At 41.5% G+C, this 576,716-nt stretch overlaps 2 protein-coding genes across 2 annotated transcripts; both read left to right on the top strand.

Annotated features, from left to right (window-relative positions):
* Positions 1-158,672: 158,672 nt before the first annotated feature.
* Positions 158,673-199,134, top strand: LOC118883371 (signal peptidase complex subunit 2-like). The gene is given in 2 exon segments (XM_036830089.1): positions 158,673-159,405; positions 198,872-199,134. Coding segments are annotated over 2 exon segments (996 nt in total).
* Positions 199,135-202,696: 3,562 nt separating this feature from the next.
* XKR4 (XK related 4) lies at positions 202,697-552,810 on the top strand. The gene is made up of 3 exons (XM_036830896.1): positions 202,697-203,526; positions 424,702-424,901; positions 551,864-552,810. Exons 1-3 carry the CDS (start codon positions 202,697-202,699, stop codon positions 552,808-552,810), a joined length of 1,977 nt encoding a protein of 658 aa, XP_036686791.1.
* Positions 552,811-576,716: the final 23,906 nt, after the last annotated feature.

The following is a 576,716-nucleotide window of genomic DNA, read 5'->3' as shown; positions in this document are numbered from 1 at the left end:
TTCTAATTCTAATAAATTTTCTCAAGATACTTTTGAATGATTTGGAAAAACAGCCGTATCACATGTGAATAATCAGGCACCTTTCCTTGTCCTAAGATGCTGTCTAGGTCCCTGGTACAATGTGCAGAAGCAGTAATGGGAACATTAGTAGTGAACACATACAGGACTTGCTATGTCGGTGCTGAGTGTTTTAGATATATTCACTTATGTAATCCTCACAATAACCCTTGAGGTAGATAGTATCACTGCTCCATTTTACAGGTGATGAAACTAAAGGACAGAGAAGTTTTTTTGTTTGTTTGTTTGACTTTTTTAGCTTGCCTGAAGTCACACAGGTGGCAAATAGCAGATTTAGAATCTGAATCCAGACGGTTTGACTCCATAGTCTGTACTGTTCTTGCTTTAAAGGAACGCCTTCTAACTTCCCCCAGACATTAAGAATGTGTGGGTTTATGTGTGTGTATATATCATCTCTAGCTTTGGATTTACTTTGTTGTGTTATTTTTCTAACTTATTAGGCCATATTTTTGGATCTTTAGCTTTCAACCTCATTCCGGGCCCAAGTGAAAGGCTGTTTTTAACTGTCAGGGGAGATTATTATCGTATTGTTATTATCCTTATGAATCTCTTTTCCACCTAGAACCTTTGTGGAGACAAATTGCGTTTCTGCTAAACTCCCCTTGCTGACAGGTATTGCCTGGCCCACCTCTCACCAAGGCTGCAGCCCCTTTGGGCTCACTTCCGAAGTTGCCGGGCCGGCCAGCTCCCACCTGCTCGGGAGCCCAGCCCGGGGCCTCGGCACCACCACAACAGCTCAGCCGGATTGTTTTGTTTTCTTTTTTAAATTTTTATTTATTTTATTATTTATTTGGTTGTGCCGGCTCCTTAGTTGCGGCATGTGGGCTCCTTAGTTGCGGCCGGCAGCCTCCTTAGTTGTGTCACGCGAACTCTTAGTTGCGGCATGCATGTGGGATCTAGTTCCCTGGCCAGGGATCGAACCCGGGCCCCCTGCACTGGGAGCGCGGAGTCTTACCCACTGCGCCACCAGGGAAGTCCCTAGCCGTCTTGATTTCGACTGTGCTCACGCCTTGGTTTCTGCCGACGGCCCCTTTTATTGTTATTGTTATTTGGCGTTGGGGATTTTTCTTAACTTCCTTGGGAATGAAACAATGAACAAAAAAGTTTGGGGTTTTGAGTTTTTTTCTGTGTTTGTTTTTGTTTTTGCAATTTATTTGGAATCTAATGGTGTTATAGTGCAGGGAGTTGGGGGGGTAAAAATCCCATCCCAGGAAACTGGCTCAGAAGCATTAGAAACTGGTCTTAAGTCAAGAAGTTAGTGAAAGAAAGAACTCAGCGCTTAACCATTATACAAAACTGCTTCACTCTAAATGACTCTGCTTCCTACACACCCTCAAGGGTTTCTGACTTGAGGGGCTGTAACATTCTTGGAGCGCTTACTCACTTGTTTACAGGCAATGCCAACTCTTTGTAGCATGATTATTAGCAACTTGGTGGATTATCTGTGGTAAATATGTTAAAATATTTCCTCTCTTCTTGATTCTATTTTCCATATATGCTCACTGGCCTCACAACCCACCTGGCATCTGCTCTGGGGAAGAAACTGAAAGTTAATTATTAGCCTCAGCTAAACACAATTAAGAGCATAAACTATCCTATGAAATCCTCCTGCATCCCGAATTTAATGTCGACGGCTTGGGATTGCCCCCTGCTCCCATCACTTATGGCACAGTTTTCAGTGGCTGTGTGGACAGTAACGAGCTCCTGCGTCAGAACCTTCTGCCCGTGTCAGTCTGGCTTCCTGGAGAGGAGGACACGCCGAGGGTGCCTGGGAACGGGGCGGGGGAGGGTGGGTTAGGGGCCAGCGTCGCAGAGAAGTGCCCGCAGTGTGTGCAGCGGACGTGCCAGCGAAGCCGCCTCTGGGCTTGCCTCACCGGCCCTGACACACACAGCCTGCACCCGGGTCATCAGACTCCAGGGACTAATGGGCAGGAGGGGGCCGTGTGTGAACAGGTGTGGAACCCGAGGAGGAAGGTGAGCCTAGCGCGCTCTCCTCAGCAGAGGCCAGATGTTTGCTGGGACTTGCTGTTCGGTGCCCGGCACCTTCGGCGTGGGTCTAAGGAAGAGCTAAGTGAGCAGCCAGGAAGAGGGCACGGGGCTTCCCGGGCCCCTGCTTGGCTTTCGCCTCATTTTCTCCTGCCGTTAAATAGCCAGCGTTTGGCTAGGCATTCATGTGCCGTTGATTCTGGAGTATTGGTCCGCGCCTTTCCCTGACTGAGACAAAAAACCCATAATTCAACACAGTGATTGAATGGAATGGGTTTGGCGTTAACACAGAAATACTGTGATCTCAGCATCTTCAGAATATCCAACAGCTACGCAGACACATTGCCCCAGGGAGTCTACTTTCAACCAGTTTGCGTTTAGAGATAATTCACAGATAGCATAGTACGGTTTGGGGTGAAATAAATTAATCAAGTGGTCCTTACTTAATCTGAGGCAAGGTTTCTCAACGCTGAGACTGTTGACATGTGGGGCTGGGTGATTCTTTGTTGTGGAGACTGTCAAGTATATCATAGGATGTGTAGCAGCATTCCTGGCCTCTACCCACTCCATGCTAGTAACGTTCAACCCCGGTTGTGGCCATAAAAAATGTCTCCAGGCATCACCAGATGTCCCCTGGAAGCAAAATCAGCCCCCTGTTGGGATCCACTGAACTAGAGAATAGTGGTTCTGTTGGAAAAGGGGACTGAGGAGTGTCGGGAGGGGGCAGACTGCATCTGCTACAAATGTTTGCAGTATAACATTTCCTGTCCCATATACTCTTCCAGAACCTTGCCAATTCCTCATCAGAAGGTGGAGTCACCTGGGCAGACTTTTAAGACTCCCTCAGCTAAGCGTGTGTGGCGGAAGTTGCGCTATGTGACATTTCTGCTGTGCACTGCGGGTCCTGAAAGGCGATGTTGCTTCTGCCTGGCTTTGCCTCTCTCGCTGGGGATGTTTGGAACGCAGCCCCCATGCTACGGGGAGGCCTAGACCACATGGAGAGGTCTGCTTGCAGAGACACAGAGGCTGTCGCCCTGGGCCCTGGCGGAGCTTCCAGTCGTGTAAGAGCCATCCTGGAAGCAGATCCCCCCGCCCGCAATGGAACCACCCCAGCTGACAGCGTGTGGAGCAGAGAAGAGCCTTCGCTGCCAAGCCTGCCCCAAACTGCCGACGCATTGGCAAAAGCAGCAAGCGTTGTTGTCTTACGGCATTAAGTTTAGGGTGGCTTGCTGCACAGCAATCGATGACCACAGCAGCAGAACTGGTAGAGGGTAGCTCACGTAGACGTGCATACCTCAGTCAAGACTTGACTTCCACGTAAAATGAAGGTCATGGGTTGCTGCTCTAGTGACTGGCGTACAGCGATGTGCTTCTGAAGGTAGATTTGGACCTAGTAAGTTGCTCGGCGATCAGAACACAAAGCACTTGAGAATTGTTAGCGAATACCCACAGGGAGGCCGCTAGGTCAGCCAAAGTGAGGTGGTGGTGAGCAGGGGCGGAGGGGCACGGGGAGGTTAGCAGCGAGTGTAAGTCTGAGGGGATTTGGGGTAGGACGAGGCAGAAACGCCTCTGATGGGAAGCTGGATCCAGGCTGAGGCTGATCACAGGGAACCTGGGCACCTGACAGGAACTTGCCGTTTAGCTGTGATGCCGTCTTCCCTGCCAAGGATCGAGGTTTGAAGTGGAGCTGAATATCCTACCCAGAGGGGCAGGGGATTGGTGGTAAGCTGCCCTAGAGAACAGTCGTTCTTCCTGAACAGTGACGTGTAACAGGTTCCAGCATGCGGAGAGGCTACTGAGCATCCTGGTTAATAGTGTGGGTTCTAAATCTTGATGGCACCACTTCCTCCCTGCATGGCTTGGGGAAATCACTGTGTTTCCCTGTGTCTCAGTTCCTTCGTATAAAACGAAGACAATAACAGAAACGACCAGGGTGCTGTGAGGATTAGGTACAATTATATCTATAAAGCGCTTACACAGACCCTGGTGCATCTTCTGTATGCAGTAGATGCTCATTTTTAAACTCCTTTCCCTGGTGATGAGATGTATCACGGGTCTTGAGCATCTGGCAGCAGCCCCACTGCACCAGCATCTGGGCTGGAGCGGGCGGGGTGGGGGGCAGGCTGCACCGCTGTCCGCAGTCTCTGGTGCTGCTTCTCCATTTAGAACCGGGGTGTCCTTCCCCACAGCAATACATAGTGAACAGAACCAGAGGAACGACGAAAGGTTCACCCTAATCCAATATCAATATGAAATATATAATAGATCCATTGCTGATAGTGTTCTATGGTTGTTTTCTGGAGTTAAAGTGGAGAATATTAAGCATTGCTTGAAACCATTTTATTCTAGGAAGCATAACTGTTTCTAATTCAGAATCAAATTTTTCCCAACTCCTGTGGTAGTCAGCATGTAATTTCTCTATTGCTTTACATGTATAATAGGATTAGTAATATTTGTCTCTTGGAAGAATAAAAATATTTGTAAAGTACTTAAAAATTTCAAAAAAATCTCATGATCCTCTTATGAGGTTGTATTTTGAAGGACTTGTGAGTTTATATACATAGAATTGTTTGGAGATAAAATTATCAAAATTAGAATAACAATTTGTCTTATTTACAATATCTTTGCCAATCTTATTGAAATGTATTTACTTACCCTTCAAAATTTGGGTCCTACGAGGTCAATATTGTTTCTATTATCTTTGTGCTAATAACAAGACCAATTATGAGGTAAATAACAATGTCCTTGTCCTTTGTACAAAAAACAACACTAATGACATATCATCAGAAAGACTTGTTGCTTGTTAATTGAGAAATATTTTTATATTGTGCTGAAACATTCCTAATAATACCTTGAATGCCCTTCCTCACCCATGAGGTCTTTACTTTTCAAAATACTTCTTAACAGATCCCCAAATGTTGTATGCATCTTTCACTCGTTCTTTGTCTGAGAGGCTACCGTGTGCTGATGTTGTGCTAGGCGTTGGGGACACAGGGACATTTAAGATAGAAACGTGCCCTTCAGGGGGTGGGAGGCGTGGAGAGGTGGCATTAATTTACATGTCTAAGGACTGAAGTGTGCCCCAGTCCAGGAGAGCAGGGGCAGGCTTCATTCTCGTGACTGTGAAGGGCGTCTGGAAACTCTCCTTAGAGGGGGCGACCTTGAGCTGAGCCCGGGGTCAAAGGTGTTCACGGGGGGTGGTGGGGTGGGGAGGAGAAGAGGTGGGGGAGGAACATCCTGGCTGAGCCTGGAGGTGGGAAGGGGCCCTCTGGATGGCTGGAGGGTGGAGCAAAGCAAAGCCGTCCTGTGAGAGGGGCCTCGGGGGTCGAGGCTGCTTTCGGGGGTGCTGCGGCTCGGCGGGTATCAGTATCACCAGCAGAGTTGAGTTAAGCATATGACAGGCTTGCCGATCTGTGAGTAAAATACTGCTGTGGAAGTAAAGATGGGGAAAGACCCCTCTCAAGGAGCCAAGGGACGGTGGGTGGAAGGAATTCTTGGATTCACCACCTGGCGTCTGGGGGACCCTCCCCTGGGGGCTTCGGGGTGGAGGCGGATCTGTTTAACATTAGGGCCCGCAGTTCTCTTTCTCTTCCATCTCCCCTGCGCCGACGCTCCCCTCCACCTAGCAGGCGCTGCGCAAGCATCTCTGCGGCCGTGTGGTACCTGTCTTCATAGGCTGACCCCACCTTCCCTCCCCGTAACCAGGCCCGCGGAGGTGCATCTGCACAGGTGCACTGGGTTTTGTTACCTTCACTGCATCTCCCTGTGATGCTTGGGTTCGTGTCAGGGGCATGTGCTGCTGTGTGTGTGTCATCAAGCAAAGTGTGCCAGTGCCATAGTTTTTACTGTGCTTTGTGTGACTTCATGGCAGGCAGCTTGAAGACTTTTCCCTCAGTATGTGAACAAGCAAGTACATGGTAAGAGCTTAATTTACATGCATCCTCCCTACATTTCTTTGAGTATTCATTCAGTGGAGAGTTGCCAAGTAACTGAAACTGCGTCTAGACACAGAAGTTTCTATATTCAACCACAGGGGCAATTTTCTGAGCCACAAAGTCAAGTCCATGAACCCCTGTAACAGAATGCACAGAAGAAGATAAAGACGAAATGCTCAGCTCTAAGAAAGGGCTTTGAACTCCACCAGCTACAGGGACTTTGTTCACCAAAATAACTCGCTCATGCCTTCCTGAAGATAAACCTCCAATTAGTAAGAAAATTTGGAGAGGAAAAAGTTAACAGCAGGCCTGCAATCTATTTTTTTTCCCCCCCTTTACCTGGGAAATGAAAGGGATGCCTCAGTCAAATCCCTTGCATACATGCTAACAATCAGACCTCCTGGAAAAAACACAAACGGTATCTGTAAGTAAAAAGATAATTGAGAGCTCCTGTCTGTGAAATGGTCTCAACAGCTGCTCCAGTTTTCTCTGCACAAGAAAAAACCCCAAAACTTAGTGGCTCGAAACAGTGATTTATCGTTATCTTTCAGTAGATTGATGTGGCTCAGCTAAGTGGGTTTGCCTAGGTGAATCTCCTGTGATTTCAGTCCGATCGCTCTGCAGCGTGCTTATCTGAAGGGGTGGCGAGCTGGACTCTCCTGCAGCTCACTCGTGCGGCCGCAGGTGCTCACCTGGAGTTACCTACCTGCCTGAAGCCTCGCTGTGTGCCTCCGGGGGCCGCGAGAGAGTGTTCTGACAGACCCAGGCTGACTTCGACTCGCAAGTCCCAGAATGTCACTTCTGCTGCGTTGTATTGGCCAAGGGCAGCGCAGACTCGCGGGGAGGGAAATAGACTCCACCTCTTTACAGAGCAGTAGGGTGGTCACGTGGCAGAAGGACAAGTGGGTTGGGAGTTATCAGCGAGGACTTCTGTAAATCATGCAGCATGACACAGCAGGATACGCCTGGTTTGTCCAGGCTGCCTGTTGTAAATAAACCTGGTGTTTGTGGATTGGGGCATGCTTGGAAACTGTTACGTGAGCTGGGAAATCAATGGGGCGTGATTGCTCTGCATGCCTTGTTTATATCCCACATGTTCAATCTGAACCAGCACATGTTCTAATGCAGGCTGGAGAGGACCTTTTTGAGTTGTATTGGTCATCTAGGGCAGGCATCAACAAACTTTTATGATAAAGAGCCGATTAACATGCATCTTAGGCTTTGCAAGACGTGTGGTCTCTGTGGCAGCTACTCAACCCTGCCATGTAGCACAAGAGCTCCCACGGACAATCCATAAACAAACGAGGGTGCTGGTTCCAGTGGCACTTTAATTACAAAAACAGGCGGCAGGTTGGATTTGGCCAGTGGGCCATAATTTGCCAACCCTGGTCTATGAACTTTCCAAAGGAAGAACGCTTAGCTTGTGGTTTGCTGGTGAATCACCGGTAAGCTTGGTATTAGGTGAGATCTATAAACTCTGTTGAGTCGGAGTTCCTAATTTGACTCATGTGGTCCCTTAGAGCCTCTTGAATGCCCATCACAAGGCTTGTACGTAATATGGACACTTAATATCTGTAAACCAGCTGGTTAGCAAGTATTATGGAATTCCAATTGTTGGCATAGCTTTGTGTCCTGAAGTTCAGGATTTTCTAGTTCAATTGTATATATACTTATTGCCCTTAGGTGCATAGGAATGTCAAACGACAGAGCCTATACTTTTCATTTTTAAAGTGAAAGTTCCTGTTAAACCTTACTTCCTTATTGACAAGAAATCCAAACTGTTACGGGCTATTTAGAGATCATAAAGTATATCTAGACTTCTTTAAAAATATTTTTGACACAAGAGAAAAATAAGCCTACTAGGACGAAGTCTCCAAGAAAATTTTTCTTTTTTCTGTAGCAGGATTTAGTATCTTCCCAAATTTAAGGTCAAAAGCCAACAAAAAGAGAATAAAATGGGACAGTCTGAGGTAGATTATCAACAATGGTATTTTTTAAGCCTTTCAAAACACTGGTAAACATAGAAATATTTAGACTTCAATTACATGAAATTCTGTTTCTTCCTTTGGGAGTTTTGAGTTAATAGAAATGATTTCTAAAGGGGTTAACAGATGATAGTATTTTTGGGTATGATTCCTTGGTTGAATAGATAGCAGCTACAAGGAAAGAAAAAAAAAAGAAAAACTTGTATAGACAGAATATCCGAACTCATGTTCTTTTGATTTTTTTGGTGAAAAAAGTTTCACAAATTACAGAAAAAAACTCGTAAACGTGGCACATATTATAAGCAATACAAAAATTATGAACCTATTTTTAACTCTGATAAAAATAAACTGTTTCTTAGGACAGTAGAACTTTTAAATATAGACTCAAGAGTGTTCCTCTATGTTATTTTCTACAAATGTTTCTATTTTGTATTTTAGATACTGAGACATTCGTAGAGAAGTTAAGCGATCATGTTTTAAAAGTATACTATAGAAATATTGGAAAACACTTATTTTTGTCCAGCGGTAGAAAAGAAAATTATGCCCAGGAAAAGTTGAAAATCAACAAAAATCATCACATTAGAAATTTCATTAGTAACTCCACCTTTGAAGCTCATGTCCTGGTGACGTGCTCATTCCAGAAGGGAAGAACACGAGAGTATTATATAAATCCATGGGTCATTGTTGTTTGTCTGTATTTTAGTAAACAAGACATCCAAGCTGATGTGCAAACTCATTCCTGACCTTCTCCCCATGAGAGCACGATGCCAGGTCCCAGGGCAGGCTCAGGTGGCAGGGAAGGAGACGAGGACGAGATGGGAAAGATCTAAAAAAAAAGGAAAGAGATTCTTTAACTTCTTGAATTGTTCATCAAAGCCCAGGTGGAAAGCTTTCTATAAGAATCGATACCGTGATAGGATTCTCAGTGGAATTATAGTTTGAAATTTGCACGTTTCCTATTTTCCTACATGAATAGCAGTTCCTCAAAGCATACTTGCCACAGGGTAGAAGGGGCGGAGGGGTCCTCTCTCAGGTCTGTACTCCTGGGCCATCTTGGCAGCAAGCCTTAAGCTCCGCCTTCATTATCAAATCTAACATTACACAAAATTTACTTGACCCAAGTTGTGTTAAAGCAATCAGATATATGAGGGATCTTTGTGGACACACTGGGGAGGGGAGAATAGCATTATGTAGTGAAAGGAAGATAACGTCTCGGTGGAGACGTTGCTGAGAACTCAGGTGTCCGGGTTGGTGGTGGGTCTTAATCACATTTTGAAAATGTAAAAAATACGCACAAGGTGGCGTGTGTTCATGGAGCCTTTGGAAATAACAAGAGAGACGTCTTTAAATTGTCCCTGTAATCCAGGGGTGACCCGTGATGAACAGACTGTGTGCCCTGCATAGATTTCCAGCAGAGAGGACCTCATCCTCTGTTACGCTTGACTGCCTGGCGTGCCTCAGCGTCAGAGGGTTTACTGCTGCCGGGTTGATGGTATGGTTTTCCAGAGTGCACAAAATGATCAAATAAATACCATCTCAATTTGTCTTTCCAACTAAACAATCATAGAACAAGCTGCAGATCTTTAAAAAGATGTTTTCCGTCATGCTCTGCTCGCTCAGCCTTCCTGTGTTCCCAGCGCCACCGGGGCAGGGAGCTCAGGCATCCATTCTGCTTACATGATATGTTGTCTCTCTTTATTTCAAATACCTCTTCTCTTCATCCTCCCTCTCCCAAACCCAGCTTCCTTTGCTAGGTCCTACATACAACATTCCAACCCCTAAGGGACTCCAGTATTTTTCCTTGAAAAAAGTTTTAGCTCTTTTTGCTTTGTTTTTAGGTCTTCCGCATCCTCACCATGATTCTGCTCTGATCTCTAAACTGTGTCACTAGCCCCGGCTTGTGAAAGGGTGACTCCTAGTGCAGATAATGCCTTCATGTTAGGCTGTCACATGTCTGTCACCCATTCCCACCCACAGATCTGACAGTGATGCCTAAATAGACTCCTAAATCTGCCAGCCAAACACCTAGTGCTAAATTCCCCCAAAGTATCTGTTGTCATGAAAAGCCCACTGCTTATTTGCTCTGTAATTAAAATGCTATCATATTGCCAAAACTTTTCTACATGCTACCTTCCAAAAGGGAGTCCACGATTAGCAATGATTTTAATACTTCTTAACTTCACAAATTATTCATTTCATAACTAAGTAGATTACGTAGAATTCCTCATTTCCTAATATCAATATGGTTTTCCTCCGCAATTTCACATTGATTTCCTTTTTCCTTTGCAGAAGGAGATTGGAAGGTGACTGTTGTCACTGGGGATCTTGAGAATGCCGGCACCGCGGCAACAGTATCCCTTTATGTCTATGGAGAAACGAGATGTTCAGGTCCTATTATTTTGGGATCTGGGAAACACCAGCTGTTTAACCCCAACCATGCAGATATATTCAAGGTAAAATTGATATAACTTTCTTACTAAGACATATTACAAGACACATTCTCTAAGATGGAATAGAGAGAAGTTTTGTTTGTTTGCTTTGGTATTGCATTTGCATTACATTTTCTCGGTAAACATGAAATCTTTTATTCTGAGGGAGCTGGGAAACAAAATAATGACAGGAATACAAGACTTTTGTTTCTGCCCCGCTTTTTATTTGTATAAAGCCAACAAAGTATATGAACTTTAGAAAGTTAAAGAGTTAGAGTGAAAACATGTACTCCTAACCTTGCCATCAAGTCAGATATTTCCATGTGGAATATCTTTTTTGGTCTTTGTCCGTATCCATGGAGCACAATGCTTTGCTGGAAAGGTGGTCCAGCCTCCACCAAAGGTGGTCCAGGCTAAAGCACGGTCTGAGGCGTCAGATGGCCAAGATTCAAATGCTGACCCTACCTCTTACTGGCATGCTGACCTCTGCAAGTTACTTAACTGCTGTGCGCCTGAATATCACTGACCTCAGAGGGTTACCGTGAGGATGAAATGAATTAATCCGTGGAAAGTGTTCAGAGCAGTACCTGAAATGCTCAATAAGTGTTTGCTATTAATATTGTAGCACATAAGCAAATTTGTAGCCCCTGATTTAAACAAGGAACTAGTCTTCCCAGTTATAATTTTTATGGATTAAATATTATGTATATGAAATTTACCACTGCATTTACCAAAGGTAGATGAGCACTCCGCTATTGTTGGACATTTAAATGGCTTCTAGGTTTTAGCTGTTATAAATAATGCTGTAACAAAGGCATTTTTTACCGTAGTTTCTTCCTTTTTCTAACCAAAGCTGTCTTATTTCCTTATGACGCTTTCTGAGAAATGGGATTCTCTTGATCTATTCTGACAAAGGACTTTGTAAAAGTGTCTAATTTATAGCACAGTGCCCAGCAAGACATAGTAATTGGTAAATTTTAATTGTTATTAAATCATTACTACACACCCCAAATCATGGTGTTTATTTCTGCCATATGTAGTGTTTAATATCTTTCTTTTTTTTGCCCTGCAGTAAAACTGATGATATATTAAAAAAATTTTTTTAACTTTTTATTTTATATTGGATTATAGTTGATTAACAATGTTGTGTTAGTTTCAGGTGTACAGCAAAGTGATTCAGTTATACATATACCTGTATCTATTCTTTTTCAAATTCTTTTCCCATTTAGGTTGTTACATAATATTGAGCAGAGTTCCCTCGGCTGTACAATAGGTCCTTGTTGGTTATCCATTTTAAATATAGCAGTGTGTACATGTCAACCCCAAACTCCCTAAGTATCCCTCCCTCCACCCTTCCTCCCAGTAACCATAATTTCATTTCCTAAGTCTGTGAATCTTTTAATTAAAATTTCTCAGCACCTTGTTGCAAGCTACCGTATGTGACTGTGGATCTATGTAAGTTATCTTCACTTCTTACCATTTTGTTAAAAGAGCTTTATGAAGATGAATTCACATACCATAACATTCACTTGTTTAAAGTGTACAATTTTTGGTGTTTAATATATTCTCAAAGTTGTACAACCATCACCACGCTCTAATTTGAGAACATTTTCATAACCCTCCCCCCAAAATCCATATGCAATAGCAGTAACTCTCCAACCCCCTATTCTCCAGCCTTTGGAAATCAGTAATTTACTTTCTATCTCCACAGATTGGCCTGTTCTAGATAATTCACATAAATGGAACCATACAACATGGAGTCTTTTGTGTATAGCTTTCTAAAATTTAGCATAATGTTTTAAGGTTAATCCATGTTGTAGCAAGTATCAGTATTTCATATTTTATGGTTAATATTTAATTGTATGGGTAGACCACATTTTATATAGCCATTTATCAATTGATAGGCATTTGGGTTGTTTCTGTTTTTCAGCTATGAATAGGAATAATTATTCGGTATAATGCTGCTATGAACATCCACGCTTTTGTGTGTTATCATTTCTCTTGGGTAGACACCTAGGAGTAGAATTACTGGATCACATAGTAACTCTATGTTTAACATTTTGAGGAACTGCCAAATTGTTTTCCGAAGTGGCTGAAACATTTTTACATTTTCACCAGCAATGTCTGAGGGCTCTTATTTCTCTGCCTTCTCACGGAAATTTATTATTGTCTGTTTTTTGATCGTGGTGGTCCTAGTGGGTGTGACATGATGTCTCATTGTGGTTTTGAGATGCGTTTCCCTAATGACTAATAATGTTGAGCATCTTTTCATGTGCTGGTTGGACATTTGTATATCTTCACTGGAGAAATGTCTATTCAAATGCTTTGCTCATTTTTAATTGGATTATTTATCTTTTTACTAAAGAATTTGAGTTCTTTATATATTCTGGATATGAGTCTCTTATCACATATGTGACTTATAAATGTTTTTTCCCATTTTGTGAGTTGTCTTTTAACTTTCTCAATGGTATGTGTTTGAATTACTTCTGTTGTCCTTTCAATTCAACCTAAAGGATTCCCTTTAGTTTCTATTGTAAGGCTGTTCTGCTACTGATGAATTCTCGGAATGTCTTAATTAGCATGTAGAATTCCTAGTTGACAATTTTTCTTTTGTCTTTTGAAGATGTCATCCTACGGCTCTCTGATGTTTTCTAAGTCAGATGTTAATTTTATTGAGGATCCCTTGTATGTGATGAGTCATTTTCTTTTACTGCTTCCGATGTTCTCCCCTTATTTTTGGTTTTCAGTAGTTTGACCGTGTTGTGCCTGGAAGTACACAGGCTTCCTGTTGGTTTTCACAGCCACTGTGGTTGCAAGGTTGTTGATTTTTAAGGATATTGTGGAACTGGTGAGAGAAAAATGGAAGTAGATCAAGTTACAGTACACAAACCCTTCTGTTCTTACCAAGGTTTAGAGTTTTCATTGAATAAGTACTCCTCAGATTGTTGCGAGCCTTTGGTTAATTTCCAGAGTTCTTAAAATTTTGATTTCAATCATTTTTGCTATTGCATTTTTGGAGGAGTGGATACATGGAGGGACTCAATATGTCATTCCAGAAGTCATGCTCTACCCTTTATCATATTTTGTTCTATCCTATTAAACTTATATTCCTCTATGAAATCTTCTATTTATGGCTGTGATTTCTGTAATCTGCTGAAGACAAATAAGAACTGACCCAATGTAAATGTGACTTTGTGCCTATAATATGTCATGTGACTGAATCCATGAAATTTAAGAGCTACCAGCCAAGTAGTGTTGAAACACTGACTATCTCATTACTGTCAGAACAGTGAAAATTTCCCTTTTGTATAACTGGTTCATGTTGTATGTGGCAGTGGGGCAACTGTAATGTTCTCCTGACCCAGTCATAGGTCTTGAAGGGAACCTTGATTGTAGGATGGTATAGAGAGTGGAGAAAGATTCTTCCTTCAAAAAAAGGCTTGCAAAATAATGTCAGGCTTTGCAGCAGTTTTGACAGCTACCCTCCGTAGACTACAGAGTCAACCCTATAGGAGCGCCTGAAATGTCACTGAGAGACAGGCTGGAAAAAATGAGACATCTTTAGAAAAATGACCAAGACAAAATCAGAGCAAGAGTCCATTAGAGCAGAAAGTTTAAAGAGAGCAGGCAGAGAAGAGCTCCTAGACTGTAGGGGCTGGACCTCGTTCAGTTGCTAACTCCTGAATCTTATCCATTGACTGACATAGACGAGACACTCCTGAATATTCATGTTGAAAGCATGAAAGTTTAATGACAATGACTTGGCTGAAATCTGTTGAATATTTGCTCATTTCCCTTGGGGCACTCATTGTTAAATTTCCCTTGCGATCTTTCTCACTTGGAGGGCATCATAAAGGAATCCCATGTATCTTATATGGTTATTATTTGCTTATAAACCTGCCCGGAGATTCAGCTGAGCTTTTCATTGCATTTTTGCAAATTGAAACACTAAATAGTACTCTCTCTCTGTTGCTTGGGAAAAGTTAGTGGCTAAGCCCTTCACTCCTAGAAGGCAGTTTCCTGCTTCTGGTTTACTACTGTATGAAGGCAATTAATTTTGTAGATGAATAGGTTTAATATTTATTAAGAGCTCACAGGGCACTTGCACAATCATTTGAATATCGCTTATGTTCCTAGAATAGAGTGCATCATACATTTTTGCCTTTTAAAGAACAGTTTATACCAGCAGGAATTAGAAGACCTCTATTTGAGTTCCAACTCTGACCTTTACTATCTAGGAAGTGTGGACAAACCACTTAATGTTTCTAAGCTTTAATTTCCTCCTTTGTAAAATGGGTACAATAATACCTTATAATGCTACTGTACAGATTGAAAGAGTTCACAATTAAAGCACTTTATATAAAGCATAAAACATTCTTGTCTTTATATTCCTGAGGCTGATTCTTAAAATCCTGCCCACAGACTGGGGTCGTCTTCCTGATGGGGCGGGATTTAAGATAATTCTTCCGATGAATGAGGGCAGGAAGGCAGCTTGGCAGATGGCTGGTGGGTGGCTATTGCTGGGATGGGGGTCTGTGCAGAAACACGAGTGGAGGCTACAGGCAGGAGGAAGTGCACAGGGAGCCCAGACTAGGTTGGCGACCTGGAGGACGGCAGTGAGTGTGCACGTAAGAGCAGGAGCGCTCCTCTTGGGCCTTTTCACTGTTTACAGGTTACATGTCTATGCGGATCTACAGCTTATTAGCCATTAGCTAAATGGGAGCCAGCATGTCATTTTGATTTTGGCAAAACTCTGTGTGACTTTCTTCTTTATACTTTTCTTTTCTGTTCTCTCCTCTTCCCCTCCATCCTCCTCCTTCTTCGTCTCCTTCTTCTCCTTTTATTTATTTATGTGTTTGTTTATTTATCTTTTGGTGGACCTGAAGCTTGGAATTTGGTGATATTTCACACTGACTGCATCGGGCACGTAGGAATTGCAGCACTAAGCAGTGCCCCGCTGACACGACTGACTCTCCTGTGTTTGCCAGACCCTAGGGACAATTTACCTTGATTTTTTTCCTGAGTCACAGAAGTTGAAGTATTTTTGAATGACATCTACATCTCGACCACCAAATTTTCACATGTGAATTGTTACCGAGAAAAGCTGGTGGAGTTGCTCTGCTTAAATACAGAATAAACTTTAGAAACCGAAATCCCAACACAGAATAAATTACAAAAAGAAGGTAACCACTTTTCAGAGGGAATACATTTTCTCATTCAATGGCTACATATTAAACAAAAAGATTATGGGCCGCAGAGAGTAATCAGGTTTTATTTGTTGGAGGAATGCCAGCAAAGAGTGGCTTGACCCTCTCCTTAATTAAGCCAAAAACCTTTGTGAGGAGACGAGAAAAAGGGCGTTTAATGAAGTCTGCTCTGAGACAGATGTTAGATGTTGGGTAAAGCTGAGACATGAGAGAAAAAAACTTCTTTCTCTAACCCCTCTCTGGGGACCTGGTGAAATGGTGCCTTTTCAATGACCAGCACCTCGATGTGTGGTCTTCATCACATCCTCTTCTGCCTTGCAGGATGGTGTTCCATCAGCCGTCCTTATTCTTCTCGCCTTTTCAGGATGCTTCTGTTTAACCTCTGCTTTCATTCTACCAACATGCTTATGCCCCCGTGTTCTCAAAATGACCCTTGTTCTGCTCTGAAACGACTGACCGTTCTCCTCCCCTTCTTTGCAAAACCTTTTGAAATACTAATCTACCCTTCTTGCCTTGTCTCTTTCTCTTCCCATTCTCTCCTAAATCTTTGCTGTTTGGGATTTTCTCCCATCATTCTATTTCGGCCATGTTTTCTAAGATCAGCTGTGAAGCACTAATTTTCCCAGCAGTTGTGATCCTGGGTTGCTGATCAAAGAATTGTGATAGGTGTGGGTGTCAGGATCAGATCTCCTAGATTCACATTTGAGCCACTTGACCAGCTGTGTATTTGTGAGCAGCTATTTAAAATTGTATCCTCTGTAAAATGGGCAAAAATAACTGCACCTATCTAAGAGTTGTGAGGATTGTGTGGAATATATAAAACCCATGTAAGATGTTTAGCACAGAGTAAACATTCAGAAATTTTAAAATATTTTTATTGCATTTGGAAAGCAAATGAACAAAAGAGTTTCAAGAAAGAAGAGGTGACCGTTATGGGCATATCCCCCCAAAAGATGTTGAAATCTTAACACTTGGTATCTGTGAATGTGACCTTATTTGGAAATAGGGTCTTTGCAGATGTGATTGAGATGTAAATTCACAAGAGGTCATACTGGAAATAAGGCAGGCCCTTGATCCAATACGACTGGTGTCCTAATAAGAGAGAAGAGTGACACACAGGGAGACGCCTGTGAGGACAGAGACAGAGATTGGAAGACACCTGCTGTGAGCCAAGGGTGATGGCCACGACCAGCAGCTAGGAAGAGGCAGGAAGGACTCCGTCCAGAGTCTCAGACGGAGCACGGCCTTGCCGACAACTGCATTCAGACTTCCGGCCTCCACGACGGTGAGAGAACACGTTTCTATTGTTTTAAGCCGCCCAGCCTGGGGTGCTTTGCTATGGCAGCCCCAGGAAAGTAAAACAGTGACCAGCGACCAGATGCTCTGCAGGAAATGGAAAGGAAAAGGAGGAACTTGCCAACAAGGAGGCTATTACTGAGGGAGCTGATAGGGAAGTAAAGAGTCTGTCATGGTGTGAAGAGAAATGGTGTCTGTAGATGTGGGGCCTTTCCCCTCATGCTTATTGGTTGAAGAGAATCAGGAGATTAGACAGAGGCACGACAGGGTAAAGAGTAGGACTTTGACAGGAAAAGGAGGTTGTCCACTTTTCAGTGGGAGGAGAAGGTGTCAGGGGAGAGACGTTTTTTTACATCGAATTGCTGAAGAGAGCTGCCGCAAGTCTTAGAGCTAGACCCCTTGAAGGACAGAGTGACCCACCGATTTAACTGCCACCAAAAGCACAGCTGGAAGAATAGGTTTCATAAACGGGGAGGGCACCTCTTTAGAAGCATTGAGACTAGAAATTAGGAGAAGAAGTAGATGTAATGACAAATGTTAAGGTGGAAATAAAGTGTGATTAGTTAGGCCATAACACTTGTTCTGAAAATGTGAATTTGTTCCAATATGATTGATATATTAAGGAACAATTTGAGCATAACTAGAATTTCACATGTGCTCATTATGCATAAGATATCCACAAGGAACACAGAAAACTCCACCCAACTGAACCAGGTCACAAAGGAGTATAGAAACTACACACACACACACACACACACACACACACACACATCTCAGGCATCTACCGCTATCTCAGTTCACTGTCTGTCATATCTGTCCATATCTGGTGTTAAAAATTTCCTTCCAATTTCTGATAACACTCCTTCCACCACTTGACTATAACTCACAAGCTGCATTTCTTTCCACACACCTTCCACGAGTAAATTTCATGTTTTTTTCAGGGTAAAGTGCAACATCTATTGCAGTCCTTACATAGTTCTTAACCATTAACATGTATGAGACTGACTACCACTTTGATTAGGTATCTATCCTTTTTTTATGTCACTGATGGAGTTTTTGAGTGTTGTTCCCCAACCGCACGTTTTCCCAGAAATATTGTGATTTTTACCGTACAATTTTGTGGTGTGGTGATTTTTTGGTGGAAACTGAAATCCTTGCATTGCTGTAAGACTGGCTCATCCTCCCAGCCAGCACCAGGAGGAAATCTTTCTTAGTGTTCTCCTCAGTCTTCCCTGCAAATGCCTGATGGGTCTCCTGGAGCAAACGCCTGCGAGGAGGTGAAACTCTTGAGACAGTTCCCACCTAGCTTTTAGCATTTGTTCCAAATTCCTAGGGGAATTACTTTACTGACTTATATGACACCTGTTGGCATCGGCTCCACATAAGGAAATATTTAGGTCCTGTCTCTCTATGCAGAAACCTGTCTCTCCCTAGATTTTGGGTTAGTTTTTTGGGTGAGTTCTCAAGAAAAGTTATTAATTTACAGTTTGTCTAGGCTTTTATTTCTTGTAAAGATGAGAGTGACACTCCTTCCAACTCTCTACATCTCTGAGCTCATATATATGTGTAGGTAGATTTATTTATTTCTGTTTTGTTAGTTCTTTTAGGACTACAGTCACTAAAGAGCTAAAGATAAAATTTTAATTTTCCAGTGAGGAAAATAAGATGTTCTAACAAACATAATGTTCCATTTTCTCTGAGAAGAGAATAAATATATTGTAACGAGAAATTAAAGTCATGTTCAAAAAAGAACTTCTAAATAATAAAGGTAAAATAGCCTTGGAATGATATTTGTTTTCTTCTTCTTTGACAATATTAAACAATAGCTGGGGCATTTTTAATACGTCTTGATTTAGATGAAACCAACCTTTAAGTAATATCGTTTACTTTTAAACTTATAAATAGACCATTTAAACATAATATTCAATAGAAAGTATTAGACATTTAAGAATATAGACTTTTTTGGGGGGACCTTCAAGATGGCAGAGGAGTAAGACATGGAGATCACCTTCCTCCCCACAAATACATCAGAAATACATCTACGTGTGGAACAACTCCTACAGAACACCTACTGAATGTTGGCAGAAGACCTCAGACTTCCCAAAAGGAAAGAAACTCCCCGCGTACCTGGGTAAGGCAAAAGAAAAAAGAAAAAACAGAGACAAAAGAATAGGGACGGAACCTGCACATCTGGGAGGGAGCTGTGAAGGAGGGAAAGTTTCCACACACTAGAAGCCCCTTCGTGGGCGGAGACGGGGGTGGGGGGTGGCAGCGGGGGAAGCTTCGGAGCCACGGAGGAGAGCGCAGCCACAGGGGTGCAGAGGGCAAAGCGGAGAGAGTCCCGCACAGAGATTGTTGCCAACCAGCACTCACCAGCCTGAGAGGCTTGTCTGCTCACCTGCCAGGGCAGGTCGGGGCTGGGAGTTGAGGCTCAGGCTTTGGAGGTCAGACCCCAGGGAGAGGACTGGGGTTGGCGGCGTGAACACAGCCTGAAGGGGCTAGTGTGCCACAGCTAGCCGGAAGGGAGTCTAGGAAAAGGTCTGGACCTGCCTAAGAGGCAAGAGACCATTGTTTCGGGGTGCGCGAGGAGAGGGGATTCAGAGCACCGCCTAAACAAGCTCCAGAGACAGGCGTGAGCTTCGGCTATTAGCGCGGACACCAGAGATGGGCATGAAATGCTAAGGCTGCTGCTGCAGCCACCAAGAAGCCTGTGAGCGAGCACAGGTCACTCTCCACACCTCCCCTCCTGGGAGCCTGTGCAGCCCGCCACTGATATTTATAGGACATTCCATCCAAAACAACAGAATACACTTTCTTCTCAAGTGCTCATGGAACATCCTCCAGGATAGATCACATTTGGGTCACAAGTCAATCCTTGGTAAATTTAAGAAAATTGAAATCATTTCAAGTATCTTTTCCGACCACAATGCTGTAAGACTAGATATCAATTACAGGAAAAAACTGTAAAAAATACAGACACATGGAGGCTAAACAATACACGACTAAATAACCGAGAGATCACTGAAGAAATCAGAGAGGAAATCAAAAAATACCTAGAAACAAATGGTAATGAAAACACGACGACCCAAAACCTATGGGATGCAGCAAAAGCAGTTTTAAGAGGGAAGTTTATAGCAATACAATCCTAACTAAAGAAACCAGAAACATCTCAAATAAACAACCAAACTTTACACCTAAAGCAATCAGAGAAAGAAGAACAAAAAAACCCCAAAGTTAGCAGAAGGAAAGAAATCATAAAGATCAGATCAGAAATAAATGAAAAACAAATGAAGGAAACAGTAGCAAAGATCAATAAAACTAAACCCTGGTTCTTTGAGAAGATAAACAAAATTGATAAACCATTAGCCAGACTCATCAAGAAAAAAAGGGAGAGGACTCAAATCAATAGAATTAGAAATGAAAAGGGAGAAGTAACAACTGACACTGAAGAAATACAAAGGATCATGAGAGATTACTACAAGCAACTCTATGCCAATAAAATGGACAACCTGGAAGAAATGGACAAATTCCATTGTTTCTAATGAAACATAAAAGCTTTTGCACAGCAAAGGAAACCTTAAACAAGACGAAAAGACAACCCTCAGAATGGGAGAAAATATTTGCAAACGAAGCAACTGGCAAAGGATTAATCTCCAAAATTTACAAGCAGTTCATGCAGCTCAATATCAAAAACACAAACAACCCAATCCAAAAATGGGCCGAAGACCTAAATAGACATTTCTCCAAAGAAGATATACAGATTGCCAACAAACACATGAAAGGATGTTCAACATCACTAATCATTAGAGAAATGGAAATCAAAACTACAATGAGGTATTACCTCACGCTGGTCAGAATGGCCATCATCAAAAAATCTACAAACAATAAATGCCAGAGAGGGTGTGGAGAAAAGGGAACCCTCCTGCACTCTTGGTGGGAATGTAAATTGATACAGCTACTATGGAGAACAGTATAGAGATTCCTTAAAAAACTAAAAATAGAACTACCATATGATCCAGCAATCCCACTACTGGGCATATACCCTGAGAAAACCATAATTCAAAAAGAAGCATGTACCACAATGTTCATTGCAGCACTATTTACAATAGCCAGGACATGGAAGCAACCTAAGTGTCCATCGACAGATAAATGGATAAAGAAGATGTGACACATATATACAATGGAATATTATTCAGCCATAAAAAGAAATGAAATTGAGTTATTTTTAGTGAGGTGAATGGACCTAGATTCCCTCATACAGAGTGAAGTAAGTCAGAAAGAGAAAAACAAATACCGCATGCTAACACATATATATGGAATCTAAAAAATAAAAGGTTCTGAAGAATCTAGGGGCAGGATGGGAATAAAGATACAGTCCATTCTCTAATGGACTTCAGGACATGGGGAGGGGGAAGTGTAAGCTGGGACGGAGTGAGAGAGTGGCATGGACATATATACACTACCAAATATAAAATAGATAGCTAGTGAGAAGCAACTGCATAGCACAGGGAGATCAGCTTGGTGCTTTGTGACCACCTGGAAGGGTGAGATAGGGAGTGTGGGAGGGAGACACAAGAGGGAGGGGGTATGGGGATGTATGTATACGTATAGCTGATTCACTTTGTTATAAAGCAGAAACTAACGCACCATTTTAAAGCAATTATACTCCAATAAAGATGTTAAAAAAAAGAAAAAAATGAGAAAGAAGCTTGAAAGGCATGAAATTCACATGGATAATATGAAATCATAAGTAATTATGCAATTATAATTATGTCTAATAATTACAGAGCATTTACTGTGTACCATGCACTATTGTAAGGGCTTTATATATATTGTCTTTTAATTTTTACTATAGTCTTGTGAGGTAGGTGCCATTAGTAACCTCATTTTATAGAGGCAGAGAATGAGGCATAGACCAGTTAAATTGCTTGTCCAAGGTCACTAACCTAGTAAATAGCAGAGCTGGGTTTCAAGAGCGTTTGTAATCTTAACCTCTATGCTTATGGCCTCTGGAGACCCTGAGATTTAACATTTCTGTCCTCCCTGGACAATGTGGAAAAACTAGCTCGGTCAATTATGCAACACTCAGGGACGTTTCTTAGAAATTAACTCAACCTCTGGTTTAGGTATTAATCATAGCAATATTCTATAAGTTAGTTGCTTTAACATGTGTTAATTAATGATCCCACACTCTTCACAATAGAATCTTTTAAATAAACAAACATCTTGCAATTTATAAATAGGGAAAGATTACCTAAAGCAGAGACCATTAAACAATTGTGAATATAGAGTACTGGTTCTCTCCATTAATGGATGGCATTAAGTTAGAGTCCAACAAGCAACCTGGACATGGCAGATTAACTTTAAAAAACATAATCATTATAAAAGAATTTCAATAATATAGACAGAATAAAATATGTATCAAGATTTTCTAATTACAAAAAGTAGAAAAAATAAACTCATAGAGATGAAGTATTAATTTTTTGTAATTAATTTTTTGTAAGTTTTTGTAACCAGTAATTGCTTTCTTACTGGTTAAAGTTTAATAAAAGCAGAAGTACAATTATATATAAAAAAAAGAATATAGGCTTTTTAATGAGAAAAAGAAACAAAATGAGAAATACCTTCAAATATAAATTTGGAGTAGGGAGACCAGAAAATCCCTGTCAAACTTGAGAAAGGTAGGATAAAACCCAAACAAAATATTTCATTCAGCTTTTCAATAAGCATTTTCGGAAGACCAAATTTTTTCTTCTTTTTAAAGATAGGGTCTTCAAAGGATATTATTTATGTAAATGTAGTTCAGCAAGTGCTTATAGAGTGCTTATAGAGTTATTATATATTATATATATATATATACCATATACATAACTTATAAAATACTCTATTATATACAGAATATTTTTGATCCTGTGCTAAGACCTCTGAAAGTTACAGAACTGTGAAATAAGGAACTATCACATTGAAGAGAAAGGACATTTACACATGAAACAGATAAGAAGACAGAAATTTTATGAGTTAGTACCCCATTGAACAGTAAAGATAAAAAATGCTATAGGTGCTCAGAGAGAGGATGTACAGTTCTCTCTTGGGACTGTCCTTGGAATACTAGCCATCATAGATGCTTAAGGAAGGGCTCATGTATTCCCCCTCCATTTCCTTTCCTGTATTTCTACTAAAAATGTTCCTTGTTTTTAAAAAATTGTTGCCAGTAATGGATGAGGAAGACCATTTAGTATCTCAAGGGGAGATGGCTAGTTCTTGCTCTCAGACAACACTGTTGTTAAGGTTACTGAATGCTGTGTGGAACCCAAAATAAACTGGGGCACATCAATTTGTTACCTTTGTCTTTAAAGTCTGATTTGCCACAAAATTAGGTTTTTGAGAGAAAACTAATCCAAACAAGCAGATTCTCAGGGGCAGAGATGTCTCATTCTTGTCTGCCTGATAGAGTATCGAAATTAATATTTATGGACCACCCGCAAAGGGCCAGGTTTGTGTGGAATATTCTACGTACGACATTTAATTAAATTTTCTCCACCTGCCAGGATGCAGGCTACAAAATAACAGATAACTAGAAAAGAGCAATGGGCACAGACTTTTGTGAGTCTAGGTATGCAAAGTATATCAGCCTTTCATTATATCACGTTGTCCATACGTTTAGAGACTGAGGTACTCTTAACAGATTTCAAAGAACAGGGCAGGGGGTATCACTCATCCTTCAAAGAGAAAACTCTTCTAAACTGGGAATAATATTTTCCTCTTTTTAGTCGGAAGTAATCATGGTAGTTACTGGTTAGAGACGTCCCTCGCTAAAATGTGCCACAACCTAGGCCATCATATCACTAATCCATTCACTCCTTCGACTGAACGGGTATAAATTATGACGTATTGGATATGTTTTAAATCATGGGGATGTGATGTACAGCAGGGCGACTATACTTAATAATACTGTATTGTATATTTCAAAGTTGCTAAGGGAATAAATCTTAAAATTTTTCAACACAAGAAAAAATCCATAATTATGTATGGTGACAAATAACTAGACTTATTGTGTTGATCATTTTGCAATATATACAAATATCAAATCATTATGTTGTACACCTGAAACTCATATAATGTTATATGTCAGTTATACCTCAATTAAAAACAGTTAACCATCATAGCCATGAAACTTCATCAACCAAATGAAGAGGAGGTTATGGGATGCGGAGTTCACTGAGGTACAATAAAGCTCTCGCTTGTCCCAGAATCAGGAGTAGCGAAATGTCTGCCACTTGGTGATCCCTCAGTAAGTGCATGGAGGTTTGCGCCATCCCAGTAACCAGGCTGCCCTCCCCACACAGCTGTCCACAAGGTGGTCTTAGGATGCCTGGTGCGAATGGTCAGAGATGGCCTTGCTTCTAGGTCTTGTCCAGCATCCCTCGGCCGTCAGTAGTGTGAAGGTGGACATATCTGCATCCCCTCACATCCTGCACAGATTTGCCATCAGCCTAAGCTTTGGATGGCTTTGATTTAATACTGAGGTTCGTAACTTGTGGGAGGGTCATAGTCCTGATCTTCTGAGGTCACTTGATTATATCACGGATTAAGACACCTGGTTGGTCATTACAGATCATGCTTGCAGCTTTCTTAAATCGTTTCAATGAATCAAGGAGATGTGAGCAAGGCTCTCTTTCCTATTCTTTACTTTTCATTTGTATTCATTCTTTTACCATTTCTTTCTTAAGACTCTTACAAGGGTCTGGTGCACAGTTGTTGACGTACATTTGTTGAGCTCTCTGAAAAGTCAGTCATTGTGTTACCAGGAGACCCTTGATGACCACGCTCCATTCAACCTAGATCAACTTCACAGAGTCCAGCAAAGCTTCAAGTTCCTTCTGTGCCAACATTATCTGTCCCATTGCATAAATAAGATGGCCACGCTCCATTCAACCTAGGTCAACTTCACAGAGTCCAGCAAAGCTTCAAGTTCCTTCTCTGCCAACATTATCTGTCCCATTGCATAAATAAGATGGCCACGCTCCATTCAACCTAGGTCAACTTCACAGAGTCCAGCAAAGCTTCAAGTTCCTTCTCTGCCAACATTATCTGTCCCATTGCATAAATAATTAATAAATCTCATTTTATAATGCTAATGAAGAATATGAGCTCTCCAGGAAGCTAAAAGCTTGAGTTCTAGCAAATATTTGAATAGCTTTTAATTTATCCAAGTGATTTCGCTCTGTCCTTCAACCTTTGTTACTTAAGACTTTACCCACATCTTCCCGTCTTTATTTCTAAACTCTGGGCAATGACATTTGCTTCCTTCACTGCCTTTCCCAGGAAAGAATGTGGGTCTATACAAGATCAAATGTGCTCTTATTAACTTGGAGATAGTTCTGAAGTTTAGAAGTACGTACGGCTGGTTAACACCTTATGCGGTCGTAAATAAGCAGCTCATCTGCTTTCTCATACCTTCTCTGTCTTCATTCTGCAGTGCAAACCTTGGATCAGGATCAGTGGGAGTTATGTTTCTGCTTCCAAAAGAGGCCTAATTCTCACAGGACATCAAAATAGCCTGCTGAGATAGTATTAGCGACAGGGATTCAGGGGAAGAGATGGAGTCTGCAGCTGGCATTTGAAAGATGTAAAAGACAGATTCATGCAGTATGTAAGTAGTTGGTGACTGTGTTGTTCAGAAAAGCCTTAAATTCAAACATATTCTCTGTATTTATTTCAACCTTATGCCAGGAAGACAGGCTGTATATAAAGATGACTGTTTCTTTTACAGCCATTGTACTGTAAAAGAAATAAAAATCTATTCTGTTTGGTGACTTTGCTAAGGGGAAAAAAAACAGCACTCTCTCCTAGAGCAAATTGTGCAATCTACTTTGATACTGAGAACTGCACGCCTGACATTTGCAGTGACATTTGCCATCGTTAGGTGGATGCTGGAAATTAAGTAGCAACTTCAGCTGTATTACTTCAGGTGGGATTAAGACCGTCACTTGTGATGCAGTGTGAGAGTGAGAGCATTTTCCCCTGAATTGCAGCGTGAACAAGGGTGCTGAAACACGCTTGACAGTGTTCTAGTTGGCAAACGCTAGCATTTTAATAAGTCAGTACTGCCGGGAGTTCGATGTAAGAGCTCATCTGAAAGTGAAATAAACTGACGAAAACTCAGACCAGTGGACACTGTCACCATCCTCGACAAAGTGTACATGCGAGTCTGGAGCTCATATATGAGTAACCTTTCAAAATAATGCACACGTCTGATCACATGCTCTAGTGAACGCCATGAAAATCCCTGCCATGGTTTTCGGAGAGGAATAAACATAATTTATATTTGGCATCAGCATGAACTGGTAATTATCTTGGGATAAAAAATACTAAGCAATATTTTAAAATCACTTGCGTGCTGGAGAGCTCTGCTTCCCATAAAACAATCAGTGAGAGGAGATGGAAACTAAGGTGATTATTTAGATCTCAGCATAAGATTTTTAGGAGAGGTGTTTTCTGAACATTTGAAATACTTAGTCCTGTTTGGGGGCAATTGTTTCCTTACAACTAGTCGCTGATCACTTTTTAAATAGATTTTTAAAAGCTCTGCGATTCTATTTTTTGCCTTTGGCCATTATTTATTATTATTATTATTAAATCTGATTGTCCAAGTGTTGTTCCTGGAGAATATTCAAATCCCCTTCAAAGGCATGGAGCCTCTGGGGCTTCCCTGGTGGCGCAGTGGTTGAGAATCTGCCTGCCAATGCAGGGGACACGGGTTCGAGCCCTGGTCTGGGAAGATCCCACATGCCGCAGAGCAACTAAGCCCGTGAGCCACAACTACTGAGCCCGTGCGTCTGGAGCCTGTGCTCGGCAACAAGAGAGGCCGCGATGGTGAGAGGCCCACGCACCGCGATGAAGAGTGGTCCCCACTTGCCGCAACTAGAGAAAGCCCTCGCACAGAAACGAAGACTCAACACAGTCATAAATAAATAAATAAATAAATAAATAAAAGAACGTGAATTTCTTAAAAAAAAAAAAAAGGCATGGAGCCTCTTAAAACTAACCATATATTGAATTATTTTTTCCCTTCTGTTGGAAAACAGTTGGAAATAAGTTGACTGTTAACTATTGCTCCCAAGTAAGTCCCACCAAGATCCCTGTGTTCCTTTCTCAGAGAGATAAACTTCACATTATTGCAACACATGACACAGGTAATGCTTGCACAGTTCCTGTGGAGAATCCCTGTTCAAACGCTGTGCTGGTTACTGTTTTATGTTGCTTCTGGAGAGGAAAGAAGGGCCTGCCCAGCATGACGTAGAAGATTCACACTGCATGTCACCACTGCCCATCACAGAGAAGGGCGTGGAAGGTGGCACCAACCCCCTCCCCAGCTTTAAAGCAGGACCTGTTATCTGGCCAAATCTTTATTTCTGCCACTCCCAATGGTAAGAGGTTCAAATCTGTGCAAATGCATTGGAAAAAAGGATGCAAAACACATGAGGAGAGCCAAATCCAGGGTGGTTCTCTTTGTCCGTTTGGGCTGTTATAGCAAAGAATGGTCTCTAGGTCCCTTGCTACCATGAGATGCCCTCCTCCTTGCTTATTCTGAAAGAGCCAAAGTAAGTCCAGGCTTAGAGCAGGAGAAGCCCCTCATTTTGACAAGCACGTCGTGTGAGGGTCCATCCATTTTGCTTTGTGTGACCTGCATTGTGCAGCTTTCCTTGTAATTGTTGCTACTTCCACCTAAGCCAGACTTGTCCTTATTATAGGGCCCCCTGCCAGGATCACCCCCAAACCTACCTTCAGCATATTCTCATCAGCGCTATTTGCAATTTTAAAAATAAAACATGACATTCCTTGAACCCTAGATGCGCTTAAGTCAACATTTTGTGTTTCTCCACAGCCCTTCCTGCAGCATCACCTCCTGCCAGACACGGGCCCTCAAATATCTGTGAAGTGGGTAAACTTGAGACTGCTAGTGAGTTTAAACACATATTTCAAAATTTAGATGTCCTTATGGGTGGAATCCACAGATTCAAAAGGTTGTGGTAGGGAACCCTAAAGTTTCCAGGTTTTAATTGATTCCAGTTTAGGGCTTGATCTTGATGGTTTTCATGGAATCCAGGATTGTACAGATAAGTCCAAATGGGTTGCCCACTGACAATGTGCTTCCTCTCTTCCTGGTACCCAACGAGGTTGGGGACAGAGCTCAGTCATAATCGAATCAAAGCATTTTATAGAAAAAAGTACTTGTGGAGTCAGTTTTAGGAACAGTCTGTATCCTGTTCTCTAAAACTGGTCTGTAAATTACAGAGTGGCACAACTGTGTGATAGTGAGACCAAGAGAGAAACTCACAGAAGTCATCAACACCACAAGAAATATGGACATTTATAAGATTTTTGTTTTCTTATAAAGTGCACATGTTGGCTCCAATCATATGATAATACACAGATTAATGTTCAAAACATCTCATCAGGACTTCCCTGGTGGCGCAGTGGTTAAGAATCCGCCTGCCAGTGCAGGGGACACGGGTTCGAGCCTTGTTCTGGGAAGATCCCACAGGCCTCGGAGCAACTAAGCCCGTGTGCCACAACTACTGAGCGCACGTGCCACAACTACTGAGCCCACATGCTGCAACTACTGAAGCCCACTTGCCTAGAGCCCGAGCTCCACAACAAGAGAAGCCACCGCAATAAGAAGCCCGCGCACTGCAACGAAGAGTAGCCCCCGCTCACCACAACTAGAGAAAGCCCACGCACAGCAACGAAGACCCAACGCAGCCAAAAATAAATAAATAAATTTCGAAAACAAACAAGCAAACAAAAAAAATCTCATCCTCAGGACTGGCTTCTCAATAATCAACCTTAGAAACATCTATAAGGTTATTAGGTCTTCAGTTCCATTTGTTTTCCTTTGTCTCATAAATACGTGTTAATTTTTGTCTCAAGCATAAAAGTAGATTGTAGACTCTTTTACATGACTCCAATTCTCTCTCTCTTCCTCCCTCCCTCTCTTTTTTATATCTACCTATCTATCTATCTATCCATCTATCCAGCGTTTTTCTATTGAATTAGAAAGTAAGGGATGTAGGGATGATATTCTCGATAATCCTCCAAAGAGTCAAGCTATAGTTATTTCAGTTTCTTAAATGCCTGTGGTAACTCATTCTTACTAATCCATCTGGCCACCAGATTTCATTGGTGTCAACACTTCTGTGCCACAGTCAAAATTTAGTTTTAGCTCTTGTTTTCTGTGAGAATCATTTTGTGGGTAATGGTGAGGGGGTGTTAAGGGGAAACCCAGTCCAACTTGATAGCTTGCGGGCCAGGAAAATGAGTCACGTTTTCAAGCATGAAAGCGAAGCCTTAGGCACTGAACTCTAGTTACTCCTGAATTGTCTCTAGCAGTGCCCCGAGTCTACTAACAGGAGGCATCAAACAAATACCTACGTGGTTCCCCTGGAATATTTTTCATCCTCCTTTAGCCGGACGCAGAGACTGAGTTCACTGACAGCAGCCTGCAGACCCGAGGGCTGTCAGGCCGCTTGAGGGTCTGAGTTTCGTGAACAGCCCTCCCGGGCCCCCCGGGGTGCGTCCGCCCAGCGCTACCCTGCGCCCTTTACTCTGCGGCCTTCTCTGCCTTCGGCACCCCGGCGAGCTGACAGGCGGCTTCTGCTGCCCTAGTTCAGTCAGTTCCGCATGTCCCCACGCCCGTGCTTTGCTATTTAACTGCGCCTCAGTGTAGTGTCAGCATTTGCAGAAATGGCTAGCCTTTGCCCCGAATGGGAATAGAAGTCAGGTGCGCCGTAAGCCAGGCCTCTACCCGCAGAGCCCAGGAGCGGCGGACGGATGCTGTCAGCCCGCTTACACTTAGAGCAAGATGGAGACCTTCCCCACGCAGCAGACGCAGAGGACATTTAAACTGAATCGGCCTTAATATCGTTTGAGCGTTTGCTCTTGCAAACGAAATATTACGTAATTCCCTGGAGAATACTGTCGAAAACTCTCTTCTTGAACTTTTATTAAATGAAATAAAGTTATAACATAGTGACCATTACTTAATATTTGTGCTAACTCAAGGAAAAGGTGCAGTTTTAATATTCTAGCCTATGAGTACATCCAATACTGATTTTTTATATTCCAGACAATGTAGTTTGATAATAATATTCCTAACATGAGATGTGAATACTGAGGTAGATTACCAAGGAAGTCTAGGATTTTCTTCATGGTCTGGGGTGGCTCATTTGTAGCTCAGACAGATGGGTTACATAGCATTGTAAACTGCTTTCCAGCTCTTTAATTCTTGGAGCACTTTTATGACAACAAAATTATGTGTGTGTGTGTGTGTGTGTGTGAAAGAGAGAGAGAGAGAATGAAGAAGACCAGGTCTAATATTGTAAATTTTAAAAATAGATGCCTGCCTTGAAGTTCTGTTTGCGAATGTTAATAATTTTCAGAAAGATAGTTCGTATTTGGTTCAGTTATAGCTAATTTTTAAAATGGGGATTAACTTATGTCTAGACATGAACATTTTGCCTTTGCTTCTAGTGATGTTATTTCTTCAGAAATTTTAATACAACTTGAATATAAACCTGTAGCATACTCATATATCCCAATGTGACCATAACACTATCTGGGCGTTACAGATCTCTTGTCTACCAGCTCTGTCATGACTGCTGGGTCTCAACTCTGTCTTTCACAAATGTAAATGTGAATCTTTGGGAGATTTGGCTTATAAGGAAAGGTAGATTCTTAAAAATAAAAACCTTACTCTCTAATTATAAACAATCCCAATGAGAGAAGGGGGGAAATTATTTAATAAAGTGACTACATAGAGATTTCTTTGATGAACTAAAATTTTGAAAGCTATGTTCTAAAATGCATATAGGGACAAAATTAAGAACACATTAAAAACAAATGGCAGGAGCTTTCATAAAAGATCTCTGTAAGGTAAAGCTTTGTGCACCTGGAGATGTGGAAAAGGCCAGTGGTCATTTAAAGCGAATAAGAAGGGAAGAGGGATGTGAAATGGCAAATGTGAACGAAAGCCAGGGAAAAAGTAGAATTACTGAACTCTGACAGGACTTCAGTGAGGAAAATTTCTAACCTGGAAATATAAGGCCAATTAGGTGGAATTTCAGCCCAAGAAATTGAGGGTGTAGTCAGATAAAATACGTTGCATAGATGTACTTCCAAATATATTCGGAATCCTTCTTCTTCCCTCCGCGCCCATTTCCAACATCCTAGTCAAGGTCACCATGTTCTCCACGCGGATTCACACCCTAGTCTCTTCTTTAGTCCCCCCACCCGGCTTTCACTTTACTGCCCTGCAATCCTTGTTTTGCAGAGCAGTCAGGGGAACCTTTTAAAGACATAAACCAGATCACATCATCTCCTGCCTACAGTCCCATCCCTGATGGACACTACATGTCCACCTCACTGCCCTCCACCCATTCTGACTTCTCCTGGCCGAACAGCCCAGGGAACTTCCTTTTGCTCCACACTTGAACCAACCAAACTCATTCCCATGTTCGTGCTTTTCAAAGATCATGGTAGCTGTTCCCTCTGCTGGCAGGGCTCTCTCCGTTAATATCCACCCGCTGAATAGCTTTTTGTCATTCAGATCTCGGCCTGAACGTCACCTCCTCCGAGAGGCCCTCCCTGGACATCCCATGTAGAATGGCAGCCCATTCAGTCTCTGTAGAGAACTGAGCACGTCATTGCTTTTCTCCCATGTGTGTTTATTCTCTCTCTCACCCCATTAGGAGGTATGCGCCAGGAGAGTAAGTACCCTGTCTACCTGATTCCTTGCTATCTGTCCCCAGTGCCTAGAATGGTGCCTGGTATATAATGGCTCTCAATAAAAGTTTTTGCATGAGTGACAGAATGCATGAATGATTAAGAGCTGAGGGAATTCAAAGACCAAGGACATCAATGCAGGTTAGGATTGGTGTCTTGGGGATGGTTTTGGAAGAGGTGGAATTGGGCTGGAACTTTGTCTGGGGCCTGGAAAGGTGGAGGAAAGGCCTGGGCACACACTGTGGGTGGGGAGATTAGTAGGAGGGAAGATATTAATGGGGAAGGCCCACAGCCTTCAGGAGCTGGTGAGGAACTTGCGTGGTGGGAATGGCAGAGAATGAGACTGAACAGAGTGGGATCTGAGTAAAGGCAGGGGTATTTGAAAACTACAGAGCAGCTTGGTGACTTGGTGGAAACTAGAATGTGTGTTTTTATGTGTGCAAAATAAAACTATGTTTAATACACAGGAAATTATGTCACAATTCATTTTCTAAACAATTTCTTCACTTATACACAAAATAATTTTTGTTAAATGACTCTAGAACACCTCATTACTCTGTTAATTCTACTGATGTTCACACAGACATAAAGTAAAACATTTTTCTTTAAAAATAATATGCGCTCTTCATTTTAATTTATTAGACTTGGCTTGTAGCTTTACAAAATCCCACTTACAGAGAAAGTCATAATTAATATATGGCCTATTTCATTTTATTTTCAGAAAAGAACAATGTAAGCCATTTCATAATTGGGAAATGTGACATTTCCTAATAGAGCTTATTTTTCCTATTATAAAACTTGAACCACTTAAATGCTCACAACCAGAGTTTGTCTATGAAATAAGAAAAAACCAAAAACATACAAAAAAACCTCTCAATCCTTTTTAACACTGCAAAGATGGGCTGTGTTAACAGCAACCACTGAACTCATTTTCTCACACCAAGGTCACCTTCAGCTGCCTTGGTTAAGAATAAACTTGACTGACAGTTTTGAACCAAATGTGCTGGAGGCCTGCGTTGTGAGTTTGCGTGCTTCCTGTATAACCTTGGACTAGCTACTTTAGCTCAATTTTCTCAACTGTGAGATGGATTCAATGAACAGTGTATTTGCAAAGATGCAAACTGTGGCTGAAATCAGCCTTATGCTAATGATGGCCTGTCCTGACAGATTTCCTGTCCTCTAACTTCCACCAGCCCTAAGAAATGCTATTTTGTAAAAATTCATCAGATTTACTTAGGTTGAGACTTTTTGTTCAGAACAGCATCGATCTCCCAATGAACACATGAAGATGGAGTAACGGTGAAAATCTCAACATGGAAAACTAAGGCTAACAACAGCCGTCTTGATGCAGAAGGACATCTAAGTGGCACGGAGGCAGGAAGTGGGGCTCAGCTTTACGTAAGGAGGGCACCTGCCTCAAGAAAGGTGGTGAGATGTGTGCCGGGGGCATCCCCGCCTGGTCCTCTGAACTCCTCCGGGCCTACGCCTGCTGGAGAGGCCGGCCACCTGTCCTTGCCCTGTGGAACTACTGTGAGAGGCGGATTACTATTGGCTCTGCTTTTTCTTCAAGCAGGAGGACCCTTACTGCCAGGATCTCTGAACAAGGCAGATACTTCAAATCTCAGAAACCAGGGACCAAAAAGTGGGAGGAAATTGGTGGTGACAGAGTGCATTTGTAAAGTGGTGTCTTCAGGAGCGAAGCCCTGGAGACGGGGTAGAAGGGACTCGGGGAGCAGTATTATTACAGTGTATGACAGAGAGGGGGCAGGGCGAGGGCGTGAGGATGGGGAGAGGTGAGACCACCGCGGGGCCCGGACACGTTTAGGACAGCGGTGTCCTAACCAGAGAGCAAGAAGCCTTGGTCCCCAGGACCCCACAAAGAGGACCCATGAGGAGAGAGTGTCCTGAGACAAGTAGCAAGCTGAGGGGTAAAGCTGGAAGTGGCTTAGAAACAAAAAGGCAACAGCAGAATGAAAATTCATGCTTAAATCTGAGAGTGAGAAATAACAGGGCCAGGGTTGAATCAGCGATGTAGGCCGTGCCAGAAACGATCTCCCGGGAGAAAAAGAGAGAGAGAGAGACATAAAGTAAGGCACGGTGGGGAACAAAAAGTAAATCAAGGTGTTTTGGAAAAAGAAACAAAAAAATATAATGATAGCCGTAAAAAATAGAGTGGAACACAACTTCTAGAGTTATAGAAAGACTATCACATATCAACGAAAGGGCCCATCAAGTTCTACACAAAACTGGTGGAAAGAGGCCCATGTCCAGATACACAGTGGCAGCTTTGGGGAGTGCTAAGGATAATCCAATAGGTGTTTGTTAAAAACAAAAAAAAAGGATCCTGCTAAACCATATGAATAATTCACATTAACACATTTACACAAATTTCAATAGGCTTATATTGTCTGAAAGAAATGATCATACTTACGGTTTTGAGTCCATGTTCTGCTTTTCTGGGCAATGATGGCCAATTCAGTACTTTCTAAAACTCTGCCTTCTGATCTGTAGAAAGAGGTACAAATATAATCCCTTATATTGGTTGTGAACATCAAACTATCAGTATAGGTAGCTTCAGTGGTTGATGCAATCTCATATACTACGAAAAGTAGAGAGAGCAACTTAATGTGATAAACTGGAAAAATTAGTGTAAACTCATGACCTTAAAAAGGTGCAGATTTTTTCAATCTGTCACCAGTAATTGTCCCAACAGCAGCAGCACTTTCACCCACCCACTCTCATGTGTCCCTAGTGCCCACGTTTTGTACCTAATGTTGCAGACCACGAAAAAGAATCAGGATACCTGGGTGGGAAATTGATTCCGTGTCTCCCAGTGGGAAAAACAGAATTGGTCTGGAATATCATTTTGTTGTCTGGAATCAGTAATAGCTTCAAAAATGTCAAGGGCAGTGCTGAAGTACAGAAGGAGAAATTTAAAGGGGTTTGCATTCGCTAAGCTGGAAGCGTTATCTTCGTAATAGTGGTGATAATCATATTAGTTAATTGAAATAAGTGGAGACTGTGAAAAGCCATGAATTAGTAATTGCATTCAAAAGAGAAAAGTGAATATAAAACGTACAAAATGTAGTTGTAATACAAAGAAGGGTATATATAATAGTATATGTTTAATTATTTATTGATTTTAATAAATAAAGGAGTGTTAATAAATGGGATTCCTGTAAAGCCCTGTGCCATTTGAAATTTTAATAAATTCACTTCTATAAAAGATGTAAACAATCTGCAAAATGCAATGGAAAAAACTACCCACAGAGTAGAATATTTGATTGTAGAAATCTTATCTTTCAACCTATCCACCGTGATTTTGGATAATTTTGATGTCATTCAGCATAGCATAGTTTTTATTACCTGTAATATAAAAGAAAGAAATTAGAAAAAATGAATCATTAGCAATTTAATTTAAATGATGAGTAAATTCCATCTCTCCTACATTGTGCAAATTGTTTATATCTTCCATAAATGCAAATGTATTAAAATTAAAAACTGCACATTTACTTTATGGATAGCTTGAATATATGAGTATTTTGTTTCTTATTTTAATTATGTATTCAAATATCTTGAAAGTACCATTGTAATAATGTGTCTGCTTCAAAATATTTGTGTTTATCAGACTTTAAGTAGTGAGAAAATAAGTGTCTTTCCAAAATGCTTACTGACAACCTACAGCAAGTTTTAGATGAGAACAGCTGAGCTCAGATAAGTTTAAAAAACAAGCAAGCTTTCCTTAATGCTTAGCCTTTATCCCAATACCCGTATTCAAGGGGAAAATGTGGGCTTCAGAGAGAGACGGATCCTTTCATTGGGGAGACAGCTGAAGCTCAGAGAAGCAGAGTCTGGCCTCAAATCCTGGTCTCAATCTGGGGCAGATTACACAGGTTTTCTGAGTCTCAGTTACTTTGTCTGTGAAATGGGGCTATGATACCTATACTAGAGTGATCTCTATGACATTGGCCATCCCCCCCAGGGCACATTTGTGAGAGAAGAAGGGCTCCATTAATCATTACACCCAGCCAACAGATGTCAGTTGGGACCATTCCAGACAAACCGGGGAGTGGTCACTGCGTGGGGCTTCCATCAGGAGGAGTGAGAGGGCGTGACCGCAGTGCTGTCACCTGGGTGGCACTCAGCACTGAATTGATTCCTTGGTCCTCTGCCTGAGACTTGTCTCTCCGTCCTGCTTCCTTCCTACTGCCTGGCTGGTGTCATTTCTATGTGTGTGGGAAGGAAAGAAAAAAACACAGAGAATTGTGAGTTATTTAAGTAATCCAGGAAAAAGTAGGTATTACACCAAGGCTATATACCAAGGCAAGGAAGGATGACTTGGCCCTGGACACCCCCAACAGTCGACTTAAGGGGGGGGTCACGATCTGCTCTAAGATGGTGAATTAGCTAGACGCCCAGATGAGAGCTAACTATGCAAACAAAAATCTCTCATCTCCTTGGAGAGGAGACCTCTCGATGGTCTTCCTAATCATAACGAAATGCTGGTAAGTACATGTTTCTAAAAAAAAAAACTGTTATTTTTAAATAATTATAGATTCACAGGAAGTTGCAAAGGTAGTAGAGATCCGATATACCCTCCACCCAGTTTCCTCCAATGGGTTCATCTTACATAGTCAGAGTTCAGTATCAAATCAAGACTTTGACATTGGTAGGTATCGTTACATGTCATTCTATCAGGTGCATAGGTTCATGTAACCACCACCACAAACAAGATATAGAGCTATTTCACCCCGCAAAGATCGCCCTTGAGCTATCCATTCAAGGTCACAGCCCCACGCCCACTCACGCACCACCACCATCCCCCGCCAACACTATTCTGTTTTAAATCTCTATAATTTTGTCGTTTGAGAATGTTACATAATTGGAATTATACAGCATGTGAATTATGAGATTAGCTTTTTTTTCCATTTATTATAAGCCCCTGAGATCTATCCAAATTGTTGCATGTATTAATAGTTTATTCCTTTTTATGGCTGAGTTGTGGTCCGTGGTATGGACATACCATATTCACTCACTGAGGGACATTTTGGTTGTTACCACTTTGGAACTCTGATAAATAAAGATGTTAGACCATTTTGTACAGGTTTTTGTGTGGACATAAGTTTTCATGCATCTGGGATAAATGCCAGGAGTGCAGTTGCTAAGTGGTATGGTAGTATGTTTAGCTTTTTAAAGGAAGTGCCAAACTATTTTCTAGATTGACTACCATTTTACACTCCCACCAACAATGTATGAAATGTATGAGATCCAGTTTTTTTGCATCCTTGCAAGCATTTGGTATTGTCATTAATTTTTATTTTAGCTGTCCTAGTAAGTGTATAGTGGTATCTCATTGTGTCCTTAATTTGTATTTCTTTAATACAAAACATATTTTCATGTGCTTATTTGCCATTAATATATCCCCTTTGGTAAAATGTTTCTTCATATCATTTGCCCATTTCGAATTGAAGTGTTTGTTTTTTTAATGTGTTTTGAGAAGTTTGTTTTTTATATATATGTGTTTATATCTATAGGTCCTCATTTTTTTCCTTATTGCAGTCATTCTTTATAGATTGGCAACTCTGTAAGACATTAAGGGCCTGGGTATTGAAGGTTGAACATTAAATATGTATTGTATATGGGTATGAGTCCTCTATCAGATATGCGGTTTGCAAATATTTTCTATCAGTTTGTAGCTTGCCTTTTCATCTTTTAAAAGGGTTTTTACAGAGCCAAAATGTTTAATTTTGAGGAAATCCAACTTATCATTTTTTCTTTTGTGGATTGTATTGTTTGAGTCATGTCTAAGAGTTTGGATCTGTATGCATTTTATTTACTTTTCTTGTGTTATTGCACTGGTTAGAACTTTCAGCACTACATAGTAAAAGAACATAGAAAACATTTGCTGTGTTCCCTTCTTAGGGGAAAAGCATTCAGTCTTTACCACTGAGTATAGCATTAGCTGCAGGATTTGTTTGTTTGTTTTGTAAATGCTCTTCCTATTTTTCTGAGAGTTTTTATCATGAGTGAGTGTTGAGTCATATGGTAATGGTTTGCTTAAATTCATGAGGAACTGCCAACTTTTCCACAGTGGCTGCACCTTATTGTTATTTTAACAATTTAAAAATATATTCTGTATACTACAATCTTGTCAGATATACGATTTGCAAGTATTACTTTATTCCTCTTTCCTACATTCTTTGGGAGTTAAACAAATTTTTTAACTATTCAGTTCATCTTCTCTTTTGGTGTTTTACTTATGCCTCTTGCCTCTTTTTATTCTTTGATGGTTTATGTATGCATTATAATATATGTTCTTAACATATACATGTCATATACTAAGCTTTAAAAAGTACCATTCCAGGGAATTCCTGGTCCAGTGGTTAGGACTCCACGCTTTCATGCCGAGTGCACAGGTTCAACCCCTGGTCAGGGAACTAAGGTCCCACAAGCCATGTGGTGCAGCCAAAAAAAAAAGAAAAAAGAAAAGAAAAGAAAAGAGGAAAAACAAGTACCATTCCATTTATGCCCCTTCCATTCTTTGTACAATTATTGTCATATATCTTATTTCTATATACGTTATAAACCCCCCAAAACATTGTTATATTTGCTTTAAACAGTCATCTTATTTGTATAAAATTTAATAAAATAGAAAAAATTATCTTTTATATATACTTGCATATTTACTAATTCCATGCTATTCCTTTCTTACTGTAAATTTACATGTTCATCTAATATCATTCCTCTTAAGCCCAGAGAATTTCCCTTTGCATTTCTTATAGTACAGATTGGCTGGCTATGAATTTTATTAGCTTTTGTCTGAATGAAAATATATTCATATGTCTTAATTTTTACTAGATACAAAATTCTAGGTTGACAGCTTTTAATTTTACTTAGCCATTAATACACATTTAAATACATTGTTCCATTGTATTTCTGAAGAGAAGTTAGCCATCACCCTTATTTTTATTGCCCTATATATAGTGTCTTTTTTTAAATCTGCATTTAAGAATTTTTCTTTCCTTTTCATCAGTTGGAATATGATTTGCTTAGGTGTAGATTTCTTTATGTATATCTTGCTTGAGGTGCACTATGATTTCTGAATCAATGGGGTTTTGATCAAATTTGGAAAAATTTTAATAAATATTTCTTTAAATATTTTTCCTGCCCCATTCTCTCTCCTTTCCTTCCAGAACTCCAGTTACATATATGCTACTTTACTTGACAGTGTCTCACAGGTGACTGAGGCTTTGCTAAAATTTTTTATTCAGTTTTTTCCTATTGTGTACTTCAGTGTGGATAAATTCTATTAATTTGTCTTCAGTTTTATTGATTCTTTTTTTGTATCTAAACTGTTATTAATCCCATTCAATTAATTTTTATTTCATTTGCATTTTTTAGACTTGAGATTTCCATTTTTTTTCCATGTTTCCAGCTATCTCCTGAAAATTCCTATCTCTTTACCCATTATGTTTACATTTTCCTGTAGATTCTTTGGTGTATTTATTACAGCCGTTTTAAAGTTCTTGTCTCCTAATATCAACCTCTGGGTTGTTTGTGGGTCTATTTTTATTAACTGATTTTTCTGTTGACTAGGCTCACATTTTACAGTTTCTTCACGTCTGTTGAGTTTTGATTGCATACTAGAACTTGAGGATAATAGTGTAGAGACTCTGGATTCTGTTATATACCTCTGAAGAATGTTGAGTTTTGTTAAATTACTGGTGGATCGCCTTGAGCTTGTGGAGGTTTGTTTTTATGCCTTGTTTGAGCAGGTATATCTCAGTTTTATCCTTAGCCTCTGGAGAACCTCTCTAGTAAAGAGATGTAGTCTTCATTTCTAATGCATGTTACTTTCGGGGATTCACTGGAAAGCCCTAGGTGTTCACCATGCCCTTATAACTTGCTGGGACTCAGACTCTAAAGTCTCTCCCTGTGGCCAGCAGCAGCTGAAATTGCCACTCTTCTTTCAGCTTTCTGACTGTTATTTTCTCTCCAAGCTCCTTGGAGCCTTAGCTGCACATGCATAGTGCAGTTCTTGGTCTAGAATTTGTTTGGAATTTATATGCATATTTGAGAATCGCCTATTTTTGTTTCCACCCTACTAGGACTTCCCCTCCCAATTTCCAGCTACACTGGCAGTCCCAAATTCAATCTTCTCGCTCTTCAACAGATTATTCTATGGCTTTCTCCTTGAGTTCTACCCTCTTTATGCCTTACAGACTTGGAAATGACCTCAGGGGAAAAGCCATGCTAATATAGATTTTGCCCATTTTCAAGGGTAAGGTCTTTTTTTTGCCATGATTTCAAGGTCAAATCCCCTCTTTTTCTGGCTACTTTGGTTGTTTTCCAGGGCTTTTAGACAGTTATTTTATCCAGAGTTTGTCATGGTTATTGCTAGAGGACTAGGTCAATACAAGCTACCCTGTCATTAATTAAACTGGAATTGGAATTGATCACAATCTGTTTATATTTGTCCCAGATGTATCAAGATTTATGAGAAAATCTGGAAAAAATACCTCTGCTATGTTGGAATAAATCAAAGATTCATACTATGGGATGTTGGTTTTATCCTTTATCATACCACTCCTTATAAAGATATCAGGTTTTGTTTCCCAGTGCGTTTGCTATCAAAAATTTAGATGACATAATATGGTAAAAGCCATGTTTTCATTCATTTGGACAGCATTAGTTGGATTACAAATTATTACTGAGTTTAATAAAAAGCAACAAACATGTCAAAGTATGACTAAGAATTTTCTCCTGGTTACTGGGGCTCAGATACCTACCACAGGTACGTCATAACAAGTCATTATAACTTTCCATATTATCATCAAATTTTTTCATCCACTAAAATATTTATAGAAATCAAAGAGAATGAAGGAAACACATGAAAATAAAAAATAATTAAATTATGTATTCAGAAAATGTTTATAACCACCCATGCCAAATGCTGTGTAAATACTAAGGATACAGAAAAGAAGACAGAACTCAGGTCCTCAAAGAGTTCAGAGTCCAGTGGGGGAGATAGCAAAGTAAGTCAACAACCAGAAGAGACCAAAGATTGAAGTTTATCAAGGTTTATGAAGAAATTGAGAGTACGGTGTGTAATGTACCCAGAATTAGTTTAGGGCTAGTGGCTCCCAAATCTTTAGAGACATATCACTGGGTAATCAGGTGTGTGAGAAGCTGTTCTCTCTGAAAGTTAAGATCAGACTCAGGGACTGGGGACTGGGAATGGGGGGAAACCTAGTAGAATCTGAGATCACTAGGTTCCTTAAGCTTTTAAGATTGGTGAGAGAAGAGCTTTTGAACTTAACTTAGAATAATACATAAGGCATTCTTCAATTCAGAGACTCCTGTCTAGTTTCAGAAGGAGGTCTGAACATTCTAGGACCTAAATGTTTCCCCTTTAAAATCTAAATATCACTTATTAAGCTGGGAAAAGTTTCTTTTCCAGTTCTTTGAAGAGGAATGACATGGTTGGTGGATTGAAAAGGCCAGGGGGGCAGGGCCCCTAGGAAAGTGCATGCCAATGGCAGCCTATGAAAAATGAGGAAGGAGTATCTTGCTTCCTGTCCTTTGAAGGGTACCCTGGAGCTGATCAAGAATGTTTACCCAGCATGTGTGTAGGAGAAAAGCATCTTGTTTTCATTTTCATGTTGTATGATATAACAAAGTGTCTATGCTTATAGTTGCTCTGTGGATTTTGCGAGGGCTTTTTTGGAGGTGTTGCTTCCTCTAAAAAATTTACCCTAATACTTTTAAGTGTTTCTAACGTATTAGAACTCAAGTTTCCAGTCTACACGTCCACATTCCTGTCCTGAGCTTTCAAGACATAATATTCATTTGAAGGGCAATAAATATGTAAAATGAGCCATCCTGTATGAATTGAGAAATTGAGTTAAGGTGAAACACCCCAGATGGGATTTTAGTGATCACAAAGTTAATTTATGTTCCAGTATGTTTTTCCAAAACGTGAAAGCCTTCTTAAACAAGAATACAGGCTTTGCACAACATGAAATTGGCTTCTAGAATAGATTTTAAGTTTTAAAAAATAACTTATTTACTGTTTATTGAGAAAATACTGAAGTTCTGCATGAAGAGATTTAGTGTCTCCAAATTAGAAAAATCCAAGTGAGCATTACGTGTGCAAAAATGGCTGGATTAAGAGCTACATCTGAAAGTTGATACCTGAAGAGGGAATATTTTTTCCATAAACTTTTTGTGCGACTATTCCTGGATCCACTAGGCATGTTGTTTTCCTTGAAAATATAGGCTATTCCTTCATAATTCTGAATCTGACCATTCTCTCATATGCTATGCAACTTTTAGTGTAAAAAGGCCTCCTCTTTGAAAATGTAAGATATGCATTGTATTATGGAAATTGAAAAAGGAATGTATTTTATTCAAGTTGATTTTTCAACTTTGAGAATCTTTTCTGCTATCTTTGGCATGGACATTTCCATTTTTGTTCACAAATGAAAATATCCTTTCTTGTGATAATCCTGAGATTCTTTCTTGAGTAACCCTCAAATTATTGCCTAATTTTCCCAGCTTTTTCAATCCCATGAGCTCCAAGAATAGGATCATGGTGGTCCGAACCCAAGGTGTCAGTTCAAACCCTCCTGCTTATTCTTTAGAGACCTCTTCAAACCTCTCTACCCTGCTCTCTGTCCCTAGACCTGTATGGGTTGACACTCTACGAACTACAAAGCATTTTCACAAGATTATCTATTTTGGTCCTTTTTACAAATGAGAACTTGATGGGCAGGGATGTTGGTGGCATGAGAAGACTCAGCCTCCACCCTGGTTTCCACTGACAAGCTCCGTGCTTCTCCTCTCGGGCTCTGCTTCCCAGGACTGGACTCTGATCCCACACGGCAGAGACCACCCTCCTTGGAGCCCCTGGTGATGCTGCTGGCCGGCAAGGACACCGGATGGACAGGACTGATCTCCTTTGGTTTATCTCCTCCTCCCATCTGAATGCCCAGCGCAGGGCTGGAGGGTCAAAGGCACTGGAAAAAGTGCCTGTAGAATTAAAGCAAATGGTGTTTAGTTTTCTTCCCCCCATTGTATTCATCACTGAATTCCTTCTAATCCCCCTTTACTACTACTACTAATTATTATTTTCCTTAGACCACCAGTGTTCATTGAAGATGTAATATGTGTTAATTTGTCCGGTTTTTGCTCATTAATCTGTCACTTACCCTCCTAACCTCCCAGAAAAGTGATTCTTAATACCCCATTTTGTAGATGAGGAAACTGAGGTTTAGAGAGAAGACCTAGCTTGCCCCCAAATCCCAGTGTCAGAAGGTCGTACTGCCTGCTTTGCACATGGTGCGTCTGATCCAGAGCCGGTGCTCTCAGGTCTCATGCTGGACGCTGCCCCGGCCCCCCGCCCCCTCCCCCAAGTAGAGGCCACCATGCCTGCTCCAGGTTCATTTCTCAGCAGCAGCACCTACCTTTGTGAAGTACCTGTTCGTACCTGAAAGCATACTAGATTCTGTTCAAATAGAATACAACTTAGAATTTTAAAATTTCAGGAACGATGACCATTTCCACCCTGCTTGGTTTTGCTTGTGCGTTTCCTGTCTCCTGCCCTCCTTCATGGACTTGCTTGTTCCTCAAAGTCCAGGGCCCTCCCTGCCTGCCCCCCGTGCACTGAATCACCCCATCACGCTCTTCCTGTGCCTCTGCTTTGCTTACGTCTCTCTTTGAATGTAGTGAATTAGTGTCTCACATCTCTGTCCTCGTACGTGGATTGTGAGAGCCCTGGTTTTTTTCATGTTTATATGCTTGCTTAGGGCAGTGTTTGGATGTAATAAGAACTTCTTAAATGTTTAAATGGTTTAATCTACTTGGTGCACATTTAAAATATTCTTGGAGTAGTGTATATAATAAACAGAATTACCAAAAAATGTGGATATACAGAGTGCTTTAGTTTTGTCCTTAAATTCAGTGTATACTTAACCCTTTTTTTTTCTTTAACATCTTTATTGGAGTGTAATTGCTTTACAATGGTGTGTTAGTTTCTGCTGTATAACAAAGTGAATCAGCTATACGTATACATACATCCCCATATCTCCTCCCTCTTGCGTCTCCCTCCCACCCTCCCCATCCCACCCCTCTAGCTGGTCACAAAGCACCGAGCTGATCTCCCTGTGCTATGCGGCTGCTTCCCACTAGCTATCTATTTTACATTTGGCATCCTTTTTTTGTTAATAATTCCAAGTACCCAAATCAGACATTATCAGACAGCAATTTTAAAAAATCTTCATGTTCTGGCTGTGTAGTGGGAGTTTACTGATATTATTGCAATTTTCAAAATGTGACATTAGAGCGATGGGAATGGACTATATGTGCACTTCTCTTCTGCCTTTCTCTCTCTGACCCCGTATCCCAGTCCCGAAAACCGTTTTATTTTCATCTGGGACTATCTTATTATTTTATTAGATTATTTTATTCTTCAGATCTAACTACTGAAATAACTAGTGTGTATCAATAATTTCAAAAAAACATTTACTTTGCAAAATAGTAATTGCTAAAAAATGATATAATGAAAGCTAGTTGGATTTAATCTGTTGGTTTGTTTGTGGTCAATGGATTCTTGTTTCACCATATGAAACAGTATTTCATGGTGTCACAAGTTACTAGTTGTCACGGAAATCAGTAAGGAGTATGTGGGGCAAAAGTAGCCACTGAGTTCGAAATCGGATATGAATTTGCAATTTGAAAAATCAAATTGGAGATGTAGGGAGTTTCATTTACTTTTTTTCTTTTGTGCTGCAGATTAATCTTAAAGATAATGGTGACATGTATTAAACACATATTGGACATGACAACAGCAGAAAGGATCCCAGGTGGTACCTGGAAGAAATTAAACTTGAAAATATAGAGCTGTTTTGTCTACCTGTTGATTCCTGGATAGCTGAGAATGAAAATGGTGCAATACATGGAAGGAAATGCCCATTGTGAGAACTAACAAAGCACCCTTGCCAGGTACAGAATTTCATTTCCTTTGTGATGTGTATTAAAATTTTAAATAATTGAGATTAGTTGGGACACAGGTCAGCAATCTTCTTCTGTAGCTGGCCAAACACTAAATATTATGCTTCGGGGGCCATGAAGTCTCTCAAAACTACTCAACTTTGCCAGTTAGTGAGACACTGCTATAGATAATACATAAACTAATGGAATGGCTGTGTTCCAACAAAGCTTAATTTGTGGACACTGAATTTGGAATTTTATATAATACTATTTGTCAAGGAATAGTATTCTGCTTTTGATTTTTTTGTTTTTTTTTCTTGACCACTGAGGAACAGTAACAAGCATTTCTATCTCCTGGACTCTGTGGACGCAGGTGCTGGCAGATTTGGCCCAGAGGCCGTAGTTTGCCTCTGCCTGACTTAGAGCACTGGGGCTTCGGGACTGACACTTGTCTGGTTGCTCAGAAGGGAAAATGTCCACAGAAAGAGGTATGCATGTCGTCAGCTCATCTTTCTGTGAACTCTTTTGCTAGCCATTTAAATGTGACTTTCTTCTTGGCTATACCATGTTAACAAATGTTAGCAATCATGAACTTCGAAGCACCTGAATTCATTTACTAAGTTTTTGTTTTAACTTTTGCCCAAAAGTGAACTCATACATGGCCTTACTTTTCTCTCTATCCATTTCCTGTGTCTCTGATAACCACCCTGTTATTGCTGCCACCACTGTAGTAAAATTGTTCTCTCAATGGATACCCATGGCCTCTTTGTTTAAATGCCCCTGTGTGTGCGTGTTTGCGTGCATGCACACGTTTTCTCCGTGTCCCAGACCCCTCGTGTGAAGAGGCAGAGATTTCTGGAGCCTCTGGAAGCAGACACACTGGGTGAGTCTGGGCGTGGCCATGTGTTTATAGCCTCGTCACCCTGGGCAACCTTCTTAGCCTTCCTTGGCCAACATTGCCTTATCTATAAAACGGGGATAAAGGTAGTGCCTGTGTCATAGGATTGCTTTGAGTCTGAGCTAATGCACTTAGTCTTTAGGATAATGTACTTCGGGTACTTAGCTCCTGGCACATCGTAATCATGCAGTAAACACTAGCTATTACCGTCACTACCATTAAATCTCTGTCCAGCCCTGACTTGCATCATGTGATACCAACCTAGTTCTGTTTCCTCTGATTTTTTCCTGTTTTTATCACTGGCTCCACCTGGTCCTTGTCCCTTGAACATGCGGGTTGAAATGCTGGATTCCTCCGTGCCTGTTGAGCCTCTCCCCAACTTCTGAGGTTCACTCTGCACAGAGGAAAACCAGCCTTCACCCTGGGCCCTGTCCTCTTGCCTGCCCAGAGCCCCAGTATCCCACTAAGCGACTCAATGTCTCATCATTTTTAATACCCACTCGCGGTCTATTCATTCAACCATTCCACACGCAAAGCTAAACACATGTGTGCCAACAGGTATTAGGCGCCTAGTGTGCCAGGAATAGTGAGCACCGTGCAGACAGGGCTCCTGATCCCACAGTTGTTCAGTTTTCACGGCTCTCGTTAGCATCTTCAGTCTAACGACCCCCCTCTTCTCCCTTCCCGTCAGTTGCTTGTTTTCTGCTTCCCTCGGAAGGCTTGGCTCCGAGGATCACGGGTGCTTGGAAGCCATCACATCCCCCTCCGCCTCAGCCTGTTTCCTCTACATGTACGTGGGGAGTCTACCCTCCCCATGGGCTTCCTGTGAGGTAGCCGCATCTCCCCGCGGGACCTCTACATGATAGAATGACGCATGCGCCGTGTGCCATAGAAATGCTTGGTTAATTCAGACATGGTGAGAAAGATTTAGGATAAGACCAGGTTAATGAATGGAGAAATGTTTTATAATAGTAATTCTTTTTGTATATATTTTGACAGTTTGCAAAAGTGCTTTTTCATATAAAATCTCATTCAGTACATACGGCTCCAGGTCCTAATGGTTTTAGTTGTTCTACAGTCATGTGAGGATGGCAGTGGTGTTCAGGGATGTCCAGAAGACTGAAGTGGAAAAGACAGAAGGATCCTAAGAAATGCAGAATCCTGGTTTTCACCCTTCATCACCCTAGGCCCTATCTAAACTATTCACCCAGTTGCTAACATTTGTCAAGAATCCATTCTGCTTTTTAAAAACGATGTATAGAAGAATTTTGAAATCCATAGTACCAATAAGAAAGAGAAGAAATCTTAGTGGTTTGTTTTATTTCTCAATCTGCAGTGTTTTAAAAGGCTGCATTATTTTAAAATGAACTTTATTTAAACTCTATTAGGCAACTATTTTGTATTTTTTCCAGTTGCCTCCTGGTTGACATATTTGCACAATTTTTTTACATGTAGAAAAATGTGGAGGGCAGTTGTATGGGTTTTTAAAAAAATCCAGGATACAAAAGAAACTTCATTGTGCTTTACGTGAACTATTGATTTTGGGTTCATTTAACTCGAGCAGCAATAAAAGCTCAGCAGGCCTCCCCTGCATCTTTCTGTTCATCCTTTCCCCAGACTAGCTAATGAAACTTTTCCATTAGCATTTCCCATTTAGAGGGGTAATTTCTTAGCTGAAACACACCAACCATTTCTTAAGACATTTTCTCCTACAAAATAATATAAGGTAATACATGATGCCTCGCTCTAATCTCAGCCAGACTTCTCATTTTTCTCCGGTTCTGACAAATTAGGCCAGGTGCCCCTTTCCCAGACTGAGTATTTGCTCATTTAGGAGAAAATCATTAAAATAAGAAAGTGAAAAAATAATGACACCTCAATGTTGGGGCATGTCCTAGTGAGCACGGAGCAGTCTGGGGTGCTGAGTCTCCCCTTTGGAAAGTCACGTTGGTGCCACAGAGAGGTTCATTTACTCTTCCTGTGACATCACGGGAAGCCACAGCAGATCCAAAGCACTGGATCGATGCTTCTCTGGCTTGGATTTGGAAGGAGGGGTAAGGAGGGGTTGACCTTCAATATTTTAAAATTGTTTGTCTGTCAAAACATTTTGAAGCCGGCTTAGGGAAGAACACAAAGAGGGACGTGGAGGAATTTTTTTTTCAATTACGCTATTAATATGTTGGGTTGCCAGACTGCATAGGGTCCTAGGGACCCACTGGAGGTTAATACATATTTTTAATTTGGTAGCACAAAATAGTGCTTTTCCTTGCAGCTGGCCCTTACACTCCGAGCCAATTAATATTGTGGCTTTGCCTCTTCTTTTCAAAAGATTGCTGGAGTGTTTTCAAAAGAAAAGGATTCTGAGACGATTAGACTCTAAGTCATCACCCTTTGGGGGCCTGAGCGAGGTTGCTGATGGGATCAGAGTGATCTCCTCCTGGACGTGAGCCCTGGCAAGTGGAGCTCCGTCACGCACGCGGCTTCCACACCTTCCTGCTAGGTGTTCTCGTCTGCCGTTCGTGGGGAAAGGCCCTGGGAGCTGCTGTTGGCCCTCGGTTGGTTGTCCTGCAGGATCTGTAGTCGATGGCCTGGCAGGGATGCCCAGAGCTGATAAGAATGCCGGCTCAGCTCTCAACAGCCTCCTCACATTCTGGCTCCAGGCTTTCTTCTCGAGAGATGGATGGTAGCGGGAGATGAGGTCTGGGACCACATCTGGGGGTGAATAAATGTTTGATGCTAGGTTTTGGCAAGTGCACACGAGGTGTGCTTAGTGGTTTCCTTCAAATCAAGAAACAACTGTGAGAGAATATAAGAAAGTACCATCGTAATAATATGTCTGCTTCAAAATATTTGTGTTTATCAGACTTTAAGTAGTAAGAAAATAAGTCTTTCCAAAATGCTTACTGACAACCTACAGCAAGTTTTAGATGAGAACAGCTGAGCTAAGATAAGTTTAAAAAACAAGAAAGCTTTCCTTAATGCTTTAGCCTTTATCCCAATACCCGTATTCAAGGGGAAAATGTGGGCTTCAGAGAGAGACAGATCCTTTCATCGGGGAGACAGCTGAAGCTCAGAGAAGCAGAGTCTGGCCTCAAATCCTGGTCTCAGTCTGGGGCAGATTACACAGGTTTTCTGAGTCTCAGTTACTTTGTCTGTGAAATGGGGCTATGATACCTATACTAGAGTGATCTCTATGACATTGGCCATCCCCCCCCAGGGCACATTTGTGAGAGAAGAAGGGCTCCATTAATCATTACGCCCAGACAACAGATGTCAGTTGGGACCATTCCAGACAAACCGGGGAGTGGTCACTGCGTGGGGCTTCCATCAGGAAGAGTGAGAGGGTGTGACCGCAGTGCTGTCACCTGGGTGGCACTCAGCACTGAATTGATTCCTTGGTCCTCTGCCTGAGACTTGTCTCTCCATCCTGCTTCCTTCCTACTGCTTGACTGGTGTCATGATGGAGGAAGAAACACAAAGAACAGCTTGGGTAGAGGACAGGCTCTTTTCAGCCCCACAGCCAGAGGGACCCTCTGAAAATGTCAATCAGATTCTGTCACTCTTTTGCTTACTACGCCCCAAAGGTTTCCCAACTTGCTAAGAGTAAAAGCCCAAGTCATCACCACCTCATACCAGTCCTTCCCTGGCGCCCCCAGCTCCAGCCTCAGCGCTTCCCGATGTCGCAGGCAAGCTGTCCCTCTGTCCCCAGGCCTCAGCCCTTCTGCTCCATCCGCTGTCCCCTACCTCCCCGGCCTCTGCACGGCCAGTTCCTTCACCCTCCATCAGGTCTCTGGTCCAGGGGCCTTCTCAGCTAGAAATTCCATCCCTCCCTTACCCTGGCATTTCTTTTCTTTCTACAGCTCAAAGGTACTTCTTTTTCAGCAGTAAGATAAATAATTTCAACCATGGGGATTCAGCCCCGAACTGCCAATGTATATGGTCTCGGACCACAAACCTTCAGTGCAGATGGAGGTGTCTGCACGTGCTTGATGCTGAATCTCATTTACCATCTGTGTCTGAGCTCTGATTCTTTTGGGCAGTTTGTATCAACACGATCACACCACGATGAGTGCTGAGAAAGCTTAATTCTTGGTGACCTGCAAGAAAGCACTGAAACAGTCCATTAATTATATCCAGTTAGAGATTGAGCCGAGGGGCTCGTCTTAGTGACGCTGAGTTGTGCTGCCTGCGTAGGCTTCCTGGTGCTGGGGGTTACACTCCCCAGGCGGTGCCAGCAGGCTCAGGGCTCACCGGGCCCCCTCCCCCCAGCACCCCTCCCCATGCCCATGTGCAGAGGGGCGGGCCCCACACGACCCTGGCGGGGCAACGTTACGCAGTGTTACCTGGGGATATGTGAGCATTGTGGCTGAAAAGACGGTACTGGGGAAGTTCCCCAGACATAAACAGCTACACCTCTTTTCCCGGATTGAGAAAGTGTTCAGACAAAAAACCCCCAAAGCTGACATTTGCTAAACACATTGTGAGCACTTTGATCTGTAAGGTTCATGGCCCTTCAGCCTTTTCCTTAGGCTCTGGGATTTCTTGTTTATGTCACCCAAGGTTGGTAGGGCCTGCAATGTGTCAAGAGTTTGTCTCCCAGGATGGAGGAAAGGGCACTGAGAGGTCATGTCCCCAGGTCACCTGCCGGCTGGAGAGATTTGGGAGACGGGCTGGCCCAGAGACCCTTTGGTACCCCATCTCTAAATTGGGAAGCTAAGTATTTAGAAGGGCCTGGGTGGAGAATCTTTCAGTTAGGGCCCTACTTAGGATTTAAGGTCCCATGAGTTTCACTGGAGTATCAATGTGTTTGCCCCCAACTCAGGGCATGTGTGTGTGTGTGTGTGTGTGTGTGTTTGTGTGTGTCTGCCCACAGACATTTGCACAGAGGCACGTCTCTCTAGGGGAGGTCCCATAGGTCATTTCCCAATGAAAATTTGAACAATATACCCCCGGTGGAGAATGGAAATCTACAACATTAAGGACAAGCAGGAAGAATGATATTTTTATGTGACTCTATCATTTATTTGATAAATGGAGAATTTTGTTGCAGCGGATTGAGAACTCTTGGAGTTTTAGACCAACAGGGAATGAGTTACACCACTGGGCCATCTCCATAAAGAAGATGAGGAGGCCTTGGCCATGCGCTCGCTCGGGAGGAGCGTGAGGGGTTTGACTAATGCCAGGTCTCTGCCCCCCTTTGTTCTTCAGTCACTGGGGGTGCGGGTGCTCCTGGGAGAGGGTCAGAGTCTGGGAAACCAAACTCTATTGTCCACTCCTTCTGGCACATATAGATCTAAGATTAGGAGGCAAAGCCAAAGGGCCCAAAGCCAGGTGGACCCTGAAATAAACTGGGAATAGGAGCAAAGTTGAGAGCAAAAGGAGCCTGGGAAGGTAGGCGCTGTTTAAGGCACAGATCTGCGCGAAGAGCAGCCACGGCACTTTCTAGATGATTCACACTTGAACGGTGCTTTGGGCAGCCAGCAGGAGCAGGACACAACACTTACTGATGGATGGATGGATGGATGGATGGATGGATGGATGGATGGATGGATGGATGGATGGATTACTAGGCGTTCATTTATTCAGTAGTATTCAGTATTTACATGTGCCGGGAGCTAGGGGTTCAAAGCTAAGAAAGACGTGAGCCCTGCACTTACGACACGTGGTTTAGGGGAGTAAGCCAGCCGCCTGCTCCTTTCCGTATTGACTTCTGGGGCTGACTTTATTTGGCCATCGGTACTTCTTTAGAGTTGTTCAGTCTTGACATCTTGGATGGGTGAGAGGTGGTCCTTTCCTCCTGAAACATACAATGGCCCTTAATGATCCTGAATGAGCCTGATGGCAAAGGACTCAATTCAGTTCCACAAATAAACTCCTGGTGTCTAGATATTTAAAACCCTCCATTCCAGATAGATTTGTGAAGAGGCTGCCCCTCGTCACCACATAGCTGATACCTTGGGTGATCAAGGGATTGCCACCAAGGGAATGAAAAACTTCTTGGCATGATAGGATATTAAGAGGTGATCCTTCAAATGGAATTGAGATTAAAATCACAGAACATCACCAAATGTAATATATTTTATATATTATATGTAATATATTTTTATATAAAATATATTATATTTTTATATAAAATATAATATATTTATATATAAAATATATATTTTATATAAAATATAATATATTAATATATAAAATATAATATATTTATATATTATATATAAAATATAATATATTTTATGAACAGTTAATTGGATTCAATGCCCTTATATGCTCATTCAAAAATCAGGCAGGTATCATGTCTGAGACGATATTTCTAGATACCATCCTGGCTATTACTATATCTGCATTGTGTTTATCATCATGTGATGGCTTTGAGTCTTCACAATCATAACTTTGAGGACTGCAAAAACATAATCTTTTTTGTTCTCTATAACCGATTAAAATCACACCGCTCATGAGGAAACTTTTTAAGGTGATGGAAATGTTCTCTGTCTTGATTATGGTGATAATTAAAGGACTTGTGCATATTTGTCAAAACTCATCAAACCATATACCTTAAAAGAGTGAATTTTACTACATGTGAATAATATTTCTGGACTTAAAAATATTCCAAGCCCCTATTTTCACTGATGATGGAAATCTTAATCCTTTTAATTCAAAATAAACTCCATAAATTCCAACATAGAGCTTAGTTTCTCTTGGGTGAAAACTGGTCAGTTTAGGCTTCTTCTCATTCTCCTCCCTCTCTTACTCCAAGTGGACATGTCAGTTCCGGGAACTCACCTTCAGATGTGGCCAGGACCCCTGTGTGTGCACCACCCTCTGTTCTTGGCCATCCCTGAGGTGTCTCTTTCTACTTCCTCTTTGGGTAATGCTTCCTCCCTCTTAACTTGTGCTGAAGGGAACATGTCCCATCGTGCCTTTGGTTTCCCTCTTGTAAACATCCAGTGAAAAATCATATTATAGCTTTCTCCCCAGCCATGTGACATTTTTAATATATCCTTGTGACTAAAGAATTATATATGTCCCCATGAAGAGCTAATATATGTAATGTAAATATAAATATACATAGACAGATGGAATTTTAACTCTTTGTATGCAGTAAGCAGAAGCAGAAGAATCCAAGATTCCTTGTAAGGAAAATCATAAGGATACTATTGACAGCGATATTAAGGCTTGGAGTTGAGTCTGATAAGTCATCATTAACAAACGCTTGGCACAGGTTCTGCCCTAAAATGATGTTTGAAAAAAAAAAACTGTGGGGGAAATTTGAAAGATTTTTGTGTCCCTCATGAGATGGTGTTAAATCTTATTATGTAGGCCAAAGGTTTATAAAGCCCAAAGAATGCTGAGCTTTGCAATGATACATATAGTGTGCATTCCTTGAGAGATGGGGACATTGTTGAAATGACAATAAATACGGTAAATATAAGGACGAGAGTGTTGAAGATGGTGACATTACAAACACAGGTGAAAGAATGCCCCCCAAACAGTGAAAACAGGCAGCTATTAAAGGAAGTGGTTGACAATTGCGGCAAATAGGATACAAGAATTTTCTTCTGTGCTGATGGCGAATGGGAAAGGCTTTCCGAACAGCTGAAGCTACTGACTAATTGTCGGAAAGAAAAAGTCAACATCAGCTACGGTGAAAAGAACTTTTAAAAAATATTGGCAGAAATGCCCAACATTTACGGGTAACCTAAATCAGCAAGTTAACTTTTTCAAATACTTTTAGCTAAGAGGGTGATAGATACAACTACTTAAGATAACTACTTAAAATCCAGTGCTTCAAGAATGGTTATTTGTAGTCAGAATGATTGGTTAGTAATACCTGCCTTTGAATATGTTCAGGTAAAATGGTCTTTTCCATTCTGTATAACATTGACACCTGGAGACCCATCCTTATAGTTTTCAAGTATTCGAGCTAATTGCAGGTTCTCTTCTAACTCACATTTTGGACTTATCACTGGGATCCCTCAGGAGTTCACCCTTGTGTGTGGGGTGTCCCTCTCCTAAAGATAATTTGCCGGCCTCTACATTTTTACAACAGAATGCGTGTCGTTAAGCTAGAACATACAGCCCTGCCGTTAAACCAACAACATCGAGCCCTGACTTTCATGCCCAAGGACAGACAGTGAACAAAGGATTCTTGATCTTCACTTGCTGTTTTAGCACATGGTATTTTAAGGTGTGTCTAAGCAACGTGGTAACTTTAAAAGTTCCCTTTGCGTTGTTAGATAAGGAAGAATTTTATATTGCCTTAAGGATCATGAAAAAGTCTGGAGTTTTTAGAATCTATTGTGATGCATTTAACATTTTTAAAAAGAATCTCCATGCTTTCACTGCAGAAGCAAATGCTTCGTGAATCATGTTAAAGGAGAGTTACTGTTACAGATTCCAGCAAAATGTCTGTTTCTCCTAGCGGGATCATATGTTTCCTTTCAACCTACAATTTAAACTATGTGACTCTTCTTGATGTAATTTGAGAATAAAATTTAGTGCTCATCTATGATAATCACTTTGTTCTAAAATTTCTAGTACATTTATTTCTGTTTCTTTGAATTTAGACGACAAGTTAAGTTTTTTTTTTTCCGGTGCGTGTATATTAAACTTAATTGATAGCATCTTCTGGAAGCACAGAGTTGAGAAGTATTGAAGGTGCATGCAGGTAGCAGTCAAGGTACAGGATGTGGTCATTGCCGTGTACAATGATTAAGGGATGGCTGAGCATTGTTTGTGCTGCAAATATATGTCTCGGTTCTAAATAGTTTTTGATATATACGTTTTAAACCTTTAACTATTCACTCATTTTTGTCATATGTATTTTAATTTTTTAAAGGTCTTTATTATTTTTAAAATTTTTTACTGAGGTATAGTTGATTTACAATGTTGTGTTAGTTTCAGGTGTACAGCAAAGTGAATCAGTTATACATATACGTATATTCACTCTTTTTAAGATTCTTTTCCCATATAGTTTATTACAGAGTACTGAGTAGAGTTCCCTGTGCTATACAGTAGGTCCTTATTAGTTATCTATTTTATATATAGTATCTTTATTTTTTTTTTAAGTTGTAAACAAGTTCACTCTTTGCCTGAAATGAAAATATTCTGGGTAAACAGAAACAGTGTTTCTCTATAAAGACTTCTGTTCATGCTCGTCCACACACTTGTCTTCATGAAGAATTCTACCATAAGTTTTAGCTTAATTCAGTTCATGCAGCTACACAGGTTGTAAGACCAGATCATCTTAATAGGTAGCTTTTAAGATTTCTGTGATTGTCCTAAATTCATCAGCATTCTAATATTCTGCTTAAGCTCAGCTGGGTTTCACTCTGGGGCATTTTAGAATATGTAAGACGGCACAAAGAAACTGATTTATCTTCTCTGCTTACACCATTTCCCAGTATACCACGTTTGTCTTTTTAAAGGTCAGGTGTGATGGAAGCAGACAATGTTTCTCGCTTACTTTGTTTTCTTACTTGTTGGACTTTCATGTCTGAGTTCTTTGGAAAATGTTAATGTGAATTTCTATAAATGCAACTGTTCAATTGCACAGAGGATGGTTTAGAAAGAGTTCTAGGATCCTGGAATAAAAAGTACTCATTGTATCCAAGATATTATTCATATTAGTAGTATCAGCAAGAGCAATCTCTTTCCTAATTAGTGACTTCTGCCAGTGTCTCAAAAATTGCTTTAATTGTAAGGTCAAATATAGTGGATCATAATTTGCTGGTACCTCACTGAGCTCTTTTTTAAAAATCATATTTAAATTTGCATCTCTCTAGGATCTTTGTATTTTTTCACTCTCAAGAGGGCTATTAAAAATCTCCATTATTGGAATAGTGATCTCCATGAAGTAGCAGCATGAGTGACCAGCTGTGATTAGAACAGCCAAACTTCAGGGGAAAAAATTGCCACTTTTGTCTAATTAAGAGAGAGAAGAGTTTTTTTTTAATACAATTTCTCATAATAACTGTGAAAGTGTAGTGGTTAATGAAAGTGCGTAATTGCTAACAATAATTATTTTGAAACAGTAGTTCTGGGAATAGCTGAGAGTCTGTATGAATGGGTTAAACATGAAATAGCCAAGAGTGTGTTTGAATAGGGGTGCACATAAGAAAAAGGGCCAAGGCCAAGTACCATGGAAAAACTCACATCAAGTAGATTAAAGAATGTTCTGATTCCCTTCCAGCGTATCTAACTACATTCAAAGAGAAAATAAATATGAGAAAGATAATACCAGATTTCTGACATTTCAGTGGTGGTTTATGATATCTACGTGTACACTGGCAGGAGGCCAGGTGCCGAGACAGAGTCTAACGTGTTCATCAACCTCATCGGCACCAGAGGAGATTCAGGGAATCAAAGCATTCATCAATCCAAAAATAACAAAGTCAAGTTTCGGCTTGGACAGGTAGTAAAAAGATCCTTCTAAATTCGTGCCCACAGTTTTTCCTCTGATTTCTCTAACTAAAAAGACACTCAAACAGGAAATTCCTGAGATGCTCATTTGATACCAGCTGGGAAGTACAGTAGGTGTGGTCATTTCTTGGTGTGCATCTTGTCCTCAAGTTGAGTTGAGGTGGGACTTAGCCAAGGACAATGCCACCATGAGTAAGTCCCAGTTTCCACTTCTTTTAAAAACAAGTACCCTCACCCCCCGCCGAAAAAAAAAACACCCCAAAACCAAGATTCTACCTCCAGATAGGACGGACAGTATAGCTTGTCACAAAATGACCATCCTGCTGACAACTAGAAATGTTTGTCTTTTTAAATTGGTTTTGAAGGCACTGAAGAGCTGCCAAGGCAGTTAGGGCTTGAGGGTCCACGATCTTGGATAGGAAGGAAGTTCAGAGGAGAACCTGATACTCAGCAGAGCTTTCTGTTCGGTCGTTCGTTAAGTGGAAGCTTAGATCAGAAAGTGGCATCAGAGAGCCTGAGAGGCTGTGCAGAGATTTCGGAGGCTCCTGGGGCGGGGATGCAGCCCAGCAGTGGAGACAGACCCTCATAAAGCCCCACCTGAAAAGAGGGAACTTTGTGTGGGTTCTCCCCGGGGCAGGTCCTGCAGGTCGTTAAAGGGGGAAGTGACCCCAGGAAGCAGCAGTGAAGGAAGGTGGAAGAGAGAAAGAGAGAGGCAGAGCTGATCTGAATGTGTATCCCAGAGGTCACTGCTGTAGGCAGCAGGCACTGGATCCCTGTGACCTCAGCTGGCAGCCTGGGCACCCACAGCCCTGGTGCCAAAGCAGCCTTAGGGGAGGGAGCCCAGGTCCTCGGGCCACGCACAGACAACTCTATCCCTGCCACCATGCTCACTCCACCCATGAGCCCATTTCACACAGGAACTTTGGGGCCACAGCGAGGCTCTACATGGAAAACTACAAAATATTATTGGAAAAATGTAAAAAAGACACAAATTAATAGAGATATAGGGACTTCCCTGGTGGTCCAGTGGTTAAGAATCCAATGCAGGGGACTCAGGTTTGATCCCTGGTCAGGGAACTAAGATCCCACATGCCGCGGGGCAACCAAGCCCACGCACCACAGCTACTGAGCTCACGTGCTCTGGAGCCCATGTGCCACAACTAGAGAAGCCCAGGCACTGCAACTAAAAAAAAAAAAAAGATATACTATGTTCCTGGATTGGAGGACTCAATATTATAAAGTTCTCACTTCTCTCCTAATTGATCTGCAGTTTCATTGCAATATCAATCAAAATTCCAGAAGTATTTTTTAATGGAAATTGGCACTCTCATTCTAAAATGTATGTGGAAATGCAAAGAGTCAAACACACCACAAATAATCTTGAAGATTATTAATCTTGAGAAAAACAAAACCAGAGAACTCACACTGTCACATATCAAGATTTATTTTAAAGTTAATACAATTAAAACAGCACTAATTGGTACAAGACAAATAGAGCAGAAAAACAGGCAAAGACCAGAAGAATATATAAATATCCTTCTGTCCAGCATCAAGGAAACAATAGTCTTTTAATGAATTCAGAGAGTAAACTGGGTATCATTATAGAAAAACAAAATCATGAGCCCTATTTTATACTAACCCTAAAAACCAGTTCCATACAAATTTAGGTCTAAGTGTGAAAGATAAATCAATAAAATATCTAGAACATAGGGGAAAATCTTCATGACCTTGGGAATAGATTAGGATTTAAAATTTTTTTAATTGGGCTAAAGTATACATAACATGAATTTTACCATTTTAACCATTTTAAAATGTACAATTCAGTGACATTAAGTACATTCACACTGTTGTGCAACCATCACCACCATCCATCTCCAGAACTCTTTCCTCTTGCAAAACTGAAACTCTGGAGCCATTAAATAAAGATGTCCATTCTCCTCTCTTTGTTCCCTAACCCCAGACCCTGGCTACACCTCTCCACTTTCTCTCTCTATGAATTAGAGTCCCTTAGGCACCTCATCTAAGTGGAATCATACAGCATGCGTTTTTTTGTGACTGGCTCATTTCACTTTGAACAGTATCTTCAACATTCCTCTGTGTTGTAGCAGGTGTCAGAATTTACTTTTTTTTTTTTTTTTTAAGGCTGACTAGTATTCCATTGTACATAAATACATCTTGTTTACCCATTCACCCATCAATGAATTAATGCACCTTTTGGGCACTGTAAATAATGCTATGAACATGGGTGTACAAATACAGACTAAGATTTTAAAGACAAAACAGAGAAAGCACTACAAATAAAGGGGGAAATGTAAATTACACCATTTTAATATTAAAGACTTTTGTTCCTCAAGACGCCATTAAGACAAGTCAGAAAGTGTGAGAAGATATTGTAAAATAAATACAGGCTAAGGACTTGTTTCCAGACCATATATAGAATGCCCCCAAATCAACAAGAAAACGACAGAGAACCCAGTTTAAAAGATAAGCATGACACTTGAACATGTCCTTTGTAAAAGAGGTTGTCCAAATAGCCAGTAAATGTGAAAAATATATCCAACTTTGTTAGTAACCATGAAAATACAATGGAAACCACGGTGAAGTGTCTGTGCACTATCACACAGCTTAAACTCAAAAAGAATCACGACATCAAGTATTGATGAGCCGCTGGAGCACCGAGGCCTCTCACACAGACACTGAGCCCACAGGGCATGCGTCAGTGTCAGCAGTTTGGAAAACTGAGACTATCCACCAAAGCTCTATAACCCAGCAGTTCCCCAACAGCAACGTACACGCGTGTGCGTGAAAAGACGTGTGCAAGAGCCTTCTGAGCAGGGGGTTATTTGTAATACCCCAAACCTAGAAACTATTGTCCACAAGTAATATAGATAAATAATTCGGAATAATCTTCAGCAATGAAAATGAACAAAATGCTGTTAAACAAAACAATATGGATGAATTTCCCAAAGGCTGAGAGAGACCAGCCAAGCAGAAAGCGAACACACTGTATGCTTCTGCTTGTGGTCGGTCCCAGACCTGGCAAAACGGATTAAAAGCATAAAAAGTCAGGTTACCGGTTCCACTTGGGGAGCTAATGACTGGATGGGCCATCGTGGTGGGTGAGTCTTGGGTGAGGCTGACGTTTTATTATCTGCGTGGACGTGTGTGCGTTGAGTGTGTTGTGCACTTAGAATGTGTGCACTTTATATCTAGTTAACAAATAGTCTGTTTAAAAACTTTATATGTATATATACATACACATATTTCAGTACATAGTTCATTTGGAACTGAACCACCGAGAGGCAAACAGCAGTGGTGGAAAAGCAGACCGCTGGGGTCTGAGTCCTGGCTCGGTCAGCTACTAGATGGTGTCCTTGGGCGAGGAATTTAATTCTGTGCGTCTCATTCCCTTCAACTGTAAAATGAGAAAATAAGTAGTGCTTACCTCATGGCTTATTCTAAGAATTAAATGAGTTAATATATTAAAAACCCTTAGAAGGGTTTGTACCTTGTAAGGACCGTAAGAACTATTATTACCACTAGCAGTAGTAGACAAAACAAACGCTATGATTAAAATTTATAAACCTTTTTTTTGGTAGACCGTATGATTGAGGAGGGCAAGAATTACATGTTACATGTTTGTGCGTGTCCCACAAGGCATAGGATAGGACGTTGAACGTAAAATAGTAAGTGGGTAATTTTTATGGTAATAGTAATAATATAGTAGTAATATACAGCAATATAGTAATGTACTAATATAATACTAATAGCAATGCTATTTTTTTCTAGAGAAAGGAAATGTCCTAATGGTCACTGAGTTTACTTTTTATCGTACACATTGATATTTTTTCCATTGAGGCAGTGTCTCTTGGAAAATTGAAGAAAGTTCTGATTAGTCATGATGGGACAGGTCCAGGTAAGATTTGCTTAGTAAGAAGTTTGTTCTTCAGATTAATTAAAAGTAGCATAAAAGGTGGGTGAAAGGAAAGATGAATGTATAACTCATGGAAAATTGAGATGAGAAAATAATTTTCTTTTAAGAAGTTATGGCTAGATGAAGTTGTGTAGGATTAGACTTATTACATGACTTTAAAAGCTCACTGCTATGTTATTATGAGGGACATTTCCTAGGAATATAGAAGCTTTATTTGTGTGTGTGTGTGTGTGTGTGTGTGTGTGTGTGTGTGTGTGTTTAAAATCTCCAGACCCACTAGGCAGTATTCAAAATTGCATCTATCATGTTTCCCTGCAGATGTGGTTCCCCTGGCTCCTGTCCTCCACACCCTGCAACAAACTAGAAACTTAGGAATCATCCTTGATTATCCCGTTAACTCCCTGTCTTCTACCCATTCCACAACTGTTAACTAGGTCTTGTCAACTCTACCTCATTAACATCTTCTTTATCTTTATCTTTATTAATATCGTCTTTACCTCCCTTAGAGCTATTGAATTCAAACTTAAATTTATTTGACTCTGGAATCTGCATTATTTATTGCTAAAATGCAACTACATATTTTAATTCATATCATGGTACCTAAACCATTTATTACATTTATTTCCAGACGCCTTTTCTCCTTCTACTAGATTTTGAATTTTTTGAGGTCTGGTATTATATATTATTCATCTCTATTCTCCCAGTGCCTAATTTAGTGCTTAATAGTGTAGAAATTTAATGAATGACAATGTATTGAATGAATGGATTTAAATCAGTGAAATAATTTTGAGTACAGCTCTTCAAAAGGAACGAGGAGAGCTTAAAATGACTTTCGCAAGAAAGAAGTGTGTGTATTTTGGGCCAAACCGAGGAGAAAGGAAGAAGAAAAGGGAAGGACGAGTGTATAGAAAGAAAACAGACACATGATAAAGGAGATGAGGATCACATGGAGGAAATTATTAGAAAGAAGCAGAAATAAGGAATTGAACAGAGGGAAGAAAGACACGCTATGCCGCCCCCCACACCTGGCGTCCCTGCAGAGAGGCGTGGCCTCTGCCTTATCTCCACGAGGGATGGAAACTTCCACCATTTCCTGCTTTTATCCTAAGTCCCCCGGCAAACAGGGCCTGGATTTGCAGAGCGGCTGTAGGTGGGTCAGAACAGGGCCGTTAGCAGAAATTCCTGGCTTAACCAGGCTCTAGGTTTTAGAAATTATTTTGAGACTCCTCTTGGTGATGAGGGAAGCCAACAGTGGTGGAAGATCTAACCCCAGAGACTGCGGGAGGTACCGTGGAGATGCTGTGAGAACAGGACCTTTTCCGGATGAAAGGAAGAAGAGGGAAGTTACACGAAGGGGCAGGTTTTTGAAGGGTCAGGTGTTACTACCACGGTTGGTTGATACAAAGAATAAAAATGGCCAAGGGAAAATTAAAGGAACATTGTGATTTTAAATATATTTAAGGAGCTAAATTACTCATACAGAAAAAGCTTTAGATGGAGGAACCAACAAACTTCTAAATATTGATTTTTCTTTCCAGTGGAACACTGATTAACAAAACCTGTGCAGGTATGGAAAGACTTCAGCTAAACTCTCAAGACCCTGTTTTAACTGCCCATTTTAAAAGGAGAAGCTGCTAACAACATTATTCTCTTAGCTTGGATACAGTTGTATCTGTGGGTGTCTCACCTCAAATAGAATAAATAGAAAACTGCAGTAAAGAGCCCTGTGTTTACAGCATACCTTGTAAACCTTCAGAATAGGAATTATTTGGGTACCTTAAAACAAACAAACTAGACTCCTGGGCCCACCCCAGAGATTCTGATTTAGTAGGGATTGAGTCATCAGAAATAAGATTTTTTTTTTCTTTTTGCAAGCATCTTAAGGGATTCTGAGTCATGTGGTCTCAGACCATTTGTTAAAAAAGCTCTGCTTTCTGATGTAAGAGTTCTTTGTTGAGCTCCTACTTTGTTCCTGGCACTTGTCCGAGGCTGGGCGTTCAAATATGAACAGGGTGCATGTGGCCTCTGCCCTCACAGTCCGGGCTGGGCCGGGGCAGACACATAAGAAATAAGCAGGTAAAGTATGGCACCTCGTCTGAAAGGGATCCTTAGAGTGGCCAGGGGACCTAGCCTTGTCCAGAAGAACACGAAGATTCCCCAGGAAAAGATGAAAAATGACAGGTAGGCCAGGAGTGAGGGCTGGCTTTGGTGAGACACTTGGGGATTTTTATGGGCTCTTCTGACTGATGGGCTTGGGGTACTTGACACTCAGGTAAGGAAAGTTGAAAGCAATTACTATAACATGATTTTAAAATTCTTTGACTAAACTATCCTTCCTACATTCTGCACACTCTTTTCACTAAAAGAAAAAAAAATTACCATGATAGAATATCTAGGCTATGTTTTTCTTTCTTTTCCTTTTCAAAATTTGTATTATATATAAAGTCTGAGATAAACCGTCACCCAGTCTGAGCCTAGAACATTGCTGTACCTGTACTCACCTCTCCTATTCTCTCCCCCAAAGCCGTCATCCTGAATTTTCTTTTATCATTTCTTGATTTTTTTAATCCTTGCTTTAAAAAAAAGAAGTCTTTACTAATTATGTAGGTATCCTTAAAAATACTTCTGATAGTTTTTGTGCTTTGTAAAAATTGTGAATTGTGAAAAATTATTGTACATAATTAATTTATCCATCTCTTGTTAATGGATAATCGTGCTGTCTCCAGTTGAACTGTTACATACACACTGAAGTGAATATTCTCGTGTGTGTCCCCAAGTGCATAGACTCCAGAGTTCCCTAGGGAGGTGGTTCCCAAATGGGGGTGATGTGGCATCCCCCGGGGACACTTGGCAATGTCTGAAGGTTGTTTTTGCTTGTCACACTGGGGACGGAGTGCTACCAGCATCCGGTGGGCAGAGGCCTGGGACGCTGCTAAACCTCCTACAATGCACAGGACGGTCCCACAGCCAAGAATTATCAGGCCCCAGATGTCAGTAGTGCTGAGGCTGAGACACCCTGCTCTAGGGTAAATCCATAGAAGCCGATTGCAGGATCAAAGAATAGGATCATGTTCAGCTATATAAGATAACCTAGTTTTTTCAAAAGCGATTGTACTGTTTTACTGTTACCTAGAGTGTATATGAATTTATATGACATCATATTCTCATACACACCTAGTACACTTAATTTTTGCCTTTATTAGATGGGTCTGAAATGGTATCCCATCGTGGTCTTACTTTGCATTTCCCTGATTTCTAAGAAGAGCGAGCATTCTTTCATTTTTTTGTCTGTTGAATTTCGTCTTCGGTGGAAATGCATGTTCTTGTCTATAAGATTTAGGGTAAAGACAAAGGTCATGTGAGAAAAAGTACTCAGAAAGGGGTTTTAAAAAGATAGAAGTTTATTTCACATGCAGATAACAGTCCCAACGTGAGCAGCTGTGAGGACTCTGCCTCCGTGCCAGCCCTCGGGGGCCCGGGGCCTCTCGTCTTGTCAGTGTACCGCCAGCTCCACATCAGCCTCCTCTGAGCGGTCAGAGCTGGCCGCAGCACGTGGGAAGGAGGGCAAGGCCCTGGCAACAATGTCTTTTAGGCAGGTGAGGTGGAAACTGCCCACACTACTTCTGGTCACATGGCATTACTGAGAAATTAGTCATCCTGTTATCTATAGCTGCAAAGACTCCTGGGAAATGTGGGCTGGAGCCTCGCAGGGGTTGAAGAAGGCGTGGCGGCACAACTAGCAATTACCCCCGCAGTATCTTGTCTGGTTGGTGGTATATTTGGATGAACTGAAATTCTTAATTTTAATGTGGTTGAATTTAACAGTATGGTATTTTTTTCTAATAATCAGCACATTTCATATCTTAAGGAAGTCCTTTCTCTACCCCTAAGATATTCCATATAGATAGATAGGTAGATAGATAGATAGATAGATAGATAGATAGATAGATAGATGGATGTAGATATGGGTAGATAGATACTCATATAAGTATGTTCATACACACACATTTATTTTTATATATATACATATATAAAGCCTTGTCTCTCTAAGATTTAGATATCTACTCCAACTGTAGTTGATTTCTGTGTCTGACAGGAGACTAGAATCCACTTTCCCTCTTTTCCGTGTGTATAGCCAGTGGTACCCACTACTTATCACAGGTTCCATCTTTTCCTGAGGGCTCGACAAAGTTGGCCCACCTCCATCACATACAGGCAGTCTTTGCTTTGCATGGCTTCTGTCTGCACTAATTCCAGTTACAATGATTTAGTTAAATAATAGAAATCCCCCGACAACATGGTTCAAACTTCAGTTACCACGGTTTGATCATGGTAACTGCATAAAGTCCAAATTTCACTGCTAGCTCTTCAGCCCACGAACCACCACCTAAGTCCCAGATGCACATCCTGAGCAGTGACGAATCACTGCGTTTCTCTCGGAGTCTGACAGTGACGCGTCACTGCCCATCTGTCACTTGGTTCATGCACAGACAGCAAAGCATGTAGTTGTAATTGTAGCTGTATTGACTCCTACTCAACTGACACTTTACAAAAATGTGTAATTCAAAGATGAAAGCACATCAAAGAGACCAAAAGGGGTAATGCTGGAAGTGAAGTTCAAATCAAACATAAATGGAGTTATAGGAGCAACATCCGACTCTGGGAATGTTGACACTGTCACCATTTGCGAGACTTTAGATAATAGCCAGCAGAATGTAGTGAAAGGAACTTGTGACCATAAATGAGCAAAGTGGTTGTGACAGAAGGATGAACACGTCCCAGAGAAAGTGATGTTGGTAAAAACGTCACATTAAAGGAACTCTCGGCGATATTTTATGGGATGAAAATCACAGAGGATGAAATGAAGCTGCGGGAACCTCAGAAAGCAGGAGGCCAATTTGCTAAGGCAGAAACATGATGCCTACTGTTTACAGTGACTTGTATGCTGAGAAGGCAGCACCATTCACATTACTCTTGATAAGGTTTTGTTTTTTAAACAAAGAAGTACACCTTTTAATTCTCAATGTTTCTAATGTATTAAATTACACTGTATTAAATTACAGTGTTCTAAATATGGTGTTGATTTTTTTCATCTTATACATTTATAACAGTAAGAGAGTTTTGTTTTGTTTTGTTTTTTAATTTATTTTTATTGTTTATTTACTTTTTTTTATTTATGGCTGCGTTGGGTCTTCGTTTCTGTGCGAGGGCTTTCTCTAGTTGCGGCAAGCGGGGGCCACTCTTCATCGCGGTGCGCGGGCCTCTCACTATCGCGGCCTCTCTTGTTGCGGAGCACAGGCTCCAGACGCACAGGCTCAGTAATTGTGACTCACGGGCCCAGTTGCTCCGCGGCATGTGGGATCTTCCCAGACCAGGGCTCGAACCCGTGTCCCCTGCATTGGCAGGCAGATTCTCAACCACTGCGCCACGAGGGAAGCCCCAGTAATAGAGTTTTTGATGTCTTGATATCATGCATGGTCTCAGCATGTGGTCTTTTCATGGTTCTGCCCTATTGCTCAGAGCAAGTTGTGTAAACGTGTAGGTCAATTCCAAGTCCTTTTTTCTATTCCGTCAGTCAGTTTATCTATGCCAGCACCAATTCTGTGTTGTCTTACTTAGTATAGATTTATAATACATTTTGATACCTGGTAGGCTGACTCTCCTACCTTACTGTAGTCCTGGAGTGCCTGAGACAGTCCTGGGCTGTGCTCGTCCACATACATCTTACCATGCACTGGTCAACTTTCTTGTAAAACCCTATGGTGAATTTGATTTAATTACATTGAAGTTTTGGACCTGACATCTCTATAATTTCTTTATACTCACGAGTATAGGCTCACTCTCTATTTGTTTATGTCTTCTTTACTGTCACTCCTGAAATTTAGGTAATCTTTCTACAAATTATACTACATCTGTTTTTTGATTTACCCTACATTCTTAAGTATTTATAGCAATTCAACATTGTAACTTTCATCGACTTACGCTTCTTAACTGTTCCTTTCTGGTCAATAGAAATGTCATGGGTTTTTATATATTTATTATATATCTAAGCATTTTCCTCATCTCTCTTGATTCCACTATTTTCTGTAACTTCTTGGGGTTTTAAATTTAGAAAGTCACATTATCCATGATTAATGACCGTTCTGTTTCTTCTTTTCCAACAAATTACTTTTCATTCTCCTTTCTTCCCTCCTTCTTTCCTTCCTTTTCTCTTTTTTCCCCTTTATTTAATTGCATTGACAAATTCAATAATCAGTGATAACTTCTAAATTTTTACCATTAAGAATGATGATTGTGACTTTACATTATTATTTAAACATATCAGTCTTCTATAAATAACGTACTGAAATGCATTTATGTGAGTTTATTTTGCTGTGTTTGGCTTTTAAATACTTTTTAAAGAATTTAACAGAGAGTTTGTGCCCCTGACAGAGAACCCTCTCTCTTCTTCTGCTTCCCCTGCTCTGAGTAATCAGGTAGCTCACTGAGGCTTGCATTTCTCTGCTGGTATAACTTGGATGTGCATAGTTTTGTACACAAATTGCCTGGCAAGTGTATTTTAACAGGAAATTAGGAGATTCTATGAATAAAATCACAATACTAGTATAGTTTATGCTAAGAGTCAAAGCGATCTCCTTTGTCAGTTTACACAGGTAAGCGGTTGGTTTCTTGAGAGGATTGTTGTTAAATCTGAAAAGGAAGATGGCAATGCAGAAGTGCTGTTCCCGTGCAACAGGTGTGCCGTCACTGTCCATTTCTTCCAGCTGTGTCACCAGCCTGCCCCCTCCATCCGTCTGGCCACCTCCCCCCCTCCTTTAAAACCAGAGCTGAAGGCCTTCTCTCCCCAGGAAGCCGTTCTTTATCCACACTAGTAATTACTAAATGTTGTAACATTTAGTATTTTTCTCTTCTGGAATAAGCATGCTGAAATGGAAAGGATGCTGAATTAGGACTTAGAAAACAGGTTTTTGATTCTGTTTCTCAAACAGCTGCTCTGTTTTCCGCCAGTTCTGCAAACGTGAGTATTGCTGTCCATGTCTCTGAGGTTCAGTTTCCTCATATGTAAAGTGGGAATAATACCTGTTCCTCCCGGTTCATCTGAATCATTTAAAATCAAATGAAGGTATATGTATGAACTGTGAACTCTAAAGCATTATTCTAATATGGTGTAGATATAATATAAATTAAGAGAATTAAGTTGCAAGGGCAGCTCTGGAATTCATTGACCATTCATAGGAGTATCACTTAAACTCTCTGGTCCTCAGTTTCAGACTCTTTATGCTAAGAATGATTAAATGAGACCTACCTACTTTATAGGGTTGTTATGAACAACATCTTAAAACAAAGTGTGCTATAAATAGAAATCATATAACTAATTTCCTGTTGTTATTAATCTGTAGAATATGTTGGTTCATTCATTCGGTCACGGTACAAATAGTAATTTACCATGACCCATAGTAGAAAGTGGAGTAGATAAGGAGATTCAGGGATAAAGTAATATGGTCCCTGCCTGCAAGGACTCAGTAGACGCCCACGTGAAAACAAATGTTCACGACCTAAGGGCCATGATAGAGACATGTGTGAGAGCCCAAGTGCCAAGGTGGATGTCTAGGTGATTGCATGTTCCCTGAATCTAGAGAACACATGCATTGCGTTGTGTTTATTCATTTATTCATCTGTTGACTCAAGCACAAGCTGCATGCCTCCTAGGTGTCAGGCACCATACCAAGTCCTGGATATCTAGGGATAAAAAATGAAGCGCCCCTGTCTTCAAGGAGCTCCCACTTGGTGATGAGGTAGGGGAGGAGGGATGCGTGCTCTGAGTTCAGCAGGTGTTTGGTCATTGCTGACTCCTGAAGAGGACACTCTTTCGGACACGTGGGGAAGCACTTCGGTTGACTGAGTGGGTTTTACCTCACAATAGTTCCGATTCTAGGAAATATCCATACTTTTGAAACTTTATAAGGAGTTGCCTTCTTATTTGTATGAACAAGATGAATAACACTCCTCTGATCTTCTGTTTGTTTTCTTACTACACATCCACTTGAAACGCATGTGCGTCGTAGGAGTTACTGCCATTTTATACCTTCAAGCTCTAGGAAGAGACCTTATATTTTTAGTTTTTGCAAGGACTCTTTATTTCTTAATGGGGAAAGATTGAAGTTTTTCAGAACTGGCCTTGAATTACAGCTCTTTCATGGACTAGCTCTGGGAGCCTCTGTTTATTCTTATGTAAAATAGCAATAAGGACACCTATTTTGCAAATTGTTTGAGGATTTCACACAATATACATAAATTACCTGAAAAAAGTCTTGCAGTGATTAGAAGCTCCACAATGACAAATGTTATTGCAATAGAAGCAATTTTAGATTAAATAAATCTTTAGATACAATGCCATACATGCAAAAGAGGTAGAAACTTTTATTTCTAGATTATATGTCAAGGATTTAGAACTCTCCAAATAATTAACCTTCATTTTTAAAAATCTAGATGTGTACAGTCCAATACAGTAGCAATTGCTACATGTGACTAATACATGTAAATTGATGAAAATAAAATAAAATAAAAATTCAGTTCCTGGGTAGAACAAGATACAGTTCCAGGGCTCAATAGCTGCAGATGGTTAGTAGCTACTGTATCGGGCAGCTTATACACAACATTTGGTTCTATATCACATCTAGATATTTGGTATCATATGAAGCTATGCTTAATATTATCCAACATATTTTTATTGCTTTTAGTACAGTGGTAACCATGGAATAACCTAAAGAGTAAATAAAAGATTATTACTCTTATAAATGTGTCACATTTAAAAGATCAAGAATCATCCAGAGCAGGTGATAATAGTCATATTCTCTTCAGAGCTAAAATCAATTTTATTGGCAATGCAAAAGAGTAGAAGTCAAGATGGAAGTGACTTATTTCTCCAGGGTCTGTCAACATTTTGGAATAACTACAAACAAGGAAATTGTATTTGTAAAGAACAGAATGATACAAATGAAAATGGTCTAGTGTTTTACTGTGTTATACTAGATCATATGAAATACTACACACGGCATATCATTGCACTGTTATCATTAACTGAACTCTAGCAGTATTGGCAGACTTTGCCTAGCTCATTCTCCTTGAAGACCCGGGGTTACATAAGTAAGAAAAGGGGAATTTTCTTGCTACCTCATTAGAGGTGGAAGAACCGTATTTAACATTTAGTCTCCTGCCTTGCTTGACAGATGAGAAAACTGACACCTAAGGAGATTAAATACCCTGCACAAATCACAGACGAGTCAGTCAGTGCAGGGCCTCCTGGTCCCTTGGGCACTCTATGGAATTTTGATTTAGTGTCTATCAACCTACTGTTTGCATTTTATCACCATGATTTTGTGAATTATCCACTAAGGAAGATCCCTGCAAAAATTACTGAGTTCAGTAATTTGATTACTGATTTGTCAGAAAATTCTACTGAGATTGTGGAAAGTTTAGAAGACAGGTTTTGGGAATTCCCTGGTGGTCCAGTGGTTAGGATTCAGAGCTTTCACTGCCAGAGCCCCGGTTTCAATCCCTGGTCTGGGAACTAAGATCCCGCAAGCCACGCAGCGCAGCCAAAAAAAAAAAATAGAAGACAGTTTTCACTTGTTTCCCCAGCAAAACTTAGCCATTTAAACTCAAGTCCCCTTCTACTAATAAGAAAAAAAAAAAGTACCTGAGAAAGAAGTTATTTAGAACTTTATTGTAGAGTTAAAATAAGAGGGAGTCTACTCTGCCGTTGGACCTCCTAAGATTTGTTTACGCCTCTCCTTCTGTGTGGTTGGGAGAAAATCAGAGGCGTGTCCCCAGTTGGCGCATACTGCTCTCTGACCCTGGAATAGGCTCCCCGGTGAAGCAAGACTTCACACAATCTCATCTGATCCTCACAGACGACCTCTGCACAGGCTCTGTGATAACCGTATTCCACAGATGAGGCAGCTGAGACACAGAGGTCAAGTTTCTTACTTAAATATGATTGGTTGAGTCAGGGTTCTGGTCAAGATACATCTAAATCTAGAATTGCACTGTCCCACATGGGAGCTAGGTGTCTGTTGAACTCTTGAGCTGTGCCTATTCAAAATCAAGGTGTGATGTAGGTGTAAGGTCCATACCAGCTGTCAAAGATGTAGAATAAATAAGAATGTAATTGTATAAAGCCATTCAGGCTGCTGTAACAAAACACTATAGTCTAGTGGCTTATAAACAACGGAAATTTATTTCTAACAATTCTGGAGGCTGGAAGTCCAAGATCAGGGTGCCAGCATTGTCAGGTTCTGATGAAGGCCTCCTTCCAAACTGTGCTGCAAACTGCCAACTTCTTGCTGTGTCCTCCCAGAGGAGGGAGAAGGGAGCTCTCTGGAGCCTTGCTCAAAGGCACTAATCCCATCCAGAAGGGCTCCACCCTCCAGACTTTAAACACCTCCCAAAGGATTACAACATAAAAATTGGGGGGAGACACAAATATTCAGACCATCACAATAATATATCTTAGTAATTTTTATATTGATTACATGTTGAAATGATCTTCTGAATTTATTAAAATGAAAATATTAAAATTAATTTCACCTTTTTCCTTTTATTACATACATGACTCTTGTTATATTTCTCTTGAAGAGTCCTGTTCTAGAGTCTGAGGGTTTAGCCACTGTATACACCTACCAATCATGTGAAAGGAGGGAAACAAAGGCTTGCACCGTGGAAACTGCAAATGAGAAAGTTTTACTGACTTTAAGATATATTAGAATATTTATAATGTTACCATAGGATGTTTCTGAAAACTGACACGAAAGGACGACTCAGTGGAACCTTCAGCTTGAGTGCAGGACGGTTTCACTGCAGGTGCCCTGCTAGAGAACGTTTGGTGTGGCTTGAAATCTTAAATGCTCTTAAAAATGTCTGAGCTTCTCCCGGAAGGCCTCCTTAAACCGCTTCTGTATTTTATTTTCCGTTCTGAGCCATGTGCCTTCTTTACATCCTCTCTCGTGTTACTTACCTTCCCCCTCCCCTGGCAAGTGGTTGTACCAGTACCAGGATGACGGCAGGGCCGGGCGGGAGCTGCTCGCGGGAGGCAGCGGCGGGGCAGGAGGGAGTGGCTCTCCGGCCTCCTGAGAGGGCCCACCTGGGTCTTTGGCTGTGCCTTCAACAGGCTATTTACCTGATGGTCACAGTGTGTCTGCCCTTTCCTCGTGCTGGGGCAACTCCCCGGCGGCGTCGCTTGTGTCGGACACATTCGTTGCTTTTGGGAGAAGCACCAGCCAATGATGGACGGAGATCAGCCCGCGATAACCAGGTACACAAATGGTTTCCTCTTCTTCCCGCTTCCTCTTCCAGAAAACCTGACACCTGCTGGGTTCACTGGAATGTTCAGGTGGCCTTAGTGGAAAGTAACTGAAGAGGTACATAATGCTTGATGACGGTAAGATGCTTTTACACAAGCTATGTTAATTTTAAAGTGGAAGTCGTATTCTTGGAGAACAGTCCGTCTCTCTTAGTGTTGGTGGTGATGTACAGAATAAAAGGTGAAAAGAAAACAGTTGATTGGTTACATTGCATTCCCTCTGCACTTCGCACCCACCCTCGTCCACTCGGTCTCTAGGGAGCTGGTCACTGCGGCTGCCGCGGTGAGCAGCTGGGCCTCCTGCAGGGCACATGTCTTCCATCCGCTGGTCAGTTTTCTCAACCAGCCTCGCATACTTGTAAGCTCGGTGCTTCTTCCAACCCTTCCACTGGCACAGCGAGGAGCGCCGTGGCTTTGACATCAGAGACCCGGGTTGGAATCTCGATGCTGCCACCGCGAGGTGGACGCTCTCATCCTCCACGTTTGGCCGGTGCGGAAGCAGAGACTGGGAGAGGCTTGCCCGCGCTCATCAGGGGAAATAAATAGGAGAGCGGAATCTGAACCCGGCCGTTCCGCTCCAGAGCCCGCATCGCTCCGTGTGTTTTCAGGTGTCCCAGGAGGTCACCCAGCTGATCCTGCAAATCACCTTCCTGCTCTTGTCACATGCAGGTACCACCTGGACCATTTATACGCAACATTTTCTTTTCTTTAAACTATCTTTAAATTAGGTTATTTGAGGGTGGAGGGAGCTTTGCCTCATTTTAAACCATATTCATAATATCCATGCAATCACTCATGTCATTACATTTTTTTCCTAAAACATATTAAATGAATCTATGTGTAACAAAAATCGTAGTTTAGATATATGCTGCCTACAATTATCTTATAGCAGCCGGTGGGTCTGACATTCAGTGACCCATAGGTAGTGTTTCAACAGATAGAAGCTGTTGTTACCACAGTTTACCTTTCACTACTGCATGACTAAGGCCCAGCCTAGTCCTTAGAGATGGTACATTTTACAGCTGAGTTTGAACACACATCAACAGTAGAGCCTCAGTGATTTGAAGTTTAAAACGGTTTTTTTCCCCTAAAGTGGCCAGCAGACTGTGTTAAGGGTTAGCACAACCAATATGTTTCACGCTGGCTGTCGGAGAGCCTGGTGGACCGCCTCTAGCCTCGGCTGTTGCTGCTGCATGGTGCCCGGCACAAGGCAGGTACTGAGGAAACACACCCGTGTATTAAGCAGAAGTTTAAGTGTCTCCTGTGTCCCAGACAACAAGAGTCAGGCACCGGGGTAAAGGGCAAAGCGCTCAGTGGTTCTCCCTGCCCGCCGAGGGACTTCTGTGCTAGTGGGGGACCCAGTGAGTAAACCGTTGCTGTGCACAGGTGGGCACCCCTCCTGCTAGATCCTGAGCCCTTTGGAGTCGGGACCCTTTTATGCTCCTCGGCATGTTTTGTCCTGGCACGCGGCCTGACTCATAGTAAGCACTCTGAGTCTATTAAATGCACGAATCATCCCTGCCCTACAATTCAGCACACCTTTTAAGAGATTAGAATATTAAATTATACCTGATTCAGCGCGTATATTTATGGAATTAGTACTCACAAATAATCACACTCAATTCCTCTGTTTGTACAAACTTTCCTACAACAATATATTTCAATTCTGAATGTAATCCTGCCCCTTTACTCCCACCACACAGATGGGAGCAGGATCCTTACCAGTTCTATCCAGCGGCATATTTACAATCCTCTCCTGGGGGAGGAGGCAGTGTAAACACTGATTTTACCCATTTTGTGTTGATTCCTTTTTATTTATTGTAGCAGATTCTGGCACTATCTATCTCAGTCTAACCCCCATATATATCGACTATACCCTGAAAACTGGATAAAGGGCAGAGAAGCCATACTTATTTCTGGGTTTTCTGAGAAGGCAAAAATGAACAGAGTATGCGGTACAAAGAAGGCAAATAGATTCTTTTTTTTTTTTATAAATTTATTTTATTTAGTTAGTTTTGGCTGTGTTGGTCTTCGTTGCTGAGCACGGGCTTTCTCTAGTTGCAGCGAGCGGGGGCTACTCTTCGCTGCGGTGCGCGGGCTTCTCATCGCGATGGCTTCTCTTGTGTAGCACGGGCTCTAGGTGCGCGGGCTTCAGTAGTTGTGGCTCACGGCTCAGTAGTTGTGGCTCGCGGGCTCTAGAGCGCAGGCTCAGTAGTTGTGGCGCACGGGCTTAGTTGCTCCGCGGCATGTGGGATCTTCCTGGACCAGGGCTCGAACCCGTGTTCCCTGCATTGGCAGGTGGATTCTTAACCACTGTGCCACCAGGGAAGCCCAGAAGGCAAATAGATTCTTTTTTTTTTTAAGATGCATATTTTCATTTTAATTAATAAAACAAAAATGAAACAATGAAGACATATATTGGGACTTCACTCATTCACCAATTATGCAAGAAAAGTTTTGGTTAAATAAGATAATAATTTTTGAATCCAGAAAAAATATTTCCTCAAGTTCTGGTGCTATTCACATTGTAATGGCTATAGACACAGCACACTTTTAAGTTTGGTCACCATTATTAACATTTTCTACTTCACTTTATGTCTAGACAATCAACAAAACAATAAATCAAGACCTGATTTGCATTTGCCGAATTCTGCGGTGGAAATACTCCCACTGTGGTTGATTTCAATCTCACTGTTGGAAAGAGATGCACGTCATTACAGTTGTCTCCCAGTATCCCCTGGGGATGGGATCCAGGACCCCCTGCAGAAACCAAAAATCCATGGATGCTCAAGTTCCTTACATAGAATGATGTTGTATTTGCATATAACCTACCCACATCCCCCCATATACTTTAGTTTTTTAAACATCTTTATTGGAGTATAATTGCTTTACATTGTTGTGTTAGTTTCTGCTGTATAAGGTCAAGTGGAAAGAAGTGTCCTTCTCTTGTGGAGAGAATCACGTAAACTCCTAATCCAGAAACTTGCCGTGTGTGTCCCTGGGAAACGCTGTGGCTGGGAGACAAGTGCAAAAACAAGGGCTAAAAACAAAATGTGGCTTGTTTCACGGAGTGCCATGATTGCCTAGCACAGCCCTGGCGGCTTCTCCTGTTTGCTTGTGTCTGGGGCAAAGTCAAGAGGGTGTGAAGGGCACTTTCATCTGAGGAGCTGAATCCTCTGTTTTAACCAGCAAACTACAGTCATGGTGCAGTGACGGTGCTGGTGTCCTTCCGGTTCTGCAGGGTTCTCATACACACACTGCTCAGGCAGGCGGGGTAAATACTGGCAGTGCATTTGCTGTACCAAAGGATGATGCAACTTCTTCGTGGCTTTAGGCAATGCAGTGTCTTGGAGAGCTAAGCTGATTGCGCTTTAATAGGGAGGAGGGGCTTTCTAGAAAGCCGACCAGAGTTAGGTTTACCCTACAGTTATGAGGGCTTGTAATACTTCTGAATAGTTCACATTTCCAATTACTTTCAGAGGCAAAGAACCTCTGCAAAGTAGACCCTCCTCATGCTGATGTTTTGGAAAATGGAGGTTCATTTCAATTCCTTCAGGCAGTGGAATAGAATATACTAAACAAAGGCTCTCAAGTTCAGAAATTAATCTTGATTCTCTACCACAAAAGGTCTGAAGTTCTGGGAAGGTAACATCAGCTTCCTTGGGCTGTTTCCATGCCTCCGTGACAGCAACTGGAGAGAACCAATTAAACTGGTTACTAAGTTTATAAATATGCAAAATTGTGATTATAAGGTCAACATAGTCTTTGCAAGCTCAGCCATGCCAATGGATTGGAATGTTGCAAACACACCATTTTCTAGCTCTGTCCCCGTGTGGTTTTGTGTGCCTGGAAGGTCCTTCCCTCGTTGCCTGGAAAATGGGCTTTCATGTTCTGAGACCAAGCTTGAAGTGCTCAGCGCCAGTCAGAGTTATGTCACCCCATCCTCTGTGTTTCCACATCACTGTGCTTCCTCTCTAGTGGTAACTGTCATTTCCACAGCGGGCGTGTATCTTAGTTTATATACTCAGAAGTGTGGCAGATATTACACTTTTTATTTTCTATACTCCGACTTAATGTCTGGCTCTAAGTCTCCATCCCGCAGCCTGGTAGACAATTTCTTCTTAAGCATAGTCGTGGCACGTCCTCTTTCCCAAGGAGAATCTGACAGGCTGACGCTCTGTTTGGAAAGGAAGGAAGACGCTCCTCCTCTCCCGTCTCTCATTGTCTCTGCTGAAGCAGGTTCTCTCTGCTTCCAGGCCACGCTCAAAATGCCAGGAGTTTTGGCAAGGCTGGAACCCTGAGTGCCTTGGACCCCTCCTTTCCAGGCTGCTATGCAGCCTCTCCTGGGAAGTTTGCCCCTCCTCGGGGTCTCTCCTTACACGAAGATGACAAATCCAGTAGGGATCCCACTGCTCTGGGGACTGCAGACCTCTTTCCTCCTGGCAGAGAAAAATCTCTTCTCCTTACCCTGTTGCTTCTCAAAAACCCTCTCCCTTCTCCTCCATCAGCACAAACCCTTATACGTTTTGGCTTTCATGGATGACAGACAGGACTTTGTTCCCAATATGAACATGATGATGGCAGAGAAAAGAATCTTTCCCCTCTGTTCTTACTCAAATTAACAAAGGGGCTGAAATGTACAATCTCAATTTCAGTGACTGCGTGAGGCAGTGGGAATCTGCAGACTCCCAGATACATGACATGGTCTGTCAGAAACAGCTGGAACAGACACTTGAGGGACCAAGCAGTGGCAGATCTTAGAAAGTGCCAACGTAAGCCCACTTCCAGAGGGTACATACCCTCCCGGGAAGTAAAGAAGCTGTATTTTGTATTCCTAACCGCTGGGGCAGGCATCTGTGTGGAGCCTAGTGAGGGAGGGGAGGACCGAGATCAGGCAGAAGCTGTGCAGAGGAGGGTTGGGTAGGGAACGCTCCCCTCATTAAGCCTCAAGGGATCCCCACAAATAATTTGCTAAGGAAAATGGACGGTGCCCAGTAAAATCAAAGCTCAGCTCTGAATAAAAGGAAAGAAGCACTTAAGAGTATTAGGAGACATAGAACTACAAAGCCTTCGGATGTTAGAATTGTCCACAGAGTATAAAAACATCTATAGTACATTTTTTTTAAAAAAAGCAACTGGTGTGAAAATATCTGTTTAAGTAGAAAACTATAAAATTAATCTAGCATACTGAAAAAACCAACTAAATAGTATTTGTAGAAATTTTAAAATGGAATACTTACAATTTAAATCTAGGTGTGTGGGTTTAACAGCAAATGAAGCTCAGTTAAAAAGAGAATTTGCTAATGGAAGTTAACAAGAATTTTCGAGAATGTAGCAGAGAAAGACTGAAGGGAAGATATGTGTGAATGAGAGGTGAAGAGACTTTGAGAATAAAATGGTAAGTTCTATTACGTCTAATCAAATTCCTAGAGAAAACACAAAGAATGTTAGAGGACAATATTTGAAGAGATAATGGTGGGGAAGTTTCCAGAAAAGTTGAAAGATACCATTTCCAACAGGCCAATGAATCTTAAACAGGATATGTGAAAGGAAACCCACATCTTAGCGCCAACGCGGTATATACTGCCTGATACCCAAACCGTGCAGAACAATGAACAAGCAGCCTGAGAGGAAAGTTACTTTACTTTCAAAGAAACAGGACGTAAAGTCGCAGACGGTGTTTCAGGAGCAACAAAGCAGCCAGAGAATGGAGGGACAGCTTGGGAATTCTGAAAGGTTGTGAGGAGGATCTAGAATTCTCCAGCCAGGGGGAGTGAGGCCAAAATGAAGATATTCTCTAACACAAAAGATACATGCACAAAAATTCTAAGAGTTTGCCACTAGACCTTCACTAAGGGAAGTTCTAAAGCAGGTGCTTCAGGCAGAAAGAAGGTGATTCCAGATGGAAAGACTGAGACTTCAGAGGAATGGTGATCAGAGAAAGTGGCAAATAAGTAAGAAGACCTAAAATAACATCGACTGCAGGCATGTGATAGTACTGGGTTAAAATAAAATGAGATAGAATTAAAATAGGAAACAAGAAATACCATGTAAGTCTGTAAGTTGGGAGGGGGAAGTAAAGCACTCTTTTCAAAGCCCTTGCTTTATCTAGAAGGAGGATAAAGGTATTAGATTAAATACGTGTGTTTGAATTTCTAGTGTAACCACCGAAAGGAAAAAAACAGGATAAAATTTGCAAACACGTGTATGTGAGATTAAAAGGTTTAATATACCAGGAAGATGATATAATTTTAAATTAATATGTCACTAATAATATAGCAAAAGTAAACATAAGCACAAATAAAAGTAGATGGATATATAATAACATTGGGAGATTTTAACACATACTTATTCTCTTGGTAATTGAGAGAATAAATAGCAAAAAGAAAAAAAAAAAGACATTGAAGATTTAAATAACATGATTAACAAAGGACCTAATAGACAAATATAAAACACTGCATCCAACACATGCCAAATGCACACTTTCTTCAGATATCCATGGACCATCACAAATATGGAGCATGGGTTGGGCCATAAGGTAGCAACAAAAATGAATGAACTACAGACACATCGATGACATGGATGAATTTCATAAACACGATGTTGGGCAAAATAAGAAAGAAATACAAATATACGAATATAACTCTATATAAATTCCAAAAGCAGGTAAAACATTTTGTATGTAATGTTTAATTCTATATATGGGTTGAACTGTTTTGGGTTTTTTTTTTAATTTAATTTTATTTATTTTCTTATACAGCAGGTCTTTATTAGTCATCCATTTTATACACATCAGTGTATACATGTCAATCCCAATCTCCTAATTCATCCCACCACCACCACCACCCCCCCAACTTTCCCCCCTTGGTGTCCATATATTTGTTCTCTACATCTGTGTCTCTATTTCTGCCCTGCAAACTGGTCCATCTGTACCGTTTTTCTAGATTCCACATATATGCGTTAATATACAATATTTGTTTTTCTCTTTCTGACTTACTTCACTCTGTATGACAGTCTCTAGATCTATCCACGTCTCTACAAATAACCCAATTTCGTTCCTTTTTATGGCTGAGTAATATTCCATTGTATATATGTACCACATCTTCTTTATCCATTCGTCTGTCAGTGGACACTTAGGTTCCTTCCATGAGCTGGCTATTGTAAATAGTGCTGCAATGAACATTGGGGTGCATGTGTCTTTTTGAATTATGGTTTCCTCTGGGTATATGCCCAGTAGTGGGATTGCTGGGTCATATGGTAATTCCATTTTTAGTTTTTTAAGGAACCTCCATACTGTTCTCCATAGTGGCTGTGTCAATTTCCATTCCCACCAAGAGTGCAAGAGGGTTCCCTTTTCTCCACACCCTCTCCAGCATTTGTTGCTTGTAGATTTTCTGATGATGCCCATTCTAACTGGTGTCAGGTGATACCATTTTTAGGTGTACGACTCCATGGTGTTAAGAACATTCACAATGTTGTCCAACCATCACCACTATCCATTTCCAGAACTTTTTCATCATTCCAAACAGAAACTCTGTACCCATTAAATAATTATCTCCCCATCTCCCTCTCCCCCGAGCTCCTGGTAATCTCTGCCCTGTTTCCAGTCTCTATGAATTTGCTTCTTCCAGACATCCAAGAGATTAGTTAAAAGTTTTAAAAAAAGGTTACCAGTGGCAGGGCAGAGATGGGGATGTGGAATGTGGAAGATGGAGGTGGAAATGAGTCTTTTCATGCCACTTGTTTTGAATCACTGAATTTGTAGTCTGTTGAAAAAATTAAGAATAGATGAATAATTGAATGATTGAAAGTAAATGGGGGTTATCTTAGGTACCAACATACGTAAGGAATACATTCCTGGAGGAGCCCCAGTCTTTCTCCCCAGGATTCTAGGGTCAGAGATTTGCCTTCCCTGACTCCTGCTTGGGAGGGGGAAGGGAGAAGAGTGAAGGAGAGAAGTCAGGAACGACCACTTCGGACACAGCAGTCCGCTGCCCCCCCTGGACACTGAACTCCTGGAGAGCAGGAATTTCCATCTTATTTATCTTGTATCCTCCACCTGGATCAGTGCAGACACAAAAGACTGTTATGTTTCCCTAATGGAAATTAAATATATACTTAGGAATAATGGGGATAGTTGGGAGGCTGAGAAAATGGAAATAATTTAAGAAATTCATCTTGGTTTTTTTTTCCCCAACAGTTATTGTGATTCTGTTTTCGCCCAGTAAGATCTCCTTAGAAAAAGAGATCTGAGAAGTCTCTTGTTTTGCCCAATGTCATTGTCAGTTAGTGCAACTAAAAATGTATCCTGAAGTGACAATCCCAGAAGTTGTGGGTCAGAGTGCACAGTGATTTCCTCAGAATGTTCGGAAATGCTTTAAAATTGGTGATGAAGCTTAATGTGCTATCTTTCCTGAGGCATTTGGCTAATAGAATCCATGAAAATGCAATCTCACTCCTTGAAATTACACTCGTGTTAGTAATATTACAGGGAATACCCTGTGGAGAAAAAAAGACTCAAGGTGAGCTCAAACGGGTTTATTTTTGTAAATTTTCTGGCCCCAAAGTTATTTTACCACCAATCCGCCCATTGTCATAACTTTTGTGACTCTCTAGTTTATTTCACTGCTAATCTGCTTAATGATTACTGGCTTCTTTAATTTTAACAATAAAGCTGGTGGTTGTTGAGGAGAGGTCAAAGTGAAGCATGACATAGTGGCCTGAAGGTTTCAGACACACTGAAATTGTCAGTAGATTGCCCAGCACGTAAAAATGTCCCTCCCCCACCCCCTTTTTTTGGAGTTTAGCAGACTGAAGGGAGACGTGTTAAGTTAAATTCCAGGAGTCCTTCCTTAGTACTTACTGTGTTTTGGCCGCCCGGCACCCGTCTTCCATTTCTAAGAACACCCCACTTTCCTTTTGAGAAATCAGCTTTTCCTAAGGACTGTGTTCCTTGTTCCTCTGTCCTTTCCTCCGCTAGAGAGGGGCTTGTGACCCAAGCAAAGCTAATACTCGGACTTTGAGTTGTGAATGGCAGAGACCAAAAAATGTTGGCATTTCATCCCCAGCCGGCAAGGGGCCCCGGGACTTCTGCCCTTGGTCCAGGGAGCTGCCTGGGTCCCTCCCTCGGCCCCCAGGCTGGTTCCCCACCCAGGAGCTGAAGCTGAATCTGGCCTCTGTACCCTGACACTGAATTAAATCTTGGAGACAGAGTTTTGGGTGAAGTAGAAAAGAATAGCTTTATTGTCTTGCCAGGTAAAGGGGGCCACAGCGGGCTAGTGCCCTCAAGACTGTGTCTCCCAACCTGGAGTGGGTAGTGAGGACTTTTATAGGAATGGGTCAAAGAGGGCGTGGTCAGCTCGTGGACGTTCTTCTGATTGGTTGGTGGTGAGGTAAGTGGGCGTCGGCATCATCAACCTTCTGGTTCCAGCCAGTCGGGGATCTACGTGCTTGTGAGCAGCACACAGCTAACTTCTCCCACCTGGTGTGGGTTTCAGGACCTTCAGAACAGCTCAAAGATACTGTGATGTGTATTCCTCGAGGGGGGACCGGGCCCCTGGCCCCAGGCTGCGCTATTGTTTCCTGACGACCCCTCCCTTGTCTCCGCATCCCCTCCCTTCCCTGATTAGCATCTATTTGAACCTCCTCCTTGGACCTCAGGGAAGGTCATGGAGGCTGAACGAAGCCTATTTCCTGTAATCGAGAAACGGGGGACACGGAAAGGCTTTTGTGCCCAGGAGCCCCACAGGGTCCTGCTCAGTATCAGAGCCGGTCCTTCAAATGCACTCCCATAACCACTGAAGTCATCAGCATCAGTCCATCTCGTCTGCAACCCAAGCGTTCTAGCAAATTCAAGCTCTTTCCTCAGGCAGCTTTCATCCGCCCTTCCTGACCTGTCTGCCTGGAGATCTTTCCTGCTTCCAGCTCCTCTCTCACAACCGGACAATTGCTCCGCCACTCCCACCCCAGCCCCTACTTCTTTAACTTCAGGCTGTAGTGAGTAGCCGCTGGCAGAGACGTCCCTGTGGAACGGAGCTCTTGAACAGTAGGAGTAATGGGTTTTGCTTGTTATTTTATGTTACTTTGATGGTGATGTGCACATAAACAGAGACCATCCTAATGAGAAACGCAAAGGCTGTTTGCTCAGAGCTTGCTGTAGCAAGAAGGTCCACCACCCTCACTTGCCCTGGGCAGAGACTCAAGGGCCTGATGGGAAATGGAAAGCTTGAGAGTGGAAGGAAGGGAAGGTTTCAGGTGGCCCCGACTGGAGGCTGCTGAAGGGCCTGGGTGGAAGCCGCATTCCCTGGCAGTGCTTGGGGTGTACATTTGGCTTTTGCTGGTGGATCCTAAGTTGCAAAAAGGGACAGAAGTCAGGGAAGCTGGCAGTTATTGATCAAGCCCTGGCCATCTGGGCCATTGCTACTGACTTGTGGTTTGGCTTCCAGGGCTGGTGGCTGCAGAACTGTGAGTTCTTATGTCATTGTCAGTCTGCCTGCTGTCTGCTTATTCAGTCTCTCAATTAGCACTTGAGTTTGTGGTGTAGGTTTTATTTAGGTTTCAGACACATTCTCTTTGCTTTTATTTCCATTGCAATGCAAAGGAAAGGAAATGCTAAGGAATAAAATTCTCTGCCCGAAGCCACCTCTTGAAACCCAGAAGTTCTGGTTTCTAACCACAGGGTATTTTTTGTTTTGATTTAATACATTTAATACATGAAGATTATCTTTTAGTTTCTCTTTGTAGTTTCTAAGTGCAGGTGGTCAGGGCCTGCTTGTGAAGAGATTTTAAAATGCATTTTCAATCACATCTTCTGTCCCTGAATACATTTTTTAAAAGTCTGCAAGAAAGCCCAAGTAAGAGTTTTCTTCCATCTGACTCTGTTCAGGGTATTATTCCCAAATGTCATTGTACATCAGAACAAGCTGGGGACATTATTTAAAATGCAGACCCCTGGGCCCCCCGCAGGCTTCATGCACCGGACTTTCGGGAGGGCGGTCCAGGGCATTTTTTATTGGTTCACTTGTTTGAGTACAAGAAGAGCCCAGAGTGACTCTCATGCCATCTGGTGGATGCTGGTCCTTGTGTTGGCATTTGGCAACTTTTTTTTTTTTTTGGCCATGACATGCAGCTTGCGGGATCTTAGTTCCCCTACCAGGGCTTGAACCTGGGCCCTGGGCAGTGAAAGCGCCGAATCCTAACCACTGGACCGCTCGGGAATCCCCTTGGCAACTGTTGAATTAGGAATTCCACTGCTTCATGGTGGTGAGACTGAGGCTGTCCCATCATTTATCCTTTTCATAAATCTTGCCTTTGGCAACATATCCACATTTACATTTGTGTTTCTGAGGTTTGGAAATTGTGCAGCCTGGGGAATTTCTGATTTACCACTGTTGTATCTTTTTCACTACGCAGGCAGTGGGGACCGTCAAGGCAGGCCATGTTGGGCGGACGGGATCCCTTTTGGCTTTAAACGCCCTGCCAAATTTCCTGAACGCAGAACAGTTGTGAAGAGCCAGTCTTCCCAGCGGTACAAAGTTCAGGAAATAGCAGAGTTGCGGAACCTAAGCGGGAATGTATGTAACATTTCACGGGTAGTTTAAGGAAAGGAGCAGCCCTCTCAATTTAACCAAAGTGCCTAAAATAGCTTTTGCTCTCAATTCTTTGAAGCCTGGCCGTTCAAAGAGACAGAAAAAGCTCCACCTTGTGTCAGAGGCTGAGCTCTCAGGAGGCGACGCCCAGGCAGGCAGAGCTCTGATTACAGGGCTTGGGGTTGAGCAGCCCTTTCTAGAGATGCAGGATTCTCAGCCAGAAGTGACATAGGCTCCGTCAGCCTGAACTTTTTATTAATCATAGACTCAAATAACAGACGTGGAAGTGGTCACTTGTTCTTTATAAATTGGGGTGGACTCAGTCACTTCTTGGCATTTAAGTTATTATTCACCAGGCCCTGTATTCCCTGAATTGTCTCAGTTAGTACATAATCCTAGAGACATGTACTGATGCCCACAGGAAAGACCTGGGCACTGAGGTGGAGAGAGGAAGTACCACCTCGGGCAGTCACAGACCTGAGCCTCAAAGCCAGGCCTTTGCCTCCGGGGCCCGAGCTCTTGACCACTCCACTCCCCAGAGGCACGTGGCATCCCGTGGGACACAGACCCAATCGCCTAATCTTTTATTGGAGTGTCTACAGAAAAAAACCCGCACAGCATGGGAGCTGTGAGTTTCAGGTTTATTTGGGGATTTACTGAGGACTGCAGCCGGGAGATACCCTCTTAGATAGCGCTGAGCAGCTGCTCCGAAAAGGTGGGAGCGTGGGCGAGGTCAGTATGTCTGTGATTTTGGTCAAAGTGCACATGCCTCTCAGTAGAAGGTTGCTGCTAGTCAGAGGGAACAGATAGCTTAATTAATGGTTTTAGCGCTTTTCTAAGTATGGGAAGATGCAAGAATCTAGGTTCATAAAAAATTTCTTCTGAAATATTTCTAACTATCTAAGGACCTGTTTTGTCTGTTTTCCCAGAGCACAAGGTACCTCATCCTGATCTTCACCCTGAATTCCTTTCAGGGTGTGTTGAGGGTCACTGACTGCACTGGCTAATGACTTGATTCTTGTGGAACTGGACGGTGGGCAACATTCTTTATTTTGCAGGATTGATTTGTTTTCAGTTTGAGACTATTATTAATAAAGCTGCTATTAACATGTGTGCACAGGTCTTTGGACATCTGCTTTCATTTCTCTTGGCTATGTCTAGGGGTGGGACTGCTTGGTCATATGATAAATGTATGTTTAACTTACGAGAAACTGTCAAACACATGTACCACAATGTTCATTGCAGCTCTATTTACAATAGTCAGGACGTGGAAGCAACCTAAGTGTCCATCGACAGATGAATGGATAAAGAAGATGTGGCACATATATACAATGGAATATTACTCAGCCATAAAAAGAAACGAAATTGAGTTATTTGTAGTGAGGTGGATGGATCTAGAGACTGTCATACAGAGTGAAGTAAGTCAGAAAGAGAAAAACAAATACCGTATGCTAACACATATATATGGAATCTAAAAAAAAAGGTTCTGAAGAACCTAGGAGCAGGACAGGAATAAAGATGCAGACATGCAGACATAGAGAATGGACTTGAGGACACGGGGAGGGGGAAGGGTAAGCTGGGACGAAGTGAGAGAGTGGCATGGACATATATACACTACCAAATGTAAAATAGATAGCTAGTGGGAAGCAACCGCATAGCACAGGGAGATCAGCTCGGTGCTTTGTGACCACCTAGAGGGGTGGGATAGGGAGGGTGGGAGGGAGACGCAAGAGGGAGGAGATATGGGGATAGATGTATATGTATAGCTGATTCACTTTGTTATACAGCAGAAGCTAATGCACCATTACAAAGCAATTATACTCCAATAAAGACGTTAAAAAAAAAAAAGCACCTGTCGAACAGTTTCCGAATGTGGCTGTTCCATTTTGCACTCCCACCATCCGTGAACAAGGGTTCAAACTGCTCCACCTTCTCGTCAACACATTGTGCGGTCAGTTTTAAAATTTTAGCTATTCTAGTATCTAATCAGGTTTTAATTTGCATTTTCCTAATGGTTGATAATATTAAACATCTCTTCAGGTGTTTATTTTTCACCAAGTCTCCTCTTTGGTAGGGAGTCTGCTCAAATATTTCCATTTTTTCATTGGGTTAAGAGTCATTTAAAACACCTTTCCTCATTTTCCCAAAATTGATGAAGAACAGGTTGTACTTATCTATCTCCAGGAGATTTTTTGTGAGCTTAAAATGAGAAATACTCTTCTCTCCGTCCACCCTCATCTGTTTTATAAAAATCAAGATAAGAGAAAAAGGACTTGTTAGTAATGAGTTGTCAGTGCGAGGAACCATATTCCTAGTTCTTTAAGTGTCCATGTGGCCACTTTTGAATCCTCCAGTTTTACTTAGTCCTTGCCAGTGAGTAGCGTTGATACACCCACTGGTGGGTAATATGGTGAGAGAATGACATTCCCTGCTCCCTCCTTGCCAGTGAGTAGCGTTGATACACCCACTGGTGGGTAATATGGTGAGAGAATGACATTCCCTGCTCCCTCTCAGGCAGGTCTGGCCCAAACATTGGCTAAATTCTTTCGCTGCCCTTCCATGTAGGGTAGAAAATAGGGATGCGTCGTAGAGCCTGCCTTATGGGAACAGCTCTACCCTTCCGTTTGTCAGTCTCCGCTCTCATGGCTCAGCAGGGAGACAGGCAGTGATGGGTTATTTACACAGCAAGCTCAGGAAGGGCTGCACTGGACCAGTGGCCCACGGTGAGTCTTAGGATTATACCTCCTGCTGGCCAAAGGCAAAGTCATGTCTGCCATCCAGTCTCACCAAGTGTGAAGTTCGTATTTTGACGCCCATCTGATGCCTGTCTTCTTCTCCATTTATTTGGAACCCACTGGGGTGAGGGTGTACTGGATCCTGATAATCTCAATACACATTTTGGAACACATGTACTCTTAATGGAGTGTCTGCCTCACTCTGTCCCTTCAATTCCGTTAATATTTACCAAGTACTTACCATGCTCCAGGTATTGAGGCTTTAGAGATTTCTAAGTTTATTAAGCCTGACCTTGGAAGAGTGAAGTATACTCATATGGGGAAAAGGAAGGAAATACCTGTATTACTATTTCTTCAGAGCATCTTTATCTGTGTCACATCTATTTCCCTTACTCTGCCTGTGAGTAAAAAGAGATTTTCAACCTTTCATCTCTTTAATGTTTTGTCTTTGCTACTTTTCAAAATGTACCCTTCACAAAAAGCAACCAGAAATATTGAACGTAGGAATAATTTTATCCAGAATATTTTACCTGCGATACAGGCTCATGTTTGCAAACATTATCACCATTAGGTTTTAAGGTCTTACAGAAGCCACGATTTTCTACTTAGTTGGCAGTAGCTAGCTCCTTACTGGCACTGAGGTAATGCATGCTTTGTAAACAAATGAGTTTTGAAATATCTTCCACAATTAGAAGTTAAAAAGCTTATAAATTAAATACTTAAAAGATTACATTTTGAACTTAAAAAGGTAACTTGAAGTCCATTGAAATTTTTGGTGTGATATTTCTCAGCTTCAAATTTTTTTTCAAGTTCATAAGCCCTCTTAAAGATTAGAAGGATGATAAATCATTAAACCTTAAAGCCCTTGATGTTGACAAATATTCCACAACATTTATACCTGTTGGGCAGAGATGGATGGTAGGAGTTAAGACAGTTGAAAACTCTGCAGAAGCTCAGGATGGGAAGAGCACACAGGTGGTTAATGGTTCAAGAGGAAGAAGCCATAACCTCCCCCTTTTCACCAGTCACCCCAGGACAAAGTGTTCTTTCTGCAGCTACCAGTGAATCCCTCGGAAGTCACTGAGAGATGCGCTTTGTATACTAAGTTGTGGAAATCCAACAGAAAGACAGAGACCGTCTGTCAAAAAGGATTTGCTGTGCCTTGGGTGCAGGCAGTTGGTGGGTCTAATGTGGGTTTTAAAACTAAAACTTATCAGGATTGTGCACGTGCGTGTGTTTTAACTCCCAGCACATTTGATGGGCTATTTGTAGAGCAGATGGTCAGCACCACAGCACTTAGTGGTCCCTGCTCTGGGATCATCCACTTGGAACTGTACTCATGGACCGTCCCAGAGCAGCCTCTTCTCTCTCATCAGGTCTCAGCTCTGGTGTCACCAGCACACGTGGCATTGCTGGCCACTTCCAGGTGCCCCGTTCCTCCCATGCCCCACTCACGGGCACTTCTTATCCCATTTCCCCCCCGTATGTCTTTGTAGAACGTCACAGCCTCCAAGAGAGCACATATTGATGGTCTATTTGTTTATCGGCTCTCTCCCACTGTAGCATGGGCTCTTAGAAGAGCAGCCCTTTTGTTCTCTTGATCGCAGAATCCTGGGGGCCTGTGGTGTCTGGCACACAGTAGGATCCCACAAATCTTTGATGAAGGATCGAATACTAGATTACTAGCCCTAAGAACTAATCAGACCAGATAGCTGCCCCTTTTCCAACTAGGATATCTTTATCTTTAAATGTGGCTATCTTTAAACTGAGCCTAAGATTTTATGAAAAAAGAAGGATGAGGCTAAACCTTTGCATGGTCACAAGTATAAAGTAACAGATTCTGGTAGAGCCGTCATCCTAAAACCTCTGCCAGCTCACGCCTGCCATGGCTGACCACCAGTTCTTGGTGAAACAGAGGACCAATGACAGAACTGTCTCTGCATGTAGAACCTGGGTCTCTTCCATCATGGCCAGAGAAGGCTTTCCTCTTGTAAGGTGAATGTCCATGGCTGACAGTGAGGGATGGCTCCAGGCAGGTGGCCTGAGCCCAGGGTGGTATATCAGAGAGAAGCCACTCTTGTGCAGCTGTTACGGGCACCCCACCCCTGCCTCCCCCCTCGACCATTCAGACCCCAGAGAGTAACTGGGGGAACAGCTCAAGTTCCTCCCTCAGGGTGCTGAAATCTCCTAAATGCCTGTGGGTTATTTCATGGTCTGTTTGTCATATAAAAATATGAAGTCTGAGAGTTTCATGAAACAGAATGGACAGAAAACATGATTAGATCCCCCCAGCCTCACAGCTTCCTGATCAGAAGTGTCTATTTCAGTTCATACCCCTGAGGTATCCTTCAGGGAGACAGTTCTGCAAACTGTGACCATTTATTTTACTTTCGGTTTCATGGGGGTGTATTTACTTCACATTTGTACTTGGGTAGGTAACTCACTGGCCACTTGGAAATAGAATTCCATACTTCTCGTTGGTCAAGATCCATGGGGAGAAGATACATTTCATCCTTGTTTACACATGATCTTGCTGGAACATTAGTATTCTCGAAGAGATTATTCTTTTTTAAATTTGAAGTGTTACTCTCTGAATGGATTGTGACGTTTTATCAATTTTTAAATACTAGACAATAATCGGAGCAGCAGGGTGTAACGTTAGAAAGTTGATGTTTCATGGAAAACATCCTAGTTAGAAAGAATTGACTGCATAGGCTACATTGTCGCTAGTCTTTTTTGCTGCCTTTGTCAGTAAAGACTTTATGGGAATTAGAACGTTCATTACTTAAGAAAACTGGCAGCATTCCGCGTATCATGGTTTTTAATTGGGGGAGGGTAACTAGGTAATGATCAACTCAGTTGGGTAGTAAATCAAATCGTTGGCACGATAAAATAGAATATAACCCTAAGACAGTAGAGATTGGAAGAAGGGGTAAATTGGATAGAATTTCTGGAAGCTCAATAGTGAAATAAAAGTTTGATGTGTTCTGAGTGGTAGGAAGAATGTAGCAAAGTAATGAAATAGCAACTAGGTAGAGGCCAACATTCTGATGAATTTAACTAAAATAGTCAAGCATTTAAAAAATCTGTTTCTTGAAGAACATCTTAAAATTAGTGAGTAGGAGGGAAGTTTGGTTGCAAATGTATCTCCGTTGTGTATGGATGCAGTGAAAATCACCAAGTAAGTGAAAATCACCATGACTTTGAGAAGCGGAGTTTTAAAAAAAAGTCTTTTTGACAGCAATCCAAACCATCGACTACAACAAAATATTGTTTTAAATGGCTTCCAGATATTTTCCTATGTTTGTGTAAATGCACGTGGGAAAAATATACCTATGAAGACATTGCTGTTCTAAGTCCCTTTTGCTAGTAAGAACCGGAAGCCAGGGGATGTTTGTTAGGGTGCAAGATGTTCTCCCCAATGATAGGCTGATTTGCAAGATTCTTTATCTTCCCAAACCAAGAGATTTCAAATACATTTTTTTCTAAAAGATCCAGTGTTATATTGAGACTTAGATTGAGAGATGAATCTAATGCTGTGAAAAGCATGGACTTTAATGGTTCTGTGGAGGGGATCCTGTTAACTCAGGGGAAGAATGTATGGTTCCCGTGAAGCCATGTTTGCCTTTAATTAAGAACCAAGGTCATGGTAGAGAAGACAGCGTTCACTCTTCGAAAATCTTCCCAGTCGGCATTACTCCATTTATACTTCTGTACAAGTTTGCAAAGTCACCTTTTCTATTCGCAGTCTATGTTAGAAAAGCTACTTTGTCATTTTTATATGCTCTCCTTAAATTTCCAAAACACTTTGAAGGTTTTTGAGTGATGGAATCCCTATTAACAAAGCATATAATCTCCAATCACAGAAAAGTGATCAGATGTCTAGTTAGAATTCCCCTCACGCTGCATGAACTCCAGAAATCCTCTCTCAATACACACCGGTCCAGCCTTCTTGGTACCCAGGGCAGGTTGGCCAGGCAGAGTGAAGCCGTGCACAAACCTGCCGCATTCTTTCTTAGGGAATTATCATTCTTCCAAAAACTTACAAAGATGGCGATAAGAAAAACGACCTTCTGATTTCAGCTCTTAACTTGTTGGCCAAGTGTGTTGGGTAAGCCATTTTACCAAGACTGCTATTTTCCGCTATAAAATGTGAATAATACTGTCCACCTCTCTGGACTTATGGCAAGGATGAAATGAGGTAACGGATGTAAAATTGCTCTAAAATTATGAAAATCATGATCATGAGAGTAACTATAACATGGTTCATTACAGTTCTTGATCTTGCCATGCGAACAGGTGCATCTCCCCCTGGGCGGAACTAATGATGCCTTGGCTGACAAATGGAGGCTTCAGGAACTGTTTCCCTTTTGAGTGCAAACTATTCGCATTTGTTTGTCTTTCGGCTTTACTCTTGATTGCAAACCCTTTTGTAACATCAGAGAGTAGGGATGCACCCTGGGTAGCCTAATTTGAAGTGGTTTATGGGGATGGGAACTCTGAGAACAAATTTTCTAAAGACTTATGATCAGTATGATGTTATGTTACAACCACAATGGGGTCACCATGGGCAAGATGGAGTAAGATGAAGCTCTCTGTGTCCTAGGGATGCCCAAGCTTTTATTTTTGTAAAATAATGAGCTAAAAGGGAGACATCCAACTGTATATATAATACATATAAATGTTTAATTGATCATAATGCTATGATTAACAGTAGGCTGTTAATTATTCAATATATGGATTTAGGCAAAAGTATAAAAGCAGACACTAAAGTGTTCAATAAATTTTTTTAGCAGGATAACCCTAAAGTAGTCCTGGAAACTTCAGCGACAGAATCTCTGGTCTTGAAATTGCAGGGGTTAGGCAGGGTTTTAGAGTGTATTTCACATGTGATTCCAAACTTACATCACAGACGACCAATTCAAGAGAAGATAACTCTTTACTGGAGGTAGTTGTTACTAAAACAGTCCAGTCGTAGCCACGTTGCGAGATCCCTAGGAGACATGTGGCTGGAGACCCTTTGTCTTCCCGGTGAACATTGCTGACACTGAACCACAAGCAGGGTAAATAATGATAGTTCAGAGACATTTGGAGTCTGTGCTCCAGAGGCAGTGAAAGTAATCAAACCACTTACAAAAATCTGTGCCCCTTCCTGGAAGTTGTGATGTCACCCCTGCTGAGCAGCTCTGCAATTTCTTGAAATCCACGACAGCGTCAGGGCATACCTGTAAAGGGGACCTCAGGCAGCGTGTAGTGGCTTTGTGCTCAGTGCGTGTGTCCAGCTGGAGTCTGAAGCCCTGGACTGTCTTTGAGACCAGTTCAGCCCCGCCTTGCTTTCTTTGCTGCACGATAGGATTCAAGGCCCAGATGGCGAGAAACTAAATCTTGTGAACCACTTAATGTCTGACAAATTGGCGTTCTCCGAGTTTTAATTAAAAAAAGAAAAGTCCTTAATTGGATAAAATAGTTGAATACATCTCTTCAACCAGTTTCCACAGTCTGTCTAAAACAACAACCACGTCAGCGACAATGCCAACCACCCCGGGGGAAACCGCCGACCCCTGTGTGACTTCTTTCAAGTGTCACATAAACCAACACTAGTTAATGACACAAAGACAAAGCAAAGGACTCGATGGCTGTATTTTAGCGTCGTGCAGACAGGCAGAGGCCCGGCCCAGCTCCTAATGGTCAGCTCCATGGAAACCAGACACATGATCTTCTCTTTGACTTGAAATCATTCGCCGACCTTATCCTGTTTAGTTTTTCATTGCTGGTGTCCTGGGGCAGGTGGACATTTTGGGGTGAGTCATCTTTTATAATGCCCCAGATTTTACGGAACATTTTTAGTGGAATTTAGTTGAAACGGTTCAAAATAACGTTATCTGGTTATACTCGTCCTCACAAATATTAACTAATCTAAGCCCTGTCGTTTGACAGCTCGCAGCTGGGAGTTTTCTCATAGTAGTTAGTGGTGCTGTGTTGTCTCATCCATCTTCACCGCAAATGCTCCACACGGCACTCAGACGCAAGCTGCCCGCCTTCAGATCATCCTGCGCGCAAAAGCACGTACCACGCAGACCTTCTTTGCCCTCTTGTCTTGTTAGCCTAACACATGTTTTTTAAGGCTAGCTAGACACTAACTCAGTGAAGAGAGGAATTACGTGAAAATAACTCTAATCAGATTCGATCAACTACTGATATGAACTCTATAAAGGCTGCAACTGACAGGTTGACTCACTGGTGGTCTGGGGGGCCAGACAGACCAGGTGCAAATATTAATTCTCCTACTTATAAGTGAGCCCCAATTTCCTCATTTGGAAGATGCGCTTAATAATACCTAGTTTACAGGGCGATTGTGAGGACCCAGTGAGGGCTGCTTGTTCCTATTTAGCACAATGTCTGTTACACGGGATGGTCTTCCCAAAGCTGAAGCTGTTCATATAAAGTCTCTGCAGCACCATTAATGTGTCTGCTTTCTTTCACACTCTGTCGCAGACTGCATCCTGCATGCGGTACACCTGCACGGGTTCGGGTCAGCTGTGAGGTCTCACCAGCCCTCCCATTCTTTTCAAATAGAAAAGGAACATACAAATCACGAGGTGAACTTAGACTGTGGCTGCTGGTTCTCTCTTAAGAGAAAGACAGGCAACCGGTCAAAGAATTCTCTGCAGAGAGAAAGGACCAAAACATTTTTATCAGGTAAAAATAATGGCGAAGACAGAACAGTGTCAACTAGGCTTTGAGAACAAGCCAACGGAGCTTCACATTTTATTACTTTTCCCTCCTCTTGATAACTGCTTATGTGATGTTTTCATAATCACTTTGAACATGTGGCACTTTTAACATGTGTGTTTGTGTGATTGAGGCGCACAGAGTGTAGGGTGCCCATGGGTCACTTGGGGGTGGTTGATAAGAGAGACATCCCTGATGGAGTCTGCAAAGCCCTTAGTAGGATCCAATCCATTTGATGATTTCTGAGCCCTGGATGCTGTGTTCCCAGCCTCTCCCCACCCCTCCATCATGCAGACCACCTCAGTATTCTGGATGGGATGAGAAAGCAGTGGACCTCTTCAACAGCATCATGCATGGCCAGAGAAGTCTGGCACTCACCTCACTCGCATGCCCTTACTTTCCCCCGTGAGAAAATTTGCAGGCTGGGTCGGGGGGTGTCTCTTGGCACTGAACTGACTGCCTTGGGGAAGGGGTGATGCAGGTAGAGTGAAACGGTTGCTCTTACCCTCTTCAATGCATCCAATGTCAGATTTTTTTTTTTTTAATTTCAGTGATGTACTAGAAATTCGCTGGACTCCCTGACTCACACAGTTACTCTCATCTGTGAGTGATAGTCAAAATTGGTGTTCTTTGGAGGGAAGACAGTGAAAACTATTTACCATCTTGCTGACATCCCTCCTGGGTTTTGCGTAGGTCTTGACAGTTGAATGTTAGCACAATCTCTCACTCTCTCTCTCTCTCTTTCTGCTCCCTATAAATGGGATACTATTTGCATAAAAATCAGGGCTTTCTACCTGCTCTGTATATATCCAGACCTGGGCTTTCCAATATAGCAGCTACTAGCCATATGTGGCTCTTTACATTTAAATGAACTAGGCTTAAAAATTCAGTTCTTCATTGCACTGGCCACAGTTCCAGCGCTCAATAGCCACCTAGCACAGATATATAACATTTCTATCACTGCAGAAAGTTCTATTGGGGGTACTGCTCTAGAGTCATACTTAATTCTTTGGATGAACAAATGCTTGACATGTGAGAGAACGCAGAGAATGAGAGCCCTCTCAAACTGGCTGGGAAGAGTCCGTTGGTAAATGCCCAGGAATTTTGCAAGCCAGTTGATAAACTATTGGTATCTTGAAATTGGCCATAGTGGAAGCATTACACCATGGAAAAAGTCTCAAATCAGGGCTTTCTTTTCTTCCCTTTTCTCTTTTCTCCTCTTTTCTTCTCCTCTCCTCTCTTCCCTCCCTTCCTTGCTTCCTTTCCTCCCTCCCTCCCTTCTTCCTTTCTCTCTTTCTGTCTTTCTTTCCTTCCTTCCTTCCTTCCTTCCAGCTAGTTTACTAGCAACCTACTGCCTGACATTGCTTGCGTCAGGTATTTACTAGAGAGGAGAGACCCAGATAGTTGATCCCCTCACTACGGAGCTGCTTAGGCGATGCCATTATCACACCAGAAGCCCCAGCCACTGTGGACTCTTCTCTCCTGCCACATGCGATCTGCAGTTATTCTGCCTCTACGATGTCTTTCCAGTATCCCACCCCCTGCTGCCACCTTGGAGCGGACTGGCCCACCACTCACCCAAACTGCCCTGGTGGTTCCCAGCTAGCCATGCTCTCTCTCCATTTGATCCCTTTCCTTCCTTGGCTGCAAGATTCTGTTCTAAATGTCATCACTGATCATGTGGCTTCCCATTAGGTAGAAAACAAGATCGAACTTCATGTGACTTTCCAGGCTCTCATTTTCCTGCCATCTCATTCCTATGACACACCTCACCCACTCCTCCCCGCTCTGACAGACTTTCTTCCTCTGTCTCAGCACCCTCACTTCACATTCAGGATGCGTTCAACTGATTCACATTTTCTCATTTCTGTGTTTTTAATCGTTTAGTCCCCAACTCCCAATATTCCCATCACTACTCAAATTCTGTTTCTTCCCTTTGTGGCTCTGCTCAGAATGTGCTCTCCATATAGATTCATTTTCGTCCTTCTTTCCCGACCCCATGTCACATTTTTTGCACTCAGCTCAAGCACCTTCTCTTTAGAAAGCCATCACTAACAGCCCTTCCATGGGACTGGGTAAGGTGAGTCTCAGGTGGCTGCCAAAACCTACCTGCAAGTATCTGTATCACGTCCCTTCCCAAACGGCGTGGTCACAGTTACTACGTGTCTGTCTCCTCACCCCACCCCTGACAGCAGGCTGAGTCCTGACATGCCGTAGACAATCAGCGCATACTTGGTGCATGAATCAGGGAGCAGAGGACAGGTCCTTTGGAAAGCTTAGCCAGATTTTCCCAGGCAGATCTGATGCCCCCTCTGTCCTGACCTATCAAATCTTGCCCTGCAGTATACGTCCTGCACTCTGTGAGGACAGGGATCCTTCTGTAATTGGAGCCTCAGCTTCAGTCTGCAGTCATTTGAAAGTTTTAAAAAGAAACACATTTGGTCACTTCTACTGATATGCATAAAATAGGGTTGGTGGAAAGGAATATTTCATGATCACTAAGGTTATTCAGTTTTAGTTCTGCCCATAATGACCCCATGCCTGGACACAGCTGGCCACTCTGGGGGCTCCCACGTCACCAAGGATGCATTGGAAAAAGACCGTTTCTAATCAGCCAGTCATTTCCCTCCTTCCGACTCCAAATTACTTCTCCTCTATCAAGTCCTAGCCCTGTGCCTCGCTCTTGAGTTGTTCTGAAAAAAAAAAAATGTTTTCAAACCAATATAATTTTTTGCTTATATACATTCCTCACAAAGGAAATCTCATGTATTGAACAGGCTGCCTCCTGAGAAACCCAAGAATGAGACATCCAGTGCCCCCTCTTAGGCACTCATGGGGGGATTTCTGGAGCTCACAGGCCCCTTCAGCCAGGTCCACAACTCTGGAAAACTTGGTATAAAAGAACCTGGGGTCCTGAACCCAGCCTGCCGAGGTACCCTGCTGACCACTGTTCCCCTGTCTACCTGACAGATCACAAGTCACACAAGGTGTTGAACCTAACAGATACCAGAAGAAACTAACCAACTTAAGGGAGAGACATTTCACTCAGTTCAAAAGCTACATATAGTACAAGTTATATATATAGTCTTCTACTCAGAAAATCTCTAAGTACCTTTAATTGTTGACTATAGCCCTAAAAATGTACGGGTTGGTGCTTTTTAATGTTCTGTTAATAGTTTCAGCTAATGGCATGTTTAATAGCATATTACTAATGTTTGTACCTACTCTTGTACCAAAGCTAGAAAAATGAAGTTTGCTATTAACACTGAAGATTTTTCTTCCCTTTTATGGGTTTTGTTCACTTTACAACTTATAGAAAATCAAAACATTATTTTTCTTGTATAGATGTACATCCTTCTTGGTACCACGCCTCTTCAGTAGGTGTGTTAATCCCCAGATTTCACCTGCCCTCCTGCTAGGGATTATCCTTTTTATCCTAACTTTGTCAAAACTATGCAAAATTGCCTTTTATCTCATTAGCATTATTCTCCTTTTGGCATTTTGGAAGTGTTTTAAATAATGACTGTGTAAAATGTCACAATATTTGGAATTGAGCCCTTTCATTATATCATTCAGTATGAAAAGCTGATGAACAGGGCAGCAAGAAGACATCTAAAAATATCTTGGAGACATTTCTCCTGTCACCTGGTGGTCTTAGCTCCTCCCCCCCATCAGGCTGACTGCCCCAACAAGCCATCTCTCACAGCCAATTTCACACTTGTTTTGTCTTAAACCTTTGTTTTGACTGCTTTGATTAAAAATCACTTTGTGATCTTTACTAATCTAAGAAGGAGACGATGCAGTGCCGTGAATTAGGCACACGGTTGCATGATTCAAAAAGCTTTCTCTTAAAGTACCAGATGATGGCCAGAAACAGACCTGCCACAGAAAACAGGCTTGCCACTGTTTTTTTCAACAGTGAATTACCACTGTTTTTTTCCTTCAAAATTGTCCCCAGAGAGGAAAATGACTGAATGTACTGTTCCAGAGCAATAGAGTCACCTCAAGGCAGAGAAAACAACAGTGTTTTTTCCCACAGGCACCCCTCAATCTGCTGCTTTTTCTAGTTATGAAGGCAGTGGCAACTTTGAAGAGAAACAAAATAACATTTGTAGCGTCCACAGCATTGGCATCTAATCATCACCTCCGATATTTATTAACCAGATATTTATTAAGATGCTTCTGAGGTAAATAGAAATAAAACGCATGGCTCCTGTTTTCTGTGTGGGTTCAATCTTCTGGGGAACAGAAGACATGGCTCCTTTGCGAACCAATATTACAATTTAAAAAACAGTAATTTCACAGTAAAAATATCTCCATGTACTTTTGATCTATATATTGTATTATCAGTGAGATTGAGCACGTTTTCTTTCTTTCTTTTTTTTTTTTTAATTGGGGTATAGGCATTTTACAAAGTTGTGTTAGTTTCTACTGTACAGCAAAGTGAAGTAGAGTTCCCTGTGCTATAAAGCAGGTTCTCATTAGTTATCTATTTTATACATATTAGTGTATATATGTCAATCCCAATCTCCCAATTCATCCTACCCCACTTCCCCCCTTTCTGTCCATACATTTCTTCTCTACGTCTGTGTCTCTATTTCATATGACCCAGCAATCCCACTACTGGGCATATACCCTGAGAAAACCATAATTTAAAGAGTCATGCACCACGATGTTCATTGCAGCTGTATTTACAATAGCCAGGACATGGAAGCAACCTAAGTGTCCATCAACAGATGAATGGATAAAGAAGATGTGGGACATATATACAATGGAATATTACTCAACCATAAAAGAAACCAATTGAATTATTTGTAGTGAGGTGGATGGACCTAGAGTCTGTCATACAGACTGAAGTAAGTCAGAAAGAGAAAAACAAATACCGTATGCTAACACACATATATGGAATCTAAAAAAAAAAAAAAAATGGTTCTGAAGAAACTAGATGCAGGACAGGAATAAAGATGCAGACATAGAGAATGGACTTGAGGACACGGGGAGGGGGAAGGGTAAGCTGGGACGAAGTGAGAGAGTGGCTTGGACACATACACACTACCAAATGTAAAATAGATAGCTAGTGGGAAGCAGCCGCATAGCACAGGGAGATCAGCTCTGTGCTTTGTGACCACCTAGAGAGATGGGATAGGGAGGGTGGGAGGGAGACGCAAGAGGGAGGGGATATGGGGATATATGTATATGTATAGCTGATTCACTTTGTTATAAAGCAGGAACTAACACACCATTGTAAAGCAATTATACTCCAATAAAGATGTTAAAAACAAAAAATTTCTCCTCACAAGAAAAAAACTTTCGTAACTATGTGAGGCAATTGATGTTAACTAAAGTTACTGTGATCATTTCACAATGTATACAAATAGCAAAGCATTATGTTGTACACCTGAAACTAACGCAATGTCATGCGCCACTTACAATAAAACTGGGGAAAAACAGCAACAACAGCAAGTATTGTCTGAGCTGTTGCTTTGCATGCAGAACTCTGATTATTCTTGATTTTTAAACAACATTTCGGGACTTAGGTTCCTGAAAATACAGAGGCTTGTTCTTTGTCTTCCGTGCTAATGTTTCTTTTACATTAAACTTCAAAAACTAAAAAATAAAAAATAAAATCCGGCCTCAACCTAAATGATTCCAAAAATATGCGATGCGCTGTCCTTAAACTTTGCTGCCGTGACAGCAGAGCCCTTGAAGCCATGGCTGCGGGAGGGCTCCGGTGAGCGCACAGCTTGGGGTGTGGAGTGGGCTGAAGGGGGCCTGCGGGAGGTCGGCTGGGAGCAAGTCTACTCCTTCTGAGGGCGCAGGAAGCTCCGTGCCAGCCGTGGCGGTCCCCTGGCTGGACATGGGCTGCACTCGGGGCCCCACTACCCGTTGGGGGGCATCACACAAGCTGGATCACTGCTTCATCAGGAAAGAAGCAGCTTATTGGTTATTGCAAAGCTGCCTGGAGAGGGGGGCTGTTGATGGAGGAGCTCTGGGAGCCAACATTGAAGTGACATCCATCAGGGATGTGCCTGAGGCCCAGTTGTGGTCTTCATAGATGTGTCGCCTTAGGAAGTCACCTCACATCACGAAATCTGATTTCTTTTTAATCTACGAAATGGGATAATACTCTTTGCCATGTCATTTGGCAGGACCACTGCTGTCAAGCAAGGTGACGAGTTGAAAACCCCACGTGGAATGTAAGTTGGTGCAGCCACTGTGGAAAACCGGATGGAGGTTCCTCAGGAATCTTAAAAATAGAGCTACCATATGATCCAGCAATCCCACTCCTGGGCATATATCTGGACAAAACTATAATTCAAAAAGGTACGTGCACTGCTATGTTCATAGCACTATTCACAACAGCCAAGACATTGAAGCAACCTAAATGGCCATCAACATTTAGGTTGGATAAAGAAGATGTGGTATATATATACAATGGAATACTACTCAGCCATAAAAAAGAACGAAATAATGCCATTTGCAGTAACATGGATGCAACTAGAGATTATCATACTAGGTGAAGTAAGTCAGACACAGAAAAAGAGAAATATCATATGATATCACTTATATGTGGAATCTAAAATATGACACAAATTAACCTATCTGTGAAACAGAAACAGAATCACGGACATAGAGAACAGACTGGTGGTTGCCAAGGGGGAGGTGGGTGGGAGAGGTTAGGAGTGGGAGTTTGGGATTAGCAGATGCAAACTGGTATATATATGGAATGGATAAACACCAAGATCCTACTTTATAGCACACGGAACTATATTCAGTACCTTGTGATAAACCATAATGGAAAAGAATATGAAAAAGAATGTATGTGTATGTATACCTGAGTCACTTTGCTGTACAGCAGAGATTGGTGCAACATTGTAATTCAACTATACTTCAATAAAAAATAAACTTAAAATTTTTAAATAAATAAAACACACACACACACACAAAAGAAAAGCCCGGGGACCCAGGCGCCTCCTCCCCCATGTGAAATCCACCCTCTCCCCAGAGCATTTGGTGACACCAAGGAAATTAGGCAGCCGTGCTCCCTACTTCATGGCCCAGCTGCCCTCTGGCCTGGCTGGAATCCCGGGGCTGCCTCGTGTTACTAAAGAAAATGCTTCACCTGTAAACTAAAGTTTCAGAAGAAAATGATGAAATCAGGATAGTCTCCTATTTCTGTTCAAACAAGCCTCAGTTGGGTTGCTAGCTAAGCATTTTGTGGTTTGAAGTCCTACAATTCTGAAGTCATCCTTGGAAATCGGCATAAGATCCAAGGCCAAATTTTGACCTGCAAAGGGAGAGAAGCCGAATGTTCAGATCCAAGAGGGATGACTTGACTTTATAATACATGTCTTTTCTGATGAGAACTTACTGGCTGGAAATGGACACAGTTAAAGCAAAGCAGACAGCCTGTGGTGATGAGAAACAGGGCCATTCTGGTCTGTGTCTGAACTGTTTTTCCGGGTTGCCTCTTAGATGTGGGAAGTTACTAATTTTAAAAGAAGAAAAATTAAATACTACTACTAGAGATTGAGAAGAATTATAACTCCTATCAGGCCTATCAAACAAATGTGACACCAGAACTCAGAGGAAAGCTGGGTCTGATTCATTAAATTCCCACTGGCCTTAAAACACATTACATGAATTAAAAACTGTCTGTGATATTTATTCCAATTAAAACAGCAGAGGCTTAAAAATAGCTCATAAAACAAATATTTATCCAAAATTTCGAGGTTTCTCCCCATAAAGGTATCCCAATTTTATTAGCTACAAAGATAAGCATGATAATCTATGTAGTGATAGTTTTCTAACTATTTCTAGTAGGAATTGTCATTTGTCTTGTTTGGGCAGAATAAATAAGACAAAATCTACCAAAAAGCCTATAATATTTCTTAAAATTAAAAACTTAATCTTCTTAAATAGGGGAGACCATTTATTGGATCTCAAATGTCATTCTTAAGTCAAATTCCCAGGCTTTTTGGACCTGAGTTTCTGACACTTGTTCCATGTTTGGATTTCAGTAATGGCCCCTTGGACTTGCGCTTTTGCATACATGACTAGTTGATGAATTTAACAACCCCCAGTACCGGTTCTGCCCTCAATCAGATAAGAAAGGGACAGTATATGCAAATGCATAGAGGCAGGATGTAACATTGCATTTTCAAGAAACTAGGAGTATTGTGGAATTCCTGGAGTTTTAAAGAAAGGGACAATGACACAGGAGAGAATAAAGGTGGAGGGCTGGTCAAAGGAGCCTCTTCAGTCTTGTTAAGGCACTTGAACTTTATCCTGGGTGATGAGTCCTTGAGGCAGGGAAGTTGCGTGTTGGATTTGAGTAATTCTTCCTCGGGCAGTGTGGAGTCTTGTCTGCAGGGAAAGGAAAGAGGGGGACCTGCTGGAGACTACAGCAGAGAAGACCAAGTAGGTTAAGTACTTGTACCTCGACAGGAAAGAGTGGGGAGGAAACAGAAGATGACGCCAGAGCAGGGCACCTCCTCAGCAGGCAGAGTGTCTTATTGTAAAATGGGGGCAACTCGAGGTTAGGGAAAGAAACCAGAGGAGGAGTTGGGAGAACTTTCAGTCATGCAATGAGACTGCTGAGCTGATGCCCCTTCCTCAGTTACACACGCGGCCTCTTTGCAGGGGACGCTGGGCACGGCGCCAAGACGGGCACTGGGACAGGGGACTGGCCGGGGACCACAGGAGAGGGGCAGGCCCGTGGCGTTGCCTGGAGCGGGAAGGGCCATCCTCTCTACACATCCTGCCTGTTGGCCTAGGAAGTGGCACCAGAAAAGAAAAAGAAAAATCTGTCTTTGCTTGGGTCTCTTGGGGGCAGATAAATGAAAAAACAAATCTGCACAGGTACCTGTGGGGTCTGTTTCCTCTCCCTGTCTCTGTCTCTCTCTGTCTTTCTGGGATAAGCACGCTGAGCCAAAGAGTTAATCTGAAAACAGATTCCCATCAGGTTTCCGGAGAGAATGCAGTGCTAAGTCCCTAGACAAAACGGTATTCACAGCTTTGGGTGCAGGATTTCCCAGAGTCCAGCATGCTGGATTCCACAGGGGAACACAGCCGAGGTGAAGATGAACCCCCTTCTACACCACAGAAAGGAAGTGGGTCACGACAGGAGGGGGCATCTCTCATAAACACCGGAACCACCTCTCCTGGAAACTAACACTCTGACATTATAGAATAATTGTACTTGAAGTGATTATAAAAGGAAGAAAAAATACCTCAATGAATAAATTGGGCACTATCTTGAAAATAGGCAGATTTGAAATAAGACTAAACAGAATTCCAAGACATAAAAATATACTTACTGAATTTTAAATAATGTTCCTTGAAGACAGAGCTGAGGAAATTATGAGAATGCGGCAGAATGCTGAACACGCTCTCTTACCAAAATGCAATAAAATTAACAATCAAAAGCCAGACAAAAACGAAAATAAAAAGAGACTAGTTCTAAACCTAATGTACGGCTATTTAATAGTATGCATACATAAGTCATGGATCCACAAGATAATGTAAATTATGAAGTATTAAGAACCAAAAACAAAAAACACTACATATATCAAATCTTTTTAGATGCAGCAAAATTTCCTTTGAAGGAAATAAATTGTCCTCAGCATACATATTCAAAAAGGAGAATGATTAAAAATAAATAGCCTCATCATTCAATTCAAGAAGGTAGAAAAAAAAACAACATTGTAAACTTGAAGAAAAGCGAAGGGAGGAAATAATAGGGAAAAAAGCAGGAAATAATTTTTTAAACCTCAGAAATAATAAATAGCATCAATTAAACCAAAAGCTAGTTCTGTGAAGGAGTAAATAAAATAGCCGTGCCTCGGGTAAGAAAATAAATGGGAGAAACTATATTAATTCATATAAAGCGTATGTATAAAAACTCTAACTAATGTACATACATCATATATATTTATATATCTCTACATGTGTATGCACGTATGTATGTATAAAACATACAGAAATTCATATAAACCTGAGTGCAAAATCCTAAATTAAATATTTACCACCTGGGTTTAGTAATGGTGCCAGTAATATGTTACGAATAAGTTGGCTCTACTCCAGGAGTCCTGGGTGGTTTAACGTTAGGAAAACCTGTTGCAGATATTATAGGGCTACATGAAAGGTCATCTCCTTATACCTGCAGGACCAGAACATGCTGATGAGAGAACCAACACTTCTGGGCCACACTCTAGATGACTACTCACCTCTGTCCCAATTTCCAAATTCCTCTGTTGAGAAGGAAAAATGAATGGATTTCATGATATCCTTTGGGGGTTATTTGACAAAAGGGAAAACTTGCATTTTAGGACAATCCTTTGTTGGCTCCTGAATCTTCCACATCCTGCAAGAGGGAGCCGAGGAGCTCCAAGTGCAGCCTCCTGTGTGGGTGTTTGGAGAGCTATTGAATCTGTCTCCCACCATGAGTAGGTCATTGTGGTGTAGGACCCAGTGTTGACATCACTAGGGTTTAGAACAATTCTGTCTCATTTGGTTCACAAGGAGGGCAGCTGAGGTTTTTGAGTTGGTAGAAAACCAGTGTCAAACACAGCCTTCTCCATCCTTCCAAAACCATCTCAAAAGGTACTATAACAGGTTCAATAAAATTAAGCATCTACTAATGTTAAAAAAAAAAAAAAAAACTTAGAAAACTGGGAACAGAAGGGAACTTTCTCACTTTGATAAAGGTATCTACCAAAAATCTATAGTAAACAATAACAGAAGAAAAGAAAAATTAAAAGAATGTGCATCAGAATAGAAGTAAAAACTATCTTTACTCGTGGACAATATGATTCTCTACATAGAAAGTCCAAGGGAATTATATACAAACAAGTAAGAAGGTTTAGATATCATGTTGGATTTAAGATCAACTACATTCCTATATGCCAGCCAGAAGAAAACATCATAAGGTTATAGGGGTAAATCCAACAAAAGATGTGGTGAAGAAAATAAAGCTACTGAAAAATGCAAAATTTGCTTAAATATATGGAGAGCAATATTGTTCATGGATGAGAAAACTTCAGTCATGTTAATCTAAATAATTCATTTTTGTTTTAGTAAAATACCAACAAATCTATAAATCTTTCACTCTTTTCCTCTTTCTCTCTCTCTTTCCTTCCTTCTCTCCTTCCTTCCTTCCTCTTTCTTTTCATGAAATTTGGTCAGCTAATTCTAGAATTCATGCAAAATAATAGACGATCAAGAATAGCCAGTGTTGGAGAGCATCTGGGAACAGCCCTCCTAGATATCTTTATTCATTACAAAGCTTAGTAATTAAAATCACGTAGTATAGACACAGTCTTAATCAAACAGAACAAGGCAAAATAAAGAACCCAGAAATAAACCTGGGAATATGACAGGGTGGCATCACAAATCAGTGGTTGTGGATGAACTTTCAAAGAGTGGGGTAATTGATTACCAACACTGAAGAAGATTAACTCTGATCTTTACCTAACATCATACGCGAAAATAAATTCCAGTTCTGTGAAACTCCAAAATGTGAAAAATCAAACTTTAAAGTGTTAGAAGAAAACACAAGTGAATACCTTCATTTTATTGTAAAGAAATTTGATCAAGACAAAGATTTTAAAATTCGACCATATTAAAATTTTAAATTTCTGTAACATAAAATACACTATATTTGAATTAAAATATAAGCCCTGAGAGAACGTGCTTGCAATTTGTCCAAATAAAATATTAATATGAAGATTAAACTTATGCAATTCATATGACAAATAAGATTTTAGCATCCAGATAAGAAAGCCATCCCCACCCCCATAGGTAAATGGCTAAAGGGCATGAAGAGGTAATTCAAAAACAAGCAAACAAAAACAAAAAAACAAAAGAAAGCCAACTGGAGGCACAGAGAAATTATGTTTTAGTTTTATAGGGAATTGAGAAAATAGGAGGTGCAGAAGAAAAATGAGAGAGGGAAATGAGGGTGATGGGAGAGAAATACTCAAGTAACTGCTGTTACGAACTAGGTCACTGAGGAGAGGAAGTGAGACCAGCGAAACTGGCTAATGGTTAATTGGGGGGGAAGATCAAGGAGATTAGTGGTGTGAATGAGCAGATGCATTGGGAAGAAGGGAGTACCTAGCCCTCAGGGAGAGAGTGAACTCTTATGTGTATATGTATAACTGATTCACTTTGTTATAAAGCAGAAACTAACACACCATTGTAAAGCAATTATACTCCAAAAAAGACGTTAAAAAAAAAAAAAAAAGATTGCAGAGGTTTTAAAACTCTGATGATGACTGAGCCCAGAGTTTGTCTACGTCGGTGGTTAAGTAGAGGGGAGTGAGGACCCTCGGGGTTGAGAAGGTCAAGGGGTGGTGGGTGGATCTACCGAATACTGAAATTGCTAGAACGAGAGACAGATTTGGTATAGACGGTATTACTTAAAATTTTCCATCTCATTTAATCCTGAACGGCGCGATTAGACTGATAGGTATAAAAACCTATGAATTAGTCATGGAAACATAAGAATGTAATATCTCTTCCTTTTGCAGATCAAACTTAACAAGTAGATTTTTTTCCCTCGTGTATTGACCTCTAAGTTAATGTAACTAGGAAATTGAATTGAGACAAATTATTATTCTACTTGCTGTGAGAATGGGGAAAAATATAAAAATATCAGCTTATTGGAATGAGATAGAATATTGGTAGTAATTCAGCAGCTCTCCCCCTAAGATTAGCGGGTCTCACACATTTTCTCTTCATCCTCTGCAAAGCGCTTGGTTACTAACTGATCTGCTCTTTTCCAGTTCGGGTGCTTGTGAAGAAAAATACCTCCAAGAAAAGAACATCACTTTTCTTCCCCTGTCATATATCCTCCTCGTGATAAGATCATGTGGTTTCTCAAGTTTTGGTTTCCTTCCGTACCCTTTGCATGCTTGTTCTCAGCTACTGGGACTTAAAATCAATTCTAAATCATTCTCCGTGGCTCTGTGAGCTCATGCAGGCTGAATGCAGAGTATTTAGAAGCTGTCATCACTGGTAGGGCTTCTGGTTCTCCTGTAAGATACACTGTCTTCCTCTACAAGTGATCCTGTGTCATCCTACTTGGTTATGTATGTCCCAACAGCTGACAAGCAATGATATGCTTAGTGGAACCTTAAGCTGGGCATGGAAGCTTCTGAAAACACTGTGTATCATTGACAGTGGCAATGCTTAAAATTCCCAAGACCTTGTCGTAGCAGAGGAGGTGAGAGTCCCCACCCCAGACTCAGGCTCCCTGAGTTCCAACCCTGGTTTGCCTGCATACAGCTCTGCACCCCAGGGCAACTTACTCGAGTCCCCAGGCTTTAGTTTCTTCCTCTCTGAAAGATTCTTAAAGGCCTCAAACGTAATAGGGTTATTTGAACTATGCCGACATTGCATTTTTAAGAAGTTAAGGAAATCAGTACAAGTTAAATGCACACAAAAATATTCGCAGGCTGCCAAAAAGAGGAGTGAAAGACGTGTTTTAAATCAATTGATGCCCTGCAGCGTCACATCTTCCCTTCAACATCCCCAATTCGCTTAATTACAGGTGGATGTTTTCGCCCTGGGGGCAGTGCACCCTGGCAGCCTGGAGCAGGTGACGTTGAATTCCAGAGTTTGTAAAAAGCTACAGTGTTTGGCAATGTAAAATAATTACCTCTAGGTTGACCATACCACTTTGTCATATGTTAAATATATTTAGAGACATTTACTGCGGAATTACTATTTTAACTCCCTTCGTTATTTTAGATTAATTCCATATTGTTCTCAAGTAATAGGCATGTGATAATTTTTAAAGCAGAATTTAATTTTTCTCTCTCTAAAATAATGAAATAGAAACAACGTATTAAAATAGAACTGCATTCATTGCTATAATTTTTTTTTAATTAATTAATTAATTTAATTTATTTTGGCTGCGTTGGGTCTTCGTTGCTGTGCGCGGGCTGCTCATTGCGGTGGCTTCTCTTGTTGCGGAGCACGGGCTCTAGGCGCGTGGGCTTCAGTAGTTGCAGCACCTGGGCTCAGTAGTTGTGGCTCGCGGGCTCTAGAGCGCAGGCTCAGTAGTTGTGGCGCACAGGCTTAGCTGCTCCGCAGCATGTGGGATCCTCCCGGACCAGGGCTCGAACCCGTGCCCCCTGCATTGTCAGGCAGATTCTTAACCACTGGGCCACCAGGGAAGCCCCATTGCTATCATTTAATGTGTCTAATTATTATTATTATTAGTTTTCATTAAGCACTCTTAGTCCCTTCCCTTTTGAGAAAACCAAAAAAGGAGTAGGGTTTTATGTAGTATTGTTTCAGCTTATTACAATAAAGCTCTGTTTCTCAAAGCAAGCTGGGGGGATGGATTCACAAAAAGTGCATAGATTTCAGGGATCATATAATTTAGGAGATTTGGGATATACTCTTAGTTAGTTAGATAGATTCCCAAACATGGGAATTCTCAATGTCCTTTATCAGAAAGTATCAGTGTTCACTGAAGAAAGAATAGCAGACATTCTTTGAATTCACTTTATTCAAATCAGGAAGGGAGAAACACGGAGAAAATGGCTGTATTTTCAAACTGTTTGTTATACTTTGTAGAATCTTGTGCCTGAGACTTGCCTGCATTCAAAATTTTGAGATGTGAAAGAATGAAGCCCCGAAGAAACATTTTTTTGCATGCATTTGCTTTTATTTCAATTTAGAAGTGGCTTAGAGAACTGAGATTGGAGTCCGGACGTGGACTGACTTATGACCTCAGCATATGCCATTCATTTTGTGTAACTTCGAGATACACTGCTGGCCTCATCCTGCTTGAATATTATAAAACATAAATCAAAATACTTTTTGAACCTACTTAATAGTATTTAGCAAAAATTCCAATTTATCTAGAATCCAAATCTCAACAGTGAATTAAATACTAATGTTTGAAAAAAAATAGAAGGCTGAGAAATTGAGTTCGTTTTCCACGTTGTTTTTTCAGATGTGATATTCTAAAATGCATAGAAACCCTTGAAGTACCTAGTTCATTAGAATATTAAGTCAAAATATAGTGAAAATATTTAAGAATGACAAATTAAAAAATATCAAACAGTGATAGGAACACACCATGAGTGAGAAGCATACATTGTATCCATCTACTCAGCGCTCAAGAAGTTTGTCCTATGAATGAATCTTCACCTGCTATTTCATTATGCATCCACAGGTGAGGAATTCAGAAGAAACAGATTCTCATTTCCCTGGAGAATTACCTTTTGATCACCTCATATATAAAAGCCAAATGAATAGCTAGCTGGGAGTTTTTTGTTGTTGTGACATGTGACTCTCTCCTCTCCTCCCCTGTAGCTATCTCCAGTGCAGAGTTCCTTCGCTTTAAGTCTGGTTTGCATATTAGGTATTAATGTAAGAAGGTGTTTGGACAAAAGATTGATTCAATAGTTAGAAGAACTCTGAGACATTACCGTATTGATGCAAACATCCAGGAACACGGAAGAGGAAAGTGGTATGTGGGTAGAGATTAGCAAATGATGCTTCTTTTGTAATCCAAGCGCACCTTTTACGATGTTCATCACATCGGAGAATTTTGGTCAATTTCTCCTGAGTGTGATTTCTTGCCAGTTAAACAATAAACAGAAAGTCTGTTTGTATACGTATCACATGAATCCAGGCTGAAGTACTGAGAAGATCATGCTTCTCTGCTTTTGGAACCTGGCTTTATATTGCAGGTGCTCTGTGTGGCTCTTGACTTCAAAAACACAGTCATGCTGCTGGGGATCACAAAAAGTAAGGGTTTATCACAAGCATTTTTCAAATATGTGATTAATTTCAAAACTTGTACATTTATTTTTGCTAGCACATTTTTGACTCATCCAGTTCTTGGCATTCACCTCCAGGATTTCGGCAGATAATGTTATTTTCTATCAAAAGAAGAGCTATTTCCTTTTTCTGGCCATCCATATTTTGAAAATAAAAGGTCTAATTGTTTACCATCTAATGTAAAGAATCTCTTTCCCTGTTAGGATTTCCAGGGAATGGGGATAGTGATGGACATTAGCTCTGGTAAACCGCATAGAATTTTTAGTAAAGCTACATAAAACCTGGCTTCTTATATGTTTTCATTTTTACAAGCTGTGTTTCTTTTGTCTGGCTTCTCGCAAATATGTCACAAAGTATATATTTGTCATGTAACATAATCTTATATTAAAAACATGAAAAGGCTTTAGAGTCATGCTTTTTAGCTTTTAATTTTCCTATTTGCTGTATTTTCTAAATGTAGCAATGCATCCCATGTTGATAGCAGAATTGATTCTGACTTAACCGAAAGAGGGGGTCCTTTTTCGCTCACAAAGAGTCAGAGCCAAGTTGGGTGACACAAGGACGGTGTAGTGGCCCCACGGTGTTGCTGGAAAAAGGTGTCAAGCTCTTTCTCGGATGCACCACCTTCAGGGTGGGAGCCACAGCTTCACAGTCTGAAGAAAAAGGCTGGTGCTGGGCCACCTCCTGTTTGAAGCAGGAAGAAGGGAACAGGGAAAGGGAAAGAAGGTGGTTTATGCCGGCTAGGCGGCTCCTGTTCAAAGCTTACCTCGTGGTGACGCCCTCCCTCCCCTCCTGGCTTGCATCTCTTTAGCCAGAACTGTGTCCCACAGCCCCCAAATTGTAAAGGAGGCCAGGGAATGCAAATATTTAGCTGGGCTTGCTGCTGCCACTACAACATCAGGGACCTTGAGGAGAATTATATCAGGCAAGTAGCAGTCTCTGACACGTCCAGAAACACCGAATAACTTTAGAATTAGCAATCAATAGAGAACATCGGTGGATGCATCTTCTCATATCTTTTCTCTTTTGGAATAAAGAAGATCTAGGTAAATAAAGGGTGATGACAACTGCACCGCAGCCGTATAATACACCTTTGGTTGACTAAGAAATTAAATGTCCAATGGAGAAATATGCCAGCGTGCCTCTGGTCACATCCCCGAGTCTGCGCCCTGGTGCCCTCCAATCAGCAGTGCTCAGGTGCACACCTCGTGATGTGGTCAAAGCAACCAATGGAAATGTGACAGTCACAGGTTATATAGACCAACGCTGCTGACAGTTTCATCAAACTAAACTGCCTGCATTTTTGGAAGAGTTTGTTGTTCATTTGTTTTGATTCTTTTTTAACTTGTGAGACTCATTTCTATTAGAATGTTACAGGTGTATTTTACACATTTACCATCATAATGTTTTGAGGAAGTAAACACACCCTCTTTCTTGTGTTTCAGCCAGAAAATGAGTTAGATTGTTATAAAGGAAGGACACACCTGTACCTTCTCTCATATATTTACTTATAACTGGACAAGCAAGCACTCAAAGAGAGATTTCCCTGAGGTCATAATCCCACTGAAAGAAATATCAATCTTGTTATTTAGATCTCAATATTTCTTTGATTTAGCTAGGAACAAAACTATAGTTTCCATTATAAAAGCAAATTTCCAGTTACAGCCTAAATTTCCCTAACTGTCCAGGACTACCAAAAGCTTTCAAAACATATTCTATAATGCCCATAAATAAAAATTGTATGTGATTCTTCTCCAAATCAGTGTGTTGGATATTCACACAAGTTAGTTTAAACCTATTTCATCAAATTGTTTTATGAGATGTTAATTTTTATTGTAGATACTTCATCTTATAAAATGTTTAAAATTTTCTACCTCCTAATGAAAATGAACTTATTTATATTATGCTTAAGATGGAAAACAAATTTCCATGTGTGAGATAAGACATTTTTAGAATTGTTTTAGGGAATGGAGCAAAACGAGTGAACGGTGTGATGCCAGGTTCACTCCTTCTCTGCCCCAGTTTCTTCCACCATCACGCCTCCCTTGCAGGGTGGAGTGAGAGGAAGGGAGACCTAGCATGCTCAGCAGGGGACCGGCACACGGAAAGAACCCGCTGGGCCTTACCCCCCTTATCTGTCCTACACAGCCCCCCAGTTTGCCCACGTTTTTGATCCCACCCACACTTCCTTCCTCACCCAACTCTTCACTCCAACCCAGCAGCTTCCGGACGCCTTCTTGAGATACCACGGTCATTGTCGGTGTGTAACCGAGCAGGACCCTATGAGGCCTTCCCAGGACAGACCCCTTCTGCTGTTGCCTCCTCTCTGAAGTACCTGGATAACAGTATGCGATGCACATTTCCTGAGTTCTTTACAGATGTGAAAACCCCCCAGCAAATGGAAGAGGTTAACTACTTGAGGACCATGAGCACACAGCCCCCAGGCCTCCTGGAGCCTAAGGACTGATAATGTTAAAGCCTGTGACATCACCCTGTGACCTCACCATCAGCCAGTCAGAGAGCTGTGCACAAACTGATCTCGTACCCGGCGACCCCCTCCTCCCTCACCTGGCTTTTAAAAGTGCTTTGCCGAAACCCTTCAGGGAGCTCGGGGCTTTTTAGGGCATGAGCCACCCATCTCCCTGCATGGGCTTGCAGTAAACCTTTCTCTGCTCCCAGCTCCGACGTTCCGGTTTGTTTGGCCTCGCCGTGCATCAGGCACACGGGCTTGCGCTCACAAGTGCTACTCCCATCTCTCCAGTGTCCGTTCTCCTCTCGGCTGTCCAGAATGCATCCATCCCTCCCGGCTCCTACAAGCCCCACTCCCTCTACAAGCCCCTGCAATGCCCATTCCATGCTTCCCTGAGCTCCAATAACACAAAGTGTCTTCACCACTCATTTTGACACTTGAATTTTGTAGTGAGTTACAAGGTCCTTTGAGCCCGGCAAATATTCTATGATGCAATATGGGGGGAAAAATCTTTTCCACAACAACATTTCCTACGCATTGTCTACGATAAGCAACATTTATACATGTGAATAATGATTATTTCAAAGCTTAGGAGTAAATAGTCCTCCAGCTTTGAATAATGGAGAGAAAACAGCAAGCGGGGTCTAAACATCCCTCTGCAGAGGATGCGTGACTATGTTGGAATGAGAGGAAAACCTGCTGCACAGGAAGTTAAAAATCTGAAAAATGACCCAGGGAATTCCAGTTTCTGGTTCCACATGTCAGCAGCCTGGAAGTCATCATTCTGTCTTAACAAGTAAAAGTTGAACAAACTGAAAAATAAATAACAGTTCTTAGATCTGTAAGAGAAGTGAAGCCACAGGCAAATGGCTGTTTCCCTAATTAAAGAGACCAACAAGCAAAAACAGAGAATTGCAGTTTACCAACGCAGCAACACAGGAGCTGAAACTCCACGAAAACCAGCGCTGAGTAGGAAAAGCTAAACTATAATCGATGGATTGCTGGCAGCTCAGAGTGGACAATTCCACTGGAAATCTGGAGTGGAGTCTTGGGGGGGGGGTCCCACAGTTTTGTGAGTTTTACCTCCAGGAATTTAACCAAATTCCCACAGAAGATATCAGGGGGAAATCCCCTTGTATTTCCCGCACAGAAAAGGGAAAAGGAATTATTTTGAAACACACCAGAGCACTTAAGAAGATCAACCCTCAGGAAAAACTATTTCACCAGAGCCTGCATGTGCGGCTTTTATCAGAGCCTACCTAACTGACATGACAGAAGGGAAAGGACCAACTCCAGCCAGCTCTAGCCGTCCTGTCCCATTTAAGAGAAGTGAGGCAACAACTAAGAAACACTTGTGAAGTTCACCCAATAAAAACTGGTTCAAAGGAGTTCCCAAGATGGTGAAGTAGAAAGACCCTGAGCTATTTGAGACAACATGGGACCGCTACTATAGCCAATATTTTATAGTAACCATAGATGGAGTATAGTCTAGAAAAATTTTGAATCACTGTTGTACACCTGAAACTAAAACAACATTGTAAATCAACTATACCAGAATAAAAAAAAAAATGGGCCCAGACCTTAACAGACACTTCACCAAAGAAGATAGATGGTAAGTAAGCATCCGGAAAGATGATGCCTATCATAGGTCCTCAGGAAATGCAAATTAAAATAACAACGAGATACCACTACGTACCTATTAGAATGATCAAAATGCAAAATGCTGACAACATCGGATACAGGGGAGGAGGTGAAACAACAAGAACTCTCATACGTTGCTGGTGGGAGGGCTAAATGGTACAGCCACTCTGGAAGACAGCTTGACAGCTTCTTATAAAACCAAACATACTTTTACCATGCTATCCAGCTATGGTGCTCTTTAATATCTAATCAAAGGATTTGAAAACTTATAGCCACACAGATACCTACGCATGAGTGTTTATACCATTTGTAATCGCCAAAACTTGGAAGCAACCAAGATGTCTACCAGTTGGTGAACTAATAAATAAACGAGTACATCCAGACAATGGCATATTAGTTAGCGCCCAAAAAAAGAACTATCAAGCCATAAAAAGACATGGAGGAAACTTAAATGTTACTAAGTGAAAGCCTTATTGCTAATCTATAATTCATATTATTAATCTGAAAGGCTGCCTACTGTATGATTCCAGCTATATGACATTTTGGAAAAGGCAAATAGAAACATTAAAAAGATAAGTGTTTGCAGGGCATAAGTGGGGAGGAAGGCAGAACACAGAGAATTTTCAGGGCAGTGAAATTACTATGTATTTTACTATATTGTTGGAAACAAGTCATTATACATTTGTCCAAACTCATAAAATGTACAACACCAAGGGTGAACCCTATGTGAATGATGAACTTTGTGTCAATGGAGCTCATCAGTTGTAGCAAATATACCATCTGGTAGGAGTTGTTAATGATGGGAAAGGGTCTGCATGTGTAGGGATAGGGGTTATATGGGAAATCTCTGTACCTTCCCCTGAGTTTTTCCAAGAACCTAAAACCGATATTAAAAAAATCAAGTTGCTTAAGAAATGACCCATATTTGGTAGGTTTACTTTTTAAAGTATTAATTTTAATCGCGTTAGCTTTTTAAAGAAAATATGAAAGAGTTGACTGAAACAGAATAAGGAAGCATGACATTAGATCTCATCCCAAGCTTGCCTGATTTGCTGTTCTAACCCAGGCAGATGAAAAAGTAACATAATCAAGAGATGTGGAGGGAAGTCTGCGGTCAGAGGAACATTTGAAATTACTTCTCAGGAACTTGGGTATGTAGCAAAACCCAGAATTGTCTAAGCCAATTTATTTTGCCACATCCTGCCAAATCCCAAATGCCAGAGAATCTTGGCAGACTCCTTGATAATTCAGTCTAGCTGCTCTAAATCATTTTCCAGAGACTGGGCTTTGTGATGTTACTTGCAACAGTACGAAGGGAAGCAAAACTGCTCACATACCAACCTATTTTAGAAAAATGCCAACAACTGAATATGCTTTAAATCCTACTATGGAAGGTTTCTTGCTCATGATGCTGTTCTATTGGATTTCTTTTTCTTTTCTTTTTTTCCCCGTCATTTTACAGGTGCATGTTGAGGGCATAGTGCTATAATTAAAGTTTCTTGTGTATTACCTGGCCTATGTTTCAAGAGAGGAATTAAGCTATACAGGCACTGTTTAGTATTGCATATTAATTTGTTACACTTAAATGTATAACATAACTAACAGTGTAACATGTAACTAACAGATCAAAGTTTCTGAGTAGTGCCGTGCACTTCACTCTTTATGATATTTCTTATAGACAATGAAATGAAGATAATTTCTCTAGTCCACGTAACAGATCTTCATGTAGATGAAACATTATTTTTATAGGTAAGAGGTTAAAAATAAATAATGTAGAAAGTTGCAATTTTTATATTGGAACAAAATCTTTAAAAGATATGATGTAGTAATTTTAGAGTTAATTTGGAAATGTCATGTGAACTTGGGAACTAATATTTGCATTTTTTTTCTGAAAAAAATTTATTGTCCTCAGTTAAGTGGCTTAATTTACTGCCAGTCAGCAGAACTCAGGTGAAACCACCAATATACACCTTCGTTTAGACTATTTTCTAGAGAAAGGAACGTGGACCCCTTTGAGAGTAGCCCATTCCATTTTGAGGACCAGGAACAAATCCAGAGGATCAGGGGATATTTTATTTTTGCAAGTAAGCAAAGATACTTTAAGAAATTGTCTAGGATAATGTTGAAAGGACAAAGAGTCATCTTAAAGCTGCTACTAATAGCTAAGTTGTGAATACTTGAACATCAGTAAGAGGAAGTTATTATCATTATATAAGAAGTTGAGTCTGTGCCTGTGAATGATATTCAAAGAGAGAAAAGTTAAAAATAAAGTATATAAAGGCTACTTTTACTACAACTAAAGGACATATCATAGGACATTTATTTTAATGAACTTTGAGAGAGTACTGATGCATCTGAGTATTTGAATTTTTTTCTATCAAGTATATATTGACTTATAAAGTATTGATATGTGTTCTTCTTTCTTTGTAAGAAGAGATGGTATGATATTGGAAATTTTGAGTAAGCTGACTAGTTCTAGGAAAAGCAGGGATTGTCCTGAGAATGAAAGAACGAATGAGCACTGCTGGTCATTAGCATTGCAGGGTGGAAGGGGTCCCCCTGGGAGTGGGGAACTGATAGATTAGCCACATGTTGATATAAGAAACTAAACAAATAATTCACTGTAGAAATACTCTCTTTCTCTCTGTCATCTCCTGGGAGATAAAATCTCAGAATAACACCACTAATTATAACAAAATACTTAGTAGACATATATATAATTTTGCAGAATTGCTAACAGATCAGGTCAATATAAGATATTGATGTGGCAATGGATTATAAAACCTGAAAGCACATCATTTTGGAGAAAGGCTGCATTTAACAGAAACTAAAACCTGTTGGAAGACATGGGCTTTAAAAATTCCATGGAGGTAACCACTGAAGCTTATCTGTGAAATGGGGATCCAGCTTGAAGACCTGAAAGAAGGCAGAGAACTTGCAAACTCAGCTTGACTGGTAAGATTACTGAAAACTGAGGAAGGTCCAGAAACTTTACAGTCCTGAGACGGCACAGGAATAGCGAGGGGCAGGATATTGTAGCAGACCCTGCAAGGAATACAGCATCACGATTCCAAGCCTGAAGTGAGTCAGCCGGTCGTTCCAGCCCGTCGTTCACGTCACCTCCAGGAGTCCCTGGTCCCCTCTCTTGTGTCCTTTGATCAGAAGCCTGTCTGAGTTCTTCAGGAGACATGGGTTTTCCAGCTGCTACTCCCCAGACAGACCTCTTGTAGAACAGCTATCTTAGACAATTTTGGAATTTAGGGAAACAGGCAAAACGGGGTTCCTTGCGTCTGGAGAAATCCTGAGCCATGTGTCATAGCTTCCCACCTCCTAACCCAGCGGGCTTGTACCCCTTCCAGAAAGATAAGTGTGGAAGGGCAATGGACTGTAAAATTAGAGGACCCGTTAGGGCAGTGGGGTACCATCTCCACCACTTCTGTTGGCACTGACCATGCCTCGGAGGCTGACTTTCCTCATTGGCAAAATGGGTCTGCTTACATTTTACAGGAATATTGTAAGATTAAGGAGGGCTCCCTGGCATTCTAGAAGTGGTGGTAGAATCAGAACAGGTTCTCAGCACTCTGCAGTGGGTGGTCCCGGGAACAGCCCTGGGAGGGGCCTGGCTCAGGAGGTTGGGATGAGAAGCCACGCCAACTGCTCTGTCTTCTCCCATCCTTCCTCTGGTCCCAAATTCTTACCACTGTTCTTTTAAAAAAATTTTCCCCATAGTTACCATTTCTGGCTTCTCTTTACCCACCCATATTTCCTATTAGAAAGTTAGGCAGGGACTTCCCTGGTGGTGCAGTAGTTAAGAATCCGCCTGCCAATGCAGGGGACACGGGTTCGAGCCCTGGTCCGGGAAGATCCCACATGCCGCAGAGCAACTAAGCCCGTGTGCCGCAACTACTGAGCCTGCGCGCCACAACTACTGAGCCTGAGCTCTAGAGCCCGTGAGCTACCACTACTGAGTCGACATGCCACAACTACTGAAGCCCACGCGCCTACAGCCCGTGCTCTGCAACAAGAGAAGCCACCGCAATGAGAAGGCCATGCACCGCAACGAAGAGTAGCCCCCGCTCGCTGCAACTAGAGAAAGCCCACGTGCAGCAACAAAGACCCAACACAGCCAAAAATAAATAAATAAATACATTTATAAAAAAAAGAAAGTTAGGCATATTACTATTATAATACTACTACCAGTGATGATTATCATTTATTTATTGAGTACTTACTTTGTGCCAGGAATGGTGTTAGATGCATACAAATGTTATTTTATTTCATTCAAAATTATCACAAGATAAGTAGGATTCTTCTCATTTTATACATGAGGCAAGTGAGAGAAGGGACACTGAATAAGTTTTAAAGTGTCAAAAGGCTGTGTAACGAGCAAACTGAGTTTCTAACCCCAGTCTGACTCCAAAACACTTGCTTTTGCTGCTGTAACTACAGTTTCCCCCCAAGGACCGAGGTGTGCAGACATGGCAACAGTCTTTTTCAAACTGTAGGTCAAAGCCACTGTAGTGAAATAAAATAATAAACTTGTTACAGTGCATCGCACATAGTGTAATAATATTGTATAAAAATTATATTCATTCATAGCGTGTGAGTACGAGTAGGGCCACAATATAAAACATATTCTCATTGTTGTCATATCAGAAAGTGTTTGAAAGTCCCTGTTGTTGTATTTACCAGCAATACCAGTGAGTCCCCAAAGAAGAATATATACAACCAAAGGGGTGTAACATGATCCAATGGGTTATTTAGGAAGGAAACATTAGAATCTCTATTTTTTTCTATTTGTTTTTAGTGTAAAAAAATAAGAAAAGAAATGGTGTGTTTTGGCCATGTTACAGGTAAAAATAAATGGAAAGTTGACAAGAAGTCATGAAAAAAAAAACCCAAAAACTCAATTATCAAGAAGACTGTTCAGAATATGGATTTACACTCACTGTCTTTAACATAAAATTTTTCTTAAAGTCTCTGTGGTACCTTTAGATATGAGCAAAAAGTAGAATGAAGCCGTGGCACAAAGATGTGCAAGGCATCTAAAAACTGAACAAATAGATTATAAAAAAAAATGTCTACCTATTTTTACCAAGTATAAATTATTTAACACACAATCCGTATTTTATAAAACTTCACCAAACCTTATGCTAAAGGTTTAAAAGTTTGAGATTTTCTTCTTTTTAACTAATAGCTGAAGACAAAAAGCAACACAATGTTGGAGAAACATTTGTTCTTCCTATTGTAGCAATAAAAGTGGCTAAAGTAACAAATGGATAACAACATGAAAACTAAGTATTCCTTTGTGAGCAAATACTCATATAACTGGAAGACACAGAAAATATTGCTTTAAAGTTGAAAAAGTGTGTACTAGAATAAATTATGCAGTTTTGCACAAGTGCTAGCTATACAGTTAGTTGGAAGTAAACATGCTTCTAATGTGTTATAGTTGTGATGTTCAATGAAGCAACTATGGAATGCAAATCCACTTTTTTCTGGATCACTAAAGGAAAGAGGTACCAGAGAAGATATAAGAAGTGAATGATATTTTTAATAAAATTATATTTTGTGGAAAAGATGTATGAGTGTAATCATTAATGAAGTGATTGCTCTGACTGGAATAATAGAGGATCTCAGGATAAGGTTACAGAGCTAAAGCCTCTATATTTATTCACTAACTTTTTCATAGACAGGTTATTGTAGCAAAGAAGCTGAAAGCAGGAATGTACAAAGTTCTACAGGACAACATCCATATCTGTATAAACTTTAAAACCTTTAAAAATACTTACAATATTTTGTAATGAAATAGAGAGTGATCGCTAAATATTTTTAACACATGACTCATTATTTCATGAAGTACTTAAAAGAGTTATTGAACTTAAAAATGTTAACCTTATTCTTTTATTTTAAAAATGGGGGGCTTCCCTGGTGGTGCAGTGGTTAAGAACCTGCCTGCCAATGCAGGGGACATGGGTTCGAGCCCTGGTCCGGGAAGATCCCACATGCCGCGGAGCAACTAAGCCCATGTGCCACAACTACTGAGCCCGCGAGCCACACCTACTGAAACCCACGTGCCTAGAGCCCGTGCTCTGCAACAAAGGAAGCTACTGCAGTGAGAAGCCTGCGCACTGCAACGAAGAGCAGCCCCTGCTCGCTGCAACTAGAGAAAGCCCGCGCACGGCAACGAAGACCCAACACAGCCAAAATAAATAAATAAATTTTTGAAAATGGCATTGCAAACTTGCAGACATTTTCTATGTTGTTATTGACTAGTATTATGCTACCAAGCACAAATTTTTAAAAAATGCATTTAATCACTCTCTAAAGATTAAAGTGACTTTAAAAAAAGAGTATAAATTTTCACTAATTTTCAAAAGAAACCCATGCCATAGACAGAGAATTTTGAAAGCAGCTATCTGGAAATATTTCCTCCATTATAATACTAGTTGCTGGAAACAACATATGTGCTACCTATAAAAATATTTGTGAATATAAACTTTAAAAATTTGGAAACATTTTTCTAATCTCTATAAAAACTCCAAATGAATAGTTTTAATGCATATTCATTCTATTTGTTAAAATACAAACCGAACACCTTCCCTATTTGTTTTCAAGAACAACTTATTGACATAATTATAAACTGAATTACAACAACAGCAGTGAAAAACAAACCTTTGCAGTGAATGAATGGCACTGAAAAATCAGTAGCAAAATCCAGTTAGCTCAAATAACGATGCACTTTCCCACTTTGGATGTCTATGTAATTTTATGAAGTATCTTCCTCAGCTATCATGGCCATTAAACCTGAGTATCCAAATAAATCCAAATGAAAACCAGCACTTCAAAATGATGTAAAAACAAGTGTTGAACTAAGTACATTATTTAGAGTAATTCTAGTTGCAATTTCAAATAGACCAAAAATGTCAGAGTCTTAACAGCGTAGGGGTTTATTGGTTGTGCATTGTCCCAGAGCAGAGGTCCTGTGTCACAGGTGACCTTCCTCCATGTTGTGACTTAAAGAGCCCAGCCTTCTTCGGTCCTTTGGCTCCACCACCCCCTATGGTTCTGCATCACCTGGACCCAGCCAGTGGAAACAGAAAAAGAGTAAGGAAAACATTGGTTTCTTAAAAGCTTCCCCCAAGAAGCAGCACATCCATTGGATGAAAAGTTGTTGAGGAACAAGATACTCATGTTTTTCCAAAGCATCATCCCACAATTTAGTTATTAATTGAAATGCTTTACAAAGGAGACGTCAGGTAGACTCACTTTAACCAAAGGGTCTAAGTTGACGTTACCAATTGTAGGGCAAATGACAAATGTGCCTCCTGATGGGATGCCATGGAAAACACATATCACCTCTACGGTACTCTTGTCAAAAATTCTAACCTGAATCTAATCGTGAGTGAAAAAAGTCAGACAAATCCAGATTGTGGGATATTCTACAAATCAACTAGTCTGGACTCCAAAGAAGTAAAATACAATGAAAGACAGAAAATGGTGGAGAGGACAATTTTAGATAAAAATAGACAAAAGCAACATGGCAGCCAAATGTAGCACATGGTTTTTGATTGAACACTGGATTTTAAAAAACAAAGAATTGTAAAGGATATTTTAGGGTAATTGCAAAAATTTAAGTATTCACTCTATATTAGATAATATTACTGTATCAATACCAAATGTCTTGCATATGAAAATGGTATTGTTCATGTAGGGAAATGGTAGAAGATATATACTTAAACATTCAGAGGTGAAGTGTAGTGATGTCTACAACTTATTTTTAAATGGTTACAAAAAAGGTATGTATGTTTGCAAGTGTGTACATACGTATGTATATATACCTATGTATCTGTGTAATTATCTATGTGGAGAGAAAGATAAAGCAAATGTTGCAAAATGTTACAATTGGTGAATCTACATAAAATGTACACAGTTGTTCACTGTGTAGTGGTCCTACTGTAGTCATCTTTGCTTTTTCTATAGATTTGAAATTTTTCAAAATAAAATTTGAAAGAAGAAAATGTAACTTGCTTGACTCAATTACATAATGGTTAATTTCATTATTCCCATTGGCCTTCATAAAATGCAAAGGTATACTTGCCCTTACAGCTAAACCTTCTGTTTACATACATAAATTAATTTAAAAGGCCTTACGCAAGGAAGTTGTCATATTAGACAGAGAGAGAGACAGAAAGAAAGAGAGATAAATTTTAGTTAAACCAGTATCTTCCAGATAGATATAAAAATATATGAAAGTGAACAAAATATAACTAATATAAAATAACATTTCTATGGTGTTTCAAATCTTGACATTCAGTAGATTGGCTGTGATTTCAAATCACATTTTTTTTGACTGAGGACTGAAGAAAGCTTCCCCCAAAGCAAACAGTATGCCACGTGAACCAGACCACCTAAGAAAAGCCGGGCACACACCATCTAGTGTTGATAGGGAAAAAAATCCTTTCTAATTACCAAAAATGATAGGAAAGGAGTTATCATTATTTTATTTTATTTATTTTATTTTATCTTATTTTATTTTATCTTATTATTTCATTTCATTTCATTTCATTTTTATTTCATTTAAAATGAGTTTGCATATAGGCTTTCTTTTTCTTGTAGCTTTGGCTCAAAGACACAGACACGGAAGAGCTAACCTTTCTAGCGGCAGGCCCGATGAGGGGAAGTGCAGTGGGGTGCCCCGCCATCTGCCAGCTGAGGCTCTCCTGAGGGAGGGGTGTGCTCCTGAGGCTGTGATAAGCCCCTAAGTCTCTCCCCAGTTCTTTCTTATGTCACGGACCTCATGCCAGGCTAAGCAGTCAGGCTAAGGAAACCCTTCCTGCAGAAGCCTCCCCAGGACACTAGATTTCGGCCGTACTTCGTCATATCTCTATTTTGAAGATTACACGTTTCAATTTTATTTCTCTGTTTACTATTTTAGACAAATAGTATTTTTTATAAACCTAATTTAAATGTGTGTAAGTTTTTTCACCACACATGTCTATTATTTAATGATTGTTTTTAAAATTCAAAGTCCCCCCAAACAAAGAAAAAGAAAAAAAAAAAGAGCTGTTGAGGACAGTTCTAGGTACTTTCATCATAAGTCTCTTTGCCACAAGCTGCGTGACTAATTGGCTGTCAGGCAATTTTGCCACAAAAGATAACTGGTTGACAGTTTGGTTTCCACTGGTTGAAATGTGTTAGCATTTCTTCAGTCGGTGAAGTTATTGACGACTTTGTCAAACTGACAGATAACGATGATTGGCCCCAAGAGCTGGTTTCTTGCTTTGAAACACATCTCATTGGAGGAGAAAGAGGCCGAGGGCCTGGAGGGAGCAGAGTGGAAACCACATCTCCCATAGAACTTTGGACCATCTATCAAGGGACACCGACAGTACTCCAAGAACAAACAACAGCTTAGAGGTTTCACAATACAAGACAAAGTTCAGTTACAAATATGCATCCCGGTGTTTGGAAACTGAACCTTCACTTGATGAAAGAAGAAATTTTAGTGAAAAAGAAAAAGTGTGATGCCAAACAAGGAGATAAATCAGCAAGCAAAAAACAGAAGAAAGAATGTATAAATGTATAAAATACTATGAAGGAAAGAAAGACTTGGAAGACAATGGTTTAGGACCAACCCACCAACAAAGATCAGTTATTTGTGCAGTACTGCCATGTATCTACACACATTTTAAAGTATTCAAATACATTGTATTTCACAATAAAGTCTTCAATTTTATTCAATTATTCATTCAATTATTCATTCCTCGAGTTTCATTATGTCTTTTTTTAATGTCCCTCTTTTATTTTCTGTTATTTTGATCTTTTATGGCAAAGTTGCCTTATGGTCAATTAGTTACACAGAGAAAATGTCTACAGCAAAGATACTTAAGGGGAAAATACTGAACACAGTTTAGAACAAATGAAAGAGATTTTGACCACGTAATTTGCAGCACGGCAGGTGAGACCATCTGTATACACACCAGTTTGTGCAGTGTAGTCACAAAGGAGTCTTTGTGGTCCGTGGAGAATCTGCTTTTGAGTGTCCAACTGGGAGAATGTTGATCACTAATCCTACCTTAGTGTATTGACCCACATGCCATGCTGACCCGTGTGCTGGCCCACGTGCTTCAGATTCAGGATATTAGTGACATTGCACAGTGAGGGGATTCAAGGCATTTAATTCTACAAAAAGTTTATGCAATCCCTTGTTCAAATACTCTAACAGGCTGCCTAAGGATGATGTTCTAATTATCTATATGTTGTCTTCTGGAAAACATGCTAAATGGTCATTACTATCCTGCATGAAAAGTGTTAATGCGCCCTGATGGGAGGGTGGAACCCCTTCCCAGCCCACATTAGTTGGAGGTGACAGGGATGAGCTTCCTGACCACCCATGCTTACTGCTCATCTGGAAGAGAGGGGAGAAGTTCTCCATGGTGAATCTTCCTCTTTTCATGCATAAAGTTCTAGAGCAGGTAAGTACAACTAGCCAGGCCAAGGGGTGTTGCTTGCTTTAAACAGGAACCTGATTTAGAATATTAATATTCTAATTTGAGTCTTGGGAAGGATCTGAGAATGGATAGTATATGGTGTCACAAAAGAGCACTTGATAGAGTAACTCAGTCTATAAATCCTGTCAGTAAAGATTCTAACCTCTGGGTGCAGGTTTGGGGGGAAGCAAATGCGATTGACTCATGATTGTATTTGAAGGGAAAATAATCTTAACAAAGTATTTCTCAGTATTAATTCTGGATCAGGGAAATAATACACATCTGTTTATAAGGTTTCATTCTTGGTGTTTGCATTAGTAAAGACCTTAAGGTTGTTTCTCATTCAGTTTAGTCCACTAAGTTCTTTTATGACAGATGTGCTTTCCTTGGCCAGTATCCGTATGAAGGTGCAGTCTGCATCTGGAACAGAGAAAGATATCTTCACTGTTTATTTCAGGAAAATGATCATCCCTGTAAAATAAAACTCAGTTATTCCAGCGTAATGGCATGTTGTGAGAAGGGAGAGCTTAGTAAAAGACAGTTATTGTTAAGTGTATTGTAAGTGTATATTCTCATGTCCCAGCCTACTTAGTGTGTAATTTCTCTAAAAAAGGTAATTGAAATAATTTACTTGAAGTCATATTTTAATATGTGCACAAGAGTGATTTTTAAAAAATATTTTGTGAGTGATATTTTAAGTGAAGATTTTAAAAATTGGTAAGGTTTTTCTTTTTTTCATTTCTTTGCTGATGGTTCCTAGATATTGATGTTTGGACTGACATTGTAGTCAACCTTGTAAAGTGTTTGTTGTTTTATGAAAACATCAGATCTTGAAAAACTACAATCTGCATAAAGTACCTGTGAAGACACAACAATTTCTCTTTGAACAATTAAATAGACAGCTTAAAATAGCATAGACACTATATTCACAGTGGGAAAAGGAGTTAAAACAAATAGGTCTGCTGACATAAAAGTAAACCTTTTAAGTTCTTTAAAAAGCATATGTATCCCTCTAAGTAAAGGGATACAGGAGACCTTGCATTGTCTGACCAGATGGTTATTTCCTACTTCTGCTCCATAATGTGCAAAATTCAGTCAGTCATTAAGAGGAATATATATGGACTCACTTAATATTGGTTAAAATAGTATGTAAAGTATTACTGATACCATAGGAATGCAGACAATGTTGGTTAAACATCAGTTTAGTATCTATAATTTAATAGTAAAAAATAAATTTAAATATAATAACTTTTATGACAATAACAAATGGAATGAACTATATTTTTTGGAGTTTCTTAATAGCTACCTCTTTTGAAAATTACAACTCACTGCTCCTAACTCAAAATATTGTTCGATTGAAACAATGACTTTGTCACAGGTGAGTAATTTATTCTGCTTTCATGGTTAATTTCAGAAATTGCAGAGTTTCATACTTACTGTGAATTTAATATGAGTGTAGGTTTAATTGTTCTTAAACTTTGACCTATGTTCTTGGATTACTGTGAATGAGAATTCCAGTATTTATTTGGTAATGTTTCATTTAAGTTAACCATTTTAAGACTATTCAGATTTGAAATTTTTTATATTATCAACAATTATACTGTAGAAATCAATCCCTGCATACTGAGAAATATTTAAAAACCAAGAAGGTAAGCATGATGTATAAAACATTGCTTTAATAATAAAGTTATAATGGAAAATATGATGAGAATTTACTCAAAACAGTGACTGATTGTGTCTATTTGTGTCTAATTATTATCCCCAAATCTGGGGATAATGATGAGCTTCCATTTGAATTATGCTGTAGGGAAAAATGTGAACAAAATTCACATATGCTAGATTGTCTAAGTGAAGCATTATTAAGACTGAAAAATCAGTTGTTTTTTATTGGTTTAAAAAAGAGAAACACAGCTTTAGGAGCACAAATGAGGTTATTTATACAACTCTATTATCTCTCTCTTTGAGGCTCGCTTGGAGAAGCTGAAGTTATGCAGAAGAATTGACCATGGTTGAATGTCCTCTCTTCATTCTACAACCCCTCCTTCCATGGGCTCTGTGAGTAGCAAACTCCATCCTGGACAGCAGATCTGGGTGGTGAGAGAGGCTGGACAAGGTGCCGTTTCCATCCGTGTCCCTGTGGTCCTTGGTGGTCCTGGGATGGTGCAGTGCTTGGTAATCAAAGGTTGAACCTCCTGTTTCTCCCTTCCACCCGGTCTCTTCACATCACCCACACATTCATCCATGTGTCCACCAGCACATGTGCAAGGGGGATGGACACTTAGAATGATTATCTGAATAAATTAGCTTAAAAACACTACTCTAAAACATCCAATTTTAATTGGAAACTTAAAAAAGAAATAGATTTTAAAAAGGTAAAATAAGAATCTAATATACGACGAACATTTTCTTTCAGAATTTAAAATTGTTTCGATAGGACCACGGCAGAATAAACCCAAGATTAAGAGATGGATCCTCCGTATCATTTTACAGTTACTGCGTAAGAATTACGTTCAGGTTTTCCACACTATTTGTGGAGTCTGACGAATCAGATTCAACTAATCCAATAATTGTTATTAAACATCCCACATCTCCTCTCCGCCTTAAAGATCATCTGTTTTATTACCTCTGCTATTCTTCTTATGTCCTGAATAGGAGGGACTTATATCACATTTCTCACCAAATCTGATTTAACTTTCTGCTCCTTCAGTGCCTCCTTACTGGTGTCAATTTTTGTGCTGAAAATGGTCACAGGATGCTGAGCTATGATCCCCTCGGCGTCAAGGTGGCATGGGGCCAAAGTCTCTGGGTTGGTGCTGTGCAGGTATGAGCAGTGATGTGCATTTGTTCCCATGTGCTGCCGCACAAATTATGACGTGCTCTATCTGGGAAAGATGCGGAGAATCTTTGTCCTAGGCACCCTCCGGCCCCACCGCTCTGGAACTCAGTCCGTTGGATTCTCACTCCATCTCAGGTGCTCAGTGTCTGCACTGCATTCTCCCCCTCCCATCACAGCACGGTCAGGATTTCTCAGTCTAGCACCCCACACGTGGATGCCGCTACCTCTTTCTAACTTCATAAATTACTAACAACAACAAGGAGAGAGAAGAACAGAATGAAAACCCCCATCTTCAGTTAAATTGGGAGATTCTGTAAATTCAAACCACATGAATTGAGGAAGGTTGACCATAAGTAGAAAGGGAGACCAGCAGAGGTTGTGAGAGAAGACGCTCGAGGCTGGGGATCTCGGACAGAATTCCCTGAGCACTGTTTTCCACCTGGTTTTCCAAAGCAGGTGTCATATTCTAAAAGAAAAAAAAAAAACAGCTAAAACCAAATATATCTGATGTTCAAGGCAGTAGGAACATGGGGCTGAACAGGCTGTGGGATCTTTCTGGGATTTGTTTTGGCACGCGGGATTGAAGGAGACTGAGGCAGATGCACCATGTTTGTAGGAAGCAGTCTGCTGTTGAGGCAGAGCACAGGAGAGGCTGCGAGGGGAGGAGCAATGCCACGGCCGGTCTTGCTGGCCAGGATTCCTCACCCACTCAGGGAGGTCTGTGTCTTGAGGAACATCATTGGGTACCAAGATTTCCTGAGAGACTTAAAATTAAGAGCCTTAAAAGCCTTTCCTCATGGACCTTCTTGCTACTGGCCCAGGAAAAACTCCGCTTCAAAATTCTTCCACTCTGAATAGAATGCACCAAAAGATATTGTTTTTTAAAGGAAGAGAAGAGAAATAGGCAAAACAAACTGAAGGTGAAGAACACTTAGAAAAACGTTGGAAGAGACAGTGAAAATTTAGCCCAGATGTATTTTTATGAATTCAAAAACTTGATGAAGCAAATCTGTTATAAAACGGACTTCAAAGCAAAGATGTATTACAGCACGTTACATGGCTTCTGAAGGAAAGGAACTGCTGTTCTTCTATGACCAGGAAGCCATCCAAGCCAAGCTGCTGCTCCCGGGTCCAGATCTAGGCCTGCGCTGTGGTCCCCACCAGCAGAACAGATACCCTGTCCTTTTCAATACTCACGGCGCTGTTCACTGGACCTGGAGCTGCTGCAGAAAATCCACACGCTAGTACCGCGCTTGCCAGCAGAAACAGCAAAGTGAACTTTCCATCTGACCTCTGCCTCCGAGAGCTCATCTGGTTTGTCAAATTTGAGTCACATCTGGAGCCCCGGCTACAAAGAAGTCTGCAAAATAGAGCCTTCAGCGTTTGAGTCTCTGCCACACAGGGAAACAGCCACTGGGAGAGCAGGTGTGGCCAGCCTACCACACCCATCAGAAAACACTTAGCGGGAACACTAGGTAAATCATGAAATACATCAGGAAATATAATCGATGAGACAGGGGTGGTGCAAGAGAGGAGGAAGTTGATATCATTACATACTATGATTTCATCTTTGCGCACATTAGGTCATGGAAATCTAACACAGTGCTTTTTCACATGGGGGGCCACATAGAAAACAATATTTACATACCAAGTGCAGAGTACAGGTGAACCCCTCCCTTCCACACCATTACTGATGACACACCTGTAAGCCACCATATAACATGCTGTGAAATTCCCGTTGAGAAGCTCTGGTCTGCAGAATACGAGAATTAAGTGGGAAGTGCTCTTTGTGAATTTTCATCAAACTTATAAGTCAAAACACCCTAGGTATTTATTTTATACCTACACTTTCATGTGTGTAAGGTGACGTATGTATACACATATTCACTAAGTATTACTTGCAATGGCAAAAGCTTGGAACCAATTTTTATTTATCTAGTAAATATGTAACCAGTACATATATAAATATACATTTATATAATTTATATAGTAAATATTTAATTATGTAGTTAATATAGAAATATAAAAACCAATAAAATAAGTTATGATATATCCATAATATAGATAATAACATGCAGTAATTAAAAGTAAGAAACAGCTTTCTGTGTACCGATACAGAATGGTCTCCGAGATACACACTAAGTAAAAGCAGCAATGAAATTAATTTGTGTAAAAAAAAAAAAGACTTATCAGTGCGTACGGGTGTTTGTGTATGTTTGGAGTCTGCGCTGGTGATCTTCCGTCGGCCTCTGCAGATCTGCTCTCCACCCTCCTCTGCCCTGTGGTCTGTTCTGCGGGCTTGACTGTGTCATCAGTGAGCTCTCCTGCCCTGTGGCCTCCTCTTGGCCCCCTCAAATAGAGAGCACTGAGCAGAGATTGGAGGCAAGGAGGAGAGGGAACCCAGGGTCTTTCCTACCCCACCTGGGGATAACAGTGGATTGGTTGTGGGGATTTATGGCTGCTTATTTAACTCACAGATCTGAGCCAGCTCTTGGAGATGAAGCCTTTGGATCAGAGGTCCAGCTGAGCTAGGGCTCTGTATATGGTGATTCTTCCCCCAAGCTTTCTCTAGAGGGACCTTGGCCATTTATCAGGGTGACTGTCCCAGGAAGTAGAAAATATGCACATTTTCTAGGGATTATTATTACTGGATTTAAATTGTTGCTATTACCCAGAAACTAAAAGTACCCCTGTAGTACGATGGTCAAAATTGCAGCGTATGGAAGTTGAGTGACGGAGGGAGTGCCGGCTGAATCATTCTCAGAGAGAGTCCAGCAGGAGGGTGGACCCATCCTGTGGCTACTTCCCCAGCCCCCCGAATGTATAACGGGAATAGATGTACTTAGCAACAACATAGTTTACAAAATAGTAAACCAAAGGCAATACCACATTCCTAGGGAAATGACAGAGTTTTTGCTGCCATCAACAAACTGAGAGGTGCAGGAATAGTTATTCCTTCCGCATCTCCATTTAATTTGTTTTTTCAGATCATAAAAAGCCACATGGATGGCAGAAAGCATCTATATTGCTGCCAACCTAATCAGGTGATGATGCAATCCCATCTGTGGTTCCAGGTGTTGTATCTTTATTGCAGAAATAGATACAGCCCCTGACACCTATTTACTATCAAACACTGTGTTTTCCCCCTGATATCAGCATAGATAACCGGAAACAGTTTGTCTTCACGTGCAAAGATAAGAGGGAGGACTTCATCAACCCCTCTGCTTGCTCTGTCACAACCCAGCCTAAAGCCGTGCTGGCCGGTTTGGTAGCTACCAGCCACATGTGGAGACTGACCACTAGTCCCGCCGCTGGTACAGAGATGTTCCATGAGAACAAAATCTATACCAGATTGTCAAGACTTAGTATAAAAAATGTAAAATATGTTGTGCTGATTGCATGTTGAAATAATATTGATATTTTTAATGCATTGGGCTAAAAATACACCATTAAAGTAATTTTATCGATTTCATTTTACTCTTTAATGTGGGTACTAGAAAATTTAAAATGGCACAGGTGGCTTGCATTTACAATTCACATTACACTTCTGTTGGACATTGGTCTAACGGAAACTAGATTGTACTGATAACCAACAGAACATAATAGAGGTCCATTAAGTTGATGAAATTAAAATAACTGGATCCAGTAAGAAGGAAGTAGGGCACATCCTAGCTGCCTTAGTGAGTTTATGTATGCCAAAGAGTAAACAATTCAGGGACCTGCCACACCAGTGGAGATTCTAGGCTTCCAGGGATCTTTGATATGTTGCAATATCTCTTCTAAAGTGAGAGATATATTGCTTTGCTGCACCTTGTATTTCACACTATATAGAGAGAAATACAATATTTGGTGACCCTGTTTGGATTTTCGAGGCAACATATCCTGAAGAAATGATTTCTACGTGTCACGGTGTGTTCTTTGCCTTTAAAATATTTGCTAACCAGCAGACTCGCTCCTTTAATGCCAGCAATTTCCTAAACAAAAACAACTTTTTATTCACCTGCATGAAATACTAGGTTTTTGGGAACAACAGGAGAAAAACCCAAAGCCACCACAGTAGTTTCAAAGGCATCATTTGTAATGTTCCCTCAAATTACCTTGTCAGGCTCTTAGACTGATCTGCCTTTGAAATAACAGAAGTAAATACTTAGTACGGATGGAAATGGAAACAACCATAATTTCTCGCTTCTTTGTATTTGGTGACTGTGTATAGTATTCTACTGCAAAACACAAGTCAAATGCTTGCAATAAAATATTACGTTTGTCTCGTACAGAGCAGCAAGCTAAAGGCGAACAGTCACCAAGGTTGGATCCTTGAGCTGTCAATTGAGGAGCTAAGATCGCCCCTCCCAAAGGGTCTGCAGAGCCTGGATCTACTTGCCTCCTATGGAGTGGGTCGTGCACAGCACAGGTGCCAGGAGATCTCCTTTCCGGCTTTGCTACTGAACACACGTGTGAGCTTGGGCAGGTCAATCAACCACACTGAACTTGACATTCTTTACCTGTGGCGTAAGAGGTAAAAATAGGTACCTGCCTTACAGGCATGTGAATGATCACGTTAGGGAACTGCAAATAACTCGGTGTGACTAGATCATCTGTGGGATATGGGGAGTGGGGAGCAAGGAATCCGGAACGGAAGACAGAGTCCAGCTGACAGAAGGCACAGAAAGCACGCTAGGAACCCACGCCTTTATCCTGCAGGGTTTGCATTAGTCAGACATTTGTAATTGAACTCTATATTTTTGTTTTCATACCTCATTCTCAACTGATCTTTTTTTTTTTTTTTTTTTTTTTTTTAAACGTTTTTTGGGTTTATTTATTTATTTTTGGCTGTGTTGGGTCTTCGTTTCTGTGCGAGGGCTTTCTCTAGTTGCGGCGAGCGGGGGCCACTCCTCATCGCGGTGCGCGGGCCTCTCACTATCGCGGCCTCTCATGTTGCGGAGCACAGGCTCCAGAAGCGCAGGCTCAGTAATTGTGGCTCACGGGCCCAGCCGCTCCGCGGCATGTGGGATCCTCCCGGACCAGGGCTCGAACCCGTGTCCCCTACATTGGCAGGCTGATTCTCAACCACTGCGCCACCAGGGAAGCCCTCAACTGATCTTTTGATTTCTTTATTACATCCCCAAGCAGGCAGCATCTTTAGGTATCCTCAAGGAAAGTCACACCCTTTATTTCAAAGGGCCCGTTTCAATTAGCATATGTCACCTCTTAAGAAGGCACCCCTGGATAACATTACAACCAAGGAAAGAAACCATGAAGAAGCAAAATTTAAACAAATTGTAGTCAAAAATAAAAATAGGAACTCTGGGGTGAATAATGCCTAAAAGACATCTGATCAAATTCATCACATGAATCACCAGAAGTCCAAAATTGATATTTTGCCATCTAGACCTGCCCTGTAGCATATAATGGCCTCTAGTCACGCGCGACTATTGCCCACTTGCTGTGTGGCTAGTCCGGATTGAGTTGTGCTGGAAGTAGAAAGTATACCGCAGATCTCAAACACTTCATGTGAAAAAAGTGTAAAATCCTTAAGTAATATTTTTATACTGATTATAAGTTGAATAATATTTTAGAACAGTGTTAAATTAAATGCATTATTAGAATTAATCTCACTGTTTTTCTCTTCCTTTTTTAACGAGGCTACTGGAAAATATATAACTGCAAATGTGGCACACATCCATTCCATTTCCATCGGAAAGCGCTATTCTAGATCATTCTAGAGCAGGACCAGAAGCAGAGGCAGCCTCTCAGTACTGTTATTTTCTTAGGTACTTCTGGAGAATGACTAAAGCTACTTGAATACAGAGGTTATGTTTTTTTTCTGTTTTTTGTTTGTTTGTTTTTAAGTAAGCGGTACCTTATTTAATTTAATTAATTAATTAATTTATTTTTGGCTGTGTTGGGTCTTCGTTTCTGTGTGAGGGCTTTCTCTAGTTGCGGCGAGCGGGGGCCACTCTTCATCGCGGTGCGCGGGCCTCTCACTATCGTGGCCTCTCTTGCTGCGGAGCACAGGCTCCAGACGCGCAGGCTCAGTAGTTGTGGCTCACGGGCCCAGTTGCTCCGCGGCATGTGGGACCCTCCCAGACCAGGGCTCGAACCCGTGTCCCCTGCATCGGCAGGCAGACTCTCAACCACTGCGCCACCAGGGAAGCCCCAGGGGTTATGTTTATCTTTATAATTCCTGGAGCGACTGCAGTGCATCTCGAAGACCATGCATATACCTTTTTGTGTTTGTGCTTAAAAAATAGTAAAAAGTTGGGAAATCACTGTGGAGGCTAGTGACATTCCTGCAGACGCTTGCCCCCTGAGACGACCTTTGTCATTTGCTGTGACCAGTCTTGGGGCTCCGATGTTGTTCCCCAAAACCTCTCAGGGAGCACAGTATACGAGGTAACAGTGCAAAGAGCTGGGCGTTATGGGGCCATGAAGAAAGTGGACCTCACGTCACAGATGCCCCACATGGAGAAATCCACCACTGCCATCAAGAAAGGAATTAAATCATGTGCATTCCCTTTCTTGGGTTTTTGTTTTGCCTTTACTTGTATATTCCTAGAGGGCAGGAAGTATAGACGGGCCCAGCCTCGTGTTACACACGGGCAGGAATTTGGCAGGTCCTTTTCGATAATAAAACTCGTAGCATGATTTGACTGGCTCTGTTACAATTGTGCTGATGACGTGGGCTATCACATCAGGTTCTTATTTTTAAAAAATATTTTAGCTGCTAAGTTTCAGTGTTAAAGATTCTACATGTGATGGAAACATACCTCTTGTGTATTTTTATTAGATGATCTATGAATTACAAAATTATTTCTAGCTGGAGGAGAGCAGGAGGTGGTTGCCTGTCCCAGTTCAATCCATTTTCACTTTTGTGAGCACGCAAGAGATTATTACCATAATTCCAAATTGGCTGTTATACGTTCCGGACTTATAATCCCAAAGAGGTCATAAACTGAGCTTCTGGAAATGCCTTTGACAAAAATATCTGCCACTTTGGTTGATGTGCTAAAAATGAAATGAATAGTTTAAAGGTCTGCAATGCTGAAGATAATCCTCTGATCCCATCACAATCGCTGTGCCAAAACACCACAATCGTAAGCAGATTAGATACTGATACATTTGTCTTGGCCGTAAAGAAAAAAGAGCAAGGATGAAAACTCTCCTTGGAAGGTTTACAAGCGTGTATCTAAGAATAGCTTGTTGTTTTTCTTTGTGAGAATAGAAAGAGAACCTCTTTATCAGTCGTTAAGCATGGAAACCAGTAGCATGATGAAACACACAGCAGACATTCATTTGCGGGCCCACCTGCCAAAGACACCTCCCTCCTCCTGTGAAAGATGCACATGTCAGGCCAGTTGGCAAATTTCAAAGTGATTTTCAAGACTGCGCCCACCGGCTGGGCATCTCAGTAACAGGCTCAGACTCAGGCTGGAACTTTGTAATTAACTGCTGGCACAGCACCCTCAGCCAAAGCCGGTGATGATTCAAGCCACGTTAACACAAGAGCGGCTGGAATAATAATAACGATAATTCAATCCCGAAGGTTTTCACAGCTGGCGTGTCAATTCGGCATTGCTGTTCACTTGAGCTGTTAAGTATGCCAGATTTTCTTGTGACAAACACGGGGTGCAGGGGTGTGGGTCTCTCTACACAGCATGTTCAAGTCTGAAGAGCTTAATGATAATCACACCCGTTGGGTTCCGGGCCTGCCTGGCAGGAGCTCTTAGCTAACTGTCCGGAAAGCCCTTTGTGATGAATACGCTCAGGGTCATACAGGCTTCAATTAGATGGAATGTCAGGAATATTCAATATCAACCTCAAAATTCCAGGCATAAAATAATGTACGTTTGTGCGTTATGCATTTAGACGCATGAACATCCTTCACACTCACAAAAGTAGGGTTTTTTTCCAAGCTTTATTTCTCCTCCCCTAATTTACACAAGGGGCGCTTATCTTCCAGACGTCACTACTGTTGTAATGTTGCCTTTTACACCAAAAATACAGTTTTTCTCAGTCTTTACTGTTTGAATATTTACTTGCTGACTTGATCTTCCCCTGACGTTAAAAAACGGGTCATCTAGGTGGGGCGTGGAGTATATGTCCAACCCTACGCGGCCGGGGGGCTGTGCAAGGCGTTTGCAAAGGGAGGTCCTGACCCGCGGTCTGGTGTGCATCTCACGGGGCAGTAGAGACGCAGTGAAAATGAAACAAGCACAGGACAGGACACAACCTCCTAGAGCACCAGTTTCCACATCTGTGAATTAGAGCTGTTTCACAGGGTTGCTGCAGGATTATGTGAGCCAAGACGTGTAAACATGCCTTGTAAACCAGCAGACACCTCTCCAATACTCTCTACCACCAATTCCTACTATCCCGAATCCAGAAATTATAGGACCAATGAGTGGGGAAGGCTATAATTGATAAGGTCCAAACGTGGAAGGAGATCCTGTACACGGTGGACTCATGACCTGTTGATACAGACTCGCAAAGTTGATTGCTGAGGATGTTTCCAGTTCTCTGGCACAGGATACCAAGGAAAAAATATTTTTTAATAATTTGATTTTTTTCAGTAAAGCTTTTTGATACATTTAAACTTCTTAATGGGACATGGAATATTACTCAGCCATAAAAAAAAGAAATAATGTCACTTGCACCAACATGGATGGACCTATTGTCATACTGAGTGAAGTAAGTCAGACAGAGAAAGACAAATATCATATGATATTGCTTATCTGTGGACTCTAAAAAAATGGTACAAATGAACTTATTTACGAAACAGAAATCAAGTCACAGATGTAGAAAACAAACTTACGGTTACCAAGGAGGAAAGAGGGGAGGGATAAATTGGGAGATTGGGATTAACATATACACACTACTATATATAAAATAGAGAACTAATAAGGACCTACTGCATAGCACAGGGAACTCTATACTCAATACTCTGTAATGACCTATATGGGAAAAGAATCTAAAAAAGAGTGGATATATGTATATGTATAACTGATTCACTTTGCTGTACAGAAGAAACTAACACAACATTGTAAATCAACTATTCTCCAATAAAAATAAATTTTAAAAAAAGGGACAAGTGATTCAGTCCCCTGAAATGGAGGTAGATAGTTTTTTCTTGAATTTAATAGGCATTTTGATATTAGAGGCAAAGCCACCTCTATCTCTGGTCTCCAGTATGAGAATTTGTGACTCTGTTTTGATGTTTGTTTTCACTCTACACATCATTGAAAGCATAATCTCTGTGTTCTTTGAATTTTTTCCAATCACATATGTGATCAATGTCATGGGCTTATTTAGCTGCATGTTAAGTGGTTTACTAGTCTGTCTGCGTTCCAGTATGTACAGCTCAGGATCTGGGACACTAAGCTGCATAGAAAAGTTACTCACCTCGCTTGCATCACTGTGGTAACTACATAATGAACCTTTGTGTCTGGGTTCTTTTACTTAGCACTATGCTTTCAAGGTTCATCTGTGTTGTAGCTACTTCAATTAGAGTTGCAGCACTGTGTTAATACTTCATTTTCACTGTATGGTTTATACATTTTACTTATCCATTCATCAGTTGATTGACATTTAGGTTGTTTCTACTTTTTTGACTATTATGAACAATTCTGCTATGAATTACTTATGTACAAGTTTTTGTGTGAACATATGTTTTCAATTCTCTTGGGTGTGTACCTAGGAGAAGACTTGCCAGGTCAAAGAGTAATTCTACACGTAACCTTGTGAGTGGCCATAGTGGCTGCACCATTTTACATTCTCTGCAAGTGTACAAGGGTCCCAATCTCCCCACATCCTCACCAACACTCGTCATTATCTGTCCTTTTAATTTTACCCATCCTAGTGGGTGTGAAGTGGTACCTCAATGTAGTTTTGAGTTACGTTGATGGCTAATGATGTTGAACACGTTTTCATGTGCATATTGGCCATTTGTATATCTTCTTTGGAGAAATGCCTATTCAGTTCATTTGCCCATTTGTAAGTTGAGGTTTTTTGTTTTTGTTTGTTTTTTAATTAACTTGGAAGATTTCTTGTATGTTCTAGATATAAGTCCCTTCTCAGATATATGACTTGCAAATATTTCCTCCTATTCTATGGGTTACCATTTCACATTCTGGATGGTTTCATTTACAGCACAATTTAAAATTTTTTGATAGTATCCAATTTATTAGTTTTTGCTTTTGTATCTTGTGCTTTTGGTGTCATATCTAACAAACAGTTGCCTAATTGAAAGTCATGGAGATTTATACCTTTGTTTTCTTTTAAGAGCTTTTATAGTTTTAGTTCTTACATTTAGGTCTTTGATCCATTTCAATTAATTTTTAATAATTATATATGGCATGAAGTAAAGGTCCAGCTTTATTATTTTGCATGTTGATATCCAATTTCCCCAGCACCATTTGTTGCAAAGACTTTTTTCATTGAATTGTCTTGCCCTGTTGATTATCAGTTGATTGTAAATGTGAGGATTTATGTCCAGACTCTTAATTCTATTCCATTGATCTATATGTCTATCCTTATTCCAGTGTCATGCTGTTTTGGTTACTGTAACTTTGTAGTAAGTTTTGAATTTAGGAAGTTTGAGTCCTCTAACTTTGTTCTTCTTCAAGATTGATTTAGCTACTCTGGGTCCCTTGAATTTGTATAAGAATTTTAAGATCTGCTTGTCAGTTTTTGCAAAGAAGCCATCTGGGATTTTGCTAGAGATTGTGTTGAATTTTAGATCAGTTCGGGGAGTACTGCCATCTTAACAGTATTAGGTTTTCTGATTCATGGACATGGTTGTCCTTTCATTTACTTAGATCTTCTTTAATTTTTTCAACAAAGTTTTCTACTTTCAAAGTATGTTTCACGCTTTTTTGTTAAATTTATTCCTAAGTGTTTTGTAATTTTTGATGCTGTAGTAATATGAACTGTTTTCTTAATTTAATTTTGGATTATTCATTACTAGTGTATACAAATACAATTGATTTTATATTGATATTGGATCCTGCAACCTTGCTGAAGTTATTAGTTCTAATAGTTTTTTACTGAGATGAAGTTTACATGGGATTAACCACTGTAAAGTGTACAGTTCAATGGCATTTTGTACATTCACACTGTTGTGCAACCACTACCTCTTCTAGTTCCAAAATACTTTCTTTCACCACAAACTAAACCCTCTGTCCCATAAGCAGCTGCTCCCTTATTCCCATATACCCACAGTACCTGGCAACCACAAGTCAGCTTTCTGTTTCTATGGATTTATCTATTCTGGATATTTTTTGATGTTTCTGTGAAGAGATGGGCCTTTGAGCTATCTACTCTGCCATTTTCCCTGACATTACTCCTTTAAGTGTTCTTTAAGTTTGAATTGTTATAATTCTCTATATAAATTCATGTCATATGCAAAAAGAGATTTTTACTTCTTCCTTTCCAACCTGGATGACATTTTTCTCCTTGTCATATTGCCCTAGCTAAACCCCCAACACGATATTGACTAGAACTGGTGAGATTAGACATCCTTGTTCTGTTCCCACTCTTAGGCGAAAGCTTTTGGTCTCCCTATTAGTTATGCTGCTTGCTATGGGTTTTTCATAGATGTCTTTTATCAGGTTGAGGAAGTTCGTTAAGTTTTTGTTTTTTGTTTTGTTTTAATCCAGAAAGAGTGTTGAATTTTGTCATGTGCCTTTTTTTTGTATATTGAGATGATCATGTGGTTTTGTCCTTTATTCTATTGAAATGGTGTATTACATTAATTGATTTTCAAACGTTAAATCAAGTTTGCATTCATTCCTGTGATAAATCCCATTTGGCCACGCTATATAGCTTTACTTACATATTTCTGGATCTGGTTAGTATATTTTGACAATTTTACACCTATATTTATAAGGGAAATGGTTCTGTAGTTTTAATTTCTTGAGGTATCTTTGTCTGGTTTTGGTATCAGGGTAATACTGGCCTTATAGATTGGGTTGGGAAGTTTTTTCTTCTTTTCTTATTTTTTTAAAGAGTTTGTGAAGTATAGGTGGTAATTCTTCTTTAAATGTTTGGTAGAACTCATCAGTGAAGCCATCTGGACCTGGAATTTTCTTTGTGGGTAGTTTTTTTTTTAATGGCTAATTTAATCTCTACTTATAAGTCTGTTCAGATTTTCTATTTCTTCTTGAGTCTTCTTGATAGTTGATGTCTTTCTAGAAATTTGTCCAATCTGTTGGCATACAGTTATTCATAGTAACCCCTTATAACCCTTTTTATTTCTGTAAAGTCATTTCTTTTTTATTTCTGATTTTTGTAATTTGAGTGTTTTGTCTTCTTTGCTTGGTGTATTAGTCTGCTCAGGCTGCTATAGGAAAACACCACTGACTGAGTACCTTAAATAGCAGAAACTTATTTTCTCATAGTTCTGGAGGCTGGAAGTCCAAGTCCAAGGTGCTGGCTGATTCAGTTCCTGGTGAGAACTTTCCTCCTGACTTGTAGATGGTTGTATTCTTGCTGTGTGCTCATATGGCCTTTCCTCACTGTGTGCATGAGAGAGAGCGGAAGCAAGCTCTCTGAGGTCATCTCTTATAAAGACACTAATCCTATTGGGTCAAGGACCCAGCCTTATGTACTCATTTGACCTTCGTTACTTCCTATAAGCCAGAAGGAGAGTACTCACCAGAAACCAAGTTGGCTGGAATCTTGATCTTGGACTTCCAGGCTGCAGAGCTGTGAGAAATAAGTATCTGTTGTTTGCCCCACCCATTTAATCTTGCTAAAGTTTTGTCAATTTTGTTTACCTTTTCAAAGAACCAGCTGTTGGTATTGTTGCTTTTCTGTATTGTTCTGACCCATTTACCCTTACACTCATTTATTCCACATACATTTTTGAGTGCCAACCACTATGCTAAGGTTCTGGTAATATAGATGAAGTCATCTTTCTTGCCCTCATGGAGGGCATTGTCCGCCACATTATTCTCAAACTTTAATGTGAAAAACTATTTTCCTAAATATTCAAAAGTAAATATTGCTAGATCGCATAGAGAGAGAGATTATATTTCATTATATCTAGGCTAGAACCTAAGATAATTAGGTGATTGTGATGCACTCATTCATGAACCATACGCTGAGATTTATAACTCTGGTGAGTGAACCAGACTGATTCAGTAAAAAGGAGCTCAGAGAGAAGTGTTCAGAGGCAGCTGGGAATTACAGAGACACCAAGAGGAATCAATAGGACTTAGAGGTAAAGCTGGGGGTGAACAGGGAAAGCTATCAGAAGGAAATAGTAACTGAGTTAAATTTTAAAAGTATAAGTTAAGAAGATTAGGAAAGGAAAGACTATCCCAGCGAGAGGTGGGAGGTAGGGACAGGGGGAGGGGGCCAGGATGAGGAAAGTCAAGGTGGGGGAAATTAACATCCTCCATGCAGGCAGGGAATTGCAGACAGTCTGATATTGCTGGAAAGTAAAGTGGCATCTCTGTATGAAACACTTGCTTAATTATATCTTTTTTCCCTTTTCCCCTTTTACAAATCCTGATCCAGGCTTAGTTGGGCTGTCATTCCTTGAAGAAAGACTGTGTGGATTTAGGTTTTAAGTTTGCCTTTTTTTATTAAGTCATAATACCATCATCCAGGCACTGTCATTCTGGTACAGTTTACTTATCAAGGGACCCAATTGGTTCATTAGCTCAGTGGACTTGGCCCATCAGTGAACTGGTTTTCAAGGTATGTGGGCAGCCATGTGGTGGTGATTATATTAAACTTGATATCTATGCCAGTCAATTAATTAATGGCAAAAGTGAAAACAAGTGCTTTGAGATAAGGGACAATATATTTTCTGTCCTCTTAACCAGAAGAATATCGTATGTCATATGGACAGCAAACAGGAAATAGTGGAATTGACAACCCGTATATAAAACCAAAAATAAAACAAAATATGAAAGATTCCATAATCCTTGGTTTGTGTATCAAAGAAAGAAAGAAAGAAATTTCTCATGTGTGTAAAATATTTTTTCTAAAAATGTCTGTATTTTATACATCTATATTTATAGAAGAAATATTTTTAATCCAGATCTACTTGCTTTAGTATCCATCTTCTTGATTGCTCACTTAAAATTATCCTGCTTTTCCAGTCATGGCATCTCTTCTCCGAAATTTTTGTTAGGCCTGTAGAATTCATGTGGAAAAAGCCAGAATTATTAATTCAGCAAAATTTCCTATTATGTTTTCAGATCTCCAAGGAGACTTAAAATTCTTCCCTCCACGGGGTATGAAGTTTGTTCTTAAGAGGAAAAGGTGGGCCAGGGAAAAGTTAGTAGAAAGTCATTAGAAAAGTTATTAGAAAAAAATGGTGTTGCAAAGCCAGGTTAAGCCCAGGGCTAAATGTTCTTTTCCTCTTGAGCCATGGCACGCATGATCTCTCCATGGAATAGACTTTATTCCTGAAATCTCAGTGGTAGAGAAAATTCTTAGATGCCTTGTCAACCGGAGTATTTTTACTTGATTCTTGCTTTAATCTGAAAATAATGTAATGTTTGAGTAGCATATAACTACTTGCTACTAGGGTAGCATGTAACCAGTGTCACTGCTTGTGATAAAAACTATTACTCTCCATCTGGTGTACTTGGGTAATCTCAAACACAGGGCAAATCAAGGGCACCTAGGATTCTCTGTCCTGAAGCTCTTCACAAAAACAGAAGATACACAGTGGCTGAGGATGCAGTTCTATGGTAAGCTATTCCTCTTAATCACATTTGTCCTGCTTTTGAGAAAAAACACCGAAAGGTCAAACAATGTTTTTGCATGATGATATTTTAAATTACATAAAATAGCTACCTGTCACCCAGTGAGCTCTTGCTTAGGAATGTACTGTTACCACTTTTGGTACTTTTTCTTAAGCACAAAATGCAAAGTCTGTACTTCTGTGCCGCTAGGCTTCCCCTTCACTCCCCTGGAGTACAGACCGCACGGGTTCTCAGGGGCGTGGAGGGGAAGCCGACCAGAGTCTTTTGGGCAGCAAAGTGGTGATCTCAGCTCAGTCACGCCTAGGTTTACTCTTTACAGAAGTGCAAAGTAAACACCAGAGGCCCTTGGAAAGGCTATTGTCTTTGTGATGAACAAAGTTTGCTTCTTATTGAAAATGACCCAAATTTCCCTTCCCAGGTTTTATTGACTATGCTTGCTCTTCTCAGAAGGACCACTAGTTCTTTCCTTTACCTTCTCTGACCACATGTGGTCCATCATGCCCGCCTACGGGAAATCCCACCCGTATCCCCTCTGGTAGTCGCACACTCACGCCCAGGCAGGCACACCCCTCACCCTCATACACGGTCAGGGACCCTCACGGAGGCATCAATGCCAGATACGCAGCTGGCAACACGGACAATGGCATCCTTTCACCATGGATCATTTCCACTTATAGTATCGTAACTCACACAGGTGCTTTAATCTTCGGTCAGCTTTAACCCCAAAGTTGTAGACCAAGAGTCTGATGTGTCATCAAATCATATGGTAAAATTGATGATGGCGTAAAGGTCCTGGATTTGCTGTAGCTCAGTCTCTCACCGAAAATGGAAATGAACCAGGTTAAGTTAGGTGTGTATTAATTAACCATGTGTTTATGACAACTACTGCATTCTGCTTCAGAGACAGAAGCCACTCCTTCCATCCCCACCAGACAGCCCCCGGGGTCAGGCAGTGTGGCTGAACCATGTGTCACCCTTCAGGGTCCTCAACAGTCCCTGGAGGGAGACTTGGCAAGATGAAAAGTGGGTGATACTTTTTCAGATCTCCTGACTTCCGCTTGTAGTTCCTTTCTTCTGAATTGTTGTCATTTTTTGGAATGAATATTTAAATGTATTATGTTAGGCAACTTATTTCTTCAAGGAATCAGATCATTTTTCTGCTCTTGATAATTTTTTCAGCATATACCTTTTATTCCTTGGTGGCTGTAACATGGAAAGGTGACCAGGTATCTGGCCTTAGGAGGACCGTGCTCTCAGCATCTCCCCACAGATGCTTATTCTTCTTGGCTGAAATCATCAACCCTCCCCTCGCCCTCCCACCCATCTGCCTTCTCCTCATATTTCTCTCCTCCTCTCTCCCTGTTCGTTCACTTACTCAAGGTCATTTCTGTCTCTAGTCTCGATTCAAATCCCAGCCCCCCACATAAAACCACTATGTGCCACATTTCTTTTCAAGTTTATAAAACACAGATGAAAATAGCACGAATGTCCTAGAGCTTTTGTGAAGACGAACCCTGTAAAGCCCTCAGGACAGCACCCAGCATCACCCAGGGGTCACTCACGTTTATTGTCATTGTCACTTCATGCAGCCACACCTGCGCCCAGCATCGGTCAGAGACACGGGCAAGGTCCTGAACACCTATGCGGAATCAGTGCAATTTGGTGCCTCGTTTTCCCCGTTTGAAAAATAAGGCTGATAAATGCCATCTCCACGAGGAGCCGTTTTGACTGCTTGAGCTGCAACAATTTACTTTACCTTCACCTCCTGAAGGTGAATGAGTTTTTCAAAATTGTTGCCCCTTTTCTTTAGGAAATAGTTCACTGCTCCAGCAACCAAAATAGAATTCCATTGGCCTAAATGAGACCACAACCCTTCAAAAGTAAGTGTCTTCCTCCCTGATTCCTGGGGGGATATTTGAAAATGACCTTGGACTTCTTAGAAGGCTGTCAGAGTCCCAAAGGGACGCTTCTCCTTAAGTAGCCAACTTGTCTTGTGGGCTCTTGGTACCTCTAAATTCAAAAAGGAATATCCCTCTTGAAGGTAATATGCTGCTCCCGAGAAGGATAGTTTGCACACCTGAGCACAGGTCATTTCCTGGATGCAGTGACTGATTAGAATTAGGGGCAGCTAAGGGTGCACGGTGAGTAACAGACTGACCACCTTTTGCCAACTTATTGGACAAAACTGCATAGGACACAAATATTGTTTTCTTCCCCTTTTCCTATCTTGACAGACATTTCTGTCTCCCTCCCGGGAAGTGCCTTAGTTTATTTCAGGGGTCTTGGCCCCAGCTTGAGAACGACAGATGTCGATAATAAATGCGAGTCATCCCAAACCTTAAGAGGTTAATTCAAACGACAGCTGCAAGACCCAGGGGGTACTGAACCTCCAGCCAGGAAAGTTACAACAGGAATAGTCCTATGGTCTTTCTTTCCTCCCTCCCTCTGCCCGTCCTTCCTTTCTTCCTTCCTCCTTCCCTCCCTCCCTCCCTCCCTTCCTTCCTTTTCTTTTGGTGTGTGTCTAACTTTGGATTTCTCTGGGCTCTTTGGCTGGCGTAGATGGTAACCAGTGTAAAGATACTGACTCTCGGCTTCTTACCTTTAACGACATCATTAGGCGGTTGGGGCTGTGGTACCTGTGGATGTCTTTCCAAACCCCTGTTCCATCAGATAATGCCCACCTGGCTGGTGGTTCCTGATGAAAGACATGAGTGGAATTTGAAGACAGGTTTTTAGTTTGAAACCTGTGTCCTAGGGAGCGAGGGAGCCCAGAAGACCTTGGCTTCCCAGCTGTCTGAGCCCCTGGGCTGTACATTGCTACTTGATGGGTTTAAATCATAATCCCCTGCTTCTGGCCTCCTGGGTAAGCGGCTCCTCACCTGTCCTTCTCAGTCATTACAAAGACTTCAAAACAAGCCTTTATCTTAAAGCAGTACTGACTAGTCCTAGCATTGTCACTGGATTTATATTTGACAGAAATAAGACTAATTGTACTGAGTTCTTCCTTTGTGCCGGCTACTCTTCTAAGTACTTTGGATGTATTAAGCTTTTAACCTGTAAAACAATTACATAATCCAAGCACTATTAATATTCCCTTTATGTGATGTGGAAACTCATGTATAATTAAGTTAAATACCTTGCTCTTGATGATAAAATACAGCTAGAAGGTAAACAAGCCGAAGTTTGAATTCTGACACTAAATCTAACCCTAATCCAACCCTAACCCTAAACCTAAATCTAAACAAGACTTTAACCCTAACCCTAACCCACTGTCTTCAGAAACTTCACTCTTAGACACTATGCTATAGTGAACTATTATTTGGGCACTAGTGAAATCACTCCATACCAAAAAAAAAAAAAAAAAAAAAAGCATGGGGATTACTATCTGGTGAAAATGATAATATAATTTATTAAATACAGTGATGGTTTCATGAGTAACTAAATGTTATGGCTTTGGGCTAGTGACTTGAAGAAAATATTTAAAAGGTGTATTTGTCATTTATGCCTATGTTCCTCATAGTTTTCAGGTAGAAAATGCTCCATTATGACTAAAAGGTGATGCATGTGCAAGAGTAACAGAAATGGGATTTTCATTTTTAAGGTTGCATTACCATTCTCCAAAAAAAAGTTCTCTTTTCTTGTAAGACTTGATCTTGCTTCAAAGATGCTAGTAAGCAGTAACTATATTTTATCATTGAAATAAAGTGCTGTCAAAATATTAAATTAGTTACATAGCAAGCCAGCTACTGAGCACGCAAATATTAGGTCTGTTTCACCCCAAAGATTGGCAAGGTGCAAAGGAGAGTGGAAAACATCAACATTCAAATGGATTTGCCATGAACTGAAAGCTCATTTAGAAAATGATAGATTCTTTCCCCTTGTGAGCCAAACACCAGCTGTAGGGTCAATAGAAATTAAATTTCACATTCAGTTTTATATTCAAACACAGTAAGAATGAAAATCAAATTCAGGAGCCATAAATAGGCCAGGTAAATAAGGCAAAGAATACATTTCAGTGACGCTGTCCATCCCCAGGCTTTTTGCCCCAAGAATGATGAGAAGAGGTCATTGCACATCAAATATGTGCTTAGTATCTGCTTGTTGACTGAGTGAAGGAAATAAGTCATCACAGCTGATCTGCACGTTTGAATAGGTTGAGAGAGAGAGCCTTCAAGATACTGATGAACCATATCATAGAATTTTAGCTAAGCTGTGTCTTCCAAGAGCATATAGCAAGGATAATATACTTTTAATGTATTTGGGGTCCTTTTCCTCAACCAACAGAGACATAAATTTGCTTCATCTCGTTAAAGAGCCTAAACATGTTAAAAAAAATCACTCTTTGATAACAAATTCTCTCCAAAGTAAGATTTATTTAGGAATAGGGATTGGACTCTACATTTGGTAACTGTGGTCATCTATGTAAGTTGATCAGCTTGTTTAAGTTGATAAAACTTCCCGTGGAAAGGGAGAAAGAGTGCCAACAGCACACTGTAACCTTTCCAGCCTTTGCTCCCTATAATAGTAGAGGGTTACCACTGAGCGTGTCTACCTACAGCAATTAGGGGCTAACTCAATCCAATTGCTGTTACTTGTTTCTTCTTTCACATGGACTGAATAATAAACTTACTGGGTGTTGAAGTTGGGCTGGGTGCCTTCATACACATATGTGACAGAATATACAACTGTTCATGTTACTCTCTTGCTTAAACCCTTTCATTGGACCGAAACTGAGAGGCAGGTCCCCTCTTGGGGCTCACGATGACATTCCAGGCCTGAGAGCTGACACTAAACTAGAGAGAAAGTGACCAAGCTAAGATAAATTTTGAAGGAAAAAAAGAATTTTTACCTGTAAATTAAAAATGGTGGTGTGATAGGATAGGACCATTGATAAAAATGGTGGTATTGGGATGGGGGAGATTTATGCGCAAGGATTACAAGTTAGATTTTATGTTCACTTGAGTTGAAGGTGAAGGTAAAACAGACAAGTTGAAACTAAGTAAGGCCTTAAAAATGTGAGGCTAGAGTATATTGGACAGGCCAGGGCTGAAGTTATCACGTGAGAACGCTGGACAAGAAAATAAGTTCAGGTGCGAAAAAGGCAGCAAGAATAGATTTGGCAGAAGGATTCATAAGAAAATTCATAGGAAAATCAAAGGGGTCCAGTTGATGTTATTAATGATGCAGTAAATCATAAATCACAGGAAAAGAATATGCAGTCAAAGAGGGTGATTTTTGAGACATCCTAGAAAGTTTATTTTCAGTCTTAACCAAGTTCAGTGGCTTTATCCTGTTCTCTGATATGTCTTGCCTCTGGCTGGAGTTGGTATGACTTCACTCAACCTTATCCCTGCATTAGAATGTGTGGATAGTTTGAGAAACAGCTAGAGTGGGAATTAGCAATTTAAGTCTTGGATTAAATATTATCCTATTTCTTTATTTATCTTTTCAAAAGTAAATGGGACTTCCCTGGTGGTCTAGTGGTTAAGACTCCACGCTTCCATTGCAGGGGACAGGGGTTCGATCCCTGGTCGGGGAACTGAGATCCTGCATGCCACTCAGCACAGCCAAAAAAAATATTTTTAATTAAATAAAAATTTAAAAAAAGTAAATCCTCCTAGATGTTGAAATCTACTAGGTGATTAACATTTTAGTGGAAATTAATTTTTCAGACTTCTTTTTTTGATGGTAGAAAGAAACGTTGGTGCAGACGAGGGTGCTGAAATGGAGGCGACCCCACGGAGTCTGGAGTGGATGACAAACGTGGGCCCCGTGTAAGCACTGTGCCCGCCAGCTCCCACCCCGCCGAGGCGGCCGCTTTGATGGGAGGCTGTGTAGGGCACCTGCAGGGTGGCCTTTCAGCACCTCCTCGGGGCTCCTTTCACACCTGCCCTGGGGGTGGACACTGCTCCCAGCCCCATTCCCTACCTCTGACCTTTCAATTCCACGCCTTTGGAGTTGGGTTGCCCAGGGCTTGCAGCCTAAGTAAACTCTCCCCTGCAGGCAGGGGAGCAGGGACGGCGCTGAGATAGTCTTGGTCAAACCCCACTTGCCTGTCGGGACACTAGCCTCAGAGGGATCTCCGTCCAGATCATCACACGACACTTGACTCTAGAGGCCCTTCCCTGTGCCAGCCTGGGGGTGAACGACTGCGCAGGCAGACCCCACTTCGGCAGCCAGCTGCCCTCAGGGTTCTGACTCCAAGCCCCAGCTCCCGTGGAAACCAAGTCTCGGGAAAGGACTCTCTCCAGACAAAGGGGTAACTTGGTTGGCATGCTGTTCAAAGGGGCTGGTTTTAAAATAAGTTAATCTGCTTTCCATGAACAAAAAAGTACCAGGGCCAAACTGGTCCTTTTATGACTTAATCCACTACCTTTTCTTTCTGACTGCTTCACATTTTGTGAGTTCTCTCAGAGTTCAAGTTGCTGTTCAGTATTCTGGAAAAGGGAAGGAGTATGCCTTATATAGTATTCAAGAGTCTTTTGATGAATATGGCCATTGTAAAGCATTATCATCTTGGCTGCTCCTGACTGAATTGTCCTGCGACACATGGAGAGTTGTTCCATGCTATGGTTCAACACAACGTCCTTTCTCTCCGGGTTATGACTTCGGATGACAAATCCTCCCCCCACCTCCCCCTTAATATGTATTTTCTCCCTTCATCCTAAAATGTTTTGAGCTATCGCAGGGTGTTTCTCCTGAGTTATTTCCATGTATGTCATACCTACTTGAGAGTTACTAAAATAGCCATTCTAAAACATAATTGTTTGTTTATCCCCCCAAACTCCAAAAAAGCTTATGATCTTAAAAAAAAAAAAACCAAAAACCTTAATACAGCATCAGTATGATCATGCAACAAATAACCTCTTAAATATACATAAAAACTATAAATCACTCTTTTCCTTACATCTGAAAAATAATAGATTAAAAATGTATTCTTCTCCCTCAAAAAAAACCTAATGACACAGGAACATTTATTTTTCTTTGCTCCTCAAATTTGTCTTTTAGTAGCTGAGAGCAGATGAAATCTTTTATCACTATATTTAGACGTCAACCAGGCAGGTTGGTGCCATGGCAACAGCTGCACAAAGAAATGTTAGCAGGAGAGACTCTGGCGGGCTGGGAGAGGTGCTTACTTAGTGCTGCTCGAGTGGATTAAAGATACGGCTTGGCCAAGGCCACGTGCCTGGCTTCTCTTGTGTCCCTGAAACAAGGGAGGCACATGAGTGCCACTGTCACCTGGTATCACTGAAGTCCAAGAAACAGCTGAAGCGTGGATGCAAACAAGCCTCTGTGCTTTAGTCCCCTCACCTGGATCCAGGCTCCTCGGATGCCCAGTAATGCTGCCTTGGCCTCAAAAAATCCTATTAGCCTTGAGTCCCAGGATTGTTCTAGATGATCACTTTATAATAAGATGCGGATAAAATAAGTTCATTCCCCTGCATTTGTATTCCATGTGATTCCCGCATACTGATCTGAAAGAAGAAATCACCCAGTCAACAGTTCTTATTGGGAGCTTGCCTTTGGCCCGATACCGTTTCAGGCGCTAGAGATGGAGAAATGAAGAAGACAAGCAGGGTACGCGTCTTTTCCAGCTTCAATTCACTGGGAGAGAGACGGATGATAATATACGACAGCAAATAACAATAGTAAATAGATAGTAGACATACATTTTAAAATGCCATATGCGCAAGTGATGTGAAAACTACCGGCAAGGCAGTTTTCACATGACGGGGCTGGGATTGTGGGTGGAGGAAAGACTGCCACTTGAGTTGAGACTTGAGTAACGGGAAGACGGACCACTCAGGACGCAGAGGATGTCTTTCCAGACAGGACAGCAGGGCAAAAGCCATGTTCCAGGAGCAAATACAGGTCCAGTGTTGTTGCAGCAAGAGAGCAGCAAGCGCCAGGCCTGTGCCAAACCAGCTCGTCTAGGCCGTCCCCGGCGCCCTCTTCAGAAGCTCTCACGTCTTCGAGCACCCCTCAAACAGGCCCAGGAGCCCCCAGGAAGTGGTCTCCCCTGAGATCTAAAAGGAAGCGTGCGTGTCTACCAGCAAACAAAACGGCCTGTCTACCATTTCCTTCTTTCTAGAGAGCTCTCAGCTCACTGCAGCTGGACTAAAGCCCCAAAAGGCACCTACACCCTCAGTGACCATCCAAGATGCAGCTCAAGTGTCGCAGCTCCTGCTGGGTGACAAGAGGTGCTGCTATAGATGGAAGACCCTCCTCTGGCTTTGTAGCCCCTCCCATGACTGCTGCTGCTTCCTCCGGGCCTTTATCTTGTGCTCACAGGCACCCAGACGGCCACAGGCCTCGGCGTTGGGTTGTCACAGTGACAGCTACACCAAAGCCAGGGTGACTATGGAAAAGCTCTTCCTTCATTCTTGGATGGCGCTCTTCTTCCCCAGGCCTTGGTCAGAGCACTTGGCCAGCACCTGGAGACAAACTGAGCACCTGGAAGATAGATACCCACCCTACACTCATCCTTCACCCTCGAGGACCCTCAGCATCAAGCACCTCAACTTTGTCTTCCTTCGAGGTGAGTTCTTTCTTTCCTTTCCAGGAGGCTTTCTAGTTTCTCATGTGATGGTACCGCTATCGGTCTTCCACAGGTGCAGACAGGCCCACGTTTGGGAATGAACGCAGATTGGCTTCAAGGTGGTTCTTTATTTAGGAATATTTAAGTGTTGATCTGTCTTGGACAACTCTCTTCCCAGCACTACTCAGAAATGCGCATTATATGGGTGAGCTACGTGGACTGAGCCACAGAATTCCATAATGCTTCTCAGAAACGAATAGAAAGTCACTGGGTGTGAGGGCTTTCTCTTCTTGTTTGATTACAGTGGGATTTACGATGGTCTGAAGGCTCCACTTCATCTCTCTCTCTAGCTTTATTAAGAGGAATTCAAAAAATCTTAGAAGATCCGGTTTTTCTGGCAAAAGAAAGGGTCTCTTTTGACCCTTGATCTAATTTCTAGCTAATCTGGTCACAAATGTTTGAGGGGGAAAGAATACAGAAGGCATAGGAATACGGGAAATGGGACCAAAGACAAGCATTTCCTTAGACCAGCCATGCTGCCATATTCTCCATGTCTTAGTGAGGAATGTGAATTAAACACCAAAGAATTAATTCTCTTTAAAAAGAGGATGGAACATGTAGGCAGGACACATATGGGGCTACAGTTTGGAAATATATTTTTCAGGTTAAAATATAATGTGTTTTGTTTCATATAAACTTGCTGTTAAAAGGGAGGAAATGGATCTTCTCTTTGAGATACTGACCCTTAAAATAGTGAGAAAATGTACTTTTTCTCACATTTAATAGCAACTGCAGAGAGTCAGGACATTTGGCAACCAGCTCGAGAAGTATTATGGGATGCCTACTAAGGGGGAAACACTGTGCTAAGACTTTGCAGTGGTTGAGTCCAACCAAGGGCAGAGGACCATCACTTGTTCATCCACTCAAGGGACATTTATTGACCTTCACTGGGTAGATTACTTCTGAGAGCTGGTATCCAGTTTACCGCAGTGTTAATAACACTTTCCGCAGGGCTTCTTGTGAGAAATAAATGAGGTAAAGTTGCTTAAAAGTACTTGTTAACTTGTTAAATGGTAGGGGATTGGTAATAATTATTTTCCTGTCTTTTCCACCTTTTTCAGGATAAAATACTGACTTGGTGTTTATGACTCTTAAAAAACAAAACAAAACTCCCAAACACTGGTTTAGTCTTACTTCCTATGACTTTCAAAACTGGACCTCTATTACACAAATGGTGTGTTAGTTTGCTGGGGCTGCCATTAAAAAGTACCACAAACTGGGTGGCTTAAACAACAAAAGTTTATTGTCTCACAGTTCAAGAGGTTGGATGTCCCAGATCAAGGTGTCGGCAGGGTCGGTCTCTTCTAAGAGGGAAGGACTGTTCCAGTCCTCTGTCCTTGGCTTGCGAATGGCTGTCTTCATGTTCACAGGGCATTCTCCTCGCATCTCTGTGTCCAAATTCCCCTTTTTATAAGGATACACCATGTTGACGGGGGCCCACCCTAATGAATTCATCTCAAGTAATTACATCCGCATCGACACAAATTCCAAATGAGGTCACATTCTAAGATGCTGGGGTTAGGACTTCAGCAGGTGAATTTGTCAAGGGTGGGAGGGGTGTAGAGGATAAGGAAGGGGACAATTCAACTTACAACAAGTGGTATTGTTTTACTTGCAGTGTTTGAACACAGGCTGCTTGTTTCGACTCTCTTGCTCTCTCTGTTCTCCTAAAATCTCTTCCTATTGAAATCGTTCTCATCCTTCAAGTCTGATCCAGTGCATACTATCTCCATGTCACTTTTCCTGATTTCTCTAACAGGAGTTGACAATTTTTTTGAATCTTAAATGCACTTACTTTACTTTATTTTTAAAATAATTTTACATATTCTAGTGCTTATTTTCTATATCATTTAGCACATAGTACAATTCAATCAATAAATACTTTGAATGAACGAAGGTATTTGTGAAGATGTTTTTTCTTCCTAAGTAGGCTGTAGACTCTCAGAATAAAGGAACATGTTTATACTTATTTTTATAACAAATGTTTTTAACACAGATCTTTGTATGTAGGGTGGATGGACGAAGAAAATACTCAAGAGGGAAAGAGGAGGCTCATTTGAGAAGAATCCCATTCAGACAGGACCCCAAAAGATGACATTTCCTTAGTAGCTTTTCACAGTACAGGAGCTAGTTCTTAACCTTGTTAGCTTTGAAAACTGATTACAACAACAAATGGAGAGTGGTTTCATCTTTAAAATAAACACATGCATGAGGTCAATGGATAAAATCAGAAGATCGATTTATTAATTCACAGTGAGAAATGAACTGTCATAAAAGCTGAAGGGCAATGTCTCTTGCTTAGACCTATGTGGGAAGCCCGATATAATCAGAAGTTTGCTGGGTGAGCATGGAGCCAGATCAAGGGAAAATCAATAAGTGATTTAAATATTTAATGACATCAGACTAAGACAGTTTGGTGCGTTTATCTCCATAGTCATGATTATCCTGCCAGTGGAATAACATCCCCGAGTCTGTTGGCTAAATGAACAGTCGCTACCAGTGTTTGAATCTTGGGCTATTCTTTCTCTGTGTGAACTCGTTATCTTGTTTTATAATCTTCTGGGATCATACCTTCCTTTTAATATCCAAATAAAATTCTTTATGGCTCCCATATAGTGTGACTATACAGAATGCAGTCATTTCTCAAATATTGCTGAGAATTTCTTGCCCTCGTTTCCTAGTTGTTGTTCATTATCTCTCACTCCAAACTACTGCTCCTAGGACCCCCTCCCCATCACTTCTTGGCATCTTACTACTCTCTCTGTACGTTGTTCAATCTCTCACTGGTCTACTTAGTCCCAGCACCTGCATATAATCTTCTCTTTATTCCCCAGAGGAACACTTGACTGTACTGGTTAACTAATTTGCTACATTTTTTTCTGCTACTTTTTAAAATGTTCTCCATTTGGGTGTTTGAAATTAATATGAAGAGACCCCTTGGCTCAGGGGACAGCAGCGTCTGGGCAACCACAGACAAGCCCCTTGGGATAGAAGCTTCTCACTGACCCAACTTATTTTGAAATTCTTTAAATGAAGTGTCAAATCATCACAGTAAAAATGTTTCAAATGGACAAAGTATCTTTGAGCTTCCTGCCTAATGCCTTCAGAAGGTAATCAATAGTCCTAGCTTTCCTTTTCATTAGCCATCAGGCTTATGTTCTTCATTTGGTTTCATGGATAATGACACACTTTAACAAAATTTTTCAACGTGATTTTTTGCAAGGTGTTCTAAAGTTTAGAAGAAACCTCAGCTTTTTTTTTTCTCAAGAGAGTGGTCAATTTATTACAGAATGCTAGGGTTGTTACACACTTTATATTGTAGAGTGAAATCAGTCATAAATGGGCACAACAGTGACTTTGCTTCACTAGTTATTATAAATAGCCTTTAAAAATTTGGGAGGTCTTAGTTTTATTACTAAATCAACTTTTATAATTTTGTAGATGAAAAAATCTGGCCTGTCAAGACTAGGATAGACCGGAGCTCAGGCTCAACTGCTCCAAACCTGCATCTCCATCCTCTTCCCAGAATGGTACACGTCATACCCAGACTCCCATTTCTCCCCCTTATATTTTAACATAGATGATGTGTGGCTTTCAAATTGAGCTGGTTCACAGAGCTCAAGATTTCTGCATTTGACATTTTGCTGTTGGGAGGCGCTGTGCTGTTATGACAGTCGTGTGACTTGAAGTCACACAGACAGAAAGCAGTGGGACCTGGTGGGATAATAATGAGTTGGGGCCAGGCAGAGCATCTCTTAGAGTCCTGACTTGGCAGCCATGGGACACTGGGCAAGTCTCTTAACCGCCCTGAGGCTTAACTTACTTACCTGTCCGATGAGAAATAACACAACTTACAGGGTTATGTAAGCAGTAAAAGTACAGCGTCTAGCATAGTAATAGATGCTTAATAATTAGAAGCCCTTAGTGTTGTTTTTCTATTTTATGTGTCACTTATCACATTTGTGAATTTGGGAAAATTATTTAACTTCTCTGAGTCTCTTTATGCCCAATGGCAAAAGGGAGAAAAGAATATCAACCTCACAGGAATGTTATGAGGATTAAATGATAAAACTATGTACAGTGACATTCAATACATATCTATTCATTTTTCTCTCCCTCTTTTCTCCTGTCAGTAATTTGTTCTGGTTCCTCTGAACCAGTGAACAGTTTAGATTGAACTTTTGATTGGAAGAACTTCATGCTAAGGGTGTTTGTGTCTTCATTTTAGGTGGCATGTCATCTGCCCGTACACTCCAGAAGTGAAAACAACTAATGTATTGAGTTGTGGTTTTCTCGATTTTGAAAGCACCTCTTCCTTTCTGATGAGAGGTCCTGGCATTTAGAACCTTGCATCATAGCAACTCTCACTCTGGGCAGAGTTGGTCAAGGATGCCCCTCTTGGAAAGGCCTACAAGCTCTCAAGTTTCTTTCACAAAGAGAGGGGGTTGGAGCTTATGACTCAACTTCACGCAAAGTCAGCTCTTTTTCTTAGAATGAAAATTTTGTTGTGCTTCTCCCAGGGTACAGATGAGGATTCCATCCTTGCTAACCATGCTGGAACCTCCCGCAGGTGGATGTGTTCCGGGTGGAAGCAGTTGTCTCTGTTCTTTTGCAAACATTGGATGTAGAAAGCAGGCAGGGCTTTGGCATTTGAAAAAGGTGCTGTGAGGGAGACACCCACGAATGCAAGGGAACTGCTATCTGTGGCTCAGACCTGCTCAGGAGCAGGACACACTACTCACCAACCACACTAAAAACCACAGGTGGTTTGTTTTTCCTTTTATTAAAATAAAAGTACTCTTATAATAATTATCAATGTGTTAATAATTTTCTAAAACAGTTTTGGGAGAGGAGTGACATAGCCGAGCATCTTTGTTGCTTTTGCTGTCAGAGAGCGTCGTAACTGTTTCCAGTTTACGGCCAACATAGACTCAGCATAACAGGCAGAGCTGGAATCAGCAGAGCTTGATTTTATTTCCAATTCTGGAGTTTACTTATTGGAAGAATGTGAAAAAAGGTAATAATACGTACACTCCAACAATAACAAGACTTAGATTCTCAGAGCCGTGGTCACTGAGAGGGAACGTGAGGTTCAGCCGGATGATGTGTGCACGTAAAACTCATCACAAGACCCAGGAGCATTCACACAGCAGACCATGCTTGCATCTCATCTTGTTTAATTAGGAAATGCAACTGGAAGTTGAAGTCTGGGAATTTATTAGATCCATTTCACACTGCTCTCAAAAGGTCCCAGGGTGATCTAGTTGCAAACAGCAAAATGCTTTACCTCCTACAGACCTTATGATTTATTTATAAGAAAACAAAATTAAATATTTTGATACTTACTCTGTGTTATTTCCACAGGTGGTAAGGTGGTCTGCTAGTGTTTGTTAGTATGTGCATTATTGTCTGATTTTTAATTATCTAGCCTTAATTTTATTACTTTTTTGAAAGGAAGTGAATCATTGTCATCTGCTTATAGCAAATTAAGTTATAGACAATGTGCTATTAAAAATCTTGAATAAGTTTAACAAGTAATTCTTAAGGAGGACAGATACTGAAAATTTGGTCTGAATTATTTTGTGACCTACCAGAACAAAAAAGGGCTTTTACTGACTTGACCACCAACTCATAGAAGAAAAAGTTGTCTTTTATTGTATACAACTGTATCTTGTTATGATTTAAGTAATTTGTTTGGTATTAGAAGTATCTGATTAATTCAGATACATCCAAACCAGTGGGAGCAATAATTATGTAAAAGAAGCATGAATAATTAAAAATGAAAAATTGTGAGTATCTAGTTCTAAAGCTTTTCAAAGTATTTGTTCTAGAACCAGCTAGTTGTGCAGAGCAGTGACTAGGAGGGAAAAGTTAAGTAGAAAATCACCTTGTAGACTTCTCAGTTTAATCTTAATCCAAATGATGCTCAATTGCCTAAACACAAATGAATACATACGCTCATTATCATGTAGATACGGTTTTGCCAAAACATTCATTTGGATTTCAATCTCCTTTTCAATTAGAAATCCAGGAAAGCAGAAATGTAGATGCCTTGCCACTAAGACACTGATACTGGCAATCAAGTGAGACTTGTACCACTGTCACGGGTATTGCGCCAGTCAGTTTCAATCTGGTCACATGTTAGCTGTTGTTATGTGAGAACTGTCCTTTGCAGGAAAGTCTCTTTACGTTTTCCTTATGCTACTCAAAAATGGCGATATATTTAGACTATATTATCCAGTCAAAATACACATTTTTATTTATTAGAGCAATTTCTTTTGGGTCTTTAAGTTACTGTCTGGTATAAGTTTGGCCCCCAAAAGAAACATAAATTTTCTAAAACAGCTCATTTCTCCTACATGCCTGTCCTTCTGATTTAAATTGGAGCAATATAAGCAATGGAAAGAACACTTTCCACTGGGGGTTCTGCTGCCTATAGAGATGCTTGATTGAAACAAAGTAAAATATATTTCCTTCTCCTGAATTTTTTTTTTTTTTTTGGTTATCACAGTTTTCATAATGAAAACAATTTTCTCTTACACTTATTATATCCTGATATAATTTGGTCAGAAAGCACATGGAAAATATGCCTAAAGGTTCAAGAAGAAATCAGTTCAAGAATGTGAAACATTTTGGCTAAATACATCTGATTTGAGGGGATGTCTGCTTCCAGATAGATGGAGTAGAAATACATTTCTATATTCCTGCCACTAAATACAACTAAAAACCCTGGACATAACATGTATAACAAATATAAGAAGACTCTGAAAGGTGAGAGAAGAAGTCAGGCTGATTGGGACCATCAGGAGCCAAAGAACAATGCAGAGGTGGAGCCTCTTGGCTTTTCTTTTTGCCTCTTGTGCCGAAGACAGAATGCGGGAGAAGCTAGCAGCCTGGAAATGCCGATGGGCGCAGACCAAAAAAAAAAAAGTCCCAATAAAAGTCCTGCTCTCTGGGCTTCCCTGGTGGCGCAGTGGTTGAGAATCTGCCTGTCAATGCAGGGGACACGGGTTTGAGCCCTGGTCCGGGAAGATCCCACATGCCGCGGAGCAACTAGGCCTGTGAGCCACAACTACTGAGCCTGTGCGTCTGGAGCCTGTGCTCCACAACAAGAGAGGCCACGATAGTGAGAGGCCCGCGCACTGCGATGAAGAGTGGCCCCCGCTCGCCGCAACTAGAGAAAGCCCTCGCACAGAAATGAAGACCCAACACAGCCAAAAATAAATTAAAAAAAAAAAAAAATCCTGCTCTCTCTCTCTCTCTCTAGCCAAATGACCAGAAAAGGAGAAGTCTAGAAAGACAGAAAATCTTTTAGGCAATAACCACTCTCCTCTGGCCAAACCCCACAGAATGAAGTGCAGCTGCTTCTCCACCACTGCTGTGTCGCAGAGGAGACATTCTCTGGGCTGTAGTAAGATGCCCAATCCCCTGGACCGGATGATATCTGACCGTGATGGAATCAAACTAGAAATCAAAAGCAGAAAGCAGGAGGAAAATCTTCAAACTTTTAGAATCCAAGCAACACACTTCTAACTCAGCCATGGGTCAACCAGGAAGTCTGAGGGAAAAACTAACATTACATTTAAGTGAACAAAAATAAAAACACAGAATAGCAGCAAACTTTGTGGAACACAGGTAAAACAGTTGCTGAGAGGGAATTTGATAGCATTAAATACCTATATTAGAAATGAGGAAAAGTCCTAAATCAATCATCTAAGCTTTTACCTAAAGAATCTAGAAATAGAAAATCAAAATGCACCCAAGCAAGCAGAAGGAAAGAAATAATAAAAAGCACAAATCGAGGAAGTTGAAAATAGAAAAAAATATATAGAAAATCAATGAAACAAAAACCTGTTTGAGAAGTCAATAAAATTATCAAATAAGAGTGATAAAGAACAAAAAGATAGAAGACACAAATTAATAATGCCAGGAGTGAAGCACAGAGTATCACTACAGACCCGACTTCAAAAATGTAATAAGAAAACACTGTACACAACCATAAATACACACATTTGACAACTCAGATGAAATGGACCTATTCCTCCAAAGCATGAACTACTACAACTTACCCAATGTGAACTAGATAATTTGAATAGCTCTGCCACTATTAAGGAAATTGTATGTGTAATTAAAAACCTTCCAAAAAAGGTATCTCCAGACCAGATGTTTTCACTAGAGAAGTCTATGAAACATTTAAAGGAAAATTAGCTCCAATACTACATAATATCTTCTAGAAAATAAGAGAGGAAACACTTGCGAATTCATTTTATGAAGCTAGTGTTATCCTGATACCAAAATCAAAGACAGTACAAAACAAAACAAAACAAAACAAAAAGCATTATAGACCAATAGCACTCATGAATATAGGCAAAAAATCCCTAATAAAACTTTAGTAAATATAATTCAGCAATATATAGAAAGAATTTTATATCTTGGTCAAATGAGATTTATTCCAGGAATGCTAGGCTGATTCAATATTTAGAAGGCAATAAGGCAGTCCACCAATATTAACACAAAAATCATGTAATCCTAGCAATTGATGCAGGAAAATCATTTGACAAAATTCAACACTAATTCATGATTGAAATCTCAGAAAACTAGGAACAGATGGTAAATTCTTCAGCTTGACAAAGAACAGCTACAAAAAACCTGCAACTAACATGATATTTATTGGCAAAAATTTGAATGCTTTCTTCCTAAGGTCAGGAAAAAACAAGGATGACCGTTCCCATCACTGTTATCAAACGTAATATTAGAAGTTCTAATCACTTCATAAGGCAAGAAAGAGAAATATAGATGTACAAATTGGAAAGGAAATGGGTAAAACCCTCCTTATTCATGGATGGCATGATTTTATATGCAGAAAACCCCAAGGAATCTACAGAAAAAATTTTAGAACTAATAATTGAATTCAGCAAGGTCACAGGATACAAGATCAACAGATGAAAAACAATTGTATTCTATATGCTAGCAATGAACATGTGCAGGCTGAAATTAAAAATATAATACCATTTGCAATACCTCCCAAAACAGTGGGAACATATATACGTGTAAACCTAACAAAACATGAATAAGACTTACTTGCTGTAAGCTACAAAACACTGATGAAAGAAAAAGCAAAGAACATATAAATAAATGGGGAGAAATATCTGTTCATACACTGGAAGACTCTACATAATAAAGAAATCAATTCTCCCTAAACTGATATACTGGTTTAGTGCAATTCCTATCAAATTCAGAGCCAGATTTTTTTGTAGATATAGAAAATATTATTCCAAAATAGTATATGGAAAGGCAAAGGAACTATGGTAGTTAAAACAATTTTGAAAAAGAAGGAGAAGGTGGGAAGAATCAGTCTACCCAGTTTTAAGACTTATTATGTAGTTACAGTAATCAAGACTGAATAGTTTCAGTGAAGGACAAACACATAGTCAGTGGAAGAGATTAGAGGATGAAGTAATAGCCCCACACAAAGACACCCAACTGATTTTTAGTAAGGGTGCAAAAGTGATGCAGTGAAGGAAGGAAAGCCTTTTCAACCAATGGCATTGTAGCAGTTGGACACCCAGAAGCAAAAACTTCATGATCCAGAGTTGCGCTAAGAGTTCTCACATGTGAAAAACGTGATCCATAAAAGAAAAAAGAAAGGTAAATCAAAGTTTAAACTTTTTGCTTTGCAGAAGACCCTGTTAAGACGATGAAAAGGGGACAAGTAGGAGGGGAGGGAGACGCAGAGGCAAGCAAGATGGCAGCGGCAGCTGCTCAGGGCGGGAGAAGCGGTGGTGGCAGTAGTAGGGCTGGTGGTGGCCACAGCAGCTTGCTGGACAAGTGGAAGATTGACGATAAGCCTGTAAAAACTGACAAATGGGATGGATCAGCTGTGAAAGATTCTTTGGATGATTCTGCCAAAAAGGTACTTCTGGAAAAGTACAGGTATGTGGAGAATTTTGGTCTAATTGACCGTCGCCTCACCATCTGTACCATCTCCTGTTTCTTTGCCATAGTGGCTTTGATTTGGGATTATATGCACCCCTTTCCAGCGTCCAAACCTGTTTTGGCTTTGTGCGTTATGTCCTATTTTGTGATGATGGGGATCCTGGCCATTTAAACCTCATATAAGGAGAAGAGCATCTTTCTCGTGGCCCAAAGGAAAGATCCCACAGGGATGGAACCTGATGACATTTGGCAACTGTTGTCCAGTCTCAAAAGGTTCAATGAGAAATACACTCTGAAGCTGACCTTCATCAGTGGAAGAACAAAGCAGCAACGGGAAGCCAAGTTCACCAAGTCCATTGCTAAGTTTTTTGACCACAGCGGGACACTGGTCATGGATGTGTATGAGCCTGAAATATCCAGGCTTCGTGACAGTCATGCCACTGTAAGAAAAATAAAACAGCCACTTCTAAAAGCAGCCATCTTTTGGCTGGATCATGCTGAATTAAGGGGTGAGGGAGAAAGAAACAGAGAACTTCATATGGGTAAAGTAAGAAATGTAAAAAATGTCCATTTTGTCTTGAAATTTTAGTCCATTCTGGATAAATACAATTTTCTAGCTCAGTTATGAGAAGTTGTAGCTCTGATATCTAGCTATAGCCTCTTTGGTCTGCTGATTGCATTGTTTTGATTTGCTTTTCTGGAAAAGCATTTTTGCTAAAAGCTGTACAGACTTTCTCCTCCATACCTAGCAGTACTTTATATGGTATAGCTTTGTGCCATGCAGCATTTGAAGACTCAGTTTTTAAAACTGTTAACCTGTTGCTGACTTTATTGTGTTAATTCCCATTTCAACAGCTGTTTCCCTTAATTCAGGATACAACTTCTTGTGTATGACAGTTTTCTTTCACACACCATTTTTGTGGGTGTGTATATATCTGACTTGGGGAGAATTGGGGGAAAAAAACCATAGCTTTTTAATTTGTTTAAAAGAGACTTTCTGCCTGCTACATTTTGTGCTCTTAAAAAATTAAAGAAGCCAATGGCATTTTTAGTTTTATCTTGCCTATGCTTTCCACTAGTATATCCCTGTTGATTTGTTTGTGCCCTTTATTAACTGCCATTTTCTAAAATTTTTTTCAATAAAATGAAAGAAGATGTGAAAAAAAAAAGACAATGAAAAGATAAGCTACAGACTGAAAAGATACTTGCAAACCGTATATCTGTTAAAGGACTAAAATCTAGACTCTATAGAGAACTCTCAAACTCAACAGTAAAAAACAAACAAAAAATCCAAATAGAAAATGCAAATCACATAAAGAGACATTTTATTGAAGACAATATATATGGAGAGCAAGTAGGGACATAAAAGGTGTTCAACATCACTAGCCATTAAGACTACAATGAAATATCACTGCACAGTTGTTAGAATAATTAAAATTAAAAAAGTGACAATACCAAATGCTGGTGAGGACACAGAGAAACTGGATCTCTCTTACATTGCTGGTGGGAATGTAAAATGGTCCAGTCATGCTGGAAATCAGTTTGACAGTTTGCTAAAAAAAAACCCAAAAACTAGACATGCACTTCCCATATGACCCAGCAATTGCCCTTCTGGACATTTATTTATGAGAAATTAAAACTATGTCCACACAAAAACCCATATATTCTTGTTCATAGCAGCTTTATTTGAAATAGCTCCAAACTGGAAACAACAAAAATGTCCTAAACTAGGTGAAGAGTTAAACAAACCCGTTCCATGGAATACCAACCTGCAATACAAAAGAATGCACACAAATAAAAAGAAATGGAACAACTTGGAGACATCTCAAGGACATTATGCCAAGTGAGTAAAATCCAGTATAAAAAAGCCACTGTGTCATTTCCTGTATGATTCCATCTGTATAACGTTCTCACAGTGACAAAACTATGGAGTTGGAGAACAAATTAATGCCGGGGCTTAGGGGTGCTGGGGAGGAGGGAGATGAGCGTGACCACAAAGGGTGCCACACGGGAGAACTCTGTGGGTAGATTAGTTGCATGTGTTGATTGTGGTGGTGATGACATGAATCTACACATGCAATAATGGGACAGGACCGTCCCCACACTTCACACCAATGTCAGCTTCCTAGTTTTGATATCATGCTCTACGCAAGAGGTAACCAGTGGTGGGGGGCAATGAGTGAAGGTACACAGGTCCTCTCTGTGCTAGCTTTGCAATTTCTTACAAATCTATAAATATTTCAAAACAAAAAGTTTTAAAAAAATCCTAATCTGGCTCCAATGTTCTAAGGAAGTCGCTGTATATTTGACACCCTGTGTCACAGAATCAAGGAGCCCTTTAAGTACATGTGATCTTTTTACTGAGAAGCCGGTCCCATCAGGTGGTAATTTAGATCACTGCCTTCTAGGTTCTGATACCCTTGACGTACGAATGATCAATAAAGTCCGACTTGTGCTGAAGAGTTTGGGAACCTCTGTTTCTTCATCATTTTAAAATGCAGAAGAAAGCAACAATGGATACTTTTAGTCTTCTATAAATAAAACACTTCCTCTTTCTTTTAATGAAGACAGGTGGATTGAGTCCCTGCTGAATGGCCATTAAGGGAAGCTCTGTCTGGTATATCTCTAGAGGCTCAGAAGATGATAAATGATTCTGGAGCTAATACCATCTAGTAGACATTTTTCTCAAAGCACTCCATTTTTTTATGTTTAAAAATTCCTGAAAAGCCATGCATTAATCCCAGATTTAATAGTAATTAAACTGAAATTCATTTAGCTTTTGTTTTAGGATTAGTATAACTAAAGGAAGCTTATTTTTTACACACTTCAAGCTTTTCTTATGATGCATAGCTAAATGGTATTTGGCAAGTCGCTCTGTTTCACATCCTTCAATATCCATTGGTGCTACTTTCCGGTGCCGGTGGAGGAGGCAGCCCAAATTATAAACCTGAAGAAGACCTTACACATCACCCGGCCCAGACGGCTTGAAACGACGGCCAACAAGTGTTCACTCTTGGAACATGACTCTTTTTTATTGGAGTTCGAATGTCTTTTGACTGAGCACAAGATATCCCGTCGGCCACAGCCCAAACCAGGCTCTCTCGGTCACCTCCATTTTCCCAGGATACATCCCCTGCTGGGAATTTGCATGTGAGACTCTTCTTCCTTGTGTATCACTCACATAGGTGAAGAAATAGAGAAGAGAGGCCAGAGGATTTACTTTATCAAGGTCACAAAGCTAATTCACTGCATAGCTGGACCTTGCCTCAGTCTTTCCAATCCTCAGGTACTCCACTGTCCTGTACACCCCGCAGGCATTTAAAAAAAAAAACAGGTCCTGGGGAGAGAGCCAGAGACCCCAAAGGTACAGAAGAATTTCTCTGTGTGTTCAGCGACGCTCAAAGCGGCACCCCAGCAGGAATCCAGGCCAAGTTCAAAGTGATCTCCTGTGGCATAACGTGGATCAGACTCTACTGCTAGAAACGGCCCGCATCTCTGTCCTCTCTCTCCCCGCCCCACTCCCAGTCCAAATTGATTTTGTGCTTCCTGTTTTTCTGTGCTTGACAAAGAAAGCAGAAGTAACATGCTGTCAGTGGAGAGTTGCCAAAACAGCCAAGTGGCCTTTAAAAAAAATCACTTGCTTCAAATTTCCAACAGCAATTCAAAGTCTCCTTTCAAGTAGACACTGCATTATGCTAATAATATGCTAAATCATTAAGGTCTTCCGATTTGTCTGTTGATTGTTTAAGTAGAACGTCACGGCAGAGAGGTATTGATGCTAGAAGCATCAACCCACCCTCGGTGTGTTCTTCAGCAGGCAACTCTGGTCTACACGTTACACTAACTCTGAGGTATTGTATGTCATAAGCCATTTCATCATACACCGAGATGGTCTTTTGGGAACACTGACATTCTAGAAAAATTGAGAAAATATAGGCCACATCAAAAATAATATTAATAATTATTTATCATCTATTGAGTGGTTTCCCTGAGCTAGAAACAGTGCTGGGAATTTTACCTGTATCATTGCTAAGATGTCAAAGCTATCCATAGGGATTATTTTCTCCTTTGTACATTTGGTGGAATTGAGACTTAGAAAGGTAAAGTCGCTCTGCTAAACTCCCTCAGTTGGTCATGGCCATTATCAGGATCTGGACCAGACCCCAGCTGAGGGGAAGTCCGTGTCTACCTTAGGAATAACTCAGATTTCCCCAGATCAGCTCTCTCTCTCTCTTTGACCTTTGGGGTATGGAGACAAGGAGTTACCAGTCTGGGGTCTTCAACTTCTAGTAAAGCGAGTTGTCCTCCAATTGGTGACCAGGTAAGGGAACATTGGAGGCAGAGTGGGAGTGGGTGCAGCACCACGGGGCCCCCCGTGAAGTGGTAACAAACATGTAATTCAGACACACACCCGGCACCACCCAGAGCCTTGTGCACACTTATTGGAGATGCGGGCACACCTACCTCTAGTGCAAGTCTCCTGGGAGCTGGCAGAGGGGAGGTGTGTGTGCGGGGGACGGAAAAAACTGGGATTGGCAGTGTGTACATGTCATTCCGAACTCCCTAACTACCCCTTCCTCCCACCCTTCCCCCCGGTAACCATAAGTTCCTTCTCTAAGTCTGTGAGTCTGTTTCTGTTTTGTAAATAAGTTGATTTGTATCCTTTTTTTTAGATTCTGCATATAAGTGGTATCATATGATATTTGTCTTTCTCTGTCTGACTTACTTCGCTCAGTATGATAATCTCTAGGTCCATCCTTACTTCGCTCAGTATGATAATCTCTAGGTCCATCCATGTTGCTGCAAATGGCATTATTTCATTCTTTTTAATGGCTGAGTAATATTCCATTGTATATATGTACATCACACTGCTATATTTAAAATGGGTAACCAACAAGGACCTACTGTATAGCACAGGGAACTCTGCTCAGTATTATGTAACAATCTAAATGGGAAAATTAACTTGAAAAATGATACCTGTAAATGTATGACGGAATCACTTTGCTGTACCTGAAACTAAAACAACATTGTTAGTCAACTATACTCCAATATAAAATAAAAAGTTAAAAAAAAAACACTGGGATTAGGAGGCTTACTTGGACACCTAGTAAATGGAATTTCCAAAACCATAGATCATTTTTAAAAGGCTACATAAATTACAGAGTGGTTTTCAAGTTGAGATCCATGGCGATGTCTTAACAGACAGGAGGCTGAAGAAAGGGGTCAGGTTGGAGACTGGACTTGAAACAGACCCATGCTGGGTCCCCAACCTCTACAAGCAGAGCAGTGCTGGTGGCTCTTTGCAGATGGAGACAAAGTGCAAGCTTTGTCCTTTAAAGGGAGTGCTCCTTGGGGGACAAGCTCTGAAATAGGAGTTGGAATTGGATTTGGAAACAAATCACAGATTAAGTAAAGACACATTCAGAATTTTCCCATTTATTTGTACTCTTGAACCACTCAGATCCCTTTCTGTCTTTCTCTGTCTTTGTCTCTCTCTCCTATTAATGTGATCCTACCACTCCCCCCCGGCTCCGAACCTCCTTCTACATTTCGCCTTCTTCGCAGAGCACAGCACACTGGAACCATTACTCCATCTCCAGTCACACATCTCATGGATCAGTTTTCTGTCAGACAAAGGGGCGACCTTTGTATTCCACCCAGTAATTAAGAGCGACGTTCTTTCAGTCATCAGGGACTAAGAGTTTTCTTACTGCCTTTTCTAGAATATTATGCTCTGAGCTTCAAAGAGCCTCTCTCATTTTTATGGTATTTTTCATCTTTAATACCTCTTTCTCATCCAGGTCTTCACCCATGAATCCTTCTTATGCAAGGCTCGTTCTTTCTGCGTGTAAGTCCGCTCTCTCTCCTGCTTCTACCCCAAACTGTTCTGTTACTATGCTCTGAGCTCTGTTCAAAGTCTTTCTAAAATATCGGTTTCCTCTTCTTTCCTTTTTTCTTTCCTCCTAACACGATTTACCTAAAGCATTTAGAAATAAAATTTCAAGATTTCCCCCCAGAATTGACTCCCATGAGCTATTTTCCCTAGAGAAGAACAAGGTACCATCAAAATTAGATAGAAAAATCTAGCGTTGTTTTTCCTTCAGTTCAAGAAACCTGTGGTTGTGTGCCTGCTACTTGCTAAGTCACGTGCGGGACACACAGAGCCGCACAACGCAATTAATCTCTCAGCGCCAGAGACTGTCCCGTCACACCTCTTCAGGCTCCCTCTCCACAACCTTCCTCCTGGCCCCCCTCCCCCCTCAGCACAGAAACTTCCTCTCTCTCTTTAAAAGAAAAACAAACCAACAAATACATCCTGAACCACACCCATCCCCAGAGACCGCTGATGGCTCAGCTTCACAGCCAACCTTTAGAAAATGATACATTGCCTTTCCTGTCTCCGCCCCTCCATCCCTTATTCAATGTCCTAATCTATTGCAACCTCGCCCATCTGTTGCAGGACCACCCATTCTGCTCGTACTTTTAAAAATACAGAACCTACCATTAAAAATCCACTCTAATTTTTCACTCTGCACGTGCACCTGTTTATAAGGCTGTTTTCCTTACCAGACTGCGCCCCATGAGAACAAGGATTATGTTTTACTTATTAAGTTAAATCATGTTAAATTGCTATCTAAATTGCCATTAACTGTTTTTAACTTACAAAAACAGCAATTAGGGTTCAATCTATTAATACTATCTCTGTATCCTCAGCACCAAATATAGTATGTGGTGCAAAGTTTAGGTTCAATAAATACTCAATAACTGAATTAATACATAAAATGTCCATGCTTTATGGACTTATTGAACTGTTTTGCAAACTTTTAACTGACATTGATCTCTCAGAATTTATCTGCTCTTAAATGATTTGTTCTCTAAAGCTTCAAGAATCAAAACATATTTTACTGAGAGAAAAAAGTTGTCTATATACTTACAGACTCTAATATATTATAAATATAATACACATATATTCATAGACATATACTGAAAGTGTATATGAAGCCATGTTATAGATCTCTGAAATAAAACATGTAATTTGTAACTGCTACTATATTACAATCATTAAAGTTGTAGTAAAAATTTGTAACTCATGCTACTTCTTTGTGAAAATTGTTTCAACTTTCATTTGGGTGTGTACCTTTAAATAAACAAGATGATGCCATCTTTTAGAAGTCGATTCCTGAGATATAATTAGAGCAATAGCCTATTTTTGTTTTGTTTTTGTTTTCTTATCACTTAACAATGTTTAAGTCAGGTGACACTGATTTCTAGCCATTTTCCTGACTTGGGGAATTGAACTTCACCTTAAAAATTCATCTTCAGAAGCAGTAGTAGACACAGAAAACTTTCTCTCTATCAGAAACAGATCCTGAAAAAGACAGGAGGTAGTCTACTTTTCATTCTCTCTAGGAATGCATTTCATTTTTCCTTTGTCTTTGAATTAATAACATTTACCCAGTTCTTTTTCCAATGGCTTGATCACCATCTGGAAGCTTTTGTTGTTGTTATTCTTGTGATTTTTGTCCTTAGGCTGTTGAACTGGGAACACTGCATCACATTACCTTGCATAGTAGCATATCAAATGTATCCTTTAAGTAAGCAGGAATTGTTGAAGGAAAAGTATCCAGCACAGATCTCTGGAGACACCGCAGGCTTTATGCAGGTGGGAAAACCATTGCCCAGGCAAGGAAGCAAGTCTCCTCGTGGGATTCCACTCCTGCTTACCCCAGAAGCTCCAAAAGTGTAATAGAATGAACCCTCACTGCTGTGCATCCCTGAGGCAGGAAGCACAGACCCAGTGGATTTGTTTGTCCATCTGTGAAAGGTGTGTGAGAAGCATAGTCTCCTAGCAAAAAGACTTCGGATAAGGGGGAAGGAAACTAAGCATTGTTACACAGATACTGCGTCTCATACACCTGTACATATCCACTGTATATAATGTTGGTGAAATGAGCTAACCCAGGTTCGAAGTTCGGATTTGGCAAGAACGAAGCCCAAATGGCCAGGCTAACGCTTGAAAAATGCTTATAATCATGCAAATTTCACATTCACAAAAGGTACGATGATTCTGATTCATTTCAAAGGAAAGAAAGAACCCAGCTTCCTAAAGGGTAAAATGTTTATGGAAAGCTATATGATGGAAAAATTAAAGAGTTTGAAGCCAGATGAGGTGGATTAGAGTTGAATGCAGTGACTTTGGGCTGATGGCCTGAGTCCTGGGCTGTGGCTTCCTCAGATGGAAACAGAAATAAGAATTCTTGCTTCTCAGGGTTATTGAGAGCATTGAAAGCATTGAACATGTGAAAGTGTTCTGTTAATGTAAAATGTGAAACAAATGCTAACTATCTTAACTTCTCCTTCCGCGGGAAGGTGTTAGCAGTCTTTGCATAGGTGCCTGCCTCTTAGCACCCTGAAAGCTGTCTGTTATCTTCTCCCCGGACCTTGAAAGAAAGGGAGGCAAAACACACAAAGAGTGGGGCTGGAGAGTCAGAAAGCCCTTAGTTCAAATCACGGCTCCATCACTAAGGAGCAGGTGCATCTTTGGGAAGTTACCTACTGGGGGGCTGCAAGACAGCGTGTGTAGGGTTTAGGTGACCTGGCTCTGTATTTTCAGTTTCATCTCTATTTCATCTCTATCACGTAGCAGTCTTGTGATCTTGGGGAAGTCGTCCAATCTCAATTGATACTTCTATCAAATGGGGATAGAGAAGAATATTTCTCATAGTATTGAGAGGAATGATAATAAAGGCTAATATTTATCAGTTCGTGTTTTGGGAGTGTGAAATAGAATACGGACAGGCAGACCCTTGCGTTACGCTGAGATGGCCTGAGAACACTGCCCACCTAAAGCCAGCACACAGAGGAGGAACTTGGACAAGCTACCTAAGTAAATGCTCCTTCCCTTGTGTTGCCTGTGAGTTAGTTATTAAAACACTACCCCTGAAGGAGATGCGTAGGAGAGAGCTCATTTATGCTTCTGAAGTGAATAAATACGTTTGATCCTTAAAGCTCACCAGACAATCTGGTGTGTAGGGAGCTTGGGAGGACTTTCAGCAAATACGCAAACTTCCCCATCTCCCCCATCTGTGAGAAAAACAGTCACATGAAGGGTCAGACGTTTCCAGAAAGCTCACCAGGCTAATTCCCACACTACATGGGCTACCTACAAAATGGGCATAGAGAGGAATAAGGCTTTTAAAGATACTCACCTCTAGACGCCTAAACGTGAGCTGTATTCAATGACCCCTGTGACTGCCTTCATAGATCACATTACGTTGTCAGGACACTAGACAGAAGTTCCAGTGATTGTAAACCCTGCAGATCCTTCTCAGTCTCCAGGAAAAAGGCAGGAGATGAGGTCTTATTCTCCAACAATGGGATAGAAAGCCAATTACCATCATGGAGCTCAATTCTGCTATTTGGGACCCACAGGGATGGTTTTATGTCATTCATGAAGGAGAGATGGTATCATCCCTCAGACCAGGAAGGGTCCCCCAGTGACAGGCGGCAACATCCTGCTCTGTTCAGGGAGGAGGGCGAAGCCCGAGAAAGAACATGGCTTGTGGTAAAAAGAACTGGAACAGCAGGCCATCTCCTGCCTGGAGGTTCAGCTCTGCTTTTCCATGTCATCCAAGGCCAGGGGATGAAATTAAGCCATGTGTGCTGGACTTTAACACTGTCCATACATAGAATAATGTCAATATAAGTTTAAATTTGCATCATCTGATCAGTTTTTAGTCGTACTGGTTAATTCTTTGACTCCCTCTGAGGACTGTAGAGAAATGAATGTTACAAGACACATACAAAGCTTGTCCCCTCTCAGACTGTCCTTTTGCTCAGCCCTGGCTGCTGGGTCCCCTCTAAGGCCTGGGGTGATCTGGGGTCTCTGTCTCAGTAGCTGAGCATCAGCTCCCACTGGAATCAGGCCAGTTCTCGTGGTGGATTTCGGCCACCACCTCATTTCTACAAGATGTTAAAAGTGCCAAAGCCCAGCGTCTAACGGACCTCTGCAGCAGCCGACACCCCATGTGCATCAAAGAACCTCGTATAGTAGTGTCTCCCCAGCTAAGGGGCTCTTCCCAGGAGCCCACCTATGCCGCCTTCCAGAGCTGCTGCCCTTGTCAGCTGGACACAGAGACAGTGCCAGAGGAGGTGGACATAGAGACAGTGCCGGAGGAGGAAGGACAAGATAGAGAAAAGGGAAGAGAGAAAAGGAGAGATGCATTTTAGTCTCTGTCTATACCAGTTATCAAGATTCGATCATCAGTGAATTTTATGTTATTATTTTACTCTATTCTATTCTATTCCATTTTTTTCCTGGGAGAAGTTCTTTTGTAAATTTTACCCATCATATTCTTTAGTAAAATTTACGCTATTCTTTTTTTACTTAAAAATTTTTTTATTGAAGTATAGTTGTTTCACAATATTGTGTTAGTTTCAGGTGTACTGCAAAGTGATTCGGTTGTGTATATATTCTTTTTTTTATTCTTTTCCATTATAGGTGATTACAAGATACTGAATATAGTTCCCTGAGTTATTCAGTAAATCCCTGTTGTTTGTCTATTTTATATATAGTAGTGTGTATCTATTAATCCCATACTCCTAATTCATCCCTCCCCCCGTCCCCTTTGGTGACCATAAGTTTGTTTTCTATGTCTGTGAGTCTGTTTCTGTTTTGTAAATTAGTTCATTTTAAGTGCATTTGGGAGACGTTTCCCCCAAATAGGTTAACTGCAGAAATATTGCCACGACTAGGCAGACTGCCTTCTGTGAGGAGAGAGTCTTCAGAAACACTGTTTTTCTGACTAACCTGAGAAACTTTAAATGCAGGCAGCGCTAGCCCTGGGGTCTCCCCCAGGACCTTTTTATCCTCTTTAGCATCTTAATAAATATTTAAAGAACACTTCTTTAACCTTTCTCTTTGGCTTCTGCACTCCTGATACCCTAATCCTGAACTGAGAGAGGCCTCTGGTCCAGGACAAGCTTTCTGCCTGGCTGCATTTGGAACAGAAAGTTCTCCAAGCTGTGCCCATGGATCTGCATGTCCTGGGAAAGGAGGGAGGAAGGATGGAAGAGAAGCGAACGTGCTTTTTCCTTCACCGTGTCCCACCCGAGACTTGCAGGCCTGCGTGGTCCCAGGGAGACCCTCCTCTAACCAGATGGGATGCACTGCTCCCACAGTCCACCAGCCTGCAGCTGCTTTTGCAGCCTGAGGTCCCTAAACGGGCTGCTTTGTCCCACCTGTGAACCAGCCTTCTCACCAAAGCGATCGTCTCCTGAATAAAGGTGTGTCAGTGGGTCGGGAAGTTGCCTGGGTCTCCTGAGGGACCCTGCCTCCTGGGAACACGTTGAGCCGAGGTTTGCAGAGCAAAGCCAGATTGTTCATTCTGAGGGAGAGGGGCTTGGGCAGGATCCCAAATCCTTGATGGGGTGGGCTGACAAAGCCACAGCCCAGTAAACTCCTGGGAAAAAATTAATGCAAGAAGACACTAAAGGCAAAAGTGTATTTTATATTATTAAATAGCTACAGCTTTAGCCTCGAGTTTCTATCTGGACTCATCCTCATGAACCTGCGTGGTATGAGCTAGGCCAGGGAGGGTAATTTCATAGCCTGCATCCCAACAAGACACCCACAAGACACCGAGAGTCCATCAGGACCCAGAGAAGGCCTCAGAATCCTTCTCTCTGGCACGTGAGAGGACACCTGCTTACAATCTTGCACTAGGTTAAGAACAGACCTAAGAAGCCTGTTCCTTGGGCTCTTTTTCCTCGTCTTTGCTCCTTCTTGTTCTAAGGTGGGCAGGGGTCATAATAAAGGAGATCTCTCCTTTCCTAATGACAGGCATGCTAAGCCCCTTTACAAACTTGGAAGAGAATTATTAATTTTTTTAAATAGGAATACAAAAGGTCTAAGAGCCACCAAACAATGTTTCAAGTAGAAACAAGACTTTTAAACATTTTATCCCAAACTGTGACCTCATAGGTCTGTATCCATATTGGGGTGGAATTGAGGGGTAGGATTGTGGTGAGAGAGGGCCAGGAATTAGAGCTTCCATTCACATTCGAATGTGTAACTAATAGTATGTATTTGTGTTGTCATCATTACCTTAAAAATTATGATTATCATCTTCTTTTTTATAGATTAGGAAACCTAGGCTGAGAGACACAAAATTGCCATGTTGAGGTCACAGGGCCGGTGAGAGTCAGAGCTGATCTGGAAGGTGCCCATGGCACCAGTCCCTTGCTTCGCCCCATTCCTAGATAATCCCCTGGACAAAATGACTGCGAGTCAGCAGTTTGTGCCTCCTGGTAGGGCTGGGCTTTATAGTAGACCCAGGTGGTACGGTTTAGGAGCTAACGGGAAACCCCACTTTTTCACCACCCCACTCAACCCCAATACCCAGGGGCCTGGGACTCTACAATAAAAGATTTATAGTTTTGGAGCAATCATTACTTTCACTGGGCATTTTTAAAAAATCAAAACACCCCTGAAAAGAACAAGCCTCTTCCATCACTCCTTCAGGAGATGGCTTTCCTCTGGCACAACTGACCCCAGCTTTATAAAAACACAAGCCACTTGCTTGGAAAGGAAAGAGCGTGTCTCCTGAAAAGGCAGAAAGGAGGTATAGGCTTTACAGCTGGGAGGAAAGAGCTTCCCCTTCACCCCCTGTGCTGAGAGACTGCTCTTGCCTTGTGTGAGGGTGAGCACAGGCCAAAGATGATTCGTGGGTCCTACTGAGTCCAGAAGCCTAGGTTTGAGCTCTTCTTCCCCATGGTGGGGAGTGGGCAGTCCTCCCAGAAAAAACGAGTGACCTTCAGAAGGCAGATTTCCAAGTTTACTGAGTGAGTTTAACTTGTTTTTCTGGTGCCTCACAGTTAAAGTGTTAACAAATCTTATTTTTATATTGATTATCTTGGCAGAAGGTTCATTATGAACACTGATAAGCTTGAAATTCAAGAAAAAAAAACAACAACTCAGTATCTTCCATTATTTATAGAAAGGAAGGACGGAAGGGAGTGAGAAACCAGAACTGACTCTGGTGCTGAAATCATCTTAATTCCCAGGAGGCAAAAGGCCTGGCTGCAGTATAACTGGCTATCCAGTTAAGGTGTATACAGGTGATGCTAAAGATACAGGTAACGATGCTGATGTCCACCAGACTACCTGGAAAAGAAAACTCATCTAAACCTCTGCTACTCCCCAGTCTGAGGACCATTCAGACCCTTTGAAAGAGGAAAGGTGTTTTGATAAGTCTGTCATATTAAATTAGTAAGCGTTACTCAGACACATCATTCTCTTCATTTTCTGATATAAAGGAAATCTTTGTAATACTTGATATTTATGTCAGTTACATTTTTCCCGCTTGAAGACTCAGGGCATTGGCTGCTGAATTACCTACTGGAGTGTAGGTAAAGGAGCAGCCTGGGTAAAAAGCGTGAGGCTCTGGTGCTGAGTTAGGGTAACTGTGGTGGTTGGTGAGTGTTCACCCCGTTCCTCAGGATTAGACTTTCCCATCTTTTAATACCTGTTCTAGTTGCACCGGAACTGATCTGTCCTTACTTCTTGTGCTCTTCTCTGATAGTCACTCGGGTCTGCGAGGGTTTTCTTTTCTCCCTCCCACCTTGTATTGCTAGTCAGTTCCAAAATCCTTCAAGATTTTCTCTTCTAACAAGAAATGTTTGCTTTGACAACCACATTTGCAGACTATATCTCCCAAAATAGATTTATGAAGAAGGAGGAAAGAGAGACAAAGGCTAGTGAAGGGTTCCTTACCCTCCTAAAGATATTTTGAAATGTCAAAACCCCAGTGGACCAACTCCGGAAGGAAGGAAGGAACACAGGGAACATGAGGGGCTCCGATGGAGGCCGTGGGAGAGCACAGGTGATGGGACAGGGCCAGGGTCTTATACCCGAAGGAGAAACTTGAGCTTCCCATTCTGACAGTAAAGACAACAGTCACCTGCCCTGCTTTCGTCAGAATGTCTTGCATTAGTTGTCATCACGGAAACAGCCTTTGGAGCCATGCTTCTTTTTCTTGTCTGTATATTTATAATGCTCTAGAACAAAGATTTTAATTTGAAATTTATTGCCATCTTTTTCCTAACGGATTCTGAGAAATCATCTTACGTTTTCAAAGTAAAAAGAGGGGGGAGCCTTAGCAGCATGACAAAATCCCAAGCACTCATCTTACTTTACGCTTTTCTACTACTGGGCAACAATAACAAACAGCGAAATATCTGAATGTGTTGAACACCTTCTTAAACTGCAGTTCCAACCATGCCACTCTCCTGCCCCAAACCCTTCAAACCGAAATTCAAATCCCTTCATACAGGGCTCAGCCTTCCTTTTTGGCTTCTTCTTTCATATCCGAACTAGATGACTTTACAGTTTCTCAGGTTCACTCCTCCCCTCCCCCTCGCCGCCAAAAAATAAAATAAAATCTTCGTCTGTCAAAATTCTGCTAATAAGGAGGTTGGGATTAATGTATACACAACTACTATATATAACATAGATAACCAACAAGGACTTACTGTATAGCAGAGGGAACTATACTCAATATTTTGTAATAAGCTATAAGGGAAGAGAATCTGAAGAATATATATATATATGTAAAATTGAATCACTGTACTGTACATCTGAAACTAACATGATATTGTAAATCAACTATACTTCATTTAAAAAAAAATCCTACTAATTCTTGAAGGTCCATCTCCAAATCACTTCTTGATTCCTTCTCCTTGATGCAAACTCTCCCTCCTTCTAACCCCTCCTCACATTTATGTGTGTGTGTGTGTGTGTGTGTGTGTGTGTGTGTGTGTACTCCATGCATTCTGCCCTGTGTTATGAACCGCATCACTTGGTGTCCTCTGCAGTCTCTAGTGCTGTAATGTAGCGTCACACAGCTTCGGTGACACTACATGACTGTTTGCTGAGTCCTTTTGTCAAATTATAACTGGGTGGTGACCTCGTCCCTCTTCAAAGTGAAGAATTATCCATTGACAACTTGGAAAGTACACTGCTCATATTTAAAGAAGAGATTCTTAACTCCAAGCGCATACGGAAAGTATCCTCCATCCATCTCTTTGGTGCAGTCACAAACCTGAACCAGCCAAGATCTCAATTTTTAATGTTCTGACTTCTCCATGTTTTAATAGCCCCGTCTCTTTCTATTTTAAAGGCTGAGACATTCCATATTAAAACAAAGAATCTGGGACAGCTAGAGAGAATTGAATTGGGGCATAATGGGAAAGGACTTGGTAAGTTCTCCTCAAGGAAAATTTAACTGAATTGGAGTCACCCCAGATATCTATCAGTGTCTTTTATAGCCAAAGAGACTGCCCCTGCCTGTGTTGCTAAATGTGTGCGGAGGACAGCTGAAAAGACCAGTATGACCAGCTGTCCCTTCTGCAGTGCATTTGAATGAAGCCTGTTCTTTCTTACTTAGCAGCTGTAGATGCTGTTTGCCGAGCGTGTTGCTATTTTTGATTCTGCCTTCTTCATAAAGAGGAAAAAGAAGAGAAAGAGAGAAGTCAGGCCATCTCCGGTGGCTCCCATGTCCAGCTGCTCTCTGCCCACCTTGCCTAGCTTGAGATGGTTGAACAGCACATATTCACATCTTCTGTTCCCCATTTTGGTTCACTTTATTGCATCCGTTATTTACTGAATCCACAGTCACACATTAGCCTCACCTCTGGAGCCGCAGAGAAGTCGCAAGGAACGTTTCAGTACAGCCAGTTCGCTGGTTGCATTCCAAGGTTTCATTTCTTTTTTTTTTTTTTTTTGCTCCCATCTAGAGGTTTATTGATGGGTGTCGGCTCCCGGGTAGCACTGGTTAACACGCCCAGAACGATGCACTTGAACGGTGAGGTAAACCCAAACCTCCCCTGTTGCATGGCTGTGACCCAGCAACCCTCTGCCACTCAGACCCGCAGCCTGACACTCCTTTCTCCCCAGCCCAGCCCCACCAGGGACACGGTGCCTTCTTGATCAGCGTGCCGGGATCTGCCCATTGGACATCTTGCCCCTGAGCAGAGTGTGGTGACTACTACAGGTCTTAATTGGTGAAGGGAACCTCTGGTTTTATGCAGATGGATACATAACATCCATTTCCCACGGGCCTACTCTCCCTCACTGTGTGACTGGCCACCTGAACACAATTTCTTGCATAATCCTCCAGGCTCTAGACTTTTATGCCTCTGGCCTACATTCACTGACATTAAAGACCATAGCGCCTACCTGCCAGGGTCCTCCTGTGTTGCTAGAAGACTTTGTTCCTTTGTGTCCACTCTCTTTTAGCTAGACCGCTTTAATGTCCCCTGCTGTGACCTCCACATACAGCTTCAACATTTTCTCATCTTTCAGGGATGTCCTAGGAGCAAACAAGGACTTGTTAGTATTTCCCGCTAAACAACGTTCAGTGGAAACCATACTAAAATATACATGCAACTTATAAACCTCACATGGTCTAACTGGTGTAAACACACAAGATCCTCCAAAGTCAATCCTAGTTCCTCTCCTCTTCCTGGTGAGAGGCACTGTGGCGTTAGGGTCACAAGTGTGATGCTGGAGACTTGTGACCCAAGTTCATCATTGGGCTCTGTCCCTTGTGAGCTCATGTCCTTTGGAAGCCAGTCACTGTCTCTCTCCTTCAGTTAAACTACCTGTACAAGGAGAGTTATAGTAGTATCTACATTATAGTGTTGCTATGTACAAATTACACAAATATATATAAATAAAGCTATGAAAAATTCTCATTCATGTAAACAATGTTGTATATAGCTTATAACAGTCTACAAAACCTATGAAATCCAAGTTTCAGAGTATTTTAACTGGCCAGGATCTTGCCAACAATGGAGATTTGACTGATGAATTCCTGAGATCAGGTTTTGATGATCCGTCTTCCCCTTCGTGGTTGTGAGCATAGGATTTGAAATCTTATCTTCCTTCAGCAGCTTAAAGGTCATGGAAAAAATATGTAGATTATTTAGGCGTCCCCTTCTACCCATAAAAGATTAGAAGCTACTCTTAAAAGATTAGAAGTTGACTAACTTTGGGAACCAATTTCTATGTATACAATAGCCTTTCCTAGAATATTAGCATGCAGAAAGCCATGCATTTCCATCAAATTTCAGTGACCATTTATAAATACACTTAAATATTCTTGAGTCTACTGTTTCCTTCATGTGTTTTGTCATAAGTCAAAGCAATGAATTACATGTCAGCATTTCTCCTTGGAATGGTAGTAGAAAAGTATATTTCTTATATTTTATGAACACAAATCAACTAGACTGTCAGGACCACTTAGGCCAAGAAAACAACCATTCATGTTTATTAAATAACAGAACTATGCTTAAATGTTAATGTAGAATGAGCTGATTCTGTACAAGTGAGAGAAATACACAACACTATTCGTTGGGATTAGTATTGGTACTTGTGTTAGTAGAAAATCACAGTTTAGTGGGTCTTATAAAAGACTTACAACAGTCATAATTTTATCAATGAAGTAACTGCAGCTCCAAGAGGTTAAGATCACAAAGCTAGTTATCTTTTCACCAAGTCCATTGACCTTCCTCCTGCACTGCCTTAATCAGCGAAGTAGCCCTTGAACAGAAAATACAGCTGCTTTGAAGGGTTCAGTATGGAAATCTGGAATTGTGCGCTTACCAAAATCTGTAATATACTAGGTGAGTAAATGTAGTCCGAAGCCTGGAGGTGATGAAGGTCTGTTCTTTAAGTCTGATCCACTCAGAAATCTCTCTTTTTCTTGGGAAAAATTTAAAATCTCCCATGACTGGCTGTCTTACCTGGCAAGGGCATCAGGATCTACATCATTAGGCTCTAGCAGCATTCTTTAACAGTGTTTCACAGTGGGAGAAGAAGCAAAATTAAAATGTAGAAATTGGTCTTGTTAATTTGAGCTGATTCACTAAGCTGCTGTTTGGGCTGTACTTTAAATGAGATCAAAACTCACCTTCAGAGTTTTGAGAATTGTCCTCATAATCCCTGCCATATCCACTAACTAACTTTCTTAGATGATCTGAAAGCTTTATATTTTAGCTTTCAGTGTGGGGTATGGTGATAATAATAAATACCTCTCAGGCAGTATTTCTCTACAAGCCTCAGGCTCACAGTAAGAATAAAAACACAGCGAATCTTTATCTCTAGCTGAATGTTTAGCATATTAAAATATTTTGTCACTTGAGTATTCTTCCCCTATAGCTTATGATTATTTTCTTTTTTAAGGTAGAAAATACAGAAATGTTCAGGAAGAAAAGACAGTTCCTTTTTTGCAATAGGTCTGTACACACACTTGTGTTTTGTCTTCGAGTGGAACCGTCTTATAATTGTATATTCTTAATCTAGTGATATACCTCCATCTCTGTCTCTAGGTTTTCTATCTCTTTTCACTATGTTAAATTATCTGGATCAAGAATCTTTTGATTACAAAAGATAGAGTCTTGACTCAAATGAGCCCAACCGGCAAAAAGGAAATTTGTTGGGGTTCTTAGGAAGCTCAGAAGTGGATCTTGGCCTCAGGCAAGGCTGAATCTAGAAACAAATAACACTGTCAGCATTTCTCTCTTGCTTGCTCTCTCTCCTCTGTTCCATAATTTCTTCTGATTCTCTCTTACTGAAGATGTGCTTACTCTGTTTGGGGCAAGTAGAAGGCAAGACAGAACCTCAGATTCACAACTTTCCAACGTCTCCACTTAGCGTTATTTGTATAAAGAGACTTCCTCTCCTCCCAGGCCAAATGACATTCCAGGGAGTGGACTCTGAGGTCAGGTCCCCAAGCACGGATGAATCACTGTCGCCAAAGGGATGGGTTACTGTCACAGGTCCAGCCCTGGTCACATGCCCGCCCTTCAGGTAGAGGTTGAGACTGGGACCCTGAATCAGAGCCCTGAGGAATGAGAAGGGGTTCTGGAAACGGAAGGGGTTATAATCAGAAGGAAGAGGGGAGAATCGGCTAGGCAGACCAAAAATGGCAGCTACCACAGTTTGGAGAACGTGGCTTCAGCTATTTCAGCAGGGAGAGCCTGAAAGCAGCTCCCAGGACTCACACAGGCACGATTTGCTGCTGCTGCTGACTAACCCCACTGAGGAGACACCAGCACCGCTGCTTCAACACCAAGGATGCTCTGCAATCATCGTCCCTGATATGAGTCTCCCTCCCTCCCCTCTGCCACCGGTGAGGGTGAGCTCTGCTTTCCTGCCAAAGCACAGAAGTAGATCTCTGAGGTGCCGACGGGAGAGAACGGAGTGGCTGTCCGGAAACAGGTGACATAGTTATTAGAGCACAGGCTTTGGTATCAGAGACGACACATGTTCAAATCTCAGCTTGACGTTGCAGTGACTTTGTGACCCTAACTTCTCTGAGCCTCAGTTTCTACCTCATAGGTTTTTTGTTTTTTGTTTTTTTACATGTTTCAGTTAAGATACCTCATTGGGTTCTTGTGAGGATTTATTGAAATAATATATGTAAAGCATATGGCATAACATGGCAACAAGTAAGTTCTTAATAAGCAATAGTTGCCATTATGAAGAATATTATGTTAGTATTTCGTCTCTCTGCTTCTCAAGCTGGGGATAAAGAGTAGCAATCTGGGATGGTAGAACCCTCTTGAATTAAGAGTCCGATGTTACCATGATATACACGTTGTTACATCTGTGCACAAAGCTCTCTCATACCATAGCTGTGTATTCTCTCATTTAGTCTTCAAAGCAGCCACTGAGTTGGATGTCACTAATATCCAGTTTTCAGGTGAGAAAGATGGAACTCAGTGGGCCTGTGATTTTACCAGGTTACATAACTGGAAAGTCACAGAGACAGGATCCAACATAGGTTTTCTCACTCCAGATTCTGTTCTCTCTTAATTATACCACACTGTACAGACCTATTTTTCTGGGAGCCCAGCATGTGCCTGAAGATAGCCTTGTTAATCAGATGGCATAAAGGGGACTAACAATGGCCTGAGAAGACCCTGACAATTCTCATTAGGTCACCAAGGTTTTGAACATTTTTACCAGGAATTGTCTCCAAAGGTGATAATAGCGGACAAGCTGTGGCCTGTTTGAGAGAAGAGAGGAGAGAAAAGCTAAGAAGAAGGAAGAGAGCCGAGTGCAAGAAAGAAAAGATGAAGGTTGGGGTGAGGAATATTAAAGTCTGCCTTTTTAGAACTAGTAGGAAGCCAAAGGTATCTTTTAAACTTATTGCACTTTTTGATAAAAGAAAACAAAGACAGCAATGATTAGTTAGAGAGTCTAGGAAAGGAGAAAAAGAAACAATAATGCCCATTTTAAGAATAAATTGAGTTATGTTATTCTCTCTCTGAATCTTTAAAAATTTTTAACCTTTACAAAGTGATATCCTTAGGAATTTCTGTTTAAATGTAAACTTATTTTGCTTATTTATCTTATTATTATTTAGTTTATCCCCCTTCCCATACAAAGTCCCCAATTTTTTACTTAGATATCCTATTACTCAAACTATCACCCTATAAAATACTCTTTAACCAATCTTGACACAGGGATTTGATTTTAAATTATTACTCTAAACCCAAGTTTCAGCTTCCTTCAGTTTTCTCTGATATTCCCCCCTTCTTTTAGGAAAGAGTCTTGAATATCTTTTGAAGAGAGCAGCAAACACATGTAGGTGAGACATGTCATACACACTTGAGTTTTGCAAAATGTCAGAAGATGCATCCATGAGATGAAATTACACATCTAGGGACTTCCCTGGTGGTGCAGTGGTTAAGAATCCGCCTGCCAATGCAGGGGACACAGGTTCGAGCCCTGATCCGGGAAGATCCCACATGCCGCGGAGCAACTAAGCCCATGCGCCACAACTACTGAAGCCCACATGCCTAGAGACAGGGCTCCGCAACCAGAGAAGCCGCCACAATGAGAAGCCCGCGCACCGCAATGAAGAGTAGCTCCCGCTTGTCTCAACTAGAGAAAGCCCGCGTGCAGCAACGAAGACCCAATGCAGCCAAAAATAAATAAAATAAATACATTTATTTTAAAAAAAGAAATTACACATCTATCATCTGGACTCTTTATTTTTATTTCTTTATTTTTTTTTATCTTTTGATTATGCCATTCTTTTCCTTACATACACAGGCAAAAGTCAGAGAATATAAATTATCAAAAATAGAAATGTTCTTAGACTTCAGTCATTCTTTCCATTAAACAATATTGTGCCAAGAAAAGGAATCAAGGCTGATATATACAATCTCCAGAATAGGGCAATTCTACTCTAAAATGGGAGGAGAGGTATTGGGTTACACAATTTTAAAGCAAATAGAAACTTTAAAATAAACGTCAGGTTTTGTTATCAAGGTAATACTGACCTCAAAGAATAAGTTAGGAATCGTTCTCCTTATTTTTTGCAAGAATGTGAGATGTATTAGTGTTAATTTCTTCTTTCAATGTTTGATGGAATTCACCTGTGAAGCCCTCAAGTCTGGGCTTCTTTCTTTGAATTTTTCTTTTTTGTTGATTACTGATTCAGTCTCTTTACTGTCCATTTCATGGCTTTCCCATCCACACAACAAAACAAAGCTGAATGGACTGGAAATCAAGTACTTTCCTCAGATCCACCAGAGAACTGAGATTGCAGGGCAAACCGCTGCTCCCAGGATTGGAGAGACAGGCAGATACAGAGAATCATGACTTAGGGAGCAGGTGCTCAGGGCAGAAACCTAAGGGAGCCTAAGCTGTTGGGGTTTTATCAGCGCTTAACCAACCTGGGGGGTGGGAAATACCCCGCTGCAGTCCCATCCAGCCTTCCTGTCTCATCCAAAGGGAGAAAAACAAACACGACTGAGCAGTACTTACGAAGACCACACCCCCGGGGGTACGGGCTCACTAACAGACCGAGACCTAATCATAGACTATAGAAACTGAAAAACGCTAGAAGACACAGATGTTTCCATAAATGTTTCTTTTGTTTCAAGGATCTAAAATCTATTAAAACCTTCTCAAATAAAACAGGAATGTCCTCTTCTTTTGAAGGAGACAGATCTTCTAAGAACCCAGGGGAAAAAAATAAAAAACAAAAACAAAAAAACTCTGAAGCTACAGGAAGGCGTTACCAACAGACCCTACACGGCCTGTCACCTGTCTCTGCACTCTCTGACTCTGGCCCTCCCATGTCCCCTACTCCCTTCATCCCTGCCTCGTTGGCCCCCTGGCCCCCTGGCCCCTGGCTGTGATGCCAGTGTGCTAGGAGCCCTCCTGCCTTGGAGCAGGAATGCTCTACCCCAGATATTAGCATAACTGCTGCTTCTCCATCAGGCCTTAGCTCAGTGTCACCCGCCAGAGAGGTCCTCCTTGAAGACCTGATGTAAAATGACACATGTCCTGTTCCTTGTTTTTAATCCTCCTTACTCTCCATTATCTTTCCTCTGAGCACTTATCAGCACCTCAGCTTGTATGTGCCTTTGTGTTCATTTGTTATCTCTTTTCCCCTTAGACTGGCCCACGGTGGGCTCTTAGTAAATATTTGGGGAATAATTGGATAAATAAATGGATGAGTGAAGAACAGATACCCAGTTGGCTTTAGGGACCACCTCTGTCTCACCTTCTGCTTCCTGTTCTCTGCTTCTCTCTATGTGTTTGCTTCAATCCTCTGTTTTTCCAACTAGATTCTGACACTCTGTTCCCGTATGACACAGGGGGACACATAACCTAATGACATGTACCCATGCCTGCTCTGCTGACAGCTCCACTCGAGTGTTTGTCTCCAACTTCTACTCCCCTCTCTGGCTGTTAGTTCAGAGACTCTATCTGTCCAGCAGGAATTTTCCTTGTTTATTCCGTCTTTCTAGGTCTTTGGGTAGAGGAGGGGGAGTTAGGTATCACAGACACGGCTACGTGCTCCTTCTAGGTTGGTAGACCTGCTCAGCGCAGGGTTGCCACAAACCTTCAATCTGTAAACAGCAAAGCACAAGAAAGTGAAGCGCAATGAAACAAGGAGGTGTTTCCCGTAGCACCTTCTGTGTGTTCAGACCTGACGTGTTCCTCCTCAGCTGTTCTCCTCGCTGATTCTATGTGCCCTTCAGATCCTCACTGATCGCCCCTCCTGACTGTCATCCGTGAGATTTACGAACCAGGAAGAGAGCCTATAGCTCACGGAGAATCTCATTTGCAGGAGACCTAAAGCAGGGATTTTCTCTTGTCCTGAAATATCCAAATAATCCATCCACAAAAAATGAAACAGTGCATGTCTCACCTGGGCTCTTTGCTTTGCTTTTATCTTCAGCTTTAGTTCTCAGTCAACTCATCCTGGGACAACTAGCTCAAAATCAGAAAAGAACCTGTGTTTCGATGAAATACAGGAGGGAAGGGAAGGGAACCAGGGTTTTCCAAACACCCTTCCACCAGATATGGCATCAGACACTTTATACGTATTGTCATTTAAAAACTACAAAGACCCTGTAGAGAGTCTATTAATAGCTTTACTGTACAAATGAGGAAACTGAGGCTCAGGGAGATTCAATTATTTGTGTGAATTCTCTCACTGGTGAGTCAAGGAGCGAGACGAGGAACCAGGGGCTCACAATGTCAGCAGGCTGCTCCTCGTAAATCTGTATCACTGAAATCTGCAGGATTTTAGTCATTTAAAATAGCTGAAATCTCTTAACAAGCCTTAGAAAGGCTCTAAAATTCCTCCTAGGTTGGAACGGCGTAACACTGCTTATTAAATCTCCCTCCCGAGGGGTGGAGCGAGATGGTTATAGAGCTCCGCCAGGACACCACTCAGACTCTAGGTACCATCAAGGTGTCCCCAGCACTCACGAGCACGTGTGGCTCCTCGAGGGACCCTGAAGTTCTCCAGCTAAGAGCCACTTTCCCTCTCCTTGGCAGGATGCTTCTGCGTGTGCGCCTGGCATTCTGCCGTCAAGCAGCACAAGCCTCGGCTCCTGGTCTCACTCTTTCTGAGCCACATTTCCAAAGGAAGGTATTTATTGTCCCTGGATTTTTAACAGCTGTTTCCATATCCCTCAAGTCAGTACCTGCCGTTCACCTACATAATGAGCCCAAGTGATATCTTAAAAGAGCCAGATATTTATTCCTGCAGCAGAATATTATACCAAACAAATAATACTTGTAAAAAATATAAAAATTCTTCCCAAGAACGCCAAATCTTTCCCTTCTATTTTCTCATGGCACCTAAATAAAACTGGAAGCAAAAAGTCGGCTTTCAATAGGTACCTACTGCACACGTGTGTTTTGGGAAAAGCCTTCAATGGCAATCAATTCTTTTTTCCAACGTGGGGGATGGAAACTCGAAACAGCAATTTGGTACATGTTCAGGGCGTGAGCAGGTGGGCTGGGTTTCAGATGAAGTGGGGTTAGTCCTTACAATCAGTGAGCGTATTTGCTAACTGCCTCTTGGACTTACATTGGGCTTGTGTTACTAATGCAGACGTGTTTTCCTTCTTGCTGCACGCAGGCGGTTGGTGAAGGGCGATAACAATAGACTCCTTGTTACAAAGCTCTACCAGTGAATCTGCTTTTATTTTTTTCCAGCATTTATTCTCCATGTACTTCTTTTTATTCAAATAAATGTATTTGATTTCCCAGATTTCTTCAGGTGAAATTACAAGGGTACCACAATTATTTATGAAGAATGTCAAAATAATACATTAAAGACTTTGTAGAGTTTAAAACTCTTTAATGCATAATCCATTCACAGTGATACTAAGTACTTTGCTAGAACCATGTGTCGATAAAGAACCAATGACTTGAGTGGCGATCATGTAATCTCTGTGTATTTTCGATATGCTCCTGCTATCTCATGTGTCACCCTTTGAACTAAGACCTATCCTTCCACCTGGTAGCTGATTGTTCACATGGCTTTTCACGAGATGACACGAGAGAGTAATGATCACATGTGGACACATTTTTTTTCTCCGAAGAATTTTTTACTAAGTTTATTGGAGAATTGCAGCAATGCGTTAAATTAATAACAGTAATAGCTGGCATGGACATTTATTGGAAAGCCTTTCCTCCTTCCCTTTCCATAAATTCCCACTTGTGTGCTTTGAGTGGGATTGCCCTCGTGCCCCATTGAAAAGTGAGCTCTGACTTAGCTCAGACTCTGGGTCTCTGGGTCCCATCCCTCTGGGATTTGCTATTAATGAACACATGTTGCAATTTGGGCCAGTGAGACTGAGACGCTTACTGAGGGACCTCTGGGGAAGAAGTTGCCTCTTTTTTCTTTCGGTGCTACCAGAAGGCAGATCGTTTCTTTCCCTGGATCGTGTATTATGGATTGGAGGTCTGAACTGCTACAGCCAGGCTGCCTCCGGGAGGGGAGTGAGTAGGCCTAGAGATCATGACCACACACAGAGGAAGCCACAGCTGAACGACCTGGAAACCCCTGGACTAAGCCTCTCCTGAAGTCAGATCTACTATCAATATTTACATGAATCAATATATTACCAGTTTTGCTCAAACTAGTTTGTATCATGCCTTCTATTTCCTGCAACCAAAGCACGCCAACGAATGCAACCTTCCAGATATGTAAGAAAGAGCCACACAACTATTCCTATTGGTGGTAGTCTTCCTAGGGCCCTCACTCTTTCTCTTTGGAACTTTCTATGTCAGAAAGGCCTGAACTCTTTATTCAAAATTTCAGAAGTAACTTAACCAAGTGCTTTGTGGAGTTCGTCTGCCTCTTGAAGGGGTCTGAGAATCAGTCAACAAGGATTTATTGAACACATACTATGTGACCACTGCCCTCTCTTCTAAAAGAGCACCTCCATTTTTTATGTCTTTATTATTTGATGTCCACAATATATTTATTTTGAAGAAACTATTACACAGTTAAATATAGGAACTACTGACATAGTCTGACTTCCTCATCTTAAAGATTACAAAATTGAGCCTAAAGGAAGTTAGGTGATTTGTCCAAGGTCTCATGGTCAATTTCAGAGTTAGAAAAAGAATTCCTGGTTTCCTGATGCATGGTGCAGTGCTCTTTTATTACACTCCATTGTCTCCTCATGTAGGTTGTCACTACCTTTGGTAATAATTATGATTTTATTGTTTCTTCCAGGCTTGAATTATCCAAGTCAGTTTGGTCTGTAAAAATTGAATCAGAAAGCTAACAAGAAGTGACTTTCCTATGAAATTTCTAGCACTTCCTATTTTCAGACAGGCTAGAAATACCCTGTGAACAGCCTTTCTCATAAGATTTGGCATCTGCCTCTTGCTATGATCAGAAATAAAAAGTGTAGGGGTTGGAGAAAATTAACTAGAAAAATATACCTGAACTTTCAAATATCAGACGCAGACTCTGCAACTGCCTAAGCTCTCTTGATTTTTCCCTATAGACCAAACGTTTGTCCTGACCTGTCCTGTTTTCACAGCAGTCATTTGCTTAATATAAAGTCTATATGTTGTAATAACACTAATTTCAAATTTGAGATGAAAACTTTTTGTTCTGAAAAATCAGATTCAGGAGTGATTATTGACTGACCATCTTCCATAGGCTGAAAGCTTTCTCTCAACAGAAAACCACAGGGTCTTCCTGGAAGTTGATCTTTGTTTCTCTGTGTCCTAATAAGTAATAATTCAAGTGATTTCTGAGAGGATCCAAGCAGACAAATAATGACATAATAATAGTTCTTCAGAAATAGAATTTCCTTTTGTACTGCTGCAGTAGGGCCGGGAATGGATTTTAACTCCAACCCCGAGAGTATAATCTGGTTACTTAGCATCAGTATTCATTATACTAAACCTCTTCGTTGTCACCAGCTATGTGCTCTGCTTAATTACTGTGCCTTTCATTAATTGTGGGTCATATTAATTCTCTTCCATATCGTATTTGATTTTCATGTGTAAATAAGCCCTGCCTAATCTATTTGTTTTCTGTTACTAATAAAGAATACTTTCCATTAGTGGCTGTGTTGCTTCTTTGACACACCTGTCTATTTGATCAGTGTGCCCATCCATTATGGATTGACAACGTGGGAAATGTGTTTTCACCTTAAAACTCACTCAAATACGATCAAGTAGTGAGGGTAGCAACATTACTCTCTGATTTTAGAGATTGTCCTTGGGGATTATAGTTCCAGCCTTTCAAAATGGAGAGTAACTTCCAAGTTGCTCATATGAATGAAGTGTTGGGGAAATCAACTGAGTAAATAACTAGAAAGGACGTATTTGAAAAGAGAACAGGAAGCACACACTGAAGAATGAGGTATTTTAACAAAGAAAAGGGATATTTCTCTTTTTGTTTTCTCAACTTTCTAACACTTCATATAGACATTTAATATGGGTAGGTAGGTAGGTAGATAGATAGGCACAGACGTGTGTATATGTTTAACGACAAAACATTATTAGGAAATAAATCAGTCCAAAAAGTTCATCTAAGTCAGGAAACAAGTAGGACAATTTAAAATTCCTTAGGGTAAACAGATCTATAGAAGAATTAAAAAGTTTTTTTATACCAACAAGTATTTATTGAGTTAATTCTAATAACTTTGACCTTGTCTCCTTTGGCCATCATTTCTCTATAAGAAAGTTATTGCCACTACTGTCTATAACATTTAGATGATGCGTAGGATGCCGTAAAACATGGAGTTTTGTTCAGTTGAGTTTTCTCCAACAATACACACTTGAATACATCCACTTTGGATGTATTACAGTTGTTACTGATATAATAAAAAGTGAACACTACTCAAGGTTTCTGAATGGTAAAATTATGTCAATAATTGTTTGTATGGCGTGGGTGCCTTTAGTTATTGCTTAGTGTGCTTTCTGTACAACAAGCTAAGTTGTGCATCTGAGTTTTTTGTTTTTAAATCCTTACAAGTTCTTTTCACTCATTGGTTTCACCTGAATAGTTTACTTATTTGAAAAGCATGACCATAGCTAAATCATATTCTAAGAGCTGACATGCCCTTTCATTGGTGGCCAAGCGTGAGAAATTCTCTCTGGTACCCCCAGGGGACTCTGATTAACAGCTAGCTGCGTGGTCATTGATCCATTGTTTCTGAGTTAAGATCATGGTCCTTTTTTCTACATTCCTCATCTCTTACAGGTCTTTATACCTATTTTTCAACACACTTGGAACTATAACTATCCCCAAGGATGATTTGGCAAGAACACTTTGGTACAACCAGGTAGCTCTAGGGCTTCAGCTAATTTTGATTATCAACAGGGTTATTTTCAGGGTTCAAGTGCAACACAAGATTGAGGAGTCTAGAGCTTATCTCTGTTTCTTTGATCCTAATACCATAGCAGTGACAAGTCTCGACTTCCTTCACCTCCACCCTGGCCAGATCCTCTTCCTCACCATAAAGTATCTCTTGTACCTATACTTGTCACCTAGGAAAAAGTTGTAGACTCCCCCTTTTCTTGATTCAGAGAAGTCAGTTGACTTCCCCAAGTTCTGAAAAGCAGGAAACCTAATCTTACCTTTTGAAGAGCAAAGTCGGACTGACCTTCATGCCCTTGGACTCAGTGACACCAGGGCTCAACAAGAACCAGACCATCTGTGAATGAAACACATGGTGTGGTTTATAACTTGCCTATTCAGAAACATACTTGAGTTGAATACATGATGTGACATTTGTTCAGTCATCATCCCCAAGGCTTTCAAGTTCTTGGGAGGCTGTAAAGGTTGGGCATTCCACACGGCCTCCATCATGTATCCCTAGCAAGTTTACCTGAACCACATTTCTCATTGGAATCTGCCTCCTGAGAGTTATTTTAGGGGAGACCACAATTCTCTTTGTTCTTGTTCCTATATGAATCAGAATGAGATCTAACCTTTGTAAATTTAGAAAATAAAAGCTGCATTTGAGTAGAGAAATTATTTTACTAGGCTTTTTATGCTATTTAATTTAATTATTCACATTAATCCTTTGTACATTTCTAATATATCTATGTAAGTCCTTGGCATTTCCCCATTGTTCAAGATAATATCTGTATATTTCGGTGGATGTTTTACTAACAAATGTCTGCTTATTATCACCTTTTAAAAAGTGTCGTGATTCAATTTAATTCAACTGAATTCAAATTCTCCTGAGATTGTTTATTAAAAGATTATCACACCTTCATTCTTCCTGACAGGTGGTTTATTATATTTCCACAATTTATCTGTAACATACGCTAGAGCATTTTGGAAGCAGCAGAAACATTAAATACCTATTATAATCCTGGCTGAGTGTGGCTGGGTGGTTTTGTTTATTTGTTTGTTTGGTTTGATTTGGTTTTTGTTTGGAAAGTACAGTGTGAGAGAAAAGAGAATTACTCCAGCATTGCCCATTTTAATTTTTATGTTTAGTCATATCTTTTTTATCAGAATCATTAAAAACAATTTAAATCTACATCTAATTTATGAAGAAGTTAAGTTGAAATGTAAGGCCACTGGGTTTTGCAATTACTTCCAGTTTTATTAGACAAACAATGGGGAGTTTCTGTTTCCACCGCCTTCCCACCTTCGCATTTTCTGAGGCATGCATGACTCACCTCGGATTGCTGTAATGCTCTTCCTCAAGGAACTTGGAAACATAATTAGGAAAAAGGAGATGGGCAGCAGCTGGAACAGTACCCAGTCCTCTCTCAAACTTCAGAAGGAGCTCCCAGTGCAGAAGGATTCAGGAGGAGGAGAGGGGAGGGGAGCACAGAGTCTCTGGGCACTATGGGATCTGCTGTCTCTGCTCCCTGTGAACGATGGAAGCCCAGGGATCCAATCCAGAGGAGGATTAAGGGTAGCAGAGGTCAGGTGCTGTGGGATAGAATCTGCTCATAACAATACCAGAAACATTTATATTGCAACAATTCAGATTTCTGTGGATCCATTTTTCACCAGCCATCTTGGGTATATTCCATCTGGACTCATGGTTTTGAAAATTCTCCTGTCCCTAGGTACCCATGTGCCTCCTTGTGAAATATTATCACATATAGTTCAGTAAACATGCCTCTTTATTCTCAAATGCTTCTTACTCTGCATGGAATACATTCCCCACTCTGCTTGCCTGAGGAATTCCTACTAATTCTTTAGGGATCCTCATCAAACATCATCTTCTCTGCAAAACCATCCTGACTCCAGAGGGTTAATTATACACAACTTTGAATCCTTATTCTATTGTGTACGTGTTGCTAATATACTTTTCATACAATATTACTAGTATTTGTGTCGGTTTGCCACACTGGACTTTTTGAAGGTATGACATCTTCACATCTTCTCTACGAGGTGCTGGGTTTATTGTCTATAAATATATATATCAAAGTACTGTCCAAAATTGTTGATATTTTCTCTAATTTTTACAGCAGTTTCACAGCCATCACATGAATAATATATAATATCTCCAGTTTCTTTTCAGGTGAGGAAACTGAAGCTCAGAGAATGTTGTTCCGAGAAGCAGCATTCCCAAGGGTAAACACCATGAATTCCAGCCCAGCATGAAGTCACGGCCAGTTGGACCCCAAAGTGGAGACTCACTTAAGGCACCACTGTGCTCACTTCCTGCAGACCGATACGCAGATCACCACTTGAGACACTTAGACAGTGTTCTACCAAGGTTTCTTGAATTAGTGAAGTAATCGATTTTAAAAGTTCACACCAACCTTGGTCCTTGTGATCTGCTCATGGTCAGTCAAGAAAGATGCCCGTCTCTAGAAATAATAGAGCCTAGAAGGCAGAGCTGCTGCACCTAATCCCCTGGAGTGGGTGCTGCATGAATAGGAAGCATGGGGTCCACAGAACATGGAGTGTACCTTCATGTGGTCACATAAACGAAGACCCACAGGGCTAGAGGGCATGTCCAAGTTAACCAGCTAACAAGTGACAGAGAGGGGACTAGTAAAGAGAGAGCTTCGATCTGGACCTTATGGCTTGGCTTTGTGATGTGGCGCTCACAGATGCTTTGGTTACTACTTATTCCCTCGGCTCTTTATCACTGGGCACCAGCTAGCCTTTCATTTTCCTGTATTTCCTTCTTTATGAAGTAGGACCAACTGTTGATAACCTGTATCGCCCTTTGTTGTAAGTCGCAAGAAGGCACAAGTCTTTGCTTTTACACGTTTGGGTTTTGTACGACTTTTTGATGCTGAGTATGGGATCAAGGGGTGAGACGTCTAAGGGAACTTCTCTTGGTTCCAAAGTGTGCAATAAACCCAGATCCACTGGCAACATCGCCGTGCTCTGGGCATGTGGTGATAAGAACTCAGGAGAATATGGGATGAAACTCCAAAGCAGACTTGGCAGTAAAAGCTACACTTGGGATTTCTCCTAACAGTGTCCTAGCTGCTGGTTCTGGGGTGTGGTGATGGGAGACCACCGCAGGGAGGGCAAAGAAAGAGGAAACCGAGGAAAGGATTTGGAAATACTGTGAGGGGAGAAGGTCTTTCTGGCATATAAGCTTTGGCCAAAATACTGACTTGAGTGAGGTTGAAGACTCAAAACCTTGTCCCTGTGATGTTGGCTAGAAGAATCACATCGCAATACTCTCCTATGGTTCCGTGACCCAAAACCGGTATCCGTTTCACTCTCTATTGACCAGGAGCCTCAAATGCCACAGAAAAGAGGATCCTGGCATATACGGCATGTAACACCCAGCTTTCCTGTCTCCTGGTACAGACACTTCAGTCTCACCACACTGCCTCTTGATTAGGAAACTTAAGCTTCTGCATGTTCAGAACAATGCAGAGCAGTGACAGACCTCAAAAAGCAGAAAAAAGAATTTTAAGGAGATTATCTTGTTGAATTTGCATTCAATTGATCTGTGTTTTTGTTTAATCATAAATGAGAGTTAGAGTCAACCTACTGGCTTATTTCAAAATCAGTATCCTTTTAAAAAACCATTGATGTCGCTTCTTCATCAAAATTACATTTTTGGAGTCATGTACCACAATGTTCATTGCAGCACTATTTACAATAGTCAGGACATGGAAGCAACCTAAGTGTCCATCGACAGATGAATGGATAAAGAAGATGTGGCACATATATACAATGGAATATTACTCAGCTATAAAAAGAAACAAAATTGAGTTATTTGTAGTGAGGTGGATGGACCTAGAGTCTGTCATACAGAGTGAAGTAAGTCAGAAAGAGAAAAGCAAATACTGTAGGCTAACACACATATATGGAATCTAAAAAAAAAAAAAAAGGTTGTGAAGAACCTAGGGGCAGGACAGGAATAAAGACGCAGACGTAGAGGAAGGACTTGAGGATATGGGGAGGGGGAAGGGTAAGCTGGGACGAAGTGAGAGAGTAGCATGGACATATATACACTACCAAATGTAAAATAGATAGCTAGTGGGAAGCAGCCTTATAGCACAGGGAGATCAGCTCGGTGCTTTGTGACCACCTGGGGGGGTGGGATAGGGAGGGTGGCAGGGAGACGCAAGAGGGAGGAGATGTATGTATATGTATAGCTGATTCACTTTGTTATAAAGCAGAAACTAACACACCATTGTAAAGCAATTATACTCCTATAAAGGTGTTAAAAAAAATTACACTTTCGTATTTCTATTTAAAATGCTCTTATTTATTTTAACAATAATGTTATTAATTTCTTATTTCTTTTGTATTTTAATAACTTCTCTATAAAAGAAATTATTGTTGGAGTTCAGAGATAATTTTACTTGGTATCCAGGACAATTAGAAGACAAAACTTCACTTTTTTTTTCTTTTTACCACATGGCATGTGGGATCTTAGTTCCCCAACCTGAGCCCCCTGCATTGGAAGTGCAGGAGTCTTAACCACTGGACTGCCAGGGAAGACAAAACTTTTTTGTCCTCTGGGAGACAAAACTTCAAAACAAAGTATTACTCCCACTGATCCAGGTGAACAGCACTGCAGATAACTTCACTGGATTTTCTGAAGGTGCAAAAAGAGAAAAACAGAAAGGCAAAGAGAGAGGGAGAAGGACAGGGAAAGGTACATTAAAAACATATGAACAAAGTCTATAAATGTATTAAAGAAGGACCATAATGCTTCTCTTTAGTTGATCATCAAATTCTATCATACATGTTACTTTTTTATACAAAATTACTTCCAATAAGAATGTGACTTCTGGGCTTCCCTGGTGGCGCAGTGGTTAAGAATCAGCCTGCCAATGCAGGGGACACGGGTTCGAGCCCTGGTCTGGGAAGATCCCACATGCCACGGAGCAACTAAGCCCGTGTGCCACAACTACTGAGCCTGCACTCTAGAGCCCATGAGCCACAACTACTGAGCCCATGTGCCACAACTACTGAAGCCCGCGCGTCTAGAGCCCATGCTGTGCAACAAGAGAAGCCACCTCAATGAGAAGCCCGCACACCGCAACGAAGAGTAGCCCCCGCTCGCCACAACTAGAGAAAAGCCTGTGAGCAGCAACGAAGACCCAATGCAGCCCAAAGTAAATAAATTAAATAAATAAATTTTAAAAAAAAAGAATGTGACTTCTTACCATTTCTATAAAACGTAAGTAGGAATTACTTCATATAAAAATTTATAAAAATTTTCCTAACATTAAAAGACCTGGAAAAAAGATTGGAAAGGCTTATTACTAGATAAAATAAAGATACTATATTACTAATATGGTTGGCTCTGAAAGTGTATCTTTCATCTATAAACCTGTGTAACAAGGAAGTCAATTTATTTCCAGTTTGTTTGTATGACCTACGATTTGGGTACAGTGATATCAGAATGCAACATACACATGCAGACACACACCCACTCCCTCCTTTTATTAAAATAATAGTTTTCTTTTGATTTTTACTCTATTTCTTCCTTCTTTTTCCAGCTTGGCTTTCCCTTTCCTTTGCAAACATGCCAAAACATGTCTGGTCAAAAGTACGTCAGAGAAACAATGGTGTGGGGCAATAAATGCGAGAGGTTAAAAGAGGATTCCAGTTTCTGACACGTCACCAAAATGGTGGACTGGAAACAAATCCACAAGAGCTCAAATGGGCAGGTAGTCATAAAATTACATCGTTATGACCTCCTCCTTGTGTATTTTTGGTAGATGTGTGTATTGCTTCTCTAGAGCTTCTGTAACAATTTACCACAAACTGGGTGGCTTAAAATAATAGAAAATTAACTCTCTTATAGTTCTGGAGGACAGAAGTCTGAAATCAAGGTGTTGGCAGGGCTCTGCCCCCTCAGAAGACTTAGGGGAGCTCCTTTTCTTGCCTCTTCCAGCTTCTGGTGGCTCCTGGTGATCCTTGGCTTGTGGCCACGTTACTCTAACCTCTGCTTTTGCCTTCACATTACCTTTTCCTCTGTGCCTCCTTTTCTGTCTCTTATAGGGATACTCTCATTGGATTGAGGGCCCACCTTACTCCAGGATGATTTAATCCCAATCTTAATTGCATCTACAAAGACCCTATTTCCAAATAAGGTCATATTCTGAGGTTCCAAGTGGATGTGAATTTTGAGGGGACACTATTCAAGCCACTACAATATGGGGGGAAAAATTGTCTCTAAAGGCATGGCTTACGATGGATCCTGCCCACACAGGTGGCGTGGTGCCCACCACTGCTCCTTCGGCCCCAGCCTCCCAGCCTTCCCATTGGGCTTCCCCTCCTCAGGTGGGGTCAGTCACCTGGCAACCTGCGCTTGGCTCTATTCCTCACCATTGTCTCCTGCCATGGTCCATCCTTTGTCTGCCCTCCGGGCACATGTGCACACCTGGAATAATGGACTCCTGACTGGTACCATGCTCTCATCTTGCAAAGGAGCATCCATCCAGGAGCAGAGAGGTGAAGCCTTTGCCTAAGGTTACGTCCTGTCTGGCGCATCCTCTGCACCCAAGCTTATCCTGGACTGGCTGTGTCATGGTGTATTGACTCCTTTTTGCCTCATTTTGTGCAATCTTTTTTTTTTTTGGTGGGGAAGGGACACACTGTGCAGCTTGTGGGACCTCAGTTCCCCGACCAGGGATTAAACCCAGGCCACAGCAGTGAAAGTCTGGAATCCTAACCACTAGGCCACCAGGGAATTTTGTCCCCCATTTTGTGCAATCTTGCAAGTTCATCTCGTTATTAGGACATTTTTGTTCTTTCTATTTCTCCTCGCAATCCTCTTCCAAATTCCAACTGATCTCTCACAAAACGTCTGCCTCCCTTCTTCCTGATTTCCTCTCCCTTGTCTCACACGAATTGTCTTTATTACCCTCTACATCCCCAAAGCCCTAAAGTTAAAAATGCTAGTGATGTATCTGCATCAAAGGGAAGGAAGACTCTAAGTCTTGAGATAAATTTAGAATAAAGAACCCTTGCCATCAGCTTCTAATGTGCTTGAAAGTGGGAGGGCCTCCTTCAATATCTTTATAAAGCTCTCATTTGTTCTTCTAAGTTGTTAAATTTATTGGCCTAAAGTTGTTCATATCACCCCTTACTATCTGTGTGCATGTGTTCAGTCCTGGTTGGTTTATCACCTGTGTAGGTTCATGTAGTCACCACCTTGGTCAAGATACAGAACAGTTCCATCACCAGAGGCTCTTTATATAGCCATCATCTCCATCCTTAACCCCTGGCAACCACTCTTCTTTCCTCCATTTCTAAATTTCGTCATTTGAAGAATGTTATATAAAGGGAATCCCATAGCATGCATTCTCTTGGGACTGGCTTTTTTCACTCAGCATAATTCTCTGGAGATTTACCCAAGTTGTTGCCCATATTACCAGTTTGTGTCTTTTAACTGCTGAGTGGTATTCCATGATGTGGATATGCCCTGATTTGTTTAGCCATTTACCCATTGAAAGATGTCTGGATTGTTTCCATTTTGGGGCTATTATGAATAAAGCTTCCAGGAAGATTCCTTTTTGTGTGAACATAAATTTTCACTTCTCTGGGATAAATGCCCAGGACTACAATTGCTAGGCCATATGGTAGTTACATGTCTTATTATCCTTTTAATGTCTAGACTTTGAAGTGATGTTCCCTCTTTCACACCTGATATTGGTACTTTTTTGTTTTCTCTTTTTATTGACCATTCTTGCCTTTAACTTTACCCATTTTCTTAACCTTTTCAAAGTACTGATTTTTTTCAATAAACTTAATTTTAGAATAGTTTCAAATTTACAGAAAAGTTACAAAGATGGCCCTGAGAGTTCCTATACGTACAGAGGTGAGACACTGTTTTCCTTCTTATTAACATCTTACATTAGTGTGTTTACATTTGTTGCAACTAAAAAACCATCATTGATTCATTACTATTAACCAAACTCTGGATTTTATTCTAATTACACTGGTGCATCCCTAATGTCTATTCCAGGATCCCATCCAGGATTCCACATCACATTTATTTATTTTTATGGGAAACATATTATTTTATTTTACTTTTTTAATTGAAGTATAGTTGATTTACAATGTTGGATTAGTTTCTGGTGTATAGCAAAGTGACTCAGTTATACACATATTCTTTTTCATATTGTCTTCCATTATGGCTTATCACCAGATATTGAATATAATTCTCTGTGCTATGCAGCAGGACCTTGTTGTTTATCCATTCTATATGTAATAGTTTTCTACATCACATTTAGTCATCATGTCTCCTTAGGCTCCTCTTGGCTGTGCAGTTTTTCACTTTCCTTGTTTTTGATGACCTTGATGGTTTAGGAGAGAACTGGTCAGGTATTTTGTAGAATGCCTCTCAGTTGGGATTTGCCTGATTTTTTCCATATAGGAAACCTTGTAGGTTTTGGGGAAGAAGACCACAGAGAAGAAGTGTCCTCCTCTCATCTTATCAGGAGTCTCTGCTGTGGCCATGACTTATCTCAGCTGATGTTGACCTAGATCACCCGGCCAACAGGATGTTCCCAGACTTCTCCACTACAAAATTACTCCCCTTCTCTTCCTGGTCTCTATTATTTGACAGCAAGTCACTAAGTGCCGGTTATATTCAGGGAGAAGGGTGGGGGGAGGAGTTTAGCTCCTTCTTCTGAAGGGGTGCCTATACTTTCAAATTCTCCTGTTTTCCTCTCAAGCACCAGTATCTAATACAAATAAAACTCTTTCTTATTCAATAGTATAGTATTTTGAAAATTTTGTCTAAGTGCTTGTATGGAAATGATGTATTTTCTGCTTTTTTATTGCAAATGTACATTTCAGCTATGTCAGAGTTAAGTAGGTTTTTATTGGCTGGCTTGGGAACTTAATCACCATTTACCATTTTGTGCTTATGGGCAAATGCGTTTTAAGACCTAAATGACTACTAACATACTTCAGAAACAAAACACACTTCCCAGTCAGAGGCTATTATAAAATATAGAAAGAAACCCAGGGCCCCCTCTTTCTTTCTGCATCAAATCTAAGCTTGTGTTCCCAGCTTTGGAGACACTTCATTCCAGACCCTAAATTGCATCCCATTCTATTTCTTTTACTCAGCTCGGGTTGCCATGCCAATTTGGAAATTAAAATATTTAGGCAATTCAACCCTCTAAATTCCTCTCACCATTTTTGGTAATTGTATCCCTCAGCACTCATCTGCTCTTTCTCCAACTGCCTTCTAATATTTACATTCCTTAGCTTTGCTCTAAATTTTGTTTAAAAGCCCATTTTTTGTTGATTCTTTTAGCATTTCAGAAGTCTCTATGGTTTTGCAGCTCTGCCCTTTTGAAAGCCACGGTTGTAGTTCTAATGTCATCAGAAGAGGCATAGACTGTTTGTCTGGAAAACCTGTTCCAGAATATTTATCAAATGCCTGCTAATGTGTCAGACACGGCATTCGGCTCTGGGCACAGAGTGGACGTGGAGGGCTGGTGGACCATCACAAACCACCAAGGGTCTTGCACAAGGTCCCTTACTTCTCCACTCTGCTACCAGAATGGTCACTCTAAAATGGAAAACGAGTCGTGTTTCTGTTGTATTTTAAATGCTTCAAGAGTCTTTATAGTTTTGGAGAAAAAACACACTACTCTATAAACTAGATAACTAATAAGGACCTACTGTAGAGCACAGGGAACTCTACTAAATACTCTGTAATGACCTATATGGGAAAAGCATCTAAAAAGGAGTGGATACAGTATATGTATAACTGATTCACTTTGCTGTACACAGAAACTAACACAACATTGTAAATCAACTCTACTCCAGTGAAAATTAATCTAAAAAAAAAAACCACAACACTGCATTTCATGAGCGAAGTCTGATGGGACCACGGAGCGTGTGCCAGGGGCTTGGAGCCTCAGCTCACAAGGGGTCCCGCCTCCCTAGGATGCTTCTCAACTCCCCGCCCAACACCTCCTCATCCTCCAGCCCTGCCTGGCCTCCCCTCTGTGCCCTCACCCCTGTCCCTTTATCACTGCTGTCCTCCATCCCCAGACACCCGGGCTTAGAAGTGGGGAGTGCAGGGCTCAGGGGTGTGTCCCATGGCATTTCAGGGTGAGGCAAGGCCATGCCCCCCCTCCTTGGGTAGCAGCACCAGGTGCATTCATTGGGGCCTCTCACCCCCCACGCCCCCCAGGATCCACGGAGTAAGAGGGCTGTGATCTCTTGGGAACTGCTTGTCTGCTCTGGGCGGGGGCAGAAGCCCGTGGGAGGGGAGACTGACTCCCCTGCCCGCAGCTGGGGTCCTGCAGCATCATTTTGCACTGGGCCCCCCAAGTACGTAGCCAATTCCGATGCGAGTAGATGAGCAGTGTAATCTGGCTTGCTGTTCAAAAGGAGCTTTCTGACCGCTGTGCTGACTGTAGAAGTGGAAGGGTGAAAAGAGGAAGACCAGTAAGGAGGCAAAAACTCCAGGGGGCAGGTAACTGGGAATCAAATCACAGTGGCATCAGAGAAGATGGTAAGAACTGATCAAATAAAAATAGATTCTGAAGGTAGAGCCAAAAGTATTCATTGGCAGATTAGATATGGGGTCTAAGAGAAAGACGTGGTCAAGGATGACTCCGTCATTTTGTCTTGAGAAACTAAAAGGACAGAGTTGTCATTAACTGAAAAGAGGAAAGAGGAACAGATTTGGGGGGAAGATCTGAAGTTCAGGTTCAGACTACTTAAATTTGAGATATCTATTAGGCATCCAAGTACAGATGTTGAGAAAGCAGTTGGGTGTATTCTGCAAGTTAAGGGGACATATCCAGGCTGGAGAAATAAATATGGGAGCCATCAGCATATGGGTGGCATTTTAAAACATAAGATTTCATGAAATTATCAAGAGAGCAAGGGTACATAGAGGAAGATTTGAGAACTGAGCCTATTTAAAGACAGAGGAAACGAGAGAGAATTAGCAAAGGCCCAGAATTAGCCAAGAAGCAGGCTCTGAGAGAGGGAAAAAAACAAGAGTGTGTGGTATAGTGAAAGCCAAGCGAAGGAAATATTTCAATGAGCAGGGAGTGATCAACTAGGTCAAATGCTGCTGAAGGGTTCACATGAGATGAGGGCTGAGATGTTTAGTAAAGTGGAAAGAGATGGACTCGGACTTGGTGAGAGCAGTTTTAGTGGAGTGCTTGTTGGTTTAGTCAAGTGCGTTCAAGAGGACAGGTGAACGGGAATTGAAGAAAGCCAGGTTAGGCAACTCTAGAAGAAGTTTGTTGTAAAAGGTTTCAGAGAATTGCAGTGGTAGCTAGAAAGGAAATTGGAATCAAAAGGAAGTTTTTTTTGTTCAGTTTTAGTTTTTTTGGTTAGGTTGGTTTTTAAATTTGTACGGGACGAGGGTAATCCAGCAAGAGGGGAAATTGATGGTCGTGGAAATTGGCGTTGAATTGCGCTCTCGAGCAGTGAGGGGATGGGAGCTGGTAAGCAAGTGGAGGGGTCCCCTTGTCGAGGAGGGGCACATGTGTACAGATGCTGGTCGGTGGGCAGGGGAGGTGCCGAGAGCTTCGTGTGTGGGCTCTGTTCGCTTGTGGTTGCTTCATTTTTCTCGGTGAGATGGGAAGCCGAGTCATCAGCTGAAAGCAAGGAAGCAGAAGGAGGTGTGAAAAGTTTGAGGAGGGAAAAGAAGAAAAGAAATAATAATGGAAAAGAGTAGGACAGCAAGAGGACTGGGAGGGCGCGGTGTGATCGCCGAGCAGGCCCAGGCTCCCCTTCGGGTTTGTGCTCACGCATCCAGGGGAGCCGGTCAGCAAGGCTGCCGTTTCTCCAGACACAGCCGGTGGCACAGGCTCAGGCCTGAAGTCGCTGGAGAGAAGGCTTGAAGCAGCGTCGGTGTTTGGTCAAGTAAGAGGGACAGCAGAAATGAAGATGGGTTCCAGGGAGTGCGGATGGGGGTTGACCACGGGATTTAAGCTGGGCGAGGAGAAAGGTCAGGGTGTGAAGGGGTTCAGGGACGTGAAAGCCTGGCAGAATCGAGGCCAAGGGAACCTGAGGGACTGAGCTGACCGCTTATGAGAGATTAGTCAGAAAGCGGGATGCTTGAACTTGAGATTACGAAGCTGTTGAGTGACGACATGGTTTAAGTTACGACAATGGGAAAGGATCTCTTAGATAGGATGGAAGACAAGATCACTGAAGGAAAGGCGATCACAGTACTGATAGGCCAGGAATCTGTATTAAAAACCATCTGATTCTGTGCTCTGAGGAAATCTTATTTTAGGGAGAGTTGACCAGCTAAACAGAAAGTTTTAAAGTTAAACCAGAAAACATGAAGGGGTGGAAGAAACATGAACAATATGAACAGAAAGTTGTGTATCGAGTGTGCAGGACGCGGTGTCAAACAGTTTACATGCATCATTCTATTTATTCCTGGCGAGAACACTGGATGCTAGAGACTGTTAACATCCCTATTTTCCAAATGATGAACGTGAGGGCCATGGAGGTTGAATACTATGCCCAAGCACACCTCTGTCTGAGTCTAAACTCTGAGCTTTTAGCCAATATGTCCATCTGCCTTGACAGATGCAGTGGTTATGATAGAGCAGGTGATCTTAAAATCTGCATCCCGAGATGTGAGTAATAGACTTAGGGGATTAGAAACTCTTAAGAACACTATTGTATACAAAGTGCAGTAATATGCATTATCTCATCCAATCCTCATTAATCCTGTTTATTAAGCAATTTGCCCGGATCATGGGACCAATAGGTAGCAGAGCCCGGATGTGAATGCCTGTTCTCTGACCTCCTACTCATGTACTTTTCCCACTTCCGCCACTTTCAGGAGATGGTTCAGACAGAAACTTAAAAAACAACAAAAAAAAAGTCTAAACGGTTTTGAATAAATATACTAATAAGGAGAGTATTACTAGTTATTTCTTTTTTAGAACCTAGCAGGATAAGTCTCATAATTCCTGTTTCCATGGGAACATTAGGACGGAATGTAGCGTTCTTTCTGTTGTGGAATGTTCTCGCTATAAATCCATGCATCCATTCGACTAATATCTATTGAGCGAATAGTCTGTGCAGGCACTGGGCTAGATGCAGAGGATACAACTGAGTAAGAAACATCCCTGCTCAAAGGGAAACTTCAGGCAGCTCCAGGCCTCCAGAACCCCAGGTCCTCTGCAGCCTTTTCAGGTCAATGTAAGGCATTGCACTTGACCTAGAATACACCCTATCTCTTAGGACTCAGTTACCTAAGGAATCATTCCTCTCCCCAGTGGTTTGGCACAAAGTAAGATCAGCTGTAGTGCCCTGGAGATGCAATCTTAGATTTGGACCTTGGGGAAAAAGAACCGGGGTGTTTTCCCAAAAAAGGATGGTCCTACTTCAAGACGGTCCAATATATATACATATTTTTTTGGAGTAGAGTTGATTTACAATGTTGTGTCGGTTTCAGGTGTACAGCGAAGTGAATCAGTTATACATATACACATATCCACTCTTTGTTAGATTCTTTTCCCATATAGGCCACTACAGAGTACTGAGTAAGAGGGTCCAATTTTAAAGCTAGATTTAAAATACACCTTTTGCTTGGCAATCTAACTTGCTCCCGTGGCCCTGCACTGACCCTCATTCACCACTTGGCCATGCCTTGTGCTAGAAGTACGGGATCTGTACATACCAGGTAATGGTTATGGGCTCTGTGGCCCAACACCCTCCTGCCTGCCTGGGCCCAGGGCACCGGTCTGTAAGAATAAAGGACAGGGGTGGGCAAATTCCACTTTGATTAGGTTGGTGCTGAAACAGTGGGTGAGCTGTAGCACAAGACGTCCGGGGCGGCTATTTCTACATGCAGAGAAACGTGTGCACTTCCACTTCATAATGCTTCTAATTAAGAATGACACACATACTAGTTCGAACTGAGCCTGCTGTCTACAAGTAAGCGGGAGGGTGTCAGGGTTTGCCTCCAGATATAGAAGACCACACTGGTGCTCCTCGTGGCGGTGCAACACGTGTTGCCTCACTTCCCTCTGGGCTTAAAACATGTGAGTCACAGTACAATTTAAGAATTACACTCCTTGTTTCTTACATTTGCGAAAGTTAAGTGAGACAAATCAAAGTTTTCTTATCCAAAAAAAAAAAAAAAAAAGGATCCAATACCTATGGGGTTTTCAAGAATCTTTTCAATCCGCAAAATGTTTCATATTCTCTTTATATCTGATTCGGGGAACCACTCCGATCACAGGTTTAATTTATTCGAGTCCTTTCTGCAGTTGCGGGACTCCACAGATCTGCGACTCCTACAGCTTTAAGAGCAGGTAGTTCTCGTCTGGAGCCGGGGAGGCGGCGTCAGCTCCCGGCTCCGCCACTCCCGGCCCGCGGGCCAAGGCACCGACGCCCGCCGCTGCCGGCCCCGCCCCGCCGCCCGCGGCGCCCAGAGCCGCCGCCGGGGGTGCTGCGCTTTCCGCCTGCGGGAGGACGCGGCCCGCACCGCCGCCGCTCCTCCGGGCCCGGCCGGTTCCCGGCCGCGGGGCGCGCGTCGGGGGACCGACCCCGCGGCGCGGGCCTGGGCAGCGGAGAGCGGCCGAGCCGCCTCCTCACCTCCCCGAGCCCGGGCGCCCGGCCTACGCGAGAAGCCGGAGCCTTCGGGCCGCGCGCTTCTTCCCCCGAGGGCGCGGGCTCGGGGCTCCCTGCGGGCCCGCCCGTCCTCCGCCGCCCGGCTGCGCGCTCCGCGCCCTCGCGGGCCCTGCCGCCCTCTCCGTCCACAGCTCTCCCAGGCCGGGCACACCCACTGCCGCTGCCGGCCTTCGGGGCCCCGGCGTCCGAGTTAAACCCGGCCTCCCGACCCTCGCCGGCCGCAGCTGCACACCCAACCCCCGCCGCTGCCACACCCGCGGTCCCCCAGTCTCCTTCGACCTCCGCGCTGGCCGGACGCGGGGACCCCTCCTCTCTGCGCCCGCGCGCCCCTCCCCCGGGGTCGGTCACATCCCCCCAGCGGTCCCCGAAACCCCGTGAGCCGGGGCCCTGGACCGTCCGCCCCAGCCGCCTCGGCCGCGCATCCCGGTCCCGGCCCCTCCTCCGGGGCCCTCCTCCTCCCTCGCCCCTCCCGAGCCGGGGTGGGAGCGGCGGCAGCTGGAAGAGAAGGGATGAGGTCATCCTCTCCCTCGGAGTCAGCTGGTGGAGGAGAGGACGCGGGCGGAGGGAGCGCGCGCGCGGGGAGGAGAGGAATGTGCAGGTCCGAGGAGCGCGGCGGCGGCCGCTGCTCCTGCTGCTGCTGCTGCTGGCGGCGGCGGCGGCTCGGGCGGCAGCCGCGGGGCCGGGACGGCGAGGAGCGCGGGCGGCGGGCAGGGGCGCGCGCCGGGCGCCGCGAGCAGCTCGGCTCCGCGCAGGCAGCCAGGCGGCGCTCCTGCCGGCTCCGGGCGCGCCGCTAGCCCGGCCCAGCGCCCAGCCCGGCGGGCGGCGGGCGGCGGGCGAGCCGGCGCAGGAGCAGAAGCAGGAGGAGGGGAGCCGCGCCGCCGGGGAGGGAAGCCGGGGCGAGGCGAGGCGGCGGCGGCGGGAGGAGGAGACAGCGGGGAAAGGTGTCACATAAAGGAGGGCTCTTCTCCGCTTGGGAGGCATCATGGCCGCTAAGTCAGACGGGAGGCTGAAAATGAAGAAGAGCAGCGACGTGGCGTTCACCCCGCTGCAGAACTCGGACCACTCGGGCTCGGTGCAGGGACTGGCTCCGGGCGTGCCGTCGGGGTCGGGAGCCGAGGACGAGGAGGCGGCGGGCGGCGGCTGCTGCCCGGACGGCGGCGGCGGCGGCGGCGGCTGCTCGTGCTGCCGCTGCTGCTGCCGCTGCTACTGCTGCTGCGCCGGCAGCGGCGGCTCCGGGGGCTCGAGCGGCCCGGGCGGCGGCGGCGGCGGGGCGGGCTCGGCGGCGCTGTGCCTGCGCCTGGGCACGGAGCCGCGGCGCTACTCGCTGTGGGACGGCCTCTGGATCCTGGTCGCCGTGGCCGTGTACTTCGCGGACGTGGGCACGGACATCTGGCTCGCCGTGGACTACTACTTGCGCGGCCAGCGCTGGTGGTTCGGGCTCACGCTCTTCTTCGTGGTGCTCGGCTCGCTCTCGGTGCAAGTGTTCAGCTTCCGCTGGTTTGCGCACGACTTCAGCACCGAGGACAGCGCCGCCGCCGCCGCCGCCGCCGCCGCCAGCTGCCCGCCGCCCGGAGCCGACTGTAAGACGGCGGTCGGCAGCGGGTCTGCAGCCGCGGAAGGCGAGGCTCGCCCTTCCACGCCGCAGAGACAAGCGTCCAACGCCAGCAAGAGCAGCATCGCCGCCGCCAACAGCGGCGGCAACAGCAGCGGGGCCACGCGGGCCAGCGGCCAGCGCAGGTCTGCGTCCTGCTCCTTCTGCCTCTGGCTCCTGCAGTCACTCGTCCACGTCTTGCAGCTCGGGCAGATCTGGAGGTACCGTATCGGGGCCGGGGGAAGCGGGAGATTGGCTGCTGCTCGTGCATCCCCACTGCTTTGCTTTTGCACAAGAAAATCGTTGCGAGTTGCTGTGGTAGTAACCCTAGTCACCCTCCTTCCGGGCTTTTTGTTTTGTTTTGGTTTGGTTTTAAATTTGTGATCACAACCTAGGGTGTGAGGAGCAAGGGAAAGGCAGCAGAGTGGCTTTGAGCACTCAGCCCTTCTGTCTTCCCACTCCGTTCAACCAGCTTCTCTCTTTATGTGCTACACCCCCCTTCCCGCCCCCCCCCCCATTTTTAGTGGTCGTGCTTCTGTGAGTAGGAGAGGATTCCTATCACGTCTTCTAAAAATCATTTTTAACTATGTTGAATTTGAGGTGTGTGTTGCAGTTTGGATGGCTTCTTTTGTTCCCTGAGAAAAATTGCTAATTCTAGTTAGATGGAGTTATTGCTGTTCAGAAGTACCCACGTTTTAATTCTCACCGCTGGAGAAGTACTGTGCTTCAAGTAAAGAGCTTAGTAGGGACACACTTGTCTTTTGGGGGGACTATATATATCTATATCTATTTTTATATCCATCTCCAAATACCGGTAAGTACACTTTATGGGACCCAGACTTACTCTAGTGGTGCCCTTTCTGATTATCCTGCAGTATCCCCTCAGCTGTTTTCTGGGATAACTAAGAACCCTTGGAAAAGGGTGGTGTGTCTTGTAAAACTTTGACCACACTTGGCATCTTCATTGACTTGCTTTGGTGCTTGTCACCTGATCTACCAAGTCTTTACACAGATACCACTTCCACTTACAAACTAGAGTACAAACTGGAATATGGTTCCTTTGGGCAGAGGAAGTCATCACTGGAACCGTCACAGCCTGGATTTAGGAATATAATGAAGTGATATGCTCAGGAATGCGTTTCTCCGGGTTTTATATGTTTTTGATAGCTTTTTGAAGTGATACTTTACAGCTACAAGAATTCCTTGTGTTGAAGCATTTAAATGCTAACATCCCAGAGTTTTGCTTTTTGGGTTTTTCTTTTTTTTTGGGGGGGGGTGTTTAAAATAACTTAGTAAGTGTAAGTGAAATGAGGAAACTTCCTCACAAGTGCACTGATATGGGACTACACTCTGCTATGCCATTGTCCTTTTCAATTTTATTTGTAGTTATTTTTGTGATTAAAAAACCAAAATGATTATGAGTCATTAACTCTGCTACAACTCGGAGAATTTGTGGAACGGAACTAAAAACGTCCTTTTCTTTACGGTGAAGTGTAGTGTTTTCATTGAGGAGAGCAAGTGTGATTATTTTCCAGTCTTTTCCGGGACCATTGCTTTGTAAAGCAGGGTAAGCATTGCCACAGACAGTGACTTTTCAAACTGAGAAACTTTTTTTCCAAGCAGATACTTTCTGGTAAAAGTGCTATATGATATGCAGTCAGACAAACTGATGTTGGAAACTTCCATGCTTTGGACTTGAAGGACTTTTTGAAACGTCAGTTTAATGTGATAGCTATATTTTCCATGGTTGACTATTGCAAAGACTTGCAGCTTGGTGCTTTTCGAGTGTGATGAAGAACTCAAAGGCTTGATTTAATTACTGAAATTATTTACGGGTTGAGATTCGTATGATTAGCAGTTTTAATCTGATAATGTGGTAAATGAAGCTTAACATTCCATTTGTTAACTTCTGCAAACTTCATGCAGGATTTGGAAATCACTCACTTTTACCTTTAAAATGTCTAGATTTATGTAAATAATGCAAACACTTCTCAGTTCTATTAACTGAAGAACTATCTACGTTTCTTACCGATTTATACTTTATGAAAAATTGAATATCAAATTCTAGTTTACTAGACCTTCTAGACCAAACATTTTCCCAATTGAAACATGATGTTTAATATCTCAGGACATAAAATGCAGAAAGTGGGAAATAATTAGTAAAAGAAAAGGGCCTAAATACATCTCAGCGAGACCATAGCCACTGGGTCATTTGGCCACACAGCAAAGCTATGGAGGGGTGGGGGGCAGGGATGGGTAAGGTTCAGTGCAGAAGGAAAACCACAGGCTGTCAGACAAATGCATTCACCAGCCCAACCCTTGGAGGAACTATGGTCACACGCGTGTCCTTTTTGTCAAGCATTTCTACAATATTTTCCTTAAAGGCTTCAAAGTTTATTCTGCTAACACATGGTCATTTGGGAGGAGATATTATTTTTTTAGATATATACATATGTTTTTATATATTTATTTACATATTCAGAGTAATGTATTTAATAATGTATATCTGAATTATCTAATCTTACTGTTCTTGGATTCTGGCTAAGATATTTGGAGGATGTTGGGGTAACTTGGTGGAAGCATGATCTAAGACTCAGCCTCATTTTCTCCTTATAATGTTAAAAACAAAGCAAAAAAAAAAAAAAACAAAACCCAACACCTTTAACCTAATGTAGGAAATTGAAATGGGGTCAGAGAGTTCATGGAATTTAACACTCAGATGCATTCCGAATTCTTTCAGTTTCTCTGAGTGTAGAAGATTGGAATGGAACTTGGGGGGATGGGTGCATCTTTGATAATAAGCTGGTGAAATGCAGTTCATCTCAGATTATTATATTAGACCATTATCTTTGACCACTATGATTCCTTAATTAGGAGCATCCCTCTGCTTTTTCAAGCTTTTCTTTTCAATGCATTGTACACAAATGTTGCAGAAACACCAAGGCATCAATGGTTCAAAGCTCAGAGTTCATTACTCATGTTTTAACATGCTACTTTCTAAGATCAATAAAATAGATTTTAGCTAGGTTGGTAACTGTTCATTGTATTTCCATGGAATTCAAGTTATTTTAGGTAAGGGTCAGATTCTAAAAGCTCTCTGTAGATAAAATCCTTTGAAATACCATCAAAGTGTTTGCTTGCTCGGAAATAGCTGTTTGAAACATTTTGGACAAGATTTGCATGTATTCATACATTTATTACAAATGCAGCGGCTGAAAGCAGTGGTACATATTCATTTTAATTAACGTTTACTAATGGAAAAATTAATGGCAGCTTTTAAAGTCGCAGGAGTTGATACTGGGAAAGAGCCGTTTGAAATAATGAAGTGAATTTTTGCTACCATGTGAAAAGAGCAATTATGACTTTAAAGGAACTGTGTCTGTGAATGCATGAGGAAGTACTTTTTTTCCTTGTTCACATCATATGATTCCAGAAGTTACTAAGAGTGCAGTTCAGCCAGTGGGAATCAGAAACGCGCAATCAGAACAGCTTTTAGTCTTCAAAATACCCATGATCAATTATATCTAGACATCTTCTTCCTTCAGAGTTTATGACTTACTCTTCAAATGTGACCTGAATTTCTCCTACACATGTACACGTGTAGATATGTACATATTTAGCTGTCTTCTAGCAAATAGGCACATGGTAAATGATAACTTCGTGGATGGTAGAATGGGGAGTATTTTTACCATTTTTGGTTTTGTTTCTGAATATCTTATCGTGAGAGTCACCTGGTGGAAGAACAGCTTTCTTGTGTTTCTCATGCTTGATCCCCCACGAGGTATTAACACGTGTCCCATGTTCAGGTACTTGGGAAGATGACCGGTTAAGCAGAATTAAGCAGCTCTGTCCACAGCAGGACTTCTCAGAGCCTTTACTTACTAAGCTGTTGTGCAGTTGTCAATAAGTTTTTAAAGGCACAGCTATTAAATCCTCTTGTAATCATGTGGCACACAAAGCACTTTGAGAAACATTGTTCTATGCCATTCTTAAACCTGCCCAAACAAGAATTATAATAACAAGAATTTTACGTGGCACTTTAAACATCTACAGATATCTTTATACTCCTCTCTCGTCTAAGCATTAGTACCTCTGTATATGAGAAAGCTGGCAGAGAGATTACTCAAAGATTACTCAAGATTGCTTAAACTCAGAGAGATTAATTAACTGGCACAAGATTACCCAACTAGTATGTGATGTAGCTCAGAGTCAAAACGAGGCCTGTCTTACCCTAAAGTGTATTTTTTCTGGCTCAATTAGCTACCTCCAAATGCCATGTTGGATAATAAGGGCAACAATGTATAAAAATGACAACTTACCTTCACTAAGGTTGGCAAAGTTCGAGAGAGAGCTGAGCTTAGACAAGTTAGGATGTTTCTCTAATACACACCAGTGGTTCAGTGGCAGAACAGAGGCTGGAGCTCAGATCATCTGACCAGTGTGCCTCTTCCTACACCACTTGGACATGCTGAGGTTGTTGTAGTGGCATTAATGACTAAATGGCATAATGTATGTGAATAAGCAGAAAGTGCTTTGCAAATGATAAAAAATTCTAGAGATAAGGAATGGGTAGGAAAATAGCATACTGGGTACAGCTTCGAGTGTTGAAAAAGTACCTTATTGATTCTGAGTTAGTTCTGAATTCTGACATAGGTCAAGCAAGATTGGTGCCCTTTCCTGAGTTTATTGAATGGTCATTTCCCGTATATCTGTGTTCCCTCTACTGCTTATTAATTTATCTATTCATCTGTATTGAGTACCTGCTCTATGCAAGGCACTATGCTAGTTACTAATCGTCCCAAGATGAATAAAGTACACATCTTCTTTCAAGGAATCTACTGTCTGATGAGGAAGATGGAACCGTAGACACACAATTTCAGTCCTGGGAAATAAGCACTCTGATAGAAACAGGAAACTCAAGCCACCTTAGTGGTTCAGGTAAAACTCTGGAGCAGGAGATGTTTGAGCAGAGGTTGTGATGGTGGGCAGGTCTGCTACTGGAATAAAGTGGAGGTTGGCAGTGAGGGCTTGGATATGACTGTGCAAAAGGGAAGAGAAGCAAGAAAGAATAAGGCAGGTTAAACGTGTGCTTCAAACAGAGAGAGTGATTGAGAGACAGTAGCTAGAGGTGAAGATGGAGAATTAGTTGGGCTGGACAATGAAAGGAATTTAGATTTTATTCTGGAGGCATTGAGAAACCATTGAAGGATTATAAGGATGAGGATTATTGACAAAAGTGTGAAAACCTTGTTTTATTCAAAGGAGTGGCAAAACGTTGAAAGGTTCAGAGGAAATGTCCTCAATCCCTCTCTAACTCGATCATGTCCCTTTCATTCATAAAAGTCCATTGATTTTAAACGGATTGAGTGTGGATGTAATTGGAGCATATAAATAGGCCCAACATCGTGGGAGAGTTGTAAACAGATTGGTTGAAATTCATTGTATTTATACCAAAGTAAATTCTTGGTGAAAGTTTATTTTGCATTACTTTTTGAAGAGATTTTCCTTAGGATATGGTGGGCTTCAACTTACTGAAATCCTTAGAAAATGGTTCCTTGTATTTGTGTAACACTTCAGTTTTCAGAGGGTTTCCACGTTTTCTTTCTTATGTGAGCCTCATACGCATCTTTGAGGTGACACATTTTGCCTATGTGGAAATTGAGACAGAATTTTAAATGTTTTTCTCTTTAGGTCACGTGGTTCTGCACAGATTCTAGGCTAGAATTCAATACTGAGGTGGGAGGGAGAAAAAGGAACATGGGAAATTGTTGACGTAACTGAGGATGATTTGGTAGAAGAGAAACCTGAAAACTTGAGAGCTCTGGTACTGAAGGATTCTAATGTGGAAGAAACTTCCGCGTCAACCCTCTGGGACAAAATGGATAGGATCTACAGGAAGAGATTTTGAATTAATGTAAGGAAAACATTTTTAAGTAGTCATAAGGGATCCCAAGATCAGCTAACATTCCTTAGAAGTAATGAGTTCCTCATCACTGGAGTGTCTAAGCATAGTTTGGAAAACTGTAGGCAGAACTACGGTAGAAGATACTTTATTATACAGAGGGCTGGACTAGATCATCTTCCAGCTCTGAGATTTTATGACAGTTTCTATCATTACGTGCTGCTCCAAACATAATGGACTAACCTTTGCTTTTTTTTGCATGAAAGAAGTAGGAGTTTGCTTGAATTACTGCAGCTGTGTCACTTTGAAATCTATTCATTGGTTATGGACCCAGTATCTTCCCTGGAGCATCACAAATCCACACCACAGCCTTGAGTGGTGAGCTTGGTATTTAAATCTCTGAGTTAGCTCACAGATATAAATCCACATACAATCAGACAATCCTCTGTCCATTTACTTGGGTTTCTTTATGAGCTGGAATAATTTATGCATAAATCTGTGTGGTAAATATAACTACTTTAGTATCTTTGTAATAAATGCAAAAGTTGTAATTTTTCCATTCACTTGAACTATACACTTACAAGGGTAAAAAAAAAATGTTACACTTATTATACCCCGTGAAATTGCAGGCTACTCTCAGAGCAGTTGCAATGGATGCTATCATTTTTGAATAGCGTCCACAATCCTTGGGTCAGTAACTGTGAACGTCTTTGCTCAGTCACTTACAAAAAAGTTCCTTAATGTTTGAATATCCAAGTACATGACGTCTGTTAAATATGTTCTATATTTTTACAGTTTGAATGGAATAGTCTACCAATGAATCTAAATAGCACCAGTCACTGAGTAACAGATAAATACTAGAATGATTCCCCTTTATATGGAATCCCGGGCTAATCTGATTAGCACATTTCCTTGACTTGTTTTAGAATTTGAATAGCACACATTCTCAGCTTATGGAAGCAAGACTAGGTGTTAGAATCAGATTTATTACTCTTACGTATTATCAAATAGAAGGTGCAGTGTGCTGCTAGTCATGCTTTTCAGGTATAATCTTGGAAAATAGTTGGAAGATGTTGATGGATTTCATGGGGAAAACATTCAGTAATTCTCAACAGGAAGTATTCTCTTGAATGGCATGCGTAATTCTGACTACCACACCATGTGACTTCCTTCCAGCTGTATGATGGTGTCCTTGGGAACTGTTGGCATGGCCGGTCGGGAAGAAGGACCATGGGCAAATCCTCAGGAGGTTACTCTGGTAGTTGTGGATCTTCCATGTGTAGGCATACGTGTTCAGTGAATATTTGCTGATCTGTGAATGAAGCCCAGGGGTTATTATTTCTTCTTTGCATGAGTGTAGCTGCACTTGCTGTCTTGTTGCTTCTTGAGTTGCTAATGGTAACAGTGAATCAGAAAAGGTGCCATGTTATCTAGAAAGGATACAACAAATCACGCAGCTCTTTTGTAGGTTACTAGTGCTAGGAAAGTGGGGCTGAATTTCACAAAATACTAGTTACCTTCTGAGAAAGATGCAGCTAGACGCTCACCTTCACTTACCTGTTCTTGCTGATAGAAAAGTCAGACTGGGGAAGCTTTGGGATAGATATTTTTCACTTAATTCTTACCTACTCTTGACCTTCTGAGAATACACCTGTATACAGAATGATTTTGGGGATTTTTGGTGTTCCTACTTGTCTACTCAAAGAAAAGCTGTGGTTTCTGCTATTATGACGACCACGACCATCATCACTGTAATTGTTATCACCATAGAACATTACTTCCGTGTCTAGTGTATGTACAGAACTCATACAATTACTGATGGTGAGGGATAATAAAGATGGGTTAAAATGGAAATGGATCAGTCCAGAAATCCTCTAGAGGCAAGAGGTGGTGTGAAGGACAACGGTAGATCTTTTCTAACCCTGAGATGAAGGCAGAGGGTCACAGTTAGTGTATCAACGATGGATCTTATTTAGAGGGGCAGCTGCCTTTTGGGGAACTGGACTAAAGGGGGATCAGATGATTTGGCCACTTGGGGGCTCAGGCCCCCGGCAGTCACCTACTGTCCTGGGTTTACATGTGACAGCACCTGCCAATGGCCCCCCAAGTTTAGGTCTTCTTTTGGTTTCCTCCTTCTGGGTCTTAGTTTTCTACCTGTATGATGTAATTAGTCAAAAATAGTGTCCAGGGTTCTTTCCAGGCTTAAACTTCTGATCCTGCTGTTATTATGAATTCTCTTTTGCTTGTCCAGTCCCCAGAGTATGTGCACCAGAAAGTCTGTTCTTCTAAGGCCATGACTACAGCACTGTGTAAGTCAGTCAAAGGGGATCTACAGGGGGTTTGCAGAGTTGACAATATTAGTGTCCGAAACCCAGGAATCGGTATTATATGTGGAGAGAGAATCTTAAGCTTATTTGTATAATGCAGCTTATTTTGTATCATTTCCAAATTTTAGTTATCATCAAATTAAACCATTTTCATTGAAACCCATATCTAAGTATTTGAAGCTGATGTTCAAAGTGTTCCATATCACTGATTTTAAGAGATGTACCATATAGACTTGGGAAGCCAGAATTGCCTTCTGCATTTCATGGGGCGAGGTATGCCCAGCTGGAGTGCTAGGATTAACAAATAGGAACAATGCTTCACAGGCTTAAAAAGAACTATCCGTTAGGTCAAGGAGAAGGCTGTTGTCAGAGCTAGATTTGCTTTAAAATTAAAAGCTTGTCCTGGGTTACACTGTCACTGATTTAATATGCTAGAAATTGAATTAAACGCTATGCAAAGGTACTGTATCCAGGCCTGCACTTGTTGAGGAACAGGGCTGTGTTACATTCTGCCAGAAGAAGAGATCAACCCCTTAACCTTCCCCAGTTGGGGATTGCTTGGATCTTTAGGATGTTAGAGATCTGTTGTGACACTGCACAATTTTCAACCTCATGACAACATTTCAGATTTTTACATTAAAAAAATTTTTTTTTAAACATTTATTTAAAAATTGTCTGAAGTATGTCAAACTGTTTTCCCCCTTTTATGATTCATAAGTAGGCTGTTTGAATCACTTCTACTTCTTTTGCTTACTTTATGTACTTGCACTGTTTTCCTGTCAGGGGAATCCTTCTACACAAACAGCAGTGGGCAGTGTGTGGGGTGGGTAAGGATGAGTCAGTCAAAATCAGGCATATATAGAAAAAAGGAGGATCTACAGTGGATATGAGTCTAAAAAGACTTGAGCTGACTTTGATTTGACTTCCCATCAAGTACATTTTTTTAAAGTGTATGATATGATGTTTTTTTAATTCATTCTTTAAAAAAAATTTTGTGGTAACAGCACTTAACATGAGACCTACCCTCTTAATTAAAAAAATTTTTTTAAATTAATTTTTATTGGAGTATAGTTGCTCCACAATGCTGTGTTACTTTCTACTGTACAACAAAGAAGGACATTATTTAAGAAGGAAAAAGTCACCTTTCTGAACCCCCAGCCTAGGAGATTTCATCCATGTAAATAGCAGTCTGATTCGTCTTTCTGCAGCCTAGATAACAATTATGAATAAAGATACCAGTTTTGGGCTCAATTCTCTACTTTCCAGGTCTTTTCTCAGGAGCAGAGAGTCAATACTCAACACATAGGTAGCCATTGTAGCAGTAACAGTTAGAAGACAATCCCTCATCACTTCCTTCATTAGTTCATGGCATAATCACTGCATCAGTGTGACAGTAACAATGAAGAAATGATCCTTCAGGAAAGAGGGGAAAGGATTTGGAAAGCCTTCTTTCGTCTTGATAGAGTTTTCAGCTGATTAATTAATTTGCTGTTTTACCAAAGTAAATTTAATAACAATCATTTTTTAAAATGTAGGTCAATTCTAGAAAACTCTCCAAAGTGATTTTTAGTACTTGGGTCTGTTGTTATAAATTAGGAAGGATGTCCCATAGGGTTTCCTATCTCTAGGGGATGTACTACTATTAAGAGTGGCAGTCACAGATATCCTATGGGATTTTTCCTGAATCGGTTGGTGATGGTCGGGTTTGAAAAACTGAGTTCTAGATGGGAACAGGTAATATAACACAGTCCCAATGAAAGCATAAGTATTCGTTGTGTTCCTGCTTCTGAAAAGTAAACAATCATTACAATTACTTAAGAATATACTAGTATCTATCTGTATCATATGTGGAATCTAAAATATGATACAAATGAACTTATTTACAAAACAGAAACAGACTCACAGACATAGAAAACAAACTTATGGTTACCTGAGGGGAAAGGTTGGGGAGGGATAAATTAGGAGTTTGGGGTTAGCAGATACAAATTATTATATATAAAGTAGATAAACAACAAGGTCCTACTGTGTAGCACAGGGAACTATATTCAATATCCTGTAATAAGCCATAATGGAAAAGAATATGAAAAAGAATATATGTCTATATTTATATGTAGAACTGAATCACTTTGCTGTCCAGCAGAAACTAACACAACATTGTAAATCAACTATATGTCAATAAATAAATTAATTAATTAATTAAGGTTGGCATCAAATGAGTAAGGGGGAGGAAACCTGAAGTTCTGATCAAGGAACTATGTCCAAATACCCTGGAAACTATCATTTCATCCCATTCTCTGATCTGCTAGTAGAAGAGGTGGGTATTGTGGATCGAGCATGAATTGATTAGTTGGAGGAAGAAAAAAAATAGCCATGAGAGAAATGAACGAAGATGGAGAATTTTATTCCATAATCAGAGGATGAATTTTTAATCCTTTGTCGTAGGAGTGGGAAAATTGTACTGACCCCCATTCTATAACGCATCACAGCAAAGTTTAAAGCAAGGCTTCACCAGCCAGGCTAAGTTTCCATTAGATGAGTTTGTTCTGGGGACAGAGAAGGCAAAAGCTCCAGCTGTGATGATAGTCACGTTTATGGGATCAAGTTGAGACTGAGGGCACCAGTGGGGTCTGCAGTCTGAGGGACTTTGACCTGAGTCCTGGATTATCACACAGGTCAGAAGAGGGCAAGTCAGCTGGCAAGAGGGTCAAGGCCAGGGCACATCATCACAAAGCGGAACATATTAAGAACCCAGGAATCTAAGCAGGGACCAGAAACAAACTTGATAATAGTAAAGGGAGGTTAGACTCTGAGATCAAGGTCATCATGCAAACAAACCATGACACCCGGACTTCAAAGTGTAAAACCGAAGGGAGATTTGTTTCATTTATGTTCTCGTTATATAACTTCTGTCTGGTCGGGTATCAAGAGTAGGGCCTAAAACTGGAGGTTGAGTTCTGATCCCACTGAGGGGAGGACAGAGAGCTGGGACTGAAGGCAGGTTCTCACTCATCCGCTGTTGACACCTGCAAATTCATCAGCAGCCCATTGGCCGAATCACTATGTGGTCACTGTAATCAGTTGCTGAGAATAAAATGACAGAAATAAGTGACCAGTGATAACCTTTTCGTCATGTTTTCCACAAACATCTGCTTAAAATCATAGTAAGGAAAACATGTTAAAAAGAATATACTCTCAAAAAGTTTATGTGGAATCTAAAAAAAAATGTTACAAATGAACTTATATGCGAAACAGAAATAGACCTGCAGACAAAGAAAACAAACTTATAGTTACCAGAGGGGGAAGGGGGAGAGGGATAAATTAGGAGTTTGGGATTAACATATACACATCACTATATATAAAATAGATAACCAACAAGGACCTACTGTATAGCATTAGGAACTCTACTCAATATTCTGTAATAACTTATAAGGGAAGAGAATCTGAAAAAAATAGATATATATGTATGTATAACTGAATTTCTGTGCTCTAAACCTGAAACTAACACAACGTTGCAAATCAACTATACTTCAATAAAAAATAAATACAAATAAATGGTAAAAAAAAAAAAAAAAAGGTTTACCATCTAGGAAAGGAGGCAAGTCGCTTTCGTACCCCTGGGATCTGTCTGTGATGAGGCACTGGGTGAGCTGTTGCCTTGCTCAAGGTAAGGTCAGCAGCCAGCAGCCTTAGCATCTCTTGGAAGCATCTCAGAAATGCAGAATCTCAGGCTCACCCCTGATCTACTGAATCACAACTTGCATTTGAACAAAATCCCCAGGGGATTCGTAGGCATTTTTAAGTTTGAGAAGCAGAATAGCATCCATTCTGCTACAGAGGAGGGAGGACCCCTTTCAGCTGAAATGGTCAGGGAAGGCTCATCTGAGCTGGACATTCATGGAAAATATACTTGATCCAGACACCGTAACTGGCTTTCTCGCTAGTTATCGCACCCAGTACGATAGCTTGGAAACCGTACCAGTGATAGGCGCACACGTACACACCCAGGAGCCTCCTTACAGACAGCGCTGTAAGCAAAAGTATGACAAAGTGAAAGATTTTAGTAAAATCTTTATTAAAACTCCATTGTTTTATGGTTTTGTTGTTCACAACTGTGGACTGCCTTCTGCTCACAGTTTTATATTCTACTCAGACCTTATGCCATCTGGTCACTTGGGATGGAGGGGACAAGGGGTGGTGAGAAAGGGACCAGACCTTCTCAACGGAGGTGGACACTAGGAAAGCGTTGGGTTCAGAGTAACTAGGCCGTGAGGTTAGAGAATGAAAAGAGGGGCATGGCAGCTCTTGCCAAGAAAGACATAATGATTGTCATCTTTGCTCAGAGGGGTGGAGCTAGGCTGGTTGTGGCATCCTTATTCATACTTTTCTGAAAAAGGAGCAGCCTTGAGGGTGAACAAAGATGTCCCATCACTGGGTGTCAGGGATAGTGGAGTGGGAGGTCAGGTTCTGGGCATCCCTCATCCTTAGCTTTTAGTCTGATGGACCAAGGAGGTTCTGCATCTACATGGGAAAGCGGAACCAAGGGAGGAGTAACGGAAACGAACTAGGAACCCAGACCTGCGAGACCAGGTCCTGTCCAGGAGTTGGCAGGGTATTTTTTTAAAATGACGTGGAAAGACTTCTGATGACCAACCTGCTGTGTGCAATTCAGCTCCTTATGGTGACCCATGAGGCTCACAAGGCAGGCTATGCCATGGGAAGAAATATGATAGTTCAGCCCGATTTCATGCTTTACTGTTTGTCTTCCTAAGTGAGAACAATAGCATCAACAACATGACAAAATATGTCAGTGTCTGGGTTGTGGGATAAAGAGATAATGAGGATGGCGCCTTATAAGATGTATATTAGGGTAGATGTGCGATCAGTTTCCTTATTTCACATTAAACAAAATAGAAAAAGATGGTCTTCCCAGAAATGCTTCTTTTCAAAGTAATAGTTTTCTAATTTCCCCTTCATACAACATCTGGTGTTGCTAGGCTGTCATTTCTGTTGCTAAGATTCCCTCCCCCATCTATGTGCTAGGACGTGATTGTTTCGTTCAGTGTTCTTACGTGTTTCCATGGAGAGTTCCTAAGTTAAATTTTCTCAGTCTGCTTTATCAGTAGGTGTGGTCACCCTGCCAGGCTCTAGACCTACATGTCTTTCCAATATGGTAGCTATTTCCGTTGAAATGTAGTTATTCTCGATTGAGGTGTGCTGTCAATGTCAAATGCCCAGGGGATTTTGAGGACTTAGTGTGAAAAAAAAGGGGATGGTAACTATCTTATTAATAACTTTCATAAGGGTTATATGTTGAACTGGTAACATTTTGGATATCTTGGGTTAAATAAAATATACTGTTAAAATTAATGTCACCTGTTGCTTTTTTTTTCTTTTTAAATGTGACTACAAGAAAATTAAAATTACAAACGTGGCTTGCATTGTATTTCTGTTGGACAGAGATGCTCTAGATGATGTGAGAGCTCAGTTCTTGAGGAGTGAGAAGAGGATAAATCCAAAGTGAAGTGTTTCAAAATATTAAGATAAGAATTTACTAGAAGTTAGCAAGGAAAGAACACTGAGTTGTTTCACTGCTGAGGCAGGTTGACTTAATGGGTTTTGCAAATAAGGTTACCTGCTGGTAAAAACTGGGTCTTTAGGAGATAAAACCCCTAATGTGGGTGCAGCCCATGGTCTTTCCTGCTTCCTGCCTTGCTTAAGGCCCAGCGACCCGCTGTGCTTCTTTGGTGGTTTAATAAATAATTCTTAATGATGACAATAAGAACTAAATCTTTGTAAGTGCCGTTGTAGCTTGCCAAGCACATTCACTCCTATTAAACCATCCAGTCTTCTCACCAGCCTCTCAAGGCAGGAATTATTATCATTCCCATGTGAAGATGAACCCACTAAGGTTCAGAGAAGGTAGAAGATTTGCCCAAGGGCACACAGCTCCTCAACAGCAAGTGCCTGCACTCACATTCTCGACTTCAGCTTCTGAATCTCATGCTTTTCCTACTGTATCTGACAAGATGAATCCAAGAGAATCACTTGGAGAAGCATTTCCTGACCTTTCCGGCTGGCAGCTGTGCTAAAAACTGCAGTGAGTTCAATTGTACTGTGACATCAGTGGGAATTAGTACCAATTTATAGGATTTTCCTCTGAATACCGGGAAAGGGAGAGACCCACCTGAGGACAGGAGGTCAGATGTGAGTCCTGACTTTGCTGGAAACTCCTCAACTACAAAACAGTGGGTGGCAGTTACATCAGATCATTTCTAAAGTCCCTTCCAGCTTTATAATTCTATGAAACCTGGTATCTAAAAGGAGCATATCAACTCTTTTCATGCACCTTATTAAATATCCACTTGGGGAACAATATGCATGTTTTATTAACCTGGGCTAGTTTTCTGATAAACTACTCCTGGAATTGGTATTTCACACCAAACTTCAAACAGACACTATAGATCCATTTTATCCACAGTGTGTCACTTTCATTTGGTGCCTACTGGTAAAATACATGTTGTTTCCATTGGGAAATGCATGACACTAAAGAATACTAAGTAGGCTCCAGTCCCATGTGAATAGTATGTAATTAACCTGTATTTTTATCCTCATTTTGCATGCAGTCATGCTTTGCATATGCCAGCGTTCTACCCCACATATGTTCATAAATTATGACTTCAAGTACGACCATTCAAGGCAAGCCCCGCTGTCAGTCACATCTCTCTCTCTCTGAGACCAGCAGGATTTACATCTATGTGACTGACATAACTTCAAATTCAACTCCTAAGACCTATCTCAGAGGACCAACTCTATATAGTCCAGCATATGCAAGTGCTAGAAAATTCATTCTCAAATGCACACAATTCAAAATTTTCAGAATCGGACACAGCTAGTCTTTGAAAAAGCAATTCCAAATATTCCTTTCGAAAAATCAATTAATTCCTCCCAAAAGATGCCCCCCAAAGTAGATATGACTTGCTTTGAAAAGGTTTGGCAACTGCAATCTGCTCATTATTATTATTATTATTTGGTGGCATTCCATGAAAAATATATAGGATCATTTTTCTTTTTAGTTCAATGGCATCCTTGGAAAGTATAGTTTTTCCAGAGAGACTGATTTCCAAGTATGTTTTTAATGTTCATGACATTAAATGTGTTCTGACTTACTGTTTTTTTTTTTTTAATCCCAAGTGATATGTTCTAAGAAACATGCGTATCTATACTATAGTTATTTTTCCCATGATTTTCTTCCATGTATACACCTGATCATGCAGTTATGTAGGTTCGGATATGCTGGAAAGAACAGACATGATTTAATTAAACTCAGATAGTCTGGAGTAAAAATGCCTTCATTCATTCATTCAGTAAATATTTCTCACGCATTCACTGTGGGAGGGCTCTGGGCACAGCAAGATGAATGGGCTACACTCCCTGACTTAAAGGAGTTCTCTGTCTGGCAAGAGACTGTCTCATTTATAACTGTTCACACCTCAGAGGGTCATGCAGCCTCAGCAATGGCGGGAGTAGTGTTGTTGGGAGAATAGCAGAGGGATGGAATGGGGAACCTCTGTCTGGAAGAAGGGGTAACATTTGACTGGGACCCAAGAGAGTTCCAAGCAGAAAGCAAAGAAGGGACAAAGACATCTCATGCCCTGTTGGTAAAGAGCTGAAGCGGAAAGTAGGAAGGAAAGAATGTTAGCAGATGAGTTGTGAGTTTGGGGCCAAACTAGCCAGGGCATTGGGTGCTTTCCTAAGGAACCAGGACTTGATGCTGTTGGTAAATGGAGACTCCAGGGACACGTATAGATACATATTTTCAAGCAGCTACCTTTTAGCAGTGGGAAAGATTGAATCGCAGTCTGGAAGTATTGGAGAAGGAAGTCTCCTGCCTTCTTCAGAGGCAGGGGAAAGAAAATGTGAGTGAGGGGTGGACTTGAAAAATATCCGGAACTTTAAGATGCAGTGGAATGAGTGAGGGAAATGAAAGCCCGGAAGAGTTTGGCGAGCCTCACTAAAGATTCTGATAGTACTTAATGAGCTATTGGAAAAGGCATAAACATAAACAGAGTTAAAGAAAGATGCTCTGTAATGCAGGCTGGGCAATTTAAAAAGATTTACCAGAGTAAAGCTAAATGCAGTGTCATGGATAATTAATGGGCCCGTGACAACTCAGTAATAACTACCCTGAACTTTTACAATAGAGCATTAACATATGTGGGTGTCAGAAGGAGGGTTTGCTTTCACCGTCAACACCAGTTAGCTCGGAGATTCCCCCACAGAAGTGAATTAGGGATTCCCGGTGATGAGGCCTGCCGACTGACCTCTGACCAGCGGTGAATAGCTGCTCCTCTTTCATGGGTTACTGGTTGAGCCTTAAAGGAGTTTAGCTGTAAATTCAGTTCTCCTTGTCCTGCATTCCCTGGGCTCTAGGTGCTATTTTAGCTTTCAGTGGGATTTCCCTTTCTTACATTAGGAAATGAACTTCGTTCTCCTTGTGGGTAGGTGCACTCCACCTGGAACAGACCTTCGTGGGTGAGGGAACCTTCCCTGAATGGACCGGGCCATTCAAGCCATTAGGACGTGGAGGATGGCCCACCTGGGGTACTTAGCTCAGTGAAGACTCTGCAGAGGAAGGTAGCTTTGAGCCCCAACTGACCTCTTTTATTTCAATAAATCCTCATTTAACAACCTTTAAAATTTCCTTAATTTTTAGTTTTTAATGACTAAACTTTTCCCCAAGCAGTTTTAGGTTTACGGAAAAGATGGAATTGAAAGTACAGAGTTTCCATATACTCTCCACCCACCTCCAGGTTCCTCTGTGACCAACATCTTCTGTTAGTGTGGTACATTTATACAATTGATGGACCAAAACTGATACGTTACGTCGACTGAAAAAAAAAACTTGCAACCTGAAAGTTGAGAGTTATGTTTTATTCGGCGGGAATTTTTAGGACTTCCAACCTGGGACGTAGCATCTCAAGTAACCCTGAGAGAAGTGCTCCGAGGAGGTGAGGGGGAAGCCAGGTTATATAGGAGTTTTGCGACAAAGGGCAGGTAGTCTGAACGTCAAAAGAGTATTGTTAATTCAAGAAAACCAGATATCTCAAGTTAAGGAATGTAGCGCTTTTCTTTGGGAAGATGCAAGAGTCTGGGCTCACTGAAATCGTTCCTTTGACATGCACCTCAGCCCTCTGGGGCCAGCATCCTGTGTTTTCATATCCTGAGTTTCCGCAGGGCTCACCTAGGGAGTGGCTGCAGTCTGATGGCTGCTAGGTGGCAGGTGTTCTTTCCTTCCTGAGTTTCCTCAGGGCTCACCAGCTGACCGTAATGGGTGATAGCCGTGACATCCTTTGTTTACGGATACGGCAGGCGACATTCCATTTCTCATTACTATTAACTAAACTCTGCAGTTTAGAATTCACTTTTTGTGTTGTAAATTCTGTGAGCTGTGACAAATGTGTACAGTAGTGACTTGTGTCCACCATTGCAGTATAACAGAACAGTTCACTGCCCTAAAAATCCTCTGTTCTACCTATTCACCCCTGCTCCCCCTTCCCCTGGCAACCACTGATCTTTTTACTCTCTCCATAGTTTTACCTTTCCCAAAATGTCATATAGTTGGAATCATACGGTATATAGCCTCTTCAGATTGGCTTCTTTCACTTAGCAATATGCATTTAGAGTTTCTGCGCAGGATTTTGTGGCTTGAATAGCTCATTCTTCTGAATAATATTCCATTGTGTGGACACACCACAGTTTATTCATCCATTCACCTACTGAAGGACACCTTGGTTGCTTCCAAGTTTTGACAATTATGAATGAAGCTGCTGTAAACATTTGTGTTCCGGTTTTGTGTAGATGTTAAGTTTTCAACTCATTTGGGTAAATACCAAGGAGCACAGTTGCTTTGTCTTATGGGAAGAATAGGTTTAGTTTTATAAGAAGCTACCAAACTGTCTTCTAAAGTAGCTGTACCATTTTATATCCCCACACTTAACAACTTTTGAGTATCTACCATGTGCCAAATACTCCTTGTTTGAGGGTACGAAATTAGTGAACCAGGGCACAAGATGTTATTCTAGAAAGAGTTAGGATACCATGAACTTGTTCAGGTTACAAGTTCTAAATTTAATATTTTGGAGGGATTTACTGATTAGGATCTATGCTTTATAGTATAAATCACATAGTTATTCTTAAATGAGAAATGGGTAAAATAATAAAAATTTAAATTACAGTGAAGTATTAGTTGTTCCAGTGATGCATTTGAGTAGCTTTATGAAATCATTTTGCTGGACATCTAGACATTGAGTTGTGGTACCAACTCTGGTTTCATATGGGTGTAAGAAAAATTATTGGAACAAAATCAGCCTTTTTTAAAATGTACCTTTGAGATTAGTTATATTCATGGATTTATAAAACTGCTTGGTAATTGTTCCTTTAAAAATGTAACCATGGGGTAAATAATTTTCAGTGAAAAAAATCACAGCGCGCACACACACACACACACACACACACACACACACACACACACACACACAATCCTCTAAAAATACTCTGGAGTTCTGCCAGAGACTTGAATGGCTGCCCTGGGTAGCGACAGCCTGATTCACTCATGCCAGCTTAGCTTGGGCTTTGCCTCCAATGGAGTTGAATGGAAATCAATACACAGATGAATGGCAGAAAATTGGTTTCTCTACCTTTTAAAAGGCCTCGTCAGAATCTTTATTTGAATTGTTATAGTATTAGCTAAGATTGAACTGAATTATTTTGGTAATTCTTAAAAACAGACAATGAATTAAAAATTTTCTTCTCATCTGTTGAACTAAAGCAATAAAGAAGATGAACATGTTAATCCTTTTTAGCCTAAATCATATAATCAGATAATTTTCTTGTTTCCTTTGTTCTATATAGAAACAATTTGAGTAGCAGTGTCAAATGTCTTTGCTTTCTGCATAAGTATTCATTTCAATCCAAGTCCCCACGTTTGTCTCCATATTTCCAACTTTTTTGGTTTTAAAATTGCATACAAATATTTGTGAAACTGAAAGTTTGACATGATGTGAAATGACAATTCTAGTAAAGCTTTCTGGCTGAGAAGGCCAGTAAAACTTTACTAGTTTCATTAATCAGAATCAGTCGTTCCATCTGGTTGAGGCCTCAGCTTTGAAACGGATTGAGATGTTTGCTTCTCTGTCATGAGAATCAGCGTGCGTCTGTTGATTGTAATGGGACCATGCTTGAATGGCCAGTCTGTGGGCACTTGATTTTGGGGTGGGGGGATTAGCAAAGAAATGCTAAAGAATCACTTTTTCAGGTGCTTGAAAGAAAGAACAAAGTTTTATCTGGTAGAGACATGAAAGTTCTGAAATCTACCAAATTAGGAATAAGGAGGAGATGCAGTAACAAAGAAAACGAAATACAGTTCATATGCACTCTGATCTACATGCTGTGACTTGCAGCAAAGTGCTGTCTTTCTTTTCTTCTCTTTAAGAAATAACTAATTAAACCCACAGTCATCTGGGGCTTTTGCTGTGTTACCTGGGGGGCCTCCTAGGACTTGAGAGGAAGATGAACGGGGTGGGAAGATGGGAGAGGAGAGGAGAGGCAGGCTGTGGGTCAGGCGTGTGTAAAAACGCCTTCATGAACTCACTTGGACGTGCCATTCATGTGCTGGCTTGCACTTCTTCAATAATGTCTCTTGCTTACTTTGGAATATAGGTTTTGGATAAGATTGACACTTGATTTTATCAGCCTCACACTGGTTCGTTTCGTTTGTAAATTCTGTCCCTTTCTGGAATGTGTGCTTCATGAGAGCAGAAATTTTGATTTGTTCACAGCAGTGTCCCCAGCATCTAGTATGGTGTCTGGCACGTTGCTGTCATTTAATACGTACTTGCTGATTAAATGAATGAAATACAAATTAGCAAGTCATCAACCCAATAAAGTACTTGGGTGCATTCCTAATTTCTATATGTTCTATTTTACTTGTGAATTTAATCCGTGGATTGAAGAAGCATATGATGCGCAGGAAGGACGTCCCCTCGTCGCGCGCCTGGTGACCTCCCTGTTGAGTTTTGTTGTTGGCATCAGGCGAGTGGATGGAAGGGCTAGACTTCTGCAGAACTTAGACCCCAGAGCATTGGTATCAGGTCTTTAGAGCCCCCAGCCTGAAAGACACTGCATAATCTAAGTGTGCTTGTCGGTTCCCTTAGAGAACATCCCAGGAGAAGCTACCCACCGAGATAACTGTGTGCCTTCCCTCCTGGACCTGAGATGAGCCTGGATTTTCACAAGTAGAAGCTTCGGTCCTGCTGGTTATGCTCTCCCTTCCTAGAAGCAGCCTCAGAAGCCTGTCTTTGCGTAATACTCTCCTGCAGTGTGTGTCCCACAGGGAAGGTCCCCCGGGGTTTCCTAGTGACAGCCATGATTTATTACTTCAGGTGGTCCCATTCTTATTTTGTCTTGTGGAGTAAGAGTGAGCAAGAGATACAATTTGCACCGTATTCTTAGACCCTAATCCTACATCTTACACTTTTAACAGTTCTGACTGGACAAAAGCACATGGTAACAGTAATCAGAGCGTCCCATCATTTGTACCTGCTTGTGTGTCACCATAAAGTCCATTCGTTCATAGCAGTCCCTCCAAGTCTGCTTTTTTTGACTTTGCCACCATTTGTAAAACCAGATGAAGTCTCATGTTTTAATTGTGCCCCGTCGTCCTCCCCCCTCTCTCTCCCCAGTGCTACTATAATCTTAACTTGCATCTGGTTTACGAACGCTTCCACTGACTTAGCCCTGCCTGCCTTGAAAAGCGGGGTCCACCCTTCCTGTCCTGGTCACCATCCTCTCTCTAAATGGGTCCCTTTTCCTGTGCTCCTCAGTCACTCATCTGCTCACTGTCACTGCCTGTCCCATCACTGTACCCTCTCCTCCACTCTTCCTGGGAAGTGAACAGAATCTGCATCTGCGTTCCTTCTCCCCAGCCTCTCGGTCCTTCAGAGCTCGCTGTATTCCTTCCAAAGGCAGGGCACAAAGTGCTTTGATTGGTCCGTATGCCGGAGTTCCTTTCAGTTTGTTTGTGAACACCAGGGCTGCTCTAAGATTTGAAGCCCATGACTGTGAACAACAATAGTAGTAATGGTGGTAGTGATATGATATCTTGAATTAGTGTGGTTTAACTTTCATCTTTCACACAGCATTTTCACAGGCTTTTAAAGCTAGTTGTATTTTTATTACGATTTCTTCCGTAGCATCAGAGTCAGTGCTGAGATTCAGAAGAGTTTTCAGCATCTGGATAACATGGAAATTTGACTGCCGTTTTATTGTTTTCTCCTCTGATTCATAGACACCATCCAAACCATTTTAAATATCCTTATTTTTAACTGGAAAGCCAAATCAAGGTTTCCAAGTATAATACAAGATCACCGTCATTTCCTTCAGTAATAATTAATCTATCCATATTTGAAATATCATACTCAGTAATTCATGAGAAGTATTTAATAAGGTCCTACCAAATGCTGGGACTATTCACAGCACCACCTAGCCTCTGCTAGCCTCTGGAGATATTTTCCACTCATAAATTATTGGTTTTAACATGAAGCCATTTTTCTGGAAAATGGTGTCGATAGGAGAAATAAGGACATGTGATGTCATCCTATAAGGAAATCCTTTAACAGGCGTTCTTCAGATGGCTCCAGGTTGTGTGTCAGAGCTGTGAGAAACAGTATTTGTCTACCAACATGAACTTGCTGGTTTTCACTCTTTACAAATAAGTTGGTTTGCCCATTAATATGGTAAAATCCTTTTACACACCTACACACATGTGCCACAAAATGTTGAAAGGCATATGAGAAACTGGATAAGTATCTTTGCAACACAAATTACATATTACAGGCAAGGACTCTTTCTCCTAACATAAAAATTCTCATCAATCGATACGAAAAAAGATGGCCAATAACCGCTTTAAAAGTGGGCAAAAATGTTTGTAGACAGTTTATAGAAAAAGAATGTTTTTAGCACACAAAAGATGAACAATTTTACTTCCAAAGGAAGAAATTCACTTCCTCTTTTCAAGCTGTTTACATCTGCCTAACATAGAGGATTTGCCTGGGTCTCTTGAAAGCAAGTGCGGGGCCTTATACACGGCCCGGGTTGTACGTGTGTGAAGCAGGCCCCGTCTGCTGTCTTCACCTGGGAAGCTGAGATTTTTTATCCCTTTGTGTATGTGGCAGATATTTCAGATTGGCTCACCGAATACCCACTCTGGCTCCCTTCTAGTGAATCTTATGTGATGAAACTGGAAAGCTTAAAAAAAGTGGGGGGATGGGGAAGGAGCAAGGAAGGGGAAGTTTTCAATCCTTTCATGCATCTGGAGAACCCGGTGCTGGCAACAAGCTGCATTTGTGATAACTTGGAATGATGGCACGAGCAAGTGAAGGTGATGGCTGTGTGCCGGGAAGTGTTTTGTTTTTCTGGGAAACTGTGATAGAGACTGTGGTGTCTGGATCCTGTGGTCCTAAGTGCTGAACAGCAGGTAGTGGCAACACAGAGATGCCGGAAGTGAGGTCTCAGATGTGGACAGTCATCTTCCAGCTGCATTGCTTCTGGCCACTGGACATCCCGGCGTTTCCTTGATGACCCCAGAAATTCTTCAAGTCGTCTGATACCTTGTAATAAATCTTTCTCTTCTTAAACCGGCTGGAGTGGAGTCGACAGATACATTTCAAAAGTGTAATTGTGTTTCGGGAACCAGAGGGTAGAGGTGGAGGACGGAGCAGAGAACAGAGGCATAATAAATAAATAAACCAATCAAAGCCAAGAGGCGTTCCATGAAAAGGTTCCATGAGATTTTCAGTTCTCACTCTTTCACCGCTGAAAAATACTGTAAATTAAAGCTAAATTTGCTTTTGGGTCTCCCCATTGAAATCTCATAAAATGTTATTTTCTAGACATTTACTCTTTCATTTAGTCAAATATATCAATCAAGTGCTTCATCAAATTAACCACAATTACAGAATTCAGGCATACTTTGATTTAGATGATATGCCTTTTCCTTAAAACGTAGAAACCCAAGTAACAACTTGTTATTTTCAAAAAATCTTAACAAGAATCCTTTAAAAAACATGAAGAGGATTCAAAGATGAACAGGACTTATTGGGTTGGCCAAAATGTTCACTCGGGTTTTTCCGTAAGATGTTATGGAAAAACCAGAATGAACTTTCTCAGCCTCAAGGAGATTTGATCCAGTTGGATAAACAGGTTAGAAAACCAGTCATAAGAATGCAGTATAAATTCTCCATTGGTAGGTTGCATGCAGTGTGATGGAAACATGGAGAAACAGGAAAAACTGGTTGACAAACTGAGGATTTCTCCACTTTTAAACCATTCTGTGATGAGGCCACAAGCATACCCTGAAAAGAAGCGTTAAAACCCTAAAGCAGAGTCGGTGTTCCCATGAAACGTCCCTCCTTACTGTTCTACGTGTGGAAACGTGAGCAGCCTCTGTGAGTGGTACCCGAAAACAGGGGCTGCAGAGCCAGCCTTGACTTTGCTTCAGCCAAGAACATTCATTCCCACTTCTTTGGATAAAGATCTAGTCCAGTCTGTCTTTGAGGCAAGCCTTAGCAGATGAGATTAACTGGCTTCATTTTAAGAAGGCATCTTGCTCCTTGTAAGGAAGTCAGAGCAACAGTGACTGAGTCTGTCCTGAATGACTGTATATACTTTCAGCTCACTTAAAACTTATCAGAGTGGAAAGAAAAGAAGAAAGCTCGTAATGTGGGCCTGGAGGTTTTCTCTTCTGACAAAATCACACCAAACATACAACAATCCCTGATATTTCAGCTCTTTATGTTTGACCTGTGCAACAAATAGATTCCTGATTTCTCTTTCGGGAGAAGTTTTATGGGGAAAAAAATCTCTCCAGAAAAGGAATGGCACAGTGGATCAGAGTGCAAACAGCCCCACGCGTTTTCCATACGGCAGCACTGTTATTCAGGATGTTGAAACACAGGTGCTTGGTCATGAGGGTGGATTAAGAACTGGGTTTTAGGGGAAATGCAGTCCAAACTTCTGTTTATAGGATCATCTCACCTGTGGTGATAGGCACTGAACTCTTCATCAACCAACCCCAGGCAAACTGGAAGCTTCTACAAACAGCCTTACATTCCAGCTGAACTCAGGAGATTTTTGAATCAAAATAGGGACATAACATTTTATTTACAATAAAATATTGTACAGAAACGATAATACAGAAAAAATATTTTTCAGCAAAATCCTGAGAAGGGATGAATATCTGTTGAGTTTTGAAAATGGACAGATAACCCAAAGACCTCAGTTTTAAGGGAAAAAATATATATTTGTCTTTCTAGGTACAAGGCTGGTTACCCATGTTATATTCTGAGAGCCTATATTCTGAGTCAAGAAAGTAATTTTCCAGGATAAAGGAGTGGTAGCCTCAAGGGACTTCTCCCCTGTGGGCAAATTCCTCTACAAGAATTCTCTCAAACCCTCTGGCAAGTCTGGTGCCAGGAGGCATAACAGCATGTGCTAGGGCTGCACCTCCGCTTGAAGTGAGGCGGAGTTAAAGGAAAATGTCAGTTTACAAACTGGTTTCTTCACTGACTACAGCAGTTTGGCCTCGACTATGTGGTTCTTAACTTGTTACTTGACTGAAAAGTGTTTATCAGATTGAGGACATGGTGGTGACCTGAGCAAGACCAGTTTTGCTGAAGCTCCGAGGGCAGAAGCCAGATTCCTGTGAGTGGAGGATGTGATCAGAGGCGGGCGAGTGGGGAGGTGAGTGTGGGTGACACTAGAAAAGCTTGACCGTGAGGCCAAGAAGAGGGGCTGGACAGGAATCTGGGCCCGGGAAGGGGGAAACTCCTAGCTTTGCTTTTCTTCTTTTCTGCTCTTCCCTTTTCTTCTGTGCCTTCTTGTGTTATATTTTGAATGGGAGAGTCTGGAACATGTGTGAATATGGTTGGATGGATCCGAGAGAGGGTGAGAGAGGGACGTGACACCTGAGACCAACCTTGATTTCTTTCACATGTAAGGTTTCTAAGAAGCAGGGGGGGGGGTTGGCACCCAGAACACAGGAAACAATGGCCTTTCTCGGGCGGTGGGGGGAGTAGAGGACCTGTACAGTCAGGAGCCGCTGGCCATCTGGTAATTTCTATCCTTTCTGTGAATTAGGAGACACGGTCATCTACTCTGGGAGGGGTGGGTGTGCAGTTAGAGCAGGATTTACAAGTTTGAAGACATAGTGACTTTAAAGGATGGAAAAACAACCAGACTAGAGAAATCTGGTAAGATTGAGGGTTAGGGCGCCCAGTGGCGTTTGATGACCTTGATTTTGGAGCATTACCAATCTACCTGATTTGTGATTTTTCTCTGCAGCATTTGGATTCTCAGAAACATTTATTTAGACATTTGTCAGCATTCAATCAGCCTTAACAATAAAATTCGGGTCCTATAGTTGGCACCAAATATCTGGCAACATACATTCCAGAGAGGAAATACCGACAATAATTTTAAAAGCTGATAAACACAGAATATATCAGGTCATATATGCTATGAAGAAAAGTAAAGCGGGGGACAAAGAGAGCTGGGAGGAGAGTTTTGATTTGTAGAAGGTGGTTTGGGAGAGTGTTTCCAGTAAGGTGACATTTGAGCAAAGAACTGAAGTGGGTGGAGTCGACCATGCACACACCTGAGACGGAAGCATCCCAGGTAGCAGTATCACACCTGGGAGGCTGCCAAAAGGAAAAGGGACCAGTGTGGCAGGAGCGCAGGAAGCAGGTGACTGAGGGGACGAAGGGGAGGGAGCACGGGCCGCGCTCCTGGGTGTCTTGTGGGCCACAGAGGGGACCTTGGGTTTTACTTGGAGCGGTTTTAGGCGGCAAAAGGTCGACAGTGAAGTGGGGCTTTGCCGGGGGTGTTGAGCAAAGGAGAAGAGCACGGGTTGAGGGCCTTTGCCAGAGGTGCATCGCGGTTGGATGGGGCCGCACGGGAAAGGGGGGGAATTGAAATGGCCCCGGGGCTGCCACACCTCGTGACCTCGAGGGATAACTGCTTTGATTAGAGGAAAGCCCCCTGGACGCAGTGTCACTGACGTGGACGCGGCGTAGAGGGGGTGACTCTGGTGCCGCACATGCTGTACCGTGTGCTCACTGGTGCCAGCGCCCTGCCGGTGGGGGGTCCGTGGTGAAGGCGACCCACCAGCATGCTGACACGGGGGCCCTGTGACCGGAGGACACAGAGAGGGACGTAGCCCCGCACGGAGGCTGGGTTACCTGGAGTGGTATGAGTGGGAGGGGACAGCCGGGCTGGGGGTCCCCCCCTTTCTCTCTAGTTGCCCCTTCGGAATGGGCCTCCACTGGCAGTGTATGTGCCTATTGCTTCTGGTCTCGCCCTGGACAATGTTTCTAGTCTCCAGTCCCGAGGCATGAATGACCAGATGACCAGGTCCCCATCATCTGTGAGAGTTTATGTAACTTGTGCTGGGTATGCGTGTGCATGTGCAGAACACACAGGCTCCTTGGCGGAGGGCAGTTAAAGTCAGCCCCTGACAATCTGGACATGGCCGGCTGACCTGTAGTTCACTTTCATTGCCACGGTCAGGACCCTGGACCTTGGTCCTCAGAGTTCAGTCCTCACCCGCTTGTTAGAAACGCAGACTCTCGGGCCTCACATCGAATGGATTCGAATCAGAATTCACATTTTAGCAAGACCCCAGGTGATCTGTGTGCATACTGAACTTCAGAAGTGCTGCTCCAGAGCTCCTCAAAAACAAAATAAAACAAACGAAAACTGGTGGGCATTTATATTTTCTATTTAAGACCATTTTCCCAACATCCTTCTTGTTCCAAGTATAGTCTAACAACAGGCCTTCTCTAAGTTCTTTGAACAAAGTAGAAACATTTGTATAATCACTTTGCTACAAAGTGGAGCACACATCACCTAATCACTTGTGTAATGGGAAATCATTCCCTTTTCATCTTATCTTTTCTTTCAAGATCCAGATCCTTTGGTCTTTCTAGATAAGAGTGATCTCGCCTGGAAGCTTGGACCACTTCAGCTACCTCAGATGTCTCAGTTCAGCTTCCCCCGAACGTAGTTGAGTTAAATAACTTATATGCATGATTAGTATGCTTTTCAAAAGGATGTTTGTAACAATTTTTCAACATCTTCCCGATATTAGTTGCAGGATGAGTGCTGTTAATGCTTGGTCTTACGCGTGGCTTCATGAAAGTCATTCCAGGGAGAAAATGAATCCTGTTTCTGCCCTGGCAGAAACGGCAGAGCAGTTTCATCCAGGAGCTAAAGCACAGGACGTAGGGGTGTGGCTCTGCCGTGTCATCAGTCGGGCCGTATGAACGTCCAAGTGTCCGGACATCCTCACAGATGGGCAGAGCATGGTGGGAGGACTGATAACATGGCTTTAACAAGTGCCGGTCACTGTGCTTTGCATAAATGATCTTTCATTCTCATAACCTCCACGATATAAGCACTGCCATTTGCCCATTTTATAAAAGGTTGAGAGAGAAGTTAAAGGCTTGTCCAAGGTCACGTAATCAATAAGAAAAGCAAACTTTCAAATCCAGGCGTACGTGACTCTAGGGACACGTTACTAACCTCTGTGCTGGAACCACTTGTCAGAAATTGGGGGGGTCAGGCCATTAACTTCTGGGAGGTTAGCAGTAATAGACAGCATACCTGCCACGAGAGCAGCCCTTGAGTGGGAAAATTCAGGTGTAAGGTGGGAGCGGCACATCCAGGATGTTATCAGAACAGAAGTGTAGCAAGGGAATGGGGAAGAGATGGAGGCCCAGGCAAAAGGCAGGTGTCCCATTACCCAAACTGGGGTGCCCAAGGGTGTGACTTGAAACGGTGCCATTGAAGATTGGTGAGGATGGCTGGACACGTCTGATAATCGGTCACGCTTGGTCCTGCCTGGGCTTGGGGTCAAGCCTGTGGATGAGAAGTAGCTCAGTGACCAGGCTGGTCCTTGGAAGATGATAAGGTTTGGGCACATTTGGGAGATGGAGCTGAGATGAAAAAGAAATGCATGTTTGCCTGAGCAAAAAAAGAGCCTGTCTGCCTTGTTCCTTCTATTTCTCCAAACACATCGTCATAAACATGGGCTGGTCATGGACCACAATGTTCTTTGCAGCTCTGTTTACAATAGCCAGGACATGGAAGCAACCTAAGTGTCCATCGACAGATGAATGGATAAAGGAGATGTGGCACATATATACAATACAGTATTACTCAGCCATAAAAGGAAACGAAATTGAGTTATTTGTAGTGAGGTGCATGGACCTAGAGTCTGTCATACAGAGTGAAGTAAGTCAGAAAGAGAAATATAAATACTGTATGCTAACACATATATATGGAATCTAAAAAAAAAAAAAGGTTCTGAAGAACCTTGGGGCAGGACAGGAATAAAGACGCAGACGTAGAGAATGGACTTGAGGACATGGGGAGGGGGAAGGGTAAGCTGGGACAAAGTGAGAGAGTGGCTTGGACATATATACACTACCAAATGTAAAATAGCTAGTGGGAAGCAACTACATAGCACAGGGAGATCAGCTTAGTGCTTTGTGACCACCTAGAGGGGTGGGCTAGGGAGGGTGGGAGGGAGACGCAAGAGGGAGGGGATATGGGGATATACGTATGAATATAGCTGATTCACTTTGTTATACAGCAGAAACTAACACACCACTGTAAAGCAATTATACTCCAATAAAGATGTTAAAAAAATTTTTTTAAATTAAAAAAAAATGGGACTGGTTATTGTAAAACAGCCACAGGTTTATGGAAAAGGAGCTAATGGGATAGACAAGAGATTAAAAAAAAAATCTACCATGAAGGGTAAGTACTGGGGTGAAAGTACAATGTATTAAACTGCTCTGGTTGGAACTCCTGTGCCGAGACCTGGGGCACGTGCTTCATCTTGAACAGAAGCAGGTGGATAAAAAGGCTTCCGTGTAGGACAAGTGGGAGTCTGTCCACGATCCACACGTGCGGCTCCCATCCAGTTCACCAAATTCACTTCTACAGGAAACAAACACATTATCTGTGTGATGCTGTCTGGGTCTGTGACTAAGGAGAGTCACTGATTCCAGTAGCGGATGATCCTGAAGATGACTGAATAATAAGTTAACAGCCCAGGACATAGGGAAACTGAGAATGGACTTACTCGCCAAAACTATCAAAGCCTTGAATTGGGTATTTTGATACACAGTGGATGATGTTTGCTCCCCCAGGAACTGTCATCAATTAAAAAGAGATGGATAGGGAGAATTATGTTGCACTTAATTTTGTCTGAATATTTAAGCACAAATAATGGAGATGAAGATTTATAAGAGATATTTTGACATTCTGGGAGAGGCAGCAAAGTTAAAATTGTTGGAGCCTTTTCAGTTATGGATTGCTTAGAAAGTGAGAAAGTCCACAATAGCTGCAGAGACCTGAGACTCAGAAATTCAACATTTTAGATGTTTTGGAAATTTTTTCTGCCCAGATAGATTTTTTTTTTCTCTAAAATCAGTTTATAAAATAGGTTTCTTCAATTACTAAATTTAAAAGGAAAGTAAAAGACTGCTAAAACAACTGATTAGAGAAAAACTACTTTCCCCACAGTGTTAAAATATATCGATATCTACTCTACATTAACATTTTCTCCCAAATGGGAGCTGCCCAGATCAGCTGAGCTGCCCAGATCAGTTCACCCAAATTCTAGCAGAGAAAGTGGGGGAACATTCGCTAGGTGGATGCTATTTGGAGTAGGACATTTCTTTGCCTTCTTTCAAAATTAGTTGGATTTACTCAAAAATATTTCTGGGATTATGGGATGCTATTTGTGTATATTTATATAGATGACAGTAGCCAGTATACACTCTGTGAAGGTAAAGAAGCAAAATTTAAAAAGAAAAGGTCAGTACATTCACATGCAGATGCGGCTTTCATGTAAAACCTGTGAAAGGACCAAAAGGAAGACAGAGAAAAAGACAGTCAAAATAATGTTATCTACATTTGTTCATTCATTCCGTGTTCAAACCTCCCAGCATGGTAGCCTGCCCCATCTTCATGGTGGCAGAGGCAGTGGGGTGTAATGGACAGTCACAGACCTGGGTTCTGCTTTCTTACTGCTCTGTAGCTACTAGCTGCCTGACTTAGAGGAAACTACAGTGTCTGAGCTGTACTTTCTTCATTTGTAAGTCCGGTAATAATATCTGTAACCCTGTCTTGGCAGGCTCTTGTACCGAATGAAGAAGGTTTGTGAAATCATCTCATACCTTTTGTTAAAAGAGCATATACATATGCACCACATTGAGCGCTGCAGGTGGTTTATCTTGTGTAATTCTCACAATCCAAGCCGTAATTAGCAGACAAAGAATATGAGGTAGTGTTTTAAGGAACCTCCATACTGTTCTCCATAGTGGCTCTATCAATTACATTCCCACCAACAGTGCAAGAGGGTTCCCTTTTCTCTACACCCTCTCCAGCACTTATTGCTTGTAGATTTTTTGATAACGGCCATTCTGACTGGTGTGAGGTGATACCTTATTGTAGTTTTGATTTGCATTTCTCTAATGATTAGTGATGTTGAGTATCCTTTCATGTGTTTGTTGGCAATCTGTATATCTTCTTTGGAGCAATGTCTATTTAGGTTTTCTGCCCATTTTTGGATTGGGTTGTTTGTTTATTTGATATTGAGCTGCATGTGCTGCTTGTATATTTTGGAGATTAATCCTTTGTCAGTTGCTTCGTTTGCAAATATTTTCTCCCATTCTGAGGGTTATCTTTTCGTCTTGTTTATGGTTTCGTTTTACATGGAAGCAACCTAAGTGTCCATCGACAGATGAATGGGTAAAGAAGATGTGACACATATATACAATGGAATATTACTCAGCCATAAAAAGAAACGAAATTGAGTTATTTGTAGTGAGGTGGATGGACCTAGAGTCTGTCATACAGAGTGAAGTAAGTCAGAAAGAGAAAAACAAATACTGTGTGCTAACACATATATATGGAATCTAAAAAAAAAAGAAAAGTAGTTCTGAAGAACCTAGGGGCAGGACAGGAATAAAGACACAGATGTAGAGAATGGACTTGAGGACATGGGGAGGGGGAAGGGTAAGCTGGGACGAAGTGAAAGAGTGGAACTGACATATATACACTACCAAATGTAAAATAGATAGCTAGTGGGAAGCAGCCGCATAGCACAGGGAGATCAGCTCGGTGCTTTGTGACCACCTAGAGGGGTGGGATAGGGAGGGTGGTAGGGAGATGCATGAGGGAGGGGATATGGGGATATATGTGTACGTATAGCTGATTCACTTTGTTATACACAGAAACTAACACCACATTGTAAAGCAATTATACTCCAATAAAGATGTTAAAAAAAAAAAAGAATATGAGGTACACAGAACTTTGAAGACACAGAGCTAGTAGGTAGAGAAACTGGTATTTGGACCCTAGTGGCAGGTATCTAGAACAGTTTTGTTTTGTCTTTCTTTTTTTTTTTTTTCCTACAATATGCATAGTAAGAAATACATTTTACATTGTGACTCAGTGCAGATAGCTATGATAAATACAGATGTATATCTAATATACCTCTCTCTGTATACACGTGTGTATCTACATGTATCTATATATGTATACATGTAAATTTGAAATAAAAATTTCATGAAACAGGTCACTTTTTGTGATGCATATACACACGTATATGCATGGAATAAAATATATTCATATATATGGAATAGAATATATTCTTTTTTATGATGATAATGTACTAATTGATTATGCAAATCAATTATGATGCACAATTTCAAAAACACTAAATCTCACACTCTCTAACCCGTATGTTATAACGCCTCTGTATTTGATAAAAATTCTTGGTACATAGTAGGTACGCAATACATATTTGTTCAATGTTTTGTGAATAATAAGTAGGAATAATGACATTTGCAGATCCTCCAAAAATCTTATCTGAACGAAGAGCTTCAGTCTTCCTTTACCTGTAATGTTAACTGTTTTCCTTCAATTGGGAACAAGCAGCACAATCTAATGACAGCGTGGCTTTCTGCAGCCGCCATATGTAAGCGATCTGGAGAGGGGGAGCCAAGGGCAGACGGGTCGGCTGGAGAGTTAAGTTTTCGAAGAACAGGAGAGTAAAGCGACAGCTGATGTTTGCCATGGATCCCCGTATACCCATAGCATCAGCTTTAGATTTCCTGGGGACTCTTCTGCAACCTTAGCGTCAAGGTAAAGGAAGTGGTCTGGTTGAGCCAGAGAAGGGATCCGGGCATACTCTCCTTGGGTACCTCCCTGATGCCGGACCTGCTAGGTGGGGCCCCTCATGCACTTCCTATCTGTTGCCTGCTCATTCCCTCCCGTCTTAGGAGGTGGGAAGCCTCCTCAAAGAAGAGATTGGATATACATCTTTTATTTTTTTGCCTAGATTTTCTCTCAACATGCTCAAGAGTTTGCCTTACTGCAAATAAATCACAATACAATTACACACTTACTTTAGAATTGGGGCATATTATTGGATGTGCCTGGGGTGAGTAGGGAATTGGTTTGGGAGTGGAAGATGTTCCTTCCTTCCTTCCAAGAAAACAGTCTACAATTTCTAAATATTCACTTGCCCATCCCTGACAGATTGGAGATGAATGAATTACCCATCGAGTGTCTCCTCTGTTTAACTACTGGTCTAACGCTTTCTGGTAAATATTTGCATTTAAAATAAAGACCATATCCTTTCATTTTCTTTCTCACATGAGCAAAGTGTTATGTGTATGAGAGTTTTGAATAAGTGATAGTATGTGGGCCAGTATGTTTAATATAACATTCATGCTTCCAGGAATAGTCTAAAAGCCTGTACTGGGTATGTTATCAGAAAGGTGGCTATTTAGTAATAATTGGAGTAATTCAAATCTATAGGCCTTGATAATTTTTGTTCCCTGATATTAAATGAATTGCAGTTTCTCCTTTTACTGTGGGTAAATCTGGTGTGTTCTAACAAACTGATTATGTTTCTTTAATTAGAGGCGAAGATTTTTACAATGGTAGATGAAGAAATGAGAAAACCTGTTAAATCATTTTAGCTAAAGTTTAAACAATTGGAGCTCCTAAAATAGTTTTAAACAATACCCTTGGGCTTCTCCTATGTGTTACAGTTATAAGTGGCCTTAAACACAGAAGAAAAGATAAAGCTAGACATTTCTGAGAACAACAGTTTCTAGATCCTGGAGCTGAACTTACAGTGGGAGCATTTTGTTTAGTGATCTTTAAGACTAGACTCTCATGTCGACTCCTGGAAAGATATCCAGAACATCTGCTAGAGAAAAAAGAAAAAGGTAGGATTGATATAAAGTCAAAGAAATTTGGGGTCATTGGATGGTGAATGGGTAGGAAGACAAAGAAGGAGAAAGGAGAAGAAGAAGATAAATGAGAATTTCTGAAATTCCTTCCAGACTTTTTTGTTAACATCTTTATTGGAGTATAATTGCTTTACAGTGTGGTGTTAGTTTCTCCTGTATAACGAAGTGAATCAGCTATACGTATACATATATCCCCATATCTCTTCCCTCTTGCGTCTCCCTCCCACCCTCCCTATCCCACCCCTCTAGGTGGTCACAGAGCACTGAGCTGATCTCCCTGTGCAATGCGGCTGCTTCCCACTAGCTATCTGTTTTACATTTGATAGTGTATATAAGTCCATGTCACTCTCTTACTTCATCCCAGCTTACCCTTCCCCCTCCCCGTGTCCTCAAGTCCATTCTCTACGTCTGCGTCTTTATTCCTGTCCTGCCCTTAGTTTCCTCAGAACCTTTTTTTTTTTTTTTTTAAGATTCCATATATATATGTTAGCATATGGTGGGAATGTAAATTGATACAGCCACCTTGGAAAACAGTATGGAGGTTCCTTAAAAAACTAAAAATAGAACTACCGTACAACCCAGCAATCCCACTACTGGGATTCCCATAATTCAAAAAGAGTTAAGTACTACAGTGTTCATAGCAGCTCTATTTACAATAGCCAGGACATGGAAACAACCTAAGTGTCCATCGACAGATGAATGCATAAAGAAGATATGGCACATATATACAATGGAATATTACTCAGCCATAAAAAGAAATGAAATTGAGTTATTTGTAGTGAGGTGGATGGACCTAGAATCTTGTACAGAGTGAAGTAAGTCAGAAACAGACTTCTTAACCTCTGCCTAGAGATCTTAAAATTTACCTTTAAGTTGATGACTTCAATTGTCCATTGTTATCCAGTCAGGTTATATTTTGAGCACCTACTCTGATGAAGGGATTCAGTTAAGTTAAACAGAAATCTAAAAAATAGCAGGTTTTCTCAAGCCTTTTAAGGGATTATTATGTAATTGCAGAAATAACATATAAAAATACCTGAAACATCTGAATAACTAATAATCCAAAGCTAAAAATGGTAAGAGGCACAGACACTTCACAGAAAATTATAGAAGAGTGAAGACAACCTTGGAATGAAAGAATAAATTGGACAGAATATTAATAATATCTAGTGTAGAGGGTACACATAATAGTATTATTTGTATTAAGAAATAATGGCTGTTTGCATGTTTAATATATAATCTCTCAGAGCTAAGGAAGGTCTAATACTGGGGCAAGATCTTTAGGCAGAGGCTTTTGGTGGGAGAGTGGGTGACATAGATTTCTATCCCAGGAGGAGGGAAGCTGGCTCATTAACTCTTTAAAGCCCTGCATTACTTTGTGTCCTAAAATGGATACAAAGCATTATTAGTTCCAAAGCAAGTCTCTGTTTATGGTTCCTCAGTCCAAAGGGTGCCTTTTTTTTTTTAATTAAAAAAAAAATTCTTTTCTTAGGGTTATCTCACCAGTTATTCCTTTATTGACATTTAAGTCATTTGGACAGTTTACTAGCTGTTACTAAGTTAGTTAAAAAGATACCATGGGTGAGGAGGAAATTGAATCCAATGGACGTATCCATTTGCAGGTATGAGAATTCATTCTGTTCTCGCCCTCCAATAATGGGGAACCAAGAGTGTGCTCTGGAGGACGATGAGGGAGAGAGGGGTCTGGGCAACGTGAAGAGATGAACAAAGTTTTTAATATTAACTCAGGAAAATATTCAGTCTTCTAGAAAAAAAAGATGTAACAGATAAAAATGAAGTCTTCTTTCTCGGATGCTCTAGAAATATATTAAAGTTAGAATGACTGCTAAAGATAACCTAGGTATTTCTAAAACATGGTGTCTAAGAATTGATGCTAATAAGCTCCACAAAACAAAGATCGTGCATCTAATGAAAGATACCTGTCAGTTCGTGTTTTCTCTTATGAATGAGGTTTACATTCAGCTCATCTGTTTGTTCAACAAATATTACTGAGCGTCTGCTAGGCAGGGCCCTATGCTGAGGGAAGTGATAGGAAAGTTTCTAGGTAGGAATGCAGAGGTTGAAGGAGGTGATTCTTTGTTAGTTTTGCTTATTTTAAATTTTTTTTAAATAAGAGAGAATTGATGCTGGCAGTGGAGGAGTCATGCCAGAAGATAAGACGAACATACAGGAAAGAGAGGAAATAACTGTCGAAGCAAGTTCTGGAAGAGAGTGGAGGGAATAAGATCAAGAACATGTATAATATTAAGGGTTCACAACTGATTAAGAGTGAGGCCGCTCTTCTGCCCGAAATTTTTAAATTCTGCACTTAATCTGTAAACAGTAGAGAGTGAAAGTGTAAGTGGTGCCATGGGTATATTTTGTGTATGTTGGGACAAGATTCTGGGAACTCAAATTCCAATCCCCACCCAGCTGTCTGAATTTGAAGTGTTCCATCTTCTCTGAAAAGAGGGTAGTAATGTTAATCCCATCTTTGTCCCAGGAGGGTCCAATTCATTGATGAGAAAGGACTTGTAGGAGGGAAAAGTAAGAAGTGCTATTTAAGTATCAATACTTTTAAGCCCTAACTGAAATAGGGTTCTACTGAAACAGGTTACTCAGAGGAAAAGGTATTTGATTCCAATGCCATACTGTCAAAATGAAGATCCCAATAATCTTTTAGTACAATTATCTTTGAGAAAGTACTGAACTAAAATATACAATTTCTTATTTGCAAAATGAAAGTAGTAACAGTTGCTATCTTAAAAGATTTGTGTGAGCATTTCATGAGCTGATATATTTAAAGTGTGCCTGGCATAGGAAGAGTACTCAGGAATGGTTAGCTATTATTTCTGTCATTCTCATCAATAAAAAATAATATTAAAACCTTTTTGCTTAATTGAATATGTACACCATTAAGCACATGTCCTTAATTTACCAAATTATGCCTGACTAAGGGTAATATATTTATAAATCATTGATTCCTTTCCACTTAAATTAGCTAACAATTTTTAAGCTAGCAAAAACTGGGAAAGTCTTACTGGAAAATTTCACATCCTATTCTGTTTAGTAAATTAGAAAAATATCACTTTTTAGACCATTTTACAAGGTGAACTCTGTCTTAACTATGAAAATTTTAAGTTATTCTGGGTTCGTTCCATCTTAACAGAATATCTTTTTTTCTGTAATTATCTCAAAGTTAAGTTTAATCTGCAGACTCTAATATATAATTTTTAGTTTCAAATCCTGGAGTCTGCTTCAACTCTCAGCAAGAGAAGTGTGAAAATTTAGGAATGTGGTTATCGTGGAAGTCTGTGAAAAATTTTGCATTTGGGGCCATTGTTTTGATCACAGACTGTTATTAAGACTTCATGTTATGATGCCACGTGGCACAGAGACACGTCTTCATTTTGCTCATCAAAGACCCCACGTCTCAGCACATGAAGATCTCAGCTCAGTGAATGGCGCCATCTCAAGGGTCGGGGCAACGGTGCCCACGTTCCCCTCCTGGCACCTCGAGGCCGTCACTGTCCTCAGTGTCCTTTCATCAAGTGCTCTGAGGACCACTGCTGCTGCGGCACTGCTGCCGGTTCCTGGAAAACACGATGCTCTGGGGATTTTCAACTTGCTTCCTCTTTTTTTCCTTTCACACTGAAATGGACATAGGATTGTGTATGGGGGTGCGTGTGATGGACACACGGTGTACATCGGCCTGAGTGTTGCTGCCATGCTCCCTGGTCTGAGGGGTGCTTGTGTTGTGCCTGGCGCCCTCTTGTACAATGCTTGGGGGTGGGCGGGACCTCGGCTTACATGACAAAGGGTAGCCTGCCTGTAGATGGACAGAATCATCTCCATCCAATGGAAAAATAAAGCTAACATCGTAAAGCCATCTTTGGGAGCTTTCAGATGAATTGCAGATGTTCATTTGTGAATTTTCACTCTGTGCTGCAGTGAATATTTTGTTTTAATTCGGCAGTTTAGATCACCCTGCCCGGCCAGCAGCTGAGACGCTCACCCCTACTCCCCCGCCCACCCCCCCGACTCCATCCCCCTGCAGGGTTTTCCCTCCCCTCGCACTGTCCCTTGTCCTCCCCCTTGAACCACCTTCTCCCTATTGTCACTGCTTTGGCGTCACGTGAGGTCCCTGCCCACCAGGCTGAGGGGGTCTGATTTCTCCTCCTCCCCCTCAGTCTCCACTGGAGCGCCAAATCCCATCTGCCTTAAGGAATGTTGGGTCACACAAAGCAGAAACCTAGTGAAACTGATGTAATCCAGGAGAGAGATGCCAGGGGAGGCTGGGGCGTGCCCTGTCTGGGGACTTGGGCGGCCGGGGGGCGTTTCTCATTGTTCCCTCCGTGGACTGACCTCTGGTCCGCTTCCTCCTCACCCATCAGCCATGGTCCTCAGAACAGCGTGCCATAGATTCCATTCCCTGAATCTCAGTTCTAGGCTCCCGGAAAAGCAAGTGTGTTTGACTATGCGTGGTTCCGAGGGGATCAGCTTTCAGGGAGGCAGGGAGGGGGTCTCCCACCCATGGCACACTTGGTGGGAACTGACCCTCCCGGGGTGGGGAGGTGAGCAGAGCCAGCAGGGCTGAGAGAAGAGACATGCCCGACAGCCGCAGCACCCCCTCTTAGCCCAAGGCTGCTGGAAGAGGCTCCCCGGCCCCTCCTCTCCATCCCCAAGGATGGCAAACTGGAGCCCGAACCTGGCGGTCCTGAGCGGCAGAGGCTGGTCTCCTGTTTCCTTCCTCCACCCCCTCTGGCCTTGCCATCCCCCTGGTGACCTCTGGCTTCTGGGGACTGTTAGTCTTTCCGCCCCACTTCCATTCTTCCAGCCCAGGGAACCCAGGGGTTGCTCTCCTGAGCACTTTGTCTTGTCCTGTCCATTGCTGGTCTAATTAGAAAATTTCACCTCACTGAAACTGGCTCGCAGCCCTTTCCTTTCTTTCTCCATTTTTCTCAAAAATAGAAGAAGCCATCATTCTCCTGGAGATGGGCAGGGTGTGCACAAGGCTGTCTTCGGGCTGCTGACTGATTGCCTTTTTCCCACCTCTTTGTCCGTGTTAAGAGTCTTTCTGCTTCTCCTCAGCCCCTCTGTCTCTGGGTCCCACTTAGCCTTCCTGAAGTAGTCAGTGGTCCAGCCCATCCTCCCGGCTCCTTCTGAAGGGCGGGGCTCAGGGCCACACACAGGGCAGGAACTAGTTCAACATGAAAAGATTTCTATATTTTTTAATATTAACTAAAAATTTTTTACTCAAGTATATTTTAAAATATTTTATTTCAAGTGTATCATAGATGGATTTTTTTTTTTTTGCCACTTAGATTTGGAGAGTTGACCTCCAGAGATTTAAATACAGAGAAATAATAAAACAGTAGGACCTAGAAGTGTATTAATTCTTAGTATCCAATAAACTTTTTTTTTCTTTTAAAGTTCCCAATTTTGGTAAGTCAGTCCACCAATCTTCTGAACTTTGAAGCTAGAAATTTTGGGTTTACATTTTCTGTTGTTGTTTCTTAGAAAGCATTTCTTGCATGATTGTATGAAATATTAACATACATGCACAAGTATGCACAATGAAATCCAGTCCAATGAATACTCACCACATGAGCCCGGCCATGCAGCCAGCACCCCAGTCTTCACTGGGTGAAGCAGAACCCAGCAGCCGCTTTCATGCCCCCTCTGGCCAATAATTCTTCCAGGGTGACCACTGGCATGACTTCTAACACTTGGGATTAGTTTTGACTGTCTTGTAACATCACAGAAATGGAACCATACAATATATATTCATTTTTGTCTGACTTCCTTCACTCAACATCAAACTGAGGCGATTCATCCTTGTTGTGTGTTGTTAGGGTTCATTTTTTCTCATGACTGTGCAGTATTCCATCTTAAAAATTTACCATGCCATTCAATTATTGCTGGATGTTTGGGAATTTACTTCCAATTTGGGGTATGATAGAAAGTGCTACTATGATCATTCTTACGCAGTGCATACCTTTTGGTGGACATATGTGCACAGTTTTCTGGGACCTTGACTAGGAGTGGAATTGCTGAGTCATAAATTCCTTAAATGTTCAGTTTTAAGTAGGCACTGCCCAGTAGTCTCCAAAGTCGTTTTACCTCTTAATCGTGATTCAGAGTGTAAAAAAAAAAAAAAGTTAACATTTGACAAAAGTTTGATTTTTCTCAAAAGAGCTAATATCTTGGTAATGTCAAAACTGCATTTTGTTCACCTCTGGAAAAGCAGGAAGGAACCATTATTCAAAGAAGGAAAGGGCACAGAAGAGACTAGAATTGTTCAACCAAAAGAGACCTAGAGGTCGTCTCGGACATTTCGAGATGCGAAACATTCCCCCAGCTTGGGTGGGGCCTTGATCATGCAGTGAGGGAGAGGCAGGGCACGGTTTACGCTGAGTCCCTTGTTTCTATGACCCGTGTTCTTTTCATTGTTACTCAATCCTACAGACAAGTTTGGCGTCCTTCTCTGGGCAGGTCAGTACAATAGGCAATGTAGGAATTTCTAGAAAAGAGAGAACAGAGCATTGTGGCGTAGGAGCTTAACCCTTAATGGAAAAGCAAATCCCTCCAGTATTTTTGCCGGAATGATTTTTGACTCCTACCTGACCTTAAACTCTAACAGCTAATCTGTCATTTATACCACGTTGATCCTTTTCCTTTCCCTTTTGATGAGTTTTCCTCTGACTCAGGTCCTCCTCACACCAGGGCTGGATTATTGCAACAAGCTCTTGGCTGGTTTCCTCAATGGTATCTTCTGTCATCGCTAAAATATCCCAGCGTATTACTGATAGGATTAGTCTTTATGACACAACAACACATTCAGTTGCATCTCTTTTGGTCAATACTCTTCAACAGGAATTACACACTTGTATACCTGTGGGACCAGGTAATGCAAATGTGTGAAGAAGACCAAGTAATGAACTTTGCATATTAAGCATCTAGTAATACTCTTTAAGTCCATAGAGAATTGTGGTTTGTTCAATTTTCCTTGAAATCCAGGGACCTCTTGGTCTAGGTTTCATTTCCCCGATTTGATAGACTGAGTCAAAACCAAAAATTCACTTCCCTTTTAACCTTACGATACAAAAACCAACGGCAACAGCATAAGCCCAACTAGAAACAGGGGTGGACCCAGGAAATCCCCACGTAAAGAGAGCTGTCTGCACCGTTCAGCTCTAGGCAATTGTTGACATGAAGGAGTCTGGCGTAGTGTTTTTACATCTTCCAATTTTTCAAAAGGATTGGGAAAGCCAAATCTTTCCACGAAATCTCCTTATATTTAGATTTTAGCATCTAATTCATGTTTTGGGGGTGGGGAACTTGTATGTCAAAAACAAACAGAAACAACAGGAAAAAAGAGGTTCTGTATGTGAGACGTGGTCCCCAAGCTGCCTGTTTGAGTTCAGCCCTGGATCACATACATTAAATGCATGTGCATCATCATGTATGACCCTCGGGAACTAGGCCACCCTCACTATTATCATGATTTTCTGTTCTCCCCAGTACATGTTTAGCTTCAGTTCGATCAGCTCCTCCCCTGTCTTCTTCACAGAACAGGTCCACTCGTACCTGCGGCCGTTTTTGAAATTAATCCCCTCATGCTCTCTACCCCCAGCCCTCCCACTTCCTTCTTTCCTTTAAAGTTCACTGGCATCCCATTTGGTCCATGAAGCCACTCTTAATACTTCAGGAGAGATACACTGATTCCTTATTTTTCCAACAGACTATATTTAAAGTCACTGGCACAAAAATTACTGTAAAATTTTTAGAATTTAATTTTCTAACAGGATTATCCACTCTTATGTTTTAGATCCATTCGGGGGTGTCCCTCGCCACAGCAATATTTGGCACAATTTGGGGCCTGTAGAGAGTGTTCATGTAGCTCTTTCATTGGCTGGTGGATTATGTAAAGTGTGAGGTGGCATCTACGGCCCTTTAAAAGGATCATGATATTTTAGCAACTGGTCAGTTAGTTGCAGTACATACATATTGATACTTTGACTTAACATGTTTTGTTTGCTATTGAAGAACCTGGAACACATTTAGTCTGGATTTTGAAATAAACACTTTTAATTATGTGTGTGCTAACGAAGGTATATTTCCTTTGTGAAGTCCTTAAGAACAGGGCCATCTATTTATATCTTTCCATCACATAAACCTTGTCAGCAGTAGATGCAGAATGAGTACAAGTTGGCTGGTGGGTTCACTCCAATAATCTCATGGAGTCATTTGAATAGTTTCATTATTGGAAGCAGATCTATTTGTGAAACAAAGGATTGCTTATTTAGATTTGGGGAAAAAAGGTTTTAAGCTCAGTTGGTAATGTAGATATTATCTTGAGTTTATTTTTATCGGTTGGGTAAGCTGTGAAATAAAGCTGGTGCTTTGGGAATGTGAACAGGAGGACATTGTGACCTGAGTCACCACAAGCATGAAATGTGATCTAAGGCGACACTGTTTTTGTTCTACCTCTTATGTTCTGCAAAGTGACTTGACTCCTAGTGTTCCAGGAGTCTGGGATATGCATTCCTCACCTACTGCGAACACAGGATTGAAATTCCCCAGGAAATGCCGGACTTTCCCTGGGAGGCCTCCTAAACCTCTGCTGTAACTTAGGAGACTACTGACAGGACAGCCTGGAGTCGGGGCTGAGAATGAAGGAGACTTTCTGAAACAGTGTGAAGCGTGTGTAATAATTTCAAGGAGGTGCAAGTTAGTTTCTAACATGACAAATAACGTTTGATTACAAAGTACTGTATTTTCTAGAGTAGCACTTTCCGTTGCAGAGCTCGCTCCAGTGACGGAAATGTTCTGGGTCTGGGCTGTCCCACCTGTGGCTGTTGAGCACTTGAGAGGTGGCAAAGGTGGCAATTGTGACGGAAGAACTGAATTTTTAATTTCGATTAACTTGTGTGAGTAGCCGCTAGTGGCTACCGTATTGGACAGCCCAATTCTGGAGGAAAATAGATATTTTTCATGTCTTTAAAAGAGGTTAAAATAGTTTTGCTCTTTGGTCCGGGTCAAGAACCTCAGATATCTTCAGTGATGGTCTTTGCTGTTTAATTTCTCAAGGAGAAGATTTTAGAGAGAGATAGGATGTGGGCGGTGTGAACGAGAGGCGGGACTGATGCCGATTAGGGGAAGAATGCCAACACTTGCGGTGTCCGTCTCATCCGGTGCCCTCTGCGTGAGGAGTCATCCCAGGCTGGACCTCCTTCCACAACAGCAGATGCTGCAATTTAGAGATAATCATCACATAGAAGGAGAAGCCCTGTTACATCCAGTACAATGAAAATTGTATTGAAAATAACCCCGAGCACTTTATTAAAGTCAAGGGCAATATGATTTGATAGGTCCCAGCATTAAACATATTCACGCTTATCATTAAGGTAGGTTCTAAGCCAAACATCTATTTTTCAGCATATGTGTTCCAGTAAATGTGACGAGCAGGTATATAAGAAAATCAATTCACATCTGCTTCATTTTATAACATGCAGCTTCAATTAGTATCTGTTTTCATTAGAAGAGACTAAAGCTTTATTTGAAATAAAATCTCTGATCGTAAAATAACCAACCAAAGCAGCCCATCCAGTAGTAAAATACCATAAGTAAGAGACTGGAGAAGTTGGCTAGACCAGCTTCCAGAATGAGCTGAGAACATTGAAAGGGAGGCATCACTCTTCAATTTTTAAAGACCTGTAGGGAAGAGATCTAATAACCTCTTTTGTCTTTTAATTACGAGGAACATCCTATTTTATGCTGAACCTCATGATTCAGATTTAATTTTCGTGCTTTACAGATTCTCTAGACTCTTAAATGACAAACTTAATTATTTCCAGTACATCAAGAGCAGAATGTGTGGCTTAGTCAAGTTTTGGATGCTGTGATGCAGGATGGAGGGGCTTTGCCTATTGCTGTGAAACTTCTGTTTGGAAGAAGCAGGAGGCTGGTGACTGCTTGTCCCTTTTTCATTCTTCTCAACCTGTGCACTTGGCTTGAACTGTAGTGTTCCTTAGAGCATTGACAGCCAGACTTTGGAAGAATCTCTGTGAACATGTGATGGCAGGTCAACAGATGACTAATGATGGACAAGAAGTAAAACCATAAGTCCTTCAGGCTTTGGTACTTTGTGCCTGTCTTGTATATTTTATAACTCCCTGGCATAAATATGAAGTTGTGCCCAAAGGGGGAAATGTAACCAAATGAATGACGTAAATCAGGAAAACTAAAGCCACTGCATCTGCGAGCCAAGACTTTTGACCTTTGTGGAGTCATGGCTGTGTTTGACTCTGGAGGACAGGGCTGTAGGAGGGAAGGGACAGAGGCTGGGACTTCTGGTGGCCTTGGGCTCTCATTCCTCATTTCCCTAACCTATTGAAAAAGGGGGGTGGGGAGCGGTACATTACAGGCACACTGGTCCATGTAACAGCATTAATGCACAAACACTGAATGTTCAAGTGTTTCTGTAAGTACGAGAGCTCTGATGTATGAATTTTAAGAGGTTTGGATTTAAGAAGGAAACATTTCACAGAAGCATATCGCTTCTTTTTCTTAAGAATTACTGTAGCTTAGCTTAACCAGGAACTGATGATCTCTGTCTCCTTGGTGAGAAGTGTGTCTCATGTCCAGACCTGCAATGTGATGTGGAGCTTTCTCTTTTAAGTCGTTGTTAAATCATCAGGTTAAATAATGTAAAATACATGACAGCATAAAATTCTTAAATTCTGTCTTCTCCCAGCCTCCACCCTGCCCCAACAAACCATGCTGAATTGTATCCAATTTAATTATCTAAAGGATTATAATTTATAATTTGTCTTTGAAATAATTAAACATTTTTTTCTTTTTTCTTTATTTCCTTGCGCAATAAAAACCCAAACCTAGACCCATGAAGTGGTCAATTAACATAAGGGGAAATTAAAATTATGTGCAGCTACATTAAAGTTGGTGATTTATTTCTCGGGGTTATACACTTCCTTCGCTCTGACCCAGAAAGAGTCCTTAGCAGAGAATGAGCTTTCCTTCTCAGTGATTTTCTTTCCTATTATTAACACTTAAATTCTTGAGAATGAAGGTAATGTCGAAGACACAAGTATACAAATAAAACAAATTCTCCCGTGGCTTAATTAGATGACACTCAAAAAACACCGGTCAGGAAACGCTTTAACTATTTTTTGATTTCTAAGACAAAGTCCTGTTTAGTTTTTGCCTGGGAACAAGTTCATAATTAATTATTTGGATAATGGGCAGTGTCCCTTGTCTTGGATCTCAGGCAGGCCGTTTGCTGGCTGTGTCTATAGCATCCAAGTTTCTGTGACTTCATACCGTGCGTGCTTGACCCATCTGAATATTCTAATTGTTCACCGAATCATCTCACTGAATTGTCCTTTTCACTTACTTCAGTCAGCTAGTTCTCTTTTTCAACTGAACTCCTTTGTTTAAGTGCCAGTGAGGGGGGAAATTGTAATAAGTGTCCTAAAGAGCTGCCCTAAGTGTTATGAAGTAGGAGAAAACGCAGGGACACAAGAGTCCCGGACGGGATCATAGAGACGCTGCATTTGAAAAGCTTAACACACACACAAGAAGGAGGAAAGAGAGGGGAAGAAAAGAAGTGGGTCTGGATGGGTTGGTGGGGAGCCTTTGGAAGGGAGAAAAAAGTTTAAATTTAGACATTACGTAATGTTCCTCAGGGTTTCTCGGCAACATGGGGATGGGCTTTGATAACTAACAAGATGATCGTTCTCATCTCGGTCATCAACTGAAAAGAGCATTTCAGAAGCTGCCACAGGCTCTGCCCTTTGGAGTATTTATAGCTTAGGGCCATCGCGGCGCAGCAACCAGCAGACTGGAATTAGGAAAGAACTAGCTGTTGTATTTGAGCCTGGTTCTTTGCAACCTACTGCAGAAGCTGTGCTGGCTCACGGGGGCAATTCACAGGCACCTTGCACAGGCATAGCAGCACGCTGTGCCGGGTCTAGGGAGGCTTGCCTTTCAAAACCCATGCTGGCTATTTATTGGCAGTAATTACATACAAGGGGAAGCCATATTGATCTGCTGTTTATCTTGGAAATGACCATCTTCCAACCGTGCGCCATGGTGCACCAGGATGGCCCTGCCCTGTGAACCTGAAGATTTAGACCTAGCACTGGCCATTCCACCTCTAGCTGTATATTCCCGGGCTATCAGCATAAAGCCTTTGTTTTTTCATCTGGAAAACGTGGACCCGATGTGACCTCCATTATGCTCTACAGCTCTAAGATGATCTAAGCACCCTTTCATGGGTTACTTGCGAATTGTCATTGGTTTTTATAACTGAGTCTTAAAATTAATCAGAGCAGTAGTTTCATCATCAAGCACTTTTCACAACTGTACTCAAACACTTTGGGTAGCTGTAACTGCAAGCCGCATTTTTCTGCCATTTCTTTCTCTCCTTGTTTTGGTTCAGTTTACATGCAAATCTGTGCTAATAAGTTAAACACAGCAGATTTATTGCAGAGTGATGCCGGTATGTTTTAGTATACTGTACGAGTTGCTGAAGAAGGAAGTGGGAGGGAGACAGTTGTTAATAGAGGGTTAGAATTAGCTATTCCAGACTACATAGATAAAATATAACTTTAGCATCCAACAATGATGGAATGCTCTTTGTGAAGATATCAGTCATACTTAGCAAGTCATGCGCGATCCTTTATAACTCCCTCATTCCTCAACTCAACTCGCCCTACCCCTACCTGCGCCCCCATCTCACACCCCACTCGACCGTCACTGTTCCATCAGCAGACCCCGCGTCTTCACTCCGCTGAGGCTCAGCCCTCTCTGCTCCACACGCTCTCTGTTCTCTCCTTCTTCCCTTTTCCTGCACAGCGAACTCCTCCTCCTCCTGAAAATCCCAGTTGCCAGACAATTAAATGTTCTTTCTTCTGGACTTGCACAGCTCATTGTAAGTACCTCTCATATAATGTTTATCACATGTCACAACTGCTTGTGTTTTTTTATACTCCAATAAACTGTGAGGTCCATGGGAAGAGGATGGTGTCTTTTTCAGAGAGATCGCCCCTATGTCTGGTGCACGGTAGGTGCCAAAGAGCATTGTCTGAAAGAAAGAAGGAGCAGACTGATGAAGGGAGAATGAATGCATGTGTCTAAGTTTGTGTCAGTAAGTGAGATAGTTAATATTTCCCTCCCCATTCCATTTCAGCTCTCTAAGGAACAAGTACTTTGCCAAGGTATAATTGGTTGAAAATAATAGTGTTTGATTTAGTAATTAGTAGACTTGCATTCAGTATTTAAAGGAACTTTAATGATAGTAAGGCAGTGCTTTTTGTCTGTGTGAGGCTGTCTTTTCTTTCCTTATCATCTCTCAAGCTCTGGTAATACACACCCAAGTACAAGTCCAATCAGATGGCCTATCAATAACCTGTTTCGCCCAGCAGCATATGATGACCGAGAATAGCACTATCTTATATCTAGAATTTATACCTGAATTTCTGGTTTGCAAAGTAAAATTCACAAGTATATTGAAAAGACAGTGTCTGACCTTAAAAGATTATGTGGTGCAATACCAGATCTGACAGTGAAAGCAGCTGAGACTGAGGGAAAAACGGCAGAATGTGAGGTGAATTTCTATCATCTGCTTCATCTGAAGCAAAAGACATGCTGCCAATCACACTGCAAACTCATGTCCCTCTTTGTCTTCTACATGACAGGACCATACAGTGATCAGTGAGTAAGCCACACAAGAAGGCAGGCATTATGTTGTCTTTCCGAACACAGATATCTAGCTGTGTGGCAAAAAATAAGTAACTATTGTTTTTAGAGTGCACTTACAAACCATTTAGATACTGATTTTCATAAGTATAAAATTAATACATGTTTCTTATAAAAACTGAGAGAGGTATAAAAAAAGGAAAATTTAAATCACTCTCTGCCCCCCACTCACTATCAATATTTTTGTGTATTTTTGTTGAACTGCAATGACAGTTTTGATCCATAGGTAGAATCACAGATAGAATTGGAATCAAGCTGAAAGTGTTTTTGTATCCTATTTTTACCTAGCATTTCGTGATGAGCATTTTCTCATATCATTAAATGATTCTCAAAAACATGATTTTAGTGCCTTATTAATATTCAATGAGTGAATATATCATTATTTATTTAACCATTTCCCTCATGTTTTTATGATTTTTACTGTCAAAATAGAATGAAGAATCTTGTGAGTAATTTTGTGTGTGTGTGCATCTTTCTTTCTTTAAATTCCCAGAAGTATAATTGCTGGGTCAAAATGTGAAGATTTGTAAGCCTCCTGGTATAATGGTAACTTGTGCATCTTATATCCCACGTCTTCTTATAGCAGCAAAGTCTACTTATATGAAAATAATCCCCAGTCTTACAATAGAAAAACGTAGTTTTGAATTAACCTTAGCTAGAAAACTTGCCTGGTAAAGGGAATGTTAACAGATAAGGTGCTTTCAACGTGAGCTATATTTATGAAAGAGGACACTAGATGTCAGATTTACCAGAGGTTAATGAGATAGTAGCTTTGATAGTTCAAACTCTGTTTAAAGCTAGCTGATAGATACTGTGTAATCTTAGAGGACTCTCCAGAGAGTTTTAAGGCCCGATTTGAAATCCAATAAGATGGTCATTATATACCATTTATCTTTCCTTTACAGAAAAATGGCAGGTTTTATACAGAACCTGTATTGAGGCAAAAATTAACAAAATATTACATAGGCTGTGAAAATTCTCTTTGGTCTTCAAGTAATGGTAAATGAATGGTCAGCCATTTAGGTTCCTAAGTTCTTAATACTTACAAAATGTAGAGCACTTTTTAATTGATCCTTTCCAGTTCTCATGTCAGTTAAATTATACACTAAATCTGGCAATGGTAGTCATCCAGACAAAACGTGAAAAAAGTTGTTAATGCTGAGGACTTGCAAAATTAGAAACATCCAGATCGTTGATTACAAAATGAAAGGGAAAGTCAACTGATTTATTGTGCTGTGCATTCAGTCCGCAATCAGATCCAGATGAGATGTGATATTTATCAGAGAACTGGATAGATCACATGACGTTTTGGACTAGACGCTGAGGCCTAATTCTGGCTCATCTCTTAACTAGACTTGACCCCTGGTAAGTGAGCCTCAATTAATCACCTCTGAAGAGTGAGAACTGAATAATGTAGCTGGAGGGTCTAACTTGCAATGTGGTTCCTGTTCTTTGTAAGTATGAACCCAAGGATCTGGGATGGGCAAGGGGAAGAACTGGAGGTGATCGCTTCTATTCCTGGGGATGCGTTTGGAGCAGTATTTTTCTGGTGCTCCCTTGGGAGAGTCTAGGCTGGTGCTGGGTTGAGTTTCGTGCACTTCCTTGATTTAGAATGATCATGACTTGAGGTCCACACTAGAGTTGACTTTAATTGCCTTAATTGCCATATACATTTTGCATCAAATTGGCCTTTCAAGGGTCTTCCAATTTTTAAATGGGGTATCTGTGTTTACTCAGCTTACACACAATTCTTGGTCCAAGTATAGTACAGAAAAACTTTTACTGGGACACACATTAAAAATTCGACATTTTCAGTGCTTTCACCTTCTAGTTTTTCCCCCAAGAGAAGATAAAAGGGACAAAGAGCCAGTTATTTCTTAAAGTTTTGGACTCCTAGTGGGAAAAAATATTCAAAGACTATTCTATGACCCGTGGACCTTCAAAGAGCATATACACCAACACTCGGCCTTCCAGGGAGAAGACCAGGAGGAAATCAGCACTGCTGTTGCTAGGAGAAGAACAGCCTTCATAGATATGTATCTACTTGAATGATAAAAATAAAACACATGAGATGTGGGTCAGTTGAATCACTTGTTTCTTCATACTTTACTGTACACGGTGAACCCTGAGAACATTCCACGAGTTCCAGTACAAAGACAACATGCTCAGATTAATAACAATTTCCCCCTCTTTGAAAGACTTGTTTTGATGTCAAATCTTAACAAACTTTCAGTGCCCAGTTCTGTTACCCCTTCTGATCATGGAAACAGAGATCGAGTCCTTGGTGCAGGGAGATCAAATATTTCCTCTACACGGATAGGTACACTGCTGTCTTGAGTCTACTCAAATCCACTTGGAAAAAGGAAAGCCAGGCTTGTTAATCCATGAAGATATTAGACATACAGGTAATTCGAAGATACTGGGGAAATGACAAAGTATGTTGGCTTAGAGTATACCTTTGATGAGAGTATATGGCCCATTGATTGCATTTAGAGCTCATAATCACAGGAAAGAAGATGGAATTCCTCTCCCTGTGTACACAGGGAAGATTGTAGCATTTCCGTCTGGCCTTCACTTTTGAATTTGCCAATCTATTTTCAGATTCTGTTTACTAATTCGGTAATTATGTTTCAACACATGTTTTGAATATCATTCTTAAAAGATTTTAATATATTTTAAATATGGCAATTCAAGTCGCTGTTTTTGAGTCTACGCGAATGAAATTTTGAGAAAGCTGTATGAAAAAGGTTTATATCATTCTTGTGTTGCGATGTTTTCTAGGTACAATATCTTTTGTTATGTATCGCCATTTTAAAACCTAGCAAAAGTTGATATTTCTAAATATTTGGGAGAATTTTTTCTACTTTATTTATTTATTATTTTTCGTTTTGGCCATGCCACGCGGCTTGCGGGATCTTAGTTCCCCGACCAGAAATTGAACCCGCGCCCTCGGCAGTGAAAGTGCGGAGTCCTAACCACTGGACTGCCAGGGAATTTCCAAACTTTTTCTATTTTATAAAATTAAAGATTCCCGAGAAAGATGTCCTTAATGTCAGTGACATCAGATCTTAGATTCCACCAAGCCATGTACAGTGCTGGATAGGAAGTGATTAATCAGCTTCCTTTGGTTTACCTCAGACCTCGCAGCGCTCTCTCCAGATTCATGGTACCGGGAAGAATCTTCTGAGAAGCTTCTACTGGAGATATACTGGGGCCAAAGGCCTATTCATCAGGACACTGAACTTTAACAGAGATAAGGAATTATTCCCATCGCTAGGTTATTAGCAGCTGCAAATAACCTAAACTCACTTAAAATGCTTTAGTAGAAAGTAGTTATAATTAAAACAGCTTATTTATTGACGAAGAAAATAGGTTAATTAAGTGGAGATTTGGGGGTACATATTGGCTGGAAAGGATCACTATTAAATTTATATTCACACAGTCAGAAAACGTTGCTGGTGCCCAGCGGGAGGACTAAGAAAAAGACAGTTGTTAAAACGCGGCCAAGGAAACACATGGGTGTCCTGGGCAGTTCGGGGAGCTCCCTCTTCTACCCCAGTGGACAGATGACTTTTCTTCCTCACCCTCTCTGTAGACCGGAAGTTGCTTCTCTAGAGAAGTCAATCCAGAGAGCTTCAACTTGGTCAACAAGTCCAGGGAAAGGTAGGGTGGAGACGTTAAGAGTGAAAAAAGATGGACCATAAGGCAGCTTGTGATCCTGTGAGATCCTGGACCCCCTCCGTCTGCTCCCAGAGAACCCACAACTAACGGTAAACTCCTCTGCATTCTCAGAAGAAGGTGAACAACCCCAGAGAAAACAAAATCACATACTCTTAATGTGAACAGAGAACGAAAATCACCAGGTGTGTTAGAACATTCCCATTGTGAAAAACTGAAACCAAAATATTTTTTAAATGAAAAAAGTCCTTTTTTTAAAAATTTCAGTTTTACTGAGATACAATTAACAAACAGCACTGTATAAGTTTAAGGGGTACAGCATAATGACTTGACACACATATACTGCAAAATGATGACCACAGGAGGTTTGGCTAACACTCATCGCCTCATATAGTTATAAAAAAATGTTTTTTCCTTGTGAGAACTTTTACTATTTGCTCTCTTAGCAAGTATCAAATATACCACACTGCAATGTTAACTATAGTCATCATGTTTTATATTACATCCCCAATACTTACTTATTTTATAACTGTGAGTGTATATGTTTTTAACCATCATCCAATTCCCCCAATCCCATCCCCTGCCTCAGGTAACCACAAACCTGATCTCTTTTTCCATGAATTTGGTTTTATTTATTTATTTTTAGCTTCCACATATAAGTGAGATTATTTCTCTGTTTGACTTATTTCACTTAGCACAATCCTCTCAAGATCCATCCATGTTGTCACAAATGTCAGGGTTTCCTTCTTTTTTATGGCTGAATAATATTTCATCGTAGATATGTACCACATCTTCTTTATCCATTCATCTATCCATGAACACTTAGGTTGCTTCCATGTCTTAGCAATTGTAAATAATGCTGTTATGGGTGTAGCTATCTTTTCAAGTTAGTGTTTTTGTTTTCTTTGGATAAATACCCAGAAGTGGAATTGCTGGATCGTATGGTAGTTGTATCTTTAATTTTTTGAGGAACCTCCATACCGTTTTCCATAGTGGTTATACCAATTTATGTTCCCACCAACAGTGAACAAGGGTTCCTTTTTCTCCACATCTTCACGAGCATTTGTTTAAAAAAGTTCCTAGAGGCAGCATAACACAGGAGCAGAAGAAAAATTTCAAAATAACAATATTTTTTAAAACAATAAGATATCACATATATTATAAGAGTATATTGTAATAAGAGGACCATCAGAAAACAAATAGAAATTTAAAATAAAGTAGACATGTAAAGAAAATGTAGAGAGTTTGGAAGGAGTCAGTTGTATAAAGGAAAGACATTAAGAGAAAAAAGGTAAGAATCTTAGAAGATCGATCCAAAAAGTTGAATGTAACTAATAGAAGTTCCAAAAAACAGAACAGATAAAAACACAAGGGAAGACGTTATTCAAGAAATAACACATTAAACTTCAAGGAATATAAAGTCCTAACTTAAAAGAGACCTTCAAACACCCAGTCTAATTAAAAAAGAAAGCACACACACATATCCATGCTAACCACTGTAAAATATCAGAATAACAGGGAGAAAGTGTAAATCTTAAAGATGAGACCATCCACAGGGAATAACGATCAATGCTCATATTAATCCTGAATAATAGGAAACAGTGGAGATAGGGGAATATGATTTTCCATATAAAATTACACATTCAGCCATTTGTCCATCCAGTGTAATAATAAAGACACTTTCAGACATGCAAGGACTCACACACACACACAAATTACCTCTCAAACAAGACATCTTAAGAAGCTACTAGAAGATGTGATTCAGCCAAAGGACGAATTACCCCAGAGGGAGTAAGACATGAGATACAATGCAAGAAACTGGGCTTTGGACGTAGGGGAGTGACCTTCAGGACCAGCCAGTTTTGACTGGAGCTGAGATGTATGAGAGGAACTCCATGGGGAACACGAGGGGTAGACAGTTTGCTACTGTTTCTGTACATTTGGGAAACTATCTTGCTAGAGTTTGGGCAAATCTGTTGTAATGCCTGGGAAGAAATGAGTGATAGATATGTAAGAAAACAAACGAAAAAAAAGGAGACAATTCTAAATTAAAATAAATGTATAAATATAAGTGAGTAAGGACATGTCACCAAGTGTCTTGAATAGGAGACGTCGCTTACACTGTCACAGTATGAGATGGGAAAGGAAGGAAGAAGTGAGATGGGATATAAGAGTTAAACCTTTCTCTTAATTAATTCTGTAATCATGTCTAAAATTTATAAGGTGACAACGAGAAGCAAAGAGATTGGAGATAAATGCTTGAAGAAATGCCTAAAAAGGGTTGAAAATACTTGTCTCTGGGGTGTGGGATTGGGCATCCTAGCTAAGAAAGAACGGAGCATGGGTTCCCAATGTAAATCTCTTAATACTATTTGATTTTTTAAAATGATATAGGTTTAAAGTTCAACAAAAGTTTAAAAATCCTTAAAGAAATGAAGAGACAGGAAAAGAGACATGCGGCATAAGCGTTCAGGGGGTCCAAAATCTTGTTACATCCCCTCTAGGCTGGGATGTCTGTTACCCATCCATAGGAAGGCCCACATTGTGGCACACGGGGCTACACTAGCAGTGTCTCCACAAACTTTCAGGGTAAACCAGTCTCTAAGGAGATTGCTAGCCATGGAGATGAAATGAATATCCAGAATTCCAGTCTTCTACATTGGTGCTCAGTGAGTACATATAATCATTTTTCATTGTGTTTTAAGGTGCATGTGGTTCCTGCAGATAATTCTTTGTTCTGTCCTTGCAACTCAAAAACCTACTGCGTGGAGGACTGAAAAATGAAATCATCCCCCTACCATTTTGGCTAAGTGACCTGTTGGCTTGTGCACTGCCCTTCAAAAGATTTAGGTTTTTTTTTTACTGGCCATACCTGACCTTTCAGCATGTCAGAATATGGCGCGAGGTCCATTTCCTAAGTTCTTTCCCCACATTTGGTCTTTTCCCCACTTGTCTTTCCTAGCAAGCTTTCAGATACATGTCACTTAGGTCTGGATTCTGCCAGGGAATTTGCAGGAAAATAAAGACAAGTGGAATTAAGGCAACTTCATCCACCAAGGACAGCTCAGTTCTTACTCTGAGCTGTCTCATTCCATTTGATGCTGTACTGGCTCCTCTTTGTTGATAATATCCAGATGTATGCTGACTTATCAGGATCCTGAGTTACCTTTCCTACTACGTGTACCCTGAGGAACCTTTCCCACTACACCTTCTGGTTCCCTATCTGGTCAGAATTGGTGGTATTCCTACCACACTTATGTTGACATTCCATCATTGGTCACCTATCCCAACCCTACTCTGGATATTAGTGTCTGCTTCTGTAACTTCTTCAGCAAATTTCCTTGGTTCAATCATCCTATGGAATTCTAGAACAAACCACCATCTACACTGTGTGACTTTGGGCAAGTCATGAACTTTACTGATTTCTTTATCTGTTGACTAAACATTGATCCACACCCTACATTATTTATAGAGATATTTATGGATGGGTTTAAAAATAGAAGTAGTAGGAAGCTTACAAGTAGAACTGATGCAGTCATTGTGATATTGGAATAATATAGAAAATCAGTATGATCCAGGGAAAGAGAAATATAATTGGGAAATTCTTAAATTTATTACCTTTATTCATCAGAGATTTCTATATTTCAGACAGCTCTGGTGTGGAATGTGGGTTTACCAACTCATCATTGGTATCCTTTCTTTTTCTCCTCTTTCCTGTTAGCCACCAAGATGCCTGCAGCTGTTGAATCTGGTACCACTCCTGGTGCAATGCAAAGGTCTCTCAGCTAGAAGGCCAGTAGTCATCACCTAGAGCGGTCGCCATATGGATCAGTTGATCAAAGAAGTTGTGTTAGAGTTCCCGTAGGCAGAGCTCGTGTATAGGAGCACAGAGTTGAATTGATGTCACTCAGGAATGTCTCCTGGGCATCACTGTTCTGATCATATACATTGAAACTGCCCCCTGAGGGGGACCTGGAGTCCCGGGCACCTGCCATGGGCTGGGCAGTGACGGGCCCTTCACAGCTGCCATCTGGAGGGACGGGAAAGGGCAGGTAACAATGTGCAAACTTCCGTCCACCTGCCTTCATGGGTTACACGTGGATGAAGAGTAGTTCCCACTTCTTAAGGCTGCAGTGAAGATTGGATGGGTTACTACCTGGACAGTGTTTAGGAGAACCTACTTCCTCCTTACTGGTCACTGAGCAATTGCTCTGGGCAGGTCCACCTACAGCTTTGTATTAACTTATTTAGTCATTGCTAAATCCTTTCCTCCATTTTACAGATGACAAAATGGAGTTTAGCAAAGTTAAATATCCAAGGTCTTAAAAGCCAATGTGCTCCTGTCAGCCCCTCCTTAAAATCCTGCTATGCTGCTTCCATTTTTCAGATACATTCTTTCATGGTCTGGCATCTGCTCTCCCATTAGGTCAATCACTTCTGTTCTTCAGATCTTTCGATGTGACAGCGGCGCTGACAGTGTCACATGGTTTCAAGATGCTAGGAAGATAGTTTCACATGATCTCCTCCTTACCAGTGGCCTGTCCTCCCCTAAGTAATCCCTGCTTGTCCTTTTCAGCTCATCCTGAACGTCACCTCCTCTAGGAAGTCCTCCGTAATCTAACTCGCAGTACGACTACGAGCATCTCCTTTGAGCCCCAGACAACCTTGGTTCTCGTCCTCTCGTGACATTCTTCGCAGTTTCCTGTGGTCATAGAGGTGCACGCCCAGGTCCCTGGATGAGACTGGAGATCTGTAAGAATATAAAGCGTGCCTTCTTTGTATCCACAGCACTCTGCATGGGGGCAAGAAGTGCCTTTTGAAATGACTGAGTTCATGGTGTAGCCTGTGATCTTCGGCATCAGTATAGACCTAAATGTTAATATCATTTCAATAACTTAGTAGCTAAATGGACTTAAAATTGCAACTTCTTTTTTTTTTTTTTTTTTTTTTGGCCACTGCCACAGCATGTGGGATCTTAGTTCCCTGACCAGGGATCGAACCTGGGCCCCCGCAGTGGAAGCATGGAGTCCTAACCACTGGACTGCCAGGGAAGTCCCCAAGTCGCAACTTCTTCATCTCTAAAATGGAGAGAGTATCTTATTTGTAGAAATGTTGTTAGAATTAAATAAGATAATTTAAATGCTTTACTCAAAGCTTGGGGCAGAGGAATCACTGAATAAATGATATTATTCTTATGATCATTATTTTTAAAGCCAGGAGTCAAACCCAAATCAATGCCAGCGTTTGCAAGCCAGACACACACAAAGCGCATTCTTTGGTGGGGTCTCAAGAGTACAATTTAGGGCATTACTATGTGAAATTGAACTACTTGTGTGCTTTTAATATTCTAACCATATTCAGTTAGAAATGTCCAAAATCTATACTAAAAGGTTTTTTTTTTTTCCAATAAGAAAAGCATATTGTATCTATTTATATGAATTGGTTATTCTGAGCTAAACTCTGCAGAATATCTGGACTTAATAGTATATATCTCTGAACATATAAGTGGACACAATTTTAAAAATATAATAACCCAAAGTGTTATGAAATACGTATTATATAAATATGCAATGTATAATGCTTTCCATTTTCCATTAATGTCACGGGGTACAAAAGAGCTAGAATTAAAAAAAAAAAAAAAGAGCTAGAATTCACACACGTTCCTCGTCCTGGCCTTACCTGTCACAGGCAAGAGCAGTTAGGTTGTAATTTCATTGATAGGAGGATGCCCCCTCCTGAAAATAAATGCACCCCACCCCTAATAGAAACTGCTGGAACATTTAAAGCTTAATTTTTTAAACTTAAGGCTCTGATCTCTGTTAACGTGCAGATAACCCTGGGAAGAGAAGACTTACTTGCTGTAGCTGTTTGCATCTAAGTGTGCGTGACTCTCAGATTCTTCCGTTAAAATAGGTTGTGTTTAAGTCGGGGCTGCAGGAAGAGACCGTGGAGACCCTGTGGGGCTGAGAGAGAAAACACAGGAGCAAATGGCAAAGAAGGGGAAGTTCTGGTTTCATAGGCGACCTGCGTGGCTCCAAATAGGATTTCACGTCAACATGAAATTCCAAATATTCTTAATTTATCCCTAAGGATGCTGTGACTTTTGATTCCATAGCTCAGGCAACCGTATTAAGTAGTTAGCACTGTTATAAATAATTGTGAGCACTGTATAAATGCTCTTCAAAATAGAATGAGGAAGCCAGTCTCAGTGGGGAAGGGCCCAGCTCCTTAAGGCCTGCAGGCACGTTCTCGGGCGAGTGTGGGTTTGCACACACACACACACACATCCGCAGGACCCGCCCCTGTGATGGCTGGACGGTGAGAAAAAAGAAAGGAGAGGGGGCTCATTCTCTAACACATTTTTATTTCAAGTTTCAGAGAGAGAGGGCAAGAGATAAGACGGAGTCAAATCTGATCCTTGTGTATGTACGGTTACCAAATTTTAAAAAATTCTGTGTTTTATTCCAAATCCTCCAACAAAAGTTGACATATATTCCCCAGTGCTCAGGCTGATAATTAGGGCCATTTTTCTTACCCAGAAGTGGGCTGTTCTGCTTTCCACTCCCCTAGAGATGATTCCCTGACTCACCCCTGCCCGTCCAGTGTCCTTCAGGGCTGGTGCTCAGGGCCACTCCTTTGAATTCACGTGGCGGCAAGGTGTTCATTTCTTGTCAAAGGCAAAATCTGTGGAATTATGGCCTGGTGGCACAGAAGAGGTGGGGCGGCCCTGAGAAGTGGGGTGGTCAGGTCCCATAGAAGGTGAGACAATGAGAATTCACTATGCTTATTTTTCCCAGTAGTTCCTTTTTGGATGAAGACACAAAGTTGCTTAACTGGTCTTTATTTGAAATTAGAGTGCTGATTTGTAAGAACCTCTCAGTGTTAAGAGGTTTATTAATAAATCCATGTACAGAAAGACAAAGGAGGAATCGGGGCTAATCAAAATACCAGCTATTTTAAGATCTTTCCTTGACCATGTAATGACCTTCATCCATGTTATGCGCCAGTAGTACTCATGACAATTACATGTTTTTAATTTTCTCAGTGTTAAAAACATTAATCATCAGTACCAGCAAATAAGATATTTTTGCCTGAGTAGTTTATATAAAATTTTGGTAGTATGAAACTTGCAAATATCATGAAGTATGTTAAAAAAAAAAAAAGGAAAGCCAAAAACTGAAAGTAATCTACCAAACATTCACTAAACTCGAAATGTCGACAATTAATTTTGGTGTCATAGTCAATGTCAACAAAGAGGCACTTCAAAGTCAAAGTGACTAAATCTTCATCTCTTCCTCTGAAAGCTCATAAAATATGGTGGTTGAGAGTCAAAGAGATTCGTGGGAAAATAGGATATCAGTGCTTATATGTCTGAGGGAAAGTAACTACTTTTAAGTACAAATAAAATGAGTTGGGGTACTTTTTACCTTTGCTCTTTGTCTGTCTTTCCCACTCAGGGTCAAGTGTGATGTGTTCAGAAATGGCTTTGGGCATTACTTTGAACAAAATTAATGGCAGGCAGGGAAAACCTGTACGTGTAGCAAAGTGTGGAATTGGCTGTCTCTATCAAGCAAATGAGTTGGGGACGGGAGGAAGAATAGTGCTAGTGACGCCCCAGTGGTGGCCCAATTAATGTCATATTGTCAATAAATAATCAATCCACTGTCTCTGCTGTGTTTGGCCATAGACGGTATCTTCTTTTATTTGGCCATGATGCACGGTACTGTGGTAATACTTAGGTATCATTGGACCCCGAATCTATAGAGAAGTTCCAGAGCCATCATCCTGCAGATGGAGCGTGAGGGGACTGGCTTGCTGGCATAGGAACAGGCATCTAGCCCGAGTCTTTAAAGATAAATGTCTCATTTATTCATTTAAAAATATGTCTTAAGCACCTACCACGTGCCAAACATTATCCCAGCATTGTAGATACAGCTGCAAAAACAAACAAAAAATACACAAAATTCTCTGCTTTTATGGAGCTTGCATTCTAATGGAAGGAAACAGAATTAAACATCTTAATAAGAAAAACATGTAACATGTATGAGGATGATATGTGCTCTGCAGAAAAAATAAAGCAGGGAACGGCACAGGGCGTTCTCAGTGGAGCGGGGGCATGATTTCAACCTGCGGAGAAGGTGGTATTTAGTGAGCTGTGTGACGTCTGGGGGATATTCAGGCCGAGGGATCTAAGAGGGCCTTGCACAGCATGTTCAAGGGCAGCAAGAAGGTCAACATGTCTGAATCAGAGTGAGTGAGGGGATGCAGAGTGGGAATAAGGACGGACGCAAATCCTCTCCCGCCTGGTGGACCAGTGCAAAGGGGGGCTTTTGCTTTGAGTGAGACGTGGAGCCTTTGCAGGGTTTTGTGCAGAGAGTCATGGTAGATTTACATTTTAAAAGGATCATTTAGGCTAAGAGTTGAGAATAGATTGTAAGAAAGCAAGAGTAGAAGTTTAAAACTTTGGCCATAATTTTAGGAGAGAGAGGATAGAATCTTTCACTGGGATAGAAGTGGCAAAAGTGGTGGGAAGTGATCTGATTCTGTATATATTTTGAAGATGGCGTCGACAGATTTTTTCATGGACTGGATGTGGGATATGAGAGAAAGAGAAGAATCCGGGATGACACTGTGTTTGGCCTGAGCAAAAGAAGCACTGAATTGTCACTTGATATGATGGGAAAGACTCGGGGGGAAAAAATGAGGCTCTTGTTGTTGTTGTTTTGTTTTTGTGGGTTTTTTGTTTTGGGGGGGTTGTTTGTTTGGGAAGGAATATTAGGAGAACTCCTTGAGAATGCTAAGATTGAGATGTCTATTAGGCTTTCTTCTTCCTCTATGGCAACCAGCTAGGCTATATTTCTTGGCCTCCTTGCGGTTATCTGGCTTTGTGTCTGAGTTCTAGCCTGAAAATGTGGGCACAAGTGATATGCATCCCCTCCAGGCATAGGCTGTGAAAATCTCACAGGCAGGAGGATCTAGCGTCTTTCCATGTCCTTAGAGGACTTCTAACATAAGAAAGCAGAGCAATGGGATGGAAAGAGCCTTGGTCCCTGAATAACCTAAGACCGCCTGCCAATTAGGAATGCTTATTATAGACTTGGGGAGCAAGAAATAAAGTTTTGTGCATTAAGATTTGATAGTTCATCTGTTAGAGAAATTAGTGTTACACTAACCAGTATGGTACCCGGATTGATGTATACCTTGGGGAGTCACCAGCTTATAGACAGATTTTTAGAGTCATACAGTGGACGTGGACCCCAAGGGAATGAGTGTGGGATGAAAAGAGAAGAGGTCCAGGGATTGAGCTTTGAGGACTCCAGTATTTAGTGGTCCAGGAGATGAGGGATGAACCAGCACAGGAGCCCGAGAAGGGCTGACCAGGAAACTAGAAGGACAACCACTTAAGCAGAATTTCAAGGAGGAGGGAGTGACCACCTATAAAATGAAACTGATGGGTCAAGTAAGGTAAGGAATTAGTCGTTTCATTATGGTAAATGTAGGTACTTTTGGAGAGAAGATAACTTTATAGTAGGATGTAACATAGACATGAAAATTTTTATATTAGAATGTAACACAGACATGAAAATTGGAAAACTCTAGCCGTTTTAAAAACAATACCCATTGTTTAAGAGGAGAATTATCATGCAGAAAATATGTTGTTCTAGTGAAATATTCATTTCTCATTTACTGCCTGAACCTGTAACTTTTCTATTGGCCAGACATTCATTTTTCTTCATTTCTGACCTTGAGCAGAAAAGTTGTTTTCATCTGCATTGCTTTTTCTCTTTTGTTTGTGGTGGTGTTTTCATCAAGGATATAGGGAAAGATGGGCATTGGGGGAAGAGTGACAAATGCCGAATCCTTCATCCTGTGTGGTTTCATTCTAAATGATACGAGAAGCTGAAAGGTTATTACTTTATAATAATTTTTAAACACATCCTTTTTTCCACTTCTGCACACTTTTCTCCTTTCCTGTGCTTTATTTTACAGAGGCAGGAAAATCACTCTGGAAATACTGGTCTGAGGTCATTAAAATGAATGGTGCTGGTCTGTACCATGGGAAAAACGGAAGCCCTGTGGTCCACTCACCCTGTGCCATCACGTGTGTTCGCTTTAGTTCGCTTTAGTAAGCATTCATATGCTTATCCAGTGTATCTCCTCCTGTCAAAATTGTGGTAGAAATTCTTTCAGACCATCCTTATACTTTGATTTGAGACTTTTCAAATCACCTTCTCAGTGTCTCCTTGCTGATCATACCCTTTTCCTTCATAATAGCAAGAAATTCCAGGACTTTGGGCTTTTATTTTACAAACAAGGATGTGGTGATTAATTCTGAAGTGTAGACACTGAACAGACACTCCGGTCAACCAGTCCTGCCTGTTTAACCACCACCCTTGGGTACATGCCTAGCAAACTGCAGGCCTATGGAAAATCTACTTCATGTTTGATAGATTGTTTCTTAATAAGCATTTCAGAAACAAGTAGGTTTTTCTCAAATCACGTTCCCTTGAAGCAGTTTTGATTCTTCTTTTCATTCTATCAAGACATATGTTGCATACTAAATTCTGAAAAGTAAGCAGTCAGGTTTTTAACATGTGCTCTTTGAAATATTGGCACGATTCAAAGTTCTTATACTTGGTGCCATTTGCTAATGTATTATGTATAGTTTAAAATGCAAAACTCATCTTACTTCCCATGGCCTCAGTGCTGGGGAAGACCCTGTAGCTCTTTCTGCCAGTGGTGGTTTCTTACCAGCCTGTTTCTACGGAAACTGTGGGGAGGAAGATGGGAGGGCAGGTAAGATGGCAATAATGCCCATCAGTGTTTTCATCCCCTTGAGAAGATTGAATTTGAACAGTAAATGCCAAAGCCAGTATGAAAGCCATCAATTCAGGGTTACAGAGGGGCACTGACTCGTTACTTTCTCAAGACCCTCTGTGTTTTATGTCCCAGTTCAACATAATACCAGGAAGACAAGAGTCCAGCACCAGGGTTCGTATTTTCACAAAACCATCATGACTGAATGGGCAGTCAGGATCAGGACAACCTCCCTCCTTTGTCAGAAACACCAGTGTGTAAAAACTGATTCATTTTTCTCTGTCTTCTATCCATCTAAACTTTATTGATTTCAGATGAAGTGATATTAAGCTGTTTCTTCAATTAAATACAAACTTAGAATTGTAGAGCCACAGTGGAAATATCTACCATTCAGACCTCGAATAGGGATATTTATATAGACAAGAAATCCCCAATAAAAAGGAGTCTTTGGATGCAAGGAGTTCTTACTCTCCTAACCAATATTGATTCTGGTAAAAATAATCAGCGAGCTAACATCCTCTTAAGCCTAGTTTAACTTTTGTTAATCTGCCATTTTATAATATCGCATGCATTTTGAGGTATGAAAGTAACTTACTGTCTTATACTCTAAGATAATAGGCAACAGTTGTTCTTCTCTAAATGCATATCCATACTCATGTTCTGTCTTTATATCCATATACTTCAATCACAAGTTGATAGCATATTTGAAAAATGACATTCTTGGATTATGTTTGATGGGCTAGTATGTAAGATACATGGTGGCCCCCAAGGATGTCCACATCCTAATCCCTGGGAATATATTAGGCTACAAAGCAAAGGGGGCTTACACATGGAGTTAAAGTTGCTATCAGCTGACATTAAAGTAGGGAAAGCATCATCCTAGATTACCCGAGTGAGCCCAAGGTAATGACAAGAGTCCTTAAAAGTGAAAGAGGGAGGCAAAGAAAGAGAGCCAGAGGGAATTGCCACTATGGAAGCAGGATCAGAGGTGCAGTGAAGGTTTTGAAGATGGAAGGACGGGGCCATTAGTCAAGGAACGTGGGCAGCATCTAGAACCTGTTGAGGATGAGGAAACGCATTCTCCCCTAGAGCCTCAGAAGGACCATATCCCTGCTGTCACCTTAATCTGAGCCCACTGACACCCTTTTTAGACTACTGACCTACAGAACTGTAAGAAAATAAAGTTGTGTTGCTTTGTGATTTGTTACAGCAGCAGTAGGAAATAATTACAGATACTCATGAGACGTACGCATCCATCACCTTCTATAGTATCTATTGGTTGTACTCATTTTATTCTGGAAAAGCATGGAAACAGCGGGCTCCGTGGAAACGTTACAGCCAACCGAGCACTTGGGGTGCAGGATTTCCCCCACAGTTAGTTTCTGGACTGAAATCTTCCTCTGACTTTTTGGATATTGGCAAGTGTGTGGTAACGGCAAAGGATGAGACTCAGGTCATAGCTTTCCTGTCAGACCTCAGAAGGTCAAAGTCTCTCAACCTTTTCTTCTTAAGCAGTAAACTCTGCTTCCTGGCAGTGTTATCGAATAATTTTCTGTCAATTCTTCTGTGGTATTTCTGGCACCAGATTATTACATGCCTTCTAGAAATTAACATTAACTGAAAAGAGCTAATATATATACTTCATAGATATTTCTTCAGTGAAGGGCAAAAAACGGTTCAAAATACTTACACATATATGCACTATACAATGAAAAAAATCAGCTCAGGAAATAGTGAAGACGGATTTCAGTCGTTTTATAAACTAAAACTACATTTCTGAATAATTAAAGAATATTTTTGAGGTGCTAATGCTGAATTTTATTTGTGAGGCGTTTGATAGAAAACGTATCCAGCATCTGTTACAGCATCTGATGGAAGGCAGTGTGGGAAGATGGAAAGAAAATGGGGCTTGGGGCCAGGCAAGCCTGGGCTTGAATCCCATCTGATATTTAGCTGTAGACCTTCCGAAAGTCTCTCAAGAGCTCAGGGTCTCCATAGGTCCACCTACAAAATGGGACAAGGTAGGTCTTACCTCATAGGTTTGCTGTGTCCTTTCACCTGCTTATCAGGGTCGCTGTGTCATTTTATGTAGTCATCACTTAGGTCTCCCCATTCTTTATTTCCAGCCCTGACTTGTACCACTACATGGTTTCCTGATGGGACTGAACTCTTCATCTGAACATTGCTTTGTCTTCCCTACCTCTGTTTGGAACACTACAATCCATTCACACTTCAGTTCAGACCCAGGAACTGCCCTCACTCTTCCCATCACCTGCCAATCAGGTAACACGCTCAGTTTATGTTGCCTTCTGACAACCTGAGCTACATTCCCTGTTCTCCATCTGTCCTCCTGGGTTCAGGTCCTCACTGCCCCTCACCTGAACTACTGCCGTTGCCCCCTGGCTGGCCTCCGGGTCTCCATTTCCAGCCCATCCACTTCATTCTTCCCTCTGTTCCCGCCGGGATCTTTATAACAGACACATGCCCAGTCGCTAAAACTCTTCAATAGCTCCTTTCTCTTACAGGATCAGGGTCTTAGGCAGAGACTCATTTTTGCTCTGCCTCAGTTTCCTCATCTCTAAAATGGAGATAATAGTATGCAACCTTCGAGGATTTAAACATTTTATTTTTAAATAGATAACATATTTCCATCGTTCAAAAGTCAAACCAACGTAGTAAGTCTTAATCACACAGTGACCCCCCTCAAACAGTTGCTCCTGTGCTCCAAATGGGCGACAGTTTGTAGATGCATCCTTTCTGAGTTTCTTTATACAAATAAAACGCATATATATACGTATATATCCAATATCCGTTTTATTTTTCATATCAGAAATATGTCTGAAAAAATGACTTCTAGATTTCTTGCATAAACCCCTCATTCTAAGACTTCAAGCCACCTCGCTTTTGTAGGTCAGTTTCTATTTACAGTACAAGCAGTAGTATAAATGGTTCTTACATCCACCTAAAAGAAGGGTAAAGCAGGTTTCTTTGTATCCTGCATTGAACTCCTTCCAATGAACAAAACGATGTTGCTTGCACTAGATCAGAAGGATGGAGACCACCTATATATCTTTGAGTGTCCAGTGCCTCACTCTGCTCTGCATACAACATTTAGTAATGCATATTGAATGTCTAACTGAACATTTTGTTCAGAAAAAGAAATAAAGCAACCATCCTGTGACTTTAGATTAATTCCTACTACCCTCCATCCATGACTGAATGGTTCCTCACCATAAGGTATTGGGACAGTACATGGTAAAGACTGGAAGACTTGGGGCTTTGACCTAACTCTGTTTATCAGCTGGATGGAGGAGTCACTGTCACGAATCTTTCCCAGTTGACAGGATAATCATGTACCAGTTACAGATAATTCAGGGATCACTTACCATTCAAAAGGTTTGAGATGGGGCTGATTCAGCAGTGCCAGAGGCATCTCCCACAGAGGGACCTGAGACAGTGTGATGTCTCCGCCAGTGACCCCACATCATGGCCTGTCTGTCTCAGGCTGTCCTCCAGGATCTACTAACAGCATTTAGTTCCTCCTCAGATGAGAAGACAATCAGAGAGATGTGACCAAGGCAATATTTCTTTTAGTGGTGACTTGGAAGAAGTAATTTCCTTAGGAGACTTCAGAATTGTATACATGCATACACATTAATGTTAAACAGTATAATTCAAAATAACAAGTAATAAAATGTTGTTGCACTTGGCTCAGAATACACCCAAATACATCATGAACATGATCATGATCTAGCTGAGATCTGGCAGAAAACCCAGGCAATGGTGGTCTACTGTGAATAATTAGAGATTTAAAACCAAAATTTTACCTGATGGTTGAAGAGGTTTTTAAGACATTTTTATGAGAAGCTTAGGCTTGTAACTCAAAGCTGTAATCGAAATTGGCTTTGACAGAAAGCAGTGTTAATATCTAATATTTTAGTCCTATGGAGCCAATTTAGGCAGATTATAAATAATATTAGAATAATATAAGCTCTAGCTTCCGAAGACTTGGAGACATTGTTAAGAGATGCAGCTAGAAAAGAAAACTTGACCAAAGAAAGTTGACTAATTTTTTAAATGTCCAGTTTTGTTATTAAAAATTCCTGCTGAAATAATCAAGATTTAGGCTTGGTCATTCAGTGATTCAAGAAGTCTTTTGGTTACCAGGAGGGCAAGGGCGGGGGGAGGAGGGATAAATTGGGAGGCTGGGATTGACATATACACACTACTATATATAAAATAGATAACTAATAAGCACCTACTTATTAGCACAGGGAACTCTACTCAATACTCTGTAATGACCTATATGGGAAAAGAATCTAAAAAAGAGTGGATATATGTATATGTGTAACTGATTCACTTTGCTGTACAGCAGAAATTAACACAACATTATAAATCAACTATACTCCAATAAAAATTTTAAAACAAGAAGTCTTTTTAAAGCACTTTCCTATATGTTCAGAGTTATGTCCAAATGCTAGGTCCATGAAGAAAGCATCATATTCAGAACTTCAGCTTTCTTAATGGCAAAGGCTTTGTTGTGGAAATAGAGACATCAAAGAACATCAGCGATGTCAGAATAGAAACAGAGCATTGTGCTTGATTAAGCTTTATTTTAGGTTCTGCGTATAAAAAGTGATCTGCCTTTAAGTCACCCCCTTGTAGATAAGAAATCACATACCGGGGTGTACAAATATTTGAAATAAATAATAAATAAAATAAGCATATATCAATTATGATATTGGTCCATAAATTTTAGGGAAAGTGCACATTTAGATGTTTGGGGGTATAGGAACCCTTCCTATAAATTACTATAATTAGGGGAAATAGGTTAAATCACTTAATAGTCACTTCACACTATAGAATGAAATCCTTAACATCCATAAAAACGTGAGATTTTTTTCTCTCTGTACTCGACAGATGTGAAGTTGAGACTCCCTTTGTAAACTTGAGATAAGCACACATCCTCTTTCTAAGTTACTTAAGAAAGTAAATCACAGAGATGCAGGTGGCCTGTGACAGAACACAGATCTGTATTGTCAGAATGAAAGAACACATCGTGCGTGGCCGCTAGTGTCGATCTCTGGCGTATAAAACTTACATCGCGTCAGTTTTCAAGGAGCTCAGAAGTATGGATTCTATAAATGTAGCATCCCGAGTTGGGGATTAACATCTCCGCACACACAGATTGGGTCCCTCGTGAGCGCACGGGCTCACACTGGATCTGGCTCTGCCAGCTTTGCATCCTGTGTATGGTCCCTGGACCACTGCCTCTGGGAGAGACACACTTAAACACAGAGTCCACTCTGTACTTAGGACTGGGGGCTGGTGTGTGGGAGTGGGCGTATGCCTATGTAGCAAAGCCTCCTAATTCATTCTCATTGTCTGCCAGGCCTGGAAATACCACCTGACGCCGTTCTTTCGGAAAGAGATGCAGGGACAGGCATTCACAAGGCTTTTCTCTCGAGACCTTTGTAAATACCTAAATTTCCCAACATGGGTGAGCTTCTGACTTTGATCTGACCTTAATTCTGTTGAGAGTCCTGTGTTTCCTGTTCATGGCACACCTTGGTATACTGTTGGCATTTATTGAAATTTTCTCCTACTGGATGGCCATTTTTTTCCCACAAGTAAATAGTGATGTGCAGATTTCATGGGAATCATGAGCCCGGTGGCTTGGTCAGTTATCTCACTCCCTGGCTCACTCACTTCTCCATGACAACGTCCATCTCCGTGTCCACAAGGCAAATTTGTGCTCGGCCAAATTACAAAATAACAGATGTAATTGCCTAATAATTTTCAAATAACCACAAGCAGAAATGTTAAATCCATCAATGTCAGTGGTCTACCCTTTGTAACCATAAGACAACATACTTCTCCTTGACTGTCCCTTATGTTTTGAAAGGTGCCTAATGATTCAGCAATCCCACTCCTGGGCATATATCTGGACAAAACTGTAATTCAAAAAGATACACGCATCCCTGTGTTATAGCAGCACTATTCACAATAGCCAAGACATGGAAGGAACCTAAATGTCCATCGGCAGATGAATGGATAAAGAAGATGTGGTACATATACACAATGGAATATTACTCGGCCATAAAAAGGAATGAAATAATGCCATTTGCAGCAACATGGATGCAACTAGAGATTATAATACTAAGTGAAGTAAGTCAGAAAGAGAAAGACAAATACCATATGATATCACTTACATGTGGAATCTAAAATATGACACGAATGAACCTAACTATGAAACAGAAACAGAATCACGGACATAGAGAACAGACTGGTGGTTGCCAAGGGGGAGGGGGAGGGATGGAGTGGGAGGTTGGGGTCAGCAGATGTAAGCTTTTATATAGAGAGAATGGATAAACAACAAGGTCCTACTGTAGAGCACAGGGAACTATATTCAATATCCTATGATAAACCATAATGGAAAAGAATATTTTTAAGAAAGACTGTATATATATATATAACTGAATCACTTTGCTGTGCAGCAGAAATTAGCACAACATTGTAAATCAACTATACTTAAATTAAAAAAAAAAAAAGGAAAAGGATGCCTGATGACACAGTTAGGTGTGGCGCCCACCCAGGGGCCATCGCCAGCACAGTGGATGCAGCCAGACCCTGAGCATGGCAGAACAGATGGTTAGCGGGAAGAGGATCTTGTGCCCACCTTTGAATCTCTTTCCTACCAGATGCGCTCCTCCTAAAGCTGACGCATGCCTGATCTCCCATTGACTTTGAAAGGTGTTCCCCCTTACTTGAGTGAGCTCTGGGGTCACAGTGAGCAGGCCAGTGAGCCCTGGCAAGTCCCTCCTGCTGGGAAGAGATGTGTTCTCTTTGCCATTCCTTGTAGGTAGTATTCACTGACACCGACCCAAGAGACGTCATTGTTCTGAAGTTAGAAATGTCACACTGCTGCTTTAGCAGAGGATTTGGTGTTATAGCACAGCTGCTGTGGGCTTTGAATTGGTTCTGATCTGCTTTGCATTTCTCATTATTGTTCTTCATCCTTTGAAAGCAGATTTTTAGCAAATGTGATGTCCACAGCTTCCCTGCTCAGCTCCAGTACCTCCCCTCAGATCCCACTGCGCAGAGCCAGGTAGACAGCCAAGGACCAACACACCCTGCCAGGGGCACCCACTGCCCTATGGAGGTGCTCAAGAATCAAAACAAAACCCTTTGAGAGCAGTGATTTCTCAGGAAGAGAAACCACTGCCGGCAATTTCTGCGGTGTCCTGTGGTTTCCCCAAGGTTGCAGAGACCATGCCTGTGGACACAAACGCACAGAGGTAAGGGGCGTTCAGAGATAAGGGGCCCTTTAGGAAAATTGATGCAAAGCAGAGAGTGTTATCCCCACGTCTATTTCACAACCTATGGGGCCTTCCCATTCGACCCCCTCATTGTCTTGACTCAGTAACAGCTGAGAGATGTTAAGTGACCAGTCGAGTCAGTTTCAAGGACAAGCTGTGCCAACTACTGTGTGATTTGGGGCTCATCATATAAACCCAGTGCCTCGGTTTCCTCATCTGTAAAATGCAAACGGTGATATAACCTAATTCACTATTGTGAAGTTAAAACAGGTATTGAACATCAAGCATTTAGTGTCATGCCTGGCCTATTTTTAAAAGTGTTCCCTGTAATAATAACTATGAACATCATTGCTAACACACATCTCCTGACCCTACCGGCAGAGGGCTTCTTCTGTCAGATGCTCATATGTTCTCCCGGTAAAATATCCTACCAGGGTCTGTGTCGCGTGGGAGAAGCCAGCCCTGCTAACAACTGGAGAACCTGCGTTCTTGCCCCAGCTGGACGCTAACTAGTCAATGGGACCTTAGTAAATTAATCCCATATTTTTGACCTTCGTTTCCTCATAGACAGCATAAAGACTGAATACACTACTATATGTAAAATAGATAGCCAACAATCTAGCACAGGGAACTCTACTCAGTACTCTGTAATAACCTAAATGGGAAAAGAATTGGAAAAAAAATAGATATATGTGCATGTATAATTGAATCACTTTGCTGTACACCTGAAACTAACACAACACTGTTAATCAAGTAGACTCCAATTAAAAAAAAAAAGAGGCTAGGAAACAGAAAAAAAATCTTTAAAAACTCTGTCATGTCTAACAGTTCTGGTCTAGAAATGTGAAAACAGCCCCTCCTGTTGGTTCAGGCTCTTGGTTCTTATCATGGACCCAGGGGTCTCAGCCTCCCCACAGAAGGATCCAGCCCTATTCTTCGAAGTAGCAAAGAAGTCAGAATGTTCGCTTTTTTGTTCACTTCTCGTGAGCGCAGTGTGGTGAGGAAAGTGGATTTATCCGAGCAGCAGGGAATGTTGAGGAATAGTGAGAACACATTCTTTGTTTTTCCTGACAAATTAGACGAGAGCAAGTGAGTTAAATGCAGCAGAGTGAGCTAGACATCATGGAACCAGAGACTGGTATAGAGGACTGGAACATTAGAGTTTGTCAGTAGAAAAAATCCTGACAGTATTATCTGTGAATTCGATTACCAAACAATATTTGGAATATCTATCCTGGAAACTTTAAAATAAAAGAGATCAGTGTTCCTGGGATGGATTAATTACAACCTGTCAATGACGAAGCATGAGGGTACCCCACCTATTCTTTGACTCGCTTATCCTGCACTGAGTGCCTGCTTTATGCCAGTGACATGCAAGACTTCTTAAAAATCCCTTTCAGTCCTAAAATCCTCCAGTTTTAGCAGGAGGGGTATTGTTTTGCCCCTCAAACAGGTCATCTCTTACATTTTCAGATTGTTACCCATCCGTGGATTTCTACCAATTAATTGCTTTTGTGCTGTGCTTCTGATCATTAGAAAGTAATCAGTAGCCTAAAAATGATTGCTTTTTAAGACTCTGGTTTATTGATCAACTTTTTGTAAAGATTGAGGGAGTAAGTTTCAGCTTTGCATTCAGATCTGCAAACGTCAAAGGTAGGGTATTTATCCTCTGCGTTTTTCACTGGAAAATGTACGAGTCTGTTTTCGTTGCCTAGGTAATAATACAGCTTTGCTTTGGCTTCCTGGACACATGGCAGTGGTACAGGATGGGCTGTAATAAACAGTGAAGTGTGGCTGGTGTAATGGATTTATTGGAGGAAGTCTCTCTGCTTTACTGTTTTTCATTTGTCTTTTGTGCTCTTTGCACTAATAACCATATTATAATAAAAATTACTTGTAACTTACTTAAAAATGATTATATTTTCTTTTCAAGGGAAACTGGAAATTTCTGAGACGCCTTTATAGAAGACTTTCTTCCTCTTCTAGAGAAACTAGAATTATCCAGTATTAGCCTAGAAGGCATTGAGTATAGTCATTCTTTTTGTGCAGTGATGTTTGAACACAGTGTTGTTATAATTATATGCATAATGAGCTATATCTTGATGCCAACACGTGGATTATGAACCTTTCTCTTTGAATTAAATACTAGTTCAAACGAACTAAATCATCTTACATGGGATAGTTGAAAAGATTCATGAGTCAGAAGTTACTTTACGAAGGCCACTGATGGCAGCACGTGTGTTAGCATTTGTTGACCGTTCATCCATCAGAGATTACGTATGTAGGCACGGCTGCTTGGAGCGGTGTGTGCGTACACCTGTATGTGAGTGAGCGTGAATTAGATGGATGTGCAGCTGGTGTATTGAAGTCTTTGGTAAGGAAAATGAATATGCAGATTTCAGAGCTTTAATGGCAGCTACCTGCCTTCCTTTTTTAAGGGATCTCACTCCCTGCATCTCTTGTGCTGGGCTAGCTCAGAGTTGTCAATGTGGCCAGAAGAATTTAGGAGTCACTTTGTAAGTACGACTGTGCATATCTGTACAAAAATATCATGTATTTTTGTGTAATTGTTCCTCGCTCTTCAGGCTTTCTTGTCTACAAAAGAGAGATTCGATTTGCTCTCAAATAGTGAGAAGCTACCTGACACGATCAGAACAAACTTACTAAAGAGTAATGTTGATGAATGATGTTGGCATTTGATGATATCAATGCAAGTTGATTGATGAACCCATTGAATACAAACCTTAAAGTGAATTTGGACTTGGAGCCCTATTGGCAGGTCTTCTATGAATAGGTCCAAGTTCCTACTATGTCTCAATGGAGTAAATTCGCAATTCCAAGGAAAGAGAGCACGTCTTATTCATCATCCCTCTCTGGCTTCCAATGTTCTTCTTCTTCTAGTACTTAAGCTTGATTTTCAAATAAGCATCTATATTCTCCAGATCATTCTTTGTGGGATTTAAATGTTGGGTTTAAACATTGTTGCTTCTTTCTCTCCCACCACATTTCATTCTGGTCATAGACAGCATCTCCCTGGCACCTCACACACATCCTATACGGGGTCACTCTGATGACTTTTCCACAAGCCTCTGTACTTTCCTTCCCTGTCTCCTAGCTTTTTCTTCTCCCTCACTCCCCTTTCCTCCTTTCTGTCTTCCTCCCATTCATTCCATTCATTTGTGGGGACTTTTTATGAAATGTTTAAGCAAGATGAAGGCCCACTCCCTGATATGTAAGTAGACACTGGATACGTATTTGTGGAAAGAATGAGGAATGATTCCTTCCCATGTTAGAAGGGTCACCTGCGCAACAGGGTGAAGGCTTGAGAGGCAGGAAGACCTATTAGGAGCCTGCTGCCTCCTTGCCAGCAGGAGATGATAAGGACCTGGACTTTGGGGAGAGAGGGGAGGAGAAAGATGGGAAGAAGCAGAACGGTAAGATGCAGAGGACTTGGGTATTGATTTGTGGGGGAGGGAGAGGTGTACATTAAAGCAAGGAGGGCAAAGAGGAGGGGAGAATTGCTGCCCTCAGTGGACAGTTTAAGACCTGACCACCTCAAAATCCTCCCTCTCCTCCATGAATCTTTTTTGAACTCCTTCAGACAGAATTAATGCTTCTGTCTCTTGATTTCCTCACATTATATTGAATTAAAATTATTTGTTTCTGTGGATTTTAAACATTGACGATTTATGATCTCCTCAAGTCTGAGGCTGTACATGATTCAGTATTTATCTTCTACACATGGCATGATGGTCTGCGGGTCTCAAGTCTCAGGGAGATACCAGGGGACCGAATCCCTGTTTAATGTTGAATGCACCTGTTATTTTCTGTACAATTTTCTTACATCTGAAGACACTCCAATTCTGTGAACTTTTCAAGCTGCCGTACAACAGGGGTCAGAAATCCTTGAGTAACTTACAAATATGTTTTTAAATTTTTGTTAAAAATAATTTTAGACATACAGAAGAGTTGCAAAGATAGTAGAGTGCATGCTGGTATATACCCTTCACCTAGAATCTCCTATACTGCTCATACCTTATATAACCATGGTAAAATGATCAACATTTAAAAATTGATGTTAATATAGCATATATAACCAATTAATGTGATCAATCAAAAATTAATGTAAAGGCTATTAAGTAAATTACAAACTTGATTCAGATTTTCCAAGTTTTTCCACCAGTGTCCTTTTTCTGTGTTAGAATTGCACCAGAAATACCACAGATTGTTCTCATGTTTCCTTAGTCTCCTCCAATCTCTCAAAGTTCCTCCATCTAATCTTCACTATTTTTTTTTTTTTTTTATGATCTTGACACTTTTAAAGGGTGCTGGCCAGGTATTTTGTAGCATGTACCTCAGTTTGGCTTTGTCCGATATATTTTCATGAATAACTCAAGGTTATGGATTTGGGGGAGGATCATCCCGAACGTGATGTGTCCCCTTCTTGTCACATCATATCAGTGGTACATGCTGTCAATATGTTTTATTACTGGTGATGTTAATCTTGATCATGTGGTTAAGGTGGTGTCTGTCTGGTTTCCCCCTCCATTGTTAGTTACTATTTCTTCTTTACACCCTATATTCTTTGTAAACAAGTCACTAAGTCCAGCCTATTCTCAAGGAAAGGGAACTTAAGCCCTGCCTCCTGAAGGGAGGAAGGTCAAAGAATTTGTGGACATGTGTTAAAACCACCACAGGAAATAGTATTTCGGAGGAGACATGTTGAGCCTACGCAAATATCCTGTTTTTCCTCAGAGTTTCGTCTACTGATTTCAGCACTCATTGGTGGATTTTTGCCTGCAACAACTATTGACATAGTGCTATAATAGTGATTCTGTTTCTCTAATTTTTTTCTACATGTATTGACTGGAATTCTTCTATAAGGAAGTCTTGTTCCTTCTCCCCCATAAGGTTATTTTATACTATCAACCTATTTATATCTGCATAGACTCATGGATATTTATTTTATGCTTTGTGTTAGAATCCAGAAACTATTGTTATTATTTGATTTGTAAAAATGTTCCAGCTTTGGGCATGGGAACTTTATTGATTAACCTCTGTGTCCTTTACAAAAGACCCATGGTTTGGTTTTCTGGGGAGGTGAGGTGGGGTTATGCACCTTCCTACTTTTTGGCACAGAATGATGCCCCAGGTTCTTCTAGTATTTTCCCTGTCCCAGCCCTATACTCAGCAATTTCTCCAAGGAGCCCCAGTTCCTTTTATTGGAGAATGTTATTTTAGAATCCAAGTTCTGGGCACGGGATGTGTTGATTGGTACTTGGGGGTCACTGCTTCTGGTCCCTTTCAGCAGACAGTTAGGAAATGTATGTATGTATGATAATGCATGGATTGCTCGTATCTATATTTCTATATCCCTATCTATCTATCTCTATCTAATCTATTTAAATATACATGAGAGTCCATACTGATGGATTCATTCTAGCATTCCCTTTTGCTTATTTTGTAGCTTATCCAAAATTGAGACCCTGTCATTATGTACAATGTATTTCCTTATTTATTCAGCCCTCATGTACCTATAAAGTAGTTTTAGAGTTACTAACCCACATCCCGTGAGAAACAATTTTTTGTTTTGTTTGTGTTTTGTTTTGTGTGTGTGTCTGTGTTTTATTCCAATCATTCATTGCTGGCATTTAGAAATTAGACTTACTTTTGTATATTGACCTTATATCCTGTGACCTTGCTAAACTCCCTTATTAGCTCTAGATCAGTGAAGCCATTTGGGTCTGGATTAGATTATTAACTATAATCCCATCTCTTTAATTGATGTAGGACTATTCATGTTGTCTATTCTTGAACGACTTTTGGTGGTTTGTATCTTCAGGAATTTATTGATTTCACATAAGCTGTCAAATTTATGAGGATAGAGTTGTTCATGGTATTCCAATGATCCTTTTGATGTCTGTGGGGTCAATACTGATATTCCCTCTTTCATTCTCAATATTGATGATTTGTGTTTTCTTTCTTTTTCTTATCCAGTCTGGCTAGAGTTCTGTCAATTTTATTGATCTTTTCTAAGAACCAGCTTTTGGTTTCTCGGATTTTCTTATTATTTTTCTATTTTCAGTTTCATTGATTTCCACTCTTACGTTTATTATTGTCTCTCTTCTGCTTGCTTTGTGCTTAAATTTATCTTTCTTTCTCTGGTTTCTTCTAGTGGAAACTTAAGTTAATGATTTGAGACCTTTATTCTTTTTTTATTGTAAGCTTTAATGCTACAAACTTACTTCTAAATGCTGCTTTAGCTGTGCCCCATAAATTTTTATATGATGCATTTTCATTCAATTCAAAATATTTAAAAATTTTCCATGACATTTCGTCTTTGATTCATGAGTTATTAATAAGTGTGCTGTTTAATTTCTAAATGTTTGCAGATTTTCCATGTGTCTTTTGGTTATTGATTTAGAATCTAATCCCTTTATGATCTGAGAACATACTTCGTGTGATTTCTAGTTTTCTAAATTTGTCAAGGTTTGTTTTATGCCTGGAATATGGTCCATCATGGTGAATGCCCATGTCTCTTAAGAAGAATGTCTATGATGCAGTTGTTGAGTGGGATGTTCTATAAACGTCAATTGATACGGCAGGTAGTGTGTTCCAGTCGTCTATATCTCTACTTATTTTCTGCCTACGTGTTCTATCAATTACTGAGAGAGGAGAGTTATGAAGTCTCCAATTCAGTGTGGATTTGTCTATCTCCCTTTTCAATTCTATTGGTTTTTGCCTCGTGTAATTTGAAATCTCTGTAGGGTGTACATATTTAGGATGGTTACCCTTCCCCTCCCTCAGTCAGCTCCATCAAGGAAACTTTCTCAGGATTCTCACCAAACTTGCCTGAGTGCCTGGCAGGGTTCATGGAGAGGAATCCTACAAGGAGTGTGAATCCTCCTATTCTACATCCCCAGGGACTTTGCCCCTCTTGATAACCTACATTTAGCCTTCATTAGTTTGTTAGAAACATTTTTAGCTGAATTTTCTTACCAGCTTATATGGTGTTCAGCAGTGTTTGGTCCAGGTAAGCAAATGGCTGAGTTCTCTTGTTCCCTGTAAATGTCTTTCTTTCCCCAGATTTCACCTTGGTGGTTTGCTCTCCAACCTGATTTCTCATCGGCTTAAGAAGAGTTGTTTAATTTGCTGTTTCTTCAGCATTACCTAGTTGTAAGAGTGGAAGTGACACTCTCCACATTTCCAAGCTGGAACCAGATGCCTTGCAAATATTTTTGAGAATTGAAAATCTCTGCTTTTGTTGTTGCCACCACCTTGCTGATAGCAATTTGTGCTATTTTGCCCTTTGGCTTTTCTTGTTTATAGGAATCATGGTCTCCTGAATCTCTCTGCTGGCAGAATATTACTTCCATCTTTCTGGACACTTTCAAGCATTGACTTTTCACATTGGAAATTGTGTATATTTCTCTGTTCTCTTTCATATTCAAGTGTATCTGTTCTGTGTGTCTGTACAATTACATCGTTTCTTTTTTTTTTTGGAAGAAAACTACTTTTGAATCTCTGAGCCACTTGATATCACTGTTGAGTATGTGTTAAATAAGGGTGGTGATGATCTCAGTGATATCAGTGGTAAACATCACTCACTTTTACAGTCTCCAAAGCAATATTTCTCCAGCATTAACCGTAGCTCTTCTGTCTTCTAACCAGGATGTGTGTTGTGTTAAGATAATAGAAATCTTCTTAGGAGTATTTCTATTTTTCCTTTTTTTAGGGATAAATCATTATTAGAAACAGCACAGTAATATAAAACTGAAGGATCACTTAACTCCAAAAAGCTATGAATACCAGTATCTTAATATTGAATGAATAATGAATGCCAATCATTAATTATAGTTCATCTAATCTTATATCATTTGAGATTCAATTTGAAATTGTAAAAAAAGACAAAAAAACAATTTTTGCATATAAGCTGATCTGAGACATTTTGTTGGTAAGCAGTGACATAAAGCAAATTTATTTTTTAAATAGCTTAGCTTGTGAAAAGGGGTCAGAGAAATATGGGGATCCTGTTTTTACTGCTTGAGGCAATCTCACTTGCAGAACCATTTCAAACCAAAGCCCATCTATCACTGTGTAAATGACTTAGAGTAATTTTTTCAGTATTGATATGTTTGAGTTTAGAAATCCCACTTCTACCTAGTGACATTGAGGCAGTAATTCCTATTGAAAGGTCACCTTCTCCTGCTTTAGTCTTCCTTTAACTTCTTTTACATCCAGTGTACATGCACTTCCTTTTATGAAGCTATTTTTCGTATCCTCTGAGTTTTCTGACGGACACAAACAGAAAATAACCACAATTTGAATTACCTCTTCATAATTGTAAGATGATTTAGCAGCTAATAAAAGTCCTTGCTAAAACACCCATTAGGATGATATTTAGAGTAATAGGAATGGAACTAGGTGAGGTTTTGATGAAAAGCAATCATAGGTATTTAAGCATTATTTGGAATTTCATAACTCTGGACTCTTAAGGGTTTGCCGTCACTTTCTGTGGTTAGGTGAAAAGTGCCTGGTTAAAATATGTAGCTCTGCTTAGAGAATTACATGCATCATAGCTGTAGCTGAAATGACAGATTATTAACTTATTAATGGACAGTAGCAGTTTCCCAAAAGGGAGTGTAAGAGATGGTTTCACCTAAGGAGGACAGCTAAATGCCTGCCATCTTTGCCCACCCAAGGCCTTCATGCAGCCAACTCATGTTCAGTTTTGTGAACGTGAACTTCTTAGGCTCAAAAAAGCAAATGAGATTGTTAATGGAAACAAAGCATGAAACTGATCATCAAAAATGGTTGGTAATTACTAAACTCCTTATATTTTTCTTTTGGATAAATGCTCCATATTTACATCAAAAGGGTCTCTCTAAGGTTCTAGACATTCAGTTTACCCCAAAGAGCCTGATAAAATCAAACTGCAAACTCAATACAGTCGACCCTTGAACAACACGGGTTTGAACTGAGAGGGTCCATTTATACACAGATTTCTTTCAGTAGTAGATACTACAGCACACTATCTGCGGTTGGTTGAAGCCCTGGCTGCAGACTATGTATCCAGAGGAACTGTGGATACGTACGGAGGGCCGACTATAATTTATACCTGGATTTTCCACTGCTCAGAGGGTCAGCGCCCGCTAACCCCCGCATTGTTCAAGAGTCAACTGTAACTCAGTTGTCCCATCCTCGCTGGCAATGGACTATTTCACCTCTCAGAATAATGCAAAAGATCAGTATAAGCACAAGCTCAACCCTCATAACAAAATTGCTAATTTGTGTTTACCTGGACCCCCATTTACGTTAACGAAGTGCTTAATTAAGTCAAAGTGATGACAATATCTAAGAATTTGAAAACAAGATTTGGCTTTAAAAATCCAAATTGGGGTGATCTATCTGAGATAATCAACTATGAATTGTTTTATACAGCGTATAGACTTTTTTCACCCTCAAATGTGCTTCAGGATATATCCTGCTTTTCTTGAAGGAAATTTTGCTCCCTAGATTAAGATAATAAAAGTAATGAAATAATAGACCATTATATTTGTAATCAGTAATTATGTAGTCATAAGTGGCCAGTATCTAGGGAACAAGCAATTATATGAGCTATGATTACTAAAGAAGTAATTATGATGAAAGATAAACCCTCTTAGTTGTGCTTTTTTTTTTTTTTCCTTAAGAGTGACATTTCCGTAACACAGTCTCTAATCCATAGAGAATGTTTGGTTAGGGCTGAAGGAATGCATATCTGTCACACACAATCTAATACAGGAACCCTTGGCATTCATGAATTTGAAATTCTCAGTTTCAACCCAGAGACTAGTGGTTTGAAGGATGGTGGTTTACCTGTAACTACTGTACAGCAAGGATTTGAATCATTGACTGCAGTGTTTTTGTGCAGGAATGTAGACAGCCTGGCATCACACCCCCGCATCCTGACACTCAGGGTCTCTTGTCTAGTGGGAGAAGGAAAGAAAGATAAAAATACCTGCTATTGATAGTGATGGAACTAAGGAAACATAGTTGCTATGGTCTGAATATCTGTGTCCCCCCAGTAAGTTCATATGTTAAAATTCTAACCCCCAAAGGTGCTGGTATTAGTAGGTGGGGCCTTTGGGAGATGCTTAAGTAGTGAGGGTGGAGCCCTCATGAATGGGATTAGTGCCTTGTAAAAATGCCTCCAGAGATTGCTTTGGCTCTTCGTGGTCTTTTGTGTTTCCATACAAATTGTAAAATTATTTGTTCTAATTCTGTGAAAAATGCCATTGGTAATTTGATAGGGATTGCATTGAATCTGTAGATTGCTTTGGGTAGTATAGTCATTTTCACAATATTAATTCTTCCAATCCAAGAACATGGTGTATCTCTCCATCTTGTTTGTGTCACCTTTGATGTCTTTCATCAGTGTCTTACAGTTTTCTGAGTACAGGTCTTTTGCCTCCGTAGGTAGGTTTATTCCTAGATATTTTATTCTTTTTGTTGTGATGGGAAATGGGATTGCTTCCTTAATTTCTCTTTCTGATCTTTCATTGTTAGTGTATAGGAATGCAAGAGATTTCTGTGTATTTATTTTGTATCCTGTAAATTTGATACCGAGTCCAAGCTAGCTTTGCTAGCCGCACGACAGGCCAATGAATCAGAGAGGAGGTGCTGAGGCAAGGAATACGACTTTATTTGGAATGCTGGTAGACTGAGAAGATGGCAGACTAGTGTCTCCGATAAACCATCTTGTCGGGGTCTGGATGCCAGTTTCTTTAATAGAATCAGAGAGGAAGAGGTGGTGAGGAAGTAAAGTAAAAAGGACCATCAGTCTTGCAAAACATCTCCTGGAATGGCCAGCCTCAGGGAGGAGATGTGTTAATTTCTTCTTTTCTGCAGCCATTCAGAGGTGGGCAGGGTCACATTGTCTCCCTGTGAGCTGAACAAAGGCACTTTAGTTTAACATTCAGGCAGAGGGGCAGGGTTCCCAAAAGCAATGAAAAGCAAAGGTTAAAGTCAAAGAAACAGATGGAACATGGAGTTCGATTTAGCTCTTCCTTGTTACAACTTTACCAAATTCGTTGATGAGCTCTAGTAGTTTTCTGGTGGCATCTTTAGGATTTTCTATGTATAGTATCATGTCATCTGCAAACAGTGACAGCTTTACTTCTTCTTTTCCAATTTGGATTCCTTTTATTTCTTTTTCTTCTCTGATTGCTGTGGCTAGGACTTCCAAAGCTATGTTGAATAAGAGGGGTGAGAGTGGACATCCTTGTCTTGTCCCTGAGGGAAAAGAATCTAAAAAAAGCGTGGACATATGTATATGTATGTATATAACTGATTCACTTTGCTGTACACCTGAAACTAACACAACATGGTAAATCAACTCGACTCCAATAAAAATTATTAAAAAAAAAAAAAAAAAGAAGCCTCCTGAGAGCTCACTAGCCCCTCAGTCCGAGTGAGGACACAGGGAGAAGCCTGCTTGCAACCCACCCAACTGTGCTGGCATCCTGATCTTGGACTTTCAGCTTCAGAACTGCTCTTTATCAGCTACCCAGTCTGCAGGGTTTTTTTGTTACAGCAGCCAGAATGGACTAGGGCGGTAGTAAACACATAGAAAAACTAAACAGTGGGGGGGAAATATATACTGAAGTTGTTTGACTGAATTTAGGATTTCTCCAAGCTCTCAGAGCATGAGCCTGTGAATATTAAGGGGATTTTGAGACCTTGTTATACATGTGAATGGGGCTGAGTAGTTTTTTTTCCCAGGAATCTAGGCCATCAAAATCTTGTTTTTACTGGTACAATGTAACATAAGAATTCTACTTTAGAGATAATAGCATTTTATTTTTATTATTTTTTTTATTTTTTAAACTTTTGGGTTTATTTATGTATTTATTTATTTATGGCTGTGTTGGGTCCTCGTTTCTGTGCGAGGGCTTTCTCTAGTTGTGGCAAGCGGGGGCCACTCTTCATCGCGGTGCGCGGGCCTCTCATTATCGCGGCCTCTCTTGTTGCAGAGCACAGGCTCCAGACGCGCAGGCTCAGTAATTGTGGCTCACGGGCCTAGTTGCTCCGCGGCATGTGGGATCTTCCCAGACCAGGGCTCGAACCCGTGTCCCCTGCATTGGCAGGCAGATTCTCAACCACTGCGCCACTAGGGAAGCCCGATAATAGCATTTTTAAAAAAAATTCTATTTAGCAAAAACATTTACATTTCAGATAGACCTCAAGGCTGTTGTTTTCTGTCTGTCTTTGTTTGGGGATGTTGTATGTTCCCCAGATTCTGGGTAATTCTGTGTGTTTATTCATTCCATCGTCGGCACAGAGAAATGGAGATAAGTAAGACCAGATCACCAACTGAGAAACTCCTGTGATGGATCTAAAATTGCAAAGGAGGCCCCGTGAAACATTTCCAGTAGCTTCATTTCCTATTAGCTGTAAACATTCCTTGCTTTTTAAATTCAAGTTAATTATAAAAGCCATCTCTTTCACAAACACAGATTGAATTTTCTCTGTCTGCTTGGAAATTTAAGAACTCTCTGCCGTGTGTGTATCTGGTTTTTGCCTTTTCCAATGAAGACAAAATCACCACTTTTTCCTGGTGACTGTATAGTCTTCTTAAAAGTGTAGAAATAATCTGTTAAAGGAATGCTATTAATTTTGTTTCAGAAATGTGGATATTGAAGTAGACACTTGGGTCTGGATTCATAGGAACATGCAGGACTGTATGTATTTAAGTTACAACTAGAGTTAAATCTATGGATCTAACTCTTGCAACTAACCTCCTTTTTTTTTTTTTTAAAAAAAAAAGCAACCTTACAACTCTTTAAGACCTTTTACTCATTCACAATTTGTCCAAAATAATTCTCAGTGGTTAAGAGAAGCCAAATGGTAAGAATAAGACCCAACTTGGAAGTGCACCCTTTCCCAAGACAGTCCATTAGTTCAACAGATGTGGCCTCATCAATCCTCTAAGTTTAAAGGAGGGGTCATTTTTTGAAGTTTTTTAAAATGGAGAAATAAAATTCCCAGTGTTGCCCAAGTGAGTTGGTATATAAAAGGAGGAGAGAGAAATGATCAGGAGTTTGGGGTCTAGGGTCAAGTTCCTAGGGCTTAAAACCTTGTTCCACCACATCCTAGATAGGTGACAAGTAAGGGACAATGCTTAATAACTGTGTGACATCAAGCATGTTACTTAACTTTGGGAAACCTCAGTTTTCCCATCTATAAAATGGAAATAATAATAACAGTATCTATTTATAGAGTGCTTAAGACGGCTAAATGAGCTAATGTGAGTTAGAATCCTTTACACAGAATCTAGCTTCTAGCAAGTGTTCAATTAATATCAGTTATTATTGATTCGACTTGTGTGTAGGGAGTACCAGCTCTATGCTAGGTAATAGGATACACAAATCTCTTCTGTGATCTTGATTGGGAACCAGCAATCTAAACACTCAGTTATAATTCCATGTACAAGTTTAGATAAATGGGATCAAAGTCTTGAGCTACTCTCTCTCTGCTCTACCAGGCCCCTGACTCCTAAACTGATGAGTTAATTGTGCTTTCAATGGAATTGTGGCCCCTTTTCACCTTAGTTTATTTCAGTTTTGTTTTTTTTTTTTCCCCAAGAATGAGCATATCTAGATATATACCTAGAAAAAGAGACTAGCATCATCTGGAAAAGATAGTGCTTTATTGGCGGACTCTGGAAAGGCTTACATCAAGGAGTATGTCCCAGAACTTCTGCTGCCAATGTCCTTGTCCTCATGGTGAGCCACAGCCACCCCCCGCCTCTGCAGGAGACCCTCCAACACTAGCAGATCAATTCCATTTTCTCTATTCCTCCACTCATTATCAGTTGAGAGAAGAAAGAAAGAATGAGAGAAAGAGGAAGAGAGAGAGGACAAAAAGGGGAGGACAGTCTGGAAATTAATTTAAGCTGAGAAGAAGCAAGAAGAACTACAATCCTGCAGCCTGTGGAACAAAAACGACATTCATAGAAAGATAGACAAGATGAAAAGGCGGAAGGCTATGTACCAGATGAAGGAACAAGATAAAACCCCAGAAAAACAACTAAATGGAGTGGAAATAGGCAACCTTCCAGAAAAAGAATTCAGAATAATGATAGTGAAGATGAACCAGGACCTCAGAAAAAGAATGGAGGCAAAGATCAAGAAGATGAAAGAAATGTTTAACAAAGACCTAGAAGAATTAAAGCAGAGATGAACAATACAATAATTGAAATGAAAAATACACTAGAAGGACTCAATAGCAGAATAACTGAGGCAGAAGAACGGATAAGTGACCTGGAGACAGATTGGTGGAACTCACTGCTGCAGAAGAGAATAAAGAAAAAAGAATGAAAAGAAATGAAGACAGCCTACGAGACCTCTGAGACAATATTAAACGCAACAACATTCACATTATAGGGGTCCCAGAAGGAGAAGAGAGAGAGAAAGGACCTGAGAAAATATTTGAAAAGATTATAGTCGAAAACTTCCCTAACATGGGAAAGGAGATAGCCACACAAGTCCAGGAAGCACAGAGAGTCCCATACAGGATAAACCCAAGGAGAAACTTGCCGAGACACATAGTAATCAAATTGGCAAAAATTAAAGACAACGAAAAATTATTGAAAGCAGCAAGGGGAAAATGACAAATAACATACAAGGGAACTCCCATAAGGTTAACAGCTGATTTCTCAGCAGAAACTCTACAAGCCAGAAGGGAGTGGCATGATATACTTAAAGTGATGAAAGGGAAAAACCTGCAACCAAGATTACTCTACCCAGCAAAGATCTCATTCAGATTCGATGGAGAAATCAAAAGCTTTACAGACAAACAAAAGCTAAGAGAATTCAGCGCCACCAAACCAGCTCTACAACAAATGCTAAAGGAACTTCTCTAAGTGGGAAACACAAGAGAAGAAAAGGACCTACAAAAACAAACCCGAAACGATTCAGAAAATGGTAATAGGAACATACATATCAATAATTACCTTAAATATGAATGGATTAAATGCTCCAACCAAAAGGAACAAGCTCGCTGAATGGATACAAAAACAAGACCCATATATATGCTGTCTACAAGAGACACACTTCAGACCTAGGGACACATACAAACTGAAAGTGAGGGGATGGAAAAAGATATTCCATGCAAATGGAAATCAAAAGAAAGCTGGAGTAGCAATACTCATATCAGATAAAATAGACTTTAAAATAAAGAATGTTACAAGAGACAAGGAAGGACACTACATAATGATCCAGGGATCAATCCAAGAAGAAGATATAACAATTATAAATATATATGCACCCAACATAGGAGCACCTCAATACATAAGGCAACTGCTAACAGCTATAAAACAGGAAATCGACAGTGACACAGTAATAGTGGGGGACTTTAACACCTCGCTTACACCAATGGACAGATCATCCAAACAGAAAATTAATAAGGAAACACAAGCTTTTTTTTTTTTTTTAAAACAATCACAAATGTGGCTCTTTTGAAACAAATATATTTTAAGTATTTTTTTTTGTTTTATTTTTTTTAAATAGGTGTGTTGGGTCTTCGTTTCTGTGCAAGGGCTTTCTCTAGTTGTGGCAAGTGGGGGCCACTCTTCATCGCAGTGCGCGGGCCTCTCGCTATCACGGCCTCTCTTGTTGCGGAGCACAGGCTCCAGACGCGCAGGCTCAGTAATTGTGGCTCACGGGCCCAGCTGCTCCGCGGCACGTGGGATCTTCCCAGACCAGGGCTCGAACCCGTGTCCCCTGCATTGGCAGGCAGATTCTCAACCACTGCGCCACCAGGGAAGCCCAGGAAACACAAGCTTTAAATGACACAACAGACCACATAGATTTAATTGATATTTATAGGACATTCCATCCAAAAACAGCAGATTACACTTTCTTCTCAAGTGTGCACGGAATATTCTCCAGGATAGATCATATCTTGGGTCACAAATCCGCCCTCAATAAATTTAAGAAAATTGAAATCATATCAAGCATCTTTCCTGACCACAACAGTATGAGATTAGAAATCAATTACAGGGAAAAAAAATGTAAAAAACACAAACGCATGGAGGCTAAACAATACATTACTAAATAACAAAGCAGTCACTGAAGAAATCAAAGAGGAAATCAAAAAATACCTAGAGACAAATGACAATGAAAACACGATGATCCAAAACCTATGGGATGCAGCAAAAGCAATTCTAGAGGGAAGTTTATAGCTATACAAGCCTACCTCAAGAAACAAGAAAAATCTCAAATAAACAATCTAACCTCACACCTAAAGGAACTAGAGAAAGAAGAACAAACAAAACCCAAAGTTAGCAGAAGGAAAGAAATCATAAAGATCAGAGCAGAAATAAATGAAATAGAAACAGAGAAAACAATAGCAAAGATTAACAAAACTAAAAGTTGGTTCTTTGAGAAGATAAACAAAATTGATAAGCCATTAGCCAGACTCATCAAGAAAAAGAGGCAGAGGACTCAAATCAATAAAATCAGAAATGAAAAAGGAGAAGTTACAACAGACACCGCAGAAATACAAAGCATCCTAAGAGACTACTACAAGCAACTCTATGCCAATAAAATGGACAACCTGAAAGAAATGGACAAATTCTTAGAAAGGTATAACCTCGCAAGACTGAATCAGGAAGAAATAGAAAATATGAACAGACCAATCACAAGTAATGAAATTGAAACTGTGATTAAAAATCTTCCAACAAACAAAAGTCCAGGACCAGATGGCTTCACAGGTGAATTCTATCAAACATTTAGCGAAGAGCTAACACCCATCCTTCTCAAACTCTTCCAAAGAATTGCACAGGAAGGAAAACTCCCAAACTAATTCTATGAGGCCACCATCACCCTGATACCAAAACCAGACAAAGATACTACGAAAAAAGAAAATTACAGACAAATATCACTGATGAATATAGATGCAAAAATCCTCAACAAAATATTAGCAAACAGAATGCAACAACACATTAAAAGGATCATACACCATGATCAAGTGGGATTTATCCCAGGGATGCAAGGATTCTTCAATATACGCAAATCAATCAATGTGATACACCATATTAACAAATAGAAGAATAAAAACCATATGATCATCTCAATAGATGCAGAAAAAGCTTTTGACAAAACTGAACACACATTTATGATAAAAACTCTCCAGAAAGTGGGCATAGAGGGAACCTACCTCAACATAATAAAGGCCATATATGACAAACCCACAGCAAACATCATTCTCAATGGTGAAAAACTGGAAACATTTCCTCTAAGATCGGGAACAAGACAAGGATATCCACTCTCACCACTATTATTCAACATAGTTTTGGAAGTCCTAGCCACGGAAATCAGAGAAGAAAAAGAAATAAAAGGAATACAAATTGGAAAAGAAGAAGTAAAACTGTCACTGTTTGCAGATGACATGATACTATACATAGAGAATCCTAAAAATGCCACCAGAAAACTACTAGAGCTAATCAATGAATTTGGTGAAGTTGCAGGATACAGAGTTAATGCACAGAAATCTCTTGCATCCCTATACACTAATGTTGAAAAATCTGAAAGAGAAATTAAGGAAACACTCCCATTTACCATTGCAACAAGAAGAATAAAATACCTAGGAATAAACCTACCTAGGGAGACAAAAGACCTGTATGCAGAAAACTATAAGACACTGATGAAAGAAATTAAAAATGATACCAACAGATGGAGAGATACACCATGTTCTTGGATTGGAAGAGTCAATATTGTGAAAATGACTATACTACCCAAAGCAATCTACAGATTCAATGCAATCCCTATCAAATTACCAATGGCATTTTTTACGGAACTAGAGCAAAAAATCTTAAAATTTGTATGGAGACACAAAAGACCCTGAATAGCCAAAGCAGTCTTGAGGGAAAAAAACGGAGCTGGAGGAATCAGACTCCTTGACTTCAGACTATACTACAAAGCTACAGTAATCAAGACAGTATGGTACTGGCACAAAAACAGAAACATAGATCAATGGAACAAGATAGAAAGCCCAGAGATAAACCCACGCACCTATGGTCAACTAGTCTACAACAAAGGAGGCAAGGATATACAGTGGAGAAAAGACAGTCTCTTCAATAAGTGGTGCTGGGAAAACTGGACAGCTACATGTAAAAGAATGAAATTAGAACACTCCCTAACACCATACACAAAAATAAACTCAAAATGGATTCGAGACCTAAATGTAAGACCGGATACTATAAAACTCTTAGAGGAAAACATAGGAAGAACACTCTTTGACATAAATCACTGCAAGATATTTTTTGATCCACCTCCTAGAGTAATGGAAATAAAAACAAAAATAAACAAATGGGACCTAATGAAACTTAAACACTTTTGCACAGCAAAGGAAACCATAAACAAGACGAAAAGACAACCCTCAAAATGGGAGAAAATGTTTGCAAATGAATCAACGGACAAAGGGTTAATCTCCAAAATATATAAACAGCTCATGCAGCTCAATATTAAAGAAACAAACACCCCAATCCAAAAATGGGCAGAAGACCTAAATAGACATTTCTCCAAAGAAGACATACAGATGGGCAAGAAGCACATGAAAAGCTGCTCAATATCACTAATTATTAGAGAAATGCAAATCAAAACTACAATGAGGTATCACCTCACACCAGTTAGAATGGGCATCATCAGAAAATCTACAAGCAACAAATGCTGGAGAGGGTGTGGAGAAAAGGGAACCCTCTTGCACTGTTGATGAGAATGTAAATTGATACAGCCACTATGGAGAACAGTATGGAGGTTCCTTAAAAAACTAAAAATAGAATTACCACATGACCCAGCAATCCCACTACTGGGCATATAACCAGAGAAAACCTATAATTCAAAAAGACACATGCACCCCAATGTTCACTGCAGCACTGTTTACAATAGCCAGGTCATGGAAGCAACCTAAATGCCCATCGACAGATGAATGGATAAAGAAGATGTGGTACACATGTACAATGGAATATTACTCAGCCATAAAAAGGAACGAAATTGGGTCATTTGTAGAGACATGGATGGATCTAGAGACTGTCATACAGAGTGAAGTAAGTCAGAAAGAGAAAAACAAATCTCATATATTAACGCATATATGAGGAACCTAGAAAAATGGTACAGATGAACCGGTTTGCAGGGCAGAAATTGAGACACAGATGTAGAGAACAAACATATGGACACCAAGGGCGGAAAGTGGTGGGGTGGTGGTGGTGGTGGGATGAATTGGGAGATTGGGACTGACATGTATACACTGATGTGTATAAAATGGATAACTAATAAGAACCTGCTGTATAAAAATATAAATAAAATAAAATTCAAAAAAAAAGTGCTTTATCTGTCAGCTGACAATTTTTTTAAAATTTCCTTTCAAAGATGCAAATGTTCTGAAGCTTCTTAAGAAATGTCTGCCAAGGCACAGCTAATGTATGTTTCTATTTGTTAACATTTATGTTTCCAGTTCATTATAAACTCTCTCTTCTGCCACCATTTTTATTGTGATATAATCTATGCCAAGTTTGTATTTGCTGGAATCTCTTACTAGGAGAAGAAGAGAGAATTAGAAACGTGTGTCCACAGAGCCTGAAAATCCATATTGCAGGTACTTTTGTCATGGTTCAATTAATTAAAAGTAGATTTTTTATTCCTTGGTTTTGCTACTCAGAAAGGTATTCATGAACCGAGACCAAAGTTCCAGCTCTGGAAAGAATCATCAACTCCCTTGTCCCGGGAGAGGAAGAGAGTGTATCACTAGACTTAATGAACTCCAAACCCACTTGAAACAGATTGGCTTTGATCTGTATCTATATTTGGACCTTGTGAAACAGCTTTTTATGAGACCGTGTTTATGAAGGGAGCCTAGGAAGGTTTGCCCTCTGTGGCTGCTTGTGCATTTTCCTTTTCCCAAGGATAAGGGAGCAGGAGCGGGAGGCTGGAATGGCTGAGCTCAAAGCAAGAATCTCTGTCAAGCATCTTTCTTACCAAGCAGAATTTTCTAGGCCCAATGATATAGGGGAAATAATTGCTGGGTTTCAAAGACTTATAGTAAAGGAAGAGCAATTCCTTGCCTGTGGCCATAGCTTTGTGATGAAGAAAATAAGTATTTCTTTTCAAAAAATATGAGGTAGAAAAAGCATCCCTTGTTTAATTCAACAATGTTTATCACAATGTTCCCCAAATTCTCCCTAAATTCACCCAGGGAACTCTCTACAAGTCTAATTCCTGTTACTGAACTAGTGAATCAGAATGTTCAGGAGATGGGCCTCTGCATTTATATTTTTAAGAAGAACTCAGTGGATTCTTATGACCACTTAAGTTTAGGAGACACGGCTATGGAGGCTTAGGTAAAAAGAAGAGAATAGAAATGTATGTGAAAAGGAATAATAATATTTGAAAGATAACATATGGTATGCTAAAACTGGACAGGCCTTCAGATATTTCTAAAGTTGCTTATGTTCTGGATCAACTGCAGAAAGAATTGAATGCCGGAATCCAGAATGACTTTGCTTAATGGAAACACACTTGTGTTGAGCAGCCTCGACAAATCTGAGAATTGTCACTTTTGAAATGAATTTGAAAAACAGGGCTTTTTCAATCTTTGAAACAATACAAAACAAGATTCGTCTTTTCCCTCTCTATACCAATACTTCATCTTATACAGACTTTGTAATACCAACCTTCTTGTTTGTCAGCAAAGGGCTTCCACTGTTCACTGAAATTGGGAAGATAGGGCTTTGGGATAGAAAGCCGCTGTTAGGTAAATGTCTGGCCCTTCAAAAGCCCCGTGGAACTAAACGAGGAGGATTTCTCTAGCCTTCATTTGTAATCGGATTTGCCTCAGTCAGTGGCTCTGTGGGAAAATCCCCTTCCATCCTCCTTTAAAGCCTGGGTGGAGACGTGGGCTTTCAAGGAGTCTGTCGCATCCTGTTTCATGAGTTCCTAAGAGTCTTCCATACACTGAGCATTTGTGAAGACCCTTGACCCCCTCCTTCTGCCACCCCAGGCCCTGTTGGCTTTGCTACCTGCTGGGACTGCTCCTCCCCTCCCCCAAATCCTGTGACCATCCTGGAATGCAGCTTATAGACAGGATGGTACGGTGGTCAAATTTCTACAGTTGATGATGTTTGTTCAGGTTATACATTCTGATTCAGTCCCTTAGGTTTTATTTGAAACCAGATCTCTGCCATTAGACCTTTAGACCTTCAATTGCCCAGAACCGGCCTTTCACTACAGACCATGACCTGCTCTCTGTGGATCTGCCTCTTTGCAGGAGCACCCATTAAAAGGCTTAGTGTCCAAGTAAATCAAGACCAATAAGTCACTCAACCATTACGTAAACATACTCTGTGACACTTAGGATTAGACCATGCTTCCATTGCCAGGTTTTTTAAAAAAATATGATTCTTGCAGAGCTGCTTAACTTCTTTGTTGAAATCCCTGTGCTATCCATTCCACGACGAATTATAGTCAGAAGTGATTTGCAACATAAACCCACCAAGTTAAGTTAGGAGGTGTTTTTTAAATCAGACTATTAAAAAATGGTGAATTTGATGCGTATGTACCAAAATTTGGGCAATTTCGAATGATTTGTAGTTCTGTCAATTATTTAAAATAAATGTATATGCTTTGTTTATCTAACATTTATATATATTTTTGTGCATTTAGGCACAAAAAGGAAAATCCAAAGTTTTTCACACTGGATCAAAATTGATCTGAAATAGAGAGCCATGTAAATAATTGGGGACTCTTGGGTTATTGAGGCAGACCATGGGGAGGGGGAGAATTCTAGATTTTTCTGTTACCAGCTCTATAACAACATAATAGCCGGTATTGTGCAAGTATACTGTACAAAAGCGAGCATGCAGCAAGTACGTCATTGATCTTAATGGAGCCTTTGTTCTGGTTAGACTCGTGGGGGCTCCAGGGCTGGGGGCGCATGGTGAGGACAAGTGACGATAACAAGCTTCCACGGACGAAAAGCTGCTCCGCAGCTGGGCTGGTGCCCCGGCGCAGGCGCGGCGCTGGAGACGGGCTGCGGGGTGGCGCTGGGAGGGTCAGGTCCCCGTTTCGTGGGTGAACATCACCGCGTGGCTGGTGGAGGGGGGCTCAGAGAAGCGGCAGGGCCCTCGGCCCACCGCGGAGGCCCTCCTAGACCCTCCTCGCTCCGTGCTCCCTGTCCCCTCTGAATGCGAAGGGATGCAGTGACGTGGAAGCGACCTATCCAAGGAGACTGTGCAGAGGTCTCGGGGTGAAAAGTCTGGACGGGCGGGGCTGGTTTAGAGCTGCTCTCCCACTTCCCCGTCAGCCGTCGCGCTGCTGCCTGAGACAGATACCTTGATTTATTTATGCTCCTCTCTCTCTTTTTAAACTTCTTATTTTATATCGGAGCATAGTTGATTAACAACGTTGTTAGATTCAGCTGTACAGCAGAGTGATTCAGTTGTACATATACGAGTACCTATTCTTTTCCGAATTCTTTTCCCATTTAGGTGGTTACATAACATTCCACGTGCTCTGCAGGAGGTCCTTGTTGGTTACCCGTTGTAAACGTAGCCGTGTGTACATGCCGAGCCCAACGAACTTATTTACAAAACAGAAAGAGACTCTCTTTTTAACTCCAACCATTCTACGGTGATGAATCTCACGGATGCTTTTTTAACCTCTTTCTTCTCTGCCCTTTCTTGTCTTTTCTGTGGTTTCTTCGTGGCTGACTCCCCTCCCTGGGTCCCTCCTCCGAGCGCACGTGCATTTCATCCCTTTCTGCACTCAGAACCGTTGGGACGGTCCCCACGTGCCTGTCCCTCTGTGTCCTGACCTCTGCTCCGCCTCTGGCCTGGTTCCCTCACTGGGTCCCCCTGCAGGTGACTCCACCGCATCCTGGGGTCCAGCACCCATGGTCCCCTTCCTGACCCCCCTCTTCCCAGGAGCACGCTGCTGGGGTCCCCTCCTGCAGTGGCCACTGGTCTGCAGAAACCGGGGTCCCTGGGCTGGGAAAGGCAGAGCCCAGGGAGCCCCAGGGAAAGACTGGAGCGTCCATGTGATTTTCTTAGCAGCCACGGGGCAGGAGGCCCCCTTCGGCCACCAGGGCTGCTGCTGCTGAGCATGTCGCCTGCGGGCGCCTTGAGCTCTGGGTGTGAGACAGCCGAGGGACACACGCTGTGCTTCTGGTCCGGAGAGCGGCCACCGGCGGCTGAGAACGTGAGACCTCCATCAGCTCCTTGCTGGCCTGTGTCCTCGTCCCCCCATCCCCTCCCCTGGCGTTTAGCCCAGGTCACAAGGCCCCCTGGTGAGGTACCCCTCTCGGCTGCCTCTGAGCCTGTGCCCTGGACACCTTGCGGCGCTCACCTGCCTTCAGGATCTCTAGAGTAACTAAATGCCAGGTCGGATTTCCTGATGTCTCAGAGAGAGAGCGTTTCCTTAATCCAGACTGAGTGGTCCAGTTGTCTTGCAGACTGACAGTTTGGTGCCCCCAGCAGCCACTGAAATGACTTGTCATTCAGCCCCGCAGATGCTGTGGGATATTTTTAGTCAGCTCCTCGGAACCCCTGATGACCGAGAGGTGCTGATCTACTCTCTCTGGAGGCTTCAGGGAAAACCTCTCTCCTTGAGGAAGGACTTGCGTGCTGTGTAGAGAGTCTCAGTGCCGACCCACTTAAAGAACCTCACAAGCGAGGCAGGCAGGCATCGCATTTCATAATGTAATGAAAGCGAAAAAAGTTTTTTTTAACAAAAGTTTTTTTTTTGGAGATCTACGGTTATATCGGTCTTTAAAAAACTTCATTTAAATACATAATATTTGTGTCAAGAAAGTCTAATAGCATGATCAATTAAATTTTCAAAATAAATATATATTATATTAGCCTAAAGTACAATAAGGGAAGTGAAATGGAGACTAGAAATTCATGGAGTACAAGGAATTAGAGAAAAAATATGTTTAGTTGTTTATGTAAAAAATATGTAAAATATGTTTACATTTTTTATTGAGATATAGTTGATACATTATATTAGTTTCAAGTGTACAAGAAAACGATTTGATATTTGTTTATCAACTGAACACCACAGTTACAAATTTTGTTTTCCTTGTGATGAGAACTTTCAAGATTTATTCTCTTAGCGGCTTTCAAATATACAAAAGAGTATTAACTAGTCCCAATACGATGCGGCGTTACCAATCCCAGTACGATGCAACATTACCGGTCCCAGTACGATGTGGTGTTACCGGTCCCAATACAATACAGTATTACTAACCCCAATAATATACAATATTACTAATCCCAGCCACTATACTGTACATTACATCCCAGGACTTACTTTTTTTATAGCTGGAAGTTTGTACCTTTTGAAGTTTTGTACCCTTCACCTACTTCACCAATCTGTTCTCTATATCTATGAGTTTGTGTGTTTTTGTTTTGTTTTTAGTTTTTGTTTTTAGATTCCACATATACGTGAGATGATATGATATTTGCCTTTCTCTGTCTGACTTATTTCACTTAGCATAATGCCCTCAAGTCCATCCATGTTGATGCAAATGGCAAGATTTCCTTCTTTTTATGGCTGAGTAATATTTCACTGTATGTGTATATATCATGTTTTCTTTATCCATCCATTTATTGATGGACACTTAAGTTACTTCTGTGTCTTGTCTATTGTAAATAATGCTGCAGTGAACATGGCAGTGCAGATACCTTTTCGAGTTAGTGTTTTCCTTTTCTCCGGTAAATATCGAGAAGTGGAATTGCTGGATCACATGGCAGTTCTATTTTTAATTTTTTGAGGAACCATCATACTGTTTTCTATAGTGGCTGCACCAATTAAAGCTCCCACTAACAGCACAGAAATTTTCCTTTTTCTCCACATCCTCACCAACACTTGTTATTTCTTGTATTTTTGATAATAACCATTCTAACAGGTGTGAGATGATATCTCATTGTGGTTTTGATTTGCATTTCCCTGAGGATTAGTGATGCTGAGTATCTTTTCATGTACCTGTTGGCCATCTGTATGTCTTCTTTGGAAAAAATGTCTATTCAGATCTTTTGCCCATTTTTTAATAAGATTATTTGTTTTTATGCTATTGAGTTGTATGAGTTCTTTACATATTTTGGATATTAACCCCTTATCAGATATATGATTTGCAAAATATTTTCTCCCATGGTAGGTTTCCTTTTCATTTTGTTGATGGTTTCTTTTGCTGTGTGGAAGCTTTTTAGTTTGATGTAGTCCTGTTTGTTTTTTTTTGCTCTTGCTGCCTTTGCTTTTGGTGTCAAGTCAAAAAATCATTGCCGAGATCAATGTCAGTGAACTTACTGCCTAAATTTTCTTCTAGGAGTTTTATGGTGTTGGGTCTTATGTTCAAATTTTTAATATGTTTTGAGTTAACTTTTGTGTATGGCATAAGATAGGGGTCCAGTTTCATTCTTCTGCATGTGTCTGTCCAGTTTTCCCAACACCATTTATTGAAAAGACAGTCCTTTCCCCGTTGTGTATTTTTGGCTCTTTTGTCCTAAATTAATTAACCATATATGTGTGGGTTTTTTCAGGGCTGTCTATTCTGTTCCACTGATCTATGTGTCTGTTTTCATGCCAGTACCAATGTTTTGATTACAGTTGCTTTGTAATATAGTTTGAAATCAGGCATCGTGATGCTTCTAGCTTTGTCCTTCTTTCTCAAGATTGCTTTGGCCACCTGGAAGGGTTTTTTGTGTTTCCATATTTTTCACATGTTTTTTAAATGGACAGTTTTGGCTATCAAACTGCTCAGATACTTAGATTCCATTGCAGATATTTTAAAGGATGATATAACAGTTAACATTGAAAATGACATCAATTTTACTTCTTTTTACAAGTTTTAAAGCTTACAATGAAAAATTTCAGATTTTCACTTTTAAATGTCAGAGGGGAGGTATCTGGTCTTCAAAATTCTTTTGAGTATACAAAGAAATATTTGAAGACTACTGTTTAAGATACTGGGCATGGTCCCTAAATGAGGCTACCTATCAAAACCATTTTGAGGTCTTTTTACGTTTTACCAGTACTAAAGCTGGCCACACCCCCAAACCTGCGGGATCAGAATCTCTGGCCATGTGGCTTAGGAATCTATGGTTTTATAAATCTCTCCAGGTGTGTCAGCCAAGCAGTTAGCTTACCATCTGCTGCTTTATGGCACCAAGGGACGCAGCCCAAGCTTGTCCAGACCCTTTTGGAGAGTTTCTCTTTTCTCTTTCTCGGAGCTGAGGGCAGTGTTCTTCTGCTGCCATCTGAGCTGTCAGGGAAGCAGTGGGTGAGGTAGGGAGAGCAGCCGCTAGTTCCAGAGAGAACTGTGCCCGATACATGGTTATCTCTTAATAAGAGGCAGTTTCCCCCAACTCCTTGGTAGTAAGTATACTAACCTTCACATGAATGTGTGCTTGTGCTTTCACTGAGGATTTTAAATTTGTGTTTTCAGAGCTCATAATTGGGTGTCTTAAAAACATTGCATTCTTTTCTTACAACCTTAAAAATCTCAACCAGATTATGGGTTTGCAAGAGCAAATGTCATATGCGGATAAAGACATAATTTACTTATGTAATTTACCTGCTGAAAAAAATTAGGAAACAATTGAATTTGTTGAATAAAAGAATCAGAAAAGAAAAAACAGTGCTAATATCTAGATTTCTGTTAAAAGAATAAGAATGGATTGGAAAGAGGGAGAATGTGTTAGAATATTTAAGGCGGCATAAAGGGGAAAGAGAGAAGGGTGGCCCTCTCTTTCTTTCGTGCTTCCCAGTTGTGCACACAGTAGATGTGGTTGGACACTACACGAGGATTTGGCAGAGAACCTGTCCTGAGTAGGGTCAGCAGAAGACTTCCGGTCTGCCTTGCCTACAGCCATTCCCGGTACGATTGACGGATGCAAGATAAGTAACTAGTAACACAGCCCTGACTACAAAGAAGACGTTTGGAGGGAAAAACAGTCCATATTCCTTTTCTGTAATCTGGTAGTTATGGATGTCAGTAGGGAGAACCCTAGACTTGGTAGCTGACCTTGCTTTTTAGTTGCCATGACAATGCTACTGATGTTTTGGGTGATAAAGTTTAAGGTTGCCACAACTCTTGATGATTCAGTTCACTCACTGTTTCAGTCATTTTCATATATTTATAATCTGAATTTCTTTTGCTCTGTGATTCTTTAAAGGGGTGTATCCACATACCTTCATAGTAGGCAATGGGTTGCTAGTGTATTAATAGTATTTAATGAGGAGTATCCCTACCCACAGCAACCATTAATGAGCTTCTTGCAAAAATTGGATTTTTGTTACTTTATGGACAAAAAGCATTCACTTTGTGATAATTTTAATGTAATGAAATGAATAGAGATAAAGAATAAGCTCCTTATGAGCTTTATATTCTAAACTTTAAAATGGAATCTGTCCAACACAAAAACACGGGCTTCAGCCAGAGTTTTACAAATGAAGTTTTATGACTAAGATCCCTGATTAGAAGTACAGTAAGGAATTTTCACTAAAGCTCTGCCTAATTTTATGGTGGTCCTAAGAATCCTGAGACTGTCAGAAAAAATAAATGCCCAACCTAAAAGCGTCTACACTGGCCAAATAAAGTGTTTTCCTGGAAATCAAAGGTCTTGCCTAATTGACAGTATCAGGCCTTGGTTTTCCCGATGTGTTTTTCATGAAGTTTTGGTACATCTCTGTCATGGCTGCCGTTGATTCCGAGATAGCAGCTAAAAGATGAAGGTAAAAGTGATCCGCCTGTGGACCTATCAACTGGATTGGGTCTCCACGGATGGAGATATCTGTGCTATCCTGGTAGTGATTTTATCAAAGTAATGACTGATCATGACAGTGATGTCAAGTCTAATCTACTCTGCCTGGGTAACTTGCAATTTGATGTCACATGTAAAACACAGCTCCTTGACCTTCAATAGCCTTTGTTACGGAATACAGAAGAGATGATCAAAAATCAATAGAGACAGTAAAAGAACAGCTTAAAACTGATAATGAGGATTACATTATTGAGGGTTTAAATCAAGAATAGTTATGAATATAACTTTATAGATATACTTATAAATATTTTATTTTGATTATATATAAATATATGATCTATAAATATACATATTTTAGAGGTACAGCCCATAAAAGCGCCTTCTTGTAAATGAAGAAGTGGACTCCACTTTTGAATACACTTGTCATCAATTAGAAAATTATAGTAAAATACTGATTTTGTTAGAAAAATATACTAATATCTGTCATAGTAAATAAATAATCTTTACAATGTGAATGACACTTCTACAACTGTACAAAATACAACTCATAAATGTAGGTGGTGGCCCCTTTGGAACATTAGGGCAAATATAACAAACACACCTCAACTCTTTCTGTTTTATGGTGAGAGTTATTACATATTCTGATGTCTACAAAAAACATAATTTGACCTTAAATTTAGCAAATTGATAGTCTAAACTTTGAACCAGCTATAAGCACCTCAGCTTCCTGCAATTGGAAAGGATATGTAAAGTAATTTTAAAAAGCAAAGAAAGTATTCAGTTCACGTACAAAGAAGCTATTAAAAACTTATCTCAGTGTAGGCAACAAGATTAAGGCAATAAATGCATTTGTAGTACTACTTCTTACATATGTAAGTACTACTTCTTATATACATTGTAAAATGGTCCATTACAGAGCTAGAGGTAATAGCACAGTGACAGAAGGCCAAAGGCATTTCCCAGAACTACAGTGGAATGGAACAGACCTTGATTTAAAAAAAAATAATACTAAAGTAGAAGAAGAGAGGTTAAAATCAGCAATTCAGCTATTTATAGATTGCAAAACTGCGCAATTCCCTTTGTATGGTCTCAGATTACACTTAGAGACAGGAGATGATGCATCTACAGAGCTTAGCACTATGTTTGCCTCATTGTAAGCACTAAATAATTAATTATCACCATCAATTCATCATTACTACATTTTATTTAAAACATCTATTAATAATAACTTACATCTCTTAGGTGCTTGCTGTACAATTTCCAAAATATTTCTGCATATGGTTGCTTAATTTCATCTTCATCACAAACTTCTCTATGAATTATGTCCCCATTGTGCAGGGAACAAAGGCCCAGGCACATGAATGACCTGCACATAGTTTCAGAGTTAATAAGTTACAGGATCAGTGCATAAAGTCTTTGGACTCAATTCAGTGGCTTCTACAATATGCCAGCTCTCCTGATCGTAGCTCTGTACCATTAACATGGGCGCAAATAGACAAACAAAAACTCCTCTAATTTGATCAATGGAAGATTTAGTGTTGAACTATATATAAAATAGCTGCTTCATATTAACTGCTCACATTTATCCCAGGCTTACTGCGTGACAAGCATTGCACTAAGCATTTTACTTGCTCTGTCCTTTAACCCTCTCATTATCCTTCTGAGGTAGGTGCTACCGTTTTCTCTACTTTTTAGAAGAAGACGCTGAGGCTGAAGGAGATTAAGTTACTTGCCTGAGGTCACGTAGCTGACAAGTTTAGAACCTCAGAATCAAACATACCGACTGATTCCAGAACCCTCAACCCGTAACCGTTTCACTGCATCAGTTATGCGATACCATGTGGCTAAGTCTGTACCCTATTTATCATTCCAATAAGAAATGGTAAGAAGAAAGGTAGCCAGAAAAATGATTACAAATACAGTGAAATATTCAGAACTTTTGGTAGGTATTTTAGGCAATCCTAAAGTTTATATTTGATCTGTGTGCCAGGAAAGTTAAATGTAAAAACCATATCAGTAAAATGATTGTGGAAATAGAAGTGATCATGTTTTCCTCAAGCATTTTAGGAGTGAGTTAAAAATTGTCTTATTTATCCAGTAAATCAGGTCATTCCATACTCAGATTTGCAATAATATGTTGACACAATAGTGTGAGTTAACATCATTTTTATTGGGGTTGGCCAAAAAGTAAGATGTTATGGAAAAATGCAAACGAACTTTCTGGCCAAGCCAAAAGAAAGCCTTGTTTATGGAAGTTATAACGGAGGGAAGCTGTCTGTAGCATGGCTGGGTCTGCACCAGAATCTACACCTCCTTGACTTCTGGGGCACCTGCCAGCAGAAACAATCGTGTTTTTAATGTTTTAATGATGGCTAAACAGGTTAAACAGAAGGTAACAAACTAAGACCAACTAAATATTTGTCAACTGTTGCTCTAAGCTGTATCGGTACTGAATCCTAGTTAATAGTAGACCAGCTGAATCTAACTGAAATACCTTTTTAGTTTATGTTAACTAATAATAATGAGGTACTACCTATTTGAGTAACATTTCCTTTCAGCCGAATATCGTAAGGTACTCTTCAGGGATTTTGCTGTTGCTGTTTGCTTGTGTTTTTAAGGGTAGGTTTTGGCTCCAGCACAGATAATGAAACAAATGAGAATCTAAAAGTGAATCAAAGGAATAAGGTTGGCTTTATATCTCCTAGTGGAAAATCAGGAAGAAGTCAAAATTAAGCAGTACTTTGTCTTTTAATGTCTATCTGCAGGGCCTAGGACAGTGCAGGCAAATAAAAGGCACTCAAAAATATCTGTGGCTGCGGTCGAATTGAGAAGACAGTGCATCTGAAACGTTGTCACGTCACTGGGACATTTCTGTGCCAACAATTGGGGTGTGACAGAGCTCATGCTGGTATAATGCAAACTTAGTGTAACCTAAACAGGAAGGAGAATGCTGTGTTACAGTTATATATCCCTGTCCTCTCTGTGGACTCCAGGGTAATTTAAAATATGTCATTTTTCTCACAGCATTTCTGGGAAAATGGAGACGCAGAGAATTTGTTATAATTCACCAGGGAGGACACAGCTGCTGTGCAGTGGGCATCCAGCTGCACCTCTTACCCTGTCTGTAGGAGAGCTCGCGTGTGAGAGAGCCACGGGGGAGCTCTGTCATCAGGAGAGAGAAGGAATGAGACTTCAGATCTGGTTCTGGAATTTTCCAGCCCTTTGTGAAAACAGGGATGACTGCATGACCAAATCGAAAGCCAACCTTCCCATGGCTCTGGAGAGGCACTGAAACTGCCCACTGAACGTGTGTGGCCTCTTGTTGCCTGTACAGTCGAGCATTTATAGGAAGAGGCTGTTTCCAATCAATATCCTGTTGTCCAAATAGGGCCTCTCTTTATGTGGTTTGGGAAACGTGTTATTAAATCAGATGTCCTCTTAATATTGAAAAGGAGCATCATTCTTTGGGGACATAATTTCTTTATTTACAAAATGGAGGCTTTGGTATTAATTTTGCTCCGTGTTACCTGTATTAAAGCATAGGAACTGCTCAAGAATTTTCTCATTTAGGCAAACAGTGTGGAGAGGAAGAAACGGTGCCAACAGCCATTCAAATTCTAATAAGGACGAAACCCTAACGAGGGAATCGGCCTCAAATTTGAAGGGTACTCAATAGCTTGGACTCGCCTCTTAAAAGCTAGTGAATATGTAATCAGCCAGGGGCACAGGGGACTCGAAGTTCGATATGTCATTACGCCAATTGGCTCGAGGCCTTACGGGAAGCGAAATGATTTATAGGACCCGAGCCGGGGTGGCTACTGACAGAGGTGGGGAGTCGCCTTAGGAGGTTTATAGGAAGGGGCTACACAATGTGCTTTCTAGACTGAGCCATACCCTGAAAGGATGCCCCCGCCAAAGGGACCCTTCACAGACTTTGCGTTCATCTTCAGTGCCGCCCAAACGATTGCAGACCGACAATGAACATGTCACAATTTACCGTTGATGCGCTCCTTAGGCTTCTCGGGCTTGCTGTATTCACTGCTCCGCATTTTCCTCACCAGGAAGGCTCCTTAGTCAGCACTTCCAAAGTTTTGTCATCATGGACTGCCTGGAAATGGCCAACATTTATGGCTAGAGGTCAGGGGCCTGGGCTGTCCTGTGGCTCCAGGGCCCCGTCTGTGTCCGAGTCCAAGCTTGTACTGCTCCCTGGACCAATAATCAAGACATGGCGGTGCTGGGACAAGGAATAGTGACCTTATTCGCAAAGCCAGCAGACTGAAGAGATGGTGGGCCGGTGTCTCAGAGAACCGTCTTACCCAAGTTAGAATTCAGGCTTCTTTTATACTAAAAGGGGAGGCGGTGTGGCTCTCTGTTGCAGACTTCTTGGTGCTGGCATTCTTTCTTCTTGCACCTGTCTAGGTAGGTCTGGTCACATGATGTTCCTATAGCCCTCCAGCAAGACAAACGTTATCCTCTGTTCTGCAACTTTTTATTTCTCTGTGAATAGAAAAGTGTTATAATGTTAAAGGTCAGAGCCTTGAGAATGGGCTATACAGTATATTTCAGGCTACAGGCAACATTCTTCTAGAAAAGGTGCAGAGCCAGCATGACCAAGCACAGGCAACAGAGCACGAAGGTTAGAGCTAAAGGAATGGATTCAATATGGAATCAGGTTTGTTCTTCTCTGTTCCATGTCCAGGGATCTCAACACAGCTGTAATCCCTTCAAGGTATGAGTGCCTCCGTTTAGGTAAGATTTTATTCTGCTTCTAAGTAAAGGACAGACTAAAATGTATCATCTTTGATGAAGATTTAAAGAAAGAAATGAGACCATCTCTAAACTCAAATGTAAGCCCTCTTTTTACAAGGTCAAATAGAGCAGCCATTAGAGATGGCGATTTCCAAAAATTCACTGCAAAGTCTGCAGAGTAGCTCTGCCCACTCACCCACCTGGACCTTTAGGGAGAGCCTTTGAATGCAACCACGGCTGGAGGGGATCCTGAAGGTGCAGGCATCTGAGATGACTGATGAGACCACTTCACTGTTCCAGGTGTAACAAAGTTCAAACAATGTCAGGCTTAGCAAAATGTGGGGCAAGAGGCTTGGTGTGGAGCAGCTACCAGGGCATTTGCTAAAATGGCAGATGTGTAGTGTACACATCACAGTTGGCACTAGCCGTGACATTGTCTGTATTGGTAAAGCAGACGTGAACGTGTGCCAGCCGACGTCCAGCCAACGTCCCTGCTTCCAAAAGCTGCGGCTTGGCTTTGGACTAATTCCATGCTGTCCTCCCCTTCCCTGCCTGCCCTGCCACCCAAATGGCATCTTAGCGCATCTCCTGTCTGCATTCACTGGGCGCTGATAGGTAAGAGTCGGCAGTAGTGCACCTCCTTGCTTTCAGTGGAGCCGTGAGTCATCTTCTCTGCCTCTTCCACTTCCTTGATGATGAAAATTCCTGGTGGGAGGTGGTTAGATTGTGAGACGACTCCATCTCAGACCCACTGAATGAAGTTGGTAGGATAGGCTTGGTAAGCTGTATAGTCAATAAGCTTGCAGGTTACTCTCTGGGGGACGTTTGAGGAAGATTGCAGCTGGAACAGTGATTCTCAGCTTTGGCTGGAGATGGAACACCTGGGGGAACAGAAAAGTCCCAGCATCCGGGCCACACCCAGACTAGTTAACTCACAGTCTTTGGATGGGACCCAGGCATTGGTGTCTTTCAAACTCCCCAGGTAACTTGAATGTGTAGCCAAAACTGAGAACCACTGGACTGGAGGGAATGACTCAGAGAGGGGTTTCCATGTCAGGAAAACCCACGTCCCAAAAGAGCTCATTTGGCGCTTGTGTACAGAGAACTTCACTAGGCATCAGCTCTGTGAAGATGTGTGGCCTTATTTTAAGGGATGGCCAGATCCCTGCCTTGGGCTTCCCTGGTGGCGCAGTGGTTAAGAATCCTCCTGCCAATGCAGGGGACACGGGTTCTAGCCCTGGTCCGGAAGATCCCACATGCTGCAGAGCAACTAAGCCCGTGCGCCACAACTTCTGAGCCTGCGCTCTAGAGCCCGCGAGCCACAACTACTGAGCCCACGAGCCACAACTACTGAAGCCTGCGCGCCTAGAGCCCGTGCTCTGCAACAAGAGAAGCCACCGCAATGAGAAGCCCACGCACCGCAACCAAGAGTAGCCCCCCGCTCGCCGCAACAAGAGAAAGCCTGTGCGCAGCAACAAAGACCCAACGCGGCCAAAAATAAATAAAATAAATTTTAAAAAAAGATCCCTGACTTTCTGGAGCCTTTGATTTGCTTCAGGAGATATGTACACGAAATGATCTCAGTTCTTGAGCAACAAATCACAACATGAAGTGGTATTAAAAGTGAATAATATCCATCTGAGGGCACAGAGAGTAGAGAAAGAATAGAATTTGGAGTGGGGTAAAGAGGGGACAGTTCCTGGAAAGTATATTTTGAGCTGGAATTTCCAGTGCACAGCTTCTCATCCCTGGGAATACTTTATAAAAATGTAGAAGTATACTTTCTATACTTCGTTTCTAATAGTAACAGAGATGACAAAAAGGAAGATAACAGGAATGTATCAGTGATACATTTTACTGTTTTCAAAGGTAAATTTAAAACTTCCGAGACAAATTTCCACAGGGCCGCCCTGGGGATGGGCTGGAAGGCTGGTCGGGTGGACCCTGGGGGCCTCATTAGGCATTCACTGGGACCACGTGTGTTAGGTGTAACCCGCTTTCCTAATTGCCGCCCTAACTAGCTGTGAAGACAGCTGTCTAGAAGGCTCTCTAGAAGTGTTCTGCCAGCACGGCTGGAAAAGTGAAGAACATTCATTTGATTCCATGCTTTCTTATATTTGCTAAAACAGAAACACCAAAAAAAAAAAAAATTCGTATTTTGAGTAAGGGAGATGACTGTAAGCCCAGCCTCTTTTCATATATATATGAAAATATATATATATAGTTTTAATTTTTTTTAAGGAGCGAAAAGCTTTCCTGCATAGTGGATCCCATTTCAGAATTTTCATGTCATGCAACATACATGTTGCACTTTCAGATGTTTTATTTTGTTTTGTACCTAGCTTGTTGGACATGTACTTGTTGTTATACAATTAGATTCAAATTCAGAGGCAGGGAGTGTTCCATTTTCATGCTGAAAGGCTCAACAAAGATTCGTGGTTGGGAGATGGGGATCGACAATATATACACTATTGATACTGTGTATAACATAGGTAACTAATGAGAACCTACAGTGTAGCACAGGGAACTCTACTCAATGCTCTGCAGTGACCTAAATGGGAAGGAAATCCAGAAAAGAGGGGACATACGTATACATATAGCTGATTCACTTTGTTGTACAGCAGAAACTAACACAACGTTGTAAAGCAACTATTACTCCAATAATAAAAAAGAAAGGTTTGTGGAATAAATGAACTAATGTACTTAGGATGTCAGCAAACTGGAAATAGCAAATGCAGAAAAAAAGAAGCGCAGGGGTATCTCCTTGGGGATACTAGGCAAAGAATGTGTCCTCCAGCTTCTTTTGAAAAATTGTTAGTGAAAAGTTTGACCAAGAGAAATCAACACTGTTTAATTTCCATTCTTTTGCAAAACAGTTTATTCAGTAATTTTAAGGAAGGGGTAAATCCACAATAAAGTTTCTATGTTTGATAAGCCATCAGATGTGAGATTAAGTGATTGGTCTCCGGAGCATCTCATGATGAAGACTTTACGTGGCATGTCTTCTTGTGACACATAAAAGTAGCATAGGAAGACTGTGAAATTCTCTCTGTCCACAGCACACAATAACGATTCGGAGGTTTTTCCATGTATATTTCCTGAGTGTCTGCCGTGAGCCAGAGATGTGAGCAGGGACAAGCTGACCACTGTGATAAAGAAAATCCCAGCCTCTGAGAAAGAGACACTGCCAGGTAGACCGCAAAGATTGTCACAAAAGAAGCTGGATCAATCGCCCTAGTAGGCATTTGATTTTTGACGTGTTTGTGGCTTGGAAAAAGATCAATTTCTAATTTCTAGTAAAAAATACAATTTTGGAGGCTATTTTTTTCACGGTCAGAAGTAAAGATTTAGATTGGGAGTGAGGAAGGAAATTCCACGTAATTATCACAGAGAGAAGGTAAATGATACTAAAGAAACCAAGGCTTGGCGTGAGACCATTTCTGAGTGTGGGAAGTAGAGCTGGTCTTGTTCCACAGAGTGACTGGCACGGGTTAGAATGCCCTGCAGCCCCACAAGAACAGTCTGCTTAAATAGGGAAAATTCAGCTCTCTGAATCTGGTGAACCTCGCGGCACTGAAACTTGGAATAGAGGCTTGGAGGAAAATTCTCACACTCCCGAAATTCCAAACCCGTACGGAAGTTGGCCATTCTTTCCTGCACGTGCACCAGGCAGGGAAGAGGAGGCAAAGCTCTGGTTAATCGGTCAGAAACAACTTCACTAGAAGGACCTAAAACCTGTAAACATCATTCACAGAAGGCCTACATTTATTTATTTTGAAGCTCTAATAAATATTAACATTTTGTTATTTGTATATCTCTTTACAAGAAGAGGAGAATTTGATTGCCCCTCTGCAATCTGATTTGGCCTTGGGAATTAGTTAATTAGGTTCTTGCACAGATGGAGATTTGGTATATAACCCCTTTGACAGGTGCCTGCCAGGAATATCCCGGGATAGGAAAGGAACACTAACACCGCCAACCCCAGGGGGCTCTTTACCGTGTAGTATGTTGCTATTGTAATTTCAGTGTCTAAAATAACTACTAGTTAGGCAGTTTCATTAAATAATTCCCTATGAAAGAATTTGAACATCAGTTTTCTGCCTTCCAAAGAGTCCATTTTATCTCAGTAAAGCTGGGGGGAAAAAAGAGTTTGTGCTTCCTCATCCAGTGAGGTCAAGTAACACCCTTTATAGTGGTGTTTGAGGTCTGTCGTCCTGGATCAAATAATTAACCCGTTGGTTTCAGTTATAGACAAGGAAGGCTAGTTCTCCACAGTATTCTTCATTGCCTTGTTGTTTTGGTCTTAAAATTCAAGGCTAATGTAGACCCTCTACATTTCATTCAGACAGAAGTAGATCTCATTTAAGCAACATTCTGTAAAGGGCGATGCATTCCTGGTTTTTCTCTCTTCTGAGTAACAGACTTTTGATCAAATTGTTTGGTGGGTGCTTATCCAGTTCTTAGATCAGCTTATAGCAATAACTTAAGCAGGTCATGTATTGAAGAATATTGAAATGCCAAACTATAATTTGCTGGAAATGATTGCACACAGTAGGATAAGAATAATTTATTATTTATATACGTTAAGAATAAACATACATACGTAACAATAAGGAATATCCAGCAGAGTTTGGGTAAAAAAATTATAGTTCTTTCTTGATAGAAATTGATGAAAACTTCCTCGAGTTTTGTTGATTCTTTTCTAGGTGTCTTACCCAATGCTTGTCCCCAGAGTCTGAGTTGCGATCTGTCATTTTCTTACACCAGAGTCTCTGTTACTAGTAAAAGATAGTTCTTTATCTTTGCATCTTTTCGGTGGTCATCGTCAACTGATTCCCGTTGAGAGTTGCCCTTTCCGTATTGGTCTGTATGTGCCGGCTGCCTGCCTTGCATAGCAACCTGAAGCGCCTGCCGTCTGCGTGCTTCGCCTTGCAGTTCTCACTAACCCAAGTCCTCTTCGATTGTCTGTCAGCCCTATGTACCCTTTGATGTGCTCTCTGTCTTCGGTGACTTCGTGTATTCTGCACGATGTGGCAACGAAGGGGCATGTTAAACGTACTCTTGTGGAGTCATTTCCTGATAGAGGTCCAAACTCGTTAAAGTTCACCTATCTCTCCAACTCCTACCTTTCCCTCAGTAGTGAAATCAGGCCGCAAGAAGACTTCCTGTGCCACAGGGTCAAACACTTTCCCCAGCGACGGGGTCTGTTTTGCGCAGGTTACCATTACACATTTATTTGCTGAGTCAGTAAACAGAGTTGAATCAGTAAAAGCGTATTACCAATACAAGATCAGCTCAGACAAAATAAAATAGAAAATTAACTACAATATAGTTCAGCACATTTTAAAAAGTTTTGGCCTGCTTATTGTGAATAAAAATGCTAGTTTGTGAGCACGTTTAGGACAATATTGTTTCCAAGGGCATCCAAGGAAATCATGTGGTCTTAACTTCATAATCTTCACAATACTTAACAGAGTGCCTTGTGCTTAAAGGGACTTAGTAAATGCTTACTTAATGGAGTATTTTATTTATGTTGCCTACATAACACTTAGCTCTATACCTTGACTATAGTGAATACTTGATAAATGCTGATGAAGAATAAATAAATGAATGAAAAGATAAACTTGTCCTGAATGCCCAGCTGTCACTGATTGTATTCACGCAAGCAAACACATAGACATCGCCAAAATATTTTCAGGTATGATGGGTTTTCATTTTAAAGCACCATAGTATCCTTTAGGCAAGTCCCTCAATCTTACTGAGTTTGAGGTTTTGCTTCCCTGAACTGACCATGGAAATCTGTAGTATAACTCTCAGTTCAGGGAGTTGGTGGGGGGTAGGGGGAAGGGTGGTTTTAGAGCTGTGCACAAAAGAAAATAGACCAGAAATTATTCCTCCAGGCTATGTTTCTTTCGTAAAATAGGGCAGTAAATTGTGCTTCAACCGTCAGTTAATATTTCCTACATTGTGAATTCTAACATCTTTATCATATGCCTCTTAAACTGATTTGAGTTTAGAGTATACTATAAAAACACTTCCTAAAGCCCAGGCCAAATTTATTTGCTTTTCTCTTACTCTTCATTCAACTGGTGAGGAGTATCCCATCAACCATGGGATAGATCAGACAACTCCTACATTCAGAGGGGAACACCTTAGGACTTACTATTGAGGTCATAACTTATCCAGACACTTATAGACCATATAATTTAATCTGGTCCAATGAAGTTGTTCAGATGCAGATAGCATAATAAGGCTTCTTCTGGATTAAAGTTTTAAGATTTCTTTTTTAAAAAATTTATTTATTATTTACATATTTATGTATTTATTTATTTTTGGCTGTGTTGGGTCTTCATTGCTCTGCGCGGGCTTTCTCTAGTTGCGGCGAGCGGGGGCTACTCTTCATTGCCGTGTGTGGGCTTCTAAGTGCAGTGGCTTCTCTTGTTGTGGATCATGGGCTGTAGGCGTGCGGGCTTCAGTAGTTGCAGCACGTGGGCTCAGTAGTTGTGGTGCGCGGGCTCAGTAGTTGTGGCTCACAGGCTCTAGAGTGCAGGCTCAGTAGTTGTGGCGCGCGGGCTCAGGTGCTCTGCGGCATGTGGGATCCTCCTAGACCAGGGATCACACCCGTGTCCCCTGCGTTGGCAGGTGGATTCTTAACCATTGCGCCACCAGGGAAGTCCGTAATATTTCTTTTAATCTTAATTTTTCCTTACAAGATATCAAAAAAAGAACCCCCCGTAATTTATATTATGATATTAAAACTAGAAAAGATCAGTATGAAAAAGTAAAATTATTGACCAATCTCATTTGTGGATATGGATGTAAAATTACTAAAATTACTAGCAAGCTGAATCCAACCATGATCCAGTTGGGTTAATTTTAAGAATGCAAGAGTAATTTACCATTAAAAATTTATAAATATAAATCACCATAATAACAACAAAAAGGGTAAAAGCTATGTAATTATCTTACTAGATAGAGAAAAAAATAACATGCAACACCTTGTAATTTTTTTAAAAAAATGAACCCTTAGAAACTAGGACAAGAATATACTTCCTTAAACTGATAAAGCCTATCTACCAAAAACCTATAGCAATTGTTATTCTTTATAGTGAGACATTAGAAGTGTTTCCTTTAAAATCAACAGCAAGACGAAAGTGCTCAGAATTGCTTTTGAAGTATCGACTAATTCAATAAAAATAAATTCAAGAAAATAATTCAAGAAAGATAATTAGGAGGACTGAAAAGGAAGAAACCATACTGTTTTCTGGTAAATGGCACAATTGTCTACATTGGAAACTATTCTCCTCTTCCCCACACCCTGCAATACCATTTACAGTAGAATCTAAAATAATAAAGAAAATATATATAACAAAAAAAGCAAGACCTTCATGAAAAAATTTTACAAGTTGTTGGAAATTTTTTAAGGGGAAACTAAGTAAGTGGAGATATATACCACGTTCATGATTTTTAATCGTCCTATCAATGAACGTGCATTATCAGTTCTCCACAGATTGATCTCTATAGATTGATCAAGGAGAATCAAATCAAAATTCATAGAGTACTTTCACAGGAACTTGGCAAAGTGATTCTAAAATGCATATGGAAGGGTATAGGGGCAAGCATAGCCAAAACTCTCCTGAAGAAGTAATTAAAGAGGCACATGCTCTACCTGATATCAGAACTTACAATAAAGCTATAGTAATCAAAGAAGTATATGGTGTTGGTACAGGAACAGACAGATAGAATACGGAACAGAACTGAGAGCCCAGAACAAGAATTACATATTTGTGGTCTCTTGATTATAATACAGGTGGCATTGTAAATTACTGGAGAGTACTAACTATTCAATAAGTGATGCTGAGTCAATTATTGACTAATATGGAAAAGTTGAAATTGGATCCTACTTCCTACCATACAAAAATGAATACATTCCACATGGGTCATAGGCTTAAATATTTAAGGCAAAGATTTAAAAAGGTCTATATAGGGGAACCTCCCTATGAACTCAGGGTAGGGAAAGATTTTGTTAAACAAGACAATAAAAAGCATTAGCCATAAAAGATTGATGAGTTTTAAACAAAGCAATAAAAAAATGTCAGCCATAAAAGGTTGATGAGTTCAACAACATTAAAATTAGAAATTTCTGTTAATTAAATTTCCTTAAAGATAATGGAAGAACAAGCTTTGACCTGGAATAAGATATTTTTCATACATATAAACAAGAAAGCATTAGAATTGCAAATATCTTTGGCAAAAAACAGTTGAAAAGAACTACGCACAGAAGACATGGTTAATCCTTTCACACAAAAGGTAAATTAATGGCTAATAAACATATCGAAATATGCTAAACTATATTAGCAACCTGAGAAATCCAAAGTAAAACTGCAAAGTAATACCATTTTATATCATCTAGATTGACAAAAATTAAGAAGTCTGGTAATACCAAGTATTGGAAGAGATTTGAAACCATAAGATCAGCTTGTATTCTGCCAGTGGGAGTATAAATGGTTATCACCATATTAGAAAATAATTTGGCATTATCTCATAAAATTGAACACATGAATACTCTCTGACCTAGCCATTCGTTTCCTGAGTCTATAGCCTTGCACTTTTGTGGTATATTCAAGTGAGGGGATATTACTCAGAAATAAAAAATGTATCACCTACCTCTATAAACAAATGAGTTGTAGATACAAGCCAGTTGCAGAAGTCTAAGTATGATATAAGTATGATACTGTTTTTTCAGAGTTGAAAAGTACACGGGGCAAAACCAGGTAGGATAGATTAGATGAGAGATAGGTAGATGACAGATAGATAGATATGTAGCATAGTCTCAGAAGACTGTTTGCAAAGACAGTGAAATCACAAACACAAACCTTAGGACAGCACTTACCTCCGTCGATGGGGAAAGAAATGGGATCAGTGATAAACACACAGGAAGACTGTCTTGTTCAGTACTGGAATGACAAACAGATGAAAATAGCACAGGGAACTCTTCCTAATGCACTGTGGTGACCTAAATGGGAGGGAAGTCCAAAAGGGAGGGGATATCTGTATGTGTACGGCTGAGTCATTCTGTTGTGCAGTGGAGGCTAACACAACATCGTAAAGCAACCATCCTCCAATAAAAATTAATAAAAAAATAAACACAAATGAAAACCACAATAGGTGGTTTTTTCCTACTCTTCCCCCTACCTCTCTCCCTTCGTTTTCCACTAGATGTTTCTAAAGCTTTTAGGAGATGAGGAACGGGGACTGTGGGCCAGCACTCAACAAATGTTTTCATTCTCTCCCCCCGAGAACCAGTGGGCTACATACTACATCATTTACTCTAGAGATTAGAAAACTAAAGCCAAGGAAGTATATTATCCACACGATGCCGCGTAGCTCCAAAATGGTCGAGCTCAGTTTTGAATTCACACCTGTCTTGTGAAAGCCCATTTTTGTAACAGGGGGTTCAATTATGTCATGTCATACGTGGTTATTAGCCTTTAAAACCAAGGACACTTTGCCTACGAAGAGGAGGGCCTTTGATTTGCTTTTATCAAGAAACTAAACTCCTTGTGAAACATGTTGAGGTGAGATGACCCAAAATTTAAGTGGGTGTTATCCACATACCAGAGGACACTGAGATACTGTCTCATATACATTTGTTCTGCCTAGATGTTGAGTGATAAAAAGACAAAAATCACCACTAGAATTTAATTAATTAATTAATTAATTTAATTTTGGCTGTGTTGGGTCTTCATTTCTGTGTGAGGGCTTTCTGTAGTTGTGGCAAGCGGGGGCCACTCTTCATCGCGGTGCGCGGGCCTCTCACTATTGTGTCCTCTCTTGTTGCGGAGCACAGGCTCCAGACACGCAGGCTCAGTAGTTGTGGCTCACGGGCCCAGTTGCTCCGCGGCATGTGGGATCTTCCCAGACCAGGGCTCGAACCCGTGTTCCCTGCATTGGCAGGCAGGTTCTCAACCACTGCGCCACCAGGGAAGCCCACTGCTAGAATTTAAAATGAAAGGGTAAGCACTCATATCAAAATCATTGCAACGTGGACCTTTTAAGTTATAAGAAGTCGGAAGATTTTACATCTCTTTTGAAAACCGACTTTAAAAAGTTCCAATAGTTGTGGGTCCATACATCTTGTTTTTCTTCATGATATAAACCTTCATACAGAACATTTCAGTTTTTTAGTCACAAGGCACCTTTAATAACAAGTTATCATATTCTTTGAAATAGGCATACATTTGAATAAAAAATAGAAAATGACCCCACAATTTTTGAGATGTTACCTGTCTGCAAAAAGGAGCATCTCTCTTCTTTGCTTAGAATTCTTACCTGGCTTGCTGAGGAGCTTTTAGAGCTCCAGGGAATTTTCCCTGCATCTGAGACACAGACAAGAACAGGTATTCCAAACACCTCCATGTTCGGAAAGAGGTTTAATCCCCTTAAAGACAGTAAGATCTCAGTTGTGTCATTTACTTTTAATTATTCTTGACTCTGCACAATTGATTGGGGCCATAAAATCCCTTTAAAATAGCACTTCCCAAAGTATGCTCTAAGGAATTCTGGTTTCATGAACATTTAATGCTCAGGATTGTGGGGAAAGAGAATGGGCTGGGAAAGTACTGGGTGAAACAAACATGAAACTTTCATTTCTCAAGTGCATTTGAGTCTGGGAGCTAGGATGTAGCAAATGCTGCACTTTCTAAACTTGTTTAATCACCAGTTCTCCCTTTTTCCCACAGAGAATCGTAAAGGTTTCTTATTCCGTGGTAAACATTTCGGAAAATGCTAGATTAGATTATCTAAATATTGCTTTATGGCATTTCTCATTCTACAGAAACGTTGGTGTCAAGTAATGGCATTGATCGTATATGATTTCAGAGGTACTGAAATGGGCTATAAACTCATTTTTAAAAAAATAAGAATTAGGTGTTTCTGATATTAACTACCATTGATGATATTAAAATCAATACACATCCTGATTTTGGTATAAGTATCACACTAGTGAATTAAATAAAATAACTAAAAACCTTAGTACGGTATACGTAATGAGAATAAAACACACTGTAGAACTTGCAATACCCTCATCCTCAATGTTGAGCCACTCTGGTCCACTCTTCATCTATTCAAGTGAGTGCGTCTGTCTCATTTACTCTTTGGGCAACATAAAGTCACGCTGTGTGACTATGCACGCTCCAGATTTCACGGGCTTCAATATCTTACCTCCTCATGTGGCTATTTTTGGGTTTGGTAAGGTATAATATTTCAATTCACAACTTACATTTTTTAAAAGATGATGACGACCTCTGCAAGTTTAATGGTTATTTCCAGATAAGCATATGTATTGTATAGCACAGTTGTAATATTTAGAAATTGCACTTTAGCTGGCATAGACCATATAATGAACTCCATGGTACTCTTTGCCTGTTAGCCTTGCTGCATTTCCTACAGCCTAAATGGGCTGTGTAATAGGATCATTGCTGTCATTGACCCACCGCCCCACGGTGCATGGCGACAAATGGTCATACGAATGATATCCATGCCTGGAAAGGGTCTATGGGACCATTCCCCTCCTATGGGACCATTCCCCTCCTATGGAGGCAGATGGCTGTAGCAGGGACCCCAGTGCTATAGCTCCCGGACTCCTGTTTGCATTCTGGTCATATTTCTCCAGATCCAAAGGCTGAGCTATGCAGGAGACCGTCACATCTTAGCAAAAGCTCACATGAACAAGTGTGCATCAGTGGTCCCAGTGCAGTGACCAACTGTCTGAAGTAAATGGCATTGCACAGTGTGGTGCTGAGAACTGTCATTGTTTTCTAGAGAATATTAGAAACAAACACCAACCAGAAAGTGAAACTAGACACTCCACATGGAATATATTGTTGTGAGTCTCAAGTGTTTTAGTTTATTTGCTTTTTTAAAATAGGGAGGTTTGTTTTGTTGTGTAAGAGGTGAAGCGATACAGGAAGCATTTAGCGATCAGAGCTGGCAAGAGTGGAGATGGGCACAGTCTTAAGACCCACGTCTCCACGTGAACCGGACAACTCTGCCTTCAGCCATGGCCCCCCACTCTGCATCCACTGGCAACCGTGGTCCACATGGACACCTGGGCCAAAACAACCAATGAAGCAGCCTTTTAAAAAGTCCTTCAAAATATAACCAAGAACCACAACACACCCTGATAAGGGTAGGTCGATGCCATCTTTCTATACAAAGATTACCAAAGTATAATTGATTCAAGGATTCATGAAACAAGATGGAACTGTGGCTTAAGAAACTTCAAAATTAAGGCAAGAATATACATCTTTTCTCAGATCTACAGAAATTGTGCATTAATTCACGGAAGAGAGAAAATGCACACTCAATGATTGAGTATATAAATTAAGCTAGAGGAGATATTTTCTTAGGTATGAAATTAACAGAATGATAAAGGGGGGCTTTCACACGGTCTGTGACCTGTGAAATGATTGTGTACGCACAGAATGAGATGTTTTTACACTGAATGTCAAGAGGAATGGCAGCCGTGCTGGAGATAGAGAGCGAGGCATGCATCCTACTGGGTGAAAGTACGTCTTCCCGACTCATTTTGCAAAGATCCCTCCTAGAGTGCCTCCTCTCCCTCAGCACTCCTGATGTCCAGTACATCGTCCAGTGTGACCTGTCCTACTTCCTCAGTAGCTCCCCCTCTGTCTTCCTCTCCACCCTCACCGTCCCCATCATCCTTGCCCGGACTGCCAAAGCCACCTTCTAACAGGTGAACCCTCCCACCTTCCTTTCAGTGCGTCTTGGTAGAAGAATCCTACTGTTGACGGAGTGATCGTCCTAAAACATGAATCCGATTATGTCAGCCTGTAACTCAGAATCCTTTACTGGCTACCCATCACCTTCAAGATGAAACTCAAGAACCTGAGCAAGACGTGTGGGGATCTTTACTGCCTTGCCTCTCCTATCTGGCTGCTTCATAAAATGCACCCATACGTCTGGCCCAGTCTTACTTATCAGTGCATACTCTTGGGCACCAGCTCATTCAAGAGGCCCTCCTGGGACAGCCCAATGCCACCCGCCCTTCTGCCAGGGTGGCCTGGGCATAGCTTTCTCATGACCTTTATCACATGCATCCTGACTATTTTCTATCTATGTCCTTCCCCTAGACCGTGAGTAATTCTGCCATGTGATGGGCCTCAACTAGTTACTGATATTTACTGTTATCACGATTATACGTTAGTGATGGAATGGTCCCACTGCACTAGGCACGGAGACTTGAGAATTTTCACTTATTCAACGTATGCAATTTCCGGATACTGATTTCATTCACTGAATAATCGCTGAGGAGCCAAGGCAGGCCCAGTGCTGAGGGTGCGGCCGCATTTGCTGACTTCGCCTGGCAGTGACACTGTGTGGTCAGATGAGGAAGATGAGGGTCCTCGCCTGGCCTGAGTCCAAACCCAGCTCTCTCCACTTTGATCAATGTCTCTTCCTTAAAATGTGGGAACTACATTAGTTGCCTGAACCCATAAGCCTTGGAAGGGCTCTGGCTGAGCTGCTTGAGTCACGGTCACAGTGGGACAGTTTGGTGGCACTTCTGCACAAACAGCCTGAGGACCCTGAGGACAGAGGGGAGGGAGAGAGAGTGGAAGGGCAGGGTGTCGGCTCGTGGATTCTGCCAGTGCAGTCCTGGGCCCCCTCTGTGCTGTTCCATGATCTGGAACAGGAAGCTCAGACTCATCTTTGTGTTCATGGCTTCATTGGTTCTTTGAACACCACATCCTGGCATTACAGTCACGTGGGAACTGAGATAGTCAGAGAGAGGAGACCCAGACAGAGAGAAGAGACCCAGATAGTCAGAGAGAGGAGACCCAGATACTCAGAGGAGACCCAGATACTCAGAGAGAGGAGACCCAGACAGTCAGAGAGAGGAGACTGAGATAGAGAGAGGAGACAGGAGGCATCCATATCTTTGAATATAGCAAATTTTACAACACAGTTTTAAGAATAATTTGCTATAAATATCAGATGTCAGAAAGAAGCAAAAGTAACTGCTCTTTATTTAAAGAGGATGAACCTACAGGAAACAGCAGCTTTTAAGGACAGTCAAATTTTAATGTAAAGTCATCTGAGAATGGGTTTTATTTATTTGACTTATTACCGGTGCTCTCGTTTCTCAGAAGCCTGGGGCATATGTGTGAGATATAAACAGAATAATTAAATCCAATAGTTAAAATTCTCAGAAAGGAAAAAAAAATCAATGCAATGTTATTGTTTACAATTTAATTGAAGAAATCACTTAAAACATGTAACAACTTAAAGAATTTAATAAGGCCTTCACCCTCCTCTCCAAGATGAGGAGATTAAATATAACTTAATGTAGGCCCCCTCCCGTTATTCCTTATATAGTAGAACCATATCTATTTTCCTCATAGCTGACCACAGTTGTAATTATTTTATTTGTTTTCATTTTGTGTGTTTCATTAAATTTTTGTTGAAATGTATGTATGCATCTATGTGTATATATGTATATAACATATGTGTATGTGTGTGTGTATATAGGTAGACACACACACACACACACACACACACACACACACTTGTGTTTCTGTTTCTAAACTGTGATTCTGGATCCTCGGATTTATTAAAAGCAAAGGTTGTCTCTAAACACTGATCATGGGGCCTTCTTCCATTGACTGATGTTTCGTTAAAAAGGAATCCCTTCCCTTCAGTCAGGAATTTCTATATCTTGCCACTAAGGCACTTTTTCTGTCTAAAGAACTAAGTAAAGCTTTTGCAAAGGTGCAGGGCAGCAGCTGCTGCCCCCGACTGGAAGCGTGCTGTCAGATGTCTGTGGCCGGGTGCCCCGAGCTGAGCCTACCTACCTTGGATAGGGATCCTGATGGTCCTTGCTTAAATTTATTCTGCCTGTAACGCGGGCTGCGATGGAAGCCTGCCCTACCGTTTAAGTGGGTTGACACTTGGTATCGCTGTCCACATTTTGTGGATTTCCACTCAGCACCAGTGCTTCTGGGCATGACCAGAGGTCATGAGCAAAAAAGCACAGTAAAGCAGAGAGGGAGCTGGGAGACTCCGGGCTGACGGCCTTGTGCCCCACCCTTCCTTAGGACCTGATCGTTTCCTTTGGTTGGTTCAGCCTTCTCTGTACCTAGACTGCAGCCTTTGGCTTGTCTGGAGCCAAGTTCAGGGTCTGGAATATATTAAGTGCTCAGTAAATAGTGGGATGGATGGATGAAAAGAAGAAAGAGGAAAGGAGAGAGGGAGGGAGGAAGGAAGGAAGTTCTTGAACACTGTTTCTCCCATATTAAAACTCTCCTTTCTTCCTGATTTTCTCGGTCTCCGTCACAATCCTCTGTGAAGGACACATTACTCTCTCCAGCCCTTGGTCCTCTGTGGGTCTCTTTTCTCTCCATTCTTGTGACTGCCACATTTTTGTGGGTTTCCCACAGGATTCCCTCAGCCTCCCTACAGAATCTTGGTGGTGTGTCGCCAAATTCCAATTGGACCATCTCCCATCATGCATCTACCATATCCCCAAACCAAATAGAGCTATCACCAAATTAATCAGGTGGTTTTTTTTCTTCAAGGTTCTCCGGGTTTTCCCGGTCCCTGTGTAAAATCATTATCCTTTGGGTAGCGGGCCGGGAATCTCACAGTCATCTTTGCCTCTTTGCTTCTCCTCTGCCTGCTTCTGTCTGTCTCAGCCCCTGTGTCCCCCTCACTTCACCCCCAGCTCATTCCTCTCACTCTGTGATGATTGTGTTGCAATTTTCTAAACAGGCTTCCTGACTCCATTTTCTTCCCACAAAAGTTGATACTATGCACTGAAGAACAATTAATTTTCCCAAATTACTTCTCTGTTCATGTTACTCTCTGATTTAAAAATCTCCAGTGACTTGTTCTAGCTTAAGGCAGCGGTTTCCCGGAATTTTAGACGTGAGAGAGCAGTAAATAAAGCAATTAGAAAAAAAAAAAAATCAAAACTAGAAAAAAAATCAAAACTAGAAAAGAATTAGGGAGGGAAATCACGTATTTCTCCTAGTAAAGACGTTTTTGAAATTGCCGTCGGTGGTAGCCGTTATTACATCTTAACCCTAAGTGGTAGGCGTGGCAGTCTCAGAAGACAACCTTTCACATTGGAAGCAACGCTTTTGTGAAAACCTCCAACCACTGGCCGCTGTACCTCCTTATTCCCTGGACTGGTGACGCTGTCCCCGTGTCAGGCGCTGCCCTGTGGAGCCCCAGGGAGCCCTGGCCGTCCCTTCAACCCTCATCTCTCCTCCTGCCAGCAGCTGCCCACTCTGATCACGCCAGAGCACCGACAGTTTTACTTAAGAGGCACAGGACATGTCACCTGACCTCTTTATAGGCCTCAGTTTTCTTCTCTTTAAAATGAAGACTTTGCAGGGACTTCCCTGGTGGTCCAGCGGTTAAGACTCCGAGCTGCCAATGCAGGGGGCGCGGGTTCGATCCCTGGTCGGGGAACTAAGACCCTGCATGCCACATGGGGTGGCCAAAAGATTTAAAAAAAAAAAAGGAGACTTTGCAACTGGTGATGATTATAATGAGATGAAGTTTCTTCCAGTCCTGAAGACTATATTGTTGATGGATTGATTGACCTAATCAAGGATGATAGCTCTGTTCCTTGAAATCTGGTTTACCATTGCATAAACTCAAAATATCGAGGATTATAGGCAAGGGTTTTCCCATCAGAAGATGAGGAATAAATCAAAGTATGAAACTGAAACTGTTCTTTATTCACCCTTGGGTGCCTTGACATCTGTAAATTGGGGAAGCAGAGAACATCATGAGTGAATGGGACAGGATGATGAAAATCGACATTTCACGTACATCCTTTTAGTCTGGGGGGAAAACAAAACCATCCCTGACATCCTCAGAGAGTATTTGCCCTCCCACCTCATTTAGCTGCAAAGGACCCATTGATTTAACGGACACCGTCGTTTTTAATCCCTTTGAGTTTGCTCTGTTCTCCTCCAGCCCCCTTACCCTTCCCACTCTTGACTGAGGTAGAGTTCAGATTGAGGTAGCCAAGAAAAGGGAGGTGGGGGGTGACCCATCAATCATGCCAATTCATCTTTTTTGGCAAAGGAATGATGAGGCTTGGGATCCCTGATCTTGGCAGGTGGATGTGATCTTGCGGGTCTGCTTTGAGGACTTTAAGTGCTACCTAGAAAGAGCCGAGGGGAAAGTGAGTGCAGAGGGACACGGCTGCAGGGTCCACATGCGAACCCCACCTGCAGAGCAGAAAGATCATCAACCCTGTAAATTCCGCCCAGTTGATCTAGTTTGAAAGAGTTCCCGCCACCCTGTGTACGTGAGGAGCAGGGAGCTGAGAGCTTGAGATTCTTAACTCCAGTACATTCACCTGCAGAAGTCCAGCCCTGAGGGCCAATTATCATTTCAGATCCATCTAGTGTAACTGGGAGTTTCACAAATACTTGATATTGACATCGCCATCAACCTGATGGATGGGCTCATAACAGAAAGACGTTTTGTCCTTTCCAGTTTGATGTCTTCCTGACAAGGCACTGTTGGTTCACAATTGAATCCTTTCCCAAGCTCGTCATTCTGACCACTGAGCACATCTTGCCTCTCAGAAATCATTCCCTGTTAGGCTGTACACCCACGTCCCCTGGCTCTTGTGGCCAAAGGGAGAGACCTTTGGCTGGCTCTTAAATACGAAAGTAGACTCCCTTTTGGTGTGGGCAGGGGGCTTGCTGGTCATTAGCGATGCTTGACCGAGTGCCAGGAGAGGCCATTAGCCGGGTGCACCGCTGGGAAGAGTCCATTAACACCCAGCTGCCAGCTGCGGCTTGGGATGTGGAGCACGCTGTATGTTCGCAGCCTGGAAACCGTGCTTCTCTCCTGGAAAGCATGCAAAGATGAATTGTACGCCACCATCATTTTGGTACCTTGTCCATAAGACATCAAAAAGACAGAAGAAAAGTGAGAATTGAGGTCAGTCCCCCATGCGTTGGGTGTACACGAGGCTTGTTTGGAAACATCAGGTGAAAGACCAAATCTTTATCTTTATGCACCAATTTACCAAATTTTATCTTTATGCACATACAGAGAATCATGTATAAGCCTGCTTTTTTTCCCATAATAGGATTTTGTTAAATGTAAAACCCATACTTAAAAAATTGCTTATGAGCTAAATGAAAAAATTAGTAGTAATAATGATGTATCAAAATCTTAGGATGGTGGCTCTCCTTAGTCTTAAGAAAACAACTGTTTGGTCCTCCGTGTCTCCTGTCTCGCTTGCAGGCATTTCCAACAAGGAGATAAGGGATGGTACTCGTCAGGGTTTCCGGAGAAAGAGAACCGGTAGGGTCTATATAGGAAGAGATGTATTATGAGGAATTGGCTCATGCAATTATGGAGGCTGAGAAGTCCCACAATCTGGAGACTCAGGAAAGCCCCTGGTTTAGTTCCATTCTGAGTCCAGAGATCTTCCAAGTTCAAAGACCTTCCCTGAGTCCAGGGCAGCCAATGGTGTAAACCTCCACCCGAGAGCGGAAGAACCTCAGGGAGGCAATGAAAAGTGCAAATTCCTCCCTCTTTTTGTTCTCCTCGGGCCTTCAGTGGGTTGGATGGTGCCCACTCACACTGGGAAGGGAAAACCAGCTTTGCTGCGTCCACCGATTCACACGCTCAGCTCATCCAAAACACCCTCCCAGGCACATCCAGAAATCATGTGTCGCCGGGGAACCCTTTGGCCCAGTCACATCAGCCATCACAGGGATCACCCCGTGTGCGTCCTGGAGCTGTGTCCACAGCCTGGCGCACCTTCGCGGGCCGGGTTCTCTCCGCTTGGTGCACCTTCATCCTTCCCCCGCTGCCTCACTCTCCCCGCGCTCTGCCTTCCGGCTCTGTGGGATCCCTTGTCTCTCCCAGCCATCTCTGAGGCTGCATCCGTTTCAGGCTGTGTCCATCTATCTTTTCTGCACCCCCTGCCCACCACGCCGTGAGTAGGGCGCGGCAGGAAGGAGGGACAGGGTATCTGTAGGAGAGGAAGTAGGTGTACGCAGGGCTGGCCGGACTGGTCTGGGGAAAGCTCTGTTCCGGGGTCACTTTTCACTCTGTGTGTTTTTTGTTTTAATATCAATTTTTTCTTTATTTTATTTATTTATTTATTTTCTTAATTATTTATTTATTTTATTTTTGGCTGTGTTGGGTCTTCGTTTCTGTGCGAGGGCTCTCTCTAGTTGCGGCAAGCGGGGGCCACTCTTCATCGCGGTGCACGGGCCTCTCACTATCGCGGCCTCTCTTGTTGCGGAGCACAGGCTCCAGACGCTCAGGCTCAGTAGTTGTGGCTCACGGGCCCAGTTGCTCCGCGGCGTGTGGGATCTTCCCAGACCAGGGCTCGAACCCATGTCCCCTGCATTAGCAGGCAGACTCTCAACCACTGCGCCACCAGGGAAGCCCTCACTCTGTGTTTTGATCCAGGTAATTGATTGTAAATTAAAGCCACTGTGTTGGAAGGGGGAATTCATTATAGGGACACAGAGGTGTTTCACAGACCTGGTCTCAGAAAGGGCAGGAAGTAGAGATGGCATTTCACTCCAGTGTTCAGTGGAGAATAAAATTCACCTACATTCCTTCAGGTCTACGGGCTTCCATCCTGCTACTGACTTTGTCTCACCCCACTCCCAGCCCCCAGAGAAGAGTCCGATCCAGCCCACCCTTTTTTCCCCAGGACAGACTTCTGTGGATGGTTCCTTTCGGGTCAGGAACAGCGCTGGGTCCAGTTGGCTGTTCTGTGAGAAGGGTGGGTTCTCAGGCCTGCAGTACACAGGCTCTGGAAGATTCTCTGAGAAGGCATGGACATGCCGTGTTTGCAGGCACATCTGATCACGTGGCTAAACGCCGTGACATTTGCCATAGTAAGGTGGACCTGATTCCATAGAGCTTATAACTTGTGGGAGGAAATGCCCCCAAACTTCCTGAACTGGAAATTTAAAGGAACCTGCAAATGAGGTCTGACACATTTTCACGAGCTTTTCCCACATTTGCCTTAGCTCCTTATCTCCTTAACTCCATTGAAACACCCTCCCTTAATACTGGGCTAAAAAAATGCAACAAGTGTATACCTATTGCAGACACTCTGAATAAAGTGAAAAAAAAATGCAGGAGCAGAAGACAGTATTTCCAGGGTTGTGATTATTACATTTGTGGACTTAGAGATGAAAGACAAAAACTGGCTAAGAAAAATTGTCCTAAATGGGAAACCCAGAAAACTGTGCCAGAGCCAGCGGAGTTTGTGGGCAAGTACCAGAGTCAACGCCATTATCAATCCCCTGAAGTCCAAATTACTATTGCACAGAATTTAGGAAACTGTGGTCAAGAAAGATATTAGCAAGATGTAACTCCCATGGCCCAGGAATGGAGAGGCCTTCATTACCCACATAGATGCAGCTTTCAATTTCACACGTGTAATTTTCACAGCCTGGAGATCCTCAGACCTAAAAATGCTGTCAGGCTTGGATCCAACCTATAGATTTGGATATTCTTCTTGAAGAAAAAAAAATGTTCTGATTGTAGTTAGAGCATACTAAATCAGATTTTTGGAAAAATACTTTTGTTTTCCATCCTTGTCCATTTTATAGCTACCTCAGAAATACTTTTCACTGAAAACAAACATGCGTTTTGAACGAAAATGGTTGGTTAAAAACAGAAGAGGCACAGATTTTTAGGTCACCCCAAATTAAACACCTCTGGAGGCTGAGTCTAAAGACTGCCTCTGAACTGAGCTGTCTTCAGTCTGAACCCGACATTTCTGAATGTCTTCCACTGAAATCACTCCACATTACACATATCACAAAACCTTATCACTTCCAAATTCAGACCCTTGTTAAAATTTGTATCACTCCAGTAGTTTTATATCAGTAGGAACACTGGCAATGTTGAGTGATTTTAAGGTAATCGAAGCATATTTATTTTAAGAAGCGTTGTAATCTGGCAGCCAGCAAAGCAAACGCAGGAACATTGCAGCCAATGGGAACACTGAGTGGCTTATCACCAGGAATACAATAGTCAGAGGCATTAAAGACACAGGGAAAACCAGGTAAGAAGGCCCTAGGGACCCTCTCGGGGCATCCACAGGCCCCTTTAGCTATGCAGGCGTCTCAGCAGAGCGACAGGACCACAGACTCTGGGTCAGGGCACCTCGGCTCTGTACCGACGCCCGTGTGTCCTCGGACAAGGGTTTCAGTGGCTATGTTGGTTTCCTGCGGCTGCCATAAAAAACTATACAAACTGGAGAGCTTTAAAAAACCAGAAATTTATTCTCTCACCGTTCAGGAAGCCAGAAGCCTGAAATCACGGTGTCGCCAGGGTTGTTTGGCTCTGCTGGAGGCTCTGAAGGAGAATCCCATGTTCCTTGCCTCTCTCCCAGTTTGTGGTGGTGGCCACCAGTCTTGGGGCTCCTTGGCTTGTAGGTGCATCACTGAGCTCTTTGCCTCCGACTTCCCGTGGTCTCTTCTCTGTGTCTCTGTGTGTCATCTCCCGATAATCCTGCCTGTCACTGGATTTAGGGCCACCCTAACCCTGTATGCTCTCACCTCCATTCTTGCTCAATGACTTCCGCAAAGATTCTATTTCCGAATAAGGTTACATTCTGAGGTTCCTGGTGGACATGAATTTTTTTTTGTGGGGGGGGAGGTCACTGTTCAACCCACCGAAGGTGCCTCAGCGTTACAAGGTGGGTGCTAAGAACACCTGCTTCCTAGGTTGTTATATCAGGTAATGGAGATGGGGGCTTAGAACCGCGCTCTGTCTGTGGCAAGCAGTGTATGTGTTTTAGCTGTTAATTACAGTAGTGAGTGAAAAGATCGCACTTACTCAGTAACCCTAAGCTCATTTTTATTTGTCATAGATTCATTTGCAGGTACATTTGTAAGAACATCACCTTTCCCCTCAACACCCACTCTCTCCCTACCTCCTTTCTCCTTTACCTACAAACTGTCCATGCTTATTAAAAAACAAACAAACAAACAAAAAACAGCTATGAAGGCAAACCTTGGCAGGAACCTGCCATAGCAATGGGAAGGGGAAAGAAAGTCAGACCAACCCCCAGCCTGCTCCTGGGTGACAGAGGACAAAGAATCCGTCAAAACCCACATGGCTGCTGGTTGCCAAGTTACAAATGGGCGAGCCTTGTTGGGCCTAGATAACCAACTCACTTTAATTAAATTGCCTCTGACTGAGCTGTGGGCCATGATTTTTTATACTGACTTTGGCTCCGTGGTGAACCGGCTCAGGCCTTCTGGCATAAAATTGTGGTCATCTGCCTGGATTTCAAACTCCAGAGCTTGTCTGACCCCAGGGCCTCTTGGCCAGTGCAGTGATCGTACCTGGTGTGCCCTGAACATAAACTGCAGGCAGGGACTCCAGCCTACAGTCCCCGGGCTACCCCTGCAGGACACGGGAGTCAGGCGCGTGGAGTGGGTGGAGACATCGGCATACAACCACTCAGGTGCGGGCAGGGGCTGGTGCAAACTAAACAGGAAGCGGGGCCGTGCTGCTTTGCCATCTTCCTGGCTCCTTCCCGTTGTGTGGGAAATGTCGTGAAAGGAGGCCCCAGGGAGCTGCATCTGTTCACCACTCCTGAATTTCCAGTAGCCTCTGCCCTTGTGTTTCACAGTGCACAGGAATGAGGACGTCATACTAACCCTATGGTGGTTTATCCCACCTGACTCCAGCGCAGTCCAGATGAGGCTGGAGATCCTTCCAAATGCAGATGTGGAGGGAATCACCGAGCCTGCTTGTCCAGAGGAAAGATACCCCAGGGGCTGCCACATGGACCTGGCCTTGGGTCTTTACGTCCCTCCCTGTCAATGCCTGTTGCACGACTAACAAATCGTGTCTCACACTGTGGAGGACCAGCACTGACCGGCTAAAATCCATGCAGTGCCCTGGATAGACCAGTGACTCCCACCTGCCCCCCATCCCTCCCTCCATCCTCCCTCCATCCTCCCTCCACTCTGGCCCAGCCCTTCTGCACCACAGCTGCTCCGGTACCCTGAGCACCAGGCTTCCCCTCTGGATCTTTGCGTCTGTCCTTCCCCACTTCCCACCTGGACAATTTCTATTTATCTTTAAAGCAGAAGCGAGGCCATTTTTTCACAGAGTAAGTGTTGCTGGGAAACCAAGCCATCCTTTAACTACCTGTCTGCCCCGCTCTCTCTCTCCTTCTAATGCTGTTCAGTCACTGTGTTCTCACCGCTTCTTTAATGGTGATGGTTTTCAGAACCACCTATTTGTGGTTGAAAAGTGTGTACTCAGGGCTGGGAATGACCTCTCTCCTTTTGTACCCTCTAGTTACACTTCTGCTTCAAGGGCTAGGTCAAATGTCACTCTGATTCAAAGCCTTCTTGAACTGTCCGAGACAGAGATTGTTTTGTTGTGTTTTTTTTTTTTTTTATTCTCAAATCCACAGCACTTTGTAGAAAACTTTGAACCCATTTTGCTCTTCTTTCTGAGCTGAGTTCTTGGATGTAGGAAACAGAGACCATATCTCAACCTTGGTCATTAGCAGAGGACCTAGCATATAGTAAATGATCAATAAAAGGGGCAAAAGGAATGAACATGTGTGATGTATATTACATTTGTTGATTCATTTTATCCAGTGAAAATCTTAGCCCAGAAACTCAAATGTGAAAGAAATAATCACTTTCTTTCTTTTCCATAACTCACTTGATGTATAGCACTGACCCCCTCGTGCTTCTGGCTGGTGGCAAATTAACCTGTTATATGCTGTGTCCCCTGCCCCTCCATCCCCAGTCCAAGCTCTTAGGTAACACCAAAGCACTTGGGGGGGCATGGTCAGGGAAGGGATGATGTCAGCCCCCGGCCCTGGGTAATGGTTTGACAGGAGAATCCACTGAAACTTCCCTTTCCGTGGTCTGAAGTGACCTTGCAGATCTGGCAGACTCCATTGCTCCTGGGGCCACTCTGGACACAAGTCTTCTTGCTGTGTTCTGGGTTGTCTTCCTCTTCTCTGTGGGGTCCTATTTCCTGCCCCAAGGGCTATAAGAAAGCCAGACCCAAATGCCATGATCTCGGCTGCTTGAACTCTCCTTCCTCAAGCCTGGGAGAAATATTTTTTAGTCTTGGCTGAGGGTGGGGAGAAGGGCTCAAAAGCCTCACTCTCCTGCTGCTTTTTCAAGACACCTATTTTTCTACTAAAGAATCCCTTCCTGTTATTTTTGCTTCCTCCAAAAATCTTCCAAGTTCTAAGGAATTAAGGGTTTTTTTTTTAACTTTTCCACACATTTTTATTTTTATTTATTTAAAAAAAAATTTCATTGAAGCATAGCTGATTTACAATGTTGTGCCTAAACCTAGCTTTTTATATAATGAACTTTTTTTTTTTTTTTTTTTTTTGGGGCCTCGCCACACAGCTTATAGGATCTTAGTTCCCTGACCAGAGATCGAACCTGTGCCCCCTGCAGTGGAAGTACAGAGTCCTAACCACTGGACCACCAGGAAATTCCCTAAATAACTCTTTAGGAATTAAGCTTTGAGAAAACAAAGGGAAAAAATAAATGCTCGGTCGCATATTTCCTCTGAAGCAATGATACCATGAACTAGTGTAAGTTGGGGGGTGAGGCAAAGATGAAAATGAGAATTAACCAGTAGGAAAGGAACTCCAAAATACAGTAGCTTAAATAAATGGAAGTTTCTCTCTCTCTCTCTGTCTCTCCCCGACTCCCCATAAAACAATTCGAAAGTACGTAGGCCACCCAGCCAGATGTACAGCTGAGCACCAAGAGGTCCACGGTACCATTTGCAGCCTGTGGCTCCCATCTCTGGTTCCAAGGCTGCTGGTTCAGCCACACCATCTCCCAGCCAGCAGGGAGCAGGGAGCAGAATTCAGGGCAAACCTGGCTCGGGGGATGACCTGCAGTCACACACAACACTTCTGCTCACTCCCTTTGCCTTGAACTCAAATGGCCACACGGAGCTGTACGATGGGGGTCAGGAGGCCGGGTCAGGGGCTGGCACCATGAGCCCAGCTGAAACCCCAGTGGCAGCGGTGGTTCTGTTATTAAAAGGAGAAGGAGAGACGTCATCCCACTGCTCAGCCAGTGGCTGTCACTCACCAGGAAAACTAAAACAACAAATTAAAACCTCAAATATTGTCCAATTATATTAGCAACAAGGCTATTTCGATTCCATTTCAAATTTTAAGGATGAATAAATAAGGTTCATAAATGAACCTTACCTATATGAACCCAGATAAATGACTCATTTATCTGGGTTCATATAGGTAGCAAATAAGCAAATGGTGGAGTTAAGACTCAATCCTAAATGTGTCTGACTTCAAAGTCTGTACATTTCCCGTTTACTAGTTATTGATGCATTTGAGGGAACACATTTTGTTTTTAACATCTTTATTGGAGTATAATTGCTTTACAGGGTTGTGTTAGTTTCTTCTTTATAACAAGGTGAATCAGCTATACGTATACATATATCCCTATATCTCCTCCCTCTTGCGTCTCCCTCCCACCCTCCCCATCCCACCCCTCTAGGTGGTCACAAAGCACCGAGCTGATCTCCCTGTGCTATGCGGCTGCTTCCCACTAGCTATCTATTTTACATGTGGTAGCGTATATGTGTCCATGCCACTCTCTCACTTCGTCCCAGCGAGGGAACACATTTTAAGATTAACTTTCAGTTTCCGTGGTCAACCAGCAGGTTTTATTTTTTTCATAGTAACCCGTATGAAAATAATTGGGGCTCTGTTCTAATGTTCTATGTTCTTTACAACTATATAATTTATTGTTACAGAGGCATTTGAAATATGTGTTAATAGAGTCTTAGGATATCGGAGCTGGAAGAGCTCTGTTAACATCACTGCTCCGTGTTAGGTACAGATGTCATGGATTTGTGTCACTTTGTACATGAAGTATCTTGTTGTTTGGTCTTGGGTGGCAGCTCAAATGGTGTTCAGATAGAAAAGGATGGCAACAGATCAATAGTAATAAGCGCCAGGCTCTACCATATGATGCTTTTTTATATGCAAAAGGCATACTGCCTGCAGCCCAGAGCAATTTAGAAATGCCTCCTGCTCATTGAAAACCAAGCAGCACCTTTACACTGCCTTCCAGCCCCCCGAGAATCAGAGCGGATCTCTGTGCACTTGGCTTCTCTGCCTCTCTGCTCCTCCTCCTGGTCCCCACGTCGTTCACTGTGTTCTTCTTCCTTCCTTGGCTTCTACATCCTTTAACTCTTCCTATGCTAGGTGTTGTCTTTTAGAAACCCATCCATTTTCACATTTCTTCAGTCATTTGGAAAATTACCAAATGTATATATCTAGCCATGACCCCTTCTGCAGTAGTATAATAATTTCCTAATATCCTCTCTCCAACTGTTCTATCCAAGTTCCCATTCCATCCTGCTGCTTTCAAAAGTGGTCTCCTTCACACAGGTTGCATGGCAGTTGACACTTCAAAGCTGCTCCCAAGAGCAATAACTCTTGTAAACCATTTTCCCAAAGAGCTTCCTATTCACACTTGACCTAATGCTTTCTCCCCGGATCTCAGCCCCCTCTGACACCACCAGGCTAATTTAAGCGCCCTGCTTCTATGAGCCCTCAGATCTTGCTTGCATTCTATTGTTGCCATTAGAACATCTCACTGAGTTTGCATATGTTTCTGTCTCCTCTCTAAACTGTAAGATCCTTAAGGTAGGGCCAAGCTCCCGTTCCACAGACACCTCACTAGAGAAGAAATACAGATGGCAAAGAAGCATGTGAAAAGATGTTCCACAGCACATGTCGTTTGGGAAATGCAAATTAAAACAACAGTGAGATGCCACTACACACCTATAAGAATAGCCAAAACCCAGAGCACTGACAACATCAAATGCTGGTGAGGAACTCTCATTCATTGTTGGTGGGAATGCAAAATGGTACAGCCGCTTTAGAAGGCAGTTTGGTGGTTATTTTACAAAACGAAACCATACAACCCAGCAATGGAGCTCCTTGGTTTTATCCCAAAGAGATGGAAACTTAGGTCCACACAAGAACTTGCCCAGGGATGTTTATTGCAACTTTATTCATGATTTTCAAAACTTGGAAGCAATCGCGATGCCCTCCAGCAGAACAGATAAACACATACATCCAGACAGTGGAATGTTATTCAGCCCTAAAAAGAAACGCGCTTTCAAGCCATGCACAGACACAGAGGAAACAAGTGCAGATCACTAAGTGAAAGATGCCAATCTGGAAGGGCTCCATGCTATATGATTCCAACTATATGACATTCCAGAAAAGGCACAACTATGCAGACAGTAAAAGGATCAGTGGTTGTCAGGGGCTGGGGTGAAAGGAGGCCTGAATAAGCAGAGCGTGGAGGATTTTTAGGGCAGGGAAAATACTCTGTATGTTATCATACGATGGATACATGTCATCACACATTTGTCTCAACTCATACAATGTTACAACACCAAGGGTGAGGCCAGAGTACACTGTGGACCTTGGGTGGTTATAATGTGTCCATGTAGATTTATCACTTGCAACAATGCACCATCTGGTGAAGGATGCTGATGATGGGGGAGACCATATGCAGGTGTGGGACCAGGGGGTGTGTGAGAAATCTCGGTACCTTCCCCTCAATTCTGCTCTGAATCTAAAACTGCTCTAAAAAGCCAAAATCTTAACAAAATGAGAAGTAAAATGAAAGACATGGAACCCCAAGGCTGACATTCATGTACTAAGCAATCGACATGTTCTTAGATACATGAAAAAATACTGAAAGACAAGAGCTGAAGGGCTTTGTCACTTATGGTGGTGAATCTTGGGACAGTCTGACCAGCAACAAAGGAGGATGGCATGGCAGAGAGATAAGAAAAGCCCAAGAAGTTGGGAGCCTGTTTGATTGGGGGGTTTGAAGGCTGTAAAGAGTGAGCCTGGGTGAGGAAAATGAAAAAAAAAAAAAAAAAAGGGTTAAAGAGGTAGAGAGAACTTGATTAAATGGAATGGAATATTAAAACCTTAGGTGCCCAGGGATTATTTGAGCCTCATTGTGTTATAAAAAGGTGATAGGAGGAAAATAAACCCTCATTTTCCCTTCTGGGAAACTGCATCCAGGAGGCTGATTAGATTCTAGGACACACAGGCAAGGGAATAGCTTCCAGTCTCTGGAAGCCAGTTGCTTAAAAAAATCTTCTTCCAAATAAACTGTCATTTCACAAGACAACACACTCATTTCAGTTTATGACCACAACTTTCCTGAAGACTCACACGGCTCAAAAACAAAACAGTGACTGAATTACACATGGTGAGGAAAACAGTTGGATTTTGAGAGGATTTCCTTCTTTCCATTGCTATGCTCTGGTTTAGAGGAAAAGTAAGCCATTCTAAAAACCCTGCAGAGGACTACTGGCCCCTCTCTTGCAACAGATGATTTTACCTTCTAACCAGACTGAGTCTTTGGCCAGCAGGGACCAAGCATTCAGCCCATGTTAAGGATAAAGACTTCTTTCTCAGACTTCCCTGGTGGTGCAGTGGTTAAGAATCTGCCTGCCAATGCAGGGGACACGGGTTCGATCCCTGGTCAGGGAAGATCCCACATGCCACGGAGCAACTAAGCCCGCGAGCCACAGCTACTGAGCCCGCGTGTCACAACTACTGAAGCCCATGCGCCTAGAGCCCGTGCTCCACAACGAGAGAAGCCACCGCAGTGAGAAGCCCGTGCACCGCAAGGAAGAGTAGCCCCCGCTCGCCGCAACTAGAGAAATCCCGCACACAGTAATGAAGACCCAGTGCAGCCAAAAAAAAAAAAAAAAAAAAAAGACTTTTCTCACTTTCTGTACTTACATCTGCTTAAGGAAAAGGAATTTATTCAAAACCTACTGTGTATGACTTTGGTTTAACCTCAATGAGTATATGGTGAATTGGCGCTTAGCATCATGTTTTGGTTATTGGAACCTCGAACCCATTCATTCATTTCCTCAATCATTCATTCTTCCAACAAGACTTTGTTGTCTATTCCTATTTATATTTTCCATGCCTGTACTTTGTATGGTCCTTGTATGTCCCTGTCCTCATGGCGTGTACCTACCAGCCCCTTCTCTTTCCCTGGGGTCTTTGAGCCAGGTCCTCAGATTTTCACTCAGTGGCAGGTTTCCCTGCCCTGCAGCAGCCTTGGTTGTCCTCTCGTTGCTTCTGTGCTCACTTCTTTCAAAGTTGCACAAGTACTTTAGCCGTGAGTGAATACATTTTTTTCTTTTAAGCCCTTAACAGCCAGCCTTTCTCTGTCTTCACTGCAGTACCTTCAGCCCGAGAACACATTTCCTTCTGGGACTGGCCTAGAGACTCCTGGGAGCTCCAGGGTCCCTGGATGTGTTCTGTTTCCTAGGCAGGGAATTTCTGACCTTCTCAGAGGTTGCCTTGGCTTCGTTCCCTCTTCTTTGCAAAATCTCAAAAACAGAACTTCAGAGTGCTCATGATTCAGCCTAGGTGCCCTTCATTATTTTTCACATTTGGCTTAAGGAACTTGATGCAATTACCTCCACTTCTGGCCTGCCTTGATATTTCAGAGTTCCGGAGCTGGATTTTAATCAAATGAGATCATGTTTAGAAGTGCTTAACACCTGACATGTATTAGATAGTAAATGATAGCTATTATAGTTAAATATAATTACTATGATTAGTACATAGATTAAGCCTTAAACATGATTCTAACTTCCTAGCTATGTGTAGCAACAGCAATAGCAATGATGAAAATAATAATAATAAATTTTGGCTATTAATGCATCTACAAATCTGAAACTCCTAAACTTTTGGTTCTTATCTCTTCTAGAAAACATTACTATTGAAAACAGAACTCTTTCATACCCTAAATGATTTATTAAATGCCAAAAGATAAATGCAACTTATGTTCATCCATTTATTCCCTTACTAAATACTAGTTTTGTTCTTACTTTCTTTCAACTTAATTCCATCTGAATCTCTTTTCAGTTCCCCATAGGGTTCCATAGCTCTGCTCTTGTCTTGATTGGTACGCATTTCTTTGGAGACTCTGCTTGGAAGAGGAAGTCAGAATCAGCACCTCCTTGGTGTCCTTCTTCTATTCTGTATAAGTTTATGAGGGCAAGGGGTATGGCGGGGACTAGCCTACTGTAGACTTGTACCATTTTCATCCCTGCCATGTCAGCATCAATTGTCTGCCTAAGTCTCAGAGGGAAACAGGTTGGACCACAGAACTTAGTGAATCACCTGTGAAAGAGGAAATGGGATGAGACATAAAACAAGACAGTGCAAGAGGGAAGACATAAAGACAAGATTCCTTGTCACTTGGACAGTTCAAAAAGGAATAAGATTTTAGAGTGAATGAAAGCGTTTTAAAATATTCATTGATAATCAAGGAAATGAAAACAGAATACTTGGTAAGATGCCATTATCACTTTCAAAATGGTAATAAGTGAAAAAAAAAAAAACTCAAAGTGTTGGTGGGCTTGCAGGAGGAGGGGCCTGTGTGTACAGTGCAGTGAGGCTCCGGTCAGTTTCATGGTCCCAGAGGACAGTTGTCAGTGAACGGCATAGGAAGCATGCGTACAGTTTTAGTTCCAGGGATTTATTCATTGGATGTTATCAGAAATGTGTCCAGAGATTTCTATTTAAAAGCATATTCGTTACATGAGAAAAATTACAGCGAGTGTCATAGCTCAGGCAGCTGTAGCAAGATACCATAGATGGGGGACTTAAGCAACAGAAATTTATTTCTCACAGTTCTGGAGGCTGGGAGTCTAAGATCAGGTGCCAGCAGGTGGAGTTCACTGTGAGGGCTCTTCTCTTGGCTTGTAGGCAGTCTCCACCTTGCTGTGTGCTCACGTGACCTCTTTTTCATGCTTTCACAGAGAGAGAGATAGCAGGTTCTCTGGGGTCTCTTCTTGTAAGGACACTAATCCCAGCACGAGGGCCCCACCCTCATGACTTCATCTAACCTAATTACCTCCCAAAGACCTCACCTACAAATACCATCACATTTATTTAAAAAATAAATGTAAGACACTAAATAAAAAATATTATGTGCTGCATTAGTCCACTCTGGCTGCTATAACAAAATACCACAGACTGGGGGGCCTTAACAGAAATGTATTTCTCATGGTTCTGGAGGCTGGAAGTCTAGGATCAAGATGCCAGTAATTCAATTCCTGGTGAGCACTTTCTTCTTGGCTTGCAGATGGCCACCTTCTTGCTGCACCTTCACATGGTCTTTCCTCTGTGTGCATGAGTGCACACACACACGTGCATGCACACACACACCCACACACACACACAGCAAGAGCTCTGGTGTCTCTTCTTTTTTTTTTTTTTTTTAATTCTACAGGAGTTTGGTTTTTATTTTATTTTATTTTTGGCTGTGTTGGGTCTTCGTTTCTGTGCGAGGGCTTTCTCTAGTTGTGGCAAGCGGGGGCCACTCTTCATCGCAGCACGCGGGCCTCTCATTATCGCGGCCTCTCTTGTTGTGGAGCACAGGCTCCAGACGCGCAGGCTCAGTGATTGTGGCTCACGGGCCCAGTTGCTCTGCGGCATGTGGGATCTTCCCAGACCAGGGCTCGAACCCGTGTCCCCTGCATTGGCAGGCAGATTCTCAACCACTGCGCCACCAGGGAAGCCCTGGTGTCTCTTCTTATAAGGACATGAATCCCATCAGATCCTATCAGAGGCCCTACCCTTATGACTTCATTTAATCTTAATTACTTCCTGGAGGCCCATCTTCAAATATGGCCACACTAGGAATTAGGGCTTCAACAAGTGAATTTTGGACACAAACATCAGTCCAAAACATTTTACCCCAAACCCCAAATGTATGACTTCGCATGCAAAAAACATTCACTCCATCCCGACAGCCCCAAAAGTCTTAACTTATTCCAGTGTCTACTAAAGCATAAAGTCCAAAGTCTCATCTAAATATCACTGAAATCAGATATGTATGGGTGAGACTTTGAGGTGTGGTTCATCCTGAGGCAAAATTCCTCTCCAGCTGTGAACCTGTGAAGCCAGACAGCTACGTGCTTCCAAAATACAATGCTGGAGCAGGCATAGGGTAGAAAATCCCATTCCAAAAGGGAGAAGAAGCAGGAAAGAAGTAAGGGGTGATGGGTCCCACACATGTCCGAAACTTAGCAAGACAAATTCCTTTAGCTCTTAAGACTCAAGAATAATCCTCTTTGGTTTAACACTCTGCCCTCAAGACCTACTGGGGTGGCAGCGTCAGCTCCACAGCTCTCTGTAAAGGCCCCATCTATGCAGCTCTCTCATCGTTGTAATCAGTGAACCCACACTGACAACTTATTATCACCCAAAGTCCGTAGCTTACATCAAGGTTCACTCTTGGTGTTGAATGTACACACTATAGGTTTTGACAAATATATAGCAACATGTATTCAACATGGTACTATCATACAGAATAATTTTCACTGCCCTAACAATTCCCTGTACTCCATCAATCCCCCCCAACCCCTCCTCCCAAAAGCCTGGCAACCACCAATCTCTTTCCTGTCCCTATAGGTGAGCCTTTTCCAGAAGGTCATACTGCTAGAATCATACAGTATGTAGCCTTTTTAGAGTGGCTTCTTTCAGCCAGTAATATACATTTAAGCTTCTTCCATGTCTTTTCATTGGTTACTTCCAAGCTTTGGCAATTATGCATAGAGCTGCTATAAACATCTGTGTGCAGGTTTTTGCATGGATATAAGTTCTCAATTAATTTGGGTGAATACCAAGGAGCTTGACTGCTAGATCGTATGGTAAGAGTATGTTTAGCAAGAAACTACCAGACTGTCTCGCAAAGTGGCTGCATAATTTTGCATTTCCACCAGCAATGAATGAGAGTTCCCGTTGCTCAATCTGCACATTTTAATTGCAGTTATGGGAGGCTCGAGGGTGCAGTAGGCAAAGCCCAGGCTCTGGAATCAGAAAACCTGAGTTCCAGTCACAGCCCTGCCAAGCAGACAACTCTAGGATGAAGGGGATCGTGGGATCTCCCTAACACACGGTGGTGAGGATTAACCGAGAGGGTGCACAGTGCCTGCCACGCACGTGAGAAGCGCTCAGTAAATAAGCACTGTAATAATTATTTTGTGCGCGCGTGCCTGGGTGCTCATAGGCAATGGCTATAAACCGAATACTAAATATTATGATTCTTATTTTTTGGATATTTTATATTTCCCCCAAATAAATCCTTTTTCTTTCCAAGTAAGCAAAAAACCTTTTATATAAAAATAACCCTGCAGTGTGGACCAGCAACTTAAAATAATGGCCCTCGTGTCTCCCCGCTGGTCAGTCCCCACTCTTGCTTGTTCTCCCAGTCTTGAGGGATTTTTTTTTAAAATTAATTAATTAATTTATTTTTGGCTGTGTTAGGTCTTCGTTTCTGTGCGAGGGCTTTCTCTAGTTGCGGCGAGCGGGGGCTACTCTTCATCGCGGTGCGCGGGCCTCTCACTATCGCGGCCTGTCTTGTTGCGGAGCACAGTCTCCAGACGCGCAGGCTCAGTAGTTGTGGCTCACGGGCTCAGCTGCTCCGTGGCATGTGGGATCTTCCCAGACCAGGACTCGAAACCGTGTCCCCTGCATTGGCAGGCAGATTCTCAACCACTGCGCCACCAGGGAAGCCCTTGAAGGAGTTTTTTGCTGGCCCGTTTCTCCTGCTCTCGAGGTCGAGATGGCATCTCTACTTGGATACTGAGCTGGCACATCAGACTCAACAAACCCGCAACAGAAGTACTGAATTTTCCACAGGCTGCCCAGGGGTGTCCCCATTTCAGTGAGGGGCTGAAGATCCCCACCGGATCGGACCACGAGTTCCATGTCCCCCTTGACCCCCATCTCTCCCACACTCCACGCGCATCCATCATCAACTCCAGTTACCTCTGTCTCCGAAACGGCCCCCGACGCAGCCGCTTCCCACCATCTGGACTCCACACCCCCCAGTCGGAGCCACCCTCATCTGTCGCCTGGACTCTCTGTGCTGAGACGGGTCTCCTTGTCCAGCTGCAGGCCCCGCGTTCCTAATCAAGGCTTCGCTTCGCTGCTCGAAACCATCCAGTGGGTGAAAAAACTGAAAGCTCCTCCCAGCGCTTCCATATGCAATGTGTGCGTCCCAAATGGAATTCGAGGTCCTTACCAAGCCTTGCAAGATCTTCAAGGGCCTGCCCCGCCCTCCGTGCAACCCAACGCAGGAGTTTTACGTTTGCTACTCCCTCCCCTAGAAAACTCTTACCCCAGTTATCCGCACGATTCCTCCTTGACTTTCTCTGCTGTCCACTCAGCTCTCATTGTCCCGGGCCACCCTGGCTAAGATCGTGCGCACGAGGCTCCAACACACAGGTGTACACACACACACAGGCACATAGAACCTCTACCTCTATTCCCTTTCCCCCCTCAGTAGCCTCTATCTTTCATATTTTTATTCGGGGAGTGTGTCTACTTTGTTCACGCAAGCATCCCTGGGACCTACCAGCGTCTGGAAAACACCACGGAATTGAAGAAATGCATGAGGGCCTAAAAGATCACTCAGCAAGGCGGGAGTGGAGGAGAATCTCCTGTTGCTTGATGCCTCGGCAGCAGTGGACTCAGTCCGAGGCAGGTCGTTAGGGCAGCACACACAGCAAAGAGGAGCAGGGGGAGAGTTTATCAGGAGAGAACACGGCTGTGGCTTCCCCAGCATGTCAGCAGCCAGAACGTAATTTGGGGAAAGGAATAAAAGAATATCCTGGTCCCATTTATTTGTGGCCAGTTGTACCTGCAGACAAATCAAATGGACTGATCCGCTCTTGACTCCATGGCTTATGGAACAGAAGGTTTCCTTATCCTAATCCCTTGAAAGGGTTTCTTCTACCTGCCAAGTATATAATTAATATCAGGCGTGTAAATGTTCCTTTGTTCTTCAATCTGGGATGTATTATAAAGGATAAACAATAAGGTCCTACTGCAGAGCACAGGGAACTATATTCAATATCCTGTGATAAACCGTAATGGAAAAGAATATAAAAAAGAATGTATGTATGTGTATAAATGAGTCACTTTGCTGTATAGCAGAAATTAACACAACACTGAAAATCAACTGTACTTCAATTAAAAAAATAAAGAAAAATAAAAATTTTTTAAAAAGCAAATTCCTCCCCAAACCATTGAGAGTAATGGCATTCTGGGAGGTTTCTGGTCTCAAGAAGAAAGACCGCATTGAATTTTTTTTGGCTGCATTGGGTCCTCGTTGCTGCACGCGGGCTTTCTCTAGTTGCGGCGAGCGGGGGCTACTCTTCGTTGCGGTGCGCGGGCTTCTCATTGCAGTGGCTTCTCTTGTTGCAGAGCACGGGCTCTAGGCTCGCGGGCTTCAGTAGTTGTGGCTCACGGGCTTCGGTAGTTGTGGTTCTCGGGCTCTAGAGCACAGGCTCAGTAGTTGTGGCGCACGGGCTTAGTTGCTCCGCGGCATGTGGGATCTTCCCGGGACCAGGGCTCGAACCCGTGTCCCCTGCATTGGCAGGCAGATTCTTAACCACTGTGCCACCAGGGAAGCCCCGACCTCATTGAATTTTGAGTCCAGATGGAGGAGGTTCGGATTCCATTTTCAGCTTCATCAGCGACTCAGAGCTGTTCTTTGAATCAATCTCTCAGCCTTTCAGCTCCTAACCTTCCTCATTTGTAACAGGAAAATAATGAAAGCTGTCACAATCCACCTCCCAGAGCATCGTGGAGATTCCTCCTTAGTCACTGTGCCCTGGGTTTCTGGGAGGAGAATCCCTAGGGGTGAGCTGAGTGCAGACCCGCAGAGGGAGAGATAAGACATCTTAGTGTCTGGAGAAGAGTCACATAAAATCCACTCCAGGAGGATGATGGAAAGGTGGGGTGGGGGACCATTCTCTGGGGGACCCGGGCTAAGGAAAATCATCCCAAATACTGCTTTTCTTCCTCTTCCCCATCCTCCCCAATAGACCATCTTCTCAACGGTTTAAGACAAAGGGAAGAAATTGTGTTAATATGAACAGCAAGGGGAATTCTGAAAATGAAATTGGAGGTTCACAGGGTGTGGGCAGGAAGATCAGGGCCTGTGAGCCAGAAACTGTCCTAGAACCATTTGGGAGAGTAATCCTTTTTCCTGCCACTTAAGCTACGTCTCAAACTCCCTGACCCCAACCTTGCCCTAGGACTCCTCCAAGGAAATTTTTTGATGATGGAGTTTTTATAACACCAATTTTGGAAGTACTTGTACAAGCATTAGCCCTTTTGATTTTCACAATTCTTTGCTTGGGGGAAAAGCCATTACTAGTATCGTTTTACTGATGAAGACGCCTAGTCTAGAGAAAGTAAATGGCTTTCCTGAGCCCATCTGGCCAACAAATTATACAGTTGGATGGAAACCTAAGCCCTCTAACTGTAAGTCTCGTATTCTCTTAACATAGAAATATTACTAAGTACTCAAGGAAATGATGCTGGAACTCCCGTGACCTGCAAGCGTTCATCCCCTTTGCATTTTCTGCTGGACTAAAGATCTGGTTTCTTCTCCTCAGTTCACAATGCTTTTCCCTTTCCCTATGAGCTCAATGGGGCTACTCCGAGCAACCACAATGGAACACCTTCTTTTTAGTTTACCCGACCAAAGATCCCATGGAACCTCTGGAAGCCTCTCCCTGGAACATTTATCACCCCTCCCATGAAGCCCCGTTTCCAGTATTATCAATCTTCCCTTTTCATAGACACGCAATGTCAGATCTGCTTTCCAAATAGCTGATTCGTCCCCACCAGAGGTATTCTTCCTCTGTTCCGTAATTTCATTTCCGACATTTGACATTCCCACATACATGTGATTGCTTCCACTAGCATCATAGCTCAGAATTAGCTGACATGTCGGCCGAGTTTGAAAACCAAATTGCATTACACACAGGTTTTCCCTACGTGTCCCTCATTCAGTGATGAATATTTTATTGTATATCAAAATAATACATAACAGTGCCTTGTGTTTGTAGAGAGACTCTCGACTTCTCAAAGTGCTCAGATGGTCACTCTGCCTCATTTATCCTCAGTTTTTGTGCATGTTTCGTAGGGGCATCTGCATGTAAATAATTTAAATGTTCTTATACAGTAGATATATGTAACAGCATATTTTCAAACTTAATATTCCTTCGCATAAGCTAAGCTCTCTATTTCTTTTTTTTCTCTGCCTTTCCTAGACTCCCCCCCGTCCCTATAAATTTGAAAACTACATAAAGTGCTACGATGGTCAAGGTAGGTGGGCTGGAGTCTGTGATCTCATATTGACTCCTAGGCACTCCTTTGCCTGTTCCTCCTCATATAGGTCTCAGTGGAGACATAAAGAAAGGAAGATTAGATTTTTAGGCTGTGGTTAAGGCATTGAGACATAACAGCAAGATGAGGTCCTCTGTTAATTACGTCTGGGAAATCACTTCGCCCCGTTCCTGGAGCATATAGGCACACACTCAACATTGGTTAGATCCAAACACACTTTTGCTGGTGCCCCATCTGCCTGAAACTTGTCTTTGCTTCTCATTTAAGTCCCTCCCAGTATTCAAGGCCTTGCTCCACTTCTGTCCTCACCATGTCTCCTTCCCACATTCCTTTGGCGGGATTTATATTTCTGTGTAGTCAATTCATTCAACAATCTCTGTTGATTGCCAAGTATGGTTCTTAAGTCATGGTCAAAGCAGGCAATGTTCCTGCTTTCATGAAGCTCGTATTCTGGTCAGGAATTGTTTGGTTATAAAAAAAAGGAAACCCACTCCAGCTATCAGAGAGGTGTGTCATGACCTCAAGGACACGAATGTAATCAGTGGGCATGAAGAGCTAAACCTGAAATGAAGAAGTCTTTGGAGATAAAGCAATGACCCTTTCTCTCACCCTTCTTTTGCTTCTTTTGCTCGAGCGTCGTGGGTGTTTGTGTCTTTTCTGTTCTTGTTCACGGCAACGTCACTCTTCCCTCTGTAGACGGGCTTTGTCTGCTGCTTTGTCTGAGTTACATGTGGTCAAATGGCGGCCTGACCCTAACCTCGTGTGACCTCCTAGTGGAATCTCTGAATTCCTGGCTTTCGTGATGGGCCCGGTCCACCCAGGGAGCTGACTCTGTTCCTGGGCCAAGGGCATGATGCTGCTCACGTGGTTTTGTGGGTTGATAATTTCAAATTTGCCATTTGAGTTTTAAGCTTTGGGAACATCTATTGTAATAGGTTACGTTCTTTCCAACTTTCTGGAAAGCCAGTCGCACTCAGCATCCAAAAATGTCCACAAAGACCTATTTAAGATGAAGTAGAAAAAGGCTGTTTACAACAAGCCAGTGATGTAGTCACATCACGTTTAGACTTATTATTCTGTAGAATTAATGCGTCAACTCTTGTGATTCTTACTTTATATCCATATTGACTACATTTGTTTGTGTATAGAATTGAACATCATTAAATAGCGTCACTTGACTGGAGGTATTCTAATGTATAAGAATGTGAGTGAGAAGCGAAAAACTTCAATACCCAGGAACTACTTATTAATGCTTTTTTTTTTACCTTTTGGATCAAGGAAATTATCAGAAAAGTTAAGTATGTCTTTTTTTTTCTAGCATTAGCAAGTTGCATGAGCCTTTTCTCATCCACTAAAATCTTAATGGCATTTAAGTTAATACCTGTTTTCAAGGTCATTTTAAAATTTCATAATTCTTTCAGAGAAAGTGTCTTAAGTTTCTGATGGTTTGACTAGAAAGTTACTATGGATATTTAAGGAGTATGAACTTTAGGGACAGCTAAAAGATAGCTACACGTGAATCAGAGAACACATTTTTCTTTTTTCAGAAAGGATGCAGCAGGTTGGTTTCCACACATGAAAACAAAATTATCTTTCTTCCAACAAAAACATGACAGAATGACTCATATTTACTGTAAAAAAAAAATGCTGTAGATCCTGAGGAATGTGTACAAAAACAGGTCATCTGCCTCTCCTGTTTACTTGTTTTTTTTTTCGTATTCTGGCTTTGGATGCCCTAATTCTATATCTTTGGATGTCTAATTTATTGCTTCATAAGAAACTTTTCTAAGAGCATTGGATGAGTTCCCTAATTCCCATGAGAACCTAGAATCACCTCGTGTGAGCCCAACATCTTCATTCATCAAGTCCATCCTACCTGCCCCAAATGGCTATGTATTCCCCTAAATTAAGAAGATTTTTAATAGATGTCATTTTACCATTTTCACTTTCTAATATCTAGTAAAATATGTGCTTTGACTTATGATCATCTTGTTTGAAATGGAAAAAAAATAGAATATCAACTGTAAATGTCAGTTTTAGGATGTTCAATTAATATAGACATGAAGACAGGACTCAGTACTTACTGGTCAGCCATTTGTACTTTATGAATACTTCAGTGAATGATCCTTTACCTTAAAATGGTGCAAACCCTGCAGTTAGGCACTTTGGCAGCAAATTGGTATCATGCCACTTTCAGTGGTCATCATAATTCATCCTTGTTTCTGGGAGAACAATGTAGTCATAGATTCCATGGTATTTATTACACATACTGTGGCAGCCCTAAGGATTCAACAGGGAACCAGATACACCCTCCAAAAGCTATGCAAGTAAAATAGGAATAAGCATAGCTATAGCTATTAATAATGTCCTTTTCTGTTACCTGCTCCCACCAGTGACTGAAATTTCTGGTGTCATCCAGACCTCTGAAAATCACCCACAATCATTTAACGTCAAGATGAACGGAGTTAGAGACAGCTCTCAGCTGCTGAATCCTAAAGGGGTGTTAAATTTCAAATTGCACTTAAGTGGCAGCTGGTTCTTCTGCAAGGTTTACATGGAATATTGTCTTTGTTGCCACTGTCAACCTGTTGAATTTGTTTAGACCTAAATACCATTGAATGAGATAGCTAGTTGTGGAGCAAGGGAAGAAGAGGTCCTAGAGACCCACACAGCTTTGGGAGACAGTGAGTGGTGGTTCGTTGATGATCTGCAAGCTTGATGAGTAAAAAAATCCACGAATTTTTAAAAATTCTAGATCTAAATCTCTAAACCATGAGAGCAGTCCATTATCCTCTATTTGATTTTAACACAGTAGCCCAGGAGCATCCAAATGAGCATGAAGTCATTGTTCCAATACTTTCACCCCTTATACCTCTTCTCAGATACAGTAATGATGGGGACATTTATTTTGTCTTTAGGGACTTCACAGATGTTTGGCTTGAACCACTAGTAAGAAAATATTCCAGCATAGTTTATCAGTCTCTAAAACAAATGTATTAGCTTTCTCATTCCCTATGCCTTGCTATAATATCTGGCCATTTTTTATATCATGTACTTGTTCTGTTCGTCATTATTGGTCATTTTTGTCACAGCATATTATACTAACTGGCAATCCCATGAGTGCCAGAGGCTTGTATTTCTATAGACATATCAGTTTCCTCCCGGATGGAAAATCCATATTTGTCCCACACTGGATTTGAATGGATAAAACTTTGTAGAAATGTCATTCCTCTTCCAGCAGATTTAAATTGTGTGCATATGCAGAAATTCTCCCCAACTAGATTCAGTACGTCCCAACAGTTTAAGCGAGAGAGCTGTTGAGAGCAGCAACAACTGCACACAGGATGAGAAAAACAAATTAGTCCATGACGTCTTCTTTTCAGTTAGATTCTTGGCATCAAGATGGAGAAGTCTGCTGAAATTTCCTATTCACAAAAAAACAGGTGTAGAATGGCATAAACTCTTTGCTTTGATTTTCCTGTTTTCCTCATACTGAAGGATTTCATCCATGCACCCCGACAGGCTGGGACCATTTTTGTTTCATCATTGTATTTTGACTGCTCATGCTTGGAACAATGCAGACTTATAAGTGTCTGCTGAACACGAGTCATTGGCCGGGGAGGAGAGCTAAAAGCATGAGAGACTGCACAATAGGGACTGATTTTCCACAGATGGAAAATCGAATTGCTGCAAATAATGAACTGAAATCTGTAAGAATTCTCAGTCCCCAGTCTTGTGCATAAACTGCCGAGATCTGCCCTCACCAAATGGGCCGTTCCCAGGATGAGCTCCATTCCGGTCCACATAGGAGAGAGGGCATGTGTTGTTTATGCCAGAAAATGTGTTGATTACTGATTACTGATCAGTCGGGCTCTGGGGAAGCATTCTTAGAAGGAAGAGATTCCTCTTGAAGTCTCTGAGGTGACCTGAAAGGTGAGGAGCTGGGACTTAGCCCATTTCTGTGTCGAGCTGGAGGGTCTAAGGCAGAAGCTACAGCAGAGAACCGATGTGAGTCAAATCAGAAAGAGCAGAGACCAAATGAGATGTCAGAGGCTCTTCCTGGAGCTCACACCTGCAGCCTTCCTTATCTTGTATAAATCTATGCAGGCAGGGGACCGAAAGTGTTACCCTGGTCTCTAGACTTCCTAAAACCAGAGCCAGTACAGTAAGATAGAGGAAAACATGGCGGAATGGCAAAAACACAAGTCAAATGAATCTGCCTGACTTTAACTGCTTTGTTGAAGAGTTTTGTGTGCAGAAACGATTTGCAAAAATGGAGTATTTGGGTGATCTGAAAATTTTATTTGCTATGCTATGCCTTTTCCTTTCTCTGTAAATATTCTATTCCTTCTTCCGCTCAATGGTAGTAAAAAGTTATCACTAAACGTTTATCCACCATGGAAGCCAAATGCAAAGCAGTGGCAACCTAGCACTGTGTTTTTTCCCTGGGATGCTTCTTCACAAAGATGATTGATGTATACCATTTATCACGTAGATGGTAGGGAAACACAGTTTTGGGGGGCAAATTTCATGTACAAGTTTCACTGGGTTTATTTTTACAACAATAGTTGAAGTATTGGTAGAATAATATTCAACCCCATAATTTTTTCAGACTGACCATGACGCACAATGAAAGACCAGCACAGTTCTAGAACCTTTGTTCTCGGGCACTGCATAAACGGCATCCCGTTCCAAGAGTCTTATCTCAAGGATTTATGATGAGCTTTAATGCAGGCAGCAAGTCACTTTTTATTCAGAAAAGATCACAGCCAGGAGGGATGGGGTCATTGTCTTTGGGACACCTGGCGTTGTGTTTGGCAAGCATCTCTCAAAGGTCATCTCAGGTTCTCTTGCACCCATTGTCCTTCCTCTTCCACTTATGCTTAGTCTTCTTCTCTTCATCACGTGAAAGTACTTCCTGCAGAGAAGTTGTTAAATTGATACAGATTACATTTTTCAGTTGAGTCTTTCTTCCTTCTGTCTGTGTTGTGTCCAAAAAAAAATAAAGAAGAGTGATGAGATAGGCTCTTTCTGTTCTCACAGCCCTCCTCTTCGTCTCCAAATATGAAAAATCATCAACTTGTGCGGTCCCTATGAGGACGGACTTGAACAAATCTTAAACACACTGGAACTGTTTCTCCCAACCAAATAATCAGTGTATGTAATTCTGTCACAATTGGCACACGTGTCTCCATTACACAGGACAGTCACGGACGAGCTTTAAAGCAGTTCAAAGTACAGGGTAAAGTGCGAACCTAAGTGCTTTTCTTTTTCCAAGAAAATCTATGAATGGCTCTTTTTCAATGCCTTGCTAAATAATCTCATGGAACAAGTGATCCTTTCTACTTATTTATTTTTTAACATCTTTATTGGAGTATAATTGCTTTACAGTGGTGGGTTAGTTTCTGCTGTATAACAAAGTGAATCAGCTATACATATACATATATCCCCATATCTCCTCCCTCTTGCGTCTCCCTCCCACCCTCCCTATCCCACCCCTCTAGGCGGACACAAAGCACCGAGCTGATCTCCCTGTGCTATTTCAAATTGAAAGAAATGTTCACGCTTGGATAAAGGCAGTCAGACCAAATACACCCCTGGACCATCTTGTCGCTGGTGCTGGGGAGGCACTGGTCGTGGCTCCGGTTGTGCTGGAAGCTGGAGAAGGGGGTGCTGACTTGTTCCCGTGACTTTGAGAATCTCATGCTATCTCAAATCAGTCCCCAAGCCACAACCCCTGCCCCAGGGAGAGGAGTCCAGGCTCCAGTGATTTCCTACACCTGTCAACTGCCTTACTTGCTGGTTACAAACGGCCTGACTACCAAGGGCTCCTCTTATGACTTCTTCCTACAGACTCCCAATATAGAAAGATTTTATCCACCAACAAATTGTACTTCCGCAGTGGTGATACGCATTCTCCACTAGCCAGTGTCATACCTGACAGCCAAGTTGAGCTCCTGGCTGCCGTGAAAGAACCAGCACTTTCTGATTGTGGAATTTAAGCTAAATCAAGCACAACTAACAGGTTTTGAATTATTCTGCACAGCTTTCTTGAGTATAAATGCAATATTTCCATTAGGTAACTGCATACCTCCACTAGTTTTTAGAGGAAACTGATCTATGCATATGTTCTGGTTCTGGGTAGTGAAGGGTGTATGTTTTGAATCTGACAGATGTGGTTTTAAATTTTACTAGCTGTGTAATCTTAGGCAAGTTATCTTCTCAGAGTCTATAGTAAAAACGGAAGAGAAAATAGGTGAAGTGCCTACAAAAATGCCTGGTAAATAACGAATATTCAATGGATGTAGAATTTTTCAAATTAGCTACCCATCACTTATATTAGTGACCAGGATGATTTGCTCCACATTTCCTAGCATATATCCTTACAACTTTTTATTTTCACCAAATGACCCAATTAATAAATAAACATTTTATTGTAAATGTCATGAAGGCAGAGACTGGATCTTTTGTGTTTGGAATGTCAACATTAACACTGTTGTTTAAGCACAGAGAAAGCACTCAGTACATGCTTAGTGATGAATGAATGATGAAATTTAATGTGTGATATCAAATAATACTGATAGTAATAATAGGGACTTCCCTGGTGGCACAGTGGTTAAGACTCCACGCTCCCAATGCAGGGGGCCCGGGTTCCATCACTGGTCAGGGAACTGGATCCCACATGCATGCGGCAACTAAGAGTTCGCATGCCACAACTAAGGAGCCGGCGAGCCGCAACTAAGGGGCCCTCAAGCCTCAACTAAGGAGCCTGCCTGCTGCAACTAAGACCCAGCGGAACCAGATAAATAAATAAATATTTTTTAAAAATAGTAATAATAATAAACACCTGCATATGCAGACAAAGACTATACAAGTAGGAGATATTGAGATGAAGGTGTAGCTCTGTTCTTAACTTTGGGCAGTAATGAATTACATGAGCTAGGACAGACAAATTACTTGCAGTTGGAACCAGAGACATAAAAATGAGTTTCATCCCATGCCAGGTGAAGTTCTAGGTGCTGGAAATAAAAGTGCAGGAAGGGTGTGTTTCCTGCCCCTAACGAGCTTACAGGCAAATGTAAGAGAGAGACAGTCAGATGGTTACAATAGGGAGAAAAGAGCAGTGACAGAGGTGAGCCTAGGATGCCATGGGCGCGTGGAGCAGGGGTGAGGAAGGGCTGTTTCCTGGTGGGGTTGGGCCTCAGTGGGGTGTAAAGCAGTAGATCAGCGAAGCTGGAGGTGACCTGGAGGTAGGGCAGGGTAGGGTGAAGGCATCCCAGGAGAAGGATATTTAGCAGAATTAGGCGGAGACTTCGTAGAGGTAGAGCCTTACGTTGCAAGGGGGTAAAGGATGAGGTTGAGAGTGAGGGAAGTCTTGGGCCCCATGGATCTTATTAAGGAACTTGAACTTGATTCTGCAGATACTTGCTGCCCTGAAACTTTTTAAGCCAAGGAATGGAGTGACCAGATTGCATTTTTTTTTATTTAATTTATTTATTTATTAATTTATTTTTTCACATCTTTATTGGAGTATAATTGCTTTACAATGGTGTGTTAGTTTCTGCTTTATAACAAAGTATATCAGTTACACATATACATATGTTCCCATATCTCTTCCCTCTTGCATCTCCCTCCCTCCCACCCTCCCTATCCCACCCCTCTAGGTTGCATTTTGAATGGATCCCCCCAGTAGCTCTGTGGAGAATGGATCTGAGGAAGACAGAACCGGGTTCTGGGTGACAGCGGAGGGACTGTGTTTGCAGTTAGTCTGAGAAACTGGAAACCAGGGCCGTGAAGGTTGAGATGGAGAGTAGGTAGTAATTTGAGAAATATTTAGGAAATAATATCAGCAGAAATTTGGTGATTGGTGGGCTGTTGGAGTTGAGCTGAGGGAAGAGTTTACGACAATTTGAGACTTTCAGCTTGCATGGCTAGATGGAAGTTGATTTTATCCACCGAGAGAGAGAATGCCAGAGGAGGGATGGGTATTTAGAGGTAGAGATGATGGGGCAGATCTGAGATGCCTGTTGGATGCTAAAGATTTTGAGCTTGAACCTCAGAGAAGAGGTTTAGACTAGAGGCATGGGGTCATCTACCCCAAGAATGACAGGAATTTCAGTCTGAGTTGGTTCTGTGGCATAACTGTGGCCAGTGGACACACTTATATAACCCAAGTAGAAAACTGATCCAATGTGGGGAGGAAAAAAGGCTGTATGTCATTACTTTAAACTTCCTAGGGCTTCCTGGGGAATTAAGGGAAGCAGTCAACCCACAAATTTTAAAATAAAGAACGGCATCAAAAGAGTTCATTCAGTAGACATGTATTCACAGTTTAATATATAAAAAATAAATATTTTTAAAGAGAAAGAGAGGGGATAAGCATGAAAAAAAAAGGAGGGAAGAGAGGAGAGGAGAAAGCACAGAGCAATTCAGAGGAAAAAAGAAAAGAAGAGAGAGGGAGAGGATCTCAGGGGAGGAGAAAAAACGTTCTGTTCATGAGAATTTGAAGATGATCCTGGCCACTTGCAGAATGGACTAAAAATCCTGTGGCAGTCCCTCACTCTTCTTCAAGTGGGAAACTTAAACTGTTTTGCCAATATCTGCAGAATCCATAATATACGCGTACGCCAAATACCCATGTGTTTCCGTTTTGAACTTTTCAGGGTATGTTCAGGTTTGCGACACGTTATTAATATTGAATAGATACCGTGGTTGTTCACTGTCAAGTGAACGGAAGACCTTTCCAGGGCTAAGAAAGAAGAAAACTATTGATTTTTGCATTCTGGTGTTTTCTTTGAGCCTCTGTGACTTTTAAACTCTTTCTCAGGGCAGACCTGTTTTCCTCATACACAAACTCTGCTCTGTCCTCCCAGGAGGCACCCCCATTGGCCATCAGGCTTCTTTCCTGCCACCAGTGGGCACTGACAGGAGCTGTGGCAGGAGATGGGGGACGCCGGTGAACCGGTTCAGGCCACAGGCTCTGAGCAGGAGTGGATAGGCCTGGTTCAAATCCCAGCATTGGGTCCCGAGCCGGTGACCTTGGGCAAGGCACCTAACAGCCGCGTCTCAGTTCTGCCAAATCCGAAGGAAGGATAATATCATCTTCCCCTCAGAGATGTGAAATCAGGAAAACACGGGGAAAAGCCCTTAGCCCGAGGTCTGGTGATGAGTAAACACTCCATATTGTGCAATCATCATCATGATTATTAAAATGAGCTCTATTATTTATTTAATTAATACCAATCTTAATGGAATAGTTCCTTAATAATCTTTTGTCTTTTATTATCTTTTTTATTTTTTTCTGGCCGGCCGCCGCTTGGCTTGTGGGATCTTAGTTTCCCAACCAGGGATCGAACCCGGGCCCTAGGCAGTGAAAGGGCAGAGTCTTAACCACTGGACCACCCAGGAATTCCCTGTATTTTGTTATCGTTATAATGGTCTAGATCTGCACTCCCCTGGAGAATGGGCTCTAGAGTACTTGTCGCTTCCTTGCTGCCGCCTATAAATCACACAGTCCACAGCTGAGGGACGGGGCGGCCACCAGGGAGTGGGGCAAGGCAAGGCAAGACAGATTGCTTTTAGGATCTGCCCAAATTTAAGGACACAGCCTGCTCCTGGCCAGATGGTCAATTGAATGTCTTCATCACAGTGAGACTGAAATTTCAGGATACGGTGGAAAGACACAGTCACAGCACACGAGGAGCCTCAAGTGTTACCTGTCCTGCTCGCAGCCCTCTCTGGAGACCTTGACCCCCCGGGCTGTCCTGGTGCTGGTGTGGCCCTGGGTGGGCTGACCTCAGAGGCGCCACCTCCCAGCTGAGTGTAGCAGGCTGGACCAGGGGAGCAACCCCTTATCATTACTTTGCTGGGGCAAGATGCTCCATTCTAATAAAATTCAATTACTATCATATTTACCCAGGAAGAAATCCCCTTAAACACTCTTTGCCTTTACTGGGGACAAAAAGAGATAAGTTTCTCCCTATTCTACTTAGGGAGAAATACACCTTTAAAAAGGCCCTTCACACAGGGGGCTCGTAGAAGCTCATCTGTCCCCTCAGTGCCCTGTATCTTCTGGGAAAGGGATGGACTGTGGTGGATAGACCCTCGCCTAAAAGCGCTGAGACCCCTTCCGTGGATTCCTGGCCGCAGAAGGGGATTTGCCTGAGGGACCCCAGGTTCCAGGCTCCGTGGGCGGGTCGTACTGGGCTGTCCTGCAGCTGCAGTGCTGGCAGTGGGGGGGGAGGTGGTGCCTTACGGGGGGAGCTGTCCACACCCTTTCTTCCTCGGTCCTCACTCCGGAGTCCACCTCCTCCTCTCTCACCCACCGCTTCTCCTCTCCCACCTCTTCTCCACCTTCTGGTGCGGGAGCCCCTTCTGCCGACAATTCCCTCATCAGAATGTTTGCTTTTAGCTGACGTTTGGGTGACGTATCTCTCCTGGCCCTTGTCCTTCGGGATTTGACAGGCAAGCTTTTGGGTCCACGCAGACCTTTCTAGTCTTTACCTCTATTATTTTTCTAGATCACAGAGAGACGTGTTGCAAGCATTGAACAAACAGAGCATTGATTCACTCTCTGAGCCCACACATCACTCTGTTGGCACAGACTGTGCATACGCCAGTGGAGCGGGCCCATCTGACGTGAACGGCCGGGCCAGCTCCCTTCCTAGTGGCAGGTGCTCGCCGGCCTCCAGGAAGGGGTTGGTTCCGCCAGCATGGCGCAGTCTGCTCACAGGGACGCTGCCACACTGGAAAAACGCCTGAGATTCTTTAAGCTGCCATATCCCACAACTCAAGGCACGAGGTGTGAGAAGATGAAGTCAGCGTGGGTCAAGCCCCTGCATCCTCAGAGGGACCCCCGGGCAGGGGACGCAGCCCAGTGATGAGCTCACCTGGGGCTTCAGGGCCATGATTCTGGGTTCAGGTCCTTGTTGAGAAAATTCTTTAACCTTCTAACGCTTGGTTTCCATGTTTGTAAGATGATGATGATCATACCTGCTTTAATCATGAGCATTAAACTAGATAACGTAGGGAAGGAATTTAACATTGGGTCTGGCATTTAATAAACACTATATAAATGACAGCTACTAACATTATATTAATTGATTTATTCCTTATTCTTCTGTTGTGGATGAGGACGCCCAGGTGCAGAGAATGAATAACGTGTGTCCAGGGTTACAAAGCTTTTAGAGCAGCTGGGGGTGGGGGCAGTTCTCAGGTGCACCTGACAGCAAGCCCCGCCCCTCCTGCCTTCGTGAGACCCTCAGACACCCCTGTGCTCCGAGGAAGCACAGCGGCCTTGGGTGCGTGAGGACCCTCCCTTGATGTGCATGAGGCTGAAACACAATGAGACAGTTGAGGGACCTGATTTATTTCTATCAAGACTCTTGCACTATAATGATGGAAATTATTAGCCCTATTGATCCGCCTATCTGGTCATTCTTATGGCACTTTTTAGTGTAGAATTTGAAGGTTTATACTAATTAATGGTTCTGAATTCTAACACACTGTATTACACTCAGAAATGAGAAATTCTTATTAAACTTAATTAACCTAATTCTCTTCCAACGTTTTTCAAACAGCATCTCCGTGAGGGGTGCCCTAGCCGTCCTGTCTACAATTCCCAGCAACACACATGCACACACACCTGCTTAACCGATAGAGGAAACTTCTGTTGTTCTTCCCTCTTTCTGTGTCCTACTTCGCACTTATCAAGATCTGGGATTCTTTGTGTTTACTCATTTACCTTGCTTTCCGTCTCCCCCACTACAGTGTGAGCCGCCATGGTTGGTGCTCAGTGAATCCTTGCAGAATAGGTGGACAAATACATCCATATTGTCTCCCCTATGACTGCCCGCTCTTCAGCCCGCCTAGTCCACAGAACCTGCGTTCTCCAGCTACTCAGGGTACCTCCCCTCTTTTACAGTTTGCTCCTAAAATTCTTCGTGGTGTTTTTTTTCTATTCCATCACCTGTTGTGACCTCAATTAAACTAGTAAGTAAGTAATATGGGTCTGTTTTGCCTTAGATGTATTAAATTTATTTTTCTGAAAGATATGAAAAGACTCTTTAGTATTTCTATCATTATGCCCAGGGAGGTGAGACTTCAGGGAAACCATATTCTATCAAAGGGAAAAAAGGAGAGGAAAGAAAAGATACAGTGGAAAGAATAGAAGACTAGGAGTCAGGAACTTGGGTTCTAATGCTGGCAGTTACTTCATGTGACTTTGGGAAAGCATTGAATTTCTCCAGAACTGAGTTTCCTTCCCTGGAGAATGAGTGGGTCTGTCCAGACGACCTCAAAGGTCTCCAAAGATCTATTATTCTAGGTCTAACCATAGACTATAGGTCTAACCATAGACTATAGGTCTAACCATAGACTGTAGGTCTAACCGTAGACTATAGGTCTAACCGTAGACTATAGGTCTAACCGTAGATTATAGGTCTAACCATAGACTGTAGGTCTAACCATAGATTGTAGGTCTAACCGTAGACTGTAGGTCTAACCGTAGACTGTAGGTCTAGCCGTAGACTATAGGTCTAACCGTAGACTATAGGTCTAGCCGTAGACTATAGGTCTAACCATAGATTATAGGTCTAACCGTAGACTGTAGGTCTAACCGTAGACTGTAGGTCTAGCCGTAGACTATAGGTCTAACCGTAGACTATAGGTCTAACCAGCTCTAACACTCCACATCTCAGACTAACTTAAAATATGTTTTCTAATGTCAGGGACATTTTACAGGTTTTGCTTCTTTCTACCATGCTGAGGAAATTGTTTTCTTTCCACAGGTATAAGTATTGCTCCAACAAGATTGGAGCAATAAGGGCTTCTATTTTGAATTCCTTTGCACCCAAGCCAACCCTTCATTTTCTGAGGAGTAATAGAAACAAAACTGTCAGGGTTTTCAAAACTGATGGAAGGTGGCCTTTGGCAACCTTTTAAATTTGTTCTCTAGGCTCATGCAAAACATGCAAAATAAAGCTAGAAGTTTTCTTTGAAAATAAAATTGGCTTGAAACAAATGGGGATTTGGAAACAGGCAGCCGGAGCAGATTTCCTTCTGTAAATATCACGTTGACTCTCCATGGGGGGGCCGGGAAATGCCAGGAATTTAAAAATCAGCTTTGGTCGTTAATAGGCTACAGGGTCACTCTTTTGGAATATGAGATGCTGCTGGTAATATTAAGTTCTCTCCACTGAAGAATAGAAGACTTGGCTTAAAAAATACATACTCATACAGAGGATCTCCTGTTAGATTGTAATCAATCTTTATCCATGTCCTGGAAGGGAGTTTATTAGTTTTAATAAAATGAGAGATCATGGGAGCACTAAGTTGGGGAACTTTGATGAACAAGGTCAGAACAAGCATTTCCCAGATTTCATCTGAAAACTGCCTTAGATAGGTTTTAAAGTGAGTTTGACTTTGTGTAGTATTAATGGGGAACGTACATGTAAATATTTTCTGAACATTAATAAATAGGCAGGATGTTGATAAATAACTTAATTCATTAATGAAACATGTTAAGTAGAATGGCACTGACATTTATTAAACAACTTCTCAGAACAAGCCTTTCATATACATTGCCAAAATGAATACAGTCAACAAATATGTGAGGGAGATATTATTTTCCCATGAAATGCTTAGGGAAACAGGCTCCAAGAGGTCTGATACTTGCCTAAGACTAAATATTGATAGTTAATGAGTTGTTATGGACTGAACGTATGTGTGTGTGTGTCCCCAAATTCATATGGTGAAGCCCTAACACCCAGTGTGGTGGTGTTAGGAGGTGGTTGGGTTTAGGTGAGGTCATGAGGGTGGAGCTGTTATAATGGGATCAGTTTCCTTGTAAGAAAGGAAGAGAGACCAGAGCTTTCTCTCTCCAAGAGCACACAATGACCATCTGAGCACACAATTAGAAGGCAGCTGTCTGCAAGCCAGGAGGAGAGTCCTACCAGGAGCCGAATCAGCTGGCACCTTGGTCTTGGGTTTCTCAGGCTCCAGAACAGTGAGAAATAAATGTCTGTTGTTCAAGCTGCCCGGTGTGTGGTATTTGTTACAGCACCCTGAGCTAAGACAGTAGTGGTATTAGAATCCAGCTCTGTCCAATTTCAAAGTGCACACTTACAAGGATATGGGATCAAGGAAGCTGCCATGGGCAAGGGGGTACCGAGTGGACCAGGCGGAGGCACAAAGTATTTGGGATCACTGTGGTCTAAGGAGCTAGAGCCTAATGAGATTAACTCCTTTCTCGCCAGAGTAGAAACCCAGAAAGTGGGAGATGCCTTCCTAGGTTTCTCCTTTCCCACACGTGCCCCACAGATTCAGCCTCTAAGCGCTGCACCATCTCTTCACCTTACGTCAGTCTGCCCTCTGGCCACCCCTGCTCTTCCTGCTTTAGTTCATCGGCACCTTCTCTCCCCATTGGTCTTCCTGCCTTCAATCTTACCCCTTCCGTTCATCCTAACCCTGAAATGATCTCTTTAAACTAAAAATTATTTATGTCGTCTTCCTGCTTTAATTCCTTCAGTGGTACAAGGTACAACGTGGGGAGTGTCATTGGGCCGCTGTAAGCAGAACACGTGGGGTGGGCGATATTGTGGCTCTTATATTTGCAGGAAACATAGCCCATCACAGGGTGAGGCTGAGGGCTGTTCTCTGTGCCTTGCCCCCTTTGCCTGACCTGATGCCGTTCTTCTTAATCCCTCCCCTGTTCTTCTTTGTAGGGTCAGCCAGATCCAGTAAGCAGGAATGCTTTGCTAGGGGTAAAGGCAGAAACAAACACAAAAATAGATCATTATGATTTCGAGGATGGAGCTGTATGCACATGTAAATAATGCATATTTAAAGTAATCACCATAATGCTATTTATATAACACCTTCTCACCCAAAGATGGCAGAGCAATTTAGAGAGATTCTCTCAATAATCCTCACCATTCTCCATTAAATTGTGCTCTAAATGCATTTCAAATCATGAGTGTCTCTCTCACCTTCCAAACCGTCACTGGGTACTTTGTCGAGTTACTTAGCCTAGGCTGCTAGTTACTTAACAGAGATGCCACATTTGAGAATCCGTGTCTGTTCTCGTACAGACTGAAATGCAGGGCTCAGCTGTCATGGACATCTGGGTGAGAGCCATCATCAAGCTTAAATGTGCAAAGGTCCATTAAGGCCACTTCTCATTTTCTTGATTGAAATTAAGAAAATAAGTTCATTTGTACCCTTTTTTTAGATTCCACATATAAACGATACCATATGATATTTGTCTTTGTCTGACTTACTTCAATCAGTAATAGAGTTACAGATGTAGAAAACAAACTTACAGTTACCAGGGGGAAAGGGGGGTGAGGGATAAGTTGGGAGACTGGGACTGACATATACACACTACTATGTATAAAATAGAGAACTAATAACAACCTACTGTATGGCACAGGGAACTCTACTCAATACTCTGTAATGACCTATATGGGAAAAGAATCTAAGAAAGAGTGGATATGTGTATATGTATAACTGATTCGCTTTGCTGTACAGCAGAAACTAACACGACATTGTAAATCAACTCTACTCCAATAGAATTTTTAAAAAAGAAATTAAGAAAATAATAATTATCAGTGTGTTGAAGGCCAGAGCAGCCTCCATGCATGAGCTGTTTTGTAAGACAGGCTACATTTCTCCATCCAGAACAGGCGCTATGGCCGAGGCACGGTCCTTCTAGACCTCACAGGGTCTGCCTCCTCCTGACTTTCCTTGCTTGTCTTAGTCCTATGCCTCTGGCCTCCTGTTCCAAGGCGTGCTCTGCCTCGGGACCTTTGCACCTGCTGTTCTTCTGGTTGGAAGCTCTTTCTTTTTCACTGTTGTGTTCCCCAGTGCCTAGAACTGTGCCCAAAACATAGAGGCCCTCAATCAATATATGACGGATGAATAAATAAGTGGGTAGACAAACGACCCTTGGCTTATATCTGCAGGGTAATTAGAACCATCAGTGTATGTATGTATGTATGTATGTATGTATTTATTTATTTATTTGTTTTAAACAATACCTCCACTCAACCTTTTTATTTATTTTATTTATTTTATTTATTTACTTCTGGCTGTGTTGGGTCTTCATTTCTGTACGAGGGCTTTCTCTAGTTGTGGCAAGTGGGGGCCACTCTTCATTGTGGTGCGTGGGCCTCTCATTATCACGGCCTCTCTTGTTGCGGAGCACAGGCTCCAGACGCGCAGGCTCAGTAATTGTGGCTCATGGGCCCAGCTGCTCTGCGGCATGTGGGATCTTCCCAGACCAGGGCTCGAACCCGTGTCCCTTGCAATGGCAGGCAGATTCTCAACCACTGCGCCACCAGGGAAGCCCCCAGTGTATTTATTTACAGCTGTGTTTAGCTGTGTTTAAGGTAAATTGTTAAAGTCAAGGTTTCAGACACAATTTCATAGCATATGAAACTTTGTTTAAATTTACATGAGATTTGTCATTTTGACTAGAAAACATGAAAAGGGAAGATCTTCATGGTCTACAAGCGTCGTCAAGGCAGAAACTCTTACAAAAGCAATTAACTGGTGTGTGAATTGCAGTGCATGGATGTGATCCTTATTCATCACTCCTCCTGTGTGTATGATTGTTTCTGTCTATACAAAATATAGACAGAATATAAGTATACACACATATATACATATGTACACATACACACATGTACACATACATACACACACATACATATACATATACACACACACATATATAACATACATAGTTTTTACTTGCCTCTAAAGACACAGTTTTAAGACCTGGTGATATATGTAAAGAATCCTAAACTCTTTCCAAAATAAAGTGTCTTCAGCTAGCTGCCAGCCAAATGGTTCTGTCTGCGGCATTGTTTCCCAGAATTCCGCCGACTTAACTTAGGACTTTGGAGCCTTTCTTTGGCTGCTGTGTTTGCATTCCCCGTGGACATCTGTTGTTCCTTCTACTCTCGGCCAGTGTCCACCCTTCTCCCACCAAGCACGGGGCACTGCAGCAGTCGAGCTGCAGCACGGGCAGAGGGGCTCTGTTCCAGAACTTCAGTCCTGGCGAGCCTGTCAATTCTGGGACCCACATAGGGAAACTGTTCAGAACAGAGAGACCCAGCATCACACAGACCCTTGGCAGATGGTCATCTCTGCTGAGTGTCTTCATTGGACTGGCCAATGAGATCTACAGTTGCTTCCAAACATGCATGAGATGTGAGCCTGTTTCCGGGCTGAGCTCAGTGTTTAGAGGTAGCTGTTTAGAGGTAGAGTGAACTATTGCGGATGTCCAGTTCTCTTACGCTGTCCAAGTGCACCATCCAGCAGCTGGTCCTGCAGCAGTGGGATCCCGAAGGCCAGAGCTGGGTTTGAGGATGGAATGAGTTACCCAAAGAAGGAAAGAGGGAACATAGTGAGAGAGGTGTAAAACCATGTTCAAGCTGAGAGCGAGAAATTGAAAATTACTAGTCTAATGGTTGGTTGGATGGGGCGGCGGCCATGGGGGCAGTCAGGAGACAAAGCCGACCGGGAGCTGGGTGTGTAGTCAGGAGTGAAGGTGGGAGAGAGGGACAGAGCAAGTGTCTCAAGTGGCCTGCCTTTCCTGAGCGCCTCGCTACCCAGCAGCACATCCCAGACTCTGGACAGGACTGACTTAAAGGTCCACAGTCAGGGCGGCCACAGATCTCCCACGAGCAGGATAACAGAGCAGAGAGAATGCCCGTGACATTTACTAACAGTAGCTCGCCAAGAAAGGAGTGTGCGGGCCTTTCAGAAGAAGATAGGTGTTGAAATTCAATACACCCTTGAAAAAGTGGAAGACCAGCGTCAGCTTCAACCAGTGTCAAGTACAGGGTGTGTACAGAGAGGGAAAAGCAATTTGCTCAAATGCAAGATCAGAAATGAAAGGTTTTGTGACTTTCTGGATGACACGCTATGTCTTACTGTTAAAGGATCAGGAAACTGAGATTCTCTGTCAGAGCAATCGCCAGAACAACCCAACCATCTACTACTCCCACCCTGCCTGCCTTCCCAGCCCCCTCCCTGCCCTGGGCCAATTTGATCCACTTAGAGAGACACGGCCTCTTTCTCTGAGTTGCTCAAGCTGGGTAGAAAGCACAGATAAAAAGTTAACCTCACATCTAAAGATCATCAGCTCCACGCACCTGTGGGATAAACTGTGCGTTGTGTGTGCAGTAGTGGCTGTGAAAGAGGAATGATGGGATTTGCACTAGCAATGGTGTCTACGGACATTTGCTACCTCTTCTCCTATTAGCAGGGAAGGTGTCAAAAAGGAGGTGATGTTTCAGTAGCTGCTGGTACAGAGGAAGGTGGAGAACTTTGATGGGGGTGGGAGGCCAGTGTTTGCAGGTTTTAGTACAACCAGAGCCTGAGGACGGTTAGGGAGGAGAAGGGAGAGGGGCTGAGGGGCAGGAGGGCTAAGGCAGAGGCTCAGACAAGAATACAGTGTAACCGGGGTTGCTTCAACTAGAGAATAAAGACATGTGCGTTACTATACAGCAGGCATCTGGGGTCTATCAGCTGTATTTTATTTACAAATAAAATAGATAAAATTCGAGCACACAAGGAGATAATGCAGTAAGTAACGTTTCTGTGACGCTATACAGGCTACATAGCACATCTGCATATTACATAGACTTTTCTTTTCCCAGCAATCCTGTAGAACGGGTGTATATCATCATTCTCTCTTTACAGTTGAAGTGAGACCCAGAAAAACTTAAACAACTATCTGGGATGCAGAACCCTTCTTGGTTAGCCGAAAGCATGCCAGCTGCTGAAACAAACGATTCCCAAAGTGAAGTGGCTTAGTAAACAGAACATATTTCTTGCTATTGATAAGTAGATACATACATACATACATATAAAAAATTAGCTACAGCTTAACTAAGAGATTTCAGGCATTAAACTGTAACCGACGTGTTAAGGGTTGTGATAGTGTGGCAGACAAATGAATTTTACTTCTTTCATCTATTGTTTCCTGGTTTTCTAAAATAGTTTCATTTTATAATGAAACTATAATAATTTAACAATTGACAAAAGACAATCCTTTTATCACTTTCTGAACTTGGGAGGCTGGACTCATTTAAGTGTCTGTGCTTCAGGTGGCATGATTTCTCCCACTACTCAGAGTATGTGTTCTGCAGGAAGAAGAGGGGTGGCAGGAAATGTTTGTTGAAACATTGTATTGAGGCTGCTTTTGTATGGCAAAGGAGCCCACAACTTCAGCTACACAACTTTTTATGTTGAAAGAACTCATACTTTTTGTAGCTTTTATTCCACATTTAATTTAAATGTGGAATTTAATGTGTTAGTCAATGCACCTAGCAGAGGACTTCACTCCAGACTTTTAAGGAAATTTTTAGTTTTTATGGAAAATGACACTTCAGTGGTTAAATTTCTCGTGTCTCTGGTGCTTCTGGCCCTAATAGCACCAGTTGACAACACCACAACCACATGGAAACATATTTTTGGAAGCAAAACTTTAATTTTCTACAACATTTGCTATAGAGAGTGAAGAAAATTTAAGAACTACTTGTTTTCTATTTTTTTTTCTTAACAAAGTGGAATCCACTATGTTGAAGATTTGATACTATGTGATTGTCTAACAGGTTTTTTGTAAATTAGAATAAAATCTAGTGTGATCATGTTCATTGGAAGGATTTGTTTGGAAGGTTACATTTTATTTGTGAATTTTTTTCTAAATCAGGGTAACTATAAACTTGACTGGTTTATTCCACTTTTCATTATGTTGTTTTGTTCTTAGCGATTGTGACCCATGGAGAATTATATCGACTAACTTGATAAATTCAAAAAAAGAAAGAAAGAAAACATTTGCGGAATACTTTGTAGTTATGTATAAATTGAGACAACCTTATTTCTCTTTTGAATGATGTTGATTTAGAAAAAAAAAATCTGTGCTGAGGAATAAAAGAAGAGGTAAAGAAACATGTGGAAATGAGAAAAAAAAAAAGCAGTGCAGTTTAGCTCTGCCCTATCTTAGATGTTCGTCCCATCAACTAATGGATAATATATAATTACGAAAATTCGTTGTTGGAACAGTGCACAAGCCTATTGATTTTGCCATCATGAGTACATTATCCTCTTACCTTCTCAAGATTAAAATGAATAGGCAGAGTAACAAGATTCTCCATAAATTAGAGTCATTCATTTTCATCTTGAGAAATTAAAGTATGTCATACTTTCAGCACTTCAATTGAGATCTAGCAGAGGAGAACTTTACAAGATAATAATTTTTAAAGGAATGTATTTCTATCTTCACAGTAAATAAGCATACTCATAGCCATGGTAACCTCCAGGTAAAAAAAAAAATGTTGAAGACATTTAGCACATAAAGGAGGGACAGATGCAAATGACATCGATACTTTTAACAGTGCTATCATAAATATTTTAATACTCGGTATGTAAATTACTGTATTATGTACCCGGGTTTCCTCAGTCAACAGATATTTACTACATATGTACCAAAAACAAGGCCCTGTCCCAAGTGGTAGAGGAAATAGAAAGAATTTTAGTATATGGTCCCTGCCTTCCAAAAAGGAGATGAGCTAATTAAGGAGGCAATATTCACACCTGTGACAATCAGTAATAATAACTACAACGACAATAGCGACACAAACAACTGCTGAGCATTTACACTGTGCCAAAACTGTTGTAATTGTTTCCACCAGCATGAAGTCGTGAACCTCGCATTGACCTTGTGAGTGGCACGATTTCTACCTCCATTTTATAGACAAGGAAATAGAGGCTCAGAACGTTCATCCAGCTGTCAGAGAATAGGTAGTTCTCCATAAATAACTTTCCAGATACATGAAGAAGTATCCAAAGCCCCTATATTTGTCTTGGTCACTTTGGATGAACTTTGCTAATGCATGTGGCATAGGCTCCACAGAACAGAAGCGTTCCTGAAAATTTTCCTTCACTACTTAGGAGGGTTGCGTAGCCCACATTTCGTTTTGTTTTCGTGTGGTGATTTCGGGGCTCCGGTCCTTTTCTGAGTGATGTCAGACTGGCAGGAATCGAAACTGTTAGGATTGTGTGTTAGTAAGAGTAAATTATCTCTGAATGAAGTCCAGGTGAACTTGCTCTGAACAAAGTAATGCATTTTTGAAAGAAACGTTGTGTATTCTGGCTGCTTTCGGGCTTTTGGTCATTTGTTCGGTCTCCCTTCTGGTTCTGCACCTTGATGAGAGCAGTTAGGCTATAGAATAAATGAGATGCTATGGCATATGGTTGCGAGAAGAAAACATCATCAGTACTTTGCCTCCTATAATCTGTTCATGATCACTAAACCCTTAGCACAGTGTATGGACTGTTTAATCTGAAATCATCAGTATGGCTCCAAAGCCCTCAGCCTTAGCCTCCAGGACAGAAAAGTACTTCTGGATGCATGTGATGTTCCCAGAAGACTGTGTATGTTTGTGGACAGAGAAAGAACAAGGGTAGGAGGGATTAGAACGAGAGCCACCATCCAAGGTCATGTCCTGGTTAATGAGAGCCAGGCTGGGAGCCAGGGGTGGGGAAGCTGGGCTTTACAAGGGCAGGAGCCGATCCGAGCTCCCACTGACCTTAAGATCCTACATCTTCACAGCTGCCTGAAGAACAGACCGAATTGGCAAAAGCCCAAAGGAATCCTGGAATCTGGGACTTGGATGCTCTGTCCATTGCAGGTTTTGCATTTTTCCTGTTGATAATTGTGCTCAGGGACCCCATGTAGTTGGTAACTGAGTGAACCTGGAGACCCTCACGATAGAAATGTCAGTAAGTAAGTTCTGAACAAATAAGGCATAAAGAGGGTCACTGTGCTGAGTCGCCGGTACGATTGCGCTGCGTTCCTGGAGGTGTTATTTGAGAGTCGCATTGCCGTCATTATCTTTACCTTTTATTTTTGACAATTGGCCAAACATGAATTAATCAGTTTGACCATATTCCCATCACTGGTCTTCAAAATATCACAGTCATCTTGGACTTCTAACTCTTCTTTCTCACCCCGTCCTAGCGAGAAAGTCATCAGGTCCTGTATTCGTCACCTGTGAAGCCCCCGTTCCTTCTCCACTGCTTGCTTCCTAGTTCAAGAAAGCATAATGTATCAAAGTTAATCATTAATGAATATAAAGCTAAGGGAATGAGGGCATTGGAAAGCCGAATGACAGTAGCAACTGTCGCTAAATAAAGTAAATGTTGAGCCTACAGCGAAATGAAATCATGGAAGGCAAGGCTAAGGACACATTTCTTTGATAGCTTGTTTTGTTTTAAGGACTCCAAAAGTAACAATAAAGAGAAAAGTCAGGGAAGGAAGAGATTGTAGAAATAAATGAAGACCAACCAAATGAGAAAAGCAAAGACTGTTCTGAGCTTGAGTACAGGGGGTCTGCCATGCTACTGGCATTTTGGCAGAGACTCAAAGGCCCAGGGAGGAGTGGCAAAGCTTCACAGTGCAAAAAAGGGAAGGCTTCAGATGCGTGCACCCTGAGTGGAGACTGTTGGCCTGGGGAAGCTGTAAGCAGGCTGAATAGAGGCAGGGGATTCAGAATCGGCAGGGGAGCATATTTGGCTCTCTCTGGTTCATCGTAAGTTGGAAGCAGGGACAGACATTAGGGAAGCTGTCAGTTATTAATCACGTCCTCGCCATTTTGGGCTGATTGTTACAGAAGTTATTGTCTAGCTTCCTGGATTGTCACTAGAGATATTGGTCTGACTTCCTACAAGTCTGACTTACAGATGCTGGCATTCTGGGCTGTTTATCGTAGATAAGGGATTGGTTTCCTGGGCAGGTTGCTGCAGGTTATGGGTCTAAGTTCTATTTTTATATATGTCCTTTGGCCATCGTCCATTAGTATATCTAGTTTCCCAAGACAGAGATGTAAACTAAGAGTTCGCTGTCTATGTGTAAGCGTAGTGGTGGCAGGGAACGGGGGAGAGAGTTGGTCACAGAGGTGTTTAGGTGGGGATAGACCTTAAGAGAAGCAGTTGTTAATAGAGCAAGCAGTAAGAAATGATGTCATTCTCCGTAAAACAAGCCTCACTAAGATGGCAGGGGCATCTTCATACAAGAATAGGTCCCGTGCTACCACTGTTAGAGCACGTACGGAGTGGAAGGCTTTGACCTTAAGAAAAAAGATTCAGAGTAATTTAGTAACCCAAATTAACAAGTAATTGGATAGAAAATAAAGTTATGATTTGTGGGCATAATGCCTTAAAGATGCTGTCAGGTGAAGCCGCTGTGTAATGGGATAGCCCAATACAGACAGCGGTGGCAAAGGGGAAGCCATTCAATGGGACTTTGCTCCCGACAACCCACAGGGTTAGATGGAAGCCTCTTCCTGGATGCTTTGAAACATCCTTGACAGGTTCTTAGCGCTTCATACCAGATTTCTGTTAATGGTCCATCTGCCAGCCTCAGCTCTGCCTGCGGGATCTCGCGGAATTTATCTTGGGTACCTGCCTCTCCCTTAGTTTCTGTCTCTGCTACCCCCGAGTGATGCTGAATCAGCAAACACAAGTGCCACGTTATACTTCAACACTCTCAACACCCTTAAAACCTGCTGCACATGACACCTCTGTGTTTAGCTATCATTATGGAGAATAGTTATTTACTCTGTCCCTTAAAGAAGGATTCTAAGAATGATGTTTTAGACTAAATTTTAATTAGCCGTAGAATGACTTACTTTTCTCTATTAATTAATTACGCCTGGAGGTATCTAAACTACTGCACCTAGACTCCTCTGATATATAATACCCACTCTAGGCCAGTTAACTGTATTTCAACAAAAATGCCTAGAATGCCTCAGCCTGTCTGTAATGGGTGTGATGGGGTGATGTAATCACATTGAATGAGAGAAAACATTACAATATCTGTTAACTTAATTTTTTCCCACAAGCGTAATAGGAATAGAATATAATGAAGGCAATACAGTATGGGGAAAAGAGGGGTGTGTGTGTGTGTGTGTGTGTGTGTGTGTGTGTGTTGCCATGGCTTCAGTGACTACATTATGCCTTTGTTAGTAGATTTGTCAGGAACCAGCAGCAACTAGTGAAGCTCAAAGGAGATGGTAGAAGCAGTACTCTCTAATTCTGAATTCTTGCCCTTAAAGATGAGGAATCTAGGAATAAAGCTTGTTTGCCTAGAGTCCTTTCTTTCACTGTGTTCCTGCATAAGAATTTCAGCAAACTGAAATGAGGGCACTGAACAAGTTCAGGTACATATAAACTAGATAAAGATAAGATAAAGATGCTGAATATGGGAGTCATCAATCCAGAAAAGCGAAAAACAAAATAATAACAGTGTCACCATTGCTCGTAGTGTGTCTAGTGCTGTATTAGTCTGCTCGGGCTGCCGTAACAAAATACTGCAGACTGGGGGGCTTCAACACCAGACATCTGTCTTCTCAGAGCTCTGGAGGCTGGAAGTCCAAGATCAAGGTGTGGGCAGGGTTGGTGCCTTCAGAGGGCTCTCTCCTTGGCTTCAGACGGCCGCCTTCTCACTGTGTCCTCACACGATCTTCCCTCTGTGGGTGTCTCTGTCCTAATTTCCTCTACTTATAAGGACACTAGTCATTTTGGAGTAGGGCCCACACTAAAAACCTCATTTTAACTTAATCACCTCTCGAAAGGCCCTGTCTTCATACACAGTCACGTGCTGAGGTCGTGGGGTGTTGGGACTTCAACATATGAATTTAGCGGGGGGACACAATTCAGCCATAACAAGTGCCTCTTGCAGCAAAAAGCAGGAGCCTTTATTGTGTGTTCGGGGTAAAAAACAGACTGCTGTATTGAAACTTATCTGGAATTACATCTTGTTTCCTAGGGAAATATTGGAATACTGGAATTCTAAAATCTTATTTAAAATTTAATGTTTATGTATTTTGCAGAAAATTCTAGAAAATGAAACATCTATACAAAATATCTGAAAGACAGATATGCTTTAAAGAAAATCATTTCAATTTTGAAAGTAAAAGTATTCATTATTTCACATTTCTATTTTAATAGCTACTTAAAGTATCTAAAAATAGATTTTCAAAACATATAACTTTATCATAAGGCTATCTTATATGCTATTATTGTAGAAGATAGTGTGAATAGATTTTATGGTAATAAAGCTTAAATATTTGAAAAAGGAACTACAATAATGAAATTTGATTTTTAATTACATAGGGAAAGAAAGTTTAAATCACATGGATATCTTTGACTCCTCCAAGATATTGTATAATAAAGACAGTCACTCAGGGCTAAACAACATGAATAGCATCATTGGTTTGGGTGTAATGAAGCTACAGAATGTCAGGAAAAGGTCTTAGGAGTGTTAGACCCAACAATCTTTCTTCACGGCTGGGTCATCCTAAGAAGAAATGCATCCCGAGCCAGGAATGAAGAGTTGCAGCACGAATATTCTGCCATAAAATACAATAGGCTGTTGCTTGCACTCCTCATGAATTTCTCCCTCAGCAATTTGCTCGGCCAAGAAAATGTCACATGTCCACAAACTGACGGAGTGATCCCAAGTTTGTTTACTTTATACTAGTTAGTCTAGACCACCTGGTGTGTAGGGTTGAACCTAAGTAAAATTGTGAGCCCTTCTTTTGTATAATTCCTCTCAAAACAAGTCATCCTTGTTGGAGACCTTGGCCAGAGCCATCCTACCTGGCTCAGCTTGGCTACCTGGTCCTCCTTTTCTAGATGCTCCCTCATCCTGTTAGAAGGTAAAAGGTTGCTCACATGAACATTTTGATGACTCATTTACATACTAATTCTTCCAAACCTCCCCTCACAGCGCTGCTAAGAGTAGGATTTTTAAGGTCTCTGGCAGATTGGTAAAAACAATTTCCTCTTCTTCGAAGTCCAAAATCAGTCCACATGGTGCACCCTTGGTAATTGAACTACTCTTCACATGGCTTTTAAAATGATAATATTTTCCTGGGGACCTTAGGCTGTATTTGACAGAATATCCTCAACGCTTGGTATCTTTGAAGACACTTGGTTTGGTGATGAATAGTGGGAAGCCGAAAGTTCTTTCACCTGGAGAAATCAAGCTTCTCAAGCAATAAACCTTACTCTCTCCAAGACAGTAGATTTGGGACCATTCTGTCCAGTGGTCTGACAGATACACAAGAAGGTCGCCTGCCTTCCTAATTCCCTTTGCTCGAGTAGTCATGGCACAGATAGCAAATAGGACAATAGTGACAACCAGTGAATAACTTCATGTGGAAATCCATCATCATCCTTATCTTCTACCTTTTTCAGAAGATGGCTTGAACACGAGGAAACCATAGTGCAACTCTTCATGTTAATTTGTAGACAGAGGTGCAAAGATAAAATCTAAAGTAATTTCTATTTCCTATTCATTCCTTAGAACCCCACAATTTCTGACAGTCCTGTGGTGAAATAGTCAACCATTTTTCTTAACTTATTTTCTTATTTTTCCAAATAAGTGATTACAGATAAATTTGATTTATCCTACCTCAATAAATATTGGACACATTAATTGTTTTTGAAATGTCAAGATAGAAACAAATCATAGACTGTTATTCCATTTTGCAAAAATTTTTAAAGGCAATTTTATTTTTCTTGCAAATTCCAGAGATACATCAACATCCAGTAACTGAACTGGAAAGGGAAAGAACAAAATTAATCCAACCAGACAATAGAAAAAAATAAATTTTCTTTTAAGCAAAGCTCTGTAAACTGCAGTATTACCATGGAACATTGGTTTGTGTAACTATTTATGGAGGATTTAAACCAAAGCACTAGATGTCATTGTCTGTCTCTGAATAGCTGAGGCTGACAGCACTTGGAGAGGGCAGTTAAAAGCCAAGTTGGGTTATTGAGCAATGCTTGATAGAATGACCACCTCTCAGGACTGATGTCAGATCTTGCCTTGAGAACAGGGCTCCCATGGAGGTCAGTGTGAGCTATGGACTTATGATTCTTCAGATGATGGTGGTTCAGTTATGTGCTTCTCTCCGATATCATCAAGTGTTTGCCTTACATCATTCGTAAATCCATGATGCTAATGGACTAGAACAATAGATCCACTGATACACTGTTTGATGACTGTTTTGTAAGTGTATATACATTCTTACACACATATCTTCCCAGGCTATGGAACAAGAAGGCAGATGGAGGCCCACGTACCATGTCTAAATGTTTAAAAGTCATAAATCAATCTTACAGACTGTCCAGTGAACTATATTCTATTGTATTTATCCTCCTACCAGAAAATATACCTTCAAAGTATCAAAATCAAAACACTTGTTAATACTGCTTATATTGCTCATATCAAATATTGTTTATAGGGCTTCCCTGGTGGCACAGTGGTTGAGAATCTGCCTGCCAATGCAGGGGACACGGGTTCGAGCCCTGGTCTGGGAGGATCCCACATGCCACGGAGCAGCTAAGCCCGTGAGCCACAACTACTGAGCCTGCACCCTAGAGCCTGCGAGCCACAACTACTGAGCCTGCACTCTAGAGCCCGCGAGCCACAACTACTGAGCCCACGTGCCACAACGACTGAAGCCCACACGCCTAGAGCCCATGCTCCACAACAAGAGAAGCCACCGCGATGAGAAGCCCGTGCACCGCAACGAAGAGAAGCCCCCGCTCGCCGCAACTAGAGAAAGCCCGCACGCAGCAATGAAGACCCAACGCAGCCAAAAATAAATAAATTAATTAATTAAAAAAATATATATAAGCTACCTGATTAGAGGAATGCCCACTTTTGAAATAAAAATAAAGCCATTTTGTTAAGGTCTGTGTTAGGAGAGTGTAGAAAAGCATTCCGATATTCCTGACCCAATGGTGTATTTTGAGCCTAACAAAGAATTAACTGAAGTGTTTTTGTTTGTCAGAGTCACTGTTTCCATCTGGCACAAAAGAGAGTTACTCTGTGCGAACTGAGTCATCACACATGGAATTGTTAGGATTTAGTAAATGTGCAAATGGGCAAACCCCCTAGGTAAGCTTATGTTGACTCAGGGTGTCCTGTTTCTTGAACACAGACATTTGGTTGTAAACTCCCTGCCGTTGATCAGCTTGTAAATAACCACATTATTTTAAGAGTAGTAAGTTTTCTTCCTTTAGCCCTCTAGTCATTTATGCTATCTATGTCCCTTATTTCCCCATGACATTGAAAATGAGACCATATAAATAAGTACAGCTTAAGCCTACATTCTGCTTGATTATTTCTATTTTTTAAATGAGTGTATATATAAGCATATAAACTCTTTACTTTGCCATGACCGTTCATAATCATTCTTAAAGGAGTTACAATCACTTTGAACTAGCAAGATATTTGGGAGTTTAAAAAAATATTTGATTTTAGGTGTGAAAATAAAAGTTATTCAGAGACCATTTAATGATAATATGAGGTATCAGTGGCTTTATTGAAGTTAATAAAAGTTTGGAAAGCAGGACTCAATAATGACCATTTTATATGTTAAGATATAATACATATAGGTTTGAAGATTAAAACTTCATCCACTTCCTGTTAAACATCAAAGCAAAATCTCCTATTTAACAGTTCTAAGATTTTATTCTACATTTGAGCTAAAGGTTTTTTAACGTGTAGTATAGGAAAAACTGCATATTCTACCACCTTCTTCTTTGTATCCAGGAGAAAAGACCAGTCTTTCATGGTGGTTCAGATTTCAAATGACAGTAGGTACCCATGGAAAAATAAAATCCTGATTTTGCCTCCTGGAAAATCATAGAAGTTTTAGTTCTTCTTTGGGTTTTAGTTTTTCTCTCTGTAGGAATTGGGCAATGACTTTCCTAAGAGAATTTAATATTAATTTTTCTTAATCTGGGGAAGAAATTGCTAGGTTTATGATGATATTGGTGTACCCTATATAATTATCCTCTGATCTCAGCTGAGTTGGGTGGTCATAATTAAGTAGTTCATCATATAGGCACACATATTTATTCAGTGAAGTTGGTTATCTTATTCTACAAAATTATGGGCTACTCAGCAACATAGTTTATCTTTTATCTTCTCATTTTACCTTCTCATAAAAAAACGTATGTGAGTAGGAAGAGGGGAGAGGAGGGATTCTTGAAGTATAAAACGAGAAGTAGGAAATTCCTAAAGTTAAAGCTTGAACGGGAAAAAAATTATTTCAGATGAAAAATTTAGAGACACATACGCCACTCATATTGAACTTTGAGCCTCCCGGTCAATGTCATGATTTGTTAGTCCGTAAGAAAGGAGGAAAATGTAGATTTCATGAGGAAAACTTCTTGTTATGACTCACTCTTGATTTGAGACAGATTGGGGGCTGATTGGAGGGGAGTTTTTTTGAGTCACTTCTCTCACTGTTTATATGCTGGGGCCCTGGAATGCTCTATCAAAAAATCCCCAAATAAACTCGTAAGATTCTTTTTCCCCAAGAAAAGACTGATTCAAAACTTTACATCCCAAACATTTAGCACAACTATCAGACTACATATTGACAAGCAGATGTGAATCTGCTCTTTCTTGGCTAAACTTGCATTATCCACAAAGTAAGTTGGCAAAGTAACTGTGGAGCTCACTAAATACCTTCTGTGGCCATGTGCTTCTTTCCAAGGCCTGGTCAGTGGAAACTATGCCCCAGCATCAAGTCTGTGAAGTGACTGGTCACCCAAGTGAGTGTTCTAATGGGATGGAGTCGGAGGAATTCGTATCACAAACTAATTATAGTGGAAGAACTCTAGCCACAGTTCTTTCTTAGAGCAGGATATCATTTTGTTCCTTTCATGACAATAATTTATTGTACTATTATTATATACCTGGCATGGTGCTGAATGCTTTATTTTTAATGCCAACTGGATGATTTGGAGAAGTAGCTATGCAATAGTGGATAGAAGACCCACTTTTTATTGAGGTAAAGTTAATTTACCATGTTGTGTTAGTTTCAAGTGTACAGCAAAGTGATTCAGATATACATATATATACTCTTTTTCAGATTCTTTTCCTTTATAGGTCATTACAAGATATTGAGTATAGTTCCCTGTGCTATACAGTAGGTCCTTGTTGTTTACCTATTTTATATATAGTAGTGTGTACCTGTTAATCCCAAACTCCTAATTTATCCTCACCCCACAACCTGCTAACCCCTTTGGTAACCATAAGTTTGTTTTCCACGTCTGTGAGTCTGTTTCTCTTTTGTAAATAAGTTCATTTGTATCCTTTTTTTAGATTCCACATATAAGTGATATCATATGATGTGTGTCTTTCTCTGTCTGACTTACTTCACTTAGTATGATAATCTCTAAGTCCATCCATATTGCTGCAAATGGCATTATTTCATTCTTTTTTATGGATGAGTAATTTTCCATTATATATATATGTGTGTGTGTGTGTATATATATATATTATCACATCTTGTTTATCCATTCATCTGTCAATGAACATTTAGGTTGCTCCCAAGTCTTGGCTATTGGAAATTGTTCTGCTGTGAACATTGAGGTACATGTACCTTTTCGAATTAGAGTTTTCTCCAGATATATGCCCAGGAGTGGGATTGCTGGATCGTATGGTAACTCTATTTTTAGTTTTTTAAGGAACCTCCATACTGTTTTCCATAGCGGCTGTACCATTTTACATTCCTACCAACAGTGTAAGAGGGTTCCCTTTTCTCCACATTCTCTACAGCACTTATTATTTGTGGACTTTTTAATGATGGCCATTCTGACCGGTGTGAGGTGATTGATACCTCGTTGTAGTTTTGATGTGCCTTTTTCTAATAATTAGCAATATTGAGCATCTTCTCATTAGAAGACCCACTTTTAAGTACTAGCTCTGCCACCAGCCGCTCTGAATGTGGGGCTTGCAGGAATCCTGCAGACATTATTGATTCTTCATCCATCGCATGTATGAATCTATCTTCTGAGGAGGCTGCAGAGAGCCCGCCAGTACCTGGCTTGGGAATAATAGTCACATTGGTTTCCTGCGTGAAGAAAGAATTGTCATAGATATCGTCAAAGTCCCCCAGTGCAACATAAAGAGGATTTCCCACGGTCTCCTATCTCAAGATGACAATTGTGTGAAGTGAGTAGTTCTGGTTCTGAAACTAAAAATGGCAGAGAGAGAGAGAAAGGAGTCGCGCCACAATGAGATTATCTGGGAAGGTCAGAAGATGGGGAGGTGCAGCTGGGCTGTGAAGGGAGAAGCCAGCCCAGAGAGAATGTAGTCTTCAGCGCTACCACTGGACACCAGGCAGCATTTCTTCTCCCATGTCCCTCTTGTGAATGCACAGAACAGCATCTTTCAGAGGCATCGTGCCAAAAGGCAGCCTCTCTGCTCTGGGAGCGCTGGGTAGGAGGCTGCGTGTTCTGGCTTCATGGGGATACGGGATGGTGAGGATGGAGTCCTGAGTGGTGAGCCCACAGGAAGGAAGGAGTGAGCATCCTTGGGGAGGGAGAGTCCCCAGCAGCAGAGCTGGCACAGGTCCCTGGGCACCAAGCCAGCAGCCAGTGTTGTGCAGGAAACAGATCTGCTCACCTCTATGGCAGGGTGCCTGCAGCCGAAAGCTGATAACATCTGGGGGGTTGGGCTCCTTTCCTGCCTTTGTGGGATCACAGAGCCTTCAAGTTTATTCCTTCAGTGAATGTGCATGATAGGGAACGTCCTTAGATGTGATTAGTACCCGCCTCTTGTCAAATAGGAGAGCCCTTCTTCAAAAGACCAAGATTTAAAAATATTTAGAGTCAAATGTTAAAGGGTCTGTGTTCTAAGGAAAGATACATGAAGTGACCTGACATAGATTTCTGCTCAGGACCAAACTAAAGCCCTCCAGAGATTGTCCTTAAACTCTGTTTTAGTCAACAAAATTATTTAGTCTAGGGGGTTTTTAACTTCCAGAAATGCAGTGTAGTTTTGTGATACTTCTTCATTTATATTGTTTTTCATTTTCAGGGTTCCTTTTTTCTCTTAATGTTTTAAAGATTCTTTTAAAATAAATTCGTTCTAGTTGGTCCCATACTTTTATGCGAAAACAGGCAAACAAAATCTAGTCGGTTAGAGGCTCTCTGTTTTTGTTTTTTGTAGATCATTGACATACAGAAGAGAAAGTTATATTCTGAGGTTTGAAATTTAATTGTCAAAACAAGGCATTTCAAATGTTTCTTGAAAAATACTTCCATAACTCAGGAAGCATTTTAAATTAAAAAAATACGAGAACAAATCACCAAACATTTTCAAATTTCAGTTTATCATTTTTAATCATTTCAATTTATATTTTCAAAAAGTCAAAATAAATATAGGCGAATTAGAAGTGCCAGAAGTTGGAATACAATCACATACTCAGTGATCAGATACTGTTGGTCACTGGAAATTTCAAAAGGACAATCTTGTGTAGGGCTGCTAAGTCCAAAGCCGTATTTAGAAAATCAGTGGAAGTTTAAGCGTATTTGCATATGAGAGACTTCAGGTACACCTGCTAAGCTTGAAGTGCTGATGAGAACAGGCATTAAGGATGCCCAGGTACTAGTTCTCAATATCCAAGATGTTTCAACTTCTCCTAAGAGGCCTTAGGATTCCAGGCAGGGAACCCGGAGCAAAAGGAAATCTCTTACGTAACGAGAGAGAGGAAATCTTGGAGATGGATGTTGAAATGCGCTGTGTGCCCACCAGATCCTGCTCCCCTAACAAAGCCAGGTGCGGTAGCCTCACCAGAAAGCTTTCTTTGCAGACTAGCAGACTGCTCACCCTATTGGGGGGGGGGGGAGCAGCAAGTGTGACCTCTTTTCCCACCCCTGTTCTCTCTAAGGGCCTTACACAGAATGCCATTCCTGGGGGCTTTGCTTGTGGGAATTGAAAGCCCTGTTGAACAGAACTGTATCATTCCTAAAAACCTGTTAAGCTAACGTTTTAAAAGAGGCTTTCTCTGAGCATTGCTAACCCAAGTTGGTTAGTAGGGAAAAGAGTAATTCTGACTTACTGTTAGAACCTGACCGAACTTCCTTTGCACAAGACGTATTCCCCCTCCCTTAAATCTAAGATTATGAGGAATTCTATCAGTTTCAGAGGCAGCCTTCAGTATTCAGTCACACACAAAGACTGCAGCTCAGCATTCAGGGAAAGAAGCCTGTGGCTTGCAAAGACTACAGTGCCTACTGACTTCATTTTAGCCTTTGTTGTTTTGCAGTAGTTAAAAAATAATAGCGAAAGGTATTGCCAAGAAGATTAAGGGATGTAAAATTCATTTAATTCACTTAAAAATCTTGTGCTTAAAAGCTTCAAAATCGTGGCTTCTGCAGTGGATCCTGAAGGTACTTTCAGGAAGGAAACTAGGTATTATAATTCACTTGTAAAAGCCATTTCAGTCTCATCTTCCTAGTGCACCAAATAATAATGAGTTTTATACTTGGAGAACATTTAAGTTCAGTACAGAGCAAATATTTTTTAAAACAAATGCCCATTGTTTCCTCCAACTGCTGTCTTTTCTGTTGCATTTTTTTAATATGATTTTTTATTTTGAGAAAATTGTAGACCAACATGCAGTTGTAAGAAATAATACGGAGAGATAGATCCTTGTACCCTTTGTCCAGTTTCCCCCAAGGGTAACATCTTGCAAAACTTGAGTACAATGTCATAACCAGGATCTTAACATTGATACAGTCAAGAACCTTCCTACCACTTCAAGGAGCCTCATGTGGCCCTTTTATAAACACACTCATTTCTTTCTGCTCACCCCTAATTTAAACCCTGGCAACTACCGAACAGTCCTCTTTTCAAGAATGTTGTAGAAGTGGAATTATACAGTATGTAACCTTTGGGGATTAGCTTTTTCTTCACTGAGCGTAGCTATGAGGCGATTCATCCAAGTTGTCCCATGCATCAGTCGTTTGTTCCTTCTCATTGCTGAATTGTATTCGGTGGCAAGGATGTTTCCCACTATTTGTTTACCATCCTCCCGTTGAAAGACACTTGGGTGGTTTCCAGGTTTTTACTATTATGAATAAAGTTGCTATAAACATTTGTATGCATTTGTATGGACATAAATTTTAATTTCCCTGGAATAAATCCCCAATAGCATGATTGCTGGGTCACGTGAAAGTTGCCTGTTTAGTTTTATAAGAAACTGCCAAGTTATTTTCCGGAGCGGCCGGGCCGTTTTACATTCTCACTTGCATTGAATGACTGATAACGTTTCTTTGCACCCTTACCAGCATTTGGCGATGTTGCTATTTTTCATTTTAGCCATTCTGATAGGTGTTTAGTGATATCTCATTGTGGTTTTAATTTTCATTTCCCCAATGGCTAATGATAATTAACACCTTTTCATGTGCTTATTTACCATCTGTATATCCTCGTTTGGAAAAAGTCTTTTCACATTTTTGCCCAACTTCTAATTGGATTGTTTATTTTTGTATACATACTGTTGAGTATGGAAAGCTTTTTATATATTCTAGATACTAGATTTTTGTTAGATACGTGGTATATAAATATTTCCTCTCAGACCGTAGCTTATCTTTTCATCCTCTTAACAAGGTCTTTTTTGGAGTGAAAGTTTTTAATTGTGAAGTAATCTATTAATCTTTAGGGATAATGATTTTGGTGTTAAATCATGCTTTGGCGTCAAACCTAAGAACCCTTTGCCTAGCCCTAGATCTTGAAGATTTCCCATGTTTCTCTAAATATTTCCTATGTTTATTCTAAAACTCTTAGCATTTTGTGTTTTATGTTTAAGACTGGAATCCATTTTGTGTTATTTTGTATATAAAGTGTATGGCTTAGATTGGGATTTTTTTTTTTTTTTTTGGTCTATATGTGTCCAATTATTCCAACACCTTTGTTGAATAGGCTGTCTTTCTTCCATGAATTGCTTTTGTACTTTTCTCAAAACTTAGTTGGGCATATTTGCATGGAGCTATTTCTAGGATCTCTATTCTGTTTCACTGATCTATGTGTTTACCCCTTGCCAATACTCCATAGTCTTGATTAGTATAGGTATATAATCAGTCCTGGAATTGGGCAGACTGATTGCTCTCACTTCATTCTTCTTATCAAAAATGTTTTAGCTATTTTAGTTCCTTTAACTTTCCATATGAATTTTAGGACTATCTTGTCTAAGTCTACAAATAATCTTGCTGGGATTTTTTTAATAGCTTTTTTGTTAAAACTATATGTTAATTTTGAAAGAACTGACATCTTTGCTATGCTGAGTCTCCCAATCCAAGGGCATTGTACATCTTTCGACTTATTTAGATCGTGGCTTTTAGCATACAATTCTGTACACTGTGTTAGATTTACACCTAAGTATTTCATTTTTTTTTTTGCGTGATTGTGAGAAGTAATGATGTGAGTTTCATCCAGCTGTGTATTGCTAGTACCTAGAATTACAGTTGAGTTTTATATGTTATCTTGTATCTTGCGACCTTGCTGAATCCAAATTATTAGTTCTAAGAGTGGGTTTTTTTTTTTTTGGTATATTCTTCACGATTTTCCTCGTAGATGATCATCTCATCTGCATATAGAAACAAATAGATTTTTTTGCAGATACTCAACAAATTGAAGAAGTTCTCTATTCCTATTTTTCTGAGGGGTTTTTAAAAATCATGAGTATATGTTGAATTTTGTCAAATGTTTTTTGTGCATCATTTGATATCATCATGGATTATACTGATTGATTTTCAAATCAGTTCCCTGAAGCACCACCTCAGTGGTACATTTCAAACTAACTATTCCTGTGTTGGTCAAGTGCACGTTTTCCTTCACGCCATCATCACTCCAGTAGATCCACATCCCCCCCTCCCCCAACACACACATGGATCTCTCCATCTTGCTCATGAGTGGTGGTCTTCCCTGGACCTACTATGTGCTAGGAGCAGGGACAAAGAATCAGCAACAATATATTAAGTGATTCTTGCGTCAAACTGTAAATAAGTCAGTTGAGCTGGAGCAATAAGCTGTGTGAAAGGGTGGCGGGAAATAAGGGATAAAAGCTGTATATGTGCAAAATAGGATCATTGAGATAAGAATAGGCACTTGTTAATTTACAGGGTATGTTTGATTGTCACTCACTGGATTTCAAACTTCTTCTTGGTTAGAACTTTGTCTTCTAAGCTAATTGCCAAAAAAAAAAGATAATTAAAATGCTCAGTAGAGTATAAATACTAATGATCTGTCTATTCCTCGTCGCTTATAGATGGGGTAGATTTATGCATCATACGTATTCACTTTATGTTCCAGTGGTTTTAATTAATGTTTTATTCCATTTTTATTATTTCATACTCCACAAATCTATTAAGACTTTGATTGAATAGCATTAAATGAAGATTTTATTTCATAGGCTATCAGTTTGCCTGCTGTAACAGAGAAATTCAAAATAATAGTGACATAGATAAGATAGAGGTTCATTTCTCTCTCATACAAAAGGAAGATAAATGGTCCAGGGGACTGTGTCCTGTCACATGTCCTTTATCTCATGTTGAATATGAACGCTCCATCTTCCACTAACATACAAGGATTCCAGCCAGCACAAGGGGAAAGAGAGAAGGATGGGGACATATTCTTTCCATTTAAGGTAATGAACCAGATATTGTACGTATCACTTCCATTTTCATTCCACTGTTCAGAAGTTAGTCATAGAGCCACCCTCATAAGGAGACTGCAAAATGGAGCCTTTGGCTGAATGTCCATATGACCGGCTAAGAGGTGGCGATCTATTATTAAAGGTGTATATTGGATATTGGGCTGCAGCTAATGCTTTCTGTCATAATGACCTGTTAAAATTGTAAGCAAGTCATTTCGTTGGTGAAGACCTTTTGATCTTTTATCCTTCTGCCTAATTTGCCACTACAATTTTTTTTCCTTGTGTTGAAAAGAAATGCAGATACCACACACAAACTCATCATTGGAATCCAATTCCAATGAAAATTTATAGAGTTAATGAACAATAATGAACCAATCATGCACACATAAAAGGTCATAGTTGAGCTCCTGTTGAGATCAGAAGGTGGAAGTAATAGTTCCAGATGTAAAGAGATTGCCTAAGATGAGGCAGGATCAGGGGAGACCTGAAGATGGGGAAAATCAAATAGGACTGCTGAGATAAAATCAGCGATTTTCACACTCACTACATCTCTTGTTTGGATCAAAACATTTACGTGTTTATGAACATATGTAGATGTTCAAAAGAAAAAAAACCAGAATCATAGTATTTAAAAAAAGAGCAATGGTTCATAAAGAATCATATTACAAAAGAAAGAGGAACAAATCACAATGAGAAGTCTGGGTTCTTATTACTGCCTGAAGATATCTAGTTGTGTGGTCCTAAATAAGACGTTTCACCTCCAAGGTCTACATTTCTTCTTCTTAAAATAAGGATGTCACGTTAGATTTATCAACCACAGAAAATGCTCTTTGAAAATCAATTCTGTGCCACACATCATTCTAGACATGTGAATAAATGCTTCAAGGAACTAATGTTCTCTTGGGTTGGGCCTGGGGGTTCGGTGCAGACTAGTACACAGGCCACTGCAGTGCAGCCTGGAAAATGCAATAACCGATGGGAGGACCCGTCAGGTGCTTGGGGAACACGCTTAGAAGGGGCTCCAAATTCAGACTGGAACCATCCAATTTGTTGAGTGAGTAATACTGAATTATAATTTTATTATCTAAAACCAAGATCCAATACTAAATTAAAATTAACAAATTAGAAGGGGCAGAAAATGTCCAGTTGAGGCAAGGTTGGGTTAGAATGCTGCTATTTCTGCATAAAGTGTTTGTTAAAAATCAACATGTGGGGACTTCCCTGGTGGCGCAGTGGTTAAGAATCTGCCTGCCAATGCAGGGGACATGGGTTCGAGCCCTGGTCCAGGAAGATCCCACATGCCGCGGAGCAACTAAGTCCTTGCACCACAACTACTGAGCCTGCGCTCTATAGCCTGCGAGCCACAACTACTGAGCCCACGTGCCACAACTACTGAGCCCACGTGCCACAACTACTGAAGCCTGTGTGCCTAGAGCCCGTGCTCCACAACAAGAGAAGCCACGACAATGAGAAACCTGTGCACAGCAATGAAGAGTAGCCCCCGCTCACCACAACTAGAGAAAGCCCGCGCACAGCAATGAAGACCCAACACAGCCAAAAATAAAAACAAATAAATTAATTTAAAAAAAATCAACATGTGCTGGGTACTCAACAGAGGTTTAAACAGGCAGACTCCCTCTCTTCAAAAAGCCTACAACACACAACATTGGCTTATAGGATCCAGAATTTAGGTGGATTTTTGAGATATGGCAGAAGGTGTCTGTCATATAATCGATCAAGATCTATTGTGATACAAAAGTTCATCCTTACAGGGCAAAGGCTGGTTGACGTTTTATTGGGAAAGGGATGGAAATAAGGAAAACATAAAAATGTTGTGACTATCTCTAAGAAAGGTATAATTAGACTCCTTAGGTATATATAGACAACCGACTAACCTAAGATGCTTCTCAAGAGGGCTCTGTCTAAATGTGCTTTACTCCCAGACCCCATCAGCCAAGGCTATGGTGAAGATGGAACCTATTTGCTCTCTTTTCTTTTTTCTGTTCATCGTAAAGCACCTTATTTATTTTCAATTTTATTAACCAATTCACGCATATTTACTGTATTAAATTAGACAAAAGAATAAGAATAAAGAAAATAAAATCATGTAAAATCCCATCAACAGTTACACTGTCCAATGATAATATTATTTTGTGTACACTCAGAATTTTCCTAAACATTGTATATGATTAATTCACTTACAGTCTATTCTTCTGGCATTTACCCAGCAATTTTTCTTAAATAAAACATTTTATACTGTAAGAATTTCTATGACACCTTTTAATTTTAGCTCTTATAAACCAAAAATAATGACAAGAACAGAATCTCTCACATTTGCTTGACAACAGTTACAAAACTGGAAATCAAAAATTCTAGAACTTTCTTTTTAACTTTTTTTGGTAAAATAATTTAAAACTTACAGAAAAATTTCAAGAATAATACATAGATTTCCTATACCCTTTACCCTAAAATCACCAAGTTTAATATAATACCACATTTGTTTTATCATTTTCTCCTCTCTCTCTCTGTCTGTGTGCATTTATACTAGAGAAGTGAAAACTTATGTTTGCACAGAACTCTGTACATGAATGTTCATGGGCGCTTTACTTGAAATAACCGAAAACTGGAATCAGTCCAGACAGTCTTCAACAGGTGATGGATAAACAAACTGTGGTGTAAACATGTTGCAATAGGCAGAATAATGGCTTCTCAAAGGTGTCCACATCCTAGGCCCTAGAACCAGTGAATGTGTTATGTTACATGGCAAAGGTGAATTAAGGTTGCAGCTGGAAAAGGCAAGGAAATAGATTCTTTCTAGAACCTCCAGAAACTAACACAACCCTGCCAATACCTTAGTTTTTACCCATGCAGGACTTCTGACCTACAGAACAATGACATAATATATTTGTGTTGGTTTAAGCCACTAAGTCTGTGGTAATTTGTTACAGCAGTGATAGAAAACTAACACACGCACCATGAATGCTCAATAAAGAATGAACTGGATACACACGGCCACTTGGGTGAAGCTCCAGAAAATGATACAGACTGAGAGACCCAGCCACAAAACCTTACAGACTGTTTGATTCCATTTAGATAACGTTTTCGATGTGACAACATTTTAGAAAAGGAGGACAGGTTTAATGGTTACCAAGCGTTGAGAATGGGGTGGGCGAGTGGAAGGAATGTTGGTATTGTTATAAAAAAGCAACATGATGGGTATTTGTAGCAATGGAATTGTTCAGCATCTTGACTGTAGTGGTGTATACACGAACCTATACAGGTGATAGAATTGTATAGGACTTAATACACACACAAATAAGTACAAGTGAAACTGGGAAATATGAGTAAGATTGGTAGATGTCAATATTCTGGTCGAGATATTATACTGTAGTTTTGCAAAATGTTATCACTGGGGAAACAGGGTTAAGTGTACAAAGGATCTCTCGTGTTATTTCTTGCAACCACTTGTGAATCTACAATTCTCTCAGTAAAATTTTCAAGGAAAAATATTGTAGAAAATTGTTATCTTAGGATAGCCATGACTGTGAACTGTCTTAGTTAAAACTTAGAAGGTAGGGGAAAGGCTACCTAATGACCCTGTACACTAGATCCTCAGCAGCACATGGCATTAATCATTTAGATGCTTTTTATTAACGGTGATACGTCTGAATGTACCTTAGAGCAGGGAACGTTAACCTGTTTCTGTGGATCGGGAGTCCTTAATTCACCTGGAAATTGTTATCAATGTTACATGTGTATGTGTGTGCCTCTTTCAAAAGAGCCTATGATTTTTCTAAGGGTTCTGTTACTCCCCTAAAAAAATGATCAAGAATTATTGCCTCAGAAATTGGCAATCCTATAATTTAGAAACAAGGTCCTTAGAAACACACTAAATATGAACTTTAAAAATATATCTTCGGAGCTATTTAAAGTAATCGTATGCACAACTGCATCAATTTTTTTAAATGTGAGAAAGTGTAAATGATTTTTAGTAGAATGGGCTCTGGAGTCAGATTTCCAAGTTTCAAATCCCAGATCTGTCATATACTAGATTGTGACCTATGGCAAGGTTATTATCTTTTTAAGCCCCAGTTTTGTTATCTATGAAATGTGGAAACTAATACTTCCTTTTTCATAGGTTACTGTGAGTTTCAAATGAAATAATGTATATAAATCATCTAGCAGAGTGCCTTACACATGGTAAGAACTCAATAAATATCACCCTTATTAGTGTTGTTACTATTGTGGTTAAAATGGAAAGAACTAAAGGTTCTGATTGTTCCTTTCAAAGGAACTTTTCAAAATAACAGAATAAAGTGAGAATAATTTAGTGGCAGGAGCACTGAGGTTGGTAGACTTGCTCTGCCTCTGGCTCATTGAATAAGTTTTGACAAGTCATGTGCTCTCTGATCCTCAATCCATAACATAAGAGGACTAAAGCTTTGTGATTTGGAGTAATTCTCTGCACAAGTTATCAAGATGCCTTAATTCACTCAACAAGCATTTAAGGGGAGTCCCTTAGGCTCTTAGGTTGAGGTCCCCAGAAGGTCTCATGAACCCTGAGCAGGGATTCATGAGAATGAGTTTTTCTGGTGTATCCAGGAAAACCAGAGCAAATGACGAAGTGGCGTGAAGAACAGAAAAAGCTCAAGCAAAGGCCCACGGAATGTGGCTTAGGGTCAATCTTGTAGAGGGCGCTAGAGACGATGTAAGTTACCCCAACATCATCCCCACCAGAGGCCAGGGAGCTGGGGTATTTGTACCCCTGTACCAGCTGGTCATTGTTCACGGCAGTTCACATTTACATTCCCAGGCACCACCTGCTCTGTGCAAGAGCCAGCAAAGCAAATTCTGACTGCCTGAGGGCAGCCCTTTGGCAAAAGGATGCAAGTGTTGGCTTTTAGAGGAGTTGAAAGCACACCGTGAGCTGTGTGCCTGAAGTTGAAATGGGATCCAAAAGGTTCAGGACAAAGTATCGGCAACATCTGCAAGGTGGAGCTTTACTCTCCGTTAATGGCACTTATAAGGCAGTGGAGAAGTGACAAGTAGCTACACGGCTGGAAACACACAGGGTGCTGGAGAACACAGACCTGATGACCTTAATTCACCTTGGCTGGTAGGGAGGAGCCTGGGGTCACTCCCAGGAGCAAATGAAGGAAACGAAGGAATTAGCCAAGGAAAATAGGGAGGTGCGAGAGGTGAACGTGGTCCAACCAGCTGAAGAGAGCGTGACACACAAGGAATTAAAGGAAGCCCAGTATAATTGGATTGAAGGAGAAGGAGGTGGCTGAAGGTGGGGCTGGAAGGTGAGGAGAAGCTGGATCATGAAGGGAATGACGTGAGTTGACTTGAAGGATCTATTCAAAAAATACACATTTTGAATAGAGGCAAGTATCAGCTGAGGAAAGGATGCAAATTTCTTAATTTACAAAGAGATGGTAACCTGTAGACTGGATCCTATTTTCCCCTTAACATCCATGAACTATAGAAAAAGGAGTCACTGGGGACACACAAACATTTTGAAGGAATTGAAGCTGGGTAGGTTTAAATTTCTCTTTGTATTCCTTGCATGCTTGAAGGTAAAAGAATATGTATAGAGAGCCTAAAACAACTAGAAATGTATGTGTGATTTAGCTTAGGAAAAAGAAAAACTAAACACAAGAAGAGCTTCTATGGTTGATTATGCTATAATGTTATGGCTTTTCCTCATTTTGTGGTCCAGACTAGTCTACCATCTACTGAATTAAATTTGTAGATTCTCGTTTAGATTTGCTCTGAGACAGCCTGTTCTAGTACAATTTAATTTCATGGTCAAATGAGGATAATTATTCCAAAAAGCTTTTAGCCTTGAGCCTCTTGTGATTTTTAGCTGCAAAAGTAGCCTCTTCTAAACCTGTTCTGTGTTTTTTAGGTGTGCATACAATAAAGTGTTTGCTGGTGACCTCTAGACTAAAATAGGAGATCACCTTTGGATAGTTCTGTTGTTACAGATTACTGAACTATTTCCTCAAGTTAGTGAAAGGCAATAGCAATAATTCATACCTTGTCAACCTACAATAAAAACCTTGTCTTTTTCAAAGTTCATCGCATGAGACTTTTAAGCAGTAAATTTGGTATTTGTTTCATTTATTTATATGATCAATTACAAGAGCATTCCAGTTGCTTTGCATATTTAACAAGTTAATAGAAACCCCCAAACTGTGATTATATCTGCCACCTCCGAGATCTCTACCTTAGGACCACAGTTTAGCACTTCTGGTGGTATTTGAACAGTAGGAAGTCTTTAAATACAAAACTGCAGGCACTTGAGCTTTGATCATTGGAATTTAACAATGATACGAATATTCCTTCTGTTGGGATGTTGGTAGAACAAACAGTCCGTCATCAATGTAATTAATGCCCATCAGGATCTTGTTTAGCAGTATTCTCTTTTCATGAATTTCACGAGTATCTTTTTTTTATAATGAAGGTAATTTTTTTTATTCTTCTGGAATTAATTCAGATCTTTCTGATAAAGTTCTAATCCCTAGACTCCAAAGGCCAGAAGCAGTCTAAGACCTGTCTGATCTTAGAGGTAGGATTAAGACCAGTAGAAAGAGCTGAGACCCAGGTTGTTGTAGTTGTTAGATGGGAATCTTTCAGTCCCACCTCTTAGGATAGGTTTGCATTTAGAGTCTTTAAACAAGACAGAGCACTTGATTCGTTTTTCTGAAAGAACTTCACATGACATACTTGTTTGGTTACATCATTTTCCTTCCTTTCTCCGGGTTTATAGCATTTTAATTGCTGTTTTAATCTTGTGCTTTATAGAAAGCATACATAATTCCTTTTGTGGATAGAACCCATGGAAGTAAAAAGTGTTATTATTATGCATTTCCCAGTTTGTTAGTGCTGTGATAGATTCTCTTTGAAATAAAATTGCTATATACATTGTGTGCTTTTTACAACATTCCTTTCTTGAGTAGGAGGAATATTTTAGGGTAGGGTAACCAGTAACTGGCAAAGAGCTGTAACATTGATTTGCACAAGCTTAGTGTCCGACCCATTCTGAGGACACAATTAGAAGAATGGGTGAAATGAAGTGCTAATTCGCTAAAATTTACCTCGGGAAAAGATCAAAGTGGCATCAGGGCTTTGGAGGCAGTGCCCTTGACAGTTTCCTGAACACTCTGTCCCACCAGTAGAAGTAGGTGCACACGCTACAGAGCAGCTGCATGATGTTTGGGCAGAAAAGAGGCCCAATGCTGAGAGAGCAGGTCTGTGGAAGCCACTAGATGGGGGTGTCTCCTTATTTAATCTGGTCTAATACCCCATAAGCCCACTGGCAAAAAAGAAGTAAAAGTTGATCTGAGGGTAAATTCCATCTTCCTCAAGGCCATTCCTCTACAGAAGGGGAAATGTGCTGAGAAATGGATAAAGAAGATGTGGCACATATATACAATGGACTATTACTCAGCCATAAAAAAAAAATGAAATAATGTCATTTGCAGTAACATGGATGGACCTAGAGATTGTCATACGAGTGAAGTAAGTCAGCCAGAGAAAAACAAATATCATATGATATTGCGTAGAGTCTAAGAAAAGACTCTAAAAAGAATCTAAAAAAAGATACACATTGTAAGTCAACTATACTCCAATAAAAATTAATTTAAACATTAAAATTAAAAATAGTACAAATGAACTTATTTACAAAACAGAACTAGAGTCACAGATGTAGAAAAGAAACATGGTTATCGGGGGGAAAGCTGGGGGAGGGATAAATGGGGAGACTGGGATTGACATGTACACACTACTATGTATAAAACAAAGAACTAATAAGGACCTACTGTAGAGCACAGGGAACTCTACTCAATACTCTGTAATGACCTACATGGGAAAAGCATCTAAAAACAGAGTGGATATTTGTATATGTATAACTGATTCACTTTGCTGTGTGGCAGAAACTGACACAACATTGTAAATCCACTATACTCCAATAAAAATTTTTTTAAAAAAGAAAAAATAAAAGAGTAACTTGGGGCTGCTGTGGCCCAGCTGCTGCCTCCCATGCTTTGAGTAGGGAAGGGTTGCCATTTAGATCTTCTGAGCCTTGGGGCTCCTGATTGAGAATGGCTTTCCTCTGGGAAACGGATCAATACAGAATGACTAATTAGCATAGAAATAAGGAGTTTTGCTTAGTTTTTCTCCCGAGTTATGAGTAATTCTGACCTAGTCATTTAAACCCTGGATGCTTGCAGTTTTCTATCTTTGCAGTGACAGCCACCAATAATGACATTAACTTACACTTTATAAGTGAGCTCCGAATGTGGTCAGTCCTTCAATCAGTAAATCAGAGGAGGAAGAGGGGCAGCAGCAGTAGTGGCAGTGATTTCAGGATTCAGCCAACACCAACTGGAAATTCCACCCTTTGGTTAAAATTCTTCTAAGACCTTGGCCGATAGGCGAACCTGGCAAACCCAATTATGATAGCAATTAAGATTTTAAAATGTAGTCAACTCAGGAGCCAAACTTGTGCCGAAAGCTGGCAGACAGATAGCCTGAATTTAGGTCAGGGATGCTATTCCTTTTACCAGGGGTAATTCAATTACATCGCAGCCCCAGGCATGCAGGTGCTCTGACCCCAGGAAACCTGGTAGTTACAATAGGTCTTCTTGGGCTAAAGATATCCTGGGATGCCCTTCCTGCCCCAAGCCCACATCTCTGGGGCACTGACCTTGGAGAATAGCAGGTGGGCACCATCTGTTCTGACATTCACCACCTCGGGAAACTGCCATGCTGATGGCCAAATTTTCCTTTGCTGCATTTATTACAAAAAGATTCCTGGAGGATTGGTTAGTATTTCTGATAAGATCTTGAGGTGGAAATGTTTTTCTTTAAGGAGTAGAATTTTTTGACCATAAAAAAAATTTTTTAAGCTTTTGCAAAACAAAGGAAACTACAAACAAGATGAAAAGAAACTCTCAGAATGGGAGAAAATATTTGCAAACGAATCAATGGACAAAGGATTAATCTCCAAAATATATAAACAGCTCATGCAGCTCAATATAAAAACAAACAAACAACCCAATCCAAAAATGGGCAGAAGACCTAAATAGACAGTTCTCCAAAGAAGACATACAGATGGCCAAAAGCACATGGAAAGCTGCTCAACATCACTAATTATTAGAGAAATGCAAATCAAAACTACAATGAGGTATCACCTCACACCAGTTAGAATGGGCATCATCAGAAAATCTGCAAACAACAAATGCTGGAGGTGCTGTGGAGAAAAGCGAACCCTCTTGCACTGTTGGTGGGAATGTAAATTGATACAGCCACTATGGAGAACAGTATGGAGGCTCCTTCAAAAACTAAAAATAGAACTACCATACGACCCAGCAATCCCACTACTGGGCATATACCCTGAGAAAACCGTAATTCAAAAAGACACATGCACCCCAATGTTCATTGCAGCACTATTTACAATAGCCAGGTCATGGAAGCAACCTAAATGCCCATCAACAGCCGAATGGATAAAGAAGATGTGGTACACATATACAATGGAATATTACTCAGCCATAAAAAGGAATGAAATTGGGTCATTTGTAGAGACGTGGATGGATCTAGAGACTGTCATACAGAGTGAAGTAAGTCAGAAAGAGAAAAACAAATATCGTATATTAACGCATATATGTGGAACCTAGAAAAATGGTACAGATGAACCAGTTTGCAGGGCAGAAATAGAGACACAGATGTAGAGAACAGACGTATGAACACCAAGGGGGGAAAATGGTGGTGGGGGGGCTGATGAATTGGGAGATGGGGATTGACATGTATACACTAATATGTATAAAATGGATAACTAATAAGAACCTGCTGTATAAAAAAATAAAATAAAATTCAAAACTTCAAAAAAATATTTTCTTTTTAGTATAAGTATTCTGCCTTTAAAGTACTGCTACTCATTGACATATATACACTACCAAATGTAAAATAGATAGCTAGTGGGAAGCAGCCGCATAGCACAGGGAGATCAGCTCGGTGCTTCGTGACCACCTAGAGGGGTGGGATAGGGAGGGTGGGAGGGAGACGCAAGAAGGAGGGGATATGGGGATATATGTATACGTATAGCTGATTTACTTCGTTATACAGCAAAAACTAACACAACATTGTAAAAAAATTATACTCCAAGAAAGATGTTAAAAAAAAATAAAGTACTGCTACTACTACTACTAATTATTATTATTTAGATACTGTGAGCATGGTAAAAATTCATATGTAGTCAAATCTGTCCACGTCAATGTGTTAAAGAAAGGTATTTTTATATGACAGCAAGTATGCAGCCAGGATGGTACTTATGAAGTGATATTTAGGCTTAGTTAAACGTGAAATAATTTCAAGCTTCCATTTTAAAAAATATTTTTAAATTAATTTGCCCTTGTGTTGCTCATGATAATAGAAGGAAGTACTATACAGTAGAAACTAACACAACATTGTAAAACAACTCTACCCCAATTTAAAAAACAAAGAAAGTAAATAACAAAATGTATACTTTTGCAAAGTTTGCCTTTTTTTTCATCCTTATGTTCCTACTCTTTCCCCCGAAAACGGCAACAAGAAGAAAAGATTTGACAGATGGAGAAAGAGAGGGAAAGAGAGAGAGAGGAAGAGAAACAGTGCTGAAATCTGGTAGCTTATCCCACCCCCCAACCAGCCCCTGGGGAAAGTCATCTCAGATTCTGAACCTCAGCTTCCCTCCATAAAATGTGAGGATAAACTAAACTAGATCGAGGAGGGAAGGTGGGTTCTTCTGTAGTGCAGCCCCACCCACACGGACAAGGAATACTGACCACAAAGACAGGAGAGGCGAGAGAAAGCAAACAGGCTGAGCCTTTGCCATTCCTGAGCTAGGTGATTTTATGGCATCGTTTTCATTACTAACAACCTTTAAGACTAAAAATGCATTTCCTGGGACTTCCCTGGTGGCGCACTGGATAAGACTCCATGCTCCCAATGCAGGGGCCCGGGTTCAATCCCCGGTCAGGGAACTAGATCCCACATGCATGCCGCAACTAAGAGTTTGCCTGCTTCAACTAAGACCCAGCGCAACCAAATAAACAAATACATTTTTTTTAGATAAAACAAAAAAATAAAAATGCATTTCCTGAGTGTTCTAGTGAAAAAACAATTCCAGGTTAGAGCAGTGTGTCCACTTGATACCTGAGTGGAATGGGACAGAGATACCTATTTTAAGTGACAGGTACTAATTTTATTAGCAATTAGTTTTAGCACTTATTCACGGACCAGCTGTCGTGTACCAGCTCTATGCTGGGCTCCAAGGACACAGAGAAGAGTAAACCAGGTGCTACAGGTCGGGAGTGTACCGTCCAAGGGCGCCAATGGAATTTTTGGAAATGCAATAAATGGTTGGGTTTCCTGTCCGGCCCTGGTCGGTGTAGGAGAGGAACATTTTCTCGACAATGTTTCCAAATAAATAAACAGAGCTTTGCAAGGACAACTTACCTGCTCTCTGAGGGAGACGCCTGGACAGTCAGCTGCCGGTGACCACATCCTTGGGTTGTGCAGTTCCCAGGAGGCCCCGGAGCCCATTCAAATGGGAGGAACTGTTGATTCTGCAAAACTACCTCACTATGTTTTTTTCAGTCCAGAAAATCCCAAGATGTGCTTAACCAATATTCTGTGAAAAGGAGAAAGCGGCTATCCATGATTTTAGTAATATAAAGAAACACTGGAGTTTTTAGCGCCCTTTCCATATTTTCAGTGCCCTTCACTGAGTAAAAACCTCAGCACAGGAACACGACAGCATCTCTCTGAAAATCCTAAAAATTGGGTGGACCCTCGTGGGTTAGCGTGATTTGAACTGAAGGCAAGAAGACTCATCGATGCTCCTTGTGAAGTCCCTGCCATCCTGGGATCTTAGACCTTGGCTCACGGCTGCATGAAACAAAAACAACCAGCTAGAAAGTAAAGAAGTCACTCAAACTGGTTATTTGAATTAATGGAGGCTTTAAAACATAAGAATCTGCTTGATTTCAGGTGAACCATTTTATGCAGACTCTTTCCAAAAAAACAATGATATCTCAGGCTAAAATTTTGCAATTTCTAAAGCGCATTCTCATGCATTTTCTTTTCTTTTTGTGACTCTGTTGAGGGAAGTTCCTCACCCAAACACCGAAGCTTTCCTGTCCTGGCCCTTGTGACCAGCGGCACCAAATCCCAGGCTGTAAAGAAGGGGACAGTCACACGCAAGCTCTAGCCTCATGGGGTTCATCCCACGGCCCTTGGCCCACAATTCCTGATATGTGCCTACGATACAACACGTGCCTTTGATTCAAGCTTAAAGTCGTGACTTGCCTAGATAAACTCTTCTTTCAAAGTTGATTATAGCACAAATCTATTTAAAACCGAAACTCTGCTAAGGAGATTTATCGTTTATAGATGGCGTTGAAAGAAAATCACATTGATTTTGGTTTGGAAAGATGGTTTACGAAGCTCGGCTGCCCTGTGTTGCAGCTAACCGGCTTAAATCTCCCATTCCCCCCTCTTTTCTTCTGTCCCTTGCCCTGGTCCTGCTCTACCTGGCCCCTGCAGTGCACCTGCACTCACCTGCATTTACCTGTCTCCACGCCCAGGTCCTCTTTCTTTGTTCTGTCCTTTGGTCCTGCTCCCCTCCACCCATGCTCTACCCCAACCCCCAGGCGTGTTTGATGTGACTCAGAGGCACAGTGGTTTGGACTGAATTAAAAGGATAGAAACATAAAGGAATTATGCTCTTTGTATCTAAGGATTTCTCCGGTGCAAATTCAATATTAAGTGCAGATTGCAGTGAAAATGGTTCTTCAGGGAATACCAGAAGGATATCAGATCTTAAGGGGACTGCTAATTGAAAGGAATTGCTGGCTGGGAAGCTTTTAATAAACGTTTACTGTCTATGGCTTAAAAATAAGGCTGCCGGAGGGGAGGGGAGAGCATGGAGATGACTCTATAGCCTTCGTTAAAAATAGCCTGAGATTGATTACATTTGCTTGTAATAGTTAAGGACTTATCTTTCTTTCCTGACAGGAGAGAGGTCCTTGGTCAATTAAACTCATAACCGGTGTCTCGGATGAAATGATTACTTCAGGAAGACCTGAGTCAGTGGCGGGTGGTGCCCTGGGCATAACTCATCGGAATTCTCCAAAATTTTGTTTGTTTAGAGCAGTGGCTTATTACGTTAAAAAGTTTTCAACTTTAAGCATCTCTTGCATTCTATCCTTGGTCACATCACTTTACACTTTTCCTCTCCTTTTTACGTCCTTTCTTTTCTGGGCCATTGTCCCATAAGACAAATTATTCTTGAGATTCCACTCACGGAGCCTGAACTACCTAGAAGCTGGACAGTGGACATGTGCTTTGCCAGAAGCGCTGTGTTTTGCCAACAAACCTTGTTGTAATTCCCCAAAGAGAGAGGGATCCAAATGCATGGATGTGTAAATGTCTAAATGACACGGTGGGCAGAGAATCTGCATGAAGAGATCTGAATTCTGGTTCTGGTGCCTCTGGCTCTCACTTACTGCATTGGTCCCGTTTCCTCACGTACAAAGTAAGGAGGTTGCCTGTATGAAATGTCTAAGGTCGTCCTTGGAAAAACATCTGTGGCCTTGCTGTGCCGGATTCGTATACCCTAAATAGTGATTGTTCTTATACTGGGGCGGACTGAAAGGGGCAACACGTGAAGAGGATAAACACAACTCAGTTTACTGTGTTTTAACAATTTTTATTTTTTCTCCCACTGTTCCTCTCCCCCATCCACAGCACCCCAGCCCCTCTCACCACTCCCACTACCCTCTAAAATGATCACTGAATTACTTGGCGTGCTATCATAGACCACGAGTGGCCAAAACAATTACTTACATCTAAAGTAGCATGGAACTAGTCTCTAATTTTGCATCTAAATGTCTCTGAAAGATTGATCATGAATAAATACATTTTAAAACCCAACCCCCTCCCCCCAGTTAGTCATCATTTTTCTAACGTCAGGTTTACTGGGTCTCTTTGGGTCTGGGATTTTAGTCTAAGTTTTTGGAGCAAGGCTTTGGTAAAATGAAATACGCCCCCCCCCCATCATTTCATGTTTGTTAGAAAACAATTCATACCACGTCTGAGAAAGCAGGATTTATGTTATGTAGCATTTCCACATTGACTATTAATTTTGGCTCTGATATCTTTTTTTTTTTTTTTTAACTTTGGGTTTATTTATTTATTTATTTTTATGGCTGTGTTGAGTCTTCGTTTCTGTGCGAGGGCTTTCTCTAGTTGCGGCAAGTGGGGGCCACTCTTCATCGCGGTGCGCGGGCCTCTCATTATCGTGGCCTCTCCTGCTGCGGAGCACAGGCTCCAGACGCGCAGGCTCAGCAATTGTGGCTCACGGGCCCAGCCGCTCCGCGGCATGTGGGATCTTCCCAGACCAGGGCTCGAACCCGTATCCTCTGCATTGGTAGGCAGACTGTCAACCACTGCGCCACCAGGGAAGCCCGGCTCTGATATCTTTATGGACGGGAGCTGGTACTGTGGAGTTCTCAGCTCAGAGTTTGTTGAGAGTAAGCCCCAGGCTTCCAGGAGCAACCAGTGATCACGACAGACCTTGATCTGGTCCACGCTGGGCCCAGGCAGTGAAAGCAGTCTCAGTATCTAGAGGTCCCTACACTGCTCTGGGTGATGGAGACCACAGGAGACAACCTGGGCAGCAGGTGGTCAGGAAAAGCATGATGTCAGGAAAACATGGTAGAAATCACCCAGCAGTACAGAGTCGATTGGTGGCAAAGAGGTCTGTGGGAGGTGACCCAGGGGCTCAGCTTCAGAACAGGACCCTAAGCCCAAGGGTGATAGCTACGATCTAGATGGAGTCAGAATCCAGGAAAAAAAAAAGATAGGAAGCCATTTCCTGAAAATGTAGTACCAGGTTGTAATTTATTCACAGGGACCAAGTAATAGTCCCGTCTGCTAGAACCAATGTTCAGGGTCGGACAAAAACCAGGGCAAAGTTGGCTTGATGCTAAATGGCCTCAGTTGGCTTGGGTTGACATCTCTGCTGACACAATCATTTTAGGTTTGGAGCTGGGACGAGGCAGGATGATCTATTTTGCAAACACCTTCCTGCAAAATTACCCTGACTAGCCTGTATCATTGGCCCATGTCCTCCATCTATTTGAATCATGACAAAAAGGTACAAAAAGAACAGATAATCGGGAGAGTGATGAAGCCAAAAGTTACAAGTATTTTGATTACTGATAAATGGTTGTTCTCGATTAAAGTAAAAATCCAATGAAATGTGTCTATTCACGGGCTTCCCTGGTGGCACAGTGGTTAAGAATCCGTCTGCCAATGCAAGGGACACAGGCTCAAGCCCTGGTCCGGGAAGATCCCACATGCCCCAGAGCAACTAAGCCTGTGCGCCACAACTACTGAGCCTGCGCTCTAGAGCCCACGAGCCACAACTACTGAGCCTGCGAGCCACAACTACTGAACCTGTGTGCCCTGACTACTGAAGCCTGCGAACCTAGAGCCCGTGCTCCGCAACAAGAGAAGCCACCACAATGAGAAGCCCGCGCAACGCGACGAAGAGTAGCCCCCGCTCGCTGCAACTAGAGAGGAGAGAGCCCACTCACAGCAATGAAGACCCAATGCAGCCAAAAATAAATAAATAAAATAAAATTTTAAAAATGTTTCTATTCACATCCACAGTGTTGAATTGAGCACCAGCTATCCACTGGGAAGAGTGCAGGAGGCTCTGATGGCATAAACAAAATAGTGTTGACCTCAGTGCCTCTGTTCTCTAACCCCAGACAGACACCGAGGGGTCTCTCTCCATGGCCTGGCCCCAGACCAGGGAGTAGACCAAGTGCAAGTCTGAGTTTTTGTGAAATGAGCTATCTCAGAAATGTGGGCTTATGTTCGCCATTGGGGAAAATTTATTGAGAACCTACGATGTGTCGAGCATGGCGCTGGACTTTTGGGATGCAAAGATGAGCACAGGATGGTCACTGGCTTGAAATGGTCCGAGAGGGAGGACACACACATAGAACGTTTCCCTGGGAGTGAACATGTCTGCTCCCACCAGACACCTAAGCTCAACACCGACATCCCATACAAAACAGTGCTTCCCCCTTTGCAAGAAGAGTCATTATAGCTTTTTTTATCATCAGATGTGACAAATTAACAAGCAGGGCAACATAGATCCACAATAAGAAAGAGCATCTAGGAATAATAAATTTGGTTTCACGATTTAAAATTGTAGGATAAGAATGTTTTAGTACAGTACGTATCGTCAAAGCAGAAGAGCAGAGTCTCCCAAGAAATTCTAAATTATCTGGCTTTTGTTCATTTTTTCTCTTTGTGGCAGCTTGCTTCCTCTGCATCTGATTTTCTGTGTGGGAAACTGTTAAGGCCATTGTGACATTCTATGTTTCTGAGTGAGAGAGAAAAGAGAAAAACACTGGAAAAAGTTCATAATCAAGTCAGATCAAAGGCATTCTTACATTACCTATTTTTTTTCTGTGATTTTTTTCTAAGAAAAATTCAAAAGAAAAGTAAAACCTAGACTCATAAGCTTTGACTTGGTTCTCAGAAGTACATTTTGCAGTTTGTGATTCTTTGGTGAATTTTAAATAGTTGTACCACAGAAAAGCAAAAGCATTGTTCCTTAACCATTAACATATCATGAAATATAAGTATCTAAATTCTTTTCCCGTATCAAATATATCACTCTTTTTGTGCCTGCACTATTGGATACCAAAAGGTTAGTACACTGAAGTCATTTGCTATGCTCCTAAAGGCCATTCTGTTGTAAAAATAAAAATGTGAAAATAATCATTCTCCAATTTACATTAATTCATGGGCAAGAAAACGTAATATGTACTGCTGGTCTACAAAGATGAATAAGTCATCATCCCTTCTTTTAAGGAGCTTACAATCTACTGGAGGAAACAACATAAGCACACTTAACCACGACCCTTAAGACAATCATGGAAAGTGCTACAAAATACACGTAATGTAATACAATGATGCATTAAGGACCTACATTAGGCTAAAGCTATTTTCATCTCCTAATCTTTAAAATCCTAGAAAGTAAGTTATTATTTTTATCTTAGAGATAAAAGTTACTTGGAAAGATGCAATAGTCTCCCCGCGTTTTCCTAGTTAGGCAGTGGTAGACATGACATTCATGTCTATATGATTGTACGACCAATAACTGATACCTCTCAGCAAAGCTGTGTGATCAAGGAGAAGGTAGCATTAGTTGAAGAAGTAAAATAAAGGTGAGCCTTGACAGCACTTATTATGATTTCCCCCCGATTTCTTGCTGGAAAGTGAAACTGACTTCTCCCTCTGCTGCTCTCATTTCTGCACCTGTGCTTGTGCCGCCTCTTGCACAACAAGAGGGGTTCAGAACCCAGCAGCCAGTGCACTGCCATGAGTTATGTCAAGCTAAGCAGGCTGGAAAGAGTTATTATATATTGATCTGAAAAACAGTCTTTAACAATGCAAAACAACAGTACTAACGGTCTGTTCAAACAGTGAATATTTTTAGCGAGGAAAAAAAGCAAAACCACTTACTTGACTTTTATATAACCTCAGTACTTCACCTTTGGACTCAGAAGTTGCCCTGATAATTTGCAGGAGTGAATGTGCTTACCTAGCCCTTAGCTAACTATCCAGGATGATGGAAGAGATTTGAGTTCAGTGTAAATTAGGCCACTCACCGTAGTATCAAAAAACAGCCAACTGGTCCTGAAACAACGCGCAGCTCTGATCAGTAGATGTTGGTTGTTTTGGAAAAGGGTGGAGGAAGGAGGGGTGCTCTGCTTTTTGTACAAGTGCTGTGAAAACACAGTGGTTGGGCTTCTTGTCACAAAAGTAGAAATGTTTTATTTGGATTTTAAATTCAGGTACATTAATTATGTTACATCAGATCTACCTAAAATCCTAATGTTATTTTGGGGGAGCATATCCTTCTCTTCCATCTCCGCTGAATCTTGACTGATTTCATCACACCTTATTCTGGTCACTTGCCTACATAATAGAAACCCCGTCATTGATCAAGACTCAACTCAATAGTAACCCTTGGCAGCGGGGGGGAATGAACTGGGGGATTGGGATTGACATATATACACTAATATGTATAAAATGGATAACTAATAAGAACCTGCTGTATAAAAAATAAATAAAATAAAATTCAAAAACAAAAATCAGTAACCCTTTTCTAAAGCCAGACATGATCCCCTCACCTCGACGAGATGCAGCTTTCTTTGTGCCTTCCAGATCAGTCTCCTATCAGAGTTGTTGATTTATTTGTGTCTCCCTCTAAATTTAAGGTAGCCACAAACTCCTTGAATTAAAGGACTATCAATCAGTCTTCTCCTTTCTTCACTTTGACATAATACTTTCACCAGGATCCTAAACTCCCAGTACACTCTCTTTTTCTGTCACATGCATTTGACAAAGTCCCCATCGTGGGTGTACCCAGGTCTTCGGCTGAGCCAGAGCAGCTGAGCTCCACTGCATGCTTCCACAGTGGTTCCGAGAATAATACAGATTGGTGCTGTGAGAAATTCATGTCCACCCGCCCCATGCTGTCACCAATATTCTGTGATAACCCTACTTTGTTCCTTTGATCGACTTCTGTATCCAAAAGGACTATTTCAAACTTTCTCTACATTCTTCAAACCTGAGACATCACCTCTTTACCTTCTTCAAACATCCTTCTTTACAGAGAAAAAAGGAGTCAGATTGGAGTCCCTTAGTGTCCCTCCATTAAAGCTCCATCTTCACCCCCCCTCCCCACTTGCTTCCTTTTCCCCCCCCTCCCTATAGAAAAGAGGAGCTAACCTTCCCTCTACCTGGGACCAGTTCTTCCACCTGGCTTTGTTTTGATCATTGCCTCTTCCTGCTTTCTCATAAAACCTAAACCACGAACTACCCCCTTCTCTATTTTGTTGATTCAAGTTCTCTCGTTTAATGAGATTCTTTCTTGTTCGTTTTAAACTCAACAAACTCATTAAAATAAATAAAACAAAACCTTCCTTCAACAACCTGTCTAATCTCCAGCTACTCAGCTCTCTGTACGCTTCATCAGAGCATAACTTCTTGAAAGTATTGTCTGTACTCTGTTGGTTCCATTTCCTAACCTTGACTTTCTACTCAACCCATCACACCCATTAATTACTTCATTGAAACTGTTCTCCTGAGGTTACCAGTGAGTTCCAATGGGAGCTTTTTGGTCCTCCTTTTCTTGGCTTTTCAGCTCCCTTGGAGACTCTTGACAGTGACCTTGGCTTCTGTGACATCGTATTCTGATTTTTTCCCCTCTTGATAGTCTCCATCTTCCTTGCAGACTCATCCTTCCTTACCTAGCGGTTAGATTTTTTACTTCGCTTCTTATTAAGTGTTGAAAAGATAAAAAGAATATTGATAAAATAGATGAATGGTATGACTGTGAACATTCATATACACATCACCTTTGACAAACGTGCAAATGTTTCTCTCCAGGATATGATTTTGCTTGAAATTGGCAGGATTGGTAGGCTGTGAACATTTCTAAATTTGCCTGATATTATCAAATTGTTTTCCAAAGGATTTTTAAAAAACAAGTCATACTCTGACCATTACAGAGTAAGAGCTCCTTTTGCTCTATGAGATTACCAAACATGATATGGTTAGACTTTTTAAGTTTTGCCAGTCAGATGAATGTAGAATCATATCTCATTTAGGTCTTAATTTGCATGTCCCTGCATTTCCCTGCTCCAGTATATGCTATCTTTTAAAATTATATTTACAATTTGTGCACTGATTTTGTCCAATTCAAACTTGCTAATCCTCTAATCATTTATCTTAGATTCCTTTTTAGTATAACACAGGAACAATTATTATCTGTCAAAAGTGACAGCTTTATTCTGCATTGCCAATATTTATATCTTATATTTCTTTTTCTTGCCTCTGTCCTGCTAGGACCTCGAGTGTAATATTGAAAAGAAGCGTGAGAACAGTCATTCTTGTATAATTTTCTTTACCTTAATATTTCAGTGTTTCACCATTCAGTTTGTTTTCTATAAGGGTTTTGTACATACCATATATTAGGTTAAGAACTTTCTCTTATGTCCCTAGTTTGTTAAAATATTTTAAGTTAAATCATAAGTGGATGTTTCATTAAAACAAGTGGTTTTTGTGCATTTTTGAGATAATCGTATGATCTTGCTCCTTTAATTTATTAATGTGGTCAGTGTTTACTGATATTATTATTACTGTTATTATTTACTTATAGTAAAATTTGCTTCTTTGGTGTACAGATCTATGAGTTTTGATAAATGCATTCAATCCTGTACCCACCATTGGAATCAAGACATAGAACAGTTCCGTCATTCCAACGGTTAACTAATTCTACTTCTTTGTAGTCAACCCAACCCCAGCTCTTGCCTTTGGCAATCACTGATCTGTTTTCTGTCTCAATAATCTTACGTTTTCTAGACTGTCATATAAATGGAATCGTTTACTATGTAGCTTTTTTTTTTTAAACATCTTTATTGGAGTATAATTGCTTTAAAATGGTGTGTTAGTTTCTGCTTTATAACAAAGTGAATCAGCTATACAAATACATATATCCCCATATCTCCTCCCTCTTGCGTCTCCCTCCCTCCCACTCTCCTTATCCCACCCCTCTAGGTGGTCACAAAGCACCCAGCTGATCTCCCTGTGCTATGCGGCTGCTTCCCACTAGCTATCAGTTTTACATTTGGTAGTGTATATATGTCCATGCCACTCTCTCACCTCCTCCCAGCTTACCTTTCCCCCTCCCTGTGTCCTCAAGTCCATTCTCTAGTAGGTCTGTGTCTTTCTTTATTCCCATCTTGCCCCTAGGTTCTTCTTCATGACCATTTTTTTTTAGATTCCATATATAAGTGTTAGCATACGGTATTTGTTTTTCTCTTTCTGACTTACTTCACTCTGTATGACAGACTCTAGGTCCATCCACCTCACTACAAATAACTCAATTTCGTTTCTTCTTATGGCTGAGTAATATTCCATTGTATATATGTGCCACATCTTCTTTATCCATTCATCTGTCGATGGACACTTAGGTTGCTTCCATGTCCTGGCTATTGTAAATAGAACTGCAATGAACATTGTGGCCCATGACTCTTTTTGAATTAGGGTTTTCTCAGGGTGTATGCCCAGTAGAGGGATTGCTGGGTTTCACTTGAGATTTGAGATCCGTTCATTTGAGAGTCAGCCCTGTTGCTGTGTTTATTGGCACCTTGTTCCTTTTTACCACTGAATAGTTCTCCATTGTGGGGATGTGTCATTTGTCTATCCATTCACCAGTTGAAGGGCATTTGGATTGCTTCAACACTTGACCTGCAAGGCCACAGCACTTGCTAACTTATGTCCTATCTATTGTAGAATCCTTTCTCTCAGTGAAAGGCAACGCCATTCCTACAGCTATGCAGACGCCCAAGAGTCATTCGGGATACCTCCCTCTCTCTCCTCCTCTGTAACCACACCGTCACTTAAACATGATGACGTTTAAATACCTCTCAAATCTGTTTTCTTCTGTCATTATCTAGCTTATCAGACTATTCCATCTACTCCTTCTAATGCTACTAAAGCATTTTCTTATCTCCTCTCTTCTGTATTCACCCCTGAATTTGCTCTGCCAAGTCTGTTTTTCATTTTTGCAGCAATTTCCCTTTCTCCACTCATCAGGATATAAAAGAATCGAGGAAGAACAAACTCTTCTCAAACCGAGACAGAAAACAAGCGTCTGTAACGTGAGCTTTCAGTTATACATTAGCACAAAATGGCTACTTCTTTAAGAGCTCAGGTACTATTGACCTTAGCATCTCCCTTGCTATTTACAAATCCAGTTTCCCTGAGGTCCCCACGCTACTGTTCCTATCTACCCATCTTTATTGCCCATTGCTCTGTAGCTCAAATAAACTTGTACCCATTATTATACAAGCATGCCATTTTCCTCTGAACATGAAGTTTTGCTCAGTGTTCTACCAACCTCTAATGATTTTACCCATCATCTCTACTTAGTCACTTTTTACTATGGCTTAACTCAATGTAAAAGGAAACTATCATTTATTGAGGTCTTTGTATGTGTTAAACCTTGTGTTAGAAAGCAATGCCTCAGTGAAGTGGATATGTTTATGCCTGATTTACATAGGAGGTGACTGAGATTAGAGACTGGGAAATAACTTTTCTAAGATCATATAACTAAGGAGAATTATCATCAGAATTCAAACTGAACAGGGTCTAGTGCAAAAACCTGTCATTTGACCACCACCTTTCACAGCCTCATGAAACCTTCCCTTACCATATCAAACTTTAAAAGCCTTTAATTTGGCCCCTGTATAAATATTTCACCTCCTTTCTCAGTACATGGTCCTGTAGGGTCATTGACTAATATAACTTATTTCTCCAATAAGAATGACAGATTCTTGAGAGTTAGTTTACTGAGTCTTCTATTTCTTCTGTGTATCTCTCAAAATATGTACCACTTCTTTTGTATACCACAAATTTTACATTCCATGTAGTAGATGCTAAATAAATGCACACTAAGATTTGAAAACAAAACCTAAATAAAACCCTAGTCAAGGGAAAAATATGAAGCATAATTTTAGCTATGTTCTGGCTAGCAACCTCAAAGAGTATTCCATTTGGAAGATGTGAATATTGCTATGCTATAATCAGAAAACAAAAACAGAGAAGAACGTGTTTTAAGAACATGTTTCCTACAGATTTGTGTGTATATTTATTTTGATTTTAATGGATTAGGTTCAATTCTATATACTGGACTGACCTTTGAGTCTGCATCCAGGGCTTCTGACCTCACATATTCTTTCCATTAATCCCTCTGTTTTGAGTATCCAGACAGTGAGGTAGAAAGATGTGATTCTGATCCCAAATCTTCCAGATTTAGTGTGTAGGCATGAGTAAAAATTTACTTTGCGAGGCCTTCAGTTCGTTTTAAGAAGAGAATAATTCCCCTTTGAGTTTGAATATAAATAAAATGGGTAAACACCTAAAGAGTTTTTGAAGACTTTGTAATAAAAAAAAGCTCTATGTAACTTTAAATATTATTTTTTCATTCCTAATTAATTTCAGAAGGATTCAAGAAGAGGTGACAAAATACAAAAGCACTAGTTACTAAAATATTGTTCACTTTCCTCATCGTTATTATACAAATTTCCTGTCTTCCTGACCTACAGTCTTATCGCTGTCAGGAACAATTTTTCAGAAACTTTATGTGTAAGAGGCACTCTACCTATAGATCCTATGGGGAAATTTTTACAAAAGAATAAGGCATGATAATTCCTCTCGAAGAAATTCATATATAGTTGGGGAGATAAGGCTTGTTCACAAGGGGAAAAAACTATTATACAAGGTGTAATTATGATAAATTTCAAATCAGTAGCATAAACGTGCCAGGGTCTAGAGCAGAGGTAAGGATGAAGTGTGGATTGAGTCAAATTGTGCAGCCTGTGATTTTGATGGCCAAATGGGATATTTTGGACTTTATCCTTTAGTCAACAGAAACCACAGAATACATCTGAGCTGCAGAATGAGCTGATGTGGATGATATTTAGGAAGATGAATGTACAGGATAGAAAACTGGCAGAAGGCAGACCTGTTAGGGATATAATTGTCCAGACAGGAAACTGTATACACCTGGATAGGGATATTGGTGATACTAGTGACCACCATTTGTTTAATACTTACTATTCCAGGCCCTGTCATGGGTGCTTAGCATATATTACTTCCAATTCTCGCGGTAACCAAGCGAGATCCATATTACTGTCTTCATCTTGCAGATGAAGAAAGAGTTTCACAGTGATTAGGTGATTTATTCAATGAGATTATAAATCAAGTCATCAGGTCTGTCTGGATCCTAAGATGTACTACACAACATTACCCTCATTTGTGAAAGTTAGGTGGATTTGGGTAATGGATGTAGCTGCAAAATTACATTTGAGCTGCTAAGCCTGATTGATTTGAATTTTCAAGGACAAGGAGGCCTAAAGAGGCCAGAAAATGAACATGGCCACGGTCACAAGCAGGACTGTTGCCCAAGATGATTTCAGGAACAGTGAGGACATGCATCTCATTCTGCTGCTTAAAATCATTTTACAAAAGGCAAGACCTAGGATTCCAGTAGCCCCAGGAGAAGAAACACAAGTTACGTTCACTCCAAGTCATATATGAAACATGTCAGATCATTTCTGGCTGAAAGATTTTGACTACCTTGGGCAGAAACCAAAGCACGGGGTCAGCAGGCACCTAAATGAGGGTGGCAGGGCAATCACAAGAACCCTGACCTACTTCACAGTTTGGCTAGTTTGGCTAATTTGGCCTTTATGTCAGGGCCCTTTTATTGAAGTCGCTAGACTTTTCCCCATTTAGAAAAATTAAATATTTTCAATATATGCTCGAAATCCATTTCTTACTTAGAAGGCCTCATTATATTGTCACCAAATCAAAAGAATTGAAGGGAAATCAGTGCCCTTAAAGTACACAAACTGCTCAAGTACTATGTTTAAGGCAGTTTCCCCTTTGATTTCTAACAAACAATATTATTAATTCATTGCTGGAGATGGCACAGAAGTAAAACCAGAGTTAAAATAAGCCTCCCTACCGCATGATCATTACAGTCTTTATAGGTTTAAATTGCTTCTAGGCTGTACTTTGCCAAGCCATTCTTGAATGAGACCCTGCACTAAAATAGTATTTGTGTTCTTTAATGAATAGAAGTGTAGCACAGTATCTTTTTAATGATTGCCACAAACGTTATTAACATTCTTTACTCATAAAGAACCATATTTGACATAGAACTCAGCAAAATATCAGTAAAAACAAATTTTCCCTATAATAACTTTGACTTTTGTGACATTTTGCATGGGGAAAAATAAGTCTGCCTGACCTTTCAGCCAGAACAAATAAGATGCCAATTGCCAAATTCACACAGTTAACTCTAGCAGCAGAAAATGAGATACAGTTTTGCGATCAGAATGCTAGTGTAGTGTGGTGATGGCGTCAACCAAATCTTGGAAAAATTCACATCCCAATTTCTATGGATGGAAGTTTTCATGTCTAGGCTTCAAAAGAAAGGTTCATGATGTTACTGGAAAAGTACATGGTGAGTAAAGAGGGGACAGTCCCTCTTTGTTGAGGTAGGGACACAATATCAATGTCCCAGAGAATGTCACAAATGACAAAATAATACTTGAATCGTGTCTCAGATTTTCTAAATTGCCTTGGGATGCATCTCCTTACTCCTCACATCTAGGCCTTTGGAAAGTACCATCAGCTTGGCCTCTAGAAGCACAGCAACCTCCACCCATGCTCCCTGCAATCCAGTTCCACGGGGAGCATTTAAGTGGGTTCGCCCTGCACAGAAAGCGAGAACCAGCCACCTGCTGAGGCTGCCTGGTCCTGCCCAGCCTGGCCCGGCTCCCTCGCTAGCCTCATCTCCTGTCGCTCACAGTGATCCCACTATGTGGCCGTCTTTCTGCTCCTTGAAGAGCAGAAAGTGCTAACCTCAGGGCCTTTGCACTTACCCTTCTCTTCCTGCACCTCCCTCCCCTGAACCTTCTCGGGGCTAGCACTGTCATGTCATTCAGATCTCAGCTGCAGTGTCCCCTCCTAAGAGAACCCTTCCCTAACTACTCAGTTGAATTTACCCACCACACACGCACTCTCTCTGTTTTCTTTGCTTCATAGAAATAATTCTCTGAAATGACCTTGTTTGTGTATTTGTTCATGGTCTCTTCTCCACAACCTGTAGACTCCCCCAAGACGGGGGACCCTGACCCTCTCGTTCACAGCTCTGTCTCCAGTGCCCAGATCACTGCCGGGAATGAGGTGGACCCTCAGTGAATATGTGTGGAGTCTTCACAATTATCCTGATTTAATAATATGGCATTTCCCCTTCAGCCAGGAAAGTTGGCTTCCTAAACCCTCTTAGGCCTCTGCCTCTGTCTCTGCTTCTACCTCAGGAAGCTACAGTTCACAGTTGATGTATTTAAAATCGTGGAGAAAAATAGAATAGGGAAAGAGCTGAAGGAAAGAGGGGTCCACAATCCCAAATTAGCCCGTAGGGTCTACATAAATATTCCACATAGACCAAATTTAAGTAACAAAAGTAGTACACTAAATAAAAGAGAACCTAATTGCACTTGACATAACTTAGTAATTAGAGATTCTAAAGACGTCATTTCTGTTTTCTAGTCTGTGCTTCCTAGACTTTTTACAGACTCTCTTTCCCTTGCTCTTTCTCTGAGATGCATTAAGGTTTCCCAATGTTCCCTATAAAAGGTGACTCTAAAATGATAAGGCTTTCATCAATCCACTCAAAAAAATAAATCATCTTATTTTATCATTAAGACTATTTCTTTGTATTTCCATATCCGGCCCATTTTCAACTATCAAAAGCACACTCACATGAGGCAACGTGAAGTAATAACAGATTTTAGCCATAGAGTACAGAAGTTTGGTTTAAATGTGAGCCCTACCACTTCCTGGTTTTCAGTTAACCTCACCAAGTCTCAGGCTCAATCTGAAAAATGGGAAAAACAACTAATTCACAGAGTTAATTTCGGGATGGAGGGGAAGAATGTCTGTAAAAGGGCTTTATGAATTGGGTATGGTTATAAATGGTATAGAATCATCATCATCGTCATTATCATCATTATCGTCATCACCATCGTCATTATCTTTGACCCAGATCAGACATTATTGGTGGTTTTTTAATCGGCATATAATATTTCTCTTTTCCTAGTACCCGTCACAAAAATAAATGAGCAGTTAAGACATCGCTGAAGTCTAGCTGTACCACTTAGTAGTTATGTGACTTCTCTCCAGTTACCCAGTCTCACTAAGATCCAGTTTCCTCACCTGAAAAATGAGGAAAATAATTGTCTTTACCTCAGAGGCAGGAAACAAGGATAAAATAAGAAAATGCCCATAGGGTTTAAGAGGGTATCTGGCACATGGTAAGCACTCAATTATCATTTACGTTAGTACCAAATTCTCTCAGGGTAGAAACTTGGGAAAGACGTGCTGTTCTATAAAAATATATATTAGAGTCCACAGAACCTCAAAAGCTATTTAAATCCTCTTGATTTAATGCATTTGAAGGGTTGCTTCTTCTACCCAAAGTGACTGAGTTCGACAGTAATGAAGTCACGCTCCCTCGAAGCTTTCTACCGAGATCCTAAACTTCCCGAACCCTTCACCTCGACATCCCTGGGATGGGCATATACCCAGGCATCTTCTGAACTTAGACAGCTGCTGTTAGTACCTGATGATGCTTTCATCAATGCATGAAACCACGAAGCAAATCCAAAAGTAATAGAGATACACATTATATTAGAAAACCCAGTAAGTAGAAACCTAAATTCACTAAACAAATTACTTGTGGGGTATACACATTTCCAAAGAATCATTTGCTTTACAAAATGACTAATTATAGGGTTCTTGGCAGTAAAGAGTTCCTTGCAATACTATGCAGCAACTAAGGGAATATCTTTATGAATTAGATATACACGTAGCAATACCTATGGGTCTTAAAAACATGGCACTGGATGAAAAAGAAAGTAAAATATTTTTAATACAATGCCATTTAATAAACAAATGCATGGAAACAGAACAAATACAAGAACGAATGCCAGTTTCTTAGAATGTTACACATACATTCACCATGTGACCCAGCAATCCCACTTATAGTTATTTATTCTAGAGAAAGGAAACATACATTCACACAAAATCGTGCATTTGAATATTTACAGCAGTTATATTTATAATCACCAAAACATGGAGACAACCCAAATGTCCTTCAAAGGGTAAGTGGATAAACAAACTGTGTGAGGTGAACGTGATAACCCCTGCACTATGGAAGCCGGCCCAGACTGTGGTACTTCTGTACAACAGAACACTACTCAGCAATAAAGAGAAGTGGTTGATTGATACAGGCAACAACTTAGATGAATCTCAAGTTGAGTGAAGAAAACCTAATCTCAAAATATTAAACACTGTATGATTCTGTTTATATAACATTCTTGAAATGTCAAAATTACAGTGATGGAGAACAGATCAGTAGTTGCCAGGGTTAGGTTTAGGGTTGAGTATGACCGTAAATGGGTAGCACAGGATAACCTTAGCCTGATTGTCAGGACAAGTTTAATGAATCTACACATGTGATAAAATTTTATAGAGCTGTACACCAAAGAAAGAAAAATAGTGTGCTTATAAAAACTGATGAAAGCCAAAATAAGGTGTGTAGCTTGGTTAATAGTATTGCTCCAATGTCAATGTCAGTATTCTGATTGATAATTGTAATATGATTATGTAAGATGTTATCCTTGGGGGATTCTTGGGGAAGGTCACTTGGGAACTCTATACTATTTTTTCAACTTCTGTGTGAGTCTAAAATTATTTCTAAGTGAAAAGTTTTTTTTTTTTAAGAACAAATGCCAATTAAAAGAATGCATATTGAACACATTTTCATGGTTGCCTATGTGAAGAAAGAAATGGGGACCAGAGGGGGAGAGAGAAAGATATTCCAGAATCTATTTATTTTTTTTTATAAATTTATTTATTTATTTTTGGCTGTGTTGGGTCTTCGTTTCTGTGCGAGGGCTTTCTTCATTTCTGTGCGAGGGCTTTCTTCATTTCTGTGCGAGGGCTTTCTCTAGTTGTGGCAAGCGGGGGCCACTCTTCATCACGGTGCGCGGGCCTCTCACTATCGCGGCCTCTCTTGTTGCGGAGCACAGGCTCCAGACGCGCAGGCTCAGTAATTGTGGCTCACGGGCCCAGTTGCTCCGCGGCATGTGGGATCTTCCCAGACCAGGGCTCGAACCCGTGTCCCCTGCGTTGGCAGGCAGACTCTCAACCACTGCGCCACCAGGGAAGCCCCCAGAATCTATTTAAATACTTGATTTATAATTTTAAGGGGCGACATTGCAGTTCTCTATTACTAGATTATACACACCGTGAGGTCAAGAACTGTTTATTAGTCATTTCTGGATCTCTCAGTGACTAGCATAGTGATATGTGTATATTAGGTTCAGAGTGAACATTCATTCTATTGTTACACAAATGAACTAGTGAACATACCTATTTCATAGCTGAACTCCATAAAGCAAACAATCCTAAATTTGCAAGTCTGTTTTAAGTCTGTTTTAGTGGAAATGTTGATATTTTGTGAATGCATACTTTAACGATTACGCTTTATATTTAGGTCTGAAACATTTTTGTATGACGCAGTTACGTCATGCCTAGCTCTTCCCCCAAAGTAGATGCGACTGCCATCAGTAAATTCAGGAATTCAGGGGAAATAGCAGATGGGAGACCAGTGTGATCTGAGAAGGGCCTTCGTGTCTCTTCCCATCAAGATTTTCCTTTCAACAGAAAAGAAATTACAGTTCCTAGAAATGTCCACATGGAGGTTTCTGGAATCCAACTGGAACTCTTGAATTAAGATGCCCCATTAATCAAATCACATTTTTTGTTTCACTAGTTTTTGTATTTTCCTCATGCTCCTCTTTCACCTTACGTGGGCCTGCATGTAATTTAATATTCCTTCATGATATTTTCTGAATCAAGGCCATGTTTCTCAACTAGTAATTGCAGTCCTTACATGTGTAATGAAGGTTGAGAAACGATCTTACTCCTTGCCGGTTTATGCTGGGGAAGAGTGAAGACATTTAGGAAGAGCATATCATGTTAAATGATGACATGGAGAAAAGACAGAAGTTAGTGAAAGGGAGAGAGGGAGGAAGGAGGGGGATGGGAGAGAGAATTCGTACGTGGAGGTAGGGGGGTGATGGTAAAATAATGGGTTTTTCAGTAACTAGGTAGACATGAAGGGGAGTGCTCTGAAAAGTTCACATGATCTGAAAACATCATTGAACTACCTTGGAGGGAATTTTTCTAAAAGAAGACCCTTTGCTAGCTTTTCTCATCTCTGAATGCTGTTGTCATTCTGAGAATAGGACAAGTAGTTTTCTTATTCTTGACAGGAAAGGCAGGGTATTTTCCTCCCTGTCATATAAGAAAGTCAACCATGTGACTCTTGATTACCCTGCTGCCATACTCAATAGGAAGTGTCTTCCTTTTGCTATGAACAGCATGTCTTCCGTTTTGTCTCTTGCCTGAGCCGGGTGGAAACAAAAACTGATAACAGAAATAGGCTGGCTTGGCATGCCCTGTATGACAAACTTAATTGAGCAATAAGTTAAAAATGTAAGAATTTTGTTAGGCTTCATGAAAATAGAAAATCGTGTGGATTTGAGAGAGATCTCCTCTTAAAAATAAAAAAGGATCTGTTTTTAAAAATGCTAATTGCTCTCCCAAATTTTGTTTTTAAATTCACATCTTTAATCTGGGCAACTTTCACTTACCTAGTTCCTCCTCCCGCACAATCCTTGAGGAGAAAAATAAAGCTCTAGATTCACTTCTGGCAAACATCTTAGCCTGGATCCACCAGAAAGCAGAGCCTGAGACAAGAGCCAGTGTGCATGTGGTTTATTTGGAGAGGTGGTTTCAGGGAGTAGGAGACAAGAAAGGAGGGACCACCAGCCCGGGGTGCACTGTGGAGCTGGTCTCCACTGTGGGAAATGGGCTAGACACCCCCGGGTGAGGGGAGAGGGAGTTCTGATGCAGTGACTTCTCTGATCCTCCCTGGTCAAGGGTGGCCCCAAGAATGAGAAGTCCTGGGGCAAAGATTAGGAGGAAAGACCGCAGCTCCAGCAAGGTTCCACTCATTACCCCTGTATGAGGTCAATAAACTCAGCGACAGCTTAAGTAAAGTTAGACAGAGGCTGGGAGGCATGTCACATGGCAGCCATGGGGGTCAAGACAATCGCTCCTCGACACTTTCAAGCATTTTCATGCTTATTTGTGACAAAGTTAAATAATAAATAAATTGAACTCTCTCAGGCAGCTGTTGACAAGCAGATGGCTCTGTGTCAGGACCCAGAATAGGAATCTCAGCCTTGCCCTAGAGAATCTCACCCTTTAAAGCCTGCTCTGAACTACAGGTGTATCAGGTTCAACTCCATATTGAGGGAACGAGTTAGTTCTGACCCAAATAACATTTTAAAAAATTTTTATCGAGGTATAGTTGATTTACAATATTATATTAGTTTCAGGTGTACAGCTTAGTGATTTAGTATTTTTGCAGATTATACTCCATTAAAAGTTACTACCAAGACTTTCGTAAGACTTATAATGGCTGTGAGTCCCTGTGCTATATGATATAGCCTTGTTGCTTATCTACTTTATGTATAGTAGTTTGTATCTGTTAATCTCATACTCCTAATTTGTCCCTGCCCCCTTCCCTCTCCCCTTTGGTAACCACTAGTTTGTTTTCTATATCTGTGGGTCTGTTTCTGTTTTACATATACATTCATTTGCATTATTTTTTAGATTCCACATGTAAGTGATATCATACAGTACTTGTCTTTCTTTGTCTTACTTCACTAAGCATAATATTCTCTAGGTCCATCCACATTGTTGCAAATGGCAGAATTTTGTTCTTGTTTATGGCTGCGTAATATTCCCCAGATAACATTTTGATATAAGATGAGCAAGTGGTGATTTAGGCATAGGTAGCTGACACATTTTGCTGGACTGGAAACCTGAGGCTGCTTTATAACTTAAGATGCTGAAGTGGGTCTGGCTCTGTGTAGATAGCATGGATTTGGGGGACCAACAGAAATGGCATCTATGATCAGCTCAACTGCTTACTAGCTGTGCAACCTTCCTAAATGACCTCTGATGGTGAGGATTCCTCACGGGTCAAAGGGAGTAGATAGCACCACCTTCATTAAGTGTCTGAGAAGAAAAAGAAAATGTATATAAAGCATTTTACCCAGTGCCTCTGTGTTTTAGGTGGAAAGTTATTGTTAATTCCCTCTGTCTGATTATATGCATTCATTCTCGAAAGCTGAAAGCCAAAAGTAAACCTTGAAACTGCTCAGACACTGTCTTACCTCCCTCAGACGGGGTCCATGTACACCCCTCAGCTAACATTCAAAACCACATTGGGAGTTCAAGTCAGGGTGGCATGGCACCTCCTTTTTTTAATGTCAGCAAGTTTAATTTAATTCTGGGCTATGGTAAAACAACAGAAGGGTGTAGGCAGTCTTTTGTTCTTTATGCAGTGTGCTAAAAATTACACGATAGACAGTAAATTAAGAAAAGCTGCCCTATAAGTTTCAATTAAATCTTACATTGGTTTTAATATTTAATGTATCATCCTGAATCACATTTCCATAAACCACAATAGAAGTTCAGACAAAGGCTGTAAGAACATGTTAGATTTTTACTACTATTATTTTTCCTCAACTAAAACCGTCCCCTAAATAAAGCGTGAAATCAGTCGGATTTTCCTCTATGACGTAAAACACAAAATCAAGTCTCATTGACCACTAATGTGGTTGAATTGAGTCCAAAGCACAATGCATGACTTTAGTTCATAAATTACTAGAGGAGCTCAAATTCTATCCTGAAAGAATGGGTGTACGTTCCCATTCTCTATTGACTTATGTTGTGATTTTAAAGAAAATTGGCTGGCAGGCACTAGTTGATAATAAAATATGATATGATGACACAAGAGGAAGGTCTGTGTGACAGAATGCTCAAAGATGAGAATAACAACAAAAAAGGTTTTAAATACTTCATATGCTATTACATACACAACTGTCAATTGCCAGCCCACAGAGATGCATTTTCAGCTGAGCCTGTGTGATGTATGGTGTGTGTGTGATGATGAGGTTGGTTCTTGACGCACCCCGTGTGTGTGTATATATTTTATATATATATATATGTATATATATATACACATATATGTTTAAATTCAGCTTTAAGTTTAGATTAATGAACTTACATTTAGGCCGATGAGTTGGAAAGGAATAAAGAGAGAGAAAATACTTATTGCAGAGTAATCACCTTCAGGGACTTGTAATCTAGTGAGAGTCAAAAACAAATAGCACATGAAGCAACTCGACCAAATACCTATTGCATTGGCTGTCACTCATCCGATGGCAGATGTCACTTACTGATACCAAGGAGCTCAAAGGCCAGCTCAGAATGCTTCCCAACTCAGTTATCTCCAATTGATCAGAATTTGCATGCAAAACAAAACTATTTTTCACTCAAGAATTAGGGATCATGGGGTGTCCAGACTTTTGGTGCTGAGTGAGTTCAATAGAATCTCAGAGGGTAAGAATCACTGTGGTAGGAAGAGAGGTTAGGAAAAGCTTGAGCTAAGCCTGGAGGAGTGGCACTTGGACTTGGCTGGACACTTGGTGCAGGAGGACAAATGTGAACAGACACCAAAGGAAGAAGGACAAAGGGCAGGCAGGGAGGGGGGAGAAGTCTGCACGGGTCACGTGTGCATTTCCATGTGAGAAGATAACCTGTAACGTCGGACTTGATAAGACAAAGTCTGGAGAGCCCAGCAGAGAAGTTGGGGGCCATGTGGGGGCCACTGGCACTGATGCCATGTGAGTGGTATTTTGGAGGATTTACGTCCAGAGGAAGAGGGTGCACCGTCGAGGGTGCTGCTATGAGCCTGTGATGTGACCAAGAGGAGGATTTGAGTGTAAGTGGCTGATTTGAAGGCAATTCTAGGAAGCACTGGTAGGGGTGGGGAAGTGGGACAGGGAAGGGAAGACAGTCAGAAGGGTGGGTGTCAGTGAGTAGGTCGCACTGTGGGCCTCGGGGACTCAAGCCCCCCAGGGACTCACTTCAGAATTACAGCACCTGAGGCAGCTGGGGTATTTTTCCAACCGTACCTCTGGTCGTTGGCAGAGGACTGACCCAGGGCATTCCCTCCTCAGCCCTTCCAAGCTGCCTGCATAGGGGTCAAGAGATACCAGAGCGCGGGTGACAAGGGGCCACGGACAGGGATTCAACTCGCCATGAAGCTTCCCCAGATTCTCTGTTTCCCAGCCATTTCTGGCTACTCTATAAAGACGGACTTTCTAACGATATCTGTGTCATTTTGGTCAGCATATGCACTGAGAAAAGGCAACCAAAATTGCATCTACGATTAGACATCACGGAAACCTTATCACATTAATTCCAAGCTCCTACCGTTCAACTTTCTCCTAGGAGTTTGAAGTAACCCCGGTGCCCCCTTAGGTAGGCTCTGGGAAGGCAAAGACCCCCTGAGCACTCACCCTCCCCGAGAGAAGCTGGATGCCCCGTCCCGAGGTTGCCTGATGTACTCAGGTGTGGCGCCTTTTAAGTAAAGCCTTCTCAGTGGGCATCAAACCCAAGCCCAGCGAGGAGGTGCAGCGTGCTTGGTAAGGCTGGCACAATCCCAGTGTGAGTCGGGGTGAGCCCACCTTGTGGCTGTAAATTCTAAAATGCCTCCCAAATCATCCATAAGTGGGCCTGAATTTGAGACGCTGATCCCATGACCTACCCAAGATCTCCCCTTGGATATTTAAAAACGTTTCAAAATTACCACGTGTGAAGTCCATCATCATCCAGTAATCTGCTCATTGCAGTAAATGGCAGCTCCGTCTCCGTAGTAGCTCAGGGCCAACAGCTTGGAATCAAGATTGCTTCCTCTTTCTCTCACACCCACATCTGATCTGGCAGCAAGTTCCATTGGCCTTAACTGCCAAATACACACCCAGAATCTGCCTCATCCTCCACCGCTACTATCCAGATCCAGACAGTATCACTTGCAAGGTTATTGCAATAACCGTGCTGATTCTACTCTGCTTCCCTTCATTCTATGCTCAGCACAGCTGTCAGAGGAACCTCGTGGCCAGATTGTGTCCCTCACCTGCTCAAACCTGCAAATCGCTTCCTTTCTCACTGATACAGTCCGCACAGAGCCCACCAGGCCCTCTGTGACCAGACCAGACCCTCCCATTTTCCCTTTTACTCCTCCCCCTCCCCCGCTCACACCCACCTACCTGGTGCTCCTGGGATGAACTCAGCACGTGCCCACCTCAGCCCCTTGGACCTCGGTCCTTTCTGCCTGGAATGTTCTTCCTCAGGTTTCAAGTGGAGATGGCTTATTTCCTCTCCTTCCTTTGGATTTTGACCCAGATTTCATCTCTCCAGGGAATTTCCCTGGCTATATAACTTGATTGACAAGCACCCTGACATTCCTCATTCCCTTTCCTGGCTTATATTTTCCTTGGCACTTAGCATGAGCTTTTATATTTTACCTTCTACTTGTTTATCCTGCTTATTGTCTGTCATCCCCCACTACGATGTAAGTCTGTACATGTTTCATTCCCTGCTCTGTTCCCAGAACCCAGAGGAGTGCTGTCTCCAAATAAATGCTCAATAAATACTTGAGTGAACGAATGAGTAAAAGAGTTCATTGTTTTAGATGAAGGGGACTTTTCTTTTGGAAACACTGAACTTCTTGTACGTGGGTACAATTCCTAGGGCACCATCTCCGTAGTTATTAGCTTGGTACATGGTCATGGACGTTTTGACTGGGGTCTTCCCAAAAGGGACGCTACATGTTGTTAGACTACTTAGGTGGAGGACCAGCCCTCTGCCATGTTTAGCTCTTTGTCTTTTCACATCCCATTCACTAAATTTTTGCAGCCAATTGTGGTAGGACAATTTTCTCTGGGTTATTAAACACAGTTGAGAACTCAGATTGCTGAGCAAATAAGATAAGGAAATAATTGTGTCTATGATGATGGAGAAAGGTCTTCTCCCCATCCTAACTCATCTCCATGAGCCACTCTGGACTGTATTCCATGTAAGCCCTCCCCAGGAGGGAACATTCCAAGCTTAGAACAAGTGCCAACTGTCAGCACGGGAAGCTCCTCTGCTTTCCTCCTCCTGCGCTGATAGCACAACCTACAAAACTCTGGCCCGAGGAGCCTTTCAGCTCTCTGCTCTTAGAAATTCGGTGCTCAGGGTCAAAGCAGCCAGTGTAAGCTTGGAGCAAGCGAACATTTAGTGTTCTCCTCTCAGCATCTGGCCACACGAGACACAGTTGATGCCTTCATGGACAGTGATTCTGCCGGGCAAAGGGCTGGGCATCTGCCACCCACGACGAAGCTCTGCTACGCACCAGAATGAGGTATTTTAGACCCAGTGAGTGCAGACCCACAGTCCTTCTGTTCCCCATCTTTTCACAGCACTATGTTTTATGTGGTCTAATTCTGCCAAGATTCTGGAGAGACACAACTTGAATCTCTTCTTCCCCTAGAATGGATGAATAAATAAATAGACAATAAAATTCTAATAAGACGACAATATGAACAGTAGTAATAAAGTATCTGAAGGAGAATGCAAAATCGTTGTGTTTGGACCTGAACAACTCTTAAGAGTCCAGTGGTGCTGGTGAAATTGATCCCTGTAATGTACATCTGCTCGTGGACCTTTCAGACAGGACCCCAGCCCACCCTGGGCTGTAACGTGGTACCCTGACCTGCCTCTCCTTCTCTCTTCCCTCCCAACTTGGTCGCCCAATGAATGTGATGGGTCAGATGCCCCAGGCCTGTGGATTTTTCAGCCAACTTTTAAAAGTATAAATGGCCATAAGTCTGCTCAAGTGAAGGATTAAAAAGCTGCAAGGCAATATCTTGTCTTTTAAAAAGAATAAAACATTATACACATGCACACAACGGAACTTTTCTCATTTGTCATAAAATCAGTCAATTCAACAGGGCTGAGGATAGAAGTTCTGATTCTGTCACAATCACTATTTCCTGAGTAATAAGACCAAATATTCTATTAATCTGTTTTTTTAAACATAGTTAATCATTTCTACTAGTATTCTTTTAATCTTTTGAAGTCTTAAGTTATGCCATGTCAGTATTATGTCAAATAGCAGTCACTGCTATATTAGCTCCAAGCCGCCCTTCTCCATATTAACACATTGTTTACTATTAAAATATTAGTACATTGATATTACTATGAAATATTAGTATATTGGGACTCTAAGGAAAAGAATAATTGGGGGAGAAATGCTCCTTTTATTCTCTCTGAAGGCTGGGTACCATTTGCCATGAGGTGTTCAGAGTGAATAAAGAATCTTCCTTTCAAGTTCAATAACTTTCTCATCTGTTTTAGCTGAACTTACTAAGTAGCCCCAGGGTCCCTGGTCACACTGCCCATTACAAGGAAAATTATTTGGTGGAGAAAAAAATTCTATTATTTCCTACTCTAGGTTTGAGGAATACATGAGAACTTGTTTATGTAATAAGTATCATTATGAAAGGTATGCATGAAAATTAAACAAAACAAAAATAACCATATCCCATAGGTAAATTTTATTTTCAGAGAAGACTAAAAATAAAATCAATAAAAGGACCTTTTTATCAAACACAAGATGCCAACCAAGTATGTGTAAGCTTTCACGTTGTGTAAGCTCATACCGTATAAGAATGCTCTATACCATAGAAGCTCTTAATATCTTAATAGCACTAGAGTACTATTCTCCTCTGAGAACCCAAATTAATTCTAATTATCTGAGCAAGAGAGAGAGGTGAGGGAAATACAGCTCACAGGTCAGATACATGCAGAGAAAGCCAAAGCCTCTTTAGTCTAAGAGGCAGTGTTGCTTTGGGGAGAAAAATAAAAGTATCGTGAGTGAGGAAAAGGTGTTGAGGTTCTTGTCCCTTTGGAGGATTTCTGGGAGGCCCCGAGGATATTCTCCATCTCTCTTTCCTTATCGCAAATATCCATGAAAAGCACAGGAGAGGCACGACACGCGCACGCGCACTGGAGCGCTTAGGGGCTCTGGGTGAGAGGTGATCCCCAGGACGCTGTGAGGGGATGGCTCTGCAGCGCGGGTGACAGCTCACCCCGGTCCCCTCAGGTCAGGGTGGCTTAGGCTGACCCCTTAGGGCTGTGACCCCTCATGCTTGGGTCAACCATAAGGTCAAGCAATGCATTCGTTCCCTCCTAACGCACATTTTTCCCCCCTTGGAATGATTGATGGGAAATAGAATCTAATTTTAAAAGAATAGCCACTAGGAAATGTTCCACCGTAGAAATATAGGACAGAATATTGTCATTTTTACTGTTATTGGCATAATGGAGACAACAGAAACTTGATGTTCTGGTGTCAAAACAAGGTTTTGTGGTCATGGCTATTGTTTAAAATATTCAATACAGAATATTTAAGGTGACAAACCATACAATTTCGTTCCTTGTCAGTGCCTACTGTTGATGAGAGAGAGAGAGAGAGACAGATGATCGATAGACAGACATATGTGTGTGTATTATGATATATATAGTGAATGTATATACGTATACAATAGTTAAAGCTTTGCTTGTAGCCAGGCCACAGAAGAAAATACCAGTTGCTGGAATCAGTGTTTATTTATCTTGTTTCTTTAAAGCTCTTCTGCTCAGATTTTACTCTGCATTTTTCAGATAGTAAAAATAACAGCTGTTAACAGCTAACCTGTTTAATGTGCTATAAGATAGAGAAAGAAAATGCAGTATTAGAATATATATGCATAACATCCTCATAGCTGTTAATGATTCAGCTATATCAGTAGTTAACATTTGATCAAATATTATTTAAGGACTGAGGTATTCCTCATAAATATGGACTATCTGAAACTTGTTATATACATCTCATTTCCCCTCAAGTAATGTAAAGATTATCTCAATCACATTAAATTGTAGATTAAATACATACTAGATATATAATGCTTGGCATGCTGAATGTTTGGAATTTTCCTCCCAAGCTTATCACTTTTGCCATATTATGTTTAGGTCTGAAGTTGGTAATGTGAGGGGCTGTGAATTTAGTCCAGGTTGATCTTTGCACCTGGAAAATATTGATGAAAAGGAGCTGAGAATTTAAATGCAATTTACATCTTCAGAAAATCAGTGGACTAGATTTTGTGTAGGTATGTGGAGGGCGTGGGTTACCTGTGGGTGTCTGTGTGTGAGGTATGGTAGGGAGTTATGTAGATGTGTTTGTGTGTCTACATCTTCAGTAATGCTGAGGAAATTACAAAATTAAGATGTTCTTAGGAATGAGATTATGTTGATAAGGTTGGTGCAGAATTCCTGGTGTCATTTTGTGATGTAAGGAAAACCCTATCTTCCATTAGCATGCTCTACAAGACAATAAATAAGAATGACCCTATCAGAAAATGAATGAGTCATACAGTAAAGATGGCAAACATCTTCTGAATGCGTTCACCTCAGAGGAGGAGTTGGGCACACTGACGTTTCAGAGTGGGGTTTATCGGGAACATCTCCTGTCAGCAGGAATGAGGGCTGTGTGTTTAAGCCACTACCCTCTCGTGCTTAGACTGCATACTTCATCCTTGATGACGAAGACTTGAAACTTTTTTCCTTCTTAAATGAAGGAAATTCATTGGTAATTATGCTAAACTTTTAACCATAAATATGGCTTTTTCTAAATCCTCCCTATATGAATGTCTTTTCATTGACATCAACTTCCTTGGTCACCTATGCCTGTTGGGTGTTATTTGTCTTTTTATTAATACAGCAAAGCAGAATCCTAAGAAAAAGAACCTTAGTGACCCCTCCAAACCCCACCTGGACCCCACGCTGGATCCCTTTGACACTCAGGTGGTGTAGAAACTACCTTGTTTCCCAGCAGAGTGGTGACTTTCTGCATCTGACCTTGGGAAGAACAGGCAAAGGCCAAATCCAACGTGATGGAAACACTCCCCAGAATAAAATGCCTCAAGGAAACAAGAAGAACTGAAGACATAAAACCACCTGAATTTTTAGGGTCAAAGAGATGGCCTTATAGATGAGCCCAGAACACCGATAACCTGGGTGTGCAGTGACATCCCTGCACATCGTGAACCCAGCACGTGCACGAGACACGTCTTCTTGTTTAGCGCTCACACAGCCGTGAAGGAGGTACGGTTCTCTCCACCTTCAGATAAAGAAACTTGGATCAGAAGCTAAGTGGCCATAAGAATCAGAGGGGAGAAAATACTTCCCAGTTAAATCATAATAACACAGATGCCAAGGAGACAAGACTGCTTGGCCTTTGTCTTCAAGTATGCAAAGGGCTGTTTTCCAGGGAAAGGCCATCAGCCTTCCTCCCCTTCCCCAGAGTAGACACGTGTTCTAATGCAATGTGAAGGGTCTGGATTAGCCTAGGAGGGCGGCTCACAACCATGAACTTCTCGACTCTGTCTACCCAGTAGATGGCTGCCAAGAACCATTCAAAAGCTAACTTGTGGGCTTCCCTGGTGGCGCAGTGGTTAAGAATCTGCCTGCCAATGCAAGGGACATGGGTTCGAGCCCTGGTCCGGGAAGATCCCACATGCAGCAGAGCAACTAAGCCCGTGTGCCACAACTACTGAGCCTGCGTGCCACAACTACTGAAGGCCATGCACCTAGAGCCTGTGCTCTGCAACAAGAGAAGCCACCGCAGTGAGAAGCCCATGCACTGCAATGAAGAGTAGCCCCCGCTCGCCGCAACTAGAGAAAGCCTGCACGCAGCAACAAAAACCCAACAGAGCCATAAATAAATTTATTTTTTAAAAAAAGCTAACTTGTGGGGTCACATATCAAGGCGTCCCCTCGGCCTCTCTGACCAGCACTGTAAGTTCCCAGACTCCACTGGTGGGTTGGATGGAGCACGGTGGAAGCATCTTGTCAGATCCACTGAGTGAAGGTGCAAAAGCAGCCATGATGAGGGCCCTTCATGGAAGGCAGACAGCACAGGCTCACGTTGCCATCATAGCGGTCTACGACCAAGGGTGCAATTCAGTGCCGCCCAAGTTTCTTCGGTCCTGATTTTGATTCAGGGACATCTTACACAGCTGTCCCTCGTTGGGGGCCTCTTTGTCTCCTGGGGTTCAGTTTCAGACCTGAGGCCTCACGTCTACCACATCATTAGTTCTCACCAAAGGGATTGTAACTTCTTACAGAATATTTCTGTTTTAAAACCTCTTCCCTTTTTGAAACTCACCTAAGGGTGCTTAACACAAGAAGTAACTCCAAGGCTCCTGTCCTGGTAGCTATTAAAAACACAGACAAACCAAAACACCTGCACAGAAGAGTTAACTTGACAGTTTTGCTCCTGTTTCTGGAACACAGTGACTTTTCACTGGAACACAAGTCCTTCTTCATGTCATTCTAAATTTCTGTGGAAAAGAACTCATGAGCTTATTCTTTTATATTTATTTCTCAATTCCCTATGCAGTTTACTAGATTAAAAGACACAATAGTCTAGCTTCTTTGAATAATCCCTCATCTGTCCCCATGTGTTAGAACTGAATGACAAATATGACCAGTCTTCCTTTGCTTTCTGCATTGATGTTCTGTGTCTAGAACAGCTGGTATTACCAGTTAGGTGAGAGGTGTTTGGGGCTGTTTGTCAACGTGGACAAAATTCCCTGCCCTGAGAAGTAAATTATTATGAAACCAGATCTCCCTGGAGTCAAACCTCTGGGGAAGCACGACATGGAATTGCATGATACAGGTCAAACGTGGAACAAGAGCTGAAGCCCTGAAGACCTCTCTCAGGGACTCGCTCTACAGCTGGAGGGCTGGTGTCCACACAGCCCACACAGGAGATAGCCGTGGCAGAGGGGAAAGAACGTGACACTGAAGTACAAATTTGTGTTTTCACCCCACATACACGTGGGGCAACATTTTCTCACCATGTGGTGTGAGGAACCGGTGGGAACAGTTGTGTCTCATGGTCCGCATTTCTACGCACACCCATTGGGCCTCTTCTCTTCCAACCTTCCCTGCCGGCAGCTGATAAAGAAGATGGCGAAAAAAAAATAATAATGTGACAAAATGTGGTAAACCATTTAAATATTGACAAGATGGAAGAGAACCAATTGTGATCGCAAAGGCTCTTTATTGTCATCGTTTTTTTTTGTTGTTTTTTTTAAATTTACTTATTTATTTATTTATTTATTTATTTATTTATTTTTGGCTGTGTTGGGTCTTCGTTTCTGTGCGAGGGCTTTCTCTAGTTGTGGCAAGCGGGGGACACTCTTCATCGCGGGCCTCTCACTATCGCGGCCTCTCTTGTTGCGGAGCACAGGCTCCAGATGCGCAGGCTCAGTAGTTGTGGCTCACAGGCCTAGTTGCTCCGCGGCATGTGGGATCCTCCCAGACCAGGGCTCGAACCCGTGTCCCCTGCATTAGCAGGCATATTCTCAACCACTGCGCCACCAGGGAAGCCCCCTATTGTCATCGTTTTTCAGAGCACAAACTTGAGAAAAGCCCAAGCTGACTGAGCTGTGGGCATAAGACTCCTGATATCCATCACTGCTGATTTAGACAAAGTAGAAAACTCTCCTGATACTGTGTAATACTCCTAATAGAGCTAATGTCTGTTAAATAGCATAAACCATTGTGTGCTTCCAGCTGGAAGCAAAAACTGATATGATGTAGGCTCTTGGTCCGTCTCATGAAAATAACTAATTATAAAGAAATAGAATTTGAGACTTTCCCCCCAATTCAATTTAACACACTTTGGTGAATCCCAGCATGAACAGAAAATAGTGCTCAATGGTGAGCTTCAGTGATGAGTGAGACCCTCCAGCCTTGGAGGTCTGGAACAGAAGCCAACACAGAAACAGATAAACCCACCCAGTGAGGTAGCTTCCGTGTTGGCGGCATGCACAAGTCGGGTGCAGGGAAGGATTCTCGGTTGGGGTCATCAAGAAAGGTCTTCTGAGGTGAGATACATTAGCAGAGTTTTAAACCACAACTGTAAGTTTCCCTAGTGGAGAAAAGAGATAAGGTCATTCTAAGAAAAGGTAATGTGAATGTGCAAAATGCATTTCAGGCCAAGAGCGCTACATATGCAAATACACTTCTTATCAGAATGCAGGGCATTTTCCCCATCTTTGTGTTTTTACATATGTAGTTCCCTTGGGCTTTTTTGGAAATTTTTGCATGTTCTGAATTTTTAAAATTCTGAAATCTTTTGTACATTCATGTTACCCATATATATAATGCTTGTATAAGTATATATTATATATATAATGCGTGTGTTTTGGGGTAACCTTGGAATTTTTAAGTAGTCAGATAAAATTATTATAAAGACTTTGACTTTCTGGTCAACTTTCTTCAAGCAAGAAGGCAACCTTTGTATTCAGTGATGTATAGGTGTTAAACCAGCCCCTGCGGCTCTGGTAACCCCTACCTTCCCCCTGCCACTGTCCTGTGCCATAATACTGTGATGGGAAAACAAAATCACCTTTTATTTCTGTTCCAGAATCAAATTTTCAAATATTATTCATGGAAAAAATGAATGAAATGGAACACAAAGGAAAATATACAAACCAATTTCACATAAATCAGTAAAAACTGTGGCAAAGCAGCTTAGGAATGTTGACCTACCGTCAACTTGATCAAGACACTTATAGCAGAGGAAAGCTTTAGATTCACAGGGAGGGAAAATATAACATAAATCCATATTATTATTTTAATTTTTAATTTTTATTTATTTTTTAAATTTTTATTTTATACTGGAGTATAGTTGATTACCAGTGTTGTGTTAGTTTCAGGTGTACAGCAAAGTGATTCAGTTATTTGTACACATGTATCTATTCTTTTTCAAATCCTTTTCCCATTTAGGTTGTTACATAATATTGAGCAGAGTTCCCTGTGCTGTACAGCAGGTCCTTGTTGGTTATCTATTTTAAATATAGCCGTGTGTACATGTCAATCCCAAACTCCCAATCTATCCCTCCCCCCCTATTCCCCCCAGTAACATAAGTTCGTCCTCTGTGTCTGTGAGTCTGTTTCTGTTTTGTAAATAAGTTCATTTGTGTCATTTTTTTAAGATTCCGCATAGAAGTGATATTGTTACGCCACTCAAAAGTCAACTCTCGAGAGACAAGTGTTGGTAGGAAAGGAAAGGTTGCTTTATTTCGGAGGCCGGCACCCAGGGGGAAGGGCGGACGCCTGTCCAAAGGCCGACTCCCCGCCGACACTCAAGGAGCAAGAGCTTTTATAGACAGAGGGAGGGGCTACACACAGAAACAGCACAGGCAGCTCTGATGGGCATCTTGAAATTGGTCATCGGCGGTCTGACCAGCATCATCTCAATTGTTTTAGGTACAGTTAATCTTCAGTTCCAGGGTCGGTTTGTTCCCATTTCTTTGAGGCCAATTCTTGGAATTATGGCAGCTTACGTCATGGCTACAGCCTGGTCATCATGTAGTTACCTTCTTCCACCTGGAGGGGGATACAGTATCTACAAGACAGCTCACAGGATACGGCTCAGAATGTTATCTATAGCCCTTAAGGAGGAACTACAGGTCCTTGACTTTGCTTAAGGACTAAACTATTATTATTTGGTCTCCTTGGACTGTTTTCCTTTGTTTATGCATTTTCTCACTTCTCTGATTAAACTTATTCTTTGGCTAATTTTCTTTCACAGACAAAAGGCAGGTGGAGGACATGGGGGTGCGGGGCGGGGGCGAAGAACAATAGGGTCCTGCTCCGTTTCAGTATCATGTGGTATTTGTCTTTCTCTGTCTGACTTACTTTGCTTAGTATGATAATCTCCAGGTCCATCCATGTTGCTGCAAGTGGCATTATTTCGTTCTTTTTAATAACTGAGTAATATTCCATTGTTTATATACATATTACATTTAGAAGTAATTAAAGTACCAAGTGCTGTGAAGGAGAAATTGAAGCATGTTCAGAGAGTGACCAGGGTGTCAGGGGACTTGGGGGGTCATGGGACACGTGGCTGGGGACACTAGGACTTTTGGAAGGGAGGGGAGGAAAGTGGAAATCTCTGGGGACTCTGAGGTGTCTTCCAGTATTAGAAAGGTTGTGTAGAAAAGGTGAATTGGATTTGTTCAATGTGACCCTCAGGGGATAAACCAGAAGCAAAGGTGGTGCAGGAGCACCAGTTTCAGAAACTCTCTCCCTAACAGCGCTGGCCTATTACTCAAGGACCCCATCTTGAGGACTTCATCACTATTCATAAGGAATGAGCACATCATGACCCAAAGAACAAGAAAGCCAGAGCACTAATTAGATCAAGGACTATGTCACTTTACTTTCTTTGTAGTATCTATACCCTCTGGTCTTCTCTCTCCATAGGATAATTTGACTTCTTTTTCATGGTATTAAAGAACAAATACAAGTTTGTCAGAATAAAATGTGATGACCATTCAGAGACAGCATCTTTCACACCCAATGGGAAATGGCACTGGCTTTCAGGATTGCCAAGCTTGTTTTCATTCTCATACTTTTCCAAACACTTTTGGGAAATTAATATGCAATACTTAAGATTACCACATTGGTGATTATTATCAGGAAATTTTCTTCAAGCAGTGGGGTAATTTTATTATGGATTCAATACACTGTTTTTTTCTTCTTTTGTATAGCTTTGAAATTTTCAATAGTAAAAGTTTTTTTAAAAGGCATCAGGAGGGTTTACAAACACATACGTCCTGGAACTTGACTTACATCATGCCCTTGGGGACATCCATCTGCTGAGGACCATTGAGCACATGATGGAACTGACCAGGAAGGGTGTCTGTAGATAATCAAAGTAGCAAATCCCTTCTACACCTGTGTCTCACCTCCCTCTTCATATTACAATGCAATGGAATGCCTTTAATGAAGGCGAAAATTGCAGTGACTCCTCAAAGTGAACCTTTAAGAGGAAGGGCCAACTTGGGGCCTTAAGTGATAAGCCACTAAGGTAGTTGTTTCCTGGACGTGCTTGCACATATATGGTGGTTTGCAGAAGAGAAAAAACAGCCCTGGTGTTTGAAGGATTAGTTATCACTCCGGTCTTTCTTTTTCTCTGTGTTTCCTTTCTAGGTATTTCCACACGATATACCTAGGGATTCGAAGTCGACAGAGCGGAGAGAATGACCGCTGGAGGTTTTACTGGCAGATGGTCTACGAGTACGCGGACGTCAGCATGTTACACCTGCTCGCCACGTTCCTGGAGAGCGCTCCCCAGCTGGTGCTGCAGCTCTGCATCATCGTACAGACTCACAGCCTGCAGGCCCTCCAAGGTAAGGGCTTGCGATTCACTTTCCGCATTTGGGGAAAGGTGGTCGGCTCCTTTTCTCACAACCCGAGGACCGTTCCAATACGCTTTGACGCAGGTCACGGTGCTCCGTATTATTGTCGGCCGCTTGACACCTGTATTTGTGAATGATGCCTATTTTCTTCTTCGCCATCACTTATCATGGGTAATTTACTGAAAGACTTTTTTGCCCTCAAGCTGCCCTTCCAGTGGGAAAAAAAATCCTTATGATTTTACACTTGCTCAATATGAGAACAGAATCCACTGAAGCTTTCTGGCTTGTATGATAATTTCCAAAAATTTGAAAAAAGACCTATAGCCCTCTCTAATGTTGTATGTATATTAAATGTTACATATATTATATACATTTTATATATAAATTTATATATATAATACATATTTGAATATTAGGGTAATCGCCACCATTTCTTTTTGATATTAGGACACAAAAGGAGAGAGATTAAAGGAAATGATAAAGATTACCTTAATATTTTTAAAAAGAAGGTCATATGGGAAATTGTTGTCAGTATTTAATAATGTATTGTTTATGTAGTACTAAGTTTTATAAAATGAATATTACAGTCAGGTTAATATTTTTGGGTTTTGCCGTCTTGTTTGATCATCTCATCCGTAAGACGATTCCATTGATAACAGATCCGCTCCGACGTTTCCTTAGGGCCTGCTGCTGAAATCTTTTCTAGAAGCAGATTGGACAGAGCAGTGGGTAGAGAGGTGACTACATGGGTGGGGGAGGATGGATAGGTAACATTTTCTGCATAGTTTCCTGGTAATTTGTCAATCCTGTAACTAAACAGGTAACGCTCTGTAATGTGCTCGTTTTGTTTCAGTCTCAGCAGAGCCTTGCTGTGACTTGCTGTATGTACTGGGCCATCCTCTAATCTGATCTGCTTGGTCTGGGGAATCTCTACAAGGTCCTTATAACTTTTTAGAGCAAGGAGCACATAAGCCTGGGCTGGGTACTTTACTAATTGGAGGGAGGGGGAGGCGTATTACAGGAAAAGAGAGAGGGGCTGTGTGCTGGTAGCCAGTGGGCCACTGATTTATGAATTCCTGGCCCAGCCCTGGTTGTACACGAGAATAGCTTCAGTCCAAGAAGTTTGAGAAAGGAGTCAAAGAGGTCCATGGGGTGGGAGTCTCCCATGCTAGTAAGCAAAATGGAAGAATGAGAAAATGGGTGTTAGCACAGAAGCAGAGGAGAAAAGCTTGGGGGAGGCGAACTTTATCCACCTCCCCCATGTGAATTATCCGTGGACGAGCCTCTTCAGACGTGAGACACCACACGCTGCACAGGGAAGCTCCGGCTTTGCTTATCTCACTTCCTCGCTGTGAGACCTGGTACAAGTCACTTAACCTCTCTGGGTCCCAGTTTCTCAAACTAAACTAGATGATCTCCAAACTCCTTGACAGTGCTCTTCTACTGCTGCGTCCGTGAATGCTCAGTAAACTTATGGGGCCAGGCATATGCATCAGGAGGTGGTCTGTACGTGAGGATACAAATTCAAAGTCAACATCAAATTGAATCTCTGTCAAATTCTCATCTCCAGAAGAACTTGGCACCCCCTTGGTATAGTTACACACCTGAGAACTCTCTGGAAGAGGAAACCCCAGGCACAAGTGAGGAGTGTGGCAAGCCACCTTCCTGTGTGGCCCGAGATTCCTGAGGGTCTCTGCTAGTTTCCTAAAAGATCTGCAACATCACAGAGAAGTTCTTATCCTAAAGATGATGGAGACGGAGAAGGAAAGGAGAGGGAGGGTGTGAGAAAATGAGATCACCTTTTCCATTTGAGAGCTTTATGTAAAGTTTTATAGAAAAAAAAAACATAGAGAAAAGACAATTCTTTGTCTTTATCAGATTATTCATCCTAAACATAGGAATCAAAATATGTGTTTCTTGGAGTTGTGGCTCTTCCCTGACGCCTGGTGTCCCCAGCTTAGCGGCTAAGCTCACTGTTGCATCAGGTTTGCTACAGACTTTGGGAGCGGGACCTCGTCCTTGGCCAAGGCAAGCCTTGCTGTCAAAATCAGAGAGCCATGGGGAAAATGTGTCCTGTGTCACTCCCAAGGTGGTCAAAAGACAGTTAGATCCAAAGATCACTAGGATCAACGCAAGTCACTGAGCACAGGATGAGGAATAGGGCCACTGAGCTGATCTTATGGTTGCCATTTTTTAAGCAGGGAGATGGGCAGAAAGTTGTGTTAAAAGACCAAAGAGAGGAAATACCTGACAGCAAACAAGCACCACAAAACCTCCAGCAAACGAAGACCAGCTCAGGCAATGCCATCTCAATCCTCTTGCATCTTGAGGAGAAACTCATCTGCAGAGAGAGCTTCTAAATTCAACCCTCTGCTGACAGATGACCCCACTTACAAATGAACCAGCTTATAAATTAAACTGATGTGAATTATAAGAACTGAGCCTTTCCTCTCTAGGAAAAGAAAAATGAATGTGATAGAACCTAGTCTGACATCTATTTTCACATATCTTTATGGTAAAAGATTCTTAAGATTTATATGTAAAAGCACAACTTTCTGCAATGAATGCACATAATCAGTGGCATGAAAGCTGTGAGGTATTTGCAAATAGCTCTGAATTTAAATCTTCAAAATATTTTTATTTAGCAGGTAAGAGTGGTCCTAAGTCTGCAAGTTATTTCCATAAATGACTATGTCTAAAATTATTATTTTTAGGACAGAAAGAAAAATGCTTTTTTAATCCAATTTTAACCATCTACTGCTCTCTGATGGACACTCTTTTAAAACCAATTTAAAAATCAAACAAAAAGAAGTACGACATTTAAAACTGATGCTGAAAAATTGTATTCCCCTTGTGGAAGTTGGTATAGCCCTAAAACCCTGTCGGCTGTGAAAACCCTTTCTCAGGGCTCCTTACTTATTGAATAATTAAGTCAGAGAGGCCTCGCTGTACTGGAGGCCGACAGGCTCAGTGGAGAGCTAAGTAAAGCGTAATTGTTTCTCAGTTTGTCCTGTCCCAGGAAGGAGAATTCAGCTCCTGTTCTGAGACCAGGAATCAGGGCCGAGCAGAAACTTGAACATGAATATCCAGTTCTTTCCACTCCGCACTGCCACCTTTGACAGAATTGCTGCTCTTCATTGGCTCTGGCATTTCCCTAGGAACATCTGTCTCTGGAGAGCAAGAAATACTCAGGGAGCCTCAACTGTACCCGCACAACTAAGACAGCACGTGGAACGTAAGGCAGCACGGCAGCCTGTGCTTGGAGATTCCAGTTTGCACTGCGTTACGTTTCCAGTGCAATCCCATTTCCCCACCTGGAGAGAGACAGCGAGAGAGCAAGGCAGGCAGGAGGACAGGAGGAGGGGCAGAGAGATGTAGAAGGACTGTGTGTGGTAAGCAGAGACGGGCAAAGCGCGCTGTTAGTCTCCGTGTAGAGGATGCAGCCCTCTGTGTTAGAGATGTAAGACGCGGTCCAAGGCCTGTCAGTCCTATTTTCAAGCAACATCTCAAACCCATCCAGGACATTTGATTCTGTCTCTTACAGATGGTACAAGCAAAGGTAGAAGGTTAACTACCTTCTACAGACCGAAGTTACCCCTCCTTATAAAAGGGCTGGCTGGGCTGGAGGGTCTCTGGAGTCACTTTCAGCTTTGTGATGCTCCGCGCACTCGTCTTTGGCTGTGTAGACCGGCTGGCAGAGAGGATACTGACCCGTGCGGGTACCGCGGGTACCGGTGTCCGCAGGCCCTGCCTATAGGGCAGCGTTGCTCAAGAGCCGCGCCATTGGGGGGGGGGGAAGCCCGCGCTCCTCGGAGCGGCCCGGGACGCCGTGCGGGGTCACCGCGCACACGCCGTGAAAGCTTCTCAGCCAGAACGGGTGAACCACGGCCCAGGCTGCATGCAGCACAGTCACCTGGCTCTGACGGCCAGGTGTGCACGCCCGCGCCGCACAGCCTTCGTGTACGAACAGCGCTTCCTGGAAGGAACCGTCTAGGTAAACAGAAGAAATCAGGCCCTCACCAGATGCAAGTGGGTGCCTACCTAGCAGCGCAATTGTTTCCGCTTTTTCCAGATGGCTTTAGTTCTTCATTTCCAATTTCCACCTCTACTTGCCATTGTTGGAAACAATTTTCGCATTTTACACTCCCTGGGTATTTAAGCTGCGGTGCACAGAGTGAGTTAGGAACAAATGCTTTCCCACAGGCCGTGTGCCCAGGAGAGCTTTGCTGAGCAGGAAAAGATACCTACACCTACCTCGATTCCGATTTCTTCGTGTCCAAAACCCCCATGGTTGCCCGTTTTGCCGACAGTTTAACCCGAATACTTCGTGAACGGAATTAAGCAAAGGGGGCTGGAAGAAGTTTCTAATTATTCTTTTTCCTGTCTTGCATCCCACGAGACTACAGGGAAGTCAGAAGTTAAGGGACTCTCCTTAAACAAACACCGTCCCCAGGCAACCACGGTAGGAGACACCTTGAGTGTGACAACTGCCTCCTTTGTCACATCCTGATGAGGATTTTTAAGACCTAAATCATTGGATTTCCAGTTGCTCCATTTTGTGGTAAAGCAGGTGGAGACACGCCCGGCTACCTTCCCGAGGCTGAGGTTACAGAAGGAACCCATCGGCCCCCAGGCCCAAGTCCTTTGTGCCGAGTTCCTGTCTCTGCACCCGGCTCCACCTGTGGATTTCTGCAGGGGAGGGAGAATGCCCGGGAGAGTGTCAGCCTGTGAGTGGGACTGTGTCTTGTCCCTTTTGATCTGTCTGTTTTTCCGTTGCTATTTTTGTTAAGTTCATTAACACATTTATCGAATGTCTATTGTGCGCATGATGGTGCGTGAAGGGCTGTAAAATTTGTCCTAAAAAAAATTCACTTTTTATTAAAAGTTTGTAATGTGGCATTATAAACAACGTGGCAAAACATATTTAGAAAGGCCTAACTCATCTGGGTGTATTCCAGAAAAGCTGTTCCGTCTTCTAGATGGGATGAGAGAAAACGAGAGCAGGTCTAGGTCCCCGTCCCGCACAGAGGGACCACACAGCCCCTGCTTGAGCCCGTTCTTCACTAGAGGGCAGTTCACGCTGCATCACGGACACTACGTGGAAGGCACGGTCATGGGCGTCTAGCCCGTCACCACCTGACGCGTGGGTCTCTGATCCGTACCACCCCCGCTCACCAGTGCACCCTGAGGCTCCACCATCCCACCGGGAAGGCTGCTCGCTATCCCAAAACGGACGCGGCAAAAGCTCTCCTCTCCAGCGCTGGGCAGGCAGTTCTCCGTTCCCTCTGCAGAATGTTCTTCCTGATGCCCTTAGTGCGTTGAACGTCTACGCCAACCGGGCGATCTTGGGTCCACAGGCCCAGTTGTCTCCTCAAGTTGAGCTGAACACTTAGCAAGGGTCAGTCTGGTTTTCTGAAGCTGCTTATCTCAAGGTTCTGGTTCTGGTAGTCATTTCGCTTAATTAGCACTTAAACTGATGAAATACGAGTGTGAAAGAGAGTTGTTTCTATGAAATGTATACTGATAGCTTTGGAAAACGTAGATCAGTGGGCAGTGCGTTTCCAATCACGTGGCGTTGGGACCCCTCTCCTGCCCCCCGGTGTCTGGGCCGAGGACGCTGCGGGTCGGAGGGCTGCCCCTGCCCCTTGGCTCTTCCTTGCACAGCCCTTGCCAAGAGCTTATGCACATACTTTAATGTCCTCCCACCACCCTGGGACTTCTGCTGTTTCATCTCCCATCATCAGCTGCTGTGTCTTGCTTTTTGTGTGTCCATTAGAATACAATCCCCAACCAGGAACACAAAACAGGTTAGGTATCTCAGAAAGAAGGGGTTTAAATCAGGGAATCTACTCCACAGGAAGATAAACGGACAAAAAGAGGATGCTTATAGAAGTCCAGGATTCTTCATTAAAGGAAGCAGCTCCCAGCCCGGGGGCCAGAAGAATCAGGGACGTGTGCCCAGGTCTCTGGGGAGGGGCGCAACCTGGCAAGTGCTGGGTGACCAGAGGGGCCAGCCTACCCGCTGCAGAGGCTGCCAGGCAGGGATGGAGCGACGCTCACAGAAATCATCTTACTGCTGAGGGCCCCGTCCCAGCTGCTGCTTCCCCCGCTGCGGTGAGGCTGCGTCCGGCGGGCCCAAAAGAGCCAAGGGCTGGTGGCTGGAGAAGTCCAAGACTAACTGGATGCTGATCTGAGCAGGAAGCCAGAAAAATGTGTCCTTTCCTCGCCTCCCACTTTCCAAGCTCCGCCCACTGCCACCTCCAGGCAGAACCTAGCGGGAAGCTGGAGTCAAGGAGCTGGGGACCCCGCCTGCCAGGCAACTGGCACACGCGCCCCACTCTGCTGGGCTCCTTTTGCCTGCTTCCACATAAGAGATTTGATCATCAAGCTAGTTACAGCTGTTTCTGAGTGAAAGCCTGAAAGACTATCGTATGAGACGAATGCATGCATTTTAGACCATGGAGACTGTGTCATCTTAAATACATCCAAGCAGCCGAGTTTGGCAACTGATGCATCTCTCTGAAACGTCTGACCACAGATCTCAAGTGGTCACTCAGCACTGTCAAGCATCTGACATTGTTTCTCCTTGAAATTCACTCTCCTGCTACAAAACTGACTGTTTCCTTCCTTCTTCTGTGTCCTCACACTTCCAACCATCTGCCTCCATCACTTCAAACCACTGCTTTCACTTCCTATGTCAGTGGGAAGACAGAAGCAGTGAAATAAGAACGGCTTTATTTTCCCACCGCTAACCCCACCTCCTTCTGCACCCATCACCCGGCTTCCCTCCATTTACCATGGGTAAGCTGTGCCAGCTCCCATCTCTTGACCCCTCGTCTTCTGCGCTGGATCCTGTGCCCTCTCACCTACATAAGCATCGTGTTCGTGAAATTATCCTCTCTCTCTCCTGCATTATCAATTTCTCCTTTCTACTGGGTCATTGCCATCACACATAAACAAGCACACCGTGATAACTCTAATCTTTATTTTTTTAAAAATTGTCCCATATCACCTGCTACCATATTACCACAATGAATTATATTTTAGTGCTTATTGAGTTCTTTCATGTTTCATATATATTACATTAAAATAGAATTAAAATATGGATACTATTTTGTAACCTCCTCTTTTCTGGCAATACATCATGAATATATGTCCATGACGATGTATGTAATTCCGCATCATTTCTCACTACTGCGTAATTTACTAGCACATGGATTATCTTTTTCTTTTCCACTAACTCCCTGTTTTCGAAATGAAAAGTGATCATCTATAGTCACCATAATCAATAATCCTATGATAAGCCTATTATAAACGCATTAAGAAAATCTTTGCAGCCTTAGTTAAATACCTAAAGTGAAATGGGTGGATTTGAGGGCAAGCTTGCGGGTTTGAAGGCTTTTGATACGTAATGTCAAACTGGCAGTTTTAAAGTACATTTCTTGAGAGTCCTGCAGTGTCTCAACTTTCTGATCCAAATGCACAGGAAGTCAGTGAGGGCAATAAATGTGACAAGGGCTGGGAATGGGACAAATCTTTTGAGATTTGGGAAAGAGCTCTTAATGGTGCCCATTGCAATAGGAAGGGCGTAATTCCAAGAAGTGTCCTAGTTTCTTCCCTTGTTACTTCATTGTACCCACCATATAAACTTTATTAAACCTATTCTATTAAGCAGCAGCTCATTATTGACGAAACAAAATTTTAAGAACAGCTTCATCAAAGACTTTTAATTTGAACCAAAATTGTTAGGAAAGTAGACATAGGTTCCTCAAAACACATAACAAAAAATCTGAACCAAGAAAACTTTTAAAGAGCTAAACCACACAAAAATTATAAAACAGCAGCCTTTACACTGGACAGTTGTAATGTCTTTTGGCGTAATGGATATGTTAAATGTATTCAATAGTATTTAGTGTGAAGGCCCACTGGGTATTAAAAAAAGACAGCACGTCCTCTCTCCCAGGTGCTGACAAATTCCGCAGAGGCTGATGCAGTTGATGATGTCACAGCAAAGGCTGGCACGCGTTACTTCCCGGCTGCATGGACCCTCTGCTCTGGGCCCATTATAAGCAGTTGGTGGATATTTGTTGAATAAAAGAAAGAATGAATGTCTGCTGGGTGACAAAGCCCTAGGCTAGGTGTACTTGATAGAAAACCAAATGGCATAGCCCCTGCTCTCAAGAATTCAACCTAATGGAAAGAAAGACCAAAAAATTGTTTATTATTCAATGTGCTCTATACTGTTGGTGGCCATATTAAGGCCCTTTGGTGACATAAAATGATCTCTTATAGAAAATGATACAGATCACAATAGCCAAAACATGGAAACAACCTAAATGTCCATCAACAGATGAATGGATAAAGAAGATGTGGTATACAATGGAATACTACTCAGCCATAAAAAAGAATGAAATAATGCCAGTTGCAGCAACGTGGACGCAACTAGAGATTATCATACTCAGTGAAGTAAGTCAGAAAGAGAAAGACAAATAACCGTATGATGTCACTTATATGTGGAATCTAAAATATGGCACAAATGAACCTATCCACGAAACAGAAACAGACTCATAGACATAGAGAACAGACTTGGGTTGCCAAGGGGGAGCGGGGAGGGAGAGGGTTGGCCTGTGAGTTTGGGGTTGGTAGATGCAAAGGATTACATTTAGAATGGATAAACACCAAGGTCCTACTGTAGAGCACAGGGAACTATATCCAATCTCCTGTGATAAACCATAATGGAAAAGAATATAAAAAAAGACTGTATGTATGTGTATAACTGAGTCATTTTGCTGTACAGCAGAGATTGGTGCAACATTGTAAATCAACTACACTTCAGTAAAAATAAAAAAGAAAGGGAAGGAAGGAAGGAAGGAAGGGAAAGAAAGAAAGAAAAAGAAAGAAAGAAAAGAAAGAAAGAAAGAAAGAATGGAAGGGAGGGAGGAAGGAAGAAAGAAAGAAAGAAAGAGAGAGAGAGAGAGAGAGAGAGAGAGAGAGAGAGAGAGAGAGAGAGAGAGAGAGAAAGAGAGAAAGAAAAGAAAAGAGAGAGAGAGAGAAAAAAAGATACACAGAAGTAGAAATGCGGTGCCGCCTGTGACGTAACGGAATGTTGGAAGAATCAGGGAAGTTTTCATGAAAAGAGCGGCCTTTGAGCTGGGTCACAAGTGAAGCCTAACATTTTGTCATGTTCAGTAAAGAAAAGACAACAACATGAACGAAACCAGAAGAGGGAGGCCGGTGGTTTTGTCTACACCTGTCTGTCCAGCACTGCTGCTGGATAACAGTCCCCTCAAAGCAATGAGATCGTTGGTGTTACTTGTGGCACAGGATTAGATTCGTTCCTCATATTTGAAAAATATTTGTAGTAGCAGGGTAAATCCTGCATATATACTTAAAAAATACACGTATTTTTCTGTACGTCTCACTTTTCAGCCTGTTTCTGCATCGTTCAGTATTTGGGGGTTATCAATAAGTCAGTCAATAAAATAGTAAACTGCCAGTCTGCTTACTCAATGCATATATGGAGTTGAATTTTAAAGACTCATCATCATCAACATCTTTGTAAGGAGAGGCTCACACACCCGACAGAGCCTGTTGGCCACACTGCTCCCCTCTATTGAAAAGTATTGGCAGAATAAACGGTGGGTGTCATGAGGGTAATGATATTATTGATCCCTTTATTTCACATTCAATAGCCTCTGAGTCATGGTACCACTCCAAGTTATACTTAGAAGAACAGAGAGAAGCTTCATTTGCTGATCGTTGATTCAAGTGCTTGAAATCAACTCTGTATGGTAGCAACCCCCAGCACAGCTGTGAATAGTTTTGAATTTGAATCATTTTGAACATAATATGAAATAAGGGCCTGACTATTTTTAGGCCCTACTTAATTATCTCCAATAATCAAGCACAAATCTTGGTATTTTTCCACTCAGTATTCCTTCTCTCTCCCTCTCCTTCTCGGTGAGATGTGAGTGAGCATGGGTGCGTGCTTGTTCAGGCACTGGGTGATAGACTGGGTCGGGTGAGGGTAGCGGGTGAACAGATGCGAATAATTGCACACGCCTGGCTTGGGAGAGCAGGGACCTGGCGGAAAGTTGCGGAGCGGTTGGTGCAACAGAGAAGCAAACCGGCATAAGGGCTGTCTGCAGTGAATGATGTCCCCAAACACTCACCGTTCCTTCGCCTTTCTTGTGGCTTCCTTGTTTGCCAACCTCCAACCTCCCCAAATATTTCAATAATTTTTCAGTGCTTCGTACCTTCAAGGCGTCCACTTAAAAAAAAAAGTACAACGTAGGAGTTGTGAGTTTAAGTTTTATTCAGGGTGATAAATAAATTTAGATAATTTAGCTCCGAGGAAACTCTTCCAAAGCGGTAGGAAAGGAACCAGGATGGATATGATTTTTGGCTGGGAATGTGTGTAGTCCAGGATACATCCTGGTAAAATGGTACTGCTGGTCAAGAAGAACAGCTATCTCAAGTTAATGATTTCAGTGCTTTTCTATGTATAGAAGATGCAAGAATCTGGGTTCATTAACATTCTTCCTGAGATACACATCTAACTATCTAGGGGACTGTTTTTCCAAAGCACAGAGCATCTCATCCTGACTTCACCCTGAATCTCTCCCAGGATGCACTGTCCCTCAGCTCTGCGGTGACTAACGACTGAATCCCTGTAGAGCTGGGTGGTGAGCAACGCTCTTTGGGGATTTTTGTTTGTTTACAAAGGAAACAGCAGCCCATTCACCTGACCTTTACCCCAAACTCAGAGCAGGTATTTACTTTGAATATCGACATACTGTAATTGTCATTTCTAAAAACTAAAAATAACTACCGTGAATAGTAACCCAAATCCTTGCTGAGCAGAGTCAAAGTGAGGTCAACTTAATAAAAAATTCGAAAGTGGCTTACTATGGTATTTTCCTAAATAACTTTTTTTTTTTTCTAGGAAGCCACAGACACAGTTACACCATCAGGATTTTCTGACCCGATTCTGATTGGGTGGGTGAATGAGGGAAGCGCCCACAACCAATGAAATAGTTTTCACTATGAAACCTCTTCTCTATGACAAACTTGTGCCATCACAGAGCATACAGTCGAGTCTAGAAATTTTTTACATTCATTGGGCAGCTTGGAGTTAGACTGAGTTTTGAAACAGTCCTTAGACATGGAGGCTAGTATTTTCTTGATGACTCAGCAGGAATAAAAAACTGGGATCATTTCCTGTTGACTGAGTTAAGAAAGGGCTTTTTTTCACCGTACTGCTCACTCATGCATGGGAGCCTATATGTATGCAATCGGAAGGGATGAGATCCCATCACACTGAGCCAGATGCAAGCAGGAGCAAAAAGGAGCAACTGATTCAATTGGTCTGTAAGCGTTCCTTAGTATAAAACCACATGGAGATTCACTCCCCGAAGCTCACAATGAGCTTCTGATTGCGGAAGGACAGGCCTGCTGAGAGCTGCCTGGGGAAGGTTTTGTCAGCACTTTCATTGTGATTCTAAATTTCCACAGCTTTCCACTCAGCTGTAGAAAAAGTCCGAGAGTCCATGAGGCTAAGGAGACTCCAAACCTCCAAAACTTTTAAAACATCCATAATATTATCACTTCACACACCTGGACCATTTTATAGGGCGTGAAGTTCTCCAGGGTAGCATTGAAATGTAGGCCTTTCCAGTGTGTAGGCTTCTGTGAAGGCAGGTACTACCAGATTTTTGTTTTTGGCTGGGATAATGCTGAATAATATTCCACTGTCTGGATGGACCACAGTTTATTTATCCATTCACCTACTGAAGGACATCTTGGTTGCTTCCAAGTTTTGGCAATTATGAATGAAGCTGCTGTAAACATTTGTGTGCAGGTTTTTGTGTGGACATAAATCTTTCAATTCCTTTAGGAAAATATCAAGGATTATATGATAAAAGTATGTTTAGTTTTGTTAAGAAACCACCAAACTGTCTTCCAGGGAGGCTGTACCATCTTGCATTCCCACCAGCAATGAATGACAATTCCTCACCAGCATTTGATATTAGCAGTGCTTTGGATTCTGGCCATTCTAGTAGGTGTATAGTGGTATCTCACTGGTGTTTTAGTTTGCATTTTCTTGATGACATATGATCTGGAGCATCTTTTTATATGCTTTTTTGCCATCTGTATTTCTTCTTTGATGAGGTGTCTGTTAAGGTCTTCCACCCATTTTTTGAGTTGGGTTGTTGTATTTTTTTTATTGTTGACTTTTAAGGGTTCTTTGTATATTTTGAATAATGATCCTTTATCAGATGTCTTTTGCAAATACTTTCTCTCAGTTTGTGGCTTGTCATTTTGTTTTCTTGATGGTGTTTTTCACAGAGCAGAAGTTTTTCATTTTAATGAAATTCAGCTTATCCATTATTTATTCTATGGATCATGCCTTTGGTGTTGCATCTAAAAAGTCATCACTGTACTCAAGGTCAACTAAATTCTCTCCTATGTTATCTGCTAAGGGTTTTATAGTGTTGCATTTTGCATTTAGTGTGATCCATTTTAAGTTAATTTTTATGAAGTTTATACGGTTTGTGTCTAGATTCCATTTTTCTTGCACGTGGATGTCTAGTTGTTCCAGGACTACTTGTTGGAAAGACTATCTTTTCTCTGCTGGCTTTGCTCCTTTGTCAAACATCAATTGACTACATTTATATGGGTCTATTCTAGACCCTCCATTCTGTTCTATTAATCTGTTTGTCAATTTTTCACCAGTATCACTCTTCTTGACTACTGGAGCTTTATAGAAAATCTTCAAGTTGGGTAGGGTCAGTCCTCCAACTTTGTTCTTCTCCTTCAGTATTATATTGGTTGTACAGGGTCCTTTGCCTCTCCACATGAACTTTAGAATTCGTTTGTCAATATCCACAAAATTACTTGCTGGGATTTTGATTGGGATTGAATTGAATCTATAGATCAAGTGGGGAAGAGCTGACATCTTGCCAATATTGGGTCTTCTTTTTTTTCTTCCATGAACATGGCATGTCTTTCCATTTATTTAGTTCTTTGATTTCTTTCATCAGAGTTTTATAGCTTTCTTCATATAGATATTGTACATATTTTGTTAGATGTATACCTTACTATTTCATTTTGGGGGGGTGCTAATGCAAATGGTATTTAAGGTAAAGGGCATGACAGACTGCTTCTCAAGTTATAACACAATATTTGAAAGTCATAATGCCTAATGACAATGACACTTGTCCCCAACCTCTAGCACCACCCAGAGGATGAGAGGGAGATTCAGCCTGCCTCCTCAAGGAACAGAATAGAGAGAGAGTTCAGATTCAACAGTCTTTGTTGTGATCTTGGCTCCACCACCTAATAACTTTGAGCTGCGGCTCATTTCTCTACTTGTCTGCATCTATTTCTTCATCAGAGGAGTGGGGAAAGCAAGCCCTACCTCATAGGAAAGGCACCTGGAAGAATTTGCTGAGACATTGTGAAGGGCAAATGCCCTGAATCAGACCCAGTATATGGCAGGTACTCAAGAAGCATCCTCTTACATCACGTGGGGAATAGTTAACTCTGATGTTTTGGTACAGACAATGAGAAAACAGATCATTTATAACTAAGGTATCAACCTTACCACCAAGACTGTACTACCAATTCAGGGAATTAGGAATACTACATCACTGCTTCTTCCTGGAAGGAAGGAAGGAAGGAAGGTAGAAAAAGTCAATAAACTGAAATATCAAAAGTCAAAGAAAAACACCAGAGCTCCATAAGTTCATTGCACCTCCATGCCCCAGTGGTGCCTCAATTCTCCACTTACTTGATGCTTGTCAGGATGTCTAATGCTTTGCCTGCACCTAGTGGATACAGGGGGGAAAAATGTGAAACAGTAATCTGATATTATCAGACCCCGGAAAGGTACTTCTGGAAACACTAATTGGATTTTCTTCAGCCTTTTTTAATTTAGTGCATTCTAGGAGAAGATCACACCTCTCCTAACACTTATAAAGGGAATTTGTGAGCGAGATTGTGCACAAGTAATACCTATTGGATGCTCCAGGCAACGTGTTGCCATGGTACCAATCAGATTTCATCTTCATCGGGGAATAGAAATTAAAACTGACAATGTTTGAGTGTAACTATTCTTGTTGGTCCCCGTAAGCAGCGTGAGGGCTTGAAAAGGGAGGAGGTCTAGTTTTGTTGTTGTTTTCTGGTTTCGAAACAACACTACATTAAAATGAGTACAGTCCAGTGAGTTCAGAGAAACAAAGAATCCCCCAAAGGAGCTCATTATTCTTATAAATTTACATTATCAAAGGATGCGGAAAGGCCAAAAAGCAAGTTCTTAATGGTCAGAAGCGGTAGTGTCATCTCCCAGCCAGAGAGAGTGAGTTGGTGACTAATGGGGTTCAAATGCAGGATTGATCTGGAAGCCTAATTGGCTATTTTTATGGCTTTAAAATTCTGATCTTGTGTTAGAGCCGTAAAACATCCATTGTGCTTTGGGGATCATGTGTGCATTTGGCTCTCATAATAAAAGAAATATTGCAAATTGAGAGACGTAGCCTGCTATGGAGAAAAACAAGAGAAGGATTAACTTGAAATTCAGGAAAGTGGTTGCCCATGGGGATGAGGTGGAGAGAGGAAGGGTGTCAGAGACATCGGTTACATTCACTTTCTTAAGTTGAAGGGTATTTTATTCTTCTTCTTGGAGCTCCACATAGACATTGCGTGCATTCACGGTAAAAATGTACTTAAGGAGGTAGAGAGAGAGAATATAGAAGGTGGCAAGTAAGTGAACCGGGGCCGTGGACTCAATTCTTGACTCTTCCGCTAAGTAGCTAAAGGATTAGCGTGTCACCTCGGCTGAGCCTCAGTTTTCTCAGCTTTAAATTAAGGCATGCTCAACCGTCAGTATATTCCCCTTGGCTTGAAAACGATACAGCTCGATGTTTATCACGTGGAATACAATCTCGCTGAATTAGTCATGTTGGGGAGATACTATTTTTCGTCATGCAAAAACAACAAATCCAGCAGTGACCATCCAATCATCCGCCCCCGTTTGACTAGCGGAGTCAGTTATTCTCTTATTCCGAGTTGCTATTCCTTGAGTGGAGTTTTGGAGATTCTTTATGCGGCGAGATATTATGAAGTCGGTGATGGCACTGACAGTGTGGGAAAGTCAGTGGTCCTGGCTGGCACTGCATTCCATATTCCTCCTCCGTCTGTCAACTCGTCTTGTCATTCAGAGCTTCTCTGAATGTAAAACAGCAACACCATAAACTCAAGAGGCATTTAATTATTTCATGTTCATGCTGTCAGGTGCTTTGTATTTCCCCCCTCAAATTACCAAAAAAGTAACTATGCTTTTCAGGACTGGGCTAATCCTACCAGCTGGGTTTCAAGGAAATGCTCCTTTTTGGTTAGCAGAATCCAAAAGCCAGAACCATCCTCTTTCCTTATTCTTTCCTCCAGTGTTTATGGCTGCCTAGGCTGGGCCAAGCCCTCTGCTGGCTGTTGGCTCCTACTTAATTTCTCAGAGAACACACAGGAGGTCTGATTACTATGAATGTGTTCTGGGGCATTGTAGCAAATTTCCCAGGCACTGGTATTTGCTCACACGCATTTAGATTCCAGTGTCAGAGGAGGACAGGTAGATTTGGGCTGCTATCTTCCACTTCTGGTTTTGTTTGAGGCTCCAGTGTCAAATGAAGAATCAGGATGCACTTCTGTTGGCTCCGCCCAGCTCACATCCCGGGCTGGTTTCCCAAGCAGAATCCTGGGCTCTGAAAACTGGGGTAAAGCTCTTAACCTCTCGGAGGTTCTATTTATTTCCGTTGAGATGGGGAACCACCTCAAGTGTTATAATGAACGCTGTGAACACTTATTTTGGCATAACGCACATAAGACCCTGAGCTCAAGGCCTGGCACTTAATGTTAACTCAAAAAACATTTCGTCGCCTGATCCGCAAATCACCCCAGCCTAAGCTGCCATATCTGAGGCAGCTGGACAACAGCCCCAAGTGTCCGCCCTGTGATCCCTGCAGGGGACATCACAGGCACCTGCTCTCGGCTCTCCCAGCAGAGCACTGAGTTGGGACGGTTTTGGAAAGAGACGCTGCAGGAGACAGTGTTCTGTTAGGTGTTGTCTCAGGTCTGGGAACTCTTTGACAAGGCCTGGGGGTGGGTGACAAAGAAACAAACCAACATGACACTACTTTCCTCTGAGTGCCCAGCCAATCAGGGCTGGGGGAGTTCTCCAGCCCATTTAGACTCTGACAAACCCAGAGGACTCCTGGGACATCACAGAGTTTTCTCTCAGCCCGTAGTCTGTGTTTGAACCATATTTTTGTTCCTTACCTGAGATGAGATCCTGGAAGAGGGGGAAGGTGGCCTCAGAGTCACAGAGGCCTGTGCTCACAGCAGGATCTGCTCCGTAAAGTCGTGGTGACAATTCAGTGGGATAATGTATATAAAGCGCCTGTGAGTTTGGTTCTGGTGCGTGTTAAGGTCTCAGACTTGTAATGATAATGATGCTGACAATGAAACCATTGTAATGAAAAAACAAAACAAAACATTTTGTGCGCTTCCTCTTATAGTTCTAACTAAAGAAATTAAATCCACAGTCATGTTTCCAAGGAAAAGCTTCTGTCCTCAGAAGAACTGCCTGCTGCCATCCTGCTCCGTTGGTTCTGATGAAAGTCTGGCTGAGGGAATCTGATAGCATCCAATTCTCTCAAAGATGTCCAGGCTTCCTGAGGAATAACCAAATTGAAGCACACACTTAAGGGAGGCAATGCAGGACACCAGATGTGGTGTAGCATCTCAGGAAGCAAAAGCAAAAGACCGATGTCATCGAGAGGCTTCTTTGGAAGTGATTTGGCCACTTTCCTTACCCCAGCTCCCTTCAATAAGAGTCCAGAGTAAGGATAAATAAGAAATGTGTGCACAATGTCTATGATAACATGTAGAAGAGTACAAGCCATTCCTATTATAATCAAAATTATCGAGAAAAGACGTGTTCATTCTAAATGTTGAAAGAAAAAAGGAAACCCCTCAGGAAATTAAATCTGAGACCTGTGACAGTCTTCTGCTTCTGCCAACATCAGATAATAGCAAAAACACACAATTTAGGTGAACTTTCAGCTGCTGTATTTTTGTCATTTCCTTCATTCCCAGTTATTTTTAAGGTTTTCAGTTTGTTCAGAGAACCATCAAGTGATTTCTTGTGGGGCACGACATGCAAAAGGAGAGACTGGGCTTTATCCATTAAATCACCAAAAGGAGAACCCAAGCCCCTAAGCACCACCCAGGTGCTCCCAGGACATCCCTCTGTTGCTTCTACAGAGGTGTCTTTGGTGTCTCTGGCGCCTGCTCTGTGCTTGACACCTACTGTTTATCAACATAGTGACCCTCAACAGAATAGAGGTGATTTATGCATTCGATGAAACAATCCAGCTTGATCATCTCTAAACCTAAGGTTCAAAATACGTTAAAACATGTTTATTTCAGTTTAAGAAATGTTTTACTAATATTCTGTTCATCTATTTTGGTGGATCTAATATTGCATTAACAATTATCCTTTAAAACCATTTCACGTGTAAAAAGAAATTAAATAGTGATGTGTTGAACACCCAACACAAAAGATTTGGCCATATATATTTCATATAGTTAACAAAGCCAGATATTAAAAAATCCAAATTTATTAATCACATTGAAAAAATGGTGATTATTTTCATTTCAAGAAGAAAATATTACAATTATTCTGAATATGATGTATTTCAGATCTCAGCTTACATAGTCTGTCACATTATTGTTGGTTCCAAATTGTTTTCCTTTGCCTCTTCTTCTTAACCAAGAAATATTTTATTTTCGTTGCCAAGGCAAAGGAAAATAATTGAGAATCAGCAATAAGGTGTCAATCTGTAAATATGACTTCTCTGAGGATACCCGGTAGGTGCTCAAATTAAGGAAAAGTTCCAGTGATTTTGGAACTTTTACACAGCGTTATTTCATCAAAGCACTTCCACTCCCATCACACCTCTTCCTTCCCCCACAAGTAGTATCTCTAGTCTTATTCCTGTTTTCCAAATGGGGAGCTGAGGTCCAGAAGGTCAAACATTAGGACTAAGGGGAGATGTCAAATCAGGGTCAGAAAGAGACTTGTGTCTTGTCTTCCACTTATGTTGTGTTTCCTCCAAAAAAAATTTAAATATTATGCAAATTCTAAATATTACTATTAAAGAAAAGAGTTATTCTTTAAATCTTTATAACATTATAATTGGAGATGCCTTTGTCAACTTCTCTCATCCTAAATGGCCAAGAAAGGCAATAATTATTTTTCTGATGCTGAGGTTTGATATTTTAGTAGAAGAACTCAAAGTGTGGCTTGTATTTAACTCTATTCCAACAAGAATATGCAGTCATGAATGGAAGTGATCACTGACCTGGAACGATATTACTCTGAACATGACACGATTACACAAAGTGGCAGCATTTATTTTTAGAGAACCGCTTTTTAAGAGCTGTTGTGAATATATGCCAAAGAATAAAATGCTAGCTACTAGGTTTTGAGAAGCAGAATAAGAGATGATACTGAGTTACTGAGGGGTGATATATTTTGGCTGATATTGCTGAGGCGGTTCGTTTTAGAGTTTATAGCAATAAAGGTGATCAGGTGACTCTTAATGTTGCCAAGAGTACTGCAGTGTAGCCATTAAGGAAGGAGAAAGGGAGGGTGTTGGGAAGGTCAGAACTTCGATTCCCAAAGATTTCAATTAGGTGTTGCTTCCACTGACACTTGCAACAGCCAAAAGGTGGAAAATTAGTTTGTACAAATCGCTTTGTTACCGAAGGTTGGGTGGGTGCCCAACTAATACCAAGCTTTATCAGCTGGTATTCTGGAGGGAAATCCCATTCATTGACACTTGCTATTTTTTTAGCATCTCTTCTTTTATCACTCAGGACTTTAGGTACGTGGTCTCATTAATTCCCAAAATATTGCAGAGGGTGGGCTGGATGGTGGGGAGAGTGTAGATGTAGATGCCACAGACCAGGACAAATGTTCAGGGGATAAATGAATGCCAAATGCTCAAACCTAAACAGACTGAAAGCAATCCTTCCCCCCAGCCTCCTGTCTGCCTAATCACACCTCTGACCGAACTTCTTCCATATCTCAAGTCTCTGGCATATTTTTTGATCCTCAGTACATCCAGCAAGAGCTACAGGAACTGATTAAGTGCCTAAGGAGGAGAGTAAACCACTTAATCAAGTGTAAAGGAAACCATGAGACCCCTTAGTTTAGGCATTTGATCGAGCAGGAATTTTTGGTTGCATTGTTTTATTTTTTGGTGTGACTGAAACTTATTTTCGGCAAATTAGTACCATGATTTGGAATTTGCTAAGATGATAAGTATTAAATAGTTAACGTTTCTGAAATGATTCCCATCTTCCTAATAATTAGAATAATGTTCTCATTGTTTATGTATGAATTTCATTTAACCCCCACCGCCCCGCAGTGGTCTTTGAAGTTCTAACGTTATCCCCATTTTACATAAGAGTGTGACGAGAAGTGAGCCCAAGGAGGACGGCTGTCCCTGTGCACACCATTGGCCATCACTAACCTAGGACCGGGCTGGCAGGCTCGCCTCAAGCCAAGGCTGTGCTTCAGTGGAACCCAGCTGTGTGGCTGACAGGGTCTTGGTGCTCCGGCCAGGTGTCAGGCCTGTGCCTCTGAGATGGGAGAGCCAAGTTCAGGACATTGATCCACCAGAGACCTCCCGGCTCCATGTAATATCAAACGGCGAGAGCTCTCCCAGAGATCTCCATCTCAATGCTAAGACCCAGCTCCACTCAATGACCGGCAAGCTACAGTGCTGGACACCCCATGCCAAACAACTAGCAAGACAGGAACACAACCCCACCCATTAGCAGAGAGGCTGCCTAAAATCATAATAAGGTCACAGACACCCCAAAACACACCACTGGACGCAGTCCTGCCCACCAGAAAGACAAGATCCAGCCTCATCCACCAGAACACAGGCACTAGTCCCCTCCACCAGGAAGCCTACACAAGCCACTGAACCAACCTTAGCCACTCAGGGCAGACACCAAAAACAATGGGAACTACGAACCTGCAGCCTGTGAAAAGGAGACCCCAAACACAGTAAGTTAAGCAAAATGAGAAGACAGAGGAACACACAGCAGATGAAGGAGCAAGGTAAAAACCCACCAACCAAACAAATGAAGAGGAAATAGGCAGTCTACCTAAAAAGGAATTCACAGTAATGATAGTAAAGATGATCCAAAATCTTGAAAATAGAATGGAGAAAATACATGAAATGTTTAACAAGGACCTAGAAGAACTAAAGAGCAAACAAACAATGAGGAACAACACAATAAATGAAATTAAAAATTCTCTAGAAGGAATCAATAGCAGAATAACTGAGGCAGAAGAACGGATAAGTGACCTGGAAGATAAAATAGTGGAAATAACTACTGCAGAGCAGAATAAAGAAAAAAGAATGAAAAGAAGTGAGGACAGTCTTAGAGACCTCTGGGACAACATTAAATGCACCAACATTCGAATTATAGGGGTTCCAGAAGAAGAGAAAAAGAAAGGGACTGAGAAAATATTTGAAGAGATTATAGTTGAAAACTTCCCTAACATGGGAAAGGAAATAGTCAATCAAGTCCAGGAAGCGCAGGGAGTCCACACAGGATAAATCCAAGGAGAAACATGCCAAGACACATATTAATCAAACTATCAAAAATTAAATACAAAGAAAAAATATTAAAAGCAGCAAGGGAAAAACAACAAATAACATACAAGGGAATCCCCATAAGGTTAACAGCTGATCTTTCAGCAGAAACTCTGCAAGCCAGAAGGGAGTGGCAGGACATATTCAAAGTGATGAAAGGGAAAAACCTACAACCAAGAATCCTCTACCCAGCAAGAATCTCATTCAGATTCAACAGAGAAATTAAAACCTTTACAGACAAGCAAAAGCTAAGAGAATTCAGCACCACCAAACCAGCTTTACAACAAATGCTAAAGGAACTTCTCTAGGCAGTAAACACAAGAGAAGGAAAAGACCTACAATAACAAACCCCAAACAATTAAGAAAATGGTAATAGGGACATACATATCGATAATTACCTTAAAAGTAAATGGATTAAATGTTCCAACCAAAAGACATAGACTGGCTGAATGGATACAAAAACAAGACCCGTATATATACTGTCTACAAGAGACCCACTTCAGACCTAGGGACACATACAGACTGAAAGTGAGGGGATGGAAAAAGATATTCCATGCAAATGGAAATGAAAAGAAAGCTGGAGTAGCAATTCTCATATCAGACAAAATAGACTTTAAAATAAAGATTATTATAAGAGACAAAGAAGGACACTACATAATGATCAAGGGATCAATCCAAGAAGATATAACAATTGTAAATATTTATGCACCCAACATAGGAGCACCTCAATACATAAGGCAAATGCTAACAGCCATAAAAGGGGACATCGACAGTAACACAATCATAGTAGGGGACTTTAACACTCCACTTTCACCAATGGACAGATCATCCAAAATGAAAATAAATAAGGAAACACAAGCTTTAAATGATACATTAAACAGGATGGACTTAATTGATATTTATAGGACATTCCATCCCAAAACAACAGAATACACTTTCTTCTCAAGTGCTCATGGAACATTCTCCGGGATAGATCATATCTTGTGTCACAAATCAAGCCTTGGTAAATTTAAGAAAATTGAAATTGTATCAAGTATCTTTTCCGACCACAACGCTATGAGACTAGGTATCAATTACAGGAAAAAATCTGTAAAAAATACAAACACATGGAGGCTAAACAATACACTACTTAATAACCAAGAGATCACTGAAGAAATTAAAGAGGAAATCAAAAACTACCTAGAAACAAATGACAATGAAAACACGATGACCCAAAACCTATGGGATGCAGCAAAAGCAGTTCTAAGAGGGAAGTTTATAGCAATACAATCCTACTTCAAGAAACAAGAAACATCTCAAATAGACAACCTAACCTTACACCTAAAGCAATTAGAGAAAGGAGAACAAAAAAACTCCAAAGTTAGCAGAAGGAAAGAAATCATAATGATCAGATCAGAAATAAATGAAAAAGAAATGAAGGAAACAATAACAAAGATCAATAAAACTAAAAGCTGGTTCATGGAGAAGATAAACAAAATTGATAAACCATTAGCCAGACTCATCAAGAAAAAAAGGGAGAAGACTCAAATCAATAAAATTAGAAATGAAAAAGGAGAAGTAACAACTGACACTGCAGAAATACAAAGGATCATGAGAGATTACTACAAGCAACTCTATGCCAATAAAATGGACAACCTGGAAGAAATGGACAAATTCTTAGAAAAGCACAACCTTCCGAGACTGAACCAGGAAGAAATAGAAAATCTAAGCAGACCAATCACAAGCACCGAAATTGAGACTGTGGTTAAAAATCTTCCAACAAACGAAAGCCCAGGACCAGATGGCTTCACAGGCAAATTCTGTCAAACATTTAGAGAGGAGTTAACACCTATCCTTCTCAAACTCTTCCAAAATATAGCAGATGGAGGACCACTCCCAAACTCATTCTACAAGGCCACCATCACCCTGAAACCAACCAGACAAAGTTGTCACAAAGAAAGAAAACTACAGGCCAATATCACTGATGAATATAGATGCAAAACTCCTCAACAAAATACTAGCAAACAGAATCCAACAGCACATTAAAAGGATCATACACCATGATCAAGTGGAGTTTATCCCAGGAATGCAAGGATTCTTCAATATATGGAAATCAATCAATGTGATAAACCATATTAACCAATTGAAGGAGAAAAACCATATGATCAGCTCAATAGATGCAGAAAAAGCTTTCAACAAAATTCAACACCCATTTATGATAAAAACCCTCCAGAAAGTAGGCATAGAGGGAACCTACATCAACACAATAAAGGCCATATGTGACATACCCACAACCAGCATCGTTCTCAATGGTGAAAAACTAAAACCATTTCCTCTAAGATCAGGAACAAGACAAGGCTGCCCATTCTCACCACTATTATTCAACATAGTTTTGGAATTTTTAGCTACAGCAATCAGAGAAGAAAAAGAAATGAATTCAAATTGGAAAAGAAGAAGTAAAGCTGTCACTGTTTGCAGATGACATGATACAATACATAGAGAATCTACCAGAAAACTACTAGAGCTAATCAATGAATTTAGTAAAGTAGCAAGATACAAAATTAATGCACAGAAATCTCTTGCATTCCTATACACTAATGATGAAAAATCTGAAAGAGAAGTTAAGGAAACACTCCCATTTACCATTGCAACAAAAAGAATAAAATACCTAGGAATAAACCTACCTAAGGAGACAAAAGACCTGTATTCAGAAAACTATAAGACTCTGATGAAAGAAATTAAAGATGATTCAAACAGATGGAGAGATATACCATGTTCTTGGATTGGAAGAATCAACATTGTGAAAATGACTATACTACCCAAAGCAATCTACAGATTCAGTGCAATCCCTATCAAACTACCACTGGCATTTTTCACAGGACTAGAACAAAAAATTTCACAATTTGTACGGAAGCACAAAAGACCCCAAATAGCCAAAGCAGTTTTGAGAAAGAAAAATGAAGCTGGAGGAATCAGGCTCCCTGACTTCCGACTCTACTACAAAGCTACAGTAATCAAGACAGTATGCTACAGGCACAAAAACAGAAATATAGATCAATGGAACAGGATAGAAAGCCCAGAGATAAACCCATGCACCTACGGTCACCTTATCTTTGATAAAGGAGGCAAGAATATACAGTGGAGAAAAGACAGCCTCTTCAATAAGTGGTGCTAGGAAAACTGGACAGCTACATGTAAAAGAATAAAATTAGAGCACTCCCTAACACCATACACAAAAATAAATTCAAAATGGATTAAAGACCTAAATGTAAGGCCAGACACGATAAAACTCTTAGAGGAAAACATAGGCAGAAGGCAGAACACTCTATGATATAAATCACAGCAAGATCCTTTTTGACCCACCTCCTAGAGAAATGGAAATAAAAACAAAAATAAACAAATGGGACCTAATGAAACTTAAAACCTTTTGCACAGCAAAGGAAAACATAAACAAGATGAAAAGACACCCTCAGAATGGGAGAAAATATTTACAAGTGAAACAAATGACAAAGGATTAATCTCCAAAATTTGCAAGTAGATCATGCAGCTCAATATCAAGAAACAAACAACCCAATCCAAAAATGGGCAGAAGACCTAAATAGACATTTCTCCAAAGAAGGTATACAGATTGCCAACAAACACATGAAAGAATGCTCAACATCATTAATCATTAGAGAAATGCAAATCCAAACTACAATGAGATATCACCTCACACCAGTCAGAATGGCCATCATCAAAAAATCTACAAACAATGAATGCTGGAGAGGGTGTGGAGAAAAGGGAACCCTCTTGCACTGTTGGTGGGGATGTAAATTGATACAGCCACTATGGAAAACAGTATGGAGGGTCCTTGAAAAACTAAAAATAGAACTACCATACGACCCAGCAATCCCACTACTGGGCATATACCCTGAGAAAACCATAATTTAAAAAGAGTCATGTACCACAATGTTCATTGCAGCTCTATTTACAGTAGCCAGGACATGGAAACAACCTAAGTGTCCATCAACAGATGAATGGATAAAAAAGATGTGGGACATATATACAATGGAATATTACTCAGTCATAAAAAGAAAAGAATTGAGTTATTTGTAGTGAGGTGGATGGACCTAGAGTCTGTCATACAGAGTGAAGTAAGTCAGAAAGAGAAAAACAAATACCATATGCTAACACACATATATGGAATCAAAAAAAAAAAAAAAAGGTTCTGAAGAATCTAGGGGCAGGACAGGAATAAAGATGCAGACGTAGAGAATGGACTTGAGGACGGGGGAGGGGGAAGAGTAAGCTGGGACGAAGTGAGAGTGGCATGGACATATAAACACTACCAAATGTAAAATAGATAGCTAGTGGGAAGCAGCTGCATAGCACAGGGAGATCAGCTCGGTGCTTTGTGACCACCTAGAAGGGTGGGATAGGGAGAGTGGGAGGGAGACGCAAGAGGGAGGGGATATGAGGATATATGTATACGTATAGCTGATTCACTTTGTTATAAAGCAGAAACTAACACACCATTGTAAAGCAATTATACTCCAATAAAGATGTTAAAAAAAAAAAGTGTGATGAGACTATCGGGCAGGTACTTTATTATTCCAATGTCACTTAAAAGGAAACAGAGCTGCAGAAAAATAACTTGTCTAAGGTCATGGGAAGAAAAAAGAATTCAAATGTAGGCAATCTGACCGCAGAAATAGCACACGTACCCACTCCTCTATACTACAAACCGTATTCACCGTTAATTGTCTCCCATTCTGTCTTATATTTTAATGTACATTTAGTGAAGGGAGGAGTCGAATTAGAATCCTGAGCCTATTCCGCACGTCTCCCTTGTGAATAGTCACCGGTGTTCCCGCATCATTTGAGGACAAGCTGCAGAAAGTGCAACATCGCAGGGGAGAACTTTTCAAGAGGAGAAAGGGCATATGTCAGAGCACAGGGCAGGAGGGCGTGTTTCGGGAACAGCAACTTGCTCTCCGTGCCTGGAAGTGACCAGTGGGGTTGTTGATGGGAAGTTGTAGGCTAAGCTTGGAAGAGCCACTTGGAGTCAGATCTTCAGGCAGAAAAGCCATTCAGGGAAAATACTTTTCCACTTCTCTGGGGGACAAGGAAGTGTACCTTGGGAAAACTGGGTAAGATATCAAGTGTGTTATTTTATATTACTTCATTGTCTGTGTTTAACTTGTCAGGTCATGGTTAGAGCAAGAACGGCTGCAGGGTCGGAGCAAAAAAGCCCTAGAAATAGTAGCCTTGTAACTTACCATTTAGCTACTGAAATATTTTTACCAAGGGAGAAAATAATAGCCAAAGATAGGATGAGGAATGGCAATTCCAGGTGAGGACTCTGGGCTTTTTACTTTGTTTTTAACTAAATCATTGGACAGAATGACTAAAGGAGTTAAATTTATTCTGACTGGAGGAGAAGAATCCTTGAAAATAGGGAGGTGGCAAAACACCTTGGAGACATTTACCTACAAATTAGTAAACAGGGAATTAGGCATAATGACAGTAAATACAGGCTGTGAAGAAACTCAATCGAAGCCAATAGCAGAGAGTGAGTGCAAGGTGCCTCTGAAAGCATCCCTCAGCCCACACGAGGTGTGTTTATAAGGTAGTAAGCCTGATTCTTTAGCAAATATACCCAACTTACAAATTTCAAATAATTATTATCACCTCCTAAACAGATTCCATGGGTAAGCTTAGTGAATTATCCTCATGGCTGGAAATACACCAGGGACTACTCTTTGAGAATCACCATCATGGCTGGTGGCCATTCTTTTGAATATCCTTAATACAACAAATAGTATATTTTTTTTCTTTGAGAGTAGGTGTGAGTTTTGGAGAATGTAAACAAAATTTACAGAATTAAGTGTAGTAAAGAAGGGTGCTCTAAATTTGCAATACGCTGTAGGGACAACCAGGAAGTGATTATTATAAAGAAAGAGATAGGTGTTATTGACTAAAAGCTCTTTTATTGGAAGCCCTTCCTGATGTCTGGCCAAGTCTTCCTGTATTTCTCGTCACACCATACTTGAGAAGAGGTTGTTCAAATATTACCTATTTGCTGTGAAGTCGTCTCTGACCCTCAGTAGAACTTGGAACACACATCCACTGGCAGGTACCTTACTTTTTCCCTTCTTCACTAAGCTGTATGCTTCCTGTAGTCAAAAATCATGTTTTATCTTTGTACCTATAGCTTCTACAGAGTACCTAGTACATAATAAGTACTCAATAAATATTTGTTGAGTAAGTGAATGAAACAAGCCCATTCCAGAGAATGTCAAGCAAAGTAACATCACAGAAGAGAGGAGATAGAACAGCCTCCTAAGAAAATTGCTTTGAAAAATCAATCATTCTAGCTTAGATGTGTACATTTTGGTATATCTGTTTAAAAATAGTTTCTCTTTAGTCTCGCCTTTTAGAAAATATATAACATCACTCATGTGTATATTATGCTTAGCCCTTTAGACAAGAGGAGAGACATTTTACATTTTATTGTACCAACCGAAAGAATCCAGAAAAAGCTGGTAGTGAATGTGATAGAAACAAAAACGTATTCTGTGCCTTCAAATTCTGTGTGCTGCCTGTTTTTCTCTATTAATTGTTTAGCTATTTCATATGTACAATATTTTTTAATTCTTATAAATCCATTTTATTTAATGCATATATAAAGAGCCTCAGAACAGCTACTGTCTTTAATAGAATATACCCATGCTTAATGAAATATCAAGACATCGAAACACTCATCATTTTCTAGGACTACAATACAGCAAATGATCACCAGCATGAAGCATCCATTCATACCAAATGTAGTAAGATTCAAGTGCACAGGGACCCTTCCTGGATCAGGGTGTGTATTACATCTCCACTTGTTGGGAGTCCACTGGGCCTCCTCTCACCTGTCCCAGTGAACCTGCTCCAGGCATGACCTTCACATGATGCACAGAGCCCAGCAGTCCAGCTGGGAGCGGAGGTGCTCAGTGACGCCAACAGCCTGCCCTCCTAGGGTGAAACTGAGGGTCTAGACCGAGAGAGATACAGGGAGCGGGAGCCCCACCCTCATGGCCACACCCACCCAGAGTAGAGTGTCCATCACCCTGAGCTGGGGGAGGGAAGGAGTAAGGTGAGCAGGTCCTGGCTCAGTGGAACAGTGTCTGGCTGTTCTTACAGAGATTTAGCAGATGTTCTGGAATGGATGTTTCTCCATTTGATATCGTCCTTTAGGACAATTTTCAGAGATTTTGGGGTTTTTTTTTTTTAAATAATTTTCAGCAGTTAAAGGGTTGTTTCACTGGAGAGAGGGTCTACCTAGCTCTTAACTCTTCCATTTAGGGAGTCAACCTTGCCTTAAATTCTTTTAAATTCTTACAAGCATGGCAATCTGAATATTTACCTTCTTTTCATGATAGGATCAGAAGGGTGTCATTTAATATTAATATGTCGCTTTATAAATTTTTATACACGTGTTCAGGCATCTCAGTGAGATAATTTCCTTTAAGGTCAAATATATATATCTTATTGGCACATTCTCAATTCTGGAATAAAAAAGAGCAATCTTTTGCTCTTAAATTTTGCATATTGTCATGCTTCCCCAGCCGTGTCTACCTCATAGGACAATGGAGAATAATAGGTCCTGTTAATCCCATATCAAGCTCTAGCAACCTCAGATTGCACCCAGGAATTTAATAGCAGTAATTGATTTCCACTGATGATCTCACCACTAAGAGCTCTGTTGTGAGCTGAATTGTGACACCCCCAAATTCACGTTGACATCCAAACCCGTAGTCCCTCAGGATGTGACCTTATTTAAAAATAAGAGTGTTCCAGATGTAATTAGTCAAGATGACATCATTAGGGTGAGACCTAACCCAGTATTACTGGTCTACTTCTAAAAAGGGGAAATTTGGACACAGATACACAGACACACGCACGCACGCACGCACACACACACGGACACCACCATGTGAGGATGGGAATTATGCTGCCACAAGCCAGGGAACCATCAGAAGCTGGGAGACCTGGGACAGATCCTTCCCTCGGACCTCCAGGGGGAGCACACCTCTGCCAACACCTTAGTCTCCAACCTGTAGCCTCTAGAACTGTGAGACAATAGATATCTGTTGTTTAAGCCACTCAGTTTGTGGTGCTTTGTTACGGAGGCCCTAGCAAACTAATACAATCTTCCTACTAATGGAAAACGATTTCTTGCTTGCTAGTATGTTACTCCAGTCACCTGCAACTTACTCAGAATTTATGTAATGTTCAGAAGACCTGAGATTTTTATAAAATCGACCCTTTAAAAGAAAGAGCCATAGGGGGGGATGGATAATTTGGGAGATTGGGATTGACATATACACACTACAGTATATAAAAAAGATAACAAATAAGGACCTACTGTATAGAACAGGGAACTCTACTCAATACTCTGTAATGACCTATATGGGAATAGAATCTAAAAAAGAGTGGGTATATGTATATGTATAACAGATTCACTTTTCTGTACACTGGAAACTAACACAACATTGTAAATCAACTATACTCCAATAAAAATTAATTTTTTTAATTATTATTTTATTTTATTGTTTATTTATGTATTTATTTTTTTGGCTGCGTTGGGTCTTCGTCTCTGTGCGAGGGCTTCCTCTAGTTGCGGCGAGCGGGGGCCACTCTTCATCGCGGTGCGCGGGCCTCTCACTATCGCGGCCTCTCTTGTTGCGGAGCACAGGCTCCAGACGCGCAGGTTCAGTAGTTGTGGCTCACAGACCCAGTTGCCCCATGGCATGTGGGATCTTCCCAGACCAGGGCTCGAACCCGTGTCCCCTGCATTAGCAGGCAGATTCTCAACCACTGCGCCACCAGGGAAGCCCTAAGAATTAATTTTAAGGTAAATAAATAAAATAAAATTTGACATGCAAAAAAATAAATAAGGCAAAATAAAATAAAGAGCCATGTAAGAGGAAGACTACCTAGTGGCTAACGAATACTGTCAAGTCTCCTGGAATCTGACAAAATGTATTGGACGAAGTGCCTTTAATGTGAAATTTCCGAGGGAAAATGGAATAAATCAACTGGCAAGCAGTAAAGAAAGAACATGAATACTCTATTCAAGTGAGAAACTTAAAATCAGTGCTAGATTTTATCTCCTGCAGCGTCTACTCCAGGGTTTCACAATCATTTTCTCATTTAACACATATGTATTGAGTGCCTCTCGTTTGCCAGGCTCTTCTCGTCCTAGTGCTTATTATTTAGTATCTGTTGAAACAAAGTGAAGCCGTAAGCCTGTCTTCAAGTCCCTGGCAGCCCACTCTCGTCTTGCAGAGTTCCTGCTCCTTCTGTGGAAACAGATCCATGAGCTCAGGTTGCTAGAACCTGCTAGAACCCATACCTGTAATATTTCTCTTTCTCTCTGTCTGCCCAGGGCTCACTGGCAAAGTCCCTGCAGGGGGTGGTTTCTGTGCTCTGACTGTTATGTGCAAGCTGTACCGGGGCCTCTTCAGTAACCCCTGAACCCAGGGGAAAATGCTAAGGGAAAGAACTAAATTTTGACAAATGGAAACCGGCCTGTGGTTGTCTCAGTTTCCAGTAAGGTTGCCCATAGGTAGGTCAAGAGATAAATTTGACAACTCGTTTGTGAGCGTGTGGAGGCTTCCGGCTGAGGTACACTTAAAAACAAAAAGAAAAATCTAAAAAAAAAAAAAAAGAAAAACCTTTCTTCCTCTAGTTAACTTCTTGCCTTTGTGCTTCTAGCGATGCTTTTGTGAATCACACTAAAACACTGAGGAAGTTAGGTTAATGGTATCATGTGTCCATTTCAATGTAAAGTTTATGATTAGCTGTATAAGCCTTAATAATAAATATAATTTTTACATCAAAAAGAAATTTGTCTTCGTCCTGTATCATTTGCTGTCACGTTAGAGAATTCTGAGAAGGTTTTTTCACAAAGTAAGCACTGCATTTTTGTTCCATCAACATACATTATAGTTTGCATCAAATGATTATTTTCCTCAACGTATAGGAGATCCTGATGTTGTAAAACAGTCTTTGGAACTTTCTCCTTCTGTCTGAATAAGTTTAGACTGTGGGGATGGAGAGGAGATTCCTGTTTCACTAAAGCTCAGGGCTCTGCACACAAGTTATTATTTGAATCACTTTCCCATGTATTGATTTTCAAAACATCGTTTTGCCTTCTCCTGCTGGTCTTCTCCATACACCAGCTTCTGGCCCTAAGCCACCTGGAGCTGACTGCTTCCCCAGGGCCACAGTGGTGACCTTGACAATGAGTTGGCTCCTTGTGTATTGCCAGGTGCACTGAGAGATTTAATTATCTGAGGGAGCCCCCCAACAGATTATAGAAAAAACTTGGAAGTCCTTCTCATGTTTTTCCTTTCCTGCTACCAAATTTTTAAATCTAAAAATACATTTGAGTTCCCAAATTGGCAGGTTACATGGTGAGTTTGATTAAGTGCTTTACTCTAAAACACCCCGAAAGTTTGACAACATTCTCTGTGGGCATATGAATCATGCAAAAATGACTTGCCTCCCTTACAATAAGAGCAACTACAGTGAGATATTCTTTCTTATAATACTGACAAGAATCCAAATGTTTGACAATCTTCTCTGTTGCGGACACTGTGGAGAAACAGGAGCCCCCATGCATCAATGATGGGGTGTACAGTGATTGAACAATATCTAACAAAGTTTATCCTTGCACCGTCCTTGACCCAGCAAACCCACTTCTTAGAATCTACCCTGAGATACGCCTCCAAAATATGAAACAATGTTTAACAGGTTTATTCATTACAGTATTACTAAAAATAATAAAAATTGGAATCAGCCCAAATGTCCATTAATAAAGGACTGGTTGAAAAAATTATGATATAGCTACACAGTGGGCTCCTGTTCAAAAAGAATTTCAGTTCATAAATCTGGAAAGAATGACAGAAAGAGAAAAATCATTTTGAAACTCCAAAGGAAATAATGGCTTCAGCAAGGATCATTCACGGATGAAGCCGTGTGAGAAAAGATCGATGGAAAAAGTCATAACGTAGAGATCAGACTGTCTTAGCATCATAGAAAGTGGACAGCCAGACCTAGCGTATCTTCCTAAATGAAGCAACATGAAGGACTCACCACCACTTCCTCTCCAGAAAAGAAGGAAAATGTAATCGAGTTAACACCACAAGGAATCAAACAGAAAATTCTAAATTATGGGAATTCTAAAGCATAACTGGTCTTCCGAAGTAAGGATGGAATGACGAATGGAATACACTTCTGGGAGAAGAAAGAAAAGAAAGGAAGGAAGGGAGGGAGGGAAACAGATGAAGCACAAACGTGGCAAAATATTAATAATAGTTGAAGTCATGTGGTGATATACAGAGGTTTATCATACTAGTCCTTCCACAATTGTTCTGTTTGAAACTTTTCTTAATGAAAAATAAGAAAATGTTTAGTCTTATGATACATAGAAACCCTGGATCAGCTTGGCTTGCTCTGCTGTCTGCAATATCCAGCCCAGCTGCAGATGACAGTATACCTGACAGTGATGTCCACCTGACTCCTAGTTTCAGGTGAACATCCAAAGCATAGAAGTTGGGTTGATAATAATAAACAAACATTCCTTTTAAAGAGATTGAACTGTCTTGAAGCATTAGCCATAAAACATAGCTTAACTGGTAACACAGGACAAATGCAGGAAATAGACATAAGAAAAGGACAAAAACAACATCTCAGTTTGATAGCCAAGATACAAGACCAGACTGCTTCTCTGAAACCTGAAAGAATCCCATTGTCAGTGCCCTTCTAAGCAAAAGAAAACCAACACAGGTTTTACATTCACTGATAATTTTAACTAGTTTCCCCTTCATTCACTCTCCCTTCTGACTACATAAATGTGGATGGAAGAATGAAGACATGGTCCATGCCTGCAAGATGCCTACTGCCTGTAAGGTATTTAGACATCGGCATAACTTAAGTATAGGAGGTCCTTACTATTTGAAGAAAATTGATACTAGAAAAGATCAAGTTAAAATAGCTCTCATAAATAAAGGTTAAAACTTCACTGAAAAAATTGAGATCTAAAAAATTGAATCTTTATCTTAAAAAAATGAAACTTAACATAATGAAAATAGATTTGTTTTATTGTATTTAATAAGACATAGTTTATACTACACCATGCACAGATTCATAAAACAAAGAACTACACATGTTGATGGAGGGTGTGGGCATAATCTTACAAACAAGTGGTATAATCATATAATATAATACCCTCACGCCCTGTTTGACTTTCACAGCAGGATCATAAAGAGAATTATTTAAAAATGCACACACAGTTCACCAGCTTTCTCATAAGCATCTCTTAATCAGGTCTCTTCAGATCATTCTCTTTAGCAGCACCTATCGTGTCAGTAATTATCTTTTTTTATTTTCTCTTCTTCAACTATCTAGTCTTGGCCAATACCCATTTATCTTGCTTGTGGTTTAGGGTTCCCCATCATCAGTTTCATCAACTTCATGAAATTCCATGTATTTTCACCTTCACTTTATATAATCGCTTTGCATTTTGCCATCCAAAACCCAGCAAGACTGACCAAGAGAGACCACCAGGATAGTTGCAAGTGTTAATCAGGAAGGCATGACTGAGGGAGCGAATTGTGTAAGAGGTCAATTTATTAGTAATATTTTCCTTCTCTGTGAAGTGGTAGACTTACAGCGAGTACTCAGCTAATGATCCCTTCTGTATATATGTGTTGCCGTGGGCAGCGCCTCCTTCTCCGGAGGTATCACATCACCTGAGGAGCTTTATGAAGTGATCTGGGTTAGGAATCATTTGAGAAAGTTCCTCAAATAACTATGACAAGTCCCCCTTTCCATGGAGAACCACTGAGGAAGACTGTTGTACACTGAGCATATAAGGCTGGATTTCCACGGAGACAGGAGCAAGTAAGCTAAACCTGGAAACACGAATTTGGTAGTTTGCAAGCGGAGGATGGAGGGAGAGACAGTCCAGGCCGAGGCCAGGTGTGCCCATGAAGTAGGAAAGTGCAGGTGCTGAGAAATGGAAAGCAATGTGATGCCGTGAGGGGCCGGGATTGGTGCTGGGGTTAATCACACGAGAGGCAGGAGGGCAGGACCAGCTGCCCACAGGACGTCTAAAGACAGGACTCGCTTAGCCGGTAATGGGGACCAGGGAAGGTGTCTGAGGGGACAGTGGCCTCAGCACAACGGGCAGGATAAATGGGCTGGAAGCAAGAAGTGAGGACAGGAGGGTTTTTACGTAGCTGGGTCCACGCTACCCACCTGAGGTCTAGGGGGAAAGCGTGTAGCATCCAGGAGGGATGGTTTAAGCAGCGGTCCCCAACCCCCGGGCCCCGGACCAGTACCTACTGGGCCTTGGCCTGTTCGGAACTGGGCCGCACAGCAGGTGAGCAGCACGTGAGCCGGAGAAGCTTCATCTGCTGCTACCCATCGCTCCCCATCGCTCACATTACCGCCTGGACCATTCTCCCACCCCTGTCCGTGGAAGAATTATCTTCCACGAAACTGTTCCCTAGTACCAAAAAGGTTGGGGACCACTGACTTAGGGGGAGTGGAGAAATCTGCCCTTCACAAAGCACTGTCCCACTGACCCTGAAACAGTGCTGATGATTTTTATATCACTCAGTTCTTGTGGGACTAGGGTCTCTTTTGAAATGCAAGTTGCTATTTGGCTGGGGAACATTCTCCACAGCAAATCTGTACTTTGTTTTTCTGGTTTTTTGTTAGGATGGAGGGCATGGGGAAGATCTACTGCAAGGGATAAAATCCATGTCGTGGACAACTCAGGGCAATTGGGGGCCAGTCTGAGGGCATCCGCGGCAGAAGGAAGGAGAATAAAATCACCAGAGCCCCCGAGGGTGGGAGAGAATGAGTGCAGAACCAGAGAAGGGCCTAAGGAAAGGTTGCACCTACTTCACTGCTTCAGGAAAGGCTGGCATCTCCGCTGCATCCCTTCATCCTCGCTCTTGGGTGCTAGCTTCAGGATGAGAGAGCAACAGAACCGAAAAATGTTTTGTTGTGATGTCTTCTGAGAAGAATGTATCCTGTATGCACATATGTGTGTTCCCATCCCATTCCAGCCTTGGCTTTTTTGAATAAATTAGTGAGGTTTAACCGTACTCCAAGAACTAAAACTACGCTTTAAAGAACTTACGTGTATTCACTTTGGATTTCCCAACTGTCATAGTTGGCTGAGTTGTATTCATGTCATTTACAATAAAACATCAAATCTGCGGAGAAACCTCTCTGAATATATTTTCCAACACCCGATAATAATTCTTGTTACTCTTTCATTTTCAGGGAGTAGTTTGTATATTGCCACCCATAAAACAGTATAAGAGAAAGGAAATACAGGTTCATCTTCAAATTGTCTTGTTGTTTAAGGACGGACATGTCCCCACCATTTCTCTATGGTTGGCTCACCTAATTCCATGTCTGCAAATATCAAGTGAGAAAAGGCAATATTCTAGATAACTCAGAACACCATTAACTTTTTGACTCAATTATTCTCTTTATTTCAATTGAAACACATTTTAGAGGTGAATGGTGTGACATTCGCTTCCATTCTTCAGACTGCACATCTATAAAGAATGCCAGTCTTATTTACACTTTGTCCTGCCCTGGTTATTCTAGCCTCTATTGTGTCAGCTCAATGGAGAGGCTTTCAGGAAACAAGGCAAGGAAAGCAGAGCCCTTGGAAGAGCTGTATTCATCAGGCTGCCAACCCCTCTCTTGGAACCCTACACTGAAGCTCAAGCAAGCATGTGTCTGCAGGGGGTAGCGTGGGTTTGGAGACTTGTGACCTGAAAGGCAGACGTGGCTGATTGGCACGGCCAGGAAGAATCGCAATCAGTGTGTACAGTCAGTGGGGTGTGACTGTGACATCCTCAGAGCAGTGCTTCCAATGAAGCTCAGCTTTCCTTTTATCTCTTAGGGACCTCCTCCTGCGGTCCTACCCACCACACACACGCACGCGCACGATCTCACACACACACACACACACACACACACGATGCTCCCCCACCCAGGTATGTGTTTTAAGTCCAGTATCACAATCAGCTAATTTTCAGCTAAGCCCCTGATTGGTCAGTGCTCTCCAGGACTCACTGCACATCTTAAAAAATCCCAGTGGCTTAGGCAGCCCTAGATGTTCTGACACAGTTGGCTGATCCAACATAGCTGATTCCCTGCAGGGCTAGTGGGCACCAGCAGGACCCCTGCTGCTCCTCGTTCTGGGCACCACGTGAAGGGCAAGCACCCCGAGAGTGTGAGCTCCCCTGACAGACTGAGGGGCTCCAATCTCACCACTCAGGGCGGGATTTTCTCTTTGGGGAGCCCCCATGTATGCACTGCAGTGTTATTTGAAATCAGGCCAACCCAAACTATCACCCAACTTTAGTGAAAAACCCATGCAGTTTTTTCCAAGTAAGATGATAAGAGATAGAAAAGTAGATTTTTAGGGAGAAAAGACGCTTGATGTCCCACCAGGCGTATGTGCACTATGAAAGAATGGAAGAGATAGAATTTTCCCTCCATCCTCGAAAGCTTCCTCTCTCTCTTCAAAATGGGCCAGCCCAAGCGGAAAGGCTTCCCAGGAGTGATGTGTACACAGACTCAGCCAGCCACCCCACAGAGAGGGAGGGACAATGGTTCCACTGGTCACCGCTTCCTTCCCCCAGCCCCACCTGGCCAAATTCGGGAGCAAATGAGAGCTGATCTGTGACTGGACGGTCTTTTTCAGATATTGTTTGGATTTGGCCCAGTGCTGTCATTCTGCAGATCTCATTTGTATCTTTGCAAATTTCCATATCCGTCCAAAATAGCGTGCTATGTGAAAATACATCTGAATAGAGTTGTTCTTTATTGATTGGATTAAAAAATTAAGGTGAGGCTGCCTCGTCGAGGAGAGGACACCAGTAGAAGTAGTGTTCATCTTTGAACACTTCATCTTTGCTTGTGAATGAATAGGCTCCGTGGCCTTAGTAAGTCCCTTCACCTCCCTGGGCCTTCATCTTTAAAATGAAGACACTGAAAAAACGCAATCTAGCATCAGATTCATAACCATCAGGAGGATACAAGAAAGAATTAGAAAGGAATGAAAAGACAAGGCTGTAAGGAAACGGGACTTGATGGCACCCTGAAGATATTTATTTTAAAAAATTTAAAGCCCAATAAAACATGTCGGCAAATTCATCGTGAGAGCAGCCAGGGGACCTTTTCACAACCTTTAAGGTTCTTCTTGCCTTCGGATATTAAGATCTGAAAAAAATAGCGTTTTGCTGAAACATTTATTTTATTTGAAAAAAATTAAGTATTTGAGGCTTTATAGAAACAGCAACAGTTTTCTACAAAAGTTCACATGCTGTTGCATTCCATAATGTCTCAAATTTAAGATTTTATTATGCATCATGGCAACATTGGGTACACAAGAACACCGTTCATCCCTCTGTCTACCACCAACAAAGATCTCCGAGAATTAGGAAGGTACTGAGTTGTTGTCTTGATTTACCTGAAGGAAGGAGCTTTCTTCAGAGTGGGATTGGAGTCTGTCTTCTGCCCCTGACTTCGTAGCAGGGAGTTTGGATTCCCTACACGTGTGTCCTGATGGGACTATATTGGCATCACCACTTCAAACTCTCCAGGTCTGGCGTTTTCTGCACCCATTACTGTCCACATGTACAGAAGATGGACGTCTAATACAGAAGGAAGCAGAAAGAACCAGAGGAAAAAGATACAATTCAGCCTAAAGTCCAAGTGGCATTTATAGCCACTTTTTCTGGAACAAGCCAGTAGCTAAACAATAGGTTTGTGAGTTAACTTCTTCCCAGTGACAGCTCATAAGTTACCTGTTCACTGTCTGAGCATAATGGTTCCTGTAATCTTGATTTTTACCTGATTTTATTAAACCTCTCCTCCTATTTCTGTCTATCATTTAAAATGCTTGTTTCTGTTCCCATCCCCACCCATAAAGTGTGTAGAAGTGCCCGAGAGACTTTGAGATCTTCGACTAAGGGCACAGACAGGAATCCCAATATGTAATCCCGGTTGTGCTTGAGAAGGAAACCATTTGCATAGTTCTTGACATGACCTGGGTGGTCCTGTCAGTCAGGTGTCCAGGGATGGCAGAGCTTGGCTTGTTGACAGCCTTGGACCAGACAGAAGAGCCCACTGAACATACCATACATTTTTCCTGGGCAGAAAAGCTGGGTGAGCAGAGTGAACCCAAGAACAGAAGAGAGAGGGCAAGCCCTGTGCAGCCGCGGTGAGGCTGGAAGGACAGAGCAGAGATGGGAGCAGCCCCACGCCCAGGGTGCTAGAGGGGAGGGGGCTTCAAGGGGCTTTGGGGACCCCAGTCCACTCCTAAGCTGTTGGGTTTCTCCCACTGTCCCCAATGTGCCATGTACAGGTTCCTCTCTCATAAAAGCTCACACTCTAAGACAGATGAGACTTCACCTGTACCTTTGTCCTGGAAGTCTTGAACTTGAGTGCCACGTGGAGTCACGCAGAGAAACACACTGACGGAAAATGAAGAGAAAATCACTTCAGAGAAGACAGCCAACGCAGAAATCAGCTTCCCAAATTACAAATCTTTTACAAGTTTCAAATCCTGAGGAAACCAACACAAGGAGCAAAGAACCTTCCTAGACCTAAAATTCTCTAGCCTGTGAGAGGCTGTCTCCAGTTTCCCACCTGCTCCCTGGATTCAACCAACGCCATCTTACTTGCGTCCTATAGCAGTGATCTGCCTAAATGTTGTCTCTCTAAGAAATGCCCCCCAAAAAATTCTAACTCAGACCTAGATTCTCCACACCTCCCCAATTCCAGTTTCCAGTGTCCTGTTCATAGCTGAGCTGCAACTCACTGCACCCCCAAAACCATTCATTCCTTCCTCGTCCTGGTTTATCAGCTATATACTCTTCTGGAATCTTCCACGAAAACACTCAAGTAAGACCTCCCCCATAGACTCAGGCAAGTGTGCTCTTAAAACTGCCTCTAAATCAAGGTCACAATATGGAAATATGTAACATCATTATGCAATGATTCTTAAATTGGGGCCGTGTAAGAACTACCTTGGCGCCTTATAAATACAGCTCCCCTTCCCTCTCCTCACCTGGATACATCTGGGGCAGGCTGTCTGAGCTGGATCCAAGAATGCGGGTGATTACTAGATCACACTTGGAGAAATGTCGCCTTAATGATACAGGACACACACAGTCCCTGTGGGATCCCCTTCTCTTTGACGTCATGAGATAAGGTGACAGGAGAAAACCCGGCTGGGTGGTCAGGAGGGGCTCAGAGCAGGGTTGAGGCAGAGGGGCAGGAGTAGGACAGCGGGAACTCCACGGCCAAATCAGGCTCTCCCGTGCACCAAGTCCGGAGAGGTTCCCGCCCCAGCACTGATTCGTAGGATCTAGAGCCTGCGTCCTCGCTGATCAAAGCTTTTCCGAATCCCATGGACGAGGACACGCTGACATAGTGCTTTCGGAACCTGGAGGAGTCGTGCTGTGCGTTTCCCATTCCCGTTGTTTCCGCAAGCTCGCCTGCCTCTGTGCTGAGCGGGTCGTAAGGCTCGCTGTGAGGCTTTCTCTCCCACGTGAGGGGCTGAGCGCCCTGTGGCATCACTCAGAGGAAGACCCGGAGGCCAGAGCCTTAAAGGCAGGCGGTGGGAGGAGCGCAGGTGCGCCGCGCACCGACTCAGCCTCCCTCCGCAGCTCCCACCCGGCACGTCTAGGCTGCCCGCCCTGCTTCGGACGGGGCCCTTCATTAGGACCCGCCCGGGGAAAGCATCGAGCAGCCGAGGGTCAGCGGCGGATGGAGACGAGCAGGGACGGTGCTGCGCCGCGTACACCCCTCTCGGTGTCGAGTAGATACCAGTCAGCGGCTTTGCGCCCCACTTGCGCCACCTGTGACCCGGAAGAACGGCCCACCTGAGCCGGCCGTCCTGAGCGCGGCTTCGCTCGTGAGCGAAAAGGTCCAGCTCCTACCGTCAGGAGCGCAGAGCAGAGAGCCCGAGGCATTTTAATTACCGTGAACCTTCAGGAGAGCGCAGGTGAGGGGAGAGGAGGACCAGCCCGCAGGAGGGCGCCGCATCCTTCAAGCTCACGGAAGGCAGCCTTCTCCCTGCGCCGGGCTGGGGACCAGGGGGCCGATGCCGCCAGTCTCCCGACAGCCCCCGGCGAAGGGACCTGAGGGCTGGCCACGGGCACCGCTGCTTCATATGCTTTTCGTCATCAGGACCCTTTACACCCTCAAAGGTTGTTGAGGACCCCAAAAGACCTTTGTTTGTGTTGGTGACATATATTAATATTTACCATCTTGGATGTTAAAACTGAGAACATTTGAAAATATGCACTTAGAAATTCATTTTAGATTAACAATAATAAAATCAAAATTACATGTTAAAAATAGCCCATCTTGGGCTTCCCTGGTGGCACAGTGGTTGAGAATCTGCCTGCCAATGCAGGGGACACGGGTTCGAGCCCTGGTCTGGGAAGATCCCACATGCCGCGGAGCAACTGGGCCCGTGAGCCACAACTACTGAGCCTGCGCGTCTGGAGCCTGTGCTCCACAACAAGAGAGGCCGCGATAGTGAGAGGCCCGCGCACCGCGATGAAGAGTGGCCCCCGCTCGCCGCAACTAGAGAAAGCCCTCGCACAGAAACGAAGACCCAACACAGCCAAAAATAAATATAAATAAATAAATAAAAAATTTAAAAAAATAGCCCATCTTAGGGAAAATAACTTTACTGTTCAAAACAAAAAACATTTAATGAAATGTTGTTTTATGATTTTGCACATCTCTTTAATGTCTGGCGAAGACAAGATTCTTGTATCTTCTTCTGCATTCAATCTGTTGCAACATCTTCATGTAGCCTTTAGAGAATTCCACTGGATAACTCACGAGTGAAAAACGTCTTAGTATTATTTTGAAAACAGTTTTTACCTCGAAGACCCCCTAGAAGAGTGTCTGGGACCCCAAGGGTCTCCAGACCACACTCTGAGACCCGCTGCACTGGGGCACACACCCCTGCGTGGCAGTGGAGGCTGGGTCTGCCCCAGGCAGGTCCCTTGGCAGTGTTTGCTCTGGAATCTCCTCACCAACGCAGGGCAACCACAGACCAGGAAACACTGTGCAAGTCTTAGAAACATCGCTTTAAGGGTCTCAGGGTTGAGGCTTCCCGTGAGGATGAGGGTTTCTCATTTATTAATGCGGACCCCGAAGAGTAAGCTCGTCACTCTTACAGTGCCTGCAAGGCTGTGCTTCTTAGGAAGGGGGTTTGCCACACCCTGGGAGGCCATGAACTGCCTCTCCCCTTCCAGATGGACCCAGCCACAAACCTCATACTCTGCGTATCCATATCTGCAGCTCCTGTTCAGAACGTCAGAGACATTTACTACAAAGTGCTGCTTCTAACTTCCACTGTGAAAATGTGGACCTTTGTATGTCGTGGGGCAGACAGTGGGCACTGCCTGCTTTTCTCCTTCGGTGGGATGAAGCAGAATCAGGGTGGCATTCCAGATAATGACTATCAAACTGAAGCTTCAAGCAAGGGAATCGGACAGGATCCAAGGTCAGGTTGACAAGCTGGAGCGAGATGAACGGAGATGAGGACCTGGTGGGGAAACGCAGCAGACCCACCCACTAGAGCCAGGCTGCCAAGGCGTGGTCAGGAACACAGACCCCTGCCAGCTCAGCTCAAGGTCAGGGGCACCATAAATCAGAACCAGGAAGGGCAAGGGCAGGCCGGGGCTTGGCTCGCATCCTAAACGCTGTGTTGGCAGCAAGAGGCTTCTCAGATATTGAGGTTCTGCTTTGCTGGTTGCCCCACCTGATGCCATATGGTGTATCTACAGAATATAGCTAACACCATTTCTATAATAGGATATTATGTACTTTATGTTCAACTTTATCAGTAAATACATTTTGTTGATTTTTTAAAATAATATTTCATGGCAGCTTTGAGCATTTAAAGATTTCTATGGACATCTTTTTTGAACTACGTTTTCCATTAACTTCGCAAATTTCGCCGTTAGGGTCCAAAATGATCTCTTACCTATTACTTGGGCTTTTCAATAGTTTTCCCAATTTTTTAACATTTTCTCACTTTATAGCTAGGCTACTGATGTGGGAACAATTGATAATTTAAGTAAGATAAGTCCATTAGAAGTAACTTATTCACACTATGAACAACTGCCAGTGAAGGACAAATAGATAGACTTACTTTAGAAAAATATCATCCTTTTACAGACAAGCATTAGCCTTTTGGCAGTCAGCTGTCACTTTATGGCCAGCAATTAAGTAACTAAAGGGTTGTATTTCTATTTGTCTCATTACCATGTATTAATCAGTCAAGTCTGTACCGAGCGTCCATTATAAGCAAAACCACAGGAAGCCAGTTGCTTTTCGAGACAGTGTAACACCATCGATCTTCTGAGGGCTCAAAGCAGACTCTGTCAGCCTTTCCCCACCAACTTTCTTCTCTTTCTTTTTCTTCCCCTTCCTCTCACCCTCCTTCATTCAATAAACATGTAGTAAGAACCCGCATTTAGTTAGGAACTCTGGTTTTTCCCCGGTGAAGAGCTTTAAGGTGATCGCTGCCGAGAACTGACAAGCATCACAGCTCAAAAGTTCACAGAATGCCCTACGCACAGCCGGCTGCCCCCTCCCAGCTTGACAACCAATCAGCCTTTGTTGCTCACTCTTCCAGGGCCCATTTATGCCCTCAACCAGCCGGCTACGGCCTTGGAGAAAGAGGAAAGCAGAGAGCAGTCCCAGGAGTAGTTTCTGGAAGAGAAGGTGTGTATATATATAAACACAGATATGTATGTCTGTGTTTATATATGTATATATATATTTGATTACCTTAAAACCTGTTTTATAGTATCCTTATATTATTTCAAAATATTGACTCTTTCTATTGGTATCTGTTAACATTAGGAAGGCTAAACAATGTATGTGCGTGTGTGTAGAAATGGGTGATAGGTCGATAGATAGACGATAGATACATAAATAGACATAGATAGGTAATAGATAGGTATTTAGAGCATAATACCTTCCTTCCATGATTAGGGACCAGAAAATGTAACCTGAAGGCATCTTTAGCTACCAAGATGAGCAGCAAACCTGTTGTCTTGTGTCTTGTGTGTTTGGAGGCTGGGGTGGAGTCATTTCCCAAGAGCTCCCAGTCTGAAGAAAGATCAAGTAAACAGCCACTTCCACGCTAACTACAAAACTGCCCTCGCGTCCATTTATCTTCCTCGTCCTATCGTTGTTGCTTTAATTTTTGTGATCAATACACGACAAGAGCCACACTGCACAAGCCTGCACGGCCCTTGCTCAGCACACCCATGTCTCACAGCCTTAGTATATACAGCTCTTGGTTCCTGCCTGTTCTGCTGGCTGTCTTGCAGACGAGAAGAAGACAGTCGATATCCAGGGGCAGAGAGAACAGTAACTTGTGAGGCATTCACCTGCGCATCACGGCAGAGGCATAACGTTGTCTGGACCCACTTCTCTCAAGGGTGGATTAATGCCTACTAGCCTTCCTGCCTCACAAAAAGACAGCGCAGGTTACATCTTTGAAGCTGTGTTGTGCTGCGGCTTTATGCGATTTGACATCTTCACAAAATCTCTGTCTCTCCGCAACGAGAAAAATGTCTGTTACAATTTGTGCAAGAATTTGATGCCTTTGTGCACCAGGTGATTTAGACGTTTCTTTTAAAGCGCTTCTCCGCTTCGTGAGAGTGAAGACCTGTTTGCCTGAAACATCATTGATGTGCTAGTTCTCCTAACACTCTTTGGACCAGAGGAGAAAACCTCGCCTCTTTTGAAGTCAAGCCATCAGAATTGTAATGGGCAGATTAGACATGTGTAGCAAAGAATTAGGCATGACAGCCTGGATGGGCAAGCGGAGAGTGGGCAGGAGAAAGGACGAGGAACTCTAATAACAGCCGACAGTAAAGCCGCTGCCCACATTTCGGGATTTGCTCCCTAAAAGAAGCTTAAATGACCGTCATGATGCCAACTGTCATCAGAAAAACATAGCTAGCTGGCTTTATTGTTTGCTTCGTGAAACTTCAAAAATCCCATCACCTTTTTTATGGTGAGGAGAGCTGAGAGATGCCAGCATGTTGTCACCTCTGTGCTTCCAAGATGCTATCCGTTCTAAAGCAACAAGATGAGATAGAGAAACATTACAACTCAGGATTTGAATGGCCCTTGACTCTGAGAAAGACCCAGAGGCCCTGATGAACCAGTGAGGAGTCCACAGGGTGGTACATACACTCCTGATGCCCTTCAGTTCCCCTCATCTTTTAATTTTGGAATATGGTCACCTCCAGGGTGTTTAGACAAGGAGGTTCATTCAGAAGCCCACTCTGAGTCCAAGAAGGGTAAGACCTACCCCAAATGGGGTAGTTTTATAATCATAATTTCACTGCTGCCTCTTACAAGGTGTGCTCTGAGCGCCTCTGTGAAAGGGGGACAACGCCCAGTGGAAACTGGCCTCCGTGACTTGGTGCCGGGGTCCTTCTTTCTAAGTCCTTCCATTTGTATGCAGGACGGAGCAGCATCTGGACCCCACGTCAAGGCCATGTAATGCTGAACCATCCTGAAAACACACGTGGATTTTACAGTTTTCACTAATTTGTGGTCAATCTGTTGACCTTTGACTCAGCAATGAGATGTCTCCTCCTCCTCAGCCTCTGGGTGTAGGACATCTGGTTGGAGACATGGCCTTTGGACAAGAGTGACTTGACAGTAATAAGACTTGTAAAATATATGTAACCAGTACTGTAATGAAGACAATCAAGTGCTTCTCTGATGGAATCTTTTCTTACAGCCTCTGGATTTAGTATCAGAAATAATGATAAAAACAAGAGTCGCCTATGAGCATTGCCTGTACAGACACAGGACTCAGGGTGCACGTGCATTATTCAGCCTTCCCAGCACCTCTCTGGGTGAGGTAGATGCTGTTCCCATCTCAGTGCACAGGTGAGACTGAGCCTCAGAAAAGTTAAGTACCTTGCCCATGATCATAGAGCTTTTATATATACATATATAATATATATTAAATATATGTATATATTTAATATATACATACATAATATAGAGACCCAGCTTTCTATATACTATGGAGACCCAGGTCTGTCTGACCCCTGAACTAAGGTCTCACCTGCCAAGGAACTTTTGTCAGCATGTGTGCCAACAAGCATTTGATCCCAGCCCTATCTTTTATGAGCATTGTGATTTGGGGCAAATTATTTAATGCTTCTGAGGCTAATTTGCCCAAGCTGTAAAGTGGGGACAATAGTACCTGCAGATTGTTGAGAAGGTACAGTGGGGAACATAGTGTCTAATATGATATCTGGTACATATGCATCACTCAGTGTCTATTGAGGGAATAAATGAGAGAATGAATGAAAGAATGAGACTCTGATTATTAATTCCTTTTACTCTTTCAGAGAGTCAGTAAATGTCAAAGATGGGGAGGAAGACAGGGAAGCATTATTGACCGAAATATTCCATAAGTTCTTTGCTGGAAATGTACCAATAGTTCATAGTAGTTTTTAGTAAAAAAAAGATTCACATATTTTTACGCTCGTTGCCCAGGTCCAAAAGCCTGAGCCAGGCAACCAGAAGGATGACAAAGCACAGTTACCCTTCTCTAGGCTTCCCTGGCCTGGCAACACTCTCATTACTCCCAGGGGCTCCCATGAGGTCCTGCGGTGTCTGCAGCAGCCTAACTGGAGAGTCTCCAGACCATAGGGAGCCTGGGAGGCAGGGACGGGGCACTCTGTGGCACCCTCCCCACATGGACCATGGTCAGAAAGGACCACGGAGGGTCAGCCTCGCATGGCGAGTATTCAGGTCCTTGTTAAGGGTGGAGGAGTCTCCAGGGAAAAGGAGAAACTGCCAGGAGCCTAGCTGTGCTCCTGATACTCATTCCCTTCAATGATCACCCTGTGGGGGGGGGAAAGGAACTCCAGGCACCTGATTACGGGGTTGTAGCGGTCATTAAAGTGACTTTCAATATCCCACCTGAGAATTGCTGACCTAGAAGAGCTTCAATGTCACCTATAGGTCCCATTATCATCAGCTCTCAGCCTGAGTGTCCTGGAGCCTGCCTGGTGCTCATGCACCTGCTGGGAGAAGCAGCATCTGTAGAAGAAGCAGAGGGTCTCTGGGTCAAATGCACCTGAGCTCAAAACCCAGCTCCACCACTTACTCCCTGTGTCACCAGGGAAGTCTCTCAGTTTCTCTGAAACTTAGTTTCCCTTTTTGCAAAATGAGTTTTAAAAAGCTCTCTTCCAGGGCTTTTGCCAGGAATAGGTAAGAAGGCCAGGTGCCAGTGGATGCTCGAGAAACTCCTAAGAAGTGTCTAAGGACACCAAAGCACTGCACAGGCTCATTCTTCTTGTTAATTATTTCAGCTAAGAGGTCTCATTCGATTATGTTCCATGTGGGTTTTTTGCACAGGGAGAAAGCAGGTGATAGGCAGAAAAGAGATGAATAGTAAAAAAAAAAAAACAAACCAAGAGCCTTCAGTTGGGACAAAACATATTTTTGATCCTGCCTAACCTATGGTGTTTAATTTTAGGAAAACCTTTAACTTTGATTTGCTCAGCTATAGATTGGGGATAGAGGCATGTTATGGTAATTTAGACCAAATAAAACACTCCTATGCTTCGACCATATACATAATATAAATACTGAAAATATGGAAATCTGTGACCCTAGGATCGCTTTAAAAACAACCTGTAGGAGAAAAACAAGTATCTTCCATCCAGTTCCAACAGCCAGAAAGAGCGCTGGGTGAGGGAATTCTGATTGCCGAGAAGCGGAGGAAACACAGCTGCCCAAGAACTAAAACTTAAATACTTTTGCTGCAGTAGCTTTTCTGCCTTTAATCCCTTTAACTGACTGCTCCCAGCTACCCTGAAACACATCTTCATCTGTTTGAAATAAATCGTGTTGAACGGTCTGAGTGGAGCTGGGGGATGATGGAGAATCGCTTCATGTCTGTTTGCCGTGGGAAGTCGATTCCCCTCTACCGTTTGCCTTGGGGGAGAAGAGAAGAAATAAGTAAGGCCTTTTGAAATGGAGATGGAAAAAGTTCTCTCTCTTCCCTGAAGGCCTCTCCTCCCGTCTCTGGTTCACCCTCCTTCTCGCTGCATCTCTCCGATGTTTCCCCTCCCGAGGCCTCTGCTGCTCACGGGGGAAGGAGCTCGAGATCCTGTGCCTCCTCCTCCGCCACCTGCCCGGACCGGCCACCCGCGGTGGGGCTTTTGCCGATCACGTCTGCACCCGTGACCGCAGCCCGGACCTCTTCCTGGGCTCCGAGCGCGCACTCTGGGCTCCCCTGGGTGTTTTCGCAGAGGTGACCCTCAGGGCTGTCACACGTGCACGGACGGGGCCTGCCCCGGGGGTTCGACGCCCCAGCTCTGCAGCACTTCCCACGATCTCTGCTGCTCTGGGTCACCCTATCCTGGCTCCTCCAGCCTCTGGCACCCAGGCTGCTAAGCAGGGCTCTTCCCCGCGTGCTGAGCCGTCCCCGGACCTGCGGCTCCATGTCTCTAATTCTGTCCATCGCCCCGCGTCCCTGCTCTGCTTGGACGCCTCCCACCTCTCACCTGGACCCTGACAGGCTGCCCTGCTTCCATCTCTCCAGCCTGAATCCTCCTACTGGCGTCAAAGGTACCTCCTTAAACACAGGGTGGCTCACGGCATCAATCTCTAAGATTCGAAGTTAGTGCCTATTGTCTACAGAGTAAAACCCACACGGTTGGTTTGGACCCACTCATGACGGTTCCAGACTGCATTCCAGGCTGTTCTGCCATCCTAGCCCTCCTCGGGGCACACGCTCCCGGCTCGCCGAGCCCTGCGTTCCCGGGGCACAGCCCCTCTGGGTCTTCACGTCTGGTCCATCCTCTGCTCAGGCCTCAGCCCGCAGCATCTGAGCTAAAAACAACTTCTTCTCCCGTGTGCTCCCACACAACGTTGCTTCCACCACTATCCAACAATTATTTAATTTTGTCTCTTACTAAAGTCGGTTGCTTGCATCCTTCATGAGACTGGAAGTTTCTGGAGTGCCGTCTGCAAGGAGGCCACATGTTTCTTGAGTGCTGGGTGGTGGTTCAGGGGCCGGGCCCCAGAGAAGGACCACTGGGACCTGAAACCTGAGCCCAGCACTAGTGAGCTGTGGATTTGGGGCAGGTGACCCGCTCACCCTCACTTCACTTTCCTGACGTGCAGGTGAGGCTCATCCCTGACCCTCTGCCAGCAGGTTCCTGCGAGGACTGAATAGCGTCATATATGCCAAGCGCTCAGCATGGAGCCTGGTTCGTAATATGTGCTCCATAAGTGCGATCTTTGATTTCGTCATGATTATTATTATTCGGTTTTGTACCTGGAGCAGTGGAAAAGCACTCGGTGAGTTTTTTAAATTAAATTCTTCCAAGAAAACGTTCTTAAATCCAGGGTCTCCCATGTTGCTATGGAGGATTCTAAAAAAAGTAAACAAACAAAAATTACATCCTACTCAAAAGTGATTTTTTTAAGCCACGAGTCCCAGCCCCCAGCAAGATGAAGAAAGGCATCTACTCCTCAATTGAGAAACAGAATTTTTTAGAACCCTCAAACTCCAGGCTTATTAATAGAGCAGAGATAAGACATGACTCGGGGTCACGTGCAGACCATCTAGGAACAGGGTGAGGTCAGAATGTTTCTGCAAGTTCTTGGTCAATTGACCACTCGCCTGTCTATAACACTGACACCCAAAACACAAAATGGAAAAGCAGGCTAGAAACCGGAGACCAAGACCTGCAGTGCTGTGGGGCTGAGGCCAGCCAGGAGAAGTGGGTCAGCATCCCTCCCTGTCCCTGACAATCCGTGTCCGACTTCCAGCCGAGTGAAATGGAATTTGATAAAAGATATAGCCACCCGGTGCAGTGAAGTGGCCCAGGTGCAGTAATGATCCTTCACAGTGGGCGCCAGGTCCCCAGGCCCAGATCTGCCTGGCGACTCTCAGGCTACACTCAGCCATGAAGGACGGCGGCAAGACATCCTGTCAGCTCACGGACATGGAAGCGGCGTCCCTGACAAGCCTGCTTCCCTGGAAGATGCTCGTCTTCAGAGATTCACATTTGGTCTCCCCAGATCAGGCAGGGAGATTATCCAGGGAAACATCGTACCACAATTTCAACCCCTAAAACAATTTCACAGGGCTCCAGACAGTGGGGAACTCTCGGACCTGTGGCTGGCAACCGGAAAGGGGCAGCTGGGTAGATGCTAACTCACATGGACTTATGCATAGATCCCTTTACCAGTCACTGAGGGAAAGTAGAAAAGAAACAGAGCAAGTGCTGGTGGTCTGTGGGCTGTGTCCTGGACGAGCTCTCTCTCAAGCTCCGGCATCCACTGAGAACCCACCTCTCTATAAATCTGAGGAAGGAGGAAGCAATTACACGACTAAGTTGTCATTCTGTAAACTGTGACCCCAGCCTGTAGTTCTCAGGTAAGTAAAGGGGAAAGTAACAACCTCTCTTATTTAAAAAAAAATGTAAAATCCAGCAAGTTATAATGGCAGAGCCAAGAAAAACTATCCAGGACCCCAGTCCTTGGTCCAATATTCATTTCTTTATAACTTTTGTACCAGGTGCCCTTGGCTCACCCAATGCACACTGTCCCTTTCCTTCAGTCACAAGAGGCCATATGACACTGATGAAATTGAGACATTTTAAGCCCTCAAAAAACTCATTTAGTCCTCAGATAAGTAAAGATAATTTGAAACAATCGAGACAAAGAGTCATCGGGTCCCTTCTTGCTAGTCAACCTGGTTGGAATCGGAGACTCTTAGCTCAGGAAGAGCCAACCATGTCGAGTTCAGGACGTGAGAAGACTCGGGAATATGCCCTCACACCCCGTCCCCGCCATGCACACGCAGTGCCTGAAGAACCTGACTGGAGTTGCAGAAACCAAATGATTTCCTGCCATTTCTGTTGAAGAACGGAGGGAGGAGAATGATTTGTCCTTTAAGGTGCCCTAGGAGGCAAAGAAGAAATTTCTGAAACTGTCCAAAGTGGCTTTGATGAGAAAATAATTAAAGCCACCCGCAGAACTGCCCTCAGGTTTGGGTCAGATAACAAAATCATTGACAGTGATGGTTGACCAGAAGGATGGGAATCAGAAGACAATTAAACCAGTTCACCCTGGATAATTTTATAGACATTTCCAGCTCCTTTAGTTAGTAGTATTTAGTCCAAAATCATATATGTATATATAATCATATATATATACGCATATATATGACAATGTTCTACTGGCTTTTTTCTTGATATGAGAAGAAATGAAGATCAAGAGGTCAACTGCTATACTGACCCTATGACATACGTGTCTTCACTTTCCTCTCACCATCTTCACTTAAAGTTTCTTCCCCTTATTACTTACTTTTGTGATGGCAGCCAAAGAGCACCCTTTAAATGTCCTTTAATATAAACAATTTTTAAAAACTCTGTTTCTCAAAATTGAGTTATTTGTAGTGAGGTGGATGGACCTAGAGTCTGTCATACAGAGTGAAGTAAGTCAGAAAGAGAAAAACAAATACCGTATGCTAACACATATATATATGGAATCTTAAAAAAAAATGGTTCTGATGAAGCTAGGGGCAGGACAGGAATAAAGATGCAGACATAGAGAATGGACTTGAGGACATGGGGAGGGGGAAGGGCAAGCTGGGATGAAGTGAGAGAGTGGCATGGACATATATACACTACCAAATGTAAAATAGATAGCTAGTGGAAGCAGCCGCATAGCACAGGGAGATCAGCTTGGTGCTTTGTGACGACCCAGAGGGGTGGGATAGGGAAGGTGGGAGGGAGACGCAGGAGGGAGGGGATATGGGGATATATGTATACATATAGCTGATTCACTTTGTTGTACAGCAGAAACTAACACACCATTGTAAAGCAATTATACTCTAATAAAGAGGTTAAAATAAAAAGAAAGATTAAGGAAAAAAAAATCCTACCGGATTAGGACACATAGTTTTTCGAGGCAGAAGTTCCATGTGTCCCCCTTTGCCTGGCAAAGTAATAAAGCTATCCTTTTCTACTTCACCCCCCCGCCCCAAAAAAAAGTAAGCAAAAGAAAAAAATGAAAACAAAAACTCTGTTTCTGTTCAAATCCTTCAAAACTCAGTCTGATTTCTATCAATTTGCGTAATAACCAAAACAGCGTATTCTGTTACACAAGTGACATCTGTGGGTCCCAGGCCCACGGTTTCCGCTTCTCACATCGGTCTCAGTGACCCTCTTCTCCTTCCTCTCCCAGTCATGTTTTTATATGCAAAGATAATGACAACAAACTAATACAGAACAAGAATATAAGAATAAATTTTTAGGTGACAATACTGCTTTGCTGCTTATTAGTAACAGTTGTATGCATTGCTGATGAACACAAGCTCATTCCCTATGTACTTTCAAATGATTGCTCATTTTTACATAAACTGTGGCTTTTTGACAGTAGAAATAGAGATTATGCTTTGATTTATGATTGTATGTTACAGTTTCCCTACATCATAAAGAAATAATGAAGCCGCGTCAGTTACTCAAGGCTTAATTGTGTTTTCTACAATAGAAAGAGAAATTTCAGCAGAGATTATGCTTGAAAGTCAGTTATTAATATATTAAGATTGTGAAGAATCAAGGAAATGATTAGCAGGCCAAATGGAAGCCTTCTCTTACATCCAGTTACCCAGCTGCACCGTGGTCCTTAAAGGCAAGATTTATTCACATATTTACTAATCAGGTGTTCATTCAGCATTTGCTATGTGTGAGGCTCATTTCTGGGATCTAGAGGAATTCAAAAGTCAATAGCCGTGAGTGTCTATCCTCCAGAAATTTACAGACAAACAGGAGAAATGACACATACCTGTGTAAAGGTTAAAAAGGGGCGAATGTCACAAGTGAATGTGTTAGTATTTTACCACGAAGGACAAGGGACAGAAAACACAATTGGAGTTTAGTAGAGGGAAAGCTTCTGCATCTTTAATATAGTATATTAATTACTTACTGCTGTTCCATAAATTATCCCAAAACTTAGAGGCTTAAAACAACGAATATTTGTTATGTCATAGTTACTGTTGTACAGGAATCTGGGTGCGGCTGAGCTGAGTTCCTCTGTCTCAAGGTCTCTCCTGAGCTTGCGGTCAGGCTGTCACCTGTGGCCACGGTTTCATCTGAAGTTTCAGCTGGGGTGGGGTGAGGAGGGGTATCTACTTCCAAGCTCCCTAGTGTAATTGTTGGCCAGGCCCCTCGCCCTGTGGGCCTCTCCATAGTGCTGCCACGTGATATGACAGCTGGCTTCCTCGTGGCAGGTGGTCTAAGAAACAGCACCCGAGATGGAAGCCACAGTTTTTTAACAACCTAATCTCGATGTGCTGTAGTCTATTCACGAAGTCTAGCCCACATCCAAGGGTAGGGCACTACTCAAGCACACGAAGGTGGGGATCACGGGGACCATCTCAGAGGCTGCCCACCACAAATACACTACTTTCCTATTTCAATGTTGCTGTGTCTGGGGTTACCCATCCAATTTTCCAAACCCATCTTGAGTCAAAAGTCTAAGAAGAATGATGGGAAGAGGACCAGCATCCTATGTGTCTTACTGCCTTGCCTTTATATTATTAAGGAATCATAATATTTGTGTCTTCCAGCCATCTCGAGGTAGGTGTGGGAAAGTAATGTGGTGGTTAAGTGTCTCCAGGACAGGAGACTAGGTGTGCCGGAGAGCTATACCCATCTTTTTGCCTTGTTTCTTGTTTGGAATGTTTAGTCCTGTCCAAACAGGCAGAGCGCTTCTTGCATAGCTAACAATAGTCTGCAGTCACACAGAAAAAGAACTAAAACCTTAAAGACAGCTGAACAAAGAAATGCCAGACGACCATGTGTACTGCCTTTTCAAAGTCATGATTTCATCTCAGATTACTCAGATCAGGGATAAGGGAAGTTTTACCCTTTCTGATCGCCCTGTTACGTTTGTGTGAGGTGTGGAGGGACTGGGAGGGCCAAGCCTCCTGCACATGGGGGGGAAGTTGGGTCAGAAAAACCATGGTTGTAAAAAGTCATGAATATGTCAGAAGCTAAATGCATGACAGTTGGGTTACCTTCATGAGATGTGAGAAAAGAAATAGATTCTTAGTCCTTAAACCTTGGATTCAGCAAGCATTATACTATATTGAGTTCCTATGATGGGTCGGGTGCTGAATCCAGCAATGAAGAAGAAGAAAAAAATCTGAATATACATCAACATTTTATTGCTACAGGAAACCGGTATCCTCTTTTGTGTTTGAAAACCATTAGACTGCCTCGAAGGGTACTACTACCAAAGAATTCCTGGTCCACCACATTTTTATTTTCTAATTTTCAACCAATTGAAACCTCATTAGAAAATCACTGTAAGGACAGAGTGATTATGAGGTGGAAACACATAGATGATGGAGTCAGAGAGACCTAGGTTTGACCATGGCCTTGCAAGTTAAAAGCTATAACCTTGGCCATAAGGCTTAAATGCACAAAGTTATGAGAATTAAATAACATAACTCTTGAAAAGCCCGTAGAGCACTACTTGGAATATAGAGTAGCTGTACAGTAAATGGAAGCCAGCATTATTACAATAATAATCACACACAAAGAGAGTTATAACCTGGTGGCTTAGAGTGATGTGGAAATAAAGCTAATGTAATAGAAACAACATGAGATCGTCTGAGGAACAAGCACAGCACAAGCAACATGAGGTCATTGTGATTCCACTCCCGCCATCATTTTAAAATTTGTAATTAAAGGCCTGGCCTGGAACCCTGCAGGTTACAGGAATGTGCAGAACTAGGAGAGCTCTCTGGAGGAATGCACTGCAGGTGATTAAAGGGCCGGAGAACCGGGCCAATGAGAAAAGCCCGGAAGAAATAAAGCTATGGAGTGTGGAAAAGAACAACTTAGGCTGTAGAAAGGATGGCTGTTACTCGTTTTCTTTAGATTATATTATACAAGAACCTTCTGAATTAACAGAAGAATCCCTTTCAAAGGTACTTTAGTTGTGGATTTGAACTACACGTCCACCTCTTACTCGCCTACTTCCTTCACCTGTTTGAACAATAGCTTCACAGCCTCCATTGCTGGAATCAACGGCACGGTACTCTAGGATCCAACTGGAAATTAGCTGGCTGAGATCAATTCTGTTGATGGAAAGTTGTCGACATTAACGTGATGGCAGGGATCTGGGACAGACTGTACAGCGTAGCCGCGGGACCTGGTTTACTCCCTCTGGTTCGCGGTCAAGGCTGGAGGACCGTGAACAGGGGGTGACTGGAGGGGCCGACGTCAGGGACAGCACCCAGGTCAGAGCTGCCCGCCTTGCTCCCATCAGCTGCTCTTAGCCGTACTGTATCTGGCCACAGGCTGCCCATCCCATTATTTGGAGCCACAAATGTATTTCACTTGACAGAGCAGTGATTCTCTGCCTGGTCTGCACGTTAGAGTCACCTGGGGAGGTTTTCAGCTTTCGCATATTCTGATACCCAGACCACACCCCCAGACCAACTACATCAGAATCTCTGGGGGCAGGATCCGGGCACCAGGGCGTTAAACTCCTCCGGTGATTCAATGGGCACCCGAGGTTGAGGGCCACACTGTGGAGGGTGGTGCTGAGACGTGAATGAAAGGGCCCACAAAGGTCCCAGCATGAGGGGAGCACTCAGTAAACTCCAGTTCCCTTTTTCCCCAAATACAGCTTTCAGGAGTTGTGTGAGTTTTTCCCTCGTGGGCATTTTGAGAACGGACTAGGTGATGCCAAGGTGCCGTCCGTCCTGTACGCAGAGCAAGGGTTTTAGAGAAATATTTCTCTTGTATTTTTTTCATAGGCTGTCCAACTAGTCAAACATTTCATAAATTGGTTAATTCAGTTCACAGATCAGTCCATTCAAAAGGATACAGTCAAATGTGATGTTGTCTGGAACATTGCAGACGAAGACAATTGCTTGTAGCTGCCTAGATGTTTCTGTTTTGAAATTGTGGATTGAACGCAGACCCAAGTGTAGAGGCCTGAGGAGAAAAGCCAGTTACAAGTCGGTCTTCACACTGTCAGACTCCTAGCACTCAAAAGGCCAAGGAAGCACCAGCTAGAGGGTGTTGTGGTTTTGCTTGCCGTTACGTGAATCGCAAAGGGAAACAGACATCTGAATTCAGTTTGAAAGTACTGCTTTTCGTCTTTAATTTCTTCTTTTTAGTTTCTGTTCAGGGGCATTACAGTTATCTATTAAGCACATGACAAATATTCATTCACTCTCTTTTAGGAGCAAAGTATATAAGTAAATATAGCACGGTGCCGGATCTCGTGTGATCTTGTCGGAGGATAATCATTACGGGTCTCTGTAAAGCAGATACTGAGTGGAACAGGGTGGTACCAGCTACACCAAGAAGAAGGACAGAGTTTCTATGTGGGGGGCCCCTAGAAGGGGTCTTAAGGTGGGTCCCCGGAAAACAGACGGAGATTTGGGTACAGAAAGCTTACTGGGCTGTGCCCTCAGTAGCGACCCTGTGAGATGCAGGAACAGGATGGGCCGAGGCAGGAGCGGAGCGGCGAGGCCTGAGCCCGTGCCGGGAGCCTCCCTGTGGTCCCTGGTTACGGCCTGTGGACGAGGCCTGCATCTCCGCCATCACGTTGGACCTCAGCTGCGCTCACTGGAGGCACGGCCTCGGCGAGGCACCGCGCATCAGAGAGCCAGGCCCAGGGAGGAATTCAGCTAAGAGCCATCAGTAGCGAGCGCATTTCAGACCTGACATGAGCTCCTGCTACTTCCCCCCAAACCTGTTCATTTTCATACTTCCCCATCTCAGTCAGTGGCAAATTCTCTCTTGCAGCTGTTCAAGCTAAAAGCCTTACTGCTATCCTTGACTCCACTGTAGTGTTCCCACTCACATCTCTCCCATCCGTAAACCCTGTTGGTTTAATTTAAAAACGGATCCCGAGTTCAGCTGCATCTCATGGCCTCCATAGCCATCATTCTGATTCTATATTGTCCTGATTCTTAAAGCAGCCTGAGAAACTGGCCAACCTCCTCACGCTTCTTCTGCCCTCGGCCCCTCTGTTTGCAACACAGCAGCCAAACCGATCCTGTTAAATGGAGACCCAGATCAGCTCACTCCTAGGTTCACAATCCTTCAAGGTCTGCCCAGGTCCTCGCTGACCCACACCGAGTCGTAGCTCCAGCCCCAGTGCAGGTTATCCTCAGCCCCGGCCCCCTACCGTTGCCATTCCCACCTCGGCAGGGTCCTAACTTGTCCTCTCCCCGGCTGGCCCTCCCACACGCTGTAGGCAGCTCCTACACCTTCTCAGCATGGCCTCTGCAGCCATCCTTCCCTTTGACGTTTCACCTCCCCAGTCTTTGCCCTACTTTTTTCTCATTACCATTTATTTCCATCAAACGTCACCCATTTCTCCTTTTTAGAGGTGCTTCTTGACTGTCCTTCCCAATAGAATATAAGCTCCATTAGGATGGGCAGGATCTTTGTGTGTTGTGTTTCCCAGGTGTCTCCAAGCACCTGGAGCAGTGCCTGGCATGTGGCCCAAGCTCAATCCAAGCACAAAAACCCAGGACGAGACACTGATACGCAACACGTGGAACACCTCACTGGTGCTCCCATGATTGGACGCATCTTTTAAAACTAACCGTTCTAGACTCCATGATTCAATATGTACCACTAGTTCTGACAATTTTCCTTGTGTGTTTTGTTATTGCTACTGTTGTATTCAAATATGTTTGAGGCATGATGTAACTGAGCCAGCTCTCTGAGGCATCTAAAGCGAATGATACATTCTCAAGCAGATAATGAATCAATAAAATGATCTCCTGAGACCTAGTTAGGATCCTACTACTTGACAAATTAATAACAGATTGATCTGTTCTTCAGTGATTCCAGACTCTTTGTCTCTTCAATAACCATTCTTTCCATCACACAAAGCATCAAGAGAGTGTTTTGTTTTGGTTTGGGCTGCTTGTTATTTATTACTCAGGATATTGAAGAGAATTAGATGGTAGAATGCAGAGATTTGGAAACTTTTCTCTCTAATTTTCATCGACTTCTTCTTCCAGTATCTTCCTCCTAAACCCACGACAATAACAATGCAAAGTTCTTTTGAGGTTAGAGTGAAATTCTTGCTATTTGATTTCTGAAATAAGAATCACTCCAATAATTTTAATAAAAAGACTTGGTATTTTCAGTCAGGAACTCGTACAAATAGTGAAAGCTCTTTTTTGCTTTGTTTTGGTGTGGTTTGATTTTTGTTTTATATTTGCTCTTGCTATTACTTTTGAGATTAAATCTTTCTTTCTAAGAATGCAAAAAAACCAATAAACTAAGTTGACCTCTCTCAATTTTAAAAGCGTGTGCATGAAAGGGAGCTGTGCTATCTTTCTCATCTAGAACAAGGAAAGTCCAGAAGAGTGTTTATAAGTATCTTCTTGCTGTTGTTCAGATAGGATGCTAAGCTACATTTTTCTTTCACATTTGATTAGCTTTATAGATTGTGACAGTTACTACTCATTCCTTGTGGTTTAATTATTAAATCTGATTAATAAGGTTGAGAAATATAAAGTATTTGTAAGTATACTTCAGAATTATCTGGCAAGCTCTATGCCATCTTGGCTTTATAAAACGCTTTCCCCAAAAAACTAGCAGGTAAGCCGATTAGACTTTTAATTCAAAATTTTTAACAGAATTGAATTCAAAGCCCTACTTTATTCCTATCTTCTACTAATAGCACTTCATCCTAGTGACGTGCTTTGAAGTTTATGAAGTTTTTGAAGTTTATGAAGTTTATGAAGTTTTTGAAGTTTATGAAGTTTACGAAATTTCCCACATTTTATCCTGTCTGGTTCTCACAGTAACTTTGTTTAGAGGTGAAGTAACCAAACCTCTGGTAGCTTCAGCAATTCGCTCGAGGTCACAAAGCAATTAAAGGTAGAGCTAGGTGGAAGATGAAAATTTATCTTCAAAACCTAAGTCCAGGGATCTTCTTCTCTTACCATACAGCTTACTTGCTAGAGGCAAGTCCATTTAAAAAAAAGAAACTATGGATCCAACCCCTGGGCCTCCAGGATGGCCTGCAAACACGAGGGCTTCTCATCACTTCCCGCTGAAGCCTAAGGGGACAAGAGCGTCAAAGAAGGAAGAACAGTGCTGCTAAAGGGGGCGCCCACCCAATGCACATGCACCCTCCCCCTCTCTCCTGGGGTCCGGTCAGCGGGCAGCAGGCCTGTACCAATAGCACCTGTCAGAAATTTGGTAAAGGCAGTTATCCAAAAAATGACAAGAGTAGACATTAAACAACTGTGCTACTCATCTGGGTTGAGGCTGGCACTTGACCACCTACACCGGCTCAAGCGCAATTCTTCTTCTCAAGTTGCTATAGGAGCCATGTTCAAGCTTAAGGGACATCTGGGCACAGTGAGAAAATACTGATTTTAGTAACAGTGTTTACCCTGCACTGGGTCTTCAGAAGGAAGAAAGAGACACCAGGGAAGCTGCTGCAGGTGGTAAATGACAGAACAGAAGGAACTTGGTTCCCTTCCCACCTCTGGTCCTCACTGACTCAGAGAGAGCTCCAGGGAGCCTCTCAACCTTTCTGTGCCTGCACCAAGAAAGATGCTGTGTTGATACCTGTATTCATGTCCCATGAGCCTTAGGGCATAAAGTAAAGTAATAAACATGGAATCATTCATAAACGCTAAGTGCTCTACTTACAAGATTAAAAAAATATAATGATTCCATGAACTGAGACCACTCCAAAGACAAGTACCTAAGATCAAGTCTTTTCAACTCAAAGAGAATTAGCAGTGACAGATGTACTAACTAATAGAATTGCTAAACTTCGATAAATATTAATCACCTACAATGTGAAGAATATTGTGCTAAAAGAAATAAAAGATGCAAAGTTGAGAAATACATAGCCCTTACCCCAAGTGCATCAAAGTATGTACACACATTACACTAACAAGGCATAATTATACAAACGCAATACAAGCTATGTATGCATACTACTGTGTATGTGGGCGTAGTGCTGGGGATTTAAAGGAAGGAAAAAACACAATAGTGGGAGTGAGGAGGTTGGGGGAGGACTTCACAATTGTTGGAGCGTTTGAGCTGGTCCACAAAGTGGATCTTTCAACGTGTACAGGCTGGGGACGTGCATCCGAAACTGAAGGATGTTACGAACAACAATGAATGAGGCAGGAAAGCAGAACAACAAGTAGTCTACGTTGATTCCCAAGGAGCAGAGTAGTGCAAGGGCAGCAGAGAAGGGAGGCTGGAACCATAAGAAAGGCTTTGAGCACCAGGCTGGATGATTTAGGATGACCATCTCAGGCTGTGGGGATTCCATGAGAAACTGCACGCACAGGAGTGATCAAATAAGAGCTTCTCTAAGGAAATTTAATTTTGCAGCAAAGCATAAAAGGAGCTGAAGTGGGGAAAAAATTGGAAGTAAGGAAATCAGTGAAGACGAGATTGCACTAGTTCAGTAAGAGATAAGATGTAAATGAGAGAGGTGGCAATGAGAAAGGGCGGGGTAAATGGGAGACGGGTTATCTATCCCTGTGACATTGATGCACGTACAAATGTCTTTGAGATCTATGAAATATGTTCATTTCAAAAAGGCAGTAAGTCCAAGATGATGCTCTAAGTCAGTGTGTACTTTAATAATATGATCTATTAAATCAACAACATACACCTTGAAAATTATCCTAAAACAAATCTTGACACGTAATTAGGAAATTGAGTCAAAAGATGCTTTATTTGACTTTGCAGCATAACAAACACTTGTTCCTGCTCGTCTTGGATCTTCCATCCCCTGCCCTCGTCTGGCTGACTCTGTCACTCAATTTTATTTTTATTTTTTTTTAACATCTTTATTGGAGTATACTTGCTTTACAATGTTGTGTTAGTTTCTGCTGTATAACAAAGTGGATCAGCTATATGTATACAAGAGGGAGGGGATATGGGGATATATGTCACTCAATTTTAAATGTCAGTTTTCACATCACTTCCTTGAAGAAGCCATGGCTTATCCCTCAAGTTAAGTTGAGCACTCCTTCCTGTGCTGTACTGGAGCCGGAACTGAAGCTATTTCTTGCTTAAAAGCCCAACTTCTTCATTAGACTATAAACTCCATGAAGGTCGAGGATTTGTCCATTTCGTTCTCATATCCAGCACCGGGCTGGCTCAGCACCTGACACACAGAAAATGCTAAATACTGTCCACCACAGTAATAAATGCTTTACATAGCAAGACAGCCTCTTTAATGTGCATAATTCTTGTCAGACTCAATCAGACTCACAGGTTCTGTCTCATGAGGTCAGCTAGACCCCATCGCCACAGAGGGTCAGGAACAGATTTTCTGTGAATCGGTTCTCCTGAAAGACAAGAGATGTCCGTTAGTGGCGATAGGGGCAAACCTTTCTTCCAGCAGCGACTTTGTCACTCCACTCACACCTGCATGCGTAAAAGTCACCTTTACATCCCATAAACATCATGAAATCACTGTTTTAGACCCATGGTCAGGGTGCCAAGTTGGACATCGTAATCGTTATTACAGCCAACTTTTGCATAGTTCATAGGAGCCGGAACATGGGCTGACCCGTAGACACCTTCTCACTTTATTCTCACAATAATTCTGCACGTTGGCATTATCATCATGCACATTTTACAGGCAAGAAGACAGAAGCACGGAGAATTCAAGAACCTTTCCAGGGTCTGTTTCTAATCGTTGCAGAGCTAAATCCAGGGCATCTGATAAGCTAAATAGGAACCCATCTGATACCAGCAGCCGAGTGCATCACAGACGCCGAGGTTTGTTTCAACCGCATGTCAATACCACAAAGAGAACAAATAACCACAGAGGGGAAAAAATGTCCTTATATGTCATTCGCCTTTCAGGATTTTTGACTCTCTCATTTACCGCTAAACCCCTTGAACCTGGCCCAGATCAGGCCCGAAGTAAGTGCGTACTTACCAGCGGAATGCGGTCTCGGTGGTGGGGACGTCACCACTTCCTGACCCTCAACGTCATCCTCTGTCACTCCAGCCCAAGTCGCCTACTTCAGAGAGCACGACGTGGCAGACCACAGACAGCGTTATCTTCCCCGTGGCCCCTGCATAGAGGTTTAAATTTTAATTAGCTTCCAAGATTTAAAATGTGGAATATTTTACATCAACCTCTGGATGTCTTCATTCTCAGTTCTCCTCGCCTCTGGTCTCCACGTGTTAGTGGCATCAGCCTCACCAGAAATCCGGGGTGTCCACGATTCCCTCCTCTCATCACTTTCACTGGGACCGGGTAACCGTCTCCTAAGAATTCCTCACGCCCGTTTCTCCCTTCCGTCCACTCTGCCACGTCCTAGTTTCAGCTTCATGGTGCTCAGCTGATCCGCTGTAACAGGAGGATCAGCTCTCCTGTCCAAGCCTTCTCCAATGCCACCCTGCCCAGAAACATCAGTGATTAAGCTAAAAATGAAATGTAGTCGGGTAACGCCAGCTGCTTTACACTCATACGTGACTTTCCCTTTCCTCTCCATCCAGCACAGAGGACCTCAGCGCTCAGCACCCTCCACCCCCTCCCCATCTCCAGACTGAGTCTCCACCCCATTTTTTTCCCCTCTTGGTTCCTCAGCAACACCAAACAAACGGCTTTGAGCTCCCTGGGTAAATAATAGAGGAAGGGGCTGGAGTGTTTGCTGCGGGGATGGAAACATAAATAGGTAAAGACATTTGTAAGTAAGAGGGTTTTTTTAAAATTGAGGTACATTTGATTTACAATGATTCAGGTGTACAGCAAAGTGATTCAGTTATACATTATATATATATTCTTTTTCAGATTCTTTTCCATTATAGGTTATTATTACAGAATATTGAGTAGAGTTCCCAAGCTATACTGTAGGTCCTTGTTGTTTATCTGTTTTATATATAGTAGTGTGCATCTGTTAATCCCCAATTCCCAACTTATCCCTCCCCCCATTTCCCATTTGGTAATCATAAGTTTGTCTTCTGTGTCTGTGAGTCTATTTCTGTTCTGTAAATAAGTTCATTTGTATCATTTTTTTAGGTTCTGCATATAAATGATATCATATGATATTTGTCTTTCTCTGACTTACTTCACTTGGTATGATGATCTCTAGGTCCATCCATGTTTCTGCAAATGGCATTATTTCATTCTTTTTTATGGCTGAGTAAAGAGGTTTGTTTTTGAATATAACAATGGAAGTCTATTATTCATTCAAAAACAACTTGACTTTTCAAAGTTTAATATGGACAAATTGCTGAGTTTATTTTGCTTCTGTATAAATAACTTGATTGTTTTCTTCTCTGTGTCTTTGCCTGGCTAATTTCTTCCCAATATTTAGTACTCTGCCCAGGTAACTTCTCCCAGAAGCCTGTCCTAAAACGTAGCATCCCTCACCCCCATCTCTCCCTCTCTCCCTCTCTCTCTCTCTCTTTCTCTCTCACACACACATACACACAAACATACACACACACACACACACACAGGCTGGGTTTGGTGCCCTTTATGTGTATTCCCCTAAGAATCTGTCCATACATTTACCATGAAACTTAATAAGCCATATTTTAATTATCTTTCTACATTTATATCGCCCTTACTAAACGTGTAAGTGTTTAAAGGCAAAGACTGTGTATTATTCTTTTTGATCCCCAGAACCACACACAGAGTAGTTCAAAACTACTAAATGAATAAATGAATGAGCAAAAAAATAATGATGCCAGAAAACTTAAACATGCATCAGATGCTAAAAGAGTCTATTTACAAAGTAGGCATAGAGGGAACGTTCCTCAACATAACAAAGGCCATATATGACAAACCCACAGCCAACATCATCCTCAATGGTGAAAAAATGAAACCATTTCCACTCAGATCAGGAACAAGACAAGCTTGCCCACTCTCACCACTATTATTCAACATAGTTTTGGAAGTTTTAGCCACAACAATCAGAGAAGAAAAAGAAATAAAAGGAACCCAAATCAGAAAAGAAGAAGTAAAGCTGTCACTGTTTGCAGATGCCATGATACTACACATAGAGAATTCTAAAGATGCTACCAGAAAACTACTAGAGCTAATCAATGAATTTGGTAAAGTAGCAGGATACAAAATTAATGCACAGAAATCTCTTTCATTCCTATACACTAATGATGAAAAATCTGAAAGTGAATTTAAGGAAACACTCCCATTTACCATTGCAACAAAAAGAATAAAATATCGAGGAATAAACCTACCTAAGGAGACAAAAAACCTGTATGCAGAAAATTATAAGACACTGATGAAAGAAATTAAAGATGATACAAACAGATGGAGTGACGTACCATGTTCTTGGATTGGAAGAATCAACACTGTGAAAATGACTATACTACCCAAAGCAATCTACAGATTCAATGCAATCCCTATCAAACTACCACTGGCATTTTTCACAGAACTAGAACAAAAAAACTCACAATTTGTATGGAAACACAAAAGACCCCGAATAGCCAAAGCAATCTTGAGAAAGAAAAATGGAGCTGGAGAAACCAGGCTCCCTGACTTCAGACTCTACTACAAAGCTACAGTAATCAAGATAGTACGGTACTGGCACAAAAACAGAAATATAGATCAATGGAACAGGATAGAAAGTCCAGAGATAAACCCACGCACATATAGTCACCTTATCTTTGATAAAGGAGGCAAGAATATACAGTGGAGAAAAGACAGCCTCTTCAATAAGTGGTGCTGGGAAAACTGGACAGCTACATGTAAAAGAATGAAATTAGAACACTCCCTAACACCATACACAAAAATAAACCTTTAATAAATGGATTAAAGACCTAAATGTAAGGCCAGACACTATCAAACTCTTAGAAGAAGACATAGGCAGACCACTCTATGACATAAATCACAGCAAGATCCTTTCTGACCCACCTCCTAGAGAAATGGAAATAAAAACAAAAATAAACAAATGGGACCTAATGAAACTTAAAAGCTTTTGCACAGCAAAGGAAACCATAAACAAGACGAAAAGACAACCCTCAGAATGGGAGAAAATTTTTGCAAATGAAGCAACTGACAAAGGATTAATCTCCAAAATTTACAAGCAGCTCATGCAGCTCAATATCAAAAAAACAAAAAACCCAATCCAAAAATGGGCAGAAGACCTAAATAGACATTTCTCTAAAGAAGATATACAGATTGCCAACAAACACATGAAAGGATGCTCAACATCATTAATCATTAGAGAAATGCAAATCAAAACTACAATGAGATATCATCTCACACCGGTCAGAACGGCCATCATCAAAAAATCTACAAACAATGAATGCTGGAGAGGGTGTGGAGAAAAGGGAACCCTCTTGCACTGTTGGTGGGGATGTAAATTGATACAGCCACTATGGAGAACAGTATGGAGGTTCCTTAAAAAACTGAAAATAGAACTACCATACGACCCAGCAATCCCACTACTGGGCATATACCCTGAGAAAACCATAATTCAAAAAGAGTCGTGTACCAAAATGTTCATTGCAGCTCTATTTACAATAGCCGGGACATGGAAGCAACCTAAGTGTCCATCAACAGATGAATCGATAAAGAAGATGTGGGACATATATACAATGGAATATTACTCAGCCATAAAAAGAAACGAAATTGAGTTATTTGTAGTGAGGTGGGTGGACCTAGAGTCTGTCGTACAGAGTGAAGTAAGTCAGAAAGAGAAAAATGAATACCGTATGCTGACACTTATATATGGAATCTAAAAAAAAAGAAAAAAAATGTCATGAAGAACCTAGGGGTAAGACAGGAATAAAGACACAGACCTACTAGAGAATGGACTTGAGGATACAGGGAGGGGGAAGGGTAAGCTGGGACAAAGTGAGAGAGTGGCATGGACATATATACACTACCAAACGTAAAATAGATAACTAGTGGGAAGCAACCGCATAGCACAGGGAGAGCAGCTCGGTGCTTTGTGACCACCTGGAGGGGTGGGATAGGGAGGGTGGGAGGGAGGGAGATGCAAGAGGGAAGAGATAGGGGGACATATGTATATGTATAACTGATTCACTTTGTTATAAAGCAGAAACTAACACACCATTGTAAAGCAATTATACTCCAATAAGATGTTAAAAAAAATAAATTAAAAAAAATTTTTTTTTAAATAAAAAGTCTATTTATGATAAATCAAGCAGGAAGCAACTCAAACTACCAGTCTGAAATCCAATGATGTATGTATAACCAACCTCCACCATGAAACCCACCCAAACTGTGGTACAAAGTTAAGCATTTGCATACATTTTCTTTTTGTCCAAATGTCTGTACCTGTAGACAAAGGAATAGTGTCATTTATCAGAGAGATAAATTGATTTTTTAATATTGACTGACTTTCTGCAAATTCATAGATAATGTAATAATATTTGTGGAATAATAATTTCCTACCACTGCCTATAGTCACCATTCACAGCAAATTATTTACCAGAATTTCCAGGTAGTAAAAGCAAATTAGGTCAGTGCTCCATATAAAATATGGCAATTGTTAGTAACAGTCTTTTAGTTTATTACTGTAAACTATATTTTGCATTCACATAAATATACATTTGGATAATAACAGCATTGATTTTCCAGCAGTTATCTTAAAACAGTTATAAGCAATGCTTCACAGTTTATAGAATAGACATCCAATAACTGGAGGAGAGGTGCTCAAAGTAAAAGTAAATTAGATGATTATTACCCAAATGGTTAAAAAAATAAAAGGATGGGTAACCGCATAGTATCTATGGTTGGCTATGAGCAAGCATATCAAAGTTGATATATTTTTATGGTATAGTTAGAATCAATTCTTAACTATAAGTTGAAATTTTGCTTACAGGAAAGTATATAACACAATGGGGAAAATTCCATTTCTCTATAAAATTAGCATGAATGAAAGGTCTATTTGTTCTACGCATTCTGTGTGACAAGCTCTGTGGAATTGTCCATATTTAACTTTAGAAGGACTAGTTACCCCCAACTAAGTAATAGGCTCTCTTGAACAATTGTTCCTGCACAAACATCTTACTTCCAAAAGTCTCTACCTACCATCCCAGGGGTGTCATTTGTTTATTCCTCCAACACATGTTTATTCAGCCCTTAGTATGTGTTCCAAGTCTAAGTCCATGATGGTGAAAACGAGGCAATGTGTAATTTATCTTCTGATAAATTGGACTTAATAAAAATTAAAAACTTTTGCTCTCTGGAAGACCCTGTTAAGGGAATGAAATGACAAGCTACAGACTAGGAGAAGATATTTGCAAACCATGTATCTGACAAAGGACTAGTACCTAGAAAATATAAAGATGTCTCAAAACTCAACAGTGAAAAACAAACAAAACAACTAAGACATGGGCAAAAGACATGAAGAGCATTTTACCAAAGAGTTGTATGAACGGCAAATAAGCACATGAAAGATTTTCAACACCATTAGCCATTAGAGAAACATAAATTAAAACCACAATGAGATATCACTGCAGGCCCATCAGAATGGCTGAAATAAACAATAGTGACTCCACTAAATGCTGGTAAGGATAACGAGAAACTGGATCCCACATACATTGCTGGTGGGAATTACAATGGTACAGTCACCCTGGAAAAGAGTTTGACAATTTTTAAAGAACTAATTATGTAAATCTCAGATGACCCAGCAATTGCCCTCCTGGACATTCATCCTAGAGAAAGGAAAACTCATGTTCACATAAAAATCTATAAACAAAAGGTCATAACCGCTTTATTCAGAATACTCAAAAACTGGAAACAAACCGGACTTCCTCCAACCAGTGAATGGCTAAACAAATATTATGTTTCCATTTCAACATTCTTGAAATATCAAGATGGTACAAGTGAAGAACAGATGAATGGCGGCCCCGGGTTAAAGTAGAGCAGAGGGAAGTGGGCGTAGCTCTAAAGGGGAAATACAAGAGGACCCAGCGGAGATGAAACTGTTCTGCATCTTGATGGTGTCAATATCTTGGTTGTGATTTTGTGCTGAAGTTGATGTTACCCTTGGGGGAAACTAAGTAAAGGGTACACAGATCTCTGTGTATTGTCTCTTACAACTGCATGTGAACCTACAATTATCTCAAGATGAAAAGTTTAATTTTAAAATATGCATAAAAATGTTTGATTAAGGAGTAAGTCCAATGTAGTGGAAAAGTGACTGGACCTTGATCAAGTGGAGAAGCAATTAGGGTTGCTCACACTGAAGTTCCGTCTTCTCCCTGAGATAAAGCAAAATTTATTAGAAGAGGAAAAGGACATCTAAGGGCCTCTGTTTGCTTTATCCAGAGAGAAAGCTTTTTAATGATTTTAATTGACAGAATTTCTTTAATTCCCAAAACATCATTAGGCTGTGTAACACTACGTATAGATTGAATGTGAATTCATTTCAGGTTAAAAGGAATTCAGAATCAAAGTTCAAAATACTCTTAAATTCCAGTATTTAATAATATCAGGAACTATAACTAAAGATCAATTACCTTGGCCAGCTGAGATTTCAGGAATGTAGGCTCTTTTTTAGCTTGAGAATGCCTCTGGTTGCTCCTATTATTTTGAGCATGAAGTATGCATGCTTGCATCTACGCGTTCAAAGTGAATTCTTTGTTGGCGTTTATCAAAAGCATCTGATCTATACATGGCGTATGCAAATCCTCAACTCTATGAACAGTTTCGAGTATTAGCACCACATACAGATAATCTGAAATCGTACATTTCAGTTCCTGGCATCAACACTTTTTGTACTAAATTTTCTTCATTATCATATACTTCCTTCTGTATTTTTCCTTGACTGTATTCTTGGAAAAGCTAACAAACTACTCAAGGGAAACTCACTCTTATCAGATAAGATGCATTTCTTGGGGTGGCTCAACTGAATTTTCAGGAATCTGATTCATTCTTCATAGGCAGGATGGTTAATCCAATCATGCCCACGTAATATTATGGATTGCTGCATTTAGGTCTTTCTACGATTTAGAGGGGTGGGATAGGGAGGGTGGGAGGGAGACTCAAGAGGGAGGGGATATGGGGATATATGTGTACATATAGCTGATTCACTTTGTTATAAAGCAGGAACTAGCACACCATTGTAAAGCAATTATACTCCAATAAAGATGTTAAAAAAATAAATTAAAAAAATTTTTTAAAAATGCCATCTCTTACGGTTGTAATTCTGAGTTTCATCCAAGAAGAGGCTCACTGCAATCTAAACACAGACTTGTGTGTGGTGGTTGCCCGGGGCAAAGGGAGGGTTGTCTTTGCAAAGTGTAGTGTTTACGAGCATAGGCTCTGGAGCCCGCCTGCACGGCTGAACTCCTGACTACACCATTTGCACTATTTGCTGTGTGACTTAGGGTAACTATTCTACCCTCTCTGCACCTCAGTTTCTTCATCTGTAAAATGAAGACGATCATAATAGCTACCTCCTAGGGGTTTGGTGAAGATTAAATATTTGTAAACCTCTTAAAACAGCACTGACGCAAAGTAAGCAATATGTAAGTGCATTTTTTGTTCGTCCTTGAGCTGTTGCAAACGACCTATTCCTTGTATTATCCTGGCACCCAGTCTGGCTTTGTCTCCAGTTAGAAAAAGGCAGAAATGGTGGTGCTGGTGGGAGGCGGAGTGGGGAGGCTGCATTGGAATTGGCAGTAATTTTTGAGTAAACTAAGTGGTAGGTCGTTGAGCGTATATACATTCACATATTTTATAAATGTGAAAGCATTTGCGGGGGGAAGTCTGAGGTTCTCAGAAAATTCTGCTTATCAGAGAAATTATGTTACTTACATCCTTACTATTCCTCTTTCTTCTGGAAAGCCTTCTTATCTAACTGCCTCCCTTGATCTTATTTTTATCAACTTTTCCATGAAAAGGCCACCTTGGCCCTCTAAAATCTAAGCTCCTTCCCTCCTTGACTTTCTCTCCCTCTTAACATCAGAGGAAGGCAAAGCATAGGAAGATCAGGGAACACGTTTCAGTCTGGGTCTTCCTGTGGTTCACCCATGGCCCCTCTCGGCCAGCATCCACTTCTCTCCTTCCTGGTCACCATTCAATCATTGGTCACCCCTCAATCATTGGTCACCCCCTGCCCCCTGCATCCAGTCTCCAAGGAGACAACCTGGCTCTTAAAGAAACATTGCTTTTCAGTTTACTTAAAATACTTTGAAATTCAAATTTAAAATACAGATGTATTTTGTAAGTATATATGGCACTTTTCTTGCAGAAGCAGTTTTTTTTTTCCCAACCCAAGAATTAATTATTTTCTATTGAAACTATTGAGAAAAAAACTATATCACAGAGGAAAAGAGCAAAATAACTATATATGCAATTGGCTTATAATTTCTTAAATATTAGTTCACAAACAAACTTTGCCTTGGAATTATAACATACCATAGAGGGAATTTTTTTTTCATTAATGACATTGATAATAGTGAATCTATACAGAATTCACTCAATGATGGCATTTCACAGTTATTTGCTTATAGAATCCAGGAGTTGCTTTTACTGTAACTGTGACTGAACAATGGTTAATATAGGAACAGACAATAATAGCAAATCATTAGCTCAAGGTTTACTTACTTTTTTGTACTCTTACTTTCAAGACTACTGATTTGAGTGAAGTTCTCCCTTCTTATGGGTCTATTGATGGTCATTCATAAATGAAGAAAAGTTTGAGTTTCTATGAGTTGGTATTTCAACCCAGAAAAGAAGGCATTGTCTTCTCTACAAAGGCAAAAACCTTCCTTAAATGAATAAAATCCTATAAATGTTTGTTAAATGAAGAATGGAATGGAGAGGTAGAGAGCAAGGGTCCAGTTCTTTTTTTTTAAGTATAGTTGATTTATAATGTGTTAATTTCAGGTGTACAGCAAAGTGATTCAGTTATATGTATTTATGTATATATATACACATATATATGTATATATATATATTCTTTTTCAAATTATTTTCCATTATAGGTTATTATAAGATATTGAAAAGAGTTTCCTGTGTTATATAGTAGGACCTTGTTGATTATCTATTTTATATATAGTAGTGTGTATCTGTTAATCCCAAGTTCCTAATTTATCCCTCCCCCGCTTCCCCCTTTGGTAACCACAGGTTTGTTTTCTATGTTTATGAGTCTGTTTCTGTTTTGCAAGTAAGTTCATTTGTATCATTTTTTTTAGATTCCATATAGGAGTGATATCATATGATATTTATCTTCCTCTGTCTGACTTATTCCACTTAGTATGATCATCTCTAGGTCCATCCATGTTGCTGCAAATGGCATTATTTCATTCTTTTTTATGGCTGAGTAATATTCCATTGTATATATGTACCACATCTTCTTTATCCATTCATCTGTTGATGGACATTGTCCAGCTCTTTAAATAACTAACTACCACCAAAGAAAAATCTAACTCAAGATAATGTGCTTCTCTTTTTCTTTAAAATAGTTTACTTACTTAAATTATATATATATATTTATAATGTAGAATATGGTCAACTTATATACACATTAGATAAATTTAGCAATGAAGCACCATATAAAACTGTAGTATATTTTCTCTGTTCTCTAAAACTTGTAACATAATTGAATCAGCTCTGAAGGGAATCTTCCTAGTTTAGCTTTTTGTAGATTTCAATAGTCCTGCCAATGGAAAACAATGAAATGCAGCTTTGAAAATATCTCATGAAAGAACTTAATGTGAGTTTGAAAACCTTCATTTTAGATGTTTTTGCTTGATACTAAGTTTTTGTCCCTAACTATATATGGGCAAAAAGTATTCAAGACTGTTTAGGTGTTAGTTAACTGGATAAAATCCGAACATAGTGAACAACCCAGACTGAAAATGAGATTCCACTATGGGATTGGTGATGTGAAAACAAAAGCTACACCTCATTAACATGCACAGAATAAAGAGTCCTAAGATTTTACTTTAATCATTACTGTTCATCATACAAAGTTTGCAAACAGTCTCCTGTGGATGTGTTGGACTTACATGTGTAAATCTGTTCATGGTAATGGAATTTCCACCCACTCAGTATGGTGAAGATAAATCCCACTGTGCTTCTACTTCACTGCTTTTTTATTTGTTCAGTGAAAAGACAGTTTAATTCAGAAATTCTTTGCACAGTTGCACTATGCCTGCTTATTTAAGCCCCAGGGCTGTTCTCGCCTAGCTTTAAAGCCTAAATGGAGGTCCACGTGGCCTTTTCTCCCTTCCCTGACATGCAAAGTGGGCTTCACCCTGCAGCCCATCATACAACTCCTTATCCCACAAAAAATCAATGTGTTTGCTACACACACACCTAAGCATGCGTACAGGCACTTCTAAGTCTAAGGAATATCCATGCTTTGAAAACGGGGCCACCCACATGCCCACAATGGTACCAGACGTCTTAGCTGCTCAGACAACCCCCATCAGTGAACCAGAGGATGTACCAATCGCGGCATCAGTGCCACTTGCTCAGGGTTTTCAGAAGATGCATGCATTTTATCTGGGATAAAACTTTCAGTCCATTTATAGGGTTAATATATTGGTTTGATGACGTGTTGACTATGATTAGTTTGCGGACTGACTCATCATTACCTGTTGTGCCCCAGACAGAACGGTGGTCTCCTTCCTTAGAATGGAGTACAGTGGAGGAAAGGAGACAACTTTGAAGGTTAGGGCATTTCTGGGAGGGACCCTGTGAGTCCTCCCAGGGTGGGGCACTGAGCAGCATAAAAGCTTCATATTTGACTGCAGCAGGAGGAAAGGATCTTCCGGACTAATTTTGCCCATTTCATAGTCGTGCCTGTGGCTAGACCTAACAGGCATCCTAACTTTTTAATCTGCTTAAAATACATACTTAGAGATAAGTTAGCTGCCCCTGAAACCTTCCAGCTGATCCTCAAAGGGCTGTAGTGTTGTGTTTGAGGACAGAAGGACAAACGCTCTGCAAAATTTTTTGCACATCGAGCTGCTTCTCTTTGTTCAGCGGAAGGACAGTTTAATTCTGACAAGCTGCCCTGTTACAAATCACTTTTCTGTACAGTACGTTTTTCTCCAATGCTTCGTATTTATCAAGTATAACCATTTTCCTTACATATGCAAATGTATCATCTCTATGTTTATCTTTAATGTACAAGCCATTTTACGGATTGGGTTCTAAAACGAACCGCAGAATATGTTCAATCGCAAACATTTTTCTTATTAAGACAAATTAGCAGGTTCTTACCGATCACAGAATGCTGAGGTGCTTTACTTTGCACTGCTTCTATTTTTAATGACACAATTTAGCCAGACAAAATTTAACCCCTGAGAGTCCTTCATTGCCACAGGCAGTCAGAAATGAGTGTCACTGATTTTACTGGTCTACTAAGAAGAGTTGCAGATGTGCTTTTAAGTAAAAGAGGGATTTAAAAATAAATGTATTTGACAAGTTGCTGATCAGAAGCCTATATTTACCACGACCAAATTAGAATGGTGTTGCATAGAAGCTGAAGTGTATCCTGGAAAATCCCTGAGATGTGTTCCGATTTGATCTCAGAAGTCTTTGTTCATGACTTTGGAAAGTTATTTGGGCTTCTCTTGGCCACACTTTTTCTTATAACTCGAAGAGGACTTTTCTTCTCATGGTCTTTGGACCTCTAACCTCACACATGGCCAAGTCATTGTCAAGTACATGTCGTCAGAAACGGCCGGTCCTTAACATAGCTCACATTCCTACTATGACTGCACACAGCGTAAAGGAAACTTTTTTTTTTCTAAACGCCAAGTAGGTAACTCTGCATAACCATAAAATACAATTCTTTTCCAAACAAGATTAAGTAATAAACTACAGCACTTTTAGAGTTGCACAGGTATAATGGGTCAAACACTGCGGTTTCAGATTTCAGCAGCTATTCCAGACCTCTGTACTGGGGAACATTGTTAAAACTCCAGCAGGAAGCGGGAGGCCTGGTAAGACTCAGCATCAGAGGACATCCGTGTTTCTGGTCCCCACTGACACTCCTCCTGAGCCTTCTGAACCGCAGGCAAGTGCGCAGCTCTTCCGGCAAATCGTCATTCATAATCACAGGACCCGAACCCGGCCAAACTGAGTCTCCACTTTCGGGCGAAATCCTGCATCTCTTGTGGGTCTTCATCCTGCAGGAGGAATAGAAAAGTATGGATAGTGCAGACTTAATGAAACAAGTAAAAATAACACACAGTTTTGGCGGGTTTTTTAAATAAATTTATTTATTTTATTTATTTATTTTTGGCTGCATTGGGTCTTCGTTGCTGCGCACGGGCTTTCTCTAGCTGCGGCGAGCGGGGGCTACTCTTCGTTGTGGAGCACAGGCTTCTCATTGCGGTGGCTTCTCTTGTTGTGGAGCACGGGCTCTAGGAGTGTGGGGGGCTTCAGTAGTTGTGGCTCACGGGCTCAGTAGTTGTGGCTTGCGGGCTCAGTATTTGTGGCGCACGGGCCTAGTTGCTCCGCGGCACGTGGGATCTTCCTGGACCAGGGCTCGAACCCGTGCCCCCTGCCTTGGCAGGTGGATTCTTAACCACTGCACCACCAGGGAAGCCCCACACAGTTTGTTATGCTGTCATGTTCAGTTGCAAAGCTATTTATAAAAACAATTAAGTCAAATAAATGTCCTCTGCTCTGAACCACAGGAAAAGAAAGACAGAAATAGCTCAGACCCATGCTTCTGTGACCACAGGCACAGGGTTCATGGGTGACCACCCTGCACATCACTTTTCTTCTCTGAGCTCCACTTCCCCTCTACAAAGTAAAGCTGTTGGACCTGACTGTCTTCATGGACCTTTCAAGCTCCAAGAGCTGATAGATGCAGACATCATGGAAGGTCCCACTGCTGGTCGGCCTGAGAGCAGGGTCTGTGCCCGCCCAGAGGGCTTGCAGAACACACAGTTTCTAATTACTTTCACGGCTGTTTCTGCCATATCTAGTTTTCTAAACAAAGAAAAAATAATCCGTATCACAGAAGTGATGGAATCTGCTGTTTCTGCTCAGAGTTAACCCAGAGATTGAAGATTAAATATGTGTTCTTCATAGTAAAAAAAAATTCTATCAAGTAAGTTGTGCATAAAGATACTGATAGCAGTATCTGATACACAACTTGAATCAAGAGATGGTTTTAGTGAGCGGCTTATTCAATTTGCTATATTAAGGAGGGAGATTTCTAGCTCAAATCAGATTTAGAAGTTTACATGTGATTTTTGAATCAGGATTAAATAGCAATACAGATGATGGTCTAAGGATTCTGATCTAATCTCAAGGGTTTATAACAGTAGTCCAAAGCTTCTTTTATTGTAATTAGGTTCCCAGCTACCTACATGGTCAATCTTAGAGCCTTGCTATAAAGAAATCCCATGGTCTCCCTAAATTATATGTATCTGAGGATATGAATGATGTAAGGAGGAGGGATAAACACTTGCTAAGTGCCTACTATGTGACACTAACAATGCTGGTTACTATACACACATTGCTTTATTTATTGAAATGCAAAAGATGTGAGCTTTGAAATCAACTGCTTGGTCAAATCTGTCTACATTATTCACTATCAATAAAAGATAGGCATGATAGTTAATCTGTATATGCGTCAACTTTCTCTTCTATAAAATGGAGATTTTAAATAATACTTGCTTCTTGAGATAGTTGGGAAGGTTAACTGAGATAATGCTACACAGTGATTAAAGCAAGATCCAAAGAAGATACTCAGATAAGGTTAGCAAATAATATGTCTATGTTTATTAAAATTCATGACTGAGCAAGAATTGTTTTGTATGTGGTTTACAGATAGGCCCAACTGGCAATTAAGATATGTGAACAATAGGAGTGAGAAATTTTAAAAAGGAAACGTTAAGTGAGTTACAAAGAACAAAGAAGCATAAATGTGAAGAATCACAGGACCTCCTTTAAAGAAATTAGGACAGGGCAGAAACAAGATGAATGGATCAAAACTGGAAAAGTTCTGGGTATACTCACAAGAAAAGATGTGATAACTAGAGCAGCTGGAGAGCAGAGAGAGGTTGGATCCAGCACGACTCAGTGAGTGGACACTAGGGGCACATTACCTGATGAAGAAAGTTAACTTAGGTCTCAGCGCAATTCAAAGGGGAACACCTAAAGCAATGCACCAAAATAGCCTTGCATGTTCAGTGAGCAGTGACTCAGGACGGGCTCCTTCCTGGCCTGAAGGTGACTAAAATATGGAAATAGTAAGCAAAACACAAAGAGAGGCTAAAAAAGAGAGAGGCTTATAAAAGAAGATGCTAAGAAATAAGTTCACCCTAATCAATTTAAAGAAGGAAACAGTGGTCTTCTATGCCAGGCAATATGGCCTATTATCTTGATAAAGAAAACCCTCTGGAACAAAAGTTCATAAAATGTTGGCTATGATATATTTTAAAATATTGAGCATGGCTGAGTTGGCAAGAATATAAGGACAAGAGAAGTTACAAACAACAGGAAAGCATAACCCAGAACAGTGCGTTTGAAACCAGTTTTTATTGACACCCCAAGCAGTGACGAGGGCCAATCAAAGACCCCCAAGTAAAGCCAGAAGTTCAAAGTGTGGGGAAACCAGAGCAGAGAAGACGTGGGAAGTGGAGAGAATGATCTTGCACAGGGGAACTTGAATGGCTCAGCCTAGACTCTGAGCAGAGAAGCAACTATGATTAAAACGTCCTGGACACGTGCCTTAAATTCACATTCCCTGTGGGGCCCAAAACTCCTAACAATTTAATTGAAAGCGCCATGGATTGGTTTTCCCCCAGGCACTTGTCAGAAGGAAACACAAATGCACTTTGAATCCATGCCTCAAATAATGCCCACATATAAAATCCCACGGAGCAAGAGCTCCCTCCCAGCCCAAATTCTCTAAACACACCAGGAAACAAGCCACCAAGAGGGACAGACAGAAGACGTCAGAAACAGATCTGTGAAGTCAGCAGACATTAGAATGATGAGTCAAAATATAAAATACTTTAATATTTTTGAAAAACTTAAAACATGGTGCAAAAATAAGAGGCAATCAGGTGGAGCTAGACCAAATAAAATGTCTAGAAGTGAAACATTAAGAAATCAAAATTATAATCTCAATCGATGGATTAAATAGCAGGTGAGATACAGCCAGAGAAATAATTGGTGAGTTGGAAGAGAATTCTGAAGAAATGCGACACGGGAAAACAAAGACATAGAAAAAATGTTTTAAATGTTAAACTGTGTAGAAGATGGAACATAAACGTGTTACCATATATTTAATTGTAGTTCCAAAGGAATCTACTAAAGGATAAGCACTCTTTGGGTTTAGGGATAGGCAGTATTTGAAGACACAATGGCTGAGAATTTTCCAGAACTGATTGAATACACGTATCTTCATATTCAAGAAGCCTAACAATAAATCTTAAACAGAAGAAATAAAAGCAAATCCCTAACTAGACACAAAAACACAGTGAAGCTCCAGGACACCAAAGAAACAAAGATAAGTAGAGGGATCTAAGGAGCCTTGAGGGGTAGGAGGAAAGAGAACAAAGACAGATTATTTACAAAGAAATTAGTTTTAGACTAAGAGCTGAACTTTCAAGAACAGAAATGGAAGCCAGACAATGTTAGAAAAATATGTTCAAAGTGTGGAGAGAAAAAAACTATCAACCTAGAAGTATATATCAAGTGAAAGTATGGTTTAACAAAAGGGCTAAAGACATTTTCACAGACAAGGAAACTGAGAAATTTTAATATCAACAGACCCTCACTAAAAGAACTTATAAAATAGGTAGAACAAGAAAGATTCCGTAAAGAAGATATAAAATACAGAAAGGAATGGTGAGAGGGGGTGAGAAAAGGAGATCACTGGGTAGGTAAATCTAAGCAAACAGGGATGGTATTAAACAACAAAAAATAATGTCTAATTTAGGGGATTTTAGATGTTGAGATAGAATTGAAATCCTGGGAAAATAATAGCATATATATCTGGACAGCATGATCAGAATTAAAAGTTATGGTCTAGGGATTATTTGAGAGGGCAAAGATTCTTATTTAGACTTTAGGTTAAACATGCATGTTAAGGTTTCAAAGGCAACCTCTAAAAGAATACAAATAGAGTGTATAACTTACAAACTAGTATCAAAAAAATGGAATGAGGGAGGAAATATTAATCAATCAAAATGATGGTAAGAAAAGCAGAAAATGAGAGCAAAATGTAGGGGCAAATACAGAGCATAAATTATATGGTAGAGATAAATCTAAATATATTGAAAATAACAATGGTTGTAAATGGACTATAATCACCAGTTAAAACACAAGAATTGTCAGGCTCTTTCTACAAAACAAAAAACAAGAAACAAAAACACACCACTTTAAAATCTAAATCAAAGGTTTAAAGAGTAAAAATATGACAATATATACCCTGTGTAATTATTTAATAATCAGGAAAAAATAGAAGCTTTAAAGTAAAACACATAGCCACAGAAGGTAATCACAGTTAAAAATAAATAAATCACCAGGAAAATAGAATAAGTCTAAACTTACAACAGCTAATAATATACCAACAAAATATATAAAAAGCAAATAGTTTCAGAAATATAAGGAGAAATTGACAAATCCAGCATCAAAGCAGACTTTAAAGAATAGATTTAAATAAGAGATTAAGTAAATCATAGAGTAAGCTCTCAGTAAACAATAAACTAGACAAAAATGAGTCAGTACATAGAATACTTGAAAAATAGTTTTAAGCTTGATCTGATAATGTACATACATAGAACATTGCACCCAACTCAAGAATACACATTCCTTTAGTGTACGCATGGATCTTTTATGAAAATTCACCAAATTCTAGGCCACAAATCAGGTCTTAATATATTTCCAAGAGTTGGTTTTACACAGAGAACATTTCACAGACTACAACATTACATAAATTAGTAGAAAAAATATAATTTAAAAAGTGTTTCTTTAAAGATACAATTTTTAAAAAACAAAGTCAAAAACCAAAACAACAGAGTCAAAGCATAAAGCAAGTTGAAAAATACTTGGAATGCAACAGTAATAAAACATTGTAAATTCTTACTTGTGGCACTGCCTATTAAAGTTTAATATACACAGCCCAAGGACTCAGCAATTCCACTACTCTGCATATACGCTAGAGAAATTCTTGTACATATATCAGGTGACAAGCACAAGATTATTCATAGCAGCATTATCTGTAATTATTACAAAGCAACCTAAATGTCCTTTGACTGTAAAGAGGAAAAATAAAAATTGTGATCTAATTGTGTCATAGAAACCTATACTGCCATGAAAATAAATAAACGACAGCTATATTAACATGGATAAATTTTTAAAATAGAAAATTGAATGAAGTGGGAAAACCAAATCACAGAAGGGCGCTGTACTCGGATTATTTTATATTCCTTTCATTTCATATAAAGTGACTATAAGAATATACCTGCCCCCATTAATTGAGACCCTCACTCAACTAAGGAAGACGTGCTAAATATTTCTTCCCTAAAAGAAAAGGGCATAGAAATCATGGCTTCAACTTTCTGGCCCGAAATTACATCTTCTAGGGTGCGTTTTTTGGACCATGAACAGAAAGTTCATACTTTCAGAGCATACACTGGTTGGGGAGGAAGAATTGATTGGGATACCTTTGCACTTAGCCTGCTGACTAGGCATGAGCGCCCCAGGTCACATCAGAAGACACGGTCTGTCCCTCCCCACCACACACCAAAAGCTTTGACAAATGAGAAAAACCATTAGAAGAGTTAACTGTTCCCACAGGAATAGTAGCAGCAACACTATGCCAGGTATTCTTATTCGTGTGCACAGGTGCTCAATACCAGTCCTTGCTAAATAGGCTGCCATTCTGTGTCTACGGTGCTAGCTGCAGAAGCTCAAATTCTCTGAGAGAAAAGGCCCCTACTGCATGCCTGTGAAAATCTTCCAAAGAAAAGTCTCCTTGTGCTATCTGGGGCTCTGAACCACTTCTGTGTGAAGGATTGGCTGATCCAGTGAGCCAGCAGCAAATTACTGTCCTCAACCTGCAGCCTCTGTATTTCTGGACTTTGTCCTCTTGCCTCTCCCCACACCAATGCCTGGCTTGGCCCCCATCCCAAATCTACAGCTTTACCCTCAGGATTGCATAGGATAGGTGTGCTGCAGGTCCAACTCACCCGTCATATGGGGATACCTGGCTCAGTGCAAACTGCTCTCGGGACTCGTGTCTGCATGCTACGGTGGGTTGGTGGGGCCCAAGCTTGGCAGGCTCAGTAGTTCCTCCAGGATTTTGGCACTGGGAGATTATCCAAGAGCTGGGCTGAAACAAATGTGCTTTAACTCACAAATTTCAGCAAGGGATCCTTCTGAAAGTACTTCTATTGCAATGAGCTTGCCCAATAAAGTTGTAGGACAGTGGCTTCATGTATCCACCATCAAATACCTATTCAGTGACAACCAAGCCCTTGATCAGACAGTACCTTCTGGAAGAGAGTCTTCCAATCATCCAAAGAAATGGTCCCATGCTTGGATCAATTGACACCTACAAAGTGAGGGACAGTGGGTCTCCAGGGAGCAGACCCCTACAGAAAAGGATAATGTACTTCCCATTTATATGTTATTGTCAAAAAGCTCAATCCCACTTTTGTGAAAAATCGGATAGGAAAAAATCTAATTTCCATTAACCTTAGAGAAGAAATTGAGTCTTCTATCTTATCCAATGTTTTGAAATCATGGTATAGCCTATCTGGTTGAAAAAAAAAAAAAAACATAAAGCAAGGGTTGAAGTGGGGAATAAGGCCCCTAACAATAAAAATGCAGAGGTGGAGAGCTATATTTATCTGGACAGGATCTGTATGACCTGTCAGTTAGGAGATAGCCAAAGCTAAATCTAGGAATGTGTTAGTAGTTAAAAGGCCAGAGAGCACAGGAGAAGCTTAGAAACCATTTTATGTGGCAAGAGTGAAAAGAGGGTGTAACTTAACTCAGATACACAGTGAAAGCCAAATCTGTGCATCATTCCAAGGTTGAAATTGTGGAAAACAGATGGTGTATTCTTACCCCCAATGCTCTTGATATGCGCATGAGAGGGAAAGGAGTGAAAATAGCAAATGTAGACCAGTTTTCCATGAAGATTGGCCAAGAAAGAAAGGAAAGATCAAGGGTAACAGCAGGGTTGGAAGCAAAGACTCCACTCGACAAGCCCTGTGACACTGTCTTCTACTCCTATGTTAGTATCACTGTCTACCATTGTCATTATCCTTTCATTGAGAGTTTCTTGACCGCCAAGAAATGGCATCTATCCTCTACTGTCTAAAAGGCAACCTCATAGGCCTCCCTTCACAGAAAGGAAACTGCTCATCACCAGCAGTCATGTTACAGCATTCAATACAATTCAGGCAAGATATTTTTCTTTCTTAAGACCTTTTTCTAACTGGTAGCATTTTAAGGAACAGCCAATAATCTCCTTACATTTCCATCTGTGTTTTCTCTCTAGTAGAAGAATTGGGAATCTGAGACTGGGGGATTTGAGACTTCCTTAACTTTGTTTGGATGCTTAGTTTATTAAACTATTCATTTTGAAGGAAGGTTATGTTAACCCCTCACAGTAAATGGCGCCTGTCTTTCAAATCCTCTTGGTGGGATATCAAGGCATCAGGAAGTGAACCATACTGAGCTGCCACCCTTGCTCCTGAGACTGAGTCAGCCATGGGGACAAAGCTCCCTGGTGGGCAAGCTGCCTGTCAATTTTGCTAAAAAGAACAGTAAAAGTAGGAACAGCCAAGCTTGTGCAATTTTGCAGTTCCTCTCTTTTTTCAGTGTATTTTTAGGTTGGCAGAAATCATTTTCCTTTTCTATGCTTTATATATTCTTATTCACTAGCCTGGCATTACCAGATGATGTATTAAACTTTATTAACTAGGCACCACTCTGGGAAAGGGTGACTCAATGAAGTGCTCTTGTTCACAGACACTTGGACTCCTAGCCAGAGAGCAAAGTGCAGTGCATACAATGAACAATCAACGAAACGTAAACCAACTCATGCAAAATAAAACTTAGTCTTGAAGATCTAAACGTTTCCTTTACAAGGAAGGAAACTGATTGAATGGATCTTTGCAATCAACATGAATCCAGGCAAACCCATGCTACTGGAATTTGATTAATTAAACCAAAATCTACTCATCCAAGTAACATCTAACTCATAAGTGAGACGCTTTTCATCGGTGGAGAGACTGTGGTTTGGGGAACAGGCTCCAGGTGGGGTTTACTAACTAGCACATTTTATTTATTTCTCTCTTATTGGGAATCTGCTCTTTAATAAGATGATTACAATTCTTGGTTTTCTGGTTTCTTGCCCACCATTTATCTCTACCGAAGATCTTCCATATGAACTACACAGCAATCGTCAGCTGCAGTGCATTGTGGTCAGCCTAGTCTGCTAGAGCTTTGCTTCCTAGAACAGGGATGGGCTAGAGACCAAACATGGTTGTTATGTATTCCTCATGACATTACAAGGAACCACGGTGAACCAGCCAGGGCAGCCCTGTACACAGATCAAGAAATCAGAGAGTGACAATGGAAGGACATGCCACCACTTGCGACTCTGAGAAACGGCCTTACAGACCCAAAACAGTGCTTTACATTAGGCTCTTCCAACAGCCCTAAAATCTAATTTTATGATTTGTTTATTACATAAACAATAGATGACTTGAACTTCCAGCCATGGTGAGGTTAAGAGCTCAGCAAATCCACTCAGGAAAAAAAAAAAGTATAAAATTGGAAAAAACATTTTAGGATTCTGCAAACTGACTAAAGACAGATAGCAAATTGAGATGCGCTTATACTTGAAAATTTTCTGAGCTCCAGGCAAGGGCAGTGGGCGTCTGTGACCTTCTTCACGTGGACTGTCCACATCCTTCCTCCCAGTTCAGAAAGTGAGAACGCTGGTGTTACCAGCCTGAGGTTGGAAATGGAAACCATCAGCTTTGGAGCCGGGGGGGCTGACTCAACTGTGGTGTAGGTGGAGAGTGGTAGTGGGTCAAAATCCCATAGCTCTGTCCATTAATATTGGATTTTTAGGTTGTTTCCTGTCTCTCACCAGTAAATGGTGCTACAACAAAAATCCTTTTACATATAGTTTTGTTTGCATGTCTGATTATAACCTCAGGATGACTTCCCAAGGTCAGACTTAGTTACTCAAAATATGTATTACTCTTCTATTGCTTTGGAATAAATTGCCATGAACTCTGCAGCTTCAAATAAAATACATGTATTGCCAAATTTTCTGAAGAATGTTTATTCCCACTCCACCCCCACTTCACAGTGTTCTTGTTTCCCCAGCTCTGTATATTATCATTATTCTTAATCTTTGCCAAAGATTACCGGCTTGGACCATTGGACAGGTGTGGCAATAAGAGAACAAATCTTGCATTTCTTGATTAATATTAAGATTATTATGGTCTTTGGTAACTTTTAATTCTCCTTTGCAAAATATCTATCTATTAATGTTTATTTGATTGTTTTTCCTAGGGCTAATTTTCTGTTACTTGTTGCTTTGTAATCCTATTCTGAATGTCAAGAATATTAACTATTAATGGCCCACATAGCAAGTATTTTCTCTTGATGTATTTTCTTTTCAACTGGGATCCAGTGCCTTGCACCATGCTAAAAAAAAAAAAAAAAGTTTAACTTTCAGAATCAGACCAACTAATTTTTATGGTTTCTTTATGTGTTATTTTATGGCCTGACATGTTTTCCTGAGCTTTTAATTTCTAAAAAGAGAAGTAAAGGAATCTGTTGGGGTTTCCAGTTTCCATCTCAGGTGACTGACAGGGACTCTTGACTGAACTAATACTGTGCAAAGATGAAGTTTCTAATAACTCAGTGCCCATCAGACTTCTAATTGTACCTAAACCGATTCGGAATCTAAGGTGTCCCGCCAGAGCAAAGAATGCATCTTTCCTTCAAATGGCTTGGCCAAGGGGAGTAGACCACATTGTTCAGTTAACAGTTCAGGACACAGCGTGTTAGCTTTATTAATTTTTTTCTTTTCTTGTCCTTGGGCTATCAAATTACAGCTCTGAGTATTTGAAAGCAAACAGAAGGATGAGATCTGCTTTTTTCTAAAAAAAAAGTCTTGGTCTTGAGTTTTAGTCTTTAGTCTTGGTCTTGGTCTTGAGTTTTATCCCCATCTCTAAGCACTAGTGCCATATTATAGTCACTAGTTCCATTTTAATCTGGGACCTAAAACTAGTCTTATTTAAAAAAAAAAAAAAAACAGGAAAAAACAACACTTTGGATAACCAAGAAAGTATGCCTTTCAGGCAAGAGCACTTCTCCTTGTTGAATCAAAAAGATAACAATGAAATATTTCCTTGGCAGAAGCAAAATCACTTTATGATTTATCTGTTAAAAAGTAACCTCAAATCCCTCCTCCATTTATAGAGAGTAAATCATAATATGAGGATCTAAGTAAGTTCCTTAAGCCTTCCTTGTAGTCTGGGCATTAAATTTCCTTGTCTAGAAAATGAGAAAGTTAATCTAGTTGATCTCTGAGGTCCTCCTCAAATCTAACACTCGGATTCTACTTGATGTTCAACTCAAGATTTTCTGCTTACATCCTTTTTTGGCCCTTTCAAAGTCCCAGTCCTAAGTCTTGCCTTCAGGTGACCCCTCTTTTAATTTCCAGATTCCTACTAGGCATTCTTGTAAAACACCTCATTATTATTTGAAAGTCAATGGATCCAAAAGAGTATTCTTGCCAGACTTCTTGGTTTCCATATTCCTGGGATTGATACCACTCTCCTTAGTATGCAGACATGAAATACGAGCTCTTTTTTCATCATCTTTCTCTTCCCCCTCATTTAATCAGTATCCAAGGGCAGAATATTTGTCTGCTGCAATATTTGTCTTCTTGACCTTCTTTCAATTCTTACCAACATACTAGTTCAGGCTCCTAGTATTTCATTTCAGGACCCAATGTTGAAAAATGTTTCTCTTCTTTATTTTTCACGATACGAGTTATCCAAAACACTGCAGCCAGGTTGATGTTCCTACAGCTCTTTATTGTCTGATGAATTAAGAACAAACTACATTGCCTGGCAAGGCAGCCCTTCTACAATATGCCCAGCCTGGCTTTCCAGTCTTTCGCCTCTGCTCATGCCCAGTGCCTTAGCCACCCAGGATACTTGCTATTTCCTGAATACTTCCTGAATATTTTGCTATGTCCTTGCCTTTTTCGTCAGGTTTTGAATTCTTACTTTCAGTGTTTAAAATTTCTGTAAATGTTTGAGGTATCTACTTGAGCTAAAACAAGAAAACAATAATAAGTAATCACTTAAAATCTTTATCCTCATTCCAAAAAAGCTCAGTATTTCTTTTTTCTTGGGGCCAAAAAATATATCACATATCAGCGAAATACAGCAGAATTTTAAAATAAACTGTCTGTGCAGGGACTTCCCTGGCAGTCCAGTGGTTAAGACTCCACGCTTCCACTTCAGGGGGTGCAGGTTCAATCCCTGGTCAGGGAACTAAGATCCCACATGCCGCATGGTGCGGCCAAAAAAAAATTTTTTTTAATTTTTTTAAAATCTAAAAACAACTTTTTTAAATGTCTCTGCAGAAGACACTGAGGGTTGAGTGTGTGAGAGTTGGATGGACTCTTGAGATTCCTCTATTCCAGTGTCCCACTGGAAAAGATCAGAGAAGTGAGGCATCTCACGAAGGTCACACAGCTGCTCAGGACCAAATCCTGGACCAAAGATTTGAATGGTTTTTTTATAGTTCAAGAAACTATCAAAACTTACCTTTTCATAGGACCTGCCCCATCATCCCCTCAACAATTATGTATTTAGTGCTGCAATGTGTGGTGTGCTGGGTCCTGAGAATATAGAAATGAAATGCTTTCCAGAAACACAGTTGAGGAGGAGGATATATATGTGGACAGATACATGTACTAAAGCTGACAGGTGCTGTGATAGAAGTTGTACATTGTTCAGACAAGAAGGAGGTGGTAGTTAGCTCTACCTAATGTGACAGGGCGCAAAGCAGAAGGATTTCATAGATAAGATAACCCCTTAGGCTTAATAAAAAAAGTTGTATACATCAGTGTAGGCCAGCAAGGAACCAACACAACCAAAGGCACAAAATCATGAATTAGATGAAAGTATCTGGGGAAAATACAAACAATTTAGAGAGTCTGGAAGTTAAGGTAAAAGATAAGGTATATCAAAATTAAATTGGAAAGCGAGGCAAGCTCTAAATTATAAAGGGACTTGTAATACCTTACAAAGGAGTTTGGAATAATTATGACTGTTACTACCATTTTTTACTAATAATTATCAATTTCTCATTATAATTGATGGGTTCTGTTTATTGATCACTTGCTATGATCACTATGATAAGGGATTTACATTAACAGACAAGGAAACTGAGAATCAGTGATTAACTTTCTTGCCTAAAGCAATATTGCTCTTAAGTATTGGAGCCAATACTTGAATAAGGTCCTCCTGGTTTGAAAGCTGAACACGGATGGATGACACTATAATCCATCTTTAATCGGTAGACAGTATGGACCACCAGAGCATTTGAAACAAAGAAGACATATGAATGGATTCTTGTCTTGGAATAGTCTGCCAACAATGTAGAGTTGCACTGTCCAATCCAGTAATCACTACATATACTGAAAATCAAATAATAGTTTAATACTTAAAAGCTCAGGTCCTCAGTTAGTGCCCAGTAGCCACATGTAACTAATGGCTAGTGTACTGGATGGAACGGGATAAACATTCCTGTCATCACAGAAAGTCTCTCTGGACAGCACTGATACGGAAGATGCACTGGAGCTTTGGGAGATGGGAAAGGAAGAGCAGGGGACCACTAGCCAGCACAGGTGAGAAGGGATCAGCGAAAAGATGAAGGCACTGATTAGTAGAGACTTGAGCCAATGACTCTCAAAGCGTGATTTGCACAGTCCCACCCCCTCAACCAGCAGCATGGATCTCTGGGAACTTGTTAGAAATGCAAATTCTCAGCACACCCTGGGCGCACTGGATCAGAAACTCTGAGAATGACGCCCAGCCTTCTATGCTGTGACAAGTCCTGCAGGGAACTCTGATGCTCACCGAAGGGTGAAGACCGTTGACTGAGAGGAAGGGACAGATCTGAAAAGTATGTACAGAAATACAAGCAACTCGGTGGCCAAGCGTGGGGTATACAGAGGAAGAACGAATTTAGGCTAACTCAGGTGGGTGCGTGAGGATAGAAGGAGAAGCATATTCAAGGGGAAAAAATAAGGAGTTTGAGTTTGAGTTCCTGAGGGATGTTCAATTATTGTGATCCAGTTGGGAGTATCAGTCTAGAAATCAGGAAAGAGTTCTGGAATGGAGATACAGATTTAGAGTCATCAGAATTTTGGTGGTACGTTAGCCGGGAATGGATGGGTGAATAGCTCTACAAAAACAATATTTCTATATGTGTCTGTAAATTCTGAGGGGGTATCTAGATTTGGGTGCAATTCTCCACATGCTGGTTCCTTTTTTCTCCTCTTCAAGGAAGCATCTCAAAATACAAATTTGGTCTGTTAGATGTGAGTATATTCTATTTTTAAAAAATAAATAGGGACTTCCCTGGCAGTCCAGTGGTTAAGACCTTGCCTTCCAATGCAGAGGGTGAGGGTTCGCTCCCTGGTTGGGGAGCTAAGATCCCACATATCTGGTGGCCAAAAAACCAAACATAAAACAGAAGCAATTTGTAACAAATTCAATAAAGACTTTTAAAATGGTCCACATCAAAAAAAAAACTTAATAAATAAATAACCTTCATTGTTATTCTGAGTCATAGTATGTATAACGTGACGAAGAGGATACACACCATCCTAACGTGTGTACAGTGAAAAGGGACAGGTGTCAGGGCTCAGTCCCTTTCCCTCTGATTCTGGAGTGTGGGCTGCAACAGGGGAACCGGCAAGAGAGGAGAAGAGATGGTCAGAGAAGTAACAGGACGGTGCCCCCAAAGTCGACAGAGAGCATTTCCAAGAGGAAGCGATGAGCGCTGCCGCATCCCAGAGGCCAGAAAGATGAAACCGTGGACTTTGCTCTTAGGTGGGCGTCACAGAACCTTTCAAAGTCATTTCTGTAGAGCAACTGGGGACAATTTGGCAAATCAACTAAGAAGAATGAAAAGGTTAAAACAAAAATAGGTGAGGATATGGAGCAGCAAGGGTAAATTTATATTTTGCACTGTTCTTTGGCTACAGAAGTGTCCCCTTACATTCGCAGTATCCTACAGAGATTTCAGTGAAAGCAGTTCTAATTTTTATACTTTCCCCAGGGCCCTGGAAAGGATGGCATGAAAAGGCTAGCATACTCTAAGACCATTCCACCTTCCTATAGGGATCCACTGATCCCAGGCAACAACTGAGCTCACCTTAATCCTCCCTTCCCCTGGGATGGGTTCCCTTCTGGGATTCTTCTTATCCTTCTCATCTTGTCCTGCCCCACATACCCTAATGACATGTCTGAATCCTTAGAGCAAATATAGCTCAGGCTTTAAAGCTTGGACCTTCTCTACAAAAATACCATGTGTATAGTTCCTTAGAGTTGAGTTGGCCTAAATTACTCCCCACAGCCCTCCTATGCAGTAGGTAGGAAAGTATCATGGTGCTTATTTTGCAGATGAAAATTGAGGTCCTATGATTTGTCCAATATCTCCCTGTTCTTCATCACAACGCAACAATCCTATTTTATTTGTTTTATTAATGTATTCATTCCACATTTTCCATGAAGGACTCCAGGTAGGAGTCTGAAAAATAATAAGAGTAGAATGTCAAGACTAGGTGATGAAAGAACATAGATATTCAGTTGTTAAATCTCTACATAATTGGCACAGCTCAGGTTTAAATTTAGCTCTGAGTTTTTGGCAACCAAACAAAAAGCCGGACACTGTCAATTACACAGTTCCTATTTTCATAAAGGAATAAGAGTGTCAGTTTCTCAGAGGAGCCAAAGTACCTCCTTGCCTAAGTTCTAAATGAAACTTCAGACCCACATCTTCACATAGAGGGCATTTCTGTAAACAAAGGTAGTGGAACATTTCATATGGCGGCTTCTCATGACATCCTTCAGCAAAACTTCGTTTAAAACATTAAGTTAAAAACCGACTTTTCAACACAAGCAAACATACTAATTTATTGATCACTGACAGGCAGTTATCATAAGGATATAAAACCTTACATCTTGGACAGGATCTCGGTTTTCATAATTGCAACTAAATGCTACCCACTAATTAGCATGTATTAGCGGAATATGCTCTCCCCTCATTAGAGCCAAAAATCAGGTAGCCTTGCAAAGGTCCACACACTTGTATACACACTATACACACACACACACACACACACACACACACTACCATCTTAAGAGAAAAAGAGTATAATTTTTTTAGAAGAGGAAACTAAAGCATCCTTGGGGTTTTAGGAAATGCTAATTGGCTTCAGTGAAATGTCATCTATTATTCTGAGATGTTCCTGGAATAACTATACATTAAGGTGACTGGAATATAGGCAAAATTTTTTTGGCATTTAAGTTAAAATTAGAGCAGATGCTGAGTAACCGTCTCCCCTGACTCGCAGGCACTGATGATCACTAACATTTTTAATTAATCGCAAGTCTCCCCCGGATGCTGATAAGGCTCTACCAGAATGGCCCCTTCCCTCTCACAAGGTGCCGACGGAGCCATGCATTTAGTGCTGTCTCTGTGTCTCGTTAGGTGATCTCTACATGGACATCCAGTCACTGCATTACCTCAGAGCTCCCAGGGCACACTTGTTCTTCAAAAACTGAGTATGTGCATGAGGAAACCAGTCTGTTAAAATGCACTTCATGATACCTGCTGGCCTCAGAGCTCTGAGCAAGGCACTGGTCCAGAATATTAAAGAAACAAGCCATTCTCTCTGTCTTCAAAGAGTATAAAATCTGGTCAGGGAAACAAAATATACACACACAAGTTATACAAGTCAAAACAATAACCTAAGAACCTATAACACATGCAAAATAATATAATAAGTAATCAATCACACACAACAGTACACAGGTGCACAGTAGGTAAGGACCATGAGTATTGACAAGAGGACGAGTAAAATACTGTCCTCTGTTCCCAGCAGCTGTGGGACCCAGACACAGAGAGCAACATTCATAGAATTATAGTCATGCTATGTCTAATGCCCCCAGACATGTGGGCAGGTGAGCCTAATTGTGCTATGCATGGAGAGATCCCATACTTGAGAATACAGGTTGTCGTGTTTCAGAACAGTGATTCATAAATGTTAATGAGCTCTGATTTTACTTGGAGTGGTTTTTTTTGAAAAGGAGACTTCAAGATCACTTTTGTATATTCTGATTCTGTGGCTAGAGCCTGGGAAAGTGCATTTTCACAAGTCTCCCAAGGATAGAGTGAGTTCAAGGACCCCAGTGTGAGGACCGCTGCCAAGGGCTTTCACTCAAGGCCGGTCCACCTGTGACCTAAAAGGGAAGTCAGTAAAGGGTCTTCCCAACCACCATTAATAAGAGGTACAGAGAAAGGGACTGGAATTCTGGAGTGATCCCTCCAAAGATCAAAATTCCACTCAAAGCAAGAAACAGATAGCATTTTAACTGGTGAAATTTCATGTTAGAAATTATAAACACATATACAAACCTAACATACAGAAGTATTATTCTATGATTCATTGAGTAACCAGTAGATTTTACTGGATGATTATATGTTGGTCTTGTAAAAAAAAAAAAAATCATTCAATTAAATTCTTTGAATTTAGAAAGGAGTACAATGTAAATTCAAAGGGTTACAATAAAATGGAATTGTTTGCATTAAATTTGCTACCTAATAATTTTTACTGAATGTATTTTGGTTTCCAGAAAAGAATTTTTTATTTGTCTCTATTTAATAGGCCTCAATTAGATGTATTTATTCTCTCAGATTAAATACTGTAATAATATTCTGTGAAACCTCATGCCAGGCTGTTATTAATTATGTTTTTTTAAAAAAAAGAAAAACCTTTGCAGATATGAGATCTTCTTTCCACAGGCATTTTGTAAATGAATCATCATTAGCCCTGTTGAAAAGAAACTCAGAAAATATGAAGAATTTACTCACTTTCTCAAAGCAAATGAACATGAGTGAGAATTGACTATGAAGTCATTTACTGAGATGGCAACAGACATTCATCACACACTCTCGAGGCACAGCTGGGGACAAATTGGACACCTCGTTAGGAATCCAAACTGTGGACACTCACCTGAACACTCTTTTTAGGCTGTATCTCTTCCCCCAGAATTATCCCTCCTTATTAAATTTCCATAATTTCAAGTACAATTTTGTTCAAGTACAATTTTATTCTAAGAAATAGAATAGCCTTAGAATGACTTTGCAACTATTATTTGGGAAACTAAAAAAAAACAAACAAATAAAACCTGATTGTCAAAGAATTCTAAATATAAGCAAACATGCGAAGCCAGCAAGACGCAAGGTAATATTCAGAGAGTGGTACGGAACGTTAACTTAGTCCAGAAATGGGGTTTTTGTTGCAAGCAGTAACAGGAAAGGGTGCTGTAAAATAGATGGAGCCAAACTGTGGAGGACTTGAAAAATGAATAAACAACAAGATCCTGGACTTCCCTGGAGGTCTAGTGGTTAAGACTGCGCACTTCCACTGTAGGGGGCATAGGTTCGATCCCTGGTCGGGGAACTAAGATCCCGCATGCTGTGCGGCACGGCCAAAACCAACCAAACAAACAAACAACAAGGTCCTACTGTGTAGCACAGGGAGCTATATTCAATATCCTATGATAGGGGCTTCCCTGGTGGTGCAGTGGTTGGGAATCTGCCTGCCAATTCAGGGGACACGGGTTCAAGCCCTGGTCTGGGAAGATCCCACATGCCGCGGAGCAACTAGGCCCGTGAGCCACAACTACTGAGCCTGCGCGTCTGGAGCCTGTGCTCCGCAACAAGAGAGGCCGCGATAGTGAGAGGCCCGCGCACCGCGATGAAGAGTGGCCCCCGCTTGCCGCAACTAGAGAAAGCCCTCGCACAGAAACGAAGACCCGACACAGCCAAAAATAAATAAATAAATAAATAAATTTATTTAAAAAAAAAAGAATACATAAAATATTTAAGAAAATTGACCATGTGGACGGCTGTAAATAATGTTCACAAATTTCAATGAAAAAAAAATATCCTATGATAAACCATAATAGAAAAGAATGTGAAAAAGAATGCATATATATATATATATAACAGAGTCAGTTTGCTGTACAGCAGTAATTAACACAACATTGTAATTCAACTATACGTCAATAAAAAATAAATAAGTAAATTTTAAAAAGCCCAGCTGATCCCTTCACTCCTGCATTGTCAGTGGAGGCCAGGTGGAAACTCCTGGAAACTAAACAACACACTTCAAAATGGGTCAAAGATGAAGTCTCAAGGGAGAGTCTTAAAAATACATTAGCTGAACTTCTGAACAAGGAGCAGACTTTCAGAGTGAGTTAGAATTCCCCAGTGGGAGGAGAGCCCCAAGATCAAGCAGAGCTTTGATACACTTCTTGGGAAGAGAAGCAGCCTGGGTGCCCGGGAGCAGAGCGCGTGGAGGCGCAGGAAGATGAGACAGGTGGTTGGCATCTGAAAGGCAGGGCATCTCGAGAGCGTGATCAGTGCACTCTGGGGAACGGACAGCGTGGCAAAACTCTAGCAAGCAGCGTAAGTGCTGATCATTGCGGGCTGGGGGGTGGAAGATCAAATACTGGGAGAAACGAGACGCACTGCAATTGATACACAAATCAAAGCCGCAAAGAGAAGGCGAAGAGCACATACGTTGAGGAGACAGCAACATCAAATGAAAAAAGTTTTAATTAAAAAATTTTTGAAACACGCAACTAGGAGAGACCTGGCAAGTTTATTGGCAGAAGGAAAGGCATCTGGAAAGAAAGATATTGAAGATGGTTGTGGGAGAGAGGATGCAATTAAAAATGTGGAGAAAAATAAAACCCAACATTTGTGAAAAGGAATAAATTAACCTTACAAGTAAGGGTGTATCTTCCCAAGAAGGAGAAAGAAAAGATAGGAAGGAGGTTAGATCTTTTGCGGTCGCAAGGATGGAAAACAAAGATCTCCTTGGACCATTTTCCTTACCGTCTGGGAACTGGGGCTTGGGGAGAGGAGAGCTCAGGACATGGGTCTTTAAAGTGGGATCCCAGGAACCCTGGGAGCATGAGACATGGATGCTTGAAGGAAACTGATTCTGGATCCTCCAATTCCTCATGACTTGCTAGAGAAAGTCCTTGTGGGACTATTCTCTCCTCACTCCCCTTACAGCCTTCCATCCTTTCCTTCCTCAAAGGTAGGCAAACCTCTCATTCATCCCATACATTGCCCAGGTGTGAAAACTCAAGTGCACAAAAAAAAAAAAAAAAATTCAACAGTTCCCTTCATTAAGTAACTGGATACCCATTCCTATCCGTCTAATTTAGAGATGCCTTTCCAATAAAATGTTTGATTAATAAATATTTCTTAAACTCTACCATACATTGAGGATGTTTTGTGCAGCTCTGTGCTTATGATTATTTTCATGATAACCCTGTCCAGAAAAAAAAATGTGTTAACAAAGAGCCTTTTAGTCATAGTAAACCAAAATTAATAATTAAATAAGATACCTATGTATTTTGTTGTATAGAGGTCTGATAGAGTGATGAATAAATGACATTAAGCATCAAAAGTACATTAGGACAAAATTTGGGGGAAGCAGAATGGAATATGAGTTCAAGAAATAAAAGGAATTATGTGAAATCTTTATCTATTAAAAAGGCTTGTAGGTGTGTTTTAATGGGTAGCACACTCATTTTAAATGGATAATGCCAGGTGTCAGATTACCATGGTATTTCCTTCACACTGGATTCATTTAAGGGAGCCAGGCAACGCTTTTATTTTAAAATGTCAACATTTCAATAAGCCAGGAAGTACATATTTTTTTAACTAGTTAAACTTTTGCTGAAAACTTCTGTACGTCCATTTCAAAATGTGTGAAGATATACACAGACTTTCAAAATTATTTTGAAAATTACTTTAGGAGGTACATCAGAAACAAAAAGATATGAAGGACGGGATTGATGAGCAGAAATGCACACCCAGTTGAAGTGAACATGAATGCGTAGGAGAGCAGGTGGGCAAAGTTCCAGCATCTTCTCTGGCAATAATCTGTAGCCCAGAAGCAAAAATTAAGAATGAATGATATGAAATGTTAGAAAATTGGGTACAATAAAATGCTAGGAAAGCCTTGTGTAATGAAGACACGTTAAAGTGGCTGACCAGGGTATCCAAATTGGACGGGGAAGTAAATGAGTCGGCAAGTGGGTTACTGAATAGTGAAAGTTGGTTGGATCCTGAAGGCTGAATTAGGATGTAGAAAGGGAAAGAGAGAGGGGCATGCCAACTCCCAGCGTTTGAAAGCAGAGAGGTATAGTGTAACAATAAGTCGTTACTTTGTGGCTATAATGAGATGAAGATTTCACAACGAGAAGTCAAGGAATCATGAGGCTAAAGGCAGGAACGAAAGGCCCGCACAGGTATTGAAATACATTGAAAGGGCTAGAGGTGCTGTCAGGGAACAAGGTAAGGCAGATGCCTTACTAGAGGCTGGGACTGGCAGGCTGTCATAGCACCAAAGTCAGGGAAGGATGGATAAAGTTACGGAAGGATGCTGTGATTAAACAGTATGGACTTTAAGAAAGTCCAGAGAAAGAGTTGCATGTTCCAGCAGTGACACGGGCACTTGTATGGAAGATGCAAACTCTCACACTCCAGTTTGCAGAAATGGAACTTTATTTTCCACATCTTAACTTGCCCAGGAGCACTGATTTACATTAAGGACAAGGGAAAAGAGAAATAAGAAATCTTTGCCCTAGTCTTTCATGGCAACTCGGTTCCTCCTATTTTACGGCTTGGTCTATTGGGGATAAATATTAGGTCAGACTCAGGCTTCTCCCAGGAGGTGATCTCAGTTTCTACGGTCAATAACTAGAGTTGTCCAGGTATCAGGAAGAGGCTTCTGTTCAGGTGGTTAATTACAGAGTGTCATCTCCGCTTCACCTCTAATCATTAGCTATTAATTGACCCAAGCCTGGAGCCTGAGTGGCTGTCCCTACAGACAGCTTCTGAGGCTCAGACAAGCCCCCATCCAGAGGCTGAAGAACTGGCCAGGCGCACTCCATGTGGCTCTCATGGCACACCATCTCTTCCCCTATTTCTAGGCAGGAAGCCCAGCACTATCCCCTTTTGGGTGTCCTGGGGGTCTTCTGCTGCCTTGTCACATGCTGCCATCTTCCCTCTTTGTGGTGGAAAATCCATTGGCTCCTCTGAGCCAAAGGCCCTTGAGAATCCACATTAAACCGTTTCTCTCTCACGTACCATCTTGCAGCTGAAAATCAGATTTCCCATTCCCTATTCAGGAATCCACAGCCCAGAATCTCTTGGTGGAAAGCCAAGCTCTCCCCTGAGAACAGTGCACATAGAAAGCTTTGCTGCCTGATGGCAGACTGAAAATTGGCCCTGGAATGCCAAGGGAACAGCACTTTTCCTGTCTGTGAATGCTGCCATGCTACTTTTGAAGAGGAGGTCGCTGCAGGAAGCGTCAGGAGGCCTCCAGAGGGGAAGTGCACTTCCTTGGGAGTCCAGTTCCAGGCATATGAGTGCTGGGGAGGCAAGCAGGGGAAAGACAGGGCCCTGATGAACTTGCCAAGCCCTTTCTCCTGAGTGTAGTGTATTGCGACCAACTGGGCACCCAAGGGGGCCTCCTCACAGGCGCCCAAAGGGGACTCAACTCTAACAAGCACGGAATTGAACTCATCTTTCTCTCAAAACTGTGTCTTCAACACCAAAGGCATGACCTATGAAAGAAATAATTGATAAGTTGGACTTCATTAAAATTTAAAACTTCTGCTCTGTGAAAAACAATGTCAAGAGAATGAGAAGACAAGCCACAGACTAGGAGAAAATATTTGGAGAAGACACATATTGATAAAGGACTGCTCTCCAAAATATGCAGAGAAATCTTAAAACTCAAAAATAGGACAACAAACAACCTGACTAAAAATAGGCAGAAGACTTTAAAAGACACTTCACCAAAGAAAATATACAGACGGCAAATAAGCATATGAAAAGATGCTCCGCATCCTATATCATCAGGGAGATGCAAATTAAACTAACGGTGAGATACCAGTACCCCCCCTATTAGAACGGCCAAGATCCTAGACACTGACAGCACCAAATGCTAGTGAGGATGTGGAGCAACGGGAACTCTCATTCATTGCTGGTGGGAACGCGGCACGGTCCAGCACTTTGGAAGACAGTTTGCCAGTTTCTCACAAATATCTTACTACACCAGCCAGAAATTGCACTCCTTGATATTCACCCAAAAGAGTTGAAAACCTTATGTCTGCACAAAAACCTGCACACAAATGTTTACAACAGCCTTATTCATAATTGTCAAAACTTGGGAACAACCAAGGTGTCCTTCAGTAGGTGAATGGATTAATAAATGATTGGTACATCCAGGCAATGGAATGTTATTCAGTGCTAAAAAGAAATGAGCTATCAAGCCGTGAAAAGACACGGAGGAACCTTAAATGCATATCGCTCAGAGAAAGGAGCCAATCTGGAAGGGCTCCATGCTATATGATTCCAACTATATGGCATTCTGGAAAAGGCAAAACTATGCAGACAATAAAAAGATCAGTAGTTGGGGGAGAGAGATAAAGAGTTAGAGCACAAAGAATTTTTTAGGAAAGTGAAGCTATTCTGTATGATACTTCAGGGGTGGATACGTGTCACTATACATCTGTCCAAACCCATAGAATATATGCCACCAAAAGTGAACCCTAGTAAACCATAGACTTTGGATGATAATGAGGTGTCAGTTCATCAACTGCGACAAATGTGCTGCTGTGGTGAGGGCTGTGGATAGTGGGGGGAGGATGGGCATGTGTGGGGGTAGTGTACACGGGAAATCTCTGTACTTTCCTCTCTATTTTGCTTTGAACCTAAGGCTGATCTTTAAAAGTTTGTTTATTAATTTAAAAAAGAAAAACTGTCTTCCTCCATTATCCCCTATGTGGGTAAATGCCCCGTTGTCCACTCAGTTTCCCAAGCCAAAAATACAGGCAATGCACCTGACTCCTCTCTCTCTCTTCTTTCTAACAACAAATTAATCACCAAGAGCACCAGTTCATTTTCAGCATCTCTGGAATCAGTCACCTTCTCTCCACCCTTCTGCCTTTACTCTAGTTTGTACTTCTTCTCTTGCCTGGATTACTGAACCATCCTCTTAAATGTTCTTGTTCCACTTTATCACTCTTCAGAGTAAGTCTTTCCAAAGCCTGAACATAGTCATGTCACAGCACTACCTGAAGCCCTCCACTGGCTCCCCGTTACCCTCAGGGTAAAGCCCGAGCAGCAGGGCTTACTACACCCTCCAACCTTGGTCCCAACCCCTGGCCTCAGGACTCTCCTGCGCCCTGTGATCTGGCCACACTGACCCTCTTTCAGGTCCTTAGCTTTTCGCACAAGCTCTTCTCTTTCCCGGGTACATTCTCCCAGGACTCCCCTTTCCACCTTTCTATCCCTTCTCTTTTTGGGGTATCAACTTAGTCATGTTCTCTCCAGGAAGTCTTCCCTCGATCGTCCCGGGTCCCGGTCAGCAGCTGGAGGCACTGCTCTCCAAGCGCATAGAGGTAATTTACACTTTTCTTTATCGTCCTCCTTTTACCCCCTGGGTCTCCCCATGAGCTGGCAAGCGCTATGAGGCCAAGAATTGACACCAGCCTTGTGTGCTGTTAGCACCTCACATACTGCCTTGCAGAAGAAGTTCAGTGCTTGTTAAATCAATGCATGAACCAACAAATGAAAGGGAAATGCTGAATGAAGGGAATGAACAAGAGACGCTCCCCACTTGGGGAAGGAAGGGGAGGAGAGGAGAAGAATTGATACAGAACTGGGTCATCAGGAAAGAACGTGGTGATGGCTGCATGGAGTAAGAAATACGACAGCGATACTGCAGAGGATGAACGCTTGTCTAGTTCATTTGATACAAATACTAATGAGGATCCAAAGATTAGCGCAAGCAAACAAACGGTTTACTTAGCCTTAAGAAGATGGCTTCAGGAGGATCGCCAGGCAGAGCTGAAAGTGTGTTCAAGAGGAGAGAAAGCAAAAGTCTCTGGGGTCCCATAAGCCAAAGGTGGTCCTGAGAAAGCCAACCAAGGCTGTCCTCTACTCATGCCGTCCTGGGTGGTACCCCCAGGTGTCCAGGGCACGGTGATGCCTACCAGCCAACAAGAGAATCGGAGCAAAGCTGAGAAGCTTAAATAGAATAACAGACCTAGAGAGTATATCTGCACCCTTTAACCTATGAATGATTGCCTTCGTGGGGTGAAACAAGACAGCCAGGATATTTCTAATTTATTAGTTAAAGAAAAATATTTCTTTTCCCGTTGGTGACAGACTGGCCACTGTATTCCCTGTGGTTTCTCTCTATTGGGATTGAGCGTGGGAAGGCACTGGCTGCTGTGTGGGCCCCAAGGGCTGAGCCGAAGGAAGAAGTGGGGTGGGTGCCTTTTTACCTTGGAGTGGTCAAGCTGAGAAAACAGGTCGGAGCTTGTAAGAAGCTGCAGAGAGGGGAAAGGGAAATGGCCTATTTTCCAATTGTGTGCAAACCCATCTAGCTGCGGAGATCTGTGCCTGAACGGAGAGAAGAGGACTTTCAGGGGACCATCCAACCGCCTGTCACACCCCTTCTCTCCAAAACCAAGAGACCTCAGCTCTCAATAAGCACAACCCTGCCATCTCAGGGTGCTTGGCTCTTTCCTTTCAATTTCCATCCTTCTTCTACAACAATCCTGCCTCTGGGAGGTGAAGCAGAAGTTATTAACCGGAGTTAACAACTCAGGAATGTGATCCTGTCACATCGTTTATAACATGTAAGTAAATAACATTTTTTTGTTGGCCGTGCCACGTGGCATGCAGGATCTCAGTTCTCCGACCAGGGATCGAACTCGTGTCCTCTGCAGAGGAAACTCAGAGTCCTAACCACTGGACTGCCAGGGAATTCCCAGTAAATAACATTTAAAAGGCCACATAAAACAACGAGGTAGCACTACATACCTATTAGAATGGCCAGAACCCAGAAGACTGACAATGCCAAAAGCTGATGAGGATGTGGGGCAACAGGAACTCTCATTCATTGCTGGCGGGAATGCAAAAAGGTACAGCCACCTTGGAGGATGGTCTGCCAGTTTATTACACAGCTAAACACAGTCTTATCAAATGTGCCAGCAATCACGCTCCTAGGTATTTTACCCAAATAGGGTGGAAATTTATATCCGCACAGAAACCTGTACACAAATGTTTCTAGCAGCTTTATTCATAATTGCCAAAACTTGGAGGTAACCAAGATGTCCTTCGCTAGGTGAATGGATAAATCATATTCGATTGTCTGGTACATCCAGACAATGGAATATTATTCAGCGCTAAAAACAAATGAACCATCAAGCCATGAAAAGACGCGCAGGAAGCTTAAATGCGTGTGACTAAGTGAAAGAAGCCAATTTGAAAAGGCTGTATGCGGTGTGTTTCCAACTACATGATATCTGGAAAAGGCAAAACTATGAAGACAGTAAAAAGATCAGTGGCTGCCAGGGGTTGGTGGGGAGGGAGGGGTGAGTGGGCAGAGTAAAGGGGATTTTAGAGCAGTGAAACTATTCCATTTTATGCTGCAGTGGTGGATACATGCCCTTCCACTTTATCACAACTCATAGAACATACAAAACCAAGAGTGAACCGTAATGTAAACTGTGGACTTCAGTGAATAACAATGTATCAATATTGGCTCATCCGTGGTAACGAATGCCCGTACTTCTACAAGATGTTAATAACAAGGGTAACTTGGGGACGGGAGCCTGTTGGTGATGGGAACTCGCTGTACTTTCCACCCCATTTTTCTATAAACCTAAAACTTCTCTAGAAAATAAAATCTGTTAATTTTTTTAAAAAGATATAACTTAGGGCTTCCCTGGTGGCGCAGTGGTTGAGAGTCTGCCTGCCAATGCAGGGGACATGGGTTCGAGCCCTGGCCTGGGAGGATCCCACATGCCGCAGAGCAACTGGGCCCGTGCGCCACAACTACTGAGCCTGCGCGTCTGGAGCCTGTGCTCCGCAACAGGAGAGGCCGCGACAGTGAGAGGCCTGCGCACCACGATGAAGAGTGGCCCCCGCTTGCCGCAACTAGAGAAAGCCCTCGCACAGCAACGAAGACCCAACACAGCCAAAAATAAATAAATAAATAAATAATTTAAAAAAAAAAAAAAAGATATAACTTAATCATAACAGTACCACCCTCTCAAAAACTGCTTATTCATTTTTCCACAAAAGAGGGTTTCAAGTACTTATTAGTTAAGAACAACATTTATAATAAAGGCATAGAGATATTTTTGCAAATATAATGGCATGGAGAGTCAGTTATGTTTAAAAACAAAATGGAGTAAAAAGATGAAGTCTTGGCTCTTCATATTGTGTTAATTTAGGTAAGTGAGTCAACCTCACTAAATCTCCGTCTAACGCTTTTTTAAAAAGAAAAGAAAAAAATAAGATAATGATTATGCATCAAATATTTTAAACTAGATCTGTGCATTTAATATATTCAATTTCTTTTTTAAGTATTTCATGGATCCAACATATTCAGAATGTTTTAAATAATTCCTAGAAATACATCATTTATAAATACAATAATCTACAGTATTTTCAACTGCATAAACTTCAGTTTTCAACATAAAAATCAAGTCAAAATGAATTACACATTAAACTGGTTACATATGCATCTTTAACTTATTGGCACCTGACTTCAAATTACTTTATACCATTCTATGTGCAAAAGTCTTACAATAGTGTACTTTCATCTGCCCTTCCCAGTCTGTGTGCTATTACCATACTACATTTACCTCCACATGTGTTATAAAGTCCACAATATATTGCAATGGGATAAGTCAGTTATATTTAAATAAATTTAAAATGAGAAGTATTTTTTATTTACTCAACTATCGACCATTTCTGGCAATCTTCATTACCTTGTGTAGACCCAAATTTGCATCTGTTATTACTTCTCTACAACCTAAACTTCCTTTAACATTTCTTATAATGCCAGTCTACTGATGACAAATTCTTTCAGCTTGTGGTTGTTTGAAATGTCTTTATTTTGCCTTCCTTTTGGAAGGATATTTGCTCTGGATATAGAATTGCAGTCAGGTCCTTTTTTCTTTCAGCACTTTAGAAATGCTATTTCATTGTCTCCTGACTTGTATTGTTTCCAAGGTCAGCCATCATTCCTATCTCTGTTCCTGTGCATATAACATGTCTTTTAGCTCTGACAGCTTTTAGTGATCTGGCCATGAAGTGCTTTGGGGAATGTATATGGTGTGTATGTGTGTGTGTTTATCCTGCCTGTAGTTTGTTGAGATCTCAGTTTACAGTTTAATCAAATTTGGAAATTTTCAGTCATTGTACCTTCCAATATTTTTTTTCTGCTCCCTCCCTCCTTCTGACACTCTAATTACATGTATGACAGATAGGTTTCTATTATTTCATGATTGTTTCATGGATGACTTGGTGGGGGGGCGGTTTTCAACCTTTCTTCTCTCTGTGCTTCAGTTTAGATTGTTTCTATTGCTAAATATTCAAGTTCACTAATTTTTATCTTCTGAGATCTAATATTCTGTTAATCCTAACCAGTATATTTTTAAATTTCTGACATTGTATTTTTCATCTCTAAAGTTTCATTTGGGTCTTTGTTATTTCTTCCATTTTTTCCTTCATCACGTTCATGCTTTTTTCTATATTCTCAAGCAAATTTATACTAGCAATTTTAAAGTTTTTGCCTGTTAATTCCATCATCTTTGTCATCTCAGCTTCTGCTTCTATTGGCTGGTTTTTCTCCTGATTATGGGCCACATTCTTCTGCATCTTTGCATGGCCAGTGATTTTTGACTGGATGCTGGGTATTGTGAATCTGAATTTTGTTGTTTTCTTTAGAAGAAAGTTGAATTTTGACCCGGCAGGCAATTAATTTACTTAGAGATGAGCTTGATGCTTTCAGGGCTTCTTTTTAAGCAGGAAGTCAAGTCTGGAGTACCAAATATTACAGGGCTAGTTTAGCCCTATTTTTTAAAGCATGCTCTTTCTGGGTTCTTTTCTGAATGCTCCATCAGCTCTTTTATGTCGGGCTGGTCAGAATTTACAGTCTCCTAGCCCCGTGAAAGCTCTGGGAATTGTTCAGCTTGCAGCTCCCCAGTAGATAATTTTTTGCCTGGCCTATGCACATATGGCTTGGTATTCAGCAAAAAATTCAACAGGATGCCTATGCAGATTTTCTAGAGTTCTTTCTCTGCATCCTTCCTTCTCTCTAGTACTTTCCCCACAAATTCCAGCCATCTAAGCTTTCCTGAATACTAATGTCTATCTTTCAAAGCAGTGCTCTACTTGAGTTCCCCTTCCTGCAACATAGTTTAGAAGATGTCTCCAGGCAAAAAGCCATGGCAGTTGTCAGTCTCACCTCATTTGTTTCCTTTCTACCTAGGATGCAAGCTTGTGCTGTCTTTTGTCCAATCTGAAACAGTCATCGGATGTATTTTGTCCAGGTTTCTAGTTGCTAATGGCAAGAGGGGAAAATCTAGTACTGGGTAGTCTGTCATATTTTTTTAAACTTACTTAAGTTGTAAGATTGTCTTTTCTTAAAAATTACAAGCACATTAAACACTAAGTATGTACATAGTCTTTGTTAGCCCCAAAATGCTACCTCCACAATTTTACTTCTCTTAACCCCTGCTATACCAAATCCCATTAGAAAGATTCTCACCCATTAAGGAAGACAGTTGCCATTCCAGTTAAGTGAACAGATCTTAACCACGACACAACACTGTGTTCATCTGGGCAGTGCTGATGAGACTCATGTCCTATTTATAATTGCTACGTCAATGATGCTATAACCCACAAGAAGTGTCACTTAGCCCACAACCGTGGACTAAGGATAAACACATTACCTAATGCCTCAGTCTATTTATAGAAGTCCACAACTACCCAGGTTGATCAATTAATCAGATTCTGCATATATATATATAAAAGACCTTTAAACTCTATGGAATTCTGCATTTTTTTCAGTCTCAAGACTTATAGATGGTATATTGATATTCGATTGTATTTTAGATATTTCACACGGCTCCATCAAACTTGCAGCTGTAACATCTGAAGTCACTCTGTTGACATAGGGGCCCTATGAATCTGTAAGCACTGAACCAGCACAGCCTTACAGAGCTGTGGTACAGACATAGTAGTAGCAGGGCAATGGTGAATATGCCAACAACAGCTCTTTGAGATTACCAAAAAGATACTATCTAGCCACACTTAGACTGTGAAAAGTGGGCTCAGGAAGATAATATAGGTCAAATGGATAGGATATTGGTTCATTTGGGAAAATACGAACCTGTCTAGGTATCTTGAACATAAAGGTATTTTAAATTAGGGAATTAAAGGACAAAATCTGGGGGCTGAAGGAGCAAAAAATGGAAAAGTTGGTGGTCTCCAGAGATCAGAAATGGCAGAAAGCCTTAGAGTCCTGGAGGAAGGTAGCACTCATCTGAACCCACACTGTTCTTCCCTGATCCAACAGGTGTGCTCCAGAAGGCCTGGGTTTTTGCTAGCTCTTGCCTCTGTCGGGGTCCATGCTCGTCTTCCAATGGTACTAGAACTGCTGACACCTACTGCAGTAGTCTGCAGTCACCTGCCACTGCCAGAAACAGGGTAGTTTCTGTTTTCTTTTCACAGTTAATTAGTTATAGGCACCTACCGTTTTCTCCCATGGACCCCAACTAAGCAGGGAGTCTGGAAAACGAAGTTGGCAGGTTTCCAGCCACAGTGGTTTAGGGGAGAGCATGAAAGGCCAAGTAGGGGCCATTTCAACAGACGATACTTGGCAGAGTTTATTGGGCCAGCTACTCTACCTACTAAGATTCAGTCTTCCCATTCATACAATAGTGATGATGATATACCTACCTCATAGGGTTATTGCAAGAATTAAAGGAGCTGTAGTTTATAAAGCTCTTAGAAAATTGTCTGGCATATAGGAAACTCACAATAAATCATTGTGTGTTTGGTCATTATTAGTTAATAAATAATTGAATGAAAATGAAAACAATAGAATGAAAATCTGAGCTGACCATACAGAAACAGACTGTAAGGGTGACTCTGCCCTTTACCCCATAGCTTTACCCATTCACACAGTTCTCATTTTCCCATTCAGGGAGGGATAAAACAAAGATCGTGTTGATTTCCTGCTCACTGTGGTATTAATTGCTTGTGGTCCCCAAACACTGTATAAGTTAATAACCTTTGTATCCGTCCACTCACAGTAAAGGAAGTTCTTTCCCAATGCATATGTTCACATGCCTCAAAAGCACTAGATAGATAGATAGATAGATAGGTAGATAGATAGATAGATAGATAGATAGTGGGGGGAACGGTGAGGGATAAACTGGGAATTTGGGGTTGGTAGATGCAAACTATTACACTTAGAATGGATAAACACTAAGGTCCTACGGTATAGCACAGGGAACTATATTCAGTCTCCTGGGATAAACCATAATGGAAAAGAACACTAAACAAGAATGTGTATATGTGTAAAACTGAGTCCCTTTGCTGTACAGCAGAGATTGGTACAACATTGTAAATCAACTGTATGTCAATAAAAAAATTAATTCAGTTTCTCAATGAAGGCTCTCCTGCTGACCCTCTGAGAGCTTGACTGGCACTGGGGGGCTTTGATTATATGTCTGTAAGGAACCCAGGACAGCAGTAGACATTTGATATATGTTAATTAATAGTAATGAGGGCAGGGAGTACTTGCTGTACCCAGTGGATGAAGCTGTTCAAGTTAAGGAGAACTCTTCTAAGAAATAATGCTTAATGGATAGAGATTAAGACTCTGGAAACCTTTCCACATCCAACAGAATCACTCACTATCTCTTATCCAGCATCCCAGCCAGTTCCTGGACCAGGAACTGATAACATGTATATCTCTTTAAACAGAGCCCCCCCCCCAAAATCCTGTTGTCGTTTTTAAAAAGTATCAGCCTTTGAGCTAGCCAGAGATCTGGGTTCAAATTCTGACCCTGTCCCTTAGAAAAGGGATCTTAAAACAGCTTGCTAAGCTTCAGATGACTTACCTAAAAATTCAGGGCATTGATAATAACGTTTCAAGGTTGCAGAGCACTCACGTAAGTAAGGCATATTTTTATTATAAAACCAACCTGAAATTACAGGCAACTCTGGATCAGTTACCCTCTTTAAAAACTAAAACTGAAAGCTAGACTCCAAAAGGCAATCAATTTGGCTTTTGAATGTGATTTTGAATTTGAATATCTATGTGTCATACATATGACAAATCCACCTCAGACAAAACACTAAATATATAATTCTGGGTGTAGTGGGAAATTAATTCTCCTAGTGTAATATTTCTCAAATGTTTGAAGTATTTTCATAAAGTATGATCCCATCATAATAAAGTAGCATTTGATACATCAGGATTTATTCAGTTGATCTGAGTAGTTGAAAGGGAAAAAAGTCCAATTTTCATGCCTGTCTACCCAATCTGTTTTTCCTTCAGTAATGATCTTCACCTGAAAAATGAAGCCTGTACGAGCTTGCCCAAGAATTCCCCAACCCCACACCTAAAAGTTAAGTAAACACTTTCCCATAGGAATCAGGATAAGGAGTTTGACTTATCAATGCAGTTTTGTGTATGAAAGTGTCTCCCTTCTTTTCAGTGATCAGTAAAAAATATTTTTGAGCTCGAAAATCACAGTTCTGAGCAGTATCTCCCAGACGCCCATTTATCAAATTGTCATTTCCTTATTTTTAGAACTGTATCTGAACAGTGAAAGTCACATAAAAGATTGACTATAAACTTGTATGTGCCAATCAAAATATAATTATAAGAGTGGCTCTGATATTAACTTTACAAAACTGATTGCAGATTGTTTACTCGGTCGTTTTTATTATTTCAATATGTTTTTTAATAGACCATAGTAACGGATATGGAGCGTATCTATTCTGCTGAGTGTTTTTAAATGTCCTTTGGAGAGAAAATAGCTAATATTTCTTGAATGTTTATTATATGTCACTGTTCTAAACTTTTGCTTTATTGACTTTTCTACCCTCAAAACAATCCAGTGAAGTAGGTCCCGTCATTATCTTTACTGTCATCCCAAGAAGATCCCATCTCAGAAAATATGAACTCCGGTCTTCTAGTTTTTCAGCCCCAAACTTTCAGCGCCGATTCTTCTCGCTCATTCCCACCCCACATCCAAACCATGAGCAAGTTGCAAATTAGGAACTTTACATTTCCGTGGCTTTCTTTTTTTTTTTATTCCCGGCCTCCTGGCTTATTCCGGCGGCTCCCTCCTAAGCGGCAGCCCTGCCTTCGTCCCTGTCCCCTGCAGGGACCACACATCTTTTTCAGACACAAGCCCAAGCCCGATAGATGGTGTCACCCTCTGCTCAGGACCCTCCCACAGCTTCGGGGCGCACGCAGAGGGAGCCCCGAAGTCACGCGCTGGCCACGAGCCCCTCCAGGCGCGGGCGGGGGTCCTCTCCGCCCCGCCCCCTCGCGCGCGCGCCCCGCCCCCTCCTCTCCTCCGGCCACCCCCCCTCCCGGGCCGCCCAGCCCATCGGGCAGGGGCTCAGGCCGCTCCGCAGGGCCCCGGCTCGGGGTTTCACGCTCTGCGCGCTGATATTTTTCCCGATTTGATCTCGGGATGGGTGTCGGGTAAGCGAAGGCCGGTGACGCCGCCGCCCGCTGGACCCGCCTCCGGGGATGCGCCCCCTGGGACCCGCCCGCCCTCCCCATCCCCATTGGACCAACCGGGTCCCCTCGCCCCGGGAAGGAAGGCCGCGCTCCCCCGTCGCCCCGATCGCGGCGGGACCTGGGCAGGGCGAGGGGAGCCCTGGGTGGCCACGCGCCCCCGAAACCTCCAGGCTCTGGCCCCGGCGCACCTGCAGCGCCGCGCGCTCCGGGCCGGGGAGGCCGCAGTCTCGGGCTCTCGGGTCTGTGGCAGGTGCGATGACCGCCCACGGAAAGGGCAGGTGGCGCTCCGCCCCGGCCAGCATCCCCCGTTTTCACTTTGCGCTGGGCCGCACTGCCCTGCCCGCCTCGTTGCTGTTCCTCTAACGTGCAGGCAGCCCCATCTCAGCACTTTGCAACGAGCGCTTCTTCCCTCTGCACAGTTGCCCCCCCCAGACCCCGCCGGGCTTGTCCCTGAGGTCTCCAGGAGCTCTGCCAAATGCCATCCTGGGGGGCTTCCCACCCACCCTGGAGAACTAGCCTCCCCACCCATCCTTCTCCGTCCCCCTTCCCCGGTTTAATTTTCTTCAGAACACGTTCACCCTCATGATTAGGTGTTTATGGCATCCTCTCTCCATAAAATCTAAGCTCTAGGAGAGCAGGGCGTGTTAGGGTTTGCTCACTGCTGCATCCCTAGAATTGGAAACTTGCAAGTGGGTGTTCACGAAAATTTGCTGCATAACTGAGTGCCCATTTTGTAGATGAGAAAATTGAGATGGGAAGTGACTTGCCTAATGTCACAGCACCAGGATTCCATCCAGGCAGCGTGCCTAGGAGACCCTGCTTGGAACCACTGGACTATTCTAGTGCCTTCCTAGGTGGCAAAACTTAGTGTGAGAAAGAAGAATTCACTGGCCATAAATAAAGCCTCCGCAAATTTATCTGCTATTTGAATCAAACATAGATAAAATGCCGTCTTATTTTATTTGGTCATCTTCTGTTTAGATGAGGAAACTTTAACTAATATCTTCAGACACCAGAGGGGTGTTGACTGACTTCTAGATAGTCATCTTATGGAAACTATAGGCACAAAGGTTAAACACCACATGTGAAAAATATCAAACCACCGTCTACACTAAGATAATATATGAAAAAACACTGCAAAATACTATTACTTGAGATCAAGGAGACATTATCATTATTTTAAATGCCTGGAGTATAGAGGTTTGTTAAAGAAATGGGTTATTAACATGGTCCTTAAATTAAGGCAACTTTCTCTCAATATTATCCTTCCTGCTATTTGAAAAGCATTTCCTGCCTACCATTTGACACACATCGGTTAGTCCTTGGGACTCTGGGAGCAGAGTTTTTCAGCTCCAGAGGGCTTCGTCTTTGAAAAAATAATAACTGGTAGAATATCTTTTCTGGTATTATCTTTGCAGATTTACAGGTTAAGAACCTGAAAAGTGTTCCTGAAGGGTAGTCAGTTAACAAGCAGAGAGAGCTCACTCTCCACATCTGCAGTGGCCTATTGTGAGAAGGTCCCTGGGACCAATCAGGGCAGAAGCAGAAACTTGCAAAGATGATGGGGAGCATTTAAAGTGACTGATGGCAGCAGCTTGGCAGGGAGAGCCATCCTGCATTAATAACACTAATTTGGTCTCTAATTATGTATTTACACAGTGGTCGGCTAAATATCCAGCTGTTGCTCCGTCTCTAGCCCACGGTTCTTCTTTCTGAGGTTGTTTTCTTTTGTCTGGGCTACAGCTGGAATTCGGGATGGAGCCCAGAGACTCTCCTCCAGTTTTGAGTTTATCAGTCCCTGGGTGTGCTTTCCTCATCTCTGTAGGAAACAGAGCATGCAGAGCTCTTGAAAGTAAGAGGGAAGAAAAATAATAGCCAGAGTCAAAGATATGATAGCATTCATTTTCTTCTTTCATTTCTTCCATTCTACTTCTCTAGAATTTGAGAGTAGGGGTGAGAAGAAACGCTGTTCCTGCCCAAAATGTAACCCCCAGAAGGCTCTGTGGCCCAGGGAGGAGGGGTAGATTTCGGAGCAAGTTGGTCAGAGGTCCTGGGAAAAGCATCTGCTTCTGAAAATTGGGCCAAAAAACTTAAAGAAATGAGAACATTGTGGCAAGAAGGAAAAAATGAATAATAAGTTCTTAATCCTTGAGTTCTATTTTTCTTTCCAGCTTTAATTTTTCTCCAGATTTCTGCAAGCCTAAAGTCTTATCTTCAGCAGTACTGAAAGCCATATTCTATTCCTAAGGGTCCAGATGACCTATTTTTTCCCTCCCTGTCATCAAAGCTAGGTGAATGTCATTTTGATGCTTATTTTGCCACGTTGACAAAATTCACGCATTATTCTCTAAGCATTTATTAAGCAGCATGTTAGACCTATAGATGAAAGACAAAGACGGCCAGTCCTTGTCATCCAGGACCTTACAGATTAGCTAACCACAGGACACCCTTATGCAAACCACTAAAACCACTCTTCCTGTCCTCTCCCACCACTAACGTGTAGAAATTGCGTGACACGGGCATCATTCCCTTGCACAGGAAGACTCATCACTCGTGGAAGCAAAAGAAGGAAACCAACATTTGCTGGACCCTCTGGTGCCCACAGGCCCATACTAGGTGCTTTTGTATTTACAGTCTCATCTAACCCTCCCAAAGTCCTATGAAATTACTGTTATTAACCCTATTTTACAAATAAGAAAACTGAAGCTCCACGTGCCATAGGGCTCATGAGGGCAGAGGTAGCATTCAATTCTAAGTCTAAACAGAGGTCCCAGATCCAACCTCTTGCCATCCTACCACACGTTCCCACAGGTAACTAAGAACAGCTATTCACCCCACAGGCAGGTGCTAGCAAAAGGATAGAAAGAGGACAGATCGAGGTGGAATTACGTGGGTTTCAAACCCAAATAACTTTGGGTTCCCGGCAGGTAACTAATTAAGTGAAACAGACAAGGTGTAATACTCAGGATATTCTGTGCAACGTCTGTTTTAATGGTTAAGTTTAGCTAGGAACAGCACCTGATTGTTTTTATTGTGATAAAATGCACAAAGCATAAAATGTACCATCTTAACCATTTTTAAGTGTATGGTTCAGTGGTATTAAGTCTATTTGCATTGCTGTGCAACCATCACCACTGTCCATCCCCAGAACTTTCTCATCTTCCCAAATGGAAACTCTGTACACATTAAACAATAACTCCCCATCCCTCCTCCCCTTTTCAGGTGGTTCATTGTTAGTGTATAGAAAGGTGACTGATTTTGACATGTTGATTTTGTATCCTCCAACTTTGTTCATTTAATGTATTAGTTCTAACAGGTTTTTTTGTGTGTGGGATCTTTAGGGTTTTCCACATATAATATGTCACCTGTGAACAGAGATAGTTTTACTTTTTTCTATCCAGTTTGGTTGCCTTTTCTTTCTTTTTCTTGCCTAATCACTCTGGTTGGAACTTCCAATCCTATGTTGAATAGAAGTGGCAAAAGTAGGCATCCTTATTTTATTCCTGATCTTTAAGGAAAAGTTTTCTGTCTTTCACCATTGAGTATGATGTTACCTGTGGGCTTTTCATACGTGGCCTTCATTATGTTGAGGTAGTTTCCTTCTATTCCTAGTTTGTTAAGTGTTTCTTTTAATCATGAAAGAGTGTTGAATTTTGTCACTTGCTTTTCTGAATCATTTGAGATGATCATGTGGGTTTTTTTTTCCTTCACTCTATTAATGTAGTGTATTACATTGATTGATTTTCATATATTAAACCATCCTTGCATTCCAGAAATAAATGCCACTTGGTTGTGTTATATAATCCTTTTAATATGCTGCTGAATTCAGTTTGCTAGCATCTTGTTGAGGATATTTTGCATCAATATTTATCAGGGATATTGGTGTGTAATTTTCTTGGTGTATCTTTGACTTTAGTATCAGGGTAATCTTGACCTGACCTCATAGAATAAAGGGAAGTATTTCCTCCTCTTCAATTTTTGGAAGCCTTTGAGAAGGGTTGCTGCTTTTGTTTTGTTTTGTTTTAATATTTGGTATATTTCACCAATGAAGCCACCAGCTCTGGGGAGGCTGGGGGGTGGGGAGAGTTGTTGGGGGGTTACTGATTACTGATTAAATCCCCTTATAGTTTTATAGGTCTATTCAGATACTCTATTTCTTCATGATTCAATCTTAGTAGGCTGTGCGTTTCTAGGGATTGGTCTATTTCATCTAGGTTATTCAATTTGTTGGCATACAGTTGTTCATAGTAGTCTGTTATAATCTTTTTTAGTTCCATAAAATCAGTAATAATGTTCCCACTTTCATTTCTAATATTAATGATTTGTTTCTCTCTTTTTTTCAGTCAGTCTAGCTAAAGGTTGGTCAACTTATTTTTATCTTTTCAAAGAACCAGCTTTTGGTTTCATAGATTTTTTTTCCTATTGTTTTTCTATTCTCTATTTTATTTATCTCTGTGCTAATCTTTATTATTTTCTTCTGCTACCTTTGGGTTTAGTTTGTTCTTCTTTTTCTAATTCCTTAAGGTGTAAAGGTAGATTGTTGTTTTGAGATCTTTCTCCTTTTTCAGTGTAAGCATTTACAGGTATAAATTTTCTCTTTGCACTGCTTCATTGCATTCCATGATTTTTGATATGTTTTGGTTTTCTTTTCATTTGCCTCAAGATATTTTCTTATTTCCCTCATGATTTCCTCTGTGGCACATTGTGCTGTTTAATTTTCACATATTCATGAATTTTCTAGTTTCCCTTCTACTATTGATTTCTACTTTCATTCCCTTGTAAACAGAAAAGATATTTTGTATAATTTTAATCTTTTTTAATTTACTAGGACTTGTTTTGTGGCCTAACATGTAGTCTACCCTGGAGAATGTTTCACACACCCTAGAGAAAAATGTGTATTCTACTGTCATTGGGTGGAGTATTCCGTTTATGTCAGAACATGTCTGTTTATATGTTTACGTTTGTTAGGTCCAGTTGATACCTTGATTGTTCAAGTCCTCTAGTTCCTTATTGGTCTTCTTTCAGGTTGTTCAGCACCTGATTTTTCTTCAAAAACAAATCTTAGCAAAGCTAAAGAAGACACTTGAAATAATCTGTTCTGATTCAGACCATGTCCACCACACATTAAATAATCTTCTTATATCAAAATATATATTTAAACTTTTTAAGCAGCTGTTTCCAGGGCTGTCACATTTGGTCATATGGGGTGTGCACTATCCAATATGGATTTGTACAACTGGTGTTTGCTTTCAACAGACCAGTAGCCCCTTTTCATAGCCCTGGGACAACGTAAGGGCAAAATTCAATTGTCCTCCCAAAGCACAGCCTGCATCCTGATAAAAGTTTTCGTGTTCCCCCTGCCATGAATGCATAAGATGCAGATGCAACTCTGCCGAACCACAGGGCATCCCAGAGGGGCTTAGGAAAGCGGGTAATGCAGAGGAAGGACTGCTGAGTCAGTCTGGGGTCTCTACTGCCTAGAGATCAAATAGATATGGGCCTGAAGGGCTCACAGTGGAAATCACACACCAGTTGCAAGTGTCCCCACTCAGGACCTCAGTCAGAAGGAACAGCTGAGTGTCAGGCGTGCACAGTAGGCCCATCCTGCAAGGCCTCATTCCATCACTACCCTCAGCAGCAGCTGCAGTGTTTTCTTGTCTGCCTTCTCTCAGTGTCCTATCAAGCACCTTGCTGAAGGCTTAGAAAGGCCAACTCCCTATCTTCCACCTTGCAGAGAACACCGATTTTGTTTAAAAATCTCATCTTTTTTGCAAAGTAGAGACCATATTACACGCACCCCGCTTCATTATCTGTCCATGATTTACATCCCTTTTGCCTACTAATCTCTGATAAAAGGTGGTTTCATGCCATGCTTGATTCATATCTTAAGGCCATTCTGCCCTTTCTCCATTCCTGAGGGGAAAAGTCCACGCAGAACAGACCTACTGCGTATATAAGCTGTCTTAGATTTTTGGCAAAGTTTGTAATGGAAACCATAGGCTGTGAACCCAGCACTTAGCCCATGAAAAGTACAGTGACTTTGCTGGTTCACCACTTTTAGAATATTTTACCATGACACGTACTACTTGCTTTTATCCAACAGTGAGAATTATTTAACTATTAATTAATATTTACATATTATATATTTGTATATTAATATTATAATTAATTAATTTTAATTATTTAACTCATTTTTTTACTTTTTTTACTTTGACTTCTTGGAAGCTCAGACATAAATTTAAATGTTCAATTAGAATAATAATATTAGCCTAGGGTTGTGGTGTCACTCTTATTTTTTTCTTATTCTCTATTAATCATTTACTTAGCTATGTTTATTTTGTAATTATCTGCTTCAAGCCTTTTTTTACAAGTTTATCACTCCGAAGAAACTGAAATAGATTTGTTTCAGAGCAGTCATGTAATTGTCATGACTATTGGACCACTTATATATCACTATCTCCAAATTGTACTGTTCCTTGTATTGTACTAATTGAAACATTCTAAGACACATATAATCCCAGAGTTTCTGCTTTTGATTGTATTAGTATCCTCAATACAATCAAAATCACCCTTATATGTATTTTAGAAACCTTAATTTCTTCTGGTCAATTTTAGAAGATTTCGAGAGAACCTTGAATCTGGAATTGCTCATTTCCATTTAAAGGTCTCTGCCTTGGGAAATGACTGTTCTTTTACTGCTTGCTAGCATACAAAATCCTAATTGAAAAACCTTTACACATGGTGATGGCATGCATTTAATTTACTTCTGTTCTATTAGGGACATGTCTTGGTCAAGGAAGGAATGCACATTGGAATCTTGATGATTTGTGTTTCATATAGTCTGTGCCTTAGGGGGCGCTCAGCCCCAGGACACTAATATACAGTCCCAGATCCAGGGCATTTGTATCTCTTTCTTACAGGCAAGAACGGCATCCATACAATATTCCAATTTAGAGCAAATCCAAATTCAGTTCAGTTCAATTCAGTGCAATTTATCAAGTCATTATCAAGTGTGCTAGGCATTTTCCAAGTCTCTGGGAGTACAACAATCAATAAGACTCAGTCCCCACCTTCGTGGAGCTCACAAAAAGAGAAGGCTAATAAACAGCTCGAAAATTGAAATCAAGGTGTATGTGAGGAGGTAAGGGAGCACAGAAATGGAGTTTCTAGCCAGTGGGGAGAGGGCAGGATAGGCTTTCCAAAGGGGGTGCCCCAGGCATCACAGAGCAGTCAGAGGGGGAAACGTGATGGAAGTCCAGGCCCAGACAGGGGTCAAAAATCCAAAAGGTTCAAGAGAGGTAGACTAGGATCTCCCTGGGGTTCTCAGCCTTAGCCTAGTGGCAGAACCAAAGTAGGCTAGGAAGGCGCCCATAAATGTCTGTGGAATTGAACGAGTGAAGTACAAAGGAATCTCAAAAGAAGCACAATAGTGTGAAAAGTGATCATGAAGGGGTCATTACTACTTATTTATCTGGGCCTCTAAAAGTGTTCCAAATTCAGGCTACAGACGGAACTGGGGATTCGTGTATTTACCTGATTCTGAGGTGCTTCTTTATATAAAGCAATTCTCCATTTTGTCAATGAAAGGAGAAGATCTAAAATCGTTTTGAAGCCAATTTAAATATATAAACTTTGGGGGATGGAGATGAAATAGCTGAATGTCTATTCATACTATTTAACTCAATTTAATCACACATGCATGTCAAATGTTATACAGGTTGAGAAATTGTACCTTTTTGTTTCGTCACCATTTCTTAGTCATCCAGAACAGTTTTGGGAGCCCTGCCCCTCCTCCCGTCTGTTTAAGACAGCTTCTGAGCAGGTTTGCAAGCCTCTCACTAGAGACCTGTCCCCTGATGCTGGTTCTCGTTTGCTATTAGTGATCTTCATAACCACTTACTGTGTTGCTTTAAAAACCTGATTTGTAAGAGCTGTAGGACCTGAAAAATATCTTTTCCTTCCTCCCTTCTAAGTTCTTGGCTGGGGTCCTTATAACAATAGACGGATTAACAAGAGAAAAGCTTACAAATTTATCTAATAAATGTTTTACGTGACACATGAACCTTCCTAAGGAAGTGAAGACATGAAGAAGCAGATAAACCTGAGTGTTTTGATACTGGGTTTGATGAAGATGGGGAAGTCATGGGAAAATGTGAAAGGACAAATGGGGTATAAGCCATGTGTATGCAGTAAACTGGGGGAGACTTAGCAAGGCCTGTTCATTCAGCTTCCTCTCTTGAGTCCCTCCATCTTTGGAGATGAAGATGCTCCTTTCCTCTTGGGATGGAGAGGGCACCTCTCACGTGAGGAGCTCATGACCAGCTGCAGGAAAAGGTCAGAAAATCCTTCCTGCACCTACTGTTTCTCAAAGTCTTTCAGTTTGAAATATTCAGTATGCCAAGGTGTCATATTTGGGGGTAGCTTGTCTTCAACCCTGTCAAAGCCAAAACTTAATTGTGAACTCATAGTTCCAGGAATAATTTCTAATTTGAGTTAAATTTTTTACCTCCTTTCCCCCCGCTTTTCCTTTCTTTTTATCCTTTCTTTTTCTTTATCTTTTTAGTGATTTTTGTTGTTAAATCTCCATAATCATCCCAAACTAGCAGTGACATAGGTCATTTCAAGTAAATGTGGCTTCCCAAACAGAGTTTTTTGGTTCAAAATATTGAGGGCACCTCAAAATATGACAGATCAGCTAAAAGGTGACCCTCGTATTCGTAAAAGTAGTTGTTGTGAGGCGCCTTGCTATAATCATGTAAAGTACACATGGAACTAGTTTACCCGAGCTGGTGAAAGGCTCACTTATTTCTAAAATAAGGTTATACTAAGAAGGGTTGGTTGAATTGGTCTCTGCACCCCTGGACAGAGGACCTGGAAGCTGGGTATCCTTCACAAGTTTTAAGATCTCCCAAAGTGCTGGACATTTTCTCATCTGAAACCAGAATAATCCTTGACAGGTCTGATAGTCTACCTTTTGGACAAGAAGGTATCGCTCACACCCAGAGAAGTATTACAAGAAATTTCACAATGTTCCTCAGTATATCCAGGCTGTGAGGTTCTCTCCTTTGGATTTTATTTTTTGAGCATTGGCGACAACCCCTAATATTTGTAAAACTCTTACAGTTTACAAAGAGCATTCACAGCCACTCTCCCCAATTCCTAGCCTCAGTCCTCAGATTAAGAGTCTAGGCTGTCCGTGTGATTAAGCCACAGCACAGCACCCAGAGGCAGACAGGCTCCCCCCTCGGTGTCTTACATGGTGGAGGGGGGCAGTACTGGCGGTTCCCCTGCGGCGGTAGATGCTGAAGGAAGGGAGGAAGGGGTCTGCCAGGTGGGCTGGACACAGGGGCCCAAGTGTAACCAAAAGTGGCGTCCAGATGCTCACCGCTCAAAAGCCAATGAAGAGGCAAGGTTGTTGGAAAGTAAGTTTGCTTTATTTTGGATGCGGGCAAACGAGGGGGACTCCTGTCCAAAGGCCAACTCCCCCCGCCCCATGCCGACAATCAGTGGGCGAAAGCTTTTATAGATGGAGGGAGGCACGCAGAAACAGCACAGGCAGCTCTGACAGGCATCTTGAAATTGGTCATCGGTGGTCTGACCAGCGTCATCTCAATTGTTTTAGGTATAGTTAATCTTCAGTTCCAGGGTTGGTTTGTTCCCATTTCCTTGAGGCCAATTCTTGGAATTGTGGCAGCTTATGTCATGGCTACAGCCTGGTCATCACGTAGTTACCTTCTTCCACCTGGTGAGGGTTTCAGTATCTACAAGACAGCTCACAGGATATGGCTCAGAATATTATCTGTAGCCCTTGAGGAGGAACTAAAGGTCCTTGACTTTGCTCAATGGCTAAACTATTATTATTTGGTCTCCTTGGACTGTCTTCCTTTGTTTCTGCATTTTCTCACTTCTCTGATTAAACTCATTCTTTGGCTAACGTTTTTCCACAGACAGAAGGCCAGCAGAGGACACGGGGGGTAAGGACCATAGGGTCCTGTGCCGTTTCACAAGCAGGACAGAGGAAGGGGCTAGCGCGGGGGAAGCAGGAGAGAACCGGAGGGTCTTCAAAGGGCAGGTCCTGGAAGGGCTTGATACCTGGTACGCGCAGGGCAGCCGGAAGCCCCTGAAGGGTTTTCATCTGTGGAGAGATCTGATCAGATGCCCTTTGTGGGCAGTTCCCTTTAACCACAAATGAGCACCGTTTATGGTTGGGCGATGGAGATGGGATGGGCCAGGTGGGAGGCTGTGCCCGATGGGATCCTGACGCAGGGGGGCTAGCAGGTGGGAAAGGAGGGGCGTCAACTTGCTCCAGGCCCCGGCAGGCCCGAGGCAAAGCCCTGTCTCCGCGCCTCCTGACTCTGGATCCGGGTGATGTGAGCTCTTGGCAGCTCCAGCGCAGGGACAAGAGCAGCGGTGCCTCCCCTCCCCCAGGCACTCTCCGCGCAGTCATTAGATGCTCACGGAGCACGGAGGGTCCCACCGCCGGCCAGCAGGGAGGACCGGGACCGCGGAGACGCCGAGCGATGCGGAGGCGGCTGCGAGGCCCCGCTCCCTGGCTCTGCGCCCCCTGCGCCGCCGCCCACCCCCTTCATGGCGGGTCGCCTTTTTCTGAGCCAGCCCCGCCGTGAGAGCAGATAATGCTGCAAATCCCAGGCCTCGGGGTATCGAGTCATTTCTTGTAAATCACCCAGAAAGCCCTGGCCGGGCTGGAAGAAACAATTTACTGCTGCATTATTAAATGGTCCCAGCCAAGCCGGCCTTTGCCTTGCAGAGTGAAACGCAGGCAACCCAAAGGGCAGGGCGCCGGGAAATTAGAGCAGAAGCGGGGGGGTTCCAGCCCTCACCCCCCAGAAGGCCTCTTTCCTTGAAGCCCGCAGGAACCCCACAATTCGACGCTGCGGATCCTTCGAGAACGCTACATCATGGTGTAAAAAGGGCTTTTATTTTAAAGGACACCCGTTTCTGCCAGAAATTGTTTGAGGAATGAAGCCAGCGGAAAGGAGATAAACCAGGAGTCCGTTGTCCTCCCCGAGGGCCTCAAGGCGGTCCGGGGGCAGCTGCTCCCCGCAACCCCCGGTCCCGGTCCTTCTCGCACAGCCCCGCCCAGCATCTTTCCCTCCGTCGCCCCCTCTGCGTTCTCGGGAGGGCCCCAGGCCGCGCCCCGCCCTCCTGCAGGGAGCCTCCCTTCTCGTACACGACTAAGGGAAATCCTGTGACCAACACTGTCCCCGTCACCTGGGTTTCTCAAGATGGGGCCACGGAAACCTGTTCCTGCCTCAGACTTTGCTGCACCCCTGCCAGCGTATCTCCACCTCCCCTCCTTCCCTCAACTGAGTGGCTTCTCTTTTACCTGCTTTTAATCCCGATAAAATGAAGTACATATTCCACCTATGTAGATAATACCAACGATTTTCTCCTCCCATTTCCAAGTGACTTTTAGAAACTGGATCCTGTCAAAAGAATTGCTTTCGTATCTGTAAAGAGAAAAAGTCTTTACCCTATAAACTGTACCTCCTATGCTATTCTTTCTCTGTCCTGTTATTCTCTTGAAGCCAACCTCCTTCTGTAAGAATCCAGACATAAAAGAGCTCCTGGGGAGGGGGCAGAAGGGTGCAAAATTAAGAGGAAAGCTAGGCTTTGGAGCGGCTAATCCTATTTCTGTAGAAAGTTTTCTGCTCACAAATACGTCAAGGAGCACTAGTTCATCGACCCTCACTCAAACCTGTGAAGAACAGGTGTAATCGGGTGACTTGCGCAGAGGCTCAGGGTCAGTAGGTAGAGTTTCCCCCCATTTTCATGGATGTGTTGCCAGGCCTCCCACCTCTGCCGGGGGTGTCTCCCAGCCACTCAGGGCTCACACGCGCCTCACCGCCAGGCCCCTGAAGGTGCCATTGGCTCCCAGGCAAGGCCCCCGTCCTCCCGTCTGGCGTGTCATGTCCACGGTCTCCTGGCTTCCCTGGCCAGCTCTCCGCTGCTCAAACGCCCTCACTCCAGCCTCGGCCACACCTTCAGCTTCGGCTTCTGGCTGGGCTGTCTCCCCTTGGGGTACAGTCTGTTTCTCTCCTCTGTACTCTGCTCACCACGTTGGAGTATGTCTCTTTCCCACGCCGATGTGCTGTCCCTCTAGGGGCCTGCGTTTGTGTCCTCAGCAACCGGCACTTAATAGGTGCCAGTGTTTGTCAGAGGAAAGCGTGGAGGGAGGAACAGAGAGGAGGGAAGCAGGGGAGGACCTGGGTCTGGGCCTTCGGGATGCAAACCTGTTATCCTTTTATCATTGGACGAAGGCACGAAACACACGTGTCCACACACAGGCCAGCTGTTGTGTCCTCCCAGTTCTCCCCTTTGGACCTTCTTCCATCAGGGGCATTCTTTTCACCTTCTTCTCTTCCATGTAGGCAGATTCTCAACTCTCCTACCAGAAAAGACCTTCCTGGCTCTCGTGTCCAGAGACACAAATATTTATGCCACCTCATGTCACCGTGAGCAACACATGCCAGCGCCCCGCCCTCCCAGGACACATCTTTGGCTCTGTTCCAACCTCGCCACCCACCCGACACCGGCCACCTGCCGCCCCTGCGTGCCTCACTCTTGTTAATTTTATTTACCCTGGGTTAGTGTCACCATTTTGCATCCTCTGGGCCCCCTTCCAAGTTCTCTAAGCATGAATAACTCTGAATGTGGGTGAGTAGACAGCAGCCTTCATTAGAATTAACACTTGATTTTAAACCCCGGGGACCCAGACTCTGTCACTCTCCCAGGGATGCCCTGAATCACAGATCCTTCTAAATAGGCCAGTAACTGTCTATACTGGTGACACTAGCAGGTGATTGGTGGCATGCGGGCCATCACATTTACATGCATGGCAGACTGCAGAAGCACCTTGGGGCATAAGGGAAGAGAAACAGCCAAAGACTCTGTCTCAGACGCTTCCACTGGTACGGTTGGGGCCTCACCAGGAGCAGGAGCTGGTCTGTCCACAGGTGGGGAACCGCCTGAACCAGGGGGCCGTCTTGCCCTTTCACTTTGCAGATGCCTACCTGCTTTCCTGGAAATGATCAAGCTTACTGAGGTGTGGCGTTCGTGCTCCTTATTAGATAACTTTACAGTCGACTGTTCATGCCCAGATGTCATCCTATGTACAGGATACCCTGCAACAGCGCTTTCCTGTAGCTTCATTTCTTTGGTTGCGTGAATGGTGGCAGGGCCTCCGGGCTTTAATCCAGACAGTGGTCACACTATAGCCACCTCAAAAAGTGTCCCCAAAGTTACCAGGTTTCATCATTGGTCCAAAATGTTTCAGTGAGTTGAGGGAGTTTAAAGTCAGAAAAATGTAGGTATAAATCCTAACTCTGCTACTTGTTAAAAATGTGTCCACGGGTCAGCTGAGGGTTCGGGAAACTAAGGCCCATGGAGCAAATCCAGCCCATCACCTACTTTTTCTTCCGTTTAAGTATTGTCTATGGCTACTTTCTCCCTACAAGGGCAAAGTTGAACTCTTCTGACAGAGAGCCATACGGCCTACAAAACCCCAAATATTTCTTATGTTTACAGAAAAAGTTTGCCGCCCTTTGATAAGAATATTTCGTCTCTCTGAGCCTCAGTTTCCCCATCTGTAAAATGGGCAAAATACTTACATTCAAGAAGTGATGCTGTGAGGAATAAAGGTGCTAAACAATGTGGAAAGTCAACCACAGAGCAGTTTGATACATATCGGGGTTTTTTTTTTAATTATTATTTAAATTTTGCTCTTGTCCATCCGTGACCCTCTTTGCCAGGTGAGAGAAGGTTACAGCTGCTGTCTGCCTGTCTCTGTCCCTGTTTTTGCCTTTTTGTTTCTCTTCATTTTGCCCCACTACACCCCCTACCATCCAACAGAGGAATACTTCAAGAAAAAAATAGAGGGCTTCCCTGGTGGCGCAGTGGTTAAGAATCCACCTGCCAGGGCAGGGGACACGGGTTCGAGCCCTGGTCCGGGAAGATCCCACATGCCACGGAGCAGCTAAGCCCGTGCGCCACAGCTACTGAGCCTGTGTTCTAGAGCCCACGAGCCACAACTACTGAGCCCGAGTGCCACAACTACTGAGGCCACGAGCCACAACTACTGAAGCCCGAGTGCCTAGAGCCCATGCTCTGCAACAAGAGAAGCCACCACAATGAGAAGCCTGCACACCACAACGAAGAGTAGACCCTGCTCGCTGCAATTAGAGAAAGCCCGGGTGCAGAAATGAAGACCCAAAGCAGCCAAAAATAAAATAAATAAATAAATAAATAAATAAAATTTTAATCTATAAGAAAAAAATAGAATGATAGTAAAAAAAAAATAATGGTATGGAAAATAAACTTACTCTAAAGAAAAATGTAATTCTACTGGGCACCTCGGGTTACTTATTTTACGTCTTTTGAGTAGTCATTTCTATCATCTTTTTATGTTCAATGTAAATTTACCTTGTAATTTGTAATACTGTACAAAGAATGGTGACTTCTCACCTCCTAAATACAGAATTTTTTCCTAGAGAAAAACTATTAGATGTTTTCAAATTCCTACACACAGAATGTTTGCCTCCTTGGGATTTTTTTTTTTAATCTAAAAATAATTTAAAAATTAAGATGAGCTGCAGCTATGTGAGATCACCTAAGATTTTTTTTTTCCGATCAGAAGGAAATTACTTTCCACATTTTTTAAGGAGGAGAGACACTTTGCTTCTCCCAACAACTTTCTTCAACTGCTTTCCTATTAAAATACTTTTTAAAATTTCAATTCAGTGTTTCCCTTATCAACTCCTTAGCAGCCTTAAATTTGCCTTGCAAAGAAGCTGAAATCCTCAGGATGGATTACGAAGAGAGTGCGTATCCCTACCAAAATTAAACATATTAAAGCATTTAAATATTTTTAATCACAACTATTACAAGGTTTAAAACAGAGATAAAATGGTTTCAACGCAAGAAGATTTCGAACATCTTAGACCCAGTGACGTTTGTATTACTTTCTTTCCCTTCACCTCACTCCACAAAGATCACAGCATAGGGGGCTTTACATTTTTTCAATTATTACATTCTTTCAACTAGGTAAATTCGGTAAGAGTCCAGCCAAGTGGATCTCCTGCTTTTATCTCTGTAACTAAGAGACAAGCTCTAAACATGCTGAAGAAATGGAAAACCTTTCTGGTTTCATGACCTGCTACTCTTGAATTGGGCAACATTTTTCCTCAGATAAAAATTCAGGAAAGGAAATTCCCTGGTGGTCCAGTGGTTAGAACTCCATGCTTTTACTGCCGAGGGCCAGGTTTTATCTTCTGTGACTTGAGTGAAGAAGGGAAAAAAAGGAAACCATAACTTGTTTTGACTGCAAGAAATCAACATTATGTGGTCATCTAAAATTCAATATTTTGTCTGTTTGTTCAGGGACTGTACTTTAGGGGGAAAAAGTTATTGTGTTTGTGATGAAAGACTACATACGTTATGAATGGTCATGTGATAATCTCGCCTCCATAACGAGGAGGGTTAAGTTGTAAATCATCCGTTCCCAAACCATTGGTGAGAAAATACTTAAAATTTCCTCCAAAAAAATGTTGAAATTGACAGGATGGAGAAATGGGGTGGAAAGAAGGGAAATAAAGTAGTTTGCGATCAAGATGGTGGGCAGATTGGGAGGCAATATGAGAGCAGCTACTGGATGACAAATGGGCTATCTTCGGCAATTGGTACCCAAGCAGAGTGGCAGATGCTGGCACGCTGAGGTGCGTGTGCAGAGCGCAAGGTGTGGTGCGCGCTTATAGCAGGGGAGCTGGACTTAGGAACTGGGACAGGCTTCCCTAAGCAGAGGAATGGTGCTTAAACTGGAAACTGAAGGATGAGGAGGGATTAACCGGAGAGATGTGGCTTTTCAAGGTAGAGCACAGCATCTCCTGTCTTGGGGGAAAGGGAGAGCTGGCAGGGTGGCTGGGGAACCAGCTGAGCTAGAGGGAGTCGGGCTGAGAGCTACCAGTTCAGGCTTCCCAGGAAGAGCCGAGAAAACATCAGCTATGGGCGAGTCAGCTTCCAGCACAGCTCTTCTGTCTCGCAGTAAAGGGAGAGGAGCATCAGGAAGATTCAGGAAGGCGCGAGCCAACGCTCCGTCGAGAGGCGCCCCCTGCCGGCCAAACCTCACGCTTCCCTCGTGATGGATTTCAGAACTCGGACCTAGGAGTTAATTCTGCATGAAGGGTATACCTGTTCTATTATTCTCTCTGCTATTATGTATGTTTGAAATTTTACACAATAATAATTTCTTCTAAAAAAAAAAAAGAGCCCTTCTCACCAGCTGCAGTTTGGTTGTGAACATGGGCCAGTGGCCAGGGGTTTCCCTGAGACTAACCCTTGGCTGGCCTGTAGCAGGGGAAAGGCAGCAGTTCTGCCCTCCCTAGGGAGAAGGAAAGAGACAGGCTCATTCTGTTTGTTGAAGAATCAAAGAATTAGAGTACTTGGTTCAATTCCCTGCATCTCCTACATCCAGGGAATTAGGCTATAAATCCTGTAAAGCATTCTCTAGGTTTTTTCCAGGAACTCTTGTTTACACTCAGGCCATGAACAACACAACGGGAGGACAGGTTTCATTTCGCAGTGTTTTGGCATTTGCAGCTCAGACTGAAATTGCAAAGAAGCAGAATAGGAGAGCAATGAAGAATGGTGCAAAGTTTTTGAATGTCTCATTCTATCTGTGGTTCTGACTCTACCTTTAGAGTCCTTCCTTTCTTCCTTCTTTCTTTGCTTCCTTCCTTTCTCCCTCCTTCCCTCCCTCCCTCTCTCTCTCTTTCTTTCTTTCTTTCTCTCTCTCTCTTTCTTTCTTTCTTCCTTCCAAGTCATAATATATGCCAGGCACCATGCAAGGCACAAAATGACAGAAAAGTAAATAAGCAGGTACTTTTCCTTACCTAAAGGTCCACTCCAGTAAGAAACACAATGATTAAACAAGCACAAAATAAAACATAATTATAAGCTGGGATAAGTGATCTGAAGGAAGAGAACGGGGGCGGGGGTGTGCTTGATATAAAATATACTCCTAGAGAGAAATAATTTCATTCAGGGGCCAGAAGTAGTCCCCTTCCAGTTTAGAGGTTTCAACATAAAACGATCTCTTGGATTGTAATATTTCAAGGGTCTTATATCCCATCCTAATCCCTTTATCCATTATTTCCAAGAGGAGATAATGTTTAAATGCAGATGATAGAACTTTTGCCCACACCTCTTCCATAATTTCCACTGGAGACAAGTCAGGGAGAGGAGGGAGGGAAGATAAATCATTTAACACCTGAGAGTAAGACTCAGTTTCTTTTCTTTAAAATGAGATTGTTGCACTAGGGGAGCTCTGAGGTCTTATCACCTTTTTTAACATTTTAATAAATAGTGTGATCCCATGGAGTCCTCTGGAGCTGGTTTTTACCTTAGAATGAAGTTTTCATGAGTTATATGCTATTCATTGTTTTGAAAGAAAATACTATGAGACCCACTATACACCTCCCAGGACTACAGAAGGAATCTTTATATTTTAGTATTTTAATGATGTGATGGGAATAATATTGTTCAGTGTCACTTATGTAGTGTTCCAGCTTAGAATGCATAACCATTAGGAAACAGACAAACCCAAAATGAGGAAGAGGAATGCTCTTTTTCTTTCCTTTTTCTTTTTCTTTCTCTCTCTCTCTCTTTCTTTCTTTCTTTCTTTTTTAGGTACTGTACTCTTCAAAAAATGTCAAATAATAAAAGGCAAAGAAAGTCTGTGCAAACATTCCAGATTAAAGAAAACTAAATGGATAAGACAACCAAATGCAATACCTGGTTCTAGACTCAATCTTATACCAGAGGGAAAATCCTGTAATGGACATTGTTTGCCAATTGATGAAAGTGGAACATTGATGGTGGATTAAAAAGAGAAATTGTACCAATGTTAAATGGACTGACATTGATAAATGTACTGTGGTTATCTAAGAGAATATCCCTCTTCATAGGAAAGAGACACTGGTGGATTTTAGGGTAAAGAATCATTGTGCTAGTCCTTTCCAGCTGCTATAACAAAATACCATGGGCTGAGTGGCTTATAAACAGCAGAGACATCTTGTTCACAGTTCTGGAATCTGGAAGCCGGAAGTCAGGGTTCCAGCACGGTCTGGTGAGAGCCCTCTTCTCTTCTGGGTGGAAGAATCTTCGTGATATTCTTACATGGCAGAAGGGGTAGGGTTCTCTCCAGGAATCCTGCTCATGAGGGCCTCCCAAAGGCCCCACCTACTAATACCATCACCTTTAGGGGGTAGGATTTCAACCTGTAAATTTGGAACACAGCAGCTGTGATGTGTGCAATATACTTTCAAATGTTTGAGAGAGAGAGAGAGAGAGAAGGCAGTGATAAAGCAAATGAGGCCAAATGACAATCTGGGCAAAGATATATGTGTCCAATTACTATTTTTATTCTTGCTATTTTTCTGTAAGTTTACAATTCTTTTCAAATAAAAAGTTTAAATATATGTTGTTGGCTAAAGGAGCACTTAGAGTTCCATGTTCCAGCACAGCGCCTCAGAAGTTCTAGAGAATTCTACCCCTATAAGAGGACATCTACGTTGGCATTTGAAACAACTGAGCTGATATCATTTACATAAAAAGCAAAAGAATTAAAGCGTTTCATGGCGGGTGTGAATTTGTAATGAGGAGTAATTCTAAAATGGCCCCCTGTTTTCTGTTCAGGCATATATTTGTCTTATACAAATTAATTGCTAAACAGATGAAAAAGAAAGTCACCATCAAATGAACACGGGAAATTCTAGTTCTTGTGAAAGCAGATAATTCATGAAGGGAATGGTTATGATGGGCATGAAATTTGCCTTTGGTAGTGGCTTCTTAAATTGTAAGATACATAGAAAGCAAAGCTGATAGAAAGTCTTCATTTTTCTACTGCCAGAATATTGTCATAACAATTGTATGGTGTGTCAAATGCAGGCTGAATTCCTTTTTTAGGGCATAATAATAAAAGGGGTGATGATTACAGGGGAATGTGGACGAAGCTAATTTTCCAATTCTCTTACAATCTGACAACGGATAATTTTAGGATGCTGTATACGTAAAGTTGGTTGTTGTTGTTTACTATTTTCACTGCTTTGAATAACAGCCTTCGATAACTGGTACCCTGATCTGACTACCCGATGGAGTCGCTCGCTCCTTCCTTGGCTGGAGCCTGACCAGCAGTGCAGCCATCCTCCTGAAGGTGGCGCTGTGCTCCGCGCGGTCCTGAAGGATGCGGGCGGGTGGAAACCCGGAGGGCGTGCAGGAGGAGAAGCAGCCCAGGTGCACAGCTCAAATGCATAAGGAGAACACAGTCTATGCAAGAAGCGACCCGCACCGTCGCAAATGGTGCCAATCAGGAGCGAGCTCCTGAGGGCTTCTGTGTCCCACACACGGGTGTTGACATTAAAATGGCACTACGCTTTGTTCTTATACACGAGACTGATAATAAGTATGTCCTTCGCATAATTATTCCATCACCTTTTATCTCCCATCCTCTCACCTTGTTTCTTCTTTCTGTAACTTTTCCTCCTTCCCTCTCTTCTCACTCTTGGAGGTGCTTTAGAATAAATAGATGTTGGTGCTTCCACTGCCTGGAAGTTATATTATCGCAAACTCCTTTGTGCACTGGTGGCTAACTGACCTAGGAATATCGCCTACACTGCCTGAGAGCTGCAGTAATGAAAGGGTTTTTTTGGCTGGCCGGAAAAAACCCTGAAGGCCCAGTGTAAGACATGGATGTTCTGCTGGCTTGATTGGGAGCAGACATGAGACGTGTTGTTGGAAAATATTTTCTTTATCAATAATAATTATTTTTTGGAGTTCACCTTTCCCAAGGAGAATGTGTAAGAAATGGTTTTCGAGGTTGAATGTTTTTTCTATCAATTAGTGTGGCTCTTTCCCCCAAGAGTCATTTTTTGAAATTCATTTTTCAAGGACCATAGACAACAGATTTTCTCTATTAAAGTATAAAAAGAAAAGTGCAAATTCCATCCTAAGTTGTTGGCAACCCCCATCCCATAGCGGGAGAACTATGGTTAGGAATAGATCTGGTGAGGAAAAGCTAGCTGGACTTAAAAACATGCAAAACCTTTGTTAGTGTTGGTAAGCCTTGTTAGGGCTTAGTAAGTAAACCAGCTGCGGTGCAGACTGACCTGACGTGTCAGTGACAAAGTGGAACTCCCCAGAGAGCTCTCTCCTGAAGGAGGTGGTGTGTTTTCAGGTGAGCCCCATCCACATCACGACCACAGAGGTGACGTTTCAGACACAGTAGTTGGAGCGAGAGTGGAGGGGAGCAATAAGAATGATGTTTTTAAAATTTGGAAACATACTTTTGGCGGGATACTAACCAAATGGGGCTCACTGCATAATAAGGAAAGTGGTTGATACGTGATTTCTGTACAATATTTAATTCGTGAAAGAATAAGAGGTGCGTGACGGTGAGCAGACGTTTCTTCTTCTGAGTGGAAAGAAGCTGTAGGAAGAGTCTCGGATCATATTAGGACAGACTGCACACCAGGTAGCACAAGAAACATGGCCAAGGAGATTCCACGGACTCCTTTTCTTATTTTCAAGAGGCAGTTAACTTTCTTTGGTGAATGAACTACATTTATTCTTGTTTAGAAGCAGAAAGGTGAACCAGCTAGCCCCTCAAGTTTCCTGTCATTATCTGTCCCTTTCAATCACAGAATCTCAAAGCTGACAGGGAGTCCTGGAGATCATCCACTTTCTGAATGAGGACGCCAATTTAAATGATTGTCCAAAGTCATGCAGGTCGTAAGTGACAAAGATGAAACAGCAAGCAAGTTCTGTCAGCCTCCCATCCACAGTTATATTGCCGCCAAATAAAAGGACCACCCTCGTCTCTTTACACCGAATACACAGAAAGCTAGCACCCCTCCCCATCTTCAGCCCCACGCTCTATGCTGGTCCCCAGTAGCACTCCCATTAGCCTCATGTCTTGTCCATATAGTTGGGGCCCCTTAGAGGACAGATCCTAGGACCCCCATCTGAGTGTTTAGTCCAGCTAAAACTCAAAGAAATGAAGAGCTTTGCTGTGGTAGAAGCTAGCCTGCCCCAAGCCCCCAGCCCCATGTGACTTCTTTCCAGGGACAACACTGCATCTCGCTTTTGACAGCCTGTCTTCCTGTTTGCCTTTGTAGGTTTCACAGCGGCCGCCTCCCTCGTGTCCTTGGCTTGGGCCTTGGCCTCCTACCAGAAGGCCCTCCGGGACTCTCGTGATGACAAGAAGCCCATCAGCTACATGGCCGTGGTCATCCAGTTCTGCTGGCACTTCTTCACCGTTGCGGCCAGGGTCATCACCTTCGCCCTCTTCGCCTCGGTTTTCCAGCTCTACTTTGGGATCTTCATCGTCCTTCACTGGTGCATCATGACCTTCTGGATCGTCCACTGTGAGACAGAATTCTGTATCACCAAATGGGAAGAGATCGTGTTCGACATGGTGGTGGGGATCATCTACATCTTCAGCTGGTTCAATGTCAAGGAAGGCAGGACACGCTGCAGGCTCTTCATTTACTATTTTGTGATCCTTTTGGAAAACACCGCCTTGAGTGCCCTCTGGTACCTCTACAAGGCTCCCCAGATCGCGGACGCATTTGCCATCCCAGCGCTGTGTGTGGTATTCAGCAGCTTTTTAACTGGCGTTGTTTTTATGCTGATGTATTATGCCTTCTTTCACCCCAACGGACCCAGACTCGGGCGGTCCCCAAGCTGTGCTTGCGGGGACCCCGCCGCTGCCTTCACGCCGTCTCCAGAAGCGGCCACGAGCGCCCTGCGGTCCCTCTCCAACACCCGCAGCGTCGCCGGCGACCGCGACCAGAAATTCGCAGAGCGGGACGGGTGCGTGCCTGTGTTTCAGGTGAGGCCCACGGCCCCGTCCACCCCGTCCTCTCGCCCACCACGGATTGAAGAATCTGTCATTAAAATTGACCTGTTCAGGAATAGGTACCCAGCGTGGGAGAGACACGTTTTGGACCGGAGCCTCCGAAAGGCCATCTTAGCCTTTGAAGGTTCCCCGTCTCCTCCGAGGCTGCAGTACAAAGACGATGCTTTCGTTCAGGAGCGGCTGGAGTACGAAACCACTCTGTAAAACGAAAGGACTCGGAGGAGCCCCCAGCTCCGGACCGAGGGGTGACAGCCGGGCTGTGGCAATAATGAAACTCTGCCCTGGAGCGGGGCAACGAGCTGTGATGTTCCCAGTCTGACCGTCATCGGGATGCGTGTCTGGCCCTCCATCCGCTGACAGCCTGCTCCTGGCCTTCTTTCAAAAAGCCGCCCAGAGACCCTCCTGCTCCACCTGAAGGGACCAGGCCAGCTCAGTAGGACCCCTTGTTGCCACCAACCCCTCCTGCCCCACCTTTCAGCACATCCACCTGAGGGTACTATTATTATGGGAGATGTTGCCTCCGATCAGTAGGGTGTTTTGATGGAGTTAAGTGATCTTTGCATAAAAATATACTGAGTCATACACACACGTGTACACACACACTAACACACACACACACCCCAATCCTGTCAAAATAGCTTAGGTGATGTCTTTTGATGCAGAGCTGTGATTCCCACGGGAATATAAAAGCAAAGAGAGAGAAAGCATATCCCTCAAGACTCCAGAAAAAAAAAAAAAATAGTAAAGCTTAGAAAGAATTCATAAACCATTCTCACGTGAAAACCAATCCCATGCGTGAAAAGCCTATCCAATGGACAGAAAACCCAAGTGTGTTTACGCATGTATTAGAATTGATGGAATGGTTCGTTTTCAACACGTCAGGATTTTCTTTCATCTTAAATTTTCAGTTGAGAACATCTTTCATGACAGATACCCCCCACGCAGCCCATGGCTGGCTTTTGACGAGACCAAGGAGCTAGATACCTTGGTGATGAAAGTTCAACGATAATCAGGATGCAGTATTCAATTGCAAACATGTGATAAAACCACGAAGAGGAAGCGGGAGGAAAAGGCAAAATGAGCATCTGATTTCCAGGCCTGTGCAGCTCCCATGGGAAGGTCAGGGCAGAGCGGAGGGAGAGCCGCGCTGTGCTCAGGTCCAGGAGTGGAGGCTCTGCGCGAGCGCGGAGAGGCCGGATTCCAGAACACGCCACGCCACACCCTTCTAGTGCCAAACACCGTCCAACACGGGACTGGCGGGGACGCCCTGGACGGCTGAGCGTGAGTGGCGCGAGCCCCACGAAGGCGCAAGAGGGCACGAACAGTAAAGCTCTCCGCTGTGTACAGACCCCCCCTCCCCCATCCAAGGTCAAAGCGATGTGTCTTTTAGAGGCTTTGGGACACATTTTAGTAAGTATGAGCAGACAGATGCAGTGAATATGCTATGAGAAAACCCTTCCGAACCGATCGAGGGCTTATCACTAGATCCAGCTAAGATTCGTATTTGAGTCCTTTGTAAAGTCGCACTCTTACAACAAGCTTCTGGGTTTTAAATACCTCCGTCCAGCAAGTAAACGTTCCCCACTTTCTGTTCCCAGCGTCCCCCGGTCATGGTGCTTTTTGTTGCATTAAAAGTGCCGGTCAAACTTTGATAGTATTTTTTTATAGTTGGTGCAGAGTGGAATAACTCATGGATTATTTCAATATTTTTGTAATAAAAAAATTATAGGGTATACATATAAGCATCATCACTTTTTTTATAGACCTGGAATCGTTTAAAATACTTTAAGCATCATAGTTACTTGGGATGTCAGAAACTGGTCCACAGATCCCATCAACCTGCCTCGGCAGGTTAAGAACATGCGTCTCTTGCAAGATCACCCTACTTTGCCATGTTGGTGCCCCCAGGAACCTGGCCAAGGGTGCTATCAGAATATCAGGGGACAAGAGAAATCAGCTTAACTAGAAAGGGCTTGTCAAGACTGGCCAATGTTTCCCAGGAAATCAAAGATGTAAGTGATTACTTTCTTCCATCTGTTATGACAAACCTGACCACAGTGGAAGATGTCTTAAACTTCCTTCCCTGGTTTTATAGTAACCCAACCGATATACTAAATATTAGTCAAGTCACTTAAAAAAAAAATCAGTGTAACATGTTCAGTTTTTTGGACTGTCCAATTAACTTTAAATAGTCAAGGTCTAGAGCCACCACCTGTAATGGGTGTATCATACAGAGACTGCTGTCCCTGTGACGACACCCACAGGAAGTGACAGAGGGCTCGACCTAGGACTTCTTTTGGTACAAAGCCCCAAAGCAATGTTTTAAAAAATGGATGATTTTTATCAGTAGACATATTTTCCTAGTACTCCATGATTTGACCCTTCAAGCAAGAGTCCACTAAAAGATAACAGTCTTTTGTTTGGATGTGAAAACATTATCTAGTCACCAGTAAAGGCCCAGGAAGACGCTCTTCTTGTCGGCAATTAGTGAAAACATCCCACCCCCAACTGTAGAAGGAAAATAATGATTATAATGGCAGATTCTTCACTTTGGTGCCGAACCACGAGTCACTAGCTTCGTTAATTAATGATCTTTGGAAATTGAGTTGCTCAGTTGAACTCTACCTTTGATTCCACGAGTAAATAACAGATTATGATAATGTCAGTCAACAAACACAACAGATCCCATCACTCTTCAGTCATGTAAGTCCTAAATTATTTCTCAACTTGATCCTTCATTTAACAGGTCAAGAGTCAAAATAAGTGCTGTGTGGCTAAAAAAACGCTGTACTGTGCTTTGTCTTGGAGGTGAGAATGCAGTCAGGAGGGTGCAAGAAGTTTGAATTTTTCAGTGATTTCCCAAATACTGTAAATACTCTGTTATCCAGCATACTTGAAGATTTTGATGTTTTAGTCAAAAATTCTTGTGAAGGCAATGACATCTCCACCGTGTTATAAATTACAAACTTTCTCAAGATTACAAACAGGAACAACAACAACAAAATTTTTACTTCCAAGGAGAATCATGGCTTAGTCTTGCTTCCATGATTCATAAAGTGCTGCATTGCCATGAGACTGTGTGGTGATGAGAACGTGTATTAGTTTCTAGATCCACCGATAACAGAGAGTTTAAAGTATTAGGATTTAAAGAGACATTGTCAACGTACAAAGGAACAAAGTTTGATTTTCATGTTTATAGTTTAGTTCTTCCTAAGATTTTATTTTCAATTTACCATTCCGTCATCCACGGAGAGTAACTCAAGAATCCAAAAGGAACCAGCCGTGGTTAGCATACGAATTGGAAACGCTGGATTCTTTATCTGTGGGCTCCAACTAACTTCCTAGGCTGGGTCTACTTGGGTCCCCTGTAGGGGTGAAGGGTCTGTTCTTAGTGCTTGATTTTTGCATAGGACCATGAAATTTTCTAAAAGAAAGTATTAAAAGTTTTTTTCACTTTTAAATTAGCATTTCTCAACAAAACCTTATTTGAAATGAAGGACCAAATGTATCTTAACCACACTGAGACTCTAAGTATTTGTGTGGAAGAAAAACAAATTTTTTCTCCGTGTAAGTCAAAGTTTGGTCCCCCAAAATGACTATGTCCTTTAAATCTTCTCCCATTTCCATTGTCCTACTTAACTATATACTATCTAGTTCAGTAACCTTGACTTTGCAGACACTTTGTTACTCTTCCTTTATGATATTGCTGTGAACACGACAAATGAAATAAATTCTCCTACTGACATGGCGAGAATATGCAATTCAAGTATTAGCAAAAGAGAAAATACAAAGATAATCTAAAGATAAAAGTATATTGAAGTAGTTATACTTAATTTCTAAATGCCCAATTCCTTTGGCTCTGTGAATAAATGAAGTAAGTAAACCAATTAAAAGTGAATAGGAATAATTGAAAGCTCAATGACTTTTAAAAAAAATATTGTATATACGTGTGTATGGTATGGATAACAGATATGTATTACATATAATACACGCGTGCACACACACACAACTAAAGTAACAGATGAAAAGAGTAAAGTATATACTGCCCCTTTCATGCATATAAATTGGTATGTTATTGACACATGAACTTTTAGATTAAAAGCTTTTTCCCCCACTCCTTTTTGGCATCAGCCCAAGCGTAGAGCCCATGTCTGTAAGACATCAGCACGCTTGTGAACTTTGGTTGGAAATACCTAGATATAATTTAGCACTTTTAGCTTGTATGAATTTTCCCCCCCTCAAGGATCTCATCTTTTAAGCAGTTGACTAGAATAGTTTTGAGTCATTTCAAAGTTTCTTTCTCTGAACAGATTGAATGGAGCAAAGAAAACCTCTGGTGTCCTTAGCAGGATTATGTAAGGTTACATATTTGCCTTTAAGTGTACCAAATGCCATTGAGTGGAAGCAAGCTCTGACACGATGTTTGGACAAGAATCCCGAAATTTTTTTTCTAATGAACCATTTTTGAGACTAAATATATGTTCCCCTGCATTCTCACGAGTCTTTGCCCTTAGCCATCACTGTTTCTCATCAGTACTGGATGAGTTGCCTGCATTTTTATGTTTCTAAGGAGAATTCCTTAAAGCCTTTTAAAAAATAGCTCAGGCTGTCTTTCAGAAAAATAGCTCAGAGGATGGTTGACGTGCGTGGTGGAAACACAGCAGGACTGAGGTGGTCGTCTCTCTAATTTCAGTGATGGATGCAAATCAACTCATGTTCATTTATCTTCAGCAACCCAATGTCACTTTTGAAAACAATCAAAATGATGGCTTCTGCCAGTTTGTGACTCATAACACCCTTTCTCCCCATCTGAAGCAGGAGCCTTTCAAAATGGCTAAGGATGGGCCTTTTCCCTCAATCACCCCCACCCCACCTCCGTTTCCAAGTTTCTGGTCCCGACCTGTATCAGGCTGTGAAGCGATCTTGACAGTTGGGTACCATCTCCTCTCCTCACCCGGGCAGGCTGCACTGTCTACTGCAGAGCTCCCTACGGACAAACATCTTGTCCAGTGGCTGTCCTAAAAATGGGCCCATGGGAAGATGCAATAAGTGTTTGTGATCAACAGCCTCCAAAGTAAAACTCTGCGGCATGTGGGTGGAATTGTATAAAAACACGAGCCATTTAATTTTGCTAATTGTAGCAATTAGGCGAGCTCGCACAACAGCAGAAAGCCAAATGGAAGAAGTGGCAAACAGCCGTTTACCCACAGAAATGAGGGGTTCAGGAGCTCTCCCTTGAGTGTTTGAGGCATCATGTTGTTTTGCCATCCATCTGAAGCTCTTTCTCTAGATTCCGTAAGAAAAAAAATCAGATGCTTTGTAATATTGCATGCAGTGATCTAGCGCAGAAATGTAAAACTTTAACCTTTTGTGGGCCTATGTTCTGCTAAATAAGGGGTCAGTTCATGTCTAATTGCTTTGCTAAAATCATTGCCATAATATACTGACATAAGTCAGAAACACTGACTGAATCAAATTTTTGCTTTGGTTATTCCCCCCACCCCCGAAGACTTTATGCCGTTCATTTCCCCATATGGATGGTAGCTGGCTGTGCCCCAGACTCTCGTGTGCCTGGGCTGTGCTAACCAGCTTTATCTATGTGATCTCTTCCCCTCCTCAAGGCCATCTATGAATTAAGTACCATTTACAGATGACAAAATTTAAGCTCAGAGACACTAAACTAGCCAAGGGTCGGTCCCACAGCTAGGAAACACTGGAGCTGAGAGTTGCACACAGCTTGTCATGACTTCTAATGACTACAAATCTTTCTAGAAAACCAAAGAATAGTTTCCCACCAAAATCTCTTCCTGACTGGGCAAGGTCTCTGGAGAAACAAAAACATGGTCTGATGATGAAATTTTTCAAAGAAAATTTCATTTAAAAGTCAAAGATGTCCTTCAAAATGAAAAGTTAAAAAAGTCAGTGATGAGAAACAGAAGTCTCTATTGTCTGTCACTGAATTTTACTGCAACTCCCTAATTCAGAGTAGGCAGATAAATACTTGTCTTCCATTCCAGACAATTGTCCCTCCCACCCCCATGGCCCTACTTTGCACTAAAGTAAGTGATAAATATAAATTAACCGATGGTTCTTTTCTTGTGTTCTCTACATGTATGCTACTGTCATCCAGTTAGGCAGAGTGAAAAATAGCCAAACCCCACTACTTACTTTGACCCTCTGACCGGGGGGAAAAAAAAAAAAAGGAGAGCAAGAGAAAGGAAGGAAGAAGGAAAGATGGATCTAACAAATCTTTGAGTGACATTCTTTTCATATTTTAAGATAATTCTATTCCACTGCAATAATTTTCCCTAAATTTTATTTAATGTCTTGCAAGTCACAAAATTTAATACTTATGAGGATTATTATACCACTAGTGGAACCATAATATAAATCTGGGAACCTCATCTTAGATGGAAAGATTGCATACAAAAAATACAGCAAACATTTACCAAATATATGTTGAGTTGGATTATAAAATAATGTGTGTGTCCTCTCCCTCCTGAGCTTAGATGTAACGCATCTGGGGTCTACAGGATGACAGAGTTGTGACCCAACCAAAGATGTTGTTGTGTAGGCAGCCATGTGTGTGTTGCTTGAATTCGTGCTAAAAAGGTAGCCAACAATAAACCAAAAATTTTCTCAACCCTGGTGTTTATTTAAACAAATAGATACAGGGATCAGTCTGAACTTAACATATTAAAAATACAAGCCATCTTCTATCTTCTGACTTTGATAGGATTTAAGCAGATCTTTATGAAGTTAGGTGAAGTTAGGAGTCACTAATTTTTATAGGAAATAGCATCTAAACAAGATCTCAGTGTTACTTGAGAACACTTCTTTTAGAGATGAGCACACTGGGATCCAAAGAGACCAGGCATGTTTTATCATCAGGATTCATTCAGTCATTCATCTGTCACACGTGATCTACATGACTGGCATTGCCAGGTAATACACAGTCACGCGCAAAAGGAATTCCACATTCCAGCAGCCCACACTTTAGTTATCGGTAGCAGAAGAAGAGTCTGCTGACTTCAGCTCTAATACTTTCTACTCTACTACACTGCTTCTCTTTTTAATGTCTATATTTACTTCTATACTAGAGCAATAAAGAAACATAAGCTTTTCCAAGGTTGTTTTATGTAAGCCTTGCAATACGCAATTAGCACACATAATGGCAAACATAAGGTAATGATATATAAAGATAAATCAACAATGGATGACAGCCTATAAAAAGAAAAGTAGTTTTGTAATTTGTTTTTATGCCTCTCCAACACTAGATACTTTTAAATCAAGGCCACAAAGCAACAAAAAAATCGATACACTCTTTGGCACAAAGTATTTGACTCAAAACAATTATCTCTGCATTAACTTTGGAAATATTCCTGAGAATTTCTTTTAAGAAGAGACATAAAATTAGGATGCATCTGAGATGTCTGAAAATTTTTCTAATAGGCACTTCTCTGATCTTCAGGAAGCATCCTTTATGAGCACATATGATACTTTTTTGTCCCAGTCACCATTCTGGTTTTTAATGGAGCGGTTCTGTCTGGCCACAGAGGAAAGGAAGAGGGACTGTCAGGTAGACAGAATCAGGACATGTTGTGAGGTAGCCAGAAACCCCACTCTGGACAGTGCAAATGGGACACGCGGGTTTATAAAAGATCCCCCTTCCGCATGATCAGTAGAGAATCATCGCAAAAATATCTCTCTGTGGACAAAAGTTAGATGTCCTAGTAGATTTCCCCAGAACATAGCCTCCAGCATATGCATTATTTAGGAATAACAAATCTCCAGACATAAGCCTCAGTTATCGCAACCTGAGAGGTTGTTCTGAAGCCCTGCTCCCCATGCCCGGAAGAGATGCATCACCTTTCAGGAGTCGGGACAGCCAGCCCCATCCCGTGAGGACACATGCTCGCATGGTACCCAATCCAATTCCCTCCTGCAATATGGCCCGGAGTGATTGGCTTCCCACAGATGTAAAGAGCATCTTATTTAAAGGCATCTATTAACTTGCATAACTAATTTTCTCTGAGTGAAATAATTCTGGTCAGGGAATCCTATAAACCCACAGGTCCTCTATGGAGTAAAAGGAGAGAGAGAAGGAAGCATATTAATTTTTATGAGCACAGAATACAACACCAAGAATTCCTTGGTGAATCCCATGAAGCATCAGTGAAACAGCTGACCTGATAGTAGTGCTAAGTCAGAGCCCTGATTTCTCAGTTCCTGCCACCATTAGTGGCTCATTATGATGACTGCCACTGTTTCAGCTGTGGTACCAGACAAGAAGAGTACAGTTACTGATAATGATGTTTGCAGAGAAAGATCATATTTAACAAAACAGATCAACATCAAAACGAATTAATCAACTTGATAAGCAAATATTACCAGCACAATACCAGCAGAAAATTCTCTCGTGCTATTATTGAAGACTGCCACCTACTCTGTTATTAGAATTTCAGAAAATGTAAGGTTTCATGTTTTTATTTTACTTCCATCTACCAAATTAAGCTGGTGGCCATCTCCCCTCTCTCTTGCTTGATTTGCATTCAAATGGAACTAATCAAATTCTTACTTCATTTAAGTGCTACAAATACTAACAAATGGAGATGTGTTTAAGCTAATTTAATTGGACTGTTCTAGTGGCGGTCTGGTATACAGTTATATCACATCAACACTCTTAATTATTTCAAATTAATTCAGCTATCAAAACAAGTTCTAAAACATTCTTAAGTGTTTTGAAAATACATTTTGGGTTTCTATCATTGTAAGAAATTCCTGTTTTGATTACAAGCCAGTAGAATGCATCTTAATCAACACTGGCATTTTAATCCATTGTGGTTCTGGCAGATGAACACTTGAGTTTGGGTGTTGGGTACCTCTATGATAACTTAACAATTAACCTTCCACCTGTGGCTTTCTATCTGTGTTGCTGAGAGTTCTTATTCTATCCAAATTGTGAGCGATAGCACATTATCCTGTAACCAAAGGAGATCTGTCAGCTGGTCAAAGAATTGTCATTTCTTATCTTCCTTTCAAAGAGCTAAAATATTCAAACCCCCTTATTAACCTTTCTAAGATATTGTACCTAGAAAAAGAAATGAATCTCTGAAGTGTGTCTTGAAAGCCTGGGGTGAAACGTTTTCCTCGGTCTGAATCAGAGTTTTGGAGCTCTCTGGAAAGAAAGCGATCTGTCCTGCCTTGAGGAAGGGGAAGGGCCCTGAGAAGATCCAGCCACACCAGAAACTCAGCTTCCACAAAGCTGCGTACTGCTCATGCTATTGATTCCCTTCTTCTTTTACAGAAACCTCTCGGAATTTGTCAAGCTTTACTGAAGGTGATTTGCATTAATTAATTCAACAGACCCTTTAATCTTGCAAATTCTTGACTTGTGAGATTGTAGCCAAGCTATTGCAAGGGGAAATGAATCAGTTAGTGGAAAGGAGCACTCGTTCAGGGCGGTGATGTGCCCAGACCTGGAGAGAAAGACCTCCGTGAAGTAGCGCACTCAGGAATTCCTGCTTCCTGCTTTGTCATTCATGCTGTGAATATCCACCTGCTTCATTTGTTTCTGCCAGTAAGCACAGCTTTGAAAAAAGAGAAAAAAGTCAATGGCTTCCTGGGGGCTTTCATAGCTCAGGGTACTGGGTTATGGAGGCTCACCTTAAATGGATACAAATCTACCTGTATTTGGAAATGAGAAAAAACTCATTGTCATCTGTTTAATGATCTATCCGTCTGAGTACAGGTGCTACTGTTCATTTCTTGAGAGTACCATTGTCAGCGTTGTAATGACCAATTTATAAAAGTTGAATCTATAATTCAATTTCAGAGGTAAAATCTGCATGGATGTAGCTATTGAGTAATTTGATTCCTGCCTTCCTAGGTGGTGACATTGCCAGTTTCAAACTGAGAGACATTTATATGTGGACTTGGCTCTCCTGTTGCTTCTGAGATCCTGCAAAACCCTGGTTAGGAGCTCTGAGATCACCGAGCGGACATTCTCAGCTCCTGAGTGTTCACTTAAAAGTAAACAGGTGACCTCATACTTAAAAATCATGGTTCTTTTCCACTTACTTCTCTGTTTTTAAGGAAAGGTTTGAGCTGCAAGGTAAGAATAAATGTACCTCAGTTCATAGTTTCAGAGTCTGCAAGAGAGTCAGGCATCCCTATGTCGTTATAAAGTTTTCTGTCTAACCTTTCAGTAGAACAGTTTTAGGAGTTAACACTAGAAGAATTGAGTGAAAGTCTTCCGATGTATCTGGTAAACAACCTAACAGAAAAAGAAGAAGAAGCAGGGATCCTTTTTGTGTGTGTTCCAGTGGTGTTTCACCTTCATAAAGGACCATCTTGGTGACAGTCTCCAAGATGCACCATGAGGTGCCAAGTGAGAGTCCCAGTTATAGGCGCCAGGGTTGTCCTGCATGCCCTGCTTTGGCAAAGTCATTTTTCAGAACTAGCTCGAGGCACAAGCACTGAACTGTAATGGTAAACCGTGGCCTACCACCATGTAACTTATTTTCAATTGCAAGGCAATGAAAACTACCAAGTTGAAGACATTGTGAATTTCCTGATCTCCAAAGCCCAAAAAAATGCACAAAGATCCTCTGTGTTGGCCAACAAGTTGATTGGCTGTGGGGACATAGGAGCAATAAACCATCCTGTAAAACAAGGCTCCTGAGTAAGAGTGACTGTGAGAGGTGTTGGAACTGAAGCTTTCTATAGCTGTAGAGGTGCAGGTATGGGGATTGAAGAGCAAACCTGTCAGTGTCTCATCAGGAATATTTGCCGTTTTGTAGAGCAGAGGTTCAAGGTGGCCCCTGCCACGCCACGGCTATGACAATAGATGCGTCCACTTATGAAAGGACAAGGCATGGCTAAAGTGGAAGGACAGAGATGACATCAGTGGCTCTGTGTCTGAGACTAACTCTGTCCCTAAGGGGACTCTCCCCCTTGACAGTTTTCCTTGGTCATTGGCCGGTTCGCTGCTAGCTGGCTCTGCATGCCAAGGGCTTCTGATGGATTACAAAATGAGATATTTTAAGGTATAGTAAGTACTCTTGCTTGTAAAACATGACCGTTGAATCATCCCTCATTTTAACAGCAGTGAGATTCAGGGTGACCATGGCCTTACTCATCATCTCATTGTAAGTATACATCATGACATCCCAAGAGCCTCTGTGTTCAAATCCACTAAACCAGATTTACAAATTTATTAGTTGAATCATTACAACATATTTTGGATCTTGATTCTGCCATCACCTAGTCTGTGTCTCTATCCCCAAATAGCAAAAAGAATTCTGGTGAGAATGCTTTTCAGAATAATGGAAGTGAAAAAAGGTGAACCATGAAGCAATTTTTCAATGGAGACAAAACCACCAGACCATTGACAGCCCAAAAGCCCTGATTTTTCCTCGAGACTAAGTTTCTTTTCATTTGGGGGATTTCAACATCTGAATTTTCCAAATGACTGCTGACCCGTCTTCACTAAACAGAAGTAGACACTATGGCATTATTAAAAAATAAAGACTGTCCACGCAAATGCAAATATCCCAACAAAAAGTAAAGAAGTAGGTCACTCAAGGAGGGAATTTGGTCTTTGCGATGTCAAACATCTGGATAGTTGGGGAAATCCAGATGTTTGAATCCTCGTTTTCCATCTGGTTGTCTGGTGTTGTCTAGATAGACAGAAAATGCTCAGGTGTTGTAGGTAATGGAATTTAACCTTCTTGTGCATTAATCTATTGCTGGTGATATTCTGCTGCTAAAAATCTCTTTGTTGTGCAAAGGGAAATAAATAATGCAGAGCCAATGCTATTTGATTTTTATTTACTTTCGGCAAACCTGTGGAGGGGAGAGGTTTGGGAGGCTGTCCTGGGTGTATTGGGAGTTGGTTTTGTCACAGACCTCCTGCAGAGCAAGAGTTCTGGAGGCCTGCCTCTCAGCTCCTGCCTGGCAAGGAACCTTGTTATTCAGCCATTTTCCATCTTTTATAATTTTATAATTGCTCCTCTGCTTTTCACATATGCTTAATCCTTCACAAAGTCTACTTGACAGAATCATTCAAGGGAAATACAAATTTGTGAATGTTTTATTCTTCAGATAGGAAGTTTTGATTTTAAGGATTTCTTAGACCTTTTAAGCATAAAAATATAAACTATAGTCGGCTCCTGTATCCGAGGGTTCCATATCCAAGGATACAGAGGGAGGACCACTATAAGAGACTTGAGCATCCTCGGATTTTGGTATCCAAGGAAGTCCTGGAACCAATCCCCTGTGGATGCCCAGGGTTGACCTTATTTACTACAGTTATTTCATGGTGAATTTCATGGTGTCAACAGAAGCAAAAGCTGTCTTTCCCAAGTTAAACAAAACACATAATTTTTTTGGTTTGCTTTATTGATGTCATTCCAATTGCCAAGAACTAACTGCTTATCACTTTGGAATATTCGTGTTTTCTTTGTAGTCACGGGAACAAAAAGAAAAAGATGACATCAAAGGGAAATTCACCTTCCAGAAGGGAAGTTTGAGATAGTCTTAGGACTTTCATACTGGTAATTACTCTAGGGCGTTTCTTCCTTTTTTCATCTGATTTGGCTCTGGATTGGTGAGCGAGTGTATTTCCTCAATTGTGTGCGTACTTCATCATTGTTCTGAAGCTGGTCCAAATTCAGACCCATTCCTTTTGAAGTGCGCTTATGCTGCAGAATGAAATCCAAGGCGCTGTTCAGTCTGCACACAGAGCCCTGAGGGTGTTCAGCTATGCAAAGACCGTGAGAGCATTTCCAGAGAAAACCGAAATATTTAGTAGATTCTTAGGTAATGTTTGTGCTGAATTCTGCCCGGGGTGCCAAGTTACAACACCTGCATGGGGTAGGTGGTCCCTTCCTTGTCGGGTCCCCCCTCCCATCAGATGCAGAAGTTTCCCCAAATCAAGTGGGTCCTCCACCCGGTGCCGCAAGGGCCTCCAGCCCCCGGTGTCATTGCTCTGTGCTTTGTAAATGCTCCTTGGAGGGTGGTCTTGGAGAGCTGCGACCCCCAGGTGCATGAGTGCACACCAATCTAGCTCGGATTTGCCTTTCTTCTTCCCCGAGATGTGTACTTCACTAAGTCCTTTTCCACCTCTTTTTCCCTTCATGTAATTGACAGGATGTTCAAGTCCAAGGTTTAGGTGAATTGGCAACAAAGAGGCAACAATCGGTCAGTAAGCCACAAAAACAATGAGCATTTTTTCAGTTATCTTTTCTTATGTGATAATTAAATGGAATTTAAGGTTTAGTAGAAAACCAAAAATCCCTGTGTTGAATATCATGATTGTTTTAAATATACTTACGTATATTCTATGAAACAGATTCCTTTTACACTATGGCATAGATTCCTTCCTGGAAACAAAGACACAGAGGGGTTGGTCCAGTGATGGGGACACAGGGTCGGGGAATCTGAGCACCCGGCATCCTCATCCTTGGCCGTATTTTTCTCACATGTGAAAGAGAGATGATATTTATCTACCTACCTCATAGCCGTGTTGGGAAGATTAGTTAGAGTTCAAAAAGTGCTTTGACACCCCGTAACTAGTATTAGCACAAAGGAGAACCGCATGGCCGGGAGGGATTAGGCTTTGGAGGCAGGTGGAGGCGGGTTAGAAACCGAACAGCAATAACTCACCGAGCAAAGACTCTGACTATTCTTGATCACTTAATAAAAGCAAAACTTTTTCTTCAAAAGTCTATGTAGAACTTCTTTTTAATTATGAGCTTTTTAATGAGAAAATTAACTCTTTTCATACAAACATTGAGAATGGGAATTTTCCTCTTAACCAAACTGAATTTTACTAAATATTTGTCAAATGTATCCAGAAAACTTGGCTCCTTCTGACGCCTAAAAAGTTGGCACCCCTGATCCCAAGCTACGCTTTCCAGAACGCTTGCATGACACCTGATTCAGTACTAATGATTAGCAAGTGGTGCTCTGAAACCCACTACCAGGAGGGGAAATTTTAATAGATATTATTGCGATTAGATTTTGTGTTGTTTACGATGAGATTCTTTCTCATCCCTTAGAGGACACATGTCTCCCTTTACAACCCAATAAAGGAATCTAAAGCCTTATTTTTTCCCGAACTCTTGAGTTGATTTATTTTCAGATTATAAATATATTTTAAATATTTCAGAGAAATGTTGGTTTGCACAAGGGCTTCAGCTGTACATGGATACACGTCTATTCTTACACGTACACAGTTGTGAGTACTTTCCAGAACAGAGGAGATGGTGGGGAAACCACTGCAGAGAACGTCCTGTGCAACTTCCTGCCAAAGTAACATGTTTTCTCTTAAATATTTAGTCCTGAGAAGAGCTAGTGCTAAGTAATATGATTTGTCATTTTTGAGTCAGGGAGGCAATATTGCAAAATATTATTTATGGGAATATACCCATGAAACAATACTAACAATGGAGAAAATGTTTTAATGATGTGACTTCATGAGGGAAAGTTGTTGTACATAAATATTATCATTGTGCCCTTATTTAATAACCATATTCCTTTGTAAAAAAAAATGCATGCTCTTAAAAATATGAAATAGGGTTTCAGAAGGTTCACCAGATAAGTGGGTTTAAAATCATGTCGTGCCTGGAGTTGACATAACATACGTATTCAACAGAATCCCTTCTGGATTCTAAAATCTTGTTGCCAGTGGTACATCCAAGGCTGAAAATTGCAGACTGGTTAAACATTTCTAATGCATGGTATTAAGCTTTCTGAAGCATGAATTTAACCTAGGCTATTATCTGACCCCTTTTAAAAAATTATGTTGCCACATCAGACTTAAGTATCATTTTGGTGGTGGTGGTGTTCTTTTGGTTTTGGTTTTGTGGGGTTTTTAGACTCAAAATATGATTATAGGAAGTGAGTCAAAATAACTTGGATTTCTCTGGCTTTTTTTTTTTTCCAGTTCCTAGCATCAAAACCTTTTCAACCAAAAGTGCGGTGGAATATCCTTGTTGCTATGAAGGGAAATATCCATGTCTTTCCTTTGTTTTTGCACCAGAAAACTGAAGTTGACTGGCCTTGGTGCAAGGACCTGGAAATAAGATGGGGTGAGGCAGCTTTCCAGGTGGATGGGCTGGGAGGAGAGGAGGTAAGTGGGTAGAACAAGTCATTGGGAGATTTCACCACAAGGGTACAGAATAGAATCCAAAGGGGTTAGAGCTGACCGTTCTTCAAAATGGTAGAATCTAAATTCTAGATTTAAAAAAAAATGGAGACAAGATGTTATTAGATATAAGCTATATATCTAATCACTGGGGGAAAGGGGATTTGAATGCCCCACACATTTCACTCTTTTTAAGACTTCCCAGCCCCACATGAAACTCTCCAGCGTCCTCCCTGAAAATAAGAGACTCTTTCAGAAAAACTAGTTTCTGGCAAAGATAAACCTGATTATACTGCTGTGGACCAGTCATTATGTCCTCATCGTGTATATGATGCTTTTTAAATGTAGCTGTCAACTTTCATGGCTACTTCCGGTTAACATTCTATCCCGTAAACAAAGAGAAGAAAACACGTGGAAAATTCTGTTTTGCTCAGAAGGAATGTCCCCCAACTTATTTATATCCATTCTTATCCTTGGCATGTTATTATCACAAAACTCCTTTCATATCTAGATGGTACCAGATATAGGTAAAAAAGGAAGTTTTCGGTCAATTGCTTATTGAATGTCCCACCTCAAGCCTCTCTTTAGGCTGGAAGAGGGGATGTTGCATGAGAATTTTGCCTCTGCCAGATCACTCCTGCATTTCTTCTTAGTTAACAGAGAGCTCAGTGACCTGGAGAGAGATAAGATGATAGATATGCAAATAGGCTTTCCTATTCTCAGAACAAGGAGGGCAGCCAATAAGCCAGACATTTCCTCCCCCTTTGAAACCAAATAATACTTTGAATTCAGGGCTAAAGACAAAAATGTCATAGAAGTATAAGAGTGAAATCATCCTTCCTATTGATTTTTCTCTGTTCCTACTAAATACTTTTTACAGTTTAGATCAAAATTTCTAGTAACGATAACTAATGCCCTGATATGTTATAGCTTTGCAGAAATAGGGAAAGCATGAATTATAAAATTACTGGGGATATAGACTTCATCTGTACTGACATCCTACCAAGCAAATTGGAAACATATACTACTACCACTAATATTTTGGTTTCATTAATAATATCCAGTAGGAAAGTAGAAGCATTTAGATCAGCGTTAAACCATTGCACAATGGAAACCTGCTTCCAAACAGCAAGGATTTTTCTACTGACGTTTGTTCTTCATCCTCCGGTTATTTTAAGTAAATAAGTTTCACATCTAACTACCTCAGCTACTGTTTTATTTTGAAACATGAAATTATGCACTTTGTAACCAATAAGTTTTTTCATTTAAAATTCCAAAAGGATACTTGGTGCAAAGCAATTTTCAAAAAATTCATATATGACGTAAGCAACCCAGCCTCAAGAGGTGGTACTTCATTTTGTTTGTTTCTAAGTTCGAGTGCGGGTGAAATCCTCGTTTCCATTCAACACCAAGAGAAGCTGCTCTATATTTGCTTAATTTGCCTTAAACATTCTGTGCTCCTTTCCCAGCTCAATTTTTCCGTTGTTTTTGTTTTAAATCTATCTCTGAAAAGAAAAATGTACCAGGTGGGAGGTGAACAGCCAACTGATGAGAATGGTCCATCATTTCTCGGTGCCCTGTTGTCAACTCTCTGCATGACCTTCCAAGTGTGGGAAATGGCCATTCCTGTGCTTCCCTCTCCCTTGACCAATGCAGAAGTAAGGTCTGAGAGACCCCGTGCGTGTGTTTAGGGAATGGAGTCGACATTCCCCGTCCCCGCCCCCAGTACAAGCTCATTGCCTGGACCTGAATGATAACCTTGGCAGTTCTTGTGCTTTTACTTTGTAAACACTGTACAAATGTATTTGGAATTTTATTTGAAATGAAGAATTAAACTAGTTATTAAATTTTTTTCCTTCCTGTAAATATATATATTCAAATTCCATGTATCCAAACATTCCTTTAGCGTTCGGATCGTAAGAGTGTCTTTATTGGCTGGAGGCCACTGTCTCCGGACACGGTCTCCACCTGCTGTAGTTGAAAGCACAGTGTGTGGAGTATTTGATGTACTGCAGTACCATCGTTATTTTGGTCTGTTAAGTAAGTTGCAATTTGTGATGAAATGAAGTGGAAGTAGTGCTTCATAATGAACAGATTTCCTTGGTTACATGATTTTTCTTGTAAAACTTTAAAAAAAAGAAGAAAACTTGAAATTTTATATATTTGGATTTTGTAGATTTTTTTTTTATTTTATTGCAACACAAGGTACCAAAATCATTAAATAAAGTACACTGTGGTCATTTTAACAGAAGTCTGAGTTCCTGATTCTTTCTAAGTCTAAGAAGAGAGCAGGACACTGTGGGTCTAAGATGAGAAAGTAGGAGAAGGCCATGTTCACGGGCATAGTCTCCTGACAATGTGATTTAAACCTGAAAATAAATAGCTGAGTTTTGTCAAATCTGAAATAAATTTAAAATCAAATTATATCAGTTTCTAGGATATGTTTCATTCATTTTATTTCTGAAAAGTGCTAAAGAATGTTTCCCTAGAACCACTATAAAAGCAAAAAGATGTTTCAGGCCACAGATAGGCTTAAAAATGTAAATCATTTGTTTAAACATTAATAAAAGGAAAAATTGTCAATGAACAAAAGTACTTTTTAAAAAGATGACATTTCTAAGTGCCTGATTTTTTTACAAAATTAGGGTTTATGCTATACATAACTGTATTTCTTAAAATATTCTAATTTTTTAAAGAAATGTTCTATTTTCTGTACAGTTTGGTGAGCATTCTACTGGTTTATAGAAGCCTTTCTTAAAATGTTTAAAAGGGGCTGTAGCATAAGCTCTGACTATGTGTGTAGAAACTGCTATACATAACAAATAAGAACAAATTTCAAAACTTTTAGAAGGAACAAAAACATGAAAAAAGATTGTCAAGAATTCACTTGTTTCTTTTTTTTTTTTATTAGAGTATAGTTGCTTTATAATGTTGAGTTAGTTTCTGCTGTACAGCAAAGTGAGTCAGTTATACATATACATATATCCACTCTTTTTGAGATTTCCTTCCCATTTAGGTCACCACAGAGCATTGAGTTCCCTGTGCTATACAGTAGGTTCTCATTAGTTATCTATTTTATATACAGTAGTGTGTATATGTCGATCCCAATCTCCCAGTTTATCCCTACCTCCCTTACCCCCTTGGTAACCGTAAGTTTGTTCTCTACATCTGTGACTCTATTTCTGCTTTGCAAATAAGTTCATCTGTACCATTTTTCTTGACTTCACTAATTATTAGAGAAATGCAAATCAAAACTACAATGAGTTATCGCTTGTTTCTTTTTTAGAGTAATTTATCAGAGTTTTCTTTATTCCTGACTATAGTCGTAACACATGCTAAATGTAAATACTTGAACCCCACCATTTTGAAGTACCTGTTTCCAGTCTTTTTGTAAGCATTTGTATTTTTTACATTGCGATTTTAACAACTATTTTTGAAAATCACAACCACTTGACATGCATGGTATTGGGGTTATAAATATGAATAAAACATATTTTCTTCTTAAAGAATACAGTCTAGTGGGGAAATGAGTCCAGAAACACTAATTATTATATTATCTGTTAGTAAAAGCAAAAGTAGAGACCTGCCCAGGCTCTTATGGGAGTATCTAATTCAGCCTGCAGGGGTGCAGGTGGGGAGTCACACCATGGAAGGAGCCTGGATCCCTGAATGAGTGGATGGAGCAGAGTCCCCACCCCACCCTGGCCGAACCAAAATGGACACAAGCAAAACATGAACTTCTACTGGGTTGGGTGACTGACATTTGGGGTTGTTTGCTACTTTCTGCTTTTAAGGAGCATTCCATGGACTAGTGATGTACAATTAGTTCAACCATGGGATGATTAATTCAACTCTCTCTACCTGTGGTCCAAAATCAAGGAGAAAAAGAAATGGCTATTTGTCTGCTTTTTTCATATTCTCTACAATGAATGAGTGTTGTTATTATAATCTGAAAACCAATGAAATTTATATTTAAGGGGAGATTTTTTTAAAAGGAAAAACACACCATACTCCTGAGTTAGAAAACTTAATTTGGTAAGGAATGCAATTTGTCTCTAATTAATCTAGAAACACAATACAACTCCAAACAAAGCCCCAAAGATATTTTATAAAACTTGACTAAATGATTATAAAGTTTATGGAGGAATAAAAACACTAGAATAACCAAATAGTTTGTTTTTAAATGTGTATTGATGGAGGTTTGCCCTCCCAACCTATTATAAGTTACAATAACCATAAGAGTTTACTACCAGCACAAGAATACATTTAAAAGTCCAGAAACAGAATCTGTACATATAATAGAAGTGAATTTAATATGTGATCATTTAAAATCAGTAGAAAAAGGATGGCCTCTTCAATAGATGGTCTTAGGATAACCAGCTCACCACTAGGGACACCTCCTACACAAAAATCAGATTGTATAGATGAAAGATATAATTGTAGAAAAACACAACTATGAAACTCGTATATTAATATCACCTGAGGTGGGAAATATTTTCTAAGTTTTATTCCAAATGAGAGAGAGAGAGATTATAATCAATAAGAAAGTAAGCTACAGTGATATAGATAAATAGATGATAGATAGATTTCCATTACTTCCCTTAAAGGAGAAATACAAATGTCCAAAACTCAACTGAAAAAAATCTTGAACCTACTAGATTGGACAAACATCCTACAATGTATACACAATGATGTTCATAAGAGGAGAAACTGGAAATAACTGAAAAACAAGGAATAAGAAATCAAATAAACTATGGTACATTCTTACAGTGAGACACCCTGTAACAACTAAAAATAATAAATACTCTAAAAGCATCTTTACTGTATTAAATAACAATATTGGGAAAGGTGGAGGAGGGATAAGGTAGGAGTTTGGGATTAACAGACACACACGACTACATATAAAATAGATAACCAACAAGAACCTCCTGTATAGCACAGGGAACTATACTCAATATTTTGTAATAACCTATAAGGGAAAAGAATCTGAAAAAGTATATATATATATATATAAAACCGAATCACTTTGCGGTACACCTGAAACTAACACGACATTGTAAATCAACTATACTTCAATTTTTTTAAGTTTAAAAAAAATTTTTTTTAAACAATATTAATTGTTAAAACTTCATTTTGAAAGTAAAGAACAAAGAAACAAAAGTCTTGGCAAACGATAAACGAAAGTGCGGGAGTGCAATAGAACACGAAGCAAAGGCTGGTCTAAGGAGCAAAGGACATTGCAGGGAAGAGAACTGGCCATAGATGAACATGCAGCTACCTGACGACAGTCTCGTCTGACACACCAGTTGATCAGTGAGTATGAAATTGGCAGCTATGCTAGGTGTGAATTGAATTTATTTGACAGATTTTTGAAAAAGATGTAACCATGGAGGGCAGTGATTGAAAGTTCCTCTGAAGAATTTGTACCTGGAGCTGGTTTATAAAAAGCGATTGGGTTTGGAGAGACTTTAGGAAAAGGCTGTGTTTTTCAGTCAAAGTCCATACGAAAAAAGAGAGGCAACGAGAAACGGCCACCTTGAACACGCGTGCAGGAACCCAGGACGGCTGAAGGGGTCTTGCAAAGAAACCACTTGTGGTTACTCAATAGGCCAAAAGTATCACAGCACCTACTCCATGACACAGCATCTCAGTGGAGTTTAAGAGAAACAAAAGCCAACAGTTGTCCGAACAGTTTAATTGAGCCAGTGCTGTCTTTAAAACCCTCCTACTCATTTCCAGGCAATTCCCTTGTCTTTTCTCCATGCATGACCAAGCCTGGTCCACCCGGATCCTTCACATAACTGAGGCCCTCGCTGCCTTTCTATCTCACAGACAAAATAATAAACTTAAACTCTGCCTCTCCTGAAAATCAATATCTACTGTATTTACAACCATCCTAACCACTGTCTGAAAGAGACATTCCTCCATGTTTTCCCAGGGCTTAAGTCCCACCTGTGTTTTTTAGTTCCATGACTTTTAACTTCACTTATAGGCTACCCCTCTATTTATTCTCCCATGTCTTTCCTATCTTTTCTGAGATCGATTTCATTCTGTCTACCATGGTGCTGTAATCACCCACGCCAAAACGCCAAACCTAGTTGTTTGCCCCTCCTTCCCTCTCTCTCCCTGACTCTTCATCCCATCTCCTCCTTGCCTTGTGTTCTGTTCTTGAGTGAAGGATTTACAAATTTAACATGATTCATTCGAAAGTGGAAAAGGTGTAAATTCCTTCAGAGTAAGGACCACATCATATTTTGGCTTTGATTGAATGAACAAACGAATATTACTATAGATACATTCATTAAATTCTTGGCCCCCACCTTTTCTCATCTAAAGGATGGTGGTTATGATAAAGGTAGAGATACCACATAGAAAGCAGCTAGCCCAGTGGGCAGCAATAAATAATAGATGTTACTGCTACTCGATTAACTCTGGGAAATATAAATAAGTAGCCATTCCCAAGTTCCGTGGTCTTTTTGCTCTTCCTACTACTTGACTTTTCCCAGCTGCATTTGACACTGCTGGGCGTTTCCTTCTTAAGACTCACAGGTGTGACTCCCGCCAAGTCTTCTCCACCTTTCTGTGTGGTCCCTTCCTCTCTCTTACGTCTCTTCCTCCTCTTCCCACACTTCACTGTGGTGATTCTTGGGTATCACCGCCTCCTTTCTTGTTCTAATCCAATCCACATAGAAACCAGAACAGTCTTTCTAAAATGCAAATTGGATCAAGCTGTTGCCATTACACTTCAGTAGTTCATCGGTGCCCTTAAAATAACCTTCAAACGCCTATGGCTTAGAAGGCCCTGCATAGTCTAGATGTGGGTAACTCTGTCTGGTTCATCCCTTGTGACTCTCTTTCCTGGTTGTGTTCTAGCCTCAAGGAAGTTCTTTCACTTTCCCAAACCACCCTCTGCCTGGAGCTCTTCCTGCCCCTTTAACCCTTCCTGCTCCCCAACACCTTTAAGCTCAGCTTCTCTGCACACTCGGTCCAGGGCTGCTAGAGCTCTCAGTGCATCTTTTCCTGCCTCCAGAACATTTGGCCTCAGAATTGTATATTTTTTTGTTACCTCCCCAAAAGTGTTTAAGCACAACAATGTCAGGTACCATATTTGTCTTGGTGACCGCAGCATGCCCGGCGCCTCACAGAGGGCCAGACACATAGGACACAGAGAAATGTCAACACCCAGTTGCTGATTCACGTTTTTATTCTAATCCTGTTTGGGGGATGCTAAAGAGATCATGAGAGCACAGACAGACTGACGAGCATTCAGGTCTCAGCGAATAAGGAATAGAGTCTGGTTTTCACACGCACTGGACTCTTTGAGGCTGAGAGTAGCCTCAGACTTGCTCGTCATGGATGAATATTTGCATCTTTGTCAGCTCAGCCTGCTATAACAGAATCCCACAGACTGGGTGGCTTGAACAACAGACCTTTATTCCTCGACAGTTCTGGAAGCCGTAAGTCCAAGGTGCCAGCAGTTTGGATTCCTGGTGAGAAGCCACTTCCTGCACCTCCATGGCTACCCTCTCCCTGGGTGCCCACCTGGCCTTTCCTCAGTCAGAGAGAGAAAGAAATCAGGCTCTCCGGTCTCTTCTTACAAGGACTCTAATCCCATCTTGAGGACCCCATACTCATGAGCTACCCCATCTCCAAATACCATCACACTAGGGATTAAGCCTTCACTGTATGAATTTTGAGGGAGACATAATTCAGTCCATAGCAGTCTGTAACAGCCTTCCATCCCCAAATCTGAAAATTGATTCTCTTTTAAATGAACTTATTAAATACATAACATTTTTACAGATTCCTTTAGATGAATACTTCCTTGGGAGCACAGCAGTGATGGGCAGTTGCTGAAAAACTAAAGTCTTTGTTAATTTCTGAGATAATGAATTCAGTTGTTAACCTTGTCTTTAACAAGAAAAGAAATTTAGGGCAATTAGGAAGTAATGAAGTCTTTGCCAAAAGCAGCAATTGATTTTTTTTTTTTTTTAAAGCAGGTAAAAGAACGCCCTGGAAATGTCGTAACAGGCACCGGTTCTGTGTTTTGGATTTGTTGATCCACATACATGTTTTTTTCCCTACACCTTTCCATTCCCAGAACCTACGTGGTTCGGTATCTAGTCAATGTAACGCAGCCACACGTGGCAAAGAGCAGTTCTTTTACTCTATGTATAAGATGACGCTCATGATTATTTTCAACAGAGACAGATATTCAAGGATATTTTGGAAAATATATTCAAATTGAACTTAGAGAAGATGAATGCTTATTCTTGCCATTCTCCATGCAAAGCAAAGTCGGAGGAAGTGTCAGTTAGGCGGCGGAGCAGGAGCAGGGGCTGGAAACCTAGCGAGACGCTGAGGTTTGCTGCGGCCACTGCGTGTGTGATGATTTCTAATGACAAAATACGCAGAGGGGAGTTTCACAGCATATCATGGGAGGAGTCCCAAGATATTAGTACAACGTCTCTGTGAGGACACCTGACCTCTAGCAGAATAAAGCACCTGCTGGCTTCCTCCCAGTCTTACCAAACTTCCTCATCTTGAGCGTAGCCAAACCTGGCCTGTTAATGCCGAAACTCGACTGAGAATTCTGTGCTTCTCAGTAACTTTTATGCCTGAGTTTCTCCAGGCACCATACCACTTGGTGGGGTGAGGGTGGTCCAAACAAGCTGAAGGTGGGGACGGGGCTGGGTGATAGGGAGAAGACAAGAAAGACACGAACTCCTCAATGTCTGGTTCAACCTTGTCTCTTTCCCTTTTTCCTTCGTCTTCAAGCCCCTGCTGCCAGCTCTCTTTTGTTGATATGTGTTATCGGCTGAGTCAGGTCCCCTCAAATTCATATGTTGAAGCTCTAACCCCTAGTCCCTCCGAATGTGGCTGTATTTGGAGACAGAGCCTTTAAAGAGGGGATTGAGTTAAAATGAGGTCGTTAGGATGGATGTGAATCCAGTATAAG

This window comes from Balaenoptera musculus, chromosome 17, assembly GCF_009873245.2.
Source record: "Balaenoptera musculus isolate JJ_BM4_2016_0621 chromosome 17, mBalMus1.pri.v3, whole genome shotgun sequence".
NCBI lineage: Eukaryota > Metazoa > Chordata > Mammalia > Artiodactyla > Balaenopteridae > Balaenoptera > Balaenoptera musculus.
The sequence above is the reverse complement of the archived record's forward strand: the minus strand, read 5'-3'. Positions and strand labels throughout refer to the sequence as shown.

Excerpts from the sequence above, each read along its gene's own strand:
- XKR4 (XM_036830896.1), top strand. The coding sequence starts at position 202,697 with ATGGCCGCTAAGTCAGACGGGAGGCTGAAAATGAAGAAGAGCAGCGAC. Across the intron at positions 203,527-424,701 it reads CAGCTCGGGCAGATCTGGAG|GTATTTCCACACGATATACC; the intron begins GTACCGTATCGG and ends TTTCCTTTCTAG. Across the intron at positions 424,902-551,863 it reads CAGCCTGCAGGCCCTCCAAG|GTTTCACAGCGGCCGCCTCC; the intron begins GTAAGGGCTTGC and ends TTGCCTTTGTAG.